This window comes from Kogia breviceps, chromosome 8 (genome assembly GCF_026419965.1).
Source record: "Kogia breviceps isolate mKogBre1 chromosome 8, mKogBre1 haplotype 1, whole genome shotgun sequence".
In the NCBI taxonomy this organism is placed as follows: domain Eukaryota; kingdom Metazoa; phylum Chordata; class Mammalia; order Artiodactyla; family Physeteridae; genus Kogia; species Kogia breviceps.
This window is the reverse complement of record NC_081317.1, coordinates 82,160,321-82,737,036: the sequence shown is the minus strand read 5'-3', so window position 1 is coordinate 82,737,036 and position 576,716 is coordinate 82,160,321. Positions and strand designations below refer to the sequence as shown.

General features: G+C 38.4%; 2 protein-coding genes and 2 pseudogenes across 8 annotated transcripts; 3 read left to right on the top strand and 1 right to left on the bottom strand.

The window, feature by feature from the left end:
* Positions 1 to 1,492: 1,492 nt before the first annotated feature.
* GNA14 (G protein subunit alpha 14) lies at positions 1,493 to 185,978 on the top strand. Its single transcript, XM_059071218.2, has 7 exons — positions 1,493 to 2,711; positions 91,331 to 91,515; positions 176,009 to 176,163; positions 178,740 to 178,868; positions 180,683 to 180,812; positions 183,540 to 183,693; positions 184,937 to 185,978. Exons 1-7 carry the CDS (start codon positions 2,588 to 2,590, stop codon positions 185,125 to 185,127), a joined length of 1,068 nt encoding a protein of 355 aa, XP_058927201.1. The 5' UTR covers positions 1,493 to 2,587; the 3' UTR covers positions 185,128 to 185,978.
* A 12,960-nt stretch (positions 185,979 to 198,938) lies between these two features.
* VPS13A (vacuolar protein sorting 13 homolog A) lies at positions 198,939 to 465,328 on the bottom strand. 7 transcript variants are annotated; one of them, XM_059071189.2, is made up of 72 exons: positions 464,776 to 465,328; positions 447,535 to 447,578; positions 445,059 to 445,101; positions 441,337 to 441,432; positions 440,970 to 441,071; positions 435,935 to 436,044; positions 435,178 to 435,237; positions 432,322 to 432,381; positions 432,028 to 432,108; positions 428,756 to 428,813; positions 424,949 to 425,076; positions 424,646 to 424,752; positions 422,785 to 422,956; positions 420,902 to 420,964; positions 420,292 to 420,421; positions 419,360 to 419,454; positions 418,880 to 419,022; positions 405,051 to 405,240; positions 404,850 to 404,964; positions 400,501 to 400,637; positions 398,545 to 398,677; positions 395,965 to 396,082; positions 373,984 to 374,122; positions 350,889 to 350,970; positions 349,494 to 349,648; positions 348,825 to 348,981; positions 336,938 to 337,017; positions 335,887 to 335,952; positions 335,541 to 335,694; positions 334,743 to 334,859; positions 334,562 to 334,665; positions 316,599 to 316,766; positions 314,503 to 314,807; positions 308,416 to 308,563; positions 305,370 to 305,520; positions 298,103 to 298,230; positions 297,648 to 297,817; positions 296,892 to 297,109; positions 295,949 to 296,181; positions 282,242 to 282,334; positions 281,433 to 281,789; positions 280,190 to 280,291; positions 278,703 to 278,861; positions 278,271 to 278,526; positions 276,446 to 276,606; positions 271,539 to 271,642; positions 267,483 to 267,765; positions 264,885 to 265,280; positions 264,514 to 264,618; positions 264,248 to 264,394; positions 259,762 to 259,890; positions 258,801 to 258,934; positions 254,111 to 254,240; positions 247,018 to 247,250; positions 243,075 to 243,228; positions 242,417 to 242,563; positions 242,143 to 242,224; positions 241,485 to 241,554; positions 240,042 to 240,147; positions 237,654 to 237,767; positions 236,634 to 236,779; positions 234,978 to 235,059; positions 234,021 to 234,134; positions 232,041 to 232,116; positions 231,791 to 231,954; positions 231,431 to 231,476; positions 231,198 to 231,321; positions 226,511 to 226,625; positions 212,626 to 212,711; positions 209,274 to 209,397; positions 206,816 to 206,890; positions 198,939 to 204,927 (listed from the first exon to the last, which is right to left on the bottom strand). In XM_059071189.2, exons 1-72 carry the CDS (start codon positions 464,873 to 464,875, stop codon positions 204,877 to 204,879), a joined length of 9,525 nt encoding a protein of 3,174 aa, XP_058927172.1. In that variant the 5' UTR covers positions 464,876 to 465,328; the 3' UTR covers positions 198,939 to 204,876. The 7 variants fall into 7 exon arrangements, with proteins under 7 accessions (XP_058927172.1, XP_066895703.1, XP_066895699.1 ...); XM_067039602.1 differs by lacking the exon at positions 281,433 to 281,789; XM_067039598.1 differs by lacking the exon at positions 316,599 to 316,766.
* LOC131761001 (transcriptional enhancer factor TEF-4-like) lies at positions 328,180 to 329,619 on the top strand (annotated as a pseudogene).
* LOC131761000 (translation machinery-associated protein 7-like) lies at positions 341,513 to 341,744 on the top strand (annotated as a pseudogene).
* Positions 465,329 to 576,716: the final 111,388 nt, after the last annotated feature.

Below are 576,716 nucleotides of genomic sequence, written 5' to 3'. Positions count from 1 at the left end.
CAAAAAGCTATGACTCAGAGCAACTTACCTTGTTGATATATATTCTTTTAGTCCCTTAAAAATGCATTATGTGTGTTCCCATAATAAAATTTGTATCATACTGTTTATATTTTTGTATCTTGACTTTTACACTCCATATATTTTGAGGTTTTCCCCCCAAATCTTTGTTATTCACATGTTTGTTACATATTCACATATTTAATGACTATATAATATCTCACTGTATGCATAATACCATAATTTATTTGAACTATTCACCTTTGTTGGGCATTTAGATTGTTTTGAGTTGTTATTAGAAATAAAAACTTTGGCCTCTCCGATTATTTCTTAAGGGGATAATTACTAGTTTGGTCAAAGGGGATGGACATGTTTAAGGCTTCTGATACACACTGCCAAGTTCACCAGCCCAGGAAAGTTTTGCAGATTTGCTATAAACAATATGCTTCATATCTTTCTTGCAATCTTAGCAACTTTAGACCTAACAGGAGAGTTATTCCAGTTAACTTGGGAGTTCAAATTTGCCCTAATTTTAATCATTTAAAAACTACTAATAATTATGATGCAATTATTAATTTGAGAAGCTAAGAGTTCTTATTCTCAAATTGTAAATGAATCTGTAAGAGCTAAGAGAGAAATGTGTGACGAAATGGCTAAGATCATGTCCAGAAGCTTTCCTGTAGGGGTCGCTGTTACTGTCAATTTATGCCTGCAAGGAAACTAAAATAATTATGCATTTAAGAATGTATGCACATGCATTTTTAAAATGCCTGATTCCTCTACATTCCCTAAACTGTAAAATAAATAATAAGACCTTGCAGCCAGATAACATCCTAATGTCAAGTTCTTTATATAATGACATATACCACTCTCCACTCAATATGCTCCTCAGTTTGAATTGATTAAATATATGCTACTCCTAAGAAAGGCACTTAGGCTTGCTATTAATAGAGGAAGCATTAGCTAATTGCCTAACGCCATAAAGTGTTTACATGGCACATGCTGACTTGAAGAGAAGGAAAAAAAAACATTCATTGCTGTGGACGACGGGATCCCCTCCCTCACCTTCACTTTTCTGCTTTTCCCGCGAAACTCTTTGCCCTCTGCCTCAAAATGTACACAGAAGACAAAATCAGATGTTGTTAATACGCATTCTATCGTGCCATTTGAGTACAAAGAGGTGCTTTTTAATTTTTAAGTTTTTATGAATGCAGCTCAAACGTGATCCCTACGTTCCAGGAGCCAGGCCAATGTGGCTGTGCGGACACAGCTCTGCAAGGCGGCTATCAGGCTTCAGGGCTGGGGCAGGGATACCATGCCAGGGGCTGCTGGAAACGGGTCAGCCCTCTTTACAAAGCAGGAGTCTTTCCCATCGTAAAATGCAAAGTAGCCAGCGGTTTTCCATTCCTCACATCCTCAACCCTCCTCGTCCGGCGGGTTACGAAGGAGCCGGAAGGATATTGACCCTCCGCTCTCGCACTTCTCTTATTTCACTGAACCCAGGGGCGGCTGCTTCTGAGTGCAGCGCCAGCCGGCTCAGGCCCAGCCCCACCTTGCAGGCAGACTGCCGAGCTGACCAAGGGCTGTGGCCGAGCCGGCGCTGGGCTGGGGCGTCCAGGAAGCAGAAGGAGCCCGTCTAGGAAACCGCGGTGTGCGTGGTGCTGAGGCTGGCGCGAGAGGCTCAATTTCAGGTCGGCAGAGCTCAACCCCTCTGCCCGCGGGCTGCGTCGCGCTGCGGCCGCTGGGCTCCGCTCCTCTCGCAGCTGGGAGGAGTTGAGGCTGCGAGTTGGCGAAGCTCACTCACCTGTCGGAACCTGGATCCGGACAGGGAGCTGGGCCTGGAGGCCACTCGGCCCACCGCCTTCTCCCGCGCCGGGACGCCACGGCCAGGGAGAAAGGTGTGGGGGCCGCTCCCCGAAACTCGAGACGCCTGGGCTCCGCGCCCCAGCCCCCTGCTCACCTCTTTCGCCCCCAGGCGCCCTCGGCTTGGCGTGCCCTGAAGGCCAGCTCGGCCCGACGCCAGGGCAGCGGGTTCGAGAAGCTCCGCCTCCTTCCGCCGCTTAGAGACACGGGGGCCGCCAGGAACTTTTCCATTCGGTCTCAGGCGGCGAGCACTGCGGAGGTTTTCAGAACTTTGTAGGAAAGGGCCAGCCAGGGACCTCTGCCTCCATCCCACGCCTTGCCTGCCACCTGCCTGGGACACCCCCAGGCCGGGGGATCCCGCTCCCCGCCGCCCCAACTTTTCACGAGCGGTCTGCTCTCCCTGTCACGCTCCTGTGCCAAGGGGGGCGCTGATCTTCCGGGGGCCGGCAACGCTCTCTCCCTCGGCTCGCCCTCCTCCTCCCCCGGGCGAGCCCAAATCTGCGGTGCACTTGAGCGTTCCCAGAGCTCCAAATTCGCTCCCGCTCCGAAGCCGACCCTTCGAGGGGGGATTGAGCCCTAGTGATCCCGGCCTTTTACTCCGAAACTCGAGTCGGCCCCCCAGTCTTTTCCCACCGACCTCGGGTGCCGTCGCGGACCGGCCGGGAGAGCGGCCGGCGGAGCGTCCGGGCCCTCGAAACGGCGTAGCCCGTCGGGGGCTGCGCGCACCATGGCCGGCTGCTGCTGCCTGTCCGCCGAAGAGAAGGAGTCGCAGCGCATCAGCGCCGAGATCGAGCGGCAGCTTCGCCGGGACAAGAAGGACGCGCGCCGCGAGCTCAAGCTGCTGCTGCTGGGTGAGTGGCTGCGTCTCCCAGACCCCTGAGCGCCGAGTGTTTCCCTCCCAGCCGCTTTCCTCGCGTGGGACCCGCCTGGAGGACCTGTAGCCGAGCGGGGTGCAGTGCAGCTTCCTTCCCCTCCCCAGAGGCTCGCGGATGGCAGCGAGTTGGGCCCCGTTCTTTGCACCTCCAGCTGGGCGGCATTCGAAGGCACCCCCTTTCTTACCCCCCAAACAGGGCTGAGATGTAACATTCGACCCCTGTCTGCTTTCCCCGTTGTGCTTTGCCTCTCTCTGTAAAGCCTCATCCACCCCGCCTCCCCTCGGTCCCCAGCGCCGTACAGCCTCTGCAGAACCGTATCTTGGATGTTGGGGGGTCGGTGGTGGGGAACTGCTTTATCCCCATCTTGGGTTCAGCGGTAGCTCTGCCCCCTGCGCTCTGAGGTCTAAACAAGCACGGGGGACCGAGAGCTTACGAAGTGTGGAAGTGCGCTAAGTTCTTCTGGGCATCACCGCGCAGTGATGCGAGCACGTGATTGCTCCGTTTGAGAATTAAAAACCGAGGACGGAAAGTTGGCGAACTTGCCCTGACTGATGAAAGAAAGGCACAGCAGATACCGGTTCGGTCGTCGGGGTGAAGCCCAGGCCTTAACCACTGTCCTGCCTGCCTCCCGGGGGTCCCTTTGGGGAGGCCTGTTTGCCGAAGGCCCATACCTCCCTAGCTCAGATCCGCTCAGCGTGTGCTCGTATGCTCGTTCCTAGGGTTGGGACTCCGCTGCCCCAGCCTCGCTGGCTAGTAGTTCTTCGTCGGGTTATTTTGGCCTCCGCACAGGCCTAGGTGGGACGCCCACTTTCAAAAACGGAAAGAGAATGTTAAAGTTTGCCCCAAATATGCCGTAGGGCAGGATCCCTTCTCTTCTGACGTTATAGAACCCTGTTCAGTCCCTTTGCTGTTTGAGGAATATTTACCTTTTCCTTCTTTCAGATCAGAGTAGCAGCTATCATATCTTTCTAGAGAGCTGCAAATATTTCAACTTCTTCTTTCATCTCTTCCAGACAGGAATCCTCTCTTATACCAGTTTATTCATCTTTAATAGAAGGAGTCACCCTCCCAGAAAGCTTCAAGGAAAGAAAAGTCCATTTAGTTAGAAGAAAATAGAGAAGGCTTTTTGTCAGTATTGCCTTCAGACCTGGGCAAGGGAACCCCTGTGTAATTATTCCCTGGGTTTAGGGGGGCAGGGTCTGCCCTTCCCCAGGCTGTGCCCCTCCCCACTGGGCTAGGTGTCTGCAGGTGGACTGGACTGCCCACCCAGAGTCCACGCTGCCCACCGCACCCCAGACCCCCATTGAAATAGGGAATTCAAAGACCCCAAGCCTGCTCTGTGCAAGTAGGGGGAGCAGACCCCATCCCTGAGGAGTGCCTAATGGGGCAGCTGTACTGGGGTTGTGGAAGAGCCTGGAATTGTGGGCTGAGGGCCTACAGGTGTGCCCAAGAGGCCTTCCTGGAGGAGAGATGGAGCCTGGGTGGGGAAGGGAGGGGATTCTGTCTATTGGCTGGGGCTACTGTCTAACATCTGGCCCAGAACTCTGAGGGGTCTGAGAATTCTAATTGTACCTGGCCTTCCAGGTTGTTAGAAAGCTGCATATGTCAAGGAAGGGGAATTCTGTGACAGTCTGCTAGAGGATAGCAGTTTAAAGTAATTATGTGGGCCCTCATTGTCCTCTTGCCCCAGGCCCCCCAGAGGTTAGGGGCAGACCTGGATTTAGCTGCATACTTTTTCTTTTTCAAGGACAGGCTGAACCCTCTTTCATTGTGAAATACTCTGATCTGTGTCTGTGTGAAGTTCAGTGTCTGGAATATACCAGGAGCTTGACAAATGAAAATTAAGCAGTAAGCTGAGCCATTCTGCATTGGTGATAAGCCTGTTCCGAATGAAATGCTTGGATTTACTCACCAGACTAGGGTAGGAATGTTTGTAGGTATGTTTTCCCTGGAACTCATACTTAATCCAGGTGATTAGAATCCTTCTTTGTACCCGCCAGGCCCTTGCCCCTCTCAGCACTGCCTGACCTTCCAGGATCCCCCTTTTCATCATGCCCAGCTGTGAATAGTCACTCAGAAACTGTTAGAAAGTTTCCATACCACATGGAATTGTCTACAATCCCAAGGATGGACTTTGAAACCTCTGGTTTCTTTTACTCTGTAAGGGAGCAGGTCACACTTGCATTTCTTAAGACAGAGGAGGAGGAGGCAACGCCAAATTTAAAGGAATCAGGGAATGCTGTTTTGTCTAAAGTCATGCAATTTGAGTGAAAAAAAGAAATCACCTGAGCCTCTGTAATGGGTGCATTAGATGGTCTGCTGCCTGGATACCTCAGGTGAAAACTGTTTTGCAAATGGGAATTGAGGATCCTGTGTGGAGCATGGAATGACCTGAAAGGCCACCAACTCTTTGACAAGGAAGCATGCTGTTGCAACTAAATGATTTGAGGATGTTTCCAAAGTGCATTCAGTGGGGCAGTATCCCGTTTGTGCTTAATAAAAGCATGGGTCAGTGTCCGCAGGGAAAGAAAAAAATTGCTGTCTGTTTGGGGCTGGTATTTGCAAGATGTCCGAGTGGTGCTCTCTCAGTGGAAGGAGATGGGGGAAATAAAGAAGACGGCTGAATTTAGTAGAAAGAAATTCCTTATCAGTTCTTCAGATAAAAGTAGGACAAAAGAGTTCTGATAAGAACCCTGATGAGCACCACTCAGTATAGGAAGAAAGTGTCTGGACAATAGCAATTAAATGGGGAGAAATGTGATCTTTTATTGGTTTTTGGTGTGGAATGAGGCTTAGGAAAGTGTTGCTTGTTAATTGGGTTGAGGGTCGCCAGCAACTCTGATGGCTTAATTTTGGATGCAGACCTCATCTTGGAGCTGTCTGGAAGGAATGTGTACTGGGGAATTGGTATTTAACTTATGCTGGTATAGGGATTAAAAAGGTAGATTCTTAGGCCCGACTGCCTGGGTTCAAACCCTGGCTCTACCCTTTCTTAATTGTGGACTAACTTCTCTCAGCTCTGTCTGGCAGTGGAAGTGTCAGCTATAGCATCACACTGTTTTTGAGCATTTTTAGCCACCAATGAGGTGTCACTTCCATTTTAGTTGACCAGTTGTAGGTCTCTAGCAGTTTGTGTAAGTTGTCCTGGTCGTGCTTTAACAAAAATGTTTACCTTGAGTTCGCCTGTTTTCTGAACCTTTAGCTGACTTTAAAATCTTATTCTCCTTACACTAAAAAGTTGAAAAATCTGAGTACCCCCCAAGGTTTTATTGCATTAGTTATAAAAAAAATTCCATTTTAGAACTCACTGTCATGTTCCTGGGCTGGAAGTCTATTAGAGGGAATGGCGCAGACAGTACGGGTTTCTCGGTAGAAACTGACAGAATTTTCTTGCTTTGTGACGAGGAGAAGGAGCAAAATGGTAAATATGCTCATGTTTCTTCCTCTTGGCTTTGTTCAATCCAGAGTGCTGGGCACGGTACCCGATTTGCGCAGTGGTTCCTGTGTCCCGCCCCTCTCGTTTTTGGAGCACTTTCTTCTGGTCTAACTACATGCTCCAGGCTCACCTCGTACCGCTCTGCACAGTCCAGGAATAAGACATTTCACTGCAGGGCCTTGATCACTTGTAGTAGAGAACTGCACCCTTTTTTCTAAGATGTTTAAGCCACTTGAAACAAAGATATCAAGTCCCCTAATTCAAATCAATAACCAGTATGTAAGCACCTGAAGAACCACATCTCTAAAGCACTGAGTCAGAGGATGAAAATTTTGAGGCTGTACTGCTGTGAGCAGATTTTAAATGGAAAAACCTACCAGTGAAGTTTGACAAAAAACAATGTAAAAAAAAAAAAAAAAGGCTTAGCCCTCAAAGGTTTTCTTTTTCGTAAAAGATTAAAAAAAAAAAGATGGCTTCTAGTTTGTATCACCTTTTTCTTTTCTTTTTTTTTCTGTGATACGTGAATCACAAGAGAAAAGTGTCCTTATGACAAGCCCCATGTGTGGGGTTGCAGGGAGGGAGATGGCTGGATTGAGAAGGCAGACAGAGAGGGGTGTCAGCAAGTCAGTGTAGCCAAGCTATTGTGTTACTAAAGGCAGAGATTGAAATTCAGGCAAAAGAGGGATTCTTAACAGGGTATCTCATGAAATGAAAAGGATCAAATAGTAAAAAGCGTTTCCCAGGGCGTTCCTGGGGCCCTTCTCCATGGCCACCAACATGACTTGGCTCCATCCCCTTTGGAGCTCTAGAGCCCCCTGGGCCTTTCTTGTCCCTGTCACTAGAGCCTGCGGCCCCCGTGTGGGTGAGGGTGCGCTCCTGGATCAATCACTTTTGTCTGGGAGACACACAGCACAGACGTGGTGGCTTCATCTGAATGCAGGTGGCCTGGGGCCCCGCTCCGTGCAAGGGCAGCAGCCACTGCTGCAAACACATTTGCCCAAGGAATCAGAAGCGTACCAGCCGAAATCCCAGGGCTCTGAAAGTGGAAAGCACGGCAGGACCCTCTGCAGAGCTCCACTTTCATTGCAGCAGTTGGCTGCTGGGTAAATTAATGGCTTATCACATTGGGCAGTGTTCTTGGTTGCAGACCGTTTAAGCTGAAGAATAATTTGTTGGCGGGGAAGCAGGAAGCTCATAGAATTGATAGGGATTGGAGAGCAGGCTAAGCCAAATGGCAGGATCCAAGGTAGTCTTTTTTTTTTTTTTTTTTTTTTTTTTTTTTGCGGTACGCGGGCCTCTCACTGTTGTGGCCTCTCCCGTTGCGGGGCACAGGCTCCGGACGCGCAGGCCTAGCGGCCATGGCTCACAGGCTTAGTTGCTCCGCGGCATGTGGGATCTTCCCGGACCAGGGCACGAACCCGTGTCTCCTGCATCGGCAGGCGGATTCTCAACCACTGCGCCACCAGGGAAGCCCCCAAGGTAGTCTTGACATTGGGGTCAGACCAGACTGCCAAGCACACAGCCAGAGACTCGTCACCCCGAGCTGAGAGTCGCTGAGGCTGCCCTGGATGCTTACCTTCACGTGAGAGCTGCAAATCATGTGACTGTCTCCTGCTACTCTGTGTCACTTTTCAAAACCTCAGGCCATCTGATTGTGCCCAACTGCCAGAGAACTGGGGGGAGAGTCAGGAAGGTGTAGTGGTGAGAGCATGCTCTCTGGAGCCAGCCTTTTTGAGTGTAAAGTCTAGGCAAGAAATCGTTCCCGTTGTGCTGCCAACCCCCTGTCTGGGCTCGGTTACAAGGTCACTGATAGAAGTAGCATGCAGTTCCCAGAAGGGTATGGAGATAGGACAGTCAACAACATGAAGTTCCCGCTCAGTGATGTGTGATCATAACTTAGAATCTTTTTTTAAAAAAATTTATTTATTTTTGGCTATGTTGGGTCCTTGTTGCTGCGCGCAGGCTTTCTCTAGTTGTGGTGATCAGGGACCACTCCTCGCTGCTGTGCGTGGGCTCTTCACCAATGCGGCCTCTTCCTCTGCAGAGCATGGGCTCTAGGCGTGCGGGCCTCAGCAGTTGTGGCTCACGGGCTCAGTAGTTGTGGCACACACGCTTAGTTGCCCCATGGCATGTGGAATCTTCCCGGACCAGGGCTCGAACCCGTGTCCCCCGCATTGGCAGGCTGATTCTTAACCACTGCGCCACCAGGGAAGTACTATAACTTAGAATCTTGAAGGGAACAGCACGTTAAGGCTCTGGAGACCTGAGTGTTTTGTTTTGTTTTGTTTTTGTTTTGGTGGAGGTAGCCCCTGAGTAGTGGGTATATGACCATGAGCAAGATATTCCCTTTTGAACCCCAGGATCCTCACCTGTAAAATGAAAGGCTTGGATCAGGTGACCTCTGAGGTCTTTTCCATTCTGTCATCAGATGGTTTATACCACTGGTTCTCAAAGTGTGTTCCCAGGACCAGCAGTGTCAGCACTGGGAACTTGTTGGAAATACAAAGTCTCAGTCCCAGTCATGTCCTTCTGAACCAAATTCTGGAGTGGGGCCCGCAGGCTGTATGTTAATAAGGCCTCCAGGTGACCCTGATATACATAAGTTGGAGAACCTGTTTTATAGCATTAGCCTGCGGCTCAGGACTGGCCAGCCTCTGCTTGCTGCCCTAGGCTCTAAGGCAGATATCCTTCTCTTTCAGTGGATATTTAGGAGGCCCCTGGGATCAACCTGCCTAGCAGATGCTTTATTTCTTGAAGTTGAAGCAATCTTCTCCTCACCAACTTGATGAAGGGTCTTCAGAGTGTGAGCTGGGTAATCTGTAGAGACTGTTTAGCCTTTGTCCTTAGGTGCTGGGTTGCTGGGCAAAGAGGAAGAGCAGGCACGCGTGGATGTACGTCTTACCTTGGCAAGAGTCCTTACAAAAGCAACACTGTGCACTTGTGTGGACCCTTGCACTTTGATGTACAACTCCAAAAGTTGTGCTCCTATAAATTGCAGTGGTTTTATGGCCAATAACCATTAAGTAGATACCTTTCCATTATGGACTAAGTGGTGCAGAGGAAACATATTTTAGCATGAGCCACCATATATCAGTCTGCTTTTTGAAAGTTCACCCTCTATGGAATATTGGCTGGTATTTCCATCTAAAGGGTAATATTCCTGATTCTCAAGTTTTGTTTTCTTTCCTAAGTAACTGATACATTCTCATGTTTTGTACTTTTTTAATGGATGAGAGGAAAAGAGAACACTTATCTTTTATTCTTTTGTCTGAAAGGCATCTCTTGTATGGTCAGTCAGCTGTCAGTGACCCACAGATGGATTACCTATGCCACTGCTGTCTTGAACCTGCCATGAATAACACCTTCATTTTGAGTAACTCATCCCCAGGATTTTTTTTTTTTTTTTTTTTTGCGGTACGCGGGCCTCTCACTGCTGTGGCCTCTCCCTTTGTGGAGCATAGGCTCCGGACGCGCAGGCTCAGCGGCCATGGCTCACGGGCCCAGCCGCTCCACGGCATGTGGGATCCTCCCGGACCGGGGCACGAACCCGTGTCCCCTGCATCTGCAGGCGGATTTTCAACCACTGCGCCACCAGGGAAGCCCCACCATCCCCAGGATTTTTTCTGTTGCTCAGCTACTATGTAATTGGGAAATATAAGCTAATTGTATTATTAAACAAAATGAGATAAATGAAGGTGATAAATCATTTGCAGAATCATCATCTAATGTACCTAGTGGTCTAAATCCTATTTGTCCAAGTCAATGCCACTCAAAAAGTAGTTGTGGGTCCCGGACCAGTGTACATGTAAGACAAGTACAGAAATCAAGAATAAGCATCTAGAAACTTTTATAGCAATTTAACATTGCTGTGGCATCAGAGGGTATTTTTTATTGTATTTCATTGATGTAACAGTCTGCAACTGAATGGGAAAAATTTAAAAACTGGTCCCTTACCACAGAGTTTGAGAAACACAAGTGCAGACTTTTATGGGTGGGGTGGCAAAGGTCCAGAGGACTGGAGAGACTCAGCAGATGTCACAGGGCTTGTAGTCAGTGGCTAACTGACAGTAAGCCATAGTGAGGAGTCCAGTCTCTTAGTTGCCAGCCCATTCTTTCATTAAGTCACCGAGTCTTCATATTGAATTTCATTTCTAAGGCAACATCCATTCTAAGGTATGCCATTGATTTGAAAACAGATTTTCATTTACTACACTGTAGGAAATGTACACATCAATGCAAAGGCATCTTGACCTTGAGAATGTTAATTTGTGTGGCAATAAATCTTGAAATCTAGGATATAAGGTTATGTTTTTCTCTTTTTTCCCTCTAATAGTACACATTTAAAACAAAGCAAAGCAAAACTGCCCCAATTATTGACAAAGAATTCAATTTCGTAAAACTGATTAAGTGCTGAAATTAGATTGGAAAAGAAGCCTCTGTTAGATTAGTGGGCCTTTTATATATAAAGAAGTTTAAGAAGAAAATTAGAGCAACAAAATGTTGTGACAGCACCGATATATGCTACTGTTTGCTCCAGTGTCTGAATAATTGTGGATGGGCCACATCCAGGCAATTGGTTGAGTCTAGGAAGAGTTTCACATGAGACCTTGAACTCTGTGGCGGCTTTGTTCACCACTGAACCCACAATGTTGAGCACAGAGCCTAGCTTAAACACTGGTTGAATAAATATGTGTTTCTCTGTCTCTGCAGTGGTTTCCATGAAAATACCAGATGAGTAGTGTGAATTTCTTATAGGAGCCAGACGTCTCTTGTTTGGGGCACTGTAGGAACATTCATGGAAGGAAGACAAACCTGGTTTGGGCCTTGAAGAAAGGCAAATTAGAAAATTCCAGAATTGGTTTGTTTTTTACGTGTATAAGATCTGGGCTAATTACTCATTTTGAATGTTCTTATACCTGGATTAGTGGTGTCAGAATAAGAAAATTGAGCTTGGATCCTAGAAGTGAAATGATATTTGGAAAAATATATTCTTTGTACTTCTTTCCTAGTAATGGTACTTGATAAGATTTTGATATGTAAACAGAACTATAGTTGAGGCATTGGCTAATTGTTCCTCGCTATTGCTTTATTCTGAAATTATTTGAAAAAAAATCGTAGTTCATCTAGGTCTTTATGTAATTTTTGTAAACATCTAGTAGTTCTGTCTGTATTTAAGAGGTAGACTTCATGATTTTGGAGACCCATCTCACACTTAATTTTATGAATATGAAATTTGGAAGCTCTAAAAGAATCAGTCATTACAATGACTTAAACCCTCTGAAGCTTAAGACCTAGTTTGATGTGTTAAGAGCTACACCATAACCTGACCAAATTTCATAGGAAAACGACCTCTTTCTGTGCAGCTGGCAGAAGTAAGCATCTGATATTGCACTAAGTGGGGATATTTGAAGTGGCAAGACATTATGTGCTTCACATATAAATATGTTGTGTTTGTTGATAGAAATCTTTGTAATTGGTATTATTTAAAACAGTGGTCTTCAGATTTTGTAATTTTGAGTTTGTTTTTAAAAATTTGGGAAAGTAAACAAAATGGGACTATCCATTTGAAAAATTTACCAGGTGAGAATGTTAAAATTATTTTAGTACATTCCTCTAAAAAGCAATTTAAAAGGTGATGTTAGACACATTTAACAACTCCTTTCTTAACATGTCCAAAATGGAACACATTGAACCAACCTGAAGGGTCTTCACTTTGCCTCTCCCTGATTCATGTGTTTCCATCTATCTTTCTTATCTCAACAAATGGTACCCCTGACCACCCGGGTGCTCAAACCGGAATCCAGAGTCTTTCTTGATCTTTCTTCTACTACACCTAACACTAGAAATGGAATAATAATAATAAAACATTAACATGTGTATATCCCATCATCATTCTGGGCACTTGAAATGAATGATCTCAATTATTTCTCTCTGTGCTTGGAGATTTAGTGACTATTGTCCTCCCAATTCTACAGATGAAGAAACTGAGGCTCCAAAGCAAGGTTCACCAGCCAGGGTAGAACCAGGGTTCGAACCCAGAGAGTCTGACTCCAGAGCCCTGGTTCTGAATCATGGTCCTGTTTCTGTCTCCCAGAACCAACATCTCACCCAAATCTACTTCAAGAGGCCAAATCTCCACTTTGCCCGCTTCTTGCCATTGTATTTGCCCCAACTCTTGTCTGGATTACTTCAACCTCTACTGCTCCCTAGCCCTTAGTCCGTTCTCCACGCTGCAGCCAGAGTGACCTTTTAAAAATGAAAATTGGATTCTTGTTTTCCTGCTCAAAACCTTTCTATGTCTTCCCATTGCCTTTGGATGCAAATCTAAAATCTATGCGCAGCCCATGAGACCTTCTACCCATCCCCTGCCACCCCCCTGCCATTATTCCCTGTGATCACTCACTTCTGGCCGCAGAGCCTTCTTTCAGGACCTTTAGTGGGCCAAATGCTTCCTTTTTAGATGTCTGTACATGCCAATCGTCTGCCTTCAACATGAGTCCTTACTAGTCTTCTAGCTAACTGCTACTCATTTTCAGAAGGCATCTTAAATATCCCTTCCTCCTGGAAGCCTTCACTGACTCCCTGATCCAAAATAAGTCCCCCCAGAATATTCTCCCATAGCCCATTCTATATTTCTTTTTTAAAATAGGAGTCATCATGGTTTGAAACTCTATTTCTAATATGGTACTCTTCATCTTCCCCGCTAGACTCTATATCTGCTGAGTGTAAGGATTATTAGAACCATTGAGTCCTCAAGATCTTATATAGTGCCTGGTTCTTCCAGAAACATTTGCTGAATGAAAAAATGTTTTGCCATTTAGTATCAATATAATTGCATAAATGAAAGGCTATTTTAACTTCAAATAGTGGAAAGGGCTTATTCTTAATAGACGATACTTTAAATTGGATAAATATACATTTATGACTCACTATTTGTTCATATTAAACTTTCACTTTGGGACTAATGAAAACTTAGTTACATACTGACATTGGATTGTGGGCTGATGTCCTGGAACCAAGGATTTATGGCATGCGCCTTATTTGTTTCCTAAGTTTTCATATTTTCTTATGCACAAAAGTGAATACTCTGAATATTTAAAAAAATGTTTAACTTAAAGAGTGGCATATTTGCAGCAAAGGCTGCTAGCAATCTCCTGAATATCTTCTTTCCTCCTTCTGTAGTAAGGTAATATCTTGGCACATGACCCGGAGGTAAAGACTATATTTCTCAGTTTGCCTGCTGCTAGGTGTATGGTCATTTCACTAAGCTTATAGCCCATGGGATGTAAACTGTAGTCATACAGGCGATTTCTGAGTTGTGACCTTAAAAGGAAAGGGGCCTCCTTCCCTTCTAGAGAAGAATGCTGATTTGGTGGTAGCAGTTAGAGCAACCATCTTTTCCCCATGAGATGGAAGTTGGGTGTTGAGGATGAAAAAGCGACAAGGTAGAAAAGGCCTGTATCTCTGATATTATGAAGGTGCCATACTAGCCCTGAGCTGGGAATGATGGGACCCTTTTTCAATAGCAGCTAAACTAGTATCCTAGCTAATAAAATATTATACATTCTGTTTTGCACTCAGCTTTTTTTTTTTTTTTTTTTTTTTTTGAGGTACGCGGGCCTCTCACTGTTGTGGCCTCTCCCGTTGCGGAGCACAGGCTCCGGACGCGCAGGCTCAGCGGCCATGGCTCGCGGGCCCAGCCGCTCCGCGGCATGTGGGATCCTCCCGGACCGGGGCACGAACCCGTGTCCCCTGCCTCGGCAGGCAGACTCTCAACCACTGCGCCACCAAGGAAGCCCTGCACTCAGCTTTTTAACTCCCAGTATATCTGGGGGTTCTTTCCCAGTCATATGCAATTCTAAGGCAGAAAGTCAGAATGTAATACGTTTGGGGGAGGGGTGTCTAATATCCAACATGATGAGGATCTTGGCTGGTTGGAAGTCAATACTGTATCTGGGTATCTCATTCTCTGGACATTCTAGTGATATATGACATACTTGTATTTTCTGCAGTTGACTTTTCAGATATTTGATAGGGGCTTTTTTTTGCGAGCAAATAAACATTTGAAGCTGCCTGTTTTACTTGATATTGAGTTTGTCAAGGTTGAGAAATGTAAAAGCCTAGTTTTCCTAAGACTTCAATGTCCATTTTAATTTTTAAAAACCTCGTAATTTTAAAATAAAAATAACTATGCCTTTCACTTAATTCTTTGATTAGTTTTTAATTTATTACGTTAACTCTACTTATTAATTCAGTGAAGTAAATAATTAAATTTCCCTTAAACACTTAAAAACCTATTAACACATTGTAAAAATCTGAGTGTCCTCACATATATCAACGCCCTGACAAAGTTGGCAAGAAAAAGCTAAGCATTTAAGTGACTCCGGTGATCTCATAAACCTGAAGTTATAGATTAAATTAATCTTACTCTTTTAAACAGTCAAATACTGTTTCTAAATGTAATAAAATACTATTCGTAAGTGTAATCAAATCAAATAATCATCTATACTATTAACTCCTGGAAATAAATCACAACTCTAATATTCAGATTACTTTGTATCAGATTAAATGCTTTAAATAACAGCATCAAAAAAATTCAGTGCTGCTCATGGTTACTATACCTATTCTTAAATTTAACTTGAGTATTATTACTGTATATTTGATTCGTTTCTTTTTTTTTTTTCTCTTTTAAAATTTATTTAATTTATTTTATTTTTGGCTGCCTTGGGTCTTTGCTGCTGTTCGTGGGCTTTTCTCCGGTTGCGGTGAGCAGGGGCTACTCTTTGTTGCAGTGCGTAGGCCTCTCATTGCGGTGGCCTCCCTTGTTGGGGAGCACGGGCTCCAGGCACGCGGGCTTCAGTAGTTGTGGCATGGGGGCTCAGCAGTTGTGGCTCATGGGCTCTAGAGTGCAGGCTCAGTAGCTCAGCAGTTGCGGTGCACGGGTTTAGCCGCCCTGCCTCACGTGGAATCCTCCCGGACCAGGGCCCGAACCTGTGTCCCCTGCATTGACAGGCAGATTGTTAACTACTGTGCCACCAGGGAAACCCTTGATTTGTTTCTTTTTCCTTCACCTTTTGTGGCTTGCAAAGTTCAACCCAACCAAGAAGATTTACAGTCTCAGCCTAAAAATCAGGATAGTTTTTCAAGGCCATACATTTTCTTGAAAGCATCACATATTCCTTTATTCTAATTTGTACCATTAAAAAAACCCCTTTTAATCAACTCATTTTAACTGATTGCATTCTGTATCCACTCCCACCTGCAGTGGCAACTAGTTTCTTCACTACCTAATTTGTGTTGAGATTCTACACTTTATAAGCTCTTCTATCTGTCTCATGACCATCATTTCTGATTCCTTTACTGTCACTGAACTTCACAAAAAATTAATTAATTAATTATTTATTTTGCTGCATTGGGTCTTTGTTGCGGCACGTGGGATCTTTCATTTCTGCTCGCGGGCTCTTCGTTGCAGTGCGCTGACCTCTCTCTAGTTGTGGCGTGTGGGTTTTCTCTTCTCTAGCTGTGGCATGCAGGCTGCAGGGCGCGTGGGCTCTGTAGTTTGTGACATGCAGTCTCTTTAGTTGAGGCGTGCGAGCTCAGTAGTTGTGGTGAGCGGGCTTAGCTGCCCTGCAGCATGTGGGATCTTAGTTCCCCCACCAGGGATTGAACCTGCATCCCTGCATTGGAAGGCAGATTCTTTACCACTGGGCCACCAGGGAAGTCCCTACTGTCACTGAACTTTAAAGAAGAAAAACTTAGATCTCAGATTCAGGAGATGAGAGCTATCAGGTTGTTTCTTAAAGCTTGTCTGTATTCTGCTTTTGATATTCTGTGTTTGAACATACCTTATCAGTCTAATATTGTTTATACGTTTCTTTCCTTTCAGTGGAAACATGAAGCTATTTAAGAATGAGTTAATTCACCCTATTTCATCCTGTTCTGTAAATATAAAGCCCTTGTCACAAACCATAAGCCTGCCCAAAACTCTACCAACTGTAAGCCTTCAAAGCAAGTGTTTGGGTTTAAATGCTTCTTCTTGGTCTAAAATGTCTAAAAGTTGACTGAATCACCCCCTTTAATATCTTCTCCCTGCCTTTGTATTTGTCACTGTGGAATTGCAGACTGACTATAGGTAGCTGATGGGTGAGGAACCTGCTGGAACTTTCCCTGACCATTTTCAAATTACCGTTCATTTAGGGTAATGAGGAAGTCTTTCTGCCTTGCCTCAGTTCATTTGTGTCTGTGTTTGAGGATAGACTGGTGGAAGAAATGTGGAGGAGGCTTTGGTTTATTTGACAAAAGCTCATCAGAATAAGATTGGACGCTAAAGGTAGTGACTATCAATTAGGCATGGCCCCAATGAAGCCAATTTGTGTGTACACGTACACATATGCACACAAATACACACATACCACCACCACCACAACTACCACCAGAGAATTTACACTTACAAGGCAATTTGAATTTGCCCTTAGGAGAATTAAACCAATTCTATCTACAATCTAATTATATCTTGGTACAAACCAGAAAATGGCCAGAAAACTTATTATCCAACAAAAGTATATTCATTTGTTTAAAGTGTTCATTTTGAGCATCTAAAATTTCTGTTTAAAGTCATGTTGCTCTTTAAGGAGAATCATGCTGGTCAGAGCAGAAAGGATTTTGTTTTTAATTATTATGATTCACAAATCTCAAAGAATACCTTAATTTATATTATGACATCTGGTAAAGTAATAATTAGAAATATTATTTCTGATTTGTATTTTTTCCAGCATTCTAAACAGTTCCTTATTTCATTTGATAATCACCTGTTTAATGAATTGCTTTTCCCTTTAATACTTTTCAACTTTGGACTACCTGAAAAAGCTGGTTGTTGTCTAAATGCTTGTGGATGAATTGCCAGAAATCTTTGGTGTAGGTCCCAGAATGGCTTCTATTTTGCATTGTGACCTTGGGCAAGTCATAACGGTGTAGAGGCTCCTCAATAGTAAAATAAAGAGGCTAGATGCAGCAGCTCTGAGTTTCTGTGGTAGCTCTTCAGCCATAGTGGAAGTGTTACCTTGATCACTCAGGGCAGAAACTCTGTGTGTGTGTGTGTGTGTGTGTGTGTGTGTGTGTGTGTGTGTGTGTGTGTGTTTAGTGCCTGCATCCAGCATAATTGAGGAACTAGTAGCTGGTTGCTGTTTGCCTGGGTGACAAGTGACAGAAATAGAATTCTTCATATTCCTTTGTTCTCTAACTGGGTTTGTATTTTCAAGTAACATGAGACTTTAAATGTGCGTTAATCTCAGGATAGCAGAACAGGTTTGTCAGGGACAGAAATGTATTGAATTGGTAATTGAACTTATGATTGTAGAAATATCTGTTGACATAAAAATGACTCCTGGGGGGGGGGTAGGTGAAATGGGTCCAAAGGTATAAGCTTCCAGGCATAAGATAAATAAGTCATGGGGATGTAGTGTACAAAATAAATAAACAAACAAATAAGTAAATAAATTAAAATGACTCCTGAACTAACACTATTTGTCATTAGCCAAAAACTTTCTAGTCTTCAATTTACTATAAAGCATATGAACTTTTAATAATAATAATGGCAATAAACTTATATAACACTGTTTATATGTCAAAATGATGATAAGGGTTTTATATCTATGAATTCATTTCATCCTTACAAGTTATTGAAGCATGTAGTATATACTTTTTCCATTTTACTGATGAGGAAACTGAGGGTAAAGAATGATTAAGTGAGTTTCCCAAAGTCACTCACTACTAGATGTGAAGCTGGGATTTGATTGACCAGGCAGTTTGATTCCAAGGGCTCCTGACTTTTCTTATGGCTCTTCTCTCCTGTTCCTGAATCACCCTAAAGAATCACCTGAAGAATCACTATAGGACACCTATGGTTGGATTAGGCAGTGGAAGGAAGCCAGAGTGGAGGCAGAGGTCTGGCGCGTGATTCTGGGTCTTCCATCACAGTGCAGTGGAGGCTTTGGGCAAGTCATCTAATCTCTCCAGTGGTCTATAATGGAATAGAATGTGAATTGCAAATGTGAGCCACACATGTATCAATAATTTACAATTTTCTGGTAGTCACATTTTTCTAAAAGTAAAAAGAAACAGGCGAAATTAATTTTACTAATATATATGTATTATATATATATATATTTTGTCGTTTAATCTAATATGCCAAAATATAGTCATTCAACATGTAGCCGTTAAAATGTATCAGTAAGATATCTTACATTCTTCTTTTTTCATATTAAATCTTTGAAACTTGGTGTATATTTTACACTTACAGCACATCTCAACTCAGATTATCCACATATTAAGTGTTCAATGACCCCATATGGCTAGTGGCTACCATATGGGGTCATTGAACGCTTGATATGTAGATAATATTGGACAGCACAGCTCTGAACCCTTGGGAGCTCCTGTAAAATGAGACCATGGTGATGGATGATCACTAAAACCTCCGCTCTGAAATTCTAGGAATCTATGACCTGTACCACTTAAGCTGCTTACCATTGAGATGACTTGTTTCTTCCCTGCTTAAGTAGCGTGGAGAATGCATTCTAAGATAGAGAATTTTTTCACTGTTGAATTCTTAAGACTCACAAAGGCAATGAATGTAATGTCAAGATAGTGTGTACATACCAAAGAAGGATTTTCAGAAAGTAACTGTGCTTTAGTGGGTAAAAAATAATAATAGAAGTCAATTATTGATATTTTCCCCACAAATATATGGAAGCTTGCTGTCAACCAGGTCCTGTTCCAGGCCTCTGGGACTAAGAAGAGAACAATTTGAAGCCTCTGCCCTCTTGGTGCTTACACTGTAGTGAGACAGTAAATGGATAACGTAGGGCGATTTTAAGTTAGGCAAGTACCATGAAGAAAAATAAAGCAGAATAAGGGGTTAGAGAGTGGAGACCTGGGGGATCAATGGGTCTAGTTTTTTTTTTTTTCTGTGGTACGCGGGCCTCTCACTGTTGTGGCCTCTCCCGTTGCGGAGCGCAGGCTCAGCGGCCATGGCTCACGGGACCAGCCGCTCCGCAGCATGTGGGATCCTCCCGGACCGGGGCACGAACCCGTGTCCCCTGCATCGGCAGGCAGACTCTCAGCCACTGCGCCACCAGGGAAACCCAATGGGTCTAGTTTTGAAAGGAAGATTTCTCTGAGGAGGTTACTGTTGAGGAGAGATTGGGTTGAGAGATGGGACGATCTGCATGAAGACCCAGAGAACAGGGACCAGGGAGTGACAGAGTGTTCTAGGCGGGGGAGACAGCCTGAGGTGGAAATGGGCTCAGCGGGTTTGAGGAAGAGCTGAAGGCATTGAGTTGAGGGAGAGAGAGGATGATGGGAAGCGTGGTTTGGGAAGCAGCATTTTGGATTTCAATTTTAGTGCTGTGAGAGGCCAAGGGAGAGCAGTGATTAGCAGAGAGAGAGGTGATTTGATGGTCTTTTTAAAAAGAACACTTGGACTTCTGGACAGAGAGTAGACTGTATTTGGTAAGAGTAAAAGCAGGAGGACCAATCAGGAATCTATGGCATTGTGGAGGTGATCTGTCATGGTGACTTGCCTGGCATAGGAATGATGGAGGTTGACTGAACTGGTTAGATTTCGTATGTGTGTTGAAGGTAGAGTTGATTGGAAGTGTTCATCAATGGCCCAGGGGTATCCAAGGACAGAATCAGATGATCCCTGGGCTTTTGGCTTGACCCACCCAGCCAGTGGCAATGCCATTTACTGAGGTGGCTGAGAGTAAGGGGAAGATGGGTTTGGCAGCAGGGAGGGGGGACGGGGAATCAATAGTTTTGGTTGCAGACATTTTCAGAGTGATGTCTACATATGAATGTGGACATCAGGATTAAAATTGAGGCTAGAGGGGCTTCCCTGGTGGCGCAGTGGTTGAGAGACCGCCTGCCGATGCAGGGGACATGGGTTCGTGCCCCGGTCCGGGAGGATCCCACATGCCGCAGAGCGGCTGGGCCCGTGAGCCATGGCCGCTGAGCCTGTGCATCCGGAGCCTGTGCTCCGCAACGGGAGAGGCCACAGCAGTGAGAGGCCTGCGTACCGCAAAAAATAAATAAATAAATAAAAATAAAATTGAGGCTAGAGAGATTTATCCTCTTCATCTTAGATGTCCTCTCTTTGGAGAGAGGACTTTGCTGTGACACAGAGAGCTGGAAGTAGAGTTACTGTTTCATCTGGGCACTGACTCTGATTTTTTTTCCCCAGGATAAGGATGAGGCCTTGATGATGCTTAGCTCTGGATAGTGATAAACGTGACAGGGCCAGGGATCCTGACTTAGATAAAGAAGTATTTTCCTTTTATTGCTGCAGGTCTTGGTTCTGTGCTTGGGAAAGAGCTGTAACCAGCAATAATAATCAGATGCTGAGCATGCACAGTGGTACAAGGTGTTAAACATTGAAATATTCCCGTACCAATTGGTAAATAGCCATTAGCCTGTGTGCTCAGTCCTCTTGATGTTGTCAACCTAGCCATCAGGGCCTCACCTCTGGAATATTCCACATCTCCCTGTACTTAGCAACTAATAAGTAATACCTCACACAGTGATTAGCTTCCTTGGCTCCATTCCAGACACTAGAGTGGACCAGCATCTGTTCTGATTGGTCAGCGCCCACGCCACGCCATAAGCATTGTTGTTAAATATTTTGAGTATAACTCATGGTTCTACCCCTGGGTAGGCCATGACCAAGCCATGTGAAGTTAGGAAGAGTCACCTTCATGGACCAGTCTTGGAAATAATTCAGGATGTTGATGTCCTTGATCTCTTGCATGAATTATGTTTCCATTCTACATTACTATTCCATGAACACTGCACAACACATTTTACAGTAACCATTGTCTGGGTTGACAGGGCCTGACATGCTTTACTTATATCCCAGCATGAATACTACAGATGGGCACTCCCTGTCTTGTCTTACTCTGTGGCCCAGAGCTATGAGATTTCAGACAGACCCTTCAATCCTTTATTTCACGCTTATACCATAAACCAAACTTATCTTGGTTCCAAGACCAGGATAAGAAATAACTGAGTTACTACCTTGAAACAAGAGAAGATCTTGCTCTCTCCTTTTGACTTCATGTTATCTTTTATACTTTGAGCTCTCTCTGATAAAAAATGAAAAACAAAAGCAAAACTGATGATTCCATTGTACTTTGAGGGTTTGCATGCAAAGTGAAGCCTTAGGTATGATAAAATTCTTCACTCATAATTTAAATAAATATATATGTACACACATATATTAAAAGGGTATATATAATGTGCAATTTTTTAATATATAATTTATATATAATAATACATTTTATATCATTTTCAACCACCAACATTGAGTTTGGGGATGTTCTGAGTACAGACTGCATGATGATAAACAGGTTGGTGAAAGGACTTGGGTTGAGGGAGAGTGTGGACTCAGCTCCTTCTTGATCATCCTTCTCTGAAGGAGGGTCCCGTCTCCTTAGAGAGGGGACACAGACATGGAGTGATCTACAGCTGGATGAAGCACATGCTGAGGGCTGGGTGAGGGAAGAGCCAAAAGTGCTGTTTCCTGAGGGCTGGGCTTGGGAAAGTTTTCCTGGAGGTAAGAGAACTGATCAGGACCATGCCATGTCGGTGGTACTTAAATAAGGAGACAGAGAAGGCACTTGCCATATTCTAGACCATAAATAAGTGTTTCTTAAGATTGATTTCCCTTTAATGGCTCAAAAACCATTCTCTCCAGACATCCCAATTAACTTGGGATAATTTCTGAGAAGTGCTGGGAGAGTTCTCTAAAAGTTGATGGCTAATTTGGAGACTGATGGACTCAAGCGGCCATCACATTTCTTACTGGGTAAAGGTTCGATGATGGTGCTCCAGTCACATTTCTTTCAGCCACGAATCCATTTGCCTTTATTCCACAGGCAATAGAGAACTTTCTCTGTGCCAAGAACTGTGGGTACAGAGAAGAGTAAGATTGACAAATGTAAGTGGATTTTTGGTTAAATTAGACTTTTAACCCCACCCCGACCCCGGTCTTTCCAAGTTTATGACCATTTAGGAGGCAAGCTGGCTTCCGCTGCTTTAAATGCTTTTGGCATTTACAGTAAATTATGATTGTGGGAGTATTTGCAATCTACCACCGCCGGCTCTTTCTTTGAGGACAGGTCTTTTTTTTTACTAGGTCAGCCGATAGCTCTCCCTGGGAGCATCTAGGCAGTGGATGATGCCGAGAGAACGCTAAAGAAGCAAGGCAGGCCAAGTTGATGTATAATACAGAAATGAAGTGGGGAAGAGGAAAGACAGAGAAAAGCCATGGGCTGGGTGGCAGGGGGCTTTTGGGGAGGGAGGTTTCAGTTTAGGAGAATTTCAGAGAACATTTTCTGTTTTTTTGGTACGCGGGCCTCTCACTGTTGTGGCCTCTCCCGTTGCGGAGCACAGACTCCGGACGCGCAGGCTCAGCGGCCATGGCTCACGGGCCCAGCCGCTCCGCGGCATGTGAGACCCTCCCGCACCGGGGCACGAACCCGTGTCCCCTGCATTGGCAGGCGGACTCTCAACCACTGCGCCACCAGGGAAGCCCCAGAGAACATTTTCTGTATGGAAGATATTCAGAGGAACAGTGATGAGAGAATATTTTGAAAATTAACAATATGCCTCCCCTTTGGCACTTTATAAATGTTGAGAAAGAATTGGAAAATAAAACAGGTGTTAGTTGCCTCACTGTGTTTATGTGAATGTGACACAATGTCAAAACTGAGCTGCCTGGGGCCCCAAGACTTTTTGAGGAAATTCACTGAAAACACAAAGACGTGGGCCTCTAGAGGACCCAGACGTCCCAAGAACTGAGGACCCAGAGTCGTTTGGGCGACCCCTGTGTGACAGTGACAATGAGATGGATGGGACACATGTCTAATTTTGGTCATTGGAATGTGGGTGGATGTGATGCACACTGTTTCCGTGTATTAATTGTGGGACATTAGGAGATAATGTCTTTTAAAGTCATTAAAGGGAAATCCATCTTAAGGGAGATTTATTTACAGTTTTCTCTTTTTCTGCTTAGGCGAGTATCACCTATTTGGCAGTAGTAAATCTGGCCCATAAAAAGACTTCCCATTCACAATCCTCTTTATTTCCTATAGTCATCTTTGAAGCCATTAGTTGCAGAGCATATGGCTACAAGATAAACAGTGCCTTGTGACCTGAGTTACCACTTAGAGGAAAGCTGCTCAACCATGAGCACCTGCGTTAGACTTTGTATGCATGAGTAAAAACTAAACTGCATTGTGTCAAGTCACTGAGATTATGGGATTTTTTTGTTGCTGTTGTTACTGCAACAGAGCCTAGCCTACTGTGACTATACACTCTATTTCCAAGCAGGAAGTACAGCAGTAACCTCTTTGCTACTCTCACTGACTAACTACTCTACTAGCTGCTGTTTCTTTCCACACACTGTGGGAGAAACAGCTGCTAATCCTAGTGAATATATTCCTCTCATCTTCAGTGTGTTTTACAACAGGATTAAACTATTAACGACGCTGCTTTGGCAGCCAGAAAAGGAGATAAAGTATGGGCAGCAATTTAGTGGCAAATCATCAGCACATACCAAATTACGGTAGAATTTTCCTGAAGCCAGTTCAGATTCTACAAGTTCAGCTTATGAATGAGCGGGTCTTTGTCTTCCTTTCTTTTGCCCTGTGTCTTCGTATTTGTTTGCATTTTAGATTTTGGTATTTGCTTTTTAGTTTTATTTATTTATTTCCCATTTCGCCTGGTTTCCGACTCAAAGAACATGAGAATACTTGTGGAGATATTTGGGAGATACGGATAGTGTTTGCAGCTACCTACCCTCCCAGGTTGGTAGGAATGATGTCTGGAACAGGATCTTGGGGGAAAACCTTTTCCATGATTGTCTCACTTTGACTACCTGCTAGTCATGGTCTTTTGGTGAAGATTTTGATTTTGGTCCTTTGAATGAGTATGATCTTACTTTTTCTTTCCTGTCAGAGGCAAATTGGTAGACTGTGGAAGAACTCAGTTTTTGGTGTCTATATTCCAACTGTCACTTACTGTCTATATGACCCTTAATGAGTAACTTCACTTTTCAGGACTCTACTTTCTTATTTGTAAAATTAAAAAAATATATATATATTTAGCATAGCTTCTGGTTTATTATGTCCATTAAATAATAACTCTTGTTGATATTATTATCAGTGAGAATATTACCTGTTGTTTCCTCTCTAGCTTTTTCTTATGTTGATGTTTTTTAAGTTGTAGCCTTGATCATAGGTCTTCGTATTTTGCATTTTGGGGGCCCGTGAAGTTTAGAAACTTCCAGATTATGAGAGCATTCTCATAGATTTGTAGATTTGTGTCCACAATGGCAGCTCAGTGTAGAAATCTAAAGGATAAATGCTGTTTGGATTACTCAGAATAGTCTTTTCCATTTTTAACTTCAGCAGCAAGACTGTGGTGGGTACATCAAGAAGGACAAGTTACTAAAATCCACCAATTGTAGAAAAATGAGTTATAGTTTTCATTGCCTTGGCTTTGCTTCCTTCTTTTTCTCTGGAGATCACGTGTGTGTGCAAGAGAGGGGCTGGAAAGGGGGCAGTACAAAGGAGGACCATTAAAGCCAAGGGAGATTCATTGTCTGAAATCTGTTTTCCACCTCCATGGCCATTGTTGGGAGGTAATTTCTCACGATCTCTCCTGTTTCTGAATGTCTTGGAAGCAAGGCACTAACTGACCTTTCCTTGGACTTTCTTTTCAAGGATGTTGGTATAACGGTCTTGAAAGATAATATCTTTCTCTAGAGTGAAGGGCAGGCCTGCTTACTACCCACTCAAAAAGATTCAGGTTTCCTAAGCTCAGAGTTCCTTTTCTGTAATGAGACCACAGAGCATTCAAGCATCCATCTGGGCCCATCCACGTAGCTCCCTTGGGATGTTGGGGCAGAAGAACTGATACAAATATTCTGGTGTTTATGCTTCTTTCAATGCTTTTTATAATAAAGTCCTTTGTCTCTGACCCTGGAGTTTCATGCCTCCTCCCAGCATCTGTGAAAACTGTGGCAGGTTAACTTGCTAACTTGCAAGTAGGGTAAAATCCCAGACCCTTCTTAGTTTGACAGCCACCACTGCAGTTCCCAGTCTTCTAACTGCCTTAAAACCACTTGAGGAGAAAACAAACAAAAAACAACCACTTGAGAATAAGGCAGAGTAAAACAAATATAACTGGATCTAAGCCCTGAGCCCTGCGGTTTGTTCTGAGTGTGTCTTTATCCACTTATTTCTTATTCTTCTACTCCTCCTTTCCTCCTAATTCTGCATTATGAAGTCTCCAGTTTGACAAGGGCAAAATCATCCTTGAAGGATGAGGGAGGAGAAAATGCTTAGGGAGTGAAACCAGAATCCTTTTTAACACAAGTGAGAGGGGGAGAATGGGTGGCATTCAGATGTTAATCCTCTCTGTCCCATTTACAAGCAAGAGTCCAATCTTCTTACATCTCACAAATATTTCCAATAGATGATTATTGTTTTTCTTTGCTCTGGTCTATAATATTATAACATAATTATGTGTATCACAAGTAGTTTATTTGGTTTCCTGCACTTGATCAAACTCATATAGCTATTGGCACTAATGAATAAGTGGCCTTTTTAGCTTGTAAATTTGTGAGTGTCCAATTCATATGTTGAAGCCATACTCCCCAGTGGGATGGCATTAGGAGATGAGCCTTTGGGAGGTTAAGTAGAGGTAGATGAGGTCATGAGAGTGGGGCCCTGGTCCAGTGAGAGTGGGGCCTTGGTCCAGTGAGATTAGTGCCCTTATAAAGAGACACTAGAGAGCTTGTTCTCTGTCTGTCTGTCTCTCTCTCTCTCTCTCTCCCCCATGTGAGGATACAGTGAGAAGGCAGCCATCTGCAAGGTAGAAAGAGAGCTCTTGCCAGCAACCAAATTGACCAGGACCTCCCAGCCTCCAGAACCATGAGAAGTCAATTTCACCCAGTTGTTTAAGCCACCCAGTGTGGTATTTTGTTATGGCAGCCCTAAGAACTGAATATAGAACAGGAAGCAGGCATCGAAGAGGCATTAAACAGTCAGAAAATTTCGTGAGCGTCTTTGGAGTTGGTCTCCCTGGGAAACCTTCTTCTGGTTTTCTCAGCCATTCTTTATACCATGTTCAGGTGTGCGAGGCTCAGATGATGTTAATCTGCATTAAGATACGTCTGAACAGGTTTGGCCTAGTATGCCCTCCTCAAGAACCTTCCCTATGCCATAGCAACTCCCATACATACATACTTGAATCATCTGTCTCAGACAGTGCTTCTATCAAGCCACTCTCCCTGCTCATTGATGTATAGTGGTTTCTGTTTTTAGGATTCATCAGTAATCACTTATTCTGATTTCTTACTAGTGCCTTCCCAGCATGTCAGTTGATATCTCTGCCTTATGAGCCAGTGATTAATTTGAAATTCTCTTATTCTACTTCTGTGCTAACCTGTCCTTTCTTTTATTATCATAGACTTTTGACCTTGAGAGAATCTCAAGTAATTCCATGCAAATCCATTGTTTTCCAGATAAGGAAAGAAAATTGTTTTAGCTTGGGCTGCTATAACAAAACACCATAGGCTGTGGCTGAAATATTGGACATTTATTTCTCAGACTTTGGGAGGCTGGGAAGTCCAAGATCATGGTACCAGCATGGTTGAGTTCTGGTGAGAGCCCTTTTCCTGGTTTGCAGATGGCTGCCTTCGTGCTATATCCTCATATAGCAGAGAGAGAGGACGTTCTGGTGTCTCTTCTTAGAAGGACATTAATCCCATTATGGAGGCTTCACACTCGTGGCCTCGACTAAACCTAATTACCTGTCAAATGCCCCACCTCCAATAACTGTCACATTGGGGGTTAGAGATTCAACATATGAATTTTAGGGACACACAGACATTTAATCCAAAAAAGAAGGCTTAGGGAAGTTGAAGCTTTTGAGCCATACAGCAATTTTCCTTTCTCAGCATCTACTCAGAAAATGACTCCTCCATGAACTCTAACTAATTAAGCCCTTTATAGCCCATTTGATGGCAGCATTTATGCAGCAATTCTCTTGAGCTTTGCCTTTAAGACACAGTGGGTATGCTAATATGCAGGAGACACAGCATCTGAAAACAGAGATCTCAGTTTTGATATTCATTATACTTGTTTTAATGATAATGGCCATCCACCTCCTGAAAAGTGGGGGGCTATGCATATTAATGAAGAAAGAATTCAAGAGGTTGAGATTCTGATTTTTATCATCACAGGATACTATTTATTAACTAGTTCCAAAAATAACAACCAACATAATGCTTTATAGGGAGAAATGTTGCTTGACTTCAAAGAGATTTGTACATATGTGTACTAGAAAGATTTAGTAAGAATGAGATTTTTTTATCCTGGTAACAGGAAAATTACTTTCTCAGAATGTATTTTTTGGTTGGAGATAGCCTTTTTTTTCCCTTTTAGAAAACAATGGCTTTTAATTGTTGGTGATTTATCCACATCAGTGATATATTGCCTTCTGCTGGGTCAAGGCCTTAAACAGAGAGAATAGTTTTCTTCCTTTTTCGGAGAATAATGAAGCACTTACAATGTTTCTGTTTCATTTCACGGCTGCCCACTCACCAAAGAATCTAGCTCATCTTGCTCTGGCAAATGTTTCCTGAATTACTTCATTGTTTGAATGGCTCGCCCAGCCACCACCCTGCCACACCATTAACAGGAAAGGAGATGTCTCTCAACAGAGTGTATTAAAATAAACTTAACTGAGACTTGCTCTCTGCCAATGGATAGTCTTCTATCTAGTTTTGTTTTGGGACGGAAAATTAATGCTGCTTATAATAGGATCCGAGGACTTGGAAGGAATTTAGAATCATATAGTTCAACTTCATTATTTCAAGCTGAGGTTACTGGGACCACGAGAAGAAACTTGCTAATTAGTAAAGAATCAGAACTAGAATCAAGAGTCCTTGGCTTCCAGCTCAGTGTGGTTTCTGACCCACGATGGTGGCCTCTTTTCTCATTGGATGGGTCTTTGTCAGCTGTATTTCATCCTGGTCCGTGATAAGTGACAAACAAAAGAGCAACTCTCTTGGCAAAGTTCCTGCCACAATTCTTTTTTTTTTTTTTTTTTTTCCTTCGGTACGCGGGCCTTTCACTGCTGTGGCCTCTCCCGTTGCAGAGCACAGGCTCCGGACGCGCAGGCTCAGCGGCCATGGCTCACGGGCCCAGCCGCTCCACGGCATGTGGGATCTTCCCGGCCCGGGGCACGAAACCGTGTCCCCTGCCTCGGCAGGCGGATTCTCAACCACTGCACCACCAGGGAGGCCCCACAATTCTTTTTTGAGCCTTCTCTGTGATGCAAAAATGTATGAGACAAGTCACCAGAAAACAGGGATCTTGGCCTCTTGAAAATTTCCATACTTACTGATCATTTCTTTGTGCCAGACACAAAGGTCCCAGGATCAAATTGGCATTCACACAGCAGTCAGTAACTATCATGTGCAGTGAACACTTATTTTTGTTTGTTTGTTTGTTTTTTGGCTATGCAGCTTGTGGGATCTCAGTTCCCTGACCAGGGATTGAACCCGGGCCACGGCAGTGAAAGAGCCGAATCCCAACTGCTAGACCACCAGGGAACTCCCTGCAGTGAGCATTCTTGCTTAGACTCTTCTTGAAAAAGAAAGAAGGAAGAAAAGAAAATTCTGAACAGTGACTCTAGTTTATGAAGGTCTCTGGTAGTCCAGTGGGGAAATTATAGGGACTTTTGGTGCCTTAAAATGCAGAGATCCGGTACATGAAAAGGAGAGAAACATGAGTGAGTCTTAACCTGATTTCTGTGTTAATCTTCCTCTTTGAGTTATAGCCCAGGTGAAGTTTCTCTGGGATTTCCAGCCTCCTCTTGCATCACCTTTTCACCTTACACCAGTGTTTTTGCTTCATGTCATTCTGCTTCCTTGGTAAGAACTACAGGACTGCCAGGTGGTTAGTGATGAGGGAGAACCAGATGGGGTTTATCTTGTCATGTTTCCAAACAGTATCTGTGGAAATGTAGACTTGTGAGGGTGGTCAGCTGGTCCTGTTGCCCATGTGACCAGTTTCACCTTAGTGACTGTCTGAGTAAGGAATAGCATCCACCCTGAATTCTACCCTTCTCTGCTGACTTGGAACCTCTACTTAGGGCTTTGCCAAAATGAGAGCAGCTCAACCTCAACCTTTGAAGTTCTGCCATTTTATAGGATTTCAGGAACATCTATTTCCTCCAGATATTTGCTTTCTTCTAAATACAAAGCATGGGACTATCATCCTAGGAGACCTTGTCATACTGTGGTTTTGGACATAAGCAGAACAGAGCATCTCCAATTTTTTTACCCAAGTGTCCTTAGCCGCAGAGGAGAATGAAGGAGGAACCCCAGGCACTTGGACATAAGTGCAAGGTATCTCAGCAGGAAATATCTCTGAAGTCTTATATTTACAAAAATGAATGGGGATTTTTACATTAAGCTCTAAAACATTCCCATATTAAAAATAACATTTCAGATTAATTACAGTGAGAGACAGCGACTTTCTAGATGTTTCCTTTGTAGCTTTCTGAACCCAGCACACTGCTGGCTGCCCTTGGGTTTCTCTTTCCCAGTTTAAGAAGCGCAGACCCTGGCTAGTACTTGAGTTCTTCCTGTTTTCCTGGGACTGTAGGAAGCTGGGCTCGTTCCTGATAACACAGGTAGATGTGGTTTGGGGTCTGCATCAGTGGCTCTTAGACTACAGTCATCAGACCAAACCTGTCACACGCCACCCACTCTCCATTTTCCATACCCCCAGACTGTCACAGTGATGTAGCCAGGAGGAGGGGCATTGCTTTTGTAACAGTAAGAAGTGATGCCTAATTTTAATACAAATGTCATCATATTTGTATTCTTCATGGACGAATATAAGTGGGCCCATAAAACGGAAATCGGTGTGAGCCTGCTGACTGTGAGAAGAGCTTTGTGGGCCAAACTTTGACAGCCACTGATTTGTCAGGAGCCTGGCGTGACTGGCCGTTCGCCCTACTTTAACAAAGGCAATAAAGAGTTGGCAGCAAGCAAATATAATCCAGGACATGGAGGGCCTTTATGAGTTGGGTGGCAGGTGAAATGATGTTCAAGACTTGTTACATAATTTGCAGGCTGGTACAAAATAAAAATGTAGAGTCCCGTGTGCAAAAAGGATGAAGAATGTCAAGATGGCAACAGTAGAGCATTAAACTAAGCCCAGGGCCCTTCTGAGTGGGAAGCGCTGGGCAAATTGCACAGCTCACATGCCATGCGGCTGGCCCTGATAAAGTTTCTTCAATTGGGAAAGTTCTGGGTGTAGTAAGAGTGTAAAGGAAGAGATCATAAATACAAAGGTTCCAGGAGAAAAAAGGGAAAGAGAATGACACAAGGAACAAAGGTGGTGTGCAAAAAGGTGGTGGTCCTCTCTGGAGAGGAGAATGATGCAGGCTGGTGAGAATGAAAACAGAGATCCAGCATCTGTGTTATAACCAGTTCTCTCCCAGGGGTCGGCTGTAAGCGCTGTAGGAGTAATATCCTAGTGGACAGGATAAGACCTCCACAAAGCACAGAACTGGTTGGTTAATTAATTGTAAGATTCCCTTTCACACCATTCGTTGAAACTCATTGGCAGTTGTATTTGCTTTGAGGTCAGAGAACCATGAATGAGCTACTACTATTTGTTTTGTCCACCTTGGAAAAAAATTTAGTCTGGAGTATGGAGAGATTCAGGGAATTGGCATGGATGATGATTTCCATGTCTGAAATAATGGAAACTTGAACATCTGTGAACTACGGGCTGTGAGCATAATTCAAGCCTTAGGGCAGCCAGGAATCAAATGCAGTGCTCGCTTATTTGTTCAGGCAATACCATGAATGGGGTGCGAGGCCAAACTCCAGCATAAATAGGAGCAGGCAGGGAAGGTAGACCTGTGCGTACAATGAAGGGCAACAGTGACTAAGGCAAAAGCCACAGAGCGTGGAGCCTGTTGAAAGATGCTCAGAATCATGTAATTCTAAAATACAGTGAGGACTGAGCAGAATCCTCCAAAAGGTTAGGTTTAATTGGTTGGCCATCCATTTACAAGCCCTGATAGATGAGTCACGGAGAAAAAGAAGACCCTTTAGTGGCTCGGGAAAGCCCTGAATCATTATCTCCCAAGCAGGAGGCAGACACGGGGCTTCTACTGGCTGTATGCACAAGCTGCTTTCTGCTGTTCAGCGCCAGTGTTCTGTGTCCCTGAGGTGGCTATAGGCTACTTTCATCATCTACTAGGGTTTAGTTACTAATTAGGAAGTTCTTTTATTGCTGTGGGTAAACTCACTTCATTTTCAGGGTGTTTCTGCTTTGTGCAGAGCTACCTACTCCTAAGAATGACGTAGAATTATTTCTACGTAGAATGGAGCCCTGTTGTTACAGGAGTATGTGTTGTTTTCCCATCTGAAAATATTGGAAATCCTAATTTCTAAAACATAGAGTGTGCAGGGCCCGAGAGTTTGGTACCATCAGAATAAATGAAGGGGGGGGGGGTCTGTCTGTGAACACAGATGTTAGTGATTGATTAACCTTGAGTAAAAAAAGATTCTTCCTTTGACTTCTCTTTTGCCAAAGATCCCTAGATCTTTTCATCATTCATACTATGTTTTTTCACACTTTGGTTCCTCATCTTGCTCTCTGAAATCCCTGAGTCTCTCGAGAGGTATTGCTTGAGTATGTTTTAGCAACTCCGGGTGTCATGTGACAAGCATAGAGAGTTTGTACATTTCAGGCTGAGAGGGAGATACTGGAAGCCACAAGTTTCCTAGCTGTATCAAAGAGAACCCTCATACATTCCTGTGTACTCCAGGCATTAGCAAAAGGAGGAATCAGTTGCTCTCAAATTTTCCTAAGGGAAAAAAGGTTTAAAAAATCAATTTTATTGACAGAAGCTCTTTGTAAGAATACTTGCGTTCTCAGAGACTTGACCATCGTTAATTTTTACTGTTTTAAATTGTGATGAAAGGGGATGTGCTCTAGCTTTCCCCTCTTCTTTCTCTCCATTAGGGAGATAACAGAGTTTGGACATCATAATCAAATCTGGGCCTCCAATACTTTTTTTTAACTAGGGAATTGTGAAAAGCCCTCCAAACAAGGACCTTCAGACCATTTATAGCTGGATCGTAAACAAAACAGGAAGAGAAGTGTTGTTACCTCTCTTCTAAAACGGAGATACTTTGTGGTGTAAATGCATACTCTACAGTTACCTCTTTTTGTTTTGCTAGTTTAAAATTTTTCCTTTGCTTTATTTCTGTCGGCAGCCACTACGTCCCAGGAAAGGGACACCTGTAACCTTAATCCTTGATGTTACTCGGTATGACGGAGGATGATGGAAGGGATGTCTCACCAGGGGAAATGCCTCAGATTGAAGGAGGCCGAGTGGCAGCTGTCAGCTTGTGGTCCACTCACCAACACATCCCTGCTTGACTGTTACAGGAAGTAGACCACAATAGACCAGGGCAGGCTCCCCTGGGGTTGGCAGAGGCTGTGTCCTCAGGGCTGGGCTTATCTCAGTGATAAGACTGGTGGTATTTGTCCCCACTGTCCTCTGTTTTCTGTATAGCAATCAAATTTTGTTAACCAGCAGGGCTGCAGGTAGACTCCACAGTGCCTTTGTGGGAATTAGGAAGGTTTATCTCTCGGAGCAAATCCAGTGGCTGGATTCAGCCTGCTCGCCACCCTTTGTGTGCGGTGTGAGCTACCCACAGCCCACACAAGGATGCTCAGTATCACAGCAGAAGTGTCTAGCCTTTCTCCTCCCTACTTGAAATTTCTCTGTTGTGCGGCTTTCTCTTCCAGGGCCTTCATTTTCCTGAGTGACCTATTTACACAATGCATAAATTCAAACCAAGATGTTAATAGTGGTGGTTATTCCAGGCATGCAGTGGTATCCCCCCCCCAGTGCTGTTTTCATTGTCCAGAATACTGTTTCCTGACTTGACATCTGCTAAAAATCCTATTCATTTTGCAAGACTTAACTCTAATATTAATTACTCTGTGGAAAAAAAATCCTGACACTCTCAACTGAGTGAGTTTTCTTCTCTGAATGCTTGTAGTAATTGATGTGGTCATCTGTTTTATTTTCTTACGTGGCTTAATAAGTATTTTCGTATCAGTCTCCCCTAATGGGAGATCCCCTTGAGATCAGAGGCAGTGTTACCCATTTTTATATTCCTGGCTCATGGTTTATTATTTAGACATAAAGAGGTGCTCAACAAATAAATATGAATCATGGTGTTGAATGAGCTGATCCGTCAGACTTAGTACCCACCATGGTGCTTTTCGCTTAAATAGGGGATGCCTGGAGACTACTCATTAAAGCAGCTAATCAAAGCATAGACAGCCCAAAGGACAGAGCCCTCTTGGCTCTTTGCCTGGAGCCCAGTTGGTGTTTTGCATTCCATTTGTGGTTGGATCAGGAATTAGTAAGAATTCTGTAAAGAGTAGTTTTTATCCCTGTTTCTTGCTTTTTAGATTCCTTGAGCCTCAGAAGCAATGGGAACTTCCAAATACATGCCAGGAAATTTTTTGGTTTCCTGGACTTGAGTTAAATTTACAGCTTACATTCGCTCAGCAGTGCTATTGATCAGGAAACACTGTGAGAGCTAAAGAGATAAAGTGATAAACTACACAAGAGGTCAGAAATCACCACAGTCTTTGGTGACCAAAGAAGTCTTCATGGGAGTGGATTTTGAGCTGGATCTTGGAGATCTTGAACGATGAGTAGGGTTTCTATTTGTTTATTCAACTGAGAAATAGTTATCTGATGTGCTCCGTTCTGTCCTAGGATGTAAAGATACAAAGATGGCTCAGTCAGGAGTATGCTTATATTAGTTCCAAACTTATGAGGTGGTCCAGCCCCTAAAAGTAATAGAGTTCTTTGCCCAACCTCATGAAATATTTTCCAAATTAACTCAAGATGACTAAATGGGCTAAGTAAGGTATCAGCCAGGTTTCAGTGCAAACAAAAGGAAAGAGGTTCCTCGTGTTCAAAAAAAGTTTTTTTTTTTTTTTAAATAAAAAAATTTGTTGGAGCAAGTTAGAGGGAGAATTTTATCAAATATCTCATCTTTCTGTATATGTGGAAAAAATTCTACCAAGAAGGGCACTGGGGCTGGAACACCAGGCAAAACAAATATTTTAAAAACTTACTGAAGGTGAGTCATAAAAATAATCTTAAATTGAGGCGTAGAGGCTGTTCATCCAGTTCATCAACACGATTGGGTATGATGCTGTAGGTTTTGTTTTCAAAGCTCAGTTTTGTCTTTGAAGTTGTACCGTGCCCATTTGAAGGCCACTTAGTTAGAGCCATTTCTGCTAAATGTTTTCATCAATTCTCGAGAGAAGTTCAGGCTGTGGGATTAAAAGTTACGTGGTACAAAGGCAACATCTTTAGAAAGAACCTAAAGGTGGGCAAGATGTCGGCTTTGTCAGGGCAGTTCTGATAGGTCGAATTAGGTCCCGAGGAATGCTGTTTGAAGTGCGGCCAATAGCTATCAAATCATCCTTCAAAAAATTCAACCAGGATTGAAATTCAAGACTTATTTCAAGATAATAAAATGGCCAGACTTCCTTTTTCTCCCTTTTGGGATATTTTGGAATTACTCTAATCTCTTATTCCTGTTTCTTCCCCTGATGCTACCACCTGAAGTATATCCGAAGGAGAATTTCATCTCTTTTAATCACGGCAGAATCAAAAGCACTCATTATGGGATGCTGGGGGGAGGAGGCATAGAAGAGAGCAAGAACCTTGGTTAAAAGGGAGCCTTTTGGGGCTTCCCTGGTGGCGCAGTGGTTGAGAATCCGCCTGCCGATGCAGGGGACGCGGGTTCGTGCGCCGGTCCGGGAAGATCCCACATGCCGCGGAGCAACTAAGCCCGTGAGCCATGGCCGCTGAGCCTGCGCGTCCGGAGCCTGTGCTCCGCAACGGGAGAGGCCACAACAGTGAGAGGCCCGCGTACCACAAAAAATAAATAAATAAAAGGGAGCCTTTTGGATTTCTCAGTCAGGTCTTTATTTCTAATCCTAAGTAAAAACAGTCAATAAATATCAGGGTGTTATAAGCACCCTTTGGCCAGAAACAAAGAAATTAACGTAAAACACTGTCATCCTTCCAGAGTTTTTATCATCAGTTTGATGAACCATAGCTTAATTTCAATCATTAAGAAAATGATATCCTTTCATTGATCCCTACGTTTATGTTTATACTTGATGCAGTGAATGACATTTGCTTGGTGACACTGTCTGTAAAGGATGAACTTAGGCATACTGGCATTCAGAGAGAAGCAAGTCATCACACAGAGGAATATGAAGCGGCTTTGCATTTTCTGTTCAGAAGCATCAGTGGTGCTGGACATTTTCATGCAGTGCACTGAGTGATGCGTTCATGGCCTCCCAGGCCACAGGGAACATAACACCTCCACCCTGAAGGTCTGACTGAGCCCCAATGTACCATTTCCATTCTCCCTGTCCTGGGAGATAAACAAAGTCCTGTGCTCGGGCCATCTTCCGAAAGACTCACATCTTGTCTTTGTTTAAAAAAAAAAATCAGCTCAGTCCACGAAGAGTCGCTTGTCTTTTGAAAACATCCCTGAAGGCCTTGAGTGCTTCTTTCCTATCTTTCTCTTGTCCAAATGGTTGCCATTTGAATTTCGCCACAGTAAAATTCATTTCCTGTTCGTGGCGCTGTCCAGATTTACTTTATCACACTCACACGCCTGTCAAGTGATAGCGTGGGTTAGTTGAGAGCAGCAGGAAGTGGAAAGGAAATGAGAGACACAGTGTTTTATAATCTCACAATCAGCGTTTGCTTTGAGAACAGCAGTTTGGAAGGGAGTCGTGCGACGGGCTGGATAAAAGCAGCGGCTTTGAGGAAGAATCCCATTGCTGTCTCTTCCTAACTGTGCGATCTCAGGCTCAGGGAAGTTACACAGCCACTGGTTTCATCTTCTGCAAGGAGTGTGAGCGTGTGTGTGTGTGTGTGTGTGTGTGTGTGTGTGTGTGTGTGTGTTGCACTCAGCACAGCGGATGCAGAAAGCCCTCCATAAATGGTAGTTATGTTAATATGAGTTAGGAGCTAAGAGGAATCACTGAAGGCATTTGTCACTGTGCTCATGGGCTGTGATGGCCCATTTCGGGTAGAGAAGGCACAGTCCCATCTGTAATTCATTCATTTAGCTCTTTAAATCCTTGGTGAGCTAAACCAAGGAATAAATCTAGATGTTAATTTAACAAATGTTCATCTGGGGAACACAAATATAAAAGATGTGGCAACAGTAGCAACCAGTCTAATGGGGGCATGACACATGGCGAGCAGCTCCATCATAGGCCCTAACTCGTGCCAAGCCGGGAGTGTACAGTGTTGTGGTTTGGAGGTTTGGAAGTAGTCGGAGATTTCTTGCAAAAGGTGGCATTTGAGCTGGGCATTGAAGAGTGGGGGAAATTCTGGGGAAGGGTATTTCAGGCAGAGGCTTAGTTTTGTTTTTTGGTGGTTTTTTTTTTTTTTTTTTTTTTTTTTTTGTGGTACGCAGGCCTCTCACTGTTGTGGCCTCTCCCGTTGCGGAGCACAGGCTCCGGACGCACAGGCTCAGCGGCCATGGCTCACAGGCCCAGCCGCTCCGCGGCATGTGGGATCTTCCCGGACCGGGGCACGAACCCGTGTCACCTGCATCGGCAGGCGGACTCTCAACCACTGCGCCACCAGGGAAGCCCTAGAGGCTTAGTTTAATCCCCTACACTTACACACAAAATGCTGGTTGCTTATTTTCTGTTCACTAGGGCCTGTGGTATTTTTTTTTTTTTTTAATAGATAACACATTAGTATCTTCTTGCTTTAAATAAAAACAGAGTTGTTTGCACTGGGCATGGACTTATTGAGTACAGGCTGCTGTTCTTCCCTACACGTAGGGAAGATACCATCATTGATGGGAAACTTGCACGAACCTGGCCAGGCCAGGGTCAAGCTCAGTGTATTCCATTCTAAGCAAGGGTTGTTAGTTACAAACTCGGTTAGGACTCAGGAGAGGGTTTCTCATGGCAGTTGACAAGTCCTTCGGTTCCTTTCACTTTTTATAAAGTCTTGAGTTTTCAAAGTGAGTGTGGGACCCTTTTCAAGGTGGAAATTCTAGGGAAGAAGGTCGTTTTACCAAGACCGACTAGCTCTAGAGCATTGATGTCATCTCAGCTCGTGTTCTTCAGAATCCAGCAGCCTACCCACGGACACCTGAAACTTTGGGTGTAAGACATGTTTTGATTTTTTTTTAGTTCTTATCCTATTTAGGGCCAGCTGGAAACCAGAGCTGTAGGATGGTCCATGGAAATTTACCTTTTCCTTCCACTACTCTGAGCTGATGTAGAGAGGGCTGAGTGTGCTGATGAACTTCTGAAACTCGGACCATGCCTTTTTCTGCAGGGCAGGCATCACGTCATCTGGAACTAGAAGAACTGAGTATCTGGAAAAATGTCAGCCTAGATTCAAGGAATGGGCCTGCCCAGTCTCTAAACTCAGAGTTCTTGTATTCTGACCCTTTTGAGGGTCCAACATGTAGCTGCTGAATTATTTCTTTATCCCTGTATCTGTTTCCAATTTATTTAATCTGTGCAGTGGTGTAATCTTACCCCGTCCACCCACCCCTTTGTGAGAAGATTCCAGCAAATGAGGCCTTGCTTGTGAATGAGATTTTCAGATTCTGATGCTTTAGGCAAAAAGGAAGCAGTTCTAGGAAGTACTTTCCGAATGGTGAACAACTGTACAATATAAGGTGCTTTTAGCATTATCAGACCATCTCATTTGCTCACTAGGAGGGAAGAGTTTTAAAAAAAAAAAAAAAACGCTTGGGACTTCCCTGGTGGTTCAGTGGTTAAGACTCCACCTGCCAATGTAGGTTAAGAATCCACCTGCCAATGTAGGGGACACGGGTTCATGTCCCACATGCCATGGAGACACGAACATGCCACAGAGCAGCTAAGCCTGTGTGCCACAACTACTGAGCCTGTGCGCTAGACCCCACGAACCACAACTACTGAAGGCCATGCGCCTAGAGCCTGTGCTCCACAACAAGAAGCCACCGCAATGAGAAGCCCACGCACCACAACGAAGAGTAGCCCCCGCTCGACGCAACTAGAGAAAGCTCGCACGTAGCAACGAAGACCCAACACAGCCAAAAATGAGTAAATACATTTATTTTTTAAAAAAGGCTTTTAAGCAAACTTTAAAAACTATGTACATATTTGACCTGGATTTGTTTTCTTTTGCTTTTCTCTGTATTGCCAATATGTAGTTGAATAGCACAGTTGAAAAGGAGAATCTGTAGAAAAGAGAGTGATTGTGATTCTTTGCAGGATGTGTTGTGACAGCCCTGATCTTAGATGGTGCAGACTGACATGTTGCCATCAGTTCACACACACACACACACACACACACACACACACACACACACACACACACTCTCTCTCTCTCTCTCTCTCTCTCTCTCTCTCTCTCTCTCTCTCTCTTAAATATTAGGGGATGGATTCAAGCACTTACTGCTCTGCCCTGTGCAGGTCTACATACCTTTTCAGCTTTCAGAAGTTAGGAGCTTTTAGGGAGGGCATTTGGTTCATACAAAATACAGTTTCAGCTTCCACCTCTGTAATTGGAGGCAATAACACTGCCTTGACCTCATAGTTTTTTTGTGATTCTCCAGGAATCATATCTCTGAAAATAGAACAAAATAAAGTGTTAACCAGATACAGAATTATAACACATCTGCTATTAAAGAGTTTAAGGAATATTTTCCTGCAAATGAATCTAGGACAAAATTTGAAACTGGGCACCAGGCTTATATGTGTGTCTCTCTCTCCTTCCCTGATGGACCTACCTTCCCCTGCTACTTCTTGCCATCTCCCTGCCCCAGCTCCCTAGTACTAGGAGGAATAATTGATGATTGAAGCTTAGCCCAGCCCAGGGAGAAAAGTGTGCATGCCTTGTGAGATGTGGACTTTCACATGATTAAATACCTGATTAAAAAAAATTTTTTATTGAAGTATAGTTGATTTACAATGTTGTATTAATTTCTGCTGTACAGCAAAGTGATTGAGTTATGTGTATATATATATATTCTTTTTCATATTCTTTTCCTTTGTGGTTTATCAGAGGATATTGAATATAGTTCCCTGTGCTATACAGTAGGACCTTGTGTGATTTTTGTTCAATTAAAGTTATTAATCAAACACCTGCTTATATCTAATGATAAGCCAGACACAGTCCAGTCATGGGTTCTGACTCACAGGGCTTGTACTTCAGGAAGGACAATAAAGAAAAATACAAAGTATTATACTACAATATACTGTAGTGTTAGTGTTATGGCAGGGACATGCCTTAGCAAAAACAGCTTATGAGAGTTGAAAAAGAGGAAGAAAATTATTTCTAATATCGAAGAATCAAGGAAGAATTTATGAAGGGCTTAGGATGGGTAAAGCTTAGATCAGGAATTGCAAATTCAAATGCCTTTGGAATGCCCAGCTGATAAACTAATGAGTAAATCAGGCTGGTGTAACACTATAGGGAGTGGTGGTGACAGGAGTAAATGGGAGAAAGTTTGTCTCTCCTAAAGTTTTGGCCACTGCTCAGGCCAACCCAATGGTTTCCACCCAACAATGTAGGCCCAAAGTGGCCAGATCTTATGTTTTATGAGAATGTAGAAATCCGCCCTTGGGTGAAATCTCCCAATTTTTTACAGCTGATAAAAGCAAGCTAAGATTCCATGCAGGTAAACATGAACACACACACACACACACACACACACACGCACGCACGCACGCACACATATATTTAAATGTTGGGGGATGGATTGAAGCACCCCAGGCAGAGAGAGCAAAGTGTTGGACAGGAACAAGAAACTCGGGTGGTTTGCATGAAGCTGGAACACTGAGTGCATGAAGGTCTTTGTGGCAGATCTACTTGGAAAACAGGTCAGAGGACCTCGCATATCAGATAGGAAGGTTGAACCTTCTCCTCTTGGGATGCGGAGTCACTGAAAGTTTTTGAGTGAGGGAAGGGAATTACCAGATAGTGGAATAATCAGATCCACTACAGAGATGCATTAAATCAGAGAGAGCAAGGCACTGTGCCTACTATATTATATACCACCGTGCCACCTGTTTTCTGCAGATTATGCCATCTCACCCTAACAAGCTAAGGTAGAGGTAGATGCTGCTAGTTATGTTTGCTTAACACATGAGCAAATGGAGGCTTCCAAGAGTCCCCCAAGATCATAGCTAGGGAAGGGAGGGGTCAGGATTTGAAGCCAGAGACATTTGATTCTAAAGCCTGCATAATTAGCCTCTCTGGTGTACCCAGATTTAGAGAGAAAGAGGTCTATTATTTCTTTTAATCTACTACCTTTATCTTCCTGTCACTTCACCAGATAATCAAAGATCCGAATGCAAAGATGGAGCAACCAGTAATCAGTTCACCCAGAACGGCTGAAATTGTTAGGAAGCAATTTGCTGTAAGAGGGAGAGCTCTCGCTGTGGGAAGAGCATGATCAGTACAGTTCTCCTTGGAAACAGTGGGTGATTATCCTGAAAGTGCAGGATTTCACTGCAACATCTGCCTTCCTGGAGGGTGAGGCACATCTCCTAAAGCATGTTGACATTGTCATTCATTGTCCATCGCTATATATGAGATAACTAAGTCTACTGATTCCTTCCAGGTTGTGACCCATGTTTCCTGTTCCTTGGGAGGAATGTGGAATTTCTCACCCCAAAGCCAGGTCTGGCATGTGGTCCACACTCCTGACCTGTGGCAGTAGTGATTTCAAACATCATTACGTTCAAATATGCTTAAGGTGTACGACATGTCATTCTTACTTATTTGTATACCTGGCTTTGTGGTTTTCTAATCAGAAAAGTGAGTAAGATAAAGTTTAAGATCCACTTAAGTTCTGGAATTTCTTAGTTCTTTGAACATCAGCTGACAACTGTCAGTAGACCTATGGGACAGTTGGACAGAACATATGAAATCAGGCTGTCATGCAAAATGTGGGACATCTGGTCACCATGCCATTTCTCCAGCAAAGAAAGAGGGACAGTTTCAGGGCTCATAGAAAACATGAAATTGTGCTTGCCATCTGTGTCTTTAGATCACTTTGGTTTTGTTGGAATCTTACAGGTATTCCCTCAACAATGTGCACACACCAGTTTCCTTCAGTGCAGAGCCTGAGCTCAGAAACTTTATTTTGCAGGGAGAAATTGCTTAGTAACTGACTACCAAGGGTTAGGGAAATGATGGGGAGTTTGGCTGAGTTTAAACTTGACATTGTACTGGTTTCCTTATTCTTAAGCATTGGTTTTCTCATCATTTTGGAGGAGAAAGACATGATTATACTCTTACTTAGTGTTTCCCTGACTATAAAAGACATAAGTTGCAAAACATCATTTTAGAACGTTAAGTTCTAGGTACTGAAGGCAGTAACTGATGGTCACACTTAATTAAAATCCTAGAGACTATGCCTTTGCTGGCAACTCCAACCATCAGTGTTGCTTTAGGTAAGCTAGTTCATACAGTGTGTACCGACTGAAGGTTATAACCCAAGCAGAGAGGAAAAAGGCAATATCCAGCCACCCTCAGTGCTTTCTCCACCCTGGACGAACAAACACCATATTCCCCTTTCGACAAACATATATCTATAAAGGCAGAGCTGACCCATGCTATGGCTCTTGAGAATGATGTGCAAGGAATGCCTGAACACCAAGATGATACATTGAACAAGGAGTGTTCTTTGCTCTTCCAGGAACCTTGACTTCCTAATAAAACCCCAGCTTGCTTGACTTTGTGTACATAAAATTTCTAGGTCAAAGTCGAATGAATTGGCAATACTAGCAGTGTAAGGCAGAGGCAGTCAAATAGCTTTGCTCTGAAAAGGCTCAGGGAAATAAAGTGGCCTGGCCGATAAGAAAGTTAGACTGTTCCCACAATTAATTATTTGCTCATTGGGCCAGCAGGGCTTGCGGGAAATGCACCTGTGAAAACTCATGGTGGGTTTTGGTAAACTCACCCTAAAAGTTACTGAACTAAATAGTTTCCTGGGGCATCCAAGGGTTCTGTGATCCTGAACTTGATTTTTTTTCAAATATGTTGCAATCTGTATGAAAATGGAAAACAATGAAGATGCCTTTGAAGGCTGCCTCCAAAAGGTCTCTTTTTTGGCCCTGCTGCCATTTTTCTTTTTTCCTTTCCTTTCCTTTCCTTTCCTTTCCTTTCCTTTCCATTTTGCTTTTCTTAAGGTGATTAACATGCGAACCCCCACTGTGTTCCTGGGCACTTTTAGGCAGTGGCTGAGACGAGACTGAAGCCAATTTGAAGAACTGACCATGCCTCTAACAGCTCAGAGCAACACAGTGTCAGTAGATTGGTGGAATGGAGAAAGCTGTTAATTCTGTCTGGGGACAACAGAGGACTTCCTGGGGCTGAGGTGATCTCTGACTCAGATTCAGGCTTGACAGTAGGAGGCTGTCACCCCATAAAGAAGGGTGGTTACCAGCTTTCATGCTGTATGTGCTAAACAGTGCTCTAACTTGGGTTTTTATATTTAATACATTTTCCTGACTGTGCAGACTTATTTTGCTTCTGTGGCCTCTGATTAAATGCTTTAGTTAAACTTTCCATATTTTATTCTTATCCTTTTTTTCATTCAGCCCTCAGACACTTATTAAGTATCTGTTTGTCTGGCTTCCTTGTTCCTGGGGAAAGCACTGTACCAAACATAAAATTCTTACATATTTCCTTAGTCATTCTCCCGTCATGGCCAAGACATCACCAACTCCTGCTTGCTACTTTATGTTCCCCATTCATTCAGAATGCAATGATGAAAAATAGAAAGCATTTTATTGTTTGAGGTTCTGTGGTTACAAGCAACAGACGCCCACTAACTTTAGCAAGTAAAGGAATTCATTGAAGGGGTAGGGAGTGTGGTAGATAGAATAATGGCCTCCCAAAGTTGTTCATATCCTAATTCCTGAAACTTGTCAGTATGGGTTTTTAAACATTAATTTTTATTGGAGTCTAGTTGCTTTACAGTGTTGTGTTAGTTTCTGCTGTACAGCAAAGTGAATCAGCTATACACATACATATATCCCCTAACCTGTCAGTATGTTACCTTACATGGCAAAAGGGACTTTAAGATGGATTAAGGATCTTGAAATGGGGAGAGTAGCCTAGATTATCCAGATGGGTCCAATGTCATCACAGGGGCCTTACAGAGGGAGGCAGCAGGGTCACTCAGAGAAGGAGACATGATGACAGAAGCAGAGGTCAGAGGGATGCCATTGCCAGAAGGAGGCCACAAGTCAAGGAATGCAGTAATCTCTAGAAGCTGGAAGCAGCAAGGTACGAATTCTTCTCTAGAGCCTCCAGAAGAAATGCAGACTTGTCAACCTTTTGTTTTTAGGACTTCTGAACTCTAGCACTGTGAGAGGATAAATTTGTATGTGTATGTGTTTTTTGAGGTGAAGTTTACATAACATAAAATTAACCATTTAAAAATGAACAATTCAATGGCATGTAGTATATTTTCAAAGTTGTACAACCACTAATTTGTCTAGTTCCAAAACATTTTCATTACCCCTGAAGGAAACCTTGTACCTATTCAGGAGATGATTCTCATACCTCTGGTTCCCCCTTCCCCTGGTAACCACCAATCTGTGTTCTGCTCTGTGGATTAATCTGTTCTGGGCATTTCACATAAATGGAATCATATAATATGTGACCTTTTGTATCTTGCGTCTTTCACTTACCAGAATGTTTTTGAGGTTCATCCATGTTGTAGCCCATCTCACCTTCATTTCTTTCTGTGGCTGAATGATACTGCATTGTGTGGATGTACCACAGTTTGTTTATCCATTCGTCCGCGGATGGACATTTGGGCTGTCTTGACGCTTTGGCTATTGTGACTAGTGCTGCTGTGAATATGCATGTACATGTCTTTACTTGAGTACCTGTTTCCAAGTCTTTTGGATATAAGCCTAGGATTGAAATTGCTGGATTGTGTGGTAACGATATGTTTAACTTTTAACTGCCAAACTGTTTTCCTCAGCAACTGAATCATTCTATACTCCCATCAGCAATATACAAGGGTTCCAATTTCTCCACATCCTTCTCAATACTTATTAATTTCACTTTTCCTTTTAAAAAGAAACCATAGCTATCCTAGTGGGAATGAATGCTCTCTCACTGTGGTTTTGAGTTGCATTTCCTAATGACTGATTATGTTGAGCACCAATTTTCATGTGCTTGTTGATCATTTGTATATCTTATTTGGAGAAATGTCTATTCAAGTTCTTGGCCCATTTTTTAATTGGGTTTTTGGTTTCCCCAAGTTGTGGAAAAGATGCTCTGGGATTCTGGGTCATAGGAATTAATGGATGGTCTATTTGAGTCATTTCTTTTAAGATGTATCTATTCAAATTTCTTTCAATTCTTAGGTCCTTGATTTAAGAGGGGGACAGGGGTTGGTATAGTCTGAGGAATGTTCAGTTCCTAGGTTGGTCAGAAGAAAGCAGACTTCCTTGATTGCTAGTACCACTAAGCCTGCATGTAAATGAAATAGAAGTGCTATCACCAGAAGAAAGGTGAATGGATGCTGGAAAGGCAAGAAACGAAAGGGATCCACATAGACATACAAAGTGGATAATACTGAAGAAAAACAATAAAACAAACAAACCCTAATGTGATAGAGACTTTAAAGCTCTGATAGTCCAAGAGATAAATCTGGAATTATAAAATGTGGAAGATGTAGCAGAAGACAAGCACCAGTAAAAAAAAAAGAAAAAAATAGAGGATTCAGTGGATAGACATCACAAGCTCCATCATTTTGGGCACACTATCTGGGAAAAAGGAGGTGATGATCCTGTTTGTTCTGTAGTGGTCATACCCCACTTCAGATGAGCAATTCCATTTTGTGTCACTACCTTGAGGGTCACACCGGCAAAGTAGAGCATGTTCAGAGATGAGAGGCCAGGGGACTGGAATCATGCCATTGGAGTAATGGTCAGAGAAAATGGCATGTTTAGCTGAATAAGATTCTGGGCAAGAGGATATAGGCCATGATGAATATACTCGAAATGGGGAGGATCAAGACCAAGATCTCAGTAGCTGAAGAAAATTGAAGTCTATTTCCCACTCACATCACAATCCCGGTAGGTCTGTGATGGTAAGAAGTGAGTTCAGCTTCGTGGACCACCTTCCTCCAGACCTTTGCCTCCTCACACAGTTACGGAAGAGGAAAAGAGTGAGGAGTGCGCACGTGTGTGTGTGTGTGTGTGTGTGTGTGTGTGTGTGTGTGTGTGTGTGTGAGTGCCCGCGTTCTTGGACCATGCCCAGCTGCTCTGCACAACACTGCTCACGTTCCGTGGTCTAAAACTCATTTACATGCATACACCTACTGCAAGGAATGCTGGGAAATGTAGTCTTATTCAGAAAGAAATGGTGATGTGGCCGTTAGTGAGCAAGATCACTTTCCCAAGGCCATGCGTAGTGGGCCTACAACTCTGGGAAAGCAAGATTGATTAGTTATTGACAGCCCCAGGAGGAAAAAAAAGGGAGGAAGCAAGCAGGAAAACTGCCTTTGCTCTTTTGTTCTCATTAGCTTGGCCTCTTCATCTCCTTTTCTTGCCATTTCTTTCGCTTTTCCTTCTCCTTTCCAGATTTTAACATTGTGTTGACTCTGACTTCATGACTTATGAAGCTTGCTTTTCCTTTCCTGCCTCTTTGATTAATTTTATTAATTATGATTAATTTTATTAATGAATTATGACTGCAGTTAAAGGTTTTATACTACACACAGTGGGTAGAACAAATTAATGGCTCATGGTCCAAATGTGCCTTGAAGTCTTGGCAACTTAAGGGTGTGTAGGTATCTCTGTGTGCGTGTGTGCACGTGCATGCACCTGTTTAAACATTGTGTAATAGCCGGTAAAATTTGAGATTTTTTTTTTTCACGGTACTTGGGCCTCTCCCCCGCTGTGGAGCACAGGCTCCAGACACGCAGGCCCAGCGGCCATGGCTCACGGGCCCATCTGCTCCGCGGCATGTGGGATCTTCCCGGACCGGGGTACGAACCCGTGACCCCTGCATTGGCAGGCGGGCTCTCAACCACCGCGCCACCAGGGAAGCCCCAAGATGTATTTTTCCCTTGAAATATCATAAAATCTGGCAACTCTGGATCTGCATGCCCATATGGGCAAAGAATAGGAAGAATAGAAGGCATGCATTCTCCATGCTGCCACAGTCTCTACTAATCCTTATAACTTCTTAATGCTAAGACCTAGAGTCAGTTTCCACTTGTTACCACGTTTGTGTGTGTGTGTTTTAAAAAATACTCTTCTCTCTTGATGATTTTGTGACCCCTTCCTGACTGTTGTGGGCATTTGCATTTGGGATCACTGGCTTTTCCTACTGCTACTTCATCTGAAACATAGGTTAGAGTGAAGGGTGGAGAGGGGATCACAACACCAGAGACAAGGTAGGATGAGGGTGGGGGTTAGCCAAGGATGCCAGCATATTTATTCCATAGTGCAGGGGAGGCCAGCTGATAGTATAGAGCAGTGGTCTCCAAATCTTGATTGTACACCTAATCAGAAAAATAATACTTGCATACATACCCATCAAAGTAGGAATTATTACCTAAAAATTACATGCACATACTCCTGTTATTTCCAGATGCAATATACTCTCAAGATCATAATTAAAGGACTTCCCTGGTGGCACAGTGGTTAAGAATCTGCCTGCCAATGCAGGGGACATGGGTTCAAGACCTGGCCCGGGAAGATCCCACACGCCACGGGCCATCTAAGCCTATGTGCCACAACTACTGAGCCTGTACTCTAGAGCGTGCAAGCCACAACTACTGAAGCCCATGTGCCTCGAGCCTGTGCTCTACAACAAGAGAAGCCACCGCAATGAGAAGCCCACGCACCGCAATGAAGAGTAGCTCCCACTCGCCGCAACTAGAGAAAGCCTGCGCACAGCAAGGAAGACCCAACACAGCCAAAAATAAATAAATAAATTTATATATATATAAAAAGATCATAATTAAAGAAGGCTATATGTCCATATTCCAGATAACCTTCATTATAATTTTGGATTTCTGGCCCAACTTTTTGGTTGGCAGATGTAGGTTCTTTTGCGGTATGCAGGCCTCTCACTGTTGTGGCCTCTCCTGTTGTGGAGCACAGGCTCTGGACGCGCAGGCTGAACGGCCATGGCTCATGGGCCCAGCCGCTCCGCGGCATGTGGGATCTTCCCGGACTGGGGTACAAACCCGTGTCCCCTGCATCGGTAGGCGGACTCTCAACCACTGTGCCACCAGGGAAGCCTGCAGGTGTAGAGTCTTAATGGCATCTTTAATTAGCAGTTTCTTGGCATTATTTAAGCCTCATACATTTTGTGAGGGTTAGTTCAATTGAAACTAGTTAATGCATTCTGTAAATTCTGTGACATACACATTTCAGCATATGGCAGTGAGCTGAATGGGAATGAACAAGTTGGTTCACCTCTGACAACTCCGTCTGAATTGCAGAATTTTATTTCCACCCTTTTCTTAGGATTCCTTTCATTCATCCTGATGGGAGGCCATTTGACAGATGAAGGTACCTGTGTTTGTTTAGATTTAAAATTTTAGGTAAAATTAATATAAATAGAATTCTAATACTTCCTGTGGATCAGTGGAACATCCTGTTTGTTCCCTGGATGACCCACTTTGGGTCTACTGGTAGAGGGGTACAGCCTTGCTACTCAAGGAGTGGTCCCCAGAACAGCACTGGCATTACCTGGGAGCAAGTTAGAAATACTGACTCTCAGACTGCCCTCTCACACAGACGTAATGAGTCAGAATCTGCATTTTAACAAGAATCCTAGGAGATTTGTATGCACAGAAAAGTTTTAGAAATATTAATTAATGGGACAACCAAGGATCTATGTGTGTGTGGGGGAGGATGTTAGGGGGCAGGAGGCATGTAGAGGAGATAATAGGATCTCATCATAATCTTTTTAGACACTAGACACAGTAGTGAGGATGTTCAGCCTCTTCCCAGACCCATACTCAGAAGTGTGTCAGTTGACAATACTTCTCAAGACTATCTACAGATTCAGTGCAATCCCTATCAAATTACCAATGGCATTTTTCACAGAACTAGAACAAATAATTTTAAAACTTGTATGGAAACACCAAAAGTCCTTGAATAGCCAAAACAATTTTGAGAAAGAAGAATGGAGCTGGAGGAATCATACTCCCTGACTTCAGACTATACTACAAAGCTGCAGTCATTAAAACAGTATGATAGTGGCACAGAAACAGAGGCATACATCAGTGGAACAGGATAGAAAGCCCAGAAATAAACCCACACACCTATAATCAATTAATCTATGACAAAGGAGGCAAGAATATACAATGGAGAAAAGACAGTCTCTTCAATAAGTGGTGCTGGGAATACTGGACAGCTCCATACAAAAGAATGAAATTAGAACATTCTCTAGGGGCTTCCCTGGTGGCGCGGTGGTTGAGAATCCGCCTACCGATGCAGGGGACATGGGTTCGTGCCCAGGTACGGGAAGAACCCACATGCCGCGGAGCGGCTGGGTCTGTGAGCCATGGCCACCGAGCCTGCGCATCCGGAGCCTGTGCTCCGCAATGGGAGAGGCCACAACCGTGAGAGGCCCACGTACCACAAAAAAAAAAAAAAAAAAAAAAAAAATCTCTAATATCATATACAAAAATAAACTCAAAATTGTAAATGTTAGATTGGATACTATAAACCTTCTGAAGGAAAGCATCGGCAGAATGCTCTGTGACATAATTCACAGCAATATCTTTTTGGATCCAACTCTAAGTATAATGGAAATAAAAACAGAAACAAACAAATGGGAACTAATTAAACTTAAAAGCCTTTGCACAGCAAAGGAAACCATAAACAAAAGAAAAAGACAACCTACAGAATGGGAGAAAATATTTGCAACTGGGTGCTACCGAGAAGGCTTAATCTCCAAAATATATAAACAGCTCATACAGCTCAATATCAAAAAAAAACCCCAAACAACTCCATCAGAAAATTGGCAGAAAACCTAAATAGACATTTCTCCAAAGAATACATACAGATGGCCAAAAGGCATATGAAAAGATGTTCAACAACGCTAGAAATGCAAATTAAAACTACAGTGAGATATCACGTCACAGCAGTCAGAATGGCCATCATCAAAAAGTCTGCAAATAATGCTGGAGAGGGTGTGGAGAAAAGGGAACCCTCTTGAACTGTTGGTGGGAATGTAAATTGATACAGCCACTATGGAGAACAGTATGGAGGCTCCTTAAAAAACTAAAAATAGAACTACTGTATGATCCTTCAATCCAACTCCTGGTCATATATCTGGAGAAAATCATAATTGGGGGAGAATGAATACAGGTATACGCATGGCTGAGTTGCTTTGCTGTGGACCTGAAACTATCACAGCATTGTTAATCGGCTATACTCCAATATAAAATAAAAGAATTTTAAAAAAAGGATACATGCACCCCAATGTTCATTGCAATACTGTTTACAATAGTCAAGACATGAAAGCAACCTAAATGTCCATCAACAGATGAATGGATAAAGAAGATGTGGTACATGTATACAATGGAATACTACTCAGCCATAAAAGGTATGAAATAATGCTGTTTGCAGCAACGTGGGTAGGCCTAGAGATTATTATACTAAATGAAGTAAGTCAGACAGAGAAAGACAAATACCATATGATATCACTTACATGTGGAATCTAAAAAAATGATACAAATGAACTTATGTACAAAACAGAAATAGAATCACAGTCATAGAAAACAAACTTATTGTTACCAAAGGGGAAAGGTGGGAGGGGAGGGATAAATTAGGAATTTGGGAGTAACATATACACACTCACATATATAAAATAGGTAAACAACAAGGATCTACTGTATAGCACAGGGAACTCTACTCAATATTTTATAATAACCTATATGGGAAAAGAGTCTGAAAAGGAATGGATGTATGTATATGTATAACTGAATCACTTTGCTGTTCACCTGAAACTAGCCCAACATTGTAAATCAACTATTCTTCAATTAAAAAATGTAAAAAAAAATTTTAAGAAGTGGGTCAGTTGGAGCTACATAGAACTATGATGAAAAGATTTTTTAAAATCTTCAACTCCTCAACCAACATGAAGATAAAGCAAAAACAATTAAAATCCCAAACAAAAGTTTACTGGAATTTCATGAACTGACAGAGAAAGCATTTGTTTTGGAATCTGGAGTCAGAGGAGTCCAGATCCCTCCAAGGGTGTTGTTGTTTGTTGTTGCCAAAGCGTCCACATTTCCCAGCTGCCTGCAATTTATCTGCCTTGTTAGCTGGAGGGCTAATGACCTCAGGAGTACATTTAATGCTTTCTGTCTCCCTTGGCTCTTTTCTTTCTTCCTGTCCCTCCAAACTTGAACTCCGTGTTTAAGGCCTTGCCTCCTTTTCCTGAGCAGATTCAAAAAACAAAGGCTTTGCTGTCTCTTACTTCGTTTGGGAATTAGGGCAGTTGGAGACGTGGTAAAGCTCTTGCTTACCCCAGGACACCGAAGCCTTGCACCCGTGGGGCTGCGGGAAAGTCTCCACGCATCCTTCTGTATGCAGTGTGACCAAAACACATGTCAAACCTGTGAGCGGAGGAGGAGTGGGAAAGATTGGTCGAGTTGTAGGGGGCTGCGGTGAAGGTGGGAAAACAGTGGGTGAGTGACTGACTACAGTGGAGGGAAAGTGCAGCACGGAGGGCCTGCTGAGACTGTAAACTATAACTGAATAGCAGCACACATCTCAAATATACTGTAGCTGCTTTGGGGCTTTCACGTACAGAGTAGGATTAATTTAGGGTTGGTAGCTTTGGGTACCCTGGGTGGAGAAACACTGGAAGGTGAAAATAAAGTGCTGGTGAAAGGGAATTAAAATGATAGGACACGTGATCCGGGCTGTGTAGAAAAGAATATGAAGCCAGGAGGAAAAATACTTCGAGGCACAGTGAGGGCTTCGAGGACAACAAGGTATAGATGAGCTTCAAGGAGTTGAGTTGATCTGAAGTTGTGATCAGAGAGTAGGATGTAGAATTGACGATTTCAGAAATGGAAGGTTCCATCTGGGGTCCCAGATTTTTCCTGCACCTCTTCTTTGAATTAAGCTTGGCCTGTCCCCCGGTGAATTTAAGGCAGCAGATGAGATCCATTAACAGATGAAACTGGTCATTGGCGATTATAACAAGCATACAGAGGAGTATGGGGTCAGCGCTGTTTCTTCCAGGGATTCAGGAACCTTGGGGCCTAAGGATTCTGTGACTGGGCCAAACTGGGAATAGAACTTCCTGTCACTTGAGATTCAACTTCAGTGACCTGCCTTGTCCGTCAAGCATTTATTTCCTAAAAGAGAGAAACTTACTGGGTCGATTTTGTCAATACCCAAACCAAAGTCTTTTGCGCCAAATCTCCTCTGAACGTGGACCTTCCTTATGTTTGGCCAATGTGTAGTTGTCTGCAACTAGGACTGGGTCCAGGGCAATGCTTTGTGGCAGAAAACACTTACAGCAGTTAGTATGCACAGGCCCATTGACTCGTGTTATTCACAACGACCTCACGAAGTAGTTACTGTTATCAACTTCACTTTACACGTGAGGAAACTGAGGCACAGAGAGGTTATATAACTTGCCCATGTGTACATAGCCTGGAAGTGGCAGTGCCAGCTTATCTGGCCGTGGAGTCTATGCTCTCAACTTCTCTATGTGGCTGCGTCTGAAAAGAAATGATTCCAAACATGTTACTTAAAAGGTGACAGCAGCCTTCATAGTTTCCTCCCATAGCTTGTGCCTGTCTAGCAGATAACTAAGGCTTCTTGTGGTCTCTGTGATGTGGGTCCTTCTCCTCCTCCACTCCCACCCCACACGAAGTCTACAAGAACTGCAGGTGGATCTACTTATCTGCGGTGACGTAATTTATCATTCAAACCGGGACAGTCTGAGAGTGAATGCGGGCACTGTTAATAGCTATGCTGGCAGCACAGGCACAGACTAGGACTGCCCGGGGCAAAGCAGTACATATGGACACTCTAGTTATATGATATGTATTACATGAGAATTGAAAAAATCCATACGTGGACCCATGATATTTCTGATCTGCCAGAGGAAGACAAAAATTCCAAATCCCAAAAGGCCTGATTGATAATAGGTGCATAATAGATTTTGAATGAATAAATGACTAGGTTTCAGTATGTCCCCAAGATGTGTGGAGAAGGACAGAAATACATCGCCAGGAGCAAGGAATGGTCCAAGCTAGGAAGTGCCAGCGGGCCACTCCTAGCAATAACTTCTGTCCAAGCACTTTGCAGTTGAACAAGCTATTGACCTAAAGAAATTAGTCAGCAGGCCCAAGGGAAACTTATTAAATCCCATTTTTGCATCTCTCTGTGAGACTGTCCTTAAAATATCAGTATTTGGAGGAGAATTTGGGGTCCACTCAGCATTGCCTGCTGTAGAAAACAACCATAAATGGCTAAAAGGAGGAATAATAGGTCTTTGACAAGCCCAAGACCAGGGACTGCAGGCATCTAGAGTTCCTTTGAATATGCAAAGCAAACATCACTTTACAAAACTGAAGAAACTTAATTCTTGGGAAATTGAAAGAATGTGCTCAAGGTCACAGAGCAGACATGAAGCAAGCAGCTGGTCTCTGGTTCCAAGTCTTTGTTCTTCTCTGTTGTTGGGGGACGGGGAGGGCTTGGGACACCCCGCTTCCTAGAGCTTTTAGGCCCAGTAGCATTGGGGTTTGGGCGAATGGTTGCAGGATGTGAGAGAGCAGGTGGTTCACGTTGGCACAAAGCATTCTCACCTGAAGACGGTGGTCAGCCCCACCTGCTCTGCTCCTTTGCACTCAGCTGGCTGTACCCAGCATTAGAGTGAAGACCTCTAATTTGTTCAGGGTGCCTGAGGGCTAGCCACATAATCTGGTGTCCCAATTTTATTGGAGTGGTAGAGGGTGGGACTAATGACCGGATCTTAGTGATCCTGGTTAGAGACAGCCTATCCCATCTCGGCATCACACTCCCAGCCTCCCAGGGCTGGACGCCCAAGGAGTAGGGCAGGAGCAGTGACCTGGCAATTGCCCCAGACATCATGACCAGTGTCACCTTAGAGTCTGGGATAAGGGCCACAGCGTTCTCTAGGTCCATGAGGCTTTTTTTGAGATGGCAGTCAATTTGGAAAGATTTATTATGTATGAAAATGATGGATCTCTAGTTTCACTGGAGTATTTTAGATGGACGTATCGTCTCTGCCCCTCTTACCCAACTGGTCCATTCCCTTTTCTGGTTATGAATCCTCTTTGTGTTTGAAACCTATTTCTTTATAAGGACAAAATCTGTGCAGAAATGAGGCACTTGAGGATTTCAACTAAACTACAATATGGGGAACATCAAATGAGGGTAAGGTTTTAAGTGAGATAAGTGTTGGAAAAACAGTCATTACTGTTCAAACTGAGGATCTGGATATACTTGCACAAAAATAATTTTTTCATTCTCATTCAATTTTTAAAAGTTTGTCTTTTAAGGTAGCCTGTGCTAATGTATAATTTAAGATTGTAGCACTTGTGACCAAACTTGTTCTTTTCATATTATAGATTAATATTTTTCACCATTATTTTTATTCCAACAGCTGAGTCATATTGGAAACACAATGTAGAACAAGTTCTAAACAAGTTTTTCAAGTGATATAAAACTGTCATTGGCCCTAGACATAATACCTTTTTCTGGAATTATGTGAGAGACTGAAATACTGACGCACTGCTGCAGGACAGTCCCAGAGGTCCTCACATAAAAGCAAGGCAACACTTCATCTTATTGCCATGATCATTCATTGTTTCACTCCATCACTCTTGGTCTACTGTTTGTGGGTTCTGATGATGAGTGTCTTCACATTAAAGTGATATGAACACTTAATGGTGAGAGAGGAGTATTTATGATTTCTTTGTTTACTTCCATAAAAAAACATGACTCCTTGGAGAACAAGAGTTTTGGATCATTTGATGGGAGAAACAAATTTACTGCAGAGCTGTGTAAGCAGCTGAGCCAGACACTGGGGTACTGTGATCTTTTGGAGCCTGAGGAAGTTATGAGTTCACCATCAAAGCAGCCCCCTGGAGCTCTGATAGTGTGACCAGAAATCCCAAAGACCTTCCTTCAAAATCTTTTTCTGTCTTCCTGTTTCTGGATTCTACAGAGCCCTCTTTGAAAGTGGTCAATAAATAGGCAGGTTCCCAGAGTGTTTAATTTATAGACAGGGAATACCAGTAGTTTAAAAGAGGCTATGCTAAAATGATTCTAATTGTGTCGATAGTAAACTAACTCTCTCCTGAGAGCCCTTTTGGCAAAGAGAAGTCTTCTCTGATGACAGCCTTGGTGGGGGGTGGGCCCCATTGGAATATGGTTGGACTTGAGCGTTGTTAAAAACACCTTGACTTGGGGCTTCCCTGGTGGTGCAGTGGCTGAGAGTCCGCCTGCAAATGCAGGGGACACGGGTTCGTGCCTCGGTTCGGGAAGATCCCACATGCCGCGGAGCTGCTGGGCCCGTGAGCCATGGCCACTGAGCCTGCACATCTGGAGCCTGCACTCTGCAACGGGAGAGGCCACAACAGTGAGAGGCCTGCGTACCGCAAAAAAAAAAAAACAAAACCCACAAACACCTTGACTTGAATCCACTAAAGGCTTGTGACTATCAGACCCACTCATTAAATGTCTGAACAAATGAAGGATAAGGTGTGAGAACTGTACTCTGTTTTATTGCTATAGTAACCAAATTGGCAAAGCTCTGAACTTTCGTTTAGGGGAAAATGGAATTTATCTGAAATTCTTTCTTTGAAGTATAGAGTGTTTAAGAAAGTATGGGTCAGATACTCTTCTTTTTCCCAAAGTAGTAAATTCAGGTGTTGAAGCTTATACAGCCTGGTAATAAGTAAAATGAGTTCTTGACTGATTTTAACTTAAGATGAGGGATATTTTTCCCCTCATTAACTCCTCAAACAGCCCATGGATCATATTAGCAAGTGCTTTGGTGTCTAGCCTAAGGCCCTTAGTTTCCAAGTGCTTGTAGAGGAGTAGGAACGTAACTGCTCCAAAGGAAAGTCCTGTGTGATATATTAGATTTTGTGCATGCACATACCTTTTGCCTTTTGGGAAAGGTTAGAATTTAGCAAAGAAGAGACATATGTTTCCGATCTCTTTGCTGATAGGGTGGGGTTCAGATGTTTGGCATTTTCAGGTAAGCATATCAGGCTCATATCTTCATAATGTAATTTACTGTGGAAAATGTTTTCTGTGTTTCAGAGAACAGCCATAAACTGGAGAAGGTTTAAAGTGTTCATCTATCCCTTTTGTTACTGAGTTGTTATTGGATGGAGTCATGGAACATATAGCATAGAAGTTTGAGGGAATGAGCATAGGTTTTTAGACCATGGAGAATATAAGAAATGACTGACTGGACAATTCAGTTGTGGTCATTATATAAGGAATATGGAGGGAAAGGTGGGTAACATTAACCTCTAGGCCATATCTAGTTATTGGGGTTATAATACCATATTAATTCCTTTTTTATAAAGCTCACAAATGCATCAACTAGCAATCTTCAGTGGTAGTATCATTAAATAGTATAAGATGAATGTTACTTTGTGAAAATAGGTTGTTTCTCAACCTATTCAATTTTCCATTTTCTTAAGCAGAAAAATAAAAACAATAAACATGCTTTCAAATTTTAGATGGGAAGTAAAGTATCTTATATTTAAAAAAATTCTAATAATTTAAAACTTTAAAAATATTCAGGACACTATCATAGCTAAAAAATAAAAATATATAGATTTTCCAAGAGCACCAGTCATAATTATTTTGATCTTTGCCCTATCTGATCTCTGGACAAATAGCAAAGCATCCTCTTTCTTTCAAAATCTCTCTCCCTTAACAAACCATAACATAGAACCGAAAATACACATAACAGTAGTTCTGTGCTTAGGAGAATTTTTATATCTCTCAATTAAAAATATGAAATAGTAGAAGGTTTTGTTTTATCATATTTAAAATAAATGTTCATTGCTGCTACCAATTAAAAATTCCTTGCAGTTCCATTTCAGCACCACGGATAGCACCACATGGTGCTATCCGTGGAGGGTGCTTCCCCCTCCCCAATTTTAGTCACTCCATCTCTGGCCTGACAAGGCGGTTTAGGGACGGCTGTGACACCATAAATAGTACTTATGCTTGGCGTTACAGTGAAATCACCTGAGGAATATCCCAGTGTCCATTCCCCACCACTCTGACCAGTTAAATCAGACTATCTGGGGTGGGTCCCAAGCATTAATTTTACTTCTTAAAGCTTTCTGGCCTTAAAACCAGTAACAACTGGTAATTTCTAGGGGATGGGGTGGCTCTCTTCTAAAATAGAGATTCTCAGACTTAATTGCCCCTTAGAATTACCCAGCTAACTTAAAAAAAAAAAATCATTACCTGGGCTTGTCCCTAGACATTGTAACTCAAGTGGCCTGAGTTGGGGCACAGACATCGCTAGTTTAAAAAAAACAAAACAAAACAAAACAACACCATTCCAGGTGATTCTAATTAACAAGGGTTGCTTAACAGTACTCTAAAGTAAGTGGAAAGTTTAGGCAACTTTGATATTTCAGTAGGAGCCCCACATTCTAGAAGGAAGCAATGTCTAGTTTTTATGACATTGAACTTGAAGTTGAGAAACTTGGATTCTAGCCAGATTTGAAATCAAAGGGTACCCCAACAGCTACTTTCTGTACCTTGCCTGGGCCAAAGCCCCAACCCTAAATGTGGAGCAACAGCATGAAGTGTGAAATCATCACCTTCTCGTAACTTGTCACAAACATTATGTTTTGTCTCTAGCTGAGATTGGTGATTTCAAACTATCCTCTAGAGAAGTTAAAGTTTCCTTAGTAACCTTATTTACTTTACGCCCAGTAGGGCATGTGTCTGGCAGATTCATGCTTCTTCAGTAAGTTAGGAGTGTGTGGCAGACGTCAGTTAGTGTTCACCAAATATTTTTCGTGCCCCTCTGTGCTTTCCCTCCTCTCTTGCTGTTATATCAGAGCCATGTGCTTTGAGCAGAGAGTCTCTTCTGGGGCAATGCAGGTAAGAGCCTACGTGCTCTTCTTCTCTTCTTTTGCTGCCTCGAGGTTGAATGGACCATTTTTGCAGAGAGCATAGCTTCAACATGGAGGAGGGCTGCCTGCCTATGTGAGATTGAGAGTAAATCAAAAAGCTACTGAGATTATATATCAGAGCTTGTCCGATGTGACGGCTACTGTTAATTGCACGTAATGAGATTCTCAAAGATTCGTGAATATTCCTGAGAGTGTCAGCTGATGAGAATCCGTATGTTACCACCCATTATAAAGTGAGAGGAGAATACATATGTACATTAATCCTTATGTTCCCATCTATTCAAATTAAGAGAAAAAACAGTAGATACAATATATGGATTCCAGATTGTGTAAACGTTTTTTCTTCCATTATTCTTATCAGTAGTTCTCCCGTGTGCGTTTAACCACCTTTCCAAATTTGTGGCAACCTGGAAAAGAACCTCTTCATTTCATCTGAAATTACCAAACAAGTTCTTTCGTTCAGAAGTAAGGCACAGAAAATCATGATTTCTTTCAACCTTGCTTTGCCTTTTTCTTCACACCTTAAATATCCATAAGGTCAAGTATATCATTCTGTTGTTTTTACACCAAACCCTTGTTTATATTCAGTGTTAACTTGCTCCCCTGTGTTTCTTGCAGGTCCACTCTTTTGCTAAGCTGATTGTGTGCTGCGTTCCCTTCTTCCCCAAGGTAGAGCTATAGGATGCCAACCCCCAAATTTCCCCCAACCTCTGGTCTAGTGACCACAGAGAAGCAGACACAGGTTAAAATCAACAAACAAATGGCGGTACCTAAAGGGCACAGGAAGTCCAGTTGTTTTTGGCCACTGCCTGTCTTGAGCTATGGTGGTTCTCCACCTGACGTCAAGCATCCAAGTCTTTTAGAGGTTTTTTTTTTGCTGTACGAGGGCCTCTCACTGTTGTGGCCTCTCCCGTTGCGGAGCACAGTCTCTGCACGCACAGGCTCAGAGGCCATGGCTCACGGGCCCAGCTGCTCCACGGCATGTGGGATCCTCCCAGACCGGGGCACAAACCCGTATCCCCTGCATCAGCAGGCGGATTCTCAACCACTGCGCCACCAGGGAAGCCCTCTCTTAGAGGTTTTGATGAAAGATCTTTCTCATTCTACTGTTCATCCCTTGCCTTCCCTCCTTCCCACTTCACTCCCTCACAGAGCCTGCAAATGCCCTGAGAAGTGGAGCCAGCTTACTGGCGTTCAACCCCTTGAGCACAGGTTGATTATATCCCAGTGGAAGCTGAAACCTAGATCTTCACTATACATGCTCCCCTCTCCTGTATCCCCAACATGCTTTATACAGAAAGATTCAACCTAGATTTTCTCTGGAAGTTTTCAAGGTTTGAGAAAAGTAATTTTCAAGCAGGGTATTAAAGTAACCTATAATCTAATTTTAGTTGAAATAACATTACTAAATATACTAAGTATTCATTTAGCACTAACTGTGTTGTGGGCTTATTATTCATGGCTTATACCTTTAGTTCCTAATCACTTATAGACTTGTGCTAGTCTACCTGCAATATTATCTCCATGAGCCACCAGTGGAACATTTAGCAAATTATTGCTATAGCTCATTAAATTATGACCCCCAAAGCATTCAGAAGCATCCTGTATTCACCCTTCTAATTGGACCTGGCCTGACATTGTTTTTAAAATGTACAGAGTCCCGGGCTTCCCTGGTGGCTCAGTGGTTGAGAATCCGCCTGCCGATGCAGGGGACACGGGTTCGTGCCCCAGTCCGGGAAGATCCCACATACCGCAGAGCGGCTGGGTCCTTGAGCCCTGGCCGCTGAGCCTGTGCGTCTGGAGCCTGTGCTCCGCAACGGGGGAGGCCACAAGAGTGAGAGGCCTGCGTACCGCAAAAAAACAAACAAACATAAAATGTACAGAGTCCCCAGGAGACACACATGCAGCAGATTTTTGCAAGATTTGCAAGGCACTGGATGCCTTTTAGGCTAATTTACTGCTTTAAAATATTTAGTTTCTCTGATAGACTCCATTACCTTGGCTAATTCAAACCAATTTGATTTTTTTATTTGTAGCTAGTTAATTTCCATTTTTAATTACAGATTGTGATTCTAACAGAAATATTTTTAAAAACAGTGGGTCACAGGTCACAGATCAGTTTATTGCATATTGAAGCAAAGCTGCTTCTTATAAGATATCTTTTGGAATGTACTTGGAACTAGTGTCTCATTGCATAGTCTGTAGAACTAAGAAGTATATATTTGTTTTCATTTTATGAAAGAAAGAGAGGGGGAAAGAGAGAAATGTCCAAAAGGTAAGACTAATCCAAGACAGAAGGAAGATGTAAGATTTGTCTGAATTTTTTTGGATTTTATTTCCCAGTCTAAATACTTCTACAGACACATTTTATAATCTCTCCTCCCTCCAAGTTAAGTCTCTGTTTCTTCTGCTGATATTTTTTTCTTGTGAAACATTTGTTGTCACTGTGACTGTTCCTTTTTCAATTCCTTATTGCTCACTGGCCAGAAAATCACTAAGCTGCCATTGAAGACCAACTGTAGTTTTCCAAATGACCTGATTTTTCTGCTTAACCTTCTGAGTTGTCATAGGCTTTCCAGTTCACACTGCTCAGGGCTTTCCCCAGGTCCTTTGATCTCAGCGGCCTCTTTGAATTTGCTCCTCAGTTGCTAGAATACCAACATTCCCACAGTGTAAATATGCTCCAAGTGAAGACAGATTCTCCTATAATGTGACACCCAAGCATCAAAGGCAAGGACTCCTGACTTTCTTCAGTCCATCTGTGACCCTCCTCCAGCTCCTGAAGGAAAGGACCAATGACTATTTTCTTGGTTTGTGTATAAACACAGGCCTCAGACTCACTGAATTCAAATTCTCAGGATAAAGGTTTAGTTTCAGGTTAAATAAAATGAGCATTCTACTTCTTCTTATTCTCATCCTCTAGAAACTGGCATGTTATAGGAACACCAGAATGATTACATGAATGAATGATGGAACTGAAAAGCAAAAGAGTTGAAGGAAAACAGTTCTATATTTTAATACTTCTATGTCTTTTCCCACTTCTGAATTGACATAATGCTTACCATTTACTCAAATGACTACACTGTTGAGAATAAATGGCAAAATAAGTATTTTTCCTCCTTTGACTATTAACTGCTTATAACATGTAAGCAGCACAGACTGGCCTTTGCCTTGTGCTGTGTTTTGTGGCCTGATCTCTACACCCCAGTGTCTGCCTAGTCTCCCAGTCTTTCTCTCTAGTTTTGGTTTCACTTTTTTTTGTTGTTGTTGTACGCGGGCCTCTCACTGTTGTGGCCTCTCCCGTTGCGGAGCACATCTCCGGACGCGCAGGCTCAGCGGCCATGGCTCAGGGGCCCAGCCGGTTCCGCGGCATGTGGGATCCTCCCCGACCGGGGCACGAACCCATGTCCCCTGCATTGGCAGGCGGACTCTCAACCACTGCGCCACCAGGGAGGCCCTATCTTGCATTCTTTAATCATGTGTTTGAGTTATGTTTGCTATGCCGAGACCTGGGCTGGGAGCTGTGGATAAAGTGATAAACAAGAAAGATGATGCTGTTTCCTCAAGGGTTTCCAGTCCAGCCTTTCCTCTGTCTTTCTCCTCTTCCTCCCCTTCTTTTTTCTTTTATTATCTGGAATCTTTTAGGCCCCAAATATGAAAGTCAATAAGTATCAGTTTAGACCAAGACATGGTAAAAGTCATCACACGCTTGCTGGCCACAGTTTGAATACTTTAACTCTGAAAACTGCCCCCCAAAAACATACTTTTTAAAACCTGTGGGGGAGAAATGGTGATAAGTCAGAACTAATTGTAATTGTTTCTAGCGCTTGTCTCATTTTGCGTGCTCTCAGACTGAGAATGAATTCATGATTCAAGTTCACTCCAGGAAGAAAGTTAAAATTAGTTCTTTATGAGGAGTTCATAACAGAGGAAGCTTATAGGAGTCACAGTTCTCCTAAAAAGCTTTATGGCTGTAGAGTACCTTACATCTGTCATGCGGAGAACTTGGAACATGAACCATGTTTGCTACAGTTTGCGTTTTTGTAAATATGGAAATTGAAAATTGGAGAAGGTTAATAATCTTGTTTTCTAAAAAAGAGTAGGTAAAATGTAAGTATAGGAACAATGCATTTCAAATCAATGTTACCTCTTGGTTTGCATTAACAGATTAAGTTCTGTAATGTATTTCTACGTGCGGCCTTGTTTGGCAGGATCATCTCTAACAAAAAAATACGTGGTACGTTGGGGAACAAACATCTGGTCCTGGCACATGGCTTGTATTATCAGTTACTGTACATGAAGGTCATTCCAAGGGTGACATTTGCTGGGAAAATAGACAGTGCTCTAGGGCTCTGGACGAGGGTGTAAGATAAATACAAGTAATTTTTTAAACATGAGCAAAGTATGTGAGATTTGCAGTTCACTCTCCCAGGATTCAAATTTTAGCCACAGTTGAAAAGCAGAGAGATATACTAGTTAGTTGTTTAGTTAGTTATAAATTAACTATGCTAGGACCCCAAATGAATTATGTTCTGAGAGCAAAGAAGACAGTTTTTAAAAGGGTGGGAGTAGGGGCTTCCCTGGTGGCGCAGTGGTTGAGAATCCGCCTGCCGATGCAGGGGACGCAGGTTTGTGCCCCGGTCCGGGAAGATCCCACATGCAACGGAGCGGCTGGGCCCGTGAGCCATGGCCGCTGAGCCTGCGTGTCCGGAGCCTGTGCTCCGCAAAGGGAGAGGCCACAACAGTGAGAGGCCCGCGTACCGCAAAAAAACAAAACAAAATAAAAGGGTGGGAGTAGGTTAAACGTCCAAATATTACTTAAAACTCTGGGACTTAGAGTTGTATTGTCATTCCTGGTGATGAGAGTAAGAACTTACACTATTGAGTGGACATTTTGAAGCCTTTTGAACTTTTCTTGGTTGGGTTATTTGTTTGTTCTTTAACGATTAATTTGAGTATTTTCATGCACTGCTGATGAGATATGTTGACTGGCATATCCACTCTGGAGGGCAGTTTTGTGGTGTCTATCAGCGTTTCAGAAGCACAGGCAATTTTTTGACTTCAGGTCTACCTTTGAGAAACACTTCCATATGTGGACAAGGATTCATGCACAAATGGGTTTTTCAGCCTTAGCACTACTGATATTTTGGGCCAGACGATTGTTTGTTTTGGGAGGCTGTCCTGTGCATTGTAGGATGTTTAGCAGCATCCCTGGCCTCTACCCACTCGATGCCAGTGGCAACCCCAGTTGTGACAACCAAAAATGTGTCCAGACATTGCCAAATGTGCCCAGGGGTGCAAAATTGCTTCCTGTTGAGAGCCACTGATGTATAAGAATGCTCCTGGGGCACTTTCTTTGTAATGTCAGATGAATGGCAAATATCCTAAATGCTCATCTTTTAAAACAGAACCATTCAATAGAAATATAATGTGAGTCACGTAAGTAATTTTATGTTTTCTAATGATTGCATTAATAAAAGTAAAAACGGGTGAAATTGATTTTAATGTTGTATTTTATTTGATCCAATATATCCAACATATTTTCCTTTCAACATACAATTAAGTTTAAAAAATTATTAGCAAGATAACATATATTTTTTCATAGTAAGTATTCAAAATCTGGCATGTATTTTGTACTTACGGCACATCTCAACTCATACCAGCTTCACTCAAGTATTCGATAGCCACCTGTAGCTAGTGGCTACCATATTGGATGGCATGGATTTAGAGGAATGGCTTCTAAAAATAACTATGCCATGTTCCTACTGTGCACCAGTTACAAATAATGAGGCTGAGAAGTACCGCATGGAAAGAGCTCAAAGGCATATTATTAAGTGAAAACATAGCAGCAGAATAATACGTGTGGTATGACACATGTTAAAAATTATTTTGAGGGACTTCCCTGGTGGCGCAGTGGTTAAGAATCTGCCTGCCAATGCAGGGGACATGGGTTCAAGCCCTGGTCTGGGAAGATCCCACGTGCTGCGGAGCAACTAAGCCCGTGCACCACAACTACTGAGCCTGCACTCTAGAGCCCATGCTCCACAGCAAAGAGCAGCCACTGCAGTGAGAAGCCCGTTCACCGTGACGAAGCGTAGCCCCCTGCTTGCCGCCAACTAGAGAAAGCCTGGGTGCAGTGACGAAGACCCAACACAGCCAAAAAGAAATAAATTAATTAATTTAAAAAATTATTTTGAAAAGTGAAATGTACATGTATTTTCATATATATGTATATTCACTAATATATCTGTGAAAATACATATGTATGCAAATAAATAGAAAGAGTTCTGGAAGAACACCCATCGTTGAGAAGGGACTGGGGTTTGGGGGGAGGAGCAGTAGAGGTGGCCAAGGCAGGATTTAGCTGTAATATTTTAACTTTTTAAATAAGGAAAGATATAATCATGTATGATATATTCGTGTATAACTTGCATAGTAATAAGGCTTTGAAAAGAGCTCATTAGGTCTAACCATCCTGACAGCCTCTGCGTGTCAGTGGTTTTCAACCTGGGCTCTACCTTAGAATCACCAGGGGGGCTTTCTAAAAATATCCTGCCTGGACCCCACCTTGCACCAGTCTTCTATTTTAAACTCTTCAGATGATTCCAAAGTGTGGCCAGGATTGAGAACCACAATCCTGATTGCTTGAAGGTGTGTCCTTCAAACAATTATCTGGGGGCATTTCTTGAGAAAAGAGTTTGATAAGGATCTGATGGAAGGTACTTTGAGGCATATTGTCTGGTGAGCGTTTTCTGTTGTTGAAAAAGGGAAGATCCATATTTTAAAGATAAACAGATCAAATGAGCTGAGGGATGGGTTTAACATTGTTTTGTGAAAATTGTACTTCCTGACAAGACTCTTCCTAATCCATGGCCATCTAACTTCAAGTTTCGCCAGGAGTCTGTAAAAGTAGCGCTGGTCTTTCTTTAAAGCAATTCTACATGAACTCTAACAGACGAACATACATAGTGGCAAGACCCAAAGTTGCACTCCATAGAAAATTGTCGAATAGGTAGTTCACAAAAGAAAGGATTATATAGACTTTAAAAAATTATTTATTTCGATTCTTGAGCACATCATCACCATTTGAAAATAGGAGATTAACCATCCTTGGTATTTAGAAAGTACCACTTCAGTTGGATTGATAGGAAAATCTCATTAAAATTTTTTTTTCCTGTTGCTGTGTTCTTCCTGAGTGCGTGACAATTACAATGTCAGTGCCAGACAGGGTGAAGCCAGTGTAATTTCATTTGACAAGATAAGCCCCTCTGAGAATCAGGCTTATTTTACACTTGATCCAGGGTCAATATTGGTTTGGGATGCAGTTCTTATATATTTCTCCGTCATTGGCCTCCTCTGCACTTAGAAATGAAAATCAATGTTTGGTAAGACTTAGAGCCATTATCTGTCTGTTCTGAAGCTTTGAAAATACCCAGAAATTGACTGACTTACTGAATGCTCCATTCATTTGTCCTGGTGTTTAAAGGAGCACACTCTTGTCACCATGGAAACAGACTCACATTCTAAGGAAACTGATTCAGAACCTCCCTTCTAATGATAATATATAGCATGAGCTCTGAAGAGAATAAAGGATCTACATTAGATTCCATTGTTGAGATGATGGTGTCCCCTCGATTCACGAATCTCTTCCTTGTTTGGTTTTAGTCCCTAGGTTGACATTTGCCAGGCAATACTATCTGGTGAGAGTTTGATACTTTAATCCCTTGCCACTGAGCAACTGCATTTGTGTAAACAACGCAAATGTCTGATTGGTTTCATACTGACTCTGAGGTTGGTGGGCATTTGATAACAGCTACCAATGTTTGCTCCCAGAAGCCTAGTAATCTGGTATTGGGCTCTAACTCTGGCTGGGGCTGGAATAAACTAGTTAAGACCTATAGGAGACCCCATGATCTGAAAATGGTCAATTTAGGAAAAGACTACTTAAAGTGACCCTAATTAGAATGGGTCCCAATATTTTTTATACTAAATACTGGGGGTGGGGGTGGCTTAATTGGAATTTCATTTTGAAAAATAAAACAAAAATTATAAACATAAAGTTATTTGATCTTACAATTTAAAAACAGCTTTTGATGTCAAGAATGGTTGTAAATATAGGTTGAATCAAACATGAAACAAGTATGGCATTTAAAAAATATTTATATGCACAGCACACTGTCATAAGCATGTGTAGATTTTGATACCACCTCTCAACTCACCACCTACCCCATAGACACAAGTATGGTATTAAAAAAAATTTTTTTTTAAATTGAACTATAGTTGACTTACAGTGCTGTGCCAATCTCTGCTGTACAGCAGAGTGACTCTTATACGCATATAGACATTCTTTTTTTATATTCTTTCCCATTTTGGTTTATCATGGGATATTGAATATAGTTCCCTGTGCTATACAGTAGGACCTTGTTGTTTAAATATGGTATTTTTTGCTGTAAAATTTCCAGCAGAACTTGGTAGCTAATAGGTGTGTTCCGGCACTTGGGACTTTCACCAGATGCTAGTGTTTGAATGTTTCAATCATTCAAACCACTCCCTCTTCACTACCTCACTTGGTTCCAGCCTCCCTTTTTCCTGTTACTTTCTACTTCCTAGAATAAATGCCTTACTCTAGCTTCGTGGCTCCCTTCTTTGCCCTCCTCCTCCCTCATATGTGATAATTCTTTTGGATTCTGTCCCTTCATTTGTGTTCTTCAAGTAGCTTCCTTGCTCCTGGTCCTCATTCCTTACTCACTTTAGGTGCTCTGTCCTTGTTAGGACTATTCAGACTCTACTCTTTCTTTCTCCCTAGACTTTCCGTAGCATTTATCTGTTCCATTCAATGTGGCACTTAATCACACACTACTTTCTAAATTTATTTAAATGATGTGTTGTTATATGCTTTGCCTACTCACACAGTGTCCTTGAGAGAAGGGATGGTGTATCTTCAGGACCCTAGCACAAAGCCATTGACACTATTGGATCTCAAGATCCTATTCTCGAAGTTTGTTCAATTATTTGAACTCAGTGGTTTCTGAGTTTTCTGAATACATAGTGTTAGCCTATGATTTTACTTTTTTACAACTGCTGACGTTTTCTAACGAATTCCCATAAGCAGCTATTCCAGAAACATCTACAGACTCATAGGATGTTAGAGGGAATTATTTCTAAGTACATATATGGGTAATTCATGTGGCTAAAATCTTGACTGTGGGTTGAAAATGTCCTAGTTCATCAAGCTTTGAAATCCTCCAAAGGAAGTCAATAATATTGGGTTGGCCAAAAGGTATGTACCCAATACATTGTTTGAGCTTTATACCAAAGTGAAGGATGAAGCAGTACAAAAGAGGAGAGATTTCCTAAGAAAGAAAGACCCCTCTGTAAGGCCCCCCCCCCTTTTTTTTTTTGCAGTACGCGAACCTCTCACTGTTGTGGCCTCTCTGGTTGCGGAGCACAGGCTCCGCATGCACAGGCTCAGCGGCCATGGCTCACAGGCCCAGCCACTCCGCGGCATGTGGGATCTTGCTGGACCGGGGCACGAACCCGTGTCCCCTGCATTGGCAGGCGGACTCTCAGCCACTATGCCACCAGGGAAGCCCCAGAAGTGCATTCTTTTTTTTTTTTTTGTGGTTCGCGGGCCTCTCACTGTTGTGGCTTCTCCCGTTGCGGAGCACAGGCTCCGGACACGCAGGCTCAGCGGCCATGGCTCACGGGCCCAGCCGCTCCGCGGCACGTGGGATCTTCCCGGACGGGGGCACGAACCCGTGTCCCCTGCATCGGCAGGTGGACTCTCAGCCACTGCGCCACCAGGGAAGCCCTGTAAGGCCCCTTTTGACTTGTAGAAACTAGGCAACAGGAAAATAAGATATAGATTTGATGTTTGTTAGTGTAGTAATAAGTTAGCTAGCTGAAGGAAAAGGGAATCTCGTCCTAGCTTCCTGAGTCGTGTGCTAAGTATTGACTTAAGTGCTAGGAAACACTTATTATAAAACATATTTTTAAAAATTGAAGTGTAGTTGATATACAATATTATATTAGTTTCAGCTATAGATCATAATGATTCAATATTTTTAGAAAAATATGGAATACTTCACGAATTTGAGTGTCATCCTGATAATCTCCCGTGTATTCCAATTTTAGTATATGTGCTGCCGAAGTGAGCACCACAATTTTTTATTGTGATAAAATATATATAAGAAAATTTACGAAACCATTTTAAGATGTACAACTCAGTCATTAAGTACATTTACAATATTGGGCAACCATCACCACTATCCATTTACAGAACTTTTTCATCATCCCAAAGAGAAAGTCTGTACCCATTAAACAATAACTCTCTATTCCTCTTAACCCACCTCCTGGAAACATTTATTCTACATTCTGTTTCTATGAATTTGCTATTCTAGCTAGGTACCTTGTATAAGTGGAATCATATAATATTTTCCCTTTTGTGTTTGACCTATTTCACTTGGCATAATGTTTTTAAGGTTCATCTGTGTTGCAGCATGTATCAAAATTACCTTCCTTTTTAAGGCTGAATAATACTCCATTGTATGTAGATACCACATTTTGTTTATCCCTTCCTCTGTTGATGGGTGAACATTTGTTAAACTGCGAAATATTGGTATCACTTGCTTGGCATGTTATAGTGTTTTTTCTGATTCACCCTCACCCTTTCCCCGCTTTAAAAGATTTCTTATCTCTGGCCTCTACAGAGGGATTTCTGTATCGCAGTAAACAAGTTTGTTCAACTAGTCTGGGAAGGTATTTTGACCCAACAGAGAGGGATGGATGAGACCACGTGTGATCAGCTTAACCACACCCCATCCTTATTGTCAGCTCTGCATGGAGGTGCCTTTAGAGACCTAGAGGAAACAATGCCATGTATTATAATGGGTACAGAGTGACACTTGTGAAGCTTGTTTAAATCTTTGTGTAAAAGCTCTGAAAAAGTTCTGATCTAAGTTTGTATTTGTGAAAGCTTTGGGAGGGAAGACTAAACATTTGAGAATTATCATTCTGGCTGAGGCACAGCTCTCTGGAGTAATACGAGTTGAGGCTCAGAGGAATTTGTGGAGTCATAGCCAAGAATCACAAGAGACAGTATTTCTTCTGGTTCGTGCGCAAGTGGTGAGAGCAACAGACTTTAAATCAGGCTCAAAGATAAGAGAAAGAACAAAGGCAGGCAGCACCGGAAGAGAGCCAGGTGTTCAGCTCTACCTGCTCAGATGCTCGGGGGAGGGTTTCCATTTTCACTAAGAGATACAACATGGGGTTAGAGGCTGTGAAGTTGCTGCTTTAGAATACAGAGGAAAACAAAGGTAGTGAGTGTCTGAATGCTGTTTTTTGTAGGCTGCTTCTGCCTTTCTATAGGAGGCAGGCCCCAGTCTCCATCCCCACCCCAGCCTTTTATGGGAGAAGCAGCAAGCAGTGACACCTGGGTCCAAGGTCTCCTCATCTATGCTGAGTGGACAACCTCACCTGGCTTCTACCACTACCTACACGCACTTTCTAGACATGATTTTGCTGTAATTAGGTTTAGACATACTATTTGGGAACTCCATAAACCCCTTCCCCTGGAAGGCCTGCTTAGCTGTGTCCCTTGAGGTATGTGAGCAGCTGGGCACAGAGTCAAAGTCCATTACTTAAAACTGGAAATGCTTTAAAATAATGAGTTTTGAAAACATATCTACATTTCCTCATTTTTATTATGCAACATTAAAAAAAATAAAAACGTCAAAGCCATGGTATAATGAACTCCCCTTCTCGTCTATCAAAATTCAATAATTTAAAACATTTTGTTATATTTATCTATCTACCTATCTATATCTATCTGTTCTATTTTGCTGAACCATTTGAAAGTTAGTTGCAGACATCATGGCATGGCATCTCTACTGCTTCTTAATTAAGAACATTCTTCTACAAAAACAAAACACCATGATCACACCTGAGAGTATTAATAACACTTCCATACTATGAACTATACAATCTAGGTTGAAATACTCTTAATTTTCTTAAGAATAATAAAAAAAATTAGTTTCCTAACAGAAGCCTCAGAGATTGGGAAACCTAGACAGATTTCAGAGGCTGAAGAATTATAAAGGAGGAATGATGTGGTGCCATGTGGAAACTATGAGACTTGGAGTCGGAGTCCTATGTTGTGGTTCTAAATCGTTACAAGGAATCAGGGAAGGCATTTAGCTTTCTGAGCTCATTGGCAAAATGAGGGGGTTGGGTAGAATAATCCCTAAGGTCCCTCTGATTCCCCCCTCAAATATGTGATTATTAATTGCTAATGTAAAAATATTGTGCACATGATACCCTGGGTTTTTGGAGAACGTGTCTTTTCCCCCCTTCATTCTTGAATAGGGATTGCCTAGTTGAGTGATGAAAATGAAAGGTAGCCTGCCTTTCTGTGGTGCCATTTTCTCCTATGAAATAATTATCTATTAACCACTGCACCTCTTGTTCCACTGGAGGAAGAACAGTTTTAAACTTGGCTGACTTCTTTGTGTCATTTATTTGTATAATTTATTCCAGGCTTGCTCTTGTTTTTCCACCATACTTTTGGTTAGTCATTGAAAAGAGGGTTTCATCCGCTGCCAGAAAGGCTCCCTAATGTGGGCCATTCATATTCCCTGCTAACCAATGTTTTGTTCTTAATGAAACATTGTTTGAGTCATTATGGAGTGAGAGTGCTCAGCAAAATGTCTGTACTTGGCCCTGGCCCATGAAAATACTGGGAAGACCAGGTGGTCTTCTCTGACTTCACTGTGATTTTATTGATACACATCGAGTTCTGGTTATTTTCCCAGTGGGCCAGAACTATTATACTCTCGGCTATAATAAGTCTGTGAGTTGTGGCTGGTTCTCTCATCTCACATAGTCCCACTGAGTCGGTTGCTTCTTTTTCTGTTTCTATCATCCTTTTTTTCTCTTTCTCTCCCTTCTCCTTTCTTTCTCATTCACTTCTTCATTCGTTCATTTCTTCAGTATATGCATGTATTGCGTGCCTCCTCACCCTCAGACACAGGGAAGGGGCCGTGGGGAAGGGACATCCCTATCCTGTTGGTTTATTTCTACATTGGCTGTAACCCATGTCAAGATGAAGGGCTGTTAAAGGGTCATGGCCTTGAAGACCCTGCTTGATTCCCATAATGAAAAAGAAAAGGGACCTGTGGAATGTGTGTGCAGTGTATTAGTTACTTAGGAGGCGATTTCCACCCAAGCTTCTGATTTGAGAAACCTGGGACTGGTTAGGAGCAAGAAGGTGGGGAGCTCAGCGCACACGGTGGTGACCTGCCTGGGCTGCAAGAAAGAGGAAGGCTGGTTCTCTGGGATTTGCTAACACAAATGCAGATGCATTGTGATGTTTTGGTGGTGGCCTGGAACAATCTAGTTTTATGATGAGTGCATTTTCTTCCTTTCTAAAACATTGATCCATTAGGTTAAGAAAATAATAATAAAAATAAAACCTTCCCCAGATGTAGTGCTCAGAATTGGATCGCTTTCATCAGTGTCATCTTTAAGCTCTGTCATGGCCCCTCCCTTTCCCTCATGATGACCCCCCCTCCCATTAACATCCATCTGGATGTAGCCTCCATGGATTCTTTGAATCCATTCTCCATATATTTCATAGCTATGTAACTGTGAAGTAGCACATTTTGTGTGTACTTAAAAATGAATGTTGAAGTAAATGGTATGTAAGACTCATTTGGCAACCTTTGATTTATGTATTTATCTTTCACTCGGCACTGCTTTATAAGATCCATCTATGTGAGAGGATGTGGAGAAAAGGGAACCCTCTTGCGCTGTTGGTGGGAATGTGAATTGATACAGCCACTATGGAGAACAGTATGGAGATTCCTTAAGAAACTAAAAATAGAACTATCATATGACCCAGCAATCCCACTACTGGGCATATACCCTGAGAAAACCATAATTCAAGAAGAGTCATGCACCACAGTGTTCATTGCAGCTCTATTTACGATAGCCAGGACATGGAAGCAACCTAAGTGTCCATCGACAGATGAATGGATAAAGAAGACGTGGCACACATATACAATGGAATATTACTCAGCCTTAAAAAGAAACAAAATTGAGTTATTTATATAGTGAGGTGGATGGACCTAGAGACTGTCATACAGAGTGAAGTAAGTCAGAAAGAGAAAAACAAATACTGTATGCTAACACATATATATGGAATCTAAAAAAAAAAAAATTCCGAAGAACCTAGGAACAGGACAGGAATAAAGATGCAGACATAGAGGATGGACTTGAGGACACGGGGAGGGGGAAGGGTAAGCTGTGATGAAGAGAGTAGCATGGACATACATACACTACCAAATGTAAAATAGATAGCTAGTGGGAAGCAGCCGCATAGCACAGGGAGATCAGCTTGGTGCTTTGTGACCACCTAGAGGGGTGGGATAGAGAGGGTGGGAGGGAGATGCAAGAGAGAGGAGATATGGGGATATATGTATATGTATAGCTGATTAACTTTGTTATAAAGCAGAAACTAACACACCATTGTAAAGCAATTATATTCCAATAAAGATGTTAAAAACAGTTATTAAAAAAAAAAAAATAAAAGAGGGTTGCCTGCACTTAGAGACTTGAAAAAAAGAAGAAGAAATCCATCCATGTGGTTCTATACTAGATCCCATTAGAGTAGAATGAAAAGCACTCCTTTTCATTGCTATGAAACATTTCATCCAACAAATACACATTTCTTTGGACATGGGGGCAGTTTTCACTTCTTCACATTAACAAACAATAGTGCTGCATGTTGCCTTGTGCATGTGAAGATATGATACTTTTTTCTCCAACTCTTTTGTTTTGAAAACTTTCAAACCTGTAGGAAAGTTAAAAGAGCATACAATAATCACCTGCTATTTTTTAAACCTAAAATATCCAATTATTTAATTCTACTATATTTGCTTTCTCATCTCCCCCCCCCGCCTACCCCCAACACCAGTCCATTTAGGCTGCTATAACAGAATACCGCAGACTGGGTGGCTTATGAACAACAGAAATTTTTCACCGTTCTGGAGGCTGGAAAGTCCAAGATTAAGGTGCCAGCAGATTCTGCGTCTGGTGAAGGCCTCCTCCCCAGTTCAGAGACTACATATTTCCACTGTGTTCTCACATGGCAGAAGGAGGAAATCTAACTCTCTGGAGTCTCTTTTATAAGGGCACTAATCCTGTGAGTGTGGAACCCTTATGACCTAAGCACCTTCTAAAGGCCCCACCTCCTAATACTGTTACCTTGGGTTCATAATTCCGTCTTCCCAAAACTTTTTATCTTTTTGAGCAAAGAACTGTTCCAGGTGCCTTTTACAGCCTTCCAGGGAATTGAAATTTTTTCCATTAAGAGAATTGTGCAAAGACAGAAATAAATAGAAATCCGAAGGTCAGTGTCTGGTGAATACAGAGGATGAATCAGAACTTCCCAGCCAAGCCATAACAGTTTTTTGCCTGGTAGAAACATGTGGTCTTGCGTTATCCTGATGGAAGATTATGCATTTTCTGTTGACTAATTCTGTACACTTTTCGTTGAGTGATACTTTCATTTGGTTTAATTGGGAGCAGTACTTGTTGGAATTAATTGTTGGGTTTTCCGGAAGGAGCTCGTAATATAGAACTCTCTTCCAATCCCACCATATACACAGCATCACCTTCTTTGGATGAAGATCGGCCTTTGGTATGGCTGGTGTTTGTTCATTCCACTTGCCCCACGATCTCTTCTGTTCCACATTACTGTAAAATATCCACTTTTCATCGCCCGTCACAATTTGTTTTAAAAACAGAACGTTTTCATTACGTTTAAATAGAGAATTGCATGCAGAAATATGGTCAAGTGGTGCAAATGATTTTCAGTGCTTGATTTGGATATTTTGAGTATGTTGGCTATCTCCCGCGTGGTATAACATTGATTGTTCTCAATTTATGTCTCAATTTGATCACTATCAACTTCACCTGACCGTGGAGCATCCTCCAGCAAGAAATTTCCAGCACGAAACTTTGCAAACCACTTTTGACACGTTTGATCAGTCACAGTACCTTCTCCGTATGCACAAACCTTTTTTGCATTTCAGTTGCATTTTTACCTTTCTTGAACTAATAAAGCATAATATGCTGAAAATGTTGCTTTGTTTCCTTCCATCTTCAGTATTAAAATGGCTATAAAAATTCACCAATTTTGATAAGTTATTTTAAAATGGACGCTGATATGACAGCTGTCACAATTCAGTCTAACAAAATTCTTTCCAATGAAGTTAAAGACCACTAAGTGCTACTAGAACCATCTTACGGGAAAAAACGAACAAACTTTTTGGCCAACCCAATATACACACATGTATGTATATGTGTTTAAGTTTTTTTTAAACTGAATCTTTAAAGTTTTAGACTTCACTCCTAAATATTACGCCACAGATCTTCTAATAACAAGGTCATTCTCTTACATAACCACAATACAGTGATCATGCCTAAGAAATTAAATAATTGCAGAGTCTCATATAGTACCAATCTAGAATATGTATATTTTTATTTTAAAAAATACTGCTGGGACTTCCTTGGTGGAGCAGTGGTTAAGAATCTGCCTGCCAATGCAGGGGACATGGGTTCGATCCCTGGTCTGGGAAGATCTCACATGCCGTGGAGCAACTAAGCCCATGTGCCACAACTACTGAGCCTGCGCTCTAGAGCCCATGAGCCACAACTACTGAGCCCGCATGCCACAACTACTGAAGCCTACGTGCCTAGAGCCTGTGCTCCACAACAAGAGAAGCCATCACAATGAGAAGCCCACACACCACAATGAAGAGTATCCCCTGCTCGCCACAACTAGAGAAAGCCCGAAGGCAGCAACGAAGACCCGATGCAGCCATAAATACATACATACATACATACACATATACTGCTGAAGTCTCTCCAAAGCATCTGTACTAATTTATTGTTCCCAACAGCCATGCATGAAAATTTCAACTTCCCCAGATGTTCACCAACATTTTGTTATTATCTCATTTTAATTTTTGCTAGTTAGTTGGATAAAAAAGTTATCAACTTTTACATTTGCATTTTAAAAAAGAAAAATCAGCCACAGAAACATGTAATTTAACTATAAGATTTTATCTTTTCAAAGTCGAAATGAGATCCCAATTTGGCTTCCAGCACAGGGTAATAAGCTCCATGTCTGTGAGCAATTTAGAGCAGGATTCTTACATTTTTTCTGAAAATTTAGGAAAAAAAATATAATGCAGCTCAATTCTTCATTTTATAAACATAGACCTTTCAGCCAAAAGTCTTGTCAGAGAATGTTTTGCCACAGTTATCTTGGGGGTCTGAAGTTTTTTCAGTGATGCATTAATAGTATCAGTTTAAAAGTCATATAAATCGTTAACTTTAATATTAGAATAGCCTACAGGATATGAAGCCCTCACATTGAGAACAGAGAGGAAACAGAACAGACTGGGTCCCTGCTCTTCATGACAGTTAAACTGATACTAAAACTTAAAAAAAAAATTCTTAGCAAAAACTCTTAGGTTTAAACTTTGACAACTGATAGATATGGATGCTCATGACCAAATGTGGATAGAATTTTTTTACTTTTATGAATAAGTAATAAAAACAAATACTATATCTGTACTACCCAGTGATTAACATTTGGTGATGATAATTCTGACTTACAAGTATATGTATGTGTGTGTGTGAAGAATGCTTCCAGATCGCTTTCACCTTAAAGTAACACTGACACTCATTGAGTGTTTGCTATGGGCTAAGCACTGGTTTAAGTGCACGTACTGTTGTCATTCCCATTTTCCACAGTCAGTCATTGAGGTTCAAGGTTAAGCAGCAAGCGGGTGAGTGGCCGACCTAGAATTTGAGCACGGGGAGCTCTCTTCACCTTTACTGTACTCCCTCCAGTTTTATGCGTTACTTTTTCATTCACTGTACTAGAAACATCATTTCATGTCAGTAAGTATCTATCTACATTGATTTTCTTAGCTATATAATATTTCTGTTGTATAGTCACCATAACTAATTGATTTCATCACCTACCACTGTGCATTTAATTGGGTTTTTGTTTTGCTATTTTGTTTAATGCTGTGATCACTGTCCATTATATTTATATTTGGCTACTTGTCCAACAATTTCTTCTGAAATCCTAGAATTGGAATTTCTGGATGACATGACACATTTTGAAGTTGATCCAAGCTGTCCTGTTGCTTCATATTGCTGCACAGGTGCTGCAGGAATAAATTGGAGTGGGGGGTCTGTTTTCTTATATTCCCACTAACACTGGAGTTTTTTCAGATTTGCCCCTCTAATAGACAAAATACGGCACCTCATGGTTTTCATTTGTACTCTTTCATTATAGTGAGGCGAAACATTTTTCATATGCCTACTTGTATTTTCTTTTTATGAATTGCCTTTTTGTACTTTCCATGTTTTCTCTTCTATTGATGTTGTCTTTTAAAAATTGATTTGCAATAGCTCTTTCAATGAAGAATATAAATTCTTTGTTAGAACAGTTTTTGCCTAGCAAAGCCTTTGTTTTTTCGTGTTTTTTAATGGTGTATTTTACATTTTGTTTATAATTTAAAAATCTGAATTTCCCCTATGCAATATTGGACAAATTTTCACCTTTACTTTCTTGACATATATTGATTATTTAAATTTTTTGTATATAAATCTTTAATTCATCTGGGATTGATTTTGATGTGCCATACAGATCTGATTTTTTTCCCTTATGGTTAAGATCTAGTCCCAACACTGTTTATTGAAATGCCACTTATGAAAATGGTAGGAGCAGTGCCTGGCACACACAGTTTTCCATAAACAGTCCTAGCCTCCCCCTCTCCCTGTCTCTGTCTCTTGCATAGTCTTAGAGGTACAAAGTAAGGAGCTTTGCCATATCCAAGAGTTAGGTTGGAAGAGGGGAAATAAGAGCAAGACTAATGGGATTTTACCATTTCATCAATGATAAATATTTTTGAAGCTCCTCTGAGTGATGTATGAGAATTGTTAGCTTCCATAAAGGTAGTTTGGGATCTTGATGGGCCTTTTTTCTTGGGACGTGTTTTTCCAGAAGATCACATCATCACTAGGTAAATGGGAGTTGGTCCTTATCTGGATTTTCATAATGATACAGCAGACAGCAACCTTTAGAAAACTCTGGTTGAGTTACTTTTGCTTTTCTCCTGTTAGCCTGCATTACAGTGTTTCATTTACGTTGTCTGGCAAGGTTTCCATTGCTTGATGCTAGATGGAAAATAAATTAGACTCTCATTGTTATAGGCATGGTAGTGCTTAACCAGACTAATTTTATTTGGTTACAAGCACCCAAAATGTCTGAGGCATTAAAGAAAAAACAACTAAGGTAAAATAATAATGATTTTTTTTTTTTGTGGTACGTGGGCCTCTCACTGTTGTGGCCTTTCCCGTTGTGGGGCACAGGCTCCGGACGCACGGAATCAGTGGCCATGACTCACGGGCCCAGCCGGCTCCGCGGCATGTGGGATCTTCCCGGACCGGGGCACGAACCCGTGTCCCCTGTATCGGCAGGTGGACTCTCAACCACTGAGCCATCAGGGAAGCCCAATAATGATTTTTAAATTAGCTCTTGTTTCTCTAATGTATCAAGGCTAAGTAGGGCTACAATGGTAGATCATTTTGGAAGAGATTGCTCCTGCCCACTTGCTGGGTGAATTGGGTCTTCATTTGTTTCCTTTGTTGTATCAGAGAGTAATCATCCTTTGGAATTCTTAAAGGAGCAGAAAGTAATTATTATCACTAATATGCCATAACAAAAAAGATAACCTAATTTACCAAGTAATGTAACTTGTATCATACCTCAGAGTACAAGACTAAGAAGAGTGTCAGTTTTCAACGCTAGTTAGGAAGGTTCATCAACAAATTCTGTTTTGTGCCCAAACTCAAGGTTTTAAGAATCTAAAAATGCTCAGAGCATCTTTTCTCATATTATTTTCATTTCTAAATCTTTTTCTCAGATTTGCTCATCTCTCAGTCTCTCAAAGCCTCCACAGTTCCTTCACTTTTTACCACTAACTCCCCACAAAAATAAACCAAAAAAAGCAAACACATAAATAAATAATCCCCTAGAATCTGGATATTGTAGATTCTTTCTGTTTTATATTAGAGCTTTTTGGGAATAGCTGAATGCTTCAGTTTCTTTGTATTAAGGCTGTATTGAAAATATTGTCATTCTAAAATCACTGTGCATATTTTCTACCAAATATGCCAAGATGAAAATGATTGTCTTTTAAGAAAAACAAAGAACATGCCACCAACCCCTTTTTCTTACTGTTTCTTGTTTCCTAAAGATGCTGCTCAGATCTGGTAGGAGAATAATCTTTTTCATGATATATATTTCCTCCTGTGGGGCTGGAATCGACCAGACTTTAGGAGCAGGGGAGGGTCCCATGATAGAGAGCTGCAGCTTCAGTTTGGAAACAGCTTCAGAATCTGACGGCCTAGTGATTTGGGGTCACTTGGAAGGGTGAATGGGTGAGCATGTGTATATGTCTGAGGAGATCCCAATTGAACTAATCTCTTGACTAGTCTTATGTCTGCCACAGTTGTACTTCATGGGGGAAGAGGGCAGGCTGAGGTGGACAAAAGGTGAGTTAATGCCAGCTGGTGGTTGACCAGATGTCACAATCAGGCTTAAGAAAGTTAAAGACCCTGCTTATCTGCAGGACAGAATTTGGATTGTAAGAACTTAGTAGATGAATGAAAATTGTATCCTCCAGAAACCCAAGAAGATTCAGAATTTGAAAAAGAATGAGGAGGGAGAGGAGGAAAAGAATAGCTGGAGGATGTACATCAAACTGTGCAAAAACATGAGCCAAGGACTCTTGATTTGGGTGATTGCTGATTTGCAGGCACAAAAGTTCTGCATAAAGTATAATGAAAAGTCTTAGCTAATCTGCCAGAGGTTGAAAATTTTCCTCTTCATTCCATCATGGAAAAACATTCATCCATATATGTTCAAATGGGGATAGGGGAAGGGAAGAACTAAGCAGACTGCTTGGAAATATTCACTGTTTCCATCAGGAAAATCAGAACTGAATTTTCAATTTCATAGAGGATTTAAAGCAGGAATTAGGCCCACGATATTATACCAGTAAGAGAAAGTCTCACGTCTCATCTTGAGACCTAATGTAACTAAATTTTCAGTGTATGAGAGTGAGTATGGAAGTGACCATTTTATTTATTTATTTATTAAAATATTTATTCACTTATTTATTTTTGGCTGCATCGGGTCTTGGTTGTGGCATGTGGGATCTTTCATTGTGGTTCGCGGGCTGTTTGTTGCGGCACGTGGGCTTCTCTCTACTTGTGGCGCATGAGCTCAGTAGTTGCAGCGGGTGGGCTCCAGAGTGTGTGGGCTCTGTAGTTGCAGCATGCGGGCTCTCTAGTTGTGGTGTGTGGGCTTAGTTGCCCCGCAGCATGTGGGATCTTAGTTCCCCGACCAGGGATCGAAACTGTGTCCCTTGCATTGGAAGGTGGATTCTTAACCACTGGACCACCCGGGAAGTCTTGGAAGTGGCCATTTTAATATGCAGACTATAGCCTATAACTAATCTTGTTTCTCTTGTGGACAACCTGACTCTGGTAAAAGTCCTGCCAAGGCTACCTCATTTCCGTCTCCCATTAGATTCCGTTTGGATTTCAAAGTGTAGATAATGGTTAGATTATAGGAGAATATATAAAGTGTGATGTAATGGCTACTTCAAAGATACTTTAAATGCACTTTAAATTAGTACTGTCAAATTGATTTCACACTGTAGTGCCTAACTTGAATGCATTTTATGATAATGTACGTGTCTGGATGATGTTGGTTATTTCAGAGTGGATATTGATTTAAATGTGATCCTATGACATCACTCCCAATTATCATGGGTGATACGGCTGGTCCAGAAGCACTGGCTAACTCAGAAGAATCTTAGCATACTTAGCAAATAGCATGAACCATTCTTACCTGCTTTTGAAGGTTTCTTCAGTTCTTAAAAACCCTGGGTGAAAACAAGTACTCTCTCTTTTAGTCTATCATCCTTTCAGTAAATAACTAAAAGTCAGATGTTTCTGTACTGGGTAGATAGCACTATATACCAGAATATATCCAGGCTGGGAGAGTATATTCTGGGTAAAAGTGAGAAATAAGAGTATTTGCCATGGATATTTACCTCTTCGACCCCATGTGTGTGTCAAGCCAGGGAGGCACTTAACATTTGTAGGGCCTGAGCAGGAGTACAAATGGAAGCCCCTGGCTGGTGTCCCTTTGTCACCACCACCTCCCATGCACACTGCAAAGGGCTCTGCATACACTCAGGCCAGCACATCCAAGCTTTTTCCACAACGCCTCACACACACCTGTCTCTTGGCTACCTTTCAGGCCTAGGGATGTACACACCTGTGTCATGCTCACCCTCAAGTGGATGGATTGGGGAAGGGCCTATGTAGGCCCTGAAAGCGGGTGGGGTGCCACTTTCCAGGATCTCAAGTACCTTGAGCATGGCTTTGAAGCTGGGGAGAGGACATGGACTAAAAGTGGGTATGTGTCCTTGGCCCTGGGGCCTCATGGCACCGCTGGATGGGGAGAGATGAAAGAGGGCCAGAAGAAGGCCCTCTAAAGTTTGGAAGCTCCTTTGTCAACTCTAAAGGTGGCACTGTGTCGAGCCCTGGAATATGAGAATAATCGCAGGACATTGTTTTGCTGGCCCTTTTGTTTTTAGCCAGCACACGCTGGAATGTCTGTTCTGTGCAGATTGGGAGGCTGGGTATTGTGAGAGGATACAAAATACAAAGCTACTTTTAATCGAGTTTTGGGGAGATAAAAGCTGAACTGAGAATAATTACTAAACAACTGGTTAACGAGGGAAAAAGCTAGCCCCTAATTGTTAAGGAAGGGAATGGAGTAAAGTCATGTGACTGGTTTTGTGCCCGACCTGGGTTCTTGGACTCTTTAATCAACAGAAATTGAGAAGAGGCCACAAGAGGAATTCAGGCAAGGCTTTATCCGGACTGGTGCTGCAGCATGAGAGAGTGAAAACAAGTAACAGGTTCCCCTGCTCGCTGCTGGAGACGGGGCGAACTGGTTCCTTAAATGGGATGGGTGTAGGGGTGTGTCCAGGGGTTGGGCCGGAGGGGTGGCTTAGGTGATCTGCCCACCCGCTGGGGGTTGCTGTGTGTGGGGGTCATGCACAGTACCCTGCTTTTGCTCCCAGCACCTCAGAAGTGGCAGCTGGGTTTTGGCTTTTTTGTATCTTATAGTTCATAGTTTGTCCCAACTGCGCATTCATGTTTATTTTTCGTTCCTTACAGTTTCTTTGTATTCTGTTACTGGAGGAGACGTTTGTCGAGGTGGCAGCACTCCAGTAAAGGGTCCCAAGGTCCCAGCCTGTCTCAGTTTCAGGGTCATAGGGTTTAGGGATCATGGAGATCAGGGCTGGCAACCTCGTGCTTCCAGATCTCCTGCGGGTACCGTAAATGTGTGACTGGACCGGATACAAGGCAGTGGGACCTAGGGAGAGACTGTGGGCACATTTGTGTTTAACTCGTGAATGTGTGCCCCAGCAAAAGACATTCAAATTAAAAATAAAAAGCTGAACAATGTGCTGACCAAACAAAATGGGAATGCAATCCCTGACTCTAAACTTCTGGGGTTCTTGCTGATGACATTAAAGTGATGTTGCCACACTGATGCAGAAACTTAATTGCTCACCCACAGTTCCACCTAATAAAGTAACTTGAGTTATGGAAGGTGCTTCACATACAAAATAAGTGGGAGGGGAAAAGCTATAAAGAGGAAGTTCTTTAGGATCCTGCAAACAGTCCAAATGATGGTTAAGACAAGTGGAAAGAATGAAGAGCCCTTTCCCCTTTCATACTAGAAGTATTAAAAGTTTGCTCTGGGCTTCCCTGGTGGCTCAGTGGTTGAGAATCTGCCTGCCGATGCAGGGGACACGGGTTCGTGCCCCGGTCCGGGAAGATCCCACATGCCACAGAGCAGCTGGGCCCGTGAGCCATGGCCGCTGGGCCTGCGCGTCCGGAGCCTGTGCTCCGCAACGGGAGAGGCCACAACAGTGAGAAAGACTTGAACTGAGGAGGAGCCCAGGAACCTGCATTTTTATTGAGTATCCCTCCCTCCATTGGATTGCACTTGGGTAGATGTCTTAGTTCATTTAGGCTGCTATGAAATACCACAGACTGGGTAGCTCATACACAACAGACGTGTATTTCTCACAGTCTGGAGGCTGGAAGTTGAAGATCTGGGTGCCATTAAGGTTGAGTGCTGATGAGAGCTGGTCTCCAGACTGCAGACGTCTCCTGGTGGCTTCATATGGTAGAAGGGGCAAGGGAGCTCTCTGGGTTCTCTTTATAAGGGCACTAATGTCATTCATGAGGGCTCCACTTTCATGACCTAATCACCTTCCAGAGGCCCTCCTAATGCCACCTCTTTGGGCATAAGGTTCTCAGCCTTATGGGGGGGGGGGACACACAAACATTCTCACCATAGCAGTAAGGGATCATTTGGAATTTTCCCCAATGTTAGCCAGATTCTCTCATAAATCAGTATCTTTATTTATTTATTTATTTTATTTAATTTTATTTTTTTGTGGTACGCGGGCCTCTCACTGCCGTGGCCCCTCCCATTGCGGAGCACAGGCTCCTGACGCGCAGGCTCAGAGGCCATGGCTCACGGGCCCAGCCGCTCCGCGGCACGTGGGATCCTCCCGGACCCGGGCACGAACCCGTGTCTCCTGCATCGGCAGGCGGATTCTCAACCACTGCGCCACCAGGGAAGCCCTAAATCAGTATCTTTAGAATAACAAGTACCAGGATTGCAGCACTCACAGGTGAAAAACTCCCGCCACCTGGGGTGGCTGCTGCCCAAGGTCAGCTGTGAGTTATAGGGAACCAAGCAGCATGCCCCCAAATCCAGGCACTCTCCTCCGGGCCACCCTCCTTGCTACTAAGAACCTCTCCTGCTTAAAGATTCCAAAAGGCATTTTCCTAACTCAGGTACCCCACTACCAGGAAACTCTGATACAGAACCTGAGCCTCCCTGTGTGGCTGGCCCCGGGGCCCACGTGTCCTCATCGGAAAGGGCAAGTGGCAGTGCGCCTGCTCCTGTGTGAGGCTGCTTTGTCACTCAGCAGACTTGTCCATTTAGTCCTGAGTCCTCTCTTGGCCAGGCAAACCCTCTTCCTATTGCTTTCCCAAACCGTGATCATCCTTGTTGTCCGAGTCAATGAATACTGAAGCACAGATATTTATTAGGCTCCTACTATGTGCTCCAAAGACACGAGGAAACAGAGAAATAAGGCCCCATAGAGCCAACCTGTCAGTCACATCAGAATGTGTTCATACCCTCTTCTGCCCGTTGGTCTCATAAGTCATTTACACCAACGTACAGGATTGTGTCCCCATTTCTGTTCTGTTTACGTACATGGTCTTCTGTAAAACTGAGCTGAAACACAATGGCTTCTCCCAGATGGTTTCAGAAAACATCACAGACTATTGGAGTTGGCTTTGCCCATCTGAGAAGCTTTATCAGCTCCTCCCTTTGACTCTTTGTAGGTAAACTTCAGAACAATTGGCTTCCTGTTGAGATGTGCTTGGTCTATCACTTGGAAAGGCCTTTTTGCTTTGGCCTCTGTTCTCTCCTGGATCCTAAAAAGCAACTTTTTTTTTTTTCTTCCCCATGAGACTTTCTGAGTGTTAAGCTGAAACTTGAACCTCAGACTGCTTTCTCAAATCTGAGTTCAGAATTTTAGAGCTAAGACATTTTTCTGACCCCCTTTTAGTTACATTAGTTTCAACCCTCAGTTTTTTTGTATGTGTGTGAGGTTCATGGATAGAATTTCAGAAGCCTCTCAAGAGAAAGAGGGGGAAAGCTCCTTTAAGGATGGAAAGTAAAAGAGTACATTTCACATAATACACACCAATTATTGTCCTCTTTACTTTCCAAGATGAAATACCCAGATCACTGGGGGATAGACCAGATGTTTGTAGTTGGAATATCACCAAAGTCTTATGATAATATTTAATTAATCAAATATTTAATTTGATTACCCATGGCAAATGATACTGTTTTTTTTACTCATAACATTCATGTTTCCTTACATAAGAAGCTTATTTAAATAAAAAATTTTTAATATTATATAATCATGCAGATGGTACATGGATATGATAAAAATAGCAAGGTAAGTACAGAAATAATGGAGTTTGGAGAAACACTGGTAAGTGAATGCCAAGAACAAGCATCCTGGAGGAAAGCTCCCAGCCCTGCAGAGTGCACACCCGCCACCCACGGACACAGGAAGCCTGTGGAGGTGAACTTTCACTTAAATAGAACACAGGTTATCCATGTGTGCCAACCACGCCTGAGTCGCAAGCCATGTAAGTGCGGATTAACCACTTACTGAGCATGTATGCTGGAAAAGGAAGTAACTCACATTTAAGGTGAGGGGAGGCACAGGATCCCGGCAAAGCATTACAGTGAGAGACTCAGGGGAGTACGAGAGGCTTAGTGAGAAGCAGGTTGATCTCCTGCCTGGAGGTCAGCGGGCACAAAAGCAGGGAAGGCCAACCAGGCCCTCGGAGGAATCTCTGTTACCAGCCAGGGTGCCTTACTCAGGGGTTACCCACTGAGTTTATTACAGACCACATTTGTAGTAGGATGATGATAAATAAGAACCTGAAACTAGTAGGCTCTTAATGATAACGAAAGTTTTAAAGTACTTATAACCCATCGTTGGTTTTTTTTTCTCCCCCAAGTATGAAAACAGTGAAGCAAAAACTAAGTGGAGGAGAAGAGGCATTTCCCTTATTTATATTTGGAACAGAATCTAGAGATGGAATTGTAATTTTACTCCTTTCCCTGCTCTGTATTTTAATAGCATTGGGTCCAGGAGCAAAAGTCCTTCTGGCATGTGGTTCCCTCCCCTGTCCCCCTTTGTCTCATCTGATTAAATCTCTTGGTCACTTGATACCAAAGTTCACCTTCCAAGCCACAGCTCCCTCCCTCCTTGTGAACCAGAATGGTGCTCCCAGCACGAGGGCTCAGTTTTCCTGCTATCTGCAGAGGCTGTGGAGGTGCCGTCCACCAGCATGTTGATTTTGTGGAAGAGCCAGTGAGAAAGTTCTCACAAAGAGAGAAACAAAGCAGAGTGTGGGCTTCCCTGGTGGCTCAGTGATTGAGAGTCTGCCTGCCAATGCAGGGGACACGGGTTCGTGCCCCGGTCAGGGAAGATCCCCGCGGCTGGGCCCGTGAGCCATGGCCGCTGAGCCTGTGCGTCCGGAGCCTGTGCTCCGCAACGGGAGAGGCCACAACAGTGAGAGGCCCGCGTACCGCAAAAATACAAACAGAAACAAAGCAGAGTGGACCTGTTCTACTGACTGGCCCAAACCACACATTCTAATACTCAGTTAGGAGGGATGTCAAAACTAAGTCACCTATTCTTCCAATCACCAATAATTTTCATTCTAAAAATCATATCATTTAGATTTTTCTTTTGTGTGGAATAAATGAACAGCTGTGCTCAATGTCTGAGTGTTGAGTTTCTGTTTAGAAGAAGTGAGGATACAAAAACAAGACCCATATAAATGCTGCCTACACGAGACTAACTTCAGATCTAGAGACACATACAGCCTGAAAGTGAGGGGATGGAAAAAGGTATTCCATGCAAATGGAAATCAAAAGAAAGCTGAGTAGCAATACTCATATCAGACAAAATAGACTTTAAAATAAAGATTGTTGGGACTTTCCTGGTGGTGCAGTGGTTAAGAATCCGCCTGCCAATGCAGGGGACACGGGTTCGATCCCTGGTCTGGAAAGATCCCACATGCCGCGGAGCAACTAGGCCCGTGAGCCACAACTACTGAGCCCACGTGCCACAACTACGGAAGCCTGTGTGCCTAGAGCCTGTGCTCCACAACAAGAAAAGCCACAGCAATGAGAAGCCCACACACTGCAACGAAGAGTAGCCTCTGCTCGCCACAACTAGAGAAAGCCCACATGCAGCAACAAAGACCCAACGTGGCCAAAAATAAATAAATAAATAAATAAATAAATAAATAAATAAATAAAAGACTGTTACAAGGATTGATCAAGGGGTCAATCCAAGAAGATATAACTACTGTAAATATATATGCACCCAACATAGGAGCACCTCAATATATAAGGCAAATATTAACAGATAATAAAAGGAGAAATTGACAGTAACTCAATAGTAGTGGGAGACTTTAACACCCCACTTACATCAATGGACAGATCATCCAGACAGAAACTCAGCTCAGATCCTTAGCTTGAGTTTACTGGTCCCTCTAGCCTGGTCACAGCTGTCATTGCAGAGACTGACTTACATCTCATGTTTCCACCCCCTCTCCCACCTCAGCCCCCGTCTGCTGTTGGAACTGTCTCATTTAGAGCAGAGCTCTGAAGAATTAAAGATAAAGTTCCAAGTGTTGGAGTCTCAGAACCAGGTGAAGACAGTGCTTAGCTGATAGAAAGGTGTGACTTGGCCATTTATTTGGGGAAACACTCAGTGTAAAACTAGCACATGGTGTTATCATGGGAAGTGCACGTACCAACAGAGACCCAGATTTAGACCCAAGACTCAACAAACACTTCCAAGCTGGGTCACCTTGGATAGACTTTGACCTTCGACAGAGATTAAATAAACTATCTAATCTTTTTGATATTCAGTTTCCCTTCTGGAAAAAGAAGATACTAACTGGGTTGTGTTGAGGCTTGAATGAGAGGGAGAGGATCCTTCACCCCTACCCCCAGCCCACCGAGTCTCTCTGCTCTCTTGCCCTCAGCCCCAGGTGGTGTGTGTCTTTCAATCTTTCTTCTTTGCCTTTAACCTGTCCTTTTTTTGCCCTATGTTTGGTTTTTTATTCTTCAAATAACCACAATATATTAGTAGAATTGAGGAACTTTTAAAAATATTGGTATTGATCAAATATATTTATATCATCTTTTTATTAATCTTTAAAATCATTTTTAACCTTTTCTTTTCAAAATCTTCCATGTCCAAAAGCAAAATCAATGACTTTTTAAACATGTTTCTGTGTTTGGGGCTGCTGGTGGGTTTGGCTTTAACCTTTTGTAAGTGAATGGTCTTTAAAATGCAAAAGATTCTCTACTTTGGTATAGAACTTTGGGGTGAGTCTTGAGTGATTTTTCTGGCTTAAGAGGGCCCAAATCCCAGGTGCCTCGTGATAATTACATAATCTCTCCGCTCATGTCAGCTTTGTGGTATGTAGAATGTGGAAGTATTAACCTTCACTTGGTATAAGGTAGCACTGGACCCAAGGTCAGCCTTGCTGGGGTGGAATAGAAGCAAGTGTGGCAGCATCATAGAGATGCAGGGAACCCCAGGATTCTGCAAGAGCGGAGATCTAATCTGATTCAGGACTCTGGACCAAGCTCTGACCGTATAGGGTCTTCCCACAGGTCCTCAGTTATCACACGAGGTCTTGGCAGGCAAGAGTCATCATGAAACTGGTCTCATCACAATCATCTTTCGACAGTTCATATCTCACTTTTCTGCAGTTGTCTGCGATATAAGACCAATGGGGGAAAACTGACTTATCATGTTTGTTCTATTCATTCCTTCACTTAGTCATATTTTGAGAGCTGACTATATGGCAGGCACAGTGTTCGTGGTACCCAAATGCGTGACTCTCAAGCCTTACCCTTCCTGGACTTAGGGTGTAGCAAGAGACATATCTGCAAACAAGCAGTTAGGGGATGACACTTTGAGAGCTTAAAGGAGGCAAGCCTAACTGTTGGGGGGATGAAGGGGAAGAAAATTCCTTTAGGGGGGTGTTATTTGTGTTGGACCTTGAAGGCTAAGTCTTTAGCAGCCCGGTTGCTAGCCGCAGCTCTGAATTTGCATCAGCTTTGCCCTGTTTGCTGACTCACAGTTTCCTCATCTCTGACCCGGGGAGACGGCGCCCACCTTTCCCGTCTCTGGAGGTAGAAGTAAGGCAACAGGGAGGCTTGTGAGGTTGTGAGGACACTCACCTATCGGGAGGTTCTTCTTCATGCCCCAACAGTGTGTGCCTGCAAGGTGGTGGGTGTGCCTGGGCTTAGGGTTCAGTGTGCGGCTGTGAACTTCCCACCTGTCCTCATTAGACCAGTATGATTAAGTCCATGTGGTCATGATCCCGATGTTCTCTGATAGTAGAGTCTGCATTAGAGTCTGATTGAGTAAATCCCCTCTTTCTCTTGCTGACAGTGTGCATTTGCAGAGATCACTGAACAGTATGAGCCCCCCAGGTTTCTCATCTGTATGATAAAGATGACGGTAATAGTTCATACCTCGTGGGTTGGTTGTGAGAATCAAAGGAGATAATGTGTGTAGAGTACCAGGCACAGTGTGACTCTCTAACAGTCACCATTATTAGGACTGGGGAGTAACCCGGAAAGGGTCACAGAGAATCAGGATAAGGCTCCTGCTTGGCCATTTTCATGGTGGTTCCTGCCATGGTTGAGGTCACTGCTACCCACATAGCACACTGGGTGGTTGAGAGAGGATGAGCCACTCTTTTCCTATTTGTGGATAGTGAAGGCAGCTGAGATTGGATGAATTCCTTATCCCTATCATGTATTCAAAAAATACTTTCAATTCAATAATATTATTCAAGATTTAAAAAGGAAGGAGGGCTTCTCCGGTGGCACAGTGGTTAAGAATCCGCCTGCCAATGTAGGGGACACGGGTTTGATCCCTGGTCTGGGAAGATCCCACATGCTGTGGAGAAACTAAGCCCGTGCACCACAACTACTGAGCCTGCCCTCGAGAGCCCGCAAGCCACAACTACTGAACCCAGGTGCTACAACTACTGAAACTAGCACACCTAGAGCCCATGCTCCGCAACAAGAGAAGCCACCGCAGCGAGAAGCCTACGCATCGCAATAAAGAGTAGTCCCCGCTAGCTGCAACTAGAGAAAGCCCGTGCACAGCAGACCCAATGCAGACAAAAATAAATAAATAAAAAAGAAATAATAGGGGTCTTTAAAAAAAAAAGGGAAGGAAATGCTGTCTCAGGCTACAACATGAATGAACCTTGAGGGTATTATGCTAAGTGATATAAGCCAGTCACAAAAAGACAAATACTATGTGTTTCCCCTTATATGAGGTACCCAGAGTGGTCAGATTCTTAGATACAGAAAGTAGAAAGGTGGCTGGGGGGAGGGAGGACTGGGGAATTGTTTAATGGGTACGGAGTTTCAGTTCTGCAGGATGAAAAGGGTTCTGGAGATTGCACAACAATGTGAATATACTTAACACTTCTGAACTGTATACCTACAAATAATGAAGATGGTAAATTTTGCCGTGTGTATTTTATCACAGTTTTATAAAAGCTTAATAAGCTTGTGCCAAGTGTAAGGCATTATACTTGGCCCAAGGGGAGGCAGTGTGAATAAAAACAAATATGGCCCCTGTCTCCTCTTAACGAAACTTACAGGCTGGTAGGGGAGGCATATGTCAAAGGAAGAATGACAGTAATGGGCAAAAGTGCAGCTGGAACAGGTGCTCCAACCAGAAGTCCATGGTACCCTGAGAACCTAGAGTATGGGGACTTGACCTCATCAGGCAGACCAGTCCAGGTGAAGAGCAGCAGTGAGAGGGATAAGGAAGACTATCCCACGGACGTGCGAAGCATGAGCCAAGGCTGCAACAGGGAGGCCAGTGTGGCTAGGGTGCAGAGGGAGGAGGAAAGCGTGTTGTGAGAAGAGGCTGGCGAAGACGGAGGGGCCAGACCGTGTGGCCTTGTTGGCCACGTAGAGTTTTGTCTTTCTTCCTGAGCTGAGGGGAGGCCATTGAGGGTTTTGAGCTGAGGATGGGGAGACACATAGAAAAGCAGGTTTGTGTTTTGAAAAGATCGACCTGAAGGAACATTTTTTTTTTTCTTACAAGGAAAGATCTTATCAAATGCTAAGAGTTGTCTCTATTATTCACCTGGAAAAACTGATTGAGTCCCCTAGATGTTTCTCCGGGGCCTGATGTTCACAGGGCCCCTGGTGAGAGCACAGATGGAGACCCACATCCCATAAGTCTAAATGGTTACAGGCAATAATCAAGCCAACAAACCATTATTAATATGTTCTATCCTCTTACCATGACAAACATCTCTTTATAACTAAAATGTCAAAAAAGATATGTACAACTGTTTTTTTTTTTTTTTCTGGTACGCGGGCCTCTCACTGTTGTGGCCTCTCCCGTTGCGGAGCACAGGTTCCGGACGCGCAGGCTCAGCGGCCATGGCTCACGGGCCCAGCCGCTCCGTGGCGTGTGGGATCTTCCCGGACCGGGGCACGAACCCGTGTCCCCTGCATCGGCAGGCGGACTCTCAACCACTGCGCCACCAGGGAAGCCCCAACTATGGTTTTTAATATGACTAAGAGCCAATAAAGTACCAAAGATGATTGAATTTAACTATAACTGCACTGTCTGGGTATTCTGTTGGGTCAATGAGATGTGAATATGTAATAAAATATTTTATAATTAATCCATTTCCTGTTTCATAATTTTTGGCCTTCTTTATAGTAAAATCACGAATTATATTATTTTAATTAAGATTTTCGTACAATTCGTGTTGTTTTAATAGAAATGCTGTTAGATGACGTTTTTATAACAGGTACATTGAATATAGTATATATATTCGTATATATGCAGTTTAGCCATTTGAAGAATCCAACTTTTATTGAGTCATTTTAGTTCTGAGACCATTTTCATTAATTCCAATTTGAAGAAACTTTGCCCTACTGAGATCATATCAACCTGAATTGTTAAAAAAGACTTCTTTAAAGCAATACTTGGATTTGAAAATGAACCATAAATATAGTATATTATGTTTCAAACATGGTAATGGGATCTCTTAGATACATTATCTTTATCACAAACAATATTAGAAAGAAAATATTTTAACTCCATCACACAAATGTCTGTCACTTACGCTGCAACTTTCCCTGTCTATTCAAACAATATCTCAATCTCATATTAATGTAAAGCCCTGGCGTCATGTTTCACACATATTATCTGGACATCTATGCAAATTTAAGAGCAATAGGAATGGTTTGATGTTGTAAAATGTCCCTTGGCTGCCATGTGCAAGTGTTGTGAGTTTGGAGGACCTCCTGAACTACAAATTGTGAGGAGGGGGAAGGATATAGACGTTTGGTACAGCTAGGGATGGTGCTTCATTGTGTGAGGATCCATTGTATTCATGTATTTGAAAGAAAGGAATTGACAAGTTAATTAGCCTTTTCTCACATCCAGGTGTTTCTGTTGCTCAAACCCTCCCTGCACTCTGAAGCAGCCCCCATTGCCGCTATGGCTGGTATTAGCAGTGGGGAAACCCTCGAATGTTTGGGGCTCTCAGACACGGATGCCACTTGTTTCGAGGTCATAGGGCAAGAGATGTCGGGGAGCAGTTCCCTGGGGCCTAAATAGTGTTAGTCACAAGAGCTGATGTTTAGGATTACTCCAAGTGACATGGACACTCATGTGTCCTTAATAAATTGTGTGTGTGTGTGTGATATTTGTGGACTTCTAAAGCACAGGGTCCAGGGTGGGGACCCCTCTGCCCAGGGGTTTAGGATGGCACTACCTGCAGCCTCAACTTGCATAAGCATTCTGCAGGTCCTTTCCAAATCCACCCCCATCAATTTACTAATCCTGATATTGACCAACACTGCCAGGAGGTACTTTCTTTCTCACTCTGTTCCTTTTAAAGACTGCTGACTGCGTTTTTTCACTTGTTTTGTCTTATTAGGAACTGGAGAAAGTGGCAAAAGCACCTTTATCAAGCAAATGAGAATCATCCATGGGTCTGGTTACAGTGACGAAGACAGAAAGGGGTTCACGAAGCTAGTTTATCAAAACATATTCACCGCCATGCAAGCCATGATCAGAGCCATGGATACCCTGAGGATACAGTACGTGTGTGAACAGAATAAGGTAACATGCTTAAGAGTGTTGGACCCCTTTGTGAATGCATGCTATCCTCCTTTGGTTAGCGTATGTATCTGAACTAAAAGATTTACTGCGTGTTTCCATCAGAGGCCAAAAGAAGCTCTTGAACTCAGATTCTGGGGTAGAGATACTCCAGAGGAGTGTGATGAATTTAGGAACAGTGCTGCAGTCTTATTTCTGCAGAAGCTCTAGCATAGTGGTAGTGTGGTGCTACCTAGTGTGCAGCAATTCAGAAATGTGGGTAGTCATTCTGGTGACTTTTTTCAGATGCTGAGAAAAGGAAGACATACATATACATCTCCTCTTTCAGCTAAGATACCTGGTTAATTTCTTCATTGGAGGAGTGAAGATCTTGGGTTTACAATGGCCAACTTTTTTTTTTTTTTTGCGGTATGCGGGCCTCTCACTGTCGTGGCCTCTCCCGCTGCGGAGCACAGGCTCCGGACGCGCAGGCACAGCGGCCCTGGCTCACGGGCCCAGCCGCTCAGCGGCATGTGGGATCTTCCCGGACAGGGGCACGAACCCACGTCCCCTGCATCGGTAGGCGGACTCTCAACCACTGTGCCACCAGGGAAGCCCTACAATGGCCAACTTTTAAAGAATTCCCAGTCTTAGGAAAATGCCCTGCAGACTACTCAAAGAAGACAGTGGGCTTTGTTTGTTTGTTTTGGGAGCTAGCCCTTCTTAGGAGCTAAGTGATGATTTATGAAGGGTAATGCTTGTGTCTCAACTAGCACAGGACTCTCATAAAGTAATGGTATGAAGTTGCCATTTGCTTTCCTGTCACCATGGGTTATTTAAAATACGTATCTGTTTAAGACTATAGGAAAATAATGAGGCAGGAGGATGGGAGGACGAGACAAATAATATTTTCTATGGTGTTTTGGAATGTAAATCTATAGGAAAATACTATGTATAAGTTCATTAAGAATCTAAATGGTAGAGTTTCTTTAAAATAATTGATACCAAGTTACAACATGACATGATGATAAAGAGAAAAATTCTGTCTGATTCTCTTTTGGATCAATTAAAAAGAATTTAGCTGCTCAAATGCCAGAATAGTGGTTTAAGTGTGGACCTCAGGGACAACTTTATCATGAACTTGTGGCATCTGTGTTCATGTACATTATACAAAGAGTTTCAGAGCAATCAATCTAATTTTTTTTTAATCCTCAGTGACTGGATTACATAGGAAAACTCAACGTGCACTAAATTTTAGATGTACCTTTACAGTGTGACTGCAACCTTGTGTCTTTACCACCATTTCCTTGCAGTCTTGAGGAAATGAAGGAGTATAGCTTGCCTAACAGCTTCAACCCTCAACAGTGTTATGCTGAAAATGTGTGTGTGCATGTGTGTCAGGCGGGAGGGGGGAGGGTGTTAGTGGTGGGAATTAGTCTTTAGTATATCTGATGCCAAGTAATATGAGAGGTGTGTCCTGAGCCACTGGGTGATTCTACAAGTGACTCTGATTCCTTTACACATTGGTTTTGAGTATATACATTATATCTTTTTGAATGCATGCAATTTAAAAAAAATCACCCTTTACAAAGTATTTTAAAAATTAGGTCATCTGTGGAAATTTAGGATTATTTCAGAGAAGAGGTATGTCAGGAACGTCCTTGCGGTAATTTTAGTTAATCTATTTTCCTCCTTTGTAAAAGGCATTTTTTTTTCCCAGTCATAGTGGGGTGACGGGGGAAAGCTTGGAATTTAGGGATAGGTTTGTAAACAGGCCTATTGGGAAGAAAAGGCTCAAGTATAAGTCAGTTCTGCTTATCTTGGCAACATGTGTTTGTAAAAACCTGATCAGATTTAGTAATCAAGGTCCCTGGGTTTTTGTTTGGTTTTCCCTCAAGGTCTTCTAGAGGAATTCTGAGTTTATATTTCAAACAAAAAGGTTTTATGGGGTTTGACATTGTAGCACTTTCTTGTGATCTCTTGATCTGAATTCTTTCTCACAAGGCCATGTCCCCTTGCTCACTAATCTGCATTAGTTTCCTCCAGCTGCCATAACAAAGCACTTCCAACTGGTGGCTTAAAACAGAGATTTCTTCCTTCACAGTTCTGAAGCTGGAAGTCTGAAATCAAGGGGCTTGGTTCCACCTGGAGGCTCTGAGGGAGGCTCTGTTCCATGCTGCTCTCCTGGTTTCTGATGGTTGCTGGCAATCCTTGGTGTCCTTTGGCTTGTAGATGCTTCCATCCAGTCCCTGATTCTGTCTTCCCACAGAGCTCTCTCCTCTGTATCTCTGCGCTCACATGGTGTTCTCCTCTCTGTGTCCAAACCTCCCTCTTGCAACGAGGACAGCAGTCACTGGGTTAGAGACCATCCTAATCCAGTATGACCTCATCATAGCTTGATTATATCTACAAAGACCCTATTTCTCAATGAAGTTACTTCCTGAGATTTTGGGTTTTCATGAATTTCAAGGCAACACTATTCAACCCAGTACAGTCTGCCCTCTGCCCCAACCCCCCAAAGAATGTCCAGCCTATAAGCAAAATACATTCACCCCATTCTAATATCCCCCAGAGATTTAACCCTAAAAACAGCATCAACTCCAAGTCTCAAATCTGATCTAAATATCAACTCAAACGGTCCCCAGTCTCAACATTTAAATACTCTAAATCAGGTATGGGTGAGACTCTGGATATGGTCCAACCAAGAGCAGAATTCCTCTCCTTTCACACACCTGTGAAGCTAGGAAATGAGTCAGTAGTACCTCTGTCTCCTCCTCATTTGCTGTCTCTGGCTCCATTCTCAGTTCCTTCTTTCTACTTCAAGCGCCTGCATTCATGCTTCATAAACATCCTCTTATCCCTCAAACATATGCCAGGGATGAACCACATAGTGACATGGCTTAAAGAGAGGCAAAAGGTTGAGTAGAAAGATCACTGGATTGGTTCCCCCAAATCTGGGCTCTGTTCATGGATCACCTGTGGGTCTCAGGCAGGAGTCAGCAAACTTTTTCTATAAAGGGCCAGAGAGGAAATATTTTTGGCTTTGAGGGCTATACAGTCTCAGTTGCAATTACTCAGCTCTGCTGTTGTAGAAAACCAGGCATGGGTAATGCGTAAACGAATGAGTGAGGTTTGCTTATAAACTCTGTTTGCAAAATGTGAAAATTATTCTTAACTCACAGGCCAAACAAAAAAAGGCCAAAGGTGGATTTAGTCCATTGTCTGGAGTTTGCTGACTCAGTCCTAGGGGAAACTGTGTAACCTTTCCGGTCTTGCATTTCCTTGTCTGTTAAATGCAGACAGCACATGCTCTGTCTAATTCATAAGCCATCATGAGCAAAAGGAAGTGCTTTACAAATTAAATGGCACTGGAAAATAGAAGGTTATTATTGGGGCAAGTTCAAAAGCCAAAAATGAACTCCTTGTTTCTTCTGTTGATTGTTTAGGTTATTTTGATCGGTTTCTTCTTTATTATTTTCTGAATAATTTTCTCTGTGGGCTAGTCCTGATTCCAAATGTGAAACTATAATAAAGTACCCTTCTTAGGTCATAAAATGATAAAGTGATTAGTGCTCTAGGAGTTTAAGTAATTACTTAAGCATGATCTATATCTTCTTTTTAAAAAAAATTTATTTTATTTATTTTTGGCTGCATTGGGTCTTCATTGCTGCGCACGGGCTTTCTCTAGTTGCGGCGAGCAGGAGCTACTCCGTTGCAGCGTGTGGGCTTCTCGTTGCAGTGGCTTCTCTTATTGTGGAGCACGGCCTCTAGGCACGTGGGCTTCAGTAGTTGTGGCACATGGGCTCAGTAGTTGTGGCTCGTGGGCTCTAGAGTACAGGCTCAGTAGTTGTGGTGCATGGGCTTAGTTTCTACACAGCATGTGGGATCTTCCCGGACCAGGGCTCAAACCCGTGTTCTCTGCATTGGCAGGTGGATTCTTAACCACTGCACCACTAGGGAAGCCCATGTCTTCTTTACAAAGTATTGCTTCATTTAAAACAATTGACTAGTTAAGTCAGGGATGAACAAACCTAATTAGCTTTTCTTTTCAGTCCTTCCCTCACTTCTTATTCCATTATTTGATTTTTTTCAGAGCTAGACACTTTCTTAAAAGTCTGTAGAAGGGAATTAAGAGTGATTTTAGAGGGTTTTATTTTAAATGTTAGCAAGATTATTGGTCAGCCAGGTGGTTGCAAATCTTTGCCTATTACTTGACAGGCTGTTTTTGAAAGGAAATTTATCAGAAATTTAGTAGCGTTAGGTTTTCAACCATGTTCTAACCAACATGTTTTTTCAATTAACATTTAGCCTTGAAGATTATTTTCTTATACATTGCCTACTTTTCTTAAAAGAAATTATTCACATGTATTCACTCACTGTTGATAAGCCTTAATTTTTATGTCTCTCAAGAATGTCATGAGCACATATTAGAATTTATGACTACTTGAATAAATACTACAGAGGCGTTTGCTCAGTGTCAGGAGTACTAAATTTGAATTAAGCTTATATCTTGTGTTTCCTGGTGATGATTTCATGGAAATCTTCATATATTTTACTGTTTGTAGTGTCTCCAACTTGAGAAATTCTCACTCTAGGTCTGTATTATGGTAAAGGAAATCTTATCCCCTTAAAGGTTCTGCAGAATTGGCTTGAATGATTTACATACAGAATTTCCCAAGGGCAAAGGACAGCCCTGCCCAACTTTTCAAAAATGTTTGCTTCTATATTCAGTGATGTCTAGAAAACAAGTATAAGGTCTACAGGTTCTTTCCGTAGCTGACCCCCAGCTTCTTATTTGCCCTCCTTCTTACAGGAGCTCTTCACCACACTGGGGTCACATCGTATTTGCATATAATGTACACACATTTAATTGGCAAGGGCTCATCTAAAAACAAAAACAACATCTTAAAAAAGGAGAGTTAATAATTCAACAGTAAGAGGAGTATCTTGCCTGCCATTCCCCTCAAGTACTTAATTTGGAATTCACTGTTTCTAGAAGTGTGAGGTCTGAAATTTCCTTCAAATAGCATCTTTCTCTTCTGCGAGAAGCTTTTACTGAATTCCAAGTCACACTTGAGGCAGTGGGCTTGGGCCCTGTAGCCGCCTACAGCTCTTGAACGGCTGAATTTGGGGGGTTTAATTGACTCACAAGGTCTCTGCTGATTTTGTTTCAAGTTTTTCAGGTCTTTCATTTAGGTAGTACACAGATGTCTTTGTCATCAGTCCCCTGTAGTGTCTTGAGTTTCAGCCCCTTGGAGCAGGATCCCCCCTCTCCTGACTGCTGGGTATATCAGGAACATGCAAAACAATGGTCCTCAGTCCTGGCTGCACATTGGAAGCTCTTGGGAGGCTTTTCTGCTGCTGCCCAGGGTACCAGCCCTGGCGAGTCAGACCTAAGTATATTCTTGGCACGCAGCCTGAGCTTTTGGATTGACTTTTTGAAGCTTCCCAGGTGATTCTGATTAGGCAGCCAAGTTTGAGAGCCACTGCTATATGTATCTTAAGATTATCTGGAGGCGTTCAGTTCGGATTCTACTTTCTGATGAGCCTTTCCATGGAGGAGAGGGAGACTTCTGGTAATCTCTTCCATGGGATGACCTAATCAATCTTTATCCAAAGGTAAATTGAGGGGCCAGCATTGAGGATGTTTGTTTAGTTCAGCAGTACCGGGGGCGGGGAGGCCTTAGTGAGATGAGGTGATGGTAGCCGTGACAGCATCTCCAGGTGACATGTTTGAATTCAGGGCAGATTCTGTGTTTTTTTCCTTTGAGTCTTGCAGGAGCCTAGCACAGCATCACGACAAGAGCTTCCAGGGATGGGGTGGGGGTCAGGGAGGAAGAAGGAGCTGCATTTCATTCTCTGGAGTTCACATTACGGGGCCTTCTCAGCCTCCTTTTCCCACTGTTGCTACACTGAAGTTGTCGTTTCTTTTTGATTCGTAAAGAATCATGGATGCAGGTTATATTGATAACATGCTCAGGGTATAGATATTGTTTGTAATAAAAATACCTTACAATTTCATTTTGTAAATAGAGACATTATATTAGGAAATTACGTAGTTACATATTTTTACTCATCATTAATAGAAATTTTTATTTATTGAGATGGTAATTCACTAGGTATAAAACTTAAACATCAAATATCCAACTTCACATTTAAGCAATAAAGTCAGGTATTTGCAGGTTAGGAATGCAAGAGAAGACATTTTCTAGCACCAAAAAGAGCTTTGATCATGTCTCATATCTGTGTATATTTAACTCTTCCAGCTTAACTTTTCATTTTCAGAAAGTAAGAGGCTGAAGTTCTAGAAGGGTCTGTTAAGGATGCATGTGAGGAAATCAAGCACAGTTGAGTGAAAATGGTCAATTTATGTGGCTCTTTTCAGAAGAGCTTCTCAGGGTTTGACATATGTTAAGACCCCCTTATTTTCTAATTTTAAAAACATCTGTTTAAATATACTTTTCAGTACTACTTCCTGATCCAATTTGAAAAGTCATATTCTGCATGAGCCTCTGGGAACAGGGAGGCCAATGTTCAGACTTTGGCTTTAGCCCAGGGTCACTGGTTCTCTGGCACATGTTGAACTCAGGCTCTTTCTTCCCATGTCCTATTGGATATTAAAAATCGTGTGGTACATTTTTCTCCTCACTAAGAACTTGGAGTCCTAGCCAGTGTCATAACAACAACAAATTCTCCATCAAAATCCTAGGCTGGAGTTTTTCCATTTATGCTAATAGTTCTCTGATTAATCAATGTTGACTTCAGTGTGAAAGTTGCTCAATCACAGCTTGAAATGTAGGAGTTTGGAAAATGGGAAAGAATAGGATAAAAATGAGAAAGAACTGGTTTTCTCCTTAATCACCGTTACAAGTAAATCTGACCAGCCACTACGCACACATTGGAAGATGAGAAAGGTTTGGGGCTAGGGGTGAGATTGATTTGACCATTGAAATGTTACTTTCTTCCCTTACCTCACGACTAGGTATGAACCTACCACGTGCAAAGAAATGCTTTTAAAAAGGGAAAATCTTGGGCTTCCCTGGTGGTGCAGTGGTTGAGAGTCTGCCTGCCGATGCATGGGACAAAGGTTCGTATCCCGGTGCGGGAAGATCCCACATGCCGCGGAGCGGCTAGGCCCGTGAGCCATGGCTACTGAGCCTGCGCGTCCGGAGCCTGTGCTCCGCAACGGGAGAGGCCACAGCAGTGAGAGGCCTGCGTACCGCAAAAAAAAAAAAAAAGAAAAAAAAGAAAAAAAAGGGAAAATCTCACCAAGTTATATACCAGGAACTAGTGTGACCATCAGGCTATTTGAACACCTATCCATCCATCTAACGTGAAGTATTTTCCTTGAGTCTTAAATTGCATGCAACTTTGTTGCTATCTTAAAATACAAAGGGGAACATGTGAAATACCCTCACAATTCAAAACTCTTTAACAAAAGTTAGAATCATGGTCGGTGATGCTAGCAAAATTCTTTTTAAAAAAAGTCTTATTGAAATACAGTTGATTTGCAACGTTGTGTTTAATTTCTGCTGTGCAGCAAAGTGACTCAGTTTTATATATATATATATATATATATATATATATATATATATTAGGTGGGCCCCAAAGTTCATTCAGTTAGTGCATACATTGTTCAATAAAGTTCTTTGTGAAAATGAAAAATGTCTACTTAAAACCGAACAAACTTTTTGGCCCACCTAATATATATATATACTTTTTCATATTCTTTTCCATTATGATTTATCACAGGATACTGAATACAGTTCCCTGTGTTATGCAGTAGGACATTGTTGTTTATCCATGAAAATTCTTGTTAGATCCAAAGTCCTTCACAATTTGCTTTCTCTTCATGGCAGAGCCGCAGTCTCATTTTCTGATGGTAGAGAGGTAACAGGTGTGTTAATGCTACTGTCTTCTCAGCCCTGCCTTTTCTTGTCACCCAGTTTCTTCACTGATGCATGAATGCCATAAACATGTGCCAAGAGGTAAATTAATCCACAGGTTTGTTTTGGAGTCCTGCCAAGAGAATCATCAGTTCACCTGGTTTCATTGAATTGCGAGGTAGATCTTCTTATTAACTGGTTATAATAAACTCTGCAGTATTATCCTAGGCAAAGCATTCTAGAGAGCATCCCCTATTAAGAACTTTTTTTTTTATTCAGGTGGGAGCTCAAATGGGATACAGTAACTAATCCAACAGAAACAAATAGTTAAAAGGTTTGTGTATGTGTGTCTGCGTGCATGTGTGGGTGGGAGTGAGTGGGCGTATTCACCAGTCAACCCACCTTCAGAGTTAAAACCATATACATTAGAAACCAGAACAGTTGGCTTTTTAAATTTTCATTGACTCTTCTTTTTGGAAGCTCAGATGTTTCCAGGGAGCTTTGAGACATTGCATCTTGTGTACTTCACCGTGATTTCTTTTTCTTTTTAATTTTAATTTTATATTTGGAGGATTTACGATGTTGTGTTGGTTTCAGGTATACATTAAAGTTATTCAGTTATGCATATACCTATATCTATTCTTTTTCATATATCTATATGAAATAGATACATATACCTATTTCTTTTTCCATATAGGTTATTATAGAGTATCAAGTAGAGTTCCCTGTGCTATACAGTAGGTTCTTGTTGATTATTTACTTTATATATAGTAGTGTGTCTATTTTCATCCCAACCTCCTAATTTATCCCTCCCCTACACCTTTCATCTTTGGTTACCGTAAGTTTGTTTCTAAGTCTATGAGTCTGTTTCTGTTTTGTAAATAAGTTCCTTTGTACCCTTTTTTAGATTCCACATATAAGCGATATCACGTTATTTGTCTTTCTCTGTCTGACTTACTTTACTCAGTATGACAATCTCTAGGTCCATCCATGTTGCTGCAAATGGCATTATTTTGTTCTTTTTTAAGGCTAAGTAATGTTCCATTGTATATATGTACCACATCTTTATCCATTCCTCTGTCGATGGACATTTAGTTTGCTTCCGTGTCCTGGCTGTTATACTGCAGTGAACATTGGGGTGCATATATCTTTTCAAATCATGGCTTTCTCCGGGTATATGCCTAGGAGTGGGATTGCTGGGTCATATGGTAGTTCTGTTTTTAGTTTTTTAAGGAACCTTCATACTGTTCTCCATAGTGGCTGTACCAATTTACATTCCCACCAACAGCATAGGAGGGTTCCCTTTTCTCCACACCCTTTCCAGCATTTATTGTTTGTAGACTTTTTGATGATGGCCATCCTGACCCGTGTGAGGTGATACCTCGTTGTAGTTTTGATTTTCATTTCTCTAATAATTAGTGATGTTGAGCATCTTTTCATGTGCTTTTTGGCCATCTATGTCTTCTTTGGAGAAATGTCTAGTAAGGTCTTCGGTCCAGTTTTGATTTTTTTTTGTTTGTTTTTTGCTGTTGAGCTGCATGAGCTGTTTGTATATTTTGGAGATAAATCCCTTGTTGGTCACATAGTTTGCAAATATTTTCTTCCATTCTGTGCGTTAGCTTTTCAGTTTGTTTATGGTGTCCTTTGCTGTGCAAAAGCTCTTAATTTTAATTAGGTCCCATTTGTTTATTTTTGTTTTTATTTTCATTCCTCTAGGAAGTGGATCCAAAAAGACACTGCTGCGATTTATGTCAAAGAGTGTTCTGCTTATGTTTTCCTCTAAGAGTTTTATAGTGTCCGGCCTTACACTTAGGTCTTTAATCCATTTTGAGTTTATTTTTGTGTTGGTGTTAGAGAGTGTTCCAATTTCTTTTTTTTTTTTTTTTTTTACATGTAGCTATCCAGTTTTCCCAGCACCACTTATTCAAGAGACTGTCTTTTCTCCATTACATGTTCTTGCCTCCTTTGTTGTAGAATGACCATAGGTGTGTGGGTTTATTTCTGGCCTTCTATTCACCTTGATTTCTGACCCTTAAAACTCTGTCAGGTTTAATTAAATATTATCTAAAGTAACATAAAATAGCTTTCACATTGCTACTATTGCTTTGTATCTTCCCTAAATTAAATTTTAAATATTTTGGCATTTTTAAATCTGTAATTAGAAGTAAAGATATGGGCACATTTAAGTTGTCCATTTATGAAATCTGGTTAGAAAATTGTTTGCTTTTCTGTGTGAGTATATAAAGAATAGAAAGTTTACTAATTTTTCTAGATTCTCTTTTTTTTAAAGTCACAACTAATCTAGTCTTTTAATCATTTAAATAGTTAAGATGGAGCTAGTTGCAAAAAGGTTGAGGATGATGGGAATAACTGTATTTTAGGTGCCTCAAAGTTCTCTCCCTTTCATTTACACCGAGAGCTCCAGTGGTTGAATGATGGCATTTGTGGGAGGCCATCATGATCGACCAGTGGCCACCAATGCTCCCCAAGACCCCAAACTCTTCCCCCTTCTGTTGTATCTTTGCTTTGTGTTGACATGGAATGTCTTTCCTATTGAACTGTGTGGAGGCTTCACTGTGTGGTTTAATCATCATTTATCATTATTATCATGCATGTATCATTACTATCATGCATGATCATCATGATTTGCATCAGTCCATATGTAGAGCCCTAACAACGTTAGTAATTACAAGAAAGTCTTTCTTTCCAAGTTCAAGTTAGTTCTTGGTGTAGTAGAATGAGACAGTGGCTGACATAAAATTGAATTCCTGGCCTGTCTGTCATTTACATCCTCAATAGCCTTGGGCCGATCACCAACGCTCTTAGTCTTTGATTTCCTTCCTTAAGTGAGGGCTGTGTTGGCTCCCTGTGATATTACAAAATTTAAACATGTGAGTAACCTACCTTCAGAAGCAAAAAATTATTTTTTACTGTGTCCTAAACAGGTTTCTTTTTTCAGCAAAATTTTATTTTTTGTCACTTTGTCTTATCAACTTCTTCATTAAAATACACTACACCCAGTACAGTGTTACATATAGTATGTCAACATAGGCTATTTTATTTCATATAATCCAGGAGTTCTTTTCAGACACAGTAGAAAGTACCAGAATAAGAAACAGAAAGACACATATATCAGACTCACAGTGAGTAATCCATGTTCCAGAATATGCAGATGTGTCCTTGCCCCCTTCCTGAGGATAATACCAATTTTTAGGTTTCAAAAGAATGAATCGGATGAATGAATGAATGAATGAATGAATGAGTGGTCCTCCTTCCTGCAGATGCTGGCATCTGCATCTCCTGCATCTCCTCTCACATTTCACCATGAGAACAGGCATCTGTGGACAAGAACATCCCTCACAGAAATCTTGTGTCAGAAGGACAGAAAAATGAGGCAGAATTCATGCAGTGTCTTTCAAGTTGCTTGATTTCCTTAAAATTTTTTTAAATGACAAGGTTAAAGGATTGGAGAAGAATCTTTCTTTAATTGTCAACTGAAAAAAAAAAAAAAAAGCACAACATGAGAGCTGTGAGTTAAATTGTATTGGGGGCAAATTGAGGACTATAGCCCAGAAGACAGCATTTCAGATAGCTCTGAGAAGCTGCTCCAAAGAGGCAGGGGGAAAGGTCAATATATATGTGATTGTGGTGAAGGGGGAATACATGCAATCAAGCACACATTTTTTGCAGAAGGATGCTGCTAGTCACAAGGAGCAGACGTCATCATGAAGGATTATAGTGCTTTTCTAGATATGAGGAGATGCAAGAATTGGGCTCATAAAATCTGCTGAAAATATTTAACTATCTGAAGACCTGTTCTGCCAGTTTTTCCCACAGCACAAAGTGCCTCATTCCTGATCCCTGCCCTGAACTCCTTTCAGGGGTGTTGAAGGTCAGCAGCTGCAGCAGCTCACGATTCAATCCTTGTAGAGGTAGATGGCAAGTGCCAATTTGTAGTTGGTAAAATGATGCGATTTCTGATTTCTTCTCTCCCTCCCTCAAAGAGAAATGTCCAGGCTGGCCCAGGCAGTTGGTGGCTCTGGCTGTGCACATCTGAGTCTAACGCAGGAACTGGGCTTTGTTTCAAGGGAAGCCATGCTCTCCACTTTCTTATCTACCAGGGACAAGTCATCACCGTTGTAGTTAGAGTGGTTCATTTTAATTTTTTTCTGTTTGGCCAGAGATGACCCTTCTCACTGTCAGTAAAGGTGATAAACCACGCCTCCCTCTACTGCAAAGTCAAGTCCTCCTTTGATTTGGGTATGAAAATCTGCTTATGATAGTTCTGCATCCCTGCTTCCAGATGGGTGGTATTTCTGCCACCAGTGGTTAATGTGAATGGCTGATAATGCCTAACAGTCATTGCCACCTAGGAAACTTAGAGATGAAAACTCAACCCATAGTGATAGTAGGCACTTGATGTGTGTTTGTTTTATGGATAAAGTGAATGGTACAAGCTAAAAGTGTTCTCTAGATGAAAAGCTGGGCCCAAGAGGAATTAAAATGGACAACCAGTCTGGAGTCCTAGGACTTTAAGAATCTAATGTTGCCTGGCTTTCCCTTGAAGCAGGGTCCCCTGAGTGAAGGTCTCCCGGTGGCCCCCGTGTCCTCACAGTGACTCTCCACAGCCCTCCCAGGGTGCATGCCACGTGCCTTTCTGAGTGCTGCTCTCTCCTGCGGTGGAGGCCGTTATAGGGCTGTCTGTCCCAGCTCACTCTGAGCTCCTCAAAGGCTCTCAGAGAAAGGTGGTACCAAAAAAACCCACAAAACTCTGCCTTTTGACTTCCAGGTGGACAGTATCAGAAATCTCAAGTTGTTACATCATAGTTTTGGCATTAAAAACAAAACATACCCATCCAATAATATAGACCAGACAGGCTTTTTTTCTTCTTTTTTTATTTGTTTTTAACAAGCATGCTGGCTTTGGCATCAGTGTCTCGGCCGTTCTTCCGTTCGCTCCTTCAGCTCCAAGCACAGTCACCTCCTCTCTCTTGGCCCCAGTATTTGGGATGCTCCTTCAAGTCCGGGACTTTGCACATGCTCTTCTCTGCTTTCCCTTGCTCTCTTTGTCTAGCCAAGTCTTTCTTGGCCTCCGCTAGAATGGAAGCTCCATAAAGGCCAAGGACACGTCTGCTTTCACACACCTTTGTAGCTCCTGCACTGAGATGCACGCAGGCCAGTTTTCCAAAAGCTGTTCACTGAAGAACCAATTTCTGGGGCAAAGGAATCCGAGTTTTTGGGAGCCCTCACAGGTGATCTTAGGACCACATTCTGGCCTCTCCTGACCTTGTCTCTGACAAACCCTCCAGCCTCATCTGCTCTCCCTGATGGATTGGATTTTCCAGCTCATCCCATGCTCCTGTTTGCTTATGCTCTTCATTTGTTGACACATCCCGACACCCATTTCCTCTGCACTCATAAATAGCTAACTTGGTCTATTCATCTTGAATAAGGTATCCAATGCCGTAGCAAACTTTCTTTAACACCCTCCTCCTTCCATCCTCCCTGGGGTGAGGCACTCTTTCCAGTGTACCCATAACACCTTGCATTAAAATTATTTATGCACCTCTTCCACTTTAGTCTAGGAGTTCTTTGAGATTGGGAATCGTGTCCTGGGATCTCTACATCCCTTTGGGCTCAATAATTGTTAGTGAAGTGACATTATAGCCTGGTGTGAAGATATCATGAATCCATAGCTACCTGTGAGCTTTGTCCAGGGGATGAAATCCACAATCTCATAGGATGACTGAGCTGTTCTTACATGATATATTTTTTCACTCCTTACCTCTGGGATTGTGATAATGGGCAAAAAGAACAGAGAGCCTATATGACCATGTTTTTCTTTTTCTGAGAAATATCGGACAATGGGAGATAATGCTTCTGAGTTGCAGGATGATAAAGAAGCCTTGCAGAGTCATGGGGCTCAAAATTCATTGCAAGAAGCTTGGGACTGGGCATGTTCAGCCCTTGGGGTGTGTTTGGTGAACTGCAAACATACTCCGCCTGTGAGAGCTGGGTCAGTGGTAATGGCTCTTTTCAAGCTGAATCACCCACCAGGCAGCTGTTTTGGAATCCCACAGGGCTAGGGAAAAAAAAAAAAAAAAACGGTGCTGTAGGAAGAATGGCTTGTTGATGAGCTAAAAGAGAAGCTCAGTAAATAACCCTCTTCAACAACCAAGTTCTAAAGTAATTGAGAAATAAGACAAAGAAATAGGTGTATGATGACCAAGGTATCATGTTTGTTATTGCTAAAGCTAAGGATAGAGAAGGTGGCTCATAACTAAGGCAGGTCACCTTTCTAATACTGAGTGCAGAATGTGATAGACTGATCCATAAGGTCATCATTAGCTCTGGGAGAGCCCAGGCCTCACCCACAGGGGCAGGCCTCTGACAGCATAGAAGAGAGGAAGGGGCAGCAGCCGGGAGTGTTACTCTGCTGATATACCTCCACGTGGAGAGTGGTGGGTGTGTCACCAGTGTCATAGAATGTGTCACAGGCCCTCTCTTCTGTGCTTAGGTAGCTCCCTAAGGGCGGGGACTATATATACTTCTGGACACTAAAATGAGTGTGAATCTGTGCCAGGTTTTATTGAAGATATACCCTTTTATCCTAAGCAATTCTTCAGTGTAGGTGCTGTCAGTTGCCCCCACTTCAGAGATTTGGAAACTGAGGTTTATGGATGTTAAATGATGTCCCCAAGATCACACAGGTGTTGTGTGTCAGAGCTGGAAGCTGAACCCAGGCACCTTCCAAGGCTGTTCACCTCTATGCTTCGAGCTTCTCTGTGGTCATATAAGGCCATGTGCAGTGGGAGGTCCTAGGTCATCACTTACAGTTAATTATGAAAGCAGTAAAGGAAGTGAAAGGAGGGTTCTCTGTCTCGAAATCTCTATTCCTGGCCACTCTCATTCATTCTTTGTTCCCTGGCTGGAATCCAACGAGCTTACACAACTGTCAGTCTTATCTCTATCCGTATTTATACAAAGGGGTCATGCAATTAAAAAAAACCTAGAAATATCAGGATGTTAGTACATCTGTTGGATGAAGTTTAAGGATTGGAGAGCTTTCTGTTAAGTGGATTTGAAATGGTTGCCTGGAGAATATATTTTTAAATTTTATTTCTCTATAGATGAGAGAACTAAACAAGCCAGAGATGATTTCAAATTTATTTTGCAAATTGAAACAATCAAAACATAACAATGACCTTCGGACCAGTGCCAGAGAGTCAGGAAAGATCAAATAAAATCTGAAGAATATATTCTGATAGTGGCGTAAACGGGGTTCATTTTGGCTTTGATATCCTCCCTGGATTATGTCTCAAGTGCAGTTATGTGTTTTAACTTGCTTTACCCCAGTCTATTCAGACTTCCAGATCTGCTCATGAGCTCGGTTTAATTCAGTTGGAAAAATCACTGGAGGAGAAAGAAGAGGGCTGTGAACATGAGCTCTCTCATCTCCCCCAAAAGGTACACACACTTGCTGCACGTGCAAGTTCTCTGTCTCAGTGAAGAGCGGTCCCTGATTCCCCAGCACCTTCAGTGAGCTGGCTTATGGGACCCATACAGAGAATGTGCATCATCTGTTTTCTGTGCAACTTTACGGACACTTTGACTGCCACTCTTGGGGTCTAAGAGTAAGGTCTGTTCTAGGGAGCAAAGAAGCAGAGAAACTGTGCCTTTGTGGCTAATTAGCTGGATAACTTGGACAAGTCACTGGCCTCTTTAAACCTGCTTTCTTGTTTGTAAAATGAGGGAACTGGACTGGCGGATCTTTAAATTTCTGAATGATAGAGGCATGGAGGATCCATCTTAGAACTGGAGAATAGCAAAGTGAGGACATTCTGGGATTTCAAAAGGTTATGGTCAGCTTGGGAAGATTCTTTTAAGCTCTATTCTCTCCTGCCTTAAAAAATAAACTTTTTTTTGAGATTAAGAAAATGTCTAGTGCCCTGTGATCTTGGAGCTTGAGATTCAACTCCACTAATATGGAGACAATTTGGCCCTTTGCTGACTTTGGCTGGTTCTGAGACCGTCTCCCCTATCCCCCAAGGGCTGGACTGCTTCATCACTTATCATGTAATCTTTGAACCCTAGAGCATCTCCAGACAAGATGTCTCCTCTGTTCTCTCCCTCTTCTCTCTGTGGACACTTTTCAACTTAACTTCTGTCTTCTCTGAGAGCTACCTCCTAATTATATCCTAGGATCCTGATATAGAAAAGGCCAAAGGGAACATTCCATCTCTGTCTGCCTGGCTGTCCCAGGGGCATCTTGGGTCGTGGAGACTCACTCCTTGGTGAGATGCCCAGAGGCCATCAACTGGGAACCGAACCTAAATGTGCAACAGGACCCATGTGAGAACAGTGTGCTTTGGCATAAGGGCCGAGGGATATTCTTACTATGTTCAGGCTCATCTGTTTAAATGTGATTAAACTTTCTTGGTTAATATTAAAATAAAGTGCTCATTTCATCTGAAGTTCTGGTGAAGCAAAAGCCCTAAAATGTCAACCCAATGAGAATATATTCAAAGGGAGATTGATCCTGAATCCTACTCAAGAGGTATGATTATAGAGTCAGAGAATTTCAGAGCTTGAAAGAATGGTCAAGTATCCTCTAGGTCAACCCAGATCTTTTCTATTTCTTGAGAGTTTAGAGAACTGAAGTCTAAAGAGTTTAAGTGGTGTGCCCAAGGCAGGTTAGAAGGACTGGAAGAATCTCAGTAGGGTTCTGTTTCATGTCAGTCTAGCAGGGATCTAAACATGAGGCTTCAAGTGAGGTTCTGAGGTTTGAAACATCACCTTGTCAGAAGTGAAGATCATACATTGAGGAGATGTCTGAAAAGCACTCTCTCTCTTTATTTTTCAGTTCATGCTCTATATAGATTGGGGCATTATTTTATTTTGTACTTTTCAAATAACGTTTTCTCTGAAATTTTTAAAAGATTTCACAACTAGAAAAATGTTGAAAGAATAGCACAATGAACACTCACTGCCAGTTGTTAATATTTTGTGATACTTTCCCTTTTTCTTTCCCTCCCTTCCTCCCTCTTTCTTTCCCTCCCTCTCTCTACTTTTTTCCCACATGTATACACAAACACACACACAAGCACACACACACACACACTTACTTTATGTAAGTAAAAGTCAGCTGCAGGCATCGACATATCACCCTTAAATACTTCAACCAGAGTCTCCTCAGAACCAGGGCATTCTCCTGTATAACCGCAATCGCATCACATTAACACACCCAGGGAAGTTCACTTTGTAGCTTTAATATTATACAATGTAAAATGCATATTCAAATGTCTCCATGTGCCCCCAATCTGTCCTTTATAGCCTCTCTTTCTTAATCCAGGAAGGAATCAAACATTACATTTAGCCATCATCCTTATTCTCCTTTAAATTACAGCATCCCCCTACCTTTAAATTTTTGTCTTGAGTGACACTGAGAGTTTAAAGGGTCTAGACCAGTTGTCTTATAGAATATTCCACAGTCAGGATTTGTATTTTTGTTGTCTTATTAGGTTTAAACATTTTGGCTGTAAAATGGTACAGCCACCTTGGAAGAGAGTCAGGGAGCTCCTCAAAAGGTTAAAACAGAGTTTCATATCACCTAACAATTCCTCTCTTAGGTATATACACCCAAGAGAATTGAAAACATATGTTCACACAAAGACCTGTAAATATATGTTCATAGCAGCATTATTCATAATAGAGAAAAAAGGGAGAGACGACACAAATGAATGGATAAATAAAATGTGGCATATCCATATAACAGAATATTATTTGGCAATAGAAAGGAATGAAGTACTGATGTGTGCTACAATAAGCATGAAAACATGATGCTATATGAAAGAAGCCAGTCACAAAAAGCCACATTTTATAGAAATCCATTCATATGAAATTTCCAGAATAGGCAAATCCAGAGAGAGAGAGAGATTTGTGGTTATCCATGGGTGGGGGAATAGGGGGGAAATGGAGAGTGACTGCTAATGGGTGTATGGTTTCTTTGGGGGGTGGTTAAAGTATTCTAAAAATTGTAGTGATGGATGCACAGTTCTGTGCATATACTAAAAAAATTACTATTGAATTGTGCACTTTAAGTTGTAAATGATATGTGTATGCTATGTGAATTGTATCTCAATAAAATTGTTATTAGAAAATAAAGAATGCTATGTGGTGATGTGTCCTCCCCATTGGGCACTTTAACAGCCACTTAATGCCAGTTTGTCCCACTGTTGTTGATGCTAAGCTTTGATCACTTGGATAACATGGCCCCTGTCAGATCTCGCCATTGTGAAGGTATCCCTCGCCTTGAGATTAATAAGTAATCTGAAGGGTGACACTTGCCACTGTGTGGACATCCTGTTCTCCACCCATTAGTATCCTCTGGTGATCCTTGCCAGTAAGATCCTTTCCATTGATGAGTGCAAAATGATGATTTTTAATGACCATGTTTCTTACACTTATTAACTAGTGATTTTCTGTAGAGAAAGTATTCCTTCTTCCGCTTTTTAAAAATTCATTAAGCCTCAAAAACTTAGACAATTATCATATGACCCAGCAATTACACTTCAGGGTATATACCCGAAAGAATTGGAAACAGGGACTCACATACTTGTATGTTCGTGGCAGCATTATTCACAATAGCCAAAAGGTGGGAGCAACACACATGTCCATCCACAGACGAGTGGATAAACAAAATGTGATGTATACATACAATGGGATATTCTGCAGCCTTAAAAAGGAATGGAATTCTGACACATGCTACAATATAGATGAACCTTGAACATGTTATGCTGAGTAAAATAAACAGATGCAAAAAATCAAATATTGTATGATTTTCCTTATATGAGGTACCTGGGGTAGTCAAATTTATAGAGACAGGAAATAGAATGGTAGTTGCCAGGGCCAGGGGAAGGTGGAAATGAGCAGTTATTGTTTAATAGGTACAGAGTTTTGGTTTACAAAGATGAGAACGTTCTGGAGGTAGGTGATGGTTGGCCAACAAGGTGAATGTACTTGATGCCACTGAACTGTACACTTAAAAAGTTAATCTGGTAAATTTAATGGTATGTATATTTTATCACGAAAACCCCTCAGTAGATTATTGTTTACTCCTTTTTCTTTCAATATATTATAATTACTCATTTTGATGTTGGAAACTGGCCACCAGGAACTCCTTCAAGCTATTCCTGTTCCCTCTTGGACACAGCCATTTCCCTAAGGAGACCTGGTTCCAATTACAGAAACCAAGATCTGGATGCTAGGTTAGCTCATCACTAGTTGGTTGTCATATGTTTCTCGCCCTTCAGTGGACAGAGTCAGGAGAACATAAACACACACACACACACACACACGTGTTCATGCACACATACCCAGCACGTGTACACACACGCACATATACACGCACATACAAATCCATTCAGACTTATTAATCATTAGTCTCCAATCGAAATCCAATACCACATTTTCCCCACCTCACCTCAGCTCATGTTTATCTCTCTTCTCCCATAGTAACAACTCTGATTCCCAACAATACCAGCGTATTTACTCATTTGCTCTATTCTTTTTTTTTTTTTAAGATTTTTGATGTGGACCATTTTTTTTTTTTTTTTTTTTTTTCTTTTTGCGGTACGCGGGCCTCTCACTGTTGTGGCCTCTCCCGTTGCGGAGCACAGGCTCCGGACGCACAGGCTCAGCGGCCATGGCTCACGGGCTTAGTTGCTCCGCGGCATGTGGGATCTTCCCGGACCAGGGCACGAACCCGTGTCTCCTGCATCGGCAGGCGGATTCTCAACCACTGCGCCACCAGGGAAGCCCAGGACCATTTTTTTTTAAGTCTTTATGGAATTTGTTACAGCACCGCCTCTGTTTTATGTTTCGGTTTCCCGGCTCCGACGCATGTGGGATCCTAGCTCCCCGACCAGGGATCGAACCTGCACCCCCTGCGTTGGAAGGTGAAGTCTTAACCACTGGGCCGCCAGGGAAGTTCCCCCGCTCTATTCTTCAGTAAACAAAATAGTTTCAGATTTATCACACCGATACCACAAATCACTTTAAAAACTAAAGAATAAAATTCACATCTTCGGATTCCTAGCAGTGCTAAATGCATTTTCTGGACCTATTTTCCTTCTTTTCTTACTGGGTGGGGAGGGTGAGATTGCGATCCTGGTGGTACTGGTAGAGATTAAAAAGGAGAAAGAGAGGTGGGGGAGAGCGAGAGAGCAGCAGGTGGGGGAGAGAGGAAGAGAGAGAACAAGAGAGCTTTTCAACATTTAAAATTTTCACATGGCTAAACCCACTAAATATGAGTGAGGTATAGAAGAGGTAAGAATTGGGCAGAGAGAGCCAAATTAATTTTTTTAAAAAAAGAATCTGCTTTTCTGACTTTGGGAGTAAATGCCTTGTGTGTTTACTTAAACAAGAAATAGTACATAAGGTTAGACTCAAGGAAAATAGAGGGAAAGACAGCTGTTTTTTATGAATCCCGATAAGATTTTATCCTGTGTGGAGAGTTCAGTTGCTACATTTGGCTTTGATGGTGACATTTTCTCAGACATGGCATTCGATCCAGCGTTCATGCTCTACATGGTTGTTCTTGAAACGAGGAATTGATATATTTTTAAAAGGTTCTCCTGGCTTTGGAAGAGAACCAAATACCTCTTTCAAGTTGGGTAAATAACTTCCTTTTGAGACCTAACCTCTTTCTCACCCCAGCAAGCCATGTGGCCTTTTGTATAGGAGTTGGGTCAGCATATTGAAACAAGAAATTCTTTTTCTTCATTATTTACCTCTCAAACAAGCTGTTTTTCCCTGCTATGAAGTATTCTGATTTCTAAGAGAGATGGTGAGATGGAAGTATAGACACTCTGGAACAAGTGTCCCAAAGCCTATCCTTTAGTTACAGCCTGAGACCTACTAGTCCTGTGACTATAGATACCTCACGGCTCTGACCTTCAGCTCCTCAACTATGATATGAGTGCAAAAGCTGCTTTGGGTTTTTTTTTTTTTTTTTTTTTTTTTTCCGTTTCGAATTGGTGCCCTATATGCTTGCAAAAAATAGTTCAGGTGACATAAGAAATGACACATCTGTATCCACTCTGATAATGTCAGGGTAAATGATTTAAGGGTTGTGAGACGGGAGGAGGAAGTGAGTGACATCAGAAACCCAAACAAGAGGGAGTTGCTGCCGATGAGCACAAAATATGTTTCTAACCCTTTGCTGTCCGATATGGTAGCCACTAGCCCCATGTGGCTACTGAGTCCTTGAAATGTAGCCAGTTTGAATCAAGATGGGCTGTAAATGTAAAATATACACTGGATTTCAAAGATATATAAACATAAGAAATTAAAATATCTCAATAATTTTTTACATTGATTATATGTTGATGTTTTGAATGTATTGAGTTTTTAAATATTTCATTAAAATTAATTTCTCTTTTAAAAAATTTTTAATGGCTCCTAAAAAATTTTAAATTCCCTAAGAGTCATTAGCATTACATAATTCCTAAACATCTCATTACATTTCTGTCAGTTAGTGCTATTTTCATCCAAGGCCAAAGGAAAAAAGAAAGGAAGGAGGGATGTTGTTTTGCCAGCATGCCATACATCCATATAGAGCTGTTTTATATAAAGTAAGTTTTTATATAAAAATAAGGCAAAAATGGTGGTGCCTTGTTGTAATGGTAGTTCTTTCTCCCTGTTGGAAAACCAAGTCTCAGTTCATGTCACTCTGTCGTATATGGGAATCTCTGATTAGCAAACAAGGTGTGACTCAAAATCTGCTAATTTATTCCTCCTTGATTCATTCACACATCCATTTATTCATTTCACGAATTTTATTCAGACACTGCTGTATTCTCAGAGTACAAAGATGAATTACCACTCAGTCCTGCCTAAGTCATCAGGGAGATAGAGGAGGAGGAGAGAGCCAGCCATGGAGACTAGTAATTTACAACATAGCACTGCGAGCCCTGGTCTGGAGCTCTGTGCGAAATGTAACCAGAAAGGGGGAAAGGTGACCAAGACTTGGCTTGGCTTTGGGGTAATTCATGCTTTTATTACTCATATTGTTATTCAAAGAAGCTTCACCAAGTTTATTTAAAGAGTTTGCGAGATAGCAAATACAAACATTAAAATAGTTTCTTTTTTCAGCCTACACTTTCAAAAGATCCTTATCATAAATATGTATTCTTTATTCATCTGGCTGGGTCTACTTATGCCCTCAAATTTAGTCTGTCCACTAAGGTGTATCCTTGGCCAGACTTATTCTCTGTAAGAGCAGACATGGCTTAATTAGTGATGACCAATTTATCAGAAGCCTGCTAATCAGGGAGAGGTTCCCACTTGAGATTCCCCTGTTTGGATCCATACCTTAAATGTACATCAGCTCAGGCAAGGGCAAGTACAAATGATTGAGGACTTTTCCCTTGAGATGACCGAGTGAATGAATTAGTTTTGAGTAGACCAGACTGCCTGAACTCCATAGCCCAATAACGCCATGGCCCTCCTCAACAGAGGGCACAGTCAGTTGTATTAAATGTGGCCTTGTTTCCCATTTTAAAGAAAGCCGGAGGGAGATCATACTTTTGCAGGCTGTTTCTTTTGGTTAGGAACAAGCTGCAAACCTGGTCATGGTAACAAGTCTTCTCAGGAGATTTTTTCCTCTTTAACCATTTCTGCTTTGGGCCTTCAGAAGAGGGCTCTGTGTGGTCTTGACAAGGTTGCCCTACAAGCTGAAGGCCTACGGGAAGCAGCTTCCCTTTGAAAGCAGGCCTCATGAAACGAAGCTCTGGTTTGTATAGTCTCAAGTAAGTGATCAAATATTTAAGGCCTTTAAAAAATGACAGTGTTTATACGGGCCCTTGCAAAGAATTTCTGATGGAAGGTGGTGAAAACGATTTGTTTCCATTACTCATAGCTCAAGTTGGCTGTGATGGGAGTTGTTTAAATTCTCAATTCTTAGATGGAAACTTAACAAAAGTAGGTGATGAAGGCTGTTGGAATGGGTAATTTGGGGCCAGAATGAGTAGAGAGGTGATAGCGTCTCATCAGAGGCAACTGCGTGCTTGATTTTATACACACCCTGTCCATTGCCTTCTGCCCTGGAATCCTGGTGTCCGGGCTTCTGTGGGTTGTAAATATTTTTGTGTACTTAGTCAAGTTAGGTATTTGTTATATTTCCACAGAACATTTTTAGAGATCAGTGCAAGCACATAGCTCCTGTCCAGAGGAATGGGGAAACGGGAAGGGGTATTAACATGATATATTTTGTAAAGTCAGTTTTCATTTAGCAAGTTCCTCTATATTTCTGTGGGAAGTTCAGTTGAAGCTTTTGAAATCATTGTACAGAAATGGTTCACTCGGTATGAAAGCACTTATTGGGTGCCTCCCATCCAGGCTCCTTGCCTTTTACATCTTTTGCTCTCCCGGAAACTCCTTGAGGATCAACCCATGAGGACTGGTATTCATCACACCCTGATGGAAACAGTTGGTTAACCCATGAAGACTGGCATTCAGAACAGGTCCTGTCATGTTTGTGCCTTAAAAACTAATGGGGGATGGGCTTCCCTGGTGGCGCAGTGGTTGAGAGTCCGCCTGCCGATGCAGGGGACATGGATTCGTGCCCCAGTCCGGGAAGATCCCACATGCTGCGCGGAGCGGCTGGGCCCGTGAGCCGTGGCCGCTGAGCCCGTGTGTCCGGAGCCTGTGCTCCACAACGGGAGAGGCCACAGCAGTGAGAGGCCCGCGTACGGCAAAAAAAACCCCCCAAAAAACCCAAAAAACTAATGCGGGGACTTCCCTGGTGGTGCAGTGGTTGAGAATACACCTGCCAATGCAGGGGACACGGGTTTGAGCCCTGGTCTGGGAAGATCCCACATGCTGCGGAGCAGCTAAGCCCGTGTGCCACAACTACTGAGCCTGCGCTGTAGAGCCCGCGAGCCACAACTACCGAAGCTCACGCGCCTAGAGCGTCTGCCCCGCAACAAAAGAAGCCACCGCAATGAGAAGACCGCGCACCGCAACGAAGAGTAGCCCCCGCTCGCAGCAACTACAGAAAGCCTGCGCACAGCCACAAAGACCCAACACAGCCAAAAATAAATAACTTAACAAAAATTAATTTAAAAAATGGGGACTTGTGCTTCTAGAAAAATGTAGTAGACATATTTTCCCCTATTCCTCCTGTTAAGTACAACTTAAAGCCCTGGATGTTATGTGTAAAATACATATAAGAAGACTCTAAAAGGCAGCGAGAAGAAGGAAGGCCAGCAGAGACCTCAGGACCCAAGGAAGAACTAAGAGGAGAGTTCCCTGGGTTTCCATAGTGCCTCATATATTTTAGACTTGGCTCTGAAGATGTCAGTAACTTCACAATGCAACAGGCACAGATGAAAAAGCCCCCAACAAAGCTGCTCTCTCTAGCCAAAGACCAGGACAAGTAAGCCTAACAAGGCAGAAAACTTCAAAGCGATAGCCACTCTACTCCAGCCAAACACCATAAACAACTGTGGTTTATCCCGCTCATGCCAGCAAAAGGTCAGAGGGGAACTGAGACGTCCACCCTCACCAGGCTGTAACAAGATGCCCCAACCCCTTGGCTGGGACAGTGTCAGAGAAAGCCAGGACTTACATCCCCACAGGGAGGTAACAAGGGGCCCTTCCTCTCCCACTGGGTTGATGTCAGAACAGGCCAAGTGGATATTCAGGACTTTTATCACTGCCCAGCCATGTTTTCAGAGTAGCTGAGACTTGTTTTAATCAGGTATGGTAAGACATGCAGATACAGATATGATTCATGAAGGGAGAAGTTTATAATGACAGTTCCCTAGAAACAGGAGGCATACCACACCAAGCAGGGCCACACAGGGAATCACTGGGGTGGGTCAGGAAGCAGAAGGAACAGGAGAGAATTTGGCAAGAGTCTTTTTTTTTTTTTTTTTTTTTGTGGTACGCGGGCCTCTCACTGCTGTGGCCTCTCCCGTTGCAGAGCACAGGCTCCGGACGCGCAGGCTCAGCGGCCATGGCTCACGGGCCCAGCCGCTCCGTGGCATGTGGGATCTTCCCGGACCGGGGCACGAACCCGTGTCCCCTGCATCGGCAGGCGGACTCTCAACCACTGCGCCACCAGGGAAGCCCTGGCAAGAGTCTTTATTGTGGTTTCCATGCAAAGGAATGGATGAGGCAGGGGAAGTAGGTTTAGGATTGGCTAGTTTGAATAATTTCTGCTGGGCTCTGTAGGGGTTGTTCTGAGTTGCCTGATACCTGGTCCTGGGGTATTTAGAGCAGAGGAACAGAGTCCCAATGTATAAGAGCCCAGTATAGGAGGTGGTCGTACGTTTGAGCTCTGGATTTGTTGGCTTGTATATGAAAGTCGCTCTCACAGGGGAGTGATTTATTTTCTCTGGAATTGACTAGCTCTGGAGGGGCCATTCCTCCTCGGTCAGCAAGGCCCTAAGATGTCAAAGTACCGTAAAATGAAAGGCATGGTTAATACAGAGAGTAACAAGGCCACCCCTCCCAGTGGTGGTGTAGGTGGAGATCACATGGGGATCAGTAATGAGTCTCTCCTAGCTCTCCCAGCAGAGAAGTGTCAGTGGAGGTCAGGAGGGAGCTGGGACTCCCATCCTTACCCTGCATTATCAAGGAGCCCTGGCCACCTCCATTGCCAGAGCAGGGTGAACCCGTTAAAATAGAATTCAGAGTCTCATAATATAATATCTAAGATGTCCAGGTTAATTGAAAATCATTCACCATGCCAAGTATCTGGAAGATCTCAAACTGAATGAAGAAGACCGTATATGTCAACACCAAGGTGGCTGAGATGTTAGTATTATGATGACAAGATTTTAAAGCAGCCAAGATCAAAATACATCAATGAGCAATTACGGGGCTTCCCTGGTGGTGCAGTGGTTGAGAATCTGCCTGCTAATGCAGGGGACATGGGTTCGAGCCCTGGTCTGGGAAGATCCCACATGCTGTGGAGCAACTAGGCCCATGAGCCACAACTACTGAGCCTGCTCATCTGGAGCCTGTGCTCCGCAACAAGAGAGGCCGCGATAGTGAGAGGCCCACGCACCACGATGAAGAGTGGCCCCCGCTTGCCACAACTAGAGAAAGCCCTCGCACAGAAACGAAGACCCAACACAGCCATAAATAGATAAATAAATAAAATAAAAATAAAAATGAGCAATTACAAACATGATAGAAACAAAGATTCAACAACAAAAAAATAAAGAAGAACTAAATGGAAATTTTAGAACTACAGAATACAGTAACCAAAACAAAATACTCAATGATAGGCTCAACAGCAGCATGGATGAGATAGGGGAAGACGCCATGAACTAGAAGATAGAATAATAGAAATTACACAGTCTGAGCAACAAAGAGAAAGTAGACTTTAACATCATGTTGAAAGGATGAAAACACAACCTACAAACAAGGAGAGAATACTTTCAAACCATATATCCGACGAAAGACTGGAACTAGAAAGTTTTAAAAACTCTGAGAACTCAGCACACACACACACACACACACACACACACACACAAATAAGCAATCCAATTAGAAAATAGACAAAAGACGTAAAGAGACATTTCACTGAAGAAGACATACAGATGACAGATAAGCCCATGAAATGATGTTCAACATCATTAGCCGTTAGGAAAGAGCAAATTAAAATCACAATGAAATATCTCATCAGAATGGTTAAAATAAAAAGTAGTGACAACACCAAATGCTGGGGAAAATGTGGAGAAACTGGATCACTCACACACTGCTCACAGGAAGGTAAAATGGTACAGCTACTCTGGAAAGCAGTTTGGCAGTGTCTTAAACAAATTAGTATGACCATACAACACAGCAATTGCACGCCTGGACATTTATCCCAGAGAAATGAAAGCTATGTTCACACAAAAGCCTTCATGCAAATGTTCATAGCCACTTTTATTTGTACTAGCCCCAAACTGGAAACAACCCAGATATCTTTCTCAGGTGCATGGTTAAACTGTGGTGCATCTATACCATGGAATACTACTCAGCAGTAAATAGGAAGGAACTGTTGATATGCTGGGTGAATAAAGCCAATCCTAAAAGGTTACATGCTATATGATTCTGCTTATATAGTGTTCTTGAAATGACATACTTACAGAAATGGAAAAAAGATTCTTCTCTATTTTTTTATTGAAGTATAGTTGATTTACAGTGTTGTACTAATTTCTGTTGTACAGCAGAGTGACTCAGTTATACACATGTATACATTCTTTTTTAATATTCTTTTTCATTATGGTTTATTCCAGGAGAATGGATGTAGTTCCTTGTGCTATACAGTAGGACCTTGTTGTTTATCCATTCTAAATGTAATAGTTTGCATCTGCTAACCTCAATCCCCAGTCCATCATTCTCCCTCCCCCACTCCCCCTTGGCAACCACAAGTCTGTTCTCTGTGTCTGTATGTTTCTGTTTTGTAGATAGGTTCATTTGTGCCATATTTTAGATTCTACATATAAGTGATATCATAATGGTATTTGTCTTTTTTCTTTCTGACTTACTTCACTTAGTGTGATAATCTCTAGTTGCATCTGTATTGCGGCAAGTGGCATTATTTCGTTCTTTTTTTTGGCTGAGTAGTATTCCATTGTATATATGTACCACATCTTTATCATTCATCTGTCAATGGACATTTAGGTTGTTTCCATGTCTTGGCTATTGTGAATAATGCTGCTATGAACATAGGGGTGCATATATAGTTTTGAATTATAGTTTTGTCTGGGTATATATCCAGGAGTGGGATTGCTAGATCATATGGTAATTCTATTTTTAGTTTTCTGAGGAACCTCCGTACTATTTTCCATAGTGGCTGCACCAACTTACCCTCCCACCAACAGTGCAGGAGTGTTCCCTTTTCTCCATACCCTCTCTGGCATTTGTTTTTTTGTAGACTTTTTAGTGTTGGCCATTGTGACTGGTGTGAGGTGATACCTCATTGTAGTTTTGATTTGCATTTCTCTGATAATTAGTGATGTTGAGCATCTTTTTCATGTGCCTACTGACCATCTATATGCTTTCTTTGGAGAAATGTCTATTATGAAGACTCTTCTGCCCATTTTTCGATCGCATTGTCTATTTTTTTGTTGTTGAGTTGTATGAGCTGTTTGTATATTTTGGACATTAAGCCCTTGTCAGTTGGATCATTTGCAAATATTTTCTCCCACTCTGTAGGTTGTCTTTTTATTATTTTATGGTTTCCTTTGCTGGGCAAACGCTTGTAAGTTTGATTAGGTCCCATATGTTCATTTTTGTTTTCAAGAAGTGGAAAAAAGATTAATAGTCATCAGGATGGGGTGGGGCCAGGATGAAAGTGGTTGTGGCTATAAAAGGACAATGTGAGGGATTTTTTTTTTTTTTTTGGCCGTGCCACGTGACTTGTGGGTTCTCAGTTCCCAGACCAGGGATTGGACCCTCGCCATGGCAGTGAAAGCCCAGAATCCTAACCAGCAGAACACCAGGGAACTCCCAACATGAGGGATCTTTGTGATGATGGAGATGTTCTATATCTTGACTGCATTAGTCTTGATATCCTAGTTGTTGGAGGAAACCGGGTAAAGGATACACAGGACCTCTCTGCATTATTTTTTTACAACCACATGTGAATCTACAATTATATCAAAACAAAAAGTTTGAATTAAAAAATGGTTATATACCCTTCCCCTCAGTGTAGGTTCACTCCCCAAAATTCATCCTAAAGAAATAATCAGAGATTGTCACAAAGAGCATAGATCCTAAATATTTAACAGGAGAAAGATTAAATTATGGCATATCCATGGGTTAAATACTATGTAGTCAGCAAAATCATATTCCAGAATGTTCATTTTATTTTCCTTATTCTTATTTTTTAAATGTACATATATGTTATGTAACCCTTTTTGTATGCATGTTTTGCTTTACAATAGACTAAAAACATTCAAAAATTTTCAGTCTACTTAATAACGTAAGATGTACACAGTCTAAATGGAGAAAACACAATATTCAGTTCTCTGCAATACAGTCATGAGTTTGTTTTTTAAAAAAGTAATATATAAATTATAAAACACTGAAGGAGATTTACCAAAATGTTAACAGTGGACTTCTCTGATGATGGTGAAGTTTGTGTATTTCTTAATCATTCTTCTGGTATTTTCCAGAATTTTACAGTGAACTTTTATAATTATGAAAAATGGAATGAGCTTTTGAAATCATGGAACAATACAAATGTTATTTAACAGAGCAGTGGTCTGACAGGGATGCTTAAAAGGTGGCAGGGCTGAAAGGGCTTGGGGGGAACCATGTGGCTAAATTACTTACCCTTTCCTTAATACCATCTTATGTTTCCCATATGTTTGTGGAATTCCCCACATAGTAGCACTTTGCTTATTATTCTTTCCAATCTAGAACATGCTTGACATTTGCTCCCCTCATTTCAGGCCAAGGTGCCAGAAAATTCTGCTCATGTAATTCCTCACAGCTTTGAGCATTTCTCTACCAGTCTGTGGACTCTTCTATGTCTTATCCAGTGTCCTGGACACTCGTTTGGCCAGGAAGCTTGATAAAATGGGGAGGCGGGTGGAGGCGAAGGAGTGAAAGGATGGATCCACTCATGGCCTGTGGTCTGTTCTTCGTCATGTGATCCTGGGAGCTATACCACACAAAGCCAGGAGGCCCAGACAGGCCCTTCAGTGCCTCTTACACTGGTCATTACGCTGTGGGAAAAGCTGAGCTCACAGCACCTCATTGTGGGGAGATCTCGGGGCTTTTGGACCAACATCAAGACTCAGCGGTACTATGGCATTCCCTCAGAGCCACGAACTAGTAATCAAAACCATTACTTTGCAGACACAGAAAACATAGTTACCAAAGGGGAAAAGTGGGGGAGGGATAAATTAGGAGTATGGGATTAACAGATACACACTACTATATATAAAATAGATAACCAACAAGGATTAATTGTATAGCACAGGGAACTATATTCAATATCTTATAATAACCTATAATGGAAAAGAATCTGAAAAAGAATATATATATAAATATATATATAAACTGAATCATTTTGCTGTACACCTGAAACTAACACAATATTGTTAATAAAAAAGATGGAGACACCATTTCACACCTACAAAAAAAGTCCCTAGAACAAAAACCATTATTTTACAGAGGTGTGACTGTGTTCTGTGCTCACTACATGCCAGGCAAGATGCTAAGTTCTTCCGCATTAAATCACATTCTCCCCACAATGATCCTAGGAGCTGCGTCCTAGGAGCCATCCATTCACTGACTATACTGTATACTGCCTTCCAATGATGGGGCCAGTCCTATTCATGGTGTGTTGTTAGATATGTGAATAAAATAGACCTAAATCCTTGCCCTTGTGTGGCTGGTCTTCATTAGGGCTAACTGACAGATGACAAACTGAGAAACAAAGAGGTTAAGTAATTTGCCATGACACATCAATGGCAGTGTCTGGATTTGACCCTGAACAGCCCAGCTTCAGAGGCTTAGGCCTCAGTCACCATCATAGGAGCCTTTCCAGGTCCAGCAATCCAAGTTTCAGTGCTCAGATGGGGCGGTACTGACTCCCATTATCATTTATGCTAATTAGTGTTGCCAAATGAGAATTACAGCTGGCAGCTTTTTGTATGCTTTATAGATCATAAATATATGCATATAAATATGTTGGAGCATAAATACATTTATGTTTGATCAGTTTAATTCATCCAGTGTTTATTGAGCACCTATTATGTGTCAGGCACATGGTCCCTACTCTCAAGAAGTTCACAGCTGAGTGGAGAAGGCAAGTAAGTCAACAATTATTATACAGTTGTGAAATGTACAATAGCACTAAGTTCAAGGTGCTGAGGAGGCACAGCAAAGGCACACAGACTCAGCCCTGGGAGGCTGGCAGCTCAGGTATGTCGTGTATTCATTTTAAAGTTAAATAAATGGGCTTGGAGAGGATAAGTGTCCTGCCCGGGGTTACATTGCTAGGAGCTGGAGGAGCTCTGGTTTGAAACCAGGATTTCTGACTGTTGGTCTAGCATGGTCTTTGTCTCCGCAGAGGTGCAATTTCTGAGTGTCCACATCAGGCCCTGATCAGCTGTGGACAAATAAGGAGCCAAAGGGTACATCAGATCTAGTTCTTTCTTCCCTCTGCATCTTAGGTTCTAAGTCTAACCTGATCTTTTGGAAAGAGCTGGACTTTGAGACAAGGCCAGGATGCTTTATCATTTGTGCCATCCTCACTCAGTGGAGTCCTGGGTGGAGATCTCTTCTAAGGTTCATGGGAAAGAACGAATAGTCCATGAAATGCATCTGCCATTGAGGGGAAAGTAAAAAGGAGGGGATACAAATTCCAAATTAGAGAAATGAGTGCCATTTCAAGAGAGCGGTTACCTCTGGAGAGAAAGAAGAATACAAAGCAGAGGGCTACCTAGGAAGCTTCAATGTGATATTAAGACCTAAAGCAAAAACCATACAATGTTATGATTTGACAAAGCAGGAGAGTGGATACAAAAACATTGGTTATGTTATTCTTTTTTTTTAATTGGAGTAAAATTGCTTTACAATGTTGTGTTAGTTTCTGCAGTACAATGAAGTGAATCAGCTATATGTATACCTATATCCCCTCCCTCTCGGACGTCCCTCCTCCCCTTCCCTCCCATCTAGGTCATCACAGAGCACTGAGCTGAACTCCCTGTGCTATATAGCAGGTTCCCACTAGCTACCTATTTTACGCATGGTAGTGTATTTATGTCAAACCTAATCTCCCTATTCGTCCCACCCTCTGCTTCCCTCCCGGTGTCCACATGTCCGTTCTCTATGTCTTTGTCTCTATTCCTGCCCTACAAATAGGTTCATCTGTACCATTTTTCTAGATTCCAAATATATGCATTAATATACGATACCTGTTTTTCTCTTTCTGGCTTACTTCACTCTGTGTGACAGACTCTAGGTTCCTCCACATCTCTACAAGTGACCCAATTTTGTTCCTTTTTATGGCTGAGTAATATTCCATTGTATATATGTACCACATCTTCTTTATCCATTCATCTGTCATTGGACATTTAGGTTGTTTCCATGTCCTGGCTATTGTAAATACTCCTGCAGTGAACATTGGGGTACATGTTTCCTTTTGAATTATGGTTTTCTCAGGGTATATGCCCAGTAATGGGATAGCTAGGTCATAAGATAGTTGTATTTTTCGTTTTTAAGGAACCTCCATACTGTTCTCCATAAAAATTGATACAGTGGCTGTATCAATTTACATTCCCACCAACAGTGCAAAAGGATTCCCTTTTCTCCACACCCTTTCCAGCATTTATTGTTTGTAGATTTTTTGATGATGGCCATTCTGACTGGTGTAAGGTGATACCTCATTGTAGTTTTGATTTGCATTTCTCGATATTCAGCATCTTTTCATGTGTCTCTTGGCCACTGGTATGTCTTCTTCGGTGAAATGTCTATTTAGGTCTTCCACCCATTTTTTAATTGGGTTGTTTGTTTTTTCAATATTGAGCTCCATGTATATTTTGGAGATTAATCCTTTGTCCGTTGCTTCATTTCCAAATATTTTCTCCCATTCTGAGGGTTGTCTTTTCTCTTGTTTATGGTTTCCTTTGCTGTGCAAAACCTTTTAAGTTTCATTAGGTCCCATTTGTTTATTTTTCTTTTTATTTTCATTACTCTAGGAGGTGGGTCAAAAAAGATCTTGCTGTGGTTTATGTCAAAGAGTGTTTTTCCTGTGTTTTCCTCTAAGAGTTTTATAGTGTCCAGTCTTACATTTAGGTCTTTAATCCATTTGGAGTTTATTTTTGTGTATGGTGTTAGGTAGTGTTCTAATTTCATTCTTTTACCTGTAGCTGTCCTGTTTTCCAGCATGACTTATTGAAGAGGCTGTCTTTTCTCCACTGTATATTCTTGCCTTCTTTATCAAAGATAAGGTGACCATATGTGCATGGGTTTATCTCTGGGCTTTCTATCCTGTTCCATTGATCTATATTTCTGTTTTTGTGTCAGTACCATGTTGTCATGATTACTGTAGCTTTGTAGTATAGTTTGAAGTCAGGTAGCCTGATTCCTCCAGCTCCGTTTTTCTTTCTCAAGATTGCTTTGGCTATGCGGGGTCTCTTGTATTTCCATATGAATTGTAAAATTTTTTCTTCTAATTCTGTGAAGAATGCCATTGGTAGTTTGATAGGCATTGCATTGAATCTGTAGATTGCTTGGGTAGTGTAGTCATTTTCACAATATTGATTCTTCCAATCCAAAAACATGGTGTATTTCTCCATCTGTTTATGTCATCTTTGATTTCTTTCATCAGTGTTTTCTAATTTTCTAAGTACAAGTCTTTTGCCTCCTTAGGTAGGTTTATTCCTAGGTATTTTATTCTTTTGTGATGGTAAATGGGATGGTTGTGATGATAAATGGATTGTTTCCTTGATTTCTCTTTCTGATTTTTTGTTGTTAGTGTATAGGAATGCCAGAGATTTCTGTACATTAATTTTGTATCCTGCAGCTTTACCAAATTCATTAGTTGATTAGTTCTAGTAGTTTTCTGCTGGCATCTTTAGGATTTTCTATGTATAGTATCATGTCATCTGCAAACAGTGACAGTTGTACTTCTTCTTTTCCAATTTGTATTCCATTTATTTCTTTTTCTTCTCTGATTGCCATGGCTAGTACTTCCAAAACTATGTTGAATAGGAGTGGCGAGAGTGGACATCCTTGTCTTGTTCCTGATCTTAGTGGAAATGCTTTCAGTTTTTCACCATTGAGTATGATGTTTGCTGTGGGTTTGTCCTATATAACCTTTATTATGTTGAGGTAGGTTGCCTCTATGCCCATTTTCTGGAGAGTTTTTATCATAAATAGGTGTTGAATTTTGTCAAAAGCTTTTTCTGCATCTATTGAGATGATCATGTGTTTTTTATTCCTTAATTTGTTAATATGGTGTGTCACATTGATTGATTTGTGTATATTGAAGAATCCTTGCATTCCTGGGATAAATGCTGCTTGATCATGCTGTATGATCCTTTTAATGTGCTCTTGGATTCTGTTTGCTAGTATTTTGTTGAGGATATTTGCATCTATGTTCATCAGTGATATTGGTCTGTAATTTTCTCTTTTTGTGATATCTTTGTCTGGTTTTGGCATCAGGGTGACAGTGGCTTCGTAGAACGAATTAGGGAGTGTTTCTCCCTCTGCAATTTTTTGGAAGAGTTTGAGAAGGATGGGTGTTAGCTCTTCTCTAAATGTTTGATAGAATTCGCCTGTGAAGCCATCTGGTCCTGGACTTTTGTTTGTTGGAAGATTTTTAATTACAGTTTCAATTTCATTACTTGTGATAGGTCTGTTTATATTTTCTAATTCTTCCTGGTTCTGTCTTAGAAGGTTGTACCTTTTAAATAATTTGTCCATTTCTTTGTGGTTGTCCATTTTATTGACATATAGTTGCTTGTAGTAGTCTCTTGTAATCCTTTGTATTTCTGCAGTGTCAATTGAGTTTCCTCCTTTTTCATTTCTAATTTTACTGATTTGCGTCTTTCTTTTTTTCTTGATGAGTGGCTAAAGGTTTATCAATTTTGTTTATCTTCTCAAAGAACCAACTTTTAGTTTCATTGATCTTTGCTGTTGTTTTCTTCATTTCTATTTCATTTATTTCTGCTCTGATCTTTATGATTTGTTTCCTTCTACTGACTTTGGGTTTTGTTTTTTCTCTTTTTTTTTTTGCGGTATGTGAGCCTCTCACTGTTGTGGCCTCTCCTGTTGCGGAGCACAGGCCCTGAACGCACAGGCTGAGAGGCCATGGCTCATGGGCCCAGCTGCTCCGCGGCATTTGGGATCCTCCCGGACTGGGGCACGAACCCGCGGCCCCTGCATCGGCAGGCAGACTCTCAACCACTGCGCCACCAGGGGAGCCCGACTTCGGGTTTTCTTTATTCTTCTTTCTCCAGTTGCTTTAGGTGTAAGGTTAGATTGTTTATTTGAGATTTTTCTTGTTTCTTGAGGTGAGGTTAAATTGCTATAAACTTCCCTCTTAGAACTGCTTTTGCTGCATACCGTAGGTTTGGGGTCATTGTGTTTTCATTGTCATTTGTTTCTATGTATTTTAAAATTTCTTCTTTGATTTTTTTCAGTGATCTCTTGGTTATTTAGTAGTGCACTGTTTAGCCTCCTTGCGTTTGTGTTTTTTACAGTTTTTTTTCCTGTAATTGATTTCCCAATCTCATAGCGTTGTGGTCAGAAAAGATGCTTGATAAGATTTCAGTTTTCTTAAATTTTCTGAGGTTTGATTTGTGGCCCAAGATGTGATCTCTCCTGGATAATGTTCCATGTGCACTTGAGAAGAAAGGGTATTCTGCCACTTTTGGGTGGAATGTCCTATAAATATCAGTTAAATCTATCTGGTCTATTGTGTCATTTAAAGGTTGTGTTTCCTTATTTATTTTCTGTTTGGATGATCTGTCCATTGGTGTAAGTGGGATGTTAAAGTCCCCTACTCTTTTTGTGTTATTGTCAATTTCCCCTTTTATGGTTGTTAGCATTTGCCTTATGTATTGAGGTGCTCCTATGTGGGGTGCATAAATATTTATAATTGTTATATCTTCTTCTTGGATTGATCCCTTGATCATTATGTAGCGTCCTTGTAGTTATCTGTTGTAACAGTCTTTATTTTAAAGTCTATTTTATCTGTTTCGAGTATTGCTACTCCAGCTTTCTTTTGATTTCCATTTGCATGGAATATCTTTTTCCATCCCTTCACTTTCAGTCTTCATGTGTCCCTAGGTCTGAAGTGGGTCTCATGTAGACAGCATATATATGGGTCTTGTTATTGTATCCATTCAGCCAGTCTGTTTCTTTTGGTTGGAGCATTTAATCCAGTTACATTCAAGGTTATTATCAATATGTATGTTCCTATTACTATTTTCTTAATTGTTTTGAGTTTGTTTTTGTGGGTCTTTTTCTTCTCTGTGTTTCCCACCTATAGAAGTTCCTTTAGCATTTGTTGTAAAGCTGGTTTGGTGGTGCTGAATTCCCTTAGCTTTTATTGTCTGAAAAGCTTTTGATTTCTCTATTGAATCTGAATGAGATCCTTGCTGGGTAGAGTAATCTTGGTTGTAGGTTTTTCTCTTTCATCACTTTAAGTATATCTTGCCACTCCCTTCTGGCCTGTAGAGCTTCTGCTGAAAAATCAGCTGATAACCTTATGGGGATTTCTTTGTTATTCCTGTGTTACTTGTTGCTTTTCCCTTGCTGCTTTTAATATTTTTTCTTTGAATTTAATTTTTGTTAGTTTGATTAATATGTGTCTTGGTGTAGTTCTCCTAGGGTTTGTTCTCTATGGGACTTAGCGCTTCCTGGACTTGGGTGACTATTTCCTTTCCCATGTTAGGGAAGTTTTCCACTATAATCTTTTCAAATATTTTCTCAGACCCTTTCTTTTTCTCTTATTCTTCTGGGACCCCTATAATTGGAACGTTGGTGTGTTTAGTGTTATACCAGAGGTCTCTGAGATTGTCTTTCATTCTTTTCATTCTTTTTTCTTTACTCTGCTCCTCAGCAGTTATTTCCACCATTCTGTCGTACGGTCCACTTACTCATTCTTCTGCCTCAGTTATTCTGTTATTGATTCCTTCTAGGGTATTTTTCATTTCAGCTATTGTGTTATTCATCTCTGTTTGTTTGTTCGTTAGTTCTTCTAGATCTTTGTTAAACATTTCTTGTATTTTCTCAATCTGTGCCTTCATTCAATTTCTGAGATTCTGGATCATCTTTACTATCATTACTCTGAATTCTTTTTCAGGTAGGTTGCCTATTTCCTCTTCATTTACTTGGTTTTGTAGGTTTTTACCTTGCTCCTTCATCTGTGACATATATTTTGTCATCTCTTTTTTTTTTTTTTCTTTGATGGGTAGGATTGTGTTCCTGTTTTACTGGTTGTTTTGCCTGAGGCTTCCAGCACTAGAGTTTGTAGGCTCTTGGGAAGAGCTGGGTCGTGGTGCTGAGATGAGGACCTCTGGGAGACCTCACCCCATGAGTTTTCCCTGGGTTCTGAGGTTCTCTGTTAGTCCAGTGGTTTGGACTCAGAGCTCCCACTGCAGGAGCTCTGGCCTGACCCCCAGCTTGTGAATCAAGATCCTGCAAGCTGCATGGGGGGGCAAAAAGAAAAAGAAAAAAAAAAGCAGCAGAGCAATAACAAAGAGTAAAAAATAAAATTAGATTAGAAAACTAACAGATATGTTAGAAAGAATAAAAAATAAAAATATAGATGAAACAGTGACTGGAAGGTAAGACAGAACCACAGTGGTAAAAAAGAGGAGAAAAAGAAAAAAAAAAGCCAGAAAAGACCTTGACTGTGGGTAGCGGGGCTTATGCAGGGGCCAGTTTAGGTGGTAGGCAGAGCCTATGCTTAGGACCCACAGGGCAGGAAAAGGCCCTGGGGGGTGGGGGGTGGGGCTTAGGCTCAAGGCAGCAGGAGGGGCCACAGCAGGAGGGGCCCAGGAGGGTGAAGGACAAGGTTCAGGACCCCAGCAGGCTCACTGGGCCCGAGTGGGCAGGGAAAACGCTAGGCCTGTTCCCCCCTGATCCTCTAATCCCAGACAGCCCCTCCCTGTTGACCTTTCTTCTTCTTCTCCCCCTTCCCTCCCTCCTATGCTCGTGGGACCCACCTGGCCAGAGGGGACTCTGGAAGGCAGGGGACCAGGCCTGGCAGCCTAGCAGGCTTCCCGGGCTGAGTGGGCGGGGGAAATGCCCTCTGTGCCTCCCCTGATCCTCCAATCCCACAGGGCTCCCCCTCTCCCTCCTATACCCCTAGGACCCACGCAGCCTGGAGAGGGCCTTGGGGGTTGCAGGACCCGGCGTGGGAGCCCAGCAGCCTCCTTGGGGCCGAGTGGGTGGGAGAAACTCCTGCTGCGCTTTCTGTGATCCTCCAGTCGTGGTGGCCCCCCCCCCCCCACCATCTGCTTCTCCTCCTCTCCCCCCCTCTTCCCTCGCTCCCAGCCCCTAGGACCCACAAGGCCAGAGGGGGCCCCAGAGAATGGAAGACCAGGCTCAGGAGCCCAGCAGGCTTCCTGGGGCCCAAGTTGGAGGGGGAAACACCCGCTGCACCTCCCCTGATCCTCTGGTTCCAGAGGGTCCCTCCCGCCTGGCTCTCTTCTTCTCCGCCCGCCCCACCCCCCACCTCCCTGGAAGGAGCCTTGGACAGCAGAGGACCTGGCTGGGGAGCCCTGCAAGCTTCCCGGGGCCAATTGGGCAGGGGAGATGCTAGGCGTGCTCCCCCTGATCTTCTGAGTCCCTGAGAGTTCTTCCAAGCGTGGAAACCCCTCCCCACTCCCAACCACCCCTCAGGTGTGCCGGTCCTGTCTGGCCTCCACTTCTCCTCCCCCTCCACTCCCCCCTCGTCCTACCCAGTCGCTCAGGGGCTCCTCCCGTCTCCTTGGGCCTCAAGGTCCCCCACCAGTGTTCAGCAGGCACCCTAGTTGTGCGGAAATGTGAACTCCGCCTGTATTTTTCTTTATACCTTTCTGTTTGCTTGAAATATTCCATTAAAAACACAAAGCATACCATGAGTGTGACATAAAAATGTGAATGAATCCCAACTCACAGTAAACACTTTACTGATTTTCAATAACCTTGACCTTTCCTGAACAGATTGATTGTTTCTGTAAGGTCTGGTTCAAATGTCACTTCCTCCATGAAAACAGCTCTGATTCCCTATTATGGCAGAAAGAATGTCCCCATGAATTCCTGCCATACAAATTAGTACCTCTTTTTCTTGGCAGATTCAGATGACATCTCTGCTACTGCGCTGTCTGCTCTGTGCTCCCCACAGCCCATAGCCCTGGGCATTGCTCAGAGAGCTCTCTGTCGGTTTGCTAAATGGAAAAGCAAGCCTCTGATGCCAGAGGTGGAAGCCAGTTGTTCAGTAGTTTTAGCTCTGAAAGCTTCAAAGTCTTACTTCCTTGAGTGGGTACTATAGATGAATGTTGTCAATATCAAATGTGAAATCATGGAAGGAAAATGGACCAAGCACACCCAGCACCAGCAGCGAGGTCAAAGGAACTGATGTGGTTGATACCCTCTCCGATGGGAGACCCCTTACCCTTCTCTCACAGCCATTCCTATTCCTGGACCACAGGGGCTGCTTAGGAACATCTTAGGAGTTTAGACTGTCCTTAAACGTTTATGGATCTGAGCTCTGAATAAGCAGGGCATTCTAGGGCAAAGCTCTTCTTGAAGGGACTTAGTAACAAGTAGTTAAAGAACTTTATGTTATGTCCTGTGAGAACTTGACTCTTGTACCTGTGGCTTTAGATGAATCAATCAAGGGTAAAGTAACCCAGCCAGTGTTCATACTTTGACCATGCAGACATATTACATAAAAGTTTCCTAAAAGTCAACTGTTTTAAAAACAGTACTTTTCCACTATCATGATTTGAAACGTCATTGTTTACCAAAGGAAGGAAAAACAGTAAATTCCTTCCTTATTTACTCACCTCCAGAGGGAACAGTAATATTCCAAGAGCAGTGTAGATGTGCTACCCCACCACCCCAGAGCACTTCCTAATGCAGTAGGTGTCACAGATGTCACTCCTGGTTGCCTTGGGTCCAGTCATGTAGGGCAAGTCCAGGGTCTCCTTGGTATCATGCACCTTCTCCATTCCTTTCATGAAACGTTACTGTCTCTGGGAAGAAAGCCAACTAATTAAGGATATGGTTTTTAATTGTTTAATAGAGCAAGTAGCCTTTTGTGTTTGGCTAAGTCATCTCAGAACAACTTGTTTTTAAAGAAATAGAGCATTAAATATGGTTGAAGTCCCTTGTGTATACTTTCTCCTTCTCATTTGCTTCCATTTTTCAGACTATGACCTGAAGTGCATTTCTCAGAGTCCCTAAAGGTGTGGAGCATCCTGTTTTCTTATTTATTATGAAATACTCTAAGCATGTAGCAATCTGTAGAGAATAAAATAAATATCTTTGTGCCCACTTTGTCAAAACCTGTTGGCCACATTTGCTACATAGTTGGGGAAAGTAATATTAGCTGCTGTAACAAGCAGTCCCAAAATCTCAGTGGCTCAACACAATAGAAGTTTATATCTTGTTCATACAATATTCCTGTACTCTATCAGGCAGCTTTCCAGCAAGCAGTGACTCAGGGACCCAGGGTACATTCTTATCGTGCTTCTGCCATCTTCAACATGGTATCTCCAAGTCAACATGGCACAGAGGGCCACAGTTAAGAAGTTTCCTTGCAACAACTCTGTACTATGGCAGGTGAGAAGAATTCGTTCTTGGCTAGTTAGCTACTACTGCCATATTTCAGTATTTTGCGGGCGTGGGGTGGGGGTAGTTTTTTCACTCATCTAAGGCAGCTTACCTGCTGTGTAGCAACCCGAGAGCTCACAAAGTTCTTCCTTTGATCTAAACTAAGTCTCTACTGAGTCTGAAACCCATTTCTTTGTATGTGAACTTCATTATTCTGTGTGTGAACTGTTATTCTGGTTTTGTTCATTCAAAAGGCAAGGATGAGCCAGCTGCTATGCTGAGCTCTGGGGTCACCCAGAGGTGAAGAAGATGTTTCCTGCTCTCCAAGAGACTTTCTCCATTTACTGGAGATGATGGCAATGCCAGTTTTCAGTATCCTTATTTTCTGTGCTATTTTAAAGTACCCCAAACAGACATTTTGGTTGGTATAATTTAGCCATTTCAGTATGTTCGAAAATCTAAAATCTGAATCATTTCCCCAGGAAGTTGGATGCTACATGACGGAACAGATTCTTTAATGTCTAAAGCGTTCTGACCACATCCCTCCCCTGCTTCAACCCTTCTAAGCTACACTGCTGTTTGAGTTTCCATTTCCCAAATTACTTCTAAGGTGGGGAGCATGTCTTTTCTTGGTCATGTGCAGTTTTATTAAACCAGTTTAATTCTCAAAGACTCAGGGGGGCCCGAGTCTGACCTGCTAGAGGGCCCCACTCTGACCTGCTCCTGCAAGAATTTTAAGGGATTGAGAGAACATGCCCCTGTGGAGCCTGTACCCTGCTTCTAGATCTCTCTGGGTACCCAGTTCCCTAGTGTCCCCTGCCTGGCTGTGCTGAGTGGCTTCCAGGGCCCATGTGGGTCTCTTCTCCAGGTGCCTCTAGTGAACAAGGCAAGCCACACAGTCCTAGGCCACAGGGGTTGTACAGGGACCTGAGAGAGCATGTCATGTCCCCTTTAATTGTGTACCCCAGATGCTCTGCTTATCTCAGCCTGTTCCTGACCTCGGGATGATGCTAGGGAAAGAACAAGGACGAATGCTGGGAGTCAGAAAAAGAGGTGGGCAAAAAGGAAAATAAATTCCCATGCTCAATTCTCAGCCCTTCCGCTGGAGCCAGACCACTCACTACCCCCAAGGCCAGATTCCTCCACTCTGTCCCCTCTTTTACTGAAGAATCAGAGCCACAGCTAGGATCTGAGCCACAGCCCCAGAATATGTTTTAGGTTATGCAAAATACATACGTAAGTATGACTGTTGTCATTTTGCTTTAATACTTCAAGAACTATCATCCACCTAAGCCTTTTCAAATTCTGGTTCTGGTGACCAAAGTTTTCATAATGAGAGCATCATATTTCTGCTTATCTTCATAAAAACCAAACCTGACTATAGGTATGGGTGATTATGAGGTGAGCAGATTGCCTTGCAGAGCTACACTGAAGAAGAGGGTTTATAGCAGTACTTCATCTTCCAGGTCAGACCCTTTTCTCATTTCGTTTTTTTATAATTATATGACTTTCCATCACCCAGTGATGCTAAGCAATGCAGGTGAGTTGTTGCTCCCTTGCCTCTGGGCTTTCATCAACACAAACAGCTCTCAGGCAAATGGCACTCCTACCTTTTTGGAGTACAGAAGCACTTCTCAAACTTAGGTGGGCTTCAGAATCACCTGGAGCACTTATTATTACTATTATTATTATAACATAGATTGCTGGATCCTACCTTCAGAGGTTCTGATTCTGGAGATTGGGGTGGGGCAGGAGAATTTGATTTTCTTACAAGTTCCCAGGTGATGCAGATGCTGCTGGTATGACACACACCTTGAGAACTACTGGCATACCTCAGAGACACTGCAGTTTGGTTCCAAACCACTGCAATACAGCGAATATCACAATAAAGCGAGTCACACAAATTTGGGGGTTTCCCAGTGGATATAAGTTATGTTTGCACTATACTTTTCAGTGTGCAATAGCATTGTGTCTAAGCAAATGTACATACCTTAATTTAAAAACACCTTATTTCCAAAAAAATGCTAACCGTCATCTGATCTTTCAGCCAGTTATCTTTTTGCTGGTGGAGGGTATTGCCTTGATGTTGATGGCTGCTGACTCATCAGAGTGGTGGCTACTGAAAGCTGAGGTGGCTGTGGCAGTTTCTTAAAATAAGACAACGGTGAAGTTTGCCATGTTGACTGACTGCTCCTTTCATAAACAAACAGTATGTAAGGCTGTTTGGTAGCATTTTACCCACAGTAGAACTCCTTTCAAAATTGGAGTCAGTTCTCTCAAACCCTGCCACTGCTTTATCACCTAAGTTTATGTGCTCTTCTAAATGCTTTGTTGTCATTTCAACCATTTTCACAGCATCTTTACCAGAAGAAAATTCCATCTCACGAAACCACTTTCTTTGGGACTTCCCTGGTGGTCCAGTGGTTAAGGCTTCACCTTCTAGTGTGGGGGGTGTTGGTTCGATCCCTGTTCAGGGAGCTAAGATCCCACATGCCTCCCAGACGAAAAAAAAAAAAAACCCACAAACACGATAAAACAGAAGCAATATTGTAAAAAATTCAATAAAGACTTAAAAAAACCACCACCACTTTTTTTCTTCATCCATAAGAAACAGCTCATCATCTGTTCAAGTTTTATTATGAGATTACAGCAATTCAGTCACATCTTCAAGCTCCACTTCTAATTCTCACTCTCTTGCTATTTCCACCATATCTGCAGTTCCTACCTCTGTTGAAGTTTTGAACCTCTAAAAGTTATTCATAAGGGTTGGAATCAATTTCTTCCAAACTCCTGTTAATGTGGGTATTTTGACCTCTTTCACGAATCACAAATGTTCTTAATGGCACCTAGAATGGTGAATTCTTTCCAGAAAGTTTTCAGTTGACTTTGCCCAGATCCATCAGAGGAATCACTATGGCATCTATAGTCTTACAAATGTATTTATTAAATAAGAAGACTTGAATGTTGAAATGATTCCTTGATCCATGGGCTGCAGTATGAATGTTGTGTTAGCAGGCATGAAAGCAACATTCGTCTCATTGTACATCTCCATCAGAGCTCTTGGGGACCAGGTACATTGTCAACGGGCAGTAATTTTTTTTTTTTTTTTTTTTTTTTTCGGTACGCGGGCCTCTCACTGTTGTGGCCTCTCCCGTTGCGGAGCACAGGCTCCGGACGCACAGGCTCAGCGGCCACGGTTCACGGGCCCAGCCGCTCCGCGGCACGTGGGATCCTCCCAGACCGGGGCACGAACCCGTGTCCCCTGCATCGGCAGGCGGGCTCCCAACCACTGCGCCACCAGGGAAGCCCCCGGGCAGTAATATTTTGAAAGGAGTCTCTTTTTCTGAACAGTAGGTCTAACCAGTGAGCTTGAAATATTCAGTAAACCATGCCATCCACAGATGTGCTCTCATCTAGGCTTTGTTCTGTTGATAGAGCACAGGCAGAGTAGATTGAGCATAATTCTTAACAGCCCAAGGATTTTCAAAATGGTAAATGAACATTGGCTTCAGCTTAAAGTCACCGGATGTATTAGCGCCTAACAAGAGAGTCAGCCGGTCCTTTAAAGCAGGGGTCCCCAACCCCCAGGCCGTGGACTGGTACTGGTCCGTGGGCTGTTAGGAAGCAGGCCGCACAGCAGGAGGTGAGCGGCGGGTGAGCGAGCGAAGCTTCATCTGTATTTACAGCTGCTCCCCATCACTCGCGTTACCACCTGAGCTCCGCCTCCTGTCAAGTCAGCTGTGGCATTAGATTCTCACACGAGCACAAACCCTGCTGTGAACTGCGCACGTGAGGGGTCTAGGTTGCACGCTCCTTATGAGAATCTAATGCCTGATGATCTGAAGTGGAGCTGAGGCAGTGATGCTAGCGCTGGGGAGAGGCTGCAAATACAGATTATCATTAGCAGAGAGGTTTGACTACACAGAGACCATAATAAATCAGTTGCTTGCAGACTCATATCAAAACCCCATCAGTGAGTGGCAAGTGAAAACAAGCTCAGGGCTCCCACTGATTCTGCATTATGGTGAGCTGTATAATTACTTCAGTATGTATTACAATGTAATAATAAAAGAAATAAAGTGCACAATAAACGTAAAGCGCTTGAATCATCCCGAAACCATCCCCTCCCGCTCCCTGGTCCATGGAAAAATTGTCTTCCACTAAACCGATCCCTGGTGCCGAAAAGGTTGGGGACCGCTGCTTTAAAGCTTTGAAGCTTTGACTTCTCTCTAGCTAAAAAGTCCTAGATGGCATCTTCTTGCAATAGAAGTCTGTTTTGTCAACACTGAAAATCTGTTGTTTAGTGTAGCCACCTTCATTAATTATCTTAACGAAATCTTCTGGACAACATTCTGTAGCTTCTATATCAGCACATGCTGCTTCACCTTATACTTTTATGTTATGGAGGTAGCTTCTTAAACTTCATGAACCAACCTCTGCTAGCTTCAGACTGTTTTTCTGTAGCTTCCTCACCCCTCTCAGCCTTCATAGAATTGAAGAGACTTAGGGAGGGCCTCCTCTGAATGAGGCTTTGATTTAAGGGAATGTTGTGGCTGGTTTGCTCTTCTATCCAGACCACTCAAACTTTCTCCATATTTGCAATATGGCTGCTTTGCTTTCTTAGCCCTCATGTGTTCACTGGATAACACTTTTAATTTCCTTCAAGTACTTTTTCTTTCATTCACAATTTGGCTAAGTGTTTGGCACAAGAGACCTAGCTCTTGGCCTGTCTCAGTTTTTGACCTGTCTTCCTCACTAAGCTTAATCATTTCTAGCTTTTGATTTAAAGTGGGAGATGTGTGACTCTTCCTCTCACGTGGACACTTAGAGGCTATTGTAGGGTTATTAATTGGCCTAATTTCAATATTGTTATATCTCAGAGAATAGAAAGACCTGAGGAGAGGGAGAGAGATGGTGGAACGGCTGGTCAGTGGAGCAGTCAGAACACACACAACACATGTCAATTAAGTTTGCTGTCTTATATGGGTACATTTTGTGGCACCCCGAAACAATTACAATAGTAACATCAAGTTGGATCACTGATCACAGATCAATATAACAAATACAATGATAATGAAAAAGTTTGAAATATTGCGAGAATTACTGAAATGTGACACAGAGACACAAAGTAAGCAAATGCTATTGGAAAAATGGCACCCATGGACTTGCTTGACATAGGATTGCCACATACCTTCAATTTATTAAAAATGCAGTATCTGTGAAGCCCAGTAAAGCAAGGCATAATAAAAGGAGGTATGCCTGTACTGAAGTAGGGGAGTCATTCTGACCCATGCCTTAATTAAAACAAAATTGGTCCATTTTATTTAAAAATTTTTTTCTTTTATTGAAGTATAGTTGCTGTACAATGTTATAGAAGTTACACATGTACAATATAGTGATTCACAATTTTTATAGTTTATACTCCATTTATAGTTATTAGAAAATATTGGCTAAATTCCCTGAATTGTACAATATATCTTTGTAGCTTATTTTTTTTCTTTTTTAACATCTTTATTGGAGTATAACTGTTTTACAATGGTGTGTTAGTTTCTGCTTTACAATAAAGTGAATCAGTTATACATATACATGTGTTCCCGTATCTCTTCCCTCTTGCTTTGTAGCTTATTTTATAACTAATAGTTTGTCCCTCTTAATTCCTTACCCCTATATTGCCCCTTTCCCCTTCCCTCTCCCCACTGGTAACCACTAGTTTGTTCTCTATATCTGTGAGTCTGCTTCTTTTCTGTTATATTCACTAGTTTGTTGTATTTTTTAAGATTCCACATATAAGTGATATCATACAGTATTTTTCTTTCTTTGTCTAACTTATTTCACTTAGTATGATAATCTCTAGATCCGTGTTACTGCAAATGGCATTATTTGTTCTTTTTTTTTACGACTGAGTAGTATTCCATTGTATATGTGTACCACATCTTCTTTATCCATTCATCAGTTGATGGATCCATTCATCAGTTGTTGGACACTTAGATTGCTTCCATAACTTGTCTATTGTAAATAGTGCTGCTATGAACATTGGGGTGCCCACACCTTGAATTTAGATCAGAATAACTGAAAGGAGGAGGAATGTCCATAAATAACTAAGGTATCTTCACCACTAAGCAGTCTAGTTATTGCTTCAAATGTCTTTCCTATGGTCCAGAATTCCAGATGTCTGTATCTTCTCTCTCTTCTGGCTCCTCTTTCTAAACTACCATTTAAAAATTGTACACATTTATTGAGATATATTTCACATACTAAACAAATCAGCCTCTAAATTATACACTTTAGTGTATAATTAAATGTTTTTTAGAAAATTTTTGTCTCCCATAAAAGAAACCATATACCCATTAAACAGTTACCAGCACCCCCATTCCCCTCACCACTGTCCAGTCCTAGGCAACAACTAACATACTTTTTATCTCTATAGATTTGCCTATTTAGATATTTCATATAGATGGAATCATACAGTATGTGACCTTTGATGACTGGCTTCTTTCACTTAGCATAATGTTTTCAAGATTTATCCACGTTGAAGTATGTATCAGTACCTCATTCCTTTTTATTGTTGAAATAATAGTCTTTTGTATGGATATACCACATTTTGTTTATCTATTCATCAATTGATGGGTATTTGGGTTTCCACTTTTTGGCTATTATGGAAAATGCTGTAGTGAACATTAATCAGCAGGTTTTTATGTGGACATATATCTTAGATTCTCTTGTGTATATACCTGGGAGTGAAATTGCTGGGTCATAGAGTAACTCTATATTTAACTAGGTGAGGAAATGTCAAGCTGTGTTTCAAAGTGGCTGCATGATTTTCCAATCCACCATCAATGTATAAGGATTACTATTTCCCTACATTCTTGTCAACACTTGTTATTTTGTGTCTTTATGAATATAGCAATCCTAGTGGGTAGTAGACCTAGTGGATCTCTATGGTTTTGGTTTGTATTTATCTGAGAACTAATGATTTTTAGCACCTTTTCATGTGCTTACCAATTATTTATATATCTTCTTTGCAGAAATGTGTATACAAATTCTTTGCTACTTTTTGAGTTTTTCATCTTTTTATTACTGAATTGTTAAGAGTTCTTTATTCTAAATAGAAGTCTCTTATCAGATATATGATTTATAAATATTTTGTCCCATTACATGGGTTGTTTTTTAATGGGTTGTTTTTTCATTTTCTTGATAGTGTCCTTTGAAGCACTAAAGTTTTACATTTTTATGTAGTCCAATTTACCTCTTTTTTTCTTTTGTTGCTTTGCTTTTGGTGTCATATCTTAGAGCCCTTTGAGATTTGACACCAAAAAGGTCAAAAAGATTTACTCCTGTGCTTTCTTCTAACTGTTTTAAAGTTTTAGCTCTTACATTTGGGTTGATGATCCATTTTGAGTTCACTTTTGTGTATTGGGTGAGATAAGGAAGGATCTAGCTTCATTCTCTTGCAGTGAATATCCAGTTGTCCCAACACAATTTGTCTAACAGCCTATGTATTCTTTTCCCATTGAGTTGTCTTGGAAGCCTTGTAAAAAAAAATTCATTGATCATAAATATAAGGATTTATTTCTAGACTCTCAATCTACTGCACTAATCTGGGTGTCTGTCCTTGTACCAGTACCACACTGTCTTGATTACACTAGCTTTTTAGTAAGTTTTGAAATTGGGAATTGTAAGTCCTCCAATTTTATTCTTCTTTTTCAAGATTATTTTGGTTATTCTGGGTCTCTTCCACTTCCATATGAGTTTTAGGATTAGCTTGTCAATTTCTGCCCCCCCAAAATGGCAGCTGGGACTTTGGTAGGGATTGTATTGAATATGTAGATCAGTTGGGAGAGTACTGTCATCTTAAAAATATTAAGTCCTCAGATCCATGAACATAAGATGTTTTTCCATTCATTTGGATCTTCAATTACTGTCAACAATCTTTTGTAGCTTTAGGTGTACAAATATTGTACTTCTTTTATTACATTTATTCTTAAGTATTTTATTCTTTTTGATGCTATTGCAAATGGAATTATTTTTTAATTTCATTTTTGAAATGATTATTAAATGTGCATAAAAGTACAGTTGCTTTTTATATCCATCTTGTATCCTGCATCCTTCTGAACTTATTTATTAGTTCTAATAATTTTTTAGTATATTCCTTACAGTTTGCTACATGCACGATTATCTCATCTATAAATAATTTTACTTTCAATCTGGATGCCTTTTATTTCTTCTAATTGCCTAATTGTTTTGGCCAGATGCTCCAGTACCAAGTTTCTTGCTGGAAATTAAGGGCTCAGAAATGCAGTCCTCCATCACTGTGATTGAGGTCGTGCCATGGAAGATTCATTAAATAGAGAGGGATTTTGTGAAACTGATAGTAACATGGTTCCATTTAACACACTTTCCCATGATGATCAAAATATCTTCAAGCAGAAAAATACTTGTATCTTGTCATCCGTGTTCCAAGTTATCAGTGGAAGCTCTAGTGAAAAGATTTGTAAGGGTGTTTTAAATAATTTGAGGGCTGGACGACAGTGCTGAGTTCACTTGGACAGCCACTGCCAGATTCAGCACTTTGTCAAATGCCAGAAGAAGACAGATCCAACTGCTAGAGCATCACTGTAATTATTTTGTTAGTGGGGTGATCACGTGGGGAAACAGACCTCCAAATAACCCAGACTACTACTTACTGATGCAGTTGGCACACATGTTACCTTTCATGTATTTGTTTATACAGTTAACCCTTGAACAACGCGGGTTTGAACTGTGTTGGTCCACTTATAGGTGGATTTTTTTCAATAGTAAATTATGTGGTACTACACAATCCATGGTTGGTTGAATCCATGGTTGGTTGAATCCATGGATGCCGAACTGCAGATCTGGAGGAACTGTGTATACGGAAGAACTGAAGAACCGTATACACGGACTATAAGTTACATGCAGATTTTCAACTCTGAGGAGGGTCAGTGGCCCTCACCCCTGCATTGTTCAACAGGGGGTCAACTGTACTTTTCATAATAATTTGCTGAGTGTGTACTTTCTCCTCCCATTATGCTTGAGAACAGAGACCTTTTTCTGCCTTTACAAGTCCTTACACACCTGATGTGGTGTAATGTTCAGGCTGCATGGACAGTTCATCCTAATTCAGGCGTGACTTGACTTTAGTGATGGATTTGCCAGGCACAGGACCAGCCTTAGCTGTTCTCCTATGCTCTCATCTTCCCTTCGAACATCTCCCCTTAAATGCATCTCTCACACCTCAAACAGTCTGTACCAAACTGACTCTCCACGGCACCTTCTTAGACTGCTCTTCCTCTAAGATTTCCAACTTCTCACGATGATGCCATTATACTTGTCCTTTTTCCCCATCTCAACATTTATCCTATTTCATTCTTAAAACTCATCTCAAATCCTACCTTCTCTTTGAAACCTTTCCTGATCTCTCCAATTAGTATCAATTGCTTGTGCTTTCTGAACCCCTGTAGCACTTTATTGTTTTTTTTAAGTAAATAAATAAATTTATTTTTAAAAAGCATGAATCACAGATACAGGGACAGATTGGTAGTTATCAGAGGGAAAGGTGGTTAGGCAAAAAGGATCAATTGCATGGTGACTAGACTTATTGTGGTGATTGCTTTCTAGTGTATATAAATATCCAAAGCATTATGTACCTGAAACTAATGTAGTTATATACAAATTTTACTTTTATTTGTTTATTTTGAATTTTATTTATTTTTTTATACAGAAGGTTCTTAATAGTTATCCATTTTATACACATTAATGTATATATGTCAATCCCAATCTCCCAATTCATCACACCACCACCACCCCCCGCCACTTCCCCCCTTGGTGTCCGTACATTTGTTTGTTCTCCACATCTGTGTCTCAATTTCTGCCCTGAAAACTGGTTCATCTGTACCATTTTTCTAGGTTCCACATATATGCGTTAATATACGATATTTGTTTTTCTCTTTCTGACTTACTTCACTCTGTATAACAGTCTCTAGTTCCAACCACGTCTCTACAAATAACCCAATTTCGTTCCTGTTTATGGCTGAGTAATGTTCCATTGTATATATACCCACATCTTCTTTATCCATTCATCTGCCGATGGGCATGTAGGTTGCTTCCATGTCCTGGCTATTGTAAATAGTGCTGCAATGAACATTGCGGTACATGTGTCTTTTTAAATTATGGTTTCCTCTGCATATATGCCCAGTAGTGGGATTGCTGGGTCATATGGTAATTAGATTTTTAGTTTTTTAAGGAACCTCCATACTGTTCTCCATAGTGGCTGTACCAGTTTACATTCCCACCAACAGTACAAAAGGGTTCCCTTTTCGCCACACCCTCTGCAGCATTTGTTGTTCGTAGATTTTCTGATGATGCCCATGCTAACTGGTGTGAGGTGATACCTCTTTGTAGTTTTGATTTCAGTTCCTCTAATAATTAGTGATGTCGATCAGCTTTTCATGTACTTCTTGGCCATCTGTATGTCTTCTTTAGAGAAATGTCTATTTAGTTATTCTGCCCAGTTTTTGATTGGGTTGTTTGTTTTTTTAATATTGAGCTGCATGAGCTGTTTATATATTTTAGAGATTAATCCTTTGTCCATTGATTCATTTGCAAATATTTTCCCCCATCTGAGGGTTGTCTTTTCATCTTGTTTGTAGTTTCCTTTGCTGTGCAAAAGCTTGTAAGTTTCACTAGGTCCCATTACTTTATTTCTGTTTTTATTTCCATTACTCTAGGAGGTGGATCATAAAAGATCTTGCTGTGATTTATGTCAAAGAGTGGTCTTCCTATGTTTTCCTCTAAGAGTTTTATAGTGTCCAGTCTTTTTTTTTTTTTTTTTTTTTTTTGGTTTTTGTGGTACACGGACCTCTCACCATTGTGGCCTCTCCCGTTGTGGAGCACAGGCTCAGCGGCCATGGCTCACGGGCCCAGCCGCTCCACGGCACGTGGGATCCCCCCGGACTGGGGCATGAACCCGTGTCCCCTGCATCGGCAGGCGGACTCCCAACCACTGCGGCACCAGGGAAGCCCTATAGTGTCCAGTCTTACATTTAGGTCTCTAATCGATTTTGAGTTTATTTTTGTGTATGGTGTTAGGGAGTGTTCTAATTTCATTCTTTTACAGGTAGCTGTCCAGTTTTCCCATCACCACTTATTGAAAAGACTGTGTTTTCTCCATTGTATATCCTTGCTTCCTTTGTCATAGATTAGTTGACCATAGTATGTGGGTTTATCTCTGGGCTTTCTATCCTGTTCCACTGATCTATATTTCTGTTTTTGTGCCAGTACCATATTGTCTTGATTACTGTAGCTTTGTAGTATAGTCTGAAATCAGGGAGTCTGATTCCTCCAGCTCCGTTTTTTTTCCCTAAAGACTGCTTTGGCTATTCGAGGTCTTTTGTGTCTCCGTACAAATTTTAATATTTTTTGTTGTGGTTCTGTAAAAAATGCCATTGGTAGTTTGATAGGGATTGCACTGAATCTGTAGATTGCTTTGGGTAGTATAGTCATTTTCACAATATTGATTCTTCCAATCTGAGAACATGGTATATCTCTTGTTTGTATCATCTTTAATTTCTTTCATCAGTGTCTTATAGTTTTCTGCATACAGGTATTTTTCTCCCTAGGTAGGTTTATTCCTCAGTATTTTATTCTTTTTGTTGCAAAGGTAAATGAGAGTGTTTCCTTAATTTCTCTTTCAGATTTTTCATCATTAATGTATAGGAATGCAAGAGATTTCTGTGCATTAATTTTGTATCCTGAAACTTTACCAAATTCATTGATTAGCTCTAGTAGTTTTCTGGTGGCATCTTTAGGATTCTCTGTGTATATCATGTCATCTGCAAACAGTGAAAGTTTTACTTCTTCTTTTCCAGTTTGTATTCATTTTATTTCTTTTTCTTCTCTGATTGCCATGGCTAGGACTTCCAAAACTATGTTGATTAATAGTGATGAGAGTGGACATCCTTGTCTTGTTCCTGATCTTAGAGGAAATGCTTTCCGTTTTTCACCATTGAGAATGATGTTTGCTGTGGGATTGTCATATATGCCCTTTATTGTGTTGAGGTAGGTTCCCTCTATGCCTACTTTCTGGAGAGTTTTTATCGTAAATGGGTGTTGAATTTTTTCAGAAGCTTTTTCTGCATCTATCGAGATGATCATACAGTTTTTACTCTTCAATTTGTTAATACGGTATATCACATTGATTGATTAGTGTATATTGAAGAATCCTGCATCCCTGGGATATATCCCACTTGATCATGGTGTATGAACCTTTTAATGTGTTGTTGGTTTCTGTTTGCTAGTATTTTTTTGAGGATTTTTGCATTTATATTCATCAGTGATATTGGTCTGTAATTTTCTTTTTTTGTAGTATCTTTGTCTGGTTTTGGTATCAGGGTGATGGTGGCCTCATAGAATGAGTTTGGGAGTGTTCCTTCCTCAGCAATTTTTTGAAAGAGTTTGAGAAGGATGGGTGTTAGCTCTTCTTTAAATGTTTGATAGAATTCACCTGTGAAGCCGTCTGGTCCTGGACTTTTATTTGTTGTAAGATTTTTAATCACAGCTTCAATTTCATCAGTTGTGATTGATCTGTTCATATTTTCTATTTCTTGCTGGTTCAGTCTTGGAAGATTATACCTTTCTAAGAATTTGTCCATTTCTTTCGGGTTTTCCATTTTTTTGGCATAGAGTTGCTTGTAGTAATCTCTTAGGATGCTTTGTATTTCTGCGATGTCTGTTGTAACTTCTCCTTTTTCATTTCTAATTTTATTGATTTGAGTCCTCTCCTTTTTCTTGATGAGTCTGGCTAATGGTTTGTCAGTTTTGTTTATCTTCTCAAAGAACCACCTTTTAGGGCTTCCCTGGTGGCGTAGTGGTTGGGAGTCCGCCTGCCGATGCAGAGGACACAGGTTTGTGCCCCGGTCTGGGAAGATCCCACATGCCGCGGAGTGGCTAGGCCTGTGAGCCATGGCCGCTGAGCCTGCATGTCCAGAGCCTGTGCTCTGCAACGGGAGAGGCCACAACAGTCAGAGGCCCGTGTAATGCAAAAAAAACAAAAACAAAAAACTAGCTTTTAGTTTTATTGATCTTTGCTATTTTCTTTGTTTCTGTTTCATTTATTTCTGCTCTGATCTTTATGATTTCTTTCCTTCTACTAACTTTGGGTTTTGTTTGGTCTTCTTTCTCTAATTGCTTTAGGTGTAAGGTTAAATTGTTTATTTGAGATGTTTGTTGTTTCTTGAGGTAGGATTGTATTGCCATAAACTTCTCTCTTAGAACTGCTTTTGCTGCATCCCATAGGTCTTGTATCATCATGTTGTCATTGTCATTTGTCTGTAGGTATTTTTTGATTTCCTCTTTGATTTCCTCAGTGATCTCTTGGTTATTTAATAATGTATTGTTTAGCCTCCGTGTGTTTGTGCTTTTTACGTTTCTTTCCCTGTAATTCATTTCTAATCTTATAGCGTTGTGGTCAGAAAAATTGCTTTTTATGATTTCAATTTTCTTAAGTTTACTGAGGCTTGATTTGTGACCCAAGATGTGATCTATCCTGGAAAATGTTCTGTGCGCACTTGAGAACAAAGTGTAATCTGCTCTTTTTGGATGGAATGTCCTATAAATATCAATTAAATCTATCTGGTCTGTTGTGTCATTTAAAGCTTCTGTTTCCTTATTAATTTTCTGTTTGGATGATCTGTCCATTGGTGTAAGTGAGGTGTTAAAGTCCCCCAGTATCATTGTGTTACTGTCGATTTCCTCTTTTAGAGCTGTTAGCAGTCGCCTTATGTATTGAGGTGTTCCTATGTTGGGTGCGTATATATTTATAATTGTTATATCTTCTTCTTGGATTGATCCCTTGATCATTATATAGTGTCCCTCCTTGTCTCTTGTAACGTTTTTATTTTAAAGTCTGTTTTATCTGATATGAGTATTGCTACTCCAGCTTTCTTTTGATTTCCATTTGCATGGAATATCTTTTTCCATCCCCTCACTTTCAGTCTTTATGTGTCCCTAGGTCTGAAGTGGGTTTCGTGTAGACAGCATATATATGGGTCTTGTTTTGTATCCATTCAGCATGCCTGTGTCTTTTGGTTGGAGCATTTAATCCATTCACGTTTAAGGTAATTATCAACATGTGTGTTCCTATTACCATTTTCTTAATTGTTTTGGGTTTGTTTTTTAGGTCCTCTTCTTCTCTTGAGTTCCCCATTTAGAGAAGTTCCTTTAGCATTTGTTGTAAAGCTGGTTTGGTGGTGCTGAATTCTCTTAGCTTTGGCTTGTCTGTAAAGGTTTTGATTTCTCCGTTGAATCTGAGTGAGATCCTTGCCGAGTAGAGTAATCTTGGTTTTAGTTTCTTCCCTTTCATCACTTTAAATATGTCATGCCACTCCCTTCTGGCTTGTAGAGTTTTTGCTGAGAAATCAGATGTTAACCTTATGGGAGTTCCCTTGTATGTTATTTTTCGTTTTTCCCTTGCTGCTTTCAATAATTTTTCTTTGTCTTTAATTTTTGCCAATTTGATTACTATGTGTCTCGGTGTGTTTCTCTTTGGGTTTATCCTGCCTGGGACTCTCTGCGCTTCCCGGACTTGGGTGGCTATTTCCTTTCCCGTGTTAGGGAAGTTTTTGACTATAATCTCTTCAAATAGTTTCTCAGGTCCTTTCTCTCTCTCTTCTCCTTCTGGGACCCCTATAATGCAAATGTTGTTGCATTTAATCTTGTCCCAGAGGTCTCTTAGGCTGTCTTCATTTCTTTGCATTCTTTTTTCTTTATTCTGTTCCGCAGCAGTAAATTCCACCATTCTGTCTTCCAGGTCACTTATCTGTTCTTCTGCCTCAGTTATTCTGCTATTGATTCCTTCTAGTGTATTTTTCATTTCAGTTATTGTTTTGTTCTTCTCTGTTTGTTTGTTCTTTAATTCTTCTAGGTCTTTGTTAAACATTTCTTGCATCTTCTCGATCTTTGCCTCCATTCTTTTTCTGAGGTACTGGAACATCTTCACTATCATTATTCTGAATACTTTTACTGGAAGGTTGCCTGTCTCCACTTCATTTAGTTGTTTTTCTGGGGTTTTATCTTGTTCCTTCATCTGGTACATAGCTCTCTGCCTTTTCATCTTGTTTACCTTTCTGTGAATGTGGTTTTTGTTCCACAGGCTGCAGGATTGAGGTTCTTCATGCTCCTGCTGTCTGCCCTCTGGTGGAAGAGGCTATCTAAGAGGCTTGTGCAAGTTTCCTGATGGGAGGGAATGGTGGAGGGTAGAGCTGGGTGTTGCTCTGGTCAGCAGAGCTCAGTAAAACTTTAATCCACTTGTCTGCTGATGGGTGGGTCTGGGTTCCCTCCCTGTTGGTTGTTTTGCCTGAGGCGACCCAACACTGGAGCCTCTCCGAGCTTTTTGGTGGGGCTACTGGCGGACTCTGGGAGTGTTCATGCCAAGGAGTACTTTCCAGAACTTCTGCTGCCAGTGTCCTTGTCCTCACAGTGAGACACAGCCACCCCCCGCCTCTGCAGGAGACCCTCCAACACTAGCAGGTAGGTCTGCCTCAGTCTCCTATGGGGTCACTGCTCCTCCCCCTGGGTCCCGATGCGACCACTACTTTGTGTGTGTCCTCCAAGAGTGGAGTCTCTGTTTCCCTTAGTCCTCTCAAAGTCCTGCAATCAAATCCCCCCAGCTTTGAAAGTCTGGTTCTCTAGGAATTCCTCCTTCCATTGCTGGACCCCCAGGTTGGGAAGTCTGACATGGGGCTCAGAACCTTCACTCCAGTGGGTGGACTTCTGTGGTATAAGTGTTCTCCAGTTTGTGAGTCACCCACCCAGCAGTTATGGGATTTGATTTTATTGTGATTGCGCCCCTCTTACCGTCTCATTGTGGCTTCTCCTTTGTCTTTGGATGTGGGGTATCTTATTTGGTGAGTTCCAGTGTCTTCCTGTTGATGATTCTTCAGCAGTTAGTTGTGATTCTGGTGCTCTTGCAAGAGAGAGTGAGAGCACGTCCTTCTACTCCGCCATCTTGAACCAATCTCCCCTGTAGCACTTTAGCTGTAGCTTTCTTAGACATTTGCCACTTTCTGTCTTATCAGTCAGTTATATTTGTAGATGTGTAACTAACTTAATCTCCTGTAAGCTCTTTGTACAGAAATGACTGTTGACTGAATACATGGCAGAGTATTCTATAGCCAACATGGTTGACATGGCCATTTGATGGGCTCAGACCCTGATCATTTCTCACACGTGTTTTATAGTCACCTGTATTTATCTCCCAGCATCCTCCTCTTTTTCCAGTTTATTCTCATTGAAGATATGATCCAAAGTTACCTGACCAAGCACACCCCTTCCTAGTACGATTAAGTGCCACTATGTCCTCAGAACTTAATCCAGGCTCCTTACCCATACCAGCCCCTATCTCCCTGTCTCCCACCACCTCCCACCCTGGACACACACACGCGCGCGTGCGCGCGCGCGCACACACACACACACACACACACACACACAGGCTCACTGGACATCCTGAAGGTGCCGTGCCCATTCTGTACCCCTGAGCATTCTCCACTCCCCAGAGTGTCTGGATGCCTTGGTGACTCCTTGCTGTCCTCCAAAATATAAATATTTTTTCTTGAAGCCCACTCCATACTCTTACTTTACTCTGCTGTCACTTATTAAGCCCAAATAAACCTACTTCCTCTGCTTGGCTTGCATATCCCCTGAACATACTGGGGTCCCCTGAACATAGTGTTGGGGTTTTTTACACTGTTATGTGGACATATCTGTCTCCTCGCAAAGGCTGTGAACTCCCTGACGAGCAGAGACTCTCTTTTTATCTTCATAACATCAGCAGCTAGCCATCTGACAGGTATTCAGTAAATGTTTGAATGCATGAAAACAAAATCCAGGAATGCCTTTGAATTCTGTAGAGGAAACTGATGAGTGAAACACAACGAATCAAGCCAAGACTGTCTCTTTATAGCCTCCTGCAAAAGAAAAATTGTCCAAACCAAGTCTGCAGCAGAACTTTCTGCATGATGTAATTCTCAACCTCCTCTGGGAAGTAATTCACACTCCTGATTCAATGGTTGAGCAATTCTCTGATACTCCTAAATGATTGAGGACTTCTGGGAAGTTCGGTTGTCCACCCAAAACTGACTGACTAACCTAATAATCTTTGACCAGACTTTTTTTTTTTCTTGTTTTCAGTCTTTCCTTGCAGAGTGCTAGAAAGAAAACTTTGACACATGCTTGTAAACAATTTGTCTGGAAAGTTTTGGTTTTTTAAAAACACCATTCATCTTAAGACTCTTTTGGGGCCCTCCCACTTTCACAACAACTTATATGTGAATGCAGTATCTTGTTCATTCTCTCTTCACTCCATCTTCCCTTCCCAGCCCTCCTGGGCCCTAGAAGAAGGCACATACTGAGTCTAGGAGGATGGGTGGTGGTACCATGTGAAGGAAGGGTGGGAACAGATAGTTTGCAGGAGGGTGGGAGTCTCATGCTGTTATACACAACAGGAGAGGAGAGGGGAGGCAGTGTATCCTCGGAGGAGGGCAGACCAACGGATTAGCAGGGCACAGCCCTTGTGGACTGGCTAAGGAGCTTGTAGTTCATACACGTGCCAAGGGATGAAATTGACCTTAACCAGAATCTTCTGAAATTCAGAAAAATATATACTGCATGTGATTGGAGTTTTAAGACGAATAGCCTTTCTATCAGTCAGGATAGGCTAGGGTGTGCTGAGAAGGAAACAATCCCCAAACCTCAGTGGCTTAGAACATCCAAGATTTATTTCTTGCTCACATCACATGTCCAAGCAGAGGAGTGAAGGCTCTGCTTCATACCATCATCACTCAGGATCCAGGATAACAGAGGTTTCCCCATCTTATGATTCCTTTGCTGCAAGGTTTGTTGCAACAGAAGAGAGAAGATAGAGAAACATATAGCAGCAATTAAGCCATTAATTCCAAGCGAACAATTCTTCTTGGAAGTGACAAACGTCTCACATGTCATTGGCCAAAGAGGATTGCAGAGTCACACCCCACTTCAAGGAGGGCAGGAAAAGATAATCTTTCCATATTCCTGGAAAGAGAGAAGTGCCTGAAATATTCCTGAAGACTGGGAATGTCTACTCCACATAGCTAACATGGTACAAAGACAGAATAGCCACTTCAGAACTTCAAGAGGATGTTCTAGATGGCGGTGGAAAAGAGAACTCAATTGACCTCTGCACGTCTGACTATAAGAGGATTTTAGGCCTTCAGAATGGTGGTGTGAGGAGCTTGGTTGACCCTTTCTGCAGTGAAACCATTTAACTGATGAAAATTATAACAACCATTTAAAGTCCTTGGAAATTGTCCTAAAAGCATACAGCAAATAGAAGCATTTATTCAAGAAAATCTCTATCTCAGTGAAAACATTGAGAGTTGGTAGCATTTGAGCCGTGGCCTGTTTTCATGTTCCTTCCCCTTCTCCATGTGATGAAAGCTTTATCCCAGGGTGTAGCTGAGAAGATGCAAGATGCAGCTCCTGGTCTTCCCCTCAAGCTCCTAGAGCCCAGGGCTATGGTTTTGCTCCAGGAGGGGCAGGCTGCCAGTGTATCTCATCGTCTGCAGCCTTGTGTGTGGAATTGCCATCTCTGGCAAGTATGATTGAGAGGTTTGGGCTCCCTTTCCTCACTCTTACTCATGGGGCATGGGCTCTGTCCCAGGTGTGACAAACTGAAGATACTGGGACCTCAGTTGCCCCCTCCCAGGCCTGCTTGTAGGGTGGAGGTTCCATGTCAGGAGGGCTAAGAAAAGAAGACCAAGGATTATCAGTTCCCAGCTAGAGCAGAGGTTTTACTCCAGGAGAAGTGAGCCACTGTCCCCACCCCCAGCTCTGGCACAGGATTCTATCCCAAAGGGGAGGCAGGATGTGAAAATGACATTTCCTCCAAAGAGGACTGACTTTACTTAGAATAGAGCATAGAGAAGTCCATGCCTAGGGTCACTGTCAAAAACAATGGAAATCTTGATGGTGAGCAGTTAAAAGGGTGCTGGTAACTCAAGGATACTAGTAGCAACGAGCAAAATGGCAGATGGAAAAGATACAGCCAAGAATAACCCTCCTGAGATCACACTCACCCAATAGGGTCTAGAAAGCCCTTGTGCATGCAAAGTACTGAGAAGAAAAAAGCCTGTCAACCTAAAATCCTGTATCCAGCAAAGCTGTCATTCAGAAATGAAGGCAACCCTCAACATTATTGGTGGGAATTTAAAAATTGGGGCAGCTGCTTTGGAAAACAGTTTGACAGTTCCTCAAAAAGTTAAACATAGAGTTACCCACAATTCTACTCCTAGGTCTATATCCAAGAGAAATGAAGACACAGGTCCACACAAAAACATGTTCATGAATGCTCATAGCAGCATTATTAATAAACAGCCAGAAAGTGTAAAAAACTCAAATGTCCATGGAATGATAGATAAATGTGATGTATTCATACAGTGGAATATTGTTAGGCAATAAAAAGAGATGAAACGCTGATACAGGCTGCAACATGGATGAACGTTGAAAACATTATGCTAAGTAAAAGTAGTCAGTCGCAAAGACCACATATTGTATGGTTACATTGTGTAAGATTTCCAGAATAGGCAAATCCATGGAGACAGAGTACGTTGCTGATTGCCTAGAGCTGGAAACGTCTGGAGGGAATGGGGAGTGAGTGTGTATTAGTTTCCTAGGGCTGCTGTAACAACAACAACAACAAAAGAAACGCCCACAAACTGGATGACAGAGCACAAAAGGAATTTATTCTCTTGCAGTTTTGGAGAATAAGTCCAAAATCAAGGTGTTGGTAGGGCCAGGCTTTCACCACACACTCGAGGAGAGGATTCTTCTTTGTCTCTTCCTGCTTCTGGAGGCCCCAGGCATTCCTTCACATGTGGCAGCATAACTCCAATTTCTGTCTCCATGCCTGTGTCTGGCTTCCAATGGCATTCTCTTCTCTGTGTATGTCAGTGTCCAAATTTCCTCTTCTTATAAGGATACTAGTCATATGTATTAGGGCCCACCCTAATGACCTCATCTTAACTTGATTACATCTGCAGAGATTATATAACCAAATAATGTCACATTCGCTGGTTACCAGGGGTTAATACTTCAACATATCTTTGGGGACTTCTTTTTTGGGGGTGATAAAAATGTTCTAAAATTGATTATGAGGATGGTTGCACAGCTTCTTGACTATTCAAAAAAAACGTCAAATTGCATGTTTTCAGTGGGTGAATTGTACGTCATGTGGATTATTTATTTTTTTAAATAAATTTATTTATTTATTTTTGGCTGCATTGGGTCTTCGTTGCTGCACACAGACTTTCTCTAGTTGCGGCGAGCGGGGGCTACTCTCTTGTGTTGCACGGGCTTCTTGTTGTGGTGGCTTCTCTTGTTGCGGAGCACAGGCTCTAGGCACATGTGCTTCAGTAGTTGTGGCACGTGGGCTCAGTAGTTGTGGCTTGTGGGCTCTAGAGCGCAGGCTCGGTAGTTGTGGCACACGGGCTTAGTTGCTCCGCGGCACGTGGGATCTTCCCGGACCAGGGCTCGAACCTGTGTTGCCTTCATTGGCAGGCGGATTCTTAACCACTGTGCCACCAGGGAAGTCCATGGCATGTGAATTTTATCTGTATAAAGTTGGTTTAAAAAAATGAAAGAAAAATAAAGACATCCCCAGATTTAAAAAGAAAACAACAACAAAAACAGAATTCATGGCTAGCAGGCCTTCCTTTAAAGGATGTCCTTTCAGGCAGAAAGGTAGGGACACCAGACAGTAATTCAAATCCACACAAAAAAACAGAGTTCCAGTAAAGGTATTTGTATAGGTAATGATGAAAGACAATATAATTATATATGTTTTCTTTCTTCTCATTGCTGATATAAAAAGCAGTTGTATAAAAGAGAGGAATCCACAGATGCATTTTTACCCACATGAAGCCAGAATGACTCCAGCATTTCTTCTGAATTGTAGCCATTCACTTAGACCGGTTCTGTCCGGCTTCCAAGGTACTTCCTGATCCTGAGATTTCCTGGCTTGTTCAGGGCTCATGGAGTATTGGCCTGTTGAATTTGGCATTATTCTACCACTACCCCTCCTGAAATGGAAACCAAATAATCATTTTTGAGACATTTCTAGTTTCTTTTGATATTGGTTAAGAAACTACATATGTTCTTTGCTAAAGGAAAAAACTTATCTAAAAGCTAATCACACTTTCTAAATGACAGAAATATTTGGCTGCAGTTAAAAACTAAAGGTTAAGGATAAAGGTCCATTTTCTCAGATTTAATCCCTTGGCCATGGTCCTGCCCTGTGCCACACACAGAGAGGTTTTCTAAAGCAAAGGTCAGCATCTGTCTTAGAAGTGACCGGTCTACATGTAATGCAGCCTTTTTTTCTTTTTAAAATGACATCAATGGATTCCAAACCGTCTTCATTAGCAATCCTGGGTCTTGGGTAACTGAAGTGGAGAATTATTGGCTTCGCCCAAATTATGGCAGCTGTTTTGGGTGCTCTGTTGCTGTGTCTGATTACAGTGAGGATGCAGAGTATCTTTTCTCATCCAGAGGACTAATGAGTCTCTGCATTGGTGTGAGAGTTTTATGATTCCCATGTTCTACTGCCATTTGCTCTAAAATCCAAAGGAGAGCCAATACAACTCTGTATTCTGAAATGGCATGTCTTGTATTAGCAGCAAAGGATCAAGAAAGAGTTTGGTTTTTCAAACCCTACTCTCTTACCCTGTGCTTCCAACTCCAATCTCTTTAATGTCCTTGAGTTGTTGCCACAGGGGGGCAGTGGACTGGGGGTGAGGCTGAAGTCACAATTGAGTTCCCTCAGGAGGGAACTCAAGTGGGTCCTTCCCCATGAGAGGATCTGTCTCCTGGAGAGGCTGTCATAGCCCAGTGGGGAGGCCCAAGGCAGCAGATCTGGGGAAGGAACTTGGCGTTTGGGGATCTGGGGATCCTGGTGGAAGTTTGAAGCTGCCCATATGCTCCCTGAACCCTAAAATGCTGAGAGGGGCTGAAGAAAGGGTGAGCCAAGTCTTTCCTGACCAAAGTTAGGGACTTCTAGAGAGATTGCATCCGGCTCTCTCAAGAGGGAGCTGACGGCAGGAGCCACAGTGCCTTTCACTGCAGGAGAACCCCTCCATTACTGGCAGTCCAGTCACCAGAGCCGGGGCGGGGGGCTTGCGGAGAAAAAGAACTGCCCGCCTGGTCATCCTGGCTGAGCCCGGGCCCAGGGAAAGAGAGCCAGCAGTCGGAAATCAAGGAGTTGGCAGGCTTGGCTCCTTCTGGCACCTCTGAGGGAGAACCTGTTCCATGCCTCCTCCTAGCTTCCTGCAGTCCTGCTGTTCCTTGGCTTGCAGATGCATCAGGCCAATCCTGCCCCTTCTTCCCTATGTCTCAGTGTGTCCTTTTCTGCCTCTTACAAGGTCCTCTCATTGGATTTAGAGCCCACACTAATCCAGTATCATCTTATCTTGATTCTTAGTTACATCTGCAAAGGTACTATTTCCGAAGAAGGTCACATTCTGAGGTGGACATAAATTTGATGGAGATACTATTCAACTCACTGGAGTTGGGAGGAGCTTTCTGACAGGTTTGTAGGGTAGGGAACCATGGGAGAAAAACCAAAGCAGAGAAGAAAATGAGCTTGTTCAGGAGGGGTGCCAGGAGCAGTCCTGGCACAGAGACGTGTGTGCTACAGAGGGCTCCCCACGTGACTCGGTGGTGGCCTCCCAGGACCACAGATAGCTTGGTGGGCAGGTCGCCTTGGCTCCAGCCACTGTGAAGTAGGGGGATGGGGCAGAGCACCGAAGTGCCTGGCAGAGGGCAACTGTGAGATGCCAGGAGGATAAAAAAGCACTTTGTGGGCCCCGTGGGTTGTGAGAAATCTTTGTACCTGTAAGTTGGGGGAGTTTGGGGTTGAATAAGGACATATTATTATGCTTGGCGACCGAGAAGCTGATTTGACATTTGGAAAAAAAAAAAACAAATGAAAATTGTTGAGGGATCAGGCATTGCTAATATTTCATAAAGAGCAGGAGAAATCATGGCCCAGCCTCCCCTGCAAGTGGGATTGATGAGGGAGAGCTGAGGAAAGAGTGTGCGGGTAGAACCTTGGAGATGGAGGGCTGAGAGAGGTGAGGGTTCCTCAGTGGGGAGAGGGCACTGGGTGACACGTCATGGAAGCAGGAAAGGCGGGGGGGCTTGTGCCGCAGGTGCAGGAAAGGGCCTGTGGAGGCAAAGAGGAGAGGCCAGATGTCACTTGGGCTGAATTCTGCAAGCAGGAGGGCGCCCGGGGCACAGCAGGCTTGTGCTGAGCTGTAGGCCATCCTGTAGTAAGACCCCTCTCTTCCTTACTTTCTCTTTTCTAAAATTGTGGTGAAATATACATAGCATGAAATTCACCACTATAACCATCTCTGAGCGCGCAGTTCAGGGGCATTAAGTACATTGTTGAGCGTGTTTCTTCTTATCAGGTGCGAGGGGCGGAGGGTGATAGTATGAGGCAGCAGGGGCTGCTGAATGTTGGTGACAGAGTCCCACGAGGAGGTGGCCTCTGGCGATTTCGGCTGAGGGGGTGGAAAAGGTGATCCTCCCCAGTTTGTTCTACAGATAAGTGGCTTTCTGGAACATGGGGGAAGTAGGGCGGAGACCCCATTCAGAAGCAAATGGGCACTTACTGCTACTTTCTCCCCTCGAGGAGGTAGCCTTGCTAATGCCAAATTTGCTTCAAAAGCCGGGGAAAAGCCCCCAAACCCATAAGCAGTGCCAGATACAGAAGCGCCCAGATTTCTTTAGTGTCTTTACTACAATGAAATATTGGGTTGGCCCAAAAGTTCATTCGGGATTTTCTGTAAGATGTTATGGAAAAACCCAAACGAACTTTTGGGCCAACCCAGTATTAGGGTAAGTTGAAACGGTACTTTAGCACAAGTTCTTCTCAAATATGGGCACACTTAGACTAAACGAGTATTTGTTGTGTATCGGAAAATCACACCTCGCTAGCTGTCCCCTGTCGTCATTTGATCATCATATTCTGATGCAACTTTGATACCTGGGCTAATTAAATCCTGAACTTAGGTGAACTGTATGTAGTCGTGGTGGGGTCTCTTTCGACCAGTCCATGACCCATCAGAAACACTGCAGGTTCGTGCACACGTGGTCAGCCCGTCCCTAGCCCCCGGCTCTGCTCTGTCACAAGTGCCACCAAGACAAAGCACCCGCGGCTCCCAGATACCCCTCAGGCCACATGGAGTTCCTGGGAGACCCCGCTGCCCCCTTCAAAGCTGTCTACTTGGATCTGGTGTCACCTGCAGGAAGTGGGTGGTGGTTGCTAGAGGACAATATGGGGCAACCTGGTGCCCCCCAGAGGCAGTCACTCCAACCCCACAGGCCTATCTAGAGAGAGGCCAGGACATACACTCTGAAGATTGCAGGGTTGGGGTGCTAGAAGGGACTCCACAGAGCCAAGGATAAGAGACGCCTTGGGAAACCTGGGATGCCCTTCTCTCCCAGAGCTGCTCCCAGGCAGAAATGCCTGTGGGTTCTCGCTGCAAAAGGAAAAAAACAACCACATACGCAGCCAGGATAAAACCGCCATTTCGAAAGCACATCATTAAAGTAAGCTGTGACCCAAATATTTGTTGTGGTGTGTTTAAGGGTTTTTCAAGCCATTGAAAGGAATGGAAAAAGTGAAACACTGCCCCCCCCGCCCCCGCCAAGAAAAGAAATAAGGAGAAAAGGGAAAGAACACCCCAGAGCAAGGAATGTTTTGTGTTTTGGATGACTCTGGGAGTTGTGTGACAATTTTTTTTAGTTTTCAGAAATAGAAGCTCAGCATGGAGGGAGGACTATTGCAGAACTAGATGCAAAGCACCATTGGAGCATGACTGAGAGTTTACAGGGTGGCTGGGTGGGTGGAGTGTGTGTGGTCCGGATGGACATGCATTTGAAATGAAAGGCACACCAATGGAAAACATGAGCGCCTGAAGCGTGATGTTAAATTCAGTGCCAAGAGTAGGACAACCTCACGCAGCTCCTTGGATGCCCAGGACACCGGCTGTCCTCTTGGGCACTTTTTCACACATTGGTAGGACCTTGCCTGTCAGCCGCACGGAGCTGGCAATTGTTGAGCATCGAGGAAGTCACATGGACAGCTCAGAAGATAGGCAATTGGACTCAGTCCCGTTACCAGTTGTTTGCTTATGGCTAATGGAAACAACTTAACCTCTCATCAATTTTTATACACTTCAAAGGCCATACCAATAAAATTTGAATTTATAGAGCGCTACCTGCCCTCCAACTGGTTAATATTCTACTAGCCTTAAAAGTGGCAACAGGCATGTGCCTTCCACTAAACTCTAACTCTCAAACTCTCTCTCACTCCTATTCACTAAACTTTCCTATCAAAGAGTGAGAATGTCTGGATCTTTATCCAGATGCTATTAACTGTGAGATAGACTCCAAGATAAAAATTCAGACCATGTGATTCGCTGAAACTTTATGATGCAGTGGATGAAGTGGGCACCCAGGAGAGTCTCTCTACTGTCAGCAGATGCAAGCAGAGAAGCTGTCCCTAGGTGGTGCCATGGAGTGAACCATATGGCCAGACTCTCCCTACTCAGTGCTATTTATGGGCCTTGGTGAGCATGTAGACTAATCAGTGAACCTTATTTTTTTCTATAAACATCACATTGATATTGATATTTACATAAACCACCACCAACAATCTATCTGATTTCATTTTATTTATTTAATTTTCATTGTATAAATGATATTAGAGGAAGGGTTATGTGTACTGGCACCCGTGATGGCCTTCAGAATGTGCCTTTCTAACTCCGGTTTTCCATATTCTGTGTGAAGAAGAACCTTCTGTATTCCTCAGCTGCGTGGTGAATACCTGAAAGTCTTCTGTGTGGAAACAGTTGCGTTATGCTGGAGGCTTGGTGTCAGATGCTCTCTTAGACTTGTTTGCGACTCACTGTGGGAGAAGCTTACTTATTTCCAAGCTCTTCTTTGACCTCTGAAGGCCTTTTTCCTCCTTTCTTTTGAGAAGGGCTTGGCTACTGAAGTCCGTATTCCAAGAAACTTCAGTTTAGGTTGCAGAAGAGCGGTTGGCAGGCAGGGGGTGCAGGAAATCATTCTTCTGGCTCTCCCGGTGACTATGGTAATCTCTAGTCTGCAGGGTTTCACAGGCAACTGCTACACCCACTCCTTCCTCCCTTTAAAATGTAAATGTTGTAAATTAGTTGAGCATGGTGGTTAACTGCATAGATTTTGGGGTCAAGCATGCTGGGCTTCCATGGCTCTTCTACCAACGCTATCTCTTCTCCTCTCTAAGCTTCAGTTTCCTTACATATTAAATTGGGATAGTCAAAGTATCTAATTTCATAGGTTTGTGGTAATGATCAAATGGGATAATGCTTATATGAGGTGGTCACATAATAATGGTTCGGTTTATACTAGCTATTGTTATTTTGTTAGTTCATTTGTATGTATGCCCTATTTCCTTATGTAACACATTGGAAACTACTTATAAGAATATATTAAAAAAAAAAAAAAAAGGGCTTCCCTGGTGGCGCAGTGGTTGAGAGTCCGCCTGCGGATGCAGGGGACACGGGTTCGTGCCCCCGGTCCGGGAAGATCCCACATGCCGCAGAGTAACCAAGCCTGTGAGCCACAGCTACTGAGCCTGTGCGTCTGGAGCCTGTGCTCCGCAACGGGAGAGGCCACAACAGTGAGAGGCCTGCGTACCACAAAAAGAAAAAAAAAAAAAAAAAAAAAAAGAAGTCCGACGGACTTCCTTGGTGGTCCAGTGATAAAGAATCTGCCTTCCAATGCAGGGTATGCAGGTTCGATCCCTGGTCAGGGAACTAAGGTCCCACATTGCCACAGGGCAATGAGGGCCACGTGCCACAACTGTTGAGCTCGCACGCCTCAACTAGAGAGCCCACGTGCTGCAAAACTACAGAGCCCACGCACCCTGGAGCGTGCACACCACAACTAGAGAAGAGAAAACCCGCTCGCCACAGCTGGAGAGAAAGCTGCGCCCCTCAACGAAGATCCCGCGTGCCGCAGCTAAGACCCAATGCAGCCAAAAAATAAATAAATAACAATAAAAATAAAAAATAAATAAATAAAAAGAAGAAGTCCTAGAGGCAGGGAGATTCTCCTGCTGGCCTTGAAGAAGTAGCTGCCATGTCATGAGAGGGCCGCATGGCTGGGACCTGAGGGCAGCATCTAGGAGCTGAGAGTGACTTTCAGGGGACAGCCATCAAGAAAACTAGGACCTCAGTCCTGGAATCACGAGGAACTGAATTCTTCCAACAACTTAAATGAACTCGGACGAGTACCCTAGCTCCAGATGACAGCCCAGCCCAGCAAACACCTTGATTTTGGCCTTGTGAGACCCTAAGCAGGAAACTCAGTTACAATATGCCTGGTTCCTGGCCCACAGAAACTGTGAGATAGTAACAGGAGATTGTTTTAAGTTGCTAAGTTTGTGGCAGTTTGTCCTGCAGCAGTAGAAAAGTAATATACAGATACTATGGCTGAAGTCCACAGCCTTTGGACAGATTTAGAAATAAAGCCTAGAACATCAAGGGTACTTCCTAAACTGAATTTAATATAACATTAATAGAGGGAGATGTTAATAGATGTGCCATGAAAAAAGGAAGTCTTCTATTGCAGACCCTAACTGTTCACATCAGAGAGAAAGCCTTTGTTCTGCTGATGGGACAGAGTCAGGTTCTTGGGTTGTGAGCAGCAGGGCCAAGCTGGCCTACACATGCCCAAGAGTTTATGGAAAGTCTATCCTGGAGGTCGTGGAATCGAGGAGAGGCCTGATGAAACAGTCTCAGGATGGACAGGAACCCAGAAACTCCTGGGGTCTCACTACCAAGAAAATCCTTGATGACCTCATTGCCACCAGAATAGAAGAATTTCATCTGTTCCTTTCCGCTGTCTCCACTGCTGTCATCTAACTTCTGCTCAAGGCTGACAGTCTCTGCCGAGTGTGAACAACCAGACACTGAGCCACCAGAGAGCAGGATCCTTGAATCAGCAGACCTGCCGGGATCCACAGAATAGTTTCCCCAGAACCATTGTAGCCAGAAGGAGGGAGGCTGGATGGTGGACCGCCCAAAAGCTAAGGGGGTCCACAAAAGTAGGATTGAGCTTGTAAAGGTGGAGTAGAATCTGAGCTCTTCTCCCCTTCATCTGAACGTTAGTGGAAAGGGGAAATCACTCTTAAAAGGGGAAGAATTTGGAGCTCCTAAACTTCAAAGCTACAGGAGAGCGGGCTGAGGAGTGCCGCCAGCCGCGGCGGAGGGGGTAGGGAACGGAAAGCACCAAGATATGGGATCAGAAGGGCACAGACAACTGATGCTTGCAAGGCAAATTTAATAACAAAGCATAGCCATATATAGACCCCTAAAGCAGGGACTTCGCATAGTCATTGTAAAGTAGAAACTCTGCATAACCTTTGTTCTGTGGAACTAGTCTTTCATCTTAGGCCTAGTCGCCACCTTATCTGCATTATCTGCATCAGCGGATCTAGGATCAATCGCTAGTTCCACAAAGGCACCAATTTCCCCTCCAGGATTGCATTTCCTAGTTTTAGGGAACACCCAGGGACTCCCATTAACTGAGCAGGTCCTTGCGGCGATCTGGCCAAAGGCCATCTCCTTTTTTACGTTCACACCATAAAGTCCAGGATGCATACCAAGGAGAGTACAGTCGGGCCCTGAGGCTTATGAGGGTCTTAATGGCGCCTTCCTCAGAGGGCAATGCTCGCCACAGAGGAGGTGGAGATGGAAGTGGGGGGTGGAGCCGCTGAGATGGCAGGAAGCTGCTTGGGGCGACCCTGCCTTGTGGAAGCCAAGGTTGTGAACAGTTGGATGCTCCGTGGAAGGGATGGAGAGGCTGAGCTTTGTGCCTGAGCAACTGAGAAGAAATACTGAACCATGAAGATGCAACCCCTGGGAACTGGCAGAAATTGTGGAAGAGCTTCTGACTTTCACAGGCCATGGAATTGGCTGGGGTCTGAGCCAGTAAGACCCTATGAGAAAATGGGGCCCCAGCTGCCACTTCAGCGACATGAGTTTGGCAAGTCGTGTATTCTAAATCTCTTTGGAAATTCGTAATGAAACGAGCCTATTAAAGGTTCTGTGCTTGGGCTTTCCCTGGTCGTGCAGTGGTTGAGAGCCCGCCTGCGGATGCAGGGGACGCGGGTTCGTGCCCCAGTCCGGGAGGATCCCACATGCCGCGGAGCGGCTGGGCCCGTGAGCCATGGCCACTGAGCCTGTGCGTCTGGAGTCTGTGCTCCGCAACGGGAGAGGCCACAGCAGTGAGAGGCCCGCGTACCGCAAAAGAAATTGGGTGTGTACAGTTACACAATTTCATGAGCTGTCATATCCTGTTAATACACATTGCTCTTTGATTTAATATATTCTATCAGTATTGACTAAATACAATGATTTTCATGCAACATTCGTTTATTCATTCCAACAATATTGATGTGCCAGCCACTAATCCAAGCATTTGGGGTACATCAATGAGAAAAAGAGACCAAGATCCCTGCCCCATCAGGGTGCATGTGATGTGCACACACTCACACACACACACACTCACTCACACACACTCACACACTCACACTCACACACACACACACACACACTCAACTTCTGAGAAGTCCTGAAGTTAAAAAAAAAGTGGGTAACTGTTTCAGACCTTGTCCTAAACTTATTTGGACAAGGAACTTCTTTGTGTGTACCTACAACATTTTGTAGAGTCATGGTCTGTATGATATAGCCCTCTGGGAAATACTGACAAAGGCATAGCTGGACTATGTGTACTTCAGAAAAAAAATCCATAAATATCATTTGTTTCAACATTTGATAAGAGTCAGACAGCAGAGAGATTACTGATAAATTCTCCACCAGGGTGTGGAGTGCAGATATTCTTTGTCACTGCTTAAAGCCACATCCATATGCTTCCCATGTCTAAAGAGCAGGTGACTTCAGCAAATAGTACTGAGGCCTCATCTGAGACTGTTACTTGACTAGATGTCGATCCCTCACCCACTGACAGGACAGGGATATTTCCAAGGGATTCTGGATCAAACAGTGTTGCGATTAGATGTGCAATGGTCTTCGTCTCTTACTGGACTGTGACTCTCTTAAGTTAGGATCTGTCATTTTATATCTGCTCCCCAAGGGATCCAGCATGGCACCTAGCACATAGTTAAGTGTGTAGTCCACTCAGTTGACCTTAAGAGAACATATCCAGTTTTTTTTTTTTTTTTTTTGCGGTACACGGGCCTCTCACTGTTGTGGCCTCTCCCGTTGCGGAGCACAGGCTCTGGACGTGCAGGCTCAGCGGCCATGGCTCACGGGCCCAGCTGCTCCGCGGCACGTGGGATCTTCCCAGACCGGGTCACGAACCTGTGTCCCCTGCATCGGCAGGCGGACTCTCAACCACTGCGCCACCAGGGAAGCCCCACATATCCAGTTTTTTACACGAATATCTACCATCTTCATGTGCTCGGCTGATTTATGGGTTGGGAGTTTTTGACGGGAAGTATGGAACTTGGTTAAGTGTCTGTATAACTGTGAGATGCTTGAGGAGAAGGCACTTTGCATTGACCCCAATGGGTTTCCTTATTCACCCGGTTACTGCAAGGAATCTCATGTCATTGCTTGGAAGGGTAGCTGAGTGGCTTTGGGCCATGTTGGCACAATCCATCTGAGACGGGATAACCTGAGGTCCAGAGCTCCCAGGATTACTGATGAATATGTGATAAGGGAGGGAAATTGGTTTAGGAAGACATCATCTTTCGGAGGTACCTGCCTGTGATGCTGTCTTACTGGTTATTTGGGGGATAAGTAAGACACAGGAGAGAGGTGGGCTGACACATAGGTCGTGTTGATGATTTTTAGGGCCAACCCAGAATAGCCTTAACCTTGGGTCCCAGGAGCAGAAACGGCCCCTCATCCTTTGTGGTTCTGTACTGTGTGTTCCTAGTTTTTTTAACGGTGCCAATCCCTTATGTCCTCAACTAAGTATAATTCACTCATCGTCTTGGAAATTATGATGACTACTTCTGGGTTAGAAAGAGCGATTAGGGTGGATATGTTTTCCTTTACACTTTGAAAGAAGGGCATCCACAAGACTCAATGTTTATGAAACCTAATGATGAAGGAATGCATCCTTTAGCACCATTAAATGCTAATGTTGAAAAGATCTCCCCCACTCACTTCTCTGTGGTCATTTTACCAATGAGGAAACTGAGGCCCCAGGGACAGACGAATTGATCCTAATAAAGCTCCTAATAGGTGGATGAACTGGAGTTATATCCTGAGTCCCTTCCTGCCTGAATGAAGCTTCTCTAACATGTATTTTCTCCACGGGGTACATCCCAGCCTCTTGTGATAGGCACTTCGGCACTGTGCTGAGGGCCCACTAAACAATGAAGTCACCCACAAAAAGCATAACAGTACAAGAAACCTGACACCTAATGGAACATGGAAAGGGCACTTGATTACTGTACAAGAGCTGAACAAGAAGACACAGCCTGAGTTCCCCCTCAGTTGGGATCGTGGGCCCTGAGCGATTCAAATCACTGAGCTGTGATTTTTTTATTTGGGGGTTACAAATTTTAGCAAGTAGGTGAAGTTGCAAATACAGAATCCACGAGTAAAGAGGACCAATGGTATGTGTTCCTGATTTCGCGGTGGCCCGTGAGCCCCAGGCATTTAGGAAGGCACGAGGGAGTGGGTGAGGGTCAGGCCCCAATCACTTCCATCTATTGGGAGTTTACTGGGCCCTGGGCACTGTGCTGACACTTTATATTTTGCTGGGCTGACTGCAAGCCCCATGGCAGAAATGATTAGAGACCACAAGAGCCCCTCACCTTGCCTTGGTGTATCCCATCTTGTAAACCAAGGCTCAAGACCAGTGAGCGTGAAGGCTTGTGGGCAGAGACAGGAAAGTCTGACCGGCTGGGAACCAGAGTTCTGAAGTCCCAGCACCCTGCTGTCCCTGGGACAGGTGCCCTGTGGAGGCAGAGGGCCACGGAGTACCAGTATCTTCCTGCCCAGCTCCAGCTTCTAGATGGCCCCAGACCGCTTCATCACCCTGATTTTCCGTGTTCTCTGTTCTTTCTCATGTTCATGTCTGGGTGGGTGTTTGGGGGTGTGGGTGGAGTCTGAGTCACTCCGAGGCACACTGAAGGGATTTCTAGAATTATGCCTGGGCCTAAGATGGCCTTTAAAGAGAGAGATGTCCAGAGAGAGCTCTCGCTCCATGTCAGGGGAAGCATTTCATTTCTTAATGTTTGTCCTTCAGCTCGGCCTTGGAGGTGCCTGCCTGGCTGGTATTACCGAATTAACTCTTGAATCTAACGTTTCCTTCCCTTTGCCTTTGAATAGAAAAGCCGTTGTACAGGAGTAGGAGGCAGGATTTTTGTTTTTGGAGTTGCCTTAAAGAGGCCTCCTCCTGGGCTTCCCTGGTGGCGCGGTGGTTGAGGGTCCGCCTGCCGATGCAGGGGACGCGGGTTCGTGCCCCGGTCCGGGAAGATCCCACGTGCCACGCAGCAGCTGGGCCCGTGAGCCATGGCCGCTGAGCCTGCGCGTCCGGAGCCTGTGCTCCACAACGGGAGAGGCCACAACAGTGAGAGGCCCACATACCGAAAAAAAAAAAAAAAAGAGACCTCCTCCTACTCGGATGGCTTCTCTTGAATGCCAGCAGTGCCCTAGGAAGAATATGGGGACCTTGCACCTAGTCCAGGGTCGGCCTGCTTGTCTTGGATTTCATGGTTTCTGGAAACATCTGGTCTGGGTCCCAGGCTGGTTGACACAGCATAGACTTTATTACAGAAGCAAAGAACATAATATGACACCTTGCGAAACAAGGACATAATACAATGGTCTGCTTAAGGAAGTAATGAAGGAAGAAAAGAAATGGGAACATTCTCTAAATTTTGTGGAAAGGAGTCTAAATCAGAAACAATTCCAGCTTTTTCCACTGGGTGGTGTTTTCGTTTAATGTTACAATATGCTTGCAGTCTCAGGGCAGGTTCACAATCCAAATTAGTTCTGGGCTTTGCCCTTGGAAAATTTTGAAGAGTTGGGGAAATGTACTTAGGTGGAATTCTCTTGCTTTTTACACTAATTAAATGTTTTTTTTTTTTTTTAGAGGGTTCTTTTTCCATGTCCTATATGCCTATTACCATCATTCCCATCAAGACTGGAAACTTGAGTATAAAAACAAAGTCTTTTTCATAGCTGTAGGCTCATACTGAGCATTGGGGCTGGCAAAGGGTGTGTGCTTCATGGTTACGTTGCCACTGATTCGATGAAGGAGGGAGTGGAGATTGCAGCAGAATCCTCCTTGGATGCACTTACTTAGAAATTATCTGTCTGTACCGGAGTCAGCAAACATTTTCTGTAAAGGGTCAGTGAGTAAGTATTTATGGTCAGCTTTGTGGACCATACAGGCTCTGTTGTAACAACCTGACGCTGCCTTTGTAGCTGTGACATCAGCCCAACAGTGACAGGGCGTGACTGTGTCCTAATAGAACTTCATTTACAAGAACAGGCAGGGAGCTGGACCTGGCCCACCTGTCGTTGACCTTGGTCTATACAAAAGCACACACGGGCACCTTGCAAACTTTGGAGATCTCTGAGACAAAGAGAAGAGACTGGGAGTCTGTGAGTGGCAGAGGCAATGCTATGTGTTGACCACATCTCGCGTCCTTCTGCCAGGAGGACCACATTTCCCAGCCTCCTTTGCAGTCAAATGGTGCCTGGTGACGAGTTCTAGCCTGTGAACCATGTGTCCACCGTGTTCAGACCTGGCCCATAAAACATCCTGCCTACTGCTCCACCTGCCTCCTGGGTGCAGATGATCCAGTGCAGGGCTTGAGGGCCCTGGGAGCTGGCAGAGCCACTTGCTGGAGGGAGCTTGGGTCCCTGGATAACTGCATGGAGCAGAGTCCTCCCCATCCCCACCACTGATGCATATCGGACTGGGAAGGAGTGTAAAATAAACCTGTGTGGGTTGTCAGTCGAGGTACTGATAGTTGGGGCCATGAGCCTGTTCTCTCTAGTATTACCACATTTGGGCTCAGATACGGGTAAAGGAAAGACACTGAAAAATAACTGCTCAGAGCCGTTCTCTCCAGGCCAAACAGCCTCCTGTCTGGAGGACCTGGTAGTGTTTGATGGGAGAGAAGGGGCATCAAGAGGTTTTGGTGCTCACGTCCTCTTGGAAACTATGTATATAGGAAGCGGTCCTACAGTTTGGGTCTGAGAATCTGCGGCCTTGAAGAAAGAGCCACTGGGAGGTAGGATGGGGGCATGGTAGAAATGAGGAGACCAGAGGTGAGTGGCTTTGTAAAAGATCAAACATGATCCACACTAAGCCTTGTACCCCGGCTGTGGCCAGTGCCTTCATTGCATTGGTTTGTCTCGGCTGGTTCACGTGGGTTTCTTGGAGCTAGCCCAGGACTTCTCCATTCTCACGTTGCTTCTCTTTTCTCTCTTTATGGGTGCATAAAGTAAACTTTGATAGCCGCTAAAATAAATCAACATCAAAACTTCAGTGGCTTAGCAAAATCAGTGTTTATTTCTAGGCCACATCTATCTCAATCCAATGGGAGTTGGTGAGTGATGGGCTCTGCTCCACACAGTTCCTCAGGGATCCAGGTCTCCTGCACCTGGAGGCTCCCCTCCTCTTGGCCCTCATCATCCTGTCCTTTCGGCTGAGAAATGAAAAAAGGTAGAGTGGATGAGGATTGCATGGGAAGTTTTTAAAGCCAGCCCTTGTAGTGCTGTGCATCATGTCAGCCCAGATTTCATCACTCAGAACTCAGTTACATGACTGCAAGGGGGACCGGGAAATGTAGCCCAACCTATGAGCCCGGTAGGGAAATAAAACAGGATTGGTGGACCCAGAGCAATCTTTGTCTTAATGGGAAAATGCTTTGAGCTCCCAACAACCAACTTCACATTAAATATTTGGAACCAACCTGTTCTTGAACTGAGACCTTACCAATGCTTTTTATATCTGTAAGCCTTTATTATGCCTTATTTTCTGGAAGGGCCACAGAGTCCAATACCAAAGAGAGAATACCATTTCTTACAGCTGATCGTGTGCTACAGGAAGCCAACGGGGGAGCAAAGCATTTATTTTTTTCCCTTCAAGGGGGGTGGTGGAGGGTTGGGGGGTATCTTTTGGTCTAGAAGCCCCCCACCCATCCCCAGCCCTGCTCCTCTGGTCTCTCTTCTTTTTCTGCCCCTCTGCCTTTCTCTGTAAGTCCTGGCCTTCCCAACGTCAGGGCCCTGGCCCCCCGTCATTCCCAGCTTTATGTGGGAAGGACCTGAGTGTGTCCTGGCATAGACGCTCCAGTCCTCCCAGCAGGTTCTGCAGAGAGGCACAGGCACAAAAGAGACAGATCCTCCTCTTGCTAATTTGAACGTCTCTCATAACCCAATTTTGATGTGCTAAAAAAACCTAGAAAAACTCTCAACTATGGGAGGGAGGGAGGAAGTAGGTGATAGGAACAGAAAATCCCAACTTGCTGCGTAACATGACCATGTTGTATGTGACCTCTGGGCACATGCAGTTAAAAGGGCCTAAAACAAATGATTTTCTGAGAGGCAGCTTCCATTGGACCAATATACTAATTTCTTTCTGGGGGTTGCAGAGCGGGGGGTGGGCTATACCTTGAATATATTCAGGACCCTGGCACCTGAGGGCGTTCAGGTGCTTTCCAAGGCATCTCAGGGGAAGGAATGTTGTGTGAAAGGTGATATAGCAAAGAACTGGCCTGGTCCCTGCACTTTCACGGTGCTGCCTTTAACAAGCACACTCAGGAATCCACATTCATGAGTACACGAAGGGCGGACACAGCCCTTCTCTTTATAAACATCAGGCCACCTCTGGTGGGAAATCTTAGCCCATCCTCTCACTCATCCCCAATTGAAATGTCTCCCTTTCTTTCATCTCTTAGCGTTTGTGTGTGGATCTGTAATTTTGGAACCCTCAAGGGTAGGGCCACAGTCCTCTTTATATTTCCAGAAGCAGGCCTGGATCTAGCATGGAGCAGGCATGTGATACTGTGCGTTGAATGATGATTGAGTCAGGCTGCCAGTGCCTCGCTGAGTTTGGGTCCATTTCGGTCACCCCAACTGAGGCCTAAACTGTTACCATCACCTAGACCTAAGGTTATAGGGTATTTTGCCCCTAAAGAGAATTGAATGGACCAGCATGGAAGATTCCTGATTTGATCAGGAAGTCAGTCACCTCAAAGCGATGTGGAATAATGGATTCGTTTTAGGGATTGCACTGTATGTAGCTGTTGGAGCCGTGAAGAAGACGTTGGAACTGCCTCTGCATGTCTGGTGTTTGGGCAGCAGGGCTGGTAGTTGGGGAGAAAAGCTGGATGTGAAGGAGCCAGAGCAAAGGCAAACTGGAACCTACAGAGATAGACTGGAACCCGTGAAGGCAAATGGACCCCACAGGGACTAACTGGAACCTGCATCTGCCTCTCACATCTCCATGTTGACAGTGCAGGTGACTTGCAGCAGAAACGGGCATCCTTTGCTGTGGACCTGCATGTATGTCTGCCCCAGGATGTGGAGAAGTTGAAGGAGAAGGTCCAAGTGGGAGCTAGGGGTGCTGAGGCCCAGCTGCTGCAGGCCCCCCCCATCAGTGAGGTTGACCAGAAGACCAGTCACAATGTGTGTGTGTGTGTGTGTGTGTGTGTGTGTGTGTGTGTGTGTGCGCACGCGCGCGCATTTGTACTAAAGCAGAGCTCTGACCTTCAGAGCACGACGGCGGCTGTTTCTCCCCTGACTCCCAGATCCCTTTCAGATTTCTCTTGTAGTAGATCCTAACCCAGAGTCATACAGGGAAGGGAGTACTGGTAATGTCCTAACAGCTTCGCCAAGTTGACACAGTGTAAGGCCAAAGATTCTATCTCTCAGCTGCGTTATTAACACTCATTGTAGCTTTGGATGTTTGTGCCAAAGTAATTTATGGCAGGACTCTTTGGAAAGAACCTTTTAAGTTAAACCCACTGAAGTTTTGACTGACAGGAAAAAATAAAGTACTTGGCCTTTCATGCCAACACTTTGTGGCCAGTGAATTCTGTTATTTATTTTTGTTGGAGAAAAGATAAGGAGAAAGAGGAGGACAAAGATTGGAGTAGAAATAAAGATTTCTTTTGAATCTTGAATTGGTTTAGAAAAGCTTACTTCCCATTCTGAGTGTGGTGGAAGATTGCCTTTCTATGAGGAGAAATCTAGGTAGCTTTAGAACAGTGGTTAAATATTCAAATGCCTGCACAGTGGGTCAGCTGGGCTGGTGGCAATGGTGGCATCCCTGCTGGAGCCAAGAGTTGCTAAAGAAATGGGAATTAGAAAGTGATCAAAAGAAGCTGGAAAACCAATTTTTTAAAATGTGAAATCTCAGATTAATGGTCATTTTTGTAACTATTCTTAGTGTGCTTGAAAAGAGTATGTATTCTAGTTATTTTGAATATAGGGCTCTCCATGTGTCCATAAAGTCCAATTTGCTGATTATGTTTGAATTGTGTATATTTTTACTGAATTTTTTGTTTATTCTATCAGTTACTGAGAGAGGTATGTTTCAGTTTCCTGTAAGATAAAGATTTGTCCATTTCACCATTTAGATCTTAGAGATATTTTTCTTATATTTATATTTTAATCCCATGTTATTAGCTGCATTGAACTTTAGAACTGTTATGTCTTTCTGAACCTTTTTGTCATTTGAAATATCTCTATCTCCAGTTATACTTTTTTTTTTTTTTTGCGGTAAGCGGGCCTCTCACTGTTGCGGCCTGTCCCGTTGCCGAGCACAGGCTCCGGACGCACAGGCTCAGCGGCCATCGCTCACGGGCCCAGCCTCTCCACGGCATGTGGGATCTTCCCGGACCGGGACACGAACCCGTGTCCCCCACATCGGCAGGCGGACTCTCAACCACTGCGCCACCAGGGAAGCCCTCCAGTTATACTTTTAACCTTGAAGTCTACTTTTTTCCCCCAGCTTTACTGAGGTATAATTAACATATAAACCTTAAGGTCTATTTTTATAATAGATTCCTCCTTCCTCTGGGTTACTGTTTACATGGTATATCTTTTTGCATCTTTTTACTTGTCACCTCTTTTTTGGCATTGTCTTATCTTCTTATGCTTGGTTCTTTTTGTTAGTGTGCTGGACACACATGAAAAAATAATTCGAGGGTGAGGGAGATGCAATCTTCCAAGCTTCAAAAAGAAATTTTCTTTTCTTCTGCTAGCTGTCTGGGGATACTCAATTTCTGATATTGTGGTGATTCCGAGCTGAGTTGCAAGTCACTAAGAGCTACCCCTTGGATCCCAACCCAGAGCCAGAGGGCTTCTAAGGGCCTTTTGCTCTTACTAACTTTGATCTCAGTCACCCTCGTCCTGTAATATTGAAAAAGGAGCTGCTCAACCTCACATTGCTCCTTCTAGAACAAGCAGAAGCCCCAGGGAGAAAGGTTTCCCAAATGCTGGTTCAACTCCTTGGATGCCATCCTACCCTACGCTCTGGCCCAGCAATTACTTACTTGTTCATTAGTTTCCTGATTATTCTTGAACATACTTTTGAAAATATTTTGTCCACCATCTCAAGCCGTCCTTAGTGGAAGAGTTGATCTAAATGTCCTAGTCTTCCTTTACCAGAAGCAGAAGTTCCTTGTTTTTTTATAGAAAACATTCCTTTCTCTAGTATAGTTTACCAGCATTTTCTTTATAATGCAATTTTTGAGGTGCTTTCAAAGCTGATCGTTATGGGGCACTGAAATTTTACTTCCTAATTTTAGTTTGATAGAATATGTAGTGTAGTTCTGGATCTTGATGTAGATGTTAAAACCAGGAGGAGTGATTGTGTGAAAGAAATATTATGGGGAACTTTCATTTTTAATCATATTTTATTTTAATCTCATTTGTTCTTACAAAGCTTTTGAGGTACTGCATATGACAGTAGACACTTGAAATAGTATTAAATTAGGCTTTTATTATTTAGAATATGTTAATGAATAAAGGTTTTAACGAAAATGATTAAGTATCTGATGAAAGAACAGGAACTCTGGCTTCTGACTACGGAACAGTCTCCCCTAGTCAATGAGAAGGCTCTGGGCCCTACAGTGCTGGGCGGTTAATGGTGTAGGGGCTCCCCCTGTGAGGACCTGGTGGAGAACGGGGCTGCCCACTGGGCCCTGGATTCCTGCCAGAGGGGCTTGCTGGGCTCAACAGCGACTGTCACCCAGGCGGCCGGGGATTCAAGTGTGAAGCCAGCAAGGCGACACTTCAAAAGCAGCTCCTTCCACTGTCACCCTGGGAGTTACTGAGTGAAACACACATGTAGGACATCTGGTTTCTGTGTTCTTCTTTCTTCAGAGCAGTGAAAATGGCGCTTTTGTCTGAGAAAGAAAGAGAGGAAAAGCCAGATATGAGCTCAGTGTTTGAGAAACTGTTTGTGTTTCTGCATCTGCTGAATTTGCTCCAGTAATATTTACTGCTTTGTGATTTTTCTTTTCAAAGAAATACATGAGTTAGGCAGTTTCAGTTCAATGCGCTCCCCTAGCTGAGGACCTTTCCATGAACTACAGACCCATTTTATTCATCTGCTTCCTGGATTTCTCCACCTAGATGCAGCCCCCTCAGACTCAGTCTGTCCCCTGCCCAAATCATAGCATTTCCCTAAATCTGATCCTCTTAGAACATTTCTTCTCTCTTTCCAGGAGATGAAAAAGCCCAACTACCTGACACAAAATTTCCCCCATTATATAAGGGCTCCCTGCTCTCACAGTGTTGCACTGTAGAAGTGGTTTGAACATGATAAAAATGCTCACACTCTGTGTATGAAACTATTTAGCCAAGTCAGAGGGAAATCTGCACAAAACCCCACTTTTTTTTTTGCGGTACGCGGGCCTCTCACTGCTGTGGCCTCTCCCGTTGCGGAGCGCAGGCTCCGGACGCGCAGGCTCAGCGGCCATGGCTCACGGGCCCAGCCGCTCCGCGGCATGTGGGATCTTCCCAGACCGGGGCACGAACCCGCATCCCCTGCATCGGCAGGCGGACTCTCAACCACTGCGCCACCAGGGAAGCCCCAAACCCCACTTTTTAAAAACACACATTGTTAACGTGCAGAAGTCATTCATCTCATAGTTCAATACAATTTATTTAAAAACCAGGTCACCCTCTTCCTCATTCCTCTCTGCCCTTTGTCATATTTGCCCCTGGAACATACTCTGGGGGCTTGGCTGTGCCACTCTCTCCACCAGCCATCCTTGTGATGACTTGTGACTAAAGAACACATCCTTGTCAGGCCATTCTTGATCAGAGTAACACAAACGGCTCCTCTGACTGCAGAGCCTTTCCAGATAGATAGAGACTAAAGAGACAACCAAATGCAGTATGTGAGCCTAGATTGGGCAGATAAAGGACCTTTATGGGACAACTGTCAAACTTTGGATAGGTCTGAGGAGTAGACTACAATATTGTGTCAGTGTTAGTTTCCTGATTTTGATCTTTATATATGATTATATATGTCTGGTTTTTAAGAACATTTTATTTATTTTTGGCTGCATTGGGTCTTCGTTGCTGTGCGCAAGCTTTCTCTGGTTGCGGCGAGCTGGGGCTGCTCTTCCCTGTGGTGCGCGGGCTTCTCATCGCAGTGGCTTCTCTTGTTGCAGAGCATGGGCTCTAGGCGTGTGGGCTCAGTAGTTGTGGTGCGCGGGCTTAGTTGCTCTGCAGCATGTGGGATCTTCCTGGACCAGGGCTCGAACCCATGTGCCCTGCATTGGCAGGCAGATTCTTAACCAATGCGTCACCAGGGAAGTTCTATATGTCTGTTTTTAGGAAATAACACTGAAGTCTTTAGAAATAAAGAGGCATTGTGTCTGCAGTTTCCCTTCAGATATTTCCAGAGAAAAATATATGTGTGAGTTATGTGTGCAGGTGTGGGTGTGTGTATGAACACATGTGGAGGGAGTGGGGAGAATGATAAAGCAGGTAGGAAATTATGAACATTTGGGCAATCTGGAAAGGCAGAGATGAACTCTTTGTACCATGTTTCCCACCTTTTCCCAAGTCTTAAATTATTTCAAAATAAGATGTTTAAAAAAATTGATCCAGACAGGTGGGAGAGCTAACCAGGAGCAGCCAAAGACGGACAGGAGACCTCTGGACTTGGAATCCTTCCGGCCACCTTGTCTAGTCTGTTCCAAACCAAAGTCCCAATTGTTGGGTCTTTAAGGAGCCTCTGTTCTCTTCTTTCAAGCAAGATTCCACCCAAATCCCCACGCTGGTCTGAACAGACAGTATGTTTTTCTCACCTGGCTGAATTCCCCTGGTTACCTGAAATCCCAGGTCTCTGTCTTTTCCCCAAATTCCACCTCTCTCCCAAGAAGCCTATGTAGAAGCCTATATTCCTCTCTAATATCTCACTGGGATCCACGTTTTCTATCTACTGGAAGAGCCAAACACTGGGTTTATCCATTGCAACACGTATCAGTCAGGATAGAGTGGGTTATGCTGCAGTAACAAACTTCCCCCAAAGTGTAGCTTACTTAATAAAAGTTGATTTCTCACTCATGCTCCATATGCAGTATGGTGTGTTAGCTCATTATCGTTGCTCAGGAAGCCTGGCTGATGGAAGCCTCATCTTATCCCATGGTAATCACCACAGTAGACAAAAGGCAATGTGGTGAATTATTTACTGGTTCTTTAAAGTTTCTTCCTAAAAGAGATAGATGTTGCTTCCACTTATGTTTCCTTCACCACAGAGTACAGTACTTCATTGCCTTTGTGAGGAGGAGAGGTAGAAATATTTGTAACATCGCTGATGATTCTCACAGGGCTACCTCTCAGCAGGTAAGCTGAATTTAACAGTTACGTGTAGGAAAGCAACACAAGAGGCCTGCCTTGTGTTGCTGACAAGCAACAAGCAAAGATGCTGACCATACCACGGGCAGAGTGGTTAAGACCAATTGGCCAAGAGTTACCAGAGCCTTTCCTCCACTAGGGAGGCTTTTCCGCCTCCCAGCTCCTCTGTGTTCCCACCGTGCCCAGCACAGGCTTCCATCATCCTGCTCTAGTGTTCTTTCACTGTTATTTTCCTGTGGTTATCCATCTGTTAAGAGAGATACAGTTTTATGTGCACCACAGATGTTTATTGGGCACCTGCATCCATAGAGGGCACCTGTTATTTGCCAGGTACTGCACGAGGTTCTGGGATGTAAGGATAAGTAAGACATTGGCTGTGCCCTTGTGGCATTTCCTGACTTGTCACGAAGGAGGGAAAACAGATAATTTAGAGCTACGCCCTGGTCAGCGCCCTCACCACGCCTGGTGTGGCCAAATGGGGTATCCTGGGAAGCTCTGTCATCCTCATCCTCCAGTGGAGACCATCTGACCCTATTTGGGAGGTGGGAGAGTGGTGAGAGGAGGGGAGGAAGTGGGAGACAGCCCTCCTGCTCTATTGAGACACTGTCCACGTTCTCCATTTATTGTTCTCTCTGGCTAACAATAGGGCACATGGCACAAAACGTGCCACTGGGCAGGATTAGAAGTCCTGGTGGAAGGGCTGTCACTGTGTCCTGTTTTGGCAAACAAGAAATATTTATCAGGCATCTATTGCAATAATAAGGCGAGTTCTGCTTACATTTGGGTGATACTTTATAAATCAGGTTCCCATTGAAAATCACTGGCTCCTCTTACAAATGACGATGCTGAGGCAGGGAACCTATTGGGTTCCTTAAAAGTCCCGACTGAACTACTTAGAATTCAGTGTCCTGATTCCCCGCCGAGGCACTTGCCACTAACCCACCCTGCCTAGACCTTGTTTGAGACTCTGCAAAGATCCTCGACCTGCCTGAGGATCCCACAGTCTAGGGGAAGAGTTTGTACTCCCTCTTGATGGATGTAGGGCAAAGTCGTGTTGATCGAATCACAGCCCTTGGTTTTTCCCTGAGTCAAGTGAATCTATAAGATCTCCCTTTCCTCCAACCTCCTGTTGGGTTTCATGATGAGAAATGCAAGATAAGAGTGACTTTTCAAAGGGTGCAGGAGATCAGAGCTGCCAAAGGATGCTTTGCTGACTCACAGCTGCCAGTGCATGATGTAATTGCTGTGAGATACAGCAAGATGGGAGAGGGAAGATGAGGCCTGGCTCCTGTCTCCCTCAGCAGGATTCTCTTGTTTGCTGCAACTTGCAGCCAGGGATGGGGTGCTGAGTCTCTGGGGCCAACACAGGGATGTGGTGTAGATACAGGCCAGTCTTATCATTTCTATTTGCTAAGGCTTGGAAAGATTTCTGGCCTCTGGCTTGCCTTCTGTTGATGAGATAATATATGTAGAGCCCTGAGCACATAGTAAGTGGGTAATAAATGATAACTGCTGTAACAGTAATAATTACAGCAATAATGATCTTAACAGTTACTGGAATAATAAAGCAGTAGTATTAGAGCAATAATAATTTAGTGATGGAATAGTAAACATAATATTAGAGCAGTCAGTGGCATGGTGTGAGGGTTGCGCTGGGTGTGGTCCACCCAGTGGGAAAGAGTTTTGTTAGTGATGCTGATAATAAAAAGCAGACTGTATGAGAACTCTCTGTACTTTCCTCTCTGTTTTGCTCTGAACTTAAAACTGCTCTAAAAAGTAAAGTCTTATTAAAACATCTTTTAAAAAATAAGGGAAGAGAAAGAAAGCCGACTGGTGATTGTTGGTGGTGTTATTTTTTAATGCTCTGAAGACGGCGCACTCCTTTATTACCTGCGCTGGGGTGGACCCACTTACCCCACCCTTGGTATGCCTCTAACAATAATGTTACTTTTAAATTGTTCCATTGGCTATGCACGTATTCAAATGAGTTTCATGTTAATGAGGAAGTAATGTTTGTTAGTACGATGATAATCAGTGATGATCAATCGTTCCGTGTTTCTCTGTTCGCAACTGGGTGTTGAATGCTGGTGAAACTGGCCCCCGGGGTACTGCTGGGACCGAAGGCCACAGGTCTTGGGCCTTTTCTGGCGCTCTCCACTGAGTTAAGTAGCCACATCATCTCCACCCAATGAGGCTGCAACTGAGTGGCTTGGCTGTGAGCGGCTCTTCTGGAGAGCACCCACCACACCCTAGCATCTAGGAACATCTTCCCTAATCCATGGACCATGGCAGGTCTTGTCCCCAAGTCATCAATATGTTGGCTTCCTTTCCTTTGCCTAACGAAAGGTTCTCTTTTCCTTTGAGCAGAAAAATGCCCAGCTGATCAGAGAAGTGGATGTAGACAAGGTCTCTGCTCTCTCCAGGGACCAGGTGGAGGCCATCAAGCAGCTCTGGCAGGACCCGGGAATCCAGGAATGTTATGACAGGAGGAGGGAATTCCAGCTGTCAGACTCTGCCAGATAGTGAGTACAGAGCCCCAAGCTGTGGCCACCCACGGTGCTTTCAGGCAAGCATGGCCATACTTCAAGGGGGGAGAAATGAGCTACTTGCTAAAATGAGGCACCCAGGGGCCACACTACCTCCCTTCTGCTCGTCTGTATCCCACTCTTACTTTCGGGTGCCTCTCTTCTCACCTCCTGAAGTCTTCAGTCCCCCTGTGGAGCCCCAGATAGCTCTCCCTGCCCATATCTACTTTTTCTCATCAAGTTCGAAGCTTCTGTCCTTTTCAATGAGAGGGTAAGTCAAATGTGGGCTTCCCTTGGTGGGGCTGATCTGATTCGGGGTGCTGAAACTATCTGATTTAAACCAGGACTACATCTGCTTCTGGCTTCTACTTCCCCCTCTCCATATCCCTCTGCCTTCTGGGTTCTTGATGAGTAGACAGCAGGTCCAATTGCCCTAAAATCTAAAATCAGAGTTTAGAAGCGCAGTGCAATACACCCGTCAGTGGCTGATCTGGTGCTGCCCTCTAGTGGGCGAGATAGGCTCTGCGGGCCCAGCCATGAAAGCCGAGTCCGGGAGCCCTTTGTTTGCCTACACATTATATTTGGGATCCGTAAGGCTTTAGTTTTAAATCAGTAATCCACTGCGTGCACACTCTCCGACGGAGATCACAGGGTTTGATTTAATTAAGAATTTCCCAAGGCAGTGCCTCCATCAGCCAGATCACTGGGCAAATAGTTGTCATGGTCCTTCTTGAAGGGGTAAGGATTCCTGCTTCTGCAGCTCAGCTCCTTCCCTCTTGCCCTGTGTCATTTCCGCCCTGTGAAGGCCCTGGAATCCTTTCCCCAGACCCTTCGCCTTCTCTTCAGATGCTGTCATTGCCCTCCAAGCTGGTGTGGTGGGTAATTCCCCCATCATCTGGACAAGCCAGTGGGCAGGAAAGGAAACCAGAATCTTACCTCCTCAGCTTCACTAGCCTCCCTTTGGCATTTGTCCCAGGCTGAGTGTTGAGTGACGTTAATCCAGGTTAGCACAACCAATCTGAGTACCGGAACATTTAGGTCCAACACAGTAATAAAGGAGGAAAAGGAAGTAAAATAAGCCCTGATACGTTGTTGGATCAGCATAGAAGACAGCTCACAGGAAGGAAGGCCGTGTCCCCAGGAGGAGGGCAGACTGCCTGTGACAGCTGGGGAGCCAGGGACAGTTCCAAGTCAGCCAAGGCATCCCTGGCCCTTCCCTGGGACAGCCTGTGTCATTTGCTTCTGTGAAGGCACTGGGGAGTGGCTGGGGCTCTTGATGTAGATCAGCTTGGAAAAGAGCCACCGGGCCTGCTGTAGAACTCAGTGGGGCCCTGAAAACTGGGGCAAATCCACTGAGAAGAATGTGGGGAGTGGCTAGGGTGGTGGACAGAGCTGCAACAACAGAGAAAATGGCACTCACAGACCCGGACAGTGCCCTGCCTTTGGAACTGGCGAGACCCCAGGCACTTGGGCACTTCCTTGGTCCAGGTCAGTGGCTGTCATCCACTCTGATGGTACTGTCTGCTTATTTGGACAGGCATTCATTTCACAAAAAATGTGATGTGTGTCTGCTGTGTGCCAGGCACTGAGGTAAGGGCTACAGGTACAACTGGTGCTCTCTGCCCTGAAGGAACATACTGTCTGGTGGAACGAGACAGGTGTAAATCAAAATATCACAAACGGAAGTCCATGCCGATAAGCCCTGGGGCCATGCATGGGGGTGGGGGTCACAGAAGGCTGACCCAGTGGTTTGCTTCCTGCTCTGAGGGCTGCACAGGAATAGGGTTTGCCTGTTACCTCTTGGCTCCCCTTCAGGCCACATGTTCAGCACCAGCAGACTTAGGTGAGCTCTGCCTGTAAGGGGGTAGGTGAGGGGTGGGGGTGGGGTTGGGGGGGAGAAGGCGGGGCCACCTCTGTTTGCAGGGGGCTCCAAGTCATCAACACGGTCATTGGCCAGGGCCTCATCTATTTACGCAAAAGTGCCTCTTTAAAAGGCCTTAAGATTAAAAAAAAAAGTAGTGTCCTCTTGCTTTACCACAGAAAAAGTGACATGTCTTAAGCTTAGGGCTTTAATATTTGGCCAAAAATAATCCAAGACAAGTTTTGGGTTGTTTTAGGTGTTCAATTTCCCAGTGTAACAAGGAACTTCTTCTCATTTTGAGAGGACTTCCCATCGGACCAACTCATTGAGCCAAGTGTCCGAGAACAGCATCTACATTCTGTAATGTTCTTGGATGAGGCCGTGTGGGAGGGGGCAGGACCTCTGGAGAGAGGAGGACATGTGAGGTGTCAGAGGGCCTGTTCCGACCTCCTCCTCCTGTGGCCCCGCTGGCTCCCTCACTGGCCAGAGTGATGGAGCTGAGGACCAGAAGAGAGGCGAGATCTGCAGATTTCCCAGAAGGCTCACGAAGGCTTCTGATCCATATTCTTTCCACACAGTTGTAGGAGGGCTGGAGTGCTGGCTCTCACGAAAGTCACTGATGAATCCGTGAATCTGAAGGGTCACTGTGAGTTGGGGTGACTTCCCTGGAGGGGCATTTCTCCCTTCTCAGCATCTTGTTCTCTAACATCAGTTACCTGACTGACATTGACCGGATCGCCATGCCGTTGTTCGTGCCAACGCAGCAAGACGTGCTTCGTGTCCGAGTACCCACAACCGGCATCATTGAGTACCCATTTGATTTGGAAAACATCATCTTTCGGTAAGTCTATCACCCCGACATAGTCCGTTAAGAATCTGTCCAGGCTTGGAAGTCCCCAAATGGAGTCTTAAATGTGTTATTGCTAAAAGGGCTTCCATCTCTTAGGGCAATATTGGCCTTCTCCATCACAGGGTATTTAGAATTGTGGTTGGTCTTAAGTCCTACAGTGGAGAGAAAACCACCTTTCTATTCCCCTTAGAGAAGAAGAGACTCCCTACTGATGTCTGGAATGATTCTTATGTGAAACACACACACACACACACACACACACACGTATATTTCTGTAACCCATAGATTGAAGATACTGTTGAATATTTCTCTTCCCTTCTATTCTCTTCTCTAAGATTTATCACTGCAGATTTCAAAGGACTTTTATATCTGTTAGTTCCCTTGCTCCTCCTAATAACTGTTACACATGCTTGTCTAGTTGAGACAGCGTAAGTACAGTCCTGCCGTGTCCAGGTCCTGTCTGTACCCCAACTGTATCTCAGTGCTTCTGGAGCACTGTCTTGTCGGGGGAGACCTCTGATCGAGCCCCTTGATATTCTGCATCTCTGCAAGCACATGCCCTATGCCTGTGTGCCCATAAATTCATCCAAACCTTTTCAGAATCAACTGCTGTGGGCTTCCCTGGTGGCGCAGTGGTTGAGAGTCCGCCAGCCGATGCAGGGGACACGGGTTCGTGCCCTGGTCTGGGGAGATCCCACATGCCGCGGAGCGGCCTGGGCCCGTAAGCCATGGCCGCTGGGTCTGCGCGTCTGGAGCCTGTGCTCCGCAACGGGAGACCACAACAGTGAGAGGCCCGCATACTGCCAAAAAAAAAAAAAAAGAATCAACTGCTGCTTGCAACTTCCAAAACCTGAATCTGGTCCACAGATGTATTCTCTTTAGCCCACTTGATGTTTAAAAACATTTTTGAGCCAATATTTATAAAGATTGGGCTATTTTGCTTAAAACATTTGCTATCTCTTGGTAAATTGGGGGATAGTTTCTCTTGAAAAGTTGGAGGATCTGGTCCAATAGCGAGCCTGCGTCTTTGTCCAGCTGCAGTTGCTGCAATGGTGTAGCAGCCATCCCTTTAGACAGGGCCCAGCACTCTTGAAGTGCATGCTTTTCTACTCTAGAGAGGCCCCTTGGATTCATTTCCATAAGCTGGTGGCATCCAGCTAATGCAGAAAGGATTTGTAGATTAACTGGAAACAAGAAGGGTGAGGGCTGGAAGGAAGCCCAGTGGTCCTGAAGTCTGCCTGCCTGCCTGCATTTCTACTCTTTTGTGTCTGGTGTCCTGGCACCATCTGGTGGTTAGGGCAATGCCCAAGTGGATGCTTGAGCTTTCTGCCTGGACTGTTGCAGCAGCTTTCTAACCAGCGTCTCCAAGCAGGCTCCACCTGAGTGACCTCAGCACGCGTCTTTAGTAACTTCACTTACATTCTGTGCCTCCTTTGCTAGGAAACATCCAGTGGTTCCTCATTGCCTAAAGTAGCAGTGCTCAAACATTTTAATCTTAGGATCTCTTTTTATTCTTTTTTTTTTTTTTTTTTTTTTTTTGTGGTACGCTGGCCTCTCACCGCTGCGGAGCGCAGGCTCCAGACGCGCAGGCCCAGCGGCCATGGTTCACGGGCCCAGCCCCTCCGTGGCATGTGGGATCCCCCCGGACCGGGGCACGAACCCGCGTCACCTGCATCGGCAGGCGGACTCTCAACCACTGCGCCACCAGGGAAGCCCCCTTTTTATTCTTAAAAATTACTGAGGACCCTAAAGAGTGTGATTTCCATGTCCTTTCCCCCAAAGAGTCATATGTTTCTGTTGAACAGGATGGTGGATGTTGGCGGCCAACGATCTGAAAGACGGAAATGGATTCACTGCTTTGAGAGTGTCACCTCCATTATTTTTTTGGTTGCTCTGAGTGAATACGACCAGGTCCTGGCTGAGTGTGACAATGAGGTATGCTGGGTGAGGAATTCAGTTAGCTGTGGAAGACAGAAACCTATTTCTGCAGTTTGCAAGAAGCCAGCCAGCTCTGGCATTAGACCCTATCCCTTAGGTTAAATCTCCTTGTTCTGCAAAGTGAAGTCTGTGGGCTAACAGCACAGGCATCACCTGGGTGCTTGTTAGAAATGCACACCTCTGAATCAACCCAGACCGAATAAATCAGGATCTTTAAGATCCCAGGTAATTTGAGAATCACTAACCTAGAATCCCAGTTCTTTTTTTTTTTTTTCCCTCGATATGCGGGCCTCTCACCGCTGCGGAGCACAGGCTCGGGACGCGCAGGCTCAGCGGCCACGGCTCACGGGCCCAGCCGCTCAGTGGCATGTGGGATCTTCCCGGACCGGGGCATGAACCCACATCCCCTGCATCGGCAGGCGGATTCCCAACCACTGTGCCACCAGGGAAGCCCTAGAATCCTGGTTCTTAAACTTAGGTATACACTAAAATCCCCAAGGGACCTTAAAGAAAAACCTGGCGGCTGGGGCCAACCCCAGAGATTAATTTAATTGGTGTTGTGTGTGGCCTGATCTTGGGGATCTAATCTAATGCACTACAAAGGGTAGAGCCACTCAAAACCATGGGTCTCAGCCTTGGCTGCATATTTAAAAAAAAAAATCTTTAGGACCCTATAGTAGAGATTCCTATCTCCTGGTTTTGAGTTGGGGGTATCTTCACTAAGCCCCCTGGGGATGTTAATATACAGCCAAAGTTGAACAACACTATTTCTAATAAACTTTGTCTGAGAACAGGCTTCCCAACCTCCATGGCCCATGGCACTCCCAAATTAGGTCCTTAGCTGCGTGGGCATGGGGGGTGTTGCCATGTGCTTGAAGCTGTCCTGGGCCCACCTGGGATAGCATCTGCCCTTTGCTTCCCCTGGAAGGGACTTGCTCAGGGCAGCTGGGACTGATTCACCCCAGCCAGGCATTCAGTGTCCTCTGCAGAGTGGCCATGATGCTGGCTGGGTGAACTCCGTTAGCTGGATCTGCCTGGAAAGTGAGGGGAACCATCGCAGTCACTTCTTTGTGAGGTTGGGGGTATTTTCTGTGTGATAACCACTGTCTTTTCCCCGACCCTTTGCACAAGACCTCTTGACCTTTTACAATAGAAATATCTCTTGCTTGTAGGGCATGAAAGTAAATCAATAAATAATTCTTTCCAGGATTAGGCAATAATTATGAACAGATTCTATCTGGTATTTCTTGAGGGCAGACATTTCTCTGAGGAGCACAGTTACATTAGCTTATTAGTGGAGGATTAGCCCATTTACTAGTGTCACTGTGCAAAGAAGAATAGAAATCTTGGCAGCTGCCCAGCTCTTCCAATGGAGAGATTTTGTTTAAAAAGCAAAGGTATTGAGTTACCAATATGAAAAATTAGCTCCAAATTTGTCTCAGGAATTACGTAGGACATTTCTCTGGAAACTCAAAGGACTAGTCAGGTGTGCCAGGGTTAAGTACCTTACCCTGATGTGCTTAGAAATTAAATATTTTCTCCTCTCTGAAAAATCCTAGGTATCTGGGGAAATAATTCCTAGGTTGCCACTCCAGACTTTTCCATCCTAGTTGTAGATGTGTGTTGCATCCACGCACTATGCCGTATAGGAATTGTTTTTTCATATGTTGTATTTCCTTGGAGATCATTATTGATAAGATTATAATAAATTTTAAAGAAGCTTTAAAATCAAGTGAGATGTTACGTTTCTGGTAGTAAATTCCAGAGTTGATCTCCAGAAACATACTGAGTAGGATAATGGGCCCAGGAGTTGGGAGTTGTAGGAATAGAAATTTAGGGCGTGTCCCTCTGGAGCCGGTGCACTGGGCTTTAGTGTTTCTCAGTCTAAAGGAAGGAAGGAAAGTGTTTCTTTCCTCTTAGAAATACTTGAGGGCGGAATGCTAGCTAGAACAATAATTTGTCACCAGATAAGATTTGTATGTGTCCTGTCTGCTCTCCATAAATTAGAATCATTTAATATTTTCTTGCCAGTGTCTAATGGCCAGAAATGATTACTGTCCTTCTACATAGCTTCCACTAGATAGTACTATTATACAGTCTTGGAAAAGTACTTAAGTTTTGTGAACAATAGTATGCTCACCTGTAAAATGGGGACCTGTTCCCCTTGGGGAGCTCGCTTGTGTTACACACGTGTCAAGCACGGTGCAGGGCAGGTGCTCAGGAGTGCTAGTTCCCTTCTCTGCCAGCGTCCAGCATTCCTAAGGGCGGTGGCCCTGCCAGAAGAGCCTTCCTTCCTCTTATTGTCACTGGACTCCTGACACCCAGCCTGGAAGCCCACACCCAATTAAAGTGTGTCTCAGGTCGGTCTGCAGCTCTGCACTGCCCCCACTTGGTAATCCCAGTAGTTACACACAGAAAACTTCCATTAACTATGGGTTTGAACCTTCTTTTTCCAAGTTGCACAGAAGGCTTTCTTAAATCCTTATGTGTTGTTTGGGTACTACAGGAGAGGAGATCCGGAAGGGGGTGATTAATGAGAGGGTGGGGACCAGGGAAATAGCGGCCAGAGACCCCACTTGCTCAGCAGCCTCAGCAAGGACAGCGACCTGGAGACGGCAGCTGGGTAAGAGGAGGATAGATGGGTGGAGCCAGTGATTTGGTATGCTGTTCCTAAAGCGTTGCTTTTCTTTCTAATTTATCCTATGTCTCTTGTTTTTCACTTAGAACCGCATGGAAGAAAGCAAAGCCTTATTTAAAACCATCATCACCTACCCCTGGTTTCTGAACTCATCGGTGATTTTGTTTTTAAACAAGAAGGATCTTTTGGAAGAGAAAATCATGTACTCTCATCTAATTAGCTATTTTCCAGAATACACCGGTAAGTAAGTGTCCATCTTGCTGACCTGGCCTCCCTGGCATCAGTTCAGAGTTCTCAGCACAGCTCATACGGGCCTCCCTGATCTGCCTCTAATGGACTTTCTCACCATTCTCCACCTCTGAATGGAAGCTCCAGTTGAATCACTGTGTGTTTTCGCCTCAGCACCTCCGCATACACCTCTCCCAATGCCTGGAATACACTGCCAGCTCCTTTGCTAACTCCACTTTGTTCTCTGAGACCCAGCTCAGGCACTTCCTCCTTTGGGAAGTCCACCCCCGTCCACTGTAGGTGCACCCCCCTCATGCTCCCTTGGGGGCCTGGGCTTGCCTTGCTCTCTCTTGGCCTTCAGCTCTCACCCCAGTCAGATCCTGAGGGCAGAGACTGTGCCTGACTCACTTTTGCACTTCCAGGGCCAGTCAGAGCACCTGGCACTGCTGATGTGTAAGGTAAAGTGTGGCAGCCCTTTACCAGACACAGGGTAGACACTGAAGGTATCTGTATGGCCTATCCAAGACAGGAGACTTTATGCCCTATTGCTAATTATTTCTGATGCAGAAACGTTACCAAGTTTGACATTGATATTTAGAGGAGTAGTGTTTAAGCACTCTCCTTTTTCCCTTCATTCACCACGTTGCCATGTAGTATACAGCTCTCAAGCTTTAGAGTCAGACTTGGGTGACTAGTTATGTTAGTCCCCATATTCTTTCTCTTTGCTCTCCTAGTTCACTTAAGAATTACCTCTTCAAATGTGGTCCATGGGCTTCCCTGGTGGCGCACTGGTTGAGAGTCCACCTGCTGATGCGGGGGACGCGGGTTCGTGCCCCGATCCGGGAAGATCCCACATGCCGCGGAGCGGCTAGGCCCATGAGCCATGGCCGCTGAGCCTGTGCGTCCGGAGCCTGTGCTCCGCAACGGGAGAGGGGAGAGGCCACAGCAGTGAGAGGCCCGTGTACTGCAAAAAAAAAAAAAGTCCAAATCAGAAAATTAAATTAGGACACTCTTTTTCAACAAATCTCCTTGAAGTATGATTTTTAGATACCAGGGGACACTTTAAAATACTCTTTTGCAGGTTCATAATAAGGTATAATAAAAATAGTGTCCCAGGTAAATGAGTCTCTAGAGATAAGATGGCTCAAAGAAGGATTCCAAATAAGAACAAGAGTACATTGAAAATGATTTTGGGAGGACCTGGTGGTGAGTTGGGATCTTTCTTTTTTATTCCTCTAACTGCCCTCATGACTAGGACCAAAGCAAGATGTCAAAGCTGCCAGAGACTTTATCCTGAAGCTCTATCAAGATCAGAACCCCGACAAAGAGAAAGTCATCTATTCCCACTTCACATGTGCTACAGACACAGAGAATATCCGCTTTGTGTTTGCTGCTGTGAAAGACACAATTCTACAACTAAACCTGAGGGAATTCAACCTAGTTTAAAAGCTTCTGTCCACTCGTCACCCAGGCCAGAAAACCAGATTTGCAAGCTCCTCGTGTTTTTATTTGTAAGTGCTTCTGACATCACCCGGCCCAGCCCAGAGGTGGCACCAAGTCCATCATGCATGCCACATGGATGGGGATGGGTGATGGAGCTTGTAAGATATTTTAGCAAAACTTGTTCAAAGTCTTTATTCCCAAATTGTTTTTACATTTCTCTTCTTGACTTTAGGCTGTAAGATTTTTGTGTAATTTTTGAATTTGATATTTTATAGAATTTTTAAGAACCACTGTGATTTATGATTTTTTAAAATTGAAGTGTGTGTAAGAACAGCCATTAAAAAATCACATAACAGAGGACTCAATTTATAGGTCATGCTTTGAGACCTCTAGGATTATCCATTTTTAACTAAATCTTGTAATTGAGTGTTTTTCTCTCTTCATGCTGAAGTATGCCTTTAACATGCAACCAGAGACTTTTTTTTAAAAAACAGTTGGTTCTTCTTTGTGTTAACTTTCTAAGTCAAATTAATGACAGTATCAGTACCTCTAATTTAGTTTTGCCACAATTTGATCACTGTGGAACCAAAGTTGACATAAGAAGATAAATGGGCTCTAGATAGTATATATGTTGTATTGGTGAAAAATATGTATATATATATATATATATATATATAAATTCCAGTGTAAATGACCAGGTCTTATAAACTTATGGAATAAGTTTAAAAACCCAATTTGTTTAACAAATGTAATGTAAGCCCTGCCAAAAGTCTGATGGCCACCACAGATTTGTTGTTTGAACCATGTATGCTGTGCCTTTCTGAGGCAGCTAAGAATATACCATTTTTCCATTAGCATTGGATTATGTTGTGTTTCCTTGAGCTCATGGTCGATTGATTGATAGTTATGCTCCTAAAAAGAATGCTGTGACTTTAATAACTCAGAAACTTTCTAAATGTCCTTAGAGGGGAGGAAAAATAATTTTCCCTCCACACTTCTAGGTTCTTGGCTGAGACCTCACCCCTGTAATACAAGATTAACAGGAGAAAAGTAACAGAAGTCTAACACCATTTATACCTCCTGTATACATGGGAGCTACCCTGGAAAACTGAGTTTAACTCCCCTGAAATGGCCCAAGCCATCACCTTAAATATCTTCTTCAGCTAAAGACACAAGAAAGATGGAGGAGGAGGGAAGGTCAGTTATGGGAGGTTAACAGGTAAAGCACAGTAAAAAAGGGTAAGGTTTTTGCAGAATTAAGTTGGGCACCTTCTCCATTGATAAAGAGTTTCTTGTCATTTAGAGTTACCCTTCTCTTCTAGGTACAGAGAGGGAGACACGCTTAAAATGGAGAGTTCCCTTATAAATGTAAATTTCTCTTACAGTAGGTTTTCAGAGCTTTTCCTGTGTCTGTTTCTTAAAAATAATCACCCAAAAGCACATGAACAGATGCTAAATCAAAACTGCAATGAGGTATCACTTCACACCAGTCAGAATGGCCATCATCAAAAAATCTACAAACAATAAATGCTGGAGAGGGTGTAGAGAAAAGGGAACCATCTTGCACTGTTGGTGAGAAGGTAAATTGGTACAGCCACTATGGAGAACAGTATGGAAAGTCCTTAGAAAACTAAAAATAGTTACCATATGACCCAGCAATCCCACTCCTGGGCATATATCTGGAGAAAACCATAATTCAAAAAGACATGTACCCCAATGTTCATGGCAGCACTATTTACAATAGCCAAGACAGGGAAGCAACCTAAATGTCCATCGACAGAGGAATGGATAAAGAAGATGTGGTACATATATACAATGGAATATTACTCAGCCATTAAAAAGAATGAAATAATGCCATTTGCAGCAACATGGATGGACCTAGAGATTGTCACACTAAGTGAAGTAAGTCAGGAAGAGAAAGACAAATATATAGTATCACATATGTGGAATCTAAAAAAATGGTACAAATGAACTTATTTACAAAACAGAAATAGAGTCACAGATGTAGAAAACAAACTTATGGTTACCAAGTGCGGGGGGGAGGGATTAAATTGGGAGATTGGCATTGACACATACACAGTACTATATATAAAATAGATAACTACTAGGAACCTACTCTGTAGCACAGGGAACTCTACTCAATACTTTGTAATGACCTATTTGGGAAAAGAATCTAACTAAACTAACTAACAATAATCAGCTCAAAGTAATCCTTATACTGAAGAGCAAATTTTGGGATGGCATATTCTGTTCCTCTTCAGTCCTGTCTTTGAAAGTTCAATGAGGGACTTGCCTGGTGGTCCAATGGGTAAGACTCCATGCTCCCAATGCAGGGGGTCCAGGTTCAATTCCTGGTTGGGGAGCTAGATCCCACGTGCATGCCACAACTATGAAGTCTACATACCACAACTAAGAAGCCCACGTGCCACAACTAAAGATACTGCATGCCACAACGAAGATCCCCCATGCTGCAAGGTCCCAATGCAGGGGGCCAAGGTTCAATCCCTGGTCAGGGAACTAGATCCCACATGCGTGCCACAACTAAGAAGTCCACATGCCACAACGAAGACCCAGCACAGCCAAAGTAAATAAATAATAAATTAATTTTTTAAAAAGTTCAATGAAGTTTCACAGTCTAGAAGCTAGGTTGATAGAGTGCTCTATTTCATTGAACCAACCTCTTAATCTCGAGGATAGGTCAGCTTAGTTAAACAGTTGTGTCTCAGTTCAGGAGCTGGTGTTGCAGGTGGAGTCCTGAAGTTAACCTTACACGGTGCGAGCAATTGGGTATTTAATAAGAGTCATGTCTATGGAAACGAGAAAAACGAAAGTTAGTGGTTGGGTCAAATTATAAACTCAGCCTGAGTCCCGAAGGCCGCCAGTCAGATTTCTAGATGTTGGGGTTGAAGCATCTTCTGCAACTTGAATTTGTCTGATGTCATCGATGTTCAGATAAACTTCCTGAGTGGTCCACACAGCAACAGGCACAAAGATGATCTAAACGTGAGCTGCTGGGGTCATTTCTCTGAACTTTATGTCAGTCCATTCACATTCAGTTTGCAGGGCTTTGGGAAATAACTTTTGCAAAAGCAAAACAATAACTTTCATAAATGACAAAAGACTTAAAAACAGCCATGGTTAAAGATATAATGAGCCTTTGTTTGACAAGGAAATATGGTTATGTCTGTGACATATATTTTAAGATAATAACTAGAATTACAAGTGATAATACATCAGGACATATCAGATTTCTAGGAACTTCATACAATTTGTTCTTAGTGATTCCAAGTCAAAAGAGTGGAAGAAAATTGGAAATGTTAGTTTGAAGAGATGTAGCCAGATTATTTGAGGAAAGTAGGGTAATTCAGGATCTAGTACAGTAGGGTAATTCAGGATCTAGTACAGTTTACAGGAAAATAATGAAACTTCAGACAGTTAACAGGACTAGAACCAGATATCCACAAGGGTATATTATTTACAGAAGCATCATTTTTCTCTGTACAATCAACCACATTTTTACCAAAGGAGATTTCCATTCCAACTGAGATGGAAATAAAAACATTACTATGTTCTGGAGCTTTAGGGTTTAGTACAATTTACCTTTGTAAAGTCTGTATAAAGCATTCAGCAAAAGCCTTTGAATGCTCTCCTTGAGTGTACAATTCAACCTTGGACCAGTTCACTCTTGCTTCTATCATCCTCTGAACACTAACCTCCACTGATCCATTTCCTGATCATTTGCAGGAGAGCCTGGGAGAAATTCTGGTCATCTGTTTCCTTGGTTGGGGGTGGGGTGGGGGTGGTCCACTAGGGGGCTGTCTGGCTTCTCTGATAACTGCAGTATAATTATGGGTGGGAAGAATACCCCTGAGCATCCAGTCAAGGTCCTTGTGAGTGAGGTTGTGAATGGACACTGATAGAACTTTCTAACTCTTCTCTAAATCTGGTAGGATCTTCTGAAAGGGCAGACAAAAGGGGCTTTGAAATTTTACCTTGTTAAAAAGAGTCCTTAAGGATAGACATCATACTCCTTTGTGTCCTCTTTTCAATTTGATCTTTCCATAGGTACTAATAAGACAATTCCTTAGAAAGAAAATTTTTTTCCACTTTTATAAAAGTTTTTCCAGTTCAAAAGATCCATCATTTTGCCATTGATGAGTAGGATCTTCAATAGTATATTAATCTCAATAGCAACTCAAACCAATATGGCTTTTTATGGCTTAACCGTGGATGCAAGAGGTGTCCCCTAGGACAGTGCAAGAGCCTGACCCTCATAATATCAAGAAAGTTCACTCCCAGAGTTAGCCTAAGAAAGCAAAGACCTTCTTTGTCACAGGTGGTAGGAATGGTGTACTGAAAACAATCTGTCACGTTTTCTGTGAGAACATGAAACACCTCCAGTCACAAACCTGCTAATCTGTAATACCAGGCAAGACACTACTGGAATGGGGCTTTTCCACCACTAACAAGATAACAGAGGTTGAGCCGCCAAAGTCCCCTTATGGACTAGGACCCCTTAAGACAAACTCCCCTGAGAGCTGGCACACAGTGGGACAAAGAGAATGTGTTTCGAGTTGCCATCCTATAGTGGCTGCCAGATACAGGCTGATACTAGCATCTTCCAGCTGGTGATGACTAGAGACTTTTCTTACTAGTCAAAAAGCCAGGCTCTCAAGACAAAGAACAAGATGAAAGGAAAATCTTATCTGACCTATGGTTCTCCTCCTATGACAAATGACACAAAAGACAGAGGCAACATAAGACAGTGACCATCTATGGAAGGGAAAGGATCAACAGAAAACAAGAGTGCTTATAACAAAATCTTTACAGGAGTCTTTATGCTCAAGGAACTAATTCACACAAATATTTTCTTCTGTGAATCTAAACTTGGAAAGAATAAGGTGAAATTTCCCCTTCCTCTCTCTACTAGGTCTTATAGACAGAGATCTGAGAGAGGTGACTTTGGTAAGAATTCTTACCCTTTGCTGGCTTCTGCCAGTTTTCCAGGTTCCTATCTTCAGGCTCCAGAAGAAGTACAGTGTTTCAGCAGATCCCATCATGGGTCACCAAACTGTCAGTGAGGAAAAAAAATTTTCCCTCTACCACTCTAGGTTGTTGGCTGAGACCCCACCCCTGTAATAAAAGACAGATTAACAGGAGAAAAACAAATAGAAAACAAATAACATGTATACATCCTGTATACATGGGGGAGACCCTGGAAAACTAACTCCCCCAAATAGCCCAAGCCATCATCTTAAATTACTTTTTCAGCTAAAGACACAAGAAAAATGTTGGGAGGTGGAGAAGGCCAGTTATAGGAAGTTACTAGGAAAAACACAGTAAACAGAGAGTAAGGTTGTTATGTAGATTTAAGTTGGGTATCTTCTCCACTGATAAGAATTTCTTGTGATTTAGAGTCATCCTTCTCTTCCTGGCACAGATTAGAAGACACACTTACAAATAAAAATTTCTTATAAATGTAAATGTCTCCTACAAATGAGTAACTTCTACTAGATTTTTAGAGCTTTTCTTCTGTTTCTTAAAAATAATCCACTCAAAATAATCCTTATGCCAAAGAGGCATATTTTGGGATGGCATATTTTGCTCCCCTTCATCCTCCTTTTTGAGACAAGTCTATTCATCATCACATTGAGGTTCCCTTAGTAGTTGGCTCAGGAAAGCAGAAGCAGAATCACCTGGGAAGTGCAGAGTGCTTCAAATCAAAGGCCCAAGATGGTTTTGTTTCTGTTTTTTATTTGAAGGTGTGTACACACATATAAATACATATACACACGTAAGTACATCATTCAGAGATTTAAGATGTGATGTGTTTTATCACCAGTCTACAAAATGTACCCAGATTAGTTACATATGTTATGGAACAATCAGCATTCCTGTAACTGCAATAACGCCTTTATCAGCCACTTAGGATAGTCAGGTTCTCATTCTGTTGGAACACTTCCAAGTGTGAAGCTACTGAAGAAGAGAAGAACATCTATGCTGGAAAAGACAGAAATTACGCTTATAAGAAGCTAGTGATTCTACAATAGTAATATTAAGCTTTAAAAGCTAAACTTCACTCAAGAAATGAAGGCAGAAAGCAACAGTTTTTGTGGAACCTGACAATGATATTAAAATTTCATCTAGAACAGTAACAGTCCAGGAATAGCCAAGACAATTTTGCACAAGAAAACAAAGAACAGGAGACATGGAAGCAGGTGCCAGTCACTGCCTCTGCTGTCCCGGGAGTGCATGGGCTGCCACCACCACTAAGAAACACAAGAGCAGGTGCCAATTGCTGCCCCCACTATCCCGGGGGCATGGGGGCCGCTGCTGCCACTGGAAGACCCATGAGCAGGGGCTGATTGCTGCCTCCGCCCTACTGGGAGCACACACGGGTCACCTCACCCACACACCCCATATAATCAAACCCCATATCCACTGGGTAGGTAACCCACAAACTGGAAAATAATTATATCACAGAGGTTCTCCCACAGGAGTGAGAGTTCTGAGCCCCATGTCAGGCTCCCCAGCCTGAGGGTCCGGCATCAGGAGGAGGAGTCCCCAGAGCATTTAGCTTTGAAGGCCAGTGGGCCTTGAGTGCAGGTGCTCCACAGGACTGAGGGAAACAGAGACTCCACTCTTGGAGGGTGCACACAAGTTTTCATGTGCACTGGGACCCAGCACAAAGCAGTGACTTCATAGGAGCCTGGACTAGACCTACCTGCTGGTATTGGAGGGTCTCCTGAAGAGGTGGGGGTTGATTGTGGCTCTCTCTGTGCAAGGACACCTGTGGTGAAGGACCCAGGGAATATTGATTGGCGTGAGCTCTCCCAGAGGTCGCCATTTTGGCATCATGAAGTGGCCCCACCCTACAGCCTGCAGGCTCCAGTGCTGGGAGGCCTCAGGTCAAACAACCAGCAGTCATGGTGGGGGGTGGGGGAAGACATAGCCCCACCCATCAGCAGACAGGCAGCCTAAAGTTGTACTGAGCTCACAGCCACCTCTAAACACACTCCTTGACACACTTCTGCCCACCAGAGGGACAAGATCCACCTCCATGCACCAGTAGGCAGGCACCAGTCCCTCCTACCAGGAAGCCTGCACAAGCCCCTAAATCAATCTCACCCACTGGGGGCAGACACCAGAAGCAAGAGGAACTACAATCCTACAGCCTGAGGAAAGGAGACCAAAAACAGAAAGTTAGACAAAATGAAATGGCAGAAAAACATATTCCAGACAAACGAACAAGATAAAACCCCGGAAGAACAACTAAGTGAATTAGAGATAGGCAATCTATTTGAAAAACAATTCAAGGTAATGATAGTAAAGATGACCCAAGATCTTGGAAAAAGAATGGAGGCACAGACCAAGAAGATACAAGAAATGTTTAACAAAGAGCTAGAAGATTTAAAGAAGAGATGAACAATACAATAATTGAAATGAAAAATACACTAGAATGAATCAATAGCAGAATAAATGAGATAGAAGAACAAATAAATGAGCTGAAAGAGTGGTGGGAATCACTGCCACAGAACAGAATAAAGAAAGAAGAATGAAAAGAAATGAGGACAGTCTAAGAGACTTCTGGGACAACATTAAACACACCAACATTCCCATTACAGGGGTCCCAGAAGAGAAGAGAGAGAGAAAGGACCTGAGAAAATATTTGAAGAGATTATAACTAAAAACTTCCCTAACATGGGAAAGGGAACACAAACTCAAGTCCACGAAGTGCAGAGTCCCATACACGATAAACCCAAGGAGGAACACGTCGAGACACATATAGTAGTAAAACTAAAAAGCAACAAATAAGAAACAAGGGAAACCCCATAAGGTTATCAGCTGTTTTTTTCCACAGAAACTCTGCAGGCCAGAAGGGAGTAGCACTATATATTTAAGTGATACAAGGGAAAAACCTACAACCAAAACTACTCTACCCAGCAAGGCTCTTGTTCAGATTTGACAGAGAAATGAAAAGCTTTACAGACAATCAAAAACTAAGGGAATTCAGCACCACCAAACCAGCTCTACAACAAATGCTAAAGGAACTTCTCTAGGCAGAAAAGAAAAGGACACAACTAGAAACAAGAAAATTACAAATGGGAAAGCTCACCAGTAAAGGCAAACATACAGTAAACGTAGGAAATCATTCACACACAAATTTATCAAAACCAGCAATCCTGAGGAGAGTACAAATGCAGGGTACTGGAAATGCATTTGATATTAAGAGACCAGCAACTTAAAACAATCTTGTTTATATACAGACTACTATATCAAAACCTCATGGGAACAGCAAACCAAAAACCTACAATAGATACACATACAAAAAAGAAAAAGCAATCCAAACACAACACAAAAGATAGTCATCAAATCACAAGGGAAAAAAAGAGGAAGGGAAGAAAAAAGACCTACAAAAACAAATCCAAAACAATTAACAAAATGGCAATAAGAACATACATATGATAATTACTTTAAAGGAAAATGGATTAAATGCTCCAACCAAAAGATACAGGCTGGCTGAATGGACATGAAAACAAGACCCGTATATATGCTGTCCACAAGAGACCCACTTTAGATCTAAGGACATATACAGACTGAAAGTGAGGGGATGGATAAAGGTATTCCACACAAATGGAAATCACAAGAAAGCTGGAGTAGCAATACTCATATCAGACAAAATAGACTTTAAAATGAAGACTTATAAGAGACAAAGAAGGACACTGCATAATGATAAAGGGATCAATCCAAGAAGAAGATCTAACACTTGTAAATATATATGCGCCCAACATAGAAGCACCCCAATATATAAGGCAAATGCTAACAGCCATAAAAGGAGAAATCAACAGTAACACAATAAAACTGGGGGACTTTAACACCCCACTTACATCAATGGACAGATCATCCAGATAGAAAATCAATAAGGAAACACAGGCCTTAAATGACATATTAGACCAAGGGGATTAACTGATATTTACAGAACATTCCATCCAAAAGCAGCAGAATACACCTTCTTCTCAAGTGCACATGGAACATTCTCCAGGATAGATCACATTCTGGGCCACACAGCAAGCCCTGAGTAAATTTCAGAAAACTGAAATCATATCAAGCAACTTTCCCGACCAAAGCACTATGAGATTAGAAATCAATCACAAGAAAAAAACTGTAAAAAACACCAACATGTGGAGGCTAAACAATATGTTACTAAACAACCAATGGATCACTGAAGCAATCAAAGAGGAAATCAAAATATACCTAGAGACAAATGACAATGAAAATACGACACTCCAAAACCTATGGGATGCAGCAAAAGCAGTTCTAAGAGGGAAGTTTATAGCAATAAAATCTTACCTCAGGAAACAAGAAAAATCTCAAACAACCTAACCTTACACTTAAAGCAACTAGAGAAAGAAGAACAAACAGAACCCAGTTAGTAGAATGAAAGAAATCATGAAGATCAGAGCAGAAATAAATGAAATAAAGAAGAAGAAAACAATAGAAAAGTCAATGAAACTAAAAGCTGGTTCTTCAAAAAGATAAACGAAATTGATAAACCTTTAGCCAGACTCATAAAAAAGGGAGAGGACTCAAATCAATAAAATTAGAAAATGAAAAGAAGTTACAACTGAAACTACAGAAATACAAAGGATCATAAGAGACTACTACAAGCAACAATATGCCAATAAAATGGACAACCTGGAAGAAATGGATAAATTCTTAGAAAGGTACAACCTTCCAAGACTGAACCAGGAAGAAATAGAAAACATGCACAGACCAGTCACAAGTACTGAAATTGAAACTGTGATTTTAAAAACTTCCAACAGACAAAAGTCCAGGACCAAATGGCTTCACAGGTGAATTCTATCAAACATTTAGAGAAGAGTTAACACCTATGCTTCTGAAACTCTTCCAAAAAATTGCAGAGGAAGGAACACTCCCAAACTCACTCTATGAGGCCACCATCACCTTGATACCAAAACCAAGCAAAGATACCACAAAAAAAGAAAATTACAGGCCAATATCACTGATGAGCATAGATGCAAAAATACTCAGCAAAATACTAGCAAACCAAATCCAACAATACATTAAAAGGATGATCAAGTGGGGTTTATCCCAGGGATGCAAGGATTCTTCATTATCCACAAATCAATCAGTGTTATATACCACATTAATAGACTGAAAAATAAGAACCATATGATCATTTCAGTGGATGCAAAAAAACCTTCTGACAAAATTCAACACCCATTTATGATAAAAACTCTCCAGAATGTGCGCATAGAGGGAACTCACCTCAACATAATAAAGACCATATATGCCAAGCCCACAGCTAACATCATTCTCAACGGTGAAAATCTGAAAGCATTTCCTCTAAGATCAGGAACTAGACAAGGATATCCACTCTTGCTACTTTTATTCAACATAGTTTTGGAAGTCCTAGGCAAGGCAATCAGAGAAGAAAAAGAAATAGAAGGAATCCAAATTGGAAAAAGAAGTAAATCTGTCTGTTTGCAGATGACGTGATACTATACATAGAAAATCCTAAAGATGCTATCAGAAAACTACTAGAACTCATCAATGAATTCAGTGAAGTTGCAGGATATAAAATTAATACACAGAAATATTTTGTATTCCTATACACTAACAATGAGAGAACAGAGAGAAATTAAGGAAACAGTCTCATTTACCATCACATCAAGAATAATAAAATACATAGAAATAAACCTACCTAAGGACACAAAAGACCTGTACTCTGAAAACTATAAGATGTTGATGAAAGAAATTGAAGATGCTACAAATAGATGGAAAGATATACCATGTTCTTAGATTGGAAGAATCAATATTGTCAAAATGACTATACTACCCAAGACAATCTACAGATTCAATGCAATCCCTATCAAATTACCAATAGCATTTTTCACAGAACCAGAACAAAAAATTTTTAATTTGTATGGAAACGCAAAAGACCCCGAATAGCCAGAGTAATCCTGAGAAAGAAATATGGAGGTGGAGGATTCAGACTCCCTGACTTCAGGCTATACTGCAAAGCTACACTAATCAAAACAGTATGGTACTGGCACAAAAACAGAAATCAGATCAATGGAACAGGATAGAAAGCCCAGAAATAAGCCGATGCACCTATGGTCAATCTTTGACAAGGAGGCAAGAATATACAATAGAGAAAAGACAGTTTTTTTCAGTAAGTGGTGCTGGGAAAACTAGACAGCTACATGTAAAAGAATGAATTTAGAACATTCTCTAGTACCATACACAAAAATAAACTCAAAATGGATTAAAGACCTAAATGTAAGGCCAGACACTATAAAACTCTTGGAGGAAAACATAGGCACAACACTCTTTGACATAAATCTCAGCAAGATCTTTTTCAATCCACCTCCCAGAGTAATGAAAATAAAAACAAAAATAAACAAATGGGACCTAACTAAACTCAAAAGCCTTTGCACAGCAAAGGAAACCACAAGCAAAATGAAAAGTCAACCTACAGAATGGGAGAAAATATTTGCAAATGAAGCGACCAACAAGGGCTTCATCTCCAAAATATACAAACAGCTCATGCAGCTCCATATCAAAAAACAAACAACCCAATCAAAAAATGGCAAAAGATCTAAACAGACATTTCTCCAAAGAAATGTCATACAAATGGCCAACAAACACATGAAAAGATGATCAACATCACTAATTATTAGAGAAATGCAAATCAAAACTACAATGAGGTATCACCTCACACGGGTCAGAATGGCCATCATCAAAAAGTCTCTGAGGACTTCCCTGGTGGCACAGTGGTTGGGAGTACGCCTGCCAGTGCAGGGGATACAGGTTCAGGCCCTTGTCCGGGAGGATCCCACATGCTGCGGAGCGGCTGGGCCCGTGTGCCATGGCTACTGGGCCTGCACTCTGGAGCCCATGAGCCACAATTGCTGAGCCTGCGTGCCACAACTGCTGAGGCCTGCGTGCGTAGAGCCAGTGCTCTGAAGCGAGAGGGGCCGCTGTGATGAGGGGGCCGCGCACCACAGCGGGGAGTGGCCCCTGCTTGCCGCAGCTAGAGAGAGCCTGTGCGCTGCGGCAAAGGACCCAATGCAGTCAAAAATAAACAAATAAAATAAATAAATTTATATATTAAAAAAAAGTCTCTGAACAACAAATGCCGGAGAGGGTATGGAGAAAAGGGAACCTTCCTACATTGTTGGTGGGACTGTAAAACTGATACAACCACTATGGAGAACAGTATGGAGGTTCCTTAAAAATCTAAAAATAGAACTACCATAGGATCCAGCAATCCTACTCCTGGGCATATATCCAGAGAAAACCATAATTTGAAAAGATACATGCACCCCAATGTTCATAGCAGCACTATTTACAATAGCCAAGACATGGAATCAACCTAAATTTCCACTGACAGAGGAATGGATAAAGAAGATATGGTACATATATAAAATGGAATATTACTCAGCCATAAAAAAGAATGAAGCAATGCCATTTGCAGCAACATAGATGGACCTAAAGATTATCATACTAAGTGAAGTAAGTCAGACAGAGAAAGACAAATATCAGTTGATATTACTTGTATGTGGAATCTAAAAAAAAAAAAAAAAGATACAAATGAATTTATTAACAAAACAGAAACAGACTCACAGTCTTCAAAAACAAACCTACGGTTAGTTACCAAAGGGTAAAGTGGGAGGGAGGGATAAATTAGGAGTTTGGTATTGACATATACACCCTACTATATATAAAATAGATGATCAACAAGGATCAACTGTATAACACACAGAACTCTATTCAATATTCTGTAATAACCTATATCGGAAAAAAATCTGAGAAAGAATGGATATGTGTATAACTGAATCCCTTAGCTGTATACCTGAAACACAACACTGTAAATCAACTATACTTCAATATAAAATAAAAATTTTTTAAAAATTGAATTACTATGTTGTAATACCTTAGCTGTATACCTGAACCAAAACATTATAAATCAACTATACTTCAATATAAAATAAAAATTAAAAAATTGAAATACTATGTTGTATACCTGAGACTCATATAATATTGTAAATCAACTATATTCTAATAAAAAAATAAAAATCAATCAATAGACTATGAAAAAGCCAAAACAAAAAACAAACCCCAAAGAATGGAGAAGTAGCTCTCAAAGATGTCTAGAAATGTAATAAACAAAAAGTAAAATGAGCCAGATCATCCAATTAAGTGAAAAGGGCTCAAGAGACTCAGTAACCAGAGGAATTAAACAATGAGGAATTTTGTTTTTAAACACTTTCTAGCACTGAGTTATTATTTTTATCTTTGGCTGACAAAGCATATAAGAAAATGGCTTTGAATCACTTCTAATTGCAGAGGGCTGCTGGACAGATTAACAAAAGATAGTAATATAATATTTTCTTTAGTCATGGAAGGGCTGAACTCTCCATATTAGAAGAGAGATATTACTTATCTCTGCTAATATTAATTCTGCAAGTAGAAAATTCTCTCCTAGCCCTTCTTTCAAAACATACGCATTACTTACCTCGGAAATGAGCTATTTGAAGTTTTCTGATGTTGGGAAGCACAGTCTTGGTGCTTAAGAATTTACTAGATGTTACCACTCGACCTCTTAGTCAGCACTGATCATGCTAGGCTGGAATGCTGTCAGCTTTGACTGCAAAATTAGAACCTTGGGCAATCTGTTAGTTATCTACATTTATTTAGAACCCACAGAGGGCAGAGTTTAGATAGGCAAGGGAAGCCTTATTGGTAATGTTTCTAGTTCTTTCCAGTAACTAAAGACAGAGGCAGACTGAAGATCAGAAATCTTTATTTGACTCAATTTATTTGAAAGAGGTACACGTAGTTAAACTGGGCAGTCAGTGACCAAGCAATCCAATTCTACCAATAGCAAGAAATTATTATTTAGAAAAAAGTCATTGGTGAGCATAGCCAACCAATTTTCAGTGGAAAAAAAGACTAAGTTCAATTTCAAGAGCAAGAACTTCACTGTAAACGTTTGTGTTTATAAATTAATTATTTTACCAGAACACACAAAATCAAGGCAGAGACTGTATAACAGGCAACTGGGTCAGCCATAAGTTTAAGGAACACAAAAGTAAAGGAAATATTGCACTGATGCAGAAACAGATATTTAAAGAACTGTCATTATCAACAACCATATTTTTGCTAAAGAATAAGCATTCCAAAGGAGCAAAGACTATTTAGTCAATACAAAAATTAGTAAGGAAATATTTTTAAAGTGCACATTCCCTGAAAAATTCAATTTTATATGTGATACACATATTCACATACAGAGATCATTTTAAAAGGTCTACAACAACCTGACTTTGCAACAAGTCCCACATACAATTTCTAATAGTCTGTGAGTGTGGGTATAAAATTACTGATACTGAGAACATTTTAATGTAGTCTACATTGTTACTTGAACATTTTTCAGCTCCCAAAGTGGAAACTTTTGGGTAGCCAATATAGAACGCTGGTGGTATGATGGCATTAGAAGAAATGTTGGGGGTTTCCAACACGATCTATTTTAAGTACACTTCTGATTATTAGACTTTTTATATTACTCTTACAGGGTTTCTTATTACAAGGACTTCATTAGGAGGAACCCATTATTAAAGGTATCAGAGCAATATTAAATGAATGTGAATGGTATTCAGAGACAGGGATTTTCAGGTTGACAGATATCATAGCAGGTGCTAAACTATAATACAAATAACTTTGGATTTGTATAAAGTAATAAAAACTTTAAAAATATACTCATATCAACCTATAAAATTTGAAGTTTCATCTCTTACATGGCTCATTGGGTAACCAGAATTATCAGTTTTTTTGAAACATCATAATGCTTTTAGAAAAGAACTAATCTGTATTGTAAAGCAAAACTTAAAAAAAATGACATTGAACAATTTACCTTACAAAAGAGGAAATAAAGTAAAAAAAGTTTCAGTTAAAGAAACATGAAGAAGGTTTGTAAAAGAGTAGGATCCACCATCTTCTCAGTCCTTGTGCTGGCCTTTTAGGATAGCCCTGAAACAAGTACTGCTTTACACCAACTGTGGTAGAAAGAAAAGAAGCATGAGAAAAGGTCTGCACTGATAGCTGTTTTGGGCAATGATCAAAAATATAGATGATAAGAATCCTAAAAATTTTAACTCATCAGTGCTAGCTTGATTAGGTATAGCATTAGCAGTAAGGTATAATTTCAAAAGTATATTTCAAAGGATTGGGCAGGAGGGTGGATGGTTCTCATTTAGAGTATGCAAAGGAGCTATCAGTGATACTGGGTAGCACCAAAGAAAACCAGAGTGAATAAATTTTGTATTGAATCTTGCAAAAAGAATCAGGTTATTTATATTTTCTACTTGAATCCTACAGAAATTAGGAAATCCAATTATTTTCAGCTAAACAGCACTGGCATTTATTTAGTACTCTCCAGAGAATAAGTATTTTGGCCCTAAAAGATTGTGACCCATGAATAAGCTCCCCATTTGCCTTTGCCACCTGTATGGTGAATCAGACAGAAAGCAGATGGAGCACACTCAATGTACTTAAAAGGAGAACTTCCATGCCCATCTTAGTAGAATGCTTAGTGTGTGAGAGATTGAAATACATGTAGTTAAAGGATATCCTATGACCTTTTTGGGGTGCTTGCTGTTTGTGGATCTAATGCGCCTATGCTTTTTCTAGACCACTGATATCTAGTGGAACATATTACACAGGTATCTAAGGGTATCTGATACACACCAGGAAAGGGAAACATTTCTGAAACAAGAGCTATCCTGTCTTCTCACTCAAAAGAAAAAGGTAGTGCTCACAACTTAAAGACTCCCTGAGTCGTGGATCTGTTGCTTCTTATCTAAGGTAAGGTAAGGCTTGGCACAGCCCAGATTGTTTCAACAGTTACTGGATGGTAAACGCCTCCTACAGCACTGGCTTCCAAGAGTTTTCTTCCCGTCCCCCCAAACTGCAATTCCCAATAAGAAAGTATGTTTTATATTGTGACCTGGCACACACAGTATAAATTATTTAATTGAAACGATATTTCAGAAAACAATATTTAACCTTGTTACACGCAAAACTCTCTTCTTTTCTATTCTATTTTTAAAATATGCTGATCTTGAGCTGATTTTATGGCTCACTAATGGGTTAAGAACTACAGTTTGAAAAACACTGTCCTTGAGGATTTTAGCTGATCTTGAGAAAAGGTAAAAGCAATGGCCCTGGAACCCAAACAGATTTCTCTGACTTGTTGGCTGGGGCATGAAAACACCCATTTCCAAACAGCTACTTCTCCCTTCAGTGTATGCGGTGCACACTTTCAGTTCCTACAGGCAAACTAACCCAGTACCTTGTCCCAACCTTTTTAATACTGGGGCTTTGGCTTGGCCTGAAGTACCAACTAAAACTGGTAACTAATGACTGAATAAGGTTCATAAAATTCGGCACTGAGTAGTATCTTTATTTTTTACCAGACAGGAATAGGATACTACTTTGCAGGCTATTTCTAAGAGATAAGCTAGGTGCGTATATATTCACTGGAATAGTATTATATTACTGCTACTACCACTGGAAAAAATGAGAGAGATAATTTTATAGAAATGCTAAATAAGTTTAAGAAGATTTTCTTATTTGTAAGCCACAGGATAATTTGGGGATGGATTAGGATTCTGGAGGAGAGAGGGACAGGGAAGGACTGCCTACAGCTAGTCATGATTATTTAGGAACCAGAAAATAACTCAGCTGTACTAAACTGAGCATGGGAAAAATTCCAAGGTCTTGCTAACACCAGGGAAGAAGCAGCCAACATACATACTGTAATAGGGAAGCCATTGCAGAAGTGCACATGCTCTTTGGTTCAGAGAGTACTTTGTAAATGTGAAGAAATCACAAGCTTCTTATTGTATCAGAAATCAAAGTTGCTATGTCTAGGGACTTCCCTGGTGGAGCAGTGGTTAAGAATCTGCCTGCCAATGCAGGGGACATGGGTTCGATCCCTGGTCTGGGAAGATCCCACATGCCGCGGAGCAACTAAGCCCATGCGCCACAACTACTGAGCCTGTGCTCCAGAGCCCATGAGCCACAACTACTGAACCTGTGTGCCACAACTACTGAAGCCCATGCGCCTAGAGCCTGTGCTCCGCAACAAGAGAAGCCACTGCAATGAGAAGCCTGCACACTGCAACCAAGAGTAGCCCCCGCTCGCCGCAACTAGAAAAAGCCCAGGCACAGCAACGAAGACCCAACACAGCCGAAAACAAACAAACAAAATTGATTCTTAAAAAAAAAAAGTTGCCATGTCTAGGGATCATAGTTTTCTGGAGGAGAGTTCGCAGGGAACAGACACTCTGCCTTCAGCTTCATACAATAATCACAGATCAGGATACATGAAGGGTATAGGGCTATAGCTAACACATAATATCAATACAAAGAGATAAAGGACAGGATACTCAGGACATCTTCCATAGCAATTACCAAAAAATGAAGACAAGTTTGCAATTCTCAAGCAGAGAGCCACTAAACGCAGTTAAATATAATTCAGGGTAGATTATTTTTAAATACCATAAGATTATGGACTCCGTAATAGTCAAGAAAAAGACTACAGAACCAAACACATAATTGTAAATTGTAAAATGTTATGCTAAAAAGACTGACGCATCTAGTGATCTACTTATGTTCTTTGTTTAGATGAAGAAAATCTTCTAAGACAATTGATAAACTACTGCTCTTGAAATCATGGGTCTTTCCATTCTAGAAACAGGAATTGATGGGAGGTGTTAGTGGGTAGATGACTGATGGGTAAAGAAAGAATAAGGAAAGATATTTCTAGGTTCTCATTGGTAAGGGAACAGGAAGGATAGGCACACTGGCTTTGCATGTATAGTAGTTACAAGACCCACTTTGCCTGGCCTCCAGAGGATACCAGAAGAATTTCTATCCTTACTCTTTTAGACTTTTCCCTTTTACTATGGGATACCCAAAGAGTTATGGGTCTGTATTTTTCTGAGAATAAAATCATGAAACTGGAGTAGGTAATGAGGTACTTGGCTAATGGCACTGACTACAACTCCAGTAAAACAACATTTCAGGTGAGGACAATCTGATAAAAGCTTTCTGACTACCTCTACTCTTAGGTTTAATTCTAACGTATGCAAAATTGGAAGAGCTCAGCAACAGAGAAAAAGTGCATGTTGAACAAAGGTCATCATGGGAGCATGCACTATGATGAGATTTGAAATTTGTCATCTCATGATTAAATTTATGTTCAGCAAAGAAAAAAAATTCTGAAGGAAACTATTATTAATAAACAATGAGATTTGTAATCAGAGGAAAATGAATAGTATTTAGTAGCAAGATTTCGTTAGGAAGAAATACAATTACAGTCTGGCATGCTGTTTATTTTAGCTTTTACAACAAAGCAAGGAATCTGAGGAGAATTTCACAACCATTGACTCATATAGTCTCCAATTCTAAAAACAGTTTATAGTAATTTGGTGGTACGTTCAACATGCATCAAATACTTTGTATTATTCAATAACTAAATAAGACACTGCATCATTCTCTTCATGGTTCACAATCATATATTCATCCCCTTTCAGTTGAAAAAGTCCATTAATATCAAGGTACAAGGATCTTGGACAAAAATCAAGGAAAAAACCCCTCATGACATCTTTATTAATGTGCAGCCCATGATCTTTGTTTTGACGAGTATACACTTAAAAGAGTGATTCTCACTTGAATAATTGTAGAGAAAGCAAACCAGAAATTCTCAATCTATTGCCAAAAGGACAGGTTACTGGGTTAGACTTTAGGGTACATACATTTACCCGACATGTGTATAGCGAGGGGCTGTCTGTTCTGAAGCATAACTCATATTAAGATGGTGGGACTTTTGTTTATTTCATACTACCAGTGAATAGGAAGTTGGTATTGTTAAGGCCTCAGGAATTTTCCTTTAAGGTCAGCAATCTATTAAACATGACCTTGGTAAACCAAGTAGATCTCAAGGAGTTGGCTTGAGGAAGTATTTCTAAGGCTTGAAAATTCTGAGAGGGGCCTTCCCTTTTTGGGTAGCACACTCATTTCTTCAAGCCTTTCTTAGGATGAGGCTTGAAGGGGTATTAGTCAATCTGTATTATATAAAATAAAAGATTGTTTTTCATAGTCATGCTATGTACTTCAAATAGTAATTCAAACCTACCTTCTATTTAAAAAAATAAGGAAAATCATACCAAAATATTTATCTGTAAAAAGAATTTCATGTTTCTAAAGAAACTACCACCAAGGTTATCTTGATACCACTAAGGCAATGTTAGATTTGATCATTTACCCATCACTCATTCAGGGACCTTGAAGCAAACAAGCATGATAGAACTGTAAAATGTGAACTAGGAACATTACATTTAGCTCCATTAAATTTAGGCTAAATATGGGCAATTTCTCCACCATTACAGAGAATCACCTGGAGCAAATATTTAAGATTCATAAAAGAAATATTTCCTTTATAAAGTAATTAGAATTGTAACCAGATGCATGATTCAAGTTAGAAAACCAAATGGATCCCCAAAGAGTTGAAATAGTTTAATCACATAACTATTTTACTTGATTCTGATTTTTTTTTAAGTACTTGAAATTACTTCTATACTATACTTCCCAAACAGGTTTTAGAAGGTACAAGGTAGAAATTGTAATGATTTATTGCTGTGTATCTTCAGGCAGCAGTCTCTGTCAGAGGCTCGGGGAAGGTTCTCGTGCTTCTTCTAGCTTTCTGAGGATCCACTGTTGTGGGGAAATGAAGCAACATTTACTTAACTTCAATGAACTTGAAATGACAAAATATAATGAATGAAAATCTGGAAGTTGTCTTTCCAGTTTAGTTAGGAGTACACTGCTATAGCCAATAATTAAATTCTCTATGCAGGAGAGATCATTCACTGACTTAAATGGCCCAGATGACTCAGGGACAATGGTACTGGGTTTGATTTAACAGTAGAAATAATGTTTTTCTAAGGTCTTTGGACTTAGATGTTCATCTTCAGAATAAGCAAAGTAAAATGAAGCATCCTGAGAGAGAAGGGTAATTTGACAGCTGGACTGAATAACTCTGGCATAGTGCGAAAATCATCTATGTAGAATTCCTTTCAACCTATGCCAATTCTGTATCACAAACGTTCACGATTCCATATATTGGATTCTACTGATTGAGTAGGAATAATTACATATAATTCTACAGTGGGTAGTAGCATAGCAACATTCTTGAGCATATTAGGTGCTTTTATGATACATTTTTCTAATTTGAAAGGATCTGAAATCACAAAATTAAAATGCAAATGAAGTGTAAACCTTTCTGTCAATAATGTCTATTATCATTAGGCCTGCATGACATATAAAAGCCATGGAGGTGATACTGGTGTTATCCCATTATGAAAAGCTTAAGCAAAGATATTTTTGCTTTTTTACTTAAGAAGAACCTAGTGAAAACAGCTCTAAGATAAGTAGAGAAAGAGAAATGGACTCAGTAGCCTTTTCTGGATGTTTCTGGCAGAGCAGGAGGATTAAAAAGAAACCTTCTGGGACAAAATAACACAGTGACAGAGATTAAATGGAAAACTTATTACAGAGAAACTGAAGGTAATGTCCTTCAGCAGCACAAAGAAGATGGCCTGAAAGTCATCATGCTCTACTGTCTCCCTGTTCCAGGCAACATGCATATTGAGGGTGTAGTAACTTTATCCCTCTTTCTTTGTAACTTGGCCTCCTTTCAGTTTTCTACTGTTAATATGTCAGTGTTACCTTATATCCCAATGTCTAGATAGAAAATTGCACAGCAAATGCTAAATGGTCCAAGGTACATGCATATGGGTGGGAGAGGTTTCTGGTTTGAGCTCCAGATGTGAGAAGTGAAGTGGTAAATAATCATAACCAGCCAGGACCAACACAGAGAGGTCGGGAGGCCCAGGGATTCAGTAAAGAACCCATGTGTTCTTACTGTAAGTTTCACGACACAGTGAGTATACTTCAGTGTCAGGAATAGTGTCTTAGTTGTGACCAACGAGGTAGATAATAAATTCATAGTCTTCCTTTTCTTGACAGTGCATATCCTTATTATTGCCATAATCCCTAAAGTATGTATAGTGCTTTTCAGTTCACATAATTCACATTTTGAGGAAGCTGAGGTTAACTGACTTCCCCAAGGTCCTACAATCAAGAAGGAACAGAACCAGTATTTAAACCCAGATTTTCTGACCACAGGTGTGGCTCTTCTTCCCTTGTGCCAGGCTACAGTAATTAAAGAAAAAAAATCACTATAGCTATACAGTAGAGAAATAAACAATGTGGGGCTATACTTTTCCTGCTGGAGCTGGTAGATCAGCATTAGAGTGCAGTAATTTCTTTCAGTTGTTGGCTATTTTTGGCAAAGTATTACAGTTAGGATTTTAAATAAGAGAACAATTTGATTTCAAAGACAAGTAGGTGTGTTGAATTCAATCTAATGAAAAAATAATTTGGGGAAAATATTATCTAGTTACATATATTAAAACTGTCAAAATGCAAACATAAAATTAAAAAACAAACACAACTTATCTGCCTTAAAGAATAATGCAACTTACATGGCTTTGAAATGAGAAGCTGCTATCTGTTTAAGCAAAAGATTGACTATATTTACCCTTGCATCCTCTGGAGTCTTGAAGTTAATTATTTTTCCAAACTCTTTGGCATGGAATACAGATTTCACCCGCTCCTATAAATAGAATAAGTAGCTTCATTAACATGGGAATCTAGTTGTAGAAATACCATAAAGAAATGCCACCAAAAAAAGGCCAAGAATGAGAAATCAAGAAGAATCAAACACAAATGGAAAAAAAAGACTAAATTCTAAGCCATCCATTATCACTAAACCTAAGATAAAAAGTTTTAGGTGAGATTTCAGTTGCTAAAGCCATCAAGGGTTGACGCAGAGGATGGGAAGGAGATCAATCTAGAAGCAGTACCACTGTTTTCCCTCTCCAAATAATGTCTCAGATGGTTCTTGATATCTGGCCATGGCCTCATGATAAATTCAGCTCAAAAATAATGTACACATGTATGTGTGCATAGATACACACGTGTTGCATAGGTATGTATGTGTGTGTATGTATGTGTTTATATATGTAATTTCTGACATTTTAAACCAATAAGAATGCAGTAAGAATGTAGCTTCAGAATCAAAGAAATCAGGGTGGGTCTTAGATCCTATACAATTCTCCTCCACTTTTTAAACTCCTTTGGTATTCTGCTGTGTTTGTGGGATGAGAACTACCTAATGGTGGATGTTAAGCATTAGAGGGAAAAATAGAAAGAACAGGATTATCGAGGAGGAGTGTGGTGACTACTTCTATTAGCCATGGGTACGGACATAGAAGAAGCAATACTTTACTAGTCTAACAATTTCTATAAATGATTCAACTAACCATGCAGATACAGACTCCAGAAGAAATCATATTCTTTTATTTAAAAAAAAAAAGGATGATTGCTGATATAAGATCTCAAAGGAAAGGTGAAAGGGGAAGAAATCAAGGCGGTAAGAAGAAGTTTATCCTTGGAGATAAAAAAGCCAGGAAATGCAATATGGGCTACAGCAGAGCCTAATAGCTACTGCTATCCATGATTTCATATATGGCCACAGGGTTCTTCATTTTCTGAGTCAATCAGAGAAATTCTCAGTGGGTAAGTTGGTCTAAGATCCTCAAAAACTAACATCCAGTCTACTTAAGAGCTTCCCCATGTCTTTGTAATGAATGGTAAGATTGGATAAATGGTCTTCACTAGTTAAGCACAAGGCCTAGGGACAGTTCTGTTCTATAGGCTAGTCTAGAAGAAATCTGTTGTTTCTGCCTGTCTGCATCCAATGCCCCTTCTTCCAGTAACAATTTATTGAATCTTCTTTGGGTAACTATTTTTCACCCTCTTTCACTCCCCAAACTTCATATAGAGCTGACCCTTCCTTCTTGGTAGCACCACAATGATCCTGTGACCCTCACCTGGCCAACTGGCCCATTCCAGCTCCTGACTAAAGTGACTGGTTCAGGAACAAGAAAGTGACTAAAGGTGGCCCAGTGAGACCCAGTGAGAAGCTTTCATTCTGCTGAGCTAGTAGGATATGAGCCTGGAACTTCTGCTGGCCATAGTGTCACCAAAGGATAGCCTGCTTGAGAATGAAGCCAACACTGAAGAAAGTAGAACCTACAGATGAGGGCAGCAAAGATGGACAGAATGAAGGAGAGGAAGGGTGTGAGAATAAATATTAATGACATCATTTGAGCATAATTAAGCTACAAGATATAGACTTGGATTTTTCACTTATATGAGACAATTAAATCCCTCAAAATTAAACCAAACAAAAATAACAGTGAACAAAACTAACTTGGGCTGAGTCACATATTTCTGATTAATATAGCCAGTGCCGAAGTGGCCCTTTTCACATAGGTGTCTGGTCAAATACTGTGAGGTCAAATACATTATCTTATATTTCTCTGGGTCACCTACAGTACCTAGTGCAATCATTACAACTTACAATGGATACAGAGACTCTGATGATTTACCAAATGACTAGCAATTTGCTGTATTTTATATCAACATCCAAATACCAAGTACTGTTCTAGCTGCTAGAAATCAGAGTGAGAAATGGTCTCTGCATTCAAGAAGATTATAACTGAATTAGGAAGATAATATCTATAAAAAGAGAAAGAACTATCAATAATGGGCTGTTAGAGCGAGAACTTTTCAAGTGTCCATCAGTGAGATTTTCAGGGAAAGAAATTCTGTAGGCAACTGCTAGGGATTCTGAGGTGTACAAATATCTGACTTTAGTGCCTTGGATAGCAGTGGGAAAGCTGCGGTTCTGTTACTGAGGATAAAATGAGGGTCCAGTAATGTTGTGGTCCATGTAAGAGAACATAAAGTAGCACATTTTTTTCTTGGCCTAGCTTTCTTTTCTTTAAGCTTGAGTAACACAGCAGGTGTTAAGAAAAACCATACAAAGACCAAGCAACATGTAAAAAAGAGGGAGAAACATTACAAAAGTAAAGACTATTTTAATGTGTTGTTTTCAGTTCCAAGTTTTCAAAAAAATCTATTCAACATACCTTTGCTTCAATGCGCAGCCTTCTCTCATGAACAATGAATGGCTCTTTGGTAAACTCATCAAAACTATACTGCCACTCACACGTAAGCTGTCCAAATGTTCCTTTTGTTACAAACAACACACCACTCAGAAAACGAAAGAAAGAAGCCACTTTAAAAACTGAAGCACTTATATCCAATGATATAATAATAATAGCAGGATACACATTCTTTGCAAGGGCACATAGAACATTCACCAGGAGAGACTATATTCTGGGTCATAAAAAACATTAATGAATTTAAGAGAACTGAAATCATGCAAAGTATATTCTCAGATCATAATGAAATTAAACTAGAAAACAAGTAACAGAAAGATAACAAGAATACTTCCAAATGCTTACTTAAAAGCATACTTCTAAAAAAAAAATCCATGGGTCAAAGAATCTCAAAGGAAATTAGAAAATAGCTTGAATTGAATGAGAATGAAAACATAACAAAATTTATGTAGCAACGTTTAGTGGGAAATGTATAGCACAACATACTTATATTAGAAAACATAAAGTACTTTTAAAGTAAAATGTATAAGGAACGTTTTTAAGAAATAGGAAAAATTTAGAGAACCAGCTACCAAGCAATATTTTGGAGAACGTTCATGTAATTAATGCTTTAGAACAAAATGCTTTTAATACTAAGGCTCCATGTAATATATTTACCATCTGTATCAGAAAGAGGCTTTTAAAAGTAATTATTGTTTTCCCCCCATTTTGAGGGAGGAAATCAAGAGATGAAAATTCATTCTGTCTACAATAATTCTATTTTAATTCTTCCTTCAAAGGTCTTTCTTCCTCAAATCTTCTTTCTGGTTGAAACATCAATTGTAGGTACAACCAGAGGTTTCTTTAACTGACATATACTTTAAGTTAAGGGACTAAATTAAAGAAACACCTGGCACCTGGCTAGAATGGAAAAGGAGAAAGCTAATTAAGATTTTTCTCTTTCATCTCAAGCTTCTACCTCTGATCCCCTCTTTCACCAATCTTGGATTATACAGGCTGCTGGAACAAACCTACTAGTCTTCCAGTATATCTTCAACCATGTGAAAAATCAAAGATAGGCTAATCTTATTTCAGGCGCCTAGTACTCCCTCTCCTGATTAAAAGATTCTTTATCTTCAAGTGCAAAATTTGGAAAGAAAGGACCTCCTAGTATAAATATCACCTTTCAATCAACTACAACTAACACTTACTATGTCAAGGTTTATGTGACCTCATTTAAAGAGGTCTACTATGTTGAGAAGAAAGTAATTTCTAAAATGTTGCAATGGACTTCCCTGGTGGCGCAGTGGTTAAGAATCCGCCTGCCAAGGCAGGGGACACAGGTTCGATCCCTGGTCCGGGAAGATCCCACATGCCACGGAGCAACTAAGTCCACGCGCCAAAACTACTGAGCCTGTGCTCTAGAGCCCACAAGCCACAACTACTGAAGCCCATGTGCCTAGAGCCCATGCTCTGCAACAAGAGAAGCCACCGCAATGAGAAGCCCGTGCACCGCAATGAAGAGTAGCCCCCACCTGCCACAACTAGAGAAAGCCCGTGCACAGCAACGAAGAACCATTGCAGCCAAAAGAAAAAAACATGTTGCAAGATCTGGAAATAATAAACTTTGCAACGGACTCTTGTTTAACTCTGATGAGTCACCCTTCCCTCAGTCAATGGGGAGAAGTGTCAATAAAACATGAGTGAATGCTGCTATGAAGAAAAATGACTGTTGAAGCATTGTCTGTAAGTATAAAAGTTCAGAAACAACTTAGATGTGCATTATAGCACATACTTCTGAATGAATACCAGGCAGTCATTTACAAATTAAGAAAGATCTCCATATGCTGACATGGAATACTCTTTAAGACATAGATCTTAAGTAAAAAATTAAGGTACAGGATGGTGTTATAATAGATTCCTATTTACATTAAAATATGTATGTGTATGCCGTTATAGGCAGATGTATGCTTTGATAGCATGTTTGCTTGTATAGGCATAGAATATTTCAAAGATACAAAAGTAGCTGCCTCTAGGAAGGTGAAAAGAGGGACTGGTATCTGAGATGGAATGAATACTGGCTTTCACATCTATACCTTCTAATACTGTGTGAGTTTTCTATATTTTATGTTACTTTTTAAACAAGAAAATTAAGATAGTGCTATAAATTTGGGGCTCAGAAATTATTAGGATTAAAAACATCAAAAATGATTGCTAAGTTCAATAGTCAACTTGAACCAACAAGATGCTTATGCAAGTTTACCTTTTTGGCAGTGAACAAAACCACACAGCTTAATTAGCCACTCCTTTCTATTTAGCCATAATGTCTCCTCCTCAGCCACAGTTTCACTCTCCATCATCCAGAAATCCACTCTACTACTGCACTTGCTTATTCTTTTCCACGGTTTCATAATAATACCTCCTGCAAACACTTGCCCCTCTGAGGCTATGCCACTGTGTATTTTTACATGTATCCCTCTACTGTCTACAGGTTTATTTGAAGATTTGGCTGTAGTTGGGAGTACCCCCCCCAAAACTAATGTCTCCAGTGGTATATCTACTTATGTGAGTGAATCTCTTTATATTCTAATGATTAGATACCACCAGAAGACTACTGACTTCTGGGGTAACCTGAAATTGCATACTTTTTCGGAGAAGGGGAAGGAATGGTATTGCCTACCCTTGAGAGGATAGTTTTACAGGAATTTCTCTATCCATTTAGTTGGATGAAACAAATACAAAAATATTTAATTTAAAATTATGTTTGTGCATGGTTACGCATTTATCTGTAGGCGTACAAAGTTTCAGGCACGAGGCTTGTAGAGCAAGAGAACCATAATTAGTATGAATCAGTGTTAAGTATGTGGAACAAGATGTGAATAAAAACTGCTTCACTTGGGACTTCCCCGGTGGCGCAGTGGTTAAGAATCTGCCTGCCAACACAGGGGACACGGATTTCATCCCTGGTCCGGGAAGATCCCACATGCCGCGGAGCAGCTAAGCCTGTGCGCCACAACTACTGAGCCTGCGCTCTAGAGCCTGCACGCCACAACTACTGGGTCCGCGTGCCACAACTACTGAAGCCCGCGCGCCTAGAGCCCATGCTCTGCAACAAGAGAAGCCAACGCAGTGAGAAGTCCACGCACTGTGACAAAGAGTAGCCCCCGCTCACCGCAACTAGAGAAAGCCCGCGTGCAGCAACGAAGACCCAACACAGCCAAAAATAAATAAATAAATAAATTTATATTTTAAAAAACCAACCAAACAAAAAAAACGGCTTCACTTCATGAGTGGCTATCAGTTAACCCCTTATCAAATTATATTAGAGAAAGAAAGTTACCTTTTGGTTATCATTAACATGTCTGTTTTATTGATCATGACATGGGTAAAATATTTGTATTTTGCAAATCTTCCATTTTCCATGACCTAAAGAGAAAAGGTGAGAGTGAGAAAATTGATAATATCCTATTCTAATACAAGTAATGCCTTACTGATCCTCTAAAAACCTTTCTCAAGGGGGCAAATCATTAGCACACTTACACAGTAAACATATTGTCAGAAAGTTGAATATTCACAAAATCACTTCTACTTCCTTTTTAAAAGCATCTATTTGTACTGCTTTATTCAAGATTACTCAATTGCAGCTATACCAGTGTTTAATGCTAGATTTTTAGAAGATACTGTTATTTTGCAAAGTTTAAGTGGAACCTACTGAAGTTACTATTAAACGATCACATTCATTTTGTCTTGGAAAACAGAGTAGTATTTGATCATACCTGTACAAAAACACATGTAAATACTAACACATATTTAAACATATGCATCACATAAATTACTATTAGCTCCCACCTTGCCTCTTCCCTGGAATTTTCATTATCTGCCTTACAAACATGCTTTTCTTTGCCAATTTCATAATTCATTCAAAATTAAGGAGCAGACCATTTCTGGACAAACAGGAAACCCCAGGACCAGCATATGCAATACCCTTTATTTATCTTTAAGACTGCTGAAACACTATCCATGACATGATCAACAATTCTTTGTCTCAAAAAATATAAAGTTAACTACATAAGCAAAATAGGCTTTTTAAAATCTGTTCTCAATATCATTTGCTCTGAGGATGGAGTTACTCTGGCTATTTAAAATATATAGCAGGCTAGATTATTATTTTTTAAAGGCAAGCAATGTAACTGTGACTAAGACACATCAAAAATTTAGCCAAAATGTTAGAGCTCTTGAAGAAATTCCAAAAGAGAATATAAAGATTCTGGAAAATTGTGTTCCATGAGGCTATATCAAAAAACTAAAATTATGTAATTTAGAAGAAAACTAACAAGTGACTTCATAATAAGGTTGCTTTAGAAGGCTGATACAATAGACTTTTTAATGGGAGACAGAAGTCAAAAAAAAAAACAGCAGGATAAAACATACAAATTAACTGCATGGAAGAATTTTCTAACTTCAAAGATCATAATATTGAGGAAAGAGTATCTTTACTATTAACTGTAGTGGGTGGGGCAATTAAACCCCAATTCCTTGAATTACAAATGAAAAAGGGACATAACCAGAGATTCAGAAGAAATTAATAAAAATTATTAACATAAATTATGCTAATAAATTTGCAAAACTAGGTAAAATGGGTCATGTTTTAAGAAATGATAAATTATTAAGAGAAAGAAGCATCAAATATTGGAGAGGAAGAGTAGAAATTACTTTCAGATGACAGTATCTGGAAAACTCAAGTACACAAAATCCAGTAACTTTATTATATAAACACAATAATCAGTTTGAAAAATGGAAGGAAAACAATCCTGCTTACAAGGGTAATAAAGATAAATATTTACACATAAGTTTAAAATAACATGCAGAATTTGTATGATAAAAGCTGTAACAGTCTACTGAGGGGAATAATGGAAAATTTGAAAATGGAAATCCATGTCTTATTCTTGAATATAAAAATTAATTATAATAAAGATGTTATTCCCCCACCCCATTCTTATACATACACACTCAATGTAATCCCAAAATGATGTTTGTTAATTTGTTTTGGGGAGGGGGAAAAGTGATCTGACAATATTATAATGAAATTTATCTAGAAAAAAAAGTGATATTATCCAGTAAATTATGAAAAGAGAATGAGAACTACCCTAGCAGATATTAATACAATTTATAAAGTTGCAGGCGTGAAACAGTTTGATGCTAGGGGAAATTATATACAGACATATCAATATAAAGAATACAGATTCCAGACACTAACCAAAATGCAATAGGATTTTATAAAATCCTATATATCCTAACATAGGAATTTATAAAGTCAAGACAGCATTTCAAATTATTGGTCAAAAACATGCATTTTCAAGTAAATGGTGCTTCAAGCAACTTGCTGGCTAAAGCTAGATCCCTACTTCTCTCTTTCTTTTTTATTTTTTTCCTACTTCTCTCTTTACACCAAATTAATTCCACATGGATCACTGATTTAACTATACAAAATGAAACTACAGACGGACTAGAATAAAATAACATTTTAATAATCAAAGTGAAGGCTTAAATATAAAACACAAAGTCCATAAAACTTAAAGAAAAAAAAAGTTAAGTGTGGAAATTAAACACTAATGAATAGCAAAACAGTAAGCAAACAGAAATAAAACAAAAATCAAAGGACAAATTGGGAAAATATGTCAATACAGTTATATATAACTAATTTCATAACACACAGAATTCTAGTAATATGAATAAACCAATAGAAGAAAAATGAGTTAACCTATAGGAAAATGTGTAAAGGATATGAACAGGTAGTCTAGCAAAACACAAAATCTGACAATAAACATATGAGAAAATGTTCAATCTAACTCAAAATCAAGAATATTCAGGTTAAATAAATGTATCCTTTGACCCAGCAATTCCACTGCTATGATTTATCTTATGCAAAGGTGTGCGAAGACATACTTATAGGAATCTTCATAGTTATATTGTGTTAAATGCAAAAAACCTAAATGTTCAGAAACAGGAGACTGTTTAACTATAGTATAGGCATACAATGGGACATTATGCATGAAAAAGAAACAATCCTGCTTACAAGGGTAATAAAAGGTAGATCTGGGACTTCCCTGGTGGCTCAGTGGTTAAGAATCACTTGCTAATGCAGGGGACATGGGTTCTATCCCTGGTCTGGGAAGATCCCACATGCTGCAGAGTAACTAAGCCCGTGTGCCACAACTACTGAGCCTGCGCTCTAGGGCCCCCGACCCACAGCTACTGAAGCCCGTGTGCCTAGAGCATGTGCTCCGCAACGAGAAACCACAGCAATGAGAAGCCCACGCACCGCATCGAAGAGTAGCCCCCGCTCGCCGCAACTAGAGAAACCCCACGTGCAGCAACGAAGGCCCAACACAGCCAAAAATAAACAAATAAATTTATTTTAAAAAAAGGTAGATCTGTGTGTACTGATACAGAAAGATGGGCAAGACATAACTGAAAATAAATTACTAAGGATGAACGGGGGAGTAGAAACACATACACATACACATTTATATAAACATAAAAAATTTCTGGAAGGGTTGGTGGTAACACACCAAATCTGTTCACAGCATTTATCTCTGGGCTTGGGAAGGATAACAGTAGAGGTGGGGTTAGAAGTAAAGCTTTTATTTTTAACTTCACATCCTTTTGTTTCAGTTTTTTGGTACTGGAAAAGAAATTACCTTGAAAGTATTTATTTTCTTTTGTTCTATATGGCCAAGTTTTAAAATATAGAATACAAATGTTGATTTCCTCAAGAACATCACTACTACTAGAAGACAAGAGTCTATAAACCCCATTAATAGATTACAGTCTTCAAATAACTTGAAAGCTAATGATTCAATTCTAAGTAACTAACTTCTATTTCAATATTAAGTCTGGGTATTGCAGTTGAGTCTGCCTTTCATCACTTTGCACTTTTCAGACCCAATCTAATCCATACATTTAAGAAATTAAACCACTTTTAATAGTCACAATAGCATCTGATATAAATAAAAGCTTAAAAAAAGTAATTCATGCAGTGCTTTTTGGAGTTCATCAAAAACCTTAAATGCAACACTTGAAACATGAATGGTCAATCTTTAAATAAACATCAAAGATAACTCAACATACAGCAAAATTTTGCTGGTCAGTCTCCATTAAAACGTGCGACTATGGAATAAGAACAGCATTAATAAGAAGCTACAACTTCGAACTAAATCCCATAGAAGGATGGGAGAGAATGTGATAGCTTATCAGCCATCATCTTTCATCATGCTGTAAAGAATCTACAAATGTCATGCCTTTGGTCACAATTTCCTGCCAAATTATTTGACTCTGTAAATTCACTACATATGAAGCTTTATACTTTTCAAAACATCATTTATATTATTTTGAAAACCTGGAATTTTAGACCTCAAGGAATATTATTGTTCATCCAAACTAATCTCTTCCTTTTACACATGAAGAAATCAAGGATCATTTAAGTGCCTTTCCCATCTAATCTTTGCAACAACCTTGTATTATTAGGTTAAGATTACATTTAAGTGACATGCTTGGGGTCATATTGTCAGTTGCAAAACTGGGCTCAAAAAAGTGGTTTCTTCACTTCTAATTCCAGTGCTTTTCACTACACCATGATTGTATCAGTCACACGTTTCCATGGTACCTCAAAAATGTCTTCAATATCCCTGGATGCTGGATGTTGCTGAGGAAGGCTGCTAAAGCTGCTCAGCCTGGCTTAATTTTTTTAGGTTAACACCATTCAAATAGTGTAATATTAATATCTTATCTTCCTCCACCCCAATCAGATACTAGGTATGAATGTTTCTACTAAAATAATTTGGGATACCCTTTAAAATAAATGAAGAATTAGCAAAACCAGGGCTAGGAATCACATGTAGTCTTTGCATCAAGACCAAAGTTAGGCAGAAAAATCAACGAATTTGCCTGAAGTATCAAGTACTATAGACATGTTAGCCTTACTTACATGCTATATATAGTGTTAAAGGAAAAGCATTTTTTGCCATATTCATTAAAAGAATATATGAATTATCCATCATCATTTAAGAACTTTCTTAAAGAAATAAACAGAAAAACACAAAGGAAAGTACATTCGTTATATATAATTGTCAGAACCTACAGGTAACAAAATGTATGGTTATTGATAAGGGTCCCTTTTGCATTAGAAAAGTTGAGTATGTAAGCCTTAGTTTACTAGATATAAATAAATCCAAACCAAATTGATTATATGTTAGAAACACACAAAAAGTAGGAACTGGAAAGACAGTTGTGTCAGGGTTATCCTCTAATAATATCCGTATTTCCTGCCAGATAAGTCCCAGTACTTATACCTATACCTAACAACTATAGTAATACAGAAAACACTGCTAACACTTTCCAACCATCTAAATGCTATGAAGTAGCACAGTTCTATAACAAACACATTTCTGAAAAAACAAAGCAAAATATGAAAAGATAGATGATAGGAACAAATCACTAACATGGAAGACTTTAAATCCCAAACAATATAAGGTGCTAATATTCATCGCAAATATATTTAAGAAAATTGGGTAAAGATAAGAATACAGTTAAGCAAACAAAAACAAAATTTGATCAATATCTGTTTCTTTTGGAAGATGAGTTTCATAGAGGTGTATATATATATATATTTTAAGATAGCAGCATGAATGATAAAAGGAAAATGAAATTCATCTAGATGAAAAAGATAAAGAACAAAATGCTATCGAGCAAGAAAATCTACTGGATAATAAATAAATGGTTTTATAGATTGGCTAATTTGAATAGTTTGGAGACAATGGGGAAAGATGAAAAGTTTATCAACAGATTATACTAAAAATTTAAGTGTACTTTAAAAAATGACAAAATTCAGGGAGGTAAACAAAACAAATTAAAATGGTAAATGCTACCATTTCTCAATTGTTTAAGAAGTAAATAAATAAATGGCTTGTAATCTTCTCTTTAGAGAAAAATGTAGTCAGTAAGTATAACTTCCTTAGAGTAATATGATTAAGGCTTAGGGGTAAAAAACGGTTTTATCAATTCACTTTAAATATAACAGGTCTGAGAGCTATAGCCAGGAAAAACAAGGTATTCAACTAAGCTTCATGGGCAAATATAGTAGAAATTCATTACCTGAAAGCTCAATGATTTCATATATATATAGCAGAATAAATATAAACACAAGAGAAGAATTGGTATTTAGCTTATTATGTGAGGCAAATTGGTTTTTTAAAAAAATTGAATCTCATTGACTGTGTCATCCAATCTGAAAAGGAATAGGGCTTTGTTTAATCCCCCCCATACCTTTGTCTCCTCCCATGCAAATAAGCTATTTTGACAGTCAGCCAAAGTATAAACTATGCTGACAGCTTACACAGGACAGCCGAGCATAACACTGTGACATAAAATCAAATAAAAGAAACTATTATCTGAAGAGATGTGAATTGTCACCAACTGGTTCAACTAAAACAATCTGGAGAAAGGACAGAATTATGCTCATGACATAATTATGGGCACTGACAACAGCAGACCATTAATTAATGTACCTAATACATTCTACAAGAAGAGCCAGAGAAGCTGGTCAGAAATACTGTTAGTGGATAGTTACAAAAGTCTCTCTAATGCATTTCCAGAAGAACCTCTTTTGAACATTTACTGACCCATGATACTATGTAAACTTGAAAAGAATAACATTTCTTTCAAAATACTGAAATAATTCAGAGAAGTTCAAATCACTGAGGTTTTATTGTTTCTATCGCTTACCAATTAATGTGTGGAAACCGTCACAACATTCTAACTATTCTATTAACCTTAAAAGAAAAAAAAGGGCAAAATTTAACAATGGTTTTTTATTTTGGCAAAGAGGAGACAAATGAGGAATACAGAATAATGATGACCAGAACAAGCATACACTGGTTATTATTCATCTGGAATAATGAAAATATAGTAAGTTCCTATTAGACACTGTACTAATAATAACATACATTACCTTGCTTTTCAATCCTAGCAACACCATCAAGGTACTATTATCTTGGTATTATATACCAAAGTACTGTTAGTACTACAATTATCTTAATTTTATAGTCTGGAATATAAGATCAGACTAGAATAGAAGACTATAAAGCTAGTAAAAGGAAAAGGCTGGTACTGAACTCAGGTTTACATGGTTCCAGAATCCAGGCCCTGAGCCATACGGTATTACTGCACCCCAGGTATTTTTACTGTCAAAATGAGTTAGCATAGAAGAAATACATATATTCCACTAGATGAAGTGGGATCCCATTTTAACAGCTCACTGGAATATGGATTCAGATAGTTCACAAGCTGTGTCACATCTCTTGTAATACTTCAATTTCATATAATACCCAGGGATAATTATCTCTTTGGAAGATAGTAAGACTAATAAACAACTAACTCAGACTCAAAGTGCACAAAATGTCTAAATGTACATTTCTCCATACTGCTTCCTATAAGATTCTTTAGCGGTAAATTTTCACTGATATACGGTTCATCAGAATCATCACCAGATAGGATATCAGTTTCATTTGAATTTACAACTAAAGACTCTTAACTGGCAAAAAACTATACATGGTGTTTCCTTGTATAGATGACATTAAATTTTGTTTTTAGATGAATGAAAGCGGCCTCCAATCTAATTTTCTATGAAGATGAACTGTTTCATTTGGCAAGACAACAGCTTTTCTCTCATAGGATATTTGGCTAATAAAGAAGACTTTTCATAATTTATAATAAAGTCTTCTAACAATATTATTGTTAGAGCACACACTAAAAAAAAATATGAATGAACTTTACTAAGCTCAAGTTATGCTGAGAACCTATGTGCTGTTGAAAGTAACCAAAGGACACTGTAAGGTAGGGCTCTCATGTATCAGTAGAGAAGTCATGGGTTGAATCCCAGGTTACAATTTAGCACCTTCAGCTAAATAAAGCCTAAAGACCTTTTAAACTAAAACTTACTGCAGAATTTTAGCTCTATTTGCACATCCTCGGTAAGCAGAAAGTAAGACTTAAGTTGAACCTATCTGAGCTTAACATTTTTATTTCTTTTAAAGTTAAATGTGCTACATTTTCTACTTTAATATTTATCCTTCCATAATATATTTATAAATTTATGGGATGAAATGATGACAAACTTTTGAAAAAGATCTAGTAATCAAATTAGTCTCATTTCAGTTACTGGATTAAAAAATCATTTTAAAATTCATTGTACACTTTTTTGACAAAGAGAAAACTGGAACCTCCCCTAAGTGGAACCATCACCTCAAGAAAAAGACACAATTTCAAAGTCTTATTCACACAGTTATTTTTATGTAATTCTGGAAGGTTCTAAGTGGGGTGAGTTAGTCCATTGGTCCAAAATAAAGTTAGTGGGACTTACTACTAAATGTTCAAAAGTATATTCTTTCAAAAATGATGTGCCAAAGACTCTCCAAGAGAGTTCTATTAAGCTAATAAATGAGGTATGAGAATGGTATCCAAGTTGGATTGGTAATCTTATGGCATCTGCTTTATCTGAGATGCTAACTCTAATTTGCTTTGATAACAGAATTTGGCTCTCTTCAGTTTTCTCATCCCGTTCAGAAGTATGCTTCGGAGAGGAAGAGTTAAAAATGAAGAGTGAAATCCAATGGGCCTTTATCTCCTAGTTCTTGTCCACTTACTCAAAATTTCAGATGAAGCCAGGAAGAATGTTCAGCACTACTCTGGTGATCTGACTGCCTATGATAAGCCCGTTTTTTTCCCAGATCAGTTGTAATTCTCCTCCGGAAGTAAAGGGAAAGACCACATCAGCTGAAGGTAGTTATCTTCCAATTGCTATTAAGGCAGTGTCTGAAGCTAATTATAAACATTTGTAATTTCTGAAAGAAAAGAAATATACAACAAACGAAAACAGCCTCTCTTATACAACTTATACAATGGCATCTATGATATCTTTGTAAGAGATGTAAGAGATTCAAAGAAAACAGATAAAATTTTTAAATGTCTGAAATGGTTGAAAAATACTACCCCCATGGGACAACCCAGCTGTCAATATCCGTACACAATGAAAAACACAAAGATTATACATACATGTACATACACAAATGAATTTTAAGAGAAGATTTATTTAAGGGGTAAATTTTTTTTAAAAAAGGCAGAGTCAAAAGGTAAAAATATGTTCAATCAAAAAGAAAAAGCTTCTACATCAACTATAAAAACATAGAAAGGTCCTGCTGGTGATAATGTATTCCAGAAGTAAAGACCAGGTTTCCCACATTGTGGACCAACTGGGTCACATTTTTACTCTTTAGAAGTTAATAGTAATTCTACTTATAAAAATTTACAATAAAATAAAAAATATATAACAAATTTATATATTTGAATCATAATTACATGAATAAAAATGAAATACACTGTAATAAATGGTGGGGAGACAGGGTAAGTTTTTTCCTTTCTATTCCTATTTTTCTTGACTGAGCATATATTACTTTAACAATGTAGAAAATAATCTACTTTAATTTTTGAAAAATTTCACATCTTTTGTAAAATACTAAAACTGTAGATTGAGAATCAATGTTAGTCCAGTGATTCGCAAGAGAGATTTACCTTTTTCCATGGAGTGCGAGTCTCTAAATTTTTTAATTCAAAGAAACTCCAAGTTTTATTGAATACATTCAAAAAATCTTTGTAGACATAATATAGTTAACAAGCTATTCATAGATAATAATTTACAGTAAAAAACATAGCATTCCCAATTAAGAATTATATATACTATCCTGATTATCTGTTTATAAAAACACAATGACTATATTTTGAATGCTCAAATAATTAAGGATCTCTAAGAAATAGCATAATGCAAGGGTGAGAGAGCAGTGGATGCAAGACAAAGACAAATTGTCTCTGATACCAGCAGCAATGGTCACTGTTTTATTTACTTACTCCAAAAAGATAAGAATACTATATTTTGATGAAAACAGTAATTAAATTCTTTGACATCCACATATTTCTTAGTCCTAGCATACACAACCAGGATTTCTACTTAATTTGAATCAATGCTAGGCAGGTAGAAATTTCAAGAGCAAAATTTTTTAGCTTCTTTTTTTGTAAGCTCAATACTAAAAATCTGAAATAGTCATTTTCTAAGAAATAGAGAATAATGATTTATAGAGATAAAATCTTGTTAAACCTAAGAATTAGAAGAGACTCAAGTCATTGGCTGAATAAATTAAACCAAAAGCTGAACAATTAAGGCAATTATCTACTACAGTCTAATATAAGCTCATTATAAGCAAAATACTTAACATAAATTAAGGTAAATGTTCCTTTGTTGATCCAAATGCAGAGCAGTCATAAGGGTTTAAACATCATACTATTAACAGTCATTAACTTTTTCAAGTTTTTTTTTAAGTACATCTGATATACTAGAAAAATAGAACAAAAAGTTTCATCTAAGCTTGAAATAAAAACAAAAGCCTTCAGTATGCAAAACATAAAACAGATTTGCTTATACATCTTTCAGAAACATAGATAACATTTTCCCAATATTATCTAGAAAAAATACATATAATTATGCTTACTAGAAAAATTCTTCTGTCCTGAATTAATTTGTAACATTTTATAATAAGGATATAGTACATAGATATGTAAGCTAATAAGTAAATGTAATGATTGTAAAACCAACTTTGTTCACTGTTTCACAAAATGTGAAACACTGTTTCACATAATAAAATGAAATAAAAGAACCAAAGGACATTTCTCTTCATTCTCAGACTATAAATTATTTCACTATCTAACCTTTATGACAAATCATGAATGTTTCTTATAGTAGTAGTTCAACCTATATGATTTTGGAATAGAACAACAAATTCATATTGCTTCAAGTTATATAAGTTTATTATTATTAAAAGAAATGTGACAAAGATGCTTTTAAAATGCTAAATAAATATAAAATATTGAGTGGCTATTACTATTCTTTTTCTTTCTTTCTTTTCTTTTTTTTTTTTTTACTCAATTACATTATGTTACAGCCCAGAAAATTTACAGAGAACATTCAAAACAGCATTTTGCTAACAAATAAACACATAATTTAAAATGAAACTAGTGAACATTAAAAAAAAATTGTCTGACTTTAAATCTTAAAGACAAACTGTTATTACAAAGCTATAAAACACATAAAGCAAATGCTATAATATATGGTATGCCCTACTTTGGCTATAAAATACATTTTTCTGTGCTTAAATAATGCATAAATTTTTGTTTTTGAAAACACATAGAAAAACATTTTAAAAGGAAAAAGTACTTTTAACTCCATATGGGCATTATGGTAGTAGTCATACAAAACATGTTAATGAAACATTCCAAATAAAATGACAAAGAACATATGAATTTGAACATTTCAGATCTGACTAATCATCGTCATCATCATTATCATCATCACTACTTCTACTGTGAGTCATAATCCACTCCCTGTAGACCTGAATTTTCTGTAAGCATGGTAAAGAAAAAAAGAAGCACAAATGTTAGTTAAGTATGGTAAATTGCTTGGAAAACATGTAAAATTATGAAATGTTCAAGAAGTCAATAATTTTGAAGAAGACTTCAGCTCTAAGTGGGGCAGTAATTATGGATATAATATTTCATAACCTAATAAGACTTAACTAAACTCCACTGGTTGGTACACTTAATATATAGAATGGCTTGATACCAGTAAATTATTTTATGACTATGTTAGAATTATTCTATTTCTCCAGTAGGCAGCTTTAATGGACTACTAGGAAGCACTATAATTATGTGCCACTTTCTAGATAGAAAGGTACACAATAAAAGAGTATATCTCATATTTAATTATGATATATAGGCATATATAATTTAGTGAACACAGAGCACCCTTTTTAGAAAATTAGAAAACAGAAGGACAAACATTTGAAAGTATTAAATATTTTCTAAGGGCATTATTATTAAATCAGATTAAATCTAGGCAGATGAGATTTGGAACACTGTTTACATGTCATCTACTTCTTTGCCAGAGCACTGGAACTTGTATATTTTAAAGTGTTTGCTAATAGTAAAGTTTTGATTCAAAGAAAACACAATTACCACTAAAGCAACAACCTACTTCTTAACACCTGTAAGAGAATAATGCCAAACACAAACATCCCAAGGCATCTGGTGAATTCCTATAGGTATTCCGACTAATACTGTTTAATACTCCTGCTGAAAAATAAGTAATGGCTGACAAGGATTATGAGATTTTAGTCATTTGAACAGCTCTTTTAGCAATTAATTCTACAACTGGCCTAATGAAAATAATAGGCATGTTTTAAAATACAGTCAATAGTCATGATCTTAAATCCCGAGCTTTAGAGAACAATCAATGGAAAAAAGTGTAGAACAAATTTACTTGTTACTAAAATCAAGTTATCAGCTGTGAAAAACTTTTGGTATGTCATGGCTTTCTTATCATCTGTTCTTTTTTTTTTTTTTTTTTTTTTTTTTTTTTTTTTTTTTGCGCGGTATGCGGGCATCTCACTGTTGTGGCCTCTCCCGTTGCGGAGCACAGGCTCCGGACGCGCAGGCCTAGCGGCCATGGCTCATGGGCTTAGTTGCTCCGCGGCATGTGGGATCTTCCCGGACCAGGGCACGAACCCGTGTCCCCTGCATCGGCAGGCGGATTCTCAACCACTGCGCCACCAGGGAAGCCCCATCTGTTCTCTAATAATGAGGATGTATGTCTAAACTCTCCTCACTACTCATCCTTACTTCCTACTAAGTTTATAAAATAGTTTCTCAAGAAATATTTTTAGTTTTGTGAAAGGTGATTTGATAATTATTCAGTTTAGTAAAATGAATTAGTAATATGTTAACTGTGTTCTAATAAGGGAAGGCAAGTGCTGAGTAGATATGTATGTCTCAATTGTATAACTACAGGTGACTTCTGCAACATTTCCAAAGAATGATATACTGTCATTGTAGAGTTTGTCAACCTGGCATTTAGAACACAATCTCTCAGTAGATTGCCAGTTCTATCCCAATATGCAATTATTCTGATGATTTAAAAACATTTTAAACACAATGTAAAACCACTTAACTAAATATCACACATTAACACAATACTTGTAGTTTATGGAAGTACATTTAATGCAAAATTATATACTGTGAACGTAAAGATATCAAGTACTATGAATACTTTCAAGTCTGTATGAGTATTTCAAGTCTGTACTCTGAGTATTTTCAAGTGTGTACAATTTATTATTACTATGAGTATTTTCAAGACTCTTTGTTTTCAATTAAATGATTTAATTTAGTATTTCACATCTAAACCACAGAAACGACTTTAAATTGGTATATCCTATTGTGTATGTTATCTGCAGCATAATCCAGATTTTTAAAAGTCCAACTTTCAAAGTAGAAGTTATATAAACAGATAAAATATTCTATCTTCAAACTGACTATTGCTCTAAAAGCTAATTTTCCTTACTAAAAGATGTTGGTTTTCATGTAAATTGCTTATCAATTCCACAGAGTTTTAAATAGACCACACAAGCATAAAGTGGGAAGAGGGTCATGGCCATTTTAGCATCTTCAAAAGAAAAGCAGGAGAACCCAAGAATTTACAATAGCAGTGTTCATGATTTATTTTCGTTATGCATGCCTAAATGGACATGAGGATTATATCTGGAATAAAAGCTGTTAGTGGTTTGAAGGAAGCACCCTAAATAGAAATGGTCTAACTGGGTAAATAAGTACCATCAACTGTGAGGGTACATAAGGCACAATGGCTTTCAACAAATCTAGCAAATCCAGTACAGAACTAAGAGTATCCTATAAAAAGATCATATTTGCTAAAAATCCTATACAAAAAGTTACCAATATAAAAGCTTTTCTTTGCATTCAAAATACTGAAACAGCTGTACAGAGTTTATAAATTTTAAGACTAAAATCTACTGTTGGCTTCACTTGCAAAGTCATGCATTAACTGTTTTCATATCAAACTTTCTGATGCCTGTAAAAAAGAAAAAAAAATCTTACAGTAAATAAATGTACATTTAAAACCTAAGTAAATGTAAGAAACTTTAAATGGAATTAAGCAAAACATATAAAAGCCCAAATAATCTAATACATATTTAAAACATTATATACCTACTTTAAAAAAAAAGCTGACTTAACTATATTAATCTTAATTCATAAGGTATTTCTTCACCCACCTGTAACATTTGATTTCCAGTACCATCCCTCAACCTGTAAGGTCTGATAACTGCATCTTCATTAAAGAACCTAGGGGGTCGCAGACTCTCCACTTCATCAGAAGTCTCTGTAGCTCTAGAGGGAAAACATATAACTTGATTTTAAAAATTACTCAAAAATGCCTAAGTGTACTTTAAAACGAAACTACTAAAAAAACGATCTTCTTTTGGATAAAATGAGACTATTACATCACTTCTCTTTTTAAAATTCTGTCTTTTAACACAAATAATAATAAGTTCTCTAGACAAATATAGAACTTTAAAGAAGTGTGATTATAGATTCTCTTGGATTTTCTTTGTAGACAATAATCAGAGAATCAGCATATGAGTACTGCTTTTTCTTTTCTGGTTTAAAACTTTTAATTTCTTTTGCTTTTCCTATTTCCTACTATATTGCATTATTAGCTCCTCCAGCACAATGCGAAATACATGAGTGGATTGCAAGCATCCTTCTCTCATTCTCAACTTTAAAGGTAAAGCTTCTAAGAGTTCTTCATGAAGTACAGATATCAGCAACTTTTTTTTTTTTTAAAGGCACTGCTTGTTAAGCCAAGGAAATTCATTCCTACTCTTAGTTTGCTAACTTTCTTTTTGTCATTGTTATTGAAAATCTTGAATGAACAATGAATTTTAAATACGGAATTTTCCCCTGGTCATTGCTGTGATCCTGTGGTTTATCTCCTTCAAACTATTAATGCTTTAAGTAACATGGTTTTCTAATGTTCACATACCCTCACATTCCTTCTAATGCTTGATATGTACCGTTTGAAACACATATACACATTGTTGAATTTGGTTAATATTTTTAACATTTTTTGACTGTATGGATCTACATGAGAAAGACTCATTTATTGTTCATTCATTCATTCAACAAATATTCACATATTCAACAAATATTAAGAGCTTACCATGTAATGTATCCATATGTACAGACACATACATATGGATCACTCTCCAATTAAAAGCAGAAATTGGAAGAATGGATAAAAAAAATGTGATCCAACTATATACTGTCCAAAAGAGGCTCATTTTAGAGTCAAAGACACAGATAAGTTGAAAGTAAAAGGATGGAAAAAGATATACCATGTAAATAATAACCAAAAGAGAGCTGGAATGGTTATACTAAAATCAGAAAAAAATTAGACTTAAAATAAAAATTCCTAATAGAGGGCTTCCCTGGTGGCGCAGCAGTTTAGAGTCCGCCTGCCGATGCAGGGGACGCGGGTTCGTGCCCTGATCTGGGAAGATCCCACATGCCGCGGAGCGGCTGGGCCTGTGAGCCATGGCCGCTGAGCCTGCGCTCCACAACGGGAGACGCCACAGCAGTGAGAGGCCCGCGTATTGCAAAAAAAAAAAAAAAAAAAAAAAAATTCCTATTAGACACAAAGAAGGACATTTAATTTTTTAATTTAATTTTTTTTAGTTTTATTGATGTTTGCTATCATTTCCTTCACTTCTTTTTCATTTATTTCTGATCTGATCTTTATGATTTCTTTCCTTCTGCTAAATTTGTTTTTTTTTTTGTTGTTCTTCTTTCTCTAATTGCTTTAGGTACAAGGTTAGGTTGCTTATTTGAGATGTTTCCTGTTTCTTAAGGTAGTATTGTATTGTTATAAACTTCCCTCTTACAACTGCTTTTCCTGCATCCCATAGATTTTGGGTGGTCGTGTCTCCACTGTCATTTGTTTCTAGGTATTTTTTGATTTCCTCTTTGATTTCTTCAGTGATCACTTCGTTATTAAGTAGTGTATTGTTTAGCCTCCATGTATTTGTATTTTTTACAGATCTTTTCCTGTAATTGATATCTAGTCTAATAGCATTGTGGTCGGAAAAGATACTTGATACGATTTCAATTTTCTTAAGTTTACCAAGGCTAGATTTGTGACCCAAGATATGATCTATCCTGGAGAATGTTCCATGAGCACTTGAGAAAAATGTGTATTCTGTTGTTTTTGGATGGAACGTCCTATAAATATCAATTAAGTCCATCTCGTTTAATGTATCATTTAAAACCTGTATTTCCTTATTTATTTTCATTTTGGATGATCTGTCCATTGGTGAATGTGGGGCATTAAAGTCCCCTACTATCACTGTGTTACTGTTGATTTCCCCTTTTATGGCTGTTAGTATTTGCCTTACCTATTGAGGTGCTCCTATGTTGGGTGCATAAATATTTACAATTGTTATATCTTCTTCATGGATTGATCCCTTGATCATTATGTAGTGTCCTTCTTTGTCTCTTGTAATAGTCTTTATTTTAAAGTCTATTTTGTCTGATATGAGAATGGCTACTCCAGCTTTCTTCTGATTTCCATCTGCATGGAATATCTTTTTCCATCCCCTCACTTTCAGTCTGTATGTGTCCCTAGGTCTGAAGTGGGTCTCTTGCAGACAGCATATATACGGATCTTGTTTTTGTATCCATTCAGCCAGTCTGTTTCTTTTGGTGGGAGCATTTAATCCATTTACATTTAAGGTAATTATCAATACGTATGTTCCTATTACCATTTACTTAATTGTTTCAGGTTTGTTCTTGTAGGTCTTTTCCTTCTCTTGTGTTTCTTGCCTAGAGAAGTTCCTTTAGCATTTGTTGTAAAGCTGGTTTGGTGGGAACTCTCTCAGCTTTTGTTTGTCTGTAAAGGTTTTAATTTCTCCATCAAATCTGAATGAGATCCTTGCTGCGTAGAGTAATCTTGGTTCTAGGTTTTTCTCCTTCATCACTTTAAATATGTCATGCCACTCCCTTCTGGCTTGCAGAGTTTCTGCTGAAAGAACAGCTGTTAACCTTATGGGGATTCCCTTGTGTGTTATTTGTTGTTTTCCCTTGCTGCTTTTAATATGTTTTCCTTGAATTTAATTTTTGATAGCTTGATTAATATGTGTCTTGGCGTGTTTCTCCTTGGATTTATCCTGTATGGGACTCTCTGTGCTTCCTGGACTTGATTAACTATTTTCTTTCCCATATTAGGGAAGTTTTCAACTATAATCTCTTCAAATATTTTCTCAGTCCCTTTCTTTTTCTCTTCTTCTGGGACCCCTATAATTCAAATGTTGGTGCGTTTAATGTTGTCCCAGAGCTCTCTGAGACTGTCCTCAGTTCTTTTCATTCTTTTTTCTGCTCTGCAGTAGTTATTTCCACTATTTTATCTTCCAGGTCACTTATCTGTTCTTCTGCCTCAGTTATTCTGCTATATATCCCATCTAGAGTACTTTTAAGTTCATTTATTGTGTTGTTCATCGTTGCTTGCTTCCTCTTTCGTTCTTCTAGGTCCTTGTTAGATGCTTCTTGCATTTTGTCTATTCTATTTCCAAGATTTTGGATCATCTTTACTATCATTTACTATTTACATTTACTATTCTGAATTCTTTCTCAGGTAGACTGCCTATTTCCTCTTCATTTGTTAGGTCTGGTGGGTTTTTACCTTGCTCCTTCATCTGCTGTGTGTTTTTCTGTCTTTCCATTTTGCTTATCTTACTGTGTTTGGGGTCTCCTTTTCACAGGCTGCAGGTTCGTAGTTCCCCTTGTTTTTGGTGTCTGTCCCCAGTGGCTAAGGTTGGTTCAGTGGGTTGAGTAGGTTTCCTGGTTGAGGGGACTAGTGCCTGTGTTCTGGTGGATAAGGCTGGATCTTATCTTTCTGGTGGGCAGGTCCACTTCTGGTGGTGTGTTTTGGGGTGTCTGTGGCCTTATGATTTTAGGCAGCCTCTCTGCTAATGGATGGGGCTGTGTTCCTGTCTTGCTAGTTGTTTGGCATAGGGTGTCCAGCACTGTAGCTTGCTGGTCATTGAGTGAAGCTGGGTCTTGGTGTTGAGATGGAGAACTCTTGGAGATTTTCGCCGTTTGCTATTACGTGGAGCTGGGAGATCTCTTGTGGACCAGTGTCCTGAAGTTGGTTCTCTGACCTCAGAGACACAGCCCTGATGCCTGCCTGGAGCACCAAGAGCAAAAGCCTTTAATCCACATGGCTCAGAATAAAAGGGAGAAAAGAAGGAAGGAAGGAAAGGAGGGAGGGAGGGAGGGAGGGAGGGAGGGAGGGAGGGAGGGAGGGAGGGAAGAAGGAAGGAAGGAGATAAAATAAAGTAGGGGGCTTCCCTGGTGGCGCAGTGGTTGAGAGTCCCCCTGCCAATGCAGGGGACACGGGTTTGTGCCCCGGTCCGGGAAGATCCCACATGCCACAGAGCGGCTGGGCCTGTGAGCCACAGTCGCTGAGCCTGCGCGTCCGGAGCCTGTGCTCCGCAACAGGAGAGGCCACAACAGTGAGAGGCCCGCGTACCGCAAAAAAAAAAAAAAAAAAAAAAAGCCATTCTTTATTTCTCAAAAAAGGAGACAGAATATTATATTTGCTAATTTTATAACTGATGTATAGCATTACATTATTGTAATGTATTGCAACCAAGGTAAGTGAAAAGCTTAACTTGCCAAACCTTCCCTGACAAGGCTGCTGGGAATGAATGACAAATGAAGTAGAACTCTATGAAGCTGAAATGATGCAATACCAACAATTTAAGAAGTATCAAAAGCAATTAGGAAGATCATATGCAACTTGCCATTATTGCAGGGTTCATAATTAAGTGCCTCAAGCCAAAGAGATTTATCTCATTTCTCTTGGTTTAAGCATTTTACTCATATTTTACATCGAAGATAATTTACCTTTTTATTCCCTGAAATGTACTGCTAGCCATGTCTATGATGCCTCCAGTTGGCCTTGTCACTGCTCCAACTAAACCTTTCCCAACACCTTTAAAGAAACCAGCCGCTCCTTCTTTTTGAGCTCCTGGAAAGAAAAAAGACAGAGTTTCAGACAATTGGATTAGGAACGAAAATGGGATCAATTTATGAAAGCCTTGGTAATATATATCACCCAAAGGAATCACTATACTCGCCTTTGATTGGTTTTGTAACAATTCCTGTTATGCCACTTACGAAACCCTAGAGGAAAAGCACAATTGAAAATTTATAATACTTTGACAGGATACCTTGAAGAACCAAGTCTGGCTTACAAAAGAAATGCAGAGATCTGTTTTCTAGATACCATAAGAATTAACATATTTCCTAAGTATTTTATTTAAACAGAATATTTCTGGAGGCTACTGACATATTTTTTTATTATATCACAATGCATTGCTCCACCAACATCCAAATAATATTTGAGTGAATGAAAGTTTTAAGTCTATTTCCTTACTCACAGATCGTGGCTTTAAAAAATATTCCTAAAATGTTCACAACCATGGGAAATTTCTTACAGAAACTAATCCTTTTCCTCCACGAGTGATGCCTTCTCTAAGACCAGCTGGTTGCTTGTTCATGGCTTCTCTTCTCTTCTGTTGGTAGTCTTCATCCATAGTCAATACTGCTACCCCTTTAGCCATAGCACTGGTGATTTTGGAGGCAGCACCAGCTAATCCACCTAGCAAAATTGTAATACCTTTAGCAAAACAAAACATATCATTACTTTCTAGCATAATCATTCTTGGTAGGCATTCTGTTTCTTACCAACAGCTCCACCAACTAGTGCTTTCACTCCCAGTGCCATTCCTTCCACAAACTCTTCAGGACCCTGGATGGCTCCCTAAAGGGTCAAAAAAGAATAACAATAAATAAAGTTATGCTTACATTTATTTTATTTTAAAATTTATTTATTTATTTATTTATTTTGGGCTGTGTTGGGTCTTTGTTTCTGTGCAAGGGCTTTCTCTAGTTGTGGTGAGCGGGGGCCACTCTTCACCGTGGTGCGTGAGTCTCTCACTGTCACGGCCTCTCTTATGTGGAGCACAAGCTCCAGATGCGCAGGCTCAGTAGTTGTGGCTCACAGGCCCACTTGCTCCGCGGCATGTGGGATCTTCCCAGACCAGGGCTCGAACCCGTGTCCCCCGTACTGGCAGGCAGATTCTCAACCACTGCGCCACCAGGGAAGCCCTATGCTTACTTTTAAAGGTAAATTTTTTTTTTTTGGTATATACAAGGACAGTAGTAGTGACAAAAAGAGTAAAGATGTCCCAGAGAAAGTGATATCAGAAGAAAACTTCACATTAACATAATTCTCAGATATTTCATGACATTCAAAGTACAAAGGATAAAATGTTGGAAGTTGATCCAAACTTAGAAAGGAATATGACTATTCACCAAAGTGTACAAAAGATGCTTACTCGGATTATAAGTTATATTATGAGAAGGTAACCACAAACTATGCTATATAATTTTTTAAAAAAGAAATAAACACTTGAATTCTTAATATTTCTAATATTTTATATTACAGTGTACAAAATAAATACTAGGGGGCTTCCCTGGTGGCGCAGTGGTTGAGAATCCGACTGCCGATGCAGGGGACACGGGTTCGTGCCCCGGTCCGGGAAGATCCCACATGCCGCAGAGCGGCTGGGCCCGTGAGCCATGGCTGCTGAGCCTGCGCGTCTGGAGCCTGTGCTCCGCAACGGGAGAGGCCACAACAGTGAGAGGCCCGCGTACCACAAAAAAATAAATAAATAAATAAACAAATACTAGTTTTACTTTATTTTTCATTATCTTCTATGTTTAAAAGTGAAAGTAGGAGAGTTTTGAATGTTTTGACAGAAATTTTTAAGGGACAGAGAACAATCATACTTTTTGCCATTGATTATTAAGATTGTTTCACACAGTGTCAGCTTGCAAGGTTATTTTTACTGTCCCACACCACTGTGCAAAGCAGGACCGTGGGTCCATGGGAGTCTTCCTTCTACTATAGTACAAATTTTATCCACCTTTAATATTCCAACAGAACACTTAAAATTTGGTATTTCTTAGTAAAGTCTTGAGTTTAAATTCTGAAGGAAAAGGTAAATATTTCTCCCAAGACTTCTCAAAAACCTCTTACCATTGTTTGCTTCAAAATAATGTCCTTTTGTTGTGTTTCCAAAAATCCATTCACAACTACAACTCAAGTTAACTACTGGGGTGATTATAATTATTATCTTTTTTTTTTTTTTTTTTTTTTTTGCGGTACGCTGGCCTCTCACTGTTGTGGCCTCTCCCGTTGCGGAGCACAGCCTCCGGACGCGCAGGCTCAGCAGCCATGGCTCACGGGCCCAGCCGCTCCATGGCATGTGGGATCTTCCTGGACTGGGCCACAAACCCGTGTCTCCTGCATCGGCAGGCAGACTCTCAACCACTGTGCCACCAGGGAAGCCCTATTATCATTTTTAATTGAAGTATAGTTGATTTACAATGTTGTTTTAGTTACCGGTGTATAGCAAAGTATTCAGTTATACATATCTATATATGAGTATGTGTATATGTATGTATATATATATGTACTTTTCATATTCTTTTCCATTATGGTTTATTACAGGGTATTGAATATAGTTCCCTGTGCTATACAGTAGGGACCTTGTTGTTTATCTATTTTACATATGGTAGTTTGTGTCTGCTAATGGGATGCACTGTTTATTCAAAAGTATTAGTGTGATACATTGCACAACACAAGATTAACTATTTTACCTGGTAAGGCTCATAAAAAAATGCTTCTACACCTTCAGAAAATTCTCTAATCAAACCAAAGGGATTTCCCAAAACATCAAGTCCAAGAATGAGCACATACATCTGCTTTATGGCCTACAAATGAAATATAAACATTAGTCAAATCAGATTATCAGACTTAATATTTATTTTCCTTATATTCAGTACACACATCCAGGTTTTTTTCAGGCTAACACCCTCACCACCAATTTCAACCTAAACCATATCACCTTATTCATCAGTAGTCTTAGTTTTAAAAAGCAATTTGGTGTTAGAGTATGAGAAATAATATGACCTGTTTACATAAAGTTTTAGAATATTCAAAATACTTTTACAACTATGTGCGACAGTTATTATTACTGCCACCATTTTATAGACTAGAGAAACATACAGGTCAAATGATGCCTGGAGCCATGGTGGGTAAACAGCAAAACTGGGATCCAAACCCAAACCTCTTAAGTCATGCTCAGTGATCTGTCCACCATACAACAGCTATCTCAATGCTCTATAAATTATACCACAAAATACAGGAGTCTTCAGAGGTGGACAAAAATCCACCAAAATAATATATCTACTTGACTAAACAACTTAATTACACTAAAAATGCTCTGTGTTCATCAGTTACTTACTGATAAATAGTTTCCCTTGACCTATTTTTTTAAGTAAGTGAGGTGAATTACTTAGCTAATTATTATTTAAAGATTTACATCTAGTCCACACTGATCCAGGAAAGATTTCTGTCAAAGGCTAAAAGTAGAAAGGCAAAAAACTGAAATGGTGGTTGGGCTCAACTTCTTTCTACAATCCTGAGGGAAAAAACCATGTTTTAAAATCTTGAAACAGCTATTCCCTTCCTGGCCAAATCATTATACCTCTATAGACACATATGGCTTCACCATTTTATCACTCTGTCCCTCTGTAAAGTAATCTCAGACAAACCTGTTTTGAATAGTGTCTTACTACTTCAGACTGTAGTTCAGATGTTGTATGGAACTGATAGTTGAGTTCAAAAAATGCAAGCCTGAAAAAAAAACCACATAAAAATGTATAAATATATAGAGAAAAGGAGATTGTGTTTTTAATATTAATGAATGGTTTTACTTTCTTTAGAATTTTTCTCCAAAAAAATTCCTTTTAGTACATTTTCCCATACCAGTCAGAAAATCCAGTCCTATATACATCTCTGCATATTCTGGTCAAAGAACCCTCTTAAGAATCTAATAAAAGCTATGGATCTTATCTTCAGAAAAGCCATCAATATATACATATTTTCACAGAATTCAGGCAATTTAGAGACCCCTTGGGTCCCACTCCTGGACATGAACTATATTTCTCAATTCTGTCCTATCATGGCCCACACAGGAAATGCCTGATGCACTGAGATAAATGGAAGAGGCTGCTCAAGAATGGCCAGGGTTCAGCTGCTGCAAGTCCTGCCTGATCAGCTGACAGCTGAAGAATCACCATCAGTTTATTTATAACCTATTCACAGCATATACCTGGAACCACTAATTGGGAAGTTCTACACTAAGGATAGGACAGCAGCAAGATTAGAAATCTCATCCTATTTCTGATGTCTTCAAACTTGTGTTTTTTAATTTGACTGTTTCCTAACTTTTATCTAGATTTACAGTTATGTCTTATTAGACTCACTTATTCTTACTACTGTTCTTTTTTAAAAAAATTAATTAATTTTATTTATTTATTTTTGGCTGCATTGGGTCTTCATTGCTGCGCGTGGGCTTTCTCTAGTTGCAGCGAGCGAGGGCTACTCTTTGTTGCAGTGTGCGGGCCTCTCATTGCTGTGGCCTCCCCTGTTGCAGAGCACGGGCTCTAGGCGCACAGACTTCAGCAGTCGTGGCACATGGGCTCAGCAGCTGTAGCTCACGGGCTCTAGAGCGCAGGCTCAGTAGTTGTGGCGCAGGAGCCTAGTTGCTCTGTGGCATGTGGGATCTTCCCGGACCAGGGCTCAAACCGGTGTCCCCTGCGTTGGCAGGCAGATTCCTAACCACTGCGCCACCAAGGAAGTCCCTTAGTACTGTTCTTAATGATAGCTCTAGGTGCTATCTGCAAAGGTCATGCTCATCTAAAGTCTCCCCTCAGACTCTCTCAGTCTCTGGTCAGATACTCTAATAGCTTACATTATGACTCACATTAAATTCTTGACTGTAACATTTAAACTGATCCCTTCATTTCTGCTATCATGGTATTCTTTTTCTTCTAGTCACATATGCTCTGAAGAGTCTTGATCCCATAGGCCTTAAAGCAACATCTTTTAAGCACCACACATCACACCTTTGGGTATACACAGCTTCTTAGGAATCCTTCCCTAGGCCAAAAAGGCCTTATATAACACACAAACTTGCATGACCTCTGTCCCTCTTCCTTAAGGAAATTATTTAATAATTATTCTGTTATTTAATAGTTAAGGGTTACCAGGCAATATGTTACTTAAATTATATTCCACTTAACAGCAAAAAACCATATTCAACCTATGATCTGCAATGTACTTTACATACTTTTTCACTTATAAAATTTTAATGTAAATATAAAATGGACTTTTCATCAATTTATACATTTGAATATTAAACATACTTAAAAACGACATCTTGTACATCTGTAAGAGTGGCACCAATACTCTTCAGCAAAAGATTTAAAGAATGAACTGCCATCAGTCCTTCAGGTTGTTCTGAATCTTTAGCTTCTTCACGACCTGAACTCAGTGAAACACTTAAATGCAACTAAAGAGATAAAGAGATAAATATTTAAAGCACTTTCTTCATAATGACAGTTTTAACTCTTAAAATTCAATATCATCTTAAATTCACTATACCATAAATAAGATTTCAAAGTTACCTAGATTATATCAAAATTAATAACTGGAATGTTAAAAGAATTTAAAATGTAAACAGCCCTTTAAAAAATTTAAATTCAACTATGCAATGTATGATATTTAGTTCAATCCAATTCTTTTGGTAAACCTAGGAAAATATTAATCTTCATATATTTTTAATAACATTAACAATCTAGAAGTTGAAACTGTTGAAAATTAACTCAAATATCTCCAAAAGTGAACGTTTCAACTATTAGAATTAAGTTAGTGTGGTAAAGCTAGTTAAAAAGCACTTTTGTATTATATGTATTATATATAGTATAAGTAGTTATACAGTAATTTTCTTCAAGTATTATGTAAGTTAACTCATAGAAATTTTATGTTAAGAACTTACTTTTAGTTCTATTCAATCTTCAATTTTTAAATCAAGGTTACTTTATAATTTCAAACTTATACTAATATCATACACAAAAGTTTGAAAATTGTCACTCAACACCTTAATGGATAGCAAGTTAACATAACGTTAGGTCAAGATGTAAACATATAAACACATACTGTAGGTGGCTCCACTATTATTTCCACATGATAAAAAATTTATTATAATAAATAAATAAAAATTTAAAAGTATCATTCCTTTGTTATTTACTTATATTTGTAATTGTGAAGTTATAGAATTTATATACTATTAAGAATATAAATGCTGTATTCCCCCAAACAGATCAAATCAATCTGCTATTACCTAGATTATCAAGAATAATAAAAATGACTTATTTTTCCCCTACCTTGATAGGAGATATATGAAAGTATTCATAGAGACTGACTTGTGATGAATCTCCTAATGAAACTATTTTATATTCTTCTTGGAAAGCTTCTGTATCTTTATGAAAAAGCTCAACCTATAAAGGAACATAAAATATTAAAAATGTAAGGGATATTTCTGTATAAGTATTAAGCTAATAGCTCACACGCTGCAGAATTCTTCCCCATAATATCCAAATTCAACATTGCTCATGATTGGGAACCTACTGCCTTAGAAGGGAAACTAACATCTCTACTGTTAGGAAAGTTCGGTCACTCACAAACTAATAAGCATATCTTCTATGTTTCCATCCAATGCATTAAAAGACACTAAGGTTTTTCTTCACGTGACCATAGATTTTATTCCAAAAGGCCACTAATCCAATCCATCAACACTTTCTTAGGAATAATACAATAATAATGTACTTGCAGCTTTTTGATAAATGCATTACTGATATCTACAGAGGTCACTAATATAATCAAAAAAGGGAAGGCACTGAAAGTAATTTTTCATGAAGTGATTAGTGCTTTCATTCTGGATAATCAACACTATTTCTTTTGCAAATGCTCACAAATCTAGTACTTCTGTGTGTTGAGAAATGGCCCAACATTCACATTTTAAATGATTAACAAAAACTTCAAAATGATAACCTTATTAAAAGTATATTTAGAAATTCACTTCTGCGATATCAGTGTAAGGAGCTCTTTAGCTCTCCAGTGAAACTGGTAAAATTTATTTTAAAAAACAAACTTTTAAGGCCTCTATGAATGGTCCTAAGGGTATAACCAAATAAAACATCTATTCAAGAAAATCTATAAAAATCTGGTAGGAAAAGTGAGTCTGTGGTATTTGAAAAAGGACCATTCTCTCAGTTCCCTCCCAACTCAGTAAGCCAGAACTCTAATCTAGACTGGTGCACCCAAGAACTCAGAGTTCCCTCTCTGCCCCACCTCCAACTGGAAGACTTTCTTCTCGGGAGGAATAGAGGTCAGCACTTCTCATCCTGCCTCCAGCTACTAGCTGCTGAGCCTAAACTACAGGGGAAGAAGGAGCTTCCCTCTTCTGCCCAGCCTCCACTCAGAGAACAAAGGCTCTACTTGGGTGTGACACCAATGAGAATACTGAGGTCTGATCACCCATGGCCCACCTCTAGAGCTCCAAAGCTCTGGTCCAGAGATATTGCCTGGGCGTGGGGTGGGGGTCTTCCCAAAGAAACTGACTTCATTTACAACAAAATGTAAAGTTCAGGCCTAAGAGTGCTCTAGGAAACAGTGAATGTTGTTGTATAAGGCAACTGGGAGGAAAATCCGTGATTCAGTGAAGATACAGGCTAAACTGTAGGCCTGTTTTTGTGAAAGAACTGGGGAAAGAGATGGGGTTGGAACAAATATCAAGCACTTATCTTCAGATCACTTCCTTCAAAGGAGGCCACATTTGACTGGATTAGTCTGTAGAGCAATGTATGCCCTAAGGCATTACTGAAAAAAGCCAGAGCAATCATCCAGCAATTAGCCGTTGTGATCATGGAAAGAAATGCAGAGAGCCCTGTAAAAACCACTTTTATTCCAGGGTAACTGTGGGTGTCCCAAATCTTCACCTCCCTGAGGAGCGACATCAAAGGCTTAACAATGCAGGGAAAGGTAAGGGTGGGGGTGGGGTAGACTTCAATAAAATAATCCAGCCAGTCACTGAACTAATAAATAAACCAATAAAAATAATAAGCCTTGGAGAAAGAGGGACAAGTGCCCAGCACTGTTTCAGTATACAGTTGACCTTCTGTGTCCACAAGGTTCCACATCTGTGGATTCAACTGTAGAATTAAAAGATAAAAGAAAAAAAAAAATCCAGAAAGTTCCAAAAACCAAAACTTCCATTTGCCACACCCTGGCAACTACTGACATAGCATTTACATTGTACTAGGTATTATAAGTAATCTAAAGATGGTTTAAAGTACATGGAAGATGTGTGTAGGTATATGCAAGGACATCTTACCTTTTATTTGCCTTATCCCTTTTCTCAACAAATATCCTGGCATATCCAAATTTCTCAATTATTAATCAACACAAAAGTAACCCAGAAAAATAAAATAGGAAAAAAGTGATGTAAACATTACTGATTATCCTCTTCCCCCTACTACTGGCCTAAAACCTTTCCTCCTATTTGCTAAGTCATCTTAAAAAGGTTACTTGTCTTGCTTCCAACTTCTATAATCTGAAAATGTGATATCTACCAAGGTAGAACCACGGCAGCATAATAAAAAAATTTTAATTTTTAAAACCATTTTAACACGTTTAAGAATGTATAATGTTATCATTTTTTAAAGTCCTCCTCTTTCCCTAATTCTTCCCATCATATTATTATTAAGTCTTACCTCTGTTTTTTCAGTTACTTCAGCTGCTGTCATAAGTTCTGATATAGCATAGACAAACCCAAGATCCAACCTGAGATCCATTTCTTGGATCAACACTTTGAAATACCTATAATACAAGGTAAAAAAAATGTTTTAATCATCGATTAACTGCAGTAACAAAATTATATAGGAAAAAATATTAGATAAATATTAAAACATTGAAACTTAGGACTTTTTAGGTGAATGAATTAAAAACTGTCACGGCAACACTGTTCATAATGGCAACAAACTCATAATATGAAAATGCCTACAAAGAGGAAATTGGTAAGTAAACTGTGGTATATAGTCACACAAGAGAATACTACATACTAGTGATAATAAATAAACTCTAGCTACATACAACGAAATAAATTTTAGTAAAAATCTGAATGAAAAAAGCAAGTCCCAGGAATATATTTACAGTTAAAAAAATTTTTTTTAATTAGGAAAAATTTTAGCAAAGTAAGAAGCATAATGTTTAGGTACACATAAACAATAAAACAGTATTTTAAAAAGGGAATAAAAATAGTATTTATCTTGGTGATAGGGTGGAGGAAACAAGAAATATGGGAGTGGGGCTTCCCTGGTGGCGCAGTGGTTGAGAGTCCACCTGCCAATGCAGGGGACACAGGTTCGTGCCCCGGTCCGGGAAGATCCCACATGCCGCGGAGTGGCTGCCATGGCCGCTGAGCCTGCGGCGTGTCCAGAGCCTGTGCTCCGCAACGGGAGAGACCGCAGCAGTGAGAGGCCAGCGTACCGCAAAAAAAAAAAAAAAAAAAAAAAAAAAAAAAAAAAAAAGAAATATGGGAGTGATACATAGATGGATGTTTCTGTCAGTGTTCTATTTTTTGAACTGGGTGGTGACTGAATTGAAAATATTATTTTCTTGTTTCTAAAACAGTATGCAGTAATTATAGACAACTTAATAGAGAAAACAAATAAAAAAGAAAATAAAATACACACAATTCAGAAATGACTATTGTTAATACCTAGGTATAAATTCATTTGGAGCTTTCTGACTCTCCAAGATTATGAAATAATTGATTTTTCCTATGCCCTTTATAATTTAATATTTTACTTAAATCTTTGACTCATCTGAGATTTATTTATTTAAGCGTACAATTAACTCATATTTATTTATTTATTTTTATTTTATTTTATTTTTTTTTGCAGTACGCGGGCCTCTCACTGCTGTGGCCTCTCCCGTTGCAGAGCACAGGCTCGGGACGCGCTGGCCCAGTGGCCACAGCTTATGGGCCCAGCTGCTCCGCGGCATGTGGGATCCTCCCAGATTGGGGCACGAACCCGTGTCCCCTGCATCGGCAGGCGGACTCTCAACCACGGCGCCACCAGGGGAGCCCGAATTAACTCATATTTAAATTAAAACATTAAATGCACACACAGTGAATGTATTAAGATACTTACTTAATACGTGATATCTGCGAATGTCCTGCAGATCTCATGACAATACTGACATCTGTAAAGGGCTTTGGGGCTGTAAAGATTAATAAATATGATTAATGATGCTTTAAACAAAAGATAAGCATTTTCTTGCAATTTAATACACATCACAGTGGACAACTAAATTATTTACTAAATCATGAGTATCAATTAAAATTACTGATATCTGTAAGATCTATCACAACCTTAATTTCAGACTCCAGGATTGTTTTTTTTTAATTATCTATATTCACTCTAAGGTTAACTGATCCTTTAAATTAGTGATTTTAAACCAGAAGTATGCATTAGAATCATTAGGAAGTCTTTGTGAAAACAGATTCAGGGTCTTTTTATTCAAAGGTTCTAGTGGCTTTTAAATTAGGGGTTTACAAAGTAGTAATCTTTTTTAAAAATTAATATCTCTAAACATTATATATATATTTCTAAATAATCTTTTCTTCAGTATTCACTCAGTTTTATTGAAGTTAGTTGAGTACTTCCTGGTCTTTTTTCAAGCTGTTTAATTTTCCAATGATCCTATAGACACTAAACTTGAGAATGGTTTCACTTCATATTTTTATAGTAAAAGAAACCAAATAGCTAATACAACCGTTTTTATGGCAATGTAAAAATACAAACAAACCTGAATCCATGGTGACCGACTTAGGAGGTTTAATGGGGTAAAACACAAATGGAAATATAGCACCATGTATCTGGTTTTGGATCTAAGAAAACAAACAACAGATCAGTATATTAACATGTTAATTATAGAACCTGACTAGAATAACAAAATTTAAGAAGTAGGAGGAATCAAAAACTCCAACAATGAAACTTAAGTACTAGACAAAACAGACTATGCAAATACATTTATTACCATATTCCTTTAGAATATAATTTGACTATCTTTTCAAACTCACCTGTATTCTGTAAATTTGAATTCTAAATGATGATTGATGTGCAGATGTGCTATATTCTACTTTTAATGCTGGAAGGTAATTTCTTCTTATAGCTATTACATGTGGCTGCAGAATTTTCATGTTAGTACCACTAGGTGTGAAGCAAACCTGAAAAATATGCCCACACACAAACACACACACACACACAAAAACATGGAATTTCTCTATTTATTAATTGATTAAAATTAGAAATCTGTATCAAAAAACTTTAAAGATAATATTAAATAGTAGGCTAAATATGTGATGAATTTTGACTGATATCTTTATACCCCATATCCATACAATCCACAAAAATATTCATATAATCCTTATAACTTGGTTTTATCACTTTAACTTTACTAAAATTTATCAAAAAAATAAATAAAAGAAAAAACAGTTTTAAAAATAAAACAAAACAACTTGTTGCCTTCTTGTTAACCCAGGAGTAGATCATTAGCAGCTTAAGAAAGTCTGAATCTTGATACAGAGAACTATCCCTTTAAAATATTCTATATAAAGTATGTATAATAGGATTCATTGTTTTGTAAGCAAACTAGTCTCTCCTTAAAAACTAACTTGTGATTCATCTAATTACAACAGATAAAAATTAAAACTTCATATCAGTACTTAAAAATATTACCGGAATGTTAGTGTCCAACTCAATAACCTTATCTTCCGATGGTGAAGATTCAGTATATTCCTTAAATTCTTTCTCTAACTTCTCAGTGTGCTTTACACTCATTGGCTTCCATCTTGCCTTCTTCTTGGGCTTTGTCTCCCAAACCACATCAGAACTTTTATGAAAGCAAAAATCATGGTACTAATTTATAAACATTTTCATTTTAACTGGTTTATTACATGAATTACCATTACTGAAAAACCTTCAGTAAATTTTTGCAATATCCCTAGTTGTAAGCAAGCACATTACAAGTTTAGAAACATGAATTCATTCAACCAGTACGTATTAAACTCTTATTTAGGCACTATTCTAGGTGGCAGGGAGATTATCAGTGAACATTTCTGCCATTTTGGAGCTTTCTTTTACCTGAGGAGTGATAGACAATAAATAGTAAATTAGCATATTTTAATATATTAGGAGGTGAAAATGCTTTTGAAAGAAGAAAAAGTAGACAGGGTAAGTTGGATGTGGAGTATTGGGATACGCAAAGTGGCAAGGGTTGCAGCATCAGAATAGAGTGGCCACCAGAGGTGTCATTAAGAAGGTGAGATCTCAACAGTCTTAAAGAAGATGGAGTTATCCAGCACAGAAGAGAAGAACAACATTTCAGGTAGAGAGACAAGCTAGAGCAAAGACTCAAGCAGAGCATGCCTGTAGTCATCCAGGTAGAAGAGCAAGGAGGCTGGCATGCCTGGAACACATTAAGAGTAGAAGATGAAGTAAGACAGATAATGAGAGGCAGAATAATGTAAAGCCTTGAGGATACTGTAAAGACTATGAGTTTTATTGTGAGATGAGGACCCACTGAACGATTATGAGAAGATAATCAGCCACATAGTCTGACTTAAGGCTTAAGAATGTACTGTGTGTTGGAATGGGAAGAAAGAAAAAAAAGGGATGAAGACTAGAACAGGAAAACTGGCTCTGCCTACAGTGGTCTCAGAGTGAGGCAGTACAAAGTGGTCAGATTCTACATGTGTTTTGAAGCTAGATCCAAAACACTACTTTTATTTTATTTTTTTTAGTTTTTTTAAATAAATTTATTTATTTATGGCTGTGTTGGGTCTTCATTGCTGCACGCAGGCTTTCTCTAGTTGCAGACAGTGGGGGCTACTCTTCGTTGCGGTGTGTGGGCTTCTCATTACAGTGGCTTCTCTTGTTGCAGAGCACGGGCTCTATGCATGCGGGCTTTAGTAGTTGTGGCACGTGGACTGAGTAGCTGTGGCTCGCGGGCCCTAGAGCGCAGGCTTAGTAATTGTGGTGCATGGGCTTAGTTGCTCCACGGCACGTGGGATCTTCCCGGACTAGGGCTCGAACCTGTGTCCCCTGCATCGGCAGGCGGATTCTTAACCACTGCGCCACCATGGAAGCCCCAAAACACTACTTTTAGATGGATTAGATGTGGGGTGTAACATAAAGAGAGGAATCAAAGATGATTCCAAAGTTTTTGGCCTGAGCAGCTGGAAGAATGTAGTTGTCATTAACTCCAGTGGGAAAGCAGGTTTTGGTAGAAGGAGATGAGGAGTTTGGTTTTACATACTACAAAGCTTAAGAAGTCTCTTAGACACCTTAGTAAAGATTATGTAAGTTGTTGGATAGATAAGTCTGGAGTTCAGGACAAAAATCTGGCTGAAGATATTTCTAGAAGTTTTGGGCATATATATGGTATTTGAAATCAAGGAAATAGAGAAGAGGACTAAGGTCTGAGAGCCTCAAGGTACCCAATATTAAGCAGCTGAGAAAAACACAAGCAACCAACAAGTGAGAATAAGAAATGTTGGAACAGAAAGAAAAACCAAGGTGGTGAGATATCCTGGATGTAACATCAAGGGCACTGTATCAAGGAGGGATCTATGTTAAATGTTATAAACATAATCAATACAAAGACTGGTAATTGTACACTGGACCTGGCAAAACTTAGGTCTCTGGTGATCTTACCAAGACCAGTTTCATGGTATACTGAAAGCAAAAACCTGTTCGGAATGGTTAAAGAAAAAATGGGTAAAAAAAGAATTGGAGATAGTGAATATATATTCTGTAATAGATAACACTTCTAAGGGGTTTGGCTATAAAGAAAAGCAAAGAAATGTGCAGTAGGTATCAGGAAAAGTGGGTTCAAGAGAATTTTTTTTAGTTGAAAGAAATTATACTGGTTGGAACACTTCAATAGAGAGCCAAAAATTATTAAGGTTGGAGGAAAAAAGAAGAGAATTGTTGGATCCATGTCTCAAGAGGCAAGAGTGAATGAAATAAAGTGCAAAAGTAGAAACAGATGTTTAAATAGGAGCACATACAATGTATCTATGATAACTAGGAAATGTGTCACTGCAGTATATAGGTAAAAAGTATTGGTGCATAGGAAGCTGAGATATTGGGAGTGGGTCTTTGGACATTCCCTTTTGATTGTGTCAATTTACTCGGTGAAGTAAGATTCAAGGCAGTGAGCTGAGACAGAATGGGGGTTTAAAAAGAGATAAAGTGTGAAATAGTAATCTAGGAGAGACAGTGAATGTAACAAATCTAATTTACTAAAAAATTGCTATAAGACTTAAATGCAGAATTTAAAAATCTATCCACATTCTAAAATTACTTCACTTGTTTTGCTTACTTAAGTATGTAAGTTATTTAATTTTATTTATTCTATTTATTTATTCCTTCTAAAATTTATGTTCACTTAATAAACAGAAAGGTAGAAACCATGTATTAATCCCCTTTGCATTCACATCATTTAGCATAGGAGATAGCACATATCAGGTTTCACAGGCTTAAAATCTGTTATCTATTTAACATTTTTATTTAAGTAATAAACATACTTTTTGAGAACAATAAAAATTTCTAAGAAAATAGTTTTAATATGCCTTTTCATTTATTTATTCATTTGGCCATGCCGAGTGGCATGCAGGATCTTAGTTCTCCGACCAGGGATAGAACCTGTGTCCCCTTCAGAGGAAGTACAGAGTTCTAACCACTGGACTGCTAGGGAATTCCCTTTAATATGACTTTTTAAATGGCATGAATACCATTCAAGGAGAAGTCAGGGGCATTTCTAGATGAATTTACATAGAAAAATGAAGTCAAATCTGTATCATATACCTTTAATTTATATATTTATTTGAGAGTTTAACTCAAGTAAAGGATTAAAACTACATTATCCTTTTTATACAGACTGCAATATAGAAATGCTCTCAAATTCGGCAGTAATATACATAAATTAATTTTAAGTGTTTATAAACAGGAATATTAAGTGCAAAAGGGAAAGAAAAGAGTTTTACTGGTGATGACTTATGTGGGAAATGGTAAATACAGTATTATCTTATTGGATCTTAAAGTGCCAAGGTCAAAGTAGAAAGTGATTAGAAAGTGAAATGTACAGTGTGGGGAATATAGTCAATAATAATATAATACCTTTGTATGGTGACACATGGTAACTAGACTTATTGTGATCACTTTAATGAACAGAAATACTGAATCACTAAGTTATGTACCAGGAACTAACATAGTGTTGCAGATCAAATGTACTTCAAAAACAAACAAACAAACTCATAGAAAAAGATTAGATTTGTGGTGTACCCTGCACTGTGGTAGGCAGTAATGAACAGTTAAACATTTCCTTATGACATATTAAAGAAAGAAAATATACCTTTGATAAGTTGAATAAATCTAATTTTTAGAGAGCTGGGAAAATCAACAACATGATGAGATAAATTTGATTTTTGGTATGTCTTTATCTCAAAAGGCAAAAAAAAAAGCATCAAAGCACTTTTAAATTAGCATTATCTTAGATTAGTATCAATGAATAGTCAAAACAGAAAATTTAAACTAACTCATTTCAGATTTTACAATCACCACTCTTAATGATTAAGAACTGATCACTTAAATGTATCCAAATTTTAATGCATCTAACCTTGTAATGCCAATATAGGCTACTTCTTGCTTTGTATAATTGTTGACAAGAGAAATTCCAACATCTTGTAATGCCAACACAATTTCTTGCTCTGCTAACTCTGCTTTCTCACTTTCATATGCCACTTTAAATACCCTTGGATCTTCAGTGAATAAAATAATGCGTTGTAAGCCTTCAAAGAATGAAACTAAATAAATGGTCTTTTCCCCAAGATTTATAGGTGTCATCATATCCTGAAACAAAATCATCAAAAAAATAAAAAATTAGAGTTTGGTCACAACCAACACGAAATCTAGATTCCACATTTGAAAAATAAGAAGAGTAATGGCACCTTGTTCCCAGGGTTGAACAAAATAAATTAATAACTGTATAACATTTGGGAAATTTACATAATTAAAATCAGTTGATGACAGCTTCTGCCATAATCATTATGAAGTCAGGAAGACAGGTCAACTGTTCTTTTAATACCAAAGTAAAATCTAATTAAATAGTCTTACTTTCTAGGTTAATCAATAACACAAAATTTTATTTTCTCTGATTTATTGTAATACTAATCAATGTGTTATGCATTAAAAGTTGTTCAGTCAGAAATTCATATTTCCTTGCAGAGCTGAACTAAATAAGATAAAGAATATCTGACACCTCAGTTACATGCTCTACAAAGCACAAATATTTACTACAGGGTTAATTCTGCAGGAAGCTTTTATATATAAGCATTGTGCTGATATCAGGGTCTTCAGTTTCAATAATTAACTTCTAATAATTAACTGTCAGCAATGAATTTCTAGTTAAATGAACACTCTAATTAACAGGAAATTATAATATATAATACACATTCATGTTATAATCCACTAAAATTAAAAATGAGTTGTTACCACAGTCATGTTACTTATAACTCTTTCTAAAATAAAATACATAGTACTAAAACTACATTAAGATATAAATAAAATAATTTCCAAATAATTTTGAAGTTTTTCTAATATGTTACACTGGATTACAGATTTACCTTTATAAACCTGATCTATCATTTTGATATAAATATTATGCTACAAATATGCAAAAGTACTAATCAACAGGTCAAATATTTGATTATTTTTATTTTTTATATTAAAATGAAGTCTTTTTTCCTTAATAAATCTAGTAATCATGAATTTAAAAAATAAAGTTAGGCCAATTATGGGCAGCCCTCTCAAATATTCAAAGAACACTGGACTCCACAAGAGCAACACTGAAAAGACAATGGAAAAATACCATCAATATGCTAAGAGAAAACAATTCAGAACCCAGAATTCCTTTCTCAGCAAAAATATCCTCCAGTGAAGAAAAGTATAGGAAATAAAGATGCCTAAAGACAAATGAAAACTACTAAATATCATCATCAACAGAGACTCACTCAAGGAAATTCTGTAGGAGGAATTAAACACTGGCAAAAGGAAAGTGATCCAAGATGAGTGAAGTAAGAAAGGAATGTTATGTAAATGAAATAGTACTTATGTGGGAGAAAACATTTTACAAAATTCAATATCCAGGCATAATAAAAATTTTTGGCAAACAAAGACTAGATGAGAAGTTCTTTAACCTCTTATCAAACCCCCCAAACAAACACAGACACCATACTTTGGCAAAGATCCCACTTAAAGGTAAATATTGAAGTTATATAACTTGAGACCAGAAATAAGGCAAAGACATATGTTAATATCAGTTTTATTAAACAGTATATAGAGATGCTAGCCAGTCCGGTAAGGGAAAAAGAAATTAAAGATGAAAGGATTGAAAAGGAGAAAACAAAACTCTCATTATTTCTAAGTGTCATGATTGTCCATATGGAAAAATAAAAAACAAATAATCAATATTAATAAGAGAATTCAGTGAATTTTCTGGATAAAAAAAAATCAACACACAAAATGCCATTAAACTTCCCTATGCTTACAAGCTTAATTTTAAAAAGATACCATGGGTTTCTGCTCTGGCAATTGATAACTAGGTGGTCTTGGACCAACACTCTTCCTAACAGCAAAAGCTGGACAAAATCTAAAAAGGAAAAATATGTGTTTGAAAAGACAGAAAAGTTACCATGGTAGTGAGAATTAATGGGGCCAAGATCTGAGAGAGAAAGACAGCCAATAAAAGTGAACTTTGTATTCAGAGTTCACAAGTGCCAGTTCTAAAAGTAGAAGCAAACACTGAGAGCTTAAGAAAAACATTAAAATTGGGAGTCTCATGTTTGGAAGGACCAAAACTGGAGTGCAGGGCATACGAAAAAGAATGGTCAACAGCTTAGGCTTTTAGTTGAGTCCCCAAAGGGCAATACTTTAGGTGCCAGGGTAAACTAGAAATACACAAGTCCTCATAAGGACTGAAGACCAGGTTCAAATAATTTCAATCCCCATTAAGGTACTTTCCCCCTAGACTAGCTACCTTACAAAGGTAAAATCACATGTTAAGAGAAAGGGAACATCATACGGAGCCTCGAATTACCTTTAAAATTTTTCATATACTATGTCCAGCACACAGGCAAAAATAAACATGCATAAAGTATGGAGTTGAGTGAAAACCAAGAAAAAAAAAGAAAATTTAAAAATATCCATATGAAATCTAGATATTGAAATTGTCAGATAGGCTTTAAAGTAGTTATGATCAAAACATTCAAGAAATTATGTAACAAGATAGAGAATTTTGGAACAAAAACTTCTACAATAGAATTCTTAGAACTCATCATTTCAATAATTAAAATTAAGAACTCCATGGATGATTTTAAGAGCAGATTAGATACAGCGAGAGAAGTATAGTGAAAAATAGGTCAGAAGAAAATATCCATACTGAAGGAAGGAGAGAAAAAGATGAAAAAATATAGAACAACACATAAAAGTCATAAGAGACATGGTGAAAAGTCTAACATTTATGTAATGGTGAATTCCAAAGAGAAAAAAAGAGGTGCCAACCCTGAAATCTGATATCCAGAAGAAATACTCCACTAAAAACAGGGCAAAATAAAGACAAGTCCAGAATGAAACTGATAGAAAACTAATCAGCTGTAGACTCTGATAAATGGAATACTGGCTGCCATATCAGTAAACAAAGGATGTTACAGTCATCAGCAATTGCAGCCACAGCCTTGGTGAGCTGGTGAGCCCTGAGGAAACTCACAAAGAATACCTGTTATCTAGCAGCCAGCCATCAGACTGAAGCCACTCCCCACGGTGAGCCCTGAGGAAACTCAGGATGTAAAAACACAGGATACTGGCTGGAGATAGCTGAGGTGCATATCAAAGGAATGATTTCAGTGAGCCCAGACCATCTTCCTATACACAGAAAAGTGCTAAATTCCTTAACTTGGGATATCTGTTTTTTTTAAAAAATTAACAATAACCTTTTGATGTTCCTGACTACCTTCCCTTTGTTGTAAAACTTCTATATAACTTGGCTTCCCCCATTGCCTCTTCTGAGCTGTTCTCTCAGGGTTACTCAAGATGCTGCCTCCTGGGCTTGAAGTCCTAAAAGTTCCCGCCCAATAAAACATAGCTCTCAACTTTCAGGTTGTGAATAATGTTTTAGTCAACAACTCACACTAAAAAAATAGTAAAGAGAAGAAAAATGAACGCAAACAGAAGTATGGAGATGCAGGCAGAAATGAAAAGTGGCAAAAGGAGAAATATGTGGGTTAATTTAAATGGAATACTAATTGTAGAAAGCAGTACTAATACTTCTTATGGGAGTTAACCTACTTAGAAATAAAACACACAACAATATTACATAAGATGGAAGGAGTAAACGGAGTTAAAGAGTTCTAAAGTCCTTACATTACTGGGAAAGTGGTACAAGTACTAATTTACAGCAGGTTTTAATAAGTCAAGAATGAATGTTGTAATATAGTATAGGAAGCTAAAGCTTTAGGCTTCTGTTAATGTGATGATCTTTTTGTGTCCCTTGCAGAAAACCTACAAGCTATGCTCATGGGTTGTTATAAGAGATATCTGCTACTGTGGGGTAGGGCTTCTAGGTCAAGGGGGCTCATAACACACCCAGTGAGCCTTGTTTTCCCTCACATCAAAGCTGTTGTTTGAAGTGACCAAAGAGAATACCTCCTAAACTTGTCTGATGCTCCCTGCTGGTATGCTGTGTTTCCTGTCCTGTATCCACCCAAGCAGGCAGTTGTAAACTGTGGCCTATGATAGTTTTGTAAATCTGAATGTTTAAGCTTAAAAAGATACTGTGGTGGGCACTGTAATATTACACAATGATAAAAGAATCAATTTAACAAAAAGACATAACGATTCTAAATTTGTATCTACCTAATCACATAGTTTCAAAATATGAGCCCAAATTAACAAAACCAAAAACAGGAATGCGTAAATCCATGATTTTAAACACTACTCTCCAAGTAACAGAACAAGCAAACAAAAAATTTAATGAGATAGATTTAAACAATTCAACAAAACTTGAATAAATCAACATATATATGTAACAGGGAACAGCCAATTTTGACTCCATGTTGGTTCTCTTTCTTTGACTTTAACCTTTGCTTTTTGTTGCTTTTGTTATTATAATCATACATAATGGCCTGCCTCTCTGCCTTAACCTTAAACTAAAGTGCCTTTGTTCACCTCACAGGGAGACAATCTGACCCTGCCCACCTGTGAATGGCTGCAGAAAAGAAGAAACTAACACATTCCCTCCCCAATGCAGGCCATGTGAGGAGATGTTTTGCAAGATAAATGGCCTTTTTACTTTAATTCCTCACCTCCTCCCCCCCTCTGTTCTATAAAAGAAACTGGCATCCAGATCCCAACAAGATGGGTTTTTGGGCCACTAGTCCACCATCTTCTCAATCTGCCGGGCTTTCTGAATAAAGTCGTTATTCCTTGTCTAAATACCTCTCTATTTACTGGCCTGTCCTGCAGCAAGCAGAGCGAGCTTGGACCTGGTAACACATAGAATACTGTAACCAACAACTACAGAATACATATTTTTTTCAAATACACATAAAATATTTACAAAAATTGACCACATGCTGGCCTACAAAGTCAATTTCAATAAATTCCAACGAATTGAATCAGAGTATGTTCTCTAGTCACAGAGGCATTAAGTTAGAAATAAACAAACATAACTAAAAAATACTTCTGAAAAGTGATAACCTAAGTAACCATGAAGCCAAAATATAAAAATAAATCACAATGAAATTTAGAAAATATTTTAACTAAAAAATAAGTAATATACAACACAAGCAAATTTGTGAGATAAAATTAATACTGTTTTTGGTAGGAAGTTTGTGACTTTAAGTGATTTCAAATAAGAAGTGAAGAAAGTCTAAAAAACAATGATCTAGGTATCTGCTATGAACTAATTTGCCCCCTCCCCCAATTCATATGCTAACATCTCAACTTCCAATGTGACTGTGTTAGGACATAGGGCCTTTATGGAGGTTATTAAGGTTAAATGACATCCTGGGGGAGGGGGAAGGTATAAATAGGGTTCTGATCCAACAGTATTAGTTTCCTTATAAGAGACACCAGAGCACTCACTCACTCTCTCTTTGCCATGTGAGGAAACAGCAAGAAGGCAGTCATCTGCAAGCCAGGAAGAGGCCTCACCAGATTCACCAGAACCTGACCATGCTGCACTCTGATCTCAAGCTTCCAGCCTCCAGAACCATTAGAAATAAATTTCCATTGATTAAGCCATCCAGTCTAAGGTATTTTGTTATGGCACCCTGAGCAGACTAATACAATATCTATTTCAAGAGTTTAGAAGAAAATTATCAAAGTAAAACAGAAGAAAGGTGAAAGAATATAGATTAGAGCAGAAATAGGTGAAAATAACAAATGTATAAAAGAGATCATCAAAAGAGCTAATTGATGATTTTCTGACAGACAAAACTAAACTGAAACTAATTAAACTAATAAAATCTCAGCAAAATTTATCAGGAAAAAAGGAATGAAGGTACAAATAGTCTATGCTAGGAACAAAAGAGAGAATCATCCCATAAATATTAAAAGATAAAAAGGTGGATATTATGAAAACATTTATATCAATATATCAGAAAACAGAGATGAAATAAAAGCATTCTTAGAAAACCTCTTACCAAAATGACACAAGTAGAAATAGAAAGCTAAATTGCCCTATATATAATAACAAAATAGCATCCATAATTTAAAACCTTCCTACAAAGACTACTGCAGGTTAAGATGGCTTGGCTTCACTGGTGAACTCTAGCAAATATTCCAAACATTCTGGAAATCATACCAATCTTATATAAGCTCTTCGAGAAAATAGGAAAATCATAGATATTTCCCAGCATGTATTAGAATGACCTTAACATCAAAATCTGGTTAGGACATTACAAGGCAGGAAAGTTACAGGCCAACTTCTCTCATGAATACAAGCAAAAGTCTTAAACAAAGCATTAGCAAGTCAATTCCAAAAATACAAGGTTGGTCTAATATTAAAAAACCAACCAAATAGACAAAGCCCAGGTAACATATAATCATTTCAAAAGATTACAAAAAGCCATAAAAATTAATAAAAATTCAATACTCATTCATTTACTCATTTGGTAAGGGAATAACTAGTGGCAAGAAAAAAGACACTGGAATAGGGAACAAATTAAGATAAATTTTGAAAGACCAATAAAACTTTAATAAAAACATTTCTGAAAGTCATTTAATATATTACTGGAGAATGTTTATACCTAACTTTATTATTATAAAAAACAATAGTTTGCCATCCAGAGATAAATTCTTTCATTAATAGATCCCTAAATGTCCTTCACAGAAACTAAATTGACTTGAGATGACTTTCAATGCAAAGAATGTATTTATATCGGTTTATAAATTGAATGCTGAAAGTACCTAAGTTTACCCTTTATAACATAATAGAAGCAAATAAAAAGGCAGACAAAATAAGACTGTTTCTGGTTTTAAACATTTTTGGTTAAGTTAAAGTTTGAATACTGCTTTAAAAATCTTTGGCAGTTTTTAAGAAGTGGAAACACAAAAGAGGCCTCAAAACTAGTAAGGCTGAAAGAGTAACTTAAAAAATAAATAAGTAAATAAAAGACTTCTGAGAACACCATAATAATCAATCCAGTACATACATCCTTTTGTGTTACTTCACCATGGCTTTTTCCACATCTCCACTTCAGCTTTCTAGAGCCCACTGGATCAGCCCATGTATAAAGAACTGCTTTTCCAGGAGGGAGGGAATCTTCTATTTCACAGAGGGAACTGACATAAATAGTAAAAATATGCATTAAAGTAAGTGCAAGTATACGATTATTTAAAGAATACAAAATAATACTTCATTAATCCTGAGTCCCTTAATTGAGATTTGTGATAGTTCTGATTAAGAGTAGACTGAAAATTTTCCTTATACAATGAAAAAGTGGTTTTCTGAGAAAATAATGAGAATATTTCAAGGGAAATATTTGTCCTAGTTAGGAAATAAATATCTCCAGGTTTCTGAAACTGCTTTGTCAACTTCTATTTTAATACAAATTAATTATAAAAGAAAATTATTCCACTTACTTTATGTTATCTATACCAAATCTAAGAGAATTTAATTGGTAACCCTTTCCTAAGTATTGGTTTTACTGTGGCAAAGACAATACAGCTCAATTATTTCTAAAAACCATAAGACATGGGATACAAATCTAAGAAACTCAGTCAACTCATAAAACGATTCCCCAAAAGAAAATGGAGAAGTTACAAACCAAAGAAATAATAAAATATAACTTTTCTGAGCTGAAGAAGCTGACTCTGCAGATTAGACTTCATTGGGTATCAGACTAAATTAATGGAAACAGAATATCATCCTAGATAGAGCTTTGTAAATTGTTCAAATTTTAAGAAAATAGAGGAAAACCTGCCTATAAACATCTAGGACAATCACAGTTACCAATGAAGAAATAAAAGTAAGACTGTTCTTACACTTTTCTGTAATACTGAATGCCAGAAAACAATGGAGCAATGGCTACAGAATTTTGAGGCAATAAGTTATGACTTAAAATTTTATGTCAAATTGTTAATTTGCAAGAGAAAGACATTTTCAAATAAGCAATAGCATAACATATTATCCACAAACCTTACTTTTTCCAACCAAGCCAGAGATGACTCAAAATAAAATTTTAAGAACTAGGATGTAGAAATATTAAACAACTAAACCAGTCAAATAAATTAACTTGTTGTTAATATGCTATGAATCATTGCAAATACCTTCAAGAACATATTTTTGAAAAACTAACCATTTTATATTAATCTGGGTCAAAAATCCCAAATTATATTGATAAGAAACTGGGAATATGGAAAGAGAAATTGAAGAAAATGTAAACTACTCCAAATTTTTCATGGATGAATTAGCAGATAACTGTTTCACTCTCAAAATTTAAAATGCATCAAAATCGGGACTTCCCTGGTGGTCCAGTGGTTAAGAATCTGCCTTCCACTGCAGGGGACACGGGTTCGATCCCTGGTCAGGGAACTAGGATCCCACATGCCGCAGGGCATCTAAGCCTGCACGCTGCAACTACTAAGCCCATGTGCTCTAGAGCCCGTGCACCACAACTAGAGGGCCTGTGTGCCGCAACTATTGAGCCTGCATACTCTGGAGCCGGTGTGACACTACTAGAGAAAAGCCCATGCGCCGCGATGAAGAGCCTGCGCACCGCAACTAAGACCTGACGCAGTAAAATAAAATAAAATAAAGTAAAATATGCATCAAAATCTCCAAGAATACGAAAAGTGATTATCTACAAGAGAAACAAAATGCATATTTTTCAAATCATCCTTAGACGAAAATAATCCATATTACCAAAAAGTATGGCAAGGAATCATAATAAATTAGTTGTTATAAGGATTACAAATGGGTTCAACATTTTTATTAAAAGACAAACAGGTTCTAACATTATAAAATTGGAAATAAATTCTCAACAATAGAAGAACATTTGATTATAGTGCATCTAAATGATGGAATATCATGCATTCATTGAAAATTGTGTTTTTGAAGCAAATTTACATGCTCACAATAGCTGTTAAAAACAAGAGATTCAGAAATATAAACAGATAGGAAGCAATAGTAAAAAAAAAAAAATAACTGAATCAAAATGCTGACAGTGTTGGGAGTCCAGGGATTATGTTTTTCTTTTCACAGTTTTCCTACAGAATTTTAAAAAATAATGGACAGTTGTTATTTTTATATGTAAGAAACAATTAAAAACCATATTAACAACAACAAAAAAGCCAAGGGTAGGGAAGGCACAGGAAACAAAAGCCCTATATTCCTTATTTTTCTATGAAAAAATATCATATGTAACCGTGTTGATCAGATAAATTTGGTTTAAAAATATTTAGAAATGCTTTAATTCATGTAAATTTTAATCTATTTAATTCACTGCAGAATATTCCTCACGAAAAAATTCATCTAAAATTTATCTCAGGAAATTCAGAGAAAATAAAAAGTATCCAGAGTCCTCAGAATGTTAACTATATACGTGTACAAGTCTTAACCTCACAAGAAAATAACAACACAATGTGACAAACGCTTTAATCTATGTACTAATTTTATAAATTTCCATTAAGACTAATTTTTAAGTTTCACAATTTCTACACAGGATCACATTCTAGTTTCTCCCTTATCCCTTACTTTTACAACTGTAACAATGCAGTAGATAAAATTTCTAAACACTTTATATCTGAACTGTACTATAAAGAACAGTGCAAAGTCAAGACCAAAGAAAAGACCGAGAAGTCGCTAGCTCAGCCTCAGCCAGGCTCAACCAGATGTCAGAGAATTAAGCTACGATGCCCTACATCATCCACTGTATGTAAAGAATTAATTTAGCTCCTGTGTATCTAAGAATGTTACCAGTTATGTACTATCCTTGAGAGAATCGAGAAAATAGTCACCCAAATCATTTTCTGGAGGTCTTAATTCTGTGAGTTTCTTTGGGAAAGGCTAGTTGAGGTACATAAATTGAAGGACAAATAAGAAAAAACCATTTCTGTTTGCCTTTGTCAGTTTTAATCAACCAACTTATTATTTTTATAATACGGATAATCATAAAAAACAGGCTTTACTCTCTCTCAACATCTTCCTCAAATGAGAGAACTGATAGGCAAGGAGGAGTTCTAGATATTTGCTAGCTCAAGCTTCGGGTTCTCACTCAATCAATGCCTAATTTAGTCAATGATTCGAAGTGTACAGTTAGCAGTGGAAAAAAAGCATAAATGCACAGATAAATATGGGCCCACTGATAAGTGACATGAAAACAAACTAAGAAAAGTAGACAAAATAAATTCAAGACAACCTGGGACCCATAAGTAGAAGAACAGAAGGTTACATAAATTGTAGTGGTACTAAGAGGATAAGGTATCACAGTATATTGAAACAAATGATATAATGAGTAGTCTTGAAATATCAAGACATAAACATGGTCTTTAGAAAAGCTTAAAAATGTAGTGCTCCTTTCCCACATGCCTCAGCAAGAAAAAGGTATCTACTGTTTGAAAAAAATCTGAAGAATCAATATTTATATTATGTTCATTACAAAAAAACAAAAATAGACAAAATTCTTACGATAAACCCTGACAATTTCCTCACCAGATTCTACAATGATCAAGCTTTTGTCATACTTGCTTCAGTTCTTCTGGTTTTTGTTTCTGAAGCATTTAAAAGTAAATTATATCACTAATCATCAGGGAAATCAAAACCACAATAAGACATCACCTCACACCTGTTAGAAGGCTTATTATAAAAAAGACAAGAAAAGAAATAAGTGTTGGCAAGGATGTTGAGAAAAAGGGAACGCTTGTGTATTGTTTGTGGGAATGTAAATTGGTGCAGCCACTATGGAAAATAGTATGGAGGTTTCTCAAAAAACTAAAAACAGAACATGTGATCCAGCAGCTGGATTATCTGTTCAAAGGAAATGAAAACACTAGTTCAAAAATTATATGCATGTTCACTGAAGCATTATTTATCACCACCAAGACATGGAAACAACCTAACTGTCCACTGATGAATGAATGAATATAGAAAATGTGGTATATATAAAATGAAATATTATTCAGCCATAAAGAAATCTTGCCATTTGAGACAACATGGATGGACCTTAATGGCATTATGCTAAGTGAAACAAGTCAGAAAAAGACAGATACTGTATCATCTCACTTATATGTGGAATCTAAAAAAAAACAAAAAAAGAAAAAAGAAAACAACCAACCAAAAAAACCAAGCACACAGATACAGAGAACAGACTGGCAGTTGCTAGAGGCAGGGTTGGGGTGGATGAAATGAGTGAAGGCGGTCAAAAGGCACAAACTTCCAGTTATAAAATGTATAAATCATGGGGATGCGAGGTACAGCATGGTGACTATAGTTAATAATACTCTATTGTATGTATGAAAGTTGCTAAGAGAGTAAATCTTAAAAGTGCTCATCACGAGAAAAAAAAAACCTTAACTGTGTTTGGTGATTGATATTAACTAGACTTATAGTGGTGATGATTTTCCATTATATACAAATATTGAATCATTATGTTGGACACCTGAAACTCATGTTATATGTCAATTATGTTGGAATTTTTAAAAAAGTAAATTATAGATCTCAAGTCAGTTTTAACACTATATACTTCAGTATACTTTTTTTTTTTTTTAATGAGGACATTGTTTTACATGGCCATAATGCCATTATCGGTGTTTATACTCTTAGGAAATTATCATAAAGTCAATGTCTCATCACCTAGACTCTGCTAAAATCAGGGGATACTGTATTTGTAATAATCTTCTTACCTTTGCTTGTATTGAATAATGTCATTCTTGGTGTGATTTATTAACAGGAATGGAGCTGCTCCATCACGATAATCTGAAAATGTAATAACTGTAGAATGCTCAGCCAAATTAACTTCTGCTATAATACCTCTAAGCTAGAAAAAAGGAAAAGAAAATATTCTCTAATGTGATCATTTTCCAAAGAATATTAACCAATAACATTTAATAATAAAAACTAGGGGCTTCCCTGGTGGCGCAGTGATTGAGGGTCCGCCTACCAACGCAGGGGACATGGGTTCATGCCCCGGTCTGGGAGGATCCCACATGCCGCGAAACGGCTGGGCCCGTGAGCCATGGCCGCTGCACCTGTGCGTCAGGAGCCTGTGCTCCGCAATGGGAGAGGCCGCAGCAGTGAGAGGCCCGCGTACCGCAAAAAAAAAAAAAAAAACCTATTCATAACGTAATATATTTTTTGATGATTTGGAAAGTAATTCAGGACTTTATACTGCATTTCTGGAAAACCATGACTCTCAATTATCATATACAGATGGGTCAAATTCAAGATGTGGTATATTGTAGTATTCTAGGCACTTTAACTCAGCGGTCCCCAACGGCGGGGGAAAGGGGGAATGTTCAGACAGTAAAGTAAGTGATGGTTCGGTCAGTAATGCGAGCCACGGGGAGCGGCACATGAAGCTTCGCTCGCTTGCCTGCCACTCACCTCCTGCTGTGCGGCCCGGTTCCTAACAGGCCGAGGACTAGTACCAGTCCACGGCCCCCGGGGAGGCGACCCCTGCTCTAACTTTCCATATAACAGTTACATTGTTTTACGTCTCTTGCTTCCTTTTAGAACTTTTTCCCTTTGCAAAGAGAAATGTTTGTTCATTTTTTGGTGAAACAAACAAAAAAAATCATTTAATAAAAAATAAATTAGTAAGTATATATTAGCTTCTCTAACCACACACACAAAAGAATCACTTACCTCATTATCCAGACGCAATAAAATACAACTTTCTTGCTTGTTAAAATGTATCTTTTTGGGAGAGCCTTCACTTCTTTCAACTTGAATAAGAAGTTTATTAGAAGCATCCTCAGGCCAAAAGGGGATACACTAAAATATATATTACATATATTAATTTAAGTAAAACTGATTTCACCATAAAGACCTTTATCATTTTAATAAACCCATCAGAGTAGACTTAAAATAGTCTTAAACCTCTTTCAACATTGCTCTGACTGCTTAGCTATAAACTGCTTACTTCGAGATGGGGTGCCACTTGGGGGCACTTTGAACACAAGCAGTAAAGGGTAGTAAGTTGAAGGCTATTGATAGAGTGCTGTGAAGAGGCATTAGTGTGGTCCAGATCTAGAGACGGTTTGAAAAAAAGTAAGTAAACTGAGCCAAGTGATCATTTTAAAATGGGAATGTTCAGTTACTAAAAGTTATAATTGGGTTGTGGGCATCACTTAGTAATTAAGCAGTAGTAAAAGTACACACAAATGTCAAGTCAGGACATATATTAAATCCAGAGTCCTGGAAGTCAAATAAGGACTAAAAAAGCAAAAACAAAAGCAAAAACCAAGAGAAGTATCTAAAGTCTAAAGTTCAGAGTAGAAAACAGGCTCAAAATCTTAAGAAACAACCTGGACATCAGTGATCTGGAAACCAAACTAACAGAATAGGAGACAGTCAATGCACCCAGAAAGAAGACCAGACAACAGGAGCTGGAAACAAAGAAAAGAGCTAAAAGAACAGGAATGGAGAGCCAGCCTTGTCTGTAAACTATTATGTAAATCAGGTCTTAGTGTGATCCCACTCTGACCAGGCTGGTACCTTAACATAATTCAATGAGACTGCTCATGTACTCATCATGATCATCACCATATGACCTGAGGGCAATGTAGAAGAAGCTAGATGTTAGAGTCAAGTGCCTTAGCTTGATAAAGTCAGTTTTATTCAACCATAAAAAGTAATTAATGGAACTAGACATGGGACATGGTTAAGGCTAAAACAGGCTGAGAAAATTCCCACTTGGGGCTTCTTGCAATCCAGTGGAAACTTATCTGGGAGTCAAAACAGTAGCAATACTAATCCAAGCATATTTCCCAGGAGGAACTGAGAAGACTAAAAATGATGTGCTCTCTGAAAACCCCCAAGCCTTGCTTATTTGTAAGCCTTCCTTACAAATCAACACAGCTAATAATCATAAATACGCATTTTAAGTTAAGATTGACTACTGTAAGCCAAAATTAAAATGTGAAGATTTTAAATTAGCAAAAGAAATTCATCTTAAGAAAAGCTGAGGGACTTCCCTGGTGGTCCAGTGGGTAAGACTCTGGGCTCCCAATGCAGGGGGCCCGGGTTCAATCCCTAGTTGGGGAACTAGATCCCACATGCACACTTCAACTAAGAAGTCTGCATGCCACAACTATAAGCCCACATGCTGAAACGAAGATCCCACATGTCGCAACTAAGACCCAGCACAGCCCAAATAAATAAATAAATGTTAAAAAAAAAAAAAAAAAAACAGAAAAGAGAAAAGCTGAAGTTGACAACCAAAAGTAAAATAAAAAATAAGTTGTTATGCATTTGTAATTACAATTACTGTAAATATAAACTAACTGTTGGAAGACAGAAGCTACAGATTAGGTTTTTAAAAAGAGAAGACCCAATAATCTTATCTGCAATTGACATATAAATGAAGACATAGAACTACTGTAAATAAAAGTATGGAAAAAGATATACCTAGAAAATATATAGAGTAAAACAAAGCTGCAGTTATAATCTTGGCATCTAGATATATAGAGAGCTCTACATCCAACAAACCAAGAATCCATAGACTTAATGAGCACATATAAAACATTTGCCCAAAAAAAAATCTATATTCATTCAGCAAATATTTATTGAGAGCCTACTGTGTTTAATCACTGTTCAGAACCCTCCAATAGCTCTCTCCATTTCACTCAGGGCAAAAGTTAAAATTCTTGTAATTCACAAAGTTCTGTGTCACAAAGTTCTGCATGATTACTCTTTATCACTGTTATGTCTTGTTCTCTTCTAAATACTTTTCCCTCTCCAATAATATTGGCCTCTTTTGCTATCCCTCAACCATGCCAAATATTCTCCCATTTCAGAGCACCTACCCTGGCTGATCCTTTGTCTTTAATGCTCTTTCCCCAGATATCCACACTGCTGAGGGGTCCAGCTCCTGGCTAAAAACCTATGTGCAATTTTTCAGGTCAGACCACTGGTAATTACAAAGGCTTTACCTTTATCTGGCAGCTCTCACAGGGCAAAGCTGCCCTCCCCATACCAGACTAGGTGCACAGCCAGTGCACTGCATTCTCAAGAACTCAGCCCCCACTTCCAGCCATGCCCTTACAAATATCTGCATTCCTACTACAGGCATCTTTGTTCAGAGGCCTCTTTATCAGGGCCTTTGGCAGAGGCCTTCCTCAGAAACCTCTGCAAGACCTCTTTATCAAGGAGAGAGGTGGAACTTGAAGATGCTTTTTCTCTACTCTGACTTAGTGCTCAGTACTTTTCCATTCCTAGCCCTTCCCCTTTGTTTTCTGCCACCCCCAGATCCATACAACAGTAAGAGCTATTTGTTCAGGGCTCCCCTGACAATGACACTACCCTCACTGATCCACCTCACCCCTAACTAATGCTGTTCCATAGGAAAAATGGTACAAGGGGAGGTGGTGCTTTCTTCAGTTTAGCCTCGTATTTATACTATTGCAGTAAGTAATTAAAGTCCTGAGTGTTACTTTCATTTTGGCTTGTTGTCTTTATCAGCTATTCCTGTACCTGGCAGCTCAGCTCCAACTCAGCGAACTCTTGACAAGTGTACCACTCACATTTTCTCCAAGTTTGTTCAAATGTGACCTCAGTAAGTCCTATCCTTGACCACCGTATGTAAAATTATAGCCCACTTCTTGCTCATTAGAACTCTTAACACCTCTTAGCCTGTCTTGTTTACTTTTTCCCTATTACACCTGTCACCTTTAAACATACTATGTTATTTTACTAGTTGACTATGGTATTATCCATTTAATGATTTCCCCACACTCCCACTGAAATGTAAACTACACAAGGACAGGTACTTGTGGTTTTGTTAAAAGATGTATCACAAGGCACATAAGGAGTACACAATAAATACTGTTAAAAGAATGAATGAACAGGCAGACATGAAAAAAGGTACAACTTCTAGAAATGAGAAATATAATTATTCAAATAAAAAATTCAGTTGAAAGCTCAAATAGCATATATATATATACTGTATAATATATATAGTAAAAGTGAAAATCTATGAAAAATATATATGTAGAATTTATCCAGAATGAAGCAAAGAGTTATACAGATAGAAAATATAAAAAAGATAATAAGATATATGGAAGAAAGAATATGAAGGTCTACAACAAATCTGATTAAAGACCCAGAAAGAGGAAATGGATGAACAGAGGAGAGGTAGTATTTAAAGAGACAATAGCTGCAAATTTTACAGAAGGTATGAAATATATTAATCTACAGGTCTAGGAATAAAGTATCTCAAGCAGGATATATCAAAGGAACCCACATTCAGACAAACAGTAGTATAACTGCAGAACATCAAAGAGAGAAGACCGTGAAGGCAGCTAGAGAAAAAGGAAAGATAACCTCCAGAGAAATGACAGAATCACAGCAGAATTTTCAACAAAAACGGAAGCCAGAATATGATAAATGCTACAACATGTTGAAAAAATATAGAATTGATTAGCAAGAAAAAGTATCATAAAAGAAAGTGATGATTAAAACTTTTATGGATAAACACAAACTGATGGTATTTACCTCCAAATCAGCTCTAAAGGAAATGCCAAAGGATGTACATCAAGAATAATGATTCCAGAAAGATGGTTTCAAAGCAAAAAGGCATAATGAATAAAAATAGCAAACACTTCTCTAATAATCTTAACATACTTAAAATAAAATTTCTTCAGAAGTATTCTATTAACCTCAGGCAGTCTTTCAGAAAGCTCTTACCCAGAGACCTAATAGCTACAGATAGAATAGAATCAAAATTTCATTCCTAAGACACTACTGTCTTCCTAAAATAATTAGCCTAACCTATCCTATAAAGGCAGCTCTAACAGCTTCCTAAAGAGAATAAATAATTTCCTTCTCTTTGCTGCATTTATACTTTACCCAGTCTTCTACTGCCATATTTAATGACATTTGGTTAGTAATTATTAAATGTCTACCTCTCTTATCAAGCAACACATTCCTAGATGACAATGCTTGGATTTTAATAATTAAATTATTTACTTGGTTTATTCTGGTACAAATAAATATGCAAATGTTCATGGAACTGAAACAAAATTGGGAAGTGAGGGTGGAGAGGTAGAACATTACATAGTGATTTCATGTATCAAACTTCAAGGAAAAATGAAAATCTAAAGAGGTACCTTTTTGAAATTAATCTACCCACCTGCTCCAAATCAAGAGAGAGCCATTTATCACTTCCCTCTTCAGCCACTGATATACGATATTTACTTTTGTTTTTAAGCAAAAAAAAGGGTGTAAATGTGACAATTCTGGTAATGTTAAAACTGCTAAGATCTATAGTGACACCAACCTGCAGGAAAAAAAATAACAACATTTCAAAAACTATTCCATTATCATAACATCCTGATAAAAATTAAGTACTCAGTAGAGCTTAAAAAAAATTTCCTGATGAGCATAAAATGAACTCACTTGATATTCCATTTTCAGGCCCTTACATTTAACAGCTCCATGACTACCAACAGTATCAATTGAAAACTGATCTGACAATTCACTATCAGTTACCATAAGCTGAACCTAGAAAAAAATATTTCAAATATATTAGTATTAAGGTACCTTTAAAAATTCCTACCGAAGTTGATATATTTTTTGCTTTTTAGCCTGAACTAATATTATACTGTTAATGCACTAAACCCTTCCCAAGACTAAATTTTAATCTTTTTAACCTCAAGTATTTCACAAACGTTATTTCTACCTATTTCATAATATTTTATTCTTCTAAACAAACAAAACGGAGTGATAAGTAGATAAAGAAGAATGAAAGTCAAAAAAACTTCACATACCTTATTGTTATTAAAAAAGTGCTTTGGCTGAAAAGAAAAGAGAACTGGCTTTTTATAATTAGGTGGATGCTTTCGATGAATTCCATCTGCTTTATACTGTAACATTCGACCAGTTTTATTGACCATCCAGTAAGGACTATGAAATGCCATAACTGTCTGGCCAGTATTATAAGCCACATGGATAGCAATATCTAAATCAGTCTTTTCTATTTCTGTAACACAAGTAAAACTGATGAAACTAATATCTTGTTGATTAGGTTTTATATGATATTCACTTTTCCAATCATGATTAAGATAGTCAAGTAATTTTAAATGCAGCCTGGCTTTATCCAACTGTACAGTACAAATCTGGGCTGAACGGCCTTCATGTAGAGTAAAAACTCTATGTTCAGTGCCCTATAATAAAAAAAAATGCAGTAAATTTTTAATGTTTCAGAATAATACGCCAAAATATTCTATTTAATGATTCCAAATGCTATACAAATAATTCTGAAATACCTGTCAGAAAAAGAAGACTTATGTTCATGTTCTAACTCTGTCAACTGTGTAAATTTCTATAAATTGAGATTAGAGTTACTGTATTTGTAAAATGGTCTAAATGATCTACTTCAAAGGACTATTGTGAAAATAAAATAGAATAAAATAAAATAGTGTGAAATTCTGCTGGCACTAATGAAGATTATAAAACACTATAATTAGTAAAACAAAAATCTTATCCACTAGTGATTTTAGTTGTGAAAACTACAAAATAATGAAAAATGTACATAATCCAAAATAAGCAATCCCTACTAACTCTCTCTCTCTTTTTTTTTTTTTTTTTTTTGCGGTATGCAGGCCTCTCACTGTTGTGGCCTTTCCCGTTGCAGAGCACAGGCTCCAGACATGCAGGCTCAGCGGCCATGGCTCACGGGCCTAGCCGCTCCGCGGCATATGGGATCTTCCCGGACGGGGGCACGAACCCGTGTCGCCTGCATTGGCAGGCGGATTCTCAACCACTGCACCACCAGGGAAGCCCTAACTCTCATTTCTGATTTTTAACAAACTCTCATAACCCATTTCCAATCGCTGTTTATACTGCATCTTACGTAGCTCTCAAAACTGTTCATTTCTCTCCACTCACACTTGCATTACCTTAGTTCATGTCACTGTAACCTCTCCCTTTAAGAGTCTCCTAACTGCTCTTATCTCCTCTAAGCCCTTCTCCACACTGCAGGTAACTGTCTTTCTAAAAAGTGATCATATCCTTTGCAAACTACCAAACAGAATGTGATCCCTAAAAGCATCAAGTTAAAAGTTCTATTAAAATGCAAAATAGACAGTCCATCTGGGTATTTCACCTGTTTTTCCAGCCACTCTAATATGGTTCCCTCCTGTTATAACATAGGAATCTCTTCACCTTAAGATTTTAAATTACTTAAAGCAAAAACAATGTAAGCTATCAATACTTGACATGATCCACAAAATAGAAGAGTAGTGCTGGTGGTGCTAGAGAGGTAAATAAATGGGAACCTGTGCCTGTCAGGCACTGTGCTAAATCCTTTACAAACATTATTTAATTTGATTTCCCCATATCCCACTCATGCAAGTTTTATTACTATCCCCCTTTTACGGGCTAGGACTAATGATTTAGAAAGATAACGTGGCTTACCTAAAGACATAGTGCTAGTAAGTGATAGAGGTAGGATTCAATCTCAAATCTATCTGACAGCAAAGTGTAAATTCTTAACCACTATGTTATCTGTCAACCATATGGAAAACAGATATTTTTAAACCACAGATGTGTTCACTCCCCAACTCCAAAAAAAAATTTAACAGAAAAGTGTAAACATATAGTAAATCCCAATAATTAATAATTAATAGACTGCAATAAAACAAATAATATACCACAATGAAGAACTACTTTCTTATATTTGACAAGCAATGGCAAATGGAATATTTACTTAAAATCCTAAGATGGAGAGATTCCTGTTATAGCAACAGGAAGGAATCAGATGTAATATCTTAAAACAAAGAGTATTTAAAAGAAAAAGCATCTTTATAGGGCATAAAATCCTTTTAGAAAACTAGCACAAGAATAATATAATGTAGCAAGTTTTAAGTCTAGTACTATTATTTTAATACTAATTCTCATACGTTTGAAAAGTTAATATCCAACTTTTAAACATACATGAAATATACATGCATGGAAAAGACTGAAAAATATATATTTTAGAACTGAAATGATAACTTCGTCAGAAGTGCTACCTTCAGATAATGTGATTATAGACAATCTTAATAATCTCTATTTTCTAAAATTTTCTAAAGGAATATCTATTACTTTCATAAATGATTTTTAAAATGGCATATCATATTTGTGTGTATGAATTATATTCAACTTAGTAACCAGATTTCTAAAGTAAATCAGTGGAAAAAAAATTTTTTTTAATCTTCTTTCATATAACATGATTGAAACATTTCCATTTGAAGAATATCTGTACTGTCTATCACCTGTATTATAATTTTTATTAGAATTTAAAAACATTGTTTTATTGTTCATAACTTTAAATAACTAAAGCTACAAAATCGAAGACAGGAGGGCATTAAAAAATTCCAGAATACCTCTATATAATAAGCAATTTTGTAAGGAAGAAGATTTCGGAGTAGAATAGGTGGCCACAAATGCATTATATATGGTAAGTCCCAACCATCTTCTGAATACACTGACACAGATGTCAAATTATCTTTTTCTGGGACAATATTAATGATAAATGGCTTCTTGGAAGGGTTTATAGATCTACATTTCTTCTTGAGAAAAGTGCCATCATTTTTTATAATTTCTTCAAAATCAATTCCTTCACACATTTGATAGTCCTCATCTTCTGGCTTCAGGGAAAGGAGTGATCTACATAAAAGATCAAACAATACATTTTAAAATGCTTTAAAAGAAAATACATGTTTAATTGTTTGATTACAGCTTCAGAACAATGAAATTATCTCCCTCCATACTACTGTAATAAATTTTTATATATTCACATTCTTCTTAGAGATAGGTAAGATAGACATACAGATACCAATTTCCATCTTAACTTTCTGGAAACCAATCAAGTTATTTGGCTTCCAAGAGAAAAATATTTTTCTTACAAACTTGCTGTCTTAAAAGTATGTTTACAAGATAATAACTGGTTTCTCGCAGAAAATACATAATCATACAGGTCATATATGCAAAACACACACATACAGCTGTAACTTATACACTTAACTTAAAGAAGTTGGCTTTCCTGGCTATGTGGTCCCAAGTACATACCATGATTGAGTTTGTGAAGCAAAAATATATTTCTACTGAAAAATTAATCACCAGCTTTTCAAGGTTAATCAAATGAAAGCTTTCAATAGATACTTAGCTTTACAGAAATGTTGGGCAGAGTTGCAGAAGTGGTTGTAAGAAGACAGTAATAAAATTATTAGGTGTTACATATGATTAATCCTTGTATTTAAAAATCACATTCTTTGTTTACATTGCAAATGTACTTTGGGTTTAATAATTTTTTTAAACCTAAGGTGTGTCCAAGTATAAACACTTAAGTATTTTTATACTTGTAAAACTAATTACCTATGATTGTGACACTATCCCTTACTGTGTGCCAAGTGTCAATACTATCTCTAGCTCTGATTGTTGTCTTAAGCTCTAGTCCCCCAAATTTTAAATATCTACTACATATTTCTGTAATGATGTTGGATGGTGCCTTAAATTGCTAGATTGAACTCTGAACCCTCCACACCCACTTCTCTGTGTGTCCTTTTTTCAGGAACTGCCAGCTATTGGCACTCTGGACTATAAAATAATATTAACTCTTCCTTATTCCCCCCTTACACACATAGATATAGTTACCTGTCAAATCAGTTATCAGACTTAGCCTATTTTACTTCTACATTCTCTCTGTAATTTTCATTTTTTTTCCATCAAGACATTTATTGGACTATTATTTACCAATGAGAAGGTAAAACTGAAAATGCACAAATGAGTAAGTCATTCTTTACTCTTAAGGAGATACCAATCACATGGGAAATGTAATGTTAAAAGATAACTACTGCACTGTGATAGGTACCAAAAAAAAAAAAAAACCCCAGATGTATACTGCAGACTAAGGGCATGAAGAGTGTGGTTGACTCTTTCTAGACTGGCTGCAGAGTGTTTTCCAGAGGTCACAATTTTCCCCAAAAGCTTTCTTTCTGAAGGGTAGAGCTGAACTAGAGAAATATGCAAGGTTAAAGGAAAGTTTAAGAAATGAATGAAGAGAAAACATGAGAGACAGATGATCAATGGCAAGAGGTTCTGAGTGAGAAGAGCTGATGCAGTAAATGGTCTTAAAACAGAAGAACACCATATGTTCTGAGAGAGGAAGAAAGAAATAGATGATATTAAAGATGAAGATAAAATTCATATAGATGGGGGCAAGACAATGAGCGAGCAACTATGCCAATGTGAACTTAACCTTTCAAATTTCATATGCCAACGTGCACACTACATTCCAGTCAAACCCCTAGTCTTTTATAGACCTGTACAAATCCCGTGCATTCATGCCTCCTTATCTTTGTTATGCAAGTCCTTCAAGATTGCCCTTCCCCACTAATCTCCACATTATTATATTTTAACTATAATTCATGTATATCTCTCAGGAGTTAATCATTAATCCCTCTTTCCTTTTCATAGTTTTCTACAACTAAAACTTTTTCTGTGATTCTCAACAACCCATTGTTTTCTACTTTCTGTACTTATATATCAATCTCTCAAGGGGAATAGCCACGCCAATTCCTCTTGGTATCCTACAGTAGTGCCTTCCACACAACAAAACATTTGGTAAATACTTGTTAAATGAATTAAATTTAAGAATAAGTATACTTAAATTCTACAGAATGATACCCATTTGTTAATTTAAGACCTCACATCTTAAATATAAGAGTATCTATATCTAAGCATTAGATTAGAAGAATATCTAATGTGAAATCCAAGCTAGTCAGTCATTAATAATTCTAATTAAGATAGATTAACTTCCATGTAACAAATATTTAGCCTTGAACAAAAAAGTGTAAAGATACTCTAATGGCCTAACTTTTCTCTTCTATGGACAGAAATACAAAATATACAGTAATATTTATTAAAAATAAAGCAGAATGCCATTAATTTTTATTATCCAAGAACAAAATGGATTTCCTCACAGAAACTTTTAAACATATCTTACATGCTACTTTTTAATCTAGTCTTATAACCCACCCCAAATCCTCTCTAGAACAAGGTCAGATACTATAAACAACTATTTTGTGGTTGTTCTCTAGACAATATAACTCTTTCCCTCAGCAAGTCTGAACTAAGCAATAAAATTCATTAGGGTTAGAAGGTCTAGGCAATAAAATACTCATTAAGGTGAGCAGGTCTACTCTCTGAAAATATGTGCCTAAAACTGCTAGGCTGTCTTCTAAGCATTAGGGACCCAATCTTGAACTCCTATGTATGGGGCAGAATATATAGAGGTAAGGAATATTTTAGCACTGCTTGTAATTTTGCCTCCATCCTTCTGTAGCATAGGTCTAAAGGTCCATGTCTAGAGTGTGTTTTGAAATGGTACTTAACAAACTATGATGCTTATTCTGAGGAAGTTTTTATTCTCCAAGAGAGTTTAATCTCCCTAAAAGAGATTATCTTCAATTCCAGATTAAATATCCTAAATAATAATAATACTTGTTTGTAATATTAAGCCTACGATTAAGAGACTAGCCCATCATTAGTACTGTTACAATTTTAATAGTCTTTTCTTAATACATAAAAGATTTTCTATCAAATTTTTTTTAAGATTTTATATCAAATTTAATCTAATTACTTTAAATATTTAAGACTGATGTACTATACAGCTGACCCTTGAACAACACGGGTTTGAACTACACGGGTCCATTCATAAGCAGACATTTTTCAGCAAATAAAGTACTTGATGACCAGCTGTTGGTTGAATCCATGGATGCGGAAGCAGAGGTATGGAGGACTGAGTATGGGACTTGAGCACCCAAGGATTCTGGTATCTGCAGTGGATCCTGGAAACAATCCTCTATGGATACTGAGGGACAACTGAATGTGTATTTTTGACTGCGTGGGCATCAGCACCTCTAACCCACATGTTGTTGAAGGATCAACTGTCTATCTCTATTTACATGACAATTCTATCAATGAACAATTAATAGATAAATATGTAGAATAAAAGATTAAGTATTTTACATTTTCTAAAGAAATTTCTAAAAAATTCTATCATAAAACCCTAGAAAAGTAAAAATCACTTCATAATAGTGTAAATAAACCTAGAAGCCACCAATCATGCTCAGAAATTTTTAAAAAATCATAAATATATATGACTATGACCATGATAGTTATATTGCAAGCATGTAATTTATATTTACTAGTGAAAGCATAGATAATTTATAGGATATACATTATATACATTAAGTTAAATAATACTTCTTTAAAAAAATCTTCTAAGAGTGCCAAAACTTAAATAAGTTAAATGAGATATTAACAAGATAAATTTGATCATGGTTTCATAGCTTAAAGATAGATATCACTACTAAATCAGAAACTAAAAAGTGGATAAGAGACCTTACGGCAAACAAAAGGATAAAGAAAAAAATCACCGGTACGATGCTAATGGTATGTTAAATTCACTTCCAGGTGAAGCCGTTCCCAATAAGGTGTTCCCTCCATAAACATAAAGTGGTATTGAAAAATGATTTCTAATCTGGGAAAGAAAAGTAACATTTAGTATCATTAATCTAAGAATCTAAAGACATTTAAAAATTATTCCATCTAAATATCCCAGCAAAGGAATTATCAGGCAATATTTATCTAGTTCATATAAATTAGAAAAAAAATCCAAACATGCAATTATCTTTGCTAAAAATTACAAGGAAAGTTTCCAGTTTTAGAGAAAAGGAATCTCAAAAACAAAGCTTTAAAAATCTTAGAAGAAAATAACATCTTGACCTTGATATAAGGATAACTTTTCCTTTAGACAAAAATAGTTGAAAAAATTAATAGGAAAAATATTACATCAAAGTTTTAGATGTCTATATGATAAAAGTGACAAACAAGCCACTGGCTGGCAAATGTCTACCTTTTTACATCACTGTTGTATGCTACTCATTGAATCAAAGAGTGTGCAGAGAATAGCTCACCCAGTGAGTAGCATACAACAGTGATGTAAAAGATTAACATTATTTTGATTAACACACATTACCAGATAAACCTCCATTTATATTTATCTTTGGGATAGACAAAAACAAACTGGTTAGTTACACCATTTTCTTGTATTATTTCTATATCTTACTAAAATTTTTATATTTTAAAAATCATACCAAATATAAAACATGCTGAGTGCAAACTAAGAACTGATAAATATATAAACTTAACCACACTATATTTTATTTCTAGATAAACTGTTTGCTCTACCAATTTAAAAGAAGAGACATATATTTTCATTTCTATGAAAGTACCTGTAAGAAATTTAACATTAATGTTTTACTATTTAATAAAATTCAAGAGTAATCTACAATAATGAAGCAGCCCAACTGTCATCTTTTAATATAGTTCATTGTAAATCAAAAATGAAAGAGAAGGAACCTCTGTTTTCAGCCCTGATGGAAAAATATAGACCAGATATAACTTCCCAATATAAAAAACCAAAACACCAGGGAAAAAAAATACACATGAAGTAATGGACAGAAAGGTGGCACAGGAAGGAAGGAAAGGAAGGAAAGGAAAGAAGGGAGGGAGGGAGGGAGGGAGGGAAAGAAAGAAGGAAAGAAAGGGGGAGGGGAAGGGAAGGGGGAGGGGAAGGGAAGAGAAGGAAGGGAGGGAGGGCTAGAGAGAGAGAAAGAGGGAGAGAAAGAAAGAAAGGGGAGGAGAGAGAGAGGGTGAGGGGGAGAGGGGGGGAGGGGGAGAGAGAGAAAGAGGGAAGGAAGGAAGGAAGGAAGGAAGGGAGGGAGGGAGGGAGGGAGGAAGGAAGGAAGAAAGAAAACACCAAGATAAGCCCTAAGATTTTCACCCCATCTTACTGCCTGGAGAGTTTCTGGATTACTGCGTGGAGAAGGAGAAGTCAAATAGAGCCCAGTCTGAGTTGAAGAGATAGATATAAGAATGTGGGAAAGCCAATGAGGCTTACTCTAACAACACATTACACGAGAGAGAAGATAGCTGCACGGAGAGGTGAGAGTTACAGAGAGGGAACTCCTGAGACCTTAAGAGTGCCCCCTGTTCCCAAGACTTCAGTACAGTACTGTCTGGCACATGCATGTGAGTACACTGTCTAAGGCTCAGTAAAGATCCATCTGAAAGCCGCAGGCAGAACAATCTCTGGTGCTGACACACAGTTCCTTTTCTAACCAACCAAAGTGGTAAAATCTTGTTTAGTACAAAGGCTATTGGTTACAGTGCTTTGCTAGTGGGGCAAAATTAACCCTAGGCTACAGGCTGCTTGAGTCTCACCTAGTAAGTTTTAAAACAAGCAATGAAAGGATCACTTTCCAACTAACATAACTGTGTTGGAGAATTAAGTTCAAGAATACATAAAGGGATACAAATACATCTAAAGCACCTGACGAGGTAAAATTCACAATTTTAAGCATCTGGTAAAAAAAATTACTGGACACACATAAAGAATTTTAAAATGACCCACTGAAAAATGAATAAAATTAAACAAATCAGAAATGAAACACGACAGAATTAGTAGACAAGGATATTAAAACATTTATATAACTATACTTGATATGTTCAAAAGTTAGGGGAAAGACTGAGGATTATAAAAAGACATGGAAAATGTAAATAAAAATGCAAGTTGAACTTCTAGACATAACAATACATTGGATGAGATTAAGAACAGATTAGACATTGAAAAGTGAACTTAAAGACATAACAATAGAAACTATCGAAACAAACATGGGGGTCAGGGGAAGCTGAAAGAAAAAGTGAACAGAGCATTAGACAGCATAAGTTTAAACACTCTAATATATACCTACTTGAAGAAGAGAAGAGAGGGGGAAGACAGAAAAAAATATTTGAAGAAACAACGGCAACAGTGTTTTCTAAAGTTGATGAAAACTATAAATCCACAGATTCAAGAAGCTTAAAAGACTCAAGTACAAGAAACATGTAGGATTCATCTCAACCAAATTTCTTAAAACCAGTAATAAAGGGAAAAGAATCTTAAAAGTATATAAAAATAAAATCACACATTTCGTAGAACAAAGGTCAAGAATAACAGCAGACTCTGGTCAGAAACAATGTAATACAGCCAATAGTGAAATGATATCCTAAAAGTATGGAAAAAATAATTGTCAATCTAAATTTCTACACCCTGTGAAAATAAAAGTGAAGTAAAAGCGAAAGTAATTCACTGACAAATTTCATTAAAGATACAAAATTACTAGAAGAGCTCACTCAAGAAGTGACAGATAATATGAATAGCCCTTAAAGTGAAACTGTGGTTTAAAAACTTAAGAAAAACATTACAAGAAAACTCTATACCAACACCCCTCATGAACATAAATGCAAAAATTCTAAATGTGAATTTAGCAAATCAATCCAACAATATATTAAAAGGTTAATACTTCAAAACCAAATGAGGTTTATCCTGGGAATGCAAGGTTGATTTAACAATTAAAAGTCAATCATTATTTAATATAATAATTAAAAATCAATCAATGTAATTCATCATATTAACAATTTTTTAAAAGATCTTCTCGATAAAACAGAGAAAATCATTTGACAAAATGCAGCATTCATTTCTGATTTAAAAACTCTCAGTAAACTAGGAACAGAGGGATCATGAACAACAACAACAACAACAAAACTCAAAACATACTCAATGGTCAAAGACTGAATACTTTTCCCCTAAGATTGAGAACAAGATAAAAATATCCACTTTCATAATTTCTATTCAAACTGTACCAGAGACTCTACCCAGTGCAATAAAAAAGAAAAAAGAAAATAAGACAATAAACATCAGATTGGAAAGGAAGAAGTAAAAATATTTTTATCTGCAGACATCATAACTATCTCTATCTATAAAAAAGCTACTAGAATAAATGTATCTAGTAAGGTTGAATACAAGTTAATACAAAAACCAAATGTATTTCTACCAGCAAGAAAAAATCAAAAATTAATATTAAAAATGCCAATTTAATCAACATTTCTAAATAAAAATTGAAAACCTGAGTCTAAAATTTAAATGGAAATGGAGAGGACTTAGGCTAGCCAAAACAACTTTAAAAAAGAACAAAGTGGTACAACTTGTACTACCTGATTTCAAGACTGAGGATAAAATAGTAATCAAGACAGTGTGGTACTGACATAAACAGATCAATGAAACAGATTAGAGACCTCAGACATAAACACAAACAGATATGGACATATGGTCAATTTATTTTTGACAAGTGTCAAGGCAATTTAATGTAAAAAGGATAATCCTGGTCAGAACAAATGAATAGCCAAGTGGAAAAAAATGAACCTCAACCCTCACCTTATATCATATGCAAAAATTCATTAAAAATGGTATGTGGTATATACATAGAATAGATTACTACTCAACAACATGTAACTTCATGCAACAACATTAATACACAAAAGTTGATACATACAAAATTATCCTGAAAGAAGCCAGACTCCATTCTGTACTTCATTCATTTACATAAAATTCTACACTGTGTAACTAATGTACCACAAGAACATATAAGTGGATGCATGGGAATGGGGAGACAGGGGATGAGGAAATGGGGTGATAAGTATGTTTATTACTTTGATGGTAATGAAGGTTCATATGTGTATTTTTTGTCAAAATTCATCAACTTTAAATATATGCAATTTATTGTACATCAATTTTACCTCAATAAAGGTGTAAAAAATTTCTCTCATTGTATTCTCTAATTGAAATGAAAGAATAGGGGCTTCCCTCGTGGCACAGTGGTTGAGAATCTGCCTGCCCATGCAGGGGACACGGGTTCGAGTCCTGGTCTGGGAAGATCCCACATGCCGTGGAGCTACTAGGCCTGTGAGCCACAACTACTGAGCCTGCGTGTCTGGAGCCTGTGCCCCGCAGCAAGAGAGGCCACGACAGTGAAAGTCCCATGCACCGTAAGGAAGAGTGGCCCCCACTTGCTTCAACTAGAGAAAGCCCTTGCACAAAAAAAACGAAGACCCAACACAGCCAAAAAAATTAAAAATTTAAATTAAAAAAAGAAACAAAAGAATAAATACATACTACAAAGAACTAAAACAAAATATTGAATTTTTTTGTTTTTTACAAAATAATATTCCAAAAACATTTACAAAATATTCCTATAAAAATTGAGAAGTACATTCAACAAAATTCTACAACTGCTCATATTACAGTAGTATAATTACTGATAATGATTATTCTTTTGGCTATTAGCTATATTTCTATTACAGTTTGTATCCTTTTGGTAGTAACTTGCTTTAGTTTTTTTTTTTTTAATTAGCATACAAATATACGCAATATGACCTCACAAAAAAATGAATCATTCCGTACCTGCACTGGGGAGCGAATTGTTACCTTCTTACTTCCTTCCACTGCATCAATTTGACAAACAATAGATCTTTCAACTCCAGACTCTCTGTGTCTTACAGTGTACAGTCGTCGTCCCACTTTTGTTAAAGGGATTTTATCAGCAGTAGAGTGGTTAGCAGGTGCTAAATTAAATATACATGTTTGAAAGTTTTTATTATAATTCATCATATATTAATTTTAAGTAGACATTTTAAACCAGAAACATCAGATGACTTCTTAAACTTATGAATAATTATCACTGAAATCTACACAAAGGGATATTTTAAGAATCCACAATACATACCTACATCATTCATTTAAAACCTTCAAAGCATTTTACCAAAAAAAGTTTTTAATTGAAAAAGAAATCTCATTCAGCAGTTTAACCTAAGACAACAACATAACCTTTTAAAAATAACTGACTGGGCTTCCCTGGTGGCGCAGTGGTTGAGAGTCTGCCTGCCGATGCAGGGGACGCGAGTTCGTGCCCCGGTCCGGGAAGATCCCACGTGCCGCGGGGCGGCTGGGCCCGTGAGCCATGGCCACTGAGCCTACGCGTCCGGAGCCTGTGCCCCGCAACGGGAGAGGCCACAACAGTGAGAGGCCCGCATACAGCAAAAAACAAACAAACAAACAAACAAACAACACTCACTGATGAGAGAAATTACTAGAAAATACAAGAACACTGTTCTCTGGTTTGCTGTCGTAATAACCAGAGCCTAATACATTCAGGCAGTCATTGGCAACTACCAAGTAGCTGTAATTTTTCAGTTTTTAAGTTTTTCCACCAACCTGTGACACTTTATGATATCTAAGATTTGATTAAAATTTTACAGTTTTATCTAATATATATATATTGTATTGGGGTGAATTATCTATTTATATAACCTTCTTCCCTACTATCCCATAAAAATGTTAGTTTAAAAACAAACAGAGGTAAAATTGATGAGAATAATTCACGGACAATGCTGGGACAACACCTGAAACCTAGCCACTGTTATGAATCATTTCCTGACTAGGAAAAAGTATTAGCTATCAGTTTTAGTACCCTTCCTCCATGTCTACTTAACCTTTCTAATATCCTCTCTTCCATAACTACTTAAATGTCAGAGTGTCAGAAGTGGTGTCAGTGAGGCTTTGGGACTATTTAATATTTAACTTCACAATGACTACATACTATGATAATTTAAAAATGTATTTACTTGTACCTCTCATGAAAATGAAAAACTTCTGGGAAACATAAAGGACAAAGGAAAAAAACCTCTACCTCAATAGGCAGAACACAAAAACCATTTACAAACCCCAAAACCATTACCCTGTGCCATTTCATGAATTCAAACCTTATTCTGAATTCGTTCTGTTGCAAAACTGGTGCAATTCTACTGAGTTATACTAAAAGTGATTAAAACAACCACCTATAGCTAAGTCTGTAAATGCTGACTGAGGATGAGATTTAATAATTTTCCTCTCCAGGGCTTCCCTGGTGGCGCAGTGGTTGAGAGTCCGCCTGCTGATGCAGGGGATGCGGGTTCGTGCCCCGGTCCGGGAGGATCCCACAAAAAAAAATTTCCTCTCCAAAACAAAGTAGTAAATTACCATACTCTAAACAAAGCAGTGGCTAAAGTCAGAATTTGAAATACAAAGATAAAATGACAATAGCAGCCAAAGCCCTGCAAAGGAAATAATGAAATTTGCAAAATATTAGAAAGGAGATAAAAAACCTGTGAGATAACACAAATGAGTAAAATGGGATATAAAATGTAACTTAAAAGAAATTAAAGCCCCAGGAAGGTAATTTATCACTTACTAAGAAGAATGAAGAACAATTTGCTGCTGAGGCTGGTCATTGCATTGAAATGATCATTGTCTTTAGTTCTGATATAATCCATACTTAAACTCTCCTCATTTTTCAATACATATGATTTTGCCATAGGTATGCTGAGCACACTAAAAGAGTCACTTGGTGAAACAGAGATACTAAGTCCAAGAGAATTTAAAATCATAAATGGTGCTAGATCCCTTATGAAGGCAGCTGAAGATCCAGTGGCAGCTTCTGTAAATGCCTAATAAGAAAGAGTTATCATAAATAAAAGAAAATGTAGAAAACTAAACAACAAGCAGAACAATAATGGACATATGACAAATAACTAAGTTAACAAAAAACTTCTTGTTCAATAAAAGAAAAAGGTTAACTCAGACTAGTACACCAACGTTTAAAGTTTCAAGTTACTTTTCTTACCTTGACTAAATTATTTAACATTACAAGGCCACATTTGGATAATGTAATGTTTAGTTGGTCTTTTGAATGGAAAGTGATGACAGTTTTATATTCTGGTACCTTGTAATTTTCTTCTTCAGTACTTGACTCAACAATGGCCTTTTTGGCTTTCTTTTTCATCTAAAATAAAATATAAATTGTAGAAATATGAGAAAAATTTGTTCCTAGGAGCAAAACATAACTGATTTTGCAAAGGAAAAGCAAACATTAGACAAATTCCAATGACAACATTAGACAGAGCAATACATTTTATCAGGTCCACTGCCTTACTTGGAATTACTTGGACATCAACCAACTAAGGTCGCATTGGATAGAAGCAGTATTGGAAGAAAAACTCTCCTCCCTCCTCAGTTATACTAAAATGGCAGGCACAATTTAGAAGGAAAAAAAACCCCTAAAATTACTAAATGCATGAAGCATCTGAATGAAAATTAGAAGCCCATACATCATAGCATGTGGAAATTCAGGGCAAGAAAAGTCATTTAATCTACTGGTGCTATAAATAAAGAACAGAAACCTAGGGACTTAAAAAGTCCAACAATAGTTGCAGAACAGTGCCACTAGGACCTAGGGCTCATGTGAATCAATACCACCTACCTCTTTTTAGAACTCACAGGTCTACTGCCTATGTGTATCCTGACCTAACAACCGCCAAATAAGTTCCTTTATCCAAATCTTTTACCTGAAATATGTGGAAAATCAAATGTCCTGGTTTAATACAAAAAGCTGGATATGCCAAGCTAGTCACCTTTACTGTTCCTTTAACTGGCTTTAAACCACTGAACATTTGCCTGCAGGTTGACTGAATCATTATTACGGAGGAGATATGCTAGGAATGCTGCAGTCTCTTGCTTCAGAAGCACAATTTCATCCATCTAAAGGTCCTGATTCGAATGATTACATAAATTCACACTATATTTCAAACAAATAATATTATATTTTCTTCTATATATACACCCTTCAGAGATCAAAGAAAACTTGGGATAGACAACAACCTTCAAGAAAATGCTAGCGATATTTTAACATGACGGTTATGTGTGGGGACTCTGAAGCCAGTATTAAATTCCACCTCTTCCAATTTAAAGGTATTATTGCTTTATGGAAGTCCTTTAACTTCCACAGTTTCAGTCCCATCACATGTTAAAATGAAGTTTAAAACTGTATATTCTTCAGAGGTTTGTTGTAAGGGTTAAAGCAAAAGTAGATTATTTAGAACAATGTCTAGTGCATAATAAATGTTACATAATTATTTGTATTAGAAGCCCATGAGGCAATGGCCTTGGGTTTGAAAATTACATTCAGAGGTCAAACACGGAAGCATGTGGAAAGGCTCATAATGAGATACCTGAACTCTGTTGCAATTAAAATTAAAGTGTGTGTGATGTGGACATACTCAATATTGATACTCAATACTCAATTTGAAAAAAATTTTCAGACTTCAAAAATACCTTGATTCCAAGATTCCATGGTCTAAAATCCTCAGTCTGATCAATTTCTAAGGGTTCAAGCAAAGGCTCCCACACACCAAACATTTCATTGTAATAATGTACCTAGAGAGAGAATTTTTAATTTTTTAAATAAGGCACTCTGATATTTTCTAAAATGATCTTCCATGCTGTTTCCCACCAGCATTCCTTTTGGCTGTGCTATTTCTTCCATGTGAAAACCGTTTACATGCTATTCATTAGTTTCCTCATGCTTTCCTCACTTGGCTAACTTCATGGTCTAGTCTTCACAATTTAATCCAGAAACAAACTCTCTTTTAGGTGTCTTTCCTTGACTTTCAGGCTGGGCTTAACATCAAAAGCTGTGTTCATCTATCAAACACTATTTTTTAAACATGTCTGTCTACCTCCACTGACTTTTTGAAAGCCCTTGAGGCAAGTAACATATGATTCAATGAGTATGCTCTTATTTGAATTCTCTGAACTTCTTGGACATCCTAGATCAAATCCTCTGCAAAATACAGATAATTTTAGCTAAATTTTGGAAAGTTGAAATCTAGTCTGTCAGTTCCACCTCTATTAGTATATAACTCTGTATCCACACAAATGTTATAGCAGCTTATAAATTTTCATATTTACTGACTTAGGTAGAGTATCAGATTAGTTTCTACTTGACATCAACTCAATTAATAATTTAAAGCAAAATATCTCTGGGATGATTCTATGTAGATAAATTCTGAAGCAAAATACTTGTTGGTTCAAAGCAAATATCTTCCATATAACTAAAGGACTCTCACAAAAATCTGAAAGACCTTGGTGGAGTGTCACTACAGTATAAAGATTCTGCATTATATAAAAGTATAAGGCATACTTTTCTCACTCTTTATATTACTATTTTAGAAGAGATTAAGAAATAGTCTATTATCACTTTGAAGGAAAAAGGATGTTCAATTTAATTCTTAAAATTAAGAATTTTTCATCTACTCAACAACTGTCTATTAATATCATAAATTTTAAGATGAATGAAATCAGTTGAAATATAAACTTAATATGGACATGTACTCTAAAAGTAACATACACATAAAAACAACTATATCAAGGGCATAAATTTGTACACTTTCTTCCAAAAGTTTTGTGAACCAACATCATACTTAGGATAAATTTAATTTAAATGTTTAGTCCCCAAATAGTCCATGTATATAGCATTATTTGATATAAAATCTGGAAAAATACTACATATGCTTACTTCTAGCTCAAGCTGACAGTGGAGATTTATTAGGGAACTCCAGTTTTTGCCTTCCCCTGAGAAACGTGATTTTGCCAAAAGCATAGGTACTGTTCGATGACCAATTCCAGCCCCAAGAACTAGAAAAATAGAATCAATGTTCATTCTTATTATCTCTCCTTTGGGTACCAATTCAGTTGTGGGAGCTATTTTTTCAACTTCATTTGGTTCTTCAAGAAACCACATTTTAAAATTCTTTGTATCCTGCTTTTCCCATAAATGTGCTGTAGAAGAAGCAGTTTCTTGTGGGATGGTTTCCTTAGCTGTATAAAGTGCTGAAGTTATGGTAATCACAGTATTTATGATAACTGGTGAAACCTAAGGGGAAAAATTTAATAAAAAATCTACATAAACCACTTTCAAAAATACATACTTCAAAAAACATTAAATATATTTGTAAAGGATCAGAGGAATTAATATTGAACTAACCTTACTACCAAGAAATAGATACAATTTGCTGCCTACAAAAATGTTTTTGATTACCATAACTAATTTCAATAGTTAAAATATTTATGTGTTGATATTAAACTGATCAACTATACATACTATAAGGAGGTTAACTACAGAAGCAGTCAACTGCCAATAACAAAATATATGAAAACATTTATTATAAAATATATATTAAATATCATTTTAAAATTATGTGTCAAAAGATTTCCAAAAATAGCTTTTATTTGCTTATTTAACAATTAAAAAATTTGCTATAATAATTGCTTATTTCTAAGTTTTATTAATTTTTTCAAAAGGGCACTGACTACATTGTAACTTACCTTCAGTGTCAGGGATTTTACTGATAATTCAATCACTTGTGGATGTGTACTTATCTGAGTAGCTTGATAGAACAAGTCACAAGGCTGCAAAACCTGTGAGAGAAAAACCGATACTATTAAATTAACATGTTCTTAAATATTTTTATTTAAAGACTTGCCCAGTAATAGATAAGTATGTTAAATAAACAAGTTAGTAAAAATAACTATTTAAAAAACAAGTGAATCAATAAAACATTTCTTAATTATCCTCTTATTCATTATTTATAAAAAAAATAGAAATTACTAACAATATTAGCAACACTATTGATATAATAAATAAAAGAATTTCTTAAATATGCTTAAATACATGAAAATTCCACAAAACTTGTATTCTGTATTTTATTTTACAGAAGTCCCTTGGAATCCCTGCGGAATTGGTTCCAGAACATACACACCTGTCCCCTGCCCCCTATCCCTCACCCATGGCAGATACTAAAATCCAAGGATGTTCAAGTCCTATATATAAAATGGCATAGTGTTTAAAGACAAATACTGTATGATTTCATTTACATGTGTAATATAATAAATAAAAAAGAAACAATATAAATGAACAAACCGAACAAAACAAACATGTAGATATAGAGAACAGAGTAGAGGTTACAGAGGGGAAGGGGTGGGGGACAAAATGGCTAGGGGTCAACTGCATGGTGACCAATGAAAACTAAATTTTTGGTGGTAAGCATACTGTTGTGTATGCAAAAGTAGAAAAATAATATTGCATACATGAAACTTATATAATGCTATAAGCCAACATTATCTCAAGAAAAAAAGGCATAGTACAGTCAGCCCTCTGTATCCACAGGTTCTGTATTTGTGGATTCAACTGTGGATTAAATTACTAAAATAAAATTTTATCATGGTATGTTTTTCCATTATAAAATGAAGTAAAATGAATTAATCTATATAGGACAAGCTACAAAAGATGAGAAGAAAAAATTATAAATACATTAGACTTACTAAATAATTCTTAATATAATTATAAATTAACTGAGTCTTCCCTAACTATGGTAAGCATAAATCTGTCCTGTAGGCCCTAGTGACTCACGTTCCTCGCAAATGCAAAATATATTCAACACCTCCTAAGGTTCCCTTTTTAATATTTATTTATTTATTTACTTATTTGGCTGCGCTGGATCTTAGTTGCGGCACACGAGATCTTCACTGTGGCATGTGAGATCTTTTGTTGCGGCATGTGGGATCTAATTCCCTGACCAGGGATCCAATCCGGGCCCCCTGCATTGGGAGCGTGGAGTCTTAACCGCTGGACCACCAGGGAAGTCCCCCTCCTAAGGTTCCTAATAGTCGCCTCCCATCATAGCCCAAAGTCCCAAATCTCATCATCTAAATCTGTATCTCACCACATAATCAGTTCATCTACATCTCTCATTAATTAAAAATTCTAAAATCTCATCTCTCTCATCAGCTCAAAGTCTAAAATCTAAATCAAGTCCAGATGTTGATGAAGTTCTTGGGTATAATCTATTAAGTACAACTACTGGGGCACAATTTCTCTTAAAACTGAAACTAAGATCAGTTGCTTGCTCCCACCACTCCCAACATAAAATGGTGGGACAGACATAGGATAACAATTACAGATATTCCAATTCAAATACAAGGCAGAAGGAAGTCACTAGTCCAAAGAAGTTCTGAAATCCAGCCAGATAAATAAGTTTCTTGATTAGATTTCAAAGTCTAGGAACAATTCTCTGTGGCTCTCAACTCCACCCGGAGTCATCCTTCCTTTTTTTTTTTAAACGTTGCACAAATTTGCAGCTGAGTAGTTTTGTTTGTTTGTTTGTTTGTGTGGTCACTCCAGTTGCGGAGCACAGGCTCCTGACGCGCAGGCTCAGCAGCCATGGCTCACTGGCTCACGGGCCCAGCCACTCCACGGCATGTGGGATCCTCCCGGACCGGGGCACGAACCCGTGTCCCCTGCATCGGCAGGCGGACTCTCAACCACTGCGCCACCAGGGAAGCCCAAGCTGAGCAGTTTTATCATCCTGCTTCCTGCCAGAAGAATTTTGGGGGGTCCAAGAATCTCTTCATTTTGTACTCTCTGTCCCTCTCAGTCCATACTGGCAGTGTTTCTGCTAAAATAATATTCTCAAGAACCTTGAGGGCCTTCTATAGATTTCATGAAGTTTCATTCCATTAGACAAAAGCTGCATTCATAGATCTTTTTTAGATAATGATGGGCTCCTGCTCTTATTTTAAGGCTAAGAGTTGATACCCTTATGATTCCTAGAGGCCTTCTGGTTTGATTGAGAAGATCTGTGAAACATACATTGATCTCTTGATAGGGCCCTTTGTGTGACCGAATACTCTATCTGAGGTTCAGCAAAAGGGTATACAATTACATATTCTTTTCTCTATGCTATACTTCTGGCAGTCATTTCTGACTTGTAGCATCTTATGCCATTTGGGAGACTAAGAATTATCAAAGTCATTGAGACCTGGCTCTTTCTGTTTAACTATTTTTCCCATAATTTATCTCTCTGCTCCAGCATTTTTCTATAACAATAAGAAACCAGGAAGCACCTTCAAATCAGGCAGCTTGGAAATCTCATTAACTGTATATCCATGTTTGTCACTTACAAGTTCTGCTTTCCACATAAGTCCAAGACTCAATTTTGCAAAGCCTTCTGTCATTACATGTCAAGCCATCCCCCTATTTACAATAACATGTCCTTTACCCTCCTTCTGAGCCCTCACTGGCAGCATTCTTAATGATCATATTTCTACCAAGATACTGTCCAACACAATTTAAGCTTTCTCTATCATTCTCTTCAAAATTCCTTTAGTTTCTACATACCTCTGCTTACTGCCCAGTTCCAAAGCTGCTCCCACATTTTAAATAATTGCTACAACAGCACATTACTTCTATATAAAAATCTGTATTTGTTTCCTATTGCTGCATAAAAAAATCACCACAAATTTAGTAGCTCAAAACAACATAAATTTATTATTTCCCCATTTTCATGGGTCTGGAATTTCACTGAAATCAAACGTCAGTGTGCTGAGTTCTCATCTGGAGGCTTGACTAGGAAAAGATTTGTTCTCACACTCCCTCAGGCTGCTGGTAGAATTTATTTCTTTGTGACCCTAGGGTTGAGATTTCCATTTGCTTGCTAGCATTTGGCTAGGCATAACTTTGTACTCCTACTAGTCCCTCATATGTTCCTGACATGTGGCCTTATTTACTGAATACATGGCAGTTAGCTCCTTCAAGGCCAGCAGGAAAGCATCTCTTTGATGTTTCACCATTTTTTAAATTAGGTTAGGCCCATCTGGAATCTCTCTTTGGTAACCTCAACGTTAGAGGATTAGTAACCTAATTATATTAACTGGTCCTGTCCACATTCAAGGGGAGGAGACCATACTGGACACATGCTACAGGGGGTAGAAATCTTGGAGGCCATCTTCAATTCTGCCTACACTAAGGATGAAAAATAAATCAGAAAAAAATGACATCTAAACCTATTTCTCCCCAAAAAAGCACATTAACATCTACCATTATTCTAATAAATCAGCAAGATCAACTGGTACATGACTTAAATAATAAGTATATTATACCTTTAAACTCCAGGGACAGGAAATTATAACCACATTACAATACAAAATCTAAGATTTTCAACATAAAATTTGTGTTATTTCTTCATTATAGAGAAGGCAAAAAAATAAAAACAAAAAATACTATTATAAATACATATAAAATTTCTCTATCACTTGGAAATTTTTTTTTTTTTTTTTTTTTTTTTTTTTTGCGGTATGCGGGCCTCTCACTGTTGTGGCCTCTCCCGTTGCGGAGCACAGGCTCCGGACGCACAGGCCCAGCGGCCATGGCTCACGGGCTTAGTTGCTCCGCGGCATGTGGGATCTTCCCGGACCAGGGCACGAACCCGTGTCTCCTGCATCGGCAGGCGGATTCTCAACCACTGCGCCACCAGGGAAGCCCACTTGGAAATTTTTAATTGGCTTTTTAAAATATCTCCTTCCCAAAATAAATATGAAGGTATGCTTTGATTCTTACCCAATTCCTACATTTTCAAGTCTAGGTAAGCTACTTAGGATTAAAAATGCAGCTGGTCCTTAACAGTAAACACGTTCATGCCAAGACTACATTATATGGTCAAGTTTTCCATAATACAATCCATATAGACCAATTTAATAGTGTGGAAACATTTCTTAAAATGGAATTATTTTCCTACTGGTATTATTTTATTGTCTCCAACTATATCCATTGTGATTTTATTGCTGTTTCTATCATTTTTTTTCTCCTTGTTACCCTCAACTCTCACTACCAGTCTTAAATGATTTTTACTATTGAAGCATTCCTTTCCTGAGGATACCGCTTCCCCTTCAGAGAAGCAATCTTAGGCTATCTAACATCTAAGAGCCTACAAGAGATGAGTATAAGTTTCCTATTTTACAACAGCATCTTGGTGGTGGGAAGGACTATTCCAAGCTTAGGACCACTAAATACTAACAACAACAACAACAAAAAAGGCAGAGTATGAGTACAGATGCTGGTATGTGGGTAGGTGTGGGATGGGAACTTGTGCTCTCTAGAACCCAAGTTCTCTGCATATGCTATCCCTTTGTGCTGAAACACACTCCTGAGACTCCTCTATCCCAGTTTAACTAGCTAATACTTAATCATCCTCCAGGCATCAGCATAAATGTCATTTCTACTGAGAAGTCTCCCTCACCTATTACTCCAGACCAGTTATAGTATTCTATTACAGAATCCTAATCAGCAAACAGAATATAAGGACAAGTTAAAATATCCTCAAATTTAGGGTTAACCCATAAATGTAAGGCTAGTATGCCACAGGAAAAACTATCAATGTAATTTATCATAAGAGTAGTAAAAACTATTGTAGTTTTTTCAATAGATGGCAGTAAGCACTCAATAAAATTCCAGTTATTCATGATTAAGATTATTTCAAAATTAGATACGTAATATTTCTCAACACACTAAAGATTTTATATTTAAATTATGAGCAAGTATTAAAACTATAGTAATATTACCTCACTTAACAATGTGAATACAATGAGGATAAATCTTTATTGCCATTCAAGAATGTGACTTTTGCAGATGAGTTTTAGTAAACCTAACATCAATAAAAATATTAGTACAGGTAACAAGTTTAGAAAAGTTACAGAATAAGATAAATTCATGAAAAAAGCTGACAACCATTTACAGTAGACATACAATAAATTAAATATCTGGATCATGATTCAGATTTTTTTTAAAAAGGTTTAAAACAATTCTAAAGGATTTAAGAATTTATTCAAAAATTATTATAAAATCCTAATAGGTAAAAGAGACATAAGTAAATGTATACTCTACAGGTAGAAGAGATGAGGATATTCCATATGCTAATAATTATAAAAATTTAGGGTCATGTATTCTTTGAAAATTGAATTCTAATAACAAATGCTCATATACCACACTCCACATACATTTTTTTAAAGTTCGTGAATCTTTAATAAACATGTGCATGTGTCTTTTTGAATTATGGTTTTCTCTGGGTATATGCCCAGTAGTGGGATTGCTGGGTCACATGGTAATTCTGTTTTTAGTTTTTTAAGGAACCTCCATACTGTTCTCCATAGTAGCTGTATCAATTTACATTACCACCAACAGTGCAAGAAGGTTCCCTTTTCTCCACACCCTCTCCAGCATTTGTTTGTAGACTTTTTGATGATGTCCATTCTAACCAGTGTGAGGTGATATCTTACTGTAGTTTTGATTTGCATTTCTCTAATAATTAGTGATGTTGAGCATCTTTTCATGTGCATGCACCCCAAGGTTCACTGCAGCACTATTTACAATAGCCAGGTTATGGAAGCAAGCTAAATGCCCATTAAAGACGAATGGATAAAGAAGATGTGGTAACCACATACAATGGAATTTTACTCAGCCAGAAAAAGGAATAAAATTGGGTCATTTGTAGAGACGTGGATGGACCTAGAGATTGTCATACAGAGTGAAGTAAGTCAGAAAGAGAAAAACAAATATTGTATATTAATGCATATGTGGAACCTAGAAAAATGGTACAGAAGAACCGGTTTGCAGGGCAGAAATAAAGACACAGATGTAGAGAACAAATGTATGGACACCAAAGGGGGGAAGCAGCGGGTGGTGGTGGTGGTGGTGGTGGTGGTGTGATGATTTGGGAGATTGGGATGACATGTATACACTAATATGTATAAAATAGATAACTAATAAGAACCTGCTGTATAGAAAAAAATTAAGTAAAATTCAAAAAAAAGGAAACTATTTTCTAATATAAATAACTATGATACCAATTAAAGTTCAACTAATTGCAACTTATCAAAATGTATGTGGCTAAAACAGCTAGCTGGCCATAAATATCCTTCTCAAAATTCCCAATAGTCATAGATGTTTCCCTTATATGGTTGCCCAGCTAAGGATCTCCTTTTTTTAGACTTCTATTTCCATCTGTGAAGGAAAAAACTTGTGACCAAGCAATAATCCACCTACAAGTTGAAAAGTCATGTTAAAAAAAAGTCTGCTTGATATAAAAGAATGAAATTGGAACATTCTCTAACACCATATACAAAAATAAACTCAAAATGGACTAAAGACCTAAATGTAAGATGATACTATAAAACTCCTAGAAGAAAACATAGGCAGAGACCTTTGACATAAACTGCAACAATATTTTTTAGGATCCCTCTCATGAAGCAAAGGAAATAAAAGCAAAAATAAACAAATGGGGCCTAATTAAACTTAAAAGCTTTTGCACAGCAAAGGAAACCATTGACAAAATGAAAAGAAAACCTACCAAATGGGAGAAAATATTTGCAAGTGATATGACCAATAAAGGGTTAATATCCAAAATACAGAAACAGCTCATACAATTCAACATCAAAAAAACAAATAAGCAGATTAAAAAATGGGCAGAAGAAGTGAATAGACATTTTTCCAAAGAGGACATGCAGATGGCCAACAGGCACACGAAAAGATGCTCAACATAGCTAATCATCAGAGAAATGCAAATCAAAACCACAGTAAGGCATTACCTCACACCTGTTAGAATGGCTATCATCAAAAAGAACACAAAATACTAACGTTGGCGAGCATGTGGAGAAAAGGGAACCCTTGTACACTGTTGGTGGGAATGTAAATTAGTGCAACCACTGTGGAAGACAGTATGGAAATTTCTTTAAAAACTGAAAACAGAACTACCATATGACCTAGCAATTCCACTCCTGGGTAATAGCCAAAAAACCCAAAAACACAAATTCAAAAATATACATGGACCTCAATGTTCATAGCAGCATTATTTACAATTGCCAAGATATAGAAGTAACCTTGGTGGCGATCAATAGATGAATGGATCAAGAAGATGTGGGGTGTGTATACACACACACACACACACACACACACACACACACACACACACCATACACACACAGACGAATACTACTCTGTCATGAAAAAGAATAAAAATTTGCCATCGGCAGAAACATGGATGGATTTGGAGGGCATTATGCTAAGTGAAATAAGTCACGCAGAGAAAGACAAAGACTGTACGGTATCACATGTAGAATCTAAAAAATAAAATAAACTGGTGAATATAACAAAAAAGAAGCAGACTCATATTCTAGTGGTTACCAGTGGGGAGAGGGAAGCAGGGAGAAGGGCAATATAGGGGTAGGGGAATAAGAGGTACAATCTATGAGTTATAAAATAAGCTACAAGGATATACTGTACAACACAGGGAATATAGCCAATATTTATAATTACTATAAATGGAGTATAACCTTTAAAAATTGTGAATCACTATATTATACACCTGTAACTTATGTAATATTGTACAGTAACTATGCTTCAATTTTAAAAAAAAGTCTGCTTGAAACTATAAGCATGCTACCAAGGCAACCTTGCAAAGTCCCCAAGGAAAAAAACAAGAGCAGAGAGGTTATCTCAAAACTTCATGGTAGTTTACCTTCTAGGTATTTGTGAAGTTCTTTACACACACACACACACACACACACAAAGCAGAAGGCTACTGCTAAGTAGAGTGAAATGGTCAGCAATTTCAGAATGATATGGAGAATGGGGCTGAAAAGAAAAGAAACAATTTCAGAATCTGCCAAAAATGGGCTTTAATATGGGCCCTAGTAAGTACTCCTGGCTGTCAGATGGGACGCTGAGAGAGATACTATATACTAGTGGATATGAACCAGGAGTAAACAAGGCTTTACAACAACTGCAAACCAGCCTCCAATGAGTTTAATTCCTACTAGATAAAGGTAAATTGTCCCCAGTCTAGATGTCTAACAAAGAGCAAGTGAAACCCTCCTTACAGGAAGAAAATTATCAGTGAAACCTCTATAACATTTCATTATACTGTCTGGCATTCAATAATAAAGTATATGATATATGAAGAAACAAAACCTAAAGAGAAAACAGAAATAAACAGATGACTCAATTATTGGCATTATCAAGAACAAACTTTAAAGTAATTTTGATTAATATGTAAAAAAAAATGAATGACAGAGGGGTCTATAAAAAGAAATTATATAACTTAAAAATGCAATACTAGAGGGCTACCCTGGTGGCGCAGTGGTTGAGAGTCTGCCTGCCGATGCAGGGGTCACGGGTTCGTGCCCCAGTCCGGGAGGATCCCACATGCCGTGGAGCAGCTGGGCCCGTGAGCTGTGGCCGCTGGGCCTGCGCGTCCGGAGCCTGTGCTCCACAACGGGAGAGGCCACAACAGTGAGAGGCCCGCGTACCACAAAAAAAAAAAGCAATACTAGAAATTAAGAACTTGATAATAATGTTTAATAGCACATTGGACAAAACAGAAGACAGAATTAGGAAAAAAATTAGGAAAATTAGGAAAAAACATCCAATGTGAAGCATGGAACAATATGAATGGAGAATAAAGAAATGCGCTTAAATGACATATGGAATATGACTAAAATGTCTAACAAGAAACTGAGAGTCAAAGAAGGGAAGGAGAGAGAGTATGTGACATAGAAGCAATATCTAATGAGATAATGACCAAGAATTTTCTAACCCTATGAAATACACAAAGCTACAGATTCAAGAAGTACCACAGGCTCCAAAAGAATAAATAAAAAGTACATCTAGACACACCATGAAAGTTTTAAATGTACATAGCTACCAATTTAAAACTTTATATCCAGCAAAATTATCCTTCAAAAGAGAAAGCAAGATAAAGACATTTCCACACAAAAACTGAGAGTATCTGCCACCAAGAGACCACATTAAAATAAATACTAAAAGGAGCTTTTCAAAAAAATAAAAAATAAATAAAATAAAATAAAAGGAGCTTTTCAGGAAGAAAAAATGATTACAGATGTAAACATGGAGATGTACGAAGAAGTAAAAAATAATAGAAACAGATTATATGTGGGTAAATATAAATGAATACCGACTGCAACAAAAACAAAAATACCCTGTAGATTCTAAATATATATTGAATTAAAATCTATGACTACTATTACAAAATGGTAGAAGAGGATTTAAAGCATTCTAAAAGCTTTAAAAGTGGTTAAAACATTTATATTAGACTTTACTAAGTCTAGAATGCATGTTATAATATCCAGGATAATGACTACAAGAACAGAAAAAGAATATATAACTAATAAGCTAATAAAGGGGAAAAACAGAAAAATTTAAGTGCTATTAATCCCCCCAAAAGAACAATACAGAGAAAAAAACAACATAAAACACATGGAACAAATAGTATGAATAGTAGGTCACAGATTTAAAACCAATTACGGTATAGTAGTTACAGTGTGTAAATGCACTAAAAATCTTAATTAAAAGACTCAACTATGAAAAACAAATAAATATGCTGCTTACAAAATACCACAGCTTAAACATAAGGAAACTGAAAGGTTAAAAGTAAAAGGATAGGGAAAGATATACTATGCAAATACTACAAAGAAGCTGGAATAGGTATACTAATAGTAGGTAAGTAGAATTTAGAAATCATTTCCAGAGATAAAGAAGACATTTTAATAAATTGGTCAAATCTACCAGCAAGATTTAAAACAGAATGTGTACACATTTAAATGATCTAGCGTCAAAATATATAAAGCAAATATTGACAAAACTAAACATAAAATAGCTAAATTCACAATGAAAATAGATTTTAATAGATCTCTTTCAATAAACTGATAAAATGGACAGGGAAAAAAAAGGCTCTAAGAATATAGCAGATCTGAACAATATTATGGACAAAATCTATCTAAATAGAATGCTATTCCTTCAAACAACAAAACACACTTTTTCCCCAGTGGACATTCAATATTCATAAAAACAAAATTAACCATATCCTGGGCCATAAGATAAGTCTCAACAAACTTAAAAGAATTAAAATCAGAATATGTTAACAGACCACAGTGATATCAAGGTAGAAACAAACAATTAAAAGACAACCAGAAAACCCCTAAATATTTGGAAATTAAGCAAAACCCTTCTAATCCATGCATAAAAAATAAAAATGAGAAAGCATTTTTAACAGAATAATAACAATACAACATATCAACACTAGTAACTGTGCTTAGAGGAAAAATTACTCTCTTAAAAGGCATATGCTGGGAAGAAAAAAGAATATCAATTATCTAAGCATCCATAAGAAGTTAGAAAAATTACAGCAATTTAACCCAAATAAAATATAAAAAAACAACACAACAACAATAATAAAACAGAAAACAAATGTATAATGAAGGGAATCAAGCAAGTGACATTTTGGTCTTTAGAAAGACTGCCTTTGTTGGGCTCCCTTAAAACTGTGTGCTGACATATTACTAAATTCTGGCCAAAAGGATGTGAGCAGAAGTGTTATGTGCAACTTCTGGGCAGTGCTCTTAGAATGGGCATCCCTTTTTGCCTTCATGTTCTCTCCTTACCACCACCACTCACCCCCAGTAACCTGCAAGGTAGGTACATTGTGAACTGTCTTTGAACAAGCAGATTAAGTTACAGCCTACGAATAGTGGAACAAGATGGAAAGAGCCTGGTTCCCTCACATTACACCAGAGCCATTAAACTGAGTCATTATTCCATGTTTCTAGTAAGAATATTTAGTTCTACCATGCATTAGCTACCTTTGAAGCTAATACAAAATTTCATACCTAAAAATTGGCACTACTGCAACAAAGTAAAAAATATCTGTGACTGATTTAGCAACTGGATAGACAAGGGATATATCAAAATACAAAGCTGATAATTCTAATAATGCTACAGCAAAATATTTGGTAAAACTGCTACTGGTGGTACCTAGGAAGACAGACCATGTTCTTAACAACAACAACAACAACAAAAAAAAAGCCTAAAATTTTAGCTAGACAGGTCTGGCTAGAATCTTGATGTGTATTAGCTCCTTCTTTCTATTGTTTGCAAAGGCCTATAAGAGAAGGGAAAACACTGAGGAGAGCTAAGCTCTAAAGAGGAAAACTCAGCAAGAAGTAAGACTGTGGCTGTTATTTTTTCTCTGGCAATTTTTGTTAAGATCAGACATGGGAGCCAAAAAAAAAAAAAGATAACAGATGTGGCTATCCTCCTCCCCCAAACCTACTGTTAAAGTAGCCTTTACTAAGTCAGGATGAAGGGAGGATAGGCAGATGACAGATTAGTAAATAAAACAAGAGTTCTATAGCCAAAAAAACTACCCTGTGAATAAATAGTAGCTTTGGATATTAAGGTTACTTACAAATGGAACCACCTAGATGGCAAACTAAACGTCTAACGAACTAAGGACTGCCAAAGAGACCAATATCTGGCATACAAAAGCTTGTTATTATTAAAACTGCTAAAACAATCTCCAAGTAATAAACTCAACAGGAAGTAAGCTGTGAAAACAGTGCAGTTCCCGAAAAAAGAAAACAGCCACTTCAGATGTGTCTACAGTGGATAATGATTAAAAAAAAAAAATCTCTCAGAGGGGAAAGCCAGAGCCATGTGAGAAAATGAGGACAATGCTCTTTCAAGAGAAAAAAAAAAACAAAGACTCCAACACGGGCTATCCAAGGAATTTACTCCACTGCTGGAGCTTAAAGTTTTCACAATTCCACTCAGTAGGATATGATAATTGTTGTGAATCAATGACTGCCAAGTGTTTCCCATTCTTTCTTTTTCTGAATGGGTTTTTAAATTGCAATTATCCTTCCCTTATACCACTGTTATACTAGTGGTTGTAAAGACAGTGATGAAGTGTGTGCCTGTTGAAAAGTGGTAACTTATTTGTCTAGTACTTAATATATTGCCAGATCAATAGAAGTCACATGCAGACTCAACAGAGAAAACTGTCACCTAAAGATCTTGAACTCTGAGCTGAGATTTTATCCCTTGAGGAAGAAGTGAATATGTTCTATGGGTGAGAAAAGACAAGTATGGATTATCTGTATGAACAAAGGAAGAAACCTTTGAGTGGACTGTAAGAAGACCCTCTAGTTGCCACCTGTTATCTGTTCTCCTTTTCTTCCACAGTAACAGAAGTTTCATCTGAGCATAACATAGCTCAAAAAAGAGACCACATTCTCCGACCTTTGTTGAAGGTAAGGGTGGTCATACAGCTACATTCAAGCCAAAAGACTGTGAATAGAAAAAATACATGTAAAATATCTACGTATAACCTAAAACAGAATCAGTATGCCCTCCATTTTTTATCTCTTCTCTTTGCTTAGAGGTGAGCCATCAGTCTTGCGAACTAGGGAAACAGTCTTTCCTATATCCTAAGCAATACATAGGTATTTACTTTTAACAAAATTACATCTTATATTTCTATGTTGTTAATACTTAGAATATTTATACTTCTATTACTCCTGTAGAAGCCTAAATATTTTTATAAGCGTTTTATACATGTACTAGGAGTCAGACAGTTAACTTGAAAAGACGTCTTTGAAGAAGTGAATTTTAATCAGTTATGAAAAGGAGGAAGGCCAAGAGGATATTAGAGAATAAAATACAAATGTGGGGCTTCCCTGGTGGTGCAGTGGTTGAGAATCCGCCTGCCGATGCAGGGGACGTGGGTTCGTGCCCCGGTCCGGGAAGATCCCACATGCCGCTGAGCGGCTGGGCCCGTGAGCCATGGCCGCTGAGCCTGTGCGTCCGGAGCCTGTGCTCCACAACGGGAGAGGCCACAACAGTGAGAGGCCCGCATACCACAAAAAAAAAAAAAAAAAAAAAATACAAATGTGAAGTATGTCAAAACAAATGTCTGATGGTACAAATAAGCCATATGGAGAAAAATAAAAAACGCATCTGAGTAAAAATGTCTAGATGGGAGAAAAAAATTAAAAATAATAAAACTGAAACAGCACAAGAAACAACTGGTAGAAAGTCTTAAAGGCCTAAAAGCAGTGTGGAATTGATATGGTTAGAAAGTCAGAGTAAAGTCTTCACTGAGAAGTGTCTAGATGAAAGTAACTTCTTAGTGAGACTATCCCCACAAACACATAAAACAATAAGGAACAACTGGAAAAATGAAAAAGAGTTTCAAAGCTGGTGTAATAATAATCTACATTAGGCTCTACAAGCAGAAAGAAAGGTATTTTACAGAGTAAGGTTGGAAAGTATGTAGGCACTTTCTTAAATGACATACACTAAATACAAAATAGTTTACAATTAAGCTGATAAGTAAATAGTAAACTCACAGTAGTGATTTTTCCTTTTCTCTTGACTGGAAGAAATGGGCATGCTCTCACTTGGAGATCTTTAATGGCAGCGGTCATTGTATTATTTTCAAAGTCACCTTGCCAACAAATCTCACATTGTGTTGTAATGACTAAGGCAGGAGCATCATTTCTTGTCATATCAGCCACAAACACAATTTCAGGATTTTTAATAATAATATTAATTTCCCACTTCTCTGATTGCTGTACAAGTACTAAAATAGAAATAAAAACAATGTTTTAAAATAGTTATAAATCCTTCTTATATACATTACTTATGAAAAATTATTATTTATAGGAAAATGTTACTTTCATTCTAAGTAAAAAGTAAAATAAAAGAATCTTAGGTCCCAAAGGAATTTACTGCAACTCTCTTGGTATAAGATTTAAAGAAGGTATGGCCATAAGAATATTTCAAAATGTAGGGAAAAATCTCCACTATTTAATGGCAGAGCTGGAAATAAATCTAGTTTCTAACTCTCAGCTTGACACTCTTTCTACTCTACCACAATGAATGAAATATGTAAAAGATAATAGAAAATTATAAATATTGAATATAACAAGAATAAAAGAGGACTTTAAGTTAAAATACTATCTTTAATTATGAAAAGGAGTGGCTGTTTCATTATTCTCTCTCCATTTTCTTCCAATGAATTCTTTCAAATTACTGTCTTCAAAGAAGTACAATTACTTATTTTAATATAGGTCTAATAATTTTTGAACCCAATATATATTTACACCTTGAAAAATATGCAAACTGTACATCTTATCAGAAAACACATTTAAGTTTTCCTTTTACCTCTGAAAAATAAAGATTTTTAACTTATTAATCCACTTAACCTCATCATCTAGAAGGCTAATCAAGGTAAGTGCTATTATAGCACTTCAATAATACAGATATTAAATGTTTTAGCCAATAACTAACCTTCTTCTTTAGCAGGCCATGTTTGAACACTGGTTTCTACAGCAGTGCCTGTAGTGTAGGCCTCAAGAAAGACATTTGCAACTGTCAGCAGAAATTCCACACTTGCACAAATATACATTTCTTGAAGGACTAAATCAGTCACCCAACCGTCTCTGACTCTCTTATACCTTATATCCATCATGTCCTTTTTGTCAAACCCAACTGTTAGTCCTATCATTCTGAAAAACACAATAATAACAATTCCTATGAGTATCTTACAAATAATCAAACACACCAATAAAACTCAAAGACCTCTTACCCTTTCACTGACAACAAACCAGCATTCTGAAGTCATTTCTCTTAGTAAGATCACAAAGTACTCCAAATAATAAACTTACAGACTTTGGGAGCTCAACTGTTTCATAAATTAGGAAGTATATCCTTAAGAAATTATCAGAATTCTGAATCTCAGCATATTTTTTCTCAATTTTTCATATATTTCCTGTTACAATTCGCATGGATTAATAATTTAGACACAGATTAATTTAAAAACCAATTTAATTACACTGATTATTTCCATATAACCCATCAATCAACCATTCAGCAAGAACAGCACATAACCAGGGCATTTCAAATGTTGGCTTAGAACTATGAACTCAACTGCATTGAAGCTCTGAAGATTTTAGTAAATACCCAGAAAATGAACATGCAACTTTGAGAGTAAGTTCTGTAAAATATACCAACCATTTCTGAAGTAAAAACTTAGAACACTATTACCTAGGAGTTGCCTTCTTGACATGAGGCCTTTTGTCATCTAAAATACAGTTTTTTAATGAGAAGGAAGAAAATGTTGAGTCATCTGTATACATTTTTAAAGTACTTATAATATTCTCCAACTTAAATTCAGCAAGTTTCAGAGAAGGATCACGAATATCTGTAAAGGAAGTCTGTGGAAGAGGAAATCAATACAAATGTTACACAAAAACACAAATTTAAAACATATTTTAAGACATGAAATACCACATTCTCTATCTCCAAAGAGCTCATAATGAAAGGCATGAAAAATATTAACTTTAAAATTTTATTTTTCATATCACTGGCTATATTTTAAAAGGCAAATAGTTAAAATTATTTTATTATTAATGTGAAAAGATCAACAATTTTTCTCAGAGGAACAGATATTCCAAAATATAGGAAACAAGAGAAAATATATTTTTTCTTCTTCAGCTTACCTGTTTAGGACCTGGACTATACAGTACCATGGTGAGATAATCAGTTCTGAAACTCATATTTAGTGTTGTCTTAACTTGGGAAGCATGTGAATGTACTTCTACCACAGCAGCTGTCACTACAGTTGTTCCTTGGAAATATTAAAGTTATTGGACAAAAGAAGAAAGTCAGGAATGGTAGAACTCATTAAAACAGACCTCAACTAGATTTAACATAATTATTAAATAAATGGGTATAGTATAATGTTTTCCCAAAAAATTTAAAAGATTTAAAAATTCTGATGTTGAACTCACTAACTCCTGGCTTAGGATTCTTTGCATAATAACCTGAGAGTATTAATTAAACTCTTGGTTTACTTCTAATAAACTCTTGGTTTAATTTTTGTAAAACGAGAATAAAAGAACTAACCACTGGGTTTGTTTTGGAGATTAAGCAAAACAGCATGTGTAAAATGCATACTAGAATACCTGGTATATGTGTTTGGTATTTAAATTTTACTTCAAAATCTAAAACCAAACAAGATACTTTAGATGACATTAAAAAAAATTGTTCCACTAAACAAAAGGATCCAAAATTCAATCTTTTCTACGTTTTATATTTTGGGACAAGGTATTATATATACATGGTACATATTAAATGGACATATAATAAAAACATAGCAATTCCTAATTCTCATTCTACTAGACTCCAGAGACAAGTACCACCATTCCAGGTAACTTTTTTTTAATTTAGGTAAAATTTACATCCGTGAAACATTTAATGAGATTTGATAAATATAAACATCCATGTCACCAACACTCCAATTAAGATACTGAACATTCACATCACTCCACAAAGTTCCCTTACACCCCTTTCCCAGTCTATCCCAACCTCCCTACCATTCTAATTTCAATCACCTTAGATTAGTTTCGTTGGTTCTTAAATTCTGTATAAATGCAGTAAGATATATCATACTCTTTCATGTATAGTTTCTTTCAGTTAATATTTCTGAGATTCACCCATGTTACTGTATGTGTCAGTAGCTCATTCTTTATGTACTCCGAAAATGCACTGCATGAAAATTGAGTTTTCCATCCTAGTGCTGATGAACACATGGGTTATTTCTGGATTTAAGCTATTTTTTTGGTGTGTGTGTGGTACGTGGGCCTCTCACTGTTGTGGCCTCTCCCGTTGTGGAGCACAGGCTCCGGACGCGCAGGCTCAGTGGCCATGGCTCACGGGCCCAGCTGCTCTTGGCATGGGGGATCTTCCAGGACCGGGGCACGAACCCATGTCCCCTGCATCGGCAGGTGGACTCTCAACCACTGCGCCACCAGGAAAGCCCCCGGATTTAAGCTATTATGAATAAATCTGTTGTAGATGTTCCTAAATAAGTCATTTTGTATATATATGCACTTATTTTGGGGTACAGTGGGGGTAAATACTTAGGCTTATAATTGTTTGTTATAGGGTAGGTATACATTAACTGCCTAACTTTGTCAAAAGTATTATACTATTTCACTTTCCTAAAAGCCACATGTGAGAGTTTCAGTTGTTTCACATTCTCATCAACATTTGGTATTGTCAGTCTTTTAAACTTTAGTCTGGTAAACGGAAGTCTTCCTGATAAATATATTAGCGCCTTATCATGTGCTTACTGTCTATTTAACCTATTATCCTTTCTAAAGTATCAAAATCTTTTGGTCATTTGTTTTTTAAAAAGTTACTAATTTCAAGTTCTGTATTCTAGATATAAGAACAAGGTCAGATAAAGGCATCTTGAATATTTCGTCTAGTCTGAAGCCCAGTCTTTCACAATCTTGATACTATCATTTTTCCCCCCTTTTAAAAAATTAATTAATATATTTTTTGGCTGCGTTGGGTCTTCCTTGCTGCAGCGGGCTTTCTCTAGCTGTGGCGAGAGGGAGCTCCTCTTCGCTGTGGTGCACGGGCTTCTCAATGCGGTGGCTTCTCTTGTTGCGGATCGCAGGCTCTAGGGGCGTGGCCTTCATTAGTTGTGGCGCGCGGGCTCTAGAGTACAGGCTCAGTGGTTGTGGCGCATGGGCTTAGTTGCTCCGCAGCATGTGGGATCTTCCCAGACCAGGGCTTGAACCCATGTCGCTGGCATTGGCAGGGATTCGTAACCACTGTGCCACCAGGGAAGTCCCTGACAGTATCTTTTGATGAGCAGAAGTTTAACATTTTGATGAGGCCTACTTTATAAAGTTTTTCTTTTATGGTTAGTGCTTTTTTATCTATCCAAGAAATCTTTGGCTATCTCATGAAGATATTCTTTCATGTTTCTTCTTCTAGAAGTTTAAAAGTTTCAGCTTTCAAATATATGCCTTTCATCCATCTCAAATTAATCTGTGTATGGTGTGAAGGGACAAGTTCAATTTTTCCTACATTTACCTAGTTATGACAGCACCATTTGTTTAAAAGTTTATCTTTTCCCTATTGACCAGTCTTTGTTGAGTATCAGTTTACTTGTATGTCTTCTGGACATTCTGTTCTGTTTTACAAATCTATTTGTCTATGTTATGCCAATAACATACTAACTTAATTATTGAATATTTATTGTAAATTGTGAAATTAGATAGTGTAAATCTTTGCTCTTCTTTCACACACACACACACACACACATGGCTATTCTTAATCCTTAGCATTTCTATATAAGCTTTTAAAGTAATTTTAAAATTTCTATTAAAGTTTGACTGGGATTATGTTGAATATATAAATCAATATGGTGAGAACTGACATTTAAACAACATGGATATTTTAACAATACTGAGAATTTTCAATGCACAAACATGGCATACATTTTCATATATATGGGTCATTTAGTTTTTCTCATGAGTATTTGGTAGCAGTCTTGCATAATTTTGTTAAATTTCTTCCTAAGTATGTCTTCTGATGCTATTGCAAATAGTTTTTAAAGTCCTATTTCTCAATTGTTACATATTAACCCATATCTTGTTAAAAGTGCTAAATTGATTTAATTCTAGGAATTTGTTGAAGGTTTCTTAGGGTTTTCTGTGTAGTCATTCATGTTGAGAAAAAAGGCATTTTTAATTCTTTCTACTCTGTAGACCTATTAATCCTTCTCTTGGGGACTTCCCTGGCAGTCCAGTGGTTAAGACTGCACTTCCACTGCAAGAGGCGTGGGTTTGATCCCTGGTTGGGGAACTAAGATCCCACATGCCATGTGGTGTGGCTGAAAAGATATTAAAAAAAAAAATCCTTCCTTTGGCTGTATTGCTCTGTCAATGACTACCAGCTGAACATGAATGATGAATGTGGACATTCTTGCCTTGTTCCTATTTTAGGTGGAAAACTTTCTACTTCATCATTAAGTATGCCTTTTTAGACATTTCTAGTTTTTATCACAAATAGATGCTGAATTTTACCAAATGTTTTTCCTGCATCTTTTGAGGTGATATAACTTTTTCTCCTTTCTCTATTAATTTGGTGAGTTACCTTAATTGATTTTTGAGTGTTAAACCAACTTTTCATTTGGGGATAATTCTCAGTTGGCCAAGATGAAATATCCTATATCCTTATTGCTGGATTCAGTATACTAATATGTTGTTAAGAATTTTTATGCCTGTGTTCATGAGGGATACTGGTGTGCAATATTCTTTTCTTGAAGTGGCTTTTTCTGTTTTGTTTTTGATTTTAGTTTTTGGTACCAGGGTAATGCTTGCTTTATAAAATGTCTAAGGAAGTGTTCCCCCTCCTCTATTTTCCAAAGAGTTTAACACTGGTATTATTTCTTATTTATATATTTAATAGAATTCACCACTGAAATTCAATTCTTTTAATAGATACAGAGCTACTCAGATTTTCTATTTCATCCTATGTCAGTTTTGGTAATTTTTTTTCCAAAAAATTTTTACACTTCATATAAGCTCTAGAATTTATTATCACAAAATTATTCATAATATTCCCTTATTCTCCTGGTAGTGAACTACTGCAGTCTAATTAATTCTGATATTGATAATTTGTTTTCTATCAGTCTTGCTAAGGATTTATCAATTTCATTAGTCTTTCCAATGAAAACAATTTTGGACTTTGGTAATTTTCTCTCCTGCTTATGTTTCTCTTTCACTGATTTCTACTTGTCTATATTACTCTCTTCCTTTTATTTATTTTGGGTTTGATCTGCTCTTCTTCTAGTTTCTTGAGGTAGAAGATTTTATCTTTGATTTTTAACTCCAGTATAGTCCTTTATAGCTACAAATTTTTCAGCACTGCTTTAGCTGCATCCCACAAATTTTGACATTTTATGTTCATTATTTTCAGTTTAAATAATTTTGATTTCCCTTGTTTTTCTTTTTTAACCATCAGTTATTTAGAAATTGTTTAATGTCCAAGTATTTCAAGCTTTTTTGACATTCAATTGCTACTGATTTCTAACTTAACTCCATGTGGTCAGAAAACGTTAGCTCCTCCCTCCCACCCACTGGTCTACCTTTGTGAATATTCCAGGAGTCCTTTAAAAAAAGTATATTCTGCAATTGTTGAGTGAAGTATTATATTAATGTCAATTAGGTCAAGTTTTTTTAACAGTATTCAAATATTCTATATTCTGATTTTTTAGTCTATATTCTATCAACTAAGAGTGGTGTGCTAACTATCCAACTATGATTTTGTATATGTGTATATCCTCCTTTAGTTCTGTCACTTTTTGCTGCATATATTTTGAAGCTCTGTTATTAGCACATACACATTTAGATTTATTTTCTTTGTGAATTTATTCCTTTAACTTTATTAAAAAAAAATTTGTACATGTCTTTTTGAATTATGGTTTTCTCTGGGTATATGCCCAGTAGTGGGATTGCTGGGTCATATGGTAATTCTATTTTTAGTTTTTTGAGGAACCTCCATACTGTTCTCCATAGTGGCTGTATCAATTTACATTCCCACCAACAGTGCAAGTGGGTTCCCTTTTCTCCATACCCTCCCCAGCATTTATTTTTTGTAGATTTTTTTGATGATGCCCATTCTAACTGGTGTGAGGTAATACCTCACTGCAGTTTTGATTTGCATTTCTCTAATAATTAGTGAAGTTGAGCATCTCTTCATGTGCATGCACCCTAAGGTTCATTGCAGCACTATTTACAATAGCCAGGTCATGGAAGCAACCTAAATGTCCATCGACAGATGAATGAATAAAGAAGATGTGGAATACTACTCAGCCATAAAAAGGAACTGAATTGGATCATTTATAGAGACGTGGATGGACCTAGAGACTGTCATACAGAGTGAAGTAAGTCAGAAAGAGAAAAACAAATATCGTATATTAACACATACATCTGGAAACTAGAAAAATGGTACAGATGAACTGGTTTGCAAGGCAGAAATAGAGACCCAGATGTACAGAACAAACATACGAACACCAAGGGAGGAGGGTGGTGGTGGGATGAATTGGGAGACTGGGATTGCCATATATACACTAATATGTATAAAATAACTAATGAGAACCTGATAGACCTTCTTGACTCAGAGTTGCTACACACTTTCAATTTGTAAAAACTGCAGTATCTTAAAAGCACAATAAAAAATGAAGCACAATAAAACGAGGTATACCTGTAATTTCTTTGGGAATGGGTATAAAGAAAGTAAACTTTGAGTCACTGGAAATCTGAAAATTATTGTTTTCACATTTAGATGATGGTTTGGCCATATATAGAATCCTAACTTCAAAATAACTTTCCCTAGAAATTGGCTATATTACTCCATTGCCTTTCATCCTCCATCCATCCCATCCCATCCAGTTTCATTCATGATAAATCTGATTGCAGTCACTTTTCCCCCAAGCCCTAATAGGCAGCCTGGTTTTTCTTCAACTAAAAATATTACTTTTGCTGTTCTGACATTTCATGAACATGTGTTTGCATGGGGAGTCTTCAATCAGCTTGAAACTTGGTAGATTCTTTACATCCAAGACTTTGTTTCAATATTTACTTAGTTTTGGAGAGTTTTCTTCTATTATTTCTTTGAAAGATTCTTCTCTTCTATTTCCTCAGTTCTTTCTCCTGAAATACTTATTATTCTGGAAATTGGACCTTTTGAACTAAAGCTCTATCACTCTTAAGTTTTATACCACCTTCCATCTCTGTGCTTATTTTTCCTCTGTGTCATAGGAGATTACATTAACCATACAGTCCAACTCAGTACTTACGTGCTAACCCCAGGCTTTGTGCATTTGTTTTGTTTCAAAATTTCAGCAATCATATTTTTGGTTTCCAAGAATTCTTTCTTATCTTGCGAAGGCAGAAGGTAGTGAAGGTAGGATTCGGTTCTTATATTCTCAAAATCCTCTGATTATGAATTAGAGTTTGTTTTCTGTTTGTTCACATTCTCTTTTGTTTCCTTAATTATTTCTGTTTCATTCAGGAAACACTATCTTTTTATCTTGTTTGCTTTCAGGCTTAGGTTCTTGTGATTTTCTTTATATCTGACCATTAATGTTTAACAATAAGGGACTAGGTTGGTTATTCTAGCTAGTAAGAATGAGGATTCCGGTAATGTTACAAATGTAGGTTGTTTCGTTGCTGGGATTCTCCCTGACTGGAAAAGCTGTGCAATATATTAGTGCTTTGCAAGAGTGGGTCTTGTGAACTAGCAGATTTCACTTTGAGGTAGGTAGATTTGGGGTTCCCCAAAATGCCAAAATGAAGAGAACTTTATTCTAGTGAAGCAAAATCATCTCAGCAGTTCTAATTAACCCAATTCTCTATATGTGCTGGTGCTGAATTTAGCACCTAGTTAAGATTCCACATAATAAATTAAATCCAACATTGGATGCAGACTTCTTCTGAGTTACAATTCCCTCTGATCTATTCCATCCACCTTCTAATTATTTGTTGAAATCCATCATTTAATAATGATCATCCTCTCTTGACATCTCTAATATTTTGATACTCCTAATATTAACATAAAATATTCCATCTGGAACATATGCTGCACTAGGAATAAGGGAGAAGGAGGGGATGAAGAGAAAAACTGAAAGTAAGGACTTACAGGGAAGTTGTAAGAAGAATAAATACATACTAAGAATAAATACATACTATGGAACTTTGTCACAAGACTTGAAATTTTGATACATAAAAAAAAATCAACAGAATGACTAATAACAGACAAATCAGAAATACCTGAATAAGATAAGCTAAAGAGAAAAGATTTATAAATCTTATTTTACCCAAACCTAGAACTAGGAAGAATGAAAGGAAGGACAGAAGGAAAGAAGAAAAGAGGAGGGGGACTAATTTAAGGTTAAGCACATACCTCCTGAATGGTGTGAAGCATTAGTAGCACCACTAGTAACACTAGACTGATCTTTTATTACTGCACATGAGGCACTATCACCTTCTTCATACCATATGTTGCTGTATAATGTTTTAAAAGCAGTTGTTATATCTTCTTGACTAAGAATGAACTGTTAAAAAATAAGATTTGCTCATTTTAACATTATTATTTCATGCAGTCAAAAATTTTCATACAAGAAAAACAATTTTCATTTCAATCCTCTACAAAACCAACTTTTAACATATTGGATAATTCTACTAACTGAATATTCCATTTTTGAAATGATCATGTGATCTTCAGTACCTTGTGAAATACAGAACTAAATTAAGTGTCAGCATCAATGAAGCTATGAATGATGAACGTTTTTTGTTATGAATGTAGCAATTAACCTACTAATTTTAAACCGCTGAAATGAACTTTCATTTTCAAGTATTCATGTAGCGCCTTTGTATTTTTTTGGTTAGTAAGCATCTCAATTTACAAATATAGAATAATCAAAAATAAATTTATACAATCGAAAATATTTTACACTATGTTTTACATGAATTATTTTAGCTGAACCTCACAAAAGTCCTAGGTGTAAAGAGTATAATCTTGATTTTATAAGAAGGTGAGGCTTAAATGATTAAGTATCATGCTTAAGTCCACTTAAAGAATGCAACACACTAATTCAAAACTCCATGTGTTGCAAATTTAGCCTAAAACCACTAGCATAAGACCTGTCTTGAAAGCTGTGATGGTTAGACTTAGTCAAATATTATTCTAGATGTTATATATATATATAATACACACACACACACACACACACACACACACACACACACACACACACGGTCCTGCAGACCTCCTACAAATGCCCAGCTGCCTTCTGGGGCAGATCCACTAGAATGAAATTGAGTCTTCCCCTATCAAGACCACCCGAGGAGTTAGCAGCTGTTGCAGTCCACCTTAGGGGACCACATATTTGACTCTCCCTGGATCTCAACTTCAGAGTCAGGGAGAGGTTAAAACTGAGTCTTCAAGAAGTCAGTCTAACGCATCCAGACCAAGAGTATACACACACATACACACACAAACACACATATATCCTACTGGTTCTATTTCTCTGAAGAACTCTAATACAACAGCAATTCAGTTTAAAAAAAATAAAGACCTGTGAGTTTTAAATTGATATGTCTAATAACCTCAAGGGGATAACTTTAATTCCACAAAATTTAACAGTTTTATTTGCATCGGGCTTCCTTTGACTGCATTTCAAAAGTGATAAACTAATCTACTGTTTTAAGATTAACTCCATGTGTACCTTATTCCTGCTACTTATGTTTTGGTTTTAAATTTTCATTTATTCATGACACTTATTTTGTGATTATTATGTAGCAGGTATTGCAAAAATAGTATATTCATATAAATTAATAAAATGAAATTAAATATTACAATTTCTAAACCATAGTCTTTCAATTAGTGCATGTATATTGAATACCTCCCAAATAATTGATATTAATCGTTACTCTTCACTCTTGCCAACGGCTCAGTGAAGGAAGCTGGAAGAACTGTAAGGATTCAAGGAATACTGGTCTCTGGCTCCTACATTTCAGGACTGGCTGTGAGTGCTACCACCGAACATCTGACAAGTCAAAAATCACAAACTGCAGCACTTAGCCTGGATGCATTAGAGTAACCGATTCTAGCCTCTTTGTTCTTTGTGATGCAGAGGATGATGTCCAAGAGGGTTCCAATGTGTGAACCTGGGGGTGAGCCACAACAGCTGCTAATATTCAGATAGGTCACTGCAGGGGAAGACCCAATTTGATCTGTCCTGGAAGGCAGCTGGGCATTTGCAGAAGGTCTGCAACATCATCTGAACATTCTGCATGGATTCTCCCTGGAGAAGAGTGAAGGAAAATGGTGTCCCAGCCGCCCCACACAAATCTGCCTAATGACTGGGCCCAGTGGGGAGAAGATTTGCCCAGTATGCTAGGTAGAACTTGCTACTTATGTTTTATAAGTTTCTAACTGTTGTCTTACTAATACAAAGAGACTTCAATTATTTATCTTAAGAAGATATTGCCCATCTATAATTTAAGGAGTCCGTATGATCTTATACACAGAGTTTAAAGATCTTGAGTTGAAATCATCATGTTTTAAGTTTTAAATACATTTTTAAGTAAAAAAATCTGAAATTTTTAAAATGATGATTTTCTCTTTTTGAATATAATTTTTATGGGGAGAAATAGAAAGGGAAATGGGGGGAGGTGAAGGGAGGGAAGAGAATCTGTTAAGTAGGTTTCTTAAAGAAATCTTCCAGAGTGTGTGTTGCTGTCACTTTACCAAAACATGTGATACAGTTTTGACTTCCATCCAGTCGAGAGATAAAAATACGAACTTGTGGATAGTTACACTGGAGATCTGTGACGCAGTATCAACCAATAGGGAAGTAAAGTTATGTCTAAATTACTAACCATTTGCCATTTTCATCTTCAACCACTCCATTCTTCTAGGACCTTTGCTATGTTACTTCATATATTCCCATAGCTTCAAATACCATCTATAATCTGATGATTTCCAAATCATTATTTCCTGCCTTAGACCTCTCTACTTACATCTTTATTAAAATATCTAACTGATACTTACAGCACCATGTCTAACATTTGTTTCCTTCATGAGATTTACCATAACTTATAACTATTTCAATTATGTGCCTGTGTACTTTTTTACTGTCTATCTCACCTCTGGACCACCACCACCACCAACCCCTGCGTTACACTGGTAAGTTCCATGAAGCCAGAGGTAATGTTACAACTTCTTTGCCACCGGATCTCCAATATCTGGCACAGGGTCTAACACTCAGTAGGCACTCAAATATTTGTTGAATAAATGAATGATGAACATTTAATGCATTCTTATGCTATTATTTCATTTGTGACCAAGGTAATTAATATATAACTTTTACACACAAAATGACTTATGTCCCCAAGCAATATTTTTTAACAAACAAAACAGGAATCAATAAGCATCCAAAAGTTACCTCCATGGGCTTTAGTTGAGCATTTACATTAAAACAAGGAACTTCCTGGTACCACTCCCAGGATAAATTTCGCTCAACAATCACCTCAAGATTTAGTGGCAATAGTAGATCCAGTACTTCCTGGTATGCATCATTAATAAATTGAGACCTATAAGTAAAAATAAAATTGTTTTGAATAGATTCATACAAAATCAGAAAGTTAAAAAATTAATTATTTCATATACAAATAAGAGAAATCAATAATTTTTTGTGTGTGAAGAGAAAAATAAAATCGAACAGGCTTTCCATGTAAAATGAGAGATGAAAGTCACCCACTTTCAAAGTCACCCACTAGAAACCTACTAGAAACCTGGGTGACTTTCTCTGAGGTGAAGTGTTCCATGTTGAAGACAAATAGGATTTTGCAATATATTAAGAAGTGCCAAAAATATACAAGTTGAACTGGTTTGCAGCGCAGAAATTGAGATACAGATGTAGAGAATAAACGTATGGACATCAAGGGGGGAAAGTGGCGGGGAGGGGGTGGTGGTGTGGTGTGATGAATTGGGTGATTGGGATTGACATATGTACACTAATATGTATAAAATGGATAACTAATAAGAACCTGCTGTATAAAAAAATAAAATTTAATTTAAAAATTTTAAAAAATATATACAAGTTGGACAATAAACTCTTAAAATGAGAATTATCTCTGCATAATCTATAAACATACTTTATATGAGACCTTATTATGAAAACATTTAGGGGCTTCCCTGGTGGTGCAATGGTTAAGAATACGCCTGCCAATGCAGGGGACATGGGTTCGAGCCCTGATCTGGGAAGATCCCACATGCCACGGAGCAACTAAGCCTGTGCTCTATATAACTACTGAGCCTGCACTCTAGACCCTGCAAGCCACAACTACTGAGCCTGCGTGCCACAACTACTGAAGCCCACGTGCCTAGAGCCCATGCTCTGCAACAAGAGAAGCCACCTCAATGAGAAGCCCGTGCACCGCAATGAACAGCAGCCCCCGCTCGCCGCAACTAAAGAAAGCCTGTGTACAGCAAAGAAGACCCAACGCAGTCAAAACTATATAAATTAATTAATTTTAAAAAAACAATGAAAACATTTAAATTCACTGATTTACACATGTTAGCAGATTACCACATATCCCCTTACTTCATAAGAAACCAATTTGTACCATATGAAATTCCTATTTCTATGGATCAAATATACTTGAATATGGACAATTTCATATTAAGTTGAACCATATTTGCCTTTCCAAGTACTTATAAGGGTAGGACTGATGCTCAGGAATGATGAAGAGTAGTAGGTTGTGACCAAAGAAGCCTCCCATTATACCTTCAAATGACAATCTCAAGGTGGTACTCCTCAATAATACGTTTACATTTTAATTGGCAGCAAATCCCAAATTCTTCAACTAGGGAATGAAGCTATGACTGTAGAATTTACATATCACTTATTCAATTGGAGAGAAATATGGGAGTCACCAGGGATCTCCTAGAATTCCTAGCATCATACCATTTGAATGTATTAACTATAGGGTAACATTATACTTAGCATGTATGCATCCTTGCAGTCTCCCTTAATGGTACTAAGTTAAGGATCTAAAAGCTCTAAGCGGATACTACATATACAATTTTAATAGGTGAATATGAAAATATATAGCTATGCCATAAGTCATTAAGTCAACCTTATATTGTTAAAAAGTTATGCTGTTTCCAATTCATCACTGTAATAAATAACACTTGGTTCATTAACTTTGTACATCTCTTTGAGTAAATTTCTTCCTGTGGACTAATTTCAAGAAATAATAACTGCTTTGTCAAAAGATTACTTCCTCTGGAAAAACCTTTCCTTACCAGTACTAGTTTTCCAGGCAATAAAAATTTTTTCCATTAGGAGAGTTTTGTAAAGACTGAAATAAGTGGAAATCCAAAGGTGCAATGTCTGGTGAATACAGCGGATGAATCAGAACTTCCCAGGCAAGCCGCTAACAGTTTTTGCCTGGTCATCAAAGAAACATGCGGTCTTGTGTTATTCTGATGGAAGATTATGCATTTTCTGTTGACTAATTCTGGATGCTTTCCTTTGAGTGCTGCTTTCAGTTGGTCTAATTGGGAGCAGTGCTTGTTGGAATTAATTGTTTGGTTTTCAGGAAGGAGCTCGTAATAGAGGACTCCCTTCCAATCTCATCATGTACACAACATCACCTTCTCTGGGTGAAGACGGGCCTTTGGTGTGGTTGGTGGTGGTTCATTTCTCTTGCCCCATGATCTCTTCCGTTCCACACTGTTGTATAGTATCCACTTTTCATCGCCTGTCACAATTTGTTTTAAAAACAGAACGTTTTCATTACGTTTCAGTAGAGAATCGCATGCGGAAATATAGTCAAGAAGGTTTTTTTTGCTGTGGAACCTAAACATCAAAGCGATTCACATAACCAAGCTGGTGCAAATGATTTTCAACACTTGATATGGATTTTTTTAGTATGCTGGCTGTCTCCTGCGTGGTATAACGTTGACTGTTCTAAATTAGTTTCCATTTGATCGCTATGAACTTCAGCTGGTCTACCCGACCATGGAGCATCCTCCAGTGAAAAATCTCCAGCACGAAACTTCACAAACCACTTTTGATCTGTTTGATCAGTCACAGCTCCTTCTCCATACACTGCACAAATCTTTTTTTGCGTTTTTACCTTTCTTGAAATAATAAAGCATAATATGCCAAAAATGTTGCTTTCTTTCTTCCATCTTCAATATTAAAGTGGCTCCACAAAAATTCACCAACTTTGGGGCTTCCCTGGTGGCACAGTGGTTGAGAGTCCGCCTGCCGATGCAGGGGACACGGGTTCGTGCCCCGGTCCGGGAAGATCCCACATGCCGCAGAGCGGCTAGGCCCGTGAGCCATGGCCGCTGAGCCTGCGCGTCTGGAGCCTGTGCTCCGCAACGGGAGAGGCCACAACAGTGAGAGGCCCGCGTACAGCAAAAAAAAAAAAAAAAAAAATTCACCAACTTTGATAAGTCTTTTTTTAAATGCACGCTGATACGACAGCTGTCACATAAAATCTAACGAAACTGTTTCGAATGAAGTTAAAGACAACTAAGTGCTACTAGAGCCATCTTACGGAAAAAACTGGATGAACCTTTTGGCCCATCCAGTACATTTAATAGGTCATTGTCTTGTCTGTAGTTTCAATTACAATGAAAGATTCATGAGGGTAGGGACTATATTTATGTTATTCTTTGATGTACTGCTAGTACTTGGCTCAGATGATTACAATATGACATGTACTCCTCAATTATTTGCCAAACTAAATACAAGAAATTGGATCAATATATAACAACATATGAGAGTATCCATCTCCCTGCACCCAGAGAATTACTGATTAAGATTTGCCCAATTTAATATGCAAACATTTCACAGTATTAATTTTCATTCCCTTGAATACTAATGAGGTTGAACATTTCTATTAGCTATACACCAGCTATCACTGTTCTTGTAAAGAATCATCTAGTCATGTTCTTTACCAATTTTTCAAATTATCTCTTATTTACTGTCTTAAAATATTTAAGGATTTTTATCCTTTATTTCAGATGTTGCTAATTACCCCATATGCTATGTTTTCCATAATTTTGTTTTGGTAATTAATATTCAGAAACTTATACTTTTATACAGTCAAAGCCAATTGATATTTTTCCCTTGTCACTTTTCTTCTTTCTTCAGTGCTTAAATTAGCAAGTTCTTCTCTACCATATGACTGGTACTTATGTGTTATTTGTCAATAGGTTTTTTTTTTGTGCTGTATGTGGGCCTCTCACTGTTGTGGCCTCGCCCGTTGCCGAGCACAGGCTCCGGACTTGAAGGCTCAGCGGCCATGGCTCACGGGCCCAGCCGCTCCACGGCATGTGGGATCTTCCCAGACAGGGCACGAACTCGTGTCCCCTGCATTGGCAGGTGGACTCTCAACCACTGCGCCACCAGGGAAGCCCTGTCCATAGTGTCCACACACACACACTCAATGAAATATTACTCAGCCACAAAAAGAGAATGAAATCCTGCCATTTGTGACAATATGGATGGGCCTAGAGGATATTATGTTAAGTGAAATAAATCAGACAGAAAAAGATAAATACTGTATGACTTCACTTATATATGGAATTTAAATAACAAAAACAAATAAGAAACGTGACAAAAGAGAAACCAGTCATAGATACAGAGAACAAAAAGGTGCTCGCCATAGGGGAGAGGTGTGGGGAGAGGAGAGAAATAAGTGTGAGAGATTAAGAGGTACAAACTTTCGGTTACAAAATAAATGAGTTGTGGTTATAAAATGTACAGTGTGGAGAATACAGTCAGTAACTATGTAATATCTTTGTATGGTAGAGACTTACCATGGTGATCATTTTGAAATGTACAGAAATACTGAATCACTATGTTATGTTACAGGAACTAACATAGTTCTGTAGGTCAATTATGCTTCAAAACAAACAAACTAACTCATAGAGAAAGCAATAAGATTTGTGGTTACCAGAGGCAAGGGGTAGGAGGAGGGCAAACTGGATGAAGGTAGTCAAAAGGTATACACTACCAGTTATAATTTACATAAGTACTAGGGATATAATGTACAACATGATAAATATAATTAATACTCTTGTATGTTACATATGGAAATTGTTAACTGAGTAAATCCTAAGAGTTCTCATAAAAAAATATTTTTCTATTCTTTTAATTTTGTATCTATAGAAGATGATGGCTGTTTACTAAACTTATGTGGTAATCATTTCATGACGTAGGTAAGTGAAATCATTATGTTTACAGCTTAAACTTAAACAGTGCTGTATGTCAATTATATCTCAATAAAACTGGAAGGGAAAAAAATAATGGATATGCAGTTATCCCATAGGAAAAAAAAAGATCAATAAAACCGATTAACCTCTAGCCAGACTGATTAAGGTATAAATTATAAATATCAAGAATGGGGGAGGTATCATCAATATAGATACTAATGAGTAAGAAGAGAGTATTTTGAACTTTATGTCATAAAACTCTACAATGTAGGTGAAATAGACACATTTCTTGAAAAAAATTAACAATCACTCAAAAATAATTAATTTGAATAGTCCCAAGTTTACTAAAGAAATGGAAATTGTAGTTAAAAATCTCCCACAAGCAAATACCAGCCCCAGTGGCTTCACTGGTAAATTCTACCAAATATTTAAGGAAGAATTAACACAGTTGTACTCAAACTATCGTAAGTGTATACATATCAAACTTATCAAACTGCATACTTTAAAAGTATGCAATTTATTATATGATAATTATATCTCAATAAAGCTGTTTTAAAAATATTCAGTTGATGGAAAGAATGGCAGGAGGGAGACAGACCTGCCAGAAGCCAAAGAGAAGCAGCAAAAATAAAAAGGAAAAAAATAAATAGAATAAGATCGAGGAAAAAAATTACAGAAGGAAAGAAAAGAGCAAGTTTAAGTAGTGATGAATACAAGTTGTAAGAGGAAAAGGGCATTAAATCTAGAATAGATGATTAGAAATAGCACAGTAAAAGTTCTGGAACTATCTGGATATTCACTTATTCCCCTAATTCCTAATCCTATGCAGAGTGAATACATAAAATTGTACTCTACTCTGTGTGTGTGTTTGTGTGTGTGTGTGTATGTCTTTAATTAGCGTATCAGATCCACAGCACAAAGCTGATAGAGCACTCTGGGTACTGCTGTATTTGCTGAGTGAATAAATATATTAGAAATTCTCCCATTTCTTCCATAACCTTATAATTTATAAAGAATGCAAATAAGTACAAATATTCTTCCTCAGATAACAAATTTTACAGCATTCCTAATTACCTAGTGAGGAATTTTCCAATACTTCCTAGGTTTTTAAAAACTAGAAGACTATAATTGATCTCACCGAAAAATACTTGGGGAAGAGAAAATCACAAAATTAAGTACAGTTATAATAAAATTAAGTTCCACTCTAAACAGAAAACTCAAGATACCAAAGCGTTTAATGTAAAAAGTTAGAAAAAGATTGCATTCTACATAAATATATTTGTGAAAAGCTTACCTGTATAGTCGCATTTCACTCAGCTTTATCGTTATCAAATCAATAATGGGTGGGGGGTTGATCTGACTCTCTGTTATCACATGGAATGTATTTTTCATTGTAATTAGTCCAAAATCAGCAACAAAAACATTTTCAGAAACTGGAGACTGTGGGATAACCACAACTGGGGCTTTGATGTCAACATCTAATGCCATTCTAGAACTCCTTTGTGCCAGTTCTTTTACACCAGTAGCAGCCATTTCTGCTGCCTGAACAGTTGCCTCAGCCAAGGCTTGTTTACCTGCTTGAAAATTATCTATAAAAGCCTATAAAGAAAACAGAATTATATTCTTAAGGCTACCATTAATGAATAAAACTATTAAATGTATATTGGTATTTCTGATTTTACCTCCATAAGAAAAATTTTCTCTTGGAACAACTAAGCATTATTTATTCAAAGTCTCACTTGTCTATATTAAACCATAATTTTCTGCAGTAAAGGTTGAGAAACACAAAGATACAGATACAGAAACACAGTAAAACAGTAAAAATCTAGTCCCTGGACCAAAGTAACATGTGGATGCTCCAATGTTTCACTGGCATCTATTTCCCTTTTTATCTCACTTCTCTTAATAGCTAAACAATCACACTGTATTTCCCTACACAACCACAATGGACAGAGAGCTTATTTATGTTTGTAAGATAAAACAGTAATAAAAATATGTCTGTCAAGAACTCTAAAGTTTTCTAATTCCTGAAATGTGGGAAAAAAACTAAATGATATAAAATACACCTAGAATTATACTTAATTTTCATGTTTAATTAATTTCATGTTTTAATTATTTTCAATAATTTTTGAGTATAAAGTTATCACAACAGGGCTCAGTGATATAATGCTTCTGAGTTATAAAAAGAAATTAGAAAAAATTAAACAAGAATACTTTTTCATTTTTACTTTTTACATACAAAAAAATTTTTATGGTTATAGGAAAAACTGCATGATAACCTCAGTTAAAAAGATCACAAGGGGCTTCTCTGGTGGCGCAGTGGTTGAGAGTCTACGTGCCCGATGCAGGAGACGCGGGTTCATGCCCCGGTACGGGAGTATCCCACATGGCGCAGAGCAGCTACAGCCCCGTGAGCCATGGCTGCTGAGCCTGCGCGTCCGGAGCCTGTGCTCGGCAATGGGAGAGGCCACAAAAGTGAGAGGCCCGCGTACCGGGGGAAAAAAAAAAAAATCACAAAAACAGCAACATTTTTATTTAGAATCAACTGATTATTTAGTTTATATACCAAAATTTAGTTAAAAGAATGAATAGTGAAGTCATAGAGACAGGTATGACACAGGAAAAAACATCAGCTGACAGCAAGGGAAAAACACAAGGGAAAAAAAAAAAAAACTATAAAAGGCAGAAACAGAACTTAAATACCTCAGGGAAGTGTCATATAGGGATTAAATCTAAATCCCTCAAAGTCCCAAATATTCACAGAACTAGAATGCAATAGAAAACATAATTTTCTTAATGACCAAACCAAACTTCAATTATATATTTAGCACTTTTAGTTAGAGCTGGAAGTCAGGTAAAACACTCAAACCAATCATGTATAAAGAATTCAATTAATATAGATAACATATATATGATATATAATATACATATATTTAATGTTTATAAAATATATATTTCAATTAGCTAGAACATTCCCATGTGAAAATGATGTTATACAAACAGTACACTATACATTTCAGTCATGATATATGGTACCCAGAATATCTTTTTTTTTTTTTTTTTTTTTTTTTTGCTGTACGCGGGCCTCTCACTGCTGTGGCCTCTCCCATTGCGGAGCACAGGCTCCGGACGCGCAGGCCCAGCGGCCACGGCTCACGGGCCCAGCCGCTCCGCGGCATGTGGGATCCTCCCGGATCGGGGCACGAACCCGTGTCCCCTGCATCGGCAGGCGGACTCTCAACCACTGCGCCACCAGGGAAGCCCCCAGAATATCTTAAAAAATCAGGACAAAAAAAATCAAGTAAGGAATGCTTCATCTATGCTTGATGCACAGCAAACACTTTCCAACTAGTAGGAAAGAATAAATAAAAAACTGATTAACATACTTACCAATATAGAATACAGAAATTTTGTGACAAGAACTACTTCAATGCAACCAACAGTTAAATTAACTTGACTGTCAAACACATTCATATCTGTGTACGCAGAACCAGCAGTTGCACCCATATAAGAAACCATTTTGAAGCTGAAAACTTCTCTTCCAGTAATATAAACAGCCTTAATGAGAGAAAATTTAATTGTCAAAATCCACTTTCGAAATGGTATGTCTTCGGTACAAAAATAAAGCAAACGCAAAATATACACACATATCTGGAAAATCTTGTAAGTAGTCAAGCCAAGTACAAGTAAGACAATTCTAACTTCTTTATTAGAACCTACATTGCAAGTTTTTTCAAATTGGTAGTGGCAACTCTCTTTATGGGCCATGAAATCAACTTAGTAGGTCTGGCACAAGATATTTTTTAATGGAAAAAAACAGAAAAAAAAATCAGAATACACATTTTCATTTACTGTGTATACATGTGTACTGAGAACTGCCATATAAATGTATTTTTCAATCACTGTCAAAACTTAATATAATCTACTTTCTTCATTTGAGATATATGAATAATTATCCAGATCCTTCCAAGGAGTTTCCTCCTACCACTATACTTCTGTTCCTTACTAGTTTGTCAAGAGTCATCTCAATTGTCAAACAAGAAACACCTACAGCAATACCAAGCTCTGCAATACCAGTTAAAAATGGTGGAGATATTAACAGATGTGAAATGTCAAAAATATTCTGAAAGATAAACAGAGCACTCACTTACTTAGTTTATAGCTTTCTTGACCCTCTAAATGCTAGAAGTAAGGCAGAGGGCTGAAGAATCATCAAGAAGTAAATGAATTCCAACCATGGAACAAAAAAACCTCAGGAATCAAGGATAGTTGTCTGAAGGTTGAGGTGTAAGATGAGACTAAACAGAAGTCTATAGGAAATCTGCTTCTGCCTAGGATGTAGAATGCTGGAGAGACAGTCACTCCAAACCGTAAGAACAAGAAAAACAAAACCAGATAAACTATAAAATCATAACTTTTCTTAAAACCATTAGAAATCTGAGGTCACAAGCCAACTAAGCAGGCTAAAATCTAAAGGAAAAAGGTACCTTCAAGAGAGAACCTTAAGCACCAGCTCACCTGTGGTAAGGAGCAGGAGAAAAGAGAGCTGTCAGATACCATACAAGCTAGGTAAGAAGAAATCAGATAAAATGGTAAATGTTGACTATGAATTTATAATGCGATATACAGAATCCCCGGGAGTCACAGACACAAGAGGAGCTCATTTAGTTGCAAGCACTTCATTGTGTGCTTTCTGCTGGGAGCTCTTGAGAGACTGGGGCCAGAGTGGAATACCAGAGGAAGCTTTCCTTGGTACAACCCTCAAAGAGAGGAGAAGCCTCCACTCTAGAAAAGGCCCAAAGTTCCATCAGGATTATTATCTTAGAACAGAAGCCTTAAGAAACTAGCAGAAAGGCAGTAACCTTGTTGCCCTCAGAGCACAGGTGAAGATACTATACCCCAGAGGCAAAGATAAAACTCCCTCTACACTCGGGGGAAGAAACCGTCCTGGGACCAGACCATTATCGAGCACCTTCTACTGGAGCAGGAAGGCATACTCTCCCATACAGGAGCTACCAAAGATCTGAGTCAAATGCCATGGGAGGGATGGACAAGATCACCAAGAATGCCCCATTTCTGAGACCTGAGGAAACAGACCTGGGTAGACTGAACCTGAACTAGGACAACTGACAAGCCTACCTAAAACATCTTCCCACTCTACTGCCACCCCCAAATACCATCAAGATGGCAAGCTCTAAGAAAAAGCAGCAGTAGACTCTAAACATCAAGGAAAGAGCCAAGAGTATGGAAAGAGAACTTTCTGAGGTACAAGAGTAGAGGAAAAGTCAACAGCATAGTATGAAGCAGCATTCCAACAACAAATCCCCCACCCTAAGCACAAGACATAGCTGAAGGAATGTGAAGCAGTGGTATACTGAAGGGAATCATATTAAACAAGAAAACTCAAACCCAGTTCAGCTCTCCATTAACTGGATTCAATCCCCCATGCTAATAGGCTAGCAGAAAAAGGAGGCACACTCACTTTCAGACATAAATACTATTCACTTCTGTCTCTATTATCCTATATATGATGTCTGACAGTCAATCATTAGTTACGAAACAACCCCAAAAGCAAGAAGAAAATAAACAACAAATGACAAAGTAATCAACAGAACCAGACTTGCTTATAACACAGATGTTGGAACTTGCAGCCGGGGGATTTTGAATTATTATGATTACTAAGGTAAGTGCTTCTAGTGGAAAACATAGAAAATATGAATGAACAAACTGAACAATATGAGCAGAGAAATGGAAAACAGAAAAAAGACTCAAAGGGAAATAATAAAGATTAAAAAAACATGGTAATAGATGAAGAATACTTTCAATGGGTTTATTAGCATATTCAACGGCACCAAGGACAAAATCAGTGAACTTAAAAATAGGTCAAAAGAAATTACACAAACGAAACATAATGAGAAAAGAATGGGAAGAGTTGAACAGAGGATCCAAAGGTTATGGGACAATATCTAACAGGAATCTAATAAGAATTTTTGGAACCCAAGAGGAAGAAGAATAGGGAGGAGGAAGAGGAGGAAGAGGAGGTGAGGAAGCGAGAGAGGTGGAAGCAGAACTATCTGAAAAGGTATAAAAAATATTGAGACAGATCCAGAAAACTCTGAACAGGACAAATATGAAAATGTACTTACATATACCTAGACATACCATACACAAATTCTCAAGGCAGTCAGATAAAGATGAGAAATTATGTACACTTAGCAAAAATATCACTCAGAAAATGAAGATGAAATAAAAGCCTTTTTTTTTCCAGTTCTGATGCCTCCTCCCTGCCAAAAGATGAAATAATTCGTAACCTGCAGACTTGCATTATAAGAAATAATTAAGTTCTTCAAGTAGAAATAAAAATAACAGAATTTTGAAGGTACATGAAGAAATGAGTTCTGGAGATAGTTAGAATGAAGGCAAATACACCTCTTGTAAAAAATTAATTGCTCTAAAGAAAACTGACTAAACTCCAATTGGTAGGTATACATTGTGGACTTTCAGCATACACAAAAGTAAAATATATTACAATAATACTGTGAAAGGCAAGAAATAGGAATTGACAGTATACCACTGTTAAGATACGCGATTACTACATAAAGCAGTAAAATATTAATGGAAGGTAGACTGTAATATCCCCGATACTAAAAATCAATAAAAACCAGAATATCTTCCATGAGTCACATGAGTGACCTGTGACTATCCCCCTTGATCCCAACAGAAGAGAAGAAATTTTCATAAGACAGTGTTTAGTGCACAGAGGTTGTGGCCTAGGAGACAACAGGTGTAGATAAGGGATAAATAAAGCACCATACTGAAATATGGGTATTTTAAGTAAAAATCTGTAATTGAAATGTAAGGTCCCTGCATTCTTTAACCAGCTGGCTCCCTGAATCCAGACTGTCAGGCCTATACTTATAGTACTTTTCTAAAATGAAAATGACTGGCCTGAGAGAGGGAAAAAAAACAAACCATAGAACAAACTTTAGATACTCAAGTTTTGAGGCCATCAAATCACTACATTACTGACTGACCATCTACCATGATGTCCACGTGTCCCAACTCCTGCCCACACAAAGCTTCCAATCAGCTCTGAATATCTAGACAAAATTACCAAGTTCTTCTAGGAGAAAGAAAGTGGAATTGTCAACAGAATCATAAGAAACAATGTGACTGAACACTAGGCCAGAAGACACAGAATAACATGTTTAAGATCATCTAGAAAAAAAAATGTAAGCTAAAGAATCAAAATCCAGCCAATGTACTCTGTAAATATAAATGTAATGCAACATATAGACACTCATGGAGTACTATTCTTATGACTATGAGCCCTGCCTATGGAATCGACCAGGGAATAAACTTTTAAACAGTCAAAATTTTGAAGATGTCAGACTGGTGAAGGGCAATCTCCCATCCCCGGCAGAGGGAGAGCAACTCTCTAGCAGGGTGTGCCGCCGAAGTGGTGGCAGAGGACCAAGAGGAGGAGGAGGCAAGAGCCAGTTGCCGCCGCAGCCGCCACCGCAGGACCAGGTGTCCTCAGCGCTGCCCACGGCCCTGCCACAGTGGCTCCTGCACCTGCAGGGACCCTGTGCTCAGGGCTTCCCCCGCTCCCTTTCCAACTGGCGAACTATGTGGAAGGAGCAGGATCTGTAGAGCTCAGCACTGGCGAGGTACAAAATAAAGAACTGCTTTGCACAAAGCCAGAAGGGATACACTGAAAGAATTATCAGAAAAGAATAATACATAGCCATGTGGATTAAAGGCTCTTGGTGCTCCAGGCAGGCATCAGGGCTGTGCCTCTGAGGTGGGAGAAACAACTTCAGGACACTGGTCCACAAGAGACCTCCCAGCTCCACGTAATAGCAAACGGCGAAAATCTCTAAGAGTTCTCCATCTCAACACCAAGACCCAGCTCCACTCAACGACCAGCAAGCTACAGTGCTGGACACCCTATGCCAAACAACTAGCAAGATAGGAACACAGCCCCATCCATTAGCAGAGAGGCTGCCTAAAATCATAAGGCCACAGACACCCCAAAACATACCACCAGAAGTGGACCTGCCCACCAGAAAGACAACATCCAGCCTCATCCACCAGAACACAGGCACTAGTCCCCTCAATCAGGAAACCTACTCAACCCACTGAACCAACCTTAGCCACTGGGGACAGTCACCAAAAATAACGGGAACTACGAACCAGCAGCCTGCAAAAAGGAGACCCCAAACACAGTAAGATAAGCAAAATGAAAAGACAGAAAAACACACAGCAGATGAAGGAGCAAGGTAAAAACCCACTAGACCTAACAAATGAAGAGAAAATAGGCAGTCTACCTGAAAAAGAATTCAGAATAATGATAGTAAAGATGATCCAAAACCTTGGAAATAGAATAGACAAAATGCAAGAAGCATTTAACAAGGACCTAGAAGAACTAAAGAGGAAGCAAGCAACGATGAACAACACAATAAATGAAATTAAAAATACTCTAGCTGGGATAAATAGCAGAATAACTGAGGCAGAAGAACGGGTAAGTGACCTGGAAGATAAAATAGTGGAAATAACTACTGCAGAGCAGAATAAAGAAAAAAGAATGAAAAGAACTGAGGACAGTCTCAGAGACCTCTGGGACAACATTAAACGCACCGACATTTGAATTATAGGGGTCCCAGAAGAAGAAGAGAAAAAGAAAGGGACTGAGAAAATATTTGAAGAGATTATAGTTGAAAACTTCCCTAATATGGGAAAGGAAATAGTTAATCAAGTGGAGGAAGCAGAGAGTCACATACAGGATAAATCTAAGGAGAAACACGCCAAGACACATATTAATCAAACTATCAAAAATTAAATACAAGGAAAACATATTAAAAGCAGCAAAGGAAAAACAACAAATAACACACAAGGGAATCCCCGTAAGGTTAACAGCTGATCTTTCAGCAGAAACTGCAAACTAGAAGGGAGAAGCAGGACATATTTAAAGTGATGAAGGAGAAAAACCTACAACCAAGATTACTCTACCCAGCAAGGATCTCATTCAGATTTGATGGAGAAATTAAAACCTTTACAGACAAGCAAAAGCTGAGAGTTCAGCACCACCAAACTAGCTTTACAACAAATGTTAAAGGAACTTCTCTAGGCAAGAAACACAGAAAAGGAAAGACCTACAAGAACAAACCTGAAACAATTAAGTAAATGGTAATAGAAACATACATATTGATAATTACCTTAAATGTAAATGGTTTAAATGCTCCCACCAAAAGAAACAGACTGGCTGAATGGATACAAAAACGAGACCTGTATATATGCTGTCTACAAGAGACCCACTTCAGACCTAGGGACACATACAGACTGAAAGTGAGGGGATGGAAAAAGATACTCCATGCAAATGGAAATCAGAAGAAAGCTGGAGTAGCAATTCCCATATCAGACAAAATAGACTTTAAAATAAAGACTATTACAACAGACAAAGAAGGACACTACATAATGATCAAGGGATCGATCGCAGAAGAAGATAAAACAATTGTAAATATTTATGCACCCAACATAGGAGCACCTCAATAGGTAAGGCAAATACTAACAGCCATAAAAGGAGAAATCGACAGTAACACAGTGATAGTAGGGGACTTTAATGCCCCACATTCACCAATGGACAGATCATCCAAAATGAAAATAAATAAGGAAACACAAGTTTTAAATGATATATTAAACGAGATGGACTTAATTGATATTTATAGGACATTCCATCCAAAAACAACAGAATACACATTTTTCTCAAGTACTCATGGAACATTCCCCAGGATAGATCATATCTTGGGTCACAAATCTAGCCTTGGTTAATTTAAGAAAATTGAAAGCGTATCAAGTACCTTTTCCGACCACAACGCTATGAGACTAGATATCAATTACAGGAAAAGATCTGTAAAAAATACAAACACATGGAGGCTAAACAATACACTACTTAATAACAAAGTGATCACTGAAGAAATCAAAAAGGAAATCAAAAAATACCTAGAAACAAACGACAATGGAGACACGACCACCCAAAACCTATGGGATGCAGCAAAAGCAGTTGTAAGAGGGAAGTTTATAGCAATACAATTCTACCTTAAGAAACAGGAAACATCTCAAATAAGCAACCTAACGTTGTACCTAAAGCAATTAGAGAAAGAAGAACAAAAAAACACCAAATTTATTAGAAAGAAAGAAATCAAAAAGATCAGATCAGAAATAAATGAAAAAGAATTGAAGGAAATGATAGCAAAGATCAATAAAACTAAAAGTTTTATTTTATTAATAAACCATTAGCCAGACTCATCAAGAAAAAAAGGGAGAAGACTCAAATCAATAGAATTAGAAATGAAAAAGGAGAAGTAACAACTGACACTGCAGAAATACAAAAGATTATGAGAGATTACTACAAGCAACTCTATGCCAATAAAACGGACTACTTGGAAGAAATGGACAAATTTTTAGAAATGCACAACCTGCTGAGACTGAAGCAGGAAGAAACAGAAAATATGAACAGACCAATCACAAGCACTGAAATTCAAACTATGATTAAAAATCTTGCAACAAACAAAAGCCCAGGACCAGATGGCTTCACAGGTGAAAACTATCAAACATTTAGCGAAGAGCTAACACCTATCCTTCTCACACTCTTCCAAAAGATAGCAGAGGGAGGAACACTCCCAAACTCATTTTGTGAGGCGACCATCACCCTGATACCAAAACCAGACAAAGACGTCACAAAGAAAGAAAACTACAGGCCAATATCACTGATGAACACAGATGCAAAAATCCTCAACAAAATACTAGCAAACAGAATCCAATAGCACATTAAAAGGATCATACACCACGATCAAGTGGGGTTTATCCCAGGAATGCAAGGATTCTTCAATATACGCAAATCAATCAACGTTGATACACCATATCAACCAACTGAAGGAGAAAAACCATATGATCATCTCAATAGATGCAGAGAAAGCTTTTGACAAAATTCAACACCCATTTAGGGTAAAAACCCTGCAGAAAGTAAGCACAGAGGGAACTTTCCTCAACCTAATAAAGGCCATATATGACAAACTCACAGCCAACATCGTCCTCAAGGGTGAAAAACTGAAACCATTTCCACTAAGATCAGGAACAAGACAGGGTTGCCCACTCTCACCACTCTTATTCAACACAGTTTTGGAAGTTCTAGCCACAGCAATCAGAGAAGAAAAAGAAATAAAAGGAATCCAAATTGGAAAAGAAGAAGTAAAGCTGTCACTGCAGATGACATAATACTATACATAGAGAATCCTAAAGATGCTACCAGAAAACTACTAAAGCTAATCAATGAATTTGGTAAAGTAGCAGGATACAAAATTAATGCAAAGAATCTCTGGCATTCTTATACACGAATGATGAAAAATCTCAGAGTGAAATTAAGAAAACACTCCCGTTTACCACTGCAACAAAAAGAATAAAATACTTAGGAATAAACCTACCTAAGGAGACGACAGACCTGTATGAAGAAAATTATAAGACACTGATGAAAGAAATTAAAGATGATACAAATAGATGGAGAGATATACCATGTTCTTGGATCGGAAGAATCAACATTGTGAAAACGACTCTACTACCTAAAGCAATCTTCAGATTCAATGCAATCCCTATCAAACGACCACTGGCATTTTTTACAGAACTAGAACAAAAAATTTCACCATTTATATGGAAACACAAATGACCCAGAATAGCCAAAGCAATCTTGAGAAAGAAAAACGGAGCTGGAGGAATCAGGCTCCCTGACTTCAGACTATACTACAAAGCTACAGTAATCAATACAGTATGGTACTGGCACAAAAACAGAAATATGGATTAACAGAACAGGATAGAAAGCCCAGAGATAAACCCACACACATATGGTCACCTTATCTTTGATAAAGGAGGCAAGAATATACAGTGGAGAAAAGACAGTCTCTTCAATAAGTGGTGCTGGGAAAACTGGACAGCTACATGTAAAAGAATGAAATTAGAACACTCCCTAACACCATACACAAAAATAAACTCAAAATGGGTTAAAGACCTAAATGTAAGGCCAGACAATATCAAACTGTTAGAGGAAAACGTAGACAGAACACTCTATGACATAAATCACAGCAAGATCCTTTCTGACCCACCTCCTAGAGAAATGGAAATAAAAACAAAAATAAACAAAGGGGACCTAATGAAACTGAAAAGCTTTTGCACAGCAAAAGATACCATAAACAAGACCAAAAGACAACCCTCAGAATGGGAGAAAGTATTTGCAAATGAAGCAAATGACAAAGGATTAATCTCCAAAATTTACAAGCAACTCATGCAGCTCAATAACAAAAAATCAAACAAACCAATCCAAAATGGGCAGAAGACCTAAACAGACATTTCTCCAAAGAAGATATACAGATTGCCAACAAACACATGAAAGAATGCTCAACATCACTAATGATTAGAGAAATACAAATCAAAACTACAATGAGATATCATCTCACACCAGTCAAATGGCTATCATCAAAAAATCTAGAAACAATAAATGCTGGAGAGGGTGTGCAGAAAAGGGAACACTCTTGCACTGTTGGTGGGAATGTAAATTGATACAGCCACTATGGAGAACAGTATGGAGGTTCCTTAAAAAGCTACAAATAGAACTACCATAAGACCCAGAAATCCCACTACTGGGCATATACCCTGAGAAAACCATAATTCAAAAAGAGTCATGTACCACAATGTTCATTGAAGCTTATTTACAATAGCCAGGACATGGAAGCAACCTAAGTGTCCATCAACAGATGAAGGGATAAACAAGATATGGCACATATATACAGTGGAATATTACTCAGCCATAAAAAGAAATGAAATTCAGTTATTTGTAGTGAGGTGATGGACCTGGAGTCTGTCACACAGAGTGAAGTAAGTCAGAAGGAGAAAAACAAATACCATATGCTAACACATATAAATGGAATCTAAGAAAAAAAAAAGTCATGAAGAGCCTAAGCGTAGGACGGGAATAAAACACAGACCCACTACAGCATGGACTTGAGGATATGGGAAGGGGGAAGGGTAAGCTGTGAAAAAGTGAGAGAGTGGCATGGACATATATATACTACCAAACGTAGGGTGGATAGTTAGTGGGAAGCAGCTGCATGGCACGGGGAGATCAGCTAGGTGATATGTGACCATATAGAGGGGTGGGATAGGGAGGATGGGAGGGAGGGAGACGCAAGAGGGAAGAGATATGGGAACATATGTATATGTATAACTGATTCACTTTGATGTAAAGCAGAAACTAACACACCATTGTAAAGCAATTATACTCCAATAAAGATATTAAAAAAAAAACTGGTGAATACTCCCATTTAATAAAGAAGAAATGTTTGAATCAGAATATTATCAGTTTGCAATCCTTAATGAAATAATGTTTTTTAACATTACAAAAACAAAGACAGCTAGACACTGTGCGTCCTTTGAAAATACACACCACCACTTATGATGTATTCTTGCCCTCCCCAGCCCCTGTAAAAAAAAAAAAACCAAAATTAATCCTGAATCTCACTGAATGAGATTTAACTATCAATTTACAGGAAACACAGGGAATAGAGGAACATGTTAAATATAAGAACACAATCAGCAAAAGCTGATGGAAAATTCTACAAAACAAATAGGATAGCAACAAATGGCAAGGGAGAGAAGGAGACAGAAACTTGTAGATTAAAACAGACTTAAGAGGAATATTAATCAAAACGCACTGTATGGACCTCCTTTGGATCCTGATCTAAACAAACTAAAGGAAAAAAATTATGAGATAGAGAAATATGAGAACTCACTGTATGGTTGATAACATTAAGAAATAACTGTGCCACGGGTCAGAATGGCCATCATCAAAAAATCTACAAACAATAAAAGCTGGAGAGGGTGTGGAGAAAAGGGAACCCTCTTGCACTGTTGGTGCACTGTTGGTGGGAATGTAAATTGATACAGCCACTATGGAGGACAGTATGGAGGTTCCTTAAAAAACTAAAAATAGAACTACCATACCACCCAGCAATCCCACTACTGGACATATACTCTGAGAAAACCATAATTCAAAAAGAGTCGGGCTTCCCTGGTGGTGCAGTAGTTGAGAGTCTGCCTGCCGATTCAGGGGTCACGGGTTCGTGTCCTGGTCCGGGAAGATCCCATATGCCGCGGAGCGGCTAGGCCTGTGAGCCATGGCCGCTGAGCCTGCGTGTCCAGAGCCTGTGCTCCGCAAGGGAGAGGCCACAACAGAGAGGCCCGCGTACCACAAAAAAAAGAAAAAGAGTCATGTACCCCAATGTTCACTGCAGCTCTATTTACAATAGCCAGGACTTGGAAGCAACCTAAGTGTCCATCAACAGATGAATGGATAAAGAAGATGTGGCACATACATACAATGGAATATTACTCAACCATAAAAAGAAACGAAACTGAGTTATTTGTAGTGAGGTGGATGGACCTAGAGTCTGTCATACAGAGTGAAGTAAGTCAGAAAGAGAAAAACAAATACCATATGCTAACACATATATATGGAATCTAAAAAAAATAGTGGTTCTGAAGAACATAGGGACAGGACAGGAATAAAAACTGAGATGTAGAGAATGGACTTGAGGACACAGGGAGAGGGAAGGGTAAGCTGGGACAAACTGAAAGAGTGGCATGGACATATATACACTACCAAATGTCAAATAGATAGCTATTGGGAAGCAGCTGCATAGCACAGGGAGATCAGCTGGGTGCTTTGTGACCACCTAGAGGGGTAGGATAGGGAGGGTGGGAGGGAGATGCAAGTGGGAGGAGATATGGGTATAAATGTATATGTATACCTGATTCACTTTGTTATAAAGCAGAAACTAACACACCATTGTAAAGCAATTATACTCCAATAAAGATGTTTAAAAAAAAGAAATAATTGTGCCCAGCCCCAGGCCAGGAGGCCCAGATGGGGGAATCGCAGGCTGGGGCCCCTCTGGACGATGGCAGCGGCTGGACAGGAAGTGGAGAAGGAAGCGAGGAGGGCACTGGCAGCAATGAGGGGGCGGGGGGAGACAGGGGCCCAGACGCAGAGGGTGTATGGAGTCCAGACATTGAACAGAGCTTCCAGGAGGCCCTGGCTATCTACCTACCCTGTGGCTGGTGGAAAATCATCCTGTCTGATGAAGGCAAGATATATGGTCGGAATGAACTGATTGCCCACTACATCAAGCGAGGAAGACTCAAACTTGCAAACAGATATCTAGTCATATCTAGGTTTTGGCCTGAAGGATATCTAGGGAAATCCAGTGCAAGGTCAAGGAACAGGTTTTCAAGTACAAAGCTTTCCAGACAATGGCCACCATGTCCTCGGCCCAGCTCATCTCAGCACCTTCCCTGCAGGCCAAACTTGGTCCCACTGGTCCTCAGGCCTTAGAGCTTTTCAGTTTTGGTTGGGGGGTTCTGGGCCCCCCTGGAAAGTTCCAGATGTGAAGCCATTCTCGCAGACACCGTTCTCCTTGTCACTGACTCCTCCATCTACTGACCTCCCAGGGTATGAGTCCCCCCAAGCCCTCTCACCTCCTGCTTTGCCCCCACCTGCCCTATCAGCCCCAGCCTGGCAGGCTCGGGCTCCGGGCACTGCTCGGTTGCAGCTGGTGGAGTTCTCGGCCTTTGTGGAACCTCTGGATGCAGATGACTCTTGCCGGAGGCACCTGGTTGTACACATCAGCCAGCACTTCCCCAGCCCCAGAGCACCCCGCTTCAGGAGTGTGGACGTCCGGCAGATCTATGAAAAATTCCCTGAGAAAAAGGGCGGTCTGCGGGAGCTGTATGACTGTGGGCCCCCCACGCCTTCTTCCTGGTCAAGTTCTGGGAGGACCTGAACTGGGGGCTGAGTGGTGAGGAGTTGGGGGCCGGCAGCAGCAGTGGTAGCTTCTATCGAGTGAGCAGCCAGTACGAAAGCCTGAAGCACATGACCCTCACCTGTTCCTCCTGTTCCTCCTGTTCCACCTGTTCCAAAGAAGAAGGTCTGCTTCTTTGGCAAGCAGGTGGTGGAGAAGGTGGAGACGGAGCATGCCCACCTGGAGGACAGGAGGTTCATGTACTGCCTGCTGCACTCACCCATGTGCGAGTACCTGGTAAATTTCCTTCACAAGCTTTGGTGGCTACCCGAGCGCTATATGATGAACAGTGTCCTGTAGAACTTCTCCATCCTCCAGTGGTGACAGAGATACCCAGGAAGTGCTGCTCTACACCATCTATGTCTTCGAGGTCTCCACCAGTGAGCAGGTGGTCCAGCACCACATTTACCGCCTGGTCAGGGACTGAAGGGGGACCCCAGAAGTGGCCCACCCCCGGAATACCCTCCTCCCAGAAAGGACCTCCAGCTTTCCTCACGTTTCTTATTTGGGGAGGGGACTGTTCCCTGTTAGGACCTTAAAAGCTGGGTGGTGAGTTGAATGGGCTGGGACTGAGAAGAAAGGATGGATCCTGATATTGGGACCTCACAGGGGTGTCTGAAAGGACAGATCACTCCAGAGCATTTGACACTGGGGACAGGAGTGAGACAACCCCTGGGACAGCACTGGTTTCTGTCTCTGACAGGTACCCTTCCCCTTCTCTGTTCTGGATGTTTTGGAGGGCCCCAGTTACACACTGGCTTGTTGCTCTCTGTTTTTCAGGGCCCTCTTCTTCCCAATCTGCCTCTCCTTACCAGCCTGGCACCCTGATACCAAATTTTGAAGGTTAACCCTTTCTGTGCATGAGTAAAGCCAGCTGGGCCCTTGAAATTTTTTTTTTAACATAACAAGAGATATTTATGGGTGGGTGTTAGGGTCATGACATTTTCTCACCTGGGCAAGCAGTGGGGTGAGGCTTTTAAATCTCATGTCCCCTTCTAAATAAGCTGTGGCACTAGGCTGTGTTGCTTCCTTCTCCTCCCCTCCCCACAAAGTGTGTTTTGACAGAGGATAAAGCTATTTTACCAAAAAAGAAAGAAAGAAAGAATTGCTTGCTTTTTAAAGGCAAAATACCAATGGGATTTTTTTTTTTGGTAGACTGTGAAAGATTCTAAAATTTATATTTATATATGTAAATGCAAAAGTCCAGGAACAGCCAAGACCTTATTGAAGATAACGAGCAAGATGGAAGTCGAATTATAAAGCTTAAGAATTAAGCTCAATAATTTAGTTTGGAATTGAAAGGCAGTATAAAATAGTTGTTAAGAGCATAAACTACAGAGCCTGAATGCCTGATTTTTACATCCAGGATGTTAGATGAAGCTCTACTAGATATGTGACCTCAAGAAGTTAAACCTTTATGTGCTTCAGTTTCTTTATCCATAATACTGGAAAATGACATTTTGATCTAAATGGCATTTGTGAAGATTAAATAACAATATTTATAAAGCATTTAGAACACTATCCAGCACCAAGTAAGGACTATATGTATGTCTGGTACTGATTCAAGGATAAGTAAAACAATGGAACACAAAACAGAGCCCAGAAATAAATCTATCCATATATCTACACCTAATATTTAATAGATATAGTACTGTATACAAGTAGAAAAGGATAGCTATTTAAATAAATGATACTAGGAAAAAAACAACCCAGTGTGAAAAAAAAATGAAATTGGACCCCAGCCTCAATCATATAGAAAAATCAATTCCAAGTAGGATGAAAGACCTAACAGTGAAAGGCAAAATTATATAACTTTTAGGTCACATAGGGGAATAACTTTATGAATTAAGGGGATGGAATGATTTAGAAGACAAAATTCTCAAACCAAAAGAAAAGAATGATAAATTCAACTTCATTAAAATTAATAACTTTTGTTCATCAAAAGACATCATAACCAAACTGGGAGTAACTATTTGAAATACAAACTAAGGAATAATATATAAAATATTAAATGATTTCCTACAAATCAATAAAGAAAAAAATAAACGTCTTCCTCTAAAATTGATAAATTAAACCAGGAGTCAGCAAACTACAAACAGCAGGATTAGGTAAAAATGGTTTACATACTTTTAAGTAGTTTTAAAAAATCTAAATATTTTGTGACATATGCAAATTATATGAAATTTACATTTTATTATCCATAAAATAAAATTTTACTGGAACACAGCCATATCACTTATTTACACAAATGACTGCTTTCACACTAAAAGAGCAGGGTTGAATAGTTCCAACAAAAACTTCATGGCCCACAAAGCCTAAAACACTTACAATCTGGCTATTCACATAAAAAGTTTACTGGCACCTGAGTTAAACTAATAGGTATCTCATAGAAGAACAAGTATAAATAGTCTATAAGTATATGAAAAGATGTGCAATTTCATTAGTGGTAAGAAAAATACAAACTGAAAACACCATGTTATACACTCCAGATCTTCAAAAAATGTAATATCTGACAATTCCAAGCACTGGCATTGAAATGAAATACCAGATCTCTCTTCCACTGCTCCTGGGAGTACATGTGCCACTAGAAATAGATTCTCTGAAAAATGCTTGCATGAGATATGTCCAAGAACATATCAGGAGACATGTATTGATATAAGACTAGTTACAGAAGCAATACTCATAAAAACAACAAAGTAGAAACCAAATATCCATCAACAGAACAATGAATAAATAACCAGTGGTAATAAAAATGAATGAACTATACCTACAAACATCAACATGGATATACCTCAAAAATATAATGAATGATAAGATGCAAGACTAAAGAAATACATATAAAATATGATATCCTTTAAAAAAGGGAATGCAAGATGAAACAACGTGTTACATAAGGATTCATATATAGTTGGTAACATTTATTAAAATTACAAGAAAATGGACACACTTAACTCTCCAAGGAGACAGTACAATAAAAATGTTAAATAAACTCAAATTAGGGCATACTGGTGACTTCTGGGGTATGTTCTATTACTTGGCTTGAGTGTTGGGTATAAAGATATTTGTTTTACTGTTGTTCTTTACATTATATTACTTGCTTTTGTGTATATGCTATATTTCAAAATAAAACATATATTTCCAAATACCACAAAACTGGGCAATATATTGTTTAAGGATGCAAACATATAAGGTTAAAAACTACAATGAAGAGAAAGGAGGAAAAAAAGCAAGGATATGCAATTTATATAATAGCTTGTTATCATCTCAATTTTTAATAAAAATATATAATAGAAACAAAACCATATGTGCAAAAATTCCAAAAAAGACCCACATTACCAAATCTCACTCAAGAAGAACAAGAAAATCTGATTAGACTTACATCAAGTAAAGAAATGGAACAGTAATTAAAAATTCTTCCCCACAGAAAACCTCAAAGCCACACAGCTTCACTGCTGAGTTCCATCAAACACTTAAGGAAGACATAGTATATACCAATTCTACATAAATCTTTCAGAAAACAGATGAGAAAACACTTCCAAATTCATTTTATGAAGCCAATATTAGCCTGATACTAAAGACAGAAAAGTATAAAACAGTTAGAAATACTGGTGTACCTACCACCAAAAATTAACAAGCTTAACAACTGGATAAATTTTTAAACACTCATAATTTACAGTGATATTTTATTTCATGAGAATGTCAGGTCAGCTAGAATCTTTTTCAGGTTATGGCACACATAAATAATAGTATCTGTACAATGATACTAGTATAAACAAATGCTGCTCCAGGACAGAGTCAAATAATCTGAGAACTCTAGTCCTTTATCCAGCTGCCCAGAAAGCTGAAGGGCTCAATATATTATACTTAAAACCCACTCAGGGCACAATAGTGTGTCATGGAACAGTAATTACAAAGCTCTGATCCAGGGCAAAAAGATTATATCTCTTTGGCTCCTTGACATGTGGAGACTTATGAAGGTACTTTGTTTAAAAGTCATATACATTGGAATCAAAGTCAAGAAATAAGGAAAGGAAAACGGGGTGGGACAAGAAGACAACAAGTGAGAAACTTCATTTTGTAGCTTTTCTTAAGTTGGATTTTTAACCTTAAAGATGCATTAAAGGGCTTCCCTGGTGGCGCAGTGGTTGGGAGTCCGCCTGCCAATGCAGGGGACACGGGTTCGTGCCCCGGTCTGGGAAGATCCCACATGCCGCGGAGCAGCTGCTGGGCCCGTGAGCCATGGCCGCTGGGCCTGCGCGTCCGGAGCCTGTGCTCCGCAACGGGAGAGGCCACGACAGTGAGAGGCCCACGTAATGCAAAAAAAAAAAGATGCATTAAAAATAAAATTACAGAGAAAAAAATAAATGTCTTAGGTTATAATACCAGTTCCATTACTAACTACTTGTATGACTTTTAGTAGATTCATTTATTTATGTTAGCTTTACTTTCTAAATCAGACAAATAAAATGGACAATCTACTTCCTAAACACTCTAATACTATAATTTTTCAAATAAAAGCAACGGAAGCAAATCAAACCATGGCTTCTGAAAAATTTCTTGTTCTTTATTCCTATGAGCCACATACCTTTGATGTTTTGGGGACTCTTGTTATCTCATGCTAACAAACCACAATAAGAAAATATAAGGCATAAGAATTTTTATTTAACATAAAAATCAGGTCATCACTGTATCTCATCAGTATTATTTGCTAATAAGCCTATACATCTATTTCCTTTCTTCCTGTCACATTCCGAACTTTGACTTCTTGACTCAACAAGTACCTCAGCCTTTTCTAATCCTACTATTTGATATTCTCTTCACTCCTTTAAATATACCACCTTACCCAGATGCTCCATTGTTTAAAAATTACCTGTCCAACTCCACAACAGTATCTAGTCCAAGAACCTTACTCTCTTGCACCCAGTAACAACAAAAGGACCTATCCTTCAACCACTAGCCACCTAGTTCAAAGGACTCTCTTAACATTATAATGCTATGTTAGTAAGTATCCATGAAAATAAACTTTAAAAAAAATCTCGTTTATTCAGTCTGACTTCATATCCTCTGCTCTGAAATCTGAAATGTATTACAAGGTTCACAATACTTCAAAATAGCAAAAAGATAAAAAGTAAATAAGACATTTGCTACTCCCCTACCTCCCCCCACCCTGACAAAAGCACTCCACAACTATGTTTCAGCAGTATCACTCGTACTAATTTCATTTATGAGATACTTAATCGTCATTTTACAAATAAACAGATTCTGAGATTAGGCCAGCCAACTACTGAAGAGCAGGGCTAAAATAAGAACCTAATTATGCCTAACTTCAAAACCCATGGACCTACTAAGACACACTGCTAAAATCTGGTGACTGTTTAATTTATACCTATGAACAATCTTAAATGACAATTATATTTAAAATGTTAATGAATAGAAACAAATTCATACCTTTTTGTATACAGCTGCTATATCAGAATCCAGAACAATTATATTCCTTAGCTTTGCATTTATTTCAGTCACTGATGGCCTCATAATCATCTCAGAATCAAGCCCTAAGGGAAAAAAAAGTATTAAATTCTTTTTCCTTCATTTAATAATTCTGAATTTACTTTTCCTCAAATCTTATTACCTTCAATCTTAATTTCTGAAATGTTATGTTTCTGATCTTGAATAAAGATCTGTAAACATGATAATTCTGCTAAAATCTGTAAGGTAATAGTATCTTCATTCTTCGATAGTTTTAAAGCTGCAAAAAGAAAGTCATATTGTAAAACATAAGACAAAACTTTTAGTAGTTACCTTACTACACTTATAAAGTAACTGAAATATCACAACAATGATAATGCTAGAGGAAAACGTGATTTGCAAATTGAAAGCAAGCAACATATTACCTACTAAATTAGGAATGCTAAAGAAAATCAAATCCAATGAAAACAAAGTCAAACAAATGCAAAGAGACAAAACAAAAATAGTTCCTAGATGAGAATAACATTTGAAACTAAGAAGTTGTAGTTGTAAAATCATAAATCTTTTACGATTTAATGATTACAGGGTGATACATGTTTCTATCAAACATGCAACTTTTGACTGCTTAAAAGAGCACTCCGATTAAAAAATATACTCTATTATTCAAGTTTTGTTAGTTCTATTTTTCTAATTTAAATAATATTAAATGCACGAAATTTAATTACACTAAATACTTCTAATGTATAATCTTCAACTAAAATGAATGATAAGATAAATAAAAGCCACTTTCTTCAGCAATAATCACTTTACTATTATTTTCTAAAATTAACCTGGTATATAATGAATCTAAATATTAATCTAGCAATAGAATTCTAAAGCCAATATTATAATAATAACACAAGAGCCAAAATTTACTGATCTACTTAGTAAAAATTTGATGTTGAATTTTAAAGAAACATACGTATTTTTTTAATAAACTCTCCTTTGTCTTCAGTCTCTGCAATATGCACTGGGGCTGGTTTTTCCTCCGAATATGGAAGGATATTATTAAAATAATTTATTGTATTCAGAAGTGCTTCAGTATGTAAATGAATATCCAAAGAGGAAAAATTCACCTAAAGAACAAAGCTGATTTTAGTAATACAACAAATATTTGTCTGTATTCTTTGTGGTATAAAGGATACAATTTATAATATTCAATTTTTATCCTCAAGGATCTTACAGTTCTAGTTATAAAATAATTTTCATAATATATTTGCTTAGAAATACAGTATCTAATTTAAAAATAAATTATTATTCACCTATACCTTAATCAGTTGCACAACATTATTATAGGTGCCCTTCAACATTGTTATGGGTAAATTCTTTTCAGCCTGTACAAAGTGAAAAAAACAAATCTGTTAGATTATTCATAGGAAGACATGTATATATATAACTACATAATGGTCCTAACACACATTTATATAATTTTTCCAGCTATTTATATATATATAATTACTTAAACGATTGCTTCACCGGAACAAATTTGCTAAGTATTCAACAAATGTTATGTACTATCTTGCTTATTATCAAGATTGGATATTTAGCTATTATCACATGTAGAGGACAATCATTTAGTCAGCGACAACTCTGTAAGATACTTCCCAGATCTTATATGTTAAAACAAAATTTTGACGGAACAGTCCACTAGGTATCGAATACTCTGTGGTATCTTTAGATTTGGAACAGTTTTACAATATAAAAGCTGTTTAATTCATAAACAACAAAACACTAAAATATCTACATCAAATAATAGTAAAAAATGGTCTTAAAAGTGATATAATTCTCATTTAGCATTAAGTACTGTAATTATTAAAATAACATGGCACTTACATGAAAACAAGTCAATGAAAACAAGGGCTAAATCATATGTAGACCATAGTACACATAAAAACTTAATAAATGACAAAAGGGTTATCATAAATCAATAGGAAAGGAATAGAGTCACTGACAGCAGGAAAATTAGGTAACTTCAGACAATGGTAGGAAATCAAGTGAAAGCCTCATCTTGTATCCTATACCACAAAAAATTCCATCAAGACTGAAAAGTTTGTTGACATCCTGATGGCGGGGGGAAACAGCCAAACTGCAGGACATTTCTACTTAGAATGTGGGCTGCTTATTATCTTGCTATGTGAAGTGTTTATATATCACAAGTATCTAACAGAGGATGACAAAACAAAAAAATCTTAAACTTTTAGGCATTATAGCAATCACATCAGAATGAAGATTAAACTGAATATTGCTAAACTTATAAAACTTGATTTTAATATTTCAGCAGTATGCTTACCATAACAGCATATAAATCAAACTACTTGCCTTCACATATTCCAGTGTTAACAGATCTTCCATTGTGTTATCCAGTGTTGTAATCAAATAAACTGGTTTCTTGTTTTCATCTAAAAATAATTTCTAAAATTATTCTTTCATAGAAAAACTAATGGAAAATAAATGCAGGCAATATTAATAATTATAGAATTGGAAAAGAAGGATTTCCGGTATCATATCAATTCTGGGCCTTGATTTCTGTATTACTCAGCTCAGGTCCTTCCTCCTTTACTTTAAACTCTAAAAATGTAATTTCATCTCACAATTCCCTTCTCTTATGCCACAATGATGAAGATTCTTACCCTTCTAAACCTAGATAGGAACTGAAGTAAGAAAAAGTAGCAATCAGTTAAAGAAAAAGCAGAATGTTTATTAGGAACAATGAAAAGACATGAAGAGATTCTAGTCCTGAGTCATAGAAATAGCTAGAAAGAAAACTGTCAGAATCTCTAAAATCCTAATTGTAGAGAAAAAGCATCAGGTAACTGATGAGAAACTAAATTGTTCTCTGTATTAGTTCAGATTAAAATAAACTCTATTACCATATTATCAGTCTTTACTAGTTGTATTGTTGCTGCTGCTCAAAATCTAAGAAGATACGTGAGGAAACTGCTGTAGAATAGTATTTTGTGTAAAGTCTTTATAACTATCATCAGCAAATTACTTACAACTGTTCAAAATCAGTAACTAGATACTGGAAGAAAGGACTACAAACCAATCATATTACTCTTCAGGAAAAAAATGCAACATTATTTCCAAAGAATCCTCCAGATTTAAAAGCTTATTAGCAATTAAGCTAGCCTTCTATTGTAGATGCTAATCACATTTCAATCCTTAAGAAGGTCTCCACTTTTTTCACACGTTTATTCATTCATTGAATAACTATTCACTGATCATTTACTTTGTGTAAGAAACTGTGCTATTCACTTCTTCCTACTCTTTCTAAGAAAACAGAAGCAAATATATTACAAAATAGGTGCACTGGTAATTATATATCTTGTATTATGTGTAAGGGTTTTCTTATTCTTTGCTCTTGGGAAAACAAAAAATTATTTAAAAATAAATATTAACTACTATAATACTTCTGGATTACTGGTGAACACTATCAAGTTGGTTTACTTTTCTTTCCAACTGCCAGAGCAAACTTTGATGTAAAAAGCATAATAAAGCAGAACTCTGTATCTTCCATGTATGATAATTTTTTCAGGAAGAGATAATCATAACACAATTCACCACATGCAAGTTCTCAGAGGCTACAGAACAAGTGTAGTATGGAACTAATATGTATAAATCACATCCACTGATTAAGTTTTCAGGCCACAACACTTAATCTGCTTCCTAAAATACAAAGATCACATTTAATTCAGGGCTCACAAAAAAAGGGGAAGTTTTCATTATACCAGTTAACTGACATCTTTTGTCTGGGAATCAGTTCCCAGAGAAGATGGCCTTCTCAAATCCTTGAAATGTACATGAGCATATTCCTTATCTTTCTTATTTCCACAGATAGTTCATTTTTACTTTAGTTCTCTAACTCCCTTATTTTCTGTATCTCAATTCACTGGGGAAAAAGATTCCTAAATGAGTTCAAAAGATTTCACAAGATAGCTTCCATTTAAAACTTAAATAACTTATAAACATTAAAAAAAAAAAAGTCAACCATCAAAAGAACATGTAGGAATTCCCTGGTGGTCCAGTAGCTAGGATTCGGCACTTCACTGACAGGGTCCAGGTTCTATCCCCGGTCAGGGAACTAAGATCCTGTGAGCTGCGCAATGCAGTCAAAAAATAATTTTTTTAAAATTAAAAAAAAAAGAACATCGATTCCAGGACAGCTAAGAGTAAGGTACTTTTATACACATGCAAATAGAACACATTCATGTGGTCTCAAAAATAAAAGTAAAGCCCTGCTAACTTTTAGTTAGAAAAAAATTATTTTAGCCAACTGTATCAATGATCACTTTGAACATCAATCATCTAAATGCACCAATTAAAAGACAACAATTGCCAAAATGGATCAAAAAAACAAGACCCAAGTAAACACTGTCTACAAGAAACCCACTTTAAGTATAAAAGTACGTATAGATTGAAAGTAAATATATGTTGAAAAATATATTATGTTAACACTAATAAGAAAGCAGAGATAGCTATATAAATTTTCAAACAGAGCAGACTTCAAAGCATGCAAAAGTTATCAGGGATAAAGAAAGGCATTACATAATGATAAAGGGGTCAATTCTCCATTAGGACACAACAATCCTTAAGGTGTACTTATCTAACAATAGAAAGCAAAAATGATAATACTGCAAAGAAAAATAAATGAACCCACTACCATATTAGAACACTTCATACCCCTCTATCAGAAATGGACAGATCCAGCAGACGAAAAATCAGTAAGGACATAGTTGAACTCAGTAATACCATCAAATAACTGGATGTAATGGATGTCTACAGACTACTTCATCCAGCAAGAGCAGAAAATTCATTCTTCTTAAGCTCACATGGAGTATTCACCAAGATCAACCACATTCTCAGCCACAGAACACACCTTAGTAAGTTTTAAAAAAAGAAATCATACAACGTCTGCCTTCAGACAACAGAATTAAAATAGAAATCAATAACAGAACAATAGTTGGAAAATTCCAAAATATTTGGAGAACGAACAACACACTTCTAAGTAACACATAAGTCAAAAAAGAAATCTTGAGGAAAGAATTAAAAAACACTTGGAACTGAATAAAAATGACAACACACCTGATCAAAATCTGTGGGCTATAGTGAAAGCTGCACTTAGAGGGAAACACAGCATTGAATGCATATATTAGAAAAGAAGATTTAAAATCAATAATCTATGCTTCCACATCTTAGGAAACTAGAAAAAGAAGAAGAGAACAAATCCAAAGTAAGCAAAAGTAAAGAAATAAAAATGAGATCAGAAATCAGTGAAACCGAAAGCAAGAAGTCATTAGAGAAAATCAAAGAAACCAAAAGTGGTTCTCTGAAAAAAATCAACAAAGTTATAAATCTCACCAGGCTAACTTAGGAAAAACAAAGAGAACACAAATTACTAGTATCAGAAATGAAATAGAGGACATCACTATAGGTATCATGCACATTAAAAGAATAAAGAAATACTATGAACAACTCTGCCCACCAATTTGATAACCTAATAAAATGGAACAATTCCTTGAAAGACATACTTTGTCAAACTCACACAGGAATAAACAAACTGAATATCTATTAAAGAAATTAAGTCAATAATTAATACCCTTCCAAAACAGAAAGCACCAGGCCCAGATGGGTTCACTAGTGAATGTGAACAAACATTTAAGGAAGATACTATACCAATTCTGTACAATCTCTTTCAGACTATAGAAACAGAAAATACTTCCTAACTCATTCTATGAAGCCTGGATTACCCTAATACCAAAACCACACACACAAACACACAGACCAAAAAAAAAGAAAAAAATGAGGGGAAGGAGGAAGAAGGGAAGAAGAGAACTACAGGACAGGGATTTTCATTAACACAGATGCAAAAATTCAACAAAATAATAGCAAACTAAATCCAACAGTGTGGAAAAAATTATGCACCTGACCAAGTAGGATTTATCCCAAGATAACAGGTTTGTTCAACATTTGAAAATCAACTGACATAATCCATCACATCCATAGACTAAAGAAGAAAAACCACATGATCATATAAATTGATGCAGAAAAGGCATCTGACAATATACAACAACACTCATGATAAAAGCTCTCAGTAAACTAGGAATAAAAGAGAACTTCCTCAACTTGATAAAGTATCTTCAAACAACCTATAGCTAACATCATAATGGTGAGAAACTCAAAGCTTTCACACTAAGGAACAAGGTAAGGATGTCCTTCCCCTCTTATCACCCATTTTCACATTGTAATGTAGCTCTTACCAAATACAATAAGAGAAGAAAAGAAATAAAAGGTATAAATACTAGGATGCAGACTGGGATGGAAGACATAAAACTGTTCACAGATTACATGATCATATATGCACAAAATCTAAAAGAATCAACAACAAAAAAACTCAAACTAGTATGTTATTATAGTAAAGTTGCAGGATACAAGTCAACGCCTTTCCTATATACCAAAAAGGACAAAGTGGAATTTGAAATTAAAAACACAATTTTTATTTACATTAGCACCCCAATACTGTAATTCTTCAGGAAAAAATCTAATAAAATATGCACAAGACCTCTATGAGGAAAACTACAAAACTCTAATGAGTAAAATCAAGAATCCAAATATATGGAGAGATGATCCATGTTCATGGATAGGAAGACTCAACAGTTCCAAGATGTCAGTTATTCCCAACCCATTCTATAGATTCAATGCAATACCAATCAAAATTCCAGGATCCAATTCATGTATATTGACAAATTGATTCTAAACTTCATAAGGAGAGGCAAAAGACCCAGAATACCTAAGACAATACAGACAGTCCCCAACTTAAGATGGTTTGTATCATGATGGTAAAAAAATGGATACCCGCATCTGGTGGCAGGGTCTGGGGAAGGGATGGCAGGCACCATGTTGGTCCGCGAAGGTGGCAAGAAGAAGCCCCTGAAGCAGCCCAGGAAGCAAGCCAAGGAGATGGACGAGGAAGATAAGGCATTCAAGTAGAAACAGAAGGAGGAACAAAAGAAACTCGAGGAGCTAAAAGCGAAGGCCGTGGGGAAAGGCCCCCTGGCCACAGGTGGAATTAAGAAATCTGGCAAAAAGTAAGCTGTTCCTTGTGCCTGAGGCAGTGATGATCCTTAGTTCCATTCCTATTTAAACATCTGGATTAAACATCTGGATTCCCTGCCATAACATCAGTTGCCACCTATAGCTAGAATGAAGTGTTGTCTTGGAACCTATTTTACATTTAAGAATAAACTTTTGTAAAAAAACAACAACAAAACAAAACAAACAAAAAACTGATAAACTTACAACTACTGTACCCTTACAACCATACTGTTTTTCACTTTCAGTACAGTATTCAATAAATTATATGAGATATTCATCACTTCATGATAAAACAGACTTGTGTTAGATGATATTGCTCAACTGTAGGCTAACATAAGTGTTCTGAGGATGTTTAAAGTATGCTAGGCTAAGCTATGATGTTCAGTAAATCAGGGGAATTAAATGCATTTCAACTTAGAATATTTTCAACTTACAATGGTTTATTGTGACATAATACCATCGAAAGTTGAGGAAGATCTATATTAAAGGAGAAGAACAAAGTTGAAGGACTGACACTACCTGATTTTAGAACTTGCTATAAAGTTAGAGTAATCAAGGCACTGTGGTACTGGCAAAAGAACAGACAAAACAGATCAATAGAACACAACGGAGAGTCCCAAAATAGACTTCCCTAAATATACTCAGTTGATATTGGACTAAAGAGCAAAAGCAATACAATGGAGAAAGACAGTCTTTCCGACAAATGTTGATGGATTAAATGGATATCCACACACACAAAAAATCACCCTTCACAAAAATCAACTCAAAATGGACGATGCATCTACATATATAATACAAAACTATAAAATTTCAAGAATATGGGAGAATATCTACACATCCTTGGATTGGCAATGACTTTTTAGGATACAACACCAAAGGCATCATCAAGGAAGGAATCAATAAACTGGACGTCTTTAGAAATAAAAATTCTTCTCTGCAAAAGACTATAAGAAAATTAAAAGACAAGCCACAGACTGGAAGAAAATATTTGCAAAAGACACATATGATAAAGGACTGTTATCCAAAATACACAAATAATTCTTTAAATTCAACAAGAAAACAAACAATACAACTTAAAAATAGGTCAAGGAACTTAACAGAGACCTCATCAGAGAAGATATACAGATGGCAAATAAACATATGAAAAGATGTTCTACATGTTATCATCAAGGAAATAAAATTAAAACAACAATAAGATACACTACACACCTTATTAGGATGCTCAAAATCCAGGCCATTGACACCAAACACTAGTGAGGATGTGGAGCAACAGGAGCTCCCTTCATTACTGATGAGGATGCTAAAAGGTACAGCCACTTTGGAGAATGTTTGAAAGCCTCTTATAAAACTAAACATACACTTATATTAGACTCAACAGTTGTGCTCCTTGGTATTTACCCAAAGAAACTGAAAACTTATGTCCACACAAAAACCTGCACATGGATGTTTACTGCACCTTTACTCAGAACTGGCAAAACTTGGAAGCAACCAACACGTTCTCTGGTACTTGAATGGATAAACTGTGGTACATCACACAGTGTATTATTATTAAGTGCTAAGAAGAAATGAATTATCAAGTCATGAAAAGACATAGAGATAATTTAAATACATATTAGTAACTGAAAGAAGCCAGTCTGGAAAAGCTAGATACTATATAATTCCAACTATATGACATTCTGGAGAAGGCAAAACTATGGACAAAGTAAAAAGATGAGTGGTTGCCAGGGACTGAGGGAGGACAGGAAAGGATGAATAGATGGATCACAGAGGGCTTTTAGGGCAGTGAAACTACTGTGTACGATACTGTAATATTGGATACATGTCATTATACATTTGTTCAAAACCCTTAGAATGCACACCAAGCTAAAACAAGTAAACTATAGAATTTGGGTGTAGTGTGTCAACGTAGGTTCATCAACTGCAACAAATGTATCACTCTGTTGGAGAATATTTATAAAGTGAGAGACTATGCCTGTGTAGGTGCAGGAGATATATGTTAAATCTCTATCATCTGCTCAACTGTGCAGTGAATCAAAAACTGCTCTAAAAATAAAGTCTATTAAAATAGTTTTAATGTTATCCCTACACATAATAATGTTCTTATGCTAAAAAGGAGTATAATGGGGCTTCCCTGGTGGCGCAGTGGTTGAGAGTCTGCCTGCCGATGCAGGGGACGTGGGTTTGTGCCCCGGTCCAGGAAGATCCCACAAGCCGCGGAGAGGCTGGGCTCGTGAGCCATGGCCGCTGGGCCTGTGCGTCTGGAGCCTGTGCTCCGCAAAGGGAGAGGCCACAACAGTGAGAGGCCCGCGTACCGCAAAAAAAAGAGTATAATGAAATTAAACTAATGAATAGTTTGTCTTTTCCTTTAATTGAGGGATAAATGACATAAAACATATTAGTTCCAGGTGTACAATGTGACTCCATATTAATATACATTGTGAAATGATCACAATAAGTTTAGTTAACATCTGTCCTCACACTGGCTTAGAAATTTTTCTCCTTGTGATGAGTACTTTAAAGATTTGCTCTTTCAACAAATTTCAAATATGCAAAACAGTATTATTAACTACAGTCACCATGCTGTACTTTACATCTCTATGACTGACTTACTTTATAACTGGAAGTTTGTGCCTCTGAACCCCCTTCACCCATTTTCTGCAGCCCCACCCCCCCCCACCTATGGCAACGACCAATCTGTTCTCTGTACTACCTTGGTTATTTTTGTTTGTTTGTTTGTTTGTTTTAGATTCCACATATAAGTAAGATCATACCATATTTATCTTTCTCTGACTTATTTCACTTAGCATAATGCCTTCAGGGTCCATTCATGTTGTCACAAATGGCAAGATTTCATTCCTTTTAATGGCTGAGTAGCAATCCATGGTATCTATTGGGTTGGCCAAAAACTTCGTTTGGATTTTTCCATAAGCTTTTATGGAAAAACCCGAATGAATTATTTTGGCCAACCCAACAGATAGCACATCTTTATCCATTCACCCATTAATGGACACTTAGGTTGCTTCCATATCTTGGCTATTGTCAGTAATGCTGCAATGAACATGAGGGTGCACATATCTTATCAAGTGAGTGTTTTTGATTTCTTTATATAAATACTCAGAAGTGGAATTGCCAGATCAGATGGTAGTTCTATTTTTAATTTTTTGAGGAACTTTAATACTGTTTTCCATAGTGTCTGCACCAATTTACATTCTCACCAACAAAGCACAAGGCTTCCCTTTTCCCACATCCTCACCAACACTTTATTGCTTGTCTTTTTTATAACAGCCATTCTAACAGGTATGAGGTTACATCTCCTGGTTTTGATTTGCACTACCCTGATGATTAATGAGTTGAGCATCTTTTTGTGAACCTGTTGGCTAGTTGTATGTCTCGTTTGGAGAAAATGCCTATTCAGATCCTCTGTTCATTTTTGTTTGTTTTTTTCCTATTGAGTTGTATGAGTTTTTTATATTATTTTAGATATTAACACCTCATATCAGATATACGAATTGCAACTACATAACTCTATTTCATAGACTGGCTTTTCATTTACTTGATGGTTTCCTGTGCTGTGCAGAAGTTTTTTAGTTTGATGTAGTCACATTTGTTTATTTTTGCTTTTGTTCCCTTTTGGCAATCAGAACCAAAGAAATCATCACCAAGACCAGTGTCAAGAAGCTTACTGCTTATGTATTCTTCTAGGAGTTTTATGGTTTTAGGTCTTACATTCACATCTTTAATCCATTATGAGTTAATTTTTATTTATGGTGTAAGATAGTAGTCCATTTTCATTCTTTTGCATGTGGCTGTCCAGTTTTACCTGCATCAATAAATGATGCTGCTAAATGTATATTCTTGGCTCCTTTGTCATAAATTAATTGATCACAGATATGTGTGCTTGTTTCTGGGCTCTCTATCTTGTCCCACTAATTGATGTGTCTGTTTTTATGCCAGTACCATACTGTTTTGATTACTATTGCTTTGTAATATAGTTAGAATTCAGGGCTCATGATGCCTCCAGCTTTGTTCTTCTTTCTCAAGATTGTTTTGGCTATTCGGGTCTCCCATGGTTGCACACAAATGTCAGAGTTACTTGTTCTAGTTCTGTGAAAAATGTCATTGGTATTTTCATAGAGACTGCATGGAATCTGTAGATTGCCTTAGGTAGGATATACATTTTAACAGCATTAATTATTCCAACCCATGAGGCACAGAATATCTTTCTGTTTGTTTTTTCAATTTCTTTCATCAATGTCTTACAGCTTTCAGTGGATAGGTCTTTTACCTCCTCGGTTAAATTTATTCCTAGGTATTTTGTCCTTTTCGAGTCAACTGTAAATGGAGTTGTCTTCTTAATTTCTCTTTCCTGATAGTTTGTTTTTAGTGTACAAAAATGCAACAGATTTTAGTATGTTGATTTTGTATCCTGCAACTTTAATGAATTTGTTGATTAGTTCCAACAGTTTTTTTGGTGGAGTCTTTGGAGTTTTTGTACGTATAATCTGCAATAGTGACAGTTTTACTATTGGGTCAATTAATAAATCAAAAGAGAAATTTAAAAATACCTTAGACAAATGGAAATAGAAATACAACATACCAGGGGGCTTCCCTGGTGGCTCAGCGGTTGGGAATTCACCTGCCAATGCAGGGGACGTGGGTTCGTGCCCTGGTCCAGGGGTGATCCCACATGCCGTGGAGCAGCTAGGCCCGTGCGCCATAGCGACTGAGCCTGTGCTCTAGAGCCCATGAGCCATGACTACTGGGCCCACGTGCCACAACTGCTGAAGCCCACATGCCTAGAGCCCATGCTCCGTGGTGGGAGAGGCCACCGCAGTGAGAAGCCTGCGCACCACAAGGAAGGGTAGCCCCCACTTGCCGCAGCCGGACAAAGCCTGCGCACAGCAACGAACACCAAATGCAGCCAAAAAGAAAAAAAAAAAAGAAATACAACATACCAAATTTTATGGGATGCAGCAAAAGCAGTTCTAAAAGAGAAAAAGCATGGATGCCTACTTTAAGAAACAAGAAAAATCTCAAATAAACAACGTTACTTTTTACACGTCAAGAAATTAGGCAAAAAAAAACAAAACCCAAAGTTAGTAGAAGTAAAAAAATAACAATGGAGGAGAAATAAATGAAAGATACCAAAAGACAGCAGAAAAGATCAATTAAACTAAAGAGCTGATTCTTTGAAAAGACAAAATTGACAAACCTTCACCTAGATTCACCATGAAAAAGAGAGAGGGCTCAAATAATATAATCAGTTATGAAAAAGGAGATGTGACAAATGATACCACAGAAATTTAAAGGATCATAAGAGACTAGCATGGATATTTTTATATGTTAACAAACTGGACAACCTAGAAGAAATGGATAAATTTCTAGAAACATACAATCTTCCAAGACAAAATCATGAACAAATAAGAAGTCTGAATAGAGCAATAAGTCCCAAGGAGATTGAATCAAAACCTCCCCCCCAAAAAAAATCCAGGAATAGATGGCTTCACTGGTGAATTCTATCAAACATTTAAAAAGAATTAATACCAATCCTTCTGAAACTTCCCCAAAAAATAGAAGAGGAGGAAACATTTGCAAACTCATTTTATGAGGCCAGCATTACCCTAATACCAAAACCAGACAAGGACACCACAAGAAAAGAAAATTACAGGCCAATATTCCTGATGAATATATATGCAAAAATCCTCAGCAAAATATTACCAAACCAAATTCAATACTATATTAAAAGGCTCAAACACCAAGATCTAGTGGAATTTGTTCCAAGGATGTTGCAGTTCAACATACACAAATCAATCAACATGATATACCACGTTAACAAAGTGAAGGATAAAACTCATATGATCATCTCAATAGATGCAGAAAAAGCATCTGACAAAATTTAACATCCATTTAATATAAAAGCTTTCTACAAAGTGGGAACAGAGGGAATGTATCTCAACATAATAAAGCCCATCTATGCTAAGCCCACAGCTAATATACTACGCAACAGTGAAAAGCTGAAAGCTTTTCCTCTAAGATCAGGAATAAGAGAAGGATGCTGACTTTGCCACTTTTATTCAACATAGTATTGGAAGTCCTAGCCACAGCAATTAGGCAAGAAAAAGAAATAAAAAGCATCCCAGTTGGAAGTGAATAGTTTTTCTTAATATTCTGATGGAATTCATGAACCATTCAGAATTATGTTTCAAGGAAAAACCTCAAAATGTAAAGGAGGAAAAAAAAAACTCTTCTAAAAGCCTGCCAAAGGAAACAGAAACATTTTCTAAGATATCATATAATTTATATGTTAGGATTTGGGATATAAATTGTTTGTGGTAGGCAGAATATTTACACACCCCTCCCACAAGGATGTCCATGCTCTAATCCCCCTAAACCTGAGAATATGTTATTTCATATGGTAAATGTAACATTACAGAGATGATTAAGGTTAAGATTAAGGGGAAATTATCCTCAATTGTTCAGATGCACCAAATCTAATTACCTTACTTTTTTAGAGTGGAAGAAAAAGGTATAAGAAAAGGTTAGAGAGATTACAGCATGAGAAGGATCTAACACCCCAAAATGGTTCTGGGATATTAAAAAAAAAATTGTGCAAGGACCTAGAGAGGCCTGTAGGAGCTAAGGCCAATCCTCACCTTATAGGCAGCAAGAAAACAGACTTAAACCATATAAAACTAAATTCTGCCAACACCTGAGTGAGCAAGAAAATAGATATTCCCCTACAGACTCCAAAAAAGAAGTCCTGTTGACAGCTTGATTTTTTCACACTAAGACTTGTGTCAGACATCTGATATACAGAACTTTAATAAATTTGTGGTAAATTGTTACAGTATCAATAGGAAACTTATTCAGTATTTTAGTATTCAGTTAAGTAGACTTAAAATTAAACCATTTTCCTTAATGAGAAAAATTATCTTCATTTTCTCTCTAATCTACGCCTTAGATTCCAAAGTAGAATATGAAAGTTGAAGACTAACACATTTATTTGATAGTATTTTAATCAAATGTACTGACTAAACACCTAGAGAATTTATCTCTAGAAGGTAATCATACAGTAAAATTAATTAACTTAGTTCTTTAAAACAGAGATTCTTACCAAAATATTCTGGGCATTTTAAGCAGACCTCTTTCAAAAAGGCATTTGCTTTCAAATCAAATGTTCTAAGCTCAATGACTGTGCCCAATCCCAAGATATTAATTTCTACCACAGGTAGTTCACAATCTCCAACAAGGTGACAGAATTCAATCAAAACCTGGAAAAGAAAGGAAAAAGAAACTATGACTCCCTAAAACAAAAAAATTGTTTATGTGGATGGTGGCTATATATGGATATGTGAGGTATACATGTGGTATAAATGATACGTATTTAAATTTAGAAGAGATTTTATACACACACATATACAATACACACATTGTGCAAATTATTTTCAATAAATATATACTAAATAACAACAATACATCTAAACTCTTAACTCTTTTTTTAAAAGTGAAAGTAGATTTATTTAGAGAGATACACATTCCACAGGCAGAATGTGGTCCCTCTCAAAAGGTGAGGGTGGCCAAACTTTTAATTATTGATTAAGGAAATTAATCTTCAAAGAAAGGGGAGGGAGAATCACAAAGTAACATTTGGATTGAGTTTAAATAGGATGAAAACAACACTGTCTGTTAGTAATGAGACTATATAAATGAGCTGTGAATAGTAGAAATGACCGACAATTTAAATAAGCCATATTAATTTTACCATAGTACATACAATGCATACCTCTGGCACTTCAAATCTTATTTTATACTCAATCATATTTTTTGAACAATCTGGCTTTTGAAGCTTTTTTTGTTGAGGACTTTTAACTCTAGATGGAGGTTGAAGAGGCTCTTCCAAGGGACTACATGGGGCGTCAAAAAACTCCTCATCTGAATCTAAATACCATAGAACATTTTAAGTCAATAATCACAATGATTGATTTAATAATAACATTCTAATAATTTTTCTGAAGTAAATATGAACACTAAAACACTATTTCAAAAAATTGAATGTAAGGTCGAAAATAAATAGAAAAGAATATAGAGATTACATGCGAAAAAATAACATTCTTAACAACAAAATGTATGGAAAATTACAGAATACAATCTTTAGCTTAATGAACACCATCTTTAAAATCACGATCCTAAAAACTGCTAAAGAAAATTTCATAGCAAATGCCAATGCCAATTATTACATACATGATGAATACTCTAAGGAACACACTAATATGCTCACTCTACCTGGAAACAGGTAAAAAGGACTTAGTTACAAACCCTGCAGTATTAAAAGTAGAAGGCAGGCCCTAAAGTTTGAATGGAGAAACTAAGATCAAACACTACTTCACATATATATGACTATATAGGAATATATATATGATAGTAAATTTCTACAACATGCTATTTAAATGGATCCCAAATCTAGTAAAACCATTAAAAGGTTTAAAGGAAACTAAAATCATCTAAGTATCCCTAAGAACATAAAATTGAATTTTAGGGTAGATGATCTCACAAACAACATTTCCTCCCCCTCCCCACCCACCCTGGTCACTACACAGAAAGGAAAACATTCTCTAGAAAACTGAGGATCAACATGGCAATTTCTGTTATTTAACATTTACAATTTTTAAAGTCTTAAAAATAGAAAAATACATTTATTTTTCTTTCTAATGTGGCCAAAAAAGCATGTATTTCATAACAAAATATTTACCAGTTTTAATACGTTAATGTAGATATTAAGGCTTGATTTTGTTCCTTTAATAACAAAAAAGGAAGTGTAAAAAGTAAAAAAAAAAAAAAAAAAAATTACTATAATGAAGATCTCCAAAAGCTAAGTAACACATTATAAATTAGACACAAAGTTCCATGGGGTGTCCTAAATCACAAAGGATAAAGATGATTAACTTGCTAGTGGTCTTTGTGATTATGGGGTTCAACTTTTATATACCAAAAATGTCCCACTGCAAAAGCAACTTTAAGGAACATCCAAATTATACTGTTTTAAAGGAATTTTAGTGAAATTTTGTGGATAATATGGAAATATCTGCCATTGCCTGAAATTTTTTATGTGATCTCAAAATGAATTTTTTTCATAATATATTTATAACAAGGAAAATTTCCTAAAGTAGTTTCATTTTACCATCTTCAACACATGGAATTTCCAAAAGAGGAAACTTTTTCTGTGAAATCTGTGATGTTCCCAAAGAAGTGGATCTTTGAATCTGGAAGAAAAGTTAATTCACTGTCAGCACACAGACTTTTATTATAAGTTCTAAGACAATTCTGACAACACACACACACACACACACACACACACACACACACACACACCTCAGTCTGAATTAACTGGAAAAAAAATCCAGCCTGAATTAGAAAGTTAATTTGTAAAATGCAGATTTAAAGAAGTGCTTTTACAATTTCAAGGCTAAATATAAATTGCAGACCTGTTATAATCATTTCCTTGTTGACAGACTTTGCATAAGAAGAGATCCTAGATGTATCTTAACATCTTACTAAATAAGGGAAGCCACCTCTAGGGCATCTATGAGAAACAACCAAAAGCCTCAAAGTTAAAGCCTCTGTAGTTGCGGAGCTCGCAGTTTCATTTTTAACGTTTTAAAGATATTTTAGTAAATTTACTTTTTTACTGTTCTGGAAAATACAGCATACAAAACACATATAATGCAATTGAAAATCATCATAATAAAAGACACCCCTGAATCTTCCATCCAGGCCAAGAAACAAAATAGTACCATACCCTTACCTAGAAGCATCTTATGCGTTCCTTTCTTCATCATATTCCCTAAAATTGATTTACTTTTATTTTATTTACTTGTTTTTAACTGCCTATGACTGATTCTCTAAGTAATACATTGTTTAACATGTTCCTTTCTAAACTTAGAAAAAAGCAATTAACACGGCATACATTTTCCTGTGATGTTCTTCAACAAAATATTCTTTAAATTTTATCCATATTCATAGTTTACTCATTCTCACTGCTATACATTGATGAATAAACCACTACTTATTTGTCCATTACACTGTTGGTAAATATTTGTGTTGTTTACAGATTTTTGCTTTTATTCACATTGCCATTATAGGAATCCTTGAACATAGGTGCTCAAATGCAAGATTTTCTATGGTGTATATATCAAAGAGTGGAATTTCACATGTTCACCTTAGTAAGTACTACAAACATGTTTTCACAAGTGTTTACAAGGCATTACATGATATCAGGAGTAGATCAGAGTTTGTATGGCTTCATTTCCTCATTAATACTTAGTGCTTTCAGATGTTTTAAATGTTGCCAATCTCACTGGCATTTTCACCCGTTTTAATTAGAATTTCACAAACATATAATAGTTACACATCATGTCATAGGTTGATGGGTTGTGTTTGTCCTTCTCTGAATCCTATTCATTTGGGAGAAACATTATTATTGAAACATAACTTACTACATCTGAGTACAGAACTGTAGGTATAAATAAAACTAAATTTCAAAAAGAAAACACACTCATGAACCCAAAATCCAGATCCAGGAACAGAACATTACCAGCAACTCAGAAACATCCCTCATGCTCATCAATCACCAGGCATACCTCCAAAAGTAACAACTATGCTGCCCCAATTTCAATTTTTAATGTTCTGAAAGTTCTTACAATGGCATTCATTAAAAAATGATTTTGTTTTGTATCTTCCTGATGAGTAATAAAATTGAACACCTTCTCATACGTCTGTTTGCCCATTTCTTATTGGATTCTTGGTCTCCTTTTATATTTTGGATAAAGTCTTCTGTAAGTTGTATGTGTTCCAAGTATTTTTCCCAGTTGGATGGTGAACGTTTTTCATTATTAACAATGTCTTTCAAAAGGCAGAAATTTTTAATTTCCATGAAGTGTAATTTATTTTTTTTCTTCTGTATTTGTGCTTTTTTATTCCCAGATATCTTTACCCATCACAAGAGTTCAAAGATTTTCTCCTATGTTTTTTGTTGAAGAAACTTTACACCTTTGGGCATTTACAGTTAAGTCTATGTTCCATTTTAAGTTAAATTCCATGTATGGTATATGGTACAGATTTATGTTCACTTTTTTCCCCACATGGCAATCTAATTATTTTAGAACCATTGTTGAAAAGACTATCCTACCATCACTTAGTTGCACTAGCACCTTTGTAAGAAATAAAGTACATATTAACCATATATTATATTGTGAAATTATTTCTGGATTCTGCTCTACTTCAGTTATTTTATGCCTATTCTTGTGCCAATACAACACTTTCTTGAATAAAGTAGCTATGAAATAAGTCTTGATATCAAGAATTAGAAATCCTCCATTGTTATTCTTATCCAAATTTTTTGGGGCTGATATATCTCCTTTGCATTTCCATATATACATTATAATAAGCTTGTTAACTTCCAGAAGAAAAATTTGGTATTTTGATTGGGGTTGTGACAAATCTATACAGTTTTGAGAGAACTGTCATTTTAATACAGTCAGTCCTCCAATCATTAACTATGTATATCACTCCACTTACTTAGGTCATGATCAATTATTTTCAGAAATGTTCTGTAGTTTTAGATATAAATGACTTGTATTTCTTTTGTTAAATTTTTCCTAGGCATTTAACTCTTTTTAATGCTATTATGAATGGAACATTTTTCTTAATTTCATTTTTAGAAACAGCTTATTATTTACATTGATGACATAACCTGCAACCTTGACAAATTCACTATTACTAGTTGTATTTTTCTACATTCCTTAGGACTTTCTGCATAAATGATCATGTCACCTGCAAATAAAGATAGTTTTACTTTTTCATTTCCATCCTGTATTAATTTTTCTTGAGTTACTGCAGAAGCTAGAACCTTCAGTATGAATTTGAATAGTAGTAAAAAAAAAAAAAAAAGACATTCTTGCACTATTATTTGATATTACAGGGAGAGTATTCAGTCTTTTTCAAATTAAACATGATATTAGCTATGGGTTTTTCCTAGATTGATGGGGCTTCCTTATATTCCCAGTTTGTTAGGAGTTTTATCATGAAAGGTTGTTGGATTTTGTCAATGCTTTTTCTTTTTCTATTGAGATAATCACACATTTCTTATCCTTTATTCAATGAAATGTGCTTAATAACATTGATTGGTGAACCATTTTTGCTGCCCTGGGATAAATGCATTTGGTATTTTAGTGTATTATGCTTTTAAAATATCATACTATTTGATTGTAATATTTGCTAAGTATTTTAGAATCTATGTTAATGAACATATAGATCTGTATTTTCTCATAATTTGTCTATCTGGTTACAACAGAATAACACATACAAAGAAATGAAGTGTGGCCCATGCACACAGTAAATTAGCACAAATAGTTCAGGAATAAGCTCACACATTAGTCTTACTGCAAAAAAAAAAAAAATCCAGAAACTTTAAATAAACTGTCTTAAATGTGCTCAGAGAGCTAAAAAGAACCACTGAGAAAGAGCTAAAGGAAACCACGCAAATAATGTCACAACAAATGGAAAATATCAATAAAGAGGTAGAAATTATAAAAAGAAATCAAACACATTCCAGACCTGAGAAGTAAAATAACTGAAAGAAAAATTCATTAGAGAATTTCAATAGCAGAGTTGAGCTAGCAGAACAATCAGTGAACATGAAGACAGATCAGTCAAAATTATTAAAAAAAAAAAAAAAAGATAAAGTGAACACAACCTAAGGGACCTGTAGGACACCACAAAGTGAGGCAACATATGCATTATGTGAATCCCAGCAGAAGACAAGAAAGAGAAAGGGCCAGAAAGACTATTTGAAAAAAACAGCCAAAAATGTCCTCAAATTTGATGAAAGACATGAATCTAAAAAATCCAAATTCAATGAACTCAAAGTAACATACACTCAAAGAGATCAACACCAAAACATATTATAATCAAACAGTTGAAAGACAGAGTAAGAAAAATGAAAGCAAGAGAAGCAAGTTGCCACATATTAGGACTCATCAATAAATTAACAGCTAACTGCTCAGCAGAAACCATGAAGGTCAAAAGGTAATGGAAAGTCATATTTAACATGCTGAAAGAAAAGTCAACCAAGATTTGTATGTCTGGTAAAACTGTCCTTCATAATGAAAGAAAAATTAAGATATTTCCAGACAAATAACAGCAGAAGGAGTGTGTCACCACTATACTTGCACAACAAGAAATGCCAGAGTCCTTTAGGTTGAAGGAAAAGAACACTAGATAGTAACTCAAAGCTATATAAAGGAAAAGAAATCTTCAGTAAAGATAAATACATGGGTAAATAAATGAGGTATTGTATTTTTAGTTCAAAACCACTCTTTTTATTTCCTGTACACTTTAAAGAAAAACATATAAAAATAATCATAACGACATTACTGAGCACACAATGTACAAGATGCAACTTGTGACAAAACCACCTTAATGGGGGGAGTACAGAGCTGTACTAGACAAGAAGTTTTTTAAAAAAAATTTTTGTTTGTTTCCTGTTTTGCTTTGGTTTTTTTGATGTGGACCATTTTTTTAGTCTTTACTGAATTTGTTACAATGCTGCTTGTTTTATGTTTTGGTTTTTTGGCCACAAGGCATGTGAGATCTTAGATCCCCAACCAGGGATCAAACCTGCACCCCCTGCATTGGAAGGCGAAGTCTTAACCACTGGACTGCCAGGAAAGTCCCAGAAAAGACTTTTTATGTGCTACTGAGGTTAAGTTAGTATCAATCCAAAACACAATTTCATAAATCTAGAATGTTAAATGTAATTGACATAGTAACCATAAAAAATACATATCTAAAAGCATATACTGGGACTTCCCTGGTGGTCCAGTGGTTAAGACTTTGCCTTCCAAAATGCAGGGGGTGTGGGTTCGATCCCTGGTCAGGGAGCTAAGATCCCACATGCCTCGTGGCCAAAAAACCAAAACATAAAACAGAAACAATATTGTAACAAATTCAATAAAGACTTTAAAAAATGGTCCACATCAAAAAAAAAATTCTTAAAAACATAAAGAGAAATAAAAATATATACAAAGAGGGCTTCCCTGGTGGCGCAGTGGTTGAGAATCCGCCTGCCGATGCAGGGGACACGGGTTCGTGCCCCGGTCTGGGAAGATCCCACATGCCGTGGAGCGGCTGGGTCCGTGAGCCATGGCCGCTGAGCCTGAGCGTCCGGAGCCTGTGCTCCACAACGGGAGAGGCCACAACAGTGAGGCCCGCATACCACAAAAAAAAAAAAAAAAAAAAAAAAAAATATATATACAAAGAAATTAGAAAGGATTCAAAATGACTCACTCCAAAAAAATCAACTAAGCAATAAGAAAGGTATTAATAGAGAAAATGTAACACAAAAAGTATAAGATACACAGAAAACAAATAGAAAAATGGCAGAAGTACGCCTTTCATAATCAGTAATTACTTTAAATGTCAATGGACTGAACCATCCAATCAAAAGGCAAAATGGATAAGAGAAAATGTGACCCAACTATATATGCTGTCTACAAGAGACTCCCTTTAGATCCAAATACAGTGACAGGATGGAAAAAGATATTCTATGAAAACAGTAATCACAACAGAGGTGGTTATACTAATTTCTACCAAAGACGTTAAAAAAAAATTGTAACAAAAGACAAAAAGGTCATCATATATAACAAAAGGGATAATTCATTAGGAAGATATAACAATTATAAACATATATACACCAAAAAGTAGAATCCCCAAATATGTTAACAAAACAATGACAAAATAGGAGAAGTAGAAAGTTCCACAATAATAGCTGGAAACTTCAATTATGCCCACTTTCAATAAAGAATAGAATATCGAGTCAGAGGATCAATCAATAAATATAAAACTTGAACAATACCATACACCAACTAGAAATAACAGACATACACAGAACAATCCAGGCAACAATAGAAGAATATACATTCTTCCTAAGTACATGTAGAACATTTTCCATGGTGGACCATGTGGCAGGCCACAAAACAAATGTCAAAATATTTTTAAAGAGTGAAATCATATGAAGTGTCTTCTCCAACCACAATTCAAGCTAGAAATCAACAACAGAAGGGAAAGTGGAAAATTCACAGATATACAGAAATTAAAGAAAACTTTACAAAAAAGTCAACGGATCAAAGAAGAAATAGCAAGAAAATATACAAATACTTTGAGATAAAGGAAAATGAAAAGACATAATATGAAAAAATATGAGATACTTTGAAATCAGTGCTCAGAGGGAAATTTACTGCTATAAAAGCATACATTAAAACAGAAGTCAGATTTCAAATAAATAACTTCACTTTATACTTCAAGGAGCTAGAAAAGGATCGACCTAAACAAAAAGCTAGAAAAGGTAAAGAAATATAAAGATTAGAGCAGATAAATGAAATAGTGAACAGAAAAACAACAGAATTAACAAAATCAAAACTTGGCTCTTGACAAGATCAACAAAACTGACAAACCTTCAGCTAGACTGAGACAAAAAGAAAAGACGTAAGTAACTAAAATCAGAAATCAAATTGAAGTCACTGCAGCCAAATTTACAGAAATAAAAATGACTGTAAAGAATACTACGAAAAAAAAAAAAGAATACTATGAAAAATTGTAGGCCCAGGCCCACAAATTGGATAACCTAGATGAAATAGACAAATTCCTAGAAAGACACAAATTACCTAAACTGACTCAAAAACAAACTCTGAACAGACATATAACAAGTAAAGAGATTGAATCAGTAACCAAAACTCTACCAAGGAAGGTCATAAGGCTTCAGTGGCAAAGTTTACCACCATTTAATGAAGAATTAAAACCTTCCTTTTCAAGTAAATGGAAGAGAACATCCCTAACCCAGTCTTTCAGGCCTGATAACAAAGCCAAGCAAATACACCACACAAAAAAGTTAAAGACTAATATAACTTATGAATACAGATGCAAAAATCCTTAACAAAATACTAGTAACCATATCCAAAAGCCTATTAAAGGGGTTATTTTACCATAACCAAATGGAATCTATTCTAGGAAACCAAAGGTAATTCAACATAAAAAAAATAATTACTATAAAACACCACATTAATAGAGTGAAAGATGAAAGCCCAGATGATATCTAACTGAGGCAGAAAAAAACATTTGACAAAATTCACCACCATTTCATGGTAAAAACACAGAAAAATATACATGTAGAGGAGAACTTCCCCAACATGGTAATGAGCATTTATGAATACCTCCAAGCTAATATCATACTTAGTGGTGAAAAACTGAAAGCTTTCCCACTAAGATCAGGAAAAAAGGCAAGGATGCTCTCTTTTATTAATGCTATCCCGTATTTACTGAAGTTATAGCCAGAGCAGTTACACAAGGAAAAGTAATAAAGGTTTCCAAATTGAAAAGAAATTAAACTATATCTATTCTTAGATGACGTGATACTAAATAGAGAAAATCCCATAGAATCCACAAAAACTGCTAATGCTAAAAAATTAATTCAGCAAAGTCACAGGGTACCAGACTAACATACAAATCTGTTGTTTTGATGTACCAGAAATGAACGAAAATGGAAATTTAGGAAATAATTCCATTTATAACAGCATCAAAAAGAATAAATTATCTATGAAAAATATACAGCAAGGAACTGAAAAACTTGTACACTGAAAATTATAACAAATTTCTAAAAATATCAAAGATGTCAGTGAATGGAAAGACATCCTGTGTTAATGGACTTGGAGAGTTAATATTTTTAACATGGAAACACTAACCAAAGTGATCTACAAATTCAGTGTGATCTCAAACAAAATGCCAATTGCATTTTTTTTGGCAGAAATGGAAAAGCCAATCCACAAATTCATATGAAATTGCAGGTGCCTGAATAACTATAGCAATTGTGATATATGTATGACAAAATCAGAGGATTCACATCTACCAATATCAAAACTTAGTACAAAGCTGCAGTAACTGAAACACTGTGGTACTGGCATATTGACATATTGACATATTCACTGACCAATGGAATAGAACCAAGAGTACAGATATAAATCTATACAACTAAGACCAAATGATTTTTTATAATGGTGCCAAGTCCACTCAATGAAGAAAGAAGACTCTCTTTAACAAATGACACAGAGACATTTGTTATAACACAGTTGACATTTCAACATGAAAAGAATGTTTGGTACTGTACCTCACACTGTATACAATAATTAACTCAAAATGGAGCAACAACTTTAAGAGCTAAAAGCATGAAATTATAGAAGGAGGAGAAAACTATATGATCTTGAATTTGGAAATAGATTCTTAACTATGACACCATGCAACAGAAGAAAAAAAACAGATAAATTGACTTCAAAATTAAAAACTTTTATACATCAAAGGATATTATCAAGAAAGGGAAATGGCAGGGACTTCCCTGGTGGTCCAGTGGGCAAGACTCCGCACTTCCAGTGCAGGGGGCCCGGGTTCGATCCCTGGTCGGGGAACTAGATCCTGCACGTATGTCGCAACTAAGAGCCCGCATGTAGCAACTAAAAGATCCCGCATGCCTCAACAAAGACCCAGAGCAGCCAAAATAAAAATAAATAAATATTAAAAAAGAAAAAGAAACGGAAATGGCAACCCACAGAATGAAAGAAAATGTTAGCAAATCATATATCTGATAACAGTGATTATCCAGAATAAAGAACTTATAACTCAACAACAAAAGGAAAACAATCCAACTGAAATATGGACAAAGGACTGGAAAAAACATTTCACCAAGGAAGATTTTTAAAAAGTGGCCAGCAAGCATTTGAAAAGACACTCAACATTATCAGTTGTTAGTGAAATGCAAATCAGAACCACAATTCAATATCCCTTTACACCCACTAGGATGGCTATAATCAAAAAAGGGACAATAACAACGGCAGGTGAGGATATTGATAAACTGGAAAACTCATACATTGCTGGTGGGAATGAAAAATTATACAGCTGCTGTGGAGAACAATTTAGTGGTTCCTCCAGTCTGGTAGTTTTACATTAAACACAGAATTATCACATGACCCTGCAGTTACACTCCTACATATATACATCCAAAAGAGCAAAAAACAAGGATGCAAACAAATACACACAAATGTCCATAGCAATACTATTCATCATAGGTAAAAGGTGAAAAAAATCCAAATGTCCATCAATGCATGAATGTATAAATAAAAGGTGGCATCTATGCCACAAATAAGCCACATTTTACATGTGTATATTCCATTTTATATATTTATATCCATATAAGATATTCCATTTTATATATTTATATGTGTGTGTGTATATATATATACAGGAATGAAACACTGACACGTGCTACAAGACAGAAGAACATCAAAAAGATCATGCTGAGTGAAAGAAGCAAGACACAAAAGTTTACATATTTTATAAATCTGATATGAAATAACCAGAATATGTAAATCCACAGAAGAAAATAAAGCAGACTGGTGGATGCTAGGGGCTTGTGGAGTGGAGGGTGAATAGAGAATAATTACTTAACAGATGCAGGGTTTTCTTTAGGATGATGGAAATGTTTTAGTATTAGGTCGCACATCATTGTGAATAAAACAAAATTCGACTGAATCGCACACTTTGTTAAAGTTATGTGAATTTTACCTCAATTAAAAATTTTAAACAATTAGAAAATAGAATTCTACAGAAAGAAAAAAGAAAGCCAGAGTGACCATATTAATATCAGATACAGTAGACTTCAGAAAAAGGAATATCACTAAGAATAGTAAGAAATATTGCAAAGTAAAAAAGGATTAGTAAGGCAAAGTAACAATCCTAAACACATACATACTCAACAAAAAAAGCTTTAAAATACATAAAGTAAAAACTGGTAAAAATGAAAGGCGAGTGGAAAAATCCGCAACTATAATTGGAGACATCAATATTCCTCTCTCATTAACTGACAAACAGTAAATCAATAAGATACAGAAGACCAAAACAACACTACCAGTCTAATTATACTAAGTGACATTTATAGAACATTTAACCCAGCAACAACAACAAAATATATTCTTTTCAAATGCACATGGAACATTCACCAAGACAGACCATTTTATGGTCCAAAGGTCAGGTTTTTCCTTTTTTTTTTTTTCAGTATGCGGGCCTCTCACTGTTGTGGCCTTCTCCTGTTGTGGAGCACAGGCTCCGGACGTGTAGGCTCAGCGGCCATGGCTCACAGGCCTAGCCGTTCCGCGACACATGGTATCTTCCCAGACTGGGGCACGAACCCATGTCCCCTGCATCGGTAGGCGGACTCTCAACCACTGCGCCACCAGGGAAGCCCAGGTTTTTCCATTTTAAAATTTATATTTTAGTTTTATATTTTTAATTGTAAAAGATCAGAAATCTCATCTCTATTCCTGGCTTCTGCTGAGATGATGGATTGAATCTCTGAGTCACAACCTTAGGCTTTTTATCGAATGCTTGTGCAGTAACACCCTGCTGTTCTCTCTGTTAACACACTTTCTCATTTTTCGTAATATGGATAGGCTGAGTATTTTCCAAATCTGCAAGTTCTGGTTCCTTTTTGCTTAACAATTTCTTCTTCAAAATGTATCCCTCCTTCCCATTTTACTATCAGCAATTAGAAAAAACAAGACCATGTCTTCAACATTCTGTTTAGAAATCTCAATTAAATATCCATGTTCATCACTTGTAAGACCTACTTGCCACAAAATATTACAAAGCATTTCAGTCAAATTCTTTGCTACTTTATAACAAGGAACACCTTGCCTCAAAACTCTTCCAGCCTCTACCCATTATCCAATTCTAAAGCCACTACCACATATTTAAATATGTTACAGCAATTCCTCACTTTCTGGTACCAAAATCTGTATTGGTTTGCTAGGGCTGCCATAACAAAAGACCACAGACTGGGAGGCTTAAACAACAGAAATTTATTTTCTCACAGTTCTAGAGGCTAAAAAGTCCAAAATAAAAGGTGCTGACATGACTGGTTTAACCTGAGGCTTTCACAAAGGCTTAAAGATATCCACCTTTTTGCTCTGCCCTCACATGGTCTTTCCTTTGTGCATGTGCATTCTTCGTGTCTTTTTCTGTGTCCAAATTTCCTATTTATAAAGATGCCAGTCAGACTGGATAAGGGCCTATTCTAATGGCCTCATATTAAGTTAATCACTTCTATAAAGGCCCCATCTCCAAATACAGTAATTAAGCTTTCAACGTATGGACTTTGGGAGGACACAAGTCAGTCCAAAACAATAGCAGAATATGTGCAGCAAAAGTATGCTTAAACTACAAAACAAAGATAAAAAACTTTAAAAGACCTAAATAAATGAAGATACATCATATTAGTGAACTGAAAAATTCAATACAGTTAAAATGTCAATTCTACCCAAATTGATAATATAATCCCAATCAAAAACCCAGCAGAATTTTCTTATAAAAATTGAAGAGGTGAATCATAAAGTTACAGAGAATGCAAAAAATCAGTCAAAACCATTTTAGAAAAGCAAACAAGTTGGAGGTCATGTCCTACCTGGTTACAAAACACTTACCATTTACAACTGTATCAAAAAGAATAAAATACCTAGAAATAAACTTAACCAAGGAGGTGAACGACCTGTACACCAAAAACTATAGAACACTAATGAAAGAAACTGAAGAGGACACAAATACATGGAAAGATAGTCAGTGCTCATGGACTGGAATAATGAATACTGTGAAAATGTCCATACTATCCAAAGCAACCTGCAGATTCAATGCAATTCCCACCAATATCCCAATGACATTTTTCACAGAAATAGAAAAAAAGAATCCTAAAGTTTGTATGGAACCACAAGAGACCGCAAACAGCCAAAGCAATCTTGGGAAAGAACAAAGTTGGAGGCATCATGCTCTCTGATTTCTAACTATGTTACAAAGCTATACTAATCAAGATAGTATGGTACTGGCATAAAAACAGACACAGACGTCAGTGGAACAGAATAGAGAGCCCAAAAATAAACCCACACACCCTATGGTCACTTAATTTTTGACAAAGGAGCCAGGAATATACATTGAGGAAAGGACAGTCTCTTCAATGAATGGTGCTGGTAAAACTGAACAGCCACATCAGAAGAATGAAAATGGACTACTACCTTACACCATAAACAGAAATTAACTCATAATGGATTAAAGATGTGAATGTAAGACCTGAAACTATAAAACTCTTGGAAGAAAACATAGGTAGTAAGCTCCATGACACAGGTTTTGGAGATGATTTTTTTTTATTTGACACCAAAAGCAAAGGCAATAAAAACAAAAATGAACAAAACGGTCTACACTGAGCTAAAAATCTTCCCCTCCTACACTGTTGGTGGGAATGAAAATTGGTGCAGCCACTATGGAAAACAGTATGAAGGTTCCTCAGAAAACTAAAAATATAGTTATCATATGATCCAGCAATCCCACTCCTGGGCACATGCCCAGATAAAACTATAATTTGAAAAGATACAGGCACCCCTATGTTCACAAAAGCACTGTTTACAACAGCCAAGATATGAAAACAATTTAAATGTCCATCGACATATGAATGGATAAAGAAGATATGGATATATATACAATGGAATATTACTCGGCCATAAAAAAGAATGAAATAATGCCATTTGCAGTAATATGGATGGACCAAGAAATGATCATACCAAGTAAACTAAGTCAGAGAAAGACAAATATCATATGATATCACATATGTGGAATCTAAAATGACACAAATGAACATATCTATGAAACAAATCAGACTCACAGATATAGAAAATAGATTTGTGGTTGCCAAGGGGGAGGGGGTGGGGGAGGGAAGGATTGAGAGTTTGGGATTAGCAGACACAAACTATTATATATAGGATGGATAAACAACAAGGTCCTACTGGGAACTATATGCAATATACTGTGGTAAACCATAATGGAAAAGAATATGAAAAAGAATATATGTATGCATAACTGAACCACTCTGCTGTACAGCAGAAATTAACACAACACTGTAAATCAACTATACTTCAACAAAAATTTTAAAAACAAATAAATATATTAATTAATGAATTAATTAAAAGCTTCTGCACAGGAAAGGAAACCATCAACCAAAAATGAAGAGGTAACATATGGAATGGGAGAAAATATTTGCACATTGTACATGTGATAAAGGGTTAATATCCCAAATACATGAAGAACTCACACAACTCAGCAAAATAATAATCATCATCATCCAATTAAAAACAGACAGAATAGATATTTTTCCAATGAAGACATATAGATGGCCAACAAGTACATGAAAAGGGAACTCAACTCACTAGTTTTCAGAGAAATGCAAATCAAAACCACAAGGAGGTATCACCTTACACCTATCATCAAATGGCTATCACCAAAACGATAAGAGATAACAAGTGATGGCGAGGATGTGGAGAGAAGGGAACTCTTACACACCATCTCTGGGAGTGTAAACTGGTGCAGCCACTATGGAAAACAGTATGGAGGTTCCACCAAAAAATTAAAACTAGAAACTACCATATGATCCAGCAATCTCACACCCCTGGTTTATCCCAAAGAAATGAAAACAGGATGTTGAATAGGTATCTGCACTCCTATGTACAATGCAGCGTTATTCACAATAGCCAAGATGTGGAAACAAACTAAGTGTCCATCAAACAGATGAATGGATAATGATGTGGCATAGGTATACAATGGAATATCGTTCAGCCATGGGAAAGAAGGAAATCCTGCCATTTGTGACAACATAGATGGACCTTGAGAGCACTGTGCTAAATGAAATAAGCTGGATTGAGAAAAAAAAAACACTGCATGGAATCACTTACATGTGGAATCTAAAAGACAAAGAAAGTCAAACTCATAGAAACAGAGAGTAGAAATGTGGTTTCCAGGGGCTGGAGGATTGTGGGGATATAGGGAGAAGTTGGTAAAAGGGTACAAACTTTCAGCTATAAGATAAATAAGGTCTCAGGATCTAGTGTAAAACATAGTGACTACAGTTGACAACACTATGTTGTGTAACTGAAATTTGCTCATCAAACGAAATGGTGAAATATTCACACCAAAACAAACAAACAAAAAGATAACTATGTGAGGTATGTGTTAGTTAACTAGATAGGGGAAATCCTTTCACAAGGTATACATACATCAAATCACCAGTGTACATGTTAAATGCTTTACGGTTTTATTTGTCAATTATACCTCAATAAAGCTGAAATAAAATTTTTTTAAAACATCTATTGCAGAAAGTGAAAAACAACATCCAGCTTCAAAAGATATTCAGGGGTTAAAAGTTTGTGTCTGAAACTCTGTTTTTAAGACAAGCCAAACAAACATTCATGTAGGGGCAATTCTTTGTTTAAAAAAATTTTTTTGGATCTGAACTGTAAAACTACTTCAAGTTAAATCAAAACTTTTACTTAAGATCTGTTTTGTACTGAACTTTCCTAGGAAACTTGGAAAAAAGAGAAAGCAGAGCACCTTCAGATTAGGCAGTCATCTATACAGAAACCAGCATGATAATAGCAGGAAGAACATCAGCTGTAGATTTCTCTTAAAAGGGAAGGGAAAAAAAAAAAAAAAAGAAACCTGAATTCAAATTCGGCTCAGTAAGCTATTTACAAGCTATATGATCTTAGGCATAATATTTAACCTCCTTAAGAGTCTGTTTCCTGGGCAAAATAATGACCGTAACATCTAACTTCCTGGACTGTGAAAAGGATAAAGATAAAATATGCAAAAATCTAGAGTGTATAAATAATAGATACCAGTAGAGAAAAATCCTTTGCCAAATGTGTGGCCTGGAACATAATAGATACTCAGTATAAGGAGACATATTAAATAGTTATTCTCTACTTATTTTTATATACGCATTTGATTTTAAAAAGAAACACGATCTAGTACAGATCATGTGCCTGAGACTCTCTTAATATACAGGAGAGATTAAGCCCAGAGAAGAAGGAAGAGTCCTCTCAGGCACTGCTGATAACTAAGGGAGAAATAAACAGTTACACAGTACTTTTTCTAAAATGTAAAGAAAGCTTAAGAAAAATAAATAAATAAAAGTATAAAAGGCAATATACAGTAAGCCCAAAAGGACTTACAGGTGCTCTCAGCATAGCATAAAACTGGTGGGAGAAGCAGACTTAAGATTGTTACAGAAATTCTCCTTAACATCTTGAAGAAGAGGATTATATAAAGACTTACCATGTATATAGAAATAAAATAGTATGGTATCAGTGAAAGGATAGACACAGATCAAAGGAAGAGACACAAAAATCTTTGAAGAAGAACAGAGTCAGAAACAGACTCAACTCAACAGAGAAGGAAAGTCTTTTCAACAAGTGAAACGGAAATAGCCAGTATTACAAATGTAAAGATAGAATGATCACTCATCAGGCACACCATTTTAAAAAATTAACACAAAATGTTTGACAGAACTTAATATAAAACCTAAAACTACAAAATTTCTAGAACCAAACACAGGAGAAAATCTTTCTGACCTCGTGCTTGGCAAAGATTTCAGAAATATGACTTAAAAAGCTTCATCCATACGAGAAAATAATGATAAAATGGATCTCATCAAAACTTAAAACTTCTGCTCTTCAAAGAGACTGTTAAGAAAATAAAAATCTCAGCAGAAGCAAGAACTACAATCCTGCAGCCTGTGGAACAAAAACCACATTCACACAAAGAGAGACAAGATGAAAAAGCAGAGGGCTATGTACCAGATGAAGGAACAAGATAAAACCCCAGAAAAACAACTAAATGAAATCGAGATAGACAATCTTGCAGAAAGAGAATTCAGAATAATCATAGTGAAGATGATCCAAGACCTTGGAAAAAGAATGGAGGCAAAGACCGAGAAGATGCAAGAAATGTTTAACAAAGATCTAGAGGGATTAAGGAAAAAAGAGACAGAGATGAACAATACAATAACTAAAATGAAAAATACACTAGAAGGAATCAATAGCAGAATAACTGAGGCAGAAGAATGGATGAGTAACCTGGAAGACAGAATGGTAGAATTTGCTGCTGCAGAACAGAATAAAAAAAAGAGAATGAAAAGAAATGAAGACAGCCTAGGAGACCTCTGGGACAACATTAAATACAACAACATTCGCATTATAGGGTCCCACAAGGAGAAAGAGAGAAAGGACGCGAGAAAATTTCTGAAGAGATGATATTCAAAAATTTCCCTAACATGGGAAAGGAAATAGCCACCCAAGTCCAGGTGTTGCAGAGTCCCAGGCAGGATAAATCCAAGGAGAAACACGCCGAGACACATAGTAATCAAATTGGCAAAAATTAAAGACAAAGAAAAATTACTGAAAGCAGCAAGGGAAAAATGACAAATAACATACAAGGAAACTCCCATAAGGTTAACAGCTGATTTCTCAGCAGAATCTCTATAAGCCAGAAGGGAGTCGCATGATATACTTAAAGTGATGAAAGGGAGAACGTACAACCAAGGTTACTCTACCCAGCAAGAATCTCATTCAGATTCAATGAAGAAATCAAAAGCTTTACAGACAAGGAAAAGCTAAGAGAATTCAGCACCACCAAACCAGCTCTGCAACAAATGCTAAAGGAACTTCTCTAAGTGGGAAACACAAGAGAAGAAAAAGACCTACAAAAACAAACCCAAAACAATTAAGAAAATGGTAATAGGAAAATACATATCGATAATTACCTTAAACGTGAATGGATTAAATGCTCCAACCGAAACACACAGGCTTGCTGAAGGGATACAAAACCAAGACCCATATATATGCTGTCTACAAGAGACCCACTTCAGAAGTAGGGACACATACACCGGAAGTGAGGGGATGGAAAAAGATATTCCATGCAAATGGAACACAAAAGAAAGCTGGAATAGCAATACTCATATCAGGTAAAATAGGCTCTAAAATAAAGAATGTTACAAGAGACAAGAAAGGACACTACATAATGATCAAGGGATCAGTCCAAGAAGAAGATATAACAATTATAAATATATATGCACCCAACATAGGACCACCTCAATACATAATGCAAATACTAACAGCCATAAAAGGGGAAATCGACAGTAACACAATAATAGTGGGGGACTTTAACACCTCACTTACAACAAAGGACAGATCATCCTAACAAAATTAATATGGAAACACAAGCTTTAAATGACACAATACCCCAGATCAATTGAATTGATATTTACAGGACATTCCATCCAAAAACAGCAGATTACACTTTCTTCTCAAGTGTGCACAGAACATTCTCCAGGATAGATCACATCTTGGGTCACAAATCAAGCCTCAGTAAATTTAAGAAAATTGAAATCACATCAAGCATCTTTGCTGACCACAATGCTATGAGATTAGAAATGAATTACAGAGAAAAAAAAGTAAAAAACACAAACACGTGGAGGCTAAAGAATACGTTACTAAATAACCAAGAGATCACTGATGAAACCAAAGAGGAAGTAAAAAAAATACCTACAGACAAATTACAATGAAAACATGACGATCCAAAACCTAGGGGATGCAGCAAAAGCAGTTCTAAGAAGGAAGTTGATAGCTATACAAGCTTACCTCAAGAAATAAGAAAAATCTCAAGTTAACAATCTAACCTGACACCTAAAGGAACTAGAGAAAGCAGAACAAACAAAACCCACCATTAGAAGAAGGAAAGAAATCATAAAGTTCAGAGCAGAAATAAATGAAAAAGAAACAAAGAAAACATTAGCAAATATCAATAAAACTAAAAGCTGGTTCTTTGAGAAGATAAAACAAAACGGATAAACCATTAGCCACACTCATCAAGAAAAAGAGGGAGAGGACTCAAATCAATAAAATTAGAAATGAAAAAGGATAAGTTACAACAGACATCATAGAAATACAAACCATCCTTAGAGACTACAAGCAACTCTATGTCAAAAAAATGGACAACCTGGAAGAAATGGACCAATTCTTAGAAAGGTATAACTTTCCAAGACTGAAGCAGAAAGAAACAGAAAATATGAACAGACCAATCACAAGTAAGGAAATTGAAACTGTGATTAAAACTCTTCCAACAAACAAAAGCCCAGAACCAGATGGCTTCACAGATGAATGCTATCACACATTTAGAGAAGAGCTAACACCCATCTTTCTCAAACTGTTCCAAAAAATTGCAGAGGAAGGAACACTCCCAAACCCATTCTATGAGGCCACCATTACCCTGATACCAAAACCAGAAAAAGATACTACAAAAAAAGAAAATTACAGACCAATATCACTGATGAATATAGATGCAAAAATCCTCAACAAAATACTAGCAAACAGATTCCAACAACACATTAAAAGGATCATACACGATGATCAAGTAGGATTTATCCCAGAGATGCAAGGATTCTTCAGTATACGTAAATAAATCAATGTGATACACCATATTAAGAAACTGAAAAATAAAAACCATACGATCATCTCAGTAGATGCAGAAAAAGCTTTTGACAAAATTCAATACCCATTTATGGTAAGAACTCTCCAGAAAGTAGGCATAGAGGGAACTTACTTCAACATAATAAAGGCCATATACGACAAACCCACAGCAAACATCATTCTCAATGGTGAAAAACTGAAAGCATTTCCTCTAAGATCAGGAACAAGACAAGGATGTCCACTCTCACCACTATTATTCAACATAGTTTTGGAAGCCCTAGCCACGGCAATCAGAGAAGAAAAAGAAATAAAAGGAATACAAAAGAAAAGAAGAAATAAAACTCACTGTTTGCAGATGACATAATACTATACATAGAGAATCCTAAAGATGCCACCAGAAAACTACTAGAGCTAATCAATTAATTTGGTAAAGTTGCAGTACACAAAACTAATGCACAGAAATCTCTTGCATTCCTATACACTCATGATGAAAAATCTGAAAGAGAAATTAAGGAAACACTCCCATTTACCACTGCAACAAAAAGAATAAAATACCTAGGAATAAACCACCTAGGGAGAAAAAAGACCTGTATGCCGAAACCATAAGACACTGATGAAAGAAATTAAAGATGATTCAAACAGTTGGAGAGATATACAATGTTCTCGGATTGGAAGACTCAATATTGTGAAAATGACCATACTACCCAAAGCAATCCACAGATTCAGTGCAATCCCTATCAAATTAACAATGGCATTTTTTACAGAACTAGCACAAAATCTATTAAAATTTGTACAGAGGAACAAAAGATCCCGAATAGCCAAAGCAGTCTTGAGGGAAAAAAATGGAGCTGGAGGAATCAGACTCCCTGATTTCAGACTATCCTACAAAACTACGGTAATCAAGACAATATGGTACTGGCACAAAAACAGAAATATAGATCAATGGAACAGGGTAGAAAGCCCAGAGATAAACCTATGCACCTATGGTCAACTAATCTATGACAAGGGAGGCAAGGATATAAAGTGGAGAAAAGACAGTCTCTTCAACAAGTGGTGCTGGGAAAACTGGACAGGCACATGTAAAAGAATGAAATTAGAACACTCCCTAACACCACACACAAAAATAAACTCAAAATGGATTAGAGAGCTAAATGTAGACCGGGCACTATAAAACTCTTCGAGGAAAAAATAGGAAGAACACTGTTTGACATAAATCACAGCAAGATCTTTTTTGATCCACCTCCTAGAGTAATGGAAATAAAAACAAAAATAAACAACTGGGACCTAATGAAACTTAAAAGCTTTTGCACAGCAAAGGAAACCAGAAAGAAGACGAAAAGACACCCCTCAGAATGGGAGAAAGTACTTGCAAATGAATCATCAGACAAAGGATTAATCTCCAAAATATATAAACAGCTCATGCAGCTCAATATTAGAAAAACAAACAACCCAATCCAAAATGGGCAAAAGACCTAAATAGACATTTCTCCAAAGAAGACATACAGATGGCCAAGAAGCACATGAAAAGTTGCTCAACATCACTAATCATTAGACAAATGAAAATCAAAACTACAGTGAGGTATCACCTCACACCAGTTAGGATGGCCCTCATCAGAAAATCTACAAACAACAAATGCTGGAGAGGGTGTGGAGAAAAGGGAACCCTCTTGCACTGTTGGTGGGAATGTACATTGATACAGCCACTATGGAGAACAGTATGGAGGTTCCTTAAAAAACTAAAAATAGTATTACCATATGACCCACCAATCTCACTACTGGGCATATGCCCAGAGAAAACCATAATTCAAAAAGACACGTGCACCCCAATGTTCATTGCAGCACTATTTACAATAGCCAGGTCATGGAAGCAACCTAAATGCCCGTCGACAGATGAATGGATAAAGAAGATGTGGTACATATGTACAATGGAATATTACTCAGCCATAAAAAGGAATGAAATTGGGTCATTTGTAGAGACGTGGATGTATCCAGAGACTGTCATACAGAGTGAAGTAAGTCAGAAAGAGAAAAACAAATTTGTATATTAACACATATATCTGGAACCTAGATAATGGTACAGGTGAACTGGTTTGTAGAGCAGAAATTGAGAAACAGATGTAGAGAACAATCGTATGGACATCAAGGGGGGAAAGTGACAGCGTGGAGAGGGTTGTGGTGTGATGATTTGGAAGATTGGGATTGACATGTACACACTGATGTGTATAAAATGGCTGACTAATAAGAAAAAATGAATATTTTTATAAAAGAATATAAAAATCTCAGCAACAGACTATGAGAAAACATTGTAAAACACTAAAGTGTTCAATGTAGTGGCACAACATGTGAGCAACTTAGTTGCTCAAATGCTTTGAGGAAAAAAGTTCTTTGCACTATTTTTACAACATTTCTATAAGTTTAAAATTATTTCAAAAGAATAGTTAAATAAGAAAAGAGAAAGCAGAATTTAAAAAAGAGAAAAAGGGCTTCCTTGGTGGTGCAGTGGATGAGAATCTGCCTGCCAATGCAGGGGACAGGGGTTCGAGCCCTGGTCTGGGACGATCCCACATGCCACTGAGCAACTGGGCCCGTGAGCCACAACTACTGACCCTGCGCATCTGGAGCCTGTGCTCCACAACAAGAGAGGCCTGCGCACCGCGATGAAGAGTGGCCCCCGCTTGCCGCAACTAAAGAAAGCCCTCGCACAGAAACGAAGACCCAACACAGCCAAAAATAAATAAATAAATTTTTTTTTTAAAAAGAGAAAAACATGAATGGATATTTTATTTTGAAATTGTCTTGATAAGAGGTACAAAAGACAGAAGTCTTGAAGGAAAAAATCTAGTAATTTTGACTATGCAAAAAGTAAAAGCTTCGGCATGGCAGAATAAATGTACCAAATAAAAAAACAAATTGGGGGGAAAGTATCTGTAATAACAAGCAATTATAATTTCTTTAATTGGAAAACCATAATGCAACAAAAGACATAAACAGCAGTTTTCAAAAGAAATTCAAATAACCAATAAATTTAGGAAAATAAGTCCTATCTTACTCATAAAGAAATGTAAACCAAAACCAGAAGATAAAATTTTCATTTAATAGAATAATTTTTAATATTCATCAATACTCAAGACTAATGAGAACAGGGAAACAGAGAAACAACATTTACTATTGGTTGGACTAAATATTAGTACTCAACTGAGAAAGGAAATTTGGCAAAGTTCTTTGAAATATAAAATGCACATTTTGGTTGTTTCCAGGTCCTGGCTATTGTAAATAGTGCTGCAATAAACATTGGGGTACATGTGTCCCTTTGGATTATGGTTTTCTCAGGGTATATGCCCAGTAGTGGGATTGCTGAGTCATATGGTAGTTCTATTTTTAGTTTTTTAAGGAACCTCCATACTGTTCTCCATAGTGGTTGTACCAATTTTCATTCCCACTGACAGTGAAGGAGAGTTCCCATCTGTAGAGATGTGGATGGACCTGGAGTCTCATACACAGTGAAATAAGCCAGAAAGAAAAAACCAAATATCATATATTAACACATATATATGGACTCTAGAAAAATGGTACAGATGAACCTATTTGTAGGGCAGGAATAGACATAGATGTAGGGAACGGACATGGGGACACAGTGGGGGAAGCAGAGGGTGGGATGAATTGGGAGATTAGGAATGACATATATACACTACCATGCATAAAACAGACAGCTAGTGGGAACATGCTATAAAGCACAGAAGCTCAGCTCGGTGCTCTGTCACGACCTAGATGGGTGTGATGGGGGTGGGGGTGGAAGGGAGGTCCAAGAGGAAGGGGATAGATGTATCCACATAGCTGACTCACTTCATTGTACAGCAGAAACTAATACAACATTGTAAAGCAATTTTACTCCAATAAAAAAATTTTGAAAAATATTAATTTCACATATTTTACTCAACAATAACACTACTAGAAATGTATGCAATGGATAAAAATATACTCAAATATATGTAACAAGGAAGTTCAAAGCAGTGTTTTTTTATAACTAAAAACAGTCATAACAATATGAACAATGATCAGAAGAAGATGCCTTTACAACAGGCAAAGGATGGTACACTCACACAATTCAATACTGTAATCACCATAAAAAAGAAAAAGGCAGATCTGTATGTGCTTAATAGGTAAATACCTCTAAGGTACATAACATATATGATAATAATGGTGAAAAAACTACCGATTCAAAACCATAAGTATAATGATCCCATTTATGAAAATTTTAGGAACATAAGAATATATATAAACACATACATACATATACACACAGAGACATGCATGTTTGTATGTGTGTGTATTAGTATATGCTATAAACATTTTCAAAAATCTAGAGAAGCAGTAGTTAACCATTGAGGAGAGGGACTGGAAAAGTGAAGAAAGGTAGACTTATTATTTCATTCTTTTGTTTACTATTTGCACCTTTTACTATTTCATCATTCTGTCTTTCAATATGCAATTAAAAAAAATTTTTTTTTTTTGTGGTATGTGGGCCTCTCAGTGTTGTGGCCTCTCCCGTTGTGCAGCACAGGCTCCGGACGCACAGGCTCAGCTGCCATGGCTCACGGGCCTAGCCGCTCCGCGGCATGTGGGATCTTCCCAGACCGGGGCACAAACCCGTGTGCCCTGCATCGGCAGGCGGACTCTCAACCACTGCGCCACCAGGGAAGCCCCAATATGTAATTTAAAAAGTCGATTCACAATGAATTGAATTGTTTTACCCAAAATTTCCGTGGCTGTTACAAATACTGTTTGTGGAATTTTCTTTTTTAATTCGTGCTTTCATGAATTTTGAAAATACATTACCTGAACTGGTTTGACAGGGACATTTACTTCAGTTGCAGGTTGGGGTTTGGGGATGCTTTCAATCAATTCCAATATCCCTTGCAGTTTTTTATCTGAGATTCGTAAAGAAACCAGTGGTAAGTTTCCAAAAATCTTGAATCTGTTACAAAAAGACAGAAATCATTATAAAAAGATGACTGTCCATCTTAAATTATCTAAGAATAATAAAATGTGATTTTAAGTACTAAATATTGTCTACACAGTCCATGGGACAAATTATCTCACAATCTAGTCAAATCCCCATCATTTTACCTTATTAACCAAACTCATTAGCTGAACTAACATGATTATTTTTCAAAGGCTTATTTCCTTTCGTTATTATGTTTACTATCCCTCTACTATTTTGCCAATGCCAGTTGACAATTACTATTTATGAAGTGTTTATTACAGACAGGCATTAAGGAAAGCACTTGATATGCATTATCATAAATAATTCTCACAACCTATGAGGCAGACAACCTATTTCTGCTCGCTGTTCCTTATAAGTACCCATATGTACATGGTTCCTATCAGGAAACTAAGGTTGGCAACTACAAATAACTTGTCTGAGAGGTTATATATTTAAAACCAGGTTTAAAAATCATATCTGAATGAAAAATCACAATCATATAAGTAGATGCATGTAACAAAATCCAAAACCCATTCACCGTAAGAACTCACAGTAAACTAGAACAAAGAAGAACTACCTCAACTTGATGATGAATATCTTTGAAAAACTTACAACTAACATCATACTTACTAGTGAGAAACTCAATGTTTTCCCACTGAGATTAGGTACAAAACAAAGATTTCCCTCTCACCACTCCATTTCAACATCACACTGGAAATCCTTAAATGCAGTAAGCCAAGAAAAGAAAACAAAAAGCATACAGATTGGTAAAGAAGACATAAAACTGTCTTTGTTCACAGATGACATGATCATCTATGTAAATTATCTAGAAAAAAATTCCTGAAACTAAAAAGCCAATACAGCAAAGTTGTAGGATATGAGGTTAATATGTAATAGTGAATTACTTTCTTATATACCAACAATGGACAAGTATAATCTAAAATTAAAAATACAATACCATTTACATTAGTACCCCAAGAAAGTAATACTTAGGTATAAATTTAACAAAATAAATACAAGATCTATATGAGGAAAACTGTAAAACTCTGATAATAAAGAACTAAATAAATGAATATTCCATATTCAAGGGTAGGAAGATTCAATCTGTCAAGATGTCAGTTCATCCCAAACTGATCTATATAGATTCAATGCAGTCACAATCAAATTCCCATCAAGTTATTTAATGGATATTGACTGATTCTAAAGTTTAAATGGAGGGGCAGAAGACCCAGAATAGCCAACATAACACTGAAAAAGAGCAAGGATGGAGGGTTGATATTCCCTGACTCAAGACTTACTGTAAAGCTACAGTAAGCAGGACGCTGTGCTATTGGCAAAAGAATATACAAACAGATCAATGGAAGAGAACAATGGAACAGAATACAGAGTGCAGATATAGACCTCCATATAGTCTACTGAATCACTGACAAAGGAGCAAAGGCAAAATAATGGAGCAAAGACATTCTTTTCAACATGGTGCTGAAATAAATGAATATCCACATGCAAAAATTAATTCACAGGCCTTACACCCTTCACAAAAGCTAATACAAAGTGGATCATAGACCTAAATTTAAAATGCAATACTATAAAACTCCAAAAAGATAAATCAAAGAAAACTTAGATGACCTTTTCAGATACTTTTTAGATGATCACTGTTTAGATTTAACACAAAGGCACAATTTATAAGAAAATAACTGATAAACTGGATTTGATTAAAATTATAAACTTCTGGGACTTCCCTGGCAGTCCTGTGGTTAAGACACCATGCTTCCACTGCAGAGGGCACAGGTTTGATCCTTGGTCAGGGAACTATGATCCCACATGCCGGGGCCAAAAAAAATTAAAAACTTCTGCTGTACAAAAGACAATGGCAAGAGAATTAGAAGACAAGCCACAGAGTGGGAGAAAATATTTGCAAAAGATAGAACTCATAAAGGACTATTATCCAAAAAGTTCACAAAATTTTTTAAAATTTATTTTCTTATACAGCAGGTTGTTATTAGTTACCCATTTTATACACATCAGTGTACACAGGTCAATCCCAATCTGCCAATTCATCCCACCCACACCCCCCGCCACTTTCCCCCTTCGGTGTCCATACGATTGTTCTCTACATCTGTGTCTCTACTTCTGCCCTGAAAAATGGTTCATCTGTACCATTTTTCTAGGTTCCAGATATATGTGTTAATATACAATATTTGTTTTTCTCTTTCTGACTTACTTCACTCTGTATGACAGTCTCTGGATACATCCACGTCTCTACAAATGACCCAATTTCATTCCTTTTTATGGCTGAGTAATATTCCGTTGTACATATGTACCACATCTTCTTTATCCATTCATCTGTCGATGGGCATTTAGGTTGCTTCCATGACCTGGCTATTGTAAATAGTGCTGCAATGAACATTGGGGTGCACGTGTCTTTTTGAATTATGGTTTTCTCTGGGCATATGCCCAGTAGTGAGATTGGTGGGTCATATGGTAATACTATTTTTAGTTTTTTAAGGAACCTCCATACTGTTCTCCATAGTGGCTGTATCAATGTACATTCCCACCAACAGTGCAAGAGGGTTCCCTTTTCTCCACACCCTCTCCAGCATTTGTTGTTTGTAGATTTTCTGATGAGGGCCATCCTAACTGGTGTGAGGTGATACCTCACTGTAGTTTTGATTTTCATTTGTCTAATGATTAGTGATGTTGAGCAACTTTTCATGTGCTTCTTGGCCATCTGTATGTCTTCTTTGGAGAAATGTCTATTTAGGTCTTTTGCCCATTTTGGATTGGGTTGTTTGTTTTTCTAATATTGAGCTGCATGAGCTGTTTATATATTTTGGAGATTAATCCTTTGTCTGATGATTCATTTGCAAGTACTTTCTCCCATTCTGAGGGGTGTCTTTTCGTCTTCTTTCTGGTTTCCTTTGCTGTGCAAAAGCTTTTAAGTTTCATTAGGTCCCAGTTGTTTATTTTTGTTTTTATTTCCATTACTCTAGGAGGTGGATCAAAAAAGATCTTGCTGTGATTTATGTCAAACAGTGTTCTTCCTATTTTTTCCTCGAAGAGTTTTATAGTGCCCGGTCTACATTTAGCTCTCTAATCCATTTTGAGTTTATTTTTGTGTGTGGTGTTAGGGAGTGTTCTAATTTCATTCTTTTACATGTGCCTGTCCAGTTTTCCCAGCACCACTTGTTGAAGAGACTGTCTTTTCTCCACTTTATATCCTTGCCTCCCTTGTCATAGATTAGTTGACCATAGGTGCATAGGTTTATCTCTGGGCTTTCTACCCTGTTCCATTGATCTATATTTCTGTTTTTGTGCCAGTACCATATTGTCTTGATTACCGTAGTTTTGTAGGATAGTCTGAAATCAGGGAGTCTGATTCCTCCAGCTCCATTTTTTTCCCTCAAGACTGCTTTGGCTATTCGGGATCTTTTGTTCCTCTGTACAAATTTTAATAGATTTTGTGCTAGTTCTGTAAAAAATGCCATTGTTAATTTGATAGGGATTGCACTGAATCTGTGGATTGCTTTGGGTAGTATGGTCATTTTCACAATATTGAGTCTTCCAATCCGAGAACATTGTATATCTCTCCAACTGTTTGAATCATCTTTAATTTCTTTCATCAGTGTCTTATGGTTTCGGCATACAGGTCTTTTTTCTCCCTAGGTGGTTTATTCCTAGGTATTTTATTCTTTTTGTTGCAGTGGTAAATGGGAGTGTTTCCTTAATTTCTCTTTCAGATTTTTCATCATGAGTGTATAGGAATGCAAGAGATTTCTGTGCATTAGTTTTGTGTACTGCAACTTTACCAAATTAATTGATTAGCTCTAGTAGTTTTCTGGTGGCATCTTTAGGATTCTCTATGTATAGTATTATGTCATCTGCAAACAGTGAGTTTTATTTCTTCTTTTCTTTTGTATTCCTTTTATTTCTTTTTCTTCTCTGATTGCCGTGGCTAGGGCTTCCAAAACTATGTTGAATAATAGTGGTGAGAGTGGACATCCTTGTCTTGTTCCTGATCTTAGAGGAAATGCTTTCAGTTTTTCACCATTGAGAATGATGTTTGCTGTGGGTTTGTCGTATATGGCCTTTATTATGTTGAAGTAAGTCCCCTCTATGCCTACTTTCTGGAGAGTTCTTACCATAAATGGGTATTGAATTTTGTCAAAAGCTTTTTCTGCATCTACTGAGATGATCGTATGGTTTTTATTTTTCAGTTTCTTAATATGGTGTATCACATTGATTTATTTACGTATACTGAAGAATCCTTGCATCTCTGGGATAAATCCTACTTGATCATCGTGTATGATCCTTTTAATGTGTTGTTGGAATCTGTTTGCTAGTATTTTGTTGAGGATTTTTGCATCTATATTCATCAGTGATATTGGTCTGTAATTTTCTTTTTTTGTAGTATCTTTTTCTGGTTTTGGTATCAGGGTAATGGTGGCCTCATAGAATGGGTTTGGGAGTGTTCCTTCCTCTGCAATTTTTTGGAACAGTTTGAGAAAGATGGGTGTTAGCTCTTCTCTAAATGTGTGATAGCATTCATCTGTGAAGCCATCTGGTTCTGGGCTTTTGTTTGTTGGAAGAGTTTTAATCACAGTTTCAATTTCCTTACTTGTGATTGGTCTGTTCATATTTTCTGTTTCTTTCTGCTTCAGTCTTGGAAAGTTATACCTTTCTAAGAATTGGTCCATTTCTTCCAGGTTGTCCATTTTTTTGACATAGAGTTGCTTGTAGTCTCTAAGGATGGTTTGTATTTCTATGATGTCTGTTGTAACTTATCCTTTTTCATTTCTAATTTTATTGATTTGAGTCCTCTCCCTCTTTTTCTTGATGAGTGTGGCTAATGGTTTATCCGTTTTGTTTTATCTTCTCAAAGAACCAGCTTTTAGTTTTATTGATATTTGCTAATGTTTTCTTTGTTTCTTTTTCATTTATTTCTGCTCTGAACTTTATGATTTCTTTCCTTCTTCTAATGGTGGGTTTTGTTTGTTCTGCTTTCTCTAGTTCCTTTAGGTGTCAGGTTAGATTGTTAACTTGAGATTTTTCTTATTTCTTGAGGTAAGCTTGTATAGCTATCAACTTCCTTCTTAGAACTGCTTTTGCTGCATCCCCTAGGTTTTGGATCGTCATGTTTTCATTGTAATTTGTCTGTAGGTATTTTTTTTACTTCCTCTTTGGTTTCATCAGTGATCTCTTGGTTATTTAGTAACGTATTCTTTAGCCTCCACGTGTTTGTGTTTTTTACTTTTTTTTCTCTGTAATTCATTTCTAATCTCATAGCATTGTGGTCAGCAAAGATGCTTGATGTGATTTCAATTTTCTTAAATTTACTGAGGCTTGATTTGTGACCCAAGATGTGATCTATCCTGGAGAATGTTCTGTGCACACTTGAGAAGAAAGTGTAATCTGCTGTTTTTGGATGGAATGTCCTGTAAATATCAATTCAATTGATCTGGGGTATTGTGTCATTTAAAGCTTGTGTTTCCATATTAATTTTGTTAGGATGATCTGTCCTTTGTTGTAAGTGAGGTGTTAAAGTCCCCCACTATTATTGTGTTACTGTCGATTTCCCCTTTTATGGCTGTTAGTATTTGCATTATGTATTGAGGTGGTCCTATGTTGGGTGCATATATATTTATAATTGTTATATCTTCTTCTTGGACTGATCCCTTGATCATTATGTAGTGTCCTTTCTTGTCTCTTGTAACATTCTTTATTTTAGAGCCTATTTTACCTGATATGAGTATTGCTATTCCAGCTTTCTTTTGTGTTCCATTTGCATGGAATATCTTTTTCCATCCCCTCACTTCCGGTGTATGTGTCCCTACTTCTGAAGTGGGTCTCTTGTAGACAGCATATATATGGGTCTTGGTTTTTGTATCCCTTCAGCAAGCCTGTGTGTTTCGGTTGGAGCATTTAATCCATTCACGTTTAAGGTAATTATCGATATGTATTTTCCTATTACCATTTTCTTAATTGTTTTGGGTTTGTTTTTGTAGGTCTTTTTCTTCTCTTGTGTTTCCCACTTAGAGAAGTTTCTTTAGCATTTGTTGTAGAGATGGTTTGGTGGTGCTGAATTCTCTTAGCTTTTGCTTGTCTGTAAAGCTTTTGGTTTCTCCGTCGAATCTGAATGAGATCCTTGCCGGGTAGAGTAATCTTGGTTGTAGGTCTTCCCTTTCATCACTTTAAATATGTCATGCCACTCCCTTCTGGCTTGTAGAGTTTCTGCTGAGAAATCAGCTGTTAACCTTATGGGAGTTCCCTTGTATGTTATTTGTCGTTTTTCCCTTGTTGATTTCAATAATTTTTCTTTGTCTTTAATGTTTGTCAATTTGATTACTATGTGTCTTGGCATTTTTCTCCTTGTGTTTATCCTCCCTGGGACTCTCTGCGCTTCCTGGACTTGGGTGGGTATTTCCTTTCCCATGTTAGGGAAGTTTTTGACTATAATCTCTTCTCATTTTCTTAGGTCCTTTCTCTCTTCTCCTTCTGGGACCCCTATAATGCAAATTGTTGTGTGTAATGTTGTCCCAGAGGTCTCTTAGGCTGTAGGCTGTCTTCATTTCTTTTCATTCTTTTTTCGTTATTCTGTTCCGTGGCAGTGAATTCCACCATTCTGTCTTCCAGGTCATTTATCCGTTCTTCTGCCTCAGTTATTCTGCTACTGATTCCTTCTAGTGTATTTTTCATTTCAGTATTGTATTGTTCATCTCTGTTTGTTTGTTACTTAATTCTTCTCAGAGTTCTTTAATTCTTCTAGGTCTTTGTTAAACATTCCTTGCATCTTCTCGACCTTTGCCTCCGTTCTTTTTCCGAGGTCTTGGATCATCTTCACTATCATTATTCTGAATTCTTTTTCTGGAAGATTGCCTATTTCCATTTCATTTAGTTATTTTTCTGGGGTTTTATCTTGTTCCTTCATCTGGTACATAGCCCTCTGACTTTTCATCTTGTCTATATTTCTGTGACTGTGGTTTTGTTCCACAGGCTGCAGGACTGTAGTTCTTGCTTCTGCTGTCTGCCCTCTGGTGGATCAGGCTATCTAAGAGGCTTGTGCAAGTTTCCTGATGGGTGGTACTGGTGGTTGGTAGAGCTCTCAAAGAATACTTAAAGCTCAATAATAAGAAGACAATCTGGTTGATAAATGGACCAAAGATCTTAACAGACACCTCATCAGAATAGATACATAGATAGCAAATAAGCAAAGATGTTCCACATTATATATAACCAGAGAAATACAAATCAAAATAAGAATAATGAGATACTACTACACACCTACTATAATAACCAAAATTAGGAATACTGACAACACCAAATAATGGCAAGGATGTGGAGCAGCAGGAACTCACAATCACTGGTGACTGAAATGCAAAAGGGTATAGACACTTTGGAAGACAGTCTGGAAGTTTCTTAGAAAACTAAAGATGCTCTTACCATATGACCCAGCAATTGTGCTCCTTGATATTTACCCAAAGGAATTTAAAGTTATGTCCCCACAAAAACCTGCACAAGGATGTTTATAACAGCTTCACTTATAATTTTATATGAAGCAAGTTTATCCACAAAAATTTTATATTCCAATTTTATCACCAAAACTTGGAAGTAATCAAGAAGTCCTGCAGTAGGTAATAGATAAACAGTGATATATCAGATAATGGACTATTATTCAGCACTAAAAAATAATGAGCTCTCAAGTCATGAAATGACAGGGAGGAACCTTAAATGCATATTACTAAGTGAAAGATGTCAATGTGAAAAGCCTTTCTCTTCTATAATTCCAACCATATGACATTCTGGAAAAAAAACAAAAATATGGACACAGTAAAAAGATCAGTGCTTGCTAGGGGCTTGAATGTGATAGGGGACAGATGAATAGAAGATTTCTAGGGCAGTAAGAATACTCTATATGATAAACTCTATATGATACCATAATGATGGCTACATATCATGCATTTGTCCAAACCCATTCAAGGTACAACACCAAGAGTGAACCATAATGTAAACTATAGACTTTGGGTAATTATGATGTGTAAATGTCAGTTTATCAATTCTAGCAAATGTACCACTAGGTGGGGGATGTTGTTAATGGGAAGGCTATGCATGGGTGGATGCAAGGGGTGTATGGGCAATCTCTGTAGCTTCCTATCAACTTTTTTGTGACACTAAAACTGTTGCAATATGAAGAAAGTCTTTAAAAAGCAATAATAATTTAAAAAGAGACTGACATCAAAGAGGGAATAAGTTTTCGTTCACCATTTTTATCCCTGCATTTCAACTTAAGTTTTCAATCACACACAATGACTGCTAAAAATATACCTGAATTCCCTGAGAAAATTATAAGCTTTCTTTTACCTCCAGTAACCTAAATATTTGTAAATAATCCCATACATTCTAATTTAACAGGTACATATTATAGATCTGTCTTATTAATGTACCTAAACTTCTTTTCAATTTCTTTAAATATGCCAGCTTAACAACCTGAGGATGACAGATGCCAAAATACTACCTACCAAGTAACAGAGGATTTCCTTTTATCTGCCTTAAGCTTTTTAAGCTCGAACTTCAAAGGAAGTTGCCTGACACTTGTAGAGTTCCAAGATTTTATATAATGTCATATCCACTTTATATTGCTCACAACTTACAAAACTGAAATCAAATGCTTCTCAGATTTCATCTTTCTAAATCATTATAGTTTCTGCTTATGATTGTTTTAGGCACAGTTTTCTGGTCCTAACCTATAGCCATTTTAGTATCATAAGAATACTAGTACAAAAGGCTTTCCTGGTGTCTTCTCCCTTTATTGGTTGTGTCTGGCTATAACGCACTGAACCAGAGTTTGGCAAAATATGGCCATGGATTAATCCAGCCTGCTGCTTATTTTTGTAAATAAAGTATTAACTGGAATACAGCCATGCCTACTTACTATGTACTGTTTATAGCTGCTTTCATACTAATATAGCAGAGTTGAATAGTTGTGACAGACAATACAACTTCAAGCCTAAAACATTTAATATCCAGCCCTTTAAAGAAAAAGTTTGTTGACTGTTACACTGGATTAATCTCTCATACTCTTGCATTCCATTATCTGTCTATATATAGACACTTTAACCAACTGTTTTAATTCCTGCTAGACTATACATATTCCCTGCATTACTGAACATAAATTCTCCCTAATCATAGACTAACAGAGAAATCTAAAGTAAGGGAAGTTTGCCATTTCTTCTCTCAGAGTTAATATCACCTTCTTTTTTTTTGGTACCCTGTAACATCCTAGATTCTAGCATACTTAAAAAAATGTATTCGTAACCATGTTTGCAACAGGAAATGACATACATCTTTGTCCTTTCTCACATACTGACAAACTTTAAAAGAAATATCACACAACAGTAAATAGGCAGGAGGACATTTGGGAAGGAAGCCAAATAACCTAAGCGTGTCTAAAATTAACCTATACCTAATGCTTGATTGTAAACAACAGCAAAATGTATAGAATGGTTTTCTTTCCTCCTCTCTTTCTCAAACTAAATTCCTGGCATTCCTCTGCTTTAAGACACTCAGAGTCCCAGTTTGATATTCTTGAATAAGGAAGTCTAAGAGAACGAGAGTAAACTGCACAATGTTTTCTAGAGAATTGAGTCCTATAATGTGAAAGGAAAAAAAAAAAAGGTGTGTAGGTTTCTCTTAGGTCTCTTCCTTTCACATGGCGACAACAGTAAGTAGTATGAACAGGGTCTGCAACATAACATATGGGAAAAAGACCAGGCTATCACTACTTCCTACTATATCTTCCACCCATACTTGAGCCACAAAACCTTGAGCACTGCTATATGAGCATTCTCTTCTTGCCTCTCTAGTAACAATGTCACTTAGATTGTTTGGTAGTTGTTAGATGTGTCTTTCTTTAAATTTTAAAATAGATCTGTGGCTAAGGTTTGAATGTTTGCAAGCGAGAGAAAAATTACTGGTGGAAAGAAAAGGTGAAAGGGCTAGCTACAGTCTTAAACTATTTAGGACTAAATCAGCTGAATAGTCCAGTCTAATTCAACAGACTTCTATATTTAGGATACTGGGCTCAAAGCATCACTCAGCTAACAATAAAATATAAAGGTATCGGTAAAAGCAAACACACGATAAATATAAAATCAAGTATTACGATTTTTTATTGGATCTTCACCTTTTATTTTCTACAGGACTTAAAAGACAAATGCAGGGGACGGCTTAAAGATGGCGGAAGAGTAAGACGCGGAGATCTCCTTCCTCCTCACAGAGACATCAGAAATACATCTACACGTGAAACTTCTCCTATAGAACACCCACCGAACGCTGGCAGAAGACCTCAGACCTCCAAAAAGGCAAGAAACTCCCCACATATCTGGGTAGGGCAAAAGAAAAAAGAATAAACAGGGACAAAAGAATAGGGACGGGACCTACGCCAGTGGGAGGGAGCCGTGAAGGAGGAAAGTCTCCCACACACTAGAGGCCCCTTCGCAGGCGGAGACTGCGGGCGCCGGAGGGGGAAACTCCGGAGCCGCGGAGGACAGCTCAGCCACAGGGGTGCGGAGGGCAAAGCGGAGAGATTCCCGCAGAGGATCGGTGCCGACCGGCACTCACCAGCCCGAGAGGCTTGTCTGCTCGGCCCGCCGGGGCGGGCGGGGCCGGGAGCTGAGGCTCGGGCTTCAGTCGGATCCCAGGGAAAGGTCTGGAGTTGGCAGAGTGAAGACAGCTTGAAGGGGGCTAGTGCGCCACGGCTGGCCGGGAGGGAGAAGTCTGGAGCTGCCGAAGAGGCAAGAGACCTTTTCCTCCCTCTTTGCTGCCTGGGCGCGAGGAGAGGGGATTAAGTGCGCCGCTTAAAGGAGCCCTAGAAGCGGGCGCGGAGCTGCCGAAGAGACAAGAGACTTTTTCTTGCCTCTTTGCTTCCTCGGGTGTGAGGTGAGGGGATTAAGAGCACCGCGTAGAGGAGCTCCAGAAACGGGCGCGAGCCACGGCTGTCGGCACGGACAGTAGAGACGGGTGTCGGACGCTAAGGTTGCTGCTGCCACCACCAAGAGGCCTGTGTGTGAGCACAGGTCACTCTCCACACCGGCCCTCCCGGGAGCCCGTGCAGTCCGCCACTGCCGGGGTCCCGGGATCCAGGGACAGCTTCCCCGGGAGAACGCACGGCGCGCCTTGGGCCTGTGCAGCGTCACGTCGGCCTCTGCCGCCGCGGACTCGCCCCGCCCCCGTGCCACTCCCTCCCCCCAGCCTGAGTGAACTGGAGCCCCCGAATCAACTGCTCCTTTAACATCGTCCTGTCTGAGCGAAGGGCAGTCACCCTCGGACAACCTACACGCAGAGGCGGTACCAAGTCCAAAGCTGAACCCCAGGAGCTGTGTGAACAGAGAGGAGAGGGGGAGGTCTCTCCCAGCAGCCTCAGAAGCGGCGGATTAAAGCTCCACAATCAACTTGAAGTGCCCTGCATCTGTTGAAAACCTGAATAGACAACGAATCATCCCAAGTTGAGGAGGTGGACTTTGGGAGCAAGATATACTACTATTTTCCCCTTTTTTTTCTTTTTGTGAGTGTGTATGTGTGTGCTGCTGTGTCAGATTTTGTCTGCATAGCTTTGCTTGTACCATTTGTCCTAGGGTTAGACCGACCCATTTTTCTGTTTTTTTTTTTTTTTTAAAGGAAATTTTTCTTCTTAATAATTATTTTTTATTTTAATAACTATACTTTATACTACTCTGTCTTCTCCCTTTCTTTCTTCCTTTCTTCCTTCCTTTCTTCCCTCTTTCCCTCCTTTCTTCCTTCCTTCCCCCCTTCTTTCCTCCCTTCCTCTCTTCCTTCCTCCCTTTCTTCCTCTGCACCTTCCTTCCTGCCTTTCTTGCTTCCTTCCTTCATTTCTTCCTTCCTTTCTTCCTTCCTTCCCTCCTTCCTTCCTTTTCTTTCCTCTCTATTTATTCTACCTTTTACTTTGAGCCGTGTGGATTAAAGGTTCTTGGCGCCCCAGCCAGGCACCAGGGCGGTGTCCCTGAGGTGGGAGAACCAACCTCTAGACACTAGTCCACAAGAGACCTCCGAGCTCCACGTAATATCAGACGGCGAAAATCTCCCAGAGACCTCCATCTCAACACCAAGACCCAGCTTCACTCAAGGACCAGCAAAGAACAGTGCTGGACACCCTATCCCCAACAAAGAGCAAGACAGGTCTACAGCCCCATCCATTAGCAGAGAGGCTGCCTAAAATCATAATAAGGTTACCAACATCCCCAAACACACCACCAGACGAGGACCTGCCCACCAGAAAGACAAGATCCAGGCTCATACACCAGAATAGAGGCACTAGTCCCCCCAACCAGGGAATCTACTCAACCCACTGAACCAACCTTAGCCACTGGGGACAGCCACCAAAAACAACAGGAACTACGAACCTGCAGCGTGCAAAAAGGAGACCTCAAACACAGTAAGATAAGCGAAATGAGAAGACAGAAAAACACACAACAGATGAAGGAGCAAGATAAAAACATACCAGACCTAACAGATGAAGAGGTAATAGCCAATCTACCTGAAAGAGAATTTAGAATAATGATGGTGAAGATGATGCAAAATCTTGGAAATAGAATAGACAATTTGCAAGAAACAGTTAACAGGGACCTAGAAGAAATAAAGAGGAAGCAAGAAACGATGAGCAACACAATAAATGAAATTAAAAATACTCTAGATGGGATCAATAGCAGAATAACTGAGGCAGAAGGACGGATAAGTGACCTGGAAGATAAAATAGTGGAAATAACTACTGCAGAGCAGAAGAAAGAAAAAAGAATGAAAAGAACTGAGGACAGTCTCAGAGACCTCTGGGACAACATTAAACGCACCAACATTCGAATTATAGGGGTCCCAGAAGAAGAAGAGAAAAAGAAAGGGACTGAGAAAATATTTGAAGAGATTATAGTTGAAAACTTCCCTAATATAGGAAAGGAAATAGTCAATCAAGTCCAGGAAGCACAGAGAGTTCCATACAGGATAAACCCAAAGAGAAACACGCCAAGACACATAATAATCAAACTGTCAAAAATTAAATACAAAGAAAACATATTAAAAGCAGCAAGGGAAAAACAACAAATAACACACAAGGGAATCCCCATAAGATTAACATCTGATCTTTCAGCAGAAACTCTACAAGCCAGAAGGGAGTGGCAGGACATATTTAAAGTGATGAAGGAAAAAAACCTACAACCAAGATTACTCTACCCAGCAAGGATCTCATTCAGATTTGATGGAGAAATTAAAACCTTTACAGACAAGCAAAAACTGAGAGAGTTCAGCACCACCAAACCAGCTCTACAACAAATCCTAAAGGAACTTCTCTAGGCAAGAAACACAAGAGAAGGAAAAGACCTACAAGAACAACCCGAAACAATTAAGTAAATGGTAATAGGAACATACGTATCGATAATTACCTTAAATGTAAATGGATTAAATGTTCCCACCAAAAGACACAGACTGGCTGAATGGATACAAAAACAAGACCCATATATATGCTGTCTACAAGAGACCCACTTTAGACCTAGGGACACATACAGACTGAAAGTAAGGGGATGGAAAAAGATATTCCATGCAAATGGAAATCAGAAGAAAGCTGGAGTAGCAATTCTCATATCAGACAAAATAGACTTTAAAATAAAGACTATTACAAGAGACAAAGAAGGACACTACATAATGATCAAGGGATCGATCCATGAAGAAGATATAACAATTGTAAATATTTATGCACCCAACATAGGAGCACCTCAATACATAAGGCAAATACTAACAGCCTTAAAAGGGGAAATCGACAGTAACACAATTATAATGGGGGACTTTAACACCCCACTTTCACCAATGGACAGATCATCCAAAATGAAAATAAATAAGGAAACACAAGCTTTAAATGATACATTACACAAGATGGACTTAATTGATATTTATAGGACATTCCATCCAAAAACAACAGAATACACATTTTTCTCAAGTGCTCATGGAACATTCTCCAGGATTGATCATATATTGGGTCACAAATCTAGCCTTGGCAAATTTAAGAAAATTGAAATCGTATCAAGTATCTTTTCCGACCACAACGCTATGAGACTAGATATCAATTATAGGAAAAGATCTGTAAAAAATACAAACACATGGAGGCTAAACAATACACTACTTAATAACGAAGTGATCACTGAAGAAATCAAAGAGGAAATCAAAAAATACTTAGAAACAAATGACAATGGAGACACAACGACCCAAAACCTATGGGATACAGCAAAAGCAGTTCTAAGAGGCAAGTTTATAGCAATACAATCATACCTTAAGAAACAGGAAACATCTCGAATAAACAACCTAACTTTGCATTTAAAGCAATTAGAGAAAGAAGAACAAAAAAACCCCAAATTTAGCAGAAGGAAAGAAATCATAAAGATCAGATCAGAAATAAATGAAAAAGAAGTGAAGGAAACAATAGCAAAGATCAATAAAACTAAAAGCTGGTTCTTTGAGAAGATAAATAAAATTGATAAACCATTAGCCAGACTCATCAAGAATAAAAGGGAGAAGACTCAAATCAATAGAATTAGAAATGAAAAAGGAGATGTAACAACTGACACTGCAGAAATACAAAAGATTATTAGAGATTACAACAAGCAACTGTATGCCAATAAAATGGACAACCTGGAAGAAATGGACAAATTCTTAGAAATGCACAACCTGCCGAGACTGAACCAGGAAGAAATAGAAAATATGAACAGACTAATCACAAGCACTGAAATTGAAACTGTGATTAAAAATCTTCCAGCAAACAAAAGCCCAGGACCAGATGGCTTCACAGGAGAATTCTATCAAACATTTAGAGAAGAGCTAACACCTATCCTTCTCAAACTCTTCCAACAGATAGCAGAGGGAGGAACACTCCCAAACTCATTCTATGAGGCCAACATTACCCTGATACCAAAACCAGACAAAGACGTCACAAAGAAAGAAAACTACAGGCCAATATCACTGATGAACATAGATGCAAAAATCCTCAACAAAATATTAGCAAACAGAATCCAACAGCACATTAAAAGGATCATACACCATGATCAAGTGGGGTTTATCCCAGGAATGCAAGGATTCTTCAATATACGCAAATCAATCAATGTGATACACCATATCAACAAACTGAAGGAGAAAAACCATATGATCATCTCAATAGATGCAGAGAAAGCTTTTGACAAAATTCAACACTCATTTATGATAAAAACCTTGCAGAAAGTAGGCATACAGGGAACTTTCCTCAACATAATAAAGGCCATATATGACAAACCCACAGCTAGCATCGTTCTCAATGGTGAAAAACTGAAACCATTTCCACTAAGATCAGGAACAAGACAAGGTTGCCCACTCTCACCACTCTTATTCAACATAGTTTTGGAAGTTCTAGCCACAGCAATCAGAGAAGAAAAAGAAATAAAAGGAATCCAAATAGGAAAAGAAGAAGTAAAGCTGTCACTGTTTGCAGATGACATGATACTATACATAGAGAATCCTAAGGATGCTACCAGAAAACTACTAGAGCTAATCAATGAATTTGGTAAAGTTGCAGGATACAAAATTAATGCACAGAAATCTCTGGCATTCTTATACACTAATGATGAAAAATCTGAGAGTGAAATTAAGAAAACACTCCCATTTACCATTGCAACAAAAAGAATAAAATATCTAGGAATAAACCTACCTAAGGAGACAAAAGACTTGTATGCAGAAAACTATAAGACACTGATGAAAGAAATTAAAGATGATAACAAATAGGTGGAGAAATATACCATGTTCTTGGATTGGAAGAATCAACATAGTGAAAATGACTATACTACCCAAAGCAATCTACCGATTCAATGCAATCCCTATCAAATTACCACTGGCATTTTTTACAGAACTAGAACAAAAACTTTCACAATTTGTATGGAAACACAAAAGACCCCAAATAGCCAAAGCAATCTTGAGAACGAGAAATGGAGCTGGAGGAATTAGGCTCCCTGACTTCAGACTCTACTACAAGGCTACAGTAATCAAGACAATATGGTACTGGCACAAAAACAGAAATATAGATCAGTGGAACAGGATAGAGAGCCCAGAGATAAACCCACACACATATGGTCACCTTATCTTTGATAAAGGAGGGAAGGATATACAGTGGAGAAAAGACAGCCTCTTCAATAAGTGGTGCTGGGAAAACTGGACAGCTACATGTAAAAGTATGAAATTAGAACAATCCCTAACACCACACACAAAAATAAACTCAAAATGGGTTAAAGACCTAAATGTAAGGCCAGACACTATCAAACTCTTAGAGGAAAACATAGGCAGAACACTATACGACATAAATCACAGCAAGATCCTTTTTGACCCATCTCCTAGAGAAATGGAAATAAAAACACAAATAAACAAATGGGACCTAATGAAACTTAAAAGCTTTTGCACAGCAAAGGATACCATAAACAAGACCAAAAGACAACCCTCAGAATGGGAGAAAATATTTGCAAATGAAGCAACTGACAAAGGATTAATTTCCAAAATTTATAAGCAACTCATGCAGCTCAATAACAAAAAAACAAACTACCCAATCCAAAAATGGGCAGAAGAACTAAATAGACATTTCTCCAAAGAAGATATACAGATTGCTAACAAACACATGAAAGAATGCTCAACCTCATTAATCATTAGAGAAATGCAAATCAAAACTACAATGAGATATCATCTCACACTGGTCAGAGTGGCCATCATCAAAAACTCTAGAAACAATAAATGCTGGAGAGGGTGTGGAGAAAAGGGAACCCTCTTGCACTCCTGGTGGGAATGTAAGTTGATACAGCCACTATGGAGAACAGTATGGAGGTTCCTTAAAAAACTACAAATAGAACTACCATACGACCCAGCAATCCCACTACTGGGCATATACCCTGAGAAAACCATAATTCAGAAAGACTCATGTACCAAAATGTTCATTGCAGCTCTATTTACAATAGCCAGGACATGGAAGCAACCTAAGTGTCCATCAACAGATGAATGGATAAAGAAGATGTGGCACATATATACAATGGAATATTACTCAGCCATAAAAAGAAATGAAACTGAGTTATTTATAATGAGGTGGATGGACCTGGAGTCTGTCATACAGAGTGAAGTAAGTCAGAAGGAGAAAAACAAATACCGTATGCTAACACATATATATGGACTCTAAGGGAAAAAAATGTCATGAAGAGATTAGTGGTAGGACGGGAATAAAACACAGACTTACTCGAGCATGGACTTGAGGATATGGGGAGGGGGAGGGGTGGGCTGTGACGAAGTGGGGGAGTGGCAGGGCCATATATACACTATCAAATGTAAATTAGATAGCTGGTGGGAAGCTGCTGCATAGCACAGGGAGATCACCTCTGTGCTTTGTGACCGCCTGGGGGGGTGGGATAGGGAGGGTGGGAGAGAGGGTGATGCAAGAGGGAGGAGATGTGGGAGCATGTGTGTATGTATAACTGATTTAGTTTGTTGTAGAGGGAAAAATAACACACTATTGTAAAACAATTATACTCCAATAAAGATGTTAAAAAAAAAAAAAAGACAAATGCATGAAAATATAAATCTGTGCTAATGGGTACAATATATAATAAAGATATAATTTGTGACATCAATGACATAAAATGGAGGGGGTGGAGCAGTAAATAGTAGAGTTTTTATATGCAATTAAAGTTAAGTTGGTGTCAATTTTTAAAAAATTGTCAACTTTACAGTGTTATAGGTAATCTCCATGATAACTAAAAAGAAAATATCTGTAGAACGTGTATATGTGGAAAAGAGAAGGGCAACAAAACACGTCAGAACAAAAAATCAACTAAACACAAACGAAGGTCATAACAGAGGAAAAAAGGGACAAAAAAGCTATAAGACATACAGAAAGTAAATAAATGACAAAATTAATTTCTTCCCCATCAGTATTTATTTTAAACATAATGGTTTAAACTTCACAAAGGTATAAATTGACAGAATGAATTAAAAAAAAAACGGATCAAACTATATGATGTCTGCAAGAGACTGACTTTAGATCTAAGGACACAAATAGTTTGAAAGTGGAAGACATTCTATGCAAATAATATCCAAAAGAAAGCAGGAATGGCTATAGTATCAGTCAAACCAGACTGTAGGTAAAAACCTGTTACAAGAGACAAAAGACATTATTTAATAAAAAGTCACTTCATCAAGAAGATATAACAATTAGAAACATATATGCACCAAACATCAGAGCTCAAAAATATATGAAATACTGAGAGTTGAGGGAAGAAATAGCTCTACAATAACATGAGACTTCAATACCCCACTTGCAATAACTGATAGAACAACCAGAGAAAAGATCAATAAGGAAATAGAGGACTAGAACAACACTGTCAACAAACAAACAAAACACTCCTCCATCAACAGCAGAATACACATTTTTTCATACATGCACATAGAATATTCTCCAGGATAGACCGAATTTTAGGTCATAAAACAAGAGTCAAAAATTTTTTAAAGATTGAATAGAAAGCATCCTTTCTAATCACAATGGAATGAAACTGGAAATCAACAGCAGAATGAAAAAAGTAAAATTACAAATATGTAGAAATTAACACACTTACTGTTAATGAGTCAAAGAAGAAATCGCCATGGAAATAAAAAAATATCTTGAGACAAGTGAAAATGAAAACACAACATACCAAAATTTACAGCATACAGCAAAAACCATGCTGAGGGAAATTTATAGCTATAAACACTTATATTGAAAAAGAAAGATCTCAAATCAGCAACCTAACTTCATGCCTTAAAGAACTAAAAAAGGTGCAAACTAAACCAAACGTTAGCAGAAGTAAGGAAACACAGATTAGAGCAGAGAGAGAGAAAATAGAGAATTGAAAAATAATTGAAAAAAATCAACAAAAGAGTTTGTTCTTCAAAAAGATGAACAAAACTGAAGAATCTTTAGGGAGATTGAGATAAAGACAGAAAAGACTCAACTAAAATCAGAAATGATATTGGGGATATCACTATCAGTCCTACAGAAATAGGAAGGATTTTATGCCAACAAATTGGATAACCTAAATAAAGTGGACAAATTCCTAGAAACACACATCTATCAACACTGAATTTTGAAGGAAGAAAACATCTAGATAGACCTATAACTAATATGGAGAGTGAATTAGTAATCAAAAATCTCACAACAAATAAAAGCCTATGATCAGACGGTTTCACGAGTGAATTCTACCAAACATTTAAAGAATTAACACAAATTTTTCTCAAACTCTTCCTGGAAACTAAAAGAAAGGAATACTTCCTAACTCATTTTAAGGACAGCATTACTCTGATACCAAAACCAAACAAAGATACTACAAGAAAAGAAAACTACAGACCAAAATCCCTTACGAACACTGATGCAAAAATCACCAAAAAAACACTAGCAAACAAAATTCAACAGCATATTAAAAGGATTATACACCATCACGCAGTAGGATTTAACCTTGGGACGGAAGAATGGTTCAACATATGAAAACAGATCAATGTAATACACCACATTAAAAAAATGAAGGGACAAAATAACACATGATCATCTCAACTGATGAAGAAAAAGCATTTGGAAAGTGCAACACGTTTCCATAATAAAAACACTCAAAAACTGGAAATAGAAGGAAACTTCCTCAAAATAATAAAGGTCATATATGAAGAAACCACACATAGCACACTCAATGCAAAAGACTAGAATGATCAAAATAAAGGATGCCCACTTAAATTACTTGTATTCAACATAATATTGGAAATTCTAGCCAGAGTGATTAGGCAACAAAGAGGAAAAAAAAGGTATCCAAATTGGAAAGGATGAAGTAAAACTGCCTCTCTAAGATGAAGTGGTCTTATATGTAGAAAATTGTGACAATTCCACACACACAAAAAATGTTAGAACTAATAAATTCATCAAAGTTTCAAAATCAACTTAGAAAAATCAACTGAGTTTCTATTAACCAACAAAGAAATTAAGAAAACAATTCCATTTATAATAGTATCAAAAAGAATAAACTTAACCAAGGAAGAAAAAGACATACAATGAAAACTACAAAATAATGCTGAAAGAAATTTAAAAAGACACAGGTACATGGAAAGACATCTTGTATTCATGTATTGGAAGACCTGATGTTAAGATGTCATTACTGAAAACATTTGCAGATTCAATGCAATCCGTATCAAAATCTCAATGACACCTGTTGTTAAAAATAGAAATATCCATCTTAAAGTTCAAAAGGAATCTCAAAGGACCCCAAATCACCCAATCAATGTAGAAAAAGATTAATGTTGGATGACTCATGCTTCCTGATTTCAAAAGTTACTACAAAGCTACAGGACTCAAAACAGTGTGGTACTGGCATAAAGACAGACACAGAGACCAAGGGAACAGAACAGAAAGCCCAGAAATAAACCGTCACATATATGGTCAAATGATTTTCAACAAGGGTGTCAAGACTATTCAATAGGGAAAGGCCAGTCTTTTTAACAAATGGTGCTGAAAAAAACTACACATCCACATGCAAAAGAATAAAGCTGGATCCTTATCTTACACCACATCCAAAAGTTAACTCAAAAAGGTTTCCTAAGCACTAAAAGTATAAAACTCTTTGGGAAAAAATATACAGGAAGAACACTGGATTTGGTGATAATTTCTTAGATATGACAACAAAAGCACAGGCAACAAAGATAAATTAAACTTAATCACAATTCACAGCTTTTGTGCATCAAAGGACGCTATCAAAAGAGTGATAAATAAGACAATCCACATGAAGAAAGAAAATATTTGCAAATCATTTTATCTGGTAAAAAGTTAATATCCAAGAAAACATTTTTTTAAAAAACAAAACAAATATCCACCTTAACAACACAAACAACCTAATTAAAAGGTGGGCAAAGGACTTGAACAGACATTTCTCTAAAGAAATATATAAATTGCCAATAAGAACATGAAAATATGCTCAACATCACTAATCATTAGAAAATGCAATTCAACACTATAATTAAATACTACTTCACACCTGTTAGGACGGCTATTATTTTTTTGAAAAGGAGAAAATAACAAGTGCTGGTGAAGAGGTAAGAGAAGTTGGAACCCCTGTGAATTGTTGATGGGAATACAAAATAGTGCAACTCTATGGAAAACAACAGGACGGTTCCTCAAAAAATTAAAAATAGAATAATCCAGCAATTCCACTTCTGGATATATACCCCCCAAAATTTAAAGCAGGGACTCCAATAGATATCTATATACCAATGTTCACAACAGCTTTATTACAACAATCAAATGTCCATTAACCCATGAATAGATAAATAATATATGATATATACATGCAATGGAATTAGGCCTTAAAAAAATGAAATTCTGACATACACTACAACATGGGTCAACATGAAGACATTATGCTATGTGAAATAAACCAGGCACAAAAGGAGAAATATTGTATGATTCCACTTACATGAGGAACCTAGAGCAGTCAAATTCATAGAGACATAACCCAGAATGATGACCGGCATGGACTTGGGGGAGGACAGAGTGGGGTATTATTGTTTAACAATGGGTAGAGTTCCAGTTTGTGAAGCTGATATGGTGGAGTGGTTGGACAAAAATGTGAATGTACTTAATGCCACTGAATGATACACTTAAAAATGGTAAATTTTGTTATACATATTTTACTACAAAAAAATCAATGAAACATGCTATTTCTTAGCTATATAACTATTAAGAAAATCTATGATCACAAGAAACAGGTAATACATACTTGGGCATCCTTATATCCATGAAAACCATGGCCTTAGAGAGTTCCACATTGAAGTGCATAGGTACCAAGATATGTTGTGTGGATACACTGAGTTTTCGTGCTTCTTTCCAATTATCACCTAATTACAGAAAACAGTACATGTGTAATTTGAAAAACATACTAAACTTAACATTACCATTAATACTTCGTAGTCATACAGTGCATGGTATGAGGAAATCTTCCTACATCAAGATAATCCTAATGCCATATTCCCAGGTACACATACTCAGCAGGTAAATTCTTTTCCCTTTCAAAGACTCTATGTTTTAATAGGAAAAAATACTTATTAAAATGTTAACAACAACATAGTTTTAATCAAATCTACTGTGCATCCTTGGCAACCACTATGCCAACCATACATTACTCAAAAAACATGGCTCTGAGGCAATAATGAAAAAGGTTGGGAAAAGTGCAGTTCTTCAGTATTAACTAATAAAAGTTACATTTAAGATTTATAACTGACACTGTTCTAGGCAATGTTTAAATTTTCATTTAATTCTCACAATGATGTATAAATAACATCCCATTTAAAAAAAATGAGACAGAGGAATTTACAGCTTGCTTATGGTCAAAAAGCTAGTGAGTGATAAGGTTGAAATTGTCACCCAGGTCTGCCAACATGCGACCCTCTGGTAACATTCACTTCAGTGTCACAAGCCTAAATGTTCAGTAAAGGAATGGCTAAATAACTGACAGCATAGCCTTAGAACTTTAGCCAGTAAAAATCATGAATTTAAGTGCCCCAAATATTACTGGTAAATGAAAGGGAGGTCAGTATATAAAACTATGTAAATCATGTTAAAAACGCATTCACAAACACTCCCAAACACCACACAAAATACATCCCATACATTCATAGGCACATACATTGAAAAAAACACCAAAAGGATATCCACTGAAATATCAACAATGCTCGTGTGTGAGCAGTATGATAAAGAATGATGTTTTTGTTTTTCTGTATTGTCCAGATTTTCTAAAAAACATGTCTATATTAGAAAGAAATAACTTTTAAAATTTATAACAAGATTAATGGGATCCATATAATACAAAGCAGTTTCATGTACATTACTCCATTTGAACCTAATAATACCATAAGTCAGTTAAATCTTCAGTCAAGGAAAACCAAGCAAATGAAAGCTTAGACTCTTGAAGACAGGTAGTAAAATGGACTTTATTACAATTTTTAAAATTCCAACAGTATCAAGATAAATGAAATATTTCCTTCACTTCTCAATTTACAGATAAAAAATAAGATATTTAGAAGCATGTGTTTCAGTATTTATCAGGGAAGTCTATGACAATTACATAAAGTAATCCCAATGTCAAAAAAACCTTGCCCCCCAAAAGATTTAATTATTTAAGAATAGTTAATGCTTATCAAAAACAACTCCAAGGAATTCCAATAATTTTCAAATAATAATAATGAAATACTGAAAACAATCTCTTACAAAGCATCTCAATATCTTAACTATTAAGTATGGCTCATGGACTTTGAAAACCAGTTACCAAAATGTATCAAACACACAAAATATAGTAATGTATTCCTTGAAAATAAATGTATGGATTTTTCTATAAACAATTTGCATTTGCCATCCACTATATACTTCTGAGCTCCTTTACACCAACTGAAATATGATAAAAATAAAAACCAAGTTCATTACTCTTAAAGCAAATATAGTTAAAGAAAAAAATCAAATGTTCCAGTCCTATATACACTAACATTTTTAATAATCATAACTTTAGGATCTCATTGCTTCTCCTTCTATTAGTTAGCTCAGAGAATTAAAATTTGACCATATACACATCTCAATGTTCACTAACACCCTTGAGATTCAGAAGCAATATGACAGTGGAAAGAGGGCTCAACTAGTCTGGGCTCTCTATCTACTTTAGTGGCTCCTGACAAGTGCATTTCTGGCTTTGGTCACTTCAATTAAAAAACTAGATCCAGATCAGAGATGCCTATTTGTACACCAAAGTGAATAGGGTAAAGGCATTCCTAAGATAGTGACCTTCTTCAGTCTTTGTGTAACTGTTTACAGCCTGGGCTATCAGAGCCCCTAAGCTGGCTGCCTCTGGCCTTGAGCAGCCTCTTCTGGTTATCCCATTGTGTAATACAAATCACTTTAAATATGTGCCAGTGCTTTCCCACCTTTTCCAAAGATTGGAAAACACTGGTATAGATCAGGATTTCTCAATCTCAGCATTACTGATATTTGGGCCAAGTCTGCTGTGGGGTGGCTTTCGCCTATATTGTATGAGGTTTAGTAGCATCCCTGACCTCCACTCACTAGATGCTAGTAGTGCCCCAATTCCCCACTCGTGACAACGAAAAATGTCTCTAGACATTGACAATGTCTCTTGAGGGATAAAGTCACACCTACTTGAGATATTGCTCCTAGGAAATATCTACTATCACTTCTAATTCAAAAATATAAAAGTTCTAACATATTTAGGATGAAAGCCTTCAGAGAAACTGTCTAAAAACCTAATTAATCACTTCAGCAAAATGAATCAACAAATAATGCACTGTATACTTACCAACTCTGCTATAAAGCAGCTGTATGCTTGTAAGCTGAATATCAAAAGAATCATAAGCTCTATGCATTATCTCTTCAAGTTTCGCCCCACCTTGTTTTAAATCTGGTAATTCTGAACGAACTTTACTTGTCACCTTGAAGATAATTTTAATAGTTTAAATTACTTCAAAAAGAAAATATAAATTTTTTCCTCTTTCAGACTATAATATAAAAATTTAACAGGAGAAGATAAACTCACAAGCTGACATACATTATAAGACTATTAGAAATGTCTTTATCCATGATATATATAATGAGAAGGCCAGGTATAAAGTAAATTTTTACATATTGTTATATTTTCCAATCATTTATATTAAAAAAGGGGAACAAAGCCAGTCCTGGTAAATAATAGATCTAAAATTTTTTTTAATCTAAGAAGCCTTTTTATTAAAAACAAAATTAAGAGACAAATATAACTTACAAAATGTTTCCATGGCACGATGACAGATATTTAGATAACTTTATAAGAAGAAGTGAGAGTCCATAATTAAATATTAGTGTACCTGAATTTTAGTTCCAGCTCTGCCATTTACGCAATCCCAAGCAAGTTATAGTTGTACTTCCCCGTGCTTGGTATACTATGCATACTACTGTTTTCACTCAAGTATCCTGGAGATCACTTCACAGTAGTATATAAAGATCTCATTCATATATATATATATATATATATATATATATATATATATATATATATATACATACACACACATGTATGTATATATATATATATATATTTTTAAACATTTTTCCATTTTACATAGTTCATGTGAAGCAGACAGTCAAAATTGATTATCTGTTTGAAAGGTAATAAATTTTAGGCAAAAGGTTAAGCAAATTGCCTCAGGTCATAAAACTATAGAGATACCCTTCTGACTGCTATACCTTTCCACTGGCTGTTTCCACTATACCATACTGCCCATGAACCAATTCCATAACCAATTTCAAATATGAATAATTATCTGTATAAAATTTTATTATAAATGTAAATCCAGCAGTGTCTACATAATTACTAACTGAAGAGTAAAAAAAAAAAAATATATATATATATATATATATATATAAAATAAAGGAGAATGTCAATATCAAGGAAAGGCATGTATTTGTTAGGTAGCCAGAAAAAGCATTCCAATATTATCCATCCCTTCTGGGTCTTTAAATTGTTAGTTATTGCTCTACATTCCATGATCTGGAGTACTGCTGTCCAACAGAACTTTCTATGATGATGGAATTGTTCTCCATCTGTTCTAATAATTCAGTACCACTAGCCATCTGTGACTATTACACACTTGAATGTGGCTAATGTAACTAAGGATTGAATTTTTAAAAATTGTAATCAACTTAAACAAATACATGTGGCCAGTGGGTACCATACAGAACAGCACAGATCTAGAAACACTGAAAAAAAGTATTCTCTACTCAAAACTGAGGGGAAAAACATACATAATTGAGTAAGAAGCAAAATGCAAGAAGACCATCTCTCAATTTTAGGAGTATTTAATAGAAATATCAAAATGCCAATATCTAAAGTAGATACACAAAACATTTCAGAAGGATGAATATATACTTGATTACTTCCAGAACTCCCTTCCACTCTACACATTTTAACTGACCAAGTAATAAATTTAAATTGAAAAGGAAATAAACTCCTCAAGCATTACTCTCAAATTTTATAAATATAATTCTTAGGTTCACCCCTGACCTTCAGCATTCAATTGGTCATTTTCCTATTAGAAATGTAGGGAAATTATCTAATTAAATGAAACTTCACTTTACTTGCCAGAAGGGAAGATTTCTCAAATCCTAGTTTCTGCTATTAAGCTAAAAATTAATATACCAAATCAAACGTCTAAAAACCAAAATACATCTTAAAGAAAGAAACACCGTGTCATATTATAAAATAATTATTAGTAGTATATACCTTTAGATGACCAAGATCCAAAAGAAGCAGATTTGATGTAGGGTTAAAAATTCCATCTTGTGGGATAATAATATATGAAGCCTTCAAATTAATTTTGAGATCAAGAACTTTCTGTGTTTCAATAATATACAGCAGACCTGCATAAAAGTTAAATCTTTACAATGAATTGTTTTCACAAATTACTCAAGAAATAGAGAATCATTAAACACATGAATTGGTGGCACAACCTTAAAATAATGTGAAATTAGTATTAATTTTAAAATAAACTTGAGCAAAATATTTTGAATTTAAAGTAAGATATTTGTTAGTCAATGTGTATACTCATTAAATATAACTGAGTACAAAACTGGAATACTTCTTCAAAAAGAAGTTTTTAACCCATAAACCCAATTTGGGAAAACTGGGGAGATACACATCTAAAAAAATTAAGTTACATGAAATATTAGAATCTATATAATTCTTCCCAATTCATGAACTTAGTACAACTACATCTACCATACTGAAAAATGATAACTTGATTTTTATATTACTCTGAGACAATGAAAATCCTGGATTATTAAATCATCTTCAATAAAACTGTATGAAAACCAGAAAAAGCAACCAGAACTTTCTATGAAAATGGATGAATAAACCAAAGTGAATTTTAACTAAGATAAAGTCTTGAACTTATACTAAAACATTTAACTAGATTTCTAAATCTTGGTAACATGAATAAATAGGTAGGCAAACCTACTCTTCCACTAAAAGCAACAAAAATGGTTGGATATAAAGCAAAACAAACAAACAGCAACAACGAAACCTACTAAAAACACTAAGAGGAGGCAAGAAAGTAAGGATCTATGAAGCCAAAAATCAAATTGAAAGAGAAAACCTAACAGATTTAAATGGAAGCCATAACAATTTAACCCTGAGACCATTTTCTGCACTTGGTAAACTTTGGAACTCCTTTCCATAGCCTCACAGAGTATAAGGAACAGATGACAAAAATGAGGAGCCTAGAAGGAGTTCTTTTCATAAATCTGGGATCTAAAAGGTACATACTCAAAGTAAGAGTAATCCAGAAGTTAAACCTCCCTGTCCCTAAAACCTACCCATAGGAGAATGCAAAGAATGTCTCTGAGAAAAACTGGGAAAAAGGGGTAGTCTCCCTGTGAATCATAATCACAATACAGTCCTCAAGTGGATACGTAGCACAACTTTTTTTTTTTTTTTTTTGTGGTACGCGGGCCTCTCACTGTTGTGGCCTCTCCCCTTGCGGAGCACAGGCTCCGGAGGTGCAAGCTCAGCAGCCATGGCCCACAGGCCCAGCTGCTCCGCAGCATGTGGGATCCTCCCGGACCGGGGCACGAACCCGTGTCCCCCGCATTGGCAGGCGGACTCTCAACCACTGCGCCACCAGGAAAGCCCTGTAGCACAACTTTTGTCATTCCAAAATATCTCAAGTAATGACTTTAGATAGTGGTCCCACCAACATGCTCGAGATACCTGGCAGGAAAAAATGAAATTCTTCCCTGAATGAAAGTCCATTTATCCTAGACTTCGGGGAATTCTCCCAAATAATTTTCCAATAAAAATGAGCAGCTTGGGCTTCCCTGGTGGCGCAGTGGTTGAGAGTCCGCCTGCCAATGCAGTCATGCCCCGGTCTGGGAAGATCCCACATGCTGCAGAGCAGCTGGGCCCATGAGCCATGGCCACTGGGCCTGCGCATCCGGAGCCTATGATCTGCAATGGGAGAGGCCACAGCAGTGAGAGGCCTGCCTAACAGGGAAAAAAAAAAAAAAAATGAGCAGCTCACAATCAAAAATCAACAAAAAGACAATGGTTAACATGAATATAAGAAACAGCAGAAATAAAAGAGAGGAGAAAGAAAAACACAAAAGTCTTCATATAATGGAACTGAAGAGATAATTATCTGCTGAGACAATATAAAATAACTATACAGTTGACCCTTGAACAACACAGGTAAGTCCACTTACACAAGATATTTTTCAAAAGTAAATATTTACATTACTACATGGTATCTGGTTGGTTGAATCTGGGAATGTGGAAGAACTACAGATACAGAGGGCCCACTGTAAATTATACACAGATTAACTCTGGCATTATTCAAGGGTCAACTGTGTTTATAATGTTTGAAGAAATAAAAGACAAGTTTGAAGATATCCATGGGAAAGAGAACTATAAAGAATAAAAAATCAGATTTTAAATGTAACAAAGCAGAATTCCTAAAATGAAAATATAATCATTGAAATTAAACTCAATGGGAAGATTATTAAGCACATTAGACAGCTGAAGAGGGATTCACTAAAAATCAGAAGATACGTTAAAGGAAATTACCCAGCATGCAACAGAGGAAAAACAGATGGAAAGAAAACAAAATATATGTTAAGAAGAATGACAGAGTAAAAAAAAGCTAAAATATATTTAGCCAGAATTACAGAAGAAGAGAATCAAGAGAAAAAAAATCTGAAGAGTTAATGGCTAGATATTTTCCAGATGGATTTTCTAGAAATAATTAAATCTACCAATCCTCAGATTGGTCCACAGTTGGATACATCATACTGAACCTATAGAATATAAAAGATAAAAACATCTTAAATGTAAAAGAAAAAAGACAGATAATCTACAAAGAAGCAGCAAACACACTAACACCTGCATTTTCAACATCAGTAATGGGAGCCAAAAGACAGTAAAATGGTCACTTCAGTGTGCTAAGAACAATATAATCACCAACTCTGAATTACATATCCAGTAAAAAATATCCTTCAAAACTGAGGACAATTACTTTCAGACCAAAACCAAACAATACAACAAACAAAAAAGTTTGCCATCAGCAGACTCTCAATAAAGAAAAAAATGTATAAATGAACTACCGAAAGAAAGGAAATAATCCCAGATAAAAGGTGTTAAGTTCAAATAGGAATGAAGAGCAAAGAAAGTAGTTAATATATAGGTAATTATAAACCAGCATTGACTCTACAAACAAAAAAATGTCCTATGAAGTTAAAACAAGAAAAAAATAACAATAGCATGTAAGTAATGAGGATGGTGAAGGGAGTTCAGGTGTTCTAAAGTGTTCCTTGCAATGACTGGGAGAAGGTAAAATGTTTTATTAAATTTTATCTCAACAAAAATTTGTGTTTTAATTACTACAGTAAAAAGAGAAAGAGAATATTTAAGTTTCAAATGGTACAAGGGTGGGAGTGGAGGAAGTAATGCTAGAATTTATCCAAAGGCAGGAAAGAAAGGTCAAGAAATATAAGACTGTCAGTATCACAACTTGAAAAACATCCCACTATATGTTGTTGACATGACACATCTAAAAATAAAGATAGAGGGAAAAAGTAAGTAAAAGAATAAAAAAACATATAGCAGGCAAATTATAACCAAAAGAAACCTAGACTATCCATACTAATATCAAAACAAACAAAAAAAAATATTTAAAAATTAGCACTACTAAAACTATTGACAACTTCATACAGATAAAAGATTTGGTTCATTGGGAAAAAAATATCTCTGCGTGTACCTAATATAGCACCAAACTTTATAAGGAAGAAAATTACAGATCTATATGAAATAGACAAATCCAAATGGAAAGTTTGGTGTTTTTCATATACTTCTCTAAATAACTGTTAGAATACGGTGAAACAAGAAGGAAAAATATCCAGTAAGGATACAAAAGATTTGAAGTACATGATAAACAAATGTGACTTAAAAGATATGTACAGATATTTTAAAGATATGCTTTTCAAACATATGTGGAATATTGTTTAAATTACCATATATTGAGTCAGAAAGCAAGTCTCAACAAACTACAAAGCATTAAAAACCACAGAGATCATCTCTATAGTCAACTATATTTTAAACGAAATCTCTAATTTAAAATCTTCCCCAAAGAAATCTCCAAACCCAAATTATGCCAAACACTGAAAGAAGAAATGAGACCCAACAAACCAACCGGCTGAACAAACCAATCTTACACAAACTCTCCAAGAGAATAAAGAAGGATGGAACTTTTATTTTCTGAGGCCAATATACTAAAATCTGGAAGTCATTACAAGAAAGGAAAATGACAGGCCAGTTTCTGTCATAAACAGAATTTCAAAAATCCTAAAAAAATTTTGCAATTAACTTCAATGTGGTACATAGGTTAGACCTTTCTAAGTGTAAGAAATAATTATCATTATATCTAAATTTAAATATAAAGGTACCAAATTAGCTTCAATTAAAACTGTATCTAGTCTAGAAATATAAACTCAAAAAAATACTTTACTAAAATCAGCATAACATGACTGAAAGTTTAGTACAGGATAAGTACTTAATTCACCAACATTAATACTGGCATTTACCTGCTGCTGTCTTATCACGAAATTCTTCAAGTTTTGTCAAAGTCACTGAAGTCAGCTGTGCTAGATTTACCTCTTTTGGAGGTCTGAAGAATTCCACTATACTATTTACTGTTCTCTGTTAAAATAAGCATCATTAACATGAGGCACAAACTCAAGGCAAATTGAAATATATTAAAACTTAGGAATTACAAAAATGCTTACTGCATCATATAGCATTTCTAAAGGTTCAGCTTCTATGATACACCTTTGAGCAACAGTTTCATCTAATGGATTTATCTCAAATATAATTCGCAAGAGTGATGCAGCATCATCCAATGAAGACAAGAGGCGGGGTTTTGTTGAATTATCTGGTAAGCCAGTAATATGAAATGAACCTATTTTGGTTTCGAATCTGCATGAAAAAAGATAGGACAGAAATTAGCAATCAGTACAATTTTAAAGTATTTTTCAAATTAAAAATAATAAAATAAAAATAAAAACAATTGCACTTTAGGGCTTCCCTGGTGGCGCAGTGGTTAAGAATCCACCTGCCAATGCAGCGGACATGGGTTTGAGCCCTGGTCTGGGAAGATCCCACATGCCGCAGAGCTACTCAGCCCATAAGCCACAACTACTAAGCCTATGAGCCACAACTATTGAAGCCCGTGCGCCTAGAGCCCCTGCTCCGTAACACAAGAAGCCACTGCAACAAGAAGCCTGCACACTGCAACGAAGAGCAGCCCCCACTTCCCACAAGTAAAGGAAGCCCACACATAGCAACAAAGACCCAACACAGCCAAAAATAAAAATAAATTTAAAAAAAAATTTCACTTTGCATTTCTTGCTACTCCATTCCATGCACACCAAAGAAAACACACAACTATTAGATCTCAACTGACAGAGATTAATTCACAAAGAACTCTATTCACATGTTGATTTCCAGATTAAGAAGCTTTTGAAGGGTCAGGGGTTTCTGGTTCCCTATGAAAGGAGTTTGAAGTCACCACTCCAAATTAACAACAAGTAAAAAGCTGAACAAACAAAAAATCAACAACTCTTCTTCGATATATAAGAGAGGGGAGTACACAGGGCAAACTGCTGCCCCGAAGACTGAAGACACAGACAGGGAGTGGAGTCATGGCTTACCAGAGCAGAGATCTGCAAAAAGGAAACCACCATGGACACTAGAGCCAAGGTTGGAAAACCTAAACTGTAACTGAATTGCTGGAGTCTTAGTATGGACAACTCTGAGAGTTAAAAACTCCAGAGGGAACTACAATGAGGCATCACCTGACACCAGGCAGAATGGCCATCATCAAAAAATCTACAAACAATAAATGTTGGAGAGGGTGTGGAGGAAAGGGAACCCTCCTACACTGCTGGTGGGAATGTAAACTGGTACAGCCACTATGGAGAACTGTAGGAAGGTTCCTTAAAAAACTAAAAATAGAGCTACCAGATGACCCAGCAATCTCACTCCTAAGCATATATTCAGAGAAAACCATAATTTGAAAGGATGCATGCACCCTGATGTTCACTGCAGCACTATTTACAATAGCCAGGACACAGAAGCGAACTAAATGTCCATTGACAGAGGAATGGATAAATTAGACATGATACATATATACAATGAAATATTACTCAGCCACAAAAAGGAATGAAACAGTGCCATTTGCAGAGACGTGGATGGACCCAGAGATTGTCATACAGAGTGAAGTAAGTCAGAAAGAGAAAAACAAATACTGTATAATATCACTTATATGTGGAATCTAGAAAAATGGTACAGGTGAACTTATTGGCAAAGCAGAAAGAGTCATAGATGTAGAGACCTTATGGTTACCAAGGAGGTGGGGAGAAGGGGGACAAATTGGGAGATAGGGATTGACATATATATACTGCTATGTATAAAACAGATAACTAATGAGATCCTACTGTTTAGCACAGGGAACCCTACTCAATGATCTGTGGTGACCTAAATGGGAAGGAAATTTTTAAAAGAGTGGATATATGTATATGTATAACTGATTCACTTTGCTGTACATCAGAAACTAACACAATATTGTAAAGCAACTCTAAGCGGACCCAGCCACAGGGGAGTCCCCCAAATAATTTGAGATACACCTCCAGGAATTCAACCAGGTTCCCAGAGTAAATATTGGAGAAATATCCCCTCCTCAGGCAAGTGGAGAGGAAGATGAACCATTTGAAAAATATGCCAGAGCACTCTGTTGTTCTTAGCAAGGCCTGCCCTCTGGAGAAATGAGTTAAGTAGAGCCTTACCTAATGGGGTATTATCAGAGCCAAAATGACCAAGGGAAGGGAAATATCCAACTCCAGTCAAGTCTACCACTCCATATGGGGGGAGGAAAATACCCAACTCCAGCCCACACTACCCACTCTATCCCCCCTAAGGGGGTAGGGGAAAAAACTGAGAAACTCTTGTTAAGTTCACAGTACAGAAGCACAGGCTCATTCAAAGACTGAGAGCTCATCACAGGACTAAAGAAACTCTTCCCTTTCTCCCACATCATATAACCAAATTATTAAGGACCTATTTACAGCAATTCCTTTTACCCAGTATATAATGTCTGGCTATCAGGAAAAAAATAACAAGGCATACAAAAAGGCAAAAAACACAATTTGAAGTGACAGACCAAGCATCAGAACCAAACATGGCAGGGATGCTGGAATTACATGACTAGAAATTTAAAGCAACTACAATTAATATGTCTAATGGTTAATATGTCTAACAGATAAAGTAGACAATCTGCAAGAACAGATGAACAATGTAAACAGAGGGATGGAAATGTTAAGAAAGAGCCAAAAATGAATGCTAAAGATAAAAAACACTGTAACAAGAATGACTTTGATGGGCTTATTAGGAGACTGCACAGTTGCACAGCTAAGGAAATCCCTGAGCTAGAGAAAAATCATAAAAATACAGAAAGCATTTCTAAAAACTCAGAAGAGAATATCCATGCATAACTACAAAAGTTGTACCATACAAGTAATGGGAATACCAGAAGAAGAGAGAAAGGAACAGAAGAAATATTACAATTAATAATGATTGAGAATTTCTGCAAATTAATATCAGACACTAAATAACAGATTTAGGAAGCTCAGAGAACATCAAGCAGAATAAATGCCCCCCAAAAAACCCACAAAACAAACAAAACAAAAACCAAAAAAAACCCACTGCTAGGCATATTTTCAAACTACAGAGAATCAAATATAAAGAAAAAAATCCTAAAAAGAGCTGGGGGGAAAAAATCCTTACTTATAGAGAAGCAAAGATAAGAATTACTTCCACATTCTCAGAAGCCATACTAGCAAGAACAGAGTAACAAATATTTTAAAGTGTAAGAGCAAAAAACTCTAAACTAGAATTCTGTACCCCGTGAAGTTTCCCTCCAAAAGTAAAGAAGAAATAAAGACTACCTCAGACAAACAAATATCAAGAAAAATTGTTGCCATTAGACCTGCCTTTCAAGAAATATTAAAAGTAGTTACTTAGAGAGAAGAAAATAAATGTTAGTTGGAAACTCAGATTACATAAAGAAAGAGCACTGAAGTAGGAAAGTGAGGGTAAAATGCAAACATTTAATTGTCCTAACAGATTATTAGTATGTTCATTGTTAATAATCTAACAGTGTATTGAATAACAGGAATGACACAAGGGATTAGAGGAAGGAATTAGGATATTTTGTTATTACTGGGTACTCACATTACCTGTGAAATAGTATAGTATTATTTCAAAGCAGACTAAGATCAGTTGTTAAAAAAAAAAGAAAAAGAAACGAAATTGAGTTATTTATAGTGAGATGGATGGACCTAGAGTTTGTCATACAGAGTGAAGTAAGTCAGAAAAAGAAAAACAAATACTGTATGTTAACACATATATATGGAATCAAAAAAAAACAAAAAACAAAAAAAAACAGGTTATGAAGAACCTAGGGACAAGACAGGAATAAAGACACAGACCTACTAAAGAATGGACTTAAGGATACGGGGAGGGGGAAGGGTAAGCTGGGACAAAGTGAGAGAGTGGCATGGACATATATACACTACCAAACGTAAAATAGATAGCTCGTGGGAAGCAGCCGCATAGCACAGGGAGATCAGCTCGGTGCTTTGTGACCACCTAGAGGGGTGAGATAGGGAGGGTGGGAGGGAGGGAGACACAAGAGGGAAGAGATATGGGGACATATGTATATGTATAACTGATTCACTTTGTTATAAAGCAGAAACTAACAGACCATTGTAAAGCAATTATACTCCAATAAAGACGTTTTTTAAAAAAAAGGCATTCCACAATAAAGATGTTAAAAAAATTAAATAAATAAGGGAAAAAAAAAGCTATACATACTACTATATATAAAATAGATATCTAATGAAGACCTACTGAATAACATAGGGAACTCTACTCAATACTCTGTAATGACCTATATGGGAAAAGAATCTAAAAAAGAGTGTATATGTGTTATGTATAACTTTTTCATTTTGCTTTACAGCAGAAACTAACACAACGTTTTAAATCAACTATACTCCAATAAAAATTAAACTTTTTTAAAACAATTAAAATAAAGGGCTTCCCTGGTGGTGCAGTGATTGAGAGTCCGCCTGCCAATGCAGGGGACGTGGGTTCGTGCCCTGGTCCGGGAGGATCCCACGTGCCATGGAGCGGCTGGGCCCGTGAGCCATGGCCACTGAGCCTGTGCATCCGGAGCCTGTGCTCCACAACAGGAGAGGCCACAGCAGTGAGAAGCCCGCGTATCCAAAAAAAAAAAAAAAAAAAAAAAATTAAAATAAAACAAGAAGTATATTAAATGCTCTAGGGCAACCACTAAAAAGTTTAAAGCATTTTAACTGATGTGCCAAGAAAAGAGAGAAAATGGAATCATACAAAATGTTCAATTAAACTGCAAAAAGAAGAAAAGACATGGTAGACAAAAATAGGAACAAAGAACAAGGGCAATAAATAGAAAACAGTAACAATTATGGTAGATATTAATATTAAGAGAATAAGAAAATAAGCCACAGAATAGGAGAAAATATTTGTGAACAACACATCTGATAAGGACCTGTTATCTAAAATATATAAAGAACACTTTAAACTCAAGAAGAAAACAAACAACACAACTAAAAAATGGGCTAAAGATCTTAACAGACACCTCACCAATTAAGACTGACAAAAAAGATCATGTCATCATGGAAATGAAAATTAAAACAACAGTGACATACAACTACATACATATTAGAATGGCCAAACTCTGGAATAATGACAACACCAAGTAATGACAAGGATGTAGATGGAGCAATAGGAACTCTCATACATTGCTGGTAGGAATTCAAAATGGTACAGTCACTTTAGAAGAAAGTTTGGTGGTTTCTTACAAAATTAAGCATATTTTTACCATGTGATCCAGCAATCGGCTCCTTGATATTTACCCAAAGGAGCTGAAAACTTATGTCCATATAAAACCTGTACACAGCTCTTTACAGCAGCTATATTCATAACTGCCAAAACGAAGAAGCAACCAAGATGTCCTTCAGTAGGTGAATGGATAAACAAACTGTGGTACATCCAGACAATGCAATGTTATTAAGTGCTAAAAACCATGAGCTATCAATTCATGAAATGACGTATAGGAAGCTTAAATGCATATCACTAAGTGAAAGAAGCCAGGCTATACATACTGTACAATTTCAACTACAGGACATTCTAAAAAAGTCAAAACTATGAACACAGTAAAACAATCAGTGGTTGGGGGAGTGAGTAAGGAACGAATAGCAGAACGGAGGATTTTTAGAGCAGTGAAAGTACTGTGTGTGATACTGTAACAATGGACACTTGTCATTCTATGTTGTCCATACCACAGAATGTACAACAAGAGTGCACCACAATGTAAACTATGGACTTTGGGTGATTATGCCAGTGTAGGTTCATTTTTAGTAAAAATGTAGTATTCTGGTGAGTGGCGTTGATAATTGCAGGGGGGCTCTGAATGTGTAGGGGTAGAAGGTATATGAGAAACGTCTATACCTCTCTCTAAACTTTGTTATAAACCTCAAACTGCTCTAAAATAATAAAGGCTTTTAAAAAAAAAGTTAATGGATAAGTATTGTCTTTGGAAGTGACAGAAAAAGTTGCTCAAATAATCGAGTTTCTCCACTGAAATGATAATTAAACTAGCAAAAAGTCCCAGAATCAACTTTCTTGCAAGTCTGGAATTTAATAAAAAGCTTACAGCAACCAGGGAAAAATGAAAGAAGGAAGACAGCCAAGTTTCAGAAAGATAGCACTCTGGTATTTCTGTTTATCAGCCTATCATCCCCATTCCCTAGCAAAGCAGTGGGCAATATTCCTGGTATGGCTTCCTGGAGCCAGGGGACTAACACAAGCTGCTATGCTATGAATGTCTGTGTCCCTCAGATTTCATTTGTTGAAACTCTAATGCCTAATGTGATGGTTATCTGGAGGTAGGACTTTTGGGAGGTGATTAGGTCATTAGGGCGGAGCCCTCATGAATGGGATTAGTGGTCTTCAAAAAGAGGCACTAAAGGCTCCAGGATAGGTTGCAAGCCACCACTGCTGCCCTCCTGGGCTCCAGGAGCAATCTTGAGCTGCTGCTGCCACACTTGCAGGCTCCAGGAGCAGTTGCAAGCTGCCTCTGCCGTCATCATGGGCTCTGTAGGTGCGCATGAGCTGCCACTGCCACCAAGTGCCCTGGGAGCGGGCGCCAGTAGCTGCATCTACACACCCACTACTAAGGGGATAACGGCCAGCACATGCTGAGGAAAGGAGGCCACAGGCATTCATACTAAAAACAGCCCTCACACCAAATATATTAAACCCACACAAGCTACCCAGGGATGCTCACACATATAAAATGCCCTCTAAGCCCACAGTAGACAACTGTTTCTCTGAAACTCACAGAGTAAGAGAAATATAAGTAAATGAAGAAGTAGAGGAAACACTCCCAGTTAAAAGATCAAGAGAATTCCCCTGAAAGAACATTCAATGAAACAGACATCTTCTGTCCAACAGACACTGAGTTCAAAAAGGAGATAATGAAAATACTGAAGGAATTAAGAAAGGCTATTGACAGAAATGCAGAGTACTATAAAAAGGAACTAGAAAACATAAGGAGGAGCCAAGAAAACTTAGAAAACTCATTTGCTGAGACAAAAAGTGAGCTAAAGGCAATAAATAGGAGAAAGAATAATGCAGAAGAATGAATAAGTGATCTGGAAGACAGAATAATGGAAATCACCCAATCAGAACAGCAGACAGAAAGCCAAATGAAAAAAAAATGAAAGCAGTATAAGAGACCTATGCGATAATATACAATCTACACATAATAGGGATTCCAGAAGGCGAAGAAAGAGACAAGGGGGTTGAAAAAGTATTTGAAGAAATTATGGCCAAAAACTTCCCTAAACTAAAAAAGGCAACAGAAATCCAGGTACAGGAAACCACAGAGAGTCCCAAACAGACCTACACCAAGGCATATTATAATCAAAATGTCAAAAGTTAAAGATAAAGAGAGGATTCTAAAGGCAACAAGAGAAAAACTAAGAGTTAATTACAAGGGAATCCCCATAAGGCTATGGCCTGATTTCTCTACAGAAATGTTTTTGGCCAGAAGGGAATGGAAAGATACATTCAAATCCCTAAAAGGGAAAAATATGCAACCTAGAATACTCTACCCAGCAGGAATATCATTTAGAATAGAAGGAGAGATAAAGAATTTCTCAGACAAGCAAAAATGAAAAGAATACTAAACCTATCTTAAAAGAAACACTGACAGGTCTTTTCTAAACAGAAAAGAAGCAAGAATCTATAGGAAAGAGAAAATCACAACTGGCAAGTAAATCACTTAAATAAGCCAGTACATTTTTTTATTAAAAAAAATCAAAACAATCTTGTGAAAACAATGATAACCACAATGAAGAGCAAAAGGATAAACATGAAGAAGTAAAAGAGGACTTCAAAATCATAAAATGTGGGGGAGAAGAATAAGAGAAGGTAGATTCTTTGTTTTTTTTCCAATGTGTTTGAGCATATATGACTATCAGTCTAAAGCAAGTATATAGCAAGGGGTAAAAATACTCAAAAAACAGGGTAACCACAAATGAAAAACCTGCAATAGATTCACTAAAACCTAAAAGAAGAAAACAAAGGCATAAAATAAAAAGAAATCATCAAACCACAAAAAAGAAAAGGAGGGGAATTCCCCGGTGGTCCAGTGGTTAAGACTCTTCGCTCTCACTGAGAAGGGCCCGAGTTCGATCCGTGGTCAGGGAAATAAGATCCCACAAGCCATGTGGCATGGCCAAAAAAAAAAGAAAAAGAAAAAGAAAGGAACAAAGAAGAAACACAGAATCAACTGGAAAAGAAGGTTTAAAAAGGCAATAAATACATATCTATCAATAATTACCTTAAATGGCAATGGCCTAAATGCTCTAATCAAAAGACAAAGAGTGGCAGACTGAATCAAAAAAACAAGAGCCTACAATATGCTGCCTACAAGAGACCCACCTTAGAGCACAGGACACACATAGATTGAAAGTGAGGGGATGGAAAACATATTTCATGCAAACGGAAACGACAAAACAGTGAGGGTTGCAATACTCAAATCAGACAAAATAGACTTTAAAACAAATGCCGTAAAGAAAGATAAAGAAGGACACTATATAGTGATAAAAGGATCAACACAAGAAGATTTTATACTCATCAATATATATGCACCTAATACAGGAGCACCCAAATACATAAAACAAATACTAACAGACATAAAGGGAGAAACTGATGGGAATTCAGTAGTAGTAGGAGACTTTAACTCCTTATTCACAACAATGGACAGATCTTTGACACAGAAAATCAATAAGGCAACAGAGATCCTAAATGATAAAATAGAACAGTTTGACTTAATTGACATTTTTAGGACATTACATCCAAAAAAACCAGAATACACATTCAAGTGCACATGGAACATTCTCTAGGATTGACCACATACTAGGGCACAAAACAAGACTCAACAAATTCAAGAGTATAGAAATTATCTCAACAACTATTATGACCACAACAGCATGAAACTAGAAATCAACCACAGAAAAAGAAATGAGAAAAAAAAAATTACATGGAGACTAAACAACATGCTACTAAAAAATCCAATGGGTCAACAATGAAATCAAAGAAATTAAAACACACCTTGAGACAAAGAACAATGAAAACACAACCAACAAAATCTATGGGATGCAGCAAAAGCAGTTCTTAGAGGGAAGTTCAGAGTAACACAGGCCTTCTTTAAGAAAGAAGAAAAATCTCAAATAACCTAACCCACCACCTAAAAGAATCAGAAAAAGAAGAACAAACTATACCTAAAGTTAGCAGAAGGAAGGAGACAAAGACCAAAGGGGAAACAAATAAAATAGAGATTTAAAAAACAATAGAAAAAAATCAGTAAAACCAAGAGCTGGGTCTTTGAAAGGGTAAACAAAATTGACACACCTCTGAGCAGGCTCACCAAGAACAAGAGACAAGACCCAAATAAAGAAAATAAGAAATGAAAGAGAATAAATCACAACTGATACTGCAGAATTACAAAAAAACATAAGAGAATACTATGAATGATTATATGCAAACCAATTTGACAAGCTAGAGGAAATGGACAACTTTCTAGAAACATACAGCCCACCCAAACGGAATCAAGAAAAAATAGATAACTTGAACAGACTGCTCACTAGAAGTGAAACAGAATCTGTAATGAAAAAAACTCCCTATAAACAGAAGTCTAGGGCCAGATGAATTCACAGGTGAATTCCACCAAACATACAAAGAAGAACTTAAACCAATCCTTCTCAAACTCTTTCAAAAGACTGAAGAGGAAGTAACACTCCAAAAGACATTCTGTGAAGCCAACATCACCGTGATACCAAAACCAGACAAAGACACAACCAAAAAGAAAATTATAGGCCAATATCTTTGTTGAATATAGATGCAAAAATTCTCACCAAAATATTAGCAAACTGAATTCAACAATAAATAAAAAAGATCATACACCACGACCAAGTGGGATTCATCCTAAGTTCACAAGGATGGTTCAACAAATACAAATCAATCAATTTGATACACCACATCAACAAAAGAAAAAACAAAAACCACAGGATCATCTCAATACATGCAAAAAAGCATTCAATAAAATTCAACATCCATTCATGATAAAAACTCTTAACAAAGTGGGTATAGAGAGAACATATCTCAACATAATAAGAGCTATTTATGACAAACCCACAGCCAATATAATACTCAGAAGTATTCCTGCTAAAATGTAGAACAAGAGAAGGATGCCCACTCTTATCACTTCTCTTCAACATAGTACTGGAAGTCCTAGCCACAGCAATCAGACAAGAAAAAGAAATAAAAGGTATTCAAATTGGTAGGGAAGAGGTAAAGTTGTCATTATATGCAGGTGACATGATACCATATACAGAAAACCCTAAAGACTCCACAAAAAAACTACTAGAACTGGTAAATGAATTCAGCAAGGTAGAAGACACAAGATTAGCATACAGAAATTGGTTGCATTTCTTTACACTAACAATGAAATATCAGAAGGGGAATGTAAACAAACAATTCCTTACAAAATAGCATCAAAAAATAAAATACGTAGGAATAAACTTCACAAAGGTGGTTAATCACTCATATGCTGAAAAGTACAAAACATTAACAAAGGAAACTGAAGATGATTCAAAGAAATGGAAAGCTATCCTATGCTCTTGGATTGGAAGAATTAATATTGTTAAAATGGCCATACTACCCAAAGCAATCTACAGATTTAATGGGATCCTGATCAAATTACCCATGACATTTTTCACAGAACTAGAACAAATAATCCTAAATTTTATATGGAACCATAAAAGACTCAGAATTGCCAAAGCAATCCTGAAGAAAAAGAACACAGCAGGAGGCATAAGCCTCCCAGAATTCAGACAATACTACAACACTACAGTAAACAAAACAGTGTGATACTCACACAAGGACATATGGATCAACGGAACAGAATAGAGAGCCCAGAAATAAACTCATACAACTATGGTTAATTAATCTTTGACAAAGGAGGGAAGAATACACAATGGAGAAAAGACAGTATCCTTAGCAAATGGTGTTGGGAAAATTTGGACAGCCACACATAAATCGATGAATTTGGAACATACTCACACCATACACAAAAATAAACTCGAAATGGCTTAAAGACTTAAATATAAGACATGACACCATAAAACTCCTAGAAGAGAACATAGGAAAACATTCTGACATAAATCATACCAATGTTTTCTTAGGTCAGTCTACCAAGGCAATAGAAATAAAAGCAAAAATAAACAAATGGGACCTAATCAAACTTACAACCTTTTGTACAGCAAAGGAAACCATAAACAATATGGAAAGACAACCTACGGACTGGGAGAAAATATCTGCAAATGATGCGACTGACAAGGGCTTAATTTCCAAAATATACAAACAGCTCATACAACTCAGTAACAATAGCAACAAAAAAACAAAAACCACTGTAAATCAAAAAATGGGCAGAAGACCTACGTAGACATTTCTCCAAAGAAGATATACAGATGGCCAACAGGCAGATGAAAAGATGCTCAACATCACTAATTATGAGAGAAATGTAAGTCAAAACTACAACAAGGTAGCACCTCACACTAGTCAGAATGGCCATCATTAGAAAGTCTACAAATAACAAATGCTGGAAAGGGTGTGGAGAAAAGGGAACCCTCCTATACTGTTGGTGGCAATGTAAATTGGTACAGCCACTATGGAAAACAGTATGGGGGGGTTCCTCAAAAAACTAAAATTGGAGTTGCCATATGATCCTGCAATCCACTCCTGGGCATATATCTGGAGAAAACTATAATTTGAAAAGATACATGCACCCCAATGTTCAATGCAACACTATTTACAACAGCCAAGACATGGAAACAACCTAAGTATCCATCAACACAGGAATGGATAAAGAAGATGTGGTACGTATATACAATGGAATATTACTCAGCCATAAAAAAGAATGACATAATGCCATTTGCAGCAACATGGACCTAAAGATTATCATACTAAGTGAGGTAAGTCAGAAAGAGAAAGACAATCCCATACAATATCACTTATATGTGGAATCTAAAAGATGACACCAATGAACTGACCTATGAAACAGAAACAGACTCACAGATATAGAGAACAGACCTGTGGTTGCCAAGGGGTAGGGGGGAGTTTAGGATTAGTAGATGCAAACTATTATATATAGAATGCATAAACAACAAGGTCCTACTGTATAGCATAGGGAACTATATTCAGTATCCTGTGATAAACCATAATGGAAAAGAATATGAAAAAGAATACATGTATCTATAACTGAGTCACTTTGCTGTACAGCAGAAATTAACACATTGTAAATCAACTATACTTCAATATAATTTTTAAATAATTAAATAAAAGAAAAAAATAGGCAAAGGAATTTAACAGTTCTCAAAAAAACTATACAGAAACAGCCAATAAATACATGAAAAGATGCTCAACATCATTAGCCATCAGGGAAGTACAAATCAAAACCACAGTGAGATACTACTTTACACTCATTTAGGACAGCTATAATCAAAACGACAGAGAAGTGATGGCAAGGGTGTAGCTAAATGGAAAATTCACACAATGCTGGTGGGAATGTAAAATGATGCAGCTGCTTTGGAAAATAGTCTGTCAATTCCTCAAAAAGTTAAATACAGAGTTACCATTTGAGGCAACAATTCCACTCCTAGGTATATATACCCAAGAAAACTTGAAACTTGTCCATACAAAATACTGTCCATTAATTTTCATAGCAGCATTTTTCATAGTAGCAAAAAAGTGGAAACAAACCAAAAATATCCATCATCTGATGAACTGGCAAACAAAATGTGGTATATCCATACAATGAAATATTATTTGGCAATAAAAAAGAATGAAGCACTAATTCATGCTATACCATGGATGAACCTTGAAAATATCATGCCTATTAGTAAAAGAAGCCAGACAGAAAAGGCCACATATTATATGATTCCATTAATATGAAATGCCCCAAAGAGACAAATTTTTAGAAATAGAAAGTAAATTAGTGGGATTTTCCTGGCGGCACAGTGGTTAAGAATTCGCCCACCAATGCAGGGGACATGTGTTTGATCCCTGGTCTGGGAAGATCCCACATACCACGGAGCAGCTAAGCCCATGTGCCACAACCACTGAGCCTGCGCTCTAGAGCCCGTGAGCCACAACTACTGAAGCCTGTGCACCTAGAGCCTGTGCTCCACAACAAGAGAAGCCACCGCAATGAGAAGCCTGCACTCCACAACAAAGAGTAGCCCCTGCACGCCGCAGCTAGGGAGAGCCCACATGCGCAGCAACGAAGACCCAACGCAGCCAAAAATAAATAAATAAATTTTTTTTTTTTTTTTTTTAAAGGAAAGTAAAATAGTTTTTACCAGACACTGGGGAGAGGAACAATGAGGAGTGACTGCTAATGAGTATTAGTGTTTCCTTTTTGGGGTGTTAAAATGTTCTGGAATTAGGTAATGATAACTGTTGTACAACCCTGTAAATATACCATGTGGATTTGGTATACAATACAGTGTGACAAAAAAGTGAATTGTACACTTTAATGGGTGCATTGTATGGTATGTGCATCATACCTCAATAAAGCTATTTTTAAAACAGAGATAAAATAAAGACTCTCCCAGACAAAAACAAAATTGTTAATGCTGTTTCTTTTTCAACAGTGTGATTGCTGACATTTTTGTATTATTCTTTAGTGTCTCTTGGCATGAAGCTTTCTACTGAACATGTGTTATTTTAACAATCCCAAAATATATATATTAATGAAAAAAACTACCTTTCTAAAAATACAGAAGGACAAATTAAACCACAGTACTCTTTACAAAATACTGTATGACTAAATTCCAACCTCACAGTGAAATATTTTCTTACAGATAAGAGAAAATAAATTAACACTTACTTAACTGCTTGTGCTCCTGGTCTTTGCACAATCAAAGTGCTAAATTCTTCCACTACAATATCTAACAGTTCAGATTTTTGTTGTTGTTCTCTTAGAATAATAGACATACTTTTCAAGTGAACAAAAAACTTCATGGCTTCAAACTAGAGTATATTCAAAGGAATAAAATGAAAAAAATTATATGTATATATATATATATATATATATATAAATACAACAAATACTCCTATTTATATATTTATTCTTTCCAAAAACCAGAAAAATACTTCAAAAACAACCTTTCGTATATTAAAGGAACACCAAATAACACTAAGAAGTAGGAGACAATTTTTATCCCTACCTTGGAAACTAAAATAAATGCAATATTTATAGACTCAAAGAAAGATCACAGAACAACTCAGTAACATATATTTCTGAAAGGATTAAAAATAGGCATATCTATCACTAAATGCTCAGGTATAAGGAAAGAAAACATTTTACTGTTTTTGGTAAGGTTGGATCAACTGCTGTTTCACTATAGCCAATTGCTTCATATAGTAAAGTTTTTTCTTCAGGTGTCAACATTTCTTCAAGACCTAAAAATCATAAAGAAGTGTGTTTTATGTTCTTAACTGGTAACAAGATAAAACCAACCCAAAATTTAGCTGCTTTTAATAAATTAACTGCAAATTTTACTCTCTTTTTATAATACTTTTAAGAAATTATATTCACTGAATGCTAGGATGGCATTGCCAATTTTAGAAGGTTTATTCTCCCAAAATATGAATTGCTAAATACATAAATTTAGCAATATAAATTTCTAAATATTTGTATTAAGCACACAAAATAGATACCTGTATTAGGCACTTAATGGCATTGTGTTAAAGCAACATACTTAGCGTACAAAGTAGATAATATTAATATCATTTCTCCACATTTTATTACAGATGATGAAATTGAGGTTTAGAGAGCTTAAATAATTTGCCAGGGCCACACTGCTAATAAACGATAGATCTAGGATGTAAACCTAAGCCCCTAAGCCTCCATGGTCTTAAGCATTTTGTTGGGAAGCAAAAATCTTTCCAACAAATAATTTCAATAAAAATTTACAGTGGTTTATACCCTTTGGGAATTTTTATTTTATCTATGGCTGTGCTATATGCACTTACTAAATCCTCTAGACATAATGCTCTTTTGCAAGCATTAGTAAGATTTTTAAAATTTACTTTATTTGATTTTTAACACATATATTTACAGTATGTAAAAGTAATTTTACTGATAATAATAAGAATTATATATATGTATATGTACTTAAAATGTCTATTTTAATGAAAGAGAAAATTTCCTGCAGAACTTAATTTCACACCTGATGGTTAGCTACACTACCATAGCCTGATGACTAACTGCACTACTATAAAATGAAATGGACATACTTCCAGGTTTAAGATCTGGTTGTTGTTTAGTATGTGATTCTGACCAAGTCCACAACCAGCTAAACCATCCTTTATTATCCTCTGACTCTTGTGCTCCTTCTCTGAAAATCCTGTATCCAGCTTTCTTTACCTAAAATGAATAAATTTACAAATAAATGACAAATTATTCTTTATTTAGTAATCTAAAGAAACAGGATGATATTTCTAAAACTTATCTACTTTAGTGAATAAGCGTAAATAATAATCATACTGACAATAAAACATAGTAACCACAACACTGGCCAAACATCAGAATTTAGCATTACCAGGTACTTAGCACCACTGTCTTATGAGCAATGGTAATGGGGGGAAAAAAACTTGGCTTTCACCTTCATATGAACTCTCAGTATTTGATAAGCCCAATTAGTTAGAAAGAATTTTTTTCCCATAGAACCTGTCTGGTTTAAATACATGTGGCAAAACAGTGCATCAATTTTCTTATAATATAAATAAGCAAATTTGAACCCTTTTTAGGAAATAGTATATTACAGCACAATAACATCACAACATCTATCAAATCTGTATAAATTCTAGATTTATTTTTACTAACTGAAAGACAATCTGGAATTACCTCAACTTCTGCCTGTTGTCTTGCTATAGTTATATTAAATATATCCAAAGTCTTTTCCAGCTCCTAAAAATATAAATAAAGTGTGTTTACAAAAATAACTTTATATAAATAATTTTCATATATTCTCTATCAAATTGCTGTACTAAAGAAGAGATAGGAAGCAGAAAACATGTCACCCATCAACATAATATTCCTGTTAAATTCTGAAAAGCAATGCTTGTATATATGTCAGCTTGGAAATTAGTAATGATGGAACAACTTTCTGAACAAAGAAATCATACATGTCATGCATGTAAGATTTAGAATACTACAAGATATATAGGCACGTACTAGAAGATAACATACACGCACTGTTTAAAATGACTTTTATTTGGGCTTTAACTACAGTTAAGGGTAAACACATTAGTGTTACTTTCAACTAAAAATACAATTATACGTCCTTCATATTACATGCACATTTCATACGTCATCATTAAGATATATCAAGTAGAACTAGATACACTTAAAACTTGTTTTTAAATTTTATACTTTTCCAGGCTTCCCTGGTGGCGCAGTGGTTGAGAATCCGCCTGCTAATGCAGGGGACACGGGTTTGTGCCCCGGTCTGGGAAGACCCCACATGCCACGGAGCGGCTGGGCCCGTGAGCCATGGCCACTGAGCCTGCGCGTCCAGAACCTGTGCTCCGCAACGGGAGAGGCCACAACAGTGAGAGGCCCACGTACCACAAAAAAAAAAAAAAAAAAAAAAAAAAAATTTATACTTTTCCAAGTATTTCAGTATAGCTACTGAAATAAACTGAGATAAGCTCAATCTTTCATCATATCTATACATTATTTCCATGATTACTTTTGAGAGCTTCATGCTCAAACCACTTTTAGTCCCAAAGAGAAACAGTGATGACCAACCATTACCTGGAAAACTTTACTCAGGGTTCTACAGTCCAAAAGACTTAGAGGGTTAAGGTTAAGATCTAAAACTAGGTAAGGAAATCTGTAACCACCAAAGCAGAAACCCAAGCGTTCATAATAGCCTAGGTCTTCAGAAAGTCTTCTATTTCAAAAATAAAAATAAAACTCAATCTTAGGGAGTTTTTTTGGAAATTGGCCTGGATTCATAAGGTTCCATTAATTTTGAGAGACTAACTCTTCTTAGACTCCCTAAGCTGTACTTCATCCATCTGTAAAACAGTCCTGTCGAGAATATACCATAATGCTAAAAAGATTAAGACTAATATTTAGAGAACTCAGGAGACAGCTAATTAAACATAAAGTTGCTGGTGAAGACCAGAAATGCCACAAGTATTAAGAGGAAAAAAAGCACTGTTTGAGCAAAAAATTCAGGAAAGTTCATACAAGAGATGGGACTTAGGCAAAACTTGAGGAATGAGTAAAACTGAGATAGAGATGAAGAAAGGCAGATGGAATGCATGAGCAAACCTGGCTACAAGTATAAGCATATACATATAGAAGACAGGAAATTTATTTGATTAATGCACAGTTAGATGGTAACATAGGGAAAAATGTAGTGGTGACATAACATAAGGCTTTGAAACCAACACAGAGAAGACTGGAATCAATGGAGCAAATACTTTCTAGGCTTTGGAGGTTTGTAAAGGTCATAATAATGTGAGGCTTCAAGTTACTATTTGCATAAACCCAAATCTCTCCAGATTGAGGAGAATCTCAAATTCCAAATGCACACAGGAAAACATCACCAGGGTTTGTAACATCCAACTGAAGTTAAGGAGTATGAAAAAGTCTAGTAAGTAAAAGAGACAGAGAATGATCAGTACAAATTAGAACAGATAAGTAGGGAGTGTTAGTCACTAAAGACTGAGGAGTTAAGTAGTACAAAATATTTAACAAATTTTTAAAATGCTAACCTCCAAAGAGTTGACAAGTTCACCAGATAGCTTCTTACTTGTTAGCTTTTTTTTATACAGTTCTTTATATTGCTTCATTTTTTGCCTATGTTCTCTTATATGCTTCCATGACCACATCCGTAAGTGGGGCTGAACATTTACTTCAAGAATACCACGTATAGCATAAACCCACCTAGTTAAAAAATAGAAACAAAAACCCTATGCTTAAAAACACCCTCAAACCAACAGTATAAAATATAACTGATATTGCTTCTATTCTAACAGCATACATAATACAGAGACTATGAAAATGGTATATTATCCGGGCACTTGCTTCTTCCCAGCCCTATTAGTAATTAACAATACACTATTTAGTCTTATCTCTTTCTTAAATGAAAATAATCAAAATCACTGAATTTTGTTTCAATAAATATAGTTCCTACAGAAAAACTATTAAAGTATTAATTGGCAACTAGCACTTCAGCCACCTGAATAGTAATTAAAATAGTCAACTGAAAGAGTAATTGCAACTTCTAGAAACTAGGCAAGAGCTTAATAACTGGAAAAACAAGACTTTTGAATTTTAAAAAGGGTTTGCACTTTATAGACTACCATAACCCTTTCAGGTTTATAATAGGTTTAATATGTCTGATACCAAAGTTTGAAAACTAAAAAAAGACATGGTTAGAAAACAAACTGGGATATGGTTTCTTAATAATTCAAAAATACAGTAAATGAATGGAATGCTAGTATTTCCAGTTATAAATTCATTATAAAGAATCCTTTAATTCAATTTTACTCATGTAATAAGCAAAAGCCACTACAAGTGTTTCAAGACAAATATTACATTATAGTTTCTATCAGCCCTTAAAGAGTATCTTAAAAAGGCAAGAAATTCACTTTTATACCATATTTTTTAAATCTTAAAAAACTTAGATTGAGCAATTCCACTGGCTATTTACCTGAAGAAAATGAAAACACTAATTCAAAAAGATATATGCACCCCCATGTTCACTGCAGCATTATTTACAAGAGCCAAGATATGGCAACAACCAAGTGCCCATTGATGGATGAATGGATCAAGAAAATGTGTGTATATATATACACACAATGAAATGTTATTCAACCATAAAAGGAATAAAATCTTGCCATTTGTGACAACATGGATGGCTACTGAGGGCATTATGCTAACTGAAATAAGTCAGAGAAAGACAAATACTGTATGATCTCACTTATATACTGAATTTTTAAAAATGAGCTCATAGATCCTGAGAATATTAGTGGTAGCCAGAGGCAGTGGGTCGGGGATGGGCAAAATGGGTGAAGGGGATCCAAAAAACTTCCAGTTATAAAATAAATAAGTCATGGGGATATAATGCACAGCATGACAACTACAGTTAATAATACTGTATGGCATATTTGAAAGTTGCTTCGAGAATAGATCTTATAAGTTCTTATAAAAAAAAAAACAGTTTTGGGCTTCCTGGTGGCGCACTGGTTGAGAGCCCACCTGCTGATGCGGGGGACACGGGTTCGGGTTTGTGCTCTGGTCCGGGAGGATCCCACATGCCACAGAGCAGCTAGGCCCGTGAGCCATGGCCACTGAGCCTGCATGTCCGGAGCCTGTGCTCCACAACTGGAGAGGCCACAGAAGTGAGAGGCCTGCGTACCGCAACAACAACAACAACAACAAAAGTGACAAATATTTTTTAAAAAGAAAAAAAAAAACCAGTTTTGTTAACTATGCATGATATTGGATGTTAACTAGACTTATTGTGGTGATCATTTTGCAATATATACCAATATCAAATCATTATGTCGTATGCCTGAAACTAATATATGTCTATTATTCTTCAATTTGAAAAAATTTAAGGCATATTACCATTCTTTGGCATGGTAGTGGAGAGGTGCATCAGGTTTGAATTTCCTATATGGCAGATTTTGCGTCATCATATCAACTGATTCAAGAAGTTCCATAAGACTGAAATACTGAAGAATGAAAAAAATTACAGTTCTTAAATGTTTCAGATTTTTTGTTTAATTGTCAAAGATAAAAGTTAAATTACAGACTTTTTTAAGGAAATGTTATCATATACCATTATGAGTTTTTGAAAAACATTTAAAATCTTAGCTCTCCTTTTATCAAACTATAACTCACAATTTAAAATTTCATTAAAAAAATCACCTGTGGTTTATTAAATTCAATTGTTATGTCATGTAACTCAATATCCAGGCTTATTTTGGGGACAGAAAAGTCAAAATCCAATCCACGATTCATCTGAAGTTTGGCATTAGCAGATATGGGGCGAAATACTGGAAAATAAGAGATTTTTAAAAATTAAATTGAGTTTTTTTCAAGAGTCTCAAAGTGCTAAAGGAATCAAGTTGAAAATGCTGATTTTCATTTCTTATATACCCTTTCTACAGCTCCCAGATTTCCATACTGCTATGACTTGATCATATGAACTGTCACTTAGTGTTGAAAAGTCTCTTATATTTTTCCTATCTATAATTCATATTGTCTTTTATGAGTACAATAAAAGCTAAGTGAACTCCCCCTCAGAACAACAAAATAACCCTAATAAGCAGAAACACTCTAAAAAGCAAAACAGTCCAGTAAGACAATTTTAATAAAAGTATAGTTTTAAGGAATGAATATACATTAGAAATGCTAAGGGGAAAAATACTTTATTTAGCCACTGACTTTCATTATATATTTCCTGAATTTCAGGTCAGTGTCTCTGTATCCATCTGTCCCCCCTTTTAACTTGAAAAAGGAGAGGAGATAAGATGAAAGTTTATCCAAGATAACCTTCTTGGCTCAACCCATAATCTAAGATTTCTCTCTCAACCCTTTGTATTTAGTGCCAAAAAGAATAAGAATAATGCGGAGGGAGATCAGTAATAGCAGAATCTAGAAAGAGCTCAACCACTAAATTGTAAGCTAATTTGTATACAAAGATAATATATTCCTCCTGTTTTAATCATCCCTGAGGCATAGCACTAAATTCAAAAATACTTTTAATTTAAATAGAACAAGAAGGTATTCATCAATAGGGGACCAGTTAAGTGCATTATTCTATACGACAGAATACTATACAGTTAAAAATGAGAAAAATTTGAATGTACATAAATGGAAGGATATTGAAAGAGAAAGTTTAGAAAGTATATGTATAAAACAATAATACCAGTATTTGAAAAGTAAAATTATTCCTCTCCTCCAGCTTTAACTCTTGTTAAACAAGACTGTACCACCCACTATACCCTCCTTGGTTACAATAACTTATCCATCCCTGTGCTTCACCCTCTCCCATCTCTCTCAGATTTTAGTTCCTGGCAACTCTAATTTCTGGATTATTTCAATATACAAATTATCGTTCCAATACCATAGCCTCTCAGTTCCTTGGACTCTTCCCCCCTCACCTCATCCACTAGACCTTATCATACTGATATCCTCAACCTCTCAATAAACTCAGGCTCAAGCATCCAACTCTCCTACCACCACCACCTATCTCTCTAGTAATCCAATACCAAACCTCAAATCTTAAGGGAACTACCATTCATTGATCCTCTATCTTTGCTCTTTCACTTCTGCTTCATGTCCTCAACTCTCTCCCTACCCTGTTGACAGTTATTTCAGTCATTCCCCTGCATTCACCCTTTAACTCCTTGGCCCTTCTCACTTTGTCAGTACTTACTAGGCAAAACTCGACTTCTGAGTAAAGCCACTCTATTTACTCCATACCTCTATTTACTCCACATCAATACCTAAGCAGCTGTATGTGATTAGGAAAAAACAAAATCACACTAATTGGTCTCACGTTAATGTCATAAATCTCAAGTAGGTACTTAATGTTGTTGACTAATCACACAACATTCTTTTAGTCCAGGGATAGGCTATACCACAGTCTGTTTTTGTATAGCAAGTGATCTAGGAATGATTTTTATACTTTTAAAGGTTGTTTAAAAGAAACAGAAAAATATGTGACAGAGACTATACATGACCTATAAAATGTAAAATGTTTGTTTACTACACAGCCCTTTACAAAAAGAAAATTAGCCAACCCCTACTCTGGCCCAGTGGTTCTCAAACTGTAGTATTCATCAGAATCACTAGGACAGCTTGTTAAAAATAGATTGGTAAGCTTCACTCTCAGAGGTTCTGATTCAGTATGTCTGGGATGGGCCCTGAAATTTATATTTCTAACATGTTTCCAAGTGATATTGATGTTGCTAGTCTAAACCACACTTTGATAATACTTCTCTCATCAATTCATTCTCTCATTCCCCTACATGGCTATCTCATAGCCCCTCCTCCCTCTGAAAACTTCTAATTCCTCAGATAATTTTAAAAAAAGAGTTCAGAAGAAAAAAAAATCCCATTAACTCCAATCACCATATTTACTTGTTCACCCAACACTAAGACAGACAAACTTCCTTCCTTCCTTCCTTCCTTTCTGGCTGTGTTGGGTCTTCGTGGCTGCATGCAGGCTTTAGTTGCAACGAGCCAGCGGCTACTCTGCATTGCAATGCATGGGCTTCTTATTGTGGTAGCTTCTCTTGTTGTGGAGCATGGGCTCTAGGCGCACGGGCTCAGTAGTTGTGGCCCATGGACTCTAGAGTGCAGGCTCAGTAGCTGTGGCACATGGGCTTAGTTGCTCTGCGGAATGTGGGATCCTCCCAGACCAGGGCTCAAACCTGTGTCCCCTGCATTGGCAGGCAGATTCGTAACCACTGTGCCACCGGGGAAGTCCCGTACTTCTCTCCTATAACTGAAATCTATCTTATAAACGAACTGACCATGCTCCTACCTGTGGCAAAGCACTCCACTTGTACACTAGATTCTAACCCCTTTCACCCATATCAATATAGAAATAATCCCTTCTATTTTTCATGTTCTATGGATCATTCCAATCTTAGACTATAAACAAGCTGCTATCTCTCCTATTAAATAAAAAAACAAAAAACAAAACCAAAAAGAAATCCTTCATTCATCCTTCCCCCTCTAGCAAGTGTGCCAGTTATCAACTGATTGCCCATGACCTCCAGATCATCCTTCCCTGCCTGCTCTAAAACCTAGATTTGGGTCCTTTAAATAGTTTTTCTTTACTAGCTAGCATAATGTTAATCTTTATCAGCAGAGGACACAGGAGAGATACTTCAGGAGCAAGGAGTATGCTTCCTGGTTCTAATGTGCTCATTCAGCAGACTCCTGCAGTGCCATGGTTCTGCAACATGCAGTTCCTAAGGAAAATGGCTTCGCCAGTGTCCAGGTCCTCCAGCACAACAGATTTCTTCAGCACCAGACTCCTGCAGTACATGGCAGCTTGCACCATCCAACAGCCAGCAAATTCTCTCAGTATGCTGCTAAGGCAGTTTTAGAGTGGAGTGCCTTCTGGAGACAACTCTCCATGAGACTCCCTAAAGGGTCTGTTTCCCTAAAGTTCCTGAATGCATATTTACAGGTTTAACTGGCAGGGCACCACAGACTTTCCTGCCTCCTAGTGACCCATGGCCACGCCTTTTCCAACAAGTTCTAGATCTCAGTGCTGAGGGAGGTAGACCCTTTTCTTTGGACACTCCACCTAAAAACTAGGGTAAGGGCTGTTCCTTCTATCTACTATTCTTATATTCTTTAGAGTTCTTTTTACTTTTTATTAGCCAATCCCTTGTTTCTCTAATCCCATTATATTTAGTAATTCTTCATAAATACTCTCCCTGCTCAAATTACTATGTGGTTTCTCTTTCTTCATCTGACTCTGACTGAAACAGCCAGAAATAACAGTAGGGTAAAGGAGAAATAAGTCAAACTCGAAGTGACAGATTTGAGAATCGTCAACACACGATACAGAAAAGTGTTTTGCTTCTGCATATATATTATAAATATATTTAATTTTGTGGGAAAATTAACATGAAATATCACAGTGACATCAACAATAATCATTTATACTGATTACTTTAATTGTACATTTATTTTATGAAATGTACTTACCAAAATCATAACCTTCTGGAATAATACTTTCATCAACAATACCATTCCTCAGGCTGTCCTATTAAAAGACAAATGGATTTTATTTATATTCATGCCAATATACCTTTATTCTACAAAATCCTATTATATGCAAAAGAAAAATGCCTAAAAGCAATTTAAAAAATAACTCAAATTTAGCAGAACTTAGCTAAGGAAATGTTAAAATGGTTAGACAATATCTCATTAAACTACTATTATATATGAATGCTCTAGAAATTTTTAGGATATGTGTGTGTTTATATATATGTGTACAAGCACATACACAAAATTTGACAAAATTCAACATCTGTTTATGGAAAAAACTCTCAACAAAGTGGGTACAGAGGTAACGTATCTCAACATAATGAAGGCCATAGATGACAAGCCCACAGCTATCATCATACTCAAGGGTGAAAAGCTGAAAACTTCTCCTCTATTATCGGGAACAAGACAAAGAGGCCCACTTTCACCACTTTTATTCAACACAGTATTAGAAGTCCTAGCCAGAGAAATTAGGTAAGAAAAATAAAGGCATACAAATTGGAAAGGAAGAAGTAAAACTGTCACTATTTGCAGATGACATATAATATAAATAGAAAACCCTAAAGATTCCACCAAAAACTGTTAAAACTAATACTAAATGAATTAAATAAAGTTGCAGGATATAAAAATCAATATATGGAAAATTGAGGTGTTTCTATACACTAATAACAAACTATCAGAAAGAGAAATTAAGAAAAAACTTCCATTTACAATTGCATCAAAACGTAACAATAAATTTCACCATGGTGAAAGACTTGTTCCCTGAAAATGATAAGGCACTGAGGAAAGAAAATGAAAAGGACACTAACTGATGGAAAGACATTCCATGCTCATGGATTTGAATAATTAATATTGTTAAAATGTCCATATTACCCAAAGCAATCTACAGATTCAATGCAATCACCATCAAAATACCAACTGCATTTTTCACAGAAATAGAAAAAAAAAAACTAAAATTTGTATGGAACCACAAAGGAACCCGAATAGCCAAAGCAATCTTGAGAAAGAAGAACAAAGCGAGAGGCATCATCCTCCCTGATTTCTAACTATATTACAAAGCTTTAGTAATCAAAACAATATGGTACTGGTATAATAACAGATACAGATCAACAGAATAGAACAGACAACCCAGAAATCCCATGCATATATGGTCAGTTAATTTATAACAAAGGAGCCAAGAATATACCATGGGGAAAGGACAGTCTCTTCAATAAATGGTGTTGGGAAAACTTGACAGCCACATGTGAAAGAATGAAATTGCACTACTACCTTACATGATAAATGAAAATAACTCAAAATGGATTAAACACTTGAACATAAGACCTGAAACCATAAAAATCCCTAGAAGAAAACAGGTGGCAATTTCCTTGACATCAGTTTTGCTGATGATTTTTTGGATTGGACAACAAAAACAAAGGCAACAAAAGCAAAAATAAACAATTATGACTACACCAAATTAAAGGCTTCTGCACAGCAAAGGAAACCATCAATTACATGAAAAGGGAACCTTATGAATGAAAGAAAATATATGCAAATCACATACCTGATAAGGGGTTAATATCTGAAATATATAATGAACCCATATAACTCAAAAGCAAAAAAATTAACAATCCAATTAAAAAATGGGCAGAATACCTGAAAAGACATTTTTCAAAGAAATACTGATGGCTAACAGGTACATTAAAAGATGCTCAACAACACTAATCATTAGAGAAATGCAAATCAAAACTACAAAGAGATACCACCTCACACTTGTTAGAAGGGCTATTTTCAAAAAGACAAAAAATAACAAATGTTGGTGAGAATGTAAAGAAAAGAGAACTCTTCTGCTCTGTTGGTGGGATGCAAATTGGTGCAGACACCATGGAAAACAATATAGCAGAGCCTAAAAAAATTAAAAATAGAACTGGGCTTCCCTAGGGGCACAGTGGTTGAGAATCTGTCTGCCGATGCAGGGGACATGGGTTCGTGCCCCAGTCTGGGAAGACCCCACATGCCGCGGAGCGGCTGAGCCCGTGAGCCATGGCTGCTGAACCTGCGCATCCGGAGCCTACGCTCCGCAACGGAAGAGGCCACAACAGTGAGAGGCCCGCATACCAAAATAATAAATAAAATAGAACTACCATATGATCCAACAGTTCCACTTCTGAGTATTTTCCTGAAGAAAGCAAAAGCACTAACTTGAAAACATATCTGTACCATGTTCACTGCAGCATTATTTATAATAGCCAAGATATGGAAACAACCTAAATGTCCTTCAAAAGGTGAATGAAGAAAATGTTTTACACACACACAATGGAATATCACTCAGCCATAAAAAAGAATGAAATTGTGTCATTTGTGACAACACAAATGGACCATGAAATAGCTCAGAGAAAAACAAATACTGTATTATCTCACATCATGTGGAATTTAGGAAAAAAAGACAAACTCACAGATACAGAGAACAGACTGGTGGTTGCCATAGGTAGGGAGTGGGGATGGGCAAAATTAATGAAGGGAGTCAAAAGGTCCAAACTTCCATTTATAAAATAATTATTATGTCATGCGGATGTAATGTACAACAGGCGACTGTAGTTAATAATACTGTATTTCAGGGCTTCCCTGGTGGCGCAGTGGTTGAGAGTCCGCCTCCGGATGCAGGGGACATGGGTTCGTGCCCTGGTCCAGGAAGATCCCACATGCCGCGGAGCGGCTGGGCCCGTGAGCCATGGCTGCTGAGCCTGCACGTCTGGAGCCTGTGCTCCGCAATGGTAAAGGCCACAACAGTGAGAGGCCCGCGTACCACACACACAAAAAATAAATAATAAAAATACTAATAGTAATACTGTATTGCATATTTGAAAGTTGCTAAGAGTAAATCTTAAAAGTTCTCATCACAAGAAAAAAAACTGTGTAACTATGTATGGTGATGGATGTTAACTAGACTCACTGTGGTGATCATTTTGCAATATATACAAATATCAAAACATTATGTTGCATACATGTAATAAATGTTGCATGTCAATTATACAAAAAAAGGCATGTGTTTATATGTTTCTGTACACACACATATATATTCATCTATTTCTGTACATTCTGCTAATGGATTTTGCCTAAGGAAAAAAGGACAACTGACTATAGTATGTCAGATAAATGACAATGAATAAAACCTTATGCAAAATATGATACCAACAAAAGTGTATATGCATATATCAAAAAAACTTACTCACCAATGATTCATCATAATTATTAAGATAAAACATCTGAGACTTCACATTCCAATAGGCAAAAAGGTTATCCAATAGGATTAACTGAAAATAAATCAATTTTATTATAAGCCTCATTTTCATTGAAGATTCTTTAACATATGCTTTTTTCAGAATCTCAAATAATTGGTCATATAACAGTTAAGCAAGTAAACACAATTCACAAAAATCCTTATCTATATATTATCATTTGCCTTCCTAATTAAAAGTATCTTTTGTCAAGCCCATGGGTTGACAAAACATATTTGTTTATTTTACCTTGCGAAATAGTTTTTCAGTTTCATCATGTAAACATGGAATCCAGTATTGATCAGTTGTCTGAAAAGGAAAATAAAAAGCAGTAAAAAAAACTGTCACTTGCACGTGAAATGGCAGAGTGATAAACAGAATCTATCATGCCCTAGGCCAAATTTCCATTAAAATGTCCTTGAAAACATAACATTCAGGGGCTTCCCTGGTGGCACAGTGATTAAGAATCTGCCTGACAATGCAGGGGACACAGGTTCGAGCCCTGGTCCAGGAAGATCCCACATGCCTCAGGGCAACTAAGCCCACACACCACAACTACTGACTGCGCTCTAGAGCCCACGAGCCGCAACTACTGAGCCCATGTGCCACAACTATTAAAGCCCATGTGCCTAGAGCCCGTGCTCCACAAGAGAAGCCACCACAGTGAGAAGCCCACACAGCACAAAGAAGAGTAGCTCCCACTCGCCGCAGCTAGAGAAAAAAAAACCCACAGGCAGCAACAAAGACCCAATGCAGCCACAAATAAAATAAATTTTAAAAAATAATAACATTCAGTCAAAGAATATTAACTGAATATTCTAGATTCAAGGATCTCATTGTTTGGTGGAAAAGCAAACTAGTAAACAAATTACAAACAGGTAAATGCCATTATGGAGGTTAAATACACAGTACTCTGGGAGAACATGGTGGAAGCCTCAATCTCAGGGATGTGATGGCAAAAGTGATATCTAACCTAATAAGTGACACATTAATAGAAATTATCAGTTCTAAATTCAGTAGGGAATATGATTCACAGTAGGAAGATATTTGAATATATGACATGTTCAAAGAAGTGAAATAGCCCAGTATGGCCCAAGAACATATTCAAAACAATGGAAAGAGGTAAAATTAGGTATCTTACCTGGGGACAGATTACAAAGGGATTATAAACTATTTTAAGACAGAACTATGGACTTTATTCTAAAAGCAATGAAAAGGCACTGAGGGGAATAAACTGATATCTGATGCTTATGTTAAAAAGACGGTTTTCATTTTTTTTTCTAGAGAACTAAATGGACTAGAACAGTACTGCTCAAAGTTTTCACACAATTAGGATCACCTGGAAGGCTTTTGCAACTAGATTGCTGGGTCCCAACCTGAGTTTCTAATTTAATATGTCTGGGCTGGGGGACAAGTTTTCAAGGACCTCCAAACCCAGTGGTGAAAACCACTGCTGACACAGTTACCAATCACCTTCATATTGCCAAATCCAATGGCTAATTCTCCATCCTTATTTTTCAGTGTTAACAGTAGCATTTGACAGTTTACCTCACCCAACTTTATTGAATAACTTTCCTTTTTTTAAATTTTTTTTATTTTTATTTTTTGCAGTACACGGGCCTCTCACTGTTGTGGCCTCTCCCGCTGCGGAGCACAGGCTCTGGACGCGCAGGCCCAGCGGCCATGGCTCACGGGCCCAGCTGCTCCGCGGCACGTGGGATCCCCCCGGACCGGGGCACGAACCCGTATCCCCTGCATCGGCAGGTGGACTCTCAACCACTGCACCACCAGGGAAGCCCCTTGAATAACTTTTCATTTGACTTTTCTTTTTTCTCTTTCTGCTTGAGGTGGATCCAAGTTTTAAAAACAAATCATACACAAAAGCTTAATGAACATAACAAATAAAAGAATGTAATGAAATACTATAGAGCAGTTGAACTGAATCAACTGAACTACACGTGGGAATAAATACATGTCACAAACAATGTGTAGAGCAAAAGAGAACTTACAGAAGAATCACATAATGTATTTATGTAAACTTTTAAAAATCTACCAAATATTACAGTTTTAATGGATATATTATATAAAGTTTAAAAACTTAGGATGTTTATCTCTTGGGTGGGAGAGAAGACTGGAGTGGAATATACACTTTATTCATAACAGCTTATTCTTTTTTTTTTTTTTTTTTTTTTTTGTGGTACGCGGGCCTCTCACTGTTGTGGCCTCTCCCGTTGGCTCACAGGCCCAGCCACTCCGCGGCATGTGGGATCTTCCCGGGCCGGGGCACGAACCCTTGTCCCCTGAATCGGCAGGCGGATTCTCAACCACTGTGCCACCAGGAAGCCTGATAACAGCTTATTCTTTTTCTTTTTTTTTTTTTTTTTTTGTGGTACGCGGGCCTCTCACTGTTGTGGCCTCTCCCGTTGCGGGGCACAGGCTCCGGACGCACAGGCTCAGTGGCCATGGCTCACGGGCCCAGCCGCTCCGCGGCATGTGGGATCTTCCCGGACCGGGGCACGAACCCGTATCCCCTGCATCGGCAGGCGGATTCTCAACCACTGCGCCACCAGGGAAGCCCTTATTCTTTAAAAGTATTTAAAACTTAATCTAAATGACAAATTCAACAATCATGCCTTCTGGATATGAGCCAATGTTTCATAATTCTCTATGTGCTCCTATACTTTTAAAATTTCTCAATGTGAAAAATCAAACAAGAAGAAAGTATGCCATGATTATTAATAGTCATGATAAAATGATTTGTTTCTTTAGGCTTTTCATGACTTATCAAAGATTCTGAAATGAACATTACTTTTATTTTGTACTTATACATTTAAAATTCAGAATGGATTTTTAAAGAAAAAAAGTATCAAATATCATAATTGGCAAATAATAATAGGCTCTCACATTTGAAACTAAATTTGACTGTCAACCATTTTTTGAACTGTGAAACTACCTACCCTCAGTTCCAATCCAGTCTATGAACTTCCTGTACTACTTCTATAGAGATACCTACTCCTGATGCTGGCATATATTAACAGTAATTACTAATTTAATTAACTATACTGCAAAATTAAATATGGTTGAATTTCTTTTTAAACAAAGTACCTGCATGCTGAGATTTTGAAGGGAAATACCAAATGACAGTGGGTTGTCTCGATTTGTGACCTAAAGAGGAAAACAGAGTAAATTTTACTCAGATTTTTAGTAGTTCTGTAAAATTCATATTATAGAAGAACTTCACTTTCTGGGAAGTATGCTATTTTGAACATTCAGAAACATTTTCCAACTTTCCGGAATAATTTTTATTCCTATATTTTTCCTAATACTAATTAAAATATTAAGTATCAATGTATTAGTGTAGTACAATAATAATACATCTGCATAATGTTTTTCAGTCTGCAAAAAAAGTTTATAAAAAAAGTGATTGACCCTCACAAAAGAACTATGAGAAGCCAATAATTATGTGTTTGAGAGAATACATGATCTATTTGACATCAAACAATTAGTTAAATCTAGCTCTAATGATTCCTAGACCATTGCTCTTTCCAGGAAGAAAACACAGTATAATTTAAAGTATTTTAAAAATATATAACTGCTAAATTCATAACTCCCATCTATCAAAGGTGATTATAATATAAGCAAGGCATTTACCTTCATTATCTGATGTTTGAACATTTTAGGAATGTGTAATCAAGGCACTAAGGACTGCAAATTACAACTATAATTGTAAAAAATAAAGATAATGTCATCTTCAGCTCTATGTCCCTCCACTTCCCAGCATCTCATAAGTTGACCACTACAGAGCAGGTGTCAACAAACAGTAAAATAAATATAAACCATTATCACCTATTAAAATACTTACATCATCTTCATAGCGAATATGGATGTTGGAAATTTTCACTTGAAGATTTTTTATGATCTGAGTAATTAATTTTTCTGTAAAAGTGTCCTGTTTCTCCACCGGATGTTTTTCTACAATTGCAAATATCCATTTTTAATTTGAATGAAAATACACTCTATGTGTATACACTTACTGAGGTAACATAACTGTTACCTTGTTAAAGAAATATATCTGTATTTGTAAACAAAACACTAAAAGCCTGCTTTCCAAAAGTCTTACATACCAAAAGGCTTTCACTGGTGACTAAATGCACACAGTTTTCAAAAGCCACTTTCTTATCCAATCAAACTAAAGCCAAATATGTAGAATTTACTGTCATCAAATTTTATAATTTCTGTTAGCTATACCTGAGTACATAAGGATATAGAAAACAATCAATTATTAGGTAAGAATTATGATAGGCTTATAATAGAAGAGCCAGAAACAGTAGCAAAGAATGAATCTCTGCTAAAATTTATGCTATCATCATAAGTTGTCTGTGGTTAGAAGTATAAAACAGCTGAATATGCTCCTTCCCCAATGAATACAAAATAGCAAGATATAAGATCCTTTCCCTCTCTCCTTTTAAGCAAGGATGAAGGAAGTTCATCATTTGTTTCATTTTCCAAAATGAGATTAACTATCTCTTCAATACTTTCCAGGGAAATATAAAGAATAAAGAATTGAGGTTCCTAATTTCTTTTTTAATATGCCTGTGATAACCACTAATTACTAACGTTTTTGCCCCCACATGAAAATGCCAAAGAAGGTGATCTCCTTTCCTATTTCTAGTCCTATTCCACCTGTATATACATATTGTCTATCTTTTCCTCTAATGACCTACTACTCCCTAATTCAGCTGACCCAGAAGGTCTCAGATAAAGAAAACTTGATGAAGATATCATATGTACATCAAAGACAAGTGTGAGTGAACAAGAGATAAGTGAATATATTTGAATATACTGAAAAGGACTTTATTTTATTTTTGTGGTACGCGGGCCTCTCACGATTGTGGCCTCTCCCGTTGCGGAGCACAGGCTCCGTCCACGCAGACTCAGCGGCCATGGCTCACAGGCCCAGCCGCTCCGCGGCATGTGGGATCATCCCGGACCAGGGCACGAACCCATGTCCCCTGCATCGGCAAGCGGATTCTCAACCACTGCGCCACTAGGGAAGCCCTGAAAAGGACTTTAGAATTAAAAAGTGGAAAGTAGAATATAAACTCTTTGAAGACAGAACATTTTATTTTAAATGTTGAATGAATCCCACCACTACCTAATAAAATCCTCTGCTCTATAAATTTATTCAGTCATTCAATTAAATGCTAAATCTTTCTTTCCCCATCCACTCGTTTCTTTCTGACTTCCTTATCTGGCTCTGATTCCATAATAAATTATTTCACCAACATTTTAAACTCTGTGTTCTCTTTTTTTCTCCTTTTCCTCTGTCAATAAAGCTCCAACCCTGCATAAAACCAACAGTTTAGGGCTTCCTCGGTGGTGCAGTGGTTGAGAGTCCGCCTGTCGATGCAGGGGATACGGGTTCGTACCCCGGTCCGGGAAGATCCCACATGCCGCGGAGCGGCTGGGCCCATGAGCCATGGCCGCTGGGCCTGCACGTCCGGAGCCTGTGCTCCACAACGGGAGAGGCCACAACAGTGAGAGGCCCACATACCACCAAAAAAAAAAAAAAGTCTACTTTTTATATAAACATGTGTATGCCTTGCCAGATGAATAGTGGAGGAGAAAAATTACAACAGAACAGATTGCAGCTACTGTAAGTTAATCGTTACCAACTTCAACTCACCAGCAACCTTACTACATTTCTCCGGTCAACTTGTTCACACTCTCCAGAATAACTATTACAAAATTCTTTTTGATACTCTTCAAAGGTCCACCAACACTTCCACCGCTCTCTTTACTCTTAGCAAATGACCTTAAAACTATGGAAAAAATAGAAGCTTCTTTTCTGCAATCATCACTCAATCAAAACAGCTTTTTTTAAAGATGACCAATGACCTCCATGTCATAAATAAAATAATTATTTCTTAATCCTCAATTTACCTGATATCTCAGCAGGATCGGACATATTCTTTGCTTCCTAAAGCACTCTTTTCCCATGGAGATATAATCTCCAAATTTCTTTCTCCTTATCTAACCACTCTTTCTTGATCTCTCTTCTTTTTCTTTTTGGCTGTTTTCCTCCTCTATACAATCCTTAAATGTTGGATTTCCTTACAGCAGGCTCAGTCCTAGAAATGTTTCTCTTCTCATTCTGTACTGTTGCTGCAGGGAATCTCATTCACACCGTATAGCCTGAATTATCATCCTAATGCTGACAACTGTCAAAAGTATACTGGATAGGGCTTCCCTGGTGGCACAGTGGTTGAGAGCCTGCCTGACGATGCAGGTACATGGGTTCATGCCCCGGTCTGGGAAAATCCCACATGCCGCGGAGCGGCTAGGCCTGTGAGCCATGGCCGCTGAGTCTGCGTGTCCGGACCCTGTGCTCCGCAACGGGAGAGGCCACAACAGTGAGAGGCCCACGTACCGCAAAAAAAAAAAAAAAAAAAAAAAAAGTATACTGGATAAAGTCGGAAGTGAGATATAATCACAGAGAAGTTGGTACATTCAGTAAACTACAAAGGTCAGTATGGCTGGAACAAAGAACAGAGAAGATATGAAAGGGATGGGGCCAGTAATTAGGCTGGAAAGGTACAAAGGATTCAAATCATAAGAGCTTTTATGTATCCTGTTGAAGAGTTCAAACTTCTACCTGATAACAAACAGTAAGGTATAACTGATGTAATTTAAGCATGGTTATTTATATTTTAGATTTAAGTATAAATAAGAGGGACTTCTGATTAAACATCAGTTGCATCTATTTTTCTATTCCTCAGTAAAAGTAAAGGCAAAAGTAAAGGGGAAAAAATGGATAAATCTCCAAGACCAAAAGAAAAAGAGTGTAGAAGAAAAAATAAATAAGAGAGAAACTCCAAAATTTAGAAGCTGGAAAGCAGACAGCCTTAGACAACATGACAGAGGAAGAAATCTGATCCTAAATGCCCATAAATGAAGATGCCAATTGGATTTGGCAGGAGTTCTTGCATATGACACCAAAGGCACAGGAAACAAAAGAAAAAGTAGACAAATTGGACTTCATGCTACCCAGAGAATGGAAGATAACTTGCAAATCATATATCTAATAACTATTAACATCCAATTATATAAAGAACTCCTACTATTCAACAATAAAAACAAAAAAAAAACAGTTAAATGATGGGCAAAAGACTTGAACAGACATTTCTCCAAAGATAACATACAAATGGTCTATAAGCACATGAAAAGATGCTAAAATACTAATTTTTACAGAAATGCAAATCAAAACTACACGAGATACCACTTCATCCCATTAGGACCCTATTATCAAAAATACAGAAAACAACAGATGTTGGTGAGGATGTCAAGGAAATGGAACTCCTGTGCACTGCTTGTGGGATTGTAAAATAGTACAAGTCCCTGTAGAAAACATTATGGCATTTCCTCAACAAATTAAAAAGAGTAGAATTACCGTATGATCCAGCAACTCCACATCTGGGTCTATACCCAAAAGAATTAAAAGCAGCATCTCAAAGGGATATTTGTACACCCATGTTTGGAGCAGCATTATTCACAATGGCTGAAGCACAGAAGCAACCCAAGTATCCACTGATGGATGACTGGATAAGCAAAATGTGGTATATACATAAAATGGAACATTATTCAACCTTAAAAAGGGAATTCCAACATATGCTACAACATGGATGAACCCTGAAGACATAATGCTAAGTGAAATGAACCACTTGAAAAAACATGAATACTACATGATTCCACTTACATGAGTACTGAGAATAGTCAAAATCATAGAGACAAAAAGTAGAATTGTGGTTGCCAGCGTCTGGGGGTAAGGGGGGAAGAATGGGTGGGTTATTGTTTATTGGGTGTAAAGTTTCAATTTTACAAGATGAAAGAGATATGAAGAGATATGGTGGTGATAGTTACAATACAATAAATGTATTTAATACCACTGAGCTGTATACTTAAAAGTAGTTAAGATGGTAAATTTTGTTATACGTATGCCACAATTAGAAAAAATTTTTTTTAAAAAGAGGATGGGGGTAGGAATGAATGAAAACAAGAGAGGAAAACATAATTATAAGAAGTGTTGCCAGGAAATGTGTTAAATCTCCTTTAATGTTCTTTTACCTGTTTGTCAGCAGGTAAACTGTTTATTATTGCATTTTTTAATTTAAAAAAATAAATGCATGGCAAGGATATTTTGATCAGTACACATATATTTCTTTTAAGATGCTTAGCTATCAAATGTAGGACAGAGGAGCATAAGGTAAGCAGATGACAAGGTTAGGAAAATGACTTTATGTTTAAAGATAAGGGAGGCTACATTATATTTATATGCCAAAGAGAAAGATTCACTAGAAGGAGAAGTTAAGAGTCAGAGTATAGAGCGTAGGTGTTGATGGTGACACCATTACTATCACTAGCATAAGTGGAAAGGTATTAGATTTCTGCAGGACCTCTCTGTCAATGACAAAAGAAGTGGATTGAAGTAATGGACCATTTTGGTCTAGGCTGAATAGGAATGGATGTAAGCCAGAGGGTAAACAGATTTGGGAAAATATATCAAGAGACTAAGTAACTCCAAAAGGTGAAGAATTGATAAAAGTGGAATAAGAAAGAGACGACAAGAAAGGTAAGAAAATATGCTTGATGAAATTAATTACTATAGTTAAAATCTAACCTTACTCTTATAAGCTAGGGATATTATTTGCACTAAGGTAAATTTCTGTAAGGTAACATTTCTATAAACATGATAAAACATAGAAACATTAAAATTCCTCATGTAATAAGATTCTGTCATATTTTTAAAGTAATCTCAGTGCTTCCAGAAGAAAATAATACTCAAATGTGATAAATATTTAGGTCTTTTCCGCTTTTCTTATTAGCATTCTTGTTTTTACCTTGATCAGCTACTTTTCGTTTTGCTTCTTCTATCCTTTTCAGTTCCTGTTGCTTTGCTTCAAAGAGTTGTTTTTCTTCTTTTAAAGGATCATATTTTATTCCTACAGGAAGTGTAAAAAAAGGTAGAATCTTAATTACCTTAAATTTACTCATTCCAAAAAATATCTTGGAAAATAATCACTAATTCAAAGTCTGCAAAAATTAGAGTAAAAACCAATTTATGTTGTATTATCAAATACCAAATTTAAATATTTAAAAAATCTCCAAAAATGCACCAAAATTATTTGAACAAACATAATTATCAAATATATTTTTCCATGCACAAAAAAGAGTAACTGAAATGATAATGTTTAAAATTTGACTTACTAGAAGAAGGCACTATGAGTAAATAAATGTCTTCCAATAGAGCTTCAACTGGTTGGGTATAAAGGTTTTTCCATGGAATTATAAGACTAAGATTACCTACATGAAAAAAAAAGACAAAAAATATAATTATTTCAACCTAGATTTACTATCAGCTTATTTTCTGTCAGGCATTAAAAGAGATAACAAAGTAGCCTTTGACCTTATGAGCTCATTAACTTTGTAGAAAGCTATTTTACAACCATAAACAGAAAGGCTTTATAGTGATGATTTGAAATTATTTGTACTAGTATTGTTGGAAATTCTACTACACCATATTCTAAATATTTAAAGATTTCTATTTCTGGTGATATGTACCACAAACATACCAATATTATTCTTCCATTAATCAACCACCCTTGATATTATAATATTGATTTTCCCCAATTCTTACTCAAAATCTCTAAGAAATATTTTTCTCATACTTTGACAAGGTAGGTTACATACTTTATATGTGTATTTTTTATATATAGATTTTACATATATATTACATGGTATATATAGCATATACATAAGTATGATTATCATAAGTGTATGTACTAACAAATTTCTATGGTAACAATCAAGGATCCTAGGCAATATTAGAAAACCGCTCCAACTAATGAAAATATTTTACTACAACCCAATAGCAAAGTATTTTTAAAAGCATTAGATTTCTTAAACTAAAAAATACTATGTAAGTGGCTGATTATACTATTAATTCTAGTTTTATGTATTTACAAAATTTCTATAATAGTTTTTTTCAGTATTTTAAAATTTTTTTACAAAGTATGAATCTCTAGATTTAGAAATAGTTGTCATGACTGGGGAAGGCAAAGACTTCTTAAATACACCAGTGTTGCATTAACTGGTTAGTAATACATACTTAGACATGTCGCATTACATAACCCCCAAAATCCATGTTTTAAAAAACCCCAAATTGAGAAAAAGATTTCTTCATACTAAGTCAATTCAGAAAAAAAACAAAGAATCTGATTTCTAAAAGAGGAATAACTTTCTAAGTTTTAAAATCAGAGAAGATAGTGACCATTTCAAATTTCCATACTATCCAAAATATAACCAAAATGAAGTGAGCAAATTGGGAAAGATAATTGTGACGAATTTGACAGTTTACTTATAAATGTATCAAGCAGACTGCTTACACACATATACACACATACATTAATAATCCAACAAAGTAAGTGAATAAAAGGACATAGAACAGTGCCACAATAGCATTAAGGATGCAAAGAAACACATATAAAACTAACAATGTACCCTTTTTACCACTAAGTTTTTTTTTTTTCTTTTTAAAGCCAAACTGTTTTTTCCTCTCCTTATGAAGTGCAGGCTTCTTATAGAAAATTTAGAAAATTCAGAAAAAATATAAACGAAGGTAATTTCAAAAATCTTCCACATGAAAGCAATTACTTTGAAAATACGTGAGTATTTATATTTGATGTGTATGTAATTCTGCATGCTAAATGAGGAAAACTTTGAAAGATCAGTAAGATTAACAACCCCCACTAATGGCAAGGGAGTTAACAATATGTTCTTATAAAACTGGCTGTACTACTGTACCACTCATTTGGAAATATGTACTTCTTTCATTCAACAAATTGTGTTCCTACTATATGCCAAGTATTGTGCTAAGCAAGGATACAATAAAATTAAAATAAAATTTTAAAATTAAATCCACTTCTCAAAAAACTTACTGTTTAGAAGAAAAATAAATAATAATGATATTAAAGAATGTCAGGTTCTATGATAGAGATATGCAAACGACACCTTAAATGATTCTCAAGATTATCTTATGTATTAGGTATTAGCGCAGTGTACCTTCTACCACCTTATATTAACACTGAAAATTACCTTATCATCATTTTTAAACATGGTCAAAAACGAAAAGAGAAAGGAAAGAAGGTAGGTTCTAAATGAAAGCAGGTCGATTTACTGCCCTTATATATATTTTTTAAATTTTTCTTGAATTGATGTTAAATTTATATACACTGATTTACAATGAATATAGTTATAAAATTCAATGACTTTTAGAATATTTTCAAAAGGTATGTGAAAATGTTTACTGTAATATTTTTGTACCAACAGAAATATAAGATTACATTGTCCAAATATGCATTCAATGGATTATTACACTACCTTAAGAAATAAGGGAGGTCAAATTAATGTGGATTATGAGCAATCTTTATTAAATATTAAGTTAAAAATAGAATATAAAATCATACATATACCATGATTATAGGAAGTCAAAATGTTCACATGTAAACAATCATTTAAAAAATCTGCAGGGCTTCCCTGGTGGCGCAGTGGTTGAGAGTCCGCCCGCCGATGCGGGGGACGCGGGTTCGTGCCCCGGTCCGGGAGGATCCCACGTGCCGTGGAGCGGCTGGGCCCGTGAGCCGTGGCCGCTGAGCCTGCGCGTCCGGAGCCTGTGCTCCGCAATGGGAGAGGCCACGACAGTGAGAGGCCAGCGTACCGCAAAAAAAAAGAAAAAAAAAAAAAAAAAAAAAAATCTGCAAAGGGCTTCCCTGGTGGCGCAATGGTTGAGAGTCCGCCTGCCGATGCAGGGGACACGGGTTCATGCCCCGGTCCGGGAAGATCCCACATGCCGTGGAGCGGCTAGGCCCGTGAGCCATGGCCGCTGAGACTGTGCGTCCGGAGCCTGTGCTCCACAACGGGAGAGGCCACAACAGTGAGAGGCCCGCATACCACAAAAAAAAAAAAAAAAAATCTGCAAAAATAAATATATTAGGTGGGTGACATTTTTCCCATCTTATCTATACTAAATAGTCTTTAAATTGTGGGGGTGGGGGAAAGAAGGGAAACAATTTGAGTCTCAGCAATGTAAATGTAAATGATTAAAACTTTCTTTGGCATACAGTCTAATACCAACTGTAAGAGCACAAAATTGTGGAGACATTCATCATGTAATTTATATAAGCTTTCAGAACACCTTGTTCCCCAAGTGACACCAAAACACTGCAATAACATTATATAAATTCTACTACACAAATTATCTGTATAACAAAAAAACTTCCAAGTCACAAATAATAACACTATCATCTTGCACAATACTTAAACCAATAAAGTTTAAACAATAAAGTTAAAACAATAAACCAAAATAATTTAAGAAACCAAACATACATGTCTTTATTAAACATGTTAAAACATCATATTTGAATCAATTATTTCTGTTCAACCAATACATTTAATATGTAAACTACAAAAACTGGAAAAATAATATAAAACAAGAAAGACAGCACAGTGTTTCCTAGAAAACTAGAAAACTTCCAGAGCGGAAACTAGGTTTTTGATTGGTTCCTAGCCATACTGTCTGGATGATCCAGACCCTACTCCTTATACCACATATCCATGGCCAATTGGAATACAGCAAGGATAACTAGTCAGAAACCTAAGAAACTGAGACAATCATGTTCTCTATTAGATTCAACGTTTTGATCTCAACTCATTTTAACACTTAACAATATGCATAATTTCACCAGTACTGAACAAGGGATTCATGGACAACATTTTTAACTTACACAACTAAGCTCTATGTAGATGAAAACACATAATGCTTTTAATTTATGCTCAGAAACATTATAAATATCACATTATAGAGATATTAGACATATTATTCTGGTTGCATGTCCAACAAGAAGGACATTCAAATAATAAGGATAGCTTACCTATATGGCCAACTTTAATTTTAAATGGTACATCCAGTTGACTCTACAAAAAATACACATATGTAAAATATTAATACATATACAGTTCAACAAAACAGATGACTACTTGTTTCTTCCCAGAATTACTTAAGGGATTTAAGTTAACTTACACCTTCTCTTTACCCTCAACAGTTATTTAAATTTATAAATACATAATTGAAATATTATCTTCAAATCCATAAAATTCAGAGACTGATCACTTTAAAATAACTACAAAAAACTTCTACAGCAATACTGACCCCTAAGTTACCCATACCAGAATCACTACAGCTTTTACACTGCTTGAAAAAAGGAAAAAGAGAGTGGGAAATTCCACTGTCAATTTGTATTTGTAAGGAGATTAAACTCCATTTTGCAAAAAATCCTCAAATAAATTTCTCCCCATTCAATTGAGAAAGGACAACCTTTTCAATAAATGGTGCTGGGAAAACTGGATATCCACTTGCAAAAGAATGCAGTTGGACCTTTATCTTATGCCATATACAAAAATTAACTCAGAATGAACCAAATACCTAACACAAGAACTAGAACTATAAAACCTTAGAAGAAAACAAAAGGTAAAATCTTCTGGACACTGTATTGGGCAATGATTTCTTGGATATCACATGAAAGGCACAGGCAACAACAACAATAAAAAAATGATGAAGTCAATTTCATCAAAATTAAAATTTTTTTGCATAAAAAAACTTTGTACACAACACTGTTAACAGAGGCATAAGACAACCCACAAAATGGTAGAAAGTATTTGCAAATCATATCTTCTGATAAGGGGAAATATCCAAAATAGATAAAGAACCAAAAAAAAAACTTGATTAAAAAAAAATCAGCAATGCTTTTCAATAGACATTTCTCCAAAGAACATATAAAAATGGCCAATAAGCACACGAAAAGATGCTCAGCCTCACCAGTCATTAGAGAAGTGCAAAGGAAAACCAAAACGATATACCACTTCATTCCCATTAGGATGGCTGTTATCAAAAACCAGAAAATAAATGTTGTCAAGGATGTGGAGAAATTAGAACCCTCATGCATTGCTGGTGGGAATTCAGGCATACCTCATTTTATTGTACTTTGCTTTGTTGCGCTTCCCAGATACTGCGGGGGGGTGGGGGGTGTTGTTTGTTTTTAACCAATTGAAGGTTTGTGGCAATTCTGTGTTAAGCAAATCTATCAGCGCCACTTTCCCAATAGCGTTATTTTTATTTTTTTTTTTTTGGTGGTACGTGGGCCTCTCACTGCTGTGGCCTCTCCCATTGCGGAGCACAGGCTCCAGACGCGCAGGCTCAGCGGCCATGGCTCACGGGCCCAGCCGCTCTACGGCATGTGGGATCTTCCCAGACCGGGGCACGAACCCGTGTCCCCTGCATCTGCAGGCGGACTCTCAACCACTGAGCCACCAGGGAAGCCCAGCGTTATTTTTTAATTGAGGTATGTAAACTGGTTTTTGAGAATACAGTATGAGTAAATATAATTTTTATATGCACTGGGAAACCAAAAAATTCATGTGACTTGCTTTACTGCGATAGTATTCACTTTATTGCAGTGGACTGGAAACGAACCTGCAAAATCTCCAAGGTACGCCTGTGTAAAATGGTTCAACTGCTATGGAAAACAGTGTGGCAGTTCCTGAAAAGGCTAAACATAAAATTACCAAATAATCCATCAATTTCACTTCTAAGTATTTACACACAGGAACTGAAGGTAAGAACTTGAACAGACATGTATGCTAATGTTCATTGTAGCATTATTCACAAGAGACAAAAGGCAGAAACAACCCAAGTGTCCATCAACAGATAAATGGACAAAATGTGGCATATACATACATTGTTCAGCCAGATAAACGAGTGATTTTCTGATAAATGCTACAACATGGATGAACCTTGAAGGAATTATGCTAAGTAAACTAGACACAAAATGACAAACATAGCATTATTCTATTTATATGAGGTACCTGGAATAGGCAAATTAAGACAGACAAAGTAGAAGTTAGCTGGGTATATGGAGAGAGGGAATGGGGAGTTAGGTATTTCTTACTGGTCACAGGGTTCCCTTTGGAGTATCAAAAATGTTTTAGAAATACATACTGATGACAGCTGTACAACACTAATTCATGCCACTATATTCTACAGTAAAAAATGATTAAAATGGTATTAGGAAAAAAAAAAACCCTGAAGATGATTGGAGAGGTAAATTAAAAATCTAAAATGAAACCATATAGGAAGTTATAAATTTTAGAAATATTTTTAATGGGGAAAACTAAACTGTCAGTTTGTACTTTTATGGAGATTAAAAGTCCATTTTGCAAAATTCACATCTTACAAAAGTTACTTTTTAAATTTTTTCTCAAACTTAAATAATTTAAGATGTTAAAGTAAATCAGGAAGAAGTCTATGTAGCTAACTGCACTAATACAACAATTTTTATAGTCAAAACCTACCAGGGCATTTTCTTTAATTTCAAGATTCTTCAAGGCCACAGCTCCTAAAAAGAAAAAATTATTAAAAAATAAAATTGAAATTTTCAAATAACTTTTATTTTAACAAGTTAGGTAAACTTCATTCCTAAATGTCATATTAAGGAAAATAATCATAAAAATGTACATAACAGAAACAGAATCCAACTATGATTGTTGGCTCACCTTCATCCTTCAACTTAGTTGAAGTTTGTATGTCTGACCAAAACATCATTTACTATAAGTTCTGACCTCTACAGTTGTAGCTCACTGTAAATGAATACATTTTCATCAAAATTATACAAATAATATGAATTTACCAACACAGCATGATATAAGAAAATATAGGAAAAATGAACTGTATTTAAATGTATTGGTAATTAGCAATTGCAAAGAAATTTTTAATCCATCAATGTGAGGTTAACAAGGATTTCCTAGAGATACTGAATGTTGTCATATCTTGCTCTGTTTTAATTCTGCTACACAAAATGAATGCCTTCACTTTTAAGCAATAATTTGAATATGAGTAACTGCTGTCTAGACATTCACATAACGTCTGGGGAAAACAACAAGAAATAAACATCAGTAAACATCTAATAAAGGTAAGCTATACAATTAGACAAACTTATTGATCCATTGTAGTAGTGACCAATCAGTGAATGATACAGGTACATGGAGTATCACTTATTGTTTTTTCTACTGTAATGTTCAAATGTAGAGCGTAAACTTTTCATTTATGGATAATTCTTTGTACTGGCAGCCTTCAATATACTTTGTGCTCTGAATATATTTTCGAATCAATATACTATGCAGACATAAAATGAATTACTGAGTATAACTGAAAAGTGCTATACTGTAAAACATTATTTTACATTAAAATGTATCTTCTATAAACAGCTTTAAATAAGTCTATAATGTTATACAATATCTCCACATACTGGTTAAAAAAAATTAAATTTGATAGAAATATTTCTATCAAATACTCTTAACAAATAAAAAAGGGCTCACAGTGCAGCAAAATGAAAAATACATGACACTGAAATAAAAAGATTAAGAGATAATGACATTAAAATGTCCAAAGTTAATATTTCCATATAAAACTAACTTTAGATGCTTGTAGTACCATTTAAAGTACAAGTGATTTTAGATTTTTGGTTTTTCCGGTTACCCTGAGGTTTTTGTATAGCAGTCTATATATATATTGGGTTGGCTAAAATGTTCGTCCGGGTTGTTCTGTGTATCTTGCGGAGCAACTCAAATGAACATTTTGGCCAACCCAATATATATATTTGGCCAACCCAGCATATATATATATATATATATATATATATATATATATATATATATATATATATATGGGTGTGTTTATATATATATTTATTTATTTATTTATTTATTTATTTATGCAATTGTTTTAAGTTGCTGATCTCAAATGCATTTTAAAAAATTTGCATTTGTACTCTCCTCCTCTCACAATGACTGCTTTTGATATCACATTATATATCTAATTGTTTTGTGCATCCCTTAACTGCTTATTGTGGGTACAGATGCTTTTGCTACTTTTGTCTTTTAACCTCCCTACTAGCTTTGTGTGTGGATGATTTCCTACCTTTACTATATGTTTGCCTTTTACCTGTGAGCCTTTTCATTTAATAATATTCTTGCTTTGAATTGTGGCCTTTTCCTTTTTCACCTAGAGAAGTTCCTTTAACATTTGTTGTAAATCTGGTTTGGTAGTGCTGAACTCTTTTAGCTTTTGCTTGTTTGTACAGCTTTTCATCTCTCCATCAAATCAGAAGGAGAGCCTTGCTAGGTAGAATATTCTTGATTATAGGTTTTACCCTTTCATCACTTTGGATATATTGTGTCACTCTCTTCTAGCCTGCAGAATTCCTGCTGAAAAATAAGCTGATAACCTTATAGAGATTTCCCTGTTATGTGTTGCTTTTCCCTTGTTGCTTTTAATATTTTCTCTTTGTCTTTAACTTTTGTCAGTTTGACTAGTATGTGTCTCAGTGTGTTCCTCCTTGGGTTTATCATGTATGGGACTCTCTGCACTTCCTGGACTTCAGTGAGTGCTTCCTTTTTCATGTTTGGGAAGTTTTTGGCTATTACGCTTTGTATAGGTTGCTATACAAAAACATCGTTGTAACCACAAACCAAAAATCTACAATAGATATACACACAAAAAAGAAAAGGAATCCCAAACACAAAGATATTCATCAAATCACAAGAGAAGAGAACAAGAGGAGAAAGGGGGGGGAACCTACAAAAATAAGTTCAAAGCAATTAACAAAATGACAATAAGAACATACATATCAATAATTACCTTAAATGTAAAGGGACTAAATGCTCCAACCAAAAGACAGAGAGTGGCTAAATGGATACAGAAACAAAACCCATATATATGCTGTCTACAAGAGACTCACTTCAGATCTAGAGACACACACAGACTGAAAATGAGAGGATGAAAAAAGGTATTCCATGTAAATGAAAGTCAAAAGAAAGCCCGACTAGCAATACTTGTATCACACAAAATCGACTTTAAAATAAAGATTGTTATAAAAAAACAAAATAGGACACTATATACTGATCAAAGGATCAAACCAAGAAAAAGATACAACAATTGTAAATATATGTGAACCCAAGACAAGACCACCTAAATATATAAGGCAAATATTAAAAGACATAAAAGGAGAATAGACAGTAACATGATAATAGTTAAGGGACTTCAACACCCACATGTACATCAATGGACAGATCATCCAGACAGAAATCAATAAGGTAACACTGGACTTAAATGACAGACTAGACTACCTGAACCTAACTGATACATATAGAGAATTTGGTCCAAAAGCAGCAGAATACACATTCTTTTCAAGTGCACATAGAACATTCTCCAGGATAGATCACATGCTGGGCCACAAAGCAAGTCTCAGTAAATTTAAGAAAGCTGAAATCATATCAAGCATCTTTTCCAACCACAACACTATGGGATGAGAAAACAACTGAAAGAAAAAAATTGCAAAAAACACAAATACGTGGGCTAATCAGTATGTTACTAAACAACCAATGGAACACTGAAGAAATCAAAGAAGAAATTTAAAAATACCTAGAGACAAATGAAAATGAAAAAAAACGACAATCCAAAACCTATGGGACACAGCAACAGCAGTTCTAAGAGTAAGTTTATAGCGATGCAAGCTTACCTTGAGAAACAGGAAACATCTCAATTAAAAAAACTTAACCTTACACCTAAAGCAACTAGAGAAAGAACAAACAAAATTCAGAGTTAGCAGAAGGAAAGAAATCATAAAGATCAGCGCAAAAATAAATGAAATAGAGACCAAGAAAACAGAGAAGAACAATAAAACTAAAAGCTGATTCTTTGAAAAGTTAAACAAAATTGATAAACCTTTAGCCAGACTCATCAAGAAAAAGAGAGGACTCAAATCAATAAAATTAGAAATGAGAAAGAAGAAGTTACAATGGACACCAGAGAAATACAAAGGACCATAAGAGACTACTACAAGCAACTATATGCCAATAAAATGGACAACCTAGAAGAAATGGACAAATTCTTAGAAAGGTACAATCTCCCAAGACTGAACCAAGAAGAAGTAGAAAATATGAATAGACCAAGTACAAATACTGAAATTTAAACTGTGATTAAAAAGCTCCCAAAAAGGGGCTTCCCTGGTGGCGCAGTGGTTGAGAGTCCGCCTGCCGATGCAGGGGACACGGGCTCGTGCCCCGGTCCAGGAAGATCCCACATGCTGCGGAGCAGCTGGGCCCATGAGCCATGGCCACAGAGCCTGTGCGTCCGGAGCCTGTGCTCCAAAGGGAGAGGCCACAACAGTGAGAGGCCCGCGTACCACAAAAAAAAAAAAAAAAAAAAAAAAAAAAAGCTCCCAAAAAACAGAAGTCCAGGACCAGATGGCTCCACAGGTAAATGCTACCAAACACTTAGAGTTAACACCTATCCTTCTTAAACTACTCCAAAAAATTGCAGAGGAAGGAACACTTTGAAACTCATTCTATGAGGCCACCATCACCCTGATACCAAAACCAAAGATACCATAAAAAAAGAAAATTACAGGCCAGTATCACTGATGACCACAGATGCAGAAATTCTCAATAAAATACCAGCAAACAAAATCCAACAATACATTAAGAGGATCATACACCATGATCAAGTGGGATTTATCCCAGGGATGCAAGGAGTTTTCAATACCCACAAAACAATCAGTGTGATACAGCACATTAACAAACTGAAGAATAAAAACCATATGATCATCTCAATAGATGCAGAAAAAACTTTTGATAAAATTCAACATCCCTTTTGTCTGTAATATATGATTACAAACCCACAGCTACCATCATATTCAATGCTGAAAAGCTGAAAGCATTTCTTCTAAGATCAAGAACAAGACAAGGACATTCACTCTTGCCATGTAGGTCTGGAAGTCCTAGCCACAGCAATCAGAGAAGAAAAAGAAATGAAAGGAATCCAAATTGGAAAGCAAGAAGTAAAATTGTCACTGTTTGCAGATAACATGGTACCATACATAGGAAATATTTAAGACACCACCAGAAAACTACTGTAGCTCATCAACGAATCCAATAAAGTTGTAGGATACAAAATTAACATACAGAAAGCTGTTGTAATTTTATACACTAACAACAAAGTATCAAAGAGAAATTAAGGAACCAATCCAATTTACTATCGCATCAAAAAGAATAAAATACCTAGGAATATATCTACCCAAGGAGGTAAAATACCTGTATTCAGAAAACTATGTAAGACACAAATGAAAGAAACTGAAGATTAAACAAACAGATGAAAAGATATACCATGTTCTTGGATTGAACGAATGAATACTGTTAAAACAACCATACTATCCAAGGCAAAGTACAGATTCAATGCAATCCCTATCAAAATACCAATGGCATTTTTCACAGAACTAGAACAAATAATTTTAATTTTTCATGGAAACACAAGAGCTTGAATAGCCAAAACAATCTTGAGAAAGAAGAACAGAGCTGGAGTAGTCACACCCCCTGACTTCAAACTATACTACAAAGCTACAGTAATCAAAACAATACTGGTACTGGCACAAAAACAGACACATTGATCAATGTAAGAGGAAAGCCCAGAAATAAACCCACACACTTATGGTCAATTAATCTAAGAGAAAGAAGACAAAAATATACAATGAAGAAAAGACAGTCTCTTTAACAAGTGATGCTAAGAAAACTGGACAGCTACATGTAAAAGAACAAAATTAGAATATTTTCTAACACCATATACAAAAATAAACTCAAAATGAGTTAAAGACAAATGTAAGACTGGACACTATCAAATTCCTAGAGGAAAAGATAGGCAGAACACTCTTTGACATAAATTGCAGCAATATTTTTTGGATCCATCTTCTAAAGCAAAGGAACCGAAAGCAAAACAAACAAACAAACAAAAAACCCTATTAAACTTAAAAGCTTTTGCAAAGCAAAGGAAACCATCAACAAAACAAAAAGATAACCTACTGGATGGGAGAAAATATTTGTAAATGAAATGACTGATAAGGAGTTAACATCCAACGTATATTAACAACTCATACAACTCAACATCAAAATAAAAAACCCGGGGAATTCCTTGGTGGTCCAGATGTTGGGACTCCATGCTTCCACTGCATGGGGCCCAGGTTCAATCCCTGATTGGGGAACTAAGATCCTGCATGCTGCATGCTGTGGCAAAACAAACAAACAAGGAGACAAACCAAAAAAAAAAAAAAAAGATTAAAAATAGGCAAAAGAACTGAATAGACATTTTCCCAAAGAAGACAAGCAGATGGCCAACAGGCATATGAAAACATGTTCAACATCACTAATCATCAAGGAAATACAAATCAAAACCACAATAAGATATCATCTCACACCTGTCATAATGGCTATCATCAAAAAGAAGACAAGTAACAACTGTTGGCAAGGATATGGAGGAAAGGGAACCCTTGTACACTGTTGGTGGGAATGTAAATTGGTGCAGGCACTGTGGAACACAGTATGAAGGTTTCTCAAAAAATGGTAAATAGAACTACCAGATGACCCAGCAATTCCACTCCTTGGGTATATATCTGAAAAAAACCCAAAAGACTAATTAGAAAATATACATGCACCCCAGTGTTCATAGCAGCATCATTTACAATTGCCAAAATATGGAAGCAACTTAAGTGTCCATCAACAGATGAACAGATTAAGAAGATGTGGTATATATATACAATGGAATAATACCTAGCCGTAAAAAAGAATAAAATATTGCCATTTGCAGCAACATGGATGGACTTGGAAGGCATTATGCTAAGCAAAATAAATCAGAGAAAGACAAATACTATGTGATATCACTTATATGTGGAATCAAAAAAAAAATACAACAAGCTAGTGAATAAAACAAATAAGAAGCAGACTCACAGATACAGAGAACAAACTAGTGGTTACCAGTGCAGAGAGGGAAGGAGAAAGAAACAATATAGGGGTTGGGGGGAAAAAGATTATTATGGTTATTATGGGATTATATGAAATTGTATGTGTGAAACTTTTTTTTTTTTTTTTTTTTGCGGTACGCAGGCCTCTCACTGTTGTGGCCTCTCCCGTTGCGGAGCACAGGCTCCGGACGCGCAGGCTCAGCAGCCATGACTCACGGGCCCAGCCGCTCCGCGGCATGTGGGATCTTCCCGGACCGGGGCACGACCCCGTGTCCCCTGCATCGGCAGGCGGACTCTCAACCACTGCGCCACCAGGGAAGCCCAAAACTTTTGAAAACTGTAAAGCACTACTGGATTTAAAGAATCTTTCCTTCAATGAAAAAATCAATTAAAAATAAAAAATAAATAAAAATAAAATACAAGTGATTATGTGATAATTTCTATCTTATTTCGCTGGGTCTGTTCATAAATTTACAATACTGAACAGTTCTGAAATGTACATTTTAAATAAAATTTAAGTCATTTTACAAACTTTCAAAAAAATCAGCAAGCTTGAGGATATGTAAATATAAATTTCCAAACTGAAATGCAAAGAGAAAAATAAAGTAAAATAAAAATAATGGAACAGAATGTTCAAGAACTGTAGGACAATTATAAAAGCTGTAACATATGCATAATGGGAATACCAGAAGGCAAAAAAGGAGAGAGGAGCAAAGATATACACATATTTGGAGCAATAATGGCTGATAAATTTCTGAAATTAATGATAAAGACACCAAACCACAGATCCAGGAAGCTCAGAAAATATTAAGCAGGGAAATAAAAAATCTACACCTAGGCATACCATAATCAAACTGCAGAAAATAAAAGGAAAAAAATCTTGAATATGATCCAGAAAACCCACTTCTTCATATATATCCAAAGGCAAAGAAAATGGGATATCAAAAAGATTTCTGCAGGACTTCCCTGGTAGCGCAGTGGTTAAGACTCTGCTTTCCCAATTCAGGGGACCAAGGTTCAATCCCTGGTCAGGGAACTAGATCCCTCATGCATGTGCAACTAAGAGTTCACATGCCACATCTAAGGAGCCAGTGAGATGCAACTAAGGAGCCTGTGAGCCACAACTAAGAAGCCTGCCTGCCGCAACGAAGACCTGGCACAACCAAATAAATAAAAAGATTAAAGAAAAAAGATTTCTGTACTCACATGTTTATTGCAGCATTATTCACAATAGCCAAAATATGGAAACAACCTAAGTGTCATCAAGATGAATGGATAAAGAAGATGTGGTTCATATATACAATGGAATATTAAGCCATGAGTAAGAAACAAACTTGAAACAAGGATGGACTCCCTCTGAGGAGCTTATGGTTAGTGAGATAAGCCAGACATAGAAAGATGAAGACCATATGACATCGTTTATGTGAAGAATCTAAAAAACCCTAACTTGTAGAAACAGAGTAGAATGGTGACTACCAGGGACTGGAATGTGGGAGAATTGGGGAGATGTTGTTAAAGGACACAAACTTGCAACTATGATAATTAAGTTATGGAGATCTAATGCAGCACATTGTGACTATAGTCAAAATAGTGTATTATATATTTCAACAATTGCTGAGAAACTAAATCTTAAACGTTCTCACCACAAAAAATAAACAATATTGATGTGAATTGATAGAGGTGTCAGCTAAAGCTATGGTGGTAACCCTGCAATATGTAAATGTATCAAACCAACATGTTGCACACCTTAAACTTATTCAATGTTGTATGTACATGAGATCAACTACAACAAGTCTTGAAAGAAAGTAGAACACACACACACACACACACACACACCCCAACAGAGATATAAGGAATAACTGGATTGAAAACTCACTAGAGAAAATCAAAAGCAGACTTGAACAGGCAAAAGAATGAATCAGAAAACTTGAAGACAGGTCATTTGAAAATATACAGTTAGGAGTAAAAACAAAAAAAAAAAAAAGAAGAAAAGTGAACAGAGGGTAAGGGACTTAAGGGACATCATTAAGTGGGTCAATATATCGTTAATCATGGGAGTCCACAGGAGGACAGATAAAGGGGTGGAGAGCTTATTTGAAGAAATAATAGTCAGAAACCTCCCAAATTTGAAGAAAGACATGAATATATAAATTCAAGAATCTCAAACAAGAAACACAATAATCAAAGAGAAACTATTAAAGGCAACAAGAGAAAAGCAACTTGACATGTACATAGGATCCTCAATAAGATTATCAGTAGATTTCTCAGCAGAAACACTGCAAGCCAGAAAACAGGGGAATAATATATTTAAATAGCTGAATTAAAACTAAAACTAAAACTATCAATCAAGAGCATTATATCCAGAAAAAATGAGGGGAAAATTAAGATATTCTCCGATAAACAAAAGCTGAGGGAGTTCATTACCAGCAGAGCTGCCTTACAAGAAGTTTTAAAGGGAGTCCTTCAAGTTAAAAAGAAAGGATGCTAGGTGCTAATGTGAAGCCATATAAAAATATAAAGTTCTCCAATAAACAAAGATACATGGGCAAATATAAAAACCAGTACTATTGTGGTTCAACTTTTTAACTCCATTTTTTATTCTTTTACAGGATTTAAAAGACAAAAAGATTTAAAAGTTATAAAGCTATGTTACTAAATACATACTATATAAAGATGTCATTTTTTTTACATCTATAACAAAGAATGGGAGGCAATCTGTAAAGGAGTAAAGTTACTGTATGCAATTGAATTTAAGTCAGTATCAGTTTAAAAATATACTGTTATAACGTTAAGATATTATATGTAATCCCTGTGGAACCACAAAGGAAATATCTATAGACTATATACAAAAGGAAATAAGGGAATCAAAACACATCACTACAAAAAAATTGAACACAAAGAAAGCAATAAGAAAAAAAGAGAAACAAAAAGTCATAAGACATAAAATAATTAACAAAACAGCAATAGTAAATCCTTCCCTATCAGTAACTGCTTTAAGTGTAAACAGTTTAAACTTCCCAATAAAAAGACACAGATGGACAGAAGGGATTTAAAAAAACAAAAACAAACAAACAAAAACAGGATCCCTCTATGTTAGGTCTAAGACCACACATAGCCCACAAGTGAAAGGATTAAAAAAGATCTCCCTTGCGAATAATAAGCAAAAGAGAGCAGAAATAGCTATACTGATATTAGACAAAACAGACTTTAAGTCAAAAGCTGTTACAAGAAACAAAAGAGGGCATTATAAGACGATAAAAGGGTCAATTCACTAAGAAGGTATAAAAGTTATAAACATATATGCAGCAAACATCAGAAATCAAAAACATATGAAGCAAACACTAACATAATTGAAGAGAGAAATAGACAGCTCTACAGTATTAGTAGGCGGCTTCAATACACAACTTCAGTAATGGATGGAACAACCAGACAGAAGGTTAACAAGAAAACAGATGAATTGAACTTAACAAATATATACAGAACACCCTTACCCAACAACAGAATACACAATTTCCTCAACTGCACAGAGAACATTTTCCAGTATAGGTCTATGTTAGGCAACAAAAGAATCTAAATAAATTTTAAAAGATTGAAATTATATAAGCTATGTTTTCTGACGGAATGAGTGGAATGAATCCAGAAATCAACAGCAGAAGGAAAACTGAAAAATCCACAAATATATGAAAATTAACACACTCAAGCAATCAAAGAAGAAATCACAAGAAAAATTTTAAAACAATTTAAGAAAAATTAAAATGGAAACAACATACCAAAATTTATGGGATGCAGCAAGCACAGTCCTGGGAGACAAATTATAGCAGTAAATGTTTACATTAAAAAGGAAGAAATAATCCCAAATCAACAACCTAAATTTGCATCTTAAAGAAATAGAAAAAGATTAACTAACCCCAAGCTACCAGAAGGAATGAAATAATAAAGTTTAGAACAGACATAAGCAAAACAAAGGGCAGAAAACGAAGAGAAAATTGATGAAACCAAAAGCTCAAAACCACACATAGCTCAAAAGTGAAAGGATTAAAAAAGATTTCCCATGCAAATAATAACCAAGAGAGCAGAAATAGTTAAACTGATATTAGACAAAACAGACTTTAAGTCAAAAGCTGTTACAAGAAACAAAAAAGTTCAACAAAATTGATAAATCATTAGCTAGCCTGACCAAGAAAGAGAGGAGTCGAATACAATTGACCCTTGAACAACACAGGTTTGAATTTTGTGGGTCCACTTACATGTAATTTTTTTCCAATAAGTACGTACTTCAGTACTACATGATCCATAGATAGCTGAATCCAAGAATGTGAACCACAGATATGGAAGGCCAATTGTAAAGTTATATGCAGATTTTTGACTGTGTGGGGGTTCGATGCCCCTAACCCCTGCGTTGTTCAAGAGTCGACTGTAACTAAAATGAGAAATGAAGGAGGGGACAGTACTACCAATTTTACAAAAATAAAATGGACTGTAAGAATACTATGAACAGCTGTATGTCAACAAATTTGATAGCCTAGATTAAATGGATAAATTCCTAGAAACACTCACCCTACCACTAATGAATCATGAAGAAATGCATAATCTGAACAGATCTATAACTAGTAATGAGATTTCATCATTAATCAAAAACCTCCCCACAACAACAACAACAACAAAAGCCCAGGATCAGATAGTTTCTTCTACCAAACATTTAAAAGAGAACACCAATACTCTTCAAATTCTTCCCAAAAACTGAAGAGAAGGAAATACTTCCAAACTCAATATATGAGGTCAGCATTAATCTGATACCAAAGCCAGACAAAGATACCACAGGAAAACTACAGATCAATATCCCCCATGGATACTGAGGCAAAAATCCTCAACAGAATACTAGCAAACAAAATTCAATGGTACACTAAAAGAATTATATACCATTACTCAGTATAACATTCTAGGAATGGAAAGATGGTTCAATATACAAATTCAATCAATGTGATACACCTCATTAACAGAATGAAGAAAAAAACACAGATCACCTCAACTGATGAAGAAAATGCATTCAAAAAATTTTCAACATTCTTTCATGATAAAACCACTCAAAAAGTTAGGAATTAAAGGAAACTGCCTCAATATATTAAGGCCATATATGAAAAGCCCACAATGAACATAAATCAGGAACTGTGCCCTGGCTGAATCTTCATCTTCCTATAGAGTTACTGTTATACTGGGGGTATGCATTAAGAGGCCACTGAATATAAGACTATATATAAAGAGAAAACAGAGATTAGCATTTCAAAAACAGAATATGCAAGTTAGTTCAAGAAAAAGAAGAAGAAATCTGAGTTTCTAATGTTACATAAAGATGTCAGGCATAACAAAATTTTTTAATTTGCCCAAGTACTGTAATTCTGGAGCAAACAAAGAGAAAGTGAGAAGGAAAACTATAACATTAAGAGGTATGATCTATGTTACAAATGATAAATCTATCATACAAGCCACACTTACTATTACTTCTGCCCCTGAATTTCTAGTATTTTTGCCCTGAAAGTGCTCTTCAAATGCACCCAGTTGTACATCACAATCCCCTGTGTCATTTGTTTAAAAAAAAGCTTTTTTGGTGTCCTACTCTAGAAAAATGAATTATAATGTCTGGGAAGTGGTTCCAAAAAAATCTGTATTTCTAACAAGCATGTATGACTGATTCTGATGCAGCCTAGCTCTTGAAGGAAATATTAAATGCTAGATGGTTTAGCAAAGTAGGGAGGCGAACTTCAGATGAAGTCTATGAAGTATCAATACTAGCACCTCCCTAAATAGATGATACACAGGAAGGGTGGAAGGGTGTAAATAACACTGTATAAAAAGTATACTTTACCAACATCAGAATTTGCCAAGAGTTTGAGAAAAAATTCAATTCGTCTTTCTCCTTCCACAAAATAGATGTTTCTGGCACTCAGTCTACATACTGTACAGGGCCCAGTATAGTAGCACTGTTCTGCTGCATTATAATTAGTTTTTGTAAACTCCATTCATATATAACAATGTTTCTAAGGAAAAATGAATTCTAATTTCCAAAGAGCCACCTCTGAAACAAATTTTCCATTATTAGATATGAAACCATCCATTTAACTCCTGTATACGAATTCATGCTATTCATATGCCAATAGTGAAATTGGCTGGATTATTACACAGAAACCTAACAAAACCATACATTTAAAACTAATAGATCCTTCTGATATGAGACCATAAAATATTAAGCCCATCAACTTAACATTTTTCCTATGTAGCATCTAGCTTCTATTATTGAAATTTTCAAAGAATTTTTTAATCCTCTAAGTTTATCAAAACATTATTACTTTTTAAATTCTCCAAGAATTTTTTAAAATTCTAGCTATTATTCAAAGCTTCATTTAACAAAATATAACCAACTTGATACATACAACACTAACACATTATTTTTAAAATGTGGTAAACACCAAAATTAGAGGGATCACACTACCTGATTTCAAGACACTATAAAGTTAGTTATCAAGATAAGCATGGTATAGGTGAACAGATGGACACAGATCGTTGAAACAGATACAGTTCAAAAATAAACCCACAAAATATAAAGTCTACTGATTTCTTTTTACAAACGTCCAAAGATAATTTGATGGAGAAAGGATATTCTTTTAAGCAACTCGTGCTAGAAAAATTGGATATTTGTATCGACATGCAAACAAAGGAACCCCAACCTTCAACCTATATTGCACTTTATACAAAAATGGATCAGAAATTTTACATTTACAAAAATGTAAAATATAAAATTATAAAACTTCTGGAATAAAACATAAGAGAAAATCTTTGTGACTTTGGGTTAGGAAAAGATTTCACAGATACAACTGACTCATAAAAAGCATGACATTGGGACTTCTCTGGTGGCACAGTGGTTAAGAATCTGCCTGCCAATGCAGAGGACACAGGTTCGAGCCCTGGTCCGGAAAGATCCCACATGCTGTGGAGCAACTAAGCCCATGTGCCACAACTACTGAGCCTGTGCTCTACAGCCTTCAAGCCACAACAACTGAAGCCCACGTGCCCAGAGCCAGTGTTCCACAACAAGAGAAGCCACCGTGATGAGAAGCCCATGCACTGCAATGAAGACCCAACACAGCCAAAAAAATAATAAATAAATTTTTAAAAAGCATGACATAAAAATTTTTTGATAAAATGGAATTGATCAAAATTTTAAACTTTTATTTTGCAAAAGATAGACTTGGAAAAGACAGGGAGAAAGTATTTTTAAATCACGTATCTTACGAAGGACTTGTATCCATATTTAAAGAACTTTCAATACTCAACAATAAGAAAACACTTTGGAAAAGAGTTTGGAAGTTCCTTAAAAAGTCTAAAACAGTTACCATATGACTCAGAAATTCCACTTCTAGGTATATACCCAAGAGCATTTAAAATATATGCTCACGGGCTTCCCTGGTGGCGCAGTGGTTGAGAATCCGCCTGCCGATGCGGGAGACACGGGTTCGTGCCCCGGTCCGGGAAGATCCCACATGCCGCGGAGCAACTAAGCCCGTGAGCCATGGCCGCTGGGCCTGCGCGTCCGGAGCCTGTGCTCCGCAACGGGAGAGGCCACAACAGTGAGAGGCCCGCATACCGAAAAAAAAAAAAAAAAAAAAAAAAAAAATATATATATATATATATATATATGCTCACGAAAAACTTGTATATGAATGTTCACAGCAGCATTACTCATAAAAGGAAAAATAATAACTTAAATGTCCATCAACTGATGAATGGATAAACAAAATGAGTCATAGCCATATAATGGAATATTAGTCACAAAAAAGAATGAAATACTGATACACGCTACAATATAAACGAACCTTGAAAATATAAGATTAAGGGAAAGAAGCCAGAAAAAGTGGCCATGTATATTGTGATTCCACTTATTTATTTAGTTTATTTTATTTATTTTTGGCTGCGTTGGGTCTTTGTTGCTGTGCGCGGGCTTTCTCTACTTGCGGGAAGCAGGGGCTACTCTTCGTTGCGGTGCGTGGACTTGTCATTGCAGTGGCTTCTCTTGTTGCAGAGCACGGGCTCTAGGCACGTGGGCTTCAGTAGTTGGCTCGCGGGCTCTAGAGTGCAGGCTCAGTAGTTGTGGCACACGGGCTTAGCTGCTCCGTGGCATGTGGGATCTTCCCAGACCAGGGATCGAACCCATGTCCCCTGCATTGGCAAGCGGATTCTTAACCACTGCGCCACCAGGGAAGCCCCTGTGATTCCATTTAAATGAAATGTCCAGAACTGGCAAATCCACAGAAGACAGAAAGTAGATTAGTGGTTGCCAGAGGAAGGGTGGGGATAAATCTGTACTGACTGTTTATAGGTATGAGATTTATTTTTGGAGTGTTGAAAATGTTCCGGAATTAGATAGTGGTGACAGTTGCACTATTTTGTGGCTATACTAAAAAACACTGAATTGTACATTTTAAAAGGGTGAATTTAATGGTATGTGAATTAAATCTCAACAGAAAAATAATCCAATTTAAAATGAGTAAGATTTGAACAGACATTTCACCAACAGAAATATACAAACAGCAAGGAATAACATGAAAAGATGCTCAACACCCTTAATCACTAAGGAAATACAAATTAAAACCACAATGCTTTACCACTATTTACCTATTAGAAAAGCTAAAAAAAAAGAGTTTTAAATGACAATACTAAGTGCTAGTGAGAGTGTAGAGCAACTAAACATCCATACAATGCTAGTGAGATAGCAAAATGGTATAGCCACTTGAAAAGCAGTTCCATAGTTTCATACAAATTAAGTATTCCCTTACCATGGAACCTCGAAATCCCAAAAAGAAATAAAAATTTATGTCCACACAAAAACGTATACATGAATGTTTATAGTAGCTCTATTCATAATCACCACCAACTGAAATGTCCCTGAACTGGTGAACGGATAAACATTTACAGGACATCAATACAATATTACTCAAAAATATAGGAATGAAATACTGATGCATGCAACACATCGATGCCTCTCAAATTCATTTGTATAAGTGAAAGGAGTGAAATGAAGAAATCAGACCCCAAAAGCTACATACCACATAATTCCGTTTATATGGCACTCTAGAAACGGCAAAACTGTAGGGTTGGAAACAGATCAGGGGTTGCCAGGAGAAGGGATCTGGGTTGGGTGGGAGACTACAAAGGGGCAGCAGAGGAAATTTTGAGGTCTTCGTATAATTTTGCTGTATCAAAATTGTGGTGGTGGATACTTGCCTCCTTGCATTTGTCAAGACTGACAGAACTGTACATCACAAGAGTGAATTTAGTGTATGCAAATTTTAAGTGAACAAATCCATCGATAAATCACACTCCACACAAGCCTCCACCTTGAATGTAGAAGCCATTTTCCATTATGTCACCACACAATGTTCTCAAGGCTTCCTAATGAGGTAAGTGGAGACCAGTTTTATCATTTTTATTTTGCAAATTAGAAGCAACACAGATTAAACCATCTGCAAATTTCTGGTACTAGTCAGAGTGATGAGCTAGCATTTATGTCCTTAGTAGTCCCACTCTCTATCAAGGTACTAGATGCCAAGAGTAGTAACAAGAGGTTTTCTTTATCAAACTAAATTATCTATGTACACTATTTCATAAAGGAGAAATATTAAGATAAATAAGTACTTTAGAAGAAGGCTGCAGGGGCATATTCAAGAACAGTAAAATTAAAAAAAAAAAAGAAACAATATACTACTCACACACAAAAATTAACTCTAGCTTCGGCCTGGGAGACGCATTTCATAAAGAAAAGGAATCTAATTTCTAATGAGTGTTTAAAATAGATAAAAGTATAATACAAAAACAGTGGAAGCACTAAAAATTAAACTCCAAATAAGGAAGCGCACCAGAATAAACGGACACAAAGTAAAGCGTCGGTCCTTCACCATTTCAGCAATCTAAGGACAGGTTCATTCCCGTCTTTTGTAGGTCTGAGATGCTGCACAGCGCACCTAGTTTCTTAAAAAATTCAGTAACTCACTACACGACCTACAAAACCCCAAAGCCTTAACAAGCGTGACACCCTGCTGGGTCAGGTTGTGAACTGAAAACACACAACCAACCGTTCTAGTAATTCTGCCCAGGAGTTTTCACTCAGTGTTATCAGCCGAACCCAGGCGAGCCACCGGGACTCCAGGTGGTGAGGCCGGAAAGGGAAGCCGAGAAACCAGCACGGTTTAGCGGTACCCGGAGACTGGGCGAGGAAGGAAGAGGGCGTCTTTGGTCACAGCGTCTTGCTTTCACGTGCGAGGCGGCGTGAGACACTCCGTGGGCTGCCCGGGGCCTCCGTCACAACTCAAGGGGGGGAAAAGACAGGGACCAGACCAAGTCCAGGTGTGTCTCGTGGCCGCCCCTCGCCCAGCACAGCTGAAACCGGACCGCGAGAGGCAAAAAAGGGCGCCTCTGTGAAATGTGAACTCCAGATCCCTGGAGTCCACTGCGGGTCCCCTCAGCGGAAAAAGGGAGCCCTTTTCATCCCGCATCCGAGACCCCACTCCCCTCAGGCAAAAATATAACTTGCCGGCGGAGGCCCCGCAACTGCTGCCCGGCTCTATGTAATCTGACCCCAACGAGGGCGGCGGCAGGTGGCAGCGAGGGGCCCGAGGCCCCACGAAGGCAGGGCCGGGCTCCGGCAACGGGATCCCGAGAGGGAGGAGAAATGGAGGGGCAGCAGCGGCCTCGTTACCTGCCCAGATGCCCAGGTTGAGCTGGGACTTGTCCAGGTTCACCACATAGTCCCCCAAGAACCGGTTCAACACGTCCACGACCACCGACTCGAACACCATTTTTCTTAGCCGCAGTGGACACGGCGCTCCTTCTTCGTGCGCCTGCCCTCCCGCGCCCTTCTGACGAGACCACTCGGTTCACCTGCTCCTGTGCGGCTCCGACCGCGGGTCCTGAAGCTCAGCCCCGCCGCGAGCCCTACTAGAGGTGGAGGCGGCCGCTCGCGCGACGCATGCGCAGTTCAGGCTCCAGGGTTGGGTCGGAGCGCGAGGCCCGGAAGGGTAGTAGGGCGGCTGCGCGGCCGACTCTCCTACGCTTTCCCCTGTCAGGCCGAGCGCCGCTCCTCTTTCTTCTCAGCCCCTCCTCCTCCCCCCATCGCCTGGCAACGGGACGGGTACCTGGAGTTCCCAGGCATTTTACGACCCCGCCCCACCCGCAGTCCGGAGCCGGGAGTGGAGACGAGGGCTGGACCCCGGGGGTCGCAGCGGTGATTCCGGGCCAGGAACGCCCCGCCCCTAACCGAGGAGACACGCCCCCACGCGGGCGGGGAGGTCCTAAACCTAAGTAAAGTAGGCGTCAGGTTCTAGCCTCTTCCCTGTTAGGCTGGAGGCGTCACGAGGAGGTCCCAGGGAGCGCCCACTTATTATTACAGTTTCGCTGGTACAGGCAGAGCCCGGGCGTTGCCGGTTTCCTGGGTCCGACCGCCCTGAGTGTCTCGGTGCCTGTAACTGCCCCGCCCGGTCCTCCGAGCGCTTGGCGAGGACGCGCCGTTGGTGTCTTTACTTCCTGGGCTGCAAATCCAGAGAGGGAAGTAAAGAGTAAACTCTGAGTTGTAATTCCACGCCCCCTTCCCTGCATCTGAGATCACACTCTTTTTTGGTCAAGTTATGTAGACGGAGCCGCCTTTCATCCTTTAGAGAGTCAACCGGTCCGGAAGCTGCGGAGCGCCTTCTAAAAAATACTTAGATACCCCTGAGCTTACACAAAATGACTGACCTTAAACAAAAATTAGAGCGCTTTCAGACCCATTCCCACCCCCGCGTTTGGTCTTACATAGATATAAGGCCAAAGGCCTGAGGTCACAGAGACGCTGGATGTGAAGTTTGGAGAACTATAATTAATAACCCTCTTAAGGATTTAAGATGTAGGGGTGTAGTTTAAACTTCTTCTTTCAGCATGGCAAATGATGACTTTCTATTAATTCTTGTATCATTTTAGCGCATTTTGTGTATAGTCATCCAGATTTTCTAAGGTTTAAAGGTTTTCCTTTGCAAGTAGAATGCCTGGCAAATACAGTGTAAAATCTTATATTTACATGAGTTTATGAATTATTTTTATATAATCTCATATTTGAAGGGCCTTTATTATGTCACAATTTAGTCTCTCGGTCTTTAAGATAGTGAAGCTGCAGTGCTAGGGATTCGTTCAAGGTGACACAACTAATTTTCTGCAGAAACAGGTGGAACCTGTTACTTCTGGCTGACTCCACTCCACCATCCCACCTGCTACTCTTGCATTTGGCTAATGACATTGGAAATCCACCTCAGAATACCTGAACAGAGAAATTAATAGAAGCTAAAATGCCCAGAAAAAGGAAAAGCTTTCTATAATCAGGTATTTTGCTACTGTAGTATTATTAATAAGAAGCCAGATATACAGCAGCTAGAAAATTCCACTGTTATATCTAGCACCATAAATTTAAAGTACAGGAACTTCTAGAACTCACTCCAAAAATATGCCTTAAGTATCTTGCAAACACTTCACACTAGTTTTCTACAATCCATGAAAATACTGTGGAATTGGCTGAGGGAGAGTGTGCTGCTGAAATTTTAGAAGTATCAGCTTTTATTTGCTAAAGAGAACAAAGAAAAATTCTGAGAAACTGTTGGAAATAAAAAAGAAGACACATGTTGTAACTGAATTCTTATCTAGTGTTAGGGGCTGTATCATGAACACGTTTCCTAATTACTAAAAGGTACAGTCCTCCTGTTGCTTAATCCGTCTGAGGAAGTTTGTAAGCAAAAAAATATTAATGTCATCATATAAAAGATAGGTATACTTATTAAACCAATTATCTGTTGAACCTTGAAAAATAAGCCCAAGGACTACCAAGATGTTGAAGTTTCAAATTTAGGAATGTGCCAGTGGAAGGTTTTTTTTCTCCAGATTCTAATTAAAATGCTATACTTCATTGTTTGATCAAACAAAAAAAAAAAAAAAGAAGAAGAAAAGCGTTTGAGTGACCCCAATCTGCAATATCATCCAACGGTGCAATAAATCTCTAACTTTGTAAGTAGGACTTGCTATATTATGTTTAGTCTACATGCTACAGCTTTCTATCTTTGAAGTTTGGATATACTGGTAGTAATCTTGGACATTTTTTTCCTCCTAATTGTAATTCCTCTGTCCACAAGTAAATGCCATTGCCATGCTGCTTGTCCTTATCATTCCCCATGTGAGGTCACTATCGTGGAACTAAGCTAGATGTTCAGATAACAAGGCCATTGAAGTACACCACGTTCTTGAAAGGTTTTTTGGAGGAAGAGGTCTAGAAGATGGCCATTCTACAGGACTTTTCCTGACCTAGCTTCATAAAGCCCTGCACTCCTATTTCAGTTAACAGTTTAAAAATTATAAACAATCAAAAGTTATTTGGATATATGTGTTCCAATCCTTAAAAAAAAAAGTAAAAGAGAGAAATTTGTTAGAAGGGAGACACATGGAAAAGATTAAGAAATTTACAAGAACCTTACCCAGGTAGTGTATGTGAAAACTTAAATCAACACAATCTTTCTAAAAGGCAGTTTGTAAACATGTACAAACTGACATATATATGTACACATACATGTGCATATGACTTAGCTCAGCAATCCCACTTCTTGAGATTTACTCTAAGAAAATAACTATAAATATTCAACAAGCTATCCCACAAGCACATTCATTAAAGCATTGTTTATAATAGCAAAAAATTAGAAACAATCTAAATGTCCATTATAGGGAACATGGTGAAGGAAACACACACACAAAATGAGTTACTATACAAGTTTTAAAAATGATGAAGATCTATACTAATATGGAAAGAAGTCAGTGATATACACTTATGAGAAACAAGGTGCAGAATAATATATCAATTATATAAATTGTGGATGTGTTTTAAGTGTGCAGAGAATATATATACAGAAAGAAATCTAGACGTATGCTCACCAAATGTTTAATGGTGATTACCTCTACCTAGACAATAAGACTTTGGATAATATGTATTTTCTCTGTTCTCTCAAGCTTAAAAAAAATTTTTTGACAGTGAGCATGTATCTTTCTTCCCAAAATAAGAAATCTGTCTAAATAAAGTAAGAAGATAACTACGAACCAAGTATAATAACACTTCTCTTACTCATACTAATTGAAATGCTTTTAGTCTAAAACAAATCAGCTTTGGAGATTTTGAACCAAGGAGACTGAGTTTCATTATATTCCACTATATGCTGTATACTTGGAACATTAAAAAAAAGGAAGATGTAAATTAATTTATTCTTCTAAACTGGTGAAGAGGGGTGTACTGGAAATGTTATTGTAGTGGATATTCTTTTGTAATGCTTCGGGAAAATGCACATGGGTGAACTGCTCTTCCTAGCATTACAGCCAACTGAAGTTTGTAAGCAGGGTCCCAATCTTGGTGGAGAATTGATATACAAACATATGTGAATTCTCAAAAGTCAGCCAAAAGAATTGAACAGACATTTCGTAAAAAGGATATACAGGTGGCAAATAAGCACATGAAAATATGCTCAACATCGTTAACCATTGGGGAAATGGCTAAAACCACAAATGATCTACTACTACATACCTATCAGAATGACTATAAAAAGAATAAGTGATAACTCAAAATATTAGTGAGGATGTGGAGAAACTGGATCATTTATGCATCAGTGGTGGGAAAGTGAGATGGCATAGTCACTCTGGAAAACAGTTTAGCAGTTTCTAAAAAATAATAATAAAATAAATATGCACCTGCCATCTGAACTAGCAATTATGCTCCTAGACATTTATCCCAGAGAAAGGGAAATATGTTTTCACACAAAAACTCATACATGAATGTTCATAACAGCTTTATTCATGATCGTCAAAAACTGGAAACAACCCAAATGTTTTCCTACAGATGAATGGTTAAACAAACTAAGCTGTACACCCATAACATGGAATACTACTCAGCAATGAAAGGAATAAACTATTGATACATGCAACAACTTGGATGGATCTCAGGAGAATTAAGCTGAGTGAAAACTATGATTCCATTTATAAAAAATTCTTGAGATAACAAAATTATAGAAATAGAGAACAGATTAGAAGTTGCCAAGGGTTTGGTATGGGGTGAAGGGATAGGTGTGGCTACAAATGGATAGAAGGAAAGGACCTTATGTTTTTGGAACACTTCTGCATCTTGATTGTGGTAGTGATTACATATAATTGCATAAAACTATACACACACACACACAAATGAGTGCACATAAAACTGGTGAAATCTGAATAAGCATTGGTACCATGAATGGTACCCATATATTTATTTCCTGGTTTTGGTATTGCAGGATGTTACCTTTGGGGAGCACTGGGTGAATGGGATGTGGGAACTCCTTGAAATTGTTTTGCAACTTTCTATGAATGTATCAATATAATTATCTTGAAACAATATTTTTAAAGGCTCTCCATGGGCTTCCCTGGTGGCACAGTGGTTGAGAATCCGATGCAGGGGACGCGGATTCGTGCCCCGGTCCGGGAGGATCCCACATGCCGTGGAGTGGCTGGGCCTGTGAGCCATGGCTGCTGAGCCTGCGCGTCCGGAGCCTGTGCTCCGCGATGGGAGAGGCCACAACGGTGAGAGGCCCGCGTACCACAAAAAATAATAATAATAAAGAAAATAAAAGGCTCTGCTAATTTGGGGTCCAATAAAGGATATACCTGAGGATCAGATGAGCCTGAGTTAAGAGATTCCACATGGTTCTTTAATATCCCTACACAGGATACTTGGTAAAATATTTGTTGACTGAAAAAAAAGTGCACAACCTGAAAGTTGAGAATTTGACAGACATTCTGAGGACTTCAAGCCTGGGACACAGCATCTCAGATAACGCTAAGAAACTGTTCCAAAGAGGCAAGGGGGAGAGCCAGTATATATAGGAGTTTTTGCAAAAAAAGACCAAGTAGTCGGAACATCAAGAGATTACTGTTAATAAAAGAAAAGTAGCTATCTCAAGTTAAGGAATTTAGCACTTTTCTATGTATGGGAAGATGCAAGAGTCTGGTCTCACTAAAATCGTTCCTTTGATATGCACCTCAGCTATCTGGGGTCAGTATCCTGTGTTTTCTCACCCTGAGTTTCCTCAGGGTGCACGGTCAGGGGATAGCTGCAGCAGCTGACTGCTAGATGGACTTGGCAGGGTACAGCCCCTTCGTCTCCATCCTGAGTTCCGTCAGGGCTCACCACCTGGGTGGCTGTAATGTGATGGCTTGATGGCTGCAACATCCTTTGTTTACTGATATGGCAGGTAATATTTTAGTTCACATATTTGAGAAGGAAAAGTATCTGAATGTGATGCCTTATCAGAAAGCGTTAAAATATCAATTACTCTGTGGTCCCAGTAAAATGAGAGAGAGAGAGAGAGAGAGAGAGAGAGAGAGAGAGAGAGAAAGAGAGAGAGGGAGAGAGGGAGGGAGGGAGGGAGGGAGGGAGAGAGAGAGAGAGAGAGAGAGAGAGAGAGAGAGAGAGAGAGAGAGAGAGAGAGAGAGAGAGAGAGAGAGAGAGAGAGAGAGAGGTACAATAAGGGATTTTCAAGCACATTCCTCTGGCTCTAAATATCTCAAATGATAAGAGGACTCCCAAATGCTGATGCCCATCAGTGTTTGCTGACCCCAGATTTTCACATGGCTGACTGCTTATCATTCAGGTTTCTGCTCAAATATCTAAAGCCTAATCAGAGGTCTTCCCTGACCTTTCAGTCTCCAGTAGGCAGCTGTCATACTCTGTCATAGCCAGCTTGTTATCTTCATGTCATTTATCACTCTCTGAAATTATCTTCTTTACAGGTTTTTAAAATGTTTGTCTCGGGGCTTCCCTTGTGGCGCAGTGGTTGAGAGTCCGTCTGCCGATGCAGGGGACACGGGTTCGTGCCCCGGTCTGGGAAGATCCCACGTGCCGCGGAGCGGCTGGGCCCGTGAGCCATGGCCATGGAGCCTGAGCGTCCGGAGCCTGTGCTCCGCAATGGGAGAGGCCACAACAGTGAGAGGCCCGCATACCACAAAAAAAATAAAAATAAAAAAATAATAATAATAAAATAAAATAAAATAAAATGTTTGTCTCCTCTATCACTGCTACCTCTAGAACAGGGCACTGATGTATCTAACTCACTGTCTTATCCTCAGTACATGAGTACTTGTGTCACATAGTAGGTTTTCAGAACATATTTGTTGAAAGAATGAACAAATGTTGGATGAGAAGCCACCCCCAACCCTCACAAGGCTGAGCATACCACCAGAGAAGTAGGTTAATATACCAAGACCAAATGGAGGAGAGGCTATTCAGAGGGTACAAAAAACAGAGACCGTGATTGTGGAGTGAAGTTGCAGGCCCAGGAGAAGAGGCATCTGAACCTCGGCTGGGCGCCCACTGCGGTACTATGAAAGGCAGGTACAGAGAGACAAAAAGGATGCATTTGGAAGGCCAGACTCTAGACCCAGAATTAGGTTCCTGATGGCTGGGCCAAGATGAATCCAGGGAGGAGAATCTAATTTCAAAAGAGCACACAGAAGGATCCTTCAAAAACATATGAGATCATGTCACTTCAGTGCTCCAAAGCTGCTAATATGCTGCCCATATCACCATGGTAATGGCCACACCCCTTCTGATGGCAGATAAGGCCCTACACAAGGGCCTTCCCCTCCACCTTATCCTCATCTAGAAGCTCTTTCCTCACATATTTTCATGACTCAGTCCCTCCATCTTTGTTTACTCTGTGTCATTTTCTCAGCCCTTCCTTGAACAGCCTGGTTAACCTTGATACCTGCCCTTCCCACCCCTCAGCTCTCCTATCACCTTCCCTGCTTTACCTTTCCTCAGAGCACTTACCACCTGACATGCTATGTTTTTTACTTATTTTTTGTCCACCTATCTTTCCTCATTATAATGTAATAATATAATATAATGTAAGCTACTCGAGGAGAAAATATTATTATTGTTTTGTTCATTGTTCTATCCTCTATACCTAGAACAAGGTAGACACTCACATATTTGTGGAAGGAAGAAAAGGCATACCTGCCCGGTATTGAATTATTGCCAATCAGCTCCATACCTACCCTTCAATTTGCAGCTCTGTGATGCTGGGGCACATTGCAAACCACATTGGACATTGGCAGCTGGCTCCTATTTAGGTTTTGCCAAAAGGGGGCCCTAGAGGGGCTGGAAGGGGAAGAAGAGACTTGCTCCTTTATGTTTACTCCCCATGAAGCTGCCTGGCTACTTCCTTTTCTTTTGTCACCCCAGCAACCCTTCTTCAGCCAACAGCAGCACCTGAATCTGCCTTGCATTTTCTGCAACTTGCAGAATCAGTATCATCTCACCATCTCAGAGACATCAGAACCAACCTCATAGTTCCTCCTCCTAAGTATGCTTCTCCCAACTTGGAGACACAGCCTCCTCAGAGGTCCGTGTTTCATCTCGAGGACTCCTCTTCTAAGTTTCCAAGTCTGTCCCTTTGCTCTCTCAATCCTTGGGGTTATATCCACTTCCTGGAATAACTACCTCCGAAATACCTTAGAGCTCTCTTTTCTCTCTTTCATTATGTAACAATCTTATACCTAATTAACAGTTCTGTATATATCTTTCTCTGCGGAGAGCTCAGTCAGAACCTGCAGTTGAGACTGTGCCCAGGGAGACGTTTGGCTGAGAGGAAAGCAGTATCATCCAAGGGAGTAAATGCAAACTGTGGGTGAGGAAAGAAGCCAGACTCAGGGCCAAAGATCAGATTAAGTGTCAGGACTGGCAGCAACTGTCAGTCTATAAATATGTAATGAGTCCAAGGATCAAGGTTAGTCAAGAACAGATCAGGCAGTGAAGTGCAAGGTGGGTCAAGATGAAGGCTGCAGAAGACAGGCTTCCCAGATGAAGTGCTGGGGTCTGCTCTTAATGGTCCTGTGCACAGGAGCCACATGATACCACTCCCCTCCTTTGTTCAGTCCAGCCTCTCCTTTCCTGAGCCTTAGAGAGGATTGGAAAGTCCTCCCAGATATGAATTCTTTGCCTTTCTGGACCATTGAATATTGACCACTGTCTCGATTTCGTGCTTCTATTCTCTATCCTCCCTTTGTGAACCATTGGCTGCATTGGGGGCTGTGTGACCCTGTGTGTGTTGCCGCTTCTGTGAAGCCCTTTCCCAGAGCCTAAGCCACCTCAGTGTGCAGTTCTAAGGCCAGTCGCTGTCACTCTGTCTTGTCTACTCTACCCAAACTATCTGTTAATGCAAATAACCTGAAACATACAGATAGGAGGCACTGACCAGGATGGAGTGGGGTGGGACATTCCAGAGTTAGACAGCACCAGGACGTCATTGTTGACATTAAAGCAGGTGGCAACTATGGATCTCAACTAGGTCACGGCAATTTAAATGAATAGAAAGGCATGGATGAAATGGAGAATTTATGAGCCTTGGAAACTAACTATAGTGGATAAGATAAATAAAATAATTCCAAGATTTTGTCATTCATAATAGCTGAAATATAAAAATGAGGCATTGCTTTCATAGGAGATGATAAGTTCAGTTTTTGCTTGATTCCATGAGATTTGAAATCTAGGGGGAAATATCTAGGACACAGTGTAATTTGTCTGGAAATAGTTAGAAATTAAGGAATGAAACCCCAGTGAGAGTCCAGGACAAGAGATGAACACTTAAGAGCCTCCTACAGAGAAGCAATTATCTACATTCAGTGTGTAGATGACACAGGAGTAAAGGAACGTAAAGAAAGAAAAGCAGGCCAAGAATAGAACAGGGAGGAAACGTTCTCATTTAGGGAAGAGCTAAATGGACATGAGGTAGGAAGCCTAAGACAGGAACCAGTGTGCTTCGAGTGGGATGACAAAGAAATCCAAGAAAGATTTATAGCAAGAAGAGGTGAGCAACAATATCAAAATTGTAGAGATGTTAAGAAAGATAAAAACTGAGAATACTCAATGAAATTTAGCTATTGGTGAGTACTTGCAAGGTCTTTTGATTCACCTGCTAAGAGATATCTAACTGAAGTCATTTTTTTAAACATCTTTATTGGAGTATAATTGCTTTACAATGCTGTGTTAGTTTCTGCTGTATAACAAAGTGAATCAGCTATACGTATACATATATCCCCCATCCCCTCCCTCTTGCGTCTCCCTCCCACCCTTCCTATCCCACCCCTCTAGGTGGTCACAAAACACAGAGCTGATCTCCCTGTGCTTTGCGGCTGCTTCCCACTAACTATCTATTTTACATTTGGTAGTGTATATATTCCATGCCACTCTCTCACTTTGTCCCAGATTACCCTTCCCCCTCCCCGTGTCCTCAAGTCCCAAGTCTGTTCTCTACATCTGCATGTTTATTCCTGTCCTACCCCTAGGTTCATCAGAACATATTTTTTTAAGATTCCATATATATGTGTTAGCATACGGTATTTGTTTTTTTCTTCTGACTTACTTCACTCTGTATGACAGACTCTAGGTCCATCCACCTCACTACAAATAACTCAATTTTGTTTCTTTTTAAGGCTGAGTAGTATTCCATTGTATATATGTGCCACATATTCTTTATCCATTCATCTGTCGATGGACACTTAGGTTGCTTCCAAGTCCTGGCTATTGTAAATAGAGCTGCAATGGACATTGTGGTACATGACTCTTTTTGAATTATGGTTTTCTCAGGGTATATGCCCAGGAGTGAGATTGCTGGGTCATATGGTAGTTCTCTTTTTAGTCTTTTAAGGGCCTTCCATACTGTTCTCCATAGCGGCTGTATCAATTTACATTCCCACCAGCAGTGCAAGAGGGTTCCCTTTTCTCCACACCCTCTTCAGCATTTGTTGTTCATAGACTTTTTGATGATGGCCATTCTGACCAGTGTGAGGTGATACCTATTGTGGTTTTGATTTGCATTTCTCTAGTGATTAATGATGTTGAGTATCCTTTCATGTGTTTGTTGGCAATCTGTATATCTTCTCTGGAGAAATGTCTATTTAAGTCCTGCCTATTTTTGGATTGGGTTGTTTGTTTTTTTGATATTGAAGTCACTTTAATAGAATAGATTTTAATAACAAAAGTGTTACTACCACACTCAAACCTTATGTTACCAGTAATATGCTTTTATTTAGAAAATTAAGTTCATACCAACACTTAACAACTACTTAAACACACACAGCTTCAATATTAAAATAGACTCATTGTTAATGAGGGTTCATCAACTCAACAAGTGTCCACATTATTTTTGTACTCTTGCAGTATATGAATGCTTCCTGTTCTAGTATATGCTTTTATCATCACGGTGTAACATAATTCCTGGTAAGAATCTTAACTGATCCATAAATAAACCAAACAGTCACCTCCACATATTCTATTTTTTGCTGTTTTAATCACAGTTTGTCTCTGCATTCTTTATTTAAAACTACTTACCTGGAAATATGCTAACCTATAAATGGATATTTAACAAACTATATGTAAACCTGTTTTCTAAGTTTATGTACTTCTATCAATGTTGATAAGATATGCTGTTATTAACAGCATAGGCATGTATGTGGGGCTATGAGCAAACAAATCCCTTGCCTCTCAGTCTGCATACACATGCACACACATGAATGTGATATAGAAGTTGTAGTATGCTCCAATATTTTAATAAGTAACCTTGTCTGTGTCATGTAGAGATAGCGTATGTGCTTCCTATATATACAATTCATTTTTGTGTTATATTATATTATATTACATATATAATTCACTCATAGTGTCACAGATAGAGGATAGATTTTAATTTTAAAAAGTCTTTTGGCAAACTTGAGCCTCATGTATATCAGTAGTGTGTTTTTTATTAAACTTACTAAATTTTATAAATTCAGCAATTACTTATTAAGTAAAACCTGATAGTGTCTAAAATTTCCCAATGTTCACATTGTATAAAGTCTTATTTTCTAAAGAGCACAACATAATATTCCCAGAATCTCTTCCTTGAAAGTAATCATGGTATTTTTCCACTGCTAACAAAAGTAGTCTTCATCAATTAGTTATCACAATTATACTGTTCTTAGATTATATCCTGTGCTTTTTATATCCAAGGGAATTCTGAGTCAGATGCACTAATTTGGTTTTGTTACCATTAAATTAGCTGAGTCAGGCATCAGCTACAAATTCAAACTTCGTCAGTTTTCCTTTAAGGAAGTTAAAATAGCACCATCTAGTGGAATTTTTGACATAAAATCATTCCAAATTAATCTTCAAATTGAAGTAATCAATATTTTAAACAAACTTTCTTTTTATTTATTTAGTTTTAAAATTTTTTATTTTTTTAACATCTTTATTGGAGTATAATTGCTTTACAATGTTGTGTTAGCTTCTGCCGTATAACAAAGTGAATCAGCTATACGTATACATATATCCCCATATCTCCTCCCTCTTGCATCTCCCTCCCACCCTCCATATCCCACCCCTCTAGGTGGTCACAAACCACAGAGCTGATCTCCCTGTGCTTATGCGGCTGCTTCCCACTGGCTATCTATTTTACATTTGGTAGAGTATATATGTCCATGCTACTCTCTCACTTCATCCCAGCTTACCCTTCCCCCTCCCCATGTCCTCAAGTCCATTCTCTACGTCTGCATCTTTGTTCCTGTCCTGCCCCTAGGTTCTTTAGAACCTTTTTTTTTTTTTTAGATCCCATATATATGTGTTAGCATACAGTATTTGTTTTTTTCTTCTGACTTATTTCACTCTGTATGACAGACTCTAGGTCCATCCACCTCACTACAAATAACTCAATTTTGTTTCCTTTTAAGGCTGAGTAGTATTCCATTGTATATATGTGCCACATCTTCTTTATCCATTCATCTGTCAATGGACACTTAGGTTGCTTCCAAGTCCTGGCTATTGTAAATAGAGCTGCAATGAACATTGTGGTACATGACTCTTTTTGAATTATGGTTTTCTCAGAGTATATGCCCAGCAGTGGGATTGCTGGGTCATATGGTAGTTCTCTTTTTAGTTTTTAAAGGAACCTCCATACTGTTCTCCATAGTGGCTGTATCAATTTTCATTCCCACCAACAGTGCAAGAGGGTTCCCTTTTCTCCCCACACTCTCCAGCATTTATTGTTTGTAGATTTTTTTGATGATGGCCATCCTGACTGGTGTGAGGTGATACCTCATTGTAGTTTTGATTTGCATTTCTCTAATGATTAGTGATGCTGAGCATCCTTTCATGTGTTTGTTGGCGATCTCTATATCTTCTTTGGAGAAATGTCTATTGAGGTCTTCTGCCCATTTTTGGATCGGGTTGTTTGTTTTTTTTATATTGAGCTGCATGAGCTGCTTGTAAATTTTGGAGATTAATCCTTTGTCAGTTGCTTCATTTGCATATATTTTCTCTCATACTGAGGGTTGTCTTTTTTTAAATAAATTTATTTTATTTATTTATTTAGGCTGCATTGCGTCTTCGTTGCTGCGTGTGGGCTTTCTCTCATTGCAGACAGTGGGGGCTACTCTTTGTTGCAGTACACGGGCTTTTCATTGCAGTGGCTTCTCTTGTTGCGGAGCTCGGGCTCTAGGTACACAGGCTTCAGTAGTTGTGGCACGCGGACTCTAGAGCACAGGCTCAGTAGTTGTGGTGCATGGGCTTAGTTGCTCCGCGACATGTGGGATCTTCCCAGACCAGGGCTCGAACCCATGTCCCCTGCATTGGCAGGCGGACTCCCAACCACTGCGCCACCAGGAAAGCCCTGAGGGTTGTCTTTTCATCTTGTTTATGGTTTCCTTTGCTGTGCAAAAGCTTTTCAGTTTTATTAGGTCTCATTTGTTTATTTTTGTCTTTATTTCCATTTCTCTAGGAGGTGGGTCAAAAAGGATCTTGCTGTGATTGATGTCATAGAGTGTTCTGCCTATGTTTTGCTCTAAGAGTTTGATGGTGTCTGGCCTTACATTTAGGTCTTTAATCCATTTTGAGTTTATATTGAGTGTTCTAATTTCATTCTTTTACATGTAGCTGTCCAGATTTCCCAGCACCACTTATTGAAGAGGCTGTCTTTTCTCCATTGTACATTCTTGCCAACTTTATCAAAGATAAGGTGACCATATGTGTGTGGGTTTATCTCTGGGCTTTCTATCCTGTTCCATTGACCTATATTTCTGTTTTTGTGCCAGTACCATACTGTCTTGATTACTGTAGCTTTGTAGTTTAGTCTGAAGTCAGGGAGCCTGATTCCTCCAGCTCCGTTTTTCTTTCTCAAGATTGCTTTGACTATTCTGGGTCATTTGTGTTTCCATATATATTGTGAAATTTTTTGTTCTAGTTCTGTGAAAAATGCCACTGGTAGTTTGATACGGATTGCATTGAATCTGTAGATTGCTTTGGGTAGTAGAGTCATTTTCACAATGTTGATTCTTCCAATCCAAGAATATCTCTCCATCTATTTGTATCACATTTAATTTCTTTCATCAGTGTCTTTCTGCATACAGGTCTTTTGTCTCCTTAGGTAGGTTTATTCCTAGATACTTTATTCTATTTGTTGCAGTGGTAAATGGGAGTGTTTTCTTAATTTCACTTTCAGATTTTTCATCATGAGTGTATAGGAATGCAAGAGATTTCTGTGCATTAATTTTGTATCCTGCTACTTTACCAAATTCATTGATTAGCTCTAGTAGTTTTCTGGTAGCATCTTTAGGATTCTCTATGTATAGTATCATGTCATCTGCAAAGAGTGACAGCTTTACTTCTTCTTTTCAGATTTGGATTGCTTTTATTTCTTTTTCTTCTCTGATTGCTATGGCTAAAACTTCCAAAATTATGTTGAATAATAGTGGTGAGAGTGAGCAGCCTTGTCTTGTTTCTGATCTTCGTGGAAATGGTTTCAGTTTTTCACCCTTGAGGATGATGTTGGCTGTGAGTTTGTCATATATGGCCTTTATTATGTTGAGGAAAGTTCCCTCTGTGCCTACTTTCTGCAGGGTTTTTATCCTAAATGGGTGTTGAATTTTGTCAAAAGCTTTCTCTGCATCTATTGAGATGATCATATGGTTTTTCTCCTTCAGTTGGTTGATATGGTGTATCATGTTGATTGATTTGCATATATTGAAGAATCCTTGCATTCCTGGAATAAACCCCACTTGATCATGGTGTATGATCCTTTTAATGTGCTATTGGATTCTGTTTGCTAGTATTTTGTTGAGGATTTTTGCATCTATGTTCATCAGTGATATTGGCCTGTAGTTTTCTTTCTTTGTGACGTCTTTGTCTGGTTTTAGTATCAGGGTGATGGTGGCCTCATAGAATGCATTTGGGAGTGTTCCTCCCTCTGCTATATTTTGGAAGAGTTTGAGAAGGATAGGTTTTAGCTTTTCTCTACTTGTTTGATAGAATTCTCCTGTGAAGCCATCTGGTCCTGGGCTTTTGTTTGTTGGAAGATTTTTAATCACAGTTTCAATTTCAGTGCTTGTGATTGGTCTGTTCATATTTTCTATTTTTTCCTGGTTCAGTCTCAGCAGGCTGTGAATTTCTAGGAATTTGTCCATTTCTTCCAGGTTTTCCATTTTATTGGCATAGAGTTGCTTGTAGTAATCTCTCATGATCCTTTGTATTTCTGCAGTGTCAGTTGTTACTTCTCCTTTTTCATTTCTAATTCTATTGATTTGAGTCTTCTCCCTTTTTTTCTTGATAAGTCTGGCTAATGGTTTATCAATTTTATTTATCTTCTCAAAGAACCAGCTTTTAGTATTATTGATCTTTGCTATCGTTTCCTTCATTTCTTTTTCATTTATTTCTGATCTGATCTTTATGATTTCTTTCCTTCTGCTAACTGGGGTTTTTTTGTTCTTCTTTCTCTAATTGCTTTAGGTGTAAGGTTAGGTTGTTTGCTTAGGTTGTTTATTTGAGAAGTTTCTTGTTTCTTAAGGTAGGATTGTATTGCTAGAAATTTCCCTCTTAAAACTGCTTTTGCTTCCTCCCATAGGTTTTGGGCCATCATGTTTTCATTTTCATTTATTTCTAGGTATTTTTTGATTTCCTCTTTGATTTCTTCAGGGATCTCTTGGTTATTAAGTAGTGTGTTGTTTAACCTCCATGTGTTTTTATTTCTTACAGATTTTTTCCTGTAATTGATATCTAGTCTCATAGCATTGTGGTTGAAAAAGACATTTGATACGATTTCAATTTTCTTAAATTTACCAAGGCTTGATTTCTGACCCAAGATATGATCTACCCTGGAGAATGTTCCATGAGCACTTGAGAAGAATGTGTATTGTGTTGTTTTGGGTTGAAATATCCTATAAATATCAATTAAGTCCATCTTGTTTAATGTATCATTTAAAGCTTGTGTTTCTTTATCTATTTTCATTTTGGATGAGCTGTCCATTGGTGAATGTGGGGTGTTAAAGTCCCCTACTATGATTGTGTTACTGTCGGTTTCCCCTTTTATGGCTGTTAGAATTTGCCTTATGGATTGAGGTGCTCCTATGTTGGGTGCATAAATATTTACAATTATTTTATCTTCTTCTGCGGTCGATCCCTTGATCATTATGTAGTGCCCTTCTTTGTCTCTTGTAATAGTCTTTGTTTTAAAGTCTATTTTGTCTGATATGAGAATTGCTACTCCAGCTTTCTTTTGATTTCCATTTGCATGGAGTATCTTTTTCCATCCCCTCACTTTCAGTCTGTATGTGTCCCTAGGTCTGAAGTGGGTCTCTTGTAGACAGCATATATACGGGTCTTGTTTTTGTATCCACTCAGCCAGTCTATGTCTTTTGGTTGGAGCATTTAATCCATTTATATTTAAGGTAATTATCCATATGTATGTTCCATTACCATTCTCTTAATTGTTTTGGGTTTATTATTATAGGTCTATTCCTTCTCTTGTGCTTCCTGCCTAGAGAAGTTCCTTTAGCATTTGTTGTAAAGCTGGTTTGGTGGTGCTGAATTCTCTTAGCTTTTGCTTGTCTGTAAAGGTTTTAATTTCTCCGTCAAATCTGAATGAGATCCTTGCTGGGTAGAGTAATCTTGGTTGTAGGTTTTTCTCCTTCATCACTTTAAATATGTCCTGCCACTCCCTTCTGGCTTGCAGGGTTTCTGCTGAAAGATTAGCTGTTAGCTTTATGGGGATTCCCTTATGTGTTATTTGTTGTTTTTCCCTTGATGCTTTTAATATTTGTTCTTTGTATTTAATTTTTTGACAGTTTCATTAATATGTGTCTTGGCATGTTTTCCTTGATTAATCCTGTATGGGACACTCTGTGCTTCTTGGAATTGATTAGCTATTTCCTTTCCCATATTAGGGAAGTTTTCAAGTATAATCTCTTCAAACATTTTCTCAGTCCCTTTCTTTTTCTCTTCTTCTTCTGGGATCCCTATAATTCGAATGTTGGTGCATTTAATGTTGTCCCAGAGGTCTCTGAGACTGTCCTCAATTCTTTTCATTCTTTTTTCTTTATTCTGCTCTGCAGTAGTTATTTCCAGTATTTTATCTTCCAAGTCACTTATCCGTTCTGCTGCCTCAGTTATACTGCTATTGATCCCTTCTAGAGAATTTTTAATTTCATTTATTGTGTTGTTCATCACTGTTTGTTTGCTCTTTAGTTCTTCTAGGTCCTTGTTAAACGTTTCTTGTATTTTCTCCATTCTATTTCTAAGATTTTGCATCATCTTTACTATCATTATTCTGAATTCTTTTTCAGGTAGACTGCTTATTTCTTCTTCATTTGTTAGATCTGGTGGGTTTTTGCCTTGCTCCTTCATCTGCTGTGTATTTCTCTGTCTTCTCATTTTGTTTAACTTGCTTTATTTGGGGTCTCCTTTTTGCAGGCTACAGGTTCGTAGTTCCCATCGTTTTTGGTGGCTGTCCTCAGTGGCTAAGGTTGGTTCAGTGTGTTGTGTAGGCTTCCTCGTGGAGGGGACTAGTGTCTGTGTTCTGGTGGATGAGGCTGGATGTTGTCTTTCTGATGGGCAGGTCCACGTCTGGTGGTGTGTTTTGGGGTGTCTGTGGCCTTATTATGATTTTAGGCAGCCTCTCTGCTAATGGGTGGGGTTGTGTTCCTGTCTTTCTAGTTGTTTGGCATAGGGTGTCTAGCATTGTAGCTTGCTGGTCATTGAGTGGAGCTGGGTCTTGGTGTTGAGATGGAGATCTCTGGGAGATTTTCTCCATTTGATATTATGTGGAGCTGGGAGGTCTCTTGTGGACCAGTGTCCTGAGCTTGGCTCTCTCATCTCAGTGGCACAGCCCTGACGCCTGGCTGGAGCACCAAGAACCTGTCCTCCACACATCTCAGAATAAAAGGGAGGGAAAAAAGAAAATAAGAAAGAAGAAGGTAAAATAAAATAAAGTAAGGTAAAATAAAATACAGCAATATAAAATAAAGTTATTAAAATAAAAAGTAATTATTAAGAAAAAAATTTTTAAGGAATTAAAAAAAAACAAAAATGGACAGACAGAACCCTAGGACAAATGGTAAAAGATAAAGTATACAGACAAAATCACACACAGAAGCATACACATAAACACTCACAAAAAAAGAAAAAGGGAAAATAATATATATATCATTGCTCCCAAAGTAAACCTCCTCATTTGGGATGATTAGTTGTCTATTCAGGTATTCCACAGATGAATGCTACAAAGTTGATTGTGGAGATTTAATCAGCTGCTCCTGAGGCTGCTGGGAGAGATTTCCCTTTCTCTTCTTTGTTCGCACAGTTCCCGGGTTCAGCTTTGGATTTGCACCTGCCTATGAGTGTAGGTTGCCTGAAGGCGTCTGTTCTTCACTCAGACAGGACATGGTTAAAGAAGCAGCTGATTCGGGGTCTCTGTCTCGCTCAGGCTGTGGGGGGTGAGGGAGGGGTACGAATGTGTGGCGAGCCTGCAGTGGCAGAGGCCAGCGTGATGTTGCACCAGCCTGAGGCGCACTGTGTGTTCTCCCAGGGAAGTTGTCCCTGCCTCATGGGACCCTGGCAGTGGCGGGCTGCACAGGCTCCCGGGAGGGGAGGTGGTGGACAGTGACCTGTGTTTACACACAGGCTTCTTGGTGGCAGCAGCAGCAGCCTTAGCGTCTCATGCCCGTCTCTGGGGTCCACGCTGATGGCTGCAGCTCGAGCCCAACTCTGGAGCTCCTTTAAGCGGTGCTCTGAATCCCCTATCCTCGCGCACCAGGAAACAAAGAGGTCCCATTTGAATGTTAATTATGACATACTAAAAACTTTCTTACTTTTCATGCAGATTCACATCTTTAAAAAAAGAAATGTAATTGATTGCAATTTTAAGTTATTGAATACAAATTTGGTTTTGTTTTTTCCCCAACATTTTTTGTTAATGGAGCAGTTCCTAAACCGGGAAGCTTTAATTCTACTCACTATCTCAAGCATTTGAGCTGGTCTTGAGGACGTTCAAAAAATTTAGGTATAGGATTCCAATTTATCTTTCAGTGGCTATGCCCAATACAAACTATTTAACTTTTTCCCTGGTTACATAAAATCCATTAATACATTTGGTATGATGGTCAACAGATACAAGAAAAATGCTCAACATCATTAATCATCAGGAAAATGCAAATCAAAACGACAAGGAGAGATCACCTCACACTGTCAGAATGGCTACCACCAAAAAGACAACAAATAACAGGTGTTGGCAAGGAGTGGAGAAAAGGGAACCCTTGAGCACTGTTGACAGGAACATAAATTGGTGCAGATATTATGGAAAACAGTGTATTTCTCAAAAAATTAAAAAATAGAACTATCATATGATCCAGCAATTCCACTTCTGGGTATTTTTCCAAAGAAAACAAAAGTGCTAATTCGAAAAGATATATGCATCTCTATGCGTTGCAGAATTATTCACAAATAGCTGAGACATGGAAGCAACTCAAGTGCCCATTGATAGATAAATGGATAAAGAAGATGTGGTGTGTGTATATATATATGTGTGTGTGTATGTATATATATATGTATATATGTATATACATATATACACAAAGGAATACTACTCAGCCATAAGAAGGAATGAAATCTTGCCATTTGCAACAACGTGGATGGACATGGAGGGTATTATGCTTAGTGAAATAAATGAGACAGAGACAAATACTTTGTGATTTCAGTTATATGTGGAATCCCCAAAATAAAACAAATGAACAAACGTAATAAAACAGAAACAAAGTCATAAATACAGAGAACAAACTGATGGTTGCCAGAGGGGAGGGTGGTTGGTAGGGGATGAGTGAAATAAGTGAGGGAAATTAAGAGGTAAAAACTTCCAGCTATGAAATAAATGAGTCACAGGGATGAAATGTACAGTGTGGGGAATACAGTCAATAATTACATAATATCTTTATATGGTGACAGATGGTAACTAGATTTATCATTGTGATAATTTTGGAATGTATAGAAATATCAAATCAATATTTGTGTACCAGGAACTAACATAGTATTGTAGATCAATTATACTTCAACAAACAAACAAACTTACAGAAAAAGAATCAGATTTGTGGTTACTGGAATCAGGGGTACAGGCGTGGAAGGAGGGGGAATTGAATGAAGGTGGTCAAAAGGAAAAAACTTCCAGTTATAAGATAAATAAGTACTAGGATGTAATGTACAACATGATTAATATAATGAACACTGCTGTATGTTATATATGAAAGTTGTTGAAAGAGTAAATCCTAAGAGTTCTCATCACAAGGAAAAATTTTTTTTTTCTCTTTCTTTTATTTTGTATCTATATGAGATGATGGACACTCACTAAATTATTGTGGTCATCATTTCGTGATGTGTGTAAGTCAAATCATCATGCTGTATACCTTAATCTTATACAGTGCTGTATGTCGATTATATCTCAATAAAACTGGAAAGGGAAAAACAGCAAGTTGAGGGAAAGACAAAAATGATAAATAAAGGGTATTGCAGGGGGAAAAAAATAGACAAAAGTGGTGACTGCCTCAGTCTGAAATACTGATTTCATCATCAGACTAGGGGTCCTGTAAACAACATGAGCAGCAAATGAAGTTCATGGATCTTTTCAATCCTGAAAACGTATCAAATAAATGTATAAAAGTGATCATGCAACCATATGGGCTGATGGGAATACAACTTCATAGTTTCCAGCTGAGTTTTCTTTTCACTTTTGTTTGCTTTTTCCTTTATTTCATTATTTTACAGTTTTGTTCCTTTTAGCTTCTATTCCTCAAATTCCCTAAATGGGCCCTCTTCACATTAAGGTCTCTCCTCAAATATCTCCTAATCAAAGTGGTTTTCCTTGACCATCCTATCAAAAGTAGCACCCTCCATCACCCCTATCCCCACCTTAACATTATTTCCATACACTATTTATTTTTTCTTATGTAGTTATCACTACTTCTCATAATATATGTTCATTTTCTGTCTCCCTCTGTAGTAATTTCAACATAGGTTCCATTATTTTACCCACCTATGCAGCTTGTCATTTAACTTTGTTGGGCCTTCCCATTGTGGATGGGATATTCAGCCCCACCCTTGGCTCCAGGTTCAATTGTGTAACTTGCTTATGCCAGTGAGATATTAGCAGGCATAAGCAAGTTACACAATTGGCAGAGCCGGAAAAGGACTTGCACAGTCGGGCTTGCTCTCTCCCTCACCACTGCAATGAGAACACACCTGGGCTAGGCTACCAGAGGGTAAGCAATGAATAGAGATGTGCCAAGTCATTGAGTTTGCCCCAGTCATCCCGACTGGCCTAGTTAAGCTGCCTCTCAGCCTTGTGTTTTGAAAACTGTACTAATAATGATTATTTCTTAAGACATTGAATTTGGGGGTTGTTTGTTACATAGCAAACAGTTTTTAAAACACTAGGTTAAATAGGATCATAGGTCACTGTGAAACATTACTTACTCATTTAACCAAAATGAAAATAAAAGATTTTTAAGGCAAATACAGATCATTTAGAAGGCACAGAAACTCACAATCTGTTATCAAAAGTAGCTCAACATTCCAAGAAATCTTTGTGGTCTTAATAGAGAGAAAACCAAACTCCAATCCTGCACTAGCTCACCCTCAATAACAAAATTCATTTACCCAATTAAATTCAATCCAATCCCAGCCTGATCATGCACAAAGCTCTTTTCTCAGGGCTCTCTTTCTACAAAGCTTCCACAACTTTCTGTATCTCTATTAGTTTATCTCTCATTTTTCTTCCCCATTTAGAAATAACCAGCTTTAGGACAAAACCACTTTCTTTTCCCTAAGCAAAATGCATTTCCATTCCTCATACCTTCTTTTACTGAAAACACACATCCTACTTTGCTCACATACTGAAATGTTTCCCTAATTATCCCAGCAGCTTTAATAACATATATTACAATTTTAACCCTTAAAAACCTGAATCTCCAAGAAGCAAGTGAAAATCAAAAAACAAGTAATTATGAACCGTTTGTCATATCAATATTTCCTGACTGGCAAACTTAGGAATATTACATAACCTCTAGAAACATAAATCTTCTCCTTGTATAATTTCTTTCTTCAATATGGTATAAGACATATGTCTAATAAACCTAAACATCTTTAGTTTCCCTCTCATGAGAAGACAAAACTAGGCGAACTTAGACCCATTTAGCAATTAATGTTCCAGTATTTTATCTGACTTGAAATGATTTAGATATTCAGTGAATTCTCATCATTTAACTAAATTTAGCAAAACTCTAAATTAGTTTTAAGTTACTAAAATATCTGGAGAAACTATTTTAGATAAACATACCCCAAACATAATTATTCCTATTGAGTTCATCTGAAAACTTCTACCTCATTTACCTCTATTTTATAAATTATGAAAATATAATCATACCAAGTTAATTTTTCTTGGTGACAAACCCTGCAACATAAATAATATGAACTTATTGACCTTCAGGAAACCTAGGTACAATAAAAGTAAGACATATCTGTATTGATTAAACCAACAAGCTTAAGCTAGCTTTAATACCAAATATTAATTTAATACTGAATATTTCCTAGACCACATGAACCTGAAATTCATTCTGGCCAGTTTAATTTTATATATTTAGAAATATTTAATTTGCAAGCATTTACTTTAAAGTCAATTAAATAGAGCTCTTTTATAATTTAATTTTGATAATATAATTCTGAGGTAAAGACATACCATATGTGTAATGTACACACAGACATAAAAACAGACATAACTAGAGATCTCAAAGCTTCACTTTAAAACTTGGTTAAAAAGCAGGTATTATAATATAATATTACTAGTATATAAATAACAGTTGGAATAAGTTAAATTTATTTACTCAGATGACTAAGGCTTTACTATTTGTGAAAAAAGACTTTTAAGATTTGTATTTGTCCTTGATAAATCCTTAAGGGGGCTATGAATTAGATTTTGGGTAAGAGAGCCTTTACAGTGGTTTGAGTTTAAAAAAGTCTTTTGCCCGCTCTTTTCCCACTTTGGTTTCAGGTTTTACCTGATTGAGCTAATTAGGCTCAGTCGCAGGTCATTGTGGACTGTATTTACATTTCTGATTTGCAGAGATTTGCAAGACAAGAACAGTTGCATTTAATTCCCCAAAGAACTGGTCTGCCACCTAAATGATATTAAAAAATTGATTTTTCCAGCTACCTTTTCTTTAATTTTCCTTTTTATATCAATGAGATGATTTCCAACTAAACTGAAAATCAAGAGTTCTATGTTCTAGAACTTTAGAGCTCAATTTATCATGCCTTCAAAAGTCTGCACAAGGCATTCAACAAAGACTCTCTTTCTGAGTGCACAAGTTAAACCCAGTACAAAAATCTCCATTATTGTTTTTATTAGCCCCTGAATATTAGCTCCCAGTTTTTATTTCATATTGTGTGGGCTCAGCTAACCCTACTGGTTTTCTTTAGTATAATTGATATTGCCTGGGGGGCAGATTTATATGCCCTGTCTTGTAATACCAGGCAGAGGAAGTATTTCCCAGTGAGACATAATGTCTATCCCACAATATAATAAGGCAAAAGAGATATAACCATCTTATATAAGCCCATTTAAATATACCAGTTTTTATAAACTTTCATCTCAGTTCTACCAACATTTATACCATTAAGTTTAGTTTCTTTTAGGACCCCATCAACAAGTCGTGGTCTTAAAAGGAGTCCCAGAAGTTTTTCTTTTATACCCTCGAGATTTTGCCTATTTTTGTATATAGGGCTTGGGGACCCCAGTGAGGGGTTGAGCCAAAGGACTCAGGCCCCTTTGTCAATCTTTCAACTTGACTTGGCCTAGCTGTTGCCCTAAGCAATTGCTGCTCAAATATCTCAGTGTAATTTTCTTCCAGCTTTATAAATAAACAAACAAACACCCACACATATATTTAAACTTTCTACATATTTAAACTTTGTTTATTTTTTTGACCGTGCCACGCAACTTACAGAATCTTAGTTCCCTGACCAGGGATTGAGCCTGGGCCCTCCACAGTGAGAGCATGGAATCCTAACCTCTGAACCGCCAGGGAATTCCTAAACTTTATATATTTATATATAAAAGTTTATATATTTAAATTTTATATCTATCTATATCTATCTATCTATATCTATATATATCTAAACTGGGGTAAATAGAATGGATTTGTTTGGGGCCCTTTAATGTTGGGGACCAATAGGGGGTCACTTTGGCACATCCAACCTTAGGTAGTGTTGTATCAAACCTTTGTTTTAATCACATTAACATCCATTTTTATTTATCCCGTTTCTTAATGACCATCTAAAGATTTCTTATCCTTTTGGGATGAGTCCCTTTAAAATTTCCACCTTGTTGGGAGGAAGCCGCTAGACTTTCCCCTCAGTTTTTATTTCCTTGTTAAGCAACCTACTAAACATTAATTAACCTAATGTTTTTATTAGGTGAAGCTGAGACCACAAATCAGGCTTCCTAAACTGGTTCGTTTTGTTTGTCTTAAACAAAGCAATTTCTTAGGTTAGCTGTTTTATATATATATAATTTATCCACCTTCTAATTTTTTTATAGGTTCCAATAAAACAGCTGTTTATAAAGAGAGCTCTCTAAAAGTTTACCAATTTAGAAGTTTCTCCTCTTTAAAGAATCCATCATCTGGCCATTGATGAGTATTATCTTAATAGCTCCTCAAACCAATAAACTCAAGAGGCACCTCCACAAGACAGTGCAGAGTATGAGCCTCCACAAGATCTAGAAAGTTTACTCTCAAAAATGTCCAGGAAAGTAAAGGCCTTCGTTGTACAGGTGGACACGATGAAAGTTAAGGTGACAAAGGCCTTTGAGAGTCGGCACAGCCAGGCACAAAGATTGCTCAGAATCCCAATGTATTTGACTGACTGTCAAATATATGCTGTATGCGTACCTTCTGGATGGCAGAGACCAAGCCTTCAAAACTCAGAAAAGACAGCCTAAGATCAGGTTGAACATTTACATCTCAAAGACACAGGGAGAGAAATGCAAGTTCTCCCTAGAAGGGTTTTTGTTCTTTTAAGGTCAGAATTCTGAAGAGATGTTTTACCAAGCCGCCTTTTTCTAGCTGTGCAAACACACACACACCCAAATTAATTTTGGAATGTCAAAAAATCCCAATTTGGCCACTTTTAGGGCAAGATTTCCTTTAGTTCCCAATTGAGTAATTATTTGTAACAATGAATTCTCTATGCATATAATAAAATCTTCCCAGTGTCTTTCAACTAAGGATAACCCACTCCTTGAAACTCAGTTTCAAGGGAAACCTACTCCTCCAGAGAGGACCTTAACACCACCAAATAAAACTTAGGATCATCAGCCAATAACAGGAGATCCAAGACTCTCCAAGTAGGCGAACGGACACAAGAGGCCTCTCTGCTGGTGTCAAGGCTCCACATCCTCGTAGGGTTCAGGTGAAGGAGAGAAATTTGCTCTGGGTCCCTTCGTTGGTCAGTAAAAGTGTCAAATGAAGAAAACGCACAACCTAAAAACTGAGTTATGTTTTACTTGGGGCCCTTACCAAGGACTATAGCCCAGGAGATAGACTCTCAGATTGCTCTAAGAAACTGTTCCAAAGAGGTAAGGGAGGAGTCGGGATATACAGGAGTTCTTGCTTGGAAAAAAAAAAATCAAAAGGTTACTGCTAATCACAACAAACAGCCATCTTGAGTTAATGACTGTAGTGCTTTTCTAGGTGTAGGAAAATGCAAGAATCTGGGCTCATTGAAATTATTCCTTTGATGTGCATCTTAACTATCTAGGGTCAGTATCCTGTTTTCCTCCATCCTGAATCCCCCTTAGGGTGCACCGTCCTGGCTGCGTCACTGGCTGATGCCTTGATGGCAGGCAACATTCTTTGTCCACATCGCTCACTTAACTTTCATACATTTCTATATGTGTACCTAAAAAGAACTAATAAAGATAAAACATGCTGTCAGAATTATGATTATTTTAATACATCTTAACCAATATGGATATTTTCTTCTGCAAGAATTTCATTCAACACCATGTCAATCTGAGAAAGCATTTGCACCTGGTTGGTATAAAGCAACTCAGTTTATTTTTCAGTCTTACTGGAGCCCACATTTTGTAAAGGGTTAAATTATATGGATACAGTCTGTATATATATTTTTTAATATATGAAATTTTGAAATTTCCCTTTTCAATACTCTTTAAGAAACTGGGTACTCAGTCACTATGAACTCAGACATAGTTTCCTCCTCAATCTTTAAATTTCTATTTTCCTAAATGACCTACTTTAAAGGTTTGTTTTCAGCATTACAGAAGACACTAAATTAATCTATGCAAGCAATTAAAAGGCATTGTGTGGGATCAGGGGAAAGCACGGATATATCCAATTGCCTTCATTTTAAATCAATGAACTAATATGGATCTATGTGCAACACCCATTTGGTGGGCAAGCTCACCTTGCCTATAAAACAAGCTACTTCTGTTAGCTCTGATGTCAAAACTAATGAAAGTCAATAGTGATTTTTATCTTGATACCAGAATCATTAGGGCAGCAGGATGGCAGAGCAGCTGAGACAATTGCAAGGAAAGCCAGAGGGGTGCCGTGCCAGTCATCACTGATGGGAGGTAAGGGACACGTCAAGGATTAGGAAGGTCTTAACGGAAACTGCAGGGAGGCAACACGAAGGCACCTGCCTTGAGGGAAGACCTGCTCCTTTGTCCCTGGTTGCTTCATATTACTGGTATCCATTTGCCCTGAACACCTTGCCCCTCCAAATACAGTACTAGAATGATCTTTGTTTATTCACTCCTATTGCCATTATTCTCTTCACCTCAAAGGACAGAGCACATTGAATTTATTAATCAGCTTGGTTGTACACAGCCACTAATCCTAGTAATGGTGTAAACCTGCATTTGATCCAAGAGCACACAACGAAGGGCCAGGGATATTCAGAGTTCTGACTCATTGAGAAATGAAAATGATTATAATAGGAATAATATGTAAAACTTAAAATACATGAATTACACCCCGATATGCGTATAGCTAGGAGATGTTATAGGGCACTGTCCTGCTTCCCTTCAGGACCAAGACTCACCCCCTCAGCTTCTGATAACTTCAGATGGCTCAGAGCTGAGTCCTTCTCTGAGCATTGCCCTGGGCAGGAGAGAGCTCTTACCTGAAAGTTTATGCTTCTTGTCCGGGAGCTGCCCACATGCAGTGATTTGTTAATGCAGGGGTACAATGACTCAGCCCCCTTGTCTTGACATAGGAAAACTTCTGAAAGGCCATTTCAGCTCCAGAAATTCTCATAAAATCGGCTGAGCTCTCTCTTGCAGCTGCTCTGCAGCTCAGCTTCTCCCACGGCCCAATCCTGTTTACCTTCACTCCCTCGTGGGGATTGTTCCCAAGAGCCTTCCTGTAAAACTCCCGTATGTAAGTCTCCACCTCAAACTCTGTTTTCCAGAGAGAATTTTATTGAGCTAATTTTCATACTCCCAGTTTTATTAAAATTATGGTATGTCAGGTTTAGTTGCTTTTAACAGAAAATCCAAAGAAATGGCTTAAACAAGGTAAAGTTTGATTTTTCTCTAGTAAAAGAAATCTACAGAAGAGAGTCCAGAGCTGGGATGGTAGTGCCATGGTTATCAGAGATTTAAGTTTGTTCTTTTTTCTTCACCATGTTGCACCTTTGACCTCCATCCTCATGTCAGCTCAGAATCCAAAATAGCCGCTGAGGGTCCTGCCATCATGTCTGCATGCAGGAAAAGGAAAGAGAGGATTAAAAAAGTTATCTCTTTGTAGTTGTCAGCCATTTTTAAAGAATATTCCCAGAAGTCCATTCCGTAAACTTCCACATATATCTCATTGGTGATTACTCTCTGCAAGGGAGGAGGGGAAATATAATTTTTAGTTGGGCCCATGCCATCCCTGATAACAGAGACATCAGTTACTAACAAAAAAGGGGAGAATTACTAATGAAAAAAGAGGAAAATGCACGAGTAGAGAATGCAACTAGCAGGCTCTGCCTCACACAGGTTAAAAGTCTCTATTTTAAAAAAATAGAGAGAGAGAAAGAATGATAAGTAGCATCTTACCCTTGGGCTCCATGCAGGGAGATAACAGGAAGTGATGGAAACTGTTGAGCAGGAGACATATCTCATTTAATGGACACAGCAGAGCCTGACTGGCCATGTGAGAATGGAGTCCAGTTTGGTCTGATGTTTCAATTTTTCAAAAGAAGCTAGCAATCCAGATTTTTTTGTGAATTTTCCTTATTTTAAAATCGACAACCCCCAGCGCGCCGAGAGCCCGTGCTCCACGACAAGAGAAGCCACCGCAATGAGAAGCCTGCGCACTGCGACGAAGAGTAGCCCCCGCTCACCACAACTAGAGAAAGCTCGCGTGCAGAAATGAAGGCCCAACGCAGCCATAAATAAATAAATAAATTTTTTTAAAAATAAAATAAAATCAACACCCATATTTTAATAAAATTCTATGTCTAAATTTTGTAATCTGTATCTTACCTTCATTTTGCAATCTCTGATTAAGAAAAGCCAATTTTCCTTGGGGCAACATTTTAGGAAATGTCATGCCACACAATAAGAAATGGACTCTATAGCTAATCATGTTGTACACCTGCAACTAATATAATGTTACATGTCAATTATATCTCAATTTTTTAAAAAAGCAATGAACTCTATTCATTGGCAATCAAAGGTGTGGGGGAACTTGAAACGAAGCTGCAGGTGACCAGATACTTGGACCAGGATGAACACTTATACTTAATCTGTGAGCAGGTAGCTCATCTCCCCTCTGCCATTCAGAAGGGGCTCGCTGTGAAGCCGGGGTGCACAGTATTTTTACACGTACAATTTGGATAATTAACTACTGCCAGCCCGGTAGGAGTGCTGTGGCAGAAATCTGATCCAATTCCCACATTTGTCTGTTCCTTGCAGCTTTCTCTTTTGGCCAGCAGATGGCAGCAAATATTGACCGGATTGGGGTACTAATTTACACCTTAATAGTGGATGTTATTTTTGATGCATATTCTTTGACTTGTGTCAATAAAAACAACGAATGTCATTTACATTTGCCTCACTCTTTGCTTCTCACGCTGAGAAGCAAGAAGGTTAATCCATTTTACACCGGATTTATCCTTTTGAAAGGATTGTCATGAAAGTAGACATGAAATAGTGGAGCAAAGGTCTTAATTTATTCCTTGGTAACACAAGGATATAAAGTTTAATATATACTACCAAACAAGGATTACTTATTTAATCTTGACTCTGAGAGCTGCTCTTAATAAAAGACTACAAATTTTTTTCTTATGTGTCTAAGTAGAATACAACCACTTCAGGACATGAATATTTACTATTATCATTTTATGAATAATGCCCACATTTGTCCCCAAACACCCCTTTTAAAATGAACAGCATCCTTTTAGTCACCTGGAGATGTAAATAATGAGATATCCATCAGGAAAAGTTATTAAGAAAATCTCCTACACGGCATTAAATTAAACTCTTGTTATATTATCTTTTGGAGAATAGCAATTTTTGAGAGTTTTTGTTATATCAGCAGTGATTATGGAATAAATATATGTCTTGGAGGAGAAACGAAAACCATACTCAAGGCTTCCCTGGTGGTGCAGTGGTTAAGAACCCGCCTGCCGGTTCAGGGGACACGGGTTTGAGCCCTGGTCCTGGAAGATCCCACATGCCGCAGAGCAACGAAGCCTGTGCACCACAACTACCGAGCCTGCGCTCTAGAGCCCGAGAGCCACAACTCCTGAAGCCCGTGCGCCTAAAGCCTGTGCTCCGCAACAAGAGAAGCCAACGTAAAGAGAAGCCACCGCAATAAGAAGCCCACGCACTGCAATGAAGAGGAACCCCCGTTCACCGCAACTAGAGAAAGCCTGTGCACAGCAACGAAGACCCAATGCAGCCAAAAAATAAATAAATAAATATTTTTTAAAAAGAAAAGAAAACCGTACTCCATACAGTAATGCAGGCATTAGAGGGGATTAGGTCTTATTTCTTTACTTCATGCTTCAAATTTTTATACAATGTAAACTAAAACCTCAATAACCTATGAAGAAAGAAATATGAAAAAGGAGCAGTCAGGTTACACAACAAGAAAGAAGGAGATCTGATGTGAGAAGTAGGAATTACCAGTGCCTGCAGATGTCAACAGCATTTACATCTAAGTTGTTTGGGTTTATTAAGAGATGCAATGAAACCTAAAAACGATGGTTAAAGGTAAGTGCATGGAAAAGCAACAGACTGAGAAAGATGCTGTGATAGTTATAAAATAATCAAAATTTTTCTGAAGTTAAAAAAAAACAGACATATTTGTTATGGATTGCATCTTAGAATCACAGAAGTTGAATGAGTGTGGAAATTTTCCTAGTGTAGCTTTCAGCCTGCCAGAAATCTCTGGATTTCTTTCTCTGTATCTTTGGGCATGTTTATCTGGCCTTTGCTTGATTGCTTCCACTGATCCAGAGCTTTTGACATTTTACTGTAAAGATTTGTTATAAATTTCCTCTTTACAGAGATCTGAAACCGGTCTTCCTAACGTCTGCTATTGGTCTCCTCTGGAGGAATCGTTCTAAATATTTTTATTTTGGGTCACAAACAGCTTTGTGAGATTTACGAAGGTTATGGACGCTCATCCTAGAAAAAGTGCATTCCCTAAATTCATTCACAGAGTTCAGATGAAAGCATCCCTACTACAGGGAAGATAAAGCCTTTTCTACATGACAATTCTTCAGAATCTTAAAACAGCATCGTGTTCTCCTTAAAACGACCTCACTAGTTTTTTCTATTCCTGCTTTCCTTACTATTTCCTCTCTCTGTCCCTTCATTCATCTCCTAAGCATCTATTCTGTGCCAGTCACAGTGTTAGACACTGGGGATGAAAAGATGACTCAGACACTGTTCTCTCTTTGGGGAGTTCACAGCTTAACTGGGAGGATAGATCTGTAAACAGATGAGTTAGGTCAGGGAAGTGACATTTGAATTGAGCTTTGAATTTAGGGTTGGATTTAGTCTCAATTGAAATCCCAGCTTTGCCACCTGTAAGTTGTGTCCCCTTGGGAAAGATACTAAGTCTCTTGGGACCTCACTTGGCTCATATAGGAAATAGGCACTTGATATATTACCGTTATTATTGTCACTTGCCAAATAACGAATCTGGGTTTAATTATGTAGACTTCTGCAATAGGAGTAACAGAATGATTTTATTTTATCATTTTTTACTACTTTTATTTTAGGGCAAACCAGTCTCCAAGGGAATACGATGAAAAAACTGGACCAGGGAGAGACAGAAGAAACAGAGGCTAGATAGGAGACTTGCAACTGGAGAGGTGAGAATGGTGAGGACTTGAATTAAAACAGGGGTAGTAGGAATGGAGAGTCGGCAAGAGATATTTTTCTTCCTCGACCAGGGACTGAACCTGGGCCACGGCAGTGAAAGCCTGGAATCCACACCACTAGGCCACCAGGGAACTCCCCTGATATTTTTGAGGTATAAACTATAGGACCTGGTAGTCAGTTGACAGGGAGAAGGCAAAGTGAAATATGACTCACAAATTTCTTTCTACCTTGGGAGACTGGTTGGGTGGTGATTTAATTAAATTAAGTGATAATGATAGCAGAAGAAGCAGTGAGAGATGATACTGAGTTGGTATGTTAAGTGTAAGGTGTCTTTTAGTTCCTTTGGGCATTGGAAATATGGGTCTGAAATTTGGGACGGAAGCTTCCACTGGAAATAATAGATTTGGAATTTTTGTCCTTGGTAGCCAGTCATGAGAATGGATGAGTTCATCTGGAGGAGGCACAGAGTGTGTGAAGAAAAAGGAAGGCAACCAAGGAGAGAACTCAGGGGAACACTAGCATTTAAAGGGAATAGTGTGATGAATTGAGAGATTGGGATTGACATGTATACACTGATGTGTATAAAATGGATGACTAATAAGACAAATAAATACATAAAAAATAGACATTAAAAAATAAAGGAAATGGGAAGAGGAAGAGGAGGAAGAGTTAATAAAGGCAACTGACGTAGGAAGTTAGAGAAATAGAACTCAGGGGGATTAAAAAAAAAAAGCTATCACTCTTTTAAGAAAAATCGGAATGCCCAGTAAACCCCAGGCATTCTGCTAATTGTTAATCTTATTTTTTCCCCATATGGATAGCCCGCTTCCCAATGCCATCCTTTTCTACTGATCTATGGCCACTCCTACAATAAGCTAAGGCCTCTCCCATGCCTGGAGGTGTTTCTGTGCTCTTTATTATGCTCCATTGGGCTAGATGTCTATCTTTGCACTAATGCCATGCCATTTAAATTACTCAGCTATAAAAACTTTCAAACATTATCTCCCCCTACTCCAAAGTAAATGTAAGTTATTGTCATATTTCAAATGGACAAAGTTGTTGGCACACTTTCAGTCCTATAGATACGTGCTGCATATGTGTACTGATTTAGAAATCCTTTCTCTGTGAAGCCACCTCTAAAATGAAATTAGAGAGAGTTAACATACCATATGGTCCGCTTTCTCTCTTTCCTCTTTTGATCTACATAAATCACATTCTCTTAGATTAGACAGCGATTCACAAACCTGGCTGGGTATCAGAATCACCTGGGGAGTTTTAAAAAATGTGAATTCCAGAGCCCCATCCCAGATGTACTGAACTGGGTAGGATGGGGCATTTGGGGCCAAGGAATAGGTATGTGCGATAAAATATTCCTTAGGTGATTTTGATGTGTTCACTTCATGTACTGCCATGTGGGAATCCTTGATTAGGGTTAGAAACTTATGAGAACATTGATTAAAGACATTGTCAGTGATTTTAGAGTGCTATTTTGCAATTATCTTTCAGAAAGCAAGCAATTTTTAAATCTTACTGTTTTTCTTTTTGTTATAAACAATAAATGTTAGTACAAAAATTACAAACATTGTACAAATAAAAAGGAGTGTAATGTAACCTCATAATTTCCTCCTGATGTGAACAATTTGGTGAATACTTTGTATTTTTTCCAGTGCATTTACTAGGTTATTTTTTTTCTGGAAAAAATTAGATCATATTATTTTGGGAATCCAGACTAAGAGCCTGCATTTGGGAGCCAGGTTTATCTGGGTTCAGATCCCATGTCTGGTCCTTACTGGCATCCTTGCTCAAATTATTTAAACCCTCTGAGTCTCAGGTCTTCCTATCCATTAAATGCAAATAGAAATACTACCTACATCATAAAGTAGAGGGCTTAATACAACATGCAAAATGAATTATCAATGAATATTAACTTTATTAGTTATTTTTATTATTGTTATAGTTGCTACTACTAAAGCTGCTCATACTATAGGCATTTTCATGTAATATGTATTGAACATTCTAATAATATAAGCTTTTCTTAATTATTTTATATTTATATATAATATTGCACTATATGGATATACAATAATTTATGTAACCAATACCCTACTCGCACATATTTAGATTTTTTCCCCCAATTTTTCATGATCATAAACAATCCTGCAGGGGATATCCTTGTACATATAATTTTTCATATTTGTATAATTGTCTTTCTAATACAGGGAGTTTTTGAGGCAATGAGTATGAATATTTTAATAAATTTTTACCCATTAGCTCCACAGTTTGTTTATTTGTAAATAAATAAAACAATAAATCAACAAATAGTGTAAGACTGTTTCTCTACATACTTGCCCAAACTGGATATGAATTTTCCCCCAAGTTTTGCTAATGAGCTAGGCAAAATTATATATTATATAATAATCTATTTATATTAATCTATAGATAGATTAATATTAATCTATCTATATTAAAATTATTTATGTCTCGGTTTTTTTATTTAGCTTTGTATTTTCCTATATGCCCCTCGTTTGTCTTCTTTTTTAAGAATTTTTTTCCTTTTTTACCTTATTCCTTTCATATCTTTTTCTTCCATCCACCTTCTAATTTTCTTTCTCCTTGATTTGGCATTTGACTGATACTTTACAAGTCAACGTCATTTTCCATCTTCCCTTAATATGAGGTTGTCTCTCAGTCCCTTTAAGTTTCTCTTTATTTGCCTTCTTTAAACAGAAAACTCCAAATGATTTCATCCAATGACTTGTTCAAATCAGTGTTTTCTCTTTCCCTGACGCTTTGTATTCTGTAGAAGAGGGGAGGGTGCCCAGTATTGTAGCTTCCCACTACCTGTTTGAAATGGAGAAGAGCTAGCTTGTTTTATATTTCCTTCCTTCCCAAATCAAGTTATCTTCTGCAGCATGTAATTGATTTCTTGGCTTTACAGCTATTACCCTATTGCTGATAGAAAATGTCACAGCTTGTGCGAGCGCCAGTAGCAGCCAATTACATCCTAAATGATCTGCGTTGGCATGAACAGGGTTGGCAGAATGCGTTCTGCTTTGGTGAGATGAAAATTTGCTTCAATAAATTGTGCTCGCATGGGTTTGACCGCAAACAAAATCACATCGCTGTGGAAACTGAAGCAGGGGTGGCAGCAAAGTATTAAACAACCATGATAGCATGAAAAACCAAATGGTATTTTTAGATATGTTACTATTATAGCATATTATAATAACAATGTCATAAACAGGACTCCATCATTTTTATTCCAAATTCACTATATTCTAATTTTACCAAAGTTGATACATTTTCTTTATCTTCTACAAAAATAATATATGGATAAAGCCCCTAAACAAGCACGTAACATATTTAAATTTTATGTTAGATAAATTAAAATCGTTTGGTATTTATTGTGAAAGTAATTTGTACCTTCGAGGTACATTTTCACATTTTCCAAGTTGAATTAAGTTAGTTCACACCTTAGGATTACAATGTTTTCAAGAGCCTAAATCATTAAAATAATAACTAACTGAAAAAATATTTTTAGTGGCTTGCATTGTATAAGTTCAAATATATGAGGTGTGCCAAAAACATTATTACCATTACGTCTAATCTTAAAGTGATAATGTCATAGTTAAAATCAAAACTATTTACATTAACATAGTATGCAACCATTGAAATATGATTAGAAAAACTATGTAGAGATAAGGAAATATTTATTACCATGTAAAGTGAATAAGGCATAATATTAAAATATGATCACAGGCCTAACTGTAAAGTCCAATGAAAATAGTTACCTTCTATTTTGGAAATTAAGTTTTCTTTATCCTGCTATTATATTGCCTTCTCAATAAAAAAATTCCTGTGCAATAAATCTAAACAGTGGCTAAGGTTCAAAGTTTATTCAGTAATTCAACAATTCTATCTTTCATTAAACAAAAATCAGTAACAGTCACCTGATTAATATTTATATTATGCAATTAATCTTCAGAATGCATTTATTCCCTATCTTTTTAATAATCTTAGAAACTTGGTCCTGAATAGGTTTGGCTAGAAACAAGGGTCATATTTAAAATATTAAAAATTCAGTGAGTCAGAAGAGACAGTGAACAAGCAGAACAGACACAGCCATACTTGAGTGTAGGGCCTGAATATCCACGTTGGATGGAAGTGAAAATATGTGTCTAGAAACAGACTGGAGGGAGCCCTGATTTTTTGGACATCAGCATAGTTTGATGAATAACACATTTGGTTTGCAAAGAGAAGGCATAGGTTCTGGTTCCAGCTTTGCCACGTAACTCCACTGAGTCTTATTTTCTAGATCGATAAAAATAAACTATTGAAAGAATGAAACAATACATTTGGGAAAACACTGGAAATTTTAGAGTACAACAGAATCCAAAAGATCTTAACAGTCATTAATGAAATGTTAACGTATTTTATTTATTTCCTTGTATGCTGTAGACACAATAAGCATTCTTGTTTCTCTCACTTCTATCACTTAATAAGTCTAGTAACTGAACTCTGACTTTTTAAATAATGCAGATTTCAGATGATATATGCTGATTCAGTCAGAAATCTGTCCCTGTGAACTGTGAATGATTGAAACTACCAAATGTATACGAAGTTGCCTTCTTTAATTATAAAAGCCATAATTTTTCTTTTTTGGCTGTGAGCACAGCTTGTGGGATCTTAGTTCCCCGACCAGGGATTGAACTTAGCCCGGCAGTGAAAGCACCGAGTCCTAACCACTGGACCGCCAAGGAACTCCCTATAGAAGCCATATTTGTATTCAGTGAAATAAGAAGCATGTGCCACATGTGGTCACAAGGCTCAGAGTTAAGACACATATTTCCTATGTTAGACTCTTCCAGGGCTGATTATAATTTGCTGAACATTTACAAATAGTGCTGACATTTTATTAATCCTATGGAGTTTTGATATTTCATTGGCATGTCAGCTATAGATTCTCTGGGTCTTTATACAGAGATAAAGCAGTTTTATACACAGATAAAGCAGTTTTATACTTCTAAAACTTCTAAAACCTTCAAACTTTTGATTTACTTTGCAAATGCTTGAAAAGCACCACAGTTACGTTGTTTAAGTAGATGGTGGGAAGCGCAGGCAAAGTCTCCAAAAAAATGTTTGCAATCTATTAAAGTTTGCATACTACAAAAACTCTGAGCTTAATTTTAGAAAACTTACTTAAGCAAATGCTCAAAAACTTGTACAATTGTTACCTCACTATATGGACCACCTATCAGGATCAACATTTAAAAAGTACTTGACAGTCATCTCTTGATAACAATATGCCTATATATTATATATATAATTATATGTACTGTATATCTAGATATCTGGATATATTTCTAGGAATAGTACTAGGGACAGAAGTAGTACTTGTAGTAGTAAAGACAATTTTGAATACCTAATAGAGACTGAGGACTAAGACAGTGTTATTTGTCCCAAATGGTTAAATCAAATCTTGCCCTTTGCATTTTATCACCAAAAAGCAATATTGTCCTAAAATCCCCACAACTTGAGTATTTATGTCAATTACAATCTCATTTTTTACTTAGGGCAAATATATGTATTATATCCTCAAGGACCTCTTCTCATAAGAATTACTTCATTTTTCTAACATTGAAACAATATGGCATTACAGATAGACTCCTGTCATATCATTTATCTTAATACAAATACACCTACAGCTCATATATTCATGTGTTCTTTACAAAGTACCAACTCATTTTATACCCATGCACACACATCATAATAATACAGTTACAGTAACACAGTATAATCTTAATGATCTTTTCACTGAAATGACTGAAATGCTTACAGGTACTAAGGGATTCTCTACCCTCCCTGTCCTCCCTCTTCAGGAGTTTGTCTCTAGCAGAGAATGTGTCACACTGCCACATCAAAAATACTTACATACACATAAAAATACACACACAACAAATATCAAATCTGCATCTTCCTCTCTGTTCTTTTGGATATTTTCATCTCCCAGGCTTGAGGTAATTGATATTTTCATATAACATCATGTCTCGGCTCTCTGCCATCTTTCACAATTCCCAAATCGGGAACAACGTTTCTTCCGACTATTTTCCTATACACACTCTGAGTTGTAGTTCAACTAATTTTCATTACGTTCAAAACAAACAAAAAACAAGGAAACAATGGTTCCATCTTATTTATTTTTGCTCTGCTAACTTATCAGCTACAAGTTACATGATGCTGGGCAAGCCAGCCTCTCTGGGTATCAGCTTCTCTTCTATAAAACAACTGCCTAAAGACCTCATCTGGTTGAAAAATGCTATATTTTACCCCACAGAGCCCCTTACTCTTGGGACCCTGTTCCAGAGCATTATATTAAAATGGAGTTACTGCACCCGCAGATTTTCATTGCCTCCATTTGAACTTTTTATCTTGAACTGACCGGCATTCCATTTTCCAAACTCTTGTGCTATTCTCTTTGCCTTCTGACTATTGGGTTTGTTTTATTTCTGGCTTTGCCTCCCCACCTCTTCAACCAGAAATGTTTGTCTGTTCCTCTAGCACTAAATCTGATTTCCCTCCAAGTGATCCGTCACCCCTTATTTCTTTGCTTTGGCCTCTACGCCTAAAAACTTTGTCTTGGCCACATGTCTGGTCTTAGATCTTCACCTTTGGCAGAACCACTTGGGGCTGATGCCTTTGCCAGGTTTACCCTGGAAGGAGTGGGAACTTGCCATTATGATTCTATGCTTCTCATACAAATGCTGTCCATCCTTCAAGGTTCAGCTCAAGTTCTAAAAATTCTATGAATATTTCCTACCTTTACTATATCAGCTACCATTGATCTTTTTCATTTTGGACTCTTACAATACCCACCTGCATCACATCAGGCATTAGATTACAGGATAGACTTTTTTTTAGTAAATTTAGAGGTCATTTAGTCAAATTACACTGTGCAAGACTCCACTTTTTCTCATTCCTCACCAAGTCTTAATTGGGATAATTCTTCTACTTGGGAAAACAGTCATTCTGTTTGAACAGAGCAAATATTTCAGATATTATTTTCTTCTCTAGACATATTGGCTCTGCAATATTTCCAATGAATGTGTATCAACTCATTTTTAGAAAAAGTAAAATGAATTCCCAGGAAAGATAAAAATTCTGCTGTTCAGAACACACCAGCTTGTCAGCTTTAGGCAAAGGGCATGGCATAGAGGATTCAGAGTAAGGGAGGAAGTTTAATGGATGGATGGCAGGAATCTTTTGTCTAAGGTCTCCCAGTGGAGAAGAAGAGAGGTGAAAACTCGTAATAGTTTACTCTTCAGAGAGTGAAACTTCTACATGGACAGATCTCTTTTTTTTTCCTATTAAATACTTGGTGATGATGATGATGACAATGATATATAAATGGGTAAATGATGGCTCATGTATCTTGACCCCTATATTGTTTACTTCTTTGCAGCAGGCTAGGACTATTAGTTCAAAGTCCACTGATGCCAAACTCAAATTTTTACCAATTGCTTTAAATATAGCCCCATTAGACAGATTTTTAGCCGTTTAGAGCCAATTGCTTTGCATACCCCACAAAACTGCACCTAACATCTGCTAGCCATATATAAGACACACCTTGTAGCTATAAAAGACCCCAAAGTACTGCTGCCCTTTGGAGCTCTCTGACCCAAAGGCTCCCCACTTTGCTGCTTGGCAGTGTTGCATAAACATGTGACTCCCCTCTCCAATTCCCTTCTCCTCTGAGAATTCTCTGGCTCTCTTTCTTTTCTGGGTAGTGGAGCCACTGTCTCTAGAAAGTCTCCTGCTGTGAGGGCTTCCTCTCTCATGCAAGCTTGTTCCAGTACTGCCCAATGAAACTTGTTGTGCAATACCACCATCTCCTAGTCCTGGCTTTTTCTGGCTCAGCCCTGAAATTCTCAAACTAACCACAGATGTATATGGTAAAAGTTAAAGCAGTACCAAAGTTAGTCTCCTTTCCTCCTCACACCTCTAGTTATCCTCTCTGAAGATAAATACTATCGATTGTAAGAGACATCCAGAACTGTCCCATGTGCATATATGCGTGCATATGTTGTATTAGTCTGCTAGGGCTGCAGTAACAAAATACCATAGACTGGATGGCTTAAACGATAGAAACATTTCTTACAGTTCCGGAGGCTGGAAGTCTAAGATTTAGGTGTTAGCAGGTTTGGTTTCTCCTGAGGCCTTTCTCCTTGGCTTGTGGATGGCGGTCAGGTATCCTCACATGGCTTTTCCTCTGTGCCTTTGTGTTCCTGGTGCCTCTCTCTATGTCCTAACCTCCTCTTCTTATAAGAATATCAGTTAGATTGGATTGAGGCCTACCCTAATGGTCTAATTTTCACTTAATTACCTCTTTAAAGACCCTATCCCCAAATATAGTTATGGTCTGAGGTACTAGAGTTTATACACACACACACACACACACACACACACACACACACACACACACACATATAAACACTGTCCTTTGTTTTCTTCATTTACTCCATGATGATGGTCTTTGCACACATATATACACACTGCCCTTGGCTTTTTTCATTTACTATATATTGATGGTCTTTTCACATCAACAAACAGGGCTACATCTACCTCATTGTTTTAATGGCTGCATAGTATTTTATTGGCTGGCTAGATAGTGTATTTTATTTTCCAGAGTCCAATTCTTGAACAATTAGGCTGCTTCGACTTTTTATTTCTTTTACAAACAATTCTACAATAATATCTTCATAAATGTGCTTTCTTTTACAAGTGGAAAGGTAGGTGTAAGATAAATTTTTATAATGGAGACTCAGTCAAGAGGTATGTGAATTTTCATTTGGATAGATATTGCTAATTGCTCCACAGATAGACAGTACCAGTTTACCCTCCCATCAACAGTATATGTGAAACCCCCCAAACCCTTGCCATGATTCTGCATTATCAAATGTTTTCATCTTTGTTCATTGAGTCATGGAAAATGATATCTCAATATAGTTTTAACTTGACTTTCTTTCATGGAGAGTAAATACTTCTATTTACTCTCTTGTAAATACTTAAACAAGAGTATTTCTTATTTAAATCCCTTATCCACTTTTTTTCCCATTGGGTTTCTGGCCTTTTCCTTAGTGATTTATTTGTCAGAGTTCTACATACAAGAGAGGAATGAGTCTTTTATAATATGTGGTTTTATAGGAGACAAGGTTGCAAAATGGTGCTGGAACTCTTGGGTCTTCTTGAACACTTTCCTGGGCAAATGGTTTCCAGAACCAAAGCATCTTAGTCTGGTAATGTGGGCACAGATAGAAAGCAAATTTCCATTCTCATACCTTACAATCTCTTGTTATGATTAGGATAATATCAGAAAAGTGAGAAAATTCAGTTATTGAACATTGATTCCATGTCAGGCACTTTCCAGAACTTTAATTTTCCTACTAACTACATGATTTAGTGAACTTAGTGCATAATTACAAATTAAATAATTTAGCTCGTAACACATTTTTTCCCTCTAAAAATTAAACTCTCAATTTCAATCAGTAAATATGCCTGGGAAGTAGAATCATCATTCGTGTTGATAAGATCAAAATTTATGGAATATATCTCTAAACCTTAGTGATCTGTTCAGTAATTTGAAAGGACCACACTCCTTCCTACCACTGGCCATTTGTCATGGAACATTTTCCCTGCATGGCATCTTCTCATCCTTCGCATTCCAGTTTAAATGCCCTTTCCTCAGAGAAAGCTTGCCTGACACTTACCCATCTCCTAGCCTAACATAGACCATTCTCACTAGACTCTCAGAGTACTCTATCCTTCCCTTATCAGCACTGAACACCATTGGTAGTCACATATGTATTTATTTAGCATAATGCCTGATACATATTAGACATTCAATACAGAGCTGAATATATAAAATATAAATTCCTTTGGGTTCTAACATTGTACAATGAAATGTCAAATTCTAAAGAAGCTATAGACATTTCTTTATCTTATAATTCATAAGGTTACTATAAACACTTTGCCACAGAAACATCCATGTCTGGACAAAATTCGACTTTCCCTATTCATTTTCATCCATATTCTTGTGAGACAAGTATCTGATACATCCCTGACTCTTGTCCTATTGACTCCATATCAACCTTTCTCCATTTTGAACTCTCCACAGTCTTATCTTATAACTTAGAAGTGAAGAAAGTGTGAGAGAAGGCAATTAATATGTCCAGATCTTTGCTCCAGTGTGTAGGTACAGGTTAAATGTCTTTTTATTTTTACTACAACAGATTTTATGACTGCAATAAAGTTGTGAGTGGTTTCCTCAAAGATAAACATCTGAAAGAGAGAGGTGGGTTACATTCTAATAGCCTGTGGCTGCTGTCAGTAATAATTTAATGCTTAGTGCTTTGTTGGCTGACCCAAGTCTTTTGAAAAAGTGAGGCATGCTTCTTACACCATCATGGCTGCCCAGAATCCACTCATTTATGCAAGGTGCTCTGTAGTGCTGCTTAATAAAGGCAAGAAGCCTGGACTTGGTCATTGAGAATGAATGTCAAGTAGTGGAAGGCACCTCAATCCATAAGGCTGATAACTCCTTCTGTGATTGCATTTCCATTTCAGAGCTGCTTCAGTGGCTACATTTGCAGCCTTGTTTGGGAAAGTGTATACATTACAGGACTCTTGGCACTGCCTGAGAAGAAGCTAGTAATTCTCTATGCATTTTTAAGTCTTGTGGATTTTTCCAACTATTATAAAGGTCAATTTTATAAAATTTATAAATAGAAGGAAAGAAGAGAGAAACCTTTTAAAAGACAAGAAATAAAGGAAAAACTTTCATCTTTGTGCTGCTCTTCTAGCAATCACACATTTAAAAACACTTTCGATGTTGGCAATATATTTCTTTGAGAGGAAGAAACTTCCTTAAATGAAAATATACAAATGATTAAACAATGGTAAAGAATGAATACAATTTCTAAAATGTTTTGGAACTATAGTTGTTTAAATTGAATAATATACATGTTACCCCTAGCATAGGGTCTAGCCCCTCTTTCTGTAAAGAGCTAGAGAGTAAATATTTTAGGCTTTGGAGGCCAAATGGTATCTGTAGCAGTTACTCTTCTCTGGCATTGCTTAAAAGCAGCCATAGACAATATGTGAATGAGTGGGCATTGCTGTATCCCAGTAAAACTTATTTATGGACACTGAAATTAGAATTTTTAAAATCATTTTGTATGTCATGAATAGTATTCTTCTTTCAATTCTTTTTAACTATTTAAAAATGTAAAGCTCATTCTTAGCTTGTGTGTTGTACAACTAATAGGTAGTATGCTGGATTTGGCTCACAGGCCTAGTTTGCTGTTGCCAGGTTTAAACATGATAGATGCTCCATATCTGTGCCTGAGTCCCTTCTAAAAAAGTTATGTCTCATGGATGAGCCGCCTATATGGGCAGGAACTGAATCATACTTAGCAGGGCCTTTAGTCGGGGCTTCATGCCAGAGTCTTTGAGCTTTGGGCTACACATAGTGATGTCTGTTTTTGTCAACAATTTGCTCCACACACAGAAAACTATCTGGGCAAAGTTAATAGATAAAGGGAAGCGTGAACCATGTCAAGGACTCCTCCCCACCTTCCCACTCTTCCCCTTCAAAGAAAAAACAACAACCCTTTGGTTTTCTTGGACTGATCTGGAAGTCAGATATAATAGTCAGATATGATATAAAGAATATTGCAACTGAATAAAGATGTTTCCAGTTACTCTGAAGCCAGGGTACCTTCTTAAAGAGAGGGAATGGTGAAGCATTGTTAATCTGCAAAACTGAAAATTCAGTTTAATATCATATGGTTGGTTTCTACTTAAATGCTGAGTCTACCTACTGCCTTCTTTTCTCCTGAATTACTTTTAATTGATTAACAGAGCTTCCCTTATATTGGAAGTTTTTAAAAAGAGATTTTGGTTATAAATGACATATTAGGGAGAGTCTATTTTTTTTCTTATTGTTATATAAATTGTCTTGGCAGACAATATGGAAATCGGCCGAAAAAATATATTGATTAATTATTTATCTTTTCCCTGAGAGTAGAAACCTGAGACTTAACTCTAGCAGTTGTGAAATTAAAAACAAAACAAACAAAAATGTCCAAAGCATTGGAGTTATTTTCACAAAATCAATCTGGGTGCCCCCTTAGTGAGACTGGAGCTGCTTTAAAGCTGTCCCATTTTAAACCTTTCATTTTGTGCTGACTGCATACCAAAGGATGGTAATGACGAGAATCAAATCCACTGAATTGCAAGAGCAACTGTCTAGTTTGTCTAAGGAAGGGAATTAATATATAAAGCAGATGCAAAATTGGATCTATTACTCAAGAGCCAGTGTGACTTTTACATAATGAATTCTAATAGTTTAAAGAAGTAGCTTCAGCTATAGAATGTTTAATAATTCAGAAAATAATTTTGAAAGTCATATAAAAGCTTTTACAGTTTTCTTGTGCCGCTATTCTTATATCTTACAAGGCAAGTGACAAAAGTCGTATTTGCTTTCATGGTACATAATGTGCTTTGGGAGGCCCAGATAAAACTACACCAAGGATTTGGATACAAGTTTCAGGCACTTATTTACATACTTCTTAATCACAGAGTCAGCTTACTATCTAGATTTTTCCCAGTAACAAATATCCTGGTAATTGAGGAGGTCTTTGGGTTTTCCTCGGATGTCAGCCATTGTCCAGGTGTCTGAGGCTACTTAGCATTTCTATGCCACTTTAGAGGTGCTTTCAGACTTTGGGTGGCTAACAAGCTGTTTTGTACAGCACTAAGAATCTTAATCTGATCAAATGGTGGTGCTGAAAAGCTCCCTTGGTTTTTAATATGATGATCTAATTCTATGAAATTGCAGTCCCTTGTTTCTATACATAGAACAAGACATTCCATTCTGGACATAGACTGTCACCTCTGCAGACCTATTCTCTTGCTGAAGATCAGAGGATCTTGGGGCCACAGGAGCAAGTTTAAATGTCTTTATTTTGTCCACAAGTATCCTTCCTCCCACTCCCATCCTGAACACATCTGACTCCAAAGCACAGCCTTAATAGAAAAATGGATGGTTCGTGTAGTTTTAATTACAAATCACATATTGTTGGATAATTAAATAATTCCTTATGAATGACATGATCTAGATTTATTTTTAAATTTTTTTTGTTGATAACCTTTCAATTCACCTCAGTCCTTTTATATTCTTTATTCTCAGCCTTTAGATGTTGGGACAAGTACAAATTGATCATAGTGGTTCTTCATAGTCTTGATTAGAAAATAATCATAAGTCTTCTGAATCTCACATAACTTAGGTGAAATAGTCAGCATTTGATAAGTCCCTGAAGTGCTTCCATTAGCTTCTTCAAGAGTTTAATGCTTGCTCTGCCCATACTTTCTGGCCATTTTGAGCAGTTCTTGTCATCATGTATTTTTATTTTCAAGTAGATTCCCTGCTTCTGGCCATTGGAAAAACTATTTTACTTTATCCATCATCTGGTTGATAAATATAATACTATATTTTAGGGCTTCCCTGGTGGCGCAGTGGTTGGGAGTCCGCCTGCCGATGCAGGGGACACGGGTTCGTGCCCCGGTCTGGGAGGATCCCACATGCCGCGGAGCGGCTGGGCCCGTGAGCCATGGCCGCTGAGCCTGAGCGTCTGGAGCCTGTGCTCCACAACGGGAGAGGCCACAACAGTGAGGCCCACATACCACAAAAAAAAAAAAAAAAAAAAAAATACTATATTTTATTTTACCATAATAGCTTTAGGGTAGTCAGATTCAAGTGAGTCCTATTAAGTCGGATCATGGTCATAATAATGTCAGCCTTCCTGAAAACCAACTCACCTGAAAGCAACTAAATATCTCCCAACTGAAACAAATCAAATGCAGAGGTTTTTACTTGGGTAAGCCAGTAAATTGTCTCTTTTCTTTCTTCACAGCATATTCTCTCTTCCAATCATGTGGTAGATTTTTTTGTGATTTTTAAAACTTTCTTGGTTTGTCATGTGCAAAAGGCAATTTTTCTTAAAATGGAACATAAACTTAGCATTTCTAAGAAATTAAAAATTTTTTTCCTTTTCATTATACCATTTAGATGGTTTGGGATTTTTTTTAAACCCTCATATTCTTAGTATTTAAATGTAAGATTTCTAATTTGGCCTCCCAAATATTATATTATAATACTGATACAGTTAATGTAAAATAAATAAGCTCAGTTTTGACATGGGTTCAATTACACAAGTAGGTCTTGGGCATCAAAGACAGGTTTTCTTCCTTTTCCTTTTCTTTGAGGGTTTTTTGCTTTTTTGTGTGTGTTTTTTGCTATTACAAAGAGAAAGAGAACTTAAGTAAAAATTGAGGTTGCTGCAGCTGCTAAAAGCTCTCTGAAGCCCATTGAGCAGCAACAGAGCTGTTGAATAATGCAGACAAGATAATGAACAGCAGACAAATGATCCCAGGAGGCTCCCCACTGGGTAAAGGGAGTGTATACTTAGAGGCTAGATTTATTATCCTAACATCTTTTCTGGTGACCTCCAATTTATTGGAAATACCTGAGACATTTATAAACTCTGAGTTCTTCCTCTTCAGCTGAAGCCAAACATGTTCATCATTTCTACCTCAGCTTCTTGAAGTCACATAGCAAAGCTGCAAAACCCAAAACTTCCCCTCTTTGAAAGTAAAAACTGAGATTTAACTAAACATGCAAAGAGAAAAAACCAAGAATGCAACCTTGTGGTCGAATTGTTAACTGAATTATGTTTCCCTAAACTAAAGGACAGAATCCCAGATAGAAGGCTTTCTTGTTTACTAGAAATTGACAGTAAAGTTTAAACCCTAAGTAACTAGATTTAATAATGCAGCACTTTACAGGTACACTCTATGCCCAGCCAAATTTGGGCCATTTTCTAACAAAGGTAAATTTGCAGGATATAGCCTATTGTGGGATTACAAATCACCTTTGTTTTAAAATGAACATTCTTAAAGGCAGCTTTCAATGTTTAACTTATTCTTTGAGTGCAATTAATCAAATTTTATTTATACAATCTCATAGTCAAATTCAGTGAGAACTTCAATTTGGGATTGAAGAAATTATTCCATGAAGGAAGAAAAGAATAGTTTCCAAAGCCATGAGTAAAATAGTTTTGAGATTCTTTGAAACATCTTAATGAGCTCCTATGATACCTGGTCCATGTTTTTTCTTAACTCCACATTGCTGGTTTTCTTAGGAACAACAAACAACAAAAACCTACCTAACTTTAAACCTCAATTGTCCTGACCTATTAGGCCAATTTACCTTATTGAGATTTAGAGCTTAACATATGTCAGTATGTTAATTTAAGACAGGAAAATTATAAACACCTTTGTTGCTTGAAAGGTACTACTCTAAGTGTTTATTGATATTTGTGTCCATCATTTCAGACATATTAAGAAAAAAGTTAGGGAATTTTAAAGTTAATGTTAAGTGACAATACTTAAATCATTAAGAAATCTCTTTTTTTTTGTATTTGTATATGTGAATAAATGAAATGGAAAGGTTTTAATTTGCAAAAGGGGTTAAACTGAATGAGATTAAATGTAAACTTGGAATAGTTGCAAGTTTTTCCCATCCTCCTGAGAAATACTGGAAAGAAGAAAATTAGGGTGGGGTCTTGCAGAAGGCTGGAGGAGGGGGTGGGATTCTTAATAAAAATTAGATTAATTAAACTTAGTATAGCTGAGATAAGATGTATTCTATTATAATATAGTAGGTGCTGAAGTAGCAACTAAATGTCTTGAGTAAGTATATGACTTTAAATGTCCAACAATATCACAGAATAACTAAGGCTGTGTCTATGTGATGAGTCCATTTGTCCTTTCTTCTTTACATTTGTTTTGACTTCTGTAATGATTGAATTCTGAGTTCTTGACCAGTTGATGTCTATTTGAATCACATTAGTGAACTGATTGCATTGATTGCTTGCTAGTGTCACTGAGGGCACCACAATGATTTTTGAATAGTCAAACTAGCAATGCACATAAAGCCAATCACAGACATTGAACAGCAAATTGCATGAATAAACCTGTAGAAGTATATTATGTATACTGTGTATATTCCTGTTAATTAAATACACTGGTAAAGTATAATAAAACAAAGGAAACATATGCGCTCAGGCTTATAAAATTACATATCATATATTAACGCACATATGTGGAAACTGAAAAATTGGTATAGACGATCTTATTTACAAAGCAGAAATAGAGACACAGATGTAGAGAACAAATGTATGGATACCAAGGGGGAAAGGTGGGGGGGTGGGATGAATTGGGAGATTGGGATTGACATGTATATGCTATTGATACTATGTATAAAATAGATAAGTAATGAGAACCTACTGTATATCACAGGGAACTCTACTCAGTGCTCTGTGGTGACCTAAATGAGAAGGAAATCCAAAAAGAGGTAAGATATGTATACATATAGCTGATTTACTCTGCTGTACAGTATAAATTAACACAGTATTATAAAGAAGCTATACTCCAATAAAAATCAAAAATTAAAAATAAAAAAATAGATTACATACAAAAAAACCCCCAAAACAACAAAAACAAAACAAAACAAAACAATTTCTATACCTAGAAAAACTATCCATCATATGAGAAGGTTGCAGGTATTTAATGACTCCCCCAAATTTATCCTCATACATCCTTTCTTAGAAAGCTCTTAGAGGATGTATTCCACTGAAACAAAAAAAGCAAACCAAGAACAAAAAAGTATGCGATCCAAAAAACAGGGGATACAAGACATAGAAGGGTAAAAGGAATCCCCAGGAGAGAAGATTCCTAGAACGACAGCTGGAAAGCAGCAATCCAGAGTGAAGCAAGGGAAAGTGAGCTCCAGGAGGAACATATCCTAGAAAGAAAAAGAGATAAACTCTATATATCTGATGTATTTTAATATATCAAAAGATATTTTTCTCCTTTACAGAATTTGGGGATGACTGGTAATTGACTCATAGAAATAAAAAAAAATAAGGACAAGAAAGATGAGACATTCATTAAGTCTAGGGGAAAAAAGCATGTGAGGTAGGAAAGCAAACACAGTATTTGATGTACTCCACTGTGAATAATATTTTATATAGTTATAATCATGTAAATGCTGAATATTTAATAAAAACAGATCTATGTATAATGTATTTGGATAGAGGGATAAAAGTGTATGTGTGTGTATGGCAGTGATGTGTAAGAGAATAAAAATCTGTAGGATGTCAATAGATAACACCTAAAGACTGAAATATTAGAAAAAAGAGTTAAGGAAGTTGAAATGACTATCACTGGGAAAAGCCACCCATTACTGTGGTCCATCCAGGTCAATGTTTGCAGCTCAGAGTAGTAAAATGGAGAGGGATAAAGGCTGAATCTGAAAGAGCAAAGAGAAGAAGGAATTTTCAGAGAAAAATGGGAAAGATCATAGAGAAATATAAAGAAAAGGAAAATGCAATGTTAAAATAATCAAAATTCTTAATCCTAGAGAACAAAATGATTAATAATTTCTAGAATATGAAGTTTCTAGACTAGAAAATAGCTATTTTATGTGGACTTTAAAAAATTCTGGAATAAATAAAATGGGGTTTAACTCTGTAGATTAGATAGCATGACAATATGTCAGCAAGGCACAGTAGAAACTTAAACACTTAAATGATTCCTTGGAAAGTTATTGGGCCTTTTCTCATGATATTGATACATTTCTCTGAAGATTATTTAAACCTTCCCCTTTTAAAAGCAAGAAGGATTTACCAACACTTCTGCAGTTCTAAATTTTTTTCAATATGTAGCCCAGTTAAAAACCACATTGTTTTTGGAGGCATTTGTAATGTCATTAGAAGTTGTATTGGTTTTCTATTGTTATGTAACAAACTACCACAAACTAAGTGGCTTAAGACAGCACATATCTACTAAGTCACAGTTTCCACAGGTCAGGAGTCTGAGCATGGCTTACATTGCTGGATCCTCTGTTGAAGGTCTCACAAGACTGCAATCAAAACCTCAGATGGGCTGTGGTCTCATTTGGAGGCTCAAGGGGAAAAATCTGCTTCAACGCTAATTCCAGTGTTGCCAGAATTTATCTTATTGTGGCTGTCTGACTGATGGCACCAGCATTTTGCTAGCTGTTGGTGGAGGTTGCTCTCAGATCCAAGAGGCTGATTGAAGTCCCTTGCCATGTGGCTTCCTCATAATGACTTCTGACTTCATCCACCCAGGAAGAATCCCTCACCTCAGTCTGCTAAAACAGAGTCATATGTAACTTAACCTAATCATGGGAGCCCTAGTCCATCACCATTGCCATATTCTATTTGTTAGAAGCCAGCCATAGGTCCTGTTCACACCCAGGGGAGGGAATTACACAAAGACATGGACAGCAGGAAGTGGGAAATCAGTGGGGGCCACCTTGGGTCTGTCTGCTGCAGAAGCATATAAAAAATATAGGGAAAGTTAACATTTGTAAAACCTTGGTGTGCAAACGTGGTATTTAACATGATGGTTTCTCTACACTTATACATATATCAAATATTTTAGAGTTTAAAAGTAATTTATTGACAGAACAACTTATAACTCTACTTTGCTCTATTTTTGTCATCTCTTTGACTTGCAGTGCAATGGAACCCAGTTCGGTAGTCATGCATGGTGTCCATCTTATTTCCCACGCCTGGCATGGTGCCCAACTCATAGGAGTTGATCAACGAATGATTGATAATCAAATAAATTCCCTAAAATGTTTCAAGCAAAATCAGTTATATATCCACAAATTCTTCTCCAGCTTTACACTGTCAGAACGTGCCATGTTGTTAATGATTGCCACTGTCACTCAGGTACAGAATAACAATAAAAACTAAAATGTATTGAGTGCTTACTCTGTCCCAGGCACTGGTCAAAGAGCTATACACGTTTGACTATTTAATTCTGACAACTATTCTAAGGAGGAAATTATATATTTTTAATATGGCTAATTCCTCTAAAAATCCTATGTTGGTAAGTTTTATAGTCAGTAAAGCTGAGATTTAAGCAACTCACTCGTTTTTTTTTCCCTTTTAAGGTAATGGTTGCCTAAGCAAACACTAACCTTGACATTAAAACATCTTTCTTTCCTTTGACCTCAGGTGTTCAACAGGTCTTTGCCCTTTGCACAAAAAGTAGCCTTTCATATTTAAAACAGGAATGATTCTTTTATGCAGGCCTCGAAATGTATTTATAAATAATCATGCATTCAAACATATTAAGTCATTTAGGACTGTAATTAGTCATTGTCAAGTCCTGGCAAACAGCAGGATTCTAATTGGAAAGCAGTGTTTGCCCTACTTGTGCCTCAATGAAACTTTCAGAGAAGGGCAGCATGTGCTTCTTAATCTGTTTTTCTAACAGCTAGTTACAAATCAATGAAGATGAGGCTGGTGGGTATGATAAATTAATATGCACACTGACAACTTATAACCGCACAATCGCTTAGGGAATTACTATGTGACTATATCCAAGTAATTATATGTTTTAAATGATTTATCTCAATTTGTTAACAATACACCCCTAAAATGGAAATAAAAAGAGGGAAAATGCTAATAGCATCTTATACCAACTTTATGTTGAACTTATTAAGAGGTTGCCCTTTTAATGAAGAATTTAACAAATTAAGAGGTTTGTTATGAATAAGCATTCTTACTACTTGTTAAGTATTTATCACCACAGACCTGTCATAGTCATTCTAATTATGATTAATATCTTATCTTGAATTCCATCTTCATTCACATTTCAGTAGCAAATGTAACTTCTATTATATGATCAAGGTTCATGAAAACAGGATGATTTGCCTATGACCTTATATTTTATTCATTTTTACATTCATATTTAACAGATTTCTCTGAAAGTTAACCTTATGAATCTTTTAATTTTTAAAGTGCATTTTATCCTTGACATGATTTTCAACCCTTTATACTGTTTCAAATCATGGTTATGTACTCAAGATAAATGAAATATCCTAACATTTTGATTATTCTCAAATATACCTAGAAGCTGCTACTCTGAGGCAGTGTTTAAAAATATTTTTTGTATCCTATGGAAAGAGCTACTTTAATTATCTCAAGCATTGCTAACATTGTCAGTATGGAAGATACAGTTTTATGAAGTTCAAAGAATCATGCATTAAAATTTTCAGATTTTTCATTTTAGTCTATGTATAAATTGTGGCAAATAAGGAGGTTTTTGTTGTTGGGTTTTTTGTTTTTTTAGTGGTACAATATAATCCACAATCCACATTATATTATGTTATGTGTCACATAGCTCTTCCTTTTTAGTTCTTTCTTTTCTTCCTTTATATCTTTTCCCCTCTTTTACTTACTTTTCTCCCTTTTCTTCTGTTTTATCCTATTTCTGTCCCCATTTTATTCCCTCTTCTTTTAATTTTTTCTCCAACTTCATTTTATTCCCTTCTCTGCAGTTCTCCTTTGTCCCTGTTCTCTACAGATGTGTTCTCACCATTTCCATCCTCCTCTTTGTCCTATTTCCTTCTCATCCTTTCCTTTCTAGCCTCGTTCATCTCCCTCAAAGGAGTTCATACCCTCCACTTTCATAAAAGGCTATAACCCATCTTTGCATTTGATTGCTGTGGTTTTAAGAGTCCTCGATTATTCACACCAGGGGTTAAAAGCTCTGAAAGGAAATAAAAACAATAATATTACTTATTTTTCTACCCTTTAAAAAAATTAGATTAAGAGAATCTCTACGAAAGTATAAAGGGTTACATTGACTAATAAGCTCACTGGAGTCACCATGAAAATTAAGCCAATTAATTTTGGGCAATAATAATAACAATAATAGTAACAATGGACTGGAAGAAAACCAAATCATTTATCAAACATGAAGTGTACTCTCCTAAGGGCTGGGTATCATGGAGGGGCGGCTTCTTTAGCAGGAAGAAGCTCTCTGGTCCCCAGAGCCACTGGATCCTTCTCATTCTCTGGTGTTGATGAGGAATACTCCACACACACACACATCATCAAGGCATTTGTAGTAAGCCAGGTAGTATGAGCGAAGTGTATGCAAATTGGAGAAATGAACTCTCTCTTGGGGTCTTCCAAATCACTCAATTCTTGAAGCAATTAGTAGATAGTCTATTTCCCCTTAAACTAGATGCATTTACATTTTCTTCATCTTTTGAAGCATGTCTTCACACATTTCAGGTTCTCCATTATAAGCAGAGATAAGTACTATGCACTTATTGTCGAATTTAGTGGAATAAAGTCAAACACTCAGGTATGCAATATTCGAATGTTGCAAAGATCTGATGAGTTTTCCCTTAAAAAAAATACTGCAAAACAGACGACATTTTAATTACATTTTCTCAGAGGTATCTGGGGGAAGGAGTGTCATATATTTGAGTGTTTAATGTACTTAAAAATTATATCTTCTAGCAGTCTCCAGTACTGATTTAATAGGTCTGATCTTTTGAAATGAATCCTATATCATATTTATGATGATGTCTTATTCGAGAATGAGGCTAAATCTAATGAGAGGCAATTCCTTTGATGAGAGTGACAATTACATCACTTGAACCAACACATCAACAGCTATCTCTTCTTACTGACAATAAGGTTTTTGGTTACCATTCATGAACAAGCCAGCTTTAACTTAGGTGTGTCCATAATCATGCAAAACAAAGAGAAATCAAATGCCAGAGATAAACCAAAATTTCTCATTCACCATCAGTTTCAAGTTCCCTAAATCACACATCTTTCCTCTAAATTCAAGTAAGTAAAAAGAACCAGTGGGACTTCCCTGGTGGCACAGTGGTTAAGAATCTGCCTGCCAGTGCAGGGGACATGGGCTCGAGCCCTGGTCTGGGAAGATCCCACATGCCGTGGAACAACGAAGCCTGTGCGCCACAACTACTGAGCCTGTGCGTCACAACTACTGAAGCCTGCCCGCCTAGAGCCCGTGCTCTGCAACAAGAGAAGCCACTGCAATGAGAAACCCGTGCACCACAAGGAAGAGTAGCCCCTGCTCACCGCAACTAGAGAAAGCCCACGCGTAGCAACGAAGACCCAATGCAGCCAATAAATAAATAAATAAAATAAAGCTACTAAATCTGGTCAAAAGTATGGGTCATTAAAAAAAAAAGGAAGAACTAGTAAATGTGGAGCTTCTACTACGTGGCAGACTGTGCAACAATTGATTTTCTAAAATCAAATTCTTTTATTTCTTCTACAAATCCTCTGTAGTCAGAGCTAATAAGTACTGAAATGGCAAAAGTGCCAAAGGCTAGGAAACATGGCAAAGTCCTATGTGCTTCATGATCTTCTGATAAATTTTACAAAAGTCTGATTTAAAGCTGTGTAGTCTAGATCTTCGAATGCTTAATAACTGAAGGACTTGAAAAGGTAACTCTTTTGTTGAGGAAAAGAGTAATGAGAGGCCCAATTCACAGATCTAACTTCTTTAAGTTGAAACAGCACAAAGCCAGCACGCTTGGTAAAATATGTATTAGTCAATAAAAAATGCTGAGACAACTGTCCAGGCAACTGTAAACAAAACCCCCCAAATCCTTGCCTAAGTTCTAATATCATGGTAAATTCTAGATGAACATGTTGAATCACAATAGCAAAAATATACTCCACCTAGCTCTTAGGTACTTTGAGAAATGAAGTTTCAAACTGTCTTTTTTAAAATTTTGGTGAAGAATATTAATACAACTGCAGAGAACATTAAGTAAAAGATTTTGTATTGTCTAAATACAAACTTTATTTGTAGACTTTGCTCATCCATCTGTGTATTTGGCAGTCAGCACAAATGTATATTTTGGCAAATTACATTCAGCCTATAAATTTCTTACCGAAGAAAATGAAGTTATTTTACCAGTTAGATGCACACCCTGACACAGCACTGCTAAAAAGAGGTGTGATTTGCTTACCTGTGATATTGAGAATTTCATAATGAAAGCTTTGGGTCACTTTTCATTTTCTGCAAAACCTGCAGAGGCACTTAATGAGATTTTTTACTTTATAGAAATGAAAGGAGTTAGCTTCCTGAGACACATGCCTGCAAGATGGCAATCACTGATGCTGAGAAAAGATGTTAAAATGTTGACCTGGCGTAAAACTCAGATTTTCGAGGTGTGAGACAAGCAGAAAGTCTGTATCTCGTTTGGAAATACGTTGAGAATGATCATCTCTGAAGAGGTCATAAAGAGTCATGTAAAGGAAAAACTGATTGTTTTGTCACCTGATTTTTTATATTACGTGTCAGTTGCAAGAAAAAAAATGACTCTTTTTTGGAAAAAGATTGCCTCAGAACTAGAAAAAATTGCCACCAGAAAAAGGCAGCTGAATTAAACAGGACCTTTTTAATTTCTTTACTAAAACTGTGACTTTATTTGAGATCTTCCTTTGATTTTACAAGTTCCAATTAGCTTTGTGCTTTAAAACCATTTGCCCTGAAAAAGAGAGGCTTAATTAATGATGACATTTAATGTGCTTCAGAGTGTTTAAAAATGATGGACAATGTAAATAGATATGGATAGCCTGTAATGATGAAATTATAGATGCAAAGCGCCTGACAATGAGCTGATCCCCAGAATAAGCCTGCTGGTGCAGAGTAAGTCTAAACGCTGCAGTTGCTAGTAAGTAAAAGCCTAAGTATTCCATGTTCAAATGCTTTTGCTGGGAGGATATTTAGTTTGACTGACATCACACTGGACTGATACCAGGCATCTGCTTTTTTTTTTTTTTGTGGTATGCGGGCCTCTCACTGTTGTGGCCTCTCCCGTTGCGGAGCACAGGCTCCGGACGCACAGGCCCAGCGGCCATGGCCCACGGGCTTAGCCGCTCCGCGGCATGTGGGATCCTCCCGGACCAGGGCACGAACCCGTGTCTCCTGCATCGGCAGGCGGACTCCCAACCACTGCGCCACCAGGGAAGCCCGCATCTGCTTTTTTGATAAAAGCAGAACTGCAAGTCAAAGTGTATCTTACTTTTGACTATATTCAGTTTTACCACCACATAAAAGAAAAAAAAGGACATCTTACAGGCTGCAGGCAGTTCAGAAAAGTATTACTGGAAAAGGCAACAGAAAGACTAAAAATATCCTACTGGATCATAGGACAGAGAGAAACATCTCAACATTTTTTAATTAATTAAAGTAATATCTTTTATTTTTCCTGTTGTATTTATGTTCTTTAAAAAATTTATGTATATATCTTAAGAATGTTCAATAATATAATCTAAATTTTTTTAATTCAATAAAGAGTTTTAAAACAAGAGTCCAATTAAATTGCTGTATCAAAAGACAAACAGGGAATTCCCTGGCGGTCCAGCGGTTAGGACTCAGCACTTTCCCTGCAGGGGTTGGGGACAGGGGTGGGTTCAATCCGTGGTCAGGGAACTAAGATTCCACAACCTGTGCAGTGCAGCCAAAAAAAAGAAAGAAAAAAGACAGGAACAGACACACAGGCATTACAGCTCTGGGTATGCTGGGTCTTGTAATTCTCCTCTCCCCAGTAGCTCCACCCTCATAGAGTCAGGTGGTAGGTGTGGCTTATAGCAGATGCTCAGGAAATGTTAGCTGTCGGTATTATGGTATTATGATCCTCAGGTGGAATGCTAATGGCACCATCCCCTCCCCGATATCCTTGTGAAGCTGTGTGACCCAAGGCAAGTGTCTGCGTCCCATCACAAAGGTGAGTCTAGAGGGCTTCCCTGGTGGCGCAGTGGTTGAGAGTCCGCCTGCCGATGCAGGGGATACGGGTTCGTGCCCCGGTCCGGGAAGATCCCACATGCCGCGGAGCGGCTGGGCCCGTGAGCCATGGCCGCTGGGCCTGCGCGTCCGGAGCCTGTGCTCCGCAACGGGAGAGGCCACAGCAGTGAGAGGCCCGCATACTACCAAAAAAAAAAAAAAAAGGGCTTCCCTGGTGGCGCAGTGGTTGGGAGTCCGCCTGCCGATGCAGGGGATGCGGGTTCGTGCCCCGGTCCGGGAGGATCCCACATGCCGTGGAGCGGCTGGGCCTGTGAGCCATGGCCGCTGGGCCTGCGCGTCCGGAGCCTGTGCCCCGCAACGGGAGAGGCCACAGCAGTGAGAGGCCCGCATACCACAAAAAAAAAAAAAAAAAAAAAAAAAAAAAATGTGAGTCTAGAGAAGGGACTTGCAGCCCTGCCTGCACAGGAGTGTCACATGGGTCAGGAAGGAGCTGAGCCTCTGCCCAGAAAGAAGACCCGGAGCCCTGAGCATCTTTGGCGGGTGGGGGCACCTGGGCCGGCAGTGCCAGGTGTGGTTGGGAGGAAGTGGAGTCCGCAGTTAGGGCTTTGAAAACCATGGTTTGTGGCAGGCTTTGGGACTCACAGACCAGGGAAAATCGTCAGGTTGAAGGAGAAGCAATCAGAGGACGCTGCAGGGCTTGCTGGAGGGCTTCCGGAGGAGGGGGGTGTGAGGCAGGAGCAGAGAGGGTGGGGAAGGCACGCCTCGCCCCCCCCTCAGGCAAGAATGACCCAAGGCCATGGGAGCAGGGGTAGGGGTCCTCATCTTGGAGGGAAAAAAAACACAAACATCGCAATACACTTACATTTTCTCACACATTTATTTAATTACTCCTATTATTAATCACTTCTAATTACTGTTAAGTGGGCTTATTTTTGTTTTGTTTAAATAATAACTTCCATTTAACATAAAAATAAATGGAATATACCAAGTAAACACCTGTTTTCATATTTTTATGTTAAAGTAATAACACATTTGAGAATAGTTATTTATTATACACTCTTACTGTGTTTGGGGTATTTTTAATCTGGTGTATGTGCGTCCTGGGTTGGCTCTCTAAAAAGTTGCTCATCCTCCTAGCCAGGGTTCTTACATGTCAGTCCAAGGCTCCCAAAGTACAAGTCCCAGGGAAGAGAGATCCAGGTGGAAGTTACATTTCCTTTTAGGACCTTGTCATGAAACTCTCATATCCTCACTTGTGCTGTAATCTGTTCTTTAGAAGCAAGTCATCAAGTCTGGCCCACATTCACTGGGAGACTTAGACTCCATCTTTTGATAAGATGAGTGTCAAATTGTAAATATGTTTTGAACTACCGCGAAGTGTGTAGAATACCGTCACTGTCATACACTTTTGGTAGGTAAATGCACTGGTACACTCTATTTGGAGAGCAACCTGGAAATTCGAGGATTTTAGAGTATGGACAAACTCACAGAAATCTTCCAAATATATTCATTAAAGGTTTCCCCAACCCACCTCAATTTTTGATTTTGAAAATATTCAAAACTATAGAAACCTATCATGGAAGACTTAGAAATGGGCACAAGTTATTTGACACTCTTCCCATTGAGACACGGGATTTCTTTCCCCTTCCTTTGAATCTGAGCTATTCTGATTTCTTTGAGCAATAAAAAGTTGCAGAAGTTACCCAGTACCAGTTCTGGACCTAGCTTTTAAGAGGACTATGTCTTTTTTGAAAATTTATTTTATTGAGGTATAGTTGATTTACAATGTTGTGTTAATTTCTGCTGTACAGCAAAGTGATTCAGTTATATGTATATACATTCTTTTTCATATTCTTTTCCATCATGGTTTATCAAAGGATATTGAATATAGTTCCCTGTTCTATACGATAGGACCTTGTTATTTATCCATTCTATATATAGTAGTTTGCATCTGTTAATCCCAAACTCCCAATCCATCCTTCCTCCCTCCCTCCTCCCCCTGGGCAACCACAAGTCTGTTCTCTATGGAGGACTGACTATTTTTGGTATGGTTTCTTGAAGCCCTGAGCCACCATGTAAATACAACTATCCTGTGGAGAGACCTTGAGACTACACAGAGAGTAAGAGGATTTCAGCTAAATCCAGCCTTTCATTCATCCCCAAAGAGAAAACAGGCAAGTTTTGCATTCTCTGTAACAGCCCATTCATTAGCTGAAAGCCACAGAGTGACTTCAGGTAGTGCTACATAAAAGTCAGAACAATTATCCATCCAAGCCCTTCTAAAATTCCTGATCCAAAAAATGTGAAATATAATGAATGGCCACTCTTTTAGCTGCAAGTTTTGGAGTTGTTTGGTATGTGGCAATAGGTAATCAGGACACCTCCACACCCTTCATCCCACATTCATCAACTGTTAACATTTTGCCACATTTGCATGCTCTCTCTCTCTTTCCCTGAATCATTTAAAAATAAATTGCAGGGCTTCCCTGGTGGTGCAGTGGTTGAGAATCCGCCTGCCGATGCAGGGGACACGGGTTCGTGCCCCGGTCTGGGAAGATCCCACGTGCCGCGGAGCAGCTGGGCCCATGAGCCATGGCCACTGAGCCTGCGCGTCCGGAGCCTGTGCCCCGCAATGGGAGAGGCCACAACAGTGAGAGGCCCGCGTACCACAAAACAAAACAAACAAACAAACAAAAAAATAAATAAATTGCAAATATCATGACACTGTGCCTCAATACATCAGCATGAACTTTCCTTCTTAATCACTATGCCATTATCACTCCCAAGATATTTAAGGTAGATTCAATAATATTATCTAATACATAGTATGAGCTATATAGCTTTAAAAAATCCAATATCTAATGAAGGATTATGTGTAGCATTTAGTTGTCACGTTTCTTGAGTCCTGTTTTAATTTATTACCATAAGCCCCTGCTTTTTTGTCTTTCACATTATTGATAGTTTTGAGGAGTCCAGAGCAGAATGTCCTACCATCTGGATTTGTAAAATTATTTCCTCATGATTATCTTAGGGTTAAACATTTTTGGTAAGAGTGCAGCATGAGGTGATATGCACTTCCCATTATATCATATGAGGAGGCCCATTATGCCAATTTGTCCCATCATCAGTAATGCTTGATAAACTTAATAATTTGATTAAGGTGACATGCGTGAGATTTCTCAGTTGTGATTAAGATGATGTGTACTATATATATGTGTGTATTCCTTAATAATTAATAAGGACTCTATAGGGTGATACTTTGAGACTATACGACTCTCCTGTTCCCCAAGAACCTTTCCCAAATTGTAGCATTCATTCATGATCCTTGCGTGACTCAGTTATTATGTAGGTGTGTGCATAATAGGGGTTTGCTAATTCTGTCTTTCTTTCTACATTTGTTAGTTGGCATTCTCTATAAAGGAGTTCTTCACCTCTTATCTCTCCTTTTTGCTTATCACCATAGACTGACAGATTCTGCTTTTCAGCTTTATTGAGGTGTAATTGACAAACAAAATTGTAAGATATATAAAGTGTACAGCACAATGATTTGATACATGTACACAATGTGAGAGGATTCCCCCCACTGAGTTAATTAACACACTTCCACTATCACTTCACATATTTAACTTTTTAATTTTGGTGAGAACATTTAAGTTCTACTCTCTTAGCAAATTTTGATTATATAATACAGTATTACCAACTATAGTTATCATGTTATACCTTAGATATTCAGACCTTATTCATCTTATTCCTGGAAGTTTGTACCCTTTTTCCAACCTCTCCCTATTTCTCCCAGCCTCCAGCCTCTGAAAAACACTTTTCTACTCTGACTTTTTTTTTTTTAGCTTTTAGATTCCATATTTAGGTCATACCATGAAGTATTTGTCTTTCTCTGTCTGGCTTATTTCACTTAGCATCATGTCCTCCAGGTTCATCCATGATGTTGCACATGACAGGATTTCCTTCTTTTATAAGGCTGAATAATATTACATTGTCTATATACACCACATTTTCTTTATCCATTCATCCACTGAGGGACTTATGTTGCTTCCATACTTTGGCTATTGTGAATGATGCTGCAATGAACATGGGAGTACAGATACCTCTTCAAGTTAATAATTTCATTTCCTTTGGATAGATACCCAGAAATGAGATTACTGGATCATATAAATGATTATTTTAAAAATTATTGGTTATGATGCTCAAATTATCCCAAATTAGGCCAGTTGGCTCCTTTATTCTCTTTGCTTGTCTCCTTAAGTCTTGGTACACTTCCCTTTTTGCGTGAGACTTTCCAGGCTCACTCAGACCTGAGATTGACCATTTCCCCAAGGAGCCCTAGTTCCTTTTTGTGTGGAAGGTATTTAGAAACCAAGTTCTGGGCTCTAGGAATACTTATTGCTACTGCAACTCAATTTATACTAATATTCCAAATTCAAATCCATCATCACAAAGTCCCTCCCATTCCCTTATTCCATATCTGTATCTCCCTTTTCCCACAGTGAGAAACCTAGTTTTGAAAAACATTTACTCATTTGCTCCATCCTACACATACACAAAAAGTTTCAGAATTATTCTACCAACACAACCAGCAACAACTGAGTCAAATTCAAAATTTCTTTGTAATTATTTTCACCCTTAGAATATATTTCACTAAGGATTGTCAGCCAGAGTTCCATGTATAAAAACTGCCTGAATTAATTCTTACTTCTGTTTGGTTATATTATCAATTTTATATATGGTCAAATTCTGTTTTTAGTATTAGTGACTTCCTATTTTAAAAAATCCTTTTCAATTTAATTTTATTTTTAAATAATGTGTAAACCATTTACATAGGCCAAAAGTCAAAACTATATGAGCAGGTATACTCAAGAACTGTTTCCATTGCATATTCATTCTGCTCCATCCCCACTTATCACCTATAGGTAACCATTTTCATTAGTTTCTGTTTTATACATTTTTGTTTCTTTTTTAAAGCTAGGAAAACATATTGCCCATTCATTTTTACACAAAATGTAGCAAAATATATTTCTTAACTCCTTTTTGTTCCACTTTATCTGAGAATTAATATATCTAGGAATATTCATATCAACTCACAAATATCTTATTTATTCTTTTTGTGTTGTTTTGTTTACTGTTAGCCACAGAATCTTTTTGTAATAACTAAACACTGTTTTAAAAAATGGTTGCAGTGGGCTTCCCTGGTGGTGCAGTGGTTGAGAGTCCGCCTGCCGATGCAGGGGAGGCGGGTTCGTGCCCTGGTCCGGGAAGATCCCACATGCCGCGGAGCGGCTGGGCCCGTGAGCCATGGCCACTGAGCCTGTGCGTCTGGAGCCTGTGCTCCGCAATGGGAGAGGCTACAACAGTGAGAGGCCTGCGTACCACAAAAAAAAAAAAAAAAAAAAAAAAAAAAAAAAAAAAAAAAAATTGTTTGCAAGGTTAACCGGCCTGATGCAACCCTGAAATTAACCGGCCTGACACAACTCTTCACAAGTTACTTATTCTTCCTAAGCCTATTTTTCTTTTTTCCCTACTGATATTCCAAGGTTCCTTCTTTAATATTTTTTTTCTCTGTTTAGAGAACTTCCTTTGGGCATAGGCTTCTGGGTTGATAGTTCTTTTCTTTCAGCACCTAAAATATATCGTATAATTTTCTTCTGGCATCCATGGTTTCTGATGGGAAATATGCTGTAATTCTAACTGTTTTTTCCCCCTGTAAATATGGTGCTGTTCTTCTCTGGCTGCTTTTTAAAAAATGGTTTTTGATCTTTAGTTTTCAAAAGTTTAATTATGACACATCTTGGTATGGATATGTTTGGGTTTATCCTGTTTGGCATTCACTTAAATTCTTGAATCTGTAGGTTGATATCTCTTGCAAAATTTGTGAAGTTTTCAGCTATTATTTCTTCAGGTACTTTTTCAGCTCTTCCCTCTTTTCCCTCTTCTTTCAGAACTCTGATGACATGATACTAGATCTTTTAATTTTAGTCCCACAGATCTCTGAGGTTATGTTCTTTTCCCTTTTTTTCCTCCCAGTTTGTTTTCTCTCTGTTTTTCAGGGCAATTTTATTGTTCTGTCTTTTTGTCCACTGATTTTTTTTTTCCCCTCTGTTCCTCCATTCTGCTAGTGAGCCCATCCACTGAGCTTTTTACTTCAGTTATTGTATTTTCATTTCTAAAATTTCCACTTGGGTCTTCTTTATATCTTCTTTTTCTTTGCTGAACCTTTCTATTTTTCATTTGTTTCAAGCATGTTTGTAATACTTGTTGAAGTATTTTATCACAGCTGCTTTAAAATATGCCAGCTAATCCTATGTCTGTTGTCATCTATTCATTGACTTTTCATACAGCTTGAGATCTTCCTAGTTCTCAGTATGATGAATGATTTTTAGTTGAAACATGGACATTTTCAGATTATGTTGTAAGACTCTGGATCTTATTTACAACTTCTGTTTTAGTTAGCTTTCTTTGACACTACTCCATCAGAGTGGAGGGATCACTGTCTCATTACTCATTACTTCTACCAGGTGAAGGTAGAAGTCCAGTTCCACTCAGCCTCAATTGATACCTGAGTTGGCAAGATTTCTTGTTACTGCCATGAGGGGGGTGGAGTTTTGGCTCCCCATGTGGTCTCCACTGCCACCACTATGGAGGTGGCCTTGTTACTGCTGGGCAGTGGTGAAAGTCCTGACTCTTTACTAGTGTCCTCTGAATCACCCCACTGGGGAGAGAAGGAGGTCCTTATTACCACTAGGTGGTGGGGGTGGAAGCCCAGGCTCCCCACCATCTCCAATGACATAGCAAAGGCATGGGGGAGGCCTTGTTACCAGACAGTGGGGATGAAAGTTCTAGCACCTTATTTGGCCTTCTCTGATACCACCATGTGGTGTTGAGATGTCTTGTTATAATTTTACAAGGGTGGAAATCAGGGCTTTCTACTCAGTCTTTGCTGGTGAGTGTAGGGATGGGTCACAGTCTTTTCTGTGGTTCTTGGTTGGAGTAGGTTGGTTATTAACTAAAAGTTTTCATCTTGCCAGATTGTCCATTTCCTGGCCCTTTGGCTAAAAAGAGCAGGGTTTTTTTGGGATTTCCTTGGGTCTGTGCCCACTGGTGTTTCAGGTTACCATCTTCTTCAGCTGTAAATCTGGGTTGGTATGAGGTAAAAAGAAAACCCAGGGGATTCATCACTATGTCATTCTTTGGGTCCCAGTATCCCTATCCAGTTTGCCTTCCTCTTTCCGTCTTTCAGAATCTTCTTAAGTTTGTTTAATATACAATGTCCAGAGTTTTCAGTTATACTTAGCAAAAGGAATAGGGAAAAGTATGTTTACTCCATATTCCTGGAAGCAGAAGTTCCCTAGTGTTGAATTTTATCAGAAACTTAAAAAAAAAAATCTCTTTAGATGATCTTTCTTTTTTGACTTTTTGATGTATATTGATTTGAGCTGTTGATATATTATTGCTCATTAACAGATGTTCTGGAATAAATACATAGTCTTAGTTTAAATATATATATATATAAAAAATAGATTATAGGACTATGTGTATGCAAATTAGATAAACTTTTTAAAAAAGAAGTCTTGTATATTTAAAAGAATAATTATTGGTTATGTATAAAATAGCTTATATGAAATAGTATTCTTCAATTCTAAAAAAAAATCATTGGCATATATTTTAAAGAGGATTGTTTATTATCTAATTTTCAAATACAACAATGCCCATTTTCTCTTTCTTCTCTTTTCCCTATCAGTTTAAAATTAAATTTAAAATTGAGTTTAGAAGAATGGTGCCCAGAATATTTTAATACTTGGTTCATTTTTGCCCACAGAAGGTCCTCATTAAAATGGCAACCTGATTCTTGCAGTTGCTTGGGGCAAAAATCTTGGAGTTCTTCTTGATTCCTCTCATTCTTTCTGCCTCATTATCTCTTTAGCTGTGTATCCATGTATCTTGTTCTCACTTCCTTTATGTCTCCTCTGCCACATCCCAGCCCCTCATATAAAATAAACCCCCCTACATATGCTTTCCCTTTCTTCCTTACTTTGCTTTATTTTTTTTCTCCATACCATTTATCCCTACCTGGCATGTTCTGTTGTATTTGTTTATACAAACTGTAAGCTGTATCAGGGTAGGGAGTTTATTTTGTTTACTGCTTTATCCTAGAGCTCAGAACAATATCTGTTATGTTATAGGGCCTCAAAAATATTTGTTGCATGAATGGATTAGTAAAAGAATGGAGACTGTAATGCATAAATGATGTTAGTGAAGATAGGCTTGTCTTTGTACTTTTCATTCTAATTTGTTATCTGTATTTCTTATATTGCTTCATTTTAATGTTATGAAGCCAAAACTTACACTTTAAGACATAAAATTAAATTCCCTAATAAGAGAGATAGACTCTTACATTTATCACAAACCACCAACATAAAAGTCTGTCTCCATCTTGATATGATATGTATTATGGACTGTAATTATGGTACATATTATAGACAGTATGCTAATAACGGGCATGGCAAAGAATGCTTGGGGAGTTTAATTGCAAGTCATCACTGCACTTGAGTCCAACCTTTCTGCATAGAGCCATTCATCATGAGTGACAGCCAAGAAAAGGAAGAGAAGCAGCAGATTCTTCCACAGATCACTCTGCCCCCTATTCGCTTCACCCTGTCATTCAGTTTACAGTCCTCTTTGTTGGCTGCAATCATTCCCAGAGGATGTATTTATCACCATGGAAAAAACCCTAATGACATCAGCAGCAGCACTTAACAATTCTGTGCTCTGATCCAATAAATAAGGTGTTCTCAGTGTGTGGAAGTGTTGAAGCAGCCCCTAATGTTATCAAGAACCAAGTGGCGTTAGCACACACTGGCCTTCCTTGGGAGCTGGTTAAATGAGCAATCTCAGGCCTGCCCCAGACCTGCATTTTTAACAACATCTCCAGTGATTTGTCTGGACATTGGAGCATGAGAAACACTGATCTATAGAAGATCTGACTAATGCCTGAAGCCACCAGCTCTTTAGGACATGATTTAAGAAACATCATATCACAAACAGAGTTCAACTAAAGTGAGAATACAAAGCTTCTCACTTCTCACCTAGGAGATGTAACAGAAATATTTAGAAGTTGAATTAACGCACTGAATTGACCTATGTGGGTATATGATTCCCAAAGCTATTATATGTAACTCTCATTCCCTTTCCTATAATACGGGTATCACCATTCTTGTTTTCAGTACGGTAAACTGATTTTCAGAAAAATGAACTGACTCTCCTAAGGTGACACAGCTAGTAAATGGAATAAAAATCAGCAGGACCAATTTTTGGACACCTACCCCATCCCAGTCCAGCTCTCTTTAGCCTCATTATAAGATTTTAAAGGTTTTCCTCCTCCCTCCCTCCCTCCCTCCCTCCCTCCCTCCCTCCCTCCCTCCCTCCCTCCCTCCCTCCCTTCCTTCCTTCCTTCCTTCCTTCCTTCCTTCCTTCCTTCCTTCCTTCCTTCCTTCCTTCTTTCCTTTCTTCCTTCCTTCCTTCCTTCCTTTCTTTTCTTTCTCTTTCTTGGTAAAGGATGATATAGAGCTAGTCAAAGCACATATTTTCCCCCTTCTCATAACTGAATCCCACAATCATTTAATGTAGCACAGCTCTGAACAGATCAATTTTGGATGCTTCTTTACAAATCACTTATTTGAATCCATCTGAAAGGCCTCTGCCTCTGGTGAATGTACATCATTTGGTTGATGTTATATAGATATAGACTAAGTACATATCTGGGATCAGCTAAATGAGTACTCAGCACTGTAGCAATTGGTAAAGGGATCCCTAGTTAAATGGTACCACTTAGCTTTGGCTTATTTCTTAAATATGTATTCATGTTCATAAATGTTTTTGGTGCTACAAAGGAAAAATGGAACATAATTTTGGGAGTAGGAATAAATTGTGAGGGTTTAGGGAGAATGAGGACATATACAGTAGTTCCCTAAGAAGATTTTTTAAAATGGGACTTCCCTGGCGGTCCAGTGGTTAAAACTCTGCATTTCCAGTGGGTGCAGGTTTGATCCCTGATCAGGGAACTAAGATCCCACATGCTTCACAGAGCTGCCAAAAAAAAAAAAAAAAAAAGATTTTTAAAACATACATGAAAAAATAGAAAGTATTTGCATTTGACTTAATATGTGTTGGCAGGAGGGTAGGAGGGGAGACAGCAGAAGGTTATGCTCATGTACACACATTATTTGATCCTAAAACTTACTTAAACATCTTTCCTTGCAGCATTTTAGGACAGATCCTATATACTTTAGCTGATATCTTTCCAAAATCTGTGAACTGACAATAACAGCACTGAGTGGATGATACTTCTGAAACAAAATTATCAGTGATTAAGGTAGAGTATACTGGACTTTCTTGGTGGCGCAGTTGTTAAGAATCTGCCTGCCAATGCAGGGTACACGGGTTCGAGCCCTGGTCCGGGAAGCTCCCACATACCGCGGAGCAACTAAGCCCGTGCACCACAACTACTGAGCCTGTGCTCTAGAGCTCACAAGCCACAACTACTGAGCCCGTGTGCCACAACTACTGAAGCCATGCACCTAGAGCCTGTGCTCCGCAACAAGAGAAGCCACCGTAATGAGAAGCCTGCACACCACAACGAAGAGTAGCCCCCACTCACCACAACTAAAGCCTGCATGCAGCAACAAAGACCCAATGCAGCCAAAAATAAATAAATTAATTAATAAATGAAATAAATCTATTTTTTAAAAAAGAGTATACTTAGATGAGCTCCAGTGTATCATGACGGCTTGCGTTTTAACACTCTTCCAGCTCTCTTCTGTAGAGTCTTTGCTAAAAATAATGGAAGAGCTGAAGGTTTTAAAAGCTTTTTACTCCTCTACAAACTTCACATTAAATGGCTCTTGGGAGGGGGGTACACAAAATATTAAATGTAACAGATTTATAGGTTTTGTTTATTTTAAGTGTCCAAACCAGTTCTGTTTGGGAATCTGAAATCCAATTTTGAGGGAATACCACTTGGGTAGCCTCTGTGCTCCCATCAGCATACCAGAAGGCTTTAAGTTACAAAAATATGGTGTAAGAAATAATCGTTGACATTTTGTACATGTACTAGTAGGTATCAAGGGCCCAGGCAATGTGTATGGTCTAAACACTGGGTACATCATGTGAATTCTTTATACACTCTGTTTTTCCATCAGCCATATTTCATCAGGAATCATTTAATTAAAAATTGGAGCACTATAGGAGGTTCATAGCTTATTGCCATTATTTAATATTTGTTTTATGACCAGCCAGGAAGGGGTTGTGGAAACCAGCAATTTTTCTCTTGAGGAATAGTTACAATCAGAACCATCAACCCCAAGCATACATAAGACAGGATCTAAGTCACATTTATCTCCCACCAGAGAACCAGAAACACAGTGACTATGTCTCCAGAATTAAAAATTAATAGCCGTAAAAGGGACTGTAAAAGAGGTGAAAAGGAGGTAGGTTTTGTAACAATACACAAGGAGTACCTAGAGGACTATTTATTTGCATTTTGGAGCTGGAGAGTTACAAAGATGGTCAATTCAGGTTCACAGTTTTTAAAATGAAAAAGCCCTGTTTGGAAAAACCAACTTGAACTCAGTGAAACTATGTTTTGAAGTGAAAGATTTTTACCCTGAATTTCTAATTCAACTGACAATGAAATGCAACCAGATAATTATAAAATCTCTTTATTTTGTAATGCTTGAATACAATTTTATTGTAATAATATTACTTTTTGTTCCAATTTATAGGTATTTGTAAAATCAAATACTGACTCTCTCTAAGGGGGGAAATCCCTTTGATCTTAAAATGAAAGTAATGAAATCATAATATTTTCTAATTCATAATATGTTAGTACAAAGTCACTTATTTATCCATCTGGAGATACTTTTACTATGCTACATTTTTAAAGAAAAAAAGCCTGGGAATTAAAAGAATATTTTAAATTGGAGTATAGTTGATTTACAATGTGGTATTAGTTTGAGGTATACAGCAAAGTGAATCATTTATATATAAATATATATGTATATAATATATACATTCTTTTTCAGATTCTTTTCCCATATAGGTTATTACAAAATATTGAATAGAGTTCCCTGTGCTATACAGTAGGTCCTTATTAATTATCTATTTTGTATATAGTAGTGGGTATATGCTAACCCCCATCTCCCAATTTTTCACTTCCCCCCATGTTTCCCCTTTGGTAACCATAAGTTTGATTTCGAGATCTGTGAGTCTGTTTTTATTTTGTAAATAAGTTCATATGTATTGGTTTTTAATTAGATTCAACATATAAGTGATATCATATGATGTTGGTTTTTCTCTGTCTGACTTATTTCACTTAGTATGATCATCGCTAGGTCCATCCATGTTACTGCAAATGGCATTATTTCATTCTTTTTTTTTTTTTAGCATCTTTATTGGAGTATAATTGCTTTACAATGGTGTGTAAGTTTCTGCTGTATAACAAAGTGAATCAGCTATACATACACATGTATCCCCATTTCTCCTCCCTCTGTGTCTCCTTGCCACCCCTCTAGGTGGTCACAAAGCACTGAGCTGATCTCCCTGTGCTATGCGGCTGCTTCCCACTAGCTATCTATTTTGCGTTTGGTAGTGTATATATGTCCATGCCGCTCTCTCACTTACCCTCTCACTCTCTCAGCTTACCCTTCCCTCTCCCTGTGTCCTTAAGTCCATTCTCTACATCTGTGTCTTTATTCCTGTCCTGCTTTGGGGTTCTTCAGAGCCTTTTTTTTTTTTTAAGATTCCATATATATGTGTTAGCATACAGTATTTGTTTTTCTCTTCCTGACTTACTTCACTCTCTATGACAGACTCCAGGTCCATCCACCTCACTACAAATAACTCAATTTCGTTTCTTTTTTATGGCTGAGTAATATTCCATGGTACATATGTGTCACATCTTCTTTATGCATTCATCTATTGATGGATACTTACTTAGGTTGCTTCCATGTCCTGGCTATTGTAAATAGAGCTGCAATGAACATTGTGTACATGACTCTTTTTGAATTATGGTTTTCTCAGGGTATATGCCCAGTAGTGGGATTGCTGGGTCGTATGGTAGTTCTATTTGTAGTTTTTTAAGGAACCTCCATACTGTTCTCCATAGTGGCTGTATCAGTTTACATTCCCACCAACAGTCCTTTTCTCTACACCTTCTGCAGCATTTATTGTTTATAGATTTTTTGATGATGGCCATTCTGACTGGTGTGAGGTGATACCTCATTGTACTTTTGATTTGCATTTCTCAAATGATTAGTGATGTTGAGCATTCTTTCATGTGTTTGTTGGCAATCTGTATATCTTCTTTGGAGAAATGTCTATTTTTAGGTCTTCTGCCCATTTTTGGATTGGGTTATTTGTTTTTTAATATTGAGCTGCATGAGCTGCTTGTATATTTTGGAGATTAATCCTTTGTCGGTTGCTTCATTTGCAAATATTTTCTCCCATTCTGAGGGTTGTCTTTTCATCTTGTTTGTAGTTTCCTTTGCTGTGCAAAAGCTTTTAAGTTTCTTTAGGTCACATTTGTTTATTTTTGTTTTTATTTCCATTTCTCTAGGAGGTGGGTCAAAAAGGATCTTGCTGTGATTTATGTCATAGAATGTTCTGCCTATGTTTTCCTCTAAGAGTTTTATAGTGTCTGGCCTTACATTTAGGTCTTTAATCCATTCTGAGTTTATTTTTGTGTATGGTGTTAGGGAGTGTTCTAACTTCATTCTTTTACATGTTGCTGTCCAGTTTTCCCAGCACCACTTATTGAAGAGGCTGTCTTTTCTCCATTGTATATTCTTGCCTCCTTTATCAAAGATAAGGTGACCATATGTGCATGGGTTTATCTCTGGGCTTTCTATCCTGTTCCATTGATCTATATTTCTGTTTTAGTGCCAGTACCATACTGTCTTGATTAGTATAGTAATGTAGGTTGTCCATTTTATTGGCATATAGTTGCTTGTCGTAATCTCTCATGATCCTTTGTATTTCTGTTGTTACTTCTCCTTTTTCATTTCTAATCCTGTTGATTTGAGTCTTCTCCCTTTTTTTCTTGATGAGTCTGGCTAATGGTTTATCAATTTTGTTTATCTTCTCAAAGAACCAACTTTTAGTTTTATTCATCTTTACTATCATTTCCTTCATTTCTTTTTCATTTATTTCTGATCTGATCTTTATGATTTCTATCCTGCTAACTTTCACTTTTTTGTTGTTGTTCTTCTTTCTCTAATTGCTTTAGGTGTAAGTTTAGGTTGTTTATTTAAGATGTTTCTTGTTTCTTGAGGTAGGATTGTATTGCTATAAAATTCCCTCTTAGAACTGCTTTTGCTTCATCCCATAGGTTTTGGGTCATTGTGTTTTCATTGTCATTTGTTTCTAGGTATTTTTTGATTTCCTCTTTGATTTCTTCAGTGATCTCTTGGTTATTTAGTAGTGTACTGTTTAGCCTTCGTGTGTTTGTATGTTTTTCAGATTTTTTTCCTGCAATTGATATCTAGTCTCATAGCGTTGTGGTCAGAAAAGATACTTGATATGATTTCAATTTTCTTAAATTTACCAAGGCTTGATTTCTGACCTAAGATATGATCTATCCTGGAGAATGTTCCATGAGCACTTGAGAAGAAAGTGTATTCTGTTGTTTTTGGATGGAATGTCATATAAATATCCATTAAGTCCATCTTGTTTAATGTATCATTTAAAGCTTGTGTTTACTTATTTATTTTCATTTTGGATGATCTGTCCATTGGTGACAGTGGAGTGTTAAAGTCCCCTACTATGATTGTGTTACAGTCAATTTCCCCTTTTATGGCTGTTAGCATTTGCCTTATGTATTGAGGTGCCCCTATGTTGGGTGCATAAATATTTACAAATGTTATATCTTCTTCTTGGATTGATCCCTTGACCATTATGTAGTGTCCTTCTTTGTTTCTTGTAATAGTCTTTATTTTAAAGTCTATTTTGTCTGGTATGAGAATTTCTATGCCAGCTTTCTTTTGATTTCCATTTTCATGGACTAGCTTTTTCCATCCCCTCACTTTCATTCTGTATGTGTCCCTAGGTCTGAAGTGGGTTTCTTGTAGACAGTATATATATGGGTCTTGTTTTTATATCCATTCAACCAGTCTATGACTTTTGGTTGGAGCATTTAATCCATTTACATTTACATTTAAGGTAATTATCGATATGCATGTTCCTATTAGCATTTTCTTAATTGTTTTGGGTTTGTTATAGGTCTTTTCCTTCTCTTGTGTTTCCTGCCTAGAGAAGTTCCTTTAGCATTTGTTGTAAAGCTAGTTTGGTGGTGCTGAATTCTCTTAGCTTTTGCTTGTCTGTAAAGCTTTTCATTTCTCCATGGAATCTGAATGGGATCCCTGCTGGGTAGAGTAATCGTGGTTGGAGGTTTTCCCCTTTCATCACTTTAAATATGTCTGCCACTCCCTTCTGGCCTATGGAGATTCTGCTGAAAGATCAGCTGTTAATCTTATGGGGATTCCCTTGTATGTTATTTGTTGCTTTTCCCTTGCTGCTTTTAATATTTTTTCTTTGTATTTAATTTTTGATAGTTTGATTAATATGTGTCTTGGCATGTTTCTCCCTGGATTTATCCTGTATTGGACTCTATGTACTTCCTGAACTTGACTGACTATTTCCTTTCCTATACTAGGGAAGTTTTCAACTATAATCTCTTCAAATATTTTCTCAGTCCCTTTCTTTTTCTCTTCTTCTTCTGGAACCCCTATAATTCGAATGTTGGTGTGTTTAATGTTGTCTCAGAGGTCTCTGAGACTGTCCTCAATTCTTTTCATTCTTTTTTCTTTATGCTGCTCTGCAGGAGTTATTTCCACTATTTTATCTTCCAGGTCACTTACCATTCTTCTGTGTCAGTTATTCTGCTATTGATTCCTTCTAGAGAATTTTAAATTTCATTTATTGTGTTGTTCATCATTGTTTGTTAGCTCTTTAGTTCTTCTAGGTCCTTGTTAAACGTTTCCTGTATTTTCTTCATTCTATTTCCAAGATTTTGGATCATGTTTATTATCATTACTCTGAATTCTTTTTCAGGTAGACGGCCTATTTCCTCTTCATTTGTTTGATCTGGTGGGGTTTTACCTTGCTTCTTCATCTGCTGTGTATTTCTCTGTCTTCTCATTTTGTTTAACTTACTGTGTTTGGGGTCTCCTTTCTGCAGGCTGCAGGTTCATAGTTCCTGTTGTTTTTGTGTCTTCCCCCCGTGGGTAGGGTTGGTTCAGTGGGTTGTGTAGCTTCCTGGTGGAGTGGAGTGGTGCCAATGATCTGGAGGTTGCGGCTGGGTTTTGTCTTTCTGGTGGGCAGGACAGTATCCGATGGTGTGTTTTGGGGTGTCTGTGACCTTATTTTGATTTTAGGCAGCCTCTCTGCTAATGGGTGGGGTTGTGTTCCTGTCTTGCTTTTTGTTTGGCATAGGGTGTCCAGCACTGTAGCTTGCTGGTTGTTGAGTAGAGCTGCATCTTAGTGTTGAGAAAGAGATATCTGGGAGAGCTTTTGCCGTTTGATATTAAGTGGGGCCAGGAGGTCTCTGGTGGACCAATGTCCTGAACTCGGCTCTCCCACCTTAGAGGCTCAGGCCTGACACCCAGCCAGAGCACCAAGACCCTGTCAGCCACTCGGCTCAGAAGAAAAGGGGGGGAAAAAGGAAAGAAAGAAAAATAAAATAAAATAAGATAAAGTTATTAAACAAAAAATATCATTAAATATTAAAAAGTAATTTTAAAAAAAAGAAAGGAAGAAGAGAGCAACCGAACCAAAAAACAAATCCACCAATGATAACAAGCACTAAAAACTATACTAAAAAAAAAAAAAAAGGACAGACAGAACCCAGGACAAATGGTAAAAGCAAAGCTATGCAGACAAAATCACACAAAGCATACACATACACACTCACAAAAAGAGAAAAAGGACAAAATATATATATTTAAAAAAAAAGAAGAGAGCAACCAAATCAATAAACAAATCTACCAATGATAATAAGCTCTAAATACTAAACTAAAATAAACATAAAACGAGAAGCAGATTAGATACAGAAAGCAAACCCCAAGTCTACAGTTGCTCCCAAAATCCACTGCCTCAATTTTGGGATGATTCATTGTCTCTTCAGGTTTTCCACAGATGCAGTGTACATCAAATTGATTATGGAGATTTAATCCACTGCTCCTGAGGCTGCTGGGAGAGATTTCCCTTTCTCTTCTTTGTTCACACAGCTCCTGGGGTTCATCTTTGGATTTGGCCCTGCCTCTGTGTGTAGGTCGCCTGAGGGCGTCTGTTCCCTTTTGGGAAGTCTGAGGTCTTCTGCCAGCGTTCAGTAGGTGTTCTATAGGTGTTGTTCCACATGTAGATGTATTTTTGATGTATTTGTCAGGAGGAAGGTGATCTCCATGTCTTACTCCTCTGCCATCTTGAAGGTCCCTCCTATTCCATTCTTTTTTATGGCTGAGTAGTATTGCATTATATATATATATATATATATATATATATATATATATATATACCATGTCTTCTTTATCCATTCCTCTGTTGATGGACATTTAGGTTGCTTCCATGTCTTGACTATTGTAAATAGTGCTGCAGTGAATGTTGGGGTGCGTGTATCTTTTTGAATTATGGTTTCCTCCATATATATGCCCTGGAGTGGGACTGCTGGATCATAAGGCTAGGAATTTTGAACATAATATTTAATAGGACAGTTGGTATTTTGTGCTAATCAGAGTAAAATTAGAGGTATTTCACCGAACAAAATTGTTTGTATAGCTTCATATGAGAAGGATTATACTTTATATTTATTTATACTTATATTTACATCACCCATTTTCTAAGAATTCCTATACTTTGGGATCTTAACAAATGTTTTTTGAATGACTAAACATTGTCCATTACTCTCGCAGCCAAATGTGGGCAACAGGACAAATAGCATACTACTAGTCCCCATTAGCAGATGATGAGCATGAGGAAAGAGAAGTTAGATGTTTGCCAACATCTTAAATTTAAACTGTTTAACATATATTTTGGTTACTAGAAGAAACATGAAGTGGAGAGATCTAGGGGACAATCTAGACCCTGATTGCAGCTGATCTTTGCCTGGAGGTTGAGGAAGCCTCTCCATACCTCAGTCATCACAGATCTGGTTACTTCAAGAGAGTGGCTATTAAATCTCTTACAAATTGCCTTTAGTTTTGTACTATTTACTTACAGGCCAAAGTAGATTTCTCTAAAGCAAACAAACAAACAGACAAACAAGCCATTATGACTGAATCTTTCTTGTCCCAGACAGGATTATTGATCGTTAAAGAGTTTCATTAAAACTTTTTTACAGAGGCCAAGAATGTACCAAGGTCAAGAAGACTTGGGTTTAAACTCTATGTGTTTTATCAGCTGTATACAGCTAATAATTTTAAATACAGCTGTAATTTTCCTTGGGAAAATTACAAAACCTCCATATGCCTCAGCTTCCTCATCAGTAAAATGGTAGTGAGAAGAGTTGCTAGACTGTAGTTGGTTGTGGGGATTAAATGAGCTAATTCTTATAAAGAATATAGAATAGTGCCTTTCACACATAACACTTAATAAACATTAAGCATTATTAATGTTTCTCATGACTTTGCTTCATTGTTCTACAACCATGAAATATAATGAGACTAGTTGAAATGCTTTGTTATGTTTTATTTTGTAAAGGCAATAATATTAGAAAATTTTCCAAAATTCCCTCTAATGCTAGCACTGTAACACAATTATTTTTGTTTGTATACATTCCTTCCTGTTTTTGTCATATGTGTGCATGTTTCTGCATAGTTGAAATAAACCCACAGTCAAATAACTAATTCCATGTTTGTATTTTGCTGTTTTCCACTTACCATAATCTATACACCTTTTACACATTTCTGTAGGCTTAGTAATAATTTTGTTTAATGGATACATAATTCATTCATTCTGCCTTTAAAGATAATACTATAACATATAGGTTTGCTTTGTTGAAATATTTTTGCAGTATAAATCTTCAAGAATGAAATAACTAATAGTAATATAATAACAAATAATAATAATAATGATAATAACAACAACCACCACGTATCCCTGTATTCTTCACTGATTTCTGGTTAGAGATTCTTGTCTTCTTACCCTCTGTAGTACCCACCACCACAAATCCCACTCAGGAGCAAAGGTTCTTCATAGTATTCTGGGTGCGTGCTTGACAGGGCAGGGTGGTGTTCAGGGTTGAGAGCAGAAATCAGAGGTGATTTCTGATAAACTGGCTCTCTGAAAAACACAAACCCTGATTGGTAGCATTTGCCAGTTTCTGTGGTGTAAATATTCCCACCATGTCTAATTTCAACCTACCAATGGTGTTAACAATTAGCTTGCAAAATTCCTAAAAATTTAACTGGCTCTTGCGAGCTGGTGTGACATAGCTGGTTCCAGCATAGCAGTGGAAGTGGAGCTGAAGCCTTTTGGGATGTTGTAAAGCAAAGATATTCAATAGGCCAGTCACCCACTGGATCACACAGTTAATTCTATTATCTGTGCTTTTGCTACCCAGTGTGGTGGGTTAAAGGACCAGTAGCTTCAGCACCACCAGGGAGCTGGTTAGAAAAGCAGAGTTGTGGTCCCTACTGCACATGTAATTTGCTCAAGTTCTCAAAGTTTGTAAGTATTGTGGGCAAGATTCAAACCTAGGCCCTCCAAAATAGTCCAGCTTGTAGCCATTGTTTGTTCTGCTCTGCTAGTTTTTCCAATACCAGTTTTTTAAAAATTGAATCAGAAGAATTGAGGATCTTAAAAACTTTTGTCTCATAGAGCCAAACCCAGATGGAACTGAGAATGGAAAATCTGTCTTTTGTCTCAGTAAATGGGTTCTGTGTGCTGGAATTGGAAGAATTCACTTTCTGATTTTTATTCATATTCAGGTGGGTTGAGTATTGGTTGATTAAAAAGCCTCAAGTCTAGGGGCTTCATCTAGGCAGCTGTGTCCACACCAGTGGGATTTTCTTAATTTTACACTCCCAGCGAACTTCCCTTTACCTAATTCCCTAACCTTTTAATTTTTCTTTAAATTATTAAGGAAATACATACTTATGATAAAACACATTTTAAGTCTGTTAAGTGAAATAGACAAAGACAAATATATTATGACTTTACACATATGTGAAATCTAAAAAACAAAACAAATGAACAAACATAACAAAACAGAAAAAGAGTCAGATATAGAGAACGAACAGGTGGTTGCCAGAGGGGAGGGTCGTGGGGGGGGAGAAATAGGTGAGGGAAATTAAGAGGTACAAACTTCCAGCTGCAAAATAAATGAATCACTGGAATGAAATGTGCAGGGTGGGGAATATAGTTAATAACTATGCAATATCTTTGTATGATGGCATATAGTAACAAGACTTATCATAGTGATCATTTTGAAGTATATAGAAATATTGAATCACTATGCTGGGTAATAGGAACTAACACAGTGTTGAAGGTCAATTATACTTCAAAAACAAACAAGCTCATATAAAAAGATATGAGGGACTTCCCTGGTGGCGCAGTGGTTAAGAATCTGCCTGCCAATGCAGGGGACATGGGTTTGAGCCCTGGTCCTGGAAGATCCCACATGCCGCAGAGCAACTAAGCCCGTGCGCCACAACTACTGAGTCTGCGCTCTAGAACCTGTGAGCCACAACTACTGAGCCCACGTGCCACAACTACTGAAGCCTGCATGCCTAGAGCCCGTGCTCCTCAACGAGAGAAGCCACCACAAGGAGAAGCCTGCACACTGTAACCAAGAGTAGCCTCCACTCGCCACAACTAGAGGAAGCCCACGTGCAGCAAAGAAGACCCAACACAGACAAAAATAAATAAATAAAATAAATTTTTAAAAATAAATAAATAAAAAATAAAATTTAAAAAAAAAAAGAGAGAGAGATGAGATTTGTGGTTACCAGAGGAAGCAAGTGAGGGGAGGGGGAACTGGATGAAGGTGGTCAAAAGGTACAAACTACCAGTTATAAGATAAATAAGTACTAGGGATGTAATGTACAACATGATAAATATAATGAACACTGCTGTATGTTATGAAAAGTTGAAAAGTTGTTGAGAGTAATCTTGAGTTCTCACTGCAAAGAAAAATATATTTTCTTCTGTTTCTTTAATTTTGTATCTATATGAGATGATGGACATTCACTAAACTTACTGTGATGATCATTTCATGATGTTTTTAAGTCAAATCATTATGCTGTACACCTTAAACTTATACAGTGCTATATGTCAAATTATATCTCTGTAATTTTATCTCAATAAAACTGTGAGAAGAAAACACATTTTAAAATAATATGAAAGGCTGTAGAGTGAAAATGGGAATATCCGTTCCCCACCCCCCCCTCCGCCCGGGTCCTGTCCTACTTCTTAGAGTTAACCGCTGTTACCAGTTGCTTCTAGGCACCTTTATAAATGTTTCTAGGCATTTACAACTAGTATTGTTTGATAAATATTATCACACTATACATGATATTCTACCTCTATTTTTTAAAGTTGACAATATATCTCACACATCATTTCTACAAATATCTATAGATGTATCAAATGTTGCATTGCTTGAGAACACCTACTTGGGGCACTAGCAAAGCAGGATAGGAAAGAAAGAAAAAGAAAGGAAGGAAGGAAAGGAGGGAGGGAGAGAGGAAGGAAGGAAGGGAAACAGGAAGGAAGAGACCTATTTTGATTAATTTATACAAAATATGTTGCAAAATATTTTCAGAATCTATAAAATGAAAAAGAAGCTATTTTGATTTCAATTTGCAAGGAGTTTTGAGTTTTGTGGCTTATATTTATTTTATATTGGAATTAGGTATTATTTAACCAGTCCCTATTTACATTATTTCCAATTTATGATTACAAACAATGCTGCAATGAATAATCTATCTCTATATCTGTTTGGTTTTGCTTACCTATTTGCATACATCTGTACAAACAGCTATAAATTCCTACAAGTCCAATCCCCAATCTTTAATTCTGGGATTTCCTTGACAATTCAAACACTTTGTAGAAGAAAGAGGAAACAGGATCTTGTATGAGAAGATCACAGTATTAACTAAGGTTCTGGAGAGAGGGGACAGTTCCTTCTTTCATTGCTCTTTTTTTAAAAATTAATTAATTTATTTATTTTTGCTGTGTTGGGTCTTCTTTTCTGTGTGAGGGCTTTCTCTAGTTGTGGCAAGCGGGGGCCACTCTTCATCACGGTGCGCGGGCCTCTCATTATCGTGGCCTTTCTTGTTGCGGAGCACAGGCTCCAGACACGCAAGCTCAATAGTTGCAGCTCACGGGCCCAGTTGCTCCGCGGCATGTGGGATCCTCCCAGACCAGGGCTCGAAACCGTGTCCCCTGCATTGGCAGGCAGACTCTCAACCACTGCGCCACCAGGGAAGCCCCATTGCTCTAACTTTTAACTTTAGGAAATCTTGTTGGGAGAACACAACAAATCTCCTTGTACTTGGTAGAAAAAATTGGAGAGTTTTTTTGCACAGGTATATTTGATGGAGTTTGGAGTCCCCCAGGAAATTTGACTCACCATTTTCAGCAGTAGATACTATTGTTACATACTTTCCAATTCACATGTTTTCCTTTTCACACCACACAGTAGCCCATTGATATGAGGAAATAAGGAGGAAGGGCAAGACTCTTCATCAACTTTTTTATTACAACATTCTGTTGAGCTCCATTGGCTTTTTCACTAGGATGTGGGATGGGCCATTAATTTGGAGTCTTGCATAGAGGACAGCCTCAGAAATGAGTCTTAACTTACTAAGAGATTCCTTTAAAAGTTCACTGAACAGGCCCATTCTAAAACTGCTGCTTGTGATGGCTTATGCTGAATCCTACTTTAGAACAAATACCTGTGATCATGCAAGATACTGTTATGTTTTATAGGCCAGTATCAATCTTTTTCTTGGAGAGCATGCTGCTATAATACGCAATTTGGACATACACAGCAGAGGGTAGAATTTGGCTGGGAGTAATTAGTTTGTAATTAGTCAGCTAAGGGTGTGTGAGTTTGCACATGTGCAAATATACTAGTCATGGAATATTTACCCTGAGCCTCCTTTGTAGATGACACTAGCCTAGCTGTGTGGAAGAGAAAAAGTGAACTCTTAGCATTGTAGAACTCTCAATTATTTCCATAAGTCACCATTTTTTCTTACCCTCAAAAGATTTCTTTGCAGGAATCCAATCCATTTTATACTCACTTCTGTTTTTGAGACTGGATAGCCATATTGGAGCCCCATGTTTCCTGGAGAATTTGCTGTTTTCACAGAGCAAAGGAGCCTTAGATCCCTGATTGCTTTGTAAAGAGTGACTCCTCGAAATGATTTAGTCTTTAGCACATGTAGCTTACCTGATTAGTTGCCATTAAAGCTAATGTAAGACAAATACTCAGCCTGTGAGGAGAGTGCCTGTAACTTTAATAATGCCCAAGGGAATATGTATGACCTCACACCTCCAGCCCAGACATTGTTTAACCGTACTCGGCAACTTGTGAATTTCAATTATTTGTTCAGAGGGGCCATTCATAATTGCCTGGTGTAAGCCTGCCTTTAGGATGCAAAGCAGAAGACAATGAAAATGCTACCCAAGCGAATTAGGGCAGCAGCACTTAAACATATAAATTAACTAGGCCTCTTTTCACATCTCCCTCTTTCTATTCTGAGAGGTTTCAGTCTGGTGACATCAAAGACAGGATTATGGGAGAAGATAAAAACTTGATCTAATGTCCATGTTTGAAGTCATGAAAGTCCCCCTCCCTCCATGGCAAAATAACCCTCTTCATAACACACACAAAAACCGGGGTCCAGGTGCAAAGGAGTTGGGGGAGGGGTGAGGATGAGGGAAGCCTGCAAGAAGGCCCCAGCTTCCTGATGTTGTAGGAATAACTGGGTGTTAAAGCCCTGCATTGCCAAATGTGCTAATAGATTGTTTGTAGGCTTGGGCTGGCTTTGTTCTGCAAATTAATATGTTAAGTCTTTCTTTTAAGCCCCTGTGATATTGGAATGGTTCTTGAATGATATTTTAACTAGGTTTCTCCTACTGTCAGCAAAGCCTAGAACAGAAATATTTCTTAGGTGAAAGGAGAATGATCTTTAACTTCAACATCATTAGCAAATATTTCCTTAAATGTCATTTTTCAATCAAATTTCTTGCCCCATAACCAACTATGATATTTGTGTCCACTGTACCAATGGGATATGAAGCAAATAGATTCACATTAAAGTGACAGGCTTAAAAAATGTCCAATAAATAGTTTCTTTGGGGGGTGAGAGTTTGCAGAAGGTAAATATACTATAATTTGAAGATATTGAAGTCTTACGTTCTTTGAAATTCATAGAAATTGTTTGAGATGGATACAGACCTTGCCCTTTAAAAATATATGCAGCTGTACTGCCTGGTATTACAGCCTGGAAGATTTATTTTGAAAACTCTGCAAGCTACAGTCCCATGACTTTTAAAGTCTTTAGTCCTTTAAGCACTAAATCAGCATTCAAGTGGCTGGTTAATCTCCCAAGGCCAAAATGAAGTGCTCCGGCCTAGTTTATAACACAGACTGACTGTTAGCAAACTCTTTCTTAGCACCAAACCCAGTAAGTGTGGAGTATAAACACAGCCTTTGGGCAAAATTGGTGTATTGGCTTCCTTTCTCGATTTCTCCTTTTTTCGTACTTTGTAGACTTGTGTACACTTGAACCAAAAAATAGAAAAACATAAAATCTTGTATTGTGGGAGGGAGGTAGCAGGTATTACAATCTGGTCTGACAAACTTCGTTGTTTAGGTTCAAATACCATGAAAAGCTCTTAGTTCCTCCCTGTATTCCCAGCCTTCTTGGTTGGAGATCTCCTAGTCTTTATTATTGCTCTCTATGTACTGTGCTTCGCACATCTCTGAAGGGAGAAGGTAACACCTGGAGGGCAGTCCTTCCCAGCTAGTGATACGTTCCATTCTGAACAAGGGCTCTGCCTCACAGTTGAGGAGGTCTTTAATCTCCTTTCATTTATTCAAGCTTAACCGAAAAGTTAAACCTCCTAGTTCACCCAAAGGGTGGGTCTTTGCTATGTGGTAGAAGGTGTGGATCTCACCGTTTTCTAGAAAAGTCACATTCTTAGAAGGAAACCTAGAAGCCCAATGGCTTAGAAGTCTGAGCAGCCCCTGGTGACCTTCCCCAGTTTCAGTTTCATATCTTTACATACTCACTCAGTTTTGTGTTTGTGTATTTACATTTATTTTGTTTAAGAAAATGTGTCAGCCTCCTGATTTCTGCTTCCAACGAAGTTTAAGAAAGTTAGCACATCCGAGGCTTGAAAATTTATGCAAACAAGTTACAAAAATGTTCTACAGCGAGTTTTCAGAGTATAAGTCACGTACTAGAAACCAGTGAATCAGACTTGTCTCTAAGAAATAGTCAAGGGCTTCCCTGGTGGCGCAGTGGTTGAGAGTCAGCCTGCCATGCAGAGGACACGGGTTCGTGCCCCGGTCCGGGAAGATCCCACATGCCGCGGAGCGGCTGGGCCCGTGAGCCATGGCCGCTGAGCCTGCATGTCCGGAGCCTGTGCTCCGCAACGGTAGAGGCCACAACAGTGAGAGGCCCGCGTACCACAAAAAAAAAAAAAAGAAGAAGAAAAGAAAAAGAAATATTCAAGAAACTTTCCCACTTACATCTTCAAGGTCCTCTCTGTTTTGGACTAATCTTCCAAGGTATAGCCAGACCTGTATAATTTCTATCCCTTTTCCTCAAAAACCCTTCATGGCTGGTATAACATATGAATTACTCTGCCTTGAGTGTTGTCTATGTCATGGACTCAGGTCAGCCTTTGTAACAATTTGTAAACAATTCTGTTGGGAACCCATGGCTGTGATGTTTGTCTGCATGTTCATTGCCGAATAGCACGCATGGGTCAGGTATTCTTTGCTGGATGACTCATACGCTAGCATACACACTCTCACCATATTTCTTCTAGGTCTAATACTTGATCTTTTCTAATCAGTGGATACAAGAGAAGATGTATCATGAGTTTTCTATATTTCCTAAAAATTTGGAATAGCTCTGAGATGTAAGAACTTGAGCCAGAGTGATTTAGAGGAGAGCTTTTAGATTTCCTAATCATTACAGAGTCAGATCTTCCATTAGGGCACATCCTTCCAGTATGGTTGCAGGCATTGTTGCTACTGTGTAAGTTCCTGCAAGATTAAAGGCAAAGGTTTTCAGTTCTTGATGGGGTTCTAGAAACCTTGGTTTTCCAGGATTTCCTGGATTACCAGGACATTGAGGGAGGGAGCAACTCTAGTTCTTCAAGAGGCCCTTTAAGGTCCTTGTAGCACAGTAGCCCTACACAGCCTTCCCATGGTGGTGATGGGGTTGCTTGAAATGTTCTTAAATCAGTGCAGTTCCTGGAAATTCTACAAGTATCAGTGAGAGTGACTGTTTGATTGTTTAACATGATCTCAATACCCTCAATCTCCTGGACTGCTAGTTATTCAACTTTTATACTCTCATTTTTCTAAGTCCCTAACCTATCAGAAGCTGAAAGGCCACTTTAAGCATATTCCATTGCCAGATATCAAGAAAGGAATAGGATTGATAGTCAAAGCAACTAGAACTTAAGTAGAGAAATGGTAGTCACCATTAATAAGAATTGCCTAGCTAGCTCCAACTCAAGTGACTCTGTGTAAGTTTTCTATTTCATCAGTCATTGAGGGAGAGGTATTGAAATATCCAACTATAGTATAGATTCATCTATTTCTCCTTTCATTTCTATCTTTTTTTTTTTTTTTTTTTTTTTGCGGTACGCGGGCCTCTCACTGTTGTGGCTTCTCCCGTTGCGGAGCACAGGCTCCGGACGCGCAGGCCCAGCGGCCATGGCTCACGGGCTTAGTTGCTCCGCGGCATGTGGGATCCTCCCGGACTGGGGCACGAACCCATGTCCCCTGCATCGGCAGGCGGACTCTCAACCACTGCGCCACCAGGGAAGCCCCATTTCTATCATTTTTGCTTTATGTATTTGGGGCTTTATGTATTAGGTTTTTTAAATATTTATTTATTTATTTGGCTGCACTGGGTCTTAGTTGCAGCATGTGGGATCTTTAGTTGCAGTATGTGAACTCTTAGCACATGGGATCTAGTTCCCTGACCAGAGATTGAACCCTGGCCCCCTGCATTGGGAGCACGGAGTCTAAGCCACTGGACTACCAGGGAAGTCCTCTATGCATTAGTCTTGAATACAAACATTTGTTGTTTTCTTAAGGTTATATTGTCAAAGTTATTAGGAGGTATAAAAATCAGACACAAATAGGGATCTTGACAAAGAGAATAATAACAATTAGGAACTGATGGCATTTGTTATCAAAATGTAAAGTCTACTCTCTTTACCACACTGAAGTGTATAGTTTGTGTGTGGCAGAGGAGTTGGGGGGGTGAGGGTGTGTTCGGGTAGGAGAGGGACCTGCAGGAGTTATTCTCTTCCATTTGAGTAACAGTGCAAATAAAAACCTCCAGAGATTCTACTGTAGAAGGTTTGTGTAACTTCCACTGTTTCCATCGATCTAATATTTTCTAGCATTCCACAGATTGCCTTTTCTTTTTGTTGATTGTTTTCTTTGCTGTGTCGAAGCTCTTTGGTTTGATGGAATCCCACCTGCTTATTTTTGCTTTTGAGGTCATATCTAAAACAAATCATTGCCAAGTCGAATGTCAAGGAATTTTTGTTTTGTTTTCCTCTAGGAGTTTGATGGTATCAATTTTTACATTTAAGTCTAATCCACTTGAGCTGATCTTTGTGTAAGATGTAAGATATAGGTCCAATTTTATTCTTTTGCATATGGATATCCAATTTCCCTAGCACTTTTTATTGAAGAGATTATCCTTCCTCCATTTTGTATTCTTCATGCCGTTGTAGAAAACTAATTTACCGTATATGTTTGGAATTATTTCTGAGCTCTCTGTTCTATTCCATTGGTCTATGTGTCTGTTTTTATGCCAATACTACATTGGCTTGATTCCTATAGCTTTGTAATATAACTTGAAATCAGGAAGTGTGATGTCTCCAGTTTCTTCTTCTTGCTCAAGGTTGTTTTGTCTACTTGGGGTTTTCTGTAGTTCCATATGAATTTTATTCAATAGAATTATTTTTTCTATTTCTATGAAAAATACCATTGAAATTTTGATAGCGATTGCATTGAATCTATAGATTTCTTTGGGTAGAATGGACATTTTAACAATATTCTTCCAATTCATGAACCCAGGATAACTTTCCATTACTTTGTGTCTTCAATTTCTTTTATCAAAGATTATATTTTCAGTGTACAGATCTTTCACCTCCTTGGTTTCATTTACTCCTAAGTAGTTTACTCTTTTTGATGCTAATATAAATGAGATTGTTTTCTTACTTCCTTTTTTGGATAGTTCATTGTTAGTGTATAGAAATGCAGTTGATTTTTTTAAATGTTGATTTTGTATCCTGGACCTTTACTGAATTTGTTGATTAGTTCTAACAGTTACTTGATGGAGGCTTTAGGGTTTTTCATATGTAAGATCATATCATATGTAAACAGAGATAATTTTACTTCTTCCTTTCTGATGTTGATGACTTTTATTTCTATTTCTTGCCTGATTGTACTGGCTAGGACTTCCAGCACTATCTTGAATAGAAGTGGCAAGAGTGGGCATCCTTGTCTTGTTTCTGATCTTAGAGGGAAAACTTTCAGCTTTCATTGTTGAATATGATGTTAGCGGTGGGCTTATCATATATGGCTTGTGTTATATTGAGTTACATTTCTTCTATACCTACTTTATAGAGAGGTTTTTTTTTTATGAACAGATGTTGAATTTTGTCAAATGTTTTTTCTGCATCTGTCAAGATGATCATATGATTTTTATCCTTCATTCTTTTAATGTGGTATATCATATTTGATGATTTGTATATGTTGAATAATTTTTGCATCACAGGGAAAAATCCCACTTGATCATGGGGTGGGAATTTTAATGTGTTATTGAAGTCAGTTTGCTGGTATTTTATTGAGGACTTTACATCCATCTTCATAAGGGATATTGGCCTGTAATTTTCTTCTCTTATAGTATCCTTGTCTGACTTTGGTATAAGGGTAATGCTGGCTTCATAAAATGAATTGGGCCTCATAAAATGAATTGTTCCCTCCTCTTCAATTTTTTGGAAGAGTTTGAGAAGGATTGTGTGGCGAGCATTGCCCTCTGAGGAAGGCACCATTAAGACCCTCATAAGCCTCAGGGCCCGATTGTACTCTCCTTGGTATGCATCCTGGACTTTATGGTATGAACGTAAAAAAGGAGATGGCCTTTAGCTAAATCGCTCCAGGGACCTGCTCAGTTACTGGGAGTCCCTGGTTGTTCCCTAAAGCTAGGAAAAGCAACCCTGGAGGGGAAATTGGTGCCTTTGAGGGAGAAGACGAGAAGCCAATCAACCAGCTGATGCCGATAAGGCGTGACTAAGCCGAGAAGCCAATTAACCAGCTGATGCCGATAAGATGGTGACTAAGCAAATTCCCTGCTTTAGGGGTATATATATGGCTATGGTTTGTTATTAAACTTGCCTTGCAACCATCAGTTGCTTGTGTCCTTCTGATCTCATACCTTGGTGTGTTCAGTTCCCTACCCCCTCTCGTCGATTGTTGCTGCACTTTGAGGACCCGCCGCGGCTGGCGGCAGGATTGGCATTCATTCTTCTTTAGATGACTGGTAGAATTCACCAGTGAAGCCATCCTCTCTTGGGCTCTTTTCATATACTTTTATTTTCAATTAAAAAATTTTAATTGTGATAAAATACACATAACATAAAATTTATTATCTTAATCATTTTAAAGTGTACAGTTCAGCAGTATTAAGTACATTCGCATTGTTGGGCATTCAATTCCCAAAATTCTTTTCACCTAGCAAAACTGAAACTATATCCATTTAAACAACTTTTTATTCTCCCCTTCCCTCAGCCCCTGGCAACCATCATTCTACTTTCTCTATATATGAATTTTCTGCTTTAGATACCTCGTATAGGTGGACTAATATAGTATTTGTCTTTTTTTGACTGGCTTATTTCACTTATCACAATGTCTTGAAATTTCATCTATGTTGTAGCATTTGTCAGAACTTCCTTCCTTTTTAAGGCTGAATAATATTCTATTGTATGCATGGACCACATTTTGTTTCTGCATTCATTCATCAATGGATACTTGGGTTGTTTCCACCTTTTAACTATTGTGAATAATGCTGTTACAAACACAACTATCTGTTCAAGTTTTTGCTTTCTGGATATACACCTTTTCATATACTTTAAACTTTGAACTCTCTAAGAGTTTTTTTAATATAAAAAAGTAAAATAATATAAAAGAAAAACTCTAAAATTAAAATCAAACCCCCAAATTGAAAACACATGAAGCTATCAAATTGGTATCATAACCACACAGAGAAAAATAGTTATTTCAAGCTTTTCACAGAAGAATGAAAGCCAATCAATGAAGATGAAATGGTAAATGGAAGGATCGTCAGTTGATTATAAAGCCTTTAAGTGAAAAGATGTAGTGGAACAATATGGTTTAATGGTGCCAAAATATAACCCCACAAATTTTTTGCTAATTTCAAAGAGAAAGAAATAGCTTTGTAAAAGAGAAATCTCACTGTCACCATCGTAACCAATGATCAAACTTAGATCAGAAAGAATGCCATACCTGATGTTGTGTACTCCAAGCATGAATACATCACCTATGAAGTATTCTTGCCAGAAATGTTGAACCAAAATCTATTTGAGCCCTTAAACTTCTGGTTTACAGGAAATATGAAAGCTAAAGGAGCAAGTTAAAATGACTCCAGGAGTAAGCAATCAAACATGTACAGAATGTGGAACATTTACAAGAACTTCTTGGCTTGGTGTCTTCAAAATATTGGTGTTATTTAAAGAAACCAAGAGGGATGGGGCAAGATTATTGTAGAATAAAAAATTCTAAAGTGATACAACAACCAACTGCAATACCTATATATTATCTTAATACTGGTTTTAAAAATCAGCCATAAAAAACAATTTGGGGACAAATGGAGAAATTCAAATTTGGAGTGAGTATAATATGATATTAGGGAAACATTGTTAATTTTCTTAGATGTGTTAATGGTATATGATTATGTAAGAGAATGTTCTTATTCTTAAAGATGTACACCGCAGCATTTAGTAGTGAAGGGTCATGATAAATAAAAAAGTATATTCAAATATGCCAAAATATATTCATATCTATGTAGGTATATGGCTTTTGAATTTGGGTGATGGGTCTATAATAGTTCATTATACTATTTTTTAATACTTTCATTTTCTCTGCATGTTTAATGTTTTTCATAATATACAGTTGAAAAAGTAAAAAATCAAGTTTTGAGAGTCAACATAAAAGACATGTACATATGGCCCGCGGAGGCTCCACCCGTAAATTCCACATCAGGGAATTGTCTCAGTTGAGCTGTGGAAAAGAGACTTGAGGCCTAGAAAGTTAACGTTTGTCCAGTGATGGATCTTCTTCTCCCCAAAAAGAGACAGGATTCAGTGACTAACTTTTAATTCTAGGCCCCCAAGCAAAAGTTTCAGAAAGGGACCTTTTAGCCTTTGCTAATTGTTAATTAATCAGCTCTTCAGGGGTGAGAAGACCCTTTTTTTTCTGCACCCCTCCCCACTTCCCATTTTTTATGCCTAGGGCAAGAACAAGACTTTTTTTTTTTTTTTTTTTTTTTTTGCGGTACGTGGGCCTCTCACTGTTGTGGCCTCTCCCGTTGCGGAGCACAGGCTCCGGACGCGCAGGCTCAGTGGCCATGGCTCACGGGCCCAGCCGCTCCGCGGCATGTGGGATCTTCCCCGACCGGGGCACAAACCCGTGTCCCCTGCATCGGCAGGTGGATTCTCAACCACTGCGCCACCAGGGAAGCCCGACATTTTATAGAATGCAGAGAAACTCTTAGAGAATATGATATGTCTAGTTAGTTGATAGTGCCGAATAGAGCACTGGTATGATTATGATGGGTAAAATTGGTAAGGATGATGAATACCTTTTCCTTTATCGAATGGAGTGGATGGTGAAAGAGTGGTTAAGAGGGTGAGCTGTGGAGTTGGAAGACCCAGGTTCAACACTGGCCTCTGCCGCTTAGTCACTGTGTGAAACAGGAACTGTCCAAACCATTTTCCGTACTTGTGAATGGAGATAATGAAAGCACCAGAGTCCTGTGAGAATGAAGAATGACAAATAATGCAGGCTGTGCTAGTAGCCCAGAACCTAGTGAAGAGTAAGTCCAAAAATGTTAATGAGGATTGTTATAATTATTACTCACAGAAGGAAAGTGAACATACAAAACAGTTGAAAGGTAGATTCCTATGGAGTCTTCAGAACATCCATAGGCAGGAAGTAAAATTTTGGCCACTTAATAACTTAAATCAAATTTATTGTGAATTTAACTATTTCCCTGAGCCTCCTGAGAATTCTTTCAGCACAGACCTGACACCACCTGTCCATCTCCAGCATCCTAAGTAAAGCTGAAGTCAGGGTGCCACGGAGAGAGCTAAGAACCACAACATGCATTGTCACTATAGGACAGTGATGCTCTGTTTCACTAGCTTGCTGTCTACAAAGCAAGCTGTTTACCCCTCTCTGTGGGAGCTGCTATTTTAGTACTCTTTCCCAGCGGGTGCTGAAATGTAAAATCATTGTTATATTAACTGATAGTTGTTGGAAAACAAAACTTTTTCTTAAACACATTTCTTGCCTGAGACCCTATTTCTTTTCTTTTTTCTTTTTTTTTTTTTTTTGAGACCATATTTCAAATACTTTGCTGTTCCTGGCAGTTGAGAGAGCATTTTGTGCCATGATTTCACTGGTTATGCACCAAGCACTCAAAGATACCACTTGAGCTTCTAATTTTATTTAACATATTAAAAAAAAAATTACAGGTGGCCATTGACACTCATATATTTCTACTAGTGAAGCCTTTTTGGGTGGAAATCAATTAGTAAACCATTTTATTTTAAGGGTTATCTTGAAAAATAAGACTTCCCACTTAACCATTAACCTTCAAACTTCTAAAAATGTCTTTGAGAGAAAATAAAATCTATAAAAATCATAAACGATGAAATGAGACTTCTCCCAGTTAATAGTATAAGAATTTAACACTTCTTTAAAAAAACAAGTTCCTAAGGAAAGTTTAGTACTACCAAGAAGGGCAATTCCGTGATCCTCAAACTGGAAAGGCCGGAATATAGAGGCAAATTGAGTAGGACACCTTCATTATAACTTCCTCCCTTAAGAGAGAAGGGTCATATATAATAGAAACAACAAAAGCTGCTTCTTTTTTTAAAAAATGATGAAGAACACTAACATCAATGCAATTTAACATCAATGCAGCTTTAAAATGAGCTGCTAAGTTTGTATAAAGTGTCCTCTATTTTCAAGTTGTAGGTTTAGAGTCAGGCTTGTCTCAAGTGCCCTGCATAAAACAAGTGCTTTTTGTGTAGTCATTGGTATCAATGGTGTCATTTAAAGGCTAGTTGTATGTATATTGTACTTACATACAACTTTCTTCTGGCTGCCTTTCAGACCACAATTAAAAGGCTGCTGATAATTCTACTTCAAGGAGAGAGACAAAAATTATAAGTGAGTCTACTATATAATAGTTCTGGCCACAAATCCAGCAACACCTATGTCAAAGTAAGTACAGACAGTGTCTAAGATTATATTTTAAACTTAATTTTGAAGATGTTCGTAAGAAACTTTGACCACATTAGATTTGAAAGTCTTGTACTTTAAACCAGGATGGGTTAGGCCAATTTTCCCTTATCAAAGCAACTGAGTGTGAAAACCTTAAGACTAACAAACGCTTTTGCTTTTGGTTTTTGTTTTTACTATTAAAGACACATAGGCAGTGCAATAGAATACCTGTACATCAAATCTTACATTCTAGGGAGGGTGTGGCCAAGATGGCAGAGTAAGAAGACCTTGAGCTCACCTCCTCCCATGGGCACACCAAAATTACAACTATTTACAGAGCAACTATCTATGAGAACAACCTGAAGACTAGCAGAAAAGAGTTTCTACAACTAAAGATATAAAGAAGGAACCACAATGAGATGGTAGGAGGGATGTAGACATGGTATAGTCAAGATCCCCACCCCTGGGGAGATGACCCACAAATGAGAGGAATCTCTCAAGGAGTGAGGGCTCCAAGTCCCTCATCAGACTCTCCAACCTAGGGGTCCTGCACTGAGAAGATAAGCCCCCAGAATGGCTGGCTTTGAAGACCAGTGCAGCTTGCATACAGGAGAGCTGGAGGGCTGTAGGAAACAAAAACTCTGCTTTTAAAAGGCACACGCAAAATCTCACAGGCACCAAGTCCCAGTGCAGAGGCAGTAATATGGAAGGAGCCTAGGTCAGACCCACTTGCTAATCTTGAAGAGCATCCCAGAAAGGCAGAAGGCAACTGGGACTCATCCTGGGAACATAGATGCTGGCAGCAGCCACGTTGGGGAGCTCATTACCATGAGGACACTGGTGTTGGCAAATGGCATCTTGGAATCCTACCTCTAACCTATTAGCCTGGGGGCTTGGCCACCCACTAACAGGCCAGCACCAGCCTCAGCCCTGCCAGGGTCCCAGAGCACACCTCCCTGGGACCCAGTCCTGCACACCAGGAGGCTGGCATCAGGCTCAGGACTCCCCAGGCCATGCAGCCAGCTGTGCTGGGACCCAGCCCCACCCATAAGTGGGCTGCAGCCACTGCACAAGGCAGGGCCTAGCAGTCAACTAGTCAGTGGCCAGCCCCACCTACAACATGCCCGTGGTAGTCAGCCCTGCCACAGCAGAATGGTGGTGAACCTACAAGAAAGTCTATTAATTTAAAAAATCACGTTCAGATCTTTACTTCACCACTTACTAGTTGTACAACATTAACAAAATCTCTAGGCCTCCATTTCTTCATCTGTAATATAGGGCAAAAGCATCCATCTCAAAGGGTTGATGTTAAAAAAAATTTTATGGAAATTCCCTGGTGGTCCAGTGGTTAGGACTCTGTGCTTTCACTGACAAGGGTTCGGGTTCAATCCCTTGCTGGGGAACTAGGATCCCACAAGCCACAAGGTGCAGCCAAAAAAATAATAAAATAAAAAAAAATAGTATAATCCAGATAAAGTGTTTAATATAGAGCCTAGCACACAGTAAGCCTTTAAGACATGTTGGCAGCTATTATTATTAGTAGTACTATTATTATTTCTCTTATCTTACAGTCATGGAGATCTCATTGTCTTTCAGAATGTAGAGCTTTTGCTGACCAAGGAAGTATGTAATGTTTAGAATTTACCTGACACCCTTCCGCCAGATGGAATCCAACGACCTATGCTGGCGATGAATGTGAGCTATCTCACTTGTTTGGAGAACTGATATGTACCTTGAAAAATTCCTCCCACATGAAATATTTATGTGTGTTTTTCTTTGGACAGCTACTCTGCCTCAAGGCTTCAGGTGTTTCTTCTGTTCAAGACAACAGGTATTTTCAAAACTTTAATGGGGTTTAGATCACTTTTTGAAAGCATACTGCTGCTTTTTTTTTTTTTTTTTTTTTAGCAATTGGTGAATTTGGATTATTTACGTTGCCTTAAAACTTGTGGTTTTGTTCTCTGTGTTGTGAACTACACTCAATGAGAAAAACAACAAAAACTTGTATCACTTGAAAACTTCATGGTGACCAAGGCCACTTTGCATTTCAAATGATCCTCATTGCCTTTTAACATCTAGATTAATTAGTTTCTTTAAGGTGCAAAATTTAAATAAAAAAATAAAAGAACAAAAACAGAACATGAATACAAAATAATGAGAAATGGCAGGAACCCAGCTAAAGGCATCAGTTGCCCAGGTGCCTTTATTTGTCTGGTGCAATTTGTTCTGTGTGTCACACAAAAATGTGGCTTTCATTTCCAGATGACAAGTATAATGGAGTGCTTTGTGAAAAACAGCAGCATTATCGATGGCAATTTATGATAGATTTTCACTGACAACTCACGGTTATAAAATTTAAGATGCTCTATACTAGGTGGAAAATGAACAAAGCTTCCAAAAACATATATATTAGGGGAGAAGTCAGCTCTGAACTTGATGGAGTGTCTAACACTATCCCCATTTTAACCCAATTCTAATAGTTGAGTTTGAGTAGAACTTGGGAGGATTCACGTGGGGTACTTCAAATATGCTGTTGTTCTGGGAGATCCTGCCAAGCGTCAGGTAGTCTAGAAACGCTCTCTGGAGGGCACGTGGAGCTTCAAAACAAATAGAAGTTTGTTTTGAAATCAAACAAAAGTTCTTCTGAAATATTTTGAGAGATTTTCTCATGCATAGTTCTTGGCACATAGTAGAGGCCTAACAAATATTAACTGAATAGAAATCTAAATTTGTAATGATGATCTTCCTAGCAGAAGTATAGCACCTAAAGCCATATTTATGACAATCTGTAGTGGTCACAAGTATGGTATGAATACATTTCTAATGACTTTCTACTGCCTCTCACCAAACAGACTTCTGTGTTGTTTTCTTTCCTCCTCTTCTTTTTATATTCCCCTCTTTCTTTAGAGTGGCCAGTGACACACATGGGAATTCCATCCCCTCTGGATAAACCTCATTATCAGAAAGATTACTGGTCCTTTGGCTGGTCATCAGATAATGGAGTTGGGGGGTGAAGCCCATCTAGGGTGATTTCAGAAGCCAAGGAAGCTTCAAGCTGTCATCTCATCCACTGATTACATAGGATGTCACATACAATTAAAAGCTAATTTTTATAATTTAGGTACTACTAGAAAATGAGCTTCTTTCACTCAGGACAGAGTCTCAGAGCCACAGACATGTTCACAGAAACAAATGTGATCAGGTTAGCTCTCTTTATTGCTGTTTAAATCTTGATTATACGTTGGAAGCAGTAGTGAATTGAACAATTCAATTCAAGAAACTGAATTGTTCCTTGTTTCCGGTTGCTTGTATTTGAGGTATCTGTCACAGTGTGATCTAAGGATTGACTAAAGCCTATTTGGGGGAAAAAAAAGAAAGAAAATGAGCTTCATAATTAATCAGTCAACAATCAAATTATTGAATGCTTGCTATAAACAAGACCATGTACTAAGCCCTCGGAAGGCTACAAAAATAAATAAGGCAATGGACAATGACCTGATCAGATTTGCAATGTAATAAGATCAGTTTAGCTGTATTGCAGAAAAAGGATTCTGGCTGGGAGAGAGAAGGGATTAGTAGTTAGGGTATTGGTTTGGTGGTTATAACAGAAGACAAACAACAGTGGCTTCCGCAGGAAAGATTTACTTCTCTCTTACATAAAAGTCTGAGGTGGCAAACAGTCCAGGAGGAAAATGTTCCTTTTATCTTGTGGCTCCTTCATCCCTTACTGTGCGTTTTTTTCCTGCAAGGTCAAACTCACCACCATCTCATTACCATGCAGACTGCAGAAAGAGGAAAGAAAAGGGAGAGGACAAGCAGCCTTATTTGAAGGATGTGGTTCAGAAGGCACACATGTCACTTTCATTCTCAGGCTAGTGACCAGAACTTACTTCAGAGGTGACATTGTAGTTTTGGCCATATGGAGCTGCCAGGGAAGTTGGGAAATGCAGTCTCCAGCTGGGAGGCATGGTGCTCAATTTACTACAGAAAGGAAGAAGGGAGTATGGATATTAGGTATAATTAGCAGTCTCTGCTATAGGGGGCAAGACTGGAGGCGAAGAGATAAATTTAAAGACTATTATTTTACAGACATAGAAAACAAACTTATGGTTACCAAATGGGAAATGGGGGGAGGGGTAAATTAGGAATTTGGTATTAACAGATACACACTACTACATATAAACTAAATAAACAACAAGGACCTACTGTATAGCATAGGGAACTGTATTCAATATCTTGTAATAACCTATAATAGAAAATAATCTGAAAAAGAAAAAAATATATATATGTATAACTGAATCACTTTGCTTACACATGAAACATTGTAAATCAACTAATTGTCAATTAAAAATAAATAAGAAAAAAAGACTGTTATTAAAGAGATAGTGGACTGAACTAGGTTAGTGACAATAATAAGGATTGAAAGAGTGTTTGAAAGGAAGAATTGACAGGACTTGGTAATTTATTGAATGCAAGGAGTAAAAGAGAATAAGGAGTGCTTAATTTATTCCTTAAATATGTATTGAATCCTTACTATGTGCCTAGTATTGTCCTGGGTTCTTGATATACAATGGTGAACAAATAGACACTATTCTTGCCTTAAGGAGCTTAGAGATGAGGGTATGATATCCAGATTTCTATTGAAGCAAATTGTACTGCCATCCATCGAGATAGGGACTACAGAAGAAAGAGCAGGTTTGGGGGAAAGTAATGAGTACACAATCATCATAATAAGCTTGAGGTACCAGTGGGGCAACCAGTTAGTGATATTCAGGACATGGTTGAATACATGAGTCTGAATCTCAAGAGGGGAATTGGAGCTTGAGATAGTTATGTACTGGGGACCATCAGTACAGGTGGTAATTTGCAGCCACGTGACTAGTAAGATTGCCCAAAGAGAGTAGAGTGAAAGAAGAGGGCCTCAGACAGAACACACTATCATTTAAGGAGGCACCTATAATGGAAGCTAAGAAGGAGCAACTGAAAGGGTTGAAGGAAAACCGGGTGAGCTCAATATCATGAAAGCAAAGGGAAGGGAGTGATTTAAAAAGGATCAAATACTTTCAAGAGATTAAATAAAATGGAGCCTGAAGCTTGCATGGTGGGAGAAGGAGGATGGTGTGTAAGACAAAGGACTGCAATGGAATCATTTTATTTAGACTTAAAGATGGGAGAGAATTGGTCATGTTTAAATGATGATGAGAGGGAGTCAGTACAAAATAAGACACTGGTGATAAAGGAGAGAGGATCAAGCTCCTGAAGGTGGGGGTTGGATGGACAATGGAGTTTATCGAATAAGGAAAAAAAAAAAAGAATCTAAGTGTTAACCACTCTGATTTTAGAATTGCTTATTAGCACAGCTTACCTTGGCCTATTTTAAATAATACAAGCTCTATAACCAAAGAGCTCTCTGACTATACATAATTCTGTTTGTTTTCTGAATCAGTAGAAACTCTTCTATTACCCATATTCCTGACCTCAGAGTCAGAAGTTGCTGTTTGAGATGTTTTTGCTGTTAAACATTAATTAGATTCTTAGATTTCTTCCCTCTCCCACCTTTGTTCTAGTGCATGATCTTAGGCAGTTACCTAAACTTTTTCCCTTAAGGTTTTTTAACTGTAGAAAACAGAACTGAATAAAACAAACCTTGCTCTACCTTGAATCAATAATGAAAGGAATCGCTAATAAAAGGATGGAAAGGTGCTTTGAATGGAAAGGATATGAAGCTGCAAGGTACTTTTTTGATGGGTACCATGAGAATACAGATTATTGTTTCTTTTTCTTTCAAAGTTCTCAGTACTTTAATGAGAAAACTAGTAATTACTATACCTTGCCATTTGGTAAAGGATCTGTTGGAGGGGGTGGATTTGAGATGAAAGTTGCATTGGTTACTTTATTGAAAATTTTAAACCATGTTCTTAGGAAAAACTGTACCATTTTGACTTTTAGGTCTTAGACTAGAGCATGAAGGAAGAAATTTCTTCAAAATTACTTACAAAATTGATGTTTTGTGGATAACAGATGATAAAACCAAACTAGATAGTAAGTATTAAGGAATCTTGGGGTTTGGACAGACAATTTGTAGCTACCTGTTGGACTTCAGAATTTATTTCTGAGTAAATCTAACCTCCCTGGACCCACAGCAGCTCTCTCTGGTGAATACCAGCTTGATGTAGATCTGCTGGATCCCTTTCATTCACTCCTCGCCGTAATTCTCCATTCTTTTCCACCCTGCTTCCTTCCCTGGGAGGCTAATCTCTGAGTCAGGGAAACTGACTTCCTTGCCTAATGGTTTCCTGTTGGGTTTGGCCAATGGGGAGCCTTCCAGGGAGATCAGAGGGAGAAAGGTGAGGTCAGGTATCTCTTTGTAGGGTGGCCTCAGGCTGGCTGTGCCCCTCCATCCAAGGTTGCTGCTCAACAGAACTCTCTCCTATGTGGTTCTAGTAATCACTTTCTTCCCTTAGGCCAAGGGGTGGTAGCATCTCCGTTCCTACAAACCCCAGATGGATGTATTATTATTCCTTGTGGTTCACTTACACTTCCTTTATAAATAAATCCTCCTAAGTAGTCTAATTTAAATGTGTATTCTGTTTCCTACTGGACTTTCATTTGGCACCTTGGACATTTCTAATGCATCCCCAAAGCATAACAGTCAACTTTCTGCTTCTGCTTATTATCAAATGATGAACAAGGCCTTCTTTCCTATGATTTCTGAGCCTCATGCAGAGACCCAGGATAAGGGCCAGAAATGGTGTAAACTAAGAAATGACATAAAGGGTGGAGTACCAAGAGATAGGATTGGTCTTAGGATTCCACTCTGACCATTAAGCTCGGAGTGGAAATCAAAGATATGGTCAACGTATTCTTTGATAATAAAAACCAAAATGTTTACATTTTAGTGAGATCTAGTTTGATGTAGTTCATAAAAATTCTGTTACTTTTTTCCATAGAATTTTAGAGATGCAGTATAGAATTGTGGTTAGAACATGAAGTTTGGAGTTAGTCTTTCTAGTTAAATCCTGATTCTGCCACTTACAAGCTATATGACTTTGGACAAGTTATTTAACCTTTCTGTCTCAGTTTCCTTGTCTGTTAAATGTGGGTAATACTATTACTTACATTCTAAGGATTTGTGAAGGTTAAAGTAGTTGGTATATGGAAGTGCTTAGAATAGCACCCAATCCATAGTAAGTGCTCTGTAAATGTTAACATTAATATTTAGAACCAGGGCTTCCCTGGTGGTGCAGTGGTTGAGAGTTCGCCTGCCGATGCTGGGGACACGGGTTCGTGCCCCGGTCCGGGAAGATCCCACATGCCGTGGAGCGGCTGGGCCCGTGAGCCATGGCCGCTGAGCCTGTGCGTCTGGAGCCTGTGCTCCGCAACGGGAGAGGCCACAGCAGTGAGAGGCCCGTGTACCGCAAAAAAAAAAAAAAAAAAAAAAAAAAAAAAAAAATTTAGAACCAGAATAAATCTTAGAGATTATTTAGACTAACTCATCAGACAAAGAAATAAAGGAGTAGAGACCAAATCACTTGGCCACTGTCCCATAGCAAAGATTAATTTCAAGTTTATTCACTGATTCATTTGTGCAACAAATGTTTATCTCACCAGGATACCTGAGATAACAAACGCTCCATTAATCTGGCCAAGTCTATACAAATGGTTAGATCCAGAGTGAGAACTAAACAAACAACAGTAATAGCAACAAACATAACCACAAAGCAAAGCCTTGGATCTCACCTGTTCAGCTGTCTTTCCCCTCATTGTGCTACCCATGGTGTCACCTAGCTGTCAGAAAGCCCACCTTGGGTTTTAATCAGTTCCTGTCTAGCATCCTTTGGAAAATCCACTACACTATACTTGGGGCTTATGATACTACAGTTGGTGCTGAGATCTTGGTTTTTGGCTGATATACAAAAATAAAAGAGAGCAAGAAATTCCCCCAGAGACTCCACAGCTGTGCATGTGAAACAACACAAACCTCTCTAGCTAAGATCTAGCAACAAAAAACCCTCCAAGTAATTTATGCTATGCTCTAAGATTTCCCCCATGATCTGCATTTTCTAAAAGTCTCAGATGGTATGTTTTTTGTGTGTGTGAACTAATTTCATCCTCTTTGGTCAAACCATCTACTTCTGGGAGTGCAGAAGTCCTGCTGTCTGGGGAGTTGTCTCTGCCACTGGGAAGGACAATATCTCAGTAAATCCTCATTTAACTGTGAAGACAGCTGTAAGCCCTTTAAATTCATAAGTGAAATTAAATTGCAGAATTCTGTAGGGTGGGTTTAATGCTACCCAAAGATTCCCCAAGTGCAAAGCTAATCCTTGAGTTAAAAAGTAGCAAATCTAAATGCTCCATCCAAGATGGATGATTGCCCTGACTGCCAGGAAGAAGAGTTAGATGATATTTAATCAAATAATAAAACAGAACAAAATCTGTTGATAACTAATGCTGGGTCAACATAGTACACGATGAAGTATACAACTGAAGTAAATTTCCAGGGAATTTGTCTTTGAAACAATGTCTTAGAAGATAAAAAAAAGCTTTATATTTTTACATTTTAAACCTACAGTCAATAATTTTAATAAAACTTGCTCAGCTTTAGGGAGAGAAGTAGGTATATTTTTCATGGTCCTGCCTGGAAGTCAAAAGTCAGGTGTCTGAATTGTCTGCCTGAGCTCTGCAACCGGAGAGGCCACAACAGTGAGAGGCCCGCGTACCACCAAAAAAAAAAAAAAAAAAAAAAAAAAGAGAAATAACGTATAATCTAACGTATAATCTCTGTGTGCTCTGCTTTTTTTTTTTTTTTTTTTAATATTTATTTATTTTTGGCTGTGTTGGGTCTTCGTTTCTGTGCGAGGGCTTTCTCCAGTTGCGGAGAGCGGGGGCCACTCTTCATCACGGTGCGCGGGCCTCTCATTATCGCGGCCTCTCTTGTTGCGGAGCACAGGCTCCAGACACGCAGGCTCAATAGTTGCAGCTCACGGGCCCAGTTGCTCCGCGGCATGTGGGATCCTCCCAGACCAGGGCTTGAACCCGTGTCCCCTGCATTGGCAGGCAGATTGTCAACCACTGCGCCACCAGGGAAGGGAAGCCCCAGGGAAGGGAAGCCCCCTGTGTGCTCTGCTTTTAACACAAGCATACATAGTGGGGAGTTCGGGATTATTAACATTGAATCTGAGTTATAAAATGGAGTTTGTATTTTAGGAACACAACTATTGAGACAAATGAAGTACACCGTACCATGCTATGATTGGAAAGGATATTTACAGTTGTTTCGGGGGGCAAACACTACTTAGAATTCAAAACATTTTCTCCATATACTCAGTAATGACAACAGTGGAAAATGGGGCTTTATGTTAACTTTTAAATGAGCAGATCTATATTACTTGAGCACATGTTATATATCCTCTTGAAAATAAAATAGCCTCCTGAACAATTTTATGAAATAAAGTTTATCTTATTTCTGAGAGACATCTGCTCTATGTCATATGATTTGAAAGGAGTCACCAGGTATTGTCACCAGAACTCCTGAAACTCCTGAATTACATTTAGTATCAAAACACACACACACACACACACACACACACACACACACCTCTCCTTTAAATGTGGACATGTGAAGATCCTTATGAATTACAAATAGTAAAAAACCTCTGTCTTTTCATTGAAGTAAGGATCGGCTTTTCCCTTTCCTTGTTGTTTCTTTGCACATCAATACTTAGGGGTGGATTCAAGGTTCTCAAACCCATAGGGATTGTTAAGGTCAGATATTCACCACCTCCCCCCCACTCCTTGTCCTTTTAAGGGATGAGATCCTAAATGTTGGAAGGATCAAACTCTCCCTACCTTGTAATCCTCACTTCAAAAGTCAAATGAATGTTTCTCTTGTGATAGATTTGCATTTTCCTAACAAGGTAAAATACCTCTTTTGTTCGCCCTAAATCAGGCTGTTAAGGACTCTTTCAAACACACTTTATGGTTGTTCTACAGACTAGTCAGATTGTATGTATTTGGTCTAAATATTTGAGGACTCATCTCAAATTCCAGGAATTAGCCATTTTTGGAAAATTGAGCTTTTTTAGGCGACTCTTCTGAATCAGATTTCTGATTTGCTTATTCATATTATGTTAGTATCAAAAACTAAAAGAAAATTGTTTCAAGAGGAACCACTAGGACAAAGAACTAACACATCTCCAATTGAGAATCTTTTGGTTTGTTTACTCCTGAGATTTTCAACACAGGCTAGCTTCCATTGGCTTTGAGTGTGTCTTTAACTAAAGACATGGAGACTGAGGGCAAGCGAAAGATCTCATTGGATATAAAATCATCTTGTCCTCAATTGATCCGAGGGATGCGTAATGGGACTTTTTTAGTTATTACTTTCTCTTCTGTTTTATTCTTTCCTGCCTCATGATCTTGAATGCCAGCTGCTCTAGTTGGAGTTCTACCTAGAACTCACTCTGAAGAACAGATCAAGACATGAAATCAAAAGTTATTTTGTCATTTCATGTAGTGGAAAATCTGAGTGAGGTGTATATAAGCCCTCAATTAATGAATGATTCACCCGTGTGGTAGACAGAATAATGGTTCCCCAAAACATCCACATTCTAATTCTCAGAACCTGTGAATGTTAATTTATATGACAATACGGATTTTGCAAATGTGAATAAATTAAGAATTTTGAGATGGGGAGATTAACCTGGATTACCTTCAAGGCCCTAAATGTTATCATTAAGTGTCCTTAGAAGAGAAAGACAGAGGGAGATTTTTTTTTTGAATTTTATTTTATTTATTTTTTATACAGCAGGTTCTTATTAGTTATCTATTTTATACACATCAGTGTATACATGTCAATCCCAATCTCCCAATTCATCCCACCCCAACCCCCACCACTTTCCCCCCTTGGTGTCCATAAGTTTGTTCTCTACATCTGTGTCTATTTCTGCCTTGCAAACCGGTTCATCTGTACCATTTTTCTAGATTCCACATATATGTGTGAATATACGATATTTGTTTTTCTCTTTCTGACAGAGGGAGATTTGACTACAGAAGAGGATAAGGTGATGTGATGATGGAAGCTGGCTTTGAAGATGGAGGAAGGGGCCACAAGCCAATACACATGGATACTAGCAGCTGAAAAAGGCAAAGAAGCAGATTCTGCACCCAGAGCTTCCAGAAGGAACCAAACCTGCCAATATCTTGACATTAGCCCTGTGAAACTGATTCCAGACTTCAGACCTCCAGAACTGCAAGAACAAATTTGCATTGTTTTAAACCAGTAAGTTTGTGACAATTTGTTACAACAGCAGTAGGAAGCATGTATCTGGCCTTCAGCATTTGGATTTGTGTCTATACGAATAATTTTGAACTTTTATTTTGGATTCGTATCCACACTGACGGTATATACAATATCACATTGTTACAAAAAATGAAATGGATATTTGGCTGTAGAGTTCTGAATCCGTCTAATTTAGAAATTTAGGAATCTCAATTATTTTTATTTTAAGAATGATAGTAATAGAGTGTAATGACTTTGGGATTCTTTTTAGAAGCGTTGTCAATATCATAGGTAAAAAAATGAGAGAGAAAATTTTCTAATTCCTCAAGTTTTATTTTATTTAACTCAAGAAGCAAACTAGTTGTGGATGTCAAGTGTTTCATTTTTATCTTTCATGGCATAGAGTGCTCAGTGTACTAGAAGTAATACTCAGTATGTGGAGTGGCAGGTAATCAGTTCTGGGACTGTGTTTTTCCAGTGAGATATCCTGAAAAACATTCAGCCTGAAAATTCCATTGAGCAGCTTAGAAAATTACAATTCAGTAAGCCCTTATATATCTGAGTTTCTGTCTAAGTCTGCCTGGAATCTTGTCTGTAAAAAGTGTTAAAAACCTGCTTATTGCTTTATGTAATAGAGATCTCAGGAATCTGATCTCTGAGAACTTGAACTCAGTGTTTATATATGTGCTATAGGCTCCATGGTGTCTACATGAGATCAAGGCCCAAACTCCTCCCATGTCCCCTCCTATTTCCATGCCCATAAAGGTTTTGTTTGCCTCTGAAATCCTCAGCGAGTCTAGAAGGGCAGCACCAACCTTCACTTAAGCACAGGATGGTAACTATTCACCGCGTCCTCCTCCTGTGGCCATCACCATCCCTATGGTGGTCACCGGGCTTCCCTGGTGGCGCAGTGGTTGAGAATCCGCCTGCCGATGCAGGGGACACGGGTTCGTGCCCCGGTCCGGGAAGATCCCACATGCTGCGGAGCAGCTGGGCTCGTGAGCCATGGCCACTGGGCCTGCGCGTCCGGAGCCTGTGCTCCGTAACGGGAGAGGCCACAACAGTGAGAGGCCCGCGTACCAAAAAAAAAAAAAAAAAAAAAAAACCTATGGTGGTCACCACCATCTCCAATGCTAGTCTTTGTAGCACACTTAGTTCACAAAGAGCTTTCATTTCCATGACCTCTTCAGAAGAGGAATTATTGGCGTTCGGAGCTGGATGGAGCATTTCATCTTGCAAAGACTTTGTGGAGAAATCAGGGCAGCATTATTATTCTCCTTGCACAACTCCCAGCACACCATGTGTTGCATAGTGAGTGTTTAATGAGTGTTTGTGGAACAAACATTTGTAAATAAGGAATCTACATTTCAGAGAAGTTCTATAGTTTTCCCAATATCTGACAGGCAGAAAGGGAATTGTAGACACTAGAACACTGGTCTCTCCATCTATTACATGAGAGACACCCCCCAAAAAAATAAAGTCATATATAAACCCATGGAAATGTCTCCGTGATGTTGTAGTTGAATAAAAGTCAGAGAGAAGATCAAAGGCAATGATTCATCAAGAAGTACATGTTCATTGGTCTTATCTCACTGCATGTGAAAAACAGAGAAAAAAGAAATAAAATCGATGAGGCACCAACTTAAAAAAAAATCAACATCATAATATTGTCACTGGATGGTGATGGAAAAAAAAAGGAAAGGATTTAGCAGTGTCGCTATAGGTCATTTGTATTTTCTTTGTCCATTATTTTTCTCAGTGGGAAGTAGGAGTAAGAATTCCTCCCCTTTGTGAAACTAAAGACTGTTTCCTTTTCTAGACTTTCATTTTCCTCACCAGTGGTTAATACACAGCCAACCCAACTCGGGTTGATACATATGTAAATTCACATAATTGTTTCTACTTGTAAAGGGAAAAGCTATTATCAATAAAATGTGGCAAGTGCTTTTAAAAATATCCCCAATCACTCACAGCAAGTGTGTTTAAACTGCTAAGGACCAAGGAAGGCATCTCTGAATCTTTCGCTCTGTCAGAAACCCAATTCTGCAATCACGAAACAGCTGGGGCATTGGGATGCCAATAATCAGTTGGAAAAACAGGGGGTGAAATTTAGGGTGTTATACAGAATGCTCCTTTGTTTCTACCAAAGATCTTAATGCAGATGGAGTTAGCTTGATGAAGTTCCACAGTTCCAGGTGAAAGAAAGCTAAAGTTCACTGGACTGCTACAACAACCCAGTGAGGGAGAAATTATTTGCTTGGTTTTTAAGATGAGCAAACCGAGAAATTGAGAGGCTAAAGAACTTAATGGAGCAGCATAGCATTGGAGTTAAGAGTCGGGGCTTCAGTTTGAGTTCCAATTCTGACACAATCATTGAGTTAGCTGTGTGACCTTGGGAAGAAAGTTGACTCTGATCCTCTTTTTCTTTACAGATAAAATGAGGATAGGATTTTGGACTAGGACCTACTGCGCTCAGATGTTTTGAGGATTAATGTTAGATTATAACAATCAATTATTATCATTAAAGTGATGAAGTAGTAAATCTCAGAACTGGGGTTCAAAGCTCAAGCCCTTCTCATTGCACCATGTCACCCTTTGGATGATACTTCCCAAACCCAGAAGTGGAGCAAGTTGCCTACCTAGAGTTATGTCAATCTGAGTGCTATCAATGACTGTAAACATATGAGATTAAAGGCCATCGGTCCCACATAATTTCATATCACAAGACGTGAGATGGGTACCAGAAGATACAAATTGAGTTGTACAGCAGAGAATCTACCTATCTCGTTAGGAATCAGCTTTTTTTTTTTTTTTTTTTTTGTGGTACGCGGGCCTCTCCCATTGCGGAGCACAGAGCACAGGCTCCGGACGCGCAGGCTCAGCGGCCATGGCTCACGGGCCCAGCCGCCCCGCGGCATGTGGGATCTTCCCGGACCGGGGCACGAACCCGTGTACCCTGCATCGGCAGGCGGATTCTCAACCACTGCGCCACCAGGGAAGCCCAGGAATCAGCTTTGAAGGAGACCAGCAAAGGGTAATTTTGTTTGTAACACACACACACACACACACACACTTCTTGAGTCCATACTGTGTGAAAAACACCATGCAGTGAGGAATGCAAAGATTTCAATATAGATAAAGTGCACACTATTCTACAGCTCATTTTGGCACGAGAGCCAGTGACATGCCCAGTTCAAATCAAGGCGCACTATGCCATGGATCTCACAATATGCTCTAAGAATAAGGAAGATTAATAACAGAGATTAGAGGAGGGCAGAGGAAATCTTCTAAGACTTCTTGGAAAAAAAGAAAGGAAACATTTGTTTCTTACAATGTATTAGGTACTTTAAGAGTTGGTTTTTACATTGGGTTTGAAGGAAAGATAAAATTCAATAGTTGGATACAGAGAGAGAGGGGGACTGGAGAGAAAGAGGTAAGGGAATGAATACGCCTGGGCTGCAGAGAGCAGTATGATTTATGTGGCAGAGAATTACTCATCATCCTGGTGAATTCACATTTTCATAAGGACTTTTAATTACTGTTAATTTCAAGGTTTGCCTTATCACGATGTATTCTAAGATTTCATTTTAAATAATGTTCAAATTGTTTTACAATTTTTCTTTTAGTATGCTTTTAATATTTTTGAAACCAGGAAAAGTTACTTTTAAGGAAATACCATATAATACCAAAATTAATTTTAAAGACAGGAAATTGTTTCTATAGATATGGTTTTAAAATCATCACACAGCTTTGAACAGTTGTAAGAAATATTTCCTGGATCTAGTTTTTTTTTTTAAAAAATATTGTCTAAAACAATTTCCTCTTTTCCACTGGTCTGCTTTACTGAGTCATATTAATTTTTGATTAATTTTTTTAATCTGCTTCTAATTACTAAGAAACATTTCTCAGTTGGTTTTTGAAAATATGAATTTCAATTTTGATTTTCAAAATACTTGATTTTATTTATTGGTTAAATTAAACCTAATTAGATAGACATTATTTGTCCAGTTTAACAGATGTGAAAACTAAGAAACAGAGAAGTTAAGAAACTTTTCAAAGCAGTTTAACACTGTGGATAAGAGCTGGGTTTGAGCTTGCCCTGAGACTGATGAATCCTGGCTCCGTCACAAACTAGCTAAATGACCTTGGCAAAGTAGCTGAATATCTGTCTCTCTTGAAGTCATTTAAGCTAAGTAGAATTTAGTTATCTAAGTTTTTTTTAAGCATTTAGGCAGGTAGTCTACACATCTGAATTTTCGTTAAATCAGAATGGAGGTGTGTATTAACCAAATTCATTTTTCTCTTCAACAAATTTTTATTACGAACTTACCGTGAGCAGGTTTTACACCAGGGAGTAGAGATACAAAGATGAAAAAGATAGATACCTTTAGAAACTTTGAAAAAGTTTCCACAAATATTAATCTCAAACCAACAAAATAATATGTAGTGGGTCAACTTGATCTCTGACATCAAAATAAAACTTGCATGGACCCCATAGTACACAAATATGTCTTGAGCTTCTTGAATACTGTCAAAACTACAGTTTCTAAATGAGTCTTTGTTGCCCTAATAGAAAACCACAGAGGTCCCTGAAGTGTATTTATTCTAACCTGCTATCTTGTGTGTGTGTGTGTGTGTGTGTGTGTGTGTGTCTTAAGGAGCTGGATATGAGCCAGGATCCCTCCAGTAGAGAGCTCTGACTTTTGTTCATTTGAGCCCCAGTTCTTACTCCCATCCTCCACTTTGCATGGTCTTGGGTAAGTTCCTTAAGAGCCTATGCCTCAGCTCTCTCATTTGTAACATGAGGATAAAAGAAACACCTAAGTTAAAGAGCTGTTGTGAAATTACATGAGACTCAGGATGTAAAGCATTTAGCTCATAGAAGCTAAATAAAAAAGCTCAGAAAATACTAGCTTTTATTATTGTAAATAGTTAAAAAGTTTTAATATCCTTGTGTTACATCCATGAGCAGAATTGTCAAAGTTAGAAAAACACCCTATTTACCTTTGACTTATTTGATTAGTTGCTTTGTTCCCAGTGGTGATGGGTTTTTTGGGTTTATTTTGTTTCATCTTTTACCATTTTGCTTTTGAGTCTCCTACCTTCCCAGGGAGAATTGTGTCCTTTTTGTTCCTTGATTCTTAGAGGGTGGAGGCCAAAAGTGGTCTGGAGTAGTTCAGCCTGGGGAATTAGTTCCCGAAGGTTCTGTGACACTGAGATTACACAACCTAGCTGCAAAATGATGCAACTTTTCAAAACCATGTTGCAATAAAGTCATGCAGAAAGAACACTGTCATACTACTATACATACATGCCGTAACGGCTTTAAAGTAGTAAATCGTATTATTTGCAAAGGTAAAGAAAAATTTTAATGTTTTTCTTGGTTGATATGTATTAGCATATCTACAGCTATACATTTGATTTTGTTTTATCAGTTTGAATCTTAACATTCTTCTTCATGCTCCCCTGCACTTACTTTGTACACACCTTTGTCAGAGGAGACCATCTTCTGTTTCAGACTATCTGGTCCTTGAGGGCAGATGTATTAAAGTCCAGTGAGAAGACAGAAACCACGCCAATTGTTTTTACGGACAAAATTTACTCTAAAGAATTTAAAAAATTAAAAAAAAAGAATAGTTAACTAGGTGTAAAGATGTTAATAACTGAAAGGGTAAAAAGAGAGCTCTGAGATATGACAGACTGTAGCAACTGCAGGAAGCAGCTACCACCCTTAGGGTGGTGAGTGCAAAGGGAAGAAGTTGGAATTATTAACACTTAGACCCTTGGAGGTGATCCCCACGGAGCTAAAGCTCAGAACCTTCGGGGGAGCCTTCTCATGGTGCTGCTGTCTCTGAGATGGAGTGTGATAAGTCTGGTTCTTCAAGTGTTGAAAAGACTTCCAATGGATTCAGCTGCTGCCACAGGAAGGAAATGCAGGGTGAAGCAACTTTGCCTTCGTGATGCTTCCAGGAATTCCCAAGCAGAAAGAAAGCCCTAGAGGGAAAAAAGCAGGAAGGAGCAAATCCCTTCTTCTGTGTCCACCTTTGCTAACTCCCACTAGAGCCCCCATATTACCAGATCCAATATAAAGCCAGCTGGCAAAGCAGAAATGGGGTTTGCAAAGTCTCAGCCCCAGCACCTGAGAGCAGAGTAGGAAGGATGGGTTTGGAGATGAGAAATAATAGGCAACAAGTGTAGGCAACAAGTAGGCAACTTGTCTTATTGTCAGCCCCTGGCATAGTTCCTGAACTACCGTACTGAATAAAAGCTTGTGAAATGGATATGTGTATAGTTAGATTTTAAAATGATTTTAATAGCTAACATCTTAGTTCCGCTTATAAAAATAGCCGTCTTCATGTAGGAAAATAACGTGATAGGCCACTTTCATAGTAGAAAGTGAGGTCCCAGTGGCTACAGTCTGGAAAGAGAAAAACAAAGAATTAAACTGTCCTTCATAAGGAGTTAGCGGATATTGGGGTGGAGTAGGGTGAGGGGCAAAGTAAGCAGCTGGAGAGGAGAGGAAAGATCAAACAGTCAAAGAAGAAAGTCAAGGCCAAGCAAACTAAGAAGGTTAGAAGGGATGGTGAAAGGGAACCAGTGAGAAATTCCTCGTAGAGAGATGATAGAATGACTTTTAGAAATGATAAATATTTGAATTCAAATTTTATGACTATGAATCTAAAGTAAACTCAAATCTTCAAGACATTGACATTTGCTACTCACACCAGTTTACATCTGGAGTATATGCAAATAAAAAGGCAGGTTTTTTCTGGACATTGAGATGACCCATAAATTTAAACAAGTCTCTGGAAGCTGGAGTTAATAAGTCAGAGACAGCTAGGAGCAACGAAGCCTCTATACATTGTTTGCCACTGACTAAAATTCTCCAGAGAGACTGGGGTGTGAGTCTATCACAGTATATGGGATGAGGCTATAGAAAATTTCATAAACTCTCAAAGATCATAGGGGACCCTAGTTCCTATCCTGGCAACATTCATGTTGTTATAATGTACAGTATTTAATGTTTGCCCTGAAGAACTAAATATTTTCATAAATATTTGGCTAAATGGCTCCATTTTTAAGTAAAGTGGGAGTTTACTGAGTCGATGCATCATCTGTACACCTGCATGAGCTCCAGTCACCAAGTCGCAGATCTGAGCCTGCATAGATTTAAACTCAGAATAAAACTACCTCCTCTATATAAAATAGCACATGTAAAAATCCCTCAGTATACTGTGTAAAGCGTCATGTAAAAGTGTGATAGGCCAACATCATGGCACTACAGTAAAGTAATAGCTTCTTAAGCCCATTGATTAAAATGCTTTTGGGAAGAGGTTGGCTTATGATGAGAAGGTGGAAGTGGGAAGAGCACTGAACTGACTTCTAGGTCTAATTTTCAATCATTTGCTTTTCAAGTACTGCTGTCTCAGTTGCCTTCTTGAGGAAGTAAATTTGCTGCTGCTTTCTGACCCAACTTTCCTATGTCTTCAGGTGACTTATAAAGGGGAGTGCTCCAGCTCTGGAGGCATATGAGTTTTTCTGTTTCTCCTGTGCATTAATATATATTATTATTATACTATATATTAGTATATATAGACAGGGGATGGGTAAATGCGATAGGCACCAATGAGTTTTTTGAGAGAAAGGGGATAGAGATCGTAATGGCTCGTCTATAATGTTCATAGTTATTTGGGTATTTCTGATGGACTGAGATGGCTGCAACTGAGGTATTGATAAACTGATGAAAAAGGGTCTCTTTTCTTGCAGAACTTCTCAAGGTGGCCAGCAACATCAGTATCACCTGGCAGGTTGTCAGAAATGTGCAATCTCGGGCCCACTTCACACCTGCTGAATCAGAATCTTTGGAGATGGGGCCCAGCAGAGAGTGTTTGAAAAACCTCTCCAGGTGATTCACATGCATCTAAAGTTTTGAGGCGCAATGTTAGCAGATGAATTCAACTTTTCATTTTTTTTCCTCTGTAAGGCAGGAGTAGGCAGGCTCAGGTCAGCCTGGGGTCCCTGGCAGGGAAGACGAGAAGGAATTTTCTAGAAATAACTGGAATAAAGGTTCAAAATTTTTGCATATCAGAGAAATAGGATGTTATTTTGTTTCCACACTGGCAAAGCAGATATATTTGGTTCTCTGGTTCTTGGGTTAACAATTCAGTCTTATAATTTCAAGAATTTTAGTTCTCCAGTGCAAGTTATTAAAAAAATTCAAGTCTCAATGATCTGTGGTCATTTTTAGAGGTTATCAAGCTTCTAGCATAAAAGTTGAGACATGTTTAATCATCTGAAAACATGCATATTCTGAGTAGTTACATGTTTTTTCATTTTGGGGGGAAAATAAACTGTTTCAAGGTAGATAGGGAAGACACAATACAGCTTTACTCAAACCAATATAAACAGTATCTAAAACTTTTCCCTTGAAAACAATGTCACTACACAAAAAAGGATTTGCCACCCAGGAAAAAGAAAAATTATATTACTATTTTGGAAAACTAGATGTTATTTTTTCATTTGGAAGGAAATGCCTAAGCTTGTAGACTATATTTACTTCGTGTTCATTATCTTCCTAGTTTCAAAAAAGTTCAAGGCTACTACAAAAGTTCATGAAATGCAAAAGATAGAAAGAGAGGAAGCTATTTAAAAAGGTAATAAAATTATGTGAGATTTATTCTTTAGCCAGCCCCCTTTGTAATTTTAACGCTTTTACCTTTCCCATTCCAGCATTATGGGACAGCGAGTCTCTGAAAGTTCCCCAGAAGTCAATGCTTCAAGTGACAGCCTCCTTTTCCTCCCACCACAAGGGTCTGCTGCTATGGGCTCTTGTCAAAGCCACAGCAGGAGGGCGGCAAGGTGTGTGAGGTTCATTTGTCTTTGCTGCTCTTTGCTTTTAAAGTACATTTCCTCAGCTAGTTCCTCTCTCCTTCCCCTACCCCACTTAAGGTACTACTTTTAAAAATAATAATTCATATTGTTGAAATGCCAGTTTTACTGGCTGGACAGATTTGAGTAATCCTCTCCCTGGTTATAAAAGTAAAATGTGATCGGTGTATGTAGACAATCTAAAACAGTCTCAGACATATGGGGAACAAGAAAAAATGACTTAGGATTTCACCAATCTAAAGGTACCACGGTTAATATTTGGTGTAGTCTCTTCTAGTACATGTTCAGTGACATTAGAGGGTTGAGCTTATTCCCTCAATAGGATTTCATAAACATTTTCTATATGAGTTTAATTTCATAAGCATTATTTGTAATGATATTCCACAGTATGCAAATAGCATCATTTATTTAAACATTTCCCTATGGGGATTTAGGTTAATCCCTATAAAATAAATTGCAGCAAAGTTAATGTCACAAAATCCTCACCTAGGTTGAATTCTTCAGCAGACTAAAGCTTCATCTTCTTAGGCAATAAATGGAGCTGCAAGTTAGTTATACAATGTCTTATCCTCTCTAGCTAAGAAAAATGCTAAGAGAAGAGGAATATTGCTTTCAAGGCAAAACGACTTCAGTCAAGTAGTTATAGTCACATACATTGAAAGAATTGATCTTTAGTTTCCTGAGAGAAAACCAGAGCAGTACTATGTTAAAAATTGTAATTTTTTTTTGATTTGTCAATATAAGATGCACACATTTGTCTCTCTCTCTCTCTCTCCCCTTCCTTCCTCCCTTCCTTCCCTCCCTCTCCCCTTTCCTCATTTCCTCTGTCCCTCCCTCCTTCCTTCCGTTTCTCATCTGTGTATTTCAATGTTGTGAATTCTTTTTGGAATGAATCTAGTTCAGCTGTGCCTGGACTGCAGCTCTCCAGCTCCTTACTAAGCATCCATTCTCAGTAACAGTAAAACCATGCTGTCTACGAAGTTGCTGACAGGACTGGAAATGGCTCAGATGGGAAAGTCTATTCCAAAGCACTTTTAAATGATGCTGCCATAATGAGATCTGTGACTTACAAGCAAAGCCTGGGTGTCTCGTGCACACAAAAGACCTGTTCCTTGTGGGAGGAAAGAACTATTTGGCTCAAACTAAACATAACCAAAATATCTTCCAAGAAATACTTTTTAAAAAATATTTTCATGGGTCGCTGTCAGTTTTTTTGCATTTTTTGATAATTTTATAAAATCCTTTCTTAATATGGCATTCTCAGCATGGCTGTACAGTTTAGAGAAATGTTACTATAATAATACGACTACAGTTCTCAGAGGCTTTATTTTCTGCGTAATGATATATGTGCATATCATGTGACTGCTTGTAGATCATATGAATATATTATGGCTTAAAACTCAGAATTTAAATTTCATGGACTATGCTAAAATTCAATAAAACTACATTTGAATGCAAGGGGGAAAGAGCAACATGTGGCTTGAATTTTCCTTAAAATACACAGAGGATAGTTAAGGGGAAAAGTGCTTGGGACAGAGTACATCTGGAGTTTTGCCAAACTCATAGCATTTAAACAATGGCTTAAGACTGAATTCAAATCCCAAGCAAATCTCTTCAATCTCCCCCAAAGAGTATAAGTTAGCATTTCAGCTTTTAAAGATAAAGTTAATGAAAATACTTTCAATGAACAAAATGAAAATGTTGGACTTGGAGAAACAGTTTTGCCCTTTGGAATTCAAGGACTTCCCACCTCCACTTGGATTCCCACTCTGCCTTTTCACCCATAAAGAAGTTATCACTGGCTTTTGAAACCATTTCTTTAGTTTCCCATTTTCAACATCTACGCCACCCTGCCCCACACCCCATGCAGAATCACATGTGCATCAGTGTTAGTCTGATGAGCACTAACTGCTTCAAACCCTTGCCATATCATCCAAACCTAAACACGACCCCAAACTATCCTTTCTGCCCATCTCATAGTCGGGTACAATGAAGAATGAGAATTCTTACCAGCGGAGGAGTCAAATCCCACCACAATTTACACGGATCTCTGTATAATTTTGTGCATCTCAGAAATGGCAGTTTTGTCAGGTGAATGGAATGTAAGGGGAACTAGTGGCTTTGGTGGTCAATGTTTCTTTTCCTAAGGCATTCTGTTT

Bases quoted from the DNA above. Each gene is read 5' to 3' on its own strand.
- VPS13A (XM_059071189.2), bottom strand. From the start codon at position 464,875: ATGGTGTTCGAGTCGGTGGTCGTGGACGTGTTGAACCGGTTCTTGGGG. The intron at 264,619-264,884 runs GTATGTGAAGTT...ATTTTTTTCTAG, and splicing joins ACTTTTTTAATAACAATAAG to GTTCAGCTTATGGTAACTGA. The intron at 235,060-236,633 runs GTATGTTTAATA...TTTTTTTTTCAG, and splicing joins GTACAAGATGTCGTTTTTAA to GCTTGCATTTTTTGAACTCA.
- GNA14 (XM_059071218.2), top strand. From the start codon at position 2,588: ATGGCCGGCTGCTGCTGCCTGTCCGCCGAAGAGAAGGAGTCGCAGCGC. The intron at 176,164-178,739 runs GTGAGTACAGAG...CTCTAACATCAG, and splicing joins CTGTCAGACTCTGCCAGATA to TTACCTGACTGACATTGACC. The intron at 180,813-183,539 runs GTATGCTGGGTG...TTTTTCACTTAG, and splicing joins TGGCTGAGTGTGACAATGAG to AACCGCATGGAAGAAAGCAA.